Source organism: Xyrauchen texanus, chromosome 13 (genome assembly GCF_025860055.1).
Source record: "Xyrauchen texanus isolate HMW12.3.18 chromosome 13, RBS_HiC_50CHRs, whole genome shotgun sequence".
Classification (NCBI taxonomy): Eukaryota; Metazoa; Chordata; class Actinopteri; order Cypriniformes; family Catostomidae; genus Xyrauchen; species Xyrauchen texanus.
The window spans coordinates 36,419,333-36,996,048 of NC_068288.1; the positions used below are offsets into that span (position 1 = coordinate 36,419,333).

At 38.2% G+C, this 576,716-nt stretch overlaps 8 protein-coding genes across 17 annotated transcripts; 3 read left to right on the forward strand and 5 right to left on the reverse strand.

Moving 5' to 3' along the window:
• Positions 1 to 6,280: 6,280 nt before the first annotated feature.
• Positions 6,281 to 13,623, forward strand: LOC127654003 (microphthalmia-associated transcription factor-like). Its single transcript, XM_052140916.1, has 9 exons — positions 6,281 to 6,460; positions 6,847 to 7,068; positions 8,169 to 8,264; positions 8,462 to 8,576; positions 9,616 to 9,708; positions 10,160 to 10,216; positions 10,514 to 10,589; positions 11,278 to 11,425; positions 12,601 to 13,623. The coding sequence occupies exons 1-9, from the start codon at positions 6,428 to 6,430 to the stop codon at positions 12,997 to 12,999; spliced, it is 1,239 nt and encodes a 412-aa protein (XP_051996876.1). The 5' UTR covers positions 6,281 to 6,427; the 3' UTR covers positions 13,000 to 13,623.
• A 1,737-nt stretch (positions 13,624 to 15,360) lies between these two features.
• On the reverse strand, positions 15,361 to 18,443 carry eevs (2-epi-5-epi-valiolone synthase). Its single transcript, XM_052140915.1, has 5 exons — positions 18,073 to 18,443; positions 17,167 to 17,800; positions 16,850 to 17,086; positions 16,330 to 16,582; positions 15,361 to 15,897 (listed from the first exon to the last, which is right to left on the reverse strand). Exons 1-5 carry the CDS (start codon positions 18,201 to 18,203, stop codon positions 15,812 to 15,814), a joined length of 1,341 nt encoding a protein of 446 aa, XP_051996875.1. The 5' UTR covers positions 18,204 to 18,443; the 3' UTR covers positions 15,361 to 15,811.
• A 1,383-nt stretch (positions 18,444 to 19,826) lies between these two features.
• On the forward strand, positions 19,827 to 40,283 carry LOC127654000 (uncharacterized). The gene is made up of 11 exons (XM_052140911.1): positions 19,827 to 20,010; positions 25,311 to 25,500; positions 25,739 to 25,830; positions 27,071 to 27,303; positions 28,025 to 28,261; positions 28,530 to 28,601; positions 28,828 to 29,044; positions 29,447 to 29,655; positions 30,860 to 30,932; positions 36,725 to 36,842; positions 39,303 to 40,283. Exons 1-11 carry the CDS (start codon positions 19,995 to 19,997, stop codon positions 39,496 to 39,498), a joined length of 1,653 nt encoding a protein of 550 aa, XP_051996871.1. The 5' UTR covers positions 19,827 to 19,994; the 3' UTR covers positions 39,499 to 40,283.
• Positions 40,284 to 63,333: 23,050 nt separating this feature from the next.
• LOC127653772 (myoD family inhibitor domain-containing protein 2-like) lies at positions 63,334 to 73,325 on the reverse strand. Its single transcript, XM_052140544.1, has 3 exons — positions 73,241 to 73,325; positions 66,630 to 66,818; positions 63,334 to 63,590 (listed from the first exon to the last, which is right to left on the reverse strand). Exons 1-3 carry the CDS (start codon positions 73,323 to 73,325, stop codon positions 63,334 to 63,336), a joined length of 531 nt encoding a protein of 176 aa, XP_051996504.1.
• A 61,644-nt stretch (positions 73,326 to 134,969) lies between these two features.
• Positions 134,970 to 369,749, reverse strand: LOC127653897 (forkhead box protein P1-B). 10 transcript variants are annotated; one of them, XM_052140730.1, is made up of 22 exons: positions 368,873 to 369,099; positions 359,608 to 359,688; positions 346,994 to 347,104; positions 319,240 to 319,288; positions 301,277 to 301,477; positions 282,782 to 282,846; positions 250,609 to 250,778; positions 203,701 to 203,805; positions 183,808 to 183,945; positions 181,835 to 181,927; positions 176,826 to 176,967; positions 167,294 to 167,486; positions 159,691 to 159,798; positions 154,061 to 154,148; positions 153,276 to 153,359; positions 149,150 to 149,354; positions 148,341 to 148,417; positions 147,509 to 147,610; positions 145,140 to 145,261; positions 143,249 to 143,318; positions 142,696 to 142,862; positions 134,971 to 138,520 (listed from the first exon to the last, which is right to left on the reverse strand). In XM_052140730.1, exons 7-22 carry the CDS (start codon positions 250,765 to 250,767, stop codon positions 138,376 to 138,378), a joined length of 1,998 nt encoding a protein of 665 aa, XP_051996690.1. In that variant the 5' UTR covers positions 250,768 to 250,778; positions 282,782 to 282,846; positions 301,277 to 301,477; positions 319,240 to 319,288; positions 346,994 to 347,104; positions 359,608 to 359,688; positions 368,873 to 369,099; the 3' UTR covers positions 134,971 to 138,375. The 10 variants fall into 10 exon arrangements, with proteins under 10 accessions (XP_051996697.1, XP_051996696.1, XP_051996690.1 ...); XM_052140737.1 differs by lacking the exon at positions 301,277 to 301,477 and having other exon boundaries at positions 134,970 to 138,520; positions 181,835 to 181,924; XM_052140733.1 differs by lacking the exons at positions 301,277 to 301,477; positions 368,873 to 369,099 and adding an exon at positions 369,626 to 369,749.
• An 11,993-nt stretch (positions 369,750 to 381,742) lies between these two features.
• LOC127654264 (probable G-protein coupled receptor 173) lies at positions 381,743 to 384,070 on the forward strand. The gene has a single exon (XM_052141380.1). It carries the CDS (start codon positions 382,076 to 382,078, stop codon positions 383,189 to 383,191), a length of 1,116 nt encoding a protein of 371 aa, XP_051997340.1. The 5' UTR covers positions 381,743 to 382,075; the 3' UTR covers positions 383,192 to 384,070.
• Positions 384,071 to 388,348: 4,278 nt separating this feature from the next.
• LOC127654389 (toxin MIT1-like) lies at positions 388,349 to 398,121 on the reverse strand. The gene is made up of 3 exons (XM_052141539.1): positions 398,050 to 398,121; positions 389,038 to 389,163; positions 388,349 to 388,474 (listed from the first exon to the last, which is right to left on the reverse strand). The coding sequence occupies exons 1-3, from the start codon at positions 398,119 to 398,121 to the stop codon at positions 388,349 to 388,351; spliced, it is 324 nt and encodes a 107-aa protein (XP_051997499.1).
• Positions 398,122 to 457,505: 59,384 nt separating this feature from the next.
• On the reverse strand, positions 457,506 to 500,114 carry LOC127654126 (RING1 and YY1-binding protein B). Its single transcript, XM_052141137.1, has 5 exons — positions 499,743 to 500,114; positions 499,002 to 499,127; positions 466,317 to 466,583; positions 465,336 to 465,416; positions 457,506 to 459,344 (listed from the first exon to the last, which is right to left on the reverse strand). The coding sequence occupies exons 1-5, from the start codon at positions 499,766 to 499,768 to the stop codon at positions 459,095 to 459,097; spliced, it is 750 nt and encodes a 249-aa protein (XP_051997097.1). The 5' UTR covers positions 499,769 to 500,114; the 3' UTR covers positions 457,506 to 459,094.
• Positions 500,115 to 576,716: the final 76,602 nt, after the last annotated feature.

Consider the following 576,716-nt stretch of genomic DNA (forward strand, 5'->3'; position numbering starts at 1 on the left):
GTCTAATTGCAGTAGCGTGAGGAGAGCGGCATAAAAAGCAGAAAACGGAGAGCCTCGAGAGGGAGAGCGGACACCAAGCCAAGAGAAACTAATTGTTGTGATAATATTGTGAAAGTAAAAAAGATTAAAAGAAGCCTTACCTTTGACGCTGTTTCCTGTCCCTTCCTTAGTGGAAAGTGTTACACTGGTGCCGAAACCCGGACATTAAAAAAACCCATAATAATGGAACAGAGTCGCCCCATAGAGTCCTCCCAGCTGGCTGAAGTCCTCCAGTCCCTCGCGACACTCCACCAGAGCCACCAACAATCCCTGCTTGAGCTCCGCAAGACCAGGATCGCCGCTTTTTGAAATCATGCGGCTCAAGCAGAGGACCGCTCGCCATCCGAGCCTCCTCAGCCAGGAGGCCGCCCAGCCGCAGCCGCGACCCTCGACACCCACGCCACCTTGCCCCCACCCGCGTACAGAAGATGGGGCCGGCAGATCGACCCAGAGGCGCTTCATCGACCTGTTTGAGAGAACGGCGGAGATTTGGGGTGGCCCCAAGACCAGTGGGCAGCCCGCCTAGTCCCTCTCCTGTCCGGGAAGCACAACTCGCGGCCCAACAACTGCCGGCAACAAGCCTCCTGGCTTACACCGACCTGAAGAAAGCCATCCTGCAACGGGTTGGTCGGTCCCCAGAGGAAAGTCGCCAACTCTTCCGGCCTTAAAACTGGAGAAATCCGACCGCCCGCTCGCTGCCGCCCAACGGCTCGCGGATGCGGTCGGAGGTGGCTGCTTGCGCTGGACCGCGGGCGCCGAGGAGCTCGTCGACCAGGTGGTACTGGAGCAGTTTGTCCAGCGCTTGCCCCGAAGACGGCCGAGTGGGTCCAGTGCCACCGCCCGGCGCCGCTGGAGGAAGCCGTCCGCTCGCTGGAGGACCACATGGCGGCGATTCCGAGGGCGGATGAGCCCTCTCTGTCTGTCTCCCCTTTCCCTGTGTCTTCCCCTGTTTTTTTTCCCTCCCCTCTTCCCTCTCGCTCTGCTCTCTCCCCAGGGTCCGCTCCTGCCCCCGCGAGGCGTGGAGCTGCTCACGCCCAGCTCCCCGGTCTTGGGAACGCCCACCAAGCCCTTCTCCATCCTTCAGCCGCCTCCTCCTCAGGTGGGGGCTCGCCAGCACGGTGCGGCCGCAGCGCCTGGGCCGGTCTGCTGGAGGTGCGGGACCCGACCACTTCCGGATCAGTGCCCGCTGATGGAAATAGGGGCGTGGTACGGGTCTCCGATGTTCCACAGGCTGCCCCCGATCGGGTTGGAGCGCATCGGATTCCGTAAGAATCTAGGGTACATACCAAGCTTTGTTGGATACCGCTGTAACCAGACCACCATCCACCAACGCTTGGTTCAACCCGGGCTTTGGGCTCAGCTAAACTGGTGAGGGTAGGTGGTACACGGGATATTCACAAATATCCCGTGGTGACTCTGGCGATCAAATTCAGGGAGAAAAACATAGTGTAGAGGCAGCTGTTAGTCCCTCACTCACCCATCCGCTAATTTTGGGTACGGATTGGCCGAATTTTAGAAAGTTATTGAGGGAGTTTGTGCGGATGGGTCCTGCGCGAGAGTGAAGGGGTGTGTGATGTGCGATGCTTTGGCGGGGAGGCGGAGCTAGGGCCGCCCTCGACTGCTCCGAAGTGACGGGAAGGGGCGAGGTGGACGCCTCCTCTCCGGAATTCCCGGAGGGGACTTCCCTTGGAGCAGTCGCGGATGATACCCTTAAGCACGCTTTGACCAAGTGAGAGTAATCGATGGTCAACAACTCCGCCGGTGTCGCCGCCTCATATCCGTGATTTTTCGCTTATTAAAGATCGCTATACAGGGTGACGAGGACGTCCAAACAAAAGAGGAAGTAACACAATTATTGATTCCACGGAGCCGCCGGAAATGGTTTTCCAGGCGGCTCACTATAATCCTATGGCCGGTCACCTAGGGGAACTAAAAACACTTCTCCGCCTAATAGCCCGCTTCTATTGGCCGGGCATTGGCGTGACGCCCGCGAGGTGGTGTGCGGCGCGTCGCGAATGTCAGCTGGTAAACCCACCGCCACCCCAAAAGCGCTTTTGCGCTCTCTACCATTAATCGAGGTCCCCTTCGAAAGAATTGGGATGGACCTCGCCGGGCCATTAGAACGGTCAGCACGCCGGACATCGCCGCGTTAGTCCTAGTGGATTACGCCGACGCGATATCCGGAAGCAGTGCCTCTGAGCAACATCTCCGCGACGTAGTGTTGCAGGGGCACTCTTCAAGATAATCTCCCGGTGGGGATTCCGAAAGAAATCCTCACCGATCAAGGCACAACTTTTATGTCACGGACACTTCGCTAACTTTACGAGCTCTTGGGCATTAAATCGATTCAAGACTAGCGCTTACTCATCCTCAGACAGATGGCCTAGTGGAACGGTTTAATAAAACGCCAAAAACATGATTCGTGAATTGCAGCATCGATGACGCTTAGAAATTGGGATAAGTGGCTAGACCCCTGTTATTTGCGGTACGAGAGGTCCCGCAAGCCTCCACCGGTTCTCCCCGCTTGAGCTGCTGTACGGGCGACGCTCCGCGGTGTCCTCGATGTCATCCGTGAAAATTGGGAGGAGGGACCTTCTAATGCCAAAAATGAAATTCAATACGTCTTGATCTTCGAGCAAAGCTCCACACACTGGGGCGATTAACACAAGAGCATTTGCTCCAAGCTCAAGAACGCCAACGCCGGCTGTATGACAGGGGTGCTCAGCTACGGAATTTGCACCGGAGATAAAGTGCTTGTATTACTCCCAACATCGAAGCTCAAAATTACTCGCCAAGTGGCAAGGACCGCTTGAGGTCACACGACGCAGTAGGGGATCTCGATTATGAAGTCAAACGCATCGATAGAGGGGCGCTACAAATATATCACCTCAACCTCCTGAAATTGTGGAGGGAGGAGGCGGCCTCTGTGACGCTGGCCACGGTAGTTCCGAGAGGGCGGAGCTCGGACCGAGGTAAACAAAAACTACAATCTTAACACTCCGTCACTTGTGGGGACCAGCTCTCACCGCTGCAGCTCACAGAGGTTTCCGAAGTTACAAAAAGAGTTTGCGGACGTGTTTTCCCTCTCCGGCCGCACTGAACCTCATACAGCACCACATCGAGACCGAGCCGGCGCTGTGGTGCGCTGTCGCCTTATCGCTAGTCCGAACATAAAAAGAAAGTCGCTCGAAGAATTAGATGCAATGCTCGATATGGGCGTAATAGAGGAATCCCACAGTGATTGGTCCAGCCCGGTTGTTCTTGTTCCCAAGAGTGATGGGTCGGTTCGGTTCTGTGTGGATTACAGGAAAGTCAACGCTGTGTCTAAATTTGACGCTGCACTCAATGCCCCGCGGTTGATGAACTGCTCGATCGGGTTAGGTACTGCTCGATTTTACTCGACCCTGGATTTAACAAAGGGCTATTGGCAGATCCCCTTGACACCAATGTCCCGCGAGAAAACAGCCTTCACCACGCCGCTTGGATTACACCAATTTGTGACGCTCCTTTCGGTTTGTTCGGGGCCCCAGCCACGCTCCAGCTGACTCATGGATCGGATCCTCAGACCGCGATACCGCTGACGCCGCTGCCTATTTGGATGACATTATCATCTATAGCAATGATTGGCAGCGCACATGCATCATCTGAGGGCCGCCCTGAGATCGCTGCGACGGGCGGGCTCACGGCAAACCCTAAGAAGTGTGCGGTTGGGCGGTGGAGGTACGGTATCTGGGGTTCCACTTGGGTCATGGCCAGGTGCGCCCCCAAATTGAAAAGACTGCGGCGACTAGTGACTTGCCCTAGACCTAAGACCAAAAAGGGGTGAGACAGTTCCTGGGGCTGGCTGGCTATTACAGAAGATTTGTGCCTAATTATTCGGACGCCACCAGCCCGCTGACTGATCTCACTAAAAAGGGGGCTCCAGATCCGTCCAATGGTCGGAGCAGTGTCAACAGGCGCTACGCAGATTAAAGCTGCACTTTGTGGGGGCCGCTTTACATGCACCTGATTTTCTCTCCCTTTTATTTTGCAGACGGACGCTTCAGACAGAGGGCTGGGGGCCGCATCAAGCAGCTGGTGGAGGGGAGGAGCTCGGTGCTGTACATTAGTCGGAAGCTCTCCTTAAGGGAGACTAAGTACAGCACCGTGGAAAAGGAGTGTTTGGCCATCAAGTGGGCGGTCCTCACCCTCCGCTACTACCTGCTGGGGCGGCCTTCACCCTCTGTTCGATCATGCCCCACTCCAGTGGCTCCACCGCATGAAGGATACTAACGCCCGGATCACCCGCTGGTATCTCGCCTCCAGCCTTTTAAATTCAAGGTGATCCACAGACCGGGTGCAGATGGCTGCCGCGACTTCCTCTCCAGAAATGGGGGAGTGGTAGGCAGGTCGGATGACGCCTCGCCTGAGTCGGGCGGTGGGGGTATGTGGCAGCGGGGCGTGGTCAAGCTCCGTCCGGGAGAGAGAAGCGTAAGGGCGCCACACCTGGGCCAAATTATGTCTAACACCTGTGTCTAATTGCAGTAGCGTGAGGAGAGCTGCATAAAAAGCAGAAAACGGAGAGCCTCGAGAGGGAGAGCCCGACACCAAGCCAAGAGAAACTAATTGTTGTGATAATATTGTGAAAGTAAAAAAGATTAAAAGAAGCCTTACCTTTGACGCTGTTTCCTGTCCCTTCCTTAGTGGAAAGTGTTACAGGGGGTTACCCGGCGAAACTGCACCCGCTGCCGCCCCCAAATCGCCCCCAAATCGGGAAGAAGGAGCAATGCGGGGTGCAGCTGGGGTGCACCCCGCATTGCATCAACAGAAAGCAAGCCGCGACCGCAACGTGGTCATGGTCATGTTCTTGCAGTGAGAACATGAACCATCCACAAACGCCGCCTCGGTGTGATCGCGGCCCAAACACACGAGACAGCGCCTGTGGCCGTCTGAAGCGGAGAGCACTCTACCGCATCCAGGAACGACACAGGGGCGGAAAGGCATCTTGAAAAAGACGCATCCTTAAAAGGACGTTCAACGCAGCTGTGTTTGCTCTTTTAGAGAAAATTACTCTTTTAGTAAAAACTCTTTTAATACACAGTGTGTGTGTGTATGTGTCTCGCGCTGTCGGCGCTCAGGGGCAACAATGCACGCCGTGCAATGAGAAGGAGAAAGCCGCTGTTGTGCGCCGTCAAGATCCAACAGCATGCAGATCGTCAGAGGAAAACAGGAACGTTTGAGTGGTGTGTAACTCGCAGCAAACTGCAGACAGACCATCGGCTCCGAAGAAATTTTCTGACTAAACTTCCGTATTTGCCCCGCTTAAATACCCGTATGTCCAGGGGCGGGGTATGCAAATACTGACTGCCAACTCCCATTGGCCCTTTTCAATAGGTCAGAGGTGAATATCGGCGCTCAAGAGAGACCCCTAGTGCGCTTCTCCGACACAACGTGGAGAGAGCGACAGAAGGGGAACTAAGGACACATCAAGGGAATTAAACCATTTGTTATATAAGTATTTAAACTCAAATCTGTTCACATGCAGTTTTGCTTTTGGTTGTTAACTTTTATATTAGATCTTTATTTAATTTTTTTTGCTTTGTCATCACCAGTCATATATCCATATATTCTGTTGGGCTCAGTATAAGCAAGTTTCTAGGGAGAATAATGTACCAATGCAAAATAATCTACTAATATATTACCTCTAGGAGTTTTGTTATTTAGTGTGATCCGTTGAGGATTAGCATATTGATGTGTTGTCATAATATACTGTATATCCCACATGTCCTTGTTTATAGACAAAATTAATATTAGTTTTTAATTATAGTTTATAGGTCCTAATTATCAACAGGTTTAGCCTGATATGAATTGTCTGTGTGGATTTATCTGTGCTTAAATGCATGTGGCAAGCTTGTGCAGTTTTTATTAAGAATGCAATTGCCAATGTCCCATCAGGCCACAGCATTCTCTTGCCTCTCTTTTCCCCTTCAACATTTCAGAGATAACTCCGTCTTAAACTGTCTTGTTTTTAGACAAACAGTGGTAGTGATTGTATGCCAGATGCTGAGAACAAACAATGTTTTATGCTGTTTGAGTGGAACTAAAGATGAAACGTTAGTTAGCCGTAAGCCAGTTTCAGATTAGACATGTAACCCATCAGTTCAAAGAGCTTTTTGTGAAATTGGAATGGTGACGTCAAATGAACTCTATAAAGGCATAAATTCATCGTTTGGGTAGAAAAACAATATGAGAAGAGCAAGTTAACCTCCCATCCCATAAATACGCTTTCTCTTTTTCCTTTGGCATTGATAGGTTCAGCTGGCCAAGACGACTGGTCAGTTCTTGCACATCACAAACTGAATCCATAAAGGGAATATTTAGTTGACAAGTAATTAGTCTTTTTTTTAACATGTTGGAAATGCTTGAGTACAGTCACTACCAGGTGAGACAAGATTCTATTTATTGATCTACAATATAAATTATTTTCAGATTGTTTGCAGTTATCTTTAATAGTACATTTTATAACACTGTGACATTAACTTTTTATACTGATCAGACTAATGTGTTTTTATACATTATGCAATAATGCAATAATGCATTTTGTAGCATTATTAAAATATTTTCACAGAAAGCATGTGTAAGACACTTATCTCATGCTTTCTTAAGGCTAAAGTGCATCTTTAAAAAAAAAAAATGAATAGGCTATTATCTTTGCAGTCTATCCAGACGAAAGCATAAGCCAATAATCGAATGTGCCGATAGCATGTGGTATTAGTATGTGTCTGAATGTCTGCCTGACCATATTGGCGCCAACTCCTTTTCTTTCAGGTTCTGTCCCACCTGGAGAACCCCTCTAAGTACCACCTTCAGCAAAGCCAGAGACAGCAGGTGAAGCATTACCTGTCCAGTGCGCTGGGAGCCAAGCTAAGCCCACAGGCCAGCACAGGGCCAGGCCCCAGCCAGCCACCGGAGCACGGAATGCCCCCTGGTCCAGGAGCCAGTGCTCCCAATAGCCCAATGGCCCTTCTCACCCTCAACTGTGAGAAAGAGGTAGATTTAAAGCTAGCATTGCCAGTTATATCAGTCATAGGCATTTTCAGATAATAAACAGGGATAGGGACATTGAAAGGATTCCAACAGAGCATACTTTTTCCAAGAATGAGAAACATCATATCCATGCCTTAGATTATTGAGCCAAGTGGAATTTAAATGCAACATCCGTGTTAAGTTGCATGATTAGTGTCCAGTAGGACTTTTTTTTCTTGCAAAAATAACCTATTCACATTGATCAGTTCAATGGAAACGAATCTAAAGAAGATCATCCGGCTTAAATTGAAATTTATGTTGTTTTTTAGTCAAGCCCTAAAATCATATAAAATAATTCTTCTACTTGTAGTATCAGACAGTTACCATAAGTTGCACGGTTCAAACCAAATAGTTTTCAGGTTTCTCGCTCTGTTTCTATCTTTAAACTTCTTTGAATGAGTGCTGTAAGGGTTTCTAGGAAAGGTGTGTGAATGATTTATGTACATGACATATGAACCATTTTCATTGTATTACCAGCTCACAGAGTCTTTTCTCTATTAAGATTTTGATTTCACATTTAGTCATTTTAATAAAAAAATGTATTTGGTCTCTATCATTATTAGTAATTTAGCATATGTCATTAGCCAAGTTATGATGAGTCATGTAATGAATTCCCTATTATCAAAAAAAAACTGCTTAATAAATCTACTCTGCTTAAGATTTAAAGGAACACAAAGGGAGTTATCATCGAAATTTCAAAGCTGCTCTTGTTCATAAAACGAAAGGCTGTAAAATTTAAGTGCAAATATGAAATCATTCACTCATCCTTATGTTGTTCTAAACTTATATGACTTTATTCTGTGAAACACAAAAGGCAAAACTATGCAGTATGTTGGTCTCAGTCACCAATCACTTTCCTTTAATCTTTTTTCTCTGCAATGAAAGTGAATGGAGACTGAGATTAACAATCACTAAACTCCTTTTGTGTTCTATAAGAAAATAAAGTCTACAGGTTTGAGACAACATTTTTGGGTGAACTATGCCTTTAAGCACTCATAACAAAGATATCCAAACACATTGTGCTGTTGTTTAATATAATAATAATAATTTCTCAATTGGCACAGATGGACGATGTAATTGAAGACATCATAAGTTTGGAATCGAGCTATAATGATGACATTCTTGGCTTCATGGATGCAGGACTTCCAATGACTAATACGGTAACAGACCAAAAAGCTTTTTATAATGCTACACATTATAGCACTTTAAACAAGTATATCGATTTTATATAGCAATCCTGTGTCATGCAAAAAAAAAAAAAAAAGATGAAAACTATTCATGTTCTTTTCACCTTAACGTTCAGCACATATTTCATTGAAATCCTGAATTTATTTGATAGTGGATTATTACCTTTCAGATACCACTGTCTGGAAACCTGTTGGAAATGTACAGCAATCATGATCTTCCTCCATCAGGGGTTTCCATTAGCAACTGCCTATCTAATTTACCGGCTGCCAAAAGGGAATTGTCTGGTATACTCACATTCTCATATCTATCAATATAATTAAAGGAATAGTTCGCTCAGAAAATAAGAAGCATTCTGTCATTACTTACTCAACTAAATGTCATTCCAGACACATATGACATTCTTTCTTCCATTGAACACAAAGGAAAAACAGCTTTTTGACGTATAATTAAAGTGAGTGGTGACTCATGGCTGTCAAGCTCCAAAAAATGTCAAAGAATACCATACAACCACTGTAAAAGTTGTCGAAACGACACATAATTTATTATTACAAGACTTCTGAAGCCATAAGATCACTTTGTGTGACGATTTGTGTGAAATTTAAGCCATTATCCACTTTTGATTAACTCCTGTTAGCATCTCCCAAATCAAATATTGTGACTGTTGGGTTTCCTTGGGTGAACTTTTCTTTTAAAATGGCCGTAAACAATTTAAGGAACATTCTGGGTTCAATACAAGTTCAGCTCTGTCAACAGCATTTGTGGCGTAATGCAAAAATCTGTGTTACAGGGAGGCACGTACAATAGAAGTAAATTGGGCCAATCCGTAAATGTTAAAAAACTCACTGTTTCAAAAGTATAGGCACAAAAACAATATGCATGTTAACAGGATTTTAGTGGGATAAATTCACTTACTAACCCTTTCTGTGTAAAGTTATGTCCAGTTTTACAACTTTGTTCCCATGACGACACTAAAACCTTAAAATGACAATTTTTTTTAACTATTTAAACAACATAACAGCTCAAATGATACACAAGTTTTTACAGAAGAATTAAAGTGCTTTTATAACATTTTAAGCTTTACATTTCTGCTTATAAAATCTTCAAAAAATTGGCCCCATCCACTTCCATTGTAAGGACGAGTCAAAATTATTTATATAATTATAGTTATCAACATTTATGCCACAAATGCTGTTTATTGAGGGTTACGTGTACTGAACCAAGAATATTTCTTCAAGTGACCAGCAAGCTTATCAATAAAAGTTATCCATATTGTGTGTAGTTAACAATGCACAATATTAATGAAAGATATATTGTATTAAACAGTTACCCCAGCACCTGGCATGATGCACATAATGGACAAACCTGGACCGTGTGGCAAGTTTGACTCTTATCAAAGACTGGAAGGCTTTCCAGTTGGTATGTTTTCCTTTTTATCTGCCTCTGAATTAAGCATATAAAGACATTTGTGGCATAATCTACTGTCAATATTCTGTTTATTTATGTCCAGAACACATTACAGGCAGTTGACCTATGTTTAAAATTGAAATTACTTTTACATTTACAATAGAGTCAAGAACAAAATATTTAACAAACCCACAGTTGGAATGTGTAAAAAATTGCCTCTATGAAATTGATCAAGAAAATGCACACCATACAGAGAAATGACTGTAGAATATGCTGCATAAACACACACATATTTACATATGTTTGAAGAATTTTGTGCGCAGCAATAAGCTAGAATGCATTTTCACACTAGAGAATATACTGTAGAGTTTAAATATGAACTCTGTATTAAAATGCTTTAATAGTTTTGATGAATAGAAGCGATATGGGCTGTTTCAACTATTAATATGATTATGTGTTGCAGAAGCAGAGGTCAGAGCTTTGGCAAAAGAAAGGCAAAAGAAGAACAACCACAACCTAAGTGAGTCTTATCATCACATTGTGTATTGTATACATGTACAGTTGTCATAAAATCTTAATGTTTTTATTTTTTAAAGATGATCAAAATGTCCCTTATAAGACAACAGCCCATGGAAATCTGTTAAAAAGCTGTTTATTAGAGACATATTTTGCATATTTTGCAGCAAGTGTTATATTAGATTAGAGATCATGTCATTTAAGTTGTAGACTGGGAGCTTTATATAATATAATATGCTAAACTGACCTCATAAAAGATTCTCATCTGACAATATCTTTACTCTCTATTCTATCCTTCCAGTTGAACGAAGACGGCGCTTTAATATAAATGACAGAATTAAGGAGCTGGGGACATTAATTCCCAAATCAAATGACCCGTAAGTTTCACAATGCTTTAAGGTTTAGAGAGGATTTTGAATGTACTTTTTATTGAAAATGTTATGTTTTATAAATATAGCTAAATTAAGTTTTAAGTAATAATTCAATTAATTTGGTTAACAATTACATATAATTGTGTTCACATATACATACATAAAGTAGCAGTAACCTAAATAATATCTTTGCATTAGAGAACAAAATTTATAAGAAGTGTAGTTTAAAGAATACACTTTTTAGTGCAAAACATGTCACCAAATTACATTGGTTTGTTTTCAAACGATAAAGCATTAGAAAATTCATTTGTTTTTTTCTAGATGTTAAACTTATTGTGACATGTCTAATTGTCATACCCACATCACTCTCCAACCAATCCCATCCTTCATGAACTAATTCCCTGGACTTCTGATTATTATTCTCACCTGTTCATCATTTCCCTATCAGCTATTCATCTGTATATACAGACTTCCTTGTTCAGTCATCTTTTGTCTAGTCTCCCATTATATTAACTGCATGTATGCACGTTGCTTAGCCAGTTGAGTCAATAAAGTCCCATGAAAGATATACCTTTTGGGGCCACTGTACTGTATATGTGTACTAATATGTCTGTGCCATATGTGTAAGCTTAGTTATTACATACAGATGCCTAATGTACTGTAAACTTAATCTTTTTGGATCTTTGTTTTGCAGGGACATGAGATGGAACAAGGGGACCATTCTGAAGGCTTCTGTGGATTATATTAAGAAACTGCAGAAAGAGCAGCAGAAAGCAAAAGATCTGGAGAACATGCAAAAGAGACTAGAACATGCAAATAGACACCTAATGCTTCGTATTCAGGTAAACAGCATTAGAAACAACAGCTCACAATACAGATTGTGATTGATTATAAGGTCTTTAACTAGTCACATGTTCACATTTTTGTGTTCAAGCATGTTTCAACATGTCCTTTAACAAAATGCTATTTTACTGTAACCAGCTTCACGAGAAAGCCACCTGGGATGTTTTTAAACAGTACTAAAGGTGTTCCCATGTATGATGACCACTTGCTGGCTGCTTTTCCTTCACTATCCAGTCCAAATAATACATTAAAAAGAAATATAAATGAATAAATAGATAAATACAATTTTAGCAGTTTCAATAATTTAAGCATAACCCTTTAGATCAAAAGCTGAAAAAAGTAATAAATAAATCAGTTACTGTAAGTCCCTTTTGAAAAGACCATCTTAAACTGGCAAACATTTGCCCAAATAGTTTTTTGCTGGTTAAAAATGCTTTGGGCCCAGTTGCAAGATACCACTACTCTAAAATGAGAAAACCTTAGTTATAATTGTAAGTGCATTGTCAATAAGGGTGTTCTTAACTTATATGGTTTCTTGCAACCGGCTGCTGGTGTTGGTCTAGCTCAGGGGTGACCAACCCTGCTCCTTGAGAGCTACCTTCCTGCAGAGTTTAGCTCCAACACACCTGCCTGTCATTTTCAAGTAATCCTAAAGACCTTGATAAGCTGGTTCAGTTGTTTTTGATTAGGGTTGGATCTAAACTCTGCAGGAAGGTAGCTCTTCAGGAGCAGGGTTGGTCACCCCTGGTCTAGCTGGTTGACAAGCAAAACCTTTGATGCCAAACTGGTGATGCTGGTCAGCCAAGGATGTCTTCCTGGTTAATTAACTGTTGTAAAGAAGGAACCACCAGCATCGAAAACGCAACAATTGCCGGTGACCAGCAGTGCTGGGTAGTAATGGATTACATGTAATCTGGATTGTGTATGGGCATGCATTCTGGATTCACTGTAAATGTTCATTATGAACAAGATTCTGAACGAGACAATGGATTCCTATGGAGCTCAAACATACGTTCGCTGTCAAACCGAAGGTTTTTTTATGAAGAGCAGATTTTTTTTAAATTTGGACTACAAAGAAGACTGATCGGCCAATGAGATATGAACTTGATGGTTTATGTTATGCTAACATGTGTGTGTGTGTGTCTGTTTGTCATTTTTGTTCATTCGTGTCCAGGATTTTGAGATGCAAGCCCGTGCTCATGGACTCGCCATTGTTGCCTCGCCCACTCTTTATTCCTCTGACCTGGTTGCTCGAGCGATCAAGCGAGAGCCTGGTATGGGGGACTGCACCTCTGATCTATACCCTCACCTCCCCAGCCCCGACATCTCCCGGCCCACCACTCTGGACCTCAACAACGGCACCATCAGCTACAATGACAGCCCTACAGAGGAGGGGGAACCGGGATTCTATGACAGCCCCACCAAGGACTCCAGCAAGTCGGATGACATGCTAAACGACAACACTCTGTCTCCAGTGGGCAGCAATGACCCTCTGCTGTTCTCTCCAATTTTATCCAACAACAGCAGTAGCAGCAGCAGCAGCAGTATGGATGAACATGAGAATGGCTGTTAGCATTGCGAGCAAACTTGGAGGAACCAAAGTTAGATGATTAGATGTTTCTATCTTTGTTTAATGAAATGTTACAGAGAGTGTGGAGTCTACAATGTATAAAACATTTTCTTAGTCAGTTTTGTCTTGTTTTCCACAAAAATATCGAAACATCCTTTAAACAAGACAAAATTAGCTTTAGAAGCAAAATTGTATAAGATAATAGGACTTTTTTCCAGAGAATATATCTTGAATGAAGGTTATTTTTCTTGCCCCATTTTTTTCTTGTTATAAGCATAAACCTCACATTATTTTTGTGAGTTTATTATGATTAAATATTTGTACTGGAACATAAGACAAAAATACTGTTCAAGTAAAACAAAATTGCAGTATATTGGAAAATGATACCATATGGCTTGTAACTACATTCAGTTGTGGTGTGTACACAAGGTGGTTTCCTTTCAATCCAAATTATGTGTAACATGAAGACCATAATTAAGTACAATATTTATATTAACAGTATTATTTTTAGAATATTTAGTGTAAATATTTTTTTATTGTATCATTTGAGTGTACTCGTTTAGACTGACTGTGGTTTTTACAGTGCATTGATTAATTAAGGATTTCTATGAAAAAAATATGAAGAATTCCCAGACATTTCAAAGTAAAATTCCAGCATAAAACCATAACGTTTTGAAGTATACCATGTTTTATAAGCACATTTGTATTGCTAATATGACTGAGCATAATTTAATTCAAGCTAATTGTCAAATTGTGAGCCCAAAGAACTGCCTTTGAGTACATCAATGTCTGTACCTTATCCATAGGGTGAGGAATGTTGTCTCTGGAAGTCATCCTAGTTTACTAAGCAATGCCAATTCTCAAGTCCTCAGAGGGCCTTGATATTGTTTTGGATCTATGCAGAAGATATGGAAATGTACAAGCTTCAAATTGTGGAGGTGTGCCAAATTCAGTTCACTTTAACATAACCTTGAGACCAACTTCAGAAACATTAACAGAGGACTGTTAGTAGTATAAACAGTCTAGTTTAGGACATACAAATTATTAGTGGTGCTTGCTCATACTTTGGGGATTTGAAGAAACATTTAATCCTAAGTATTAAATGATAACACATAACACATCCCACACCATTACTCCTATGGACGTATGTGATACCACAAAAATTAGCAGCTTGTTGTGGAGAGATAAGCTACTACTGTACTTTTCAATGCGATTGGACTTCACCAGTCATGGCAAACTCTAAAACAGGTGAAAAATTCCCATATCTAGGTAACAGAATATCATAGAGACTTGGGCGTGGGCTCTCCAAAAGGTTTTCACCAAATCAACTACATTTTACACATTAAGTCTTTGCGAAGTTAATCGTGTTGACTACATCCACTGGCCATGGGTGAAGTCCTTTTAGGCTGTTTATAGCTTGCTCATACGGCCCCACCAAAAGAGACTGAGGAGTTGGAAATTCTATGCATCCATCCATTTTTTCTCCTCTTTTGCCAAAACCTCATATGAGAACCCAAAGGTTGGCTTTTTTTTTTTTTCTCTTGAGATATTCCTAGTTTTTTACATGTCCCCATTTACCCACTACCATTTGAACTTTGGACGTGCATATGATTGCTGTAGTTTGTCTAAACAAGCTGAGGCTAGCTTATCTATCATGTCACTTGAGGAGTTTGCAGGGAATTTGACCTACAGATTTGAATAGAGTTCTCTCAGATAACTGCAGCAAGGGAGAAAATTTGTTTTATTTGTCCCCTAACATGGCAAATAAATTTGGTAGAGTGAATAAAAGCAGAAGATAGACTATAATGTAGTTAATAAAATTGCCCCTGCCCTGGATATGTTACAATGAATAAATATTCTATTCTATTCTACCCAAAATAATATAGGATGAGGTTTTAAAACTAATCAATTAGTAATTAAAATACCCTACACAGTATTGACTGTGTGGTCTATCAAGACTTCTAATCTTTTAAATGTTGTTGGACATTTTGAAAATACAGCTTTCATTGTAGGTACTACTAATATATTCAGGCAAAACCATCATCATCTACTCATTTTTATCGCAATGATCGAGAGGTGTATTCAATCAAATTTTTACTGATAAATGAGTGGCTTCTGAACAAATATATATATATATATATATATAAGGTATGATATTTTTCTTTGTTCTTAACAAGGCAATAAGGTATGAGTGTATGCTATTAGTGTTCTTAAAGATAAAGTGTAATAGTTTTAGACACAATGCATAATATTTTTTAAAGTGTTGCAAGGGCTGTCTTTTCTTTTTTTTATGGCTTACTTAAAGACAGAAAGATTCATTGAATACCAAGACTGTCAGTCTTTATTTCCCCTTCACATTTGTCCTAATGGTTGTGGTGTTCATCATAACAACAAACTATTAAAACTATTAAAACAATGTTTCTTTGTTACATAATGCACCTTTTCATAATACTGACTTGTTGTTCATAAGAGAATTGTTTATTATAAACCTGAAAGCATTACATAAACATTACATAAAACACAAGGCATATTTTACTTACAAAAATAATACTAAAAATTAAAAACCGATGATTTCATGATGATCCGAAGTGTCCCTTTATCAAGTATGAAATGGCGGGAAAGAAACCCTATAGAAAGATTTTCACATATTAAGTCAACCTTCTTCTATTCACAGTCATTTACAAAAATGGCATTTACATTAATGAAAAGCAATTGTCGTAACTGCATAACACTTAATGCATGCCCATAATGCCCACAGTATGCATGCCCATAATGTATACCATATGTAAACAGTGGTAAATCATTTAAACCGATTTTATCGAGGTGACCCAGTGCTGAGCTCATCACACCACTTCTCAAATGCTCTGAACAGAATTCCTTCATTGATGTCATTGAAGATTTCTAAGAGAGAAACAAGGAAAGAATATGAATTCTTCAAAATTCATATGACTTACAAACGTGCTTTGCTAAACACCCTTTAGAGATTGTAACAATATATTAAAATCACCATGGGTGCTTTTTGCTTCTTTTTTTTAATAACCTATGGTAAACATATTTGTACTTAATGAGAATATCTAGACTGAGAAAAATCTTTCATGGGAAAAATACATCAACAATGCCGTTTAGACCAAGGCTACGTGCACTGAAAACATTTTTAACCTAAAAATGTGCTTCGTGTGGAAAATGTACTGGTTTTATTTAAGTGGGGGAAAAAAACACTAAACCAACAAAACTACATTTTAAGGGTTAGATCAGTCAGAAAGAGCTCTTTAAGGTGACAATTGCAAAGTCTGGTCTTTAGGTTAGACCTTCTAAAAAGATTAATTGAATTACCTGCTCTTCCCAGACCTGTGGATAAGGGCATTCGAACAAGCCCACCAGAGTGTTGCAGTCGGTCACAAAGAGACTTCTGCACCAGAGCGAAGGAGCAATCTTGGTGCCAAACTGGCAGCTCAAGCCCTAGCATGCAACATATAATCCTGAACTTCTCCTCTTCTGTTAGTAGCCCCATTTCACGGGCCACGTACACCATGTAGGCCATATCGATGTTCACCGCTTCACCATGGAGAAGAGCAGGTAGAACTTTCTAAAAAGAGAAAGAGAACATTCCAGATGGATGAATAAGTGTTTCTGATACAGTAATTGCTGCATTGTGCAGCATGGAAACAATGCTCTGAAAGCAATACATTCTCAGTAATTTTTCCAGGCTGCCTACATTCCTAAACCAAAGTAGCTCACCCCTTAGAAGAATATTGAAAGCCTTGAGGTAAAACGGATCAGTCAGTAAATTATAACTGAACCCTGCCCTTTTAAAAATAGTCAAATGTACAGTAAAGGAAGTGAGTTAAAATACCATCTCAAGTTCTGGGCTGATCAGGTGACCGAAGTCAACCAGTCTGTCAAGATCATCCTCCCATAGGTTTGGAGCTAATTCTTCCAACATGGTTTCTATTGCAACACGTGTAGATACAGAAGCCGGGTCAATGTGGTCTTCTTCTAGCACCATAGTGGACTGGAATTTGGAGTCTAAGAGGAACTGGCCCTGAGTTTCCAGAAGTTCAAACAGCCCCCTGTGCTTCATGAGAGCCATCTAGAAGAAAATTAATAAAAAGATGGATCCACACAAAATACAACGCATGAAAGCAAATAACTAAGATACAATTAATTTACCTTAAGCATTTCTGCAAGCCCATTAGATATATGCCTCCTAGGAATGGTTTGTATAAAGGACCTATCCAAGAAGGCGGCAACGGGTGGAATGTAGGTGCCCAGCTTATTCTTGCAGTTTGCAAAGTTCACGCCCGTCTTTGCTCCCACGCTTGCATCGATGTAGGACAGGAGGGTTGTGGGAACACGGATGTAGGGCGTACGCCTTCTGTAGAGGGAGGCTGCAAGACCTACAATGTCGAGGCACACCCCACCTCCAATGGCAATGATGGGCTCTGTACGTCGGTCGATCCCGAACCTGTGGACTTCCTCCAGGATCTTCAGCGCCATTTCCATGCACTTGTTCTCCTCCGTAGTGGGCAGGGGCAGGATCCGGTACAGAACGTTTCGGGCCTCGAGGTAATCAGTGACCTGGGAACCATAGAGATTGTACACAACCTCATCCATGACTATGAAGCGTTTAAAGGGCGTGCTGCTGGACTGTATGGCCTCAAGCTGTTGAGTGTCTCTTATGTGGCCCAAAAGCAGTGTGTCATTGCTGGGGTCAAGAAGGTTTTTGGTCTGAGTAACTGTATATGTGAAGGTGATGGGGCTGACCACTGTCCAGGTGGTGCCATTTGAGGAGGTGCTTTCATAACTGAAACATACAAAGCTCATAGCTCATTCTGTAGCTTCTTTTTGAGAAGAAAAATCACAAAGCTAAATATTCAAGATATTAACAACGAAATCAATAAATGATCAGTTTAAGCATGTTAAAAGCAACCTGATTGCAATCTTTATGTTCTCAATATTTTATACATATAAAACTACAAACAATATTTAAAGTCTACTACAGTACCAAAACTTTTTGACATGACAGAAATGACATAATGTAAGCATTACTGTACTTTTTTGCTGATTTATACACACATTTTAGCAGCTGAAACTCGCCCCTTCAATCCTTGCTTCACATTTTGCCCCGCTTTGCGTTTCCATGTCCCTTTCACTTGCACCAGGCTGAAAACGGTCTCCTGCTTGTTGAGGTTTTGCACGTTGTCCATTGTCGAGCTCTCCAAGGTTGGGTGACAAACTAATATTTTGCTGGCGAATTTCACGTCTACTAACTCTTAACAAAAGTTCCTCAAGGTCTCTCCATATTTTGAGCGTCAATATATATTGTCAAGAAGTGCATCGGCAGGAATCGGGGAGGAGCTTGTGTGTGAAACTTATGAAAGATTCTCTCTCTCTCTCTCTCTCTCTCTCCGAAACATGAGCTTTCATGGATCATGAACTTATACAACAAAAACGTTCACTAAATGACAAGTTTGGAGACCACACATGCATGAAACGCCCCGTAGCAGGTGAATTATGAAATATGGTGAGACAGATGTTACATGAGGGCTAAACGATGGACAGGCATTCTGGCAAGCGTGTTTCATTCTCAGGACTGTCAATGATTTAAAGAAGGCAATGACTTGCACCCTCAAAGTGGTTGGGATTACAACAATGATCCTGATATTGTGCAATGTTTCAATGTTGTATTCGTTTTAATCCATTTTTAAAGGAAGATAAGGAAAAGTGGAGTTGGTTTAAAATGAAGAAACTGGTCTATCAGGTTTGCTGACGTGTGATAAGCAACCATGTGTACGTAAAAAGTTAGTGCAGACCCTGGTCTTGACCTTTGCATGCCACATAGTCCAAAATGTCAAGTGATCCAACATTCATTATGAACTTTGGAATTACTTTTCGTGTTTTCTCTTTTTTCTTTTTGAGTAGATAGCCAGACCAATTTTAAGTGAATATACTCAGAATATACAGAATCTATAAAGAAAAAAAATCTATAGATAAATAAACAAATATGTATATATTTATAGAAAAATATTAAGATTTTTTTAAATACTAATATATATACATATATATATATATATATATATATATATATATATATATATATATATATATATATATATATATATATATATATATATATATCAAGTCTGAGATTACATGAAGAGACAGAAGCAATTGAGACTAAATAGATAGAAGAACTGTACTTGGAACATCCTATCTGCCAACAACCAAGAAAAACTGTGTCCAGGTGTTGTTTTAAAGGCAAAGGTGGTCACACCAAATATTGATTGAGCTTTTTTATGTTTACTGGACTTTGTATGACATTAAGTGATACATGAAAACTATTCATTTCATTATTTTTGAAGACATCTTCACCATGCAACTTTTTTGACAAGTGCCTAAATATATATATATATATATATATATATATATATATATATATATATATATATATATATATATATATATATATATATTTTTTTTTTTTTTTTTTCAAAATTATTGATCGCCAATCTAAAATGTGTTATAGCATGGTAAAGTATCATCTCCCTGAGCAGTTAAGGTACATGTCAAGAAAAATATTTTGCAATTATTCAATGACCTGTCACCTGACACACTTTAAACTTAAAAAAGAAAAGGATAAACATTTGTGCAAGTGTATTACTACACTGTTGTTTGTCACAGTGACCCCAAGGGATTGTGCACACCGGTGTTGTGGGGGGCACTGGACGTGGGATGACAAATGCCAGAAATCAGGATACCCCAAAGCCCCCCTCCCCGCCACAAATCCTCAACCTCAAAAGTCGCAGTTACGTAGTCCGCGTGCGCACACGTGAGACAGCTGCACAGCGAAACGTATGAATGGTCACACTGCGGATTCGTTAACTTGTGTAAGTTTGTGACGTGACAATTTGCGTAACATTTAATACCTGGTAGGTGGGTTTGTGCAACGGGGAACAAAGCCAACACAACCCTCCAAATTCAAACTACGAGGATTCGCTATGCAAGCAGCAAAAGGTAGGAATTAACTATTTTACTTACCGCCCCATATAGAGCGTCGATTAATGCGTTTTGACAAGCCAGACTGAAGAGTTTCTGAAAGAGCTTACGTTTCGTTTGTTGCAGCAACTATTGCCTACATTCATTGCCTTACAAACTATACTTAGTTCAAGACCATTTACACATAAGCTGCCGAAAATAACTGCGGATCTTTGAGTGCAACAAGTGGGATTCCAGTGTCAGGGTCCACTTGTGTTGCTAAACGTTCAGGTTAGTGACCGTTCACATCGAACACGTTTGCGTTATCCGCGCTGTTTTCTATGTAATGTAAACATTCGCTGGACGGACGTCTTTGGCCGTTACGCCGGGGGTTTTTTGGGTCACGATTTTTGACACCGTGTCAAGTTAAAAATAACTTTTAAAAAAAGTTTGTGTTTTTTGGGGCAAGGACGTGTTTGGTGCGAACGGTGTTACAATCAATATATTCAGTTCCTGACAGGGGCGCAAAAATGGGGTATGCAGTATATGCAGTGCATAGGAGCGCCGCGCGGGGTGGGGGGCGCCATTGTGCCTAAATCATTCTTTGACAATCTTCTTTCATAAAACGTTATAAATAATAAAAAGCCTATTTGTTGAAAGTAAACATTTTTATTAAACTTTTGTTTAGCATTTTAAATGAGTTCAAAAGTCTTATTCTAAGTCTGTCACAGCATGAAATAATTAGACAAGAAAGAAACAAGAATTTGACAATACATTTAATTGCAATTCTTGATTTATTTGTGAAAATATACTTTACTACACTGTGTTATATAAATTGCGTTCTGAATTATATATTTGTTACACTTTGAAGCAGTTTGAAAAGTGTTTATACAAAAAGAAAATCATTTATGCTTCCGTTTTGGTGCAAATATTTTAAACTATAGTTATGATGATTATAATGACTCCAAAGGCCATATAACTTGTATATAACTTTTTTTATTTGTATTTTGCATGTGAGTGTTCAGGTATATATAGTTTATGAAGACTATTCACTTGGCCTATTCTATATTATACACATATAATTATGCTATAAACAAACACTCAATCATCCTCATTAAGCAAAATGCTAAATTAACAATCTTTTAATGTAAAAATGCAGAAAGTTTTCCGTTAGAGTTAGTGTTAGGGGATAAAATATACAGTGGCAAGTAAAAGTATGTGAACCCTTTGGAATTAATTGGTTTTCTGCATTAATTGGTCATAACATTTCATTTCATCACAAGTATAGACAAACACAATGTGCTTAATATAACAACACACACAAACAATTATAATTTTTCATGTCTTTATTGAACACATCGCATTAAACATTCACAGTGCTGTGGAAAAGTAAAAAGTTTGAATTAACAAATTAATGCTGGAAACCAACTAATTCCAAAGGGTTCACATACTTTTCTTGCCACTGTATTGTTTGTACAGTACAGAATATATAATGTATATGGAGAGTCCTCATACACCACAAATACCAACGTGTGTGTTTGTTAGGGTCTGGTAATATTGCTTAAATATTATATTTAGTACTTTTCATTTACAGGCACTAATACAATTGTGTGGAGAAAAAAAAAACAGAGTATGCTAAAATTAGAGGATTATATTTTTTTGTTACATGTAGCATATTTCTCTCATATTTACTTCACCTTGACTGTTCCTGGGGGCACCAACATTGATCTTGCATACCCTTCAGCAAATGTGCAGTTGCACCCCTGGTTCCTGAGATATTTGGTTCCAGTGGGCGGAGCACACATGAATATTCATGAATTATCCTGACATGCGCATTGATGTGAAACTGAAAATGTTATCGCAACACTCAAGTCCAACTTGTCTGAAGGATTATTTGGAAAAGGTATTTAAGTTTCACCATCAAACAAAGTATGTAATAACTACAATATTCAGATTTCAATATTCAGATGCAAAAGTTTTAGGCACTTGTGACAAATGTTGCATAGAGAGGTTGTCTTCAAAAAATATTAAATAAATCATTTTAATTTATCACTTAATGTCATACAAAGTCCAGTAAACATAAAAAAGCTAAAACACTATTTGGTGTGACCATCTTTGCATTTAAAGGTCCAATTCTCCTAGGTATACACCTGGACACAGTTTTTCTTGATTGTTGGCAGATAGGATGTTCCAAGCTTCTTGGAGAATTCAAGTACACTGTTCTTCTATCTATTTAGGTTGTTTCAATTGCTTGTCTTTTTAAGTAATCTCAGACAGACACGATGTTCAGTGGGGGCCATGACATCTGTTGCAGGGTTCCCTGTTCTTCTGTTCTAATCTTTTCTGTTTGCAAAAGTAATGTTTGTGAGTCTAACATTTATATTTCCTATTGACACATTTATATTTCCTATTGACACACTAAAGCTGAAGATATAAATAACCATTAAGACAAATGCTTTTGTGAAACATCTTATGTGCCTAAGACTTTTGCACAGTACTGTGTATATATATATATATATATATATATATATATATATATATATATATATATATATATATATATTGGTACTTTAATTCACCAAAGTGGCATTCAACTGATTGCAAAGTATAGTCAGGACTTTACTGATGTAAATAACAACATCATCACTATTTGAAAAGTAATTTTTTATAAAATTTAGACAGGCCCCATTTCCAGCAGCCATCACTTCAACACCTTATCCTTGAGTAATCATGCTAAATTGCTAATTTGGTACTAGAAAATCACTTGACATTATATCAAACACAGCTGAAATCTATTTGGTTTGTTAAATGAAGCTTAACATTGTTCTTGTGTTTGTTTTTGAGTTGCCACAGTATGCAATAAACTGACATGTCTAAAGGTCAATATTAGGTCAAACATGGCATAAAAGAAAGAGCTTTCTCTAGAAACTCGTCAGTCAATCATTGTTTTGAGGAATGGAGGCTATACAATCATTGAATTTGCCAAATAAACTGAAGATTTCATACTAAGGTGTACACTGCAGTCTTCAAAGACAAACGACAACTGGCTCTAACAAGGGCAGAATGAGATGTGTAAGGCCAGATGTACAACTAAATGAGAGAGGATAAGTACATCAGAATCTCTAGTTTGAGAAATAAACACCTCACATGTCCTCAGCTGAATGCTACATTGAATTCTACCCGCTAAACACCAGTTTCATGTACAACAGTAAAGAGAAGACTCAGGGGTGAAGGCCTTATGGGAAGAATTGCAAAGAAAAAGCCACTTTTGAAACAGAAAAACAAAAAGAAAAGGTTAGAGTGGGCAAAGAAACACAGGCATTGGACAACAGAGAATTGGAAAAGAGTGTTACGGATCTTAACCCCATTGAGGTTTTGTGGGATCAACTAGACTGTAACATGCGTGAGAAGTGCCCAACAAGAAAGCCACATCTATGGCAAGTGCTACATGAAGTGTGGGGTGAAATGTCACCTGAGTATCTGGACAAACTGACAACTAGAATGCCAAGGATCTGCAAAGCTGTCATTGCTGCACGTGGAGAATTTTCTGATGAGAAATCTTTGTAGTTGTTTAAGAAGTTCTGACATTTTTTTCAAATTGTAATAGTAATTTTTCATGTTATTAATGTCCTGACAATACATTGTGATCAGCTGAATGTCACTTTGGTGAATTTAAGTACCAATTTCTTTCCATAAAAGCCAAATCTGTACATTATTCCAAACTCTCTGCCACCAGTGTATGTATGTGTGTGTGTATATATATATATATATATATATATATATATATATATAGGGATAAAGACGGCCAGTGACAATGGTTAGAGAGAGAGAGATAATTACAGGCAGCTGCTCTGTATGTTTATGTTTGTGTGTTTTTTGTTTATTTCTTCATTAAACTATTATTTATATTGTCAAGCCGGTTCTCGCCTCCTCCTTGCCCATTAACCGCTTTACAAAATATATATATACAGTTGTGGAATGTTGATGATAGCTTCCAACTTTTAGTGATCTATGGTGATGAGGTACTTTACCCTGTTCTGACTTGTGTTTAACATACTGATTCTGTCCTCACTTTACAGTCCTTTTCCTCAGTTAGACTTAGGCTTGTTGTGGGTGAAAGCTCCTTTTATCCAACATCACAATGAATATGTTGAAAGTGAGTAAAACTGCAGTAAAAGGATGAAAATATCTACTTAAATCTCTAACAACACCGCTCCAATATGAGCTTTTGTTTTGTTCTTTAAATTATTTAAATATTTCATTACATACAGCTATATAAACATAAAATAGATCACAAAGTATAGTCGCCCACTTGAAGCAAATATCTCAGGAACTGAATATATTGTAACAATGGCCCCTAAGAGATCTTGTGGCATGTGATAACTTAATAATCTTTTGTGGGGAAAGGGTGCGCGTGCTGCAAAACATGAAGCACTTGTTGTTTCTTCAAGTTACTACACTGTACTCAACTCTTCCATACATCATGAGGTGTTTATTTATGGAAAACCCAGAGCTTGATATGGAAACACTGGAGAGTTTCAAGTCATCATTCAACCCTTCGCAGATGTCCAGAAGACTTCTAGAAGCTGCGCTTCGGTTTAAGGAAAATTTGAAACAAATACTGGAATGATTTTGAGGTGTCCGTTAGGTCTGAAAAGATAAGTAGTCCATATACACACATATTAATATTGACTTATAGTAATTTATATTAATATTAATTTAAATGTAATATTAGTTGACTGGGCATAGGGAGAACCGGGAATTTTCTCGGTGGGCCGGCTGCAAAACAGTTATAAAGAAATTGAGAAAATTTTTCTTTTTTTTATATCGGGGCCCTGGGTTGGCTCAGAGCCTGGATGGGGGTCCCTGGGTCTTTTGATGACTATTTGACAGAAGTCAGTTGAAATATCTTGTTAATTTAGACACTATATGCAAAATAATACAAGTTAGATTAATTGTAGATTCTTGGGTCCACTTAACATTTACAAATTGTACTATGCTACTCATTTCCTATTTTGGATTTTGGAATGACTGACATTCTTAAGACAAAAAAAAAAAATCAAAGAATACATGGTCATGTTATGTTGTAATACATCCTGTCTAGGTGTATTATGCATTTAATGCTCTCTGCTAAATCTTAGTTTAGGGCAATTAACAGGTGAGACTGTAGAAAATCTACTGTGTACATATGTTAACTCCATAATATACATGTGTACTGTTAGCTCAGATGCATTGGTCTAAACTCGTTCTTAATGAGATTACAGTATATATGACCTTACACATAATAACACGTAATCTAACAATGCAATCACAGATTGAATGCATCATTTCAATCTAAGTTTCAGACACTCCTGTGGAGTTCATCGTTGAATACCTGCTGAAGGCTAAAGAGATAGCAGAGAAGAATGCAAATGTTCCATCTGAGCTGCGTGATAATCTGCAGAAGGCCCTTGACATTGCCAGTGGACTGGATGGCTACCTAGAACAAATGAGCAGCCAGGAGAGCAAACCACTAGCTGAGTTGTTTAGGTAACTATTCACATGTAGCCCTGCGTGGGTTGAAGATTATTATTTCTGTGAATTACGTGTTTTTGTTTGGGGTGTGTCAATGTGTGTTTGTGGTTTGACCGTGTTTATCATTAAACTATTTGTGCTGAGCATGTTTTATTTTGGCTGCAATTTATATGTGATAAACAGTGTTTTGCATGTTTTATGATATTAGTTAATATATTTGATAATTATAGTTCTTATTATTTATTTTCTTAAGGAAATCAATTTCTCATGACTGGGATAAGGTGTATGAGGATGGAAAAACCTTATTTAAGCTTCCAGTTACATGTATCACTGGACAGGTAGAAGGTATAAATCCAAATCTTTAAAAATACAAATTTGATTAAAAACTGTTGCAACATAGTTGCCATTAATATCTTCATTAATCATTTTGTGTTCCATATATTTTATCCCTTTATCGTTTAGCCTTTTTTAGTGGTTTTAAACTGGTTTTGCTTCATGACCCAGATTTTGTATTGGACAAGTGGCAACTCAATACAGTTCCACAATTGTTTATCGTACAATATTTAAAGCTGAAGTGTGTAACCCAGCTTAATATTCAGAGACAACTGTAAGCCATTTGCAGGTTAATTTTCTAGAAAAACTGTAAACACCATGGCAGTATTAAAATTCCTCATTTTGGGGGCATGGGTAGCTCAGCGAGTATTGATGCTGACCATGACCCCAGAAGTCACAAGTTCAAATCCAGGGCGTCCTGAGTGACTCCAGCCAGGTCTCTTAAGCAACCAAATTGGCCCGGTTGCTAGGGAGGGTTGAGTCACATAGGGTAACCTCCTTGTGGTCGCTATATTGTGTGGTTCTTGCTCTCATGGGGCCCGTGGTGAGTTGCGGATGCCGCAGAGAATAGTGTGAAGCCTCCACATGTGCTATGTCTCCGTGGTAACTCGCTCAATTACCCACATGATAAGATGCATGGATTGACGGTCTCAGACACGGAGGCAATTGAGATTCATCCTCCACCACCTGGATTGAGGCGAGTCACTACACCACCATGAGGACTTAGAGCGCATTGGGAATTGGGCATTCCAAATTGGGGAGAAAAGAGGAGAAAATAAATTAAAAAAACTCACACCCATACTGACACAATAACATTGACTCAACCAATGGTATGAGTTGGGGGTGTGATTATCTGTTTGTTCGATCAACAGAAAGTATTCAGAGAGCTGTTTGAAAACAAATAGCTAATATTTCACCATATAAAACACATTTTGACATATCTGGATTTAAAGCAGTCTAGGTTCAGTTTATCTGCTATGTCGCACATTTTTTTTACATGTTGTTTTTTTTTTTTCAAGCAACTTGTCTATGTTGGCATCTGCTAACTTTGCTATCTTCTACCAAAAGTTGATAAGTTTATTTTTTTATGCTAACTATACACTATAGTTAGTTGCATTTAACTACATCTGCGACCCTATTAGAATACACTTGGAACCCATTTTTGGTTGCAACCCACCAGACCTATGCTTAATCGCTCTGATCTGATGCATGCACAAACTGTGTTTTAGAATGATTATTGTAATTTTTTTAGGTCAAATATTGAAAATGCTGGTCCACATGAGCAAGGCAAGGAGAATCTTGGAAATAGGAATGTTCACAGGATACGGAGCCTTATCAATGGCAGAGGCCCTGCCAGAGGATGGTCAACTCATTGCTTGTGAGCTTGAGCCTTATCTGAAAGACTTTGCTCAACCTATATTTGACAAGTCTCCACATGGCAAAAAGATAACAGTGAAGACTGGACCTGCTATGGATACCCTAAAGGTGAGGAAAACAATCCCCATCAGCCTCACTCTACATGTTAGCGGGCATTTCAGGCTTCACTGACATGAGCTGCACTAGAGTGTCCTTTCCTGAAAGCCTTCCTGTTGTAACTCATTTTGTAAAATATGCTGCAAAATCCTCTAAACAGCTCAATACAGTGTAGCTTAAAATCAACTAATTAAAATAGACCCCATTTACTTTCTTAATAAACATTCCTTGTCTCATGGTAAAAAAAAATCAGTGCACATTGTTCCAACTTTCATATAGTAAAAATTGGCTGCCTGCGACGAGGCAGGCAAAGAATGAGGATAGAAGGGCAACTTTAATGAAACAAAAGATAATGTAACTCAGAATATAATAAAACACAAGAAACCAGGCACAGAACATGACAACACATGTGAGAACTGACAAAATAACTTATTCTTGTTAATGGCCTTAGGAGTATTACCGCCACCTACTGAGTAGCTTACATGGGTGAAATATCTGTATTTTTTATTTATTTTAATTATACACACACACACACATGCATATACATATATACATACACACTACACACCTACATACATACATATACATACATACATACATGGGAATATGAGACACTGCCAATACCATTTATGTTTTTGAAAACTCTTGTTTTGTTAGTGATTTTTGTAATTAATTGTAAACATTCTCAAATGTGTTTTGTCTGCTCCTTATTTTATTCTCATCTATTTTGCAGGAATTAGCTGCTACAGGAGAACAGTTTGACATGGTGTTTGTTGACGCAGACAAACCGAACTACATCAACTATTACAAGTACCTTCTGGACCATAACCTTTTGCGCATAGATGGTGTTATATGTGTAGACAACTCCCTGTTTAAAGGGAGAGTTTACCTCAAAGATTCAACAGATGAAACCGGAAAGGCCTTGCGAGATTTCAATCAGTTTGTCACAAATGATCCTCGAGTAGAGCAGGTTTGTATATACTGATGTTCTTACATATTCATGCAAGACTTTGCATATTCCTTGCACTTCAGGCCTAGCTTAAATTTTGCTTCATTACCTAAAGAAACGAATTGTACTTTTGATAAATGCTGAAAATTATCTACAATAATATGAGAAGACTTCAGTCATACTTTATAAGTTTTTTGTTGTTATAATTTGTTATTGTTTGGCAATACGGACAATTTTATATATTTGCAATCCAATTTATTTTCAACCATTGTTTGATCCCTGTTTAAAGGTCATTATTCCTCTGAGAGATGGTCTCACAATCATACGAAGAGTGCCCTACACACCTCAAGCAAACACACAGGTATTTTCTTATTATTCTTCAGATGTTTCCAGGCTCAAATTATTGTTTTATAATGTAGGTTTGTGTATATGCATGTTTGAGAGCAAATTTATGCCAGTTAATATTTCCCAACTGATCCAAAAATAAAAAGGTTGTTTTCTTAACCTAACCTTTGACTAATATATCATCACAAAACTACTAAGCTAGATTCTACCTTGATGCTCACAGCTATGATTATGGTTTGTAGAGCACTGTGACCTATGACGAGGTGTTCCGAGGAGTGCAGCAGAAGTCAGTGCTGGACAGGTTATGTTTGGGTGGAAAAGTGGCCTATGTGACTGGGGCCGGTCAGGGCATCGGCAGGGCCTTCGCACATGCTCTTGGAGAGGCTGGAGCCAAAGTAGCCATCATAGACATGGACAAAGAGAAAGCAGAGAGCGTAGCCCATGAACTGACTTTGAAAGGTATGTAGTGTTGTCCTTATGTTTCAGAGGTGCTGAATCACCCTGGATCACCAGGACATTGGAATATTATAATTTTTGGAGTGAAAAGTTTCTGCAGGGCTTGATTTTGCCAGTAGATGGCGTCCTGGTATCATAGTACCAAACTTAGAATGTTGCTGGTTTTCAGGCATTCCAAGTTATTGTTTTAAATCTTTTGCCCCTTAATATTGTTGTTTCATAATGTAGAGTATATTATGTATAATGTAGTGTTGTGTAGTTGTCTGGTCTTTCTTTCTTTATAACGATTAAGTAAACCGAGAAAAAATGCATGTGATTACTATAGTTCCACTTTTTATTTACAATATGGGTGGATGTGCATTTTTCATATATAATTAATTTATTTCTGTTTCAATATAATTTCAGGTATTTCAAGCATGGTCATTGCTGCAGACATTAGCAAAGCAGGGGACGTTCAAAAGATGATTGACGACATTGTTTCAAAATGGGGCACAATTCACATCGCGTGTAACAATGCTGGTATCAACAAGAACTCAGCCAGTGAGGACACCAGTCTAGAGGAATGGGACCAAACCTTTAATGTCAACCTCAGAGGGACTTTCATGTGTTGCCAGGTACCCCACTATTGATATTCTTCTCTTACAATACTGTATATTCCTGCACAAACAAGTCATTTAGGTCGGGCTTTGCTCATAGGTTTTATATTAATGTCATTGCGTTGGTAGTTGACAAGCAACATGTCCACACACCCCTTTTTTTTCAACATGAGATTGTACGTTAAAATTTGAACGAATATATTAAAGAAAGCGTTAGAGAGTTTTTCACCATTTTTATGTACCTTTTATATTTTGTAGGTTATTTAAATGTATAGTTCACCCAATGTGTAAATCAATAACTCACCGTTACCTTGTTTCGAGCTTGTATGTTTTTCTTTTCTTCCATGGACCATAAAAGGAGACGTTATGCAGAATGTTAACCCTAGTTACCTTTCACTTTCAATGAATAATTTTTTCAATGCAGTAAAAGAGAACGGTGACTGAAGCTAACATTTAACTTAACATATCCTTTTGTGTTCCACGTAAAAAAGAAAGCCATATGGGTTTGGAACAACATGAGGGTGCATAAATTATTCTAAAATATAAATCTGTGGGTAAACTATCCTTTTAAATGGTCCCACGGTGTGACAAATACATTTTTTAAAGTAAAAATACTATTTTCCATGTGGCTCTCAATTAATGTGAGGTCATAAATACTGCATGTATAATACTTATTCAAGAATTGTTTAAAATAGTATAGTTTTAGATATTGTATAGCATGTCACAATGCAGGACATGATGCTTAAAATGAATGTCAACTACTTGTATAAAGTCAATGCTTGCTGATTTCATAGACCCTCAGTTGCCGTTACTTTTATTTTCCCGAACTTCTGCAGATTTAGAATTGGTTTTGTATATTAGCAACAACTTTTCCATTAGTTTCTGACATTTTCTGGGAGACGGAATAAACCTTTGATAGGGGAAGAGAGAGGTGTGAAGGAAAGTGATATTATACCTACAGCATTAGAAGACATTAAATCTTGGCAGGCATTCGATAAATCAGAGTAAAGCTGTTTTACACAAAACCGAAAGGGTGATGGAGATGCCTCATGCGCATTAAAACAAATGCTGTGAGTTTTTGACACTTTTTGTCTCTCTCCTTCTCCAGGGAGTGTTATTTCTCTCCCTGTAGATGTGGAGGTCTGATTAGTGAAGGTGTCAATACTGTGATGCTTCTCTGAATGAACATTTGTCTCTTCTCTCCCTCAAATTACCGCCTCAGGCGGCCGGTCGTGTCATGCTGAAGCAAGGATACGGCAAGATAATCAACACAGCTTCCATGGCCAGTTTAATAGGTGAGTGATGATTTTTACGCCTCCATAAGCTGAGATATTACACTGTCTCTTCCCTCTGAATTTAATACTCCCATCAAACGGAGGGGTGGGGTTCTGTAAAGACAATGTCGAACAAGTACAATTCAAAAGCAGAAAGAAAAGTTACTGCTGTGTTTCAGATACTGTTTGTAATGAAGGCCTCTAACTGGGATAGCAAATGAAAGGGATAGTTCAACAAAAAATTTAAGTTTGTCATCATTTACTCACCCTTGTACCAAATACTGTATGACTTTTCCTTGTAACAAAATGAGATATTAGGCAGAATTTGAGTTACTGGTCATGTCCACATTAAACCGTTTTCGATTGAAACTGATGTCATTGTTTTCCAATGTATGCGGTTATGGAGAGCATTTTCGGGAAGTCTTCGTGTTCAATAAAGGAACATGGTTTTTAAATGTGAAAAATATCATTAATCTTTTGGTTGGCAAGCAGCCTTCCGTACAGTTTTATCCATTGAACTAGATATATACATTAAAAAATGTACAGTTTTATCTTTTGGGAAAATGGAATGAAAAATATGGCATGACATTATTTTTGTCCAATAAAATGCTTTCTAGAGTGAGAATGTCCCTTCCTCCCAGTTACAATAGTTGCCCTTCCCAGAACGGCATTCTATTAATGTCAAAATTAGAAAAATCTAAATTTTCCTGAAACTACTTGCCTTTTTCCATGATAAATGTTCACATATGTTCACCAAAGATGTGGAAACACACATTTTAACTTGCCTAGCAGAATGAATATGTTTGTCATGGAGTCCCCAACTGGCTTAGTAATTTAAATGTGGAATTTTCTTTATTTGTCTGTGTACAACCCCTATCTAAAATTAATTGGACCTTTTAACTCCATCAATTGTATTCCCTCTCACAAGGCTTTTGTTGCATCATTATATATATGAAAACCCTGTTATGCTGTTCAAGGGCTGTATATTGCAACCTGTGATTCAGTCTCGTGTAAAGGGACTTCCTGGTATGCCGCCAGTCCCGGGGCTTTTACTGCGGAGGAAAAATGGGTGTTTGATTTTTATGCAGCTTGCTGTAAAAGAACGTTATTGGCGCCGCAGCTTAACACAATGCCTCCAACAGGTCCCTCGCTGTGCAACAGTGGCACTCCATCAACAGTGTAGTCAAGTAGCCAATAAACTTGTGTACGATATGGACACTAGTCCCAACTGTGGGTGCTACCTGTAACACAGAAACATGCTGCTATAAGAAGGAGAGAGAGAGAGAGATAGAGAGAGAGATAGAGATGGAGCAGGAGCAGGAAAGGGGGATGGAGTGGAGGGCAAAGGGAAACATTTGATCAATTACTGACATTACATACAGTCCTTCAGGAATTTTCTTTATTGGCCTGGACATCTGTTATAATATTGTCATAATGTATAATCAGATGGGGCCTGTTGGAGCCAAGTTGGGGAATACATCTTGAAAGTCCAATTTAAATGCAGAATGACAGGGCCCCTGTCCACCTGCTGAATATCAGACTGTTTTTCCCATCTGCCATTTAGTGCTGCCATTACATTTCATTTCTCTCTCTTTAATGTGGATGTGCAGTAAGAGCAACCACTTTTAAAATACCTCTTGAAATCTTTCAAATGATTTGTGTGGGTTTTTGTTTTTTGGCCCATAGAGATGTAGTTGACCTAACATGGGAGATAGGTGGCATCATGCATTTACACAAATTTATACCTGATCAGGCTGGTTGTTAATGGTATAGTTCACCCAAAAATGTAAATTATTTTATCATTTACTCATTTGCATATTGTTTCAAACTCATAAGACTTTCTTTTCTTATGATGACATAAATGTCATTTTTGGGTGAACTATCTCTTTAACACTTACAAGCCAATGGCATTGGATGGAAATCTGAAACTCATGACATAATTCTGACCTGCAATCTTTGAAATGTTCAGATCACAGAGCAGCCTTGTTTCTTGGCTTTTAAAATTGTGAAACGGAAATCTGGATGGATGTTATACGTCATTTAAGATATGACTTCCTCTCTCTCTTTCTATCCCGTCTTTATTCCCCACACCTACTGCTCTTTAAAACTACAACACTCTTTAAAACATCAATACAGAGTGATCTGAGGAATAAAAGGCCAGACGGCTCCTCTCGTCACTTTTCCCGTGAGGATTAATACTTGTTGGCCCTTTTCAGCGCTGAGAAGACAGACTTTGAGGCTTAAACATACAGTTCACCCAAAAATGAAAATTCTGCCATTTACTCAACATGTTTTTCCAAACCCGACTGACTTTCTTTGTGGAACACAAACGTCAGAGACTGACCGCCTGAGTCACCATTTTGTGTTCTACGGCAGAAAGAAAGCCATAAGGATTTAAAACAATATAATGTTGAGTAAATGAGGGCAGAATATTTATTTTTATTGTAATATTATTATAAATTATTTTATTTGTGGGTGAATTAACCTGTGACAGGGCGGGGGCAGGGGCGGGTCATGATTCTACACACCCGGCCCCTTATCAGGCTAATCAAGCCTCCGAGAGGGATAAAGTCTGCGGACAGTGGTGCGAGAGAGAGAGAGAGAGAGAGAGAGAGAGCGAGAGAGCGAGAGAGCGAGAGCGAGAGCGTTTCCGGGTGTGTGTTTGTCATATGCGTGTGTTTGTGTCTTTTTGGTTTAAGTTCTTAATTAAATATCATTTATATTGTTAAGCCGGTTCTCGCCTCCTCTTTTCCATAACTCCCGTTACATATCCCTTTTAAAGCTTGTTTGCAGGCACAAAATTAGCTCAAATTATAGCACTACAACAGTGAGCCCTGTTTCCTGCAAAAACGTGGCTCAACCCAACTTAACAATTGTCCAGTTAGCATTTCTCCTTTAAAACAAACGAGGGGCCGGAGAGCCCGAACCTGTCTCCACAGGACCGACCGCTGCCTTCGCACAGCTGTGCCTTATTTATCATCCCGTTCCCAACCTCTGTAATTTGGCAGTGAGATCACCGGGTGACGAGGTTAACTACTAAAGTTGCATGTAACTTGGAGCCTCCCTCATGATGATCAATCAAGCGAGCCCCTTTCTCCCTGCATCGCATGCAGCGTCGAGCATCTGTGATAGTTAAGGCAAACAAATGGCGTTTTGCCTTTGTTCCTGAAGATGATGCACACGAACATCCTGAGTAATTAATTTTACATCGCTTCATCTGCGGGGTCCCAAAAGCTAATGAAAGTGTTTTCATGTCACATTGGAGTTCAAGGCCCTCTCATTGAGTTATGAAGGGAATGAAGTAATCAGGCCCTGTATTATCACATCTTCAGGTCATTAAAGAGTGGAAAATAGATTTCAATGTGTGCTTTAAAATTACTGTTAAAAAGTTGGTTTATTTAATTACATTTGATTTATTTGTGCAGCATTTTTTCATTACTTATCATTTTAGAGCAGGTTTATGAAATAAGGGTTAAGCTGCCTTTTGACTGCATCCGGTATCTCCAGTGGAGAGTGGCACTGGGGCCGCGTGGAGTTCTGACCATCTGCAGAATTTTCAGAACTAATTTGAGTTTCAGATGCGTTAAATGTATAGATAAAATATAACGTGCGTCTAGACAGGTTGTGACAGCCCGACCGGATGTGATATATTCTATTGAAAACCATGAGTGTGAAGTGAGATATCAACGCTTTTTGTCAACTTTATTCTATTGCCTGCTACTTCGACAGATTGTACAGTTATGAATATAGAAGTCAGAAATGGTTATGTACATTGCAGAATATATCACAAAAAGGCATTCTTGATCAAATTTGCAATTTTTAAATATGTAGGCCTTGATGTGTAATTTATTTCTGCACATGCAAAAACCTTCATATTTAAATAATTTCTCTTGTTTTCCTTCCTATACACCAAATTATTACATTATTATAATTCAGAAATTTTGGTAGTACATGAGGCCAAATGCAATAGTCATATGCGAATGTCTGAGGCAGTGAAAAGGTGCCTTTAGGGTTAGATGATAGGAAACTGAAACAAAAAAAATATAAATCTTTTGAGTTCATTGTACTATGACTAGTTGTTTTTTTTAATTAAGAAAACTAAAATCTTTGGATTTGTGACATTACAAAGCAACTTAAGTTTATTCTAAACAATGTACCTGATAATTTCAGCCTGATTTTAACAGCTGCAGTGGCACATTTAAATGCAGATTGTTTTATGAACCTGCCGCAATGTAATTCAGGCTTTGCAAAGGGGCTACTATTGAAAGATGGAGCAGTGCAAACTATATTTTACCTGACCGTAAATCCGCAACTTGTGTGTGAGCACTGTTTCTCATTTCACATGTGAAGAAGGCATTTACATAAAAGTCTTGAATGCTTAACAGTAAAAAAAAAAAAACTCCTTTTAATTAAGTGTCACGAAGAGTGTGCAAAATGGTCATTAAGAACTAAATTATGATATTTTTGGTGCAAAGATTTACATTTATGTCCAAAAAATAAAAAAAATTTGTGCTGTCAGTCGACTCAAACATTTAACCGTGATTAATCGCATAATTTTTCGTAGTTAATCGCAATTAATCACATATTTTAAGTGCTGAAATTTGACACTATATATACTTCTTTTCCTGTCAAAATGCATTTATTTCCATTTTAAGAATTAAAACTAAACAATATGTAACAATATAATGCTTTAACATTTTACAAACAAAGCCATTCACAGTATAAAGATAGGAATGCTCTAAAATGGCATCAACTCAAGTAACATTAAACGTTTTCCAAAGTCTAATTAGGAGGTTGACTAATTGAAAGAATTAGTCCCTGATGGTTGAGTATTCATTCCAATGTGCCTTCATTCTCATAATCTCTAATCCTCCACAACATTAATCTGCCGGCAGACTGTGGCTGTCCACTTCGCTACAACAATCGTGAAGCCACGTTCATGATTTGCATTAGGGCATCAACGTCAGCGTTCAGACAAAAACATCTCTTTTGCATTTTGTTGATTGTTAAGACTTGACCAGCTTCTGTGGTAAATAAAATGCTCATTACATAGACTGAAAAATACTTTATTTCTTTCACAAGTCCCATCTGGGCATGTTTTATACATCAAATAGAGTTAGGAGGTCCTTTTTCTATAATTTTGTCACTAACACGGATTCGCTATTGTGGTGTGTGCGTCAGTTTAACGACTCCGGGCAGACACATCACAAAGATTCTGCCCTTCCAACCAGTGTTTATGCTGTATTAACTGGAAATGCGTTAATCGCATTTGAGAAGTGTTATTTTTGTTTTATTAATCGCATTCGTTAACGTGTTATTTTTGACAGCTCTTGGTGGTTCTGCCCTTTTCTTTCCAATTTAGTATGCCCATTGCGCTCTTTAAGTACTCGTGGTGGCATAGTGACTCAGTTGCCACCACGTCTGAGACAGTCAATCCGTGCATCTTATCACGCGGCTTGTTGAGCGCATTACTGCGGAGACCTACCTCTCGGTTTGGTACTTATTCTTTAAGAGTTGACAGTAAACACCCACTGTTATTGTGGGTAATTGTGTTATTGGCTTTCTCCTTGCCATCTCACTGCTCAGCGATACTGGGCAGGGCTACAGAAGTGATAAGGTAAAGTAGGCATTCCTTTGTTATTGTGGAGGCATTCAGATGCAAATATCTACCACAGTGTGACATCACAATGTGGAGGAAGTAGAGAACAAGTCATTTTGGCAGGTTTCAGCAAATGCTATTTTTGCAGTTTTGAGTTCTGAAACTTACAATATAATTTCTCATGTCATGACCTGTGTTGTCTCCCCCTTAACAGTTCCCCATCCACAAAAACAGCTGTCCTATAACACATCCAAGGCTGGGGTTGTAAAACTCACACAAACCCTGGGCACAGAGTGGATCGACCGAGGAGTACGAGTCAACTGCATTTCCCCGTAAGTTTGAAATTTGTAGACTGCTTTTTGGATGAGTCAAAATATCCCTGCAACACATTTTTATAGCTGTTAACATGATTGTTTCCCATTTCATGCAAAGCACACCATATCTACATGTGCCACAGTTCTTGCTAGTATTATGCTTCCGAATATACTGTATAACACTTGCCAACTTTTTGTGCCAAAAAAAAAAAAGAGCTCTCTTCATATGTACATTGCACCAATCAAGCAAAGCGAAATGTTTTGATATTTAAGTGGAAACTTAATTTGTTGTGACAGGGTCAAAATGCATTATTTTCCACAATGGGCTGCTCAATTGAGACTCGCTTACTAAATTACAGTGTGAAACAGTGCAATCTGGCTTAATTAGATGACGTCTAGGGGGATGAGTTGAGCAAACAGTTTCTTTAATTGTTATATTCAATTAGGGATTCAAATTAGCCTCTTCAGCTGAAGTGTCAGCAAAACAATGGCAGCCTTGTTTGTATCTATTTGTCAGCGCAGTTCTTCTGAGGCAAAGGAAGAAAAGAGAAAGTGGATGCGAGAGCGTGTCGCTTGAAGCAGAGCATCCCCAAGCTCTTGTGATTCCCACAGCAAATCCTCAACACATGCACAGGCTTATGCTCTTTATTCATTTCTATATAGCGCCAGCAAGTTTTATGATATTAATTTGCAATTTTTTCCTAACCCCCACCCTTCCCATAAACACGGGGTCTCTCAATGGGCCCCTGTTTCTGTGAAGTGACGGTCTGTAAATGTGCATATGAGTGGGGGGAGGGGGACAGTTAACTCGTGTGAGGTTGACTGCCACCTGATTTCATTGGCAACTTTAGCCGCGACAGTAATAAGCCACATTATCTACAAAATTGGCTGAGGGAAAACAGTAAGCTTTTGATTGCCAGGACTGCTTCCCAGATAAAGCAGCGCTGCAGAGAAATCTAATTGAGATTTGAATTTGTTAACCAGAGGTGTCACACGGCACTTCAGCGCCTCTAATTTTGCCCCAGCGTCGGATATCATTGTGTATGGAATGTATTTGGCCAGGCCTAAATGCCGGGGAAGGCTGTTGGGGATTTCGTCGGCAGTTTTGTACAATGTGAGAACAGACAAGTTGTATTTCCCATGTGCCTGCCTCGGTACTAAATACAAATTTAGTGTGCATTCACTTTATCTAGGGAAGAAAGCGCCACTGAAGTTCTCACGTGTCATTGATTTTCACCTGTTGGCTTCAACTTAAAGTGCTGCCTAAAACAGGCAATGTTCTTAATATTAAAGTCAACATGACACAGCATTCACAACCCATTTTACTTCCAGTTAACCAGAATATTAAAAAAATTATGCATTATTGATTATATATTTTATCCATTGGCAATATACTGGAAAAGTGGGTGTTTCATACCAAAATTTAGCCATATTTATCTGACTTTGCAGAAGATTGTGGAGAGGATGAAAGATTTCACCCACAAATCAAGACGCATATTAATGTGGGCCTCCACCTGCTATGAACAGTGACTGCAACTGAAGTTCACCTATGAGAGCATTTCGAAATATCCCAATAGTAATGTTTATTTTTCAAATATATAATTATTTGCTATTATTGCTGAAACCTTTATTACATTAATGTTTAGCAGTATGAAATGACTGCTTAATTACTTTTGGCAAGATTTTAGAAAGACTGCTTTACTAACAGCAATAGCCTAAAACAAATACTTTATAGCTATTTGGATGTTGGCTCACACTGACCAATAGCCTATATGGCCTAGATCAGTGGTTCCCAACCCTGTTCCTAGAGGCCCCCCAACACTGTACATTTTGTGTATTTCCATTTTCTGACACCGAATTCAGGTCATGGAGTCTCCACTAACGAGTTGATGAGCTGAATCAGGTGTGTTTGATTAGGGAGATATCCAAAATGTGTAGCGTTGGGGGGCCTCCATGAACAGGGTTGGGAGACACTGGCCTAGATGATGTCATCTGAAAAGGAAAGTAATTTCAGAGATGGAAGATATTGTCAGTAATCTGAATTAAGGAAATAAATGATTATTAATGATTCATAATTACTGCTTGTAATTTTGGATAATAATACATAAGGTTTATAATAATTATTTATTAGTTATAAACTATTCATAAATAAAACTGCCAAAATAAATTAGTTCAATTATTAACACTGTAAATAAAACTGGCCAACTAAATAAATTTAATACATTTCTTATGGTCAGTTTGGATTTTATGTTGACTTTACAGTAAGACTTCTGATGTTCCATCAGTTTGTAGTATATCAATCACAGTATCTATTGCAAACACCATCACAGAGCTGTTCCAGTATTGAAGTCCTTGAAGGACACCCAACTTTATTTTATGTCACCATGACTGCTTTAACAGAAGCAATTGGCCCTGAAACAACACAGTTTCCCTGCCTCTCATGTCTCTCTCTTTCTCTTGCTCTCTCTTTCTCCACAGTGGTATTGTTGACACCCCTCTCATCCATTCAGAGAGTCTGGAGCCTTTAGTTCAGCACTGGCTGTCAGATATTCCAGCCGGACGACTGGCTCAAGTGACAGACCTCCAAGCTGCTGTGGTTTACTTAGCATCTGACGCCTCTGACTACATGACAGGGCATAACTTAGTCATAGAGGGTGGTCAGAGTCTGTGGTAGAGAAGGTTTGACTCTCAGATTCAGCTATACTGTCTCTGCCACTGCTCTTTGAGGATACTCAAGGAGTGACTTGTGTCATTTGTTACCTGATTTTGATAATGCAGTACATTGGTGAAGGGATGTACTGAACATTTAAGCAAAGGGGCCAGTGACAAACTTAGCAAGTAGTCTGTCATTTGTAAACAACTTTACTTCTTAAAGGGATAGTTCACCAAAAAATTACAATCCTATCATCGTTAACATCATTTATTGTGAGACTTTTTTTTTCTGTAGAACTCAAAAGGAGACATGAAGCAGAATGTTTATGCTGCTATTTTCCATACTAACTCCAACAAATGTGGTGACCATAGCTGTATAGCTCCAAACCATGTCACGTGTCATTAGGTTGTATCTAGATACTGATTGTGAATCACAAAGTTTGAAAATGAATGAGATTTAAGAGAGGGGAATGATTATCAGTTTGTAACAACTTAAATTTTGGTCTGTTCCTCACACAAGCTATTGTATTATACATTATAGTCAAATGGACTACTTTAATTGTGTTCTTTTTCGTGCTTGAAAGTCCCTGGTCACCATCCACTTTTATCGTATGGAAAAGAGCAGCTTTGACATTGTGAAAAATATTTCCTTTTAAGTTCCACAGAAGAAAGTATGAATAAATGATGACACTTGAGATTTTTTTGTGAACTCTCTTTCTGTTTAACTGTATTTGTGCATTATTCAATGTTTTGTATGAATTTTTTACATTTGCACACTTTGGCAATAAACAACACCTTCCACAACATGTTTTGGGAAACAGTAGTTTTGTTATTTCAGTTCAAAAGTCTGAGACACACATTTCAATTTATTTTGTGTTAATCATTTCAGTAAATGTTGTTATTGCTCCAATCCAAATATAATTAATTTGCTACCTGTTTAAATTTGCCATAGAAATCTTTTATTGTTTTTCCCATTCATTATAAACCAGGGCTGTCAATCGATTCTAATTTGTAGTCCAATTAATTGCATAATGTGCCAATAAGTAATTAAATTAAGCACATATAACAATGTTTGTGAAAGTCCCCAAATAAATGTAATTCATGATATTATAAATATATAATATTATAATTAAGATAAATCATATACATGACATCATATACATTTATTGTTATAACTAGCAAGTAAAGCAGTAAGCAATAAGTACAAAAAGTACACCGTATTATTTGCATATCATTGAACATAACCCTATTATTAGCTACTTCTGTATGCGCTATTTGGAACATCTCACTTTGGTTGCAATGCGTCTCGCTAATTATTTGTGTCTCTTGGCATAAGTGCTGTTTTTAGGATGCTGTGTCAAGGTAAACTTTGTTTGAGTGGCAATGAGCACGAGAGCATGTCATATGTGAGCTATGCTGCTAGCTCTTGGTTGTACAACACATTGTCTCAATGGCTGGAGATGCACTAACTGCCCTCTACAATCACAGATTCACAAATACATCAAGCTTGACTTGCTCCGATGATAGTTACAATCATTTTTGGGTCGGGGGCATGATTAATACCATACCATATTTTTAACATGTGATTTTACATATAATTAATCACACTAAATTAAATCAACAGCCCCATTATTAACATAACATTTAAAATGAATGTGTGATGGTACATACTTCAAAAAAACAACCTGCTATTTCACCGTTTCATGTCCACCCACCCATATCCAATTTTGTGTATTACACCACTAGTCTCTCTCATCGTCACCAGTCATGAATGGCTCTTTAAGGGCCTCTCCCCTCAGTTATCTTAATTGCTCTCTGTTCTGTTTATAAGCAGAAAAATAATACTTAAATGAATAGGCCAACAGAGAACTTGACCCCGGTCACTGCAATTGTTCTGAAGGAGTGGCTTAGATCCATTAGTAAAGCAATAGGATAGCAGGTATGCACATACTTATCTATAATTTCATACCATCAGCTCAGATACTCAGGCCGGATATTTGCATAATTAGTACTGTAAATTAGGAGATTGGTTATGGAGAGGTTTATTGTTATGTTAGATCAGTGATTTGCATGGCTGTTTGCATATGACGGAAGATCTGGCAGTCTTCATTTTTTTATGTTTTGATATGTTTAATCTGCATATATTTTTTGGAGAAATACTACTGTTCAGGTCTCAATTATTATTTAATGTCTAAGTTACATTAATAGCTCCAAGCACTACTGTAAGACTGCTAGCTAGATGTGTAGTTCATTATCTGACCAATAAGAGGTAGCACAGAGTCAAGGACATTCAGTTCACAGCATGTGTGCCAACTTGAGCGTGTGTGTTTGTTTACAAACATCACTGAGAAGTGAGAAACTATTAAACTTATTTTCCATTGTATCCATTCTGTACTTGGGAAATCTGCAGTTTTGTCTCATTCTTCATTCCTGTTTTTCTAATATGCACACTTCAAAAACACCTTGTGGACACTTGAAAGTGTGAGGCTAGTGGCAGTAAGCAGAGTTCAGCATAAAATGGACATTGCTTTACTAACAAAATAGTACCAAAGAGTGCAATAGTACTACCAACTATGTTTGAATTCTCCAGAAATCTCAAGTTTCTGTTATGTTATAACAGGTGATTGTTTAATATAAAGTGCCATTCCAGCAACTAAATATACTTTTTAAGTATAAGTTTGAATGCTTGCCTTGTTTATTATTCAGCCAAATAGTATTTACTGTATATGTTACAACCAAATGTGTGGAATCTGTGCAATTCACAAATTACCTTTACAAGAAAAATGAAAAAAGTCATAAGACACATTTTAGTCTTTGTCCTTATTTATTCTATAAACTATTTAAGCACTGTTGCTTGTGCTTTTTATATATCATTTTTCCTAGCTCTCTTTGACTACCTTTTTTTATTTCTTCAAATGTCCTGCACCTGACCAAAAGATTTTTAATTTTCTTGTTATATCAGAACCATCCCTCTTTAAACCTGTGACTGCTCCATGATGTGTAAGTGATCTTGAATATATTATTGATGACCTCCTTGTGCTGCATTTACAGTCAGGAGTGTGGTCACGACTCACTGCGTTGTGCTAAACACTTCTTCAGCTTGTTCTCCACCTTTGCCTTTAAAGCTCCAATTCTCCTAGGTACACCTGGACACAGATTTTCTTGGTTGTTGGCAGATAGGATGTTCCAAGCTTCTTGGAGAATTTGCCACAGTTCTTCAATCTATTTAGGCTGTCTCAATTGCTTCTGTCTCTTTATGTAATCTCAGACAAACACGATGTTCAGTGGGGGTCGCTGTGGGGGCCATGACATCTGTTGCAGGGCTCCCTGTTCTTCTGCTCTTATCTTTTCTATTTGCAAAAGTAACGTTTGTGAGTCTAACATTTATTTTTCCTATTGACACACTAAAGCTGAAGGTATAAATAACCATCTTAAGCAAATGCTTTTAGGAAACATCTTATGTGCCTAAGACTTTTGCACAGTAATGTATATAGTACCATGTATACCCAGTAACATGTATTACCATCTGATGCCGTAACTGTAGCTACAAGCAGAGGTGTCTTTTTTTTATTATTTTCTCCCCTTTTTTCCCAATTTGGAATGCCAAATTCCCAATGCGCTCTTAGTCCTCGTGTTGGCATAGTGACTCTCCTCATCCACGCACAACTCGCCACACACACACACACACACACACACACACGACAGAGAGCGAGAACCCTATTATAGTGACCACGAGGAGGTTACCCCATAATATTGGAGAAAGAGGATATGGCTTTAATATGCAATTTTTTAAATTATTTTAGATGATTTTTACTCAAATGTACATCTTTGCATCATTTGAAAAAAAAATTATAATAATTTTCGTTTAAATGCATTAGACAAGAATCTCAGTCTATATTGTGGGCTGTCAAGTATGGATTTTTTTTCTCTCTATTTTATAAAGTGATGTCAGGCACACGCGTTCATTTGTGCACAGAATGTTTTTACACTGCTATCAAATAGTTGACATTTGAGGAACCTTGCTCAAACTTGGGAATAACCAAGTGAATTTTGATTATATGCATTTTTAAATGGGCAATTATCAATAAACCCTTAAGTTGCTTAAACCCGAGGGGTTATTTAAAGGGCATTACAGCCGTTCTAATCTGTTTATGAAATTTTCTTCATCTGAAATTTCATTCGATTTAATTTTTAAGAGAAAAACCAGCTGACCATAAACTTGACTTAAGCTAAAAACAACCTTGATTTGCATTTTCAAGCTGATTACAAGTATAAAAAAATTGTAATTCTGATGTGTAAGCTACAGTATGTTTATGCCTGTTTGTGGTCTCATGTCTTATTGATAACAGCAATCTTGTGCTGTTTGTTTGGATCAGGCACACCTGCTGACATACAGGACTTCAAAACGCATCGCTGTGCATATAAAAGGTGCATTTCCACTAACTAATGAAAAAGGTAACATTTTGCCAGTGTGTGCTGTACTGCTCTATTATTTTCAAATAGAGGCGGGAAACTAGCCACACAGATGTGCATAATTCATGCCAATGACTCAGAAGTGCACGCCACATCATTCTCACAGATTACAGGCCTGTTTGACTGCAGCTGCCTAAACATTGTATTTGTGAATTACTAATTCCCAATTTTTATTTTAGAGTTTGAGTTTCTAAGATAGCAGCATGCATGAGCTGTTTACTAACCAGATATTTTGCTGCAATACAAGACGAAAGTGGTTTGAACTGCAAATACTTTTATGTCAGTTAAAACACAAGTTGGCCTTCCAACTTGCTGTCATCACCATAGGTCATGACAAAGTTGATGACTACATATGCATTTTCCAGAAAGACATAAAAGTGCTAACAAGGTAGCAAAAGAATAGTATTTGAATTTTAGGTAAAATAGGTTACATACTGTAATTTGAATTCCCAAATACAGACATGGAGGGCACAAAGATAGAGTACATTTCAATTTACAATCTACTGTATATAAATACATATATGTAATAAAGACATGATCAATTATAGTTCAGTATGAAAATTGAATGTGAAAGGACATTTTAATGTTACATTTCTTTCTCAAGTTTAGAAATAAGCATGCACATTAAGCGATTCAGACTGAATTAATTGCAGAAGTTTACTATTTAGGTGTAACAGTTTACAAGAAACCCTTTACTAGCAGTTTGCAAATACTGTAAAACATTTATATGCATTGACTTATACATTAGATAACTCAAAGTGACAAGTCAAGTCATTTTTATTTGTATAGTGCCTTTCACAACACACATTGTTTCAAAGAAGCGTTACAGAAAATCATGCATTAACAGAAACTGTAATATCTATAATGTCTTAAAGTCATCATTGTGTATAAAAAAACTGTCTTTTTATTAAAAAGTTATTATATTTAATATTCAAACATGCTTACAATTTCACCTTAACAATGGTCAATTTGCTTTTTATTGTAAAATAATAAACATTCAAAATGGCACTATTACAACTTTTTGTTGTAACCTTTTGGGCCATTTATGTATCTGACTGTTCTCTCCTATATAGTAGCGATATGACAAAGACATTTCAATTTCACTTATGCAACACAGAACAGAGCCTGGAAGAAAACAAAAGAATACATATAGGAGTTTTTTTTAACATTTTAAGACAGACATTTTCACTCTACTAACTAACACTCATCGTCTTTACAGATGAATATACTGTCATCACTTACTGTATATCCTAGAACAATGCAGACTAGATAATGCTGAAGCAAAGCAGACCTTTCTAAGTTCACTCCCATCATACCCGGACGGAAGGTGCTATATTTGATTTCAGCCTAAACAGAAAAGTTTGTTGAGCTGAGGTTGTTTTGTGATTACATATGCTGTACCTTTTAGTGATTAATGAGGGTGCCTATTACCTAACATATTGTTGGTATTCTTGTTTATACCACTGACAGGCTTGTTCCTTAGGGGACTATTCTATTGGGATCTGGATGCATATGTGTTCTGCCATTTTGATGAATGGAAAAGTTGACTCGAATGGTGGAAAAGTGTTGTGTCTCTTCAAAACCAGAGTTTTAGCTTGCTGCTGGTGGCCCTTAGGGACTGTTGGAGTACAAAGCAGAACAACACGATGAATATGTCTTATAAAACTGATCTGGAGGAGTTCAAGTATGGTCTACATATGGATTCTAAACTCAATTCAGTATATGTTAGTGCAGCTATCATCAAAGGCACAGTAAGTGTGACTGGCTCATGCTGTATTTGTTACTTTTCTAAAAGGAAAACCATTATAATGCACTTTCAGCATGTCTGGTTCCTGTGTATAAAAAAGTGAAGGAAAAAAAAAACGAATGCATTTTTATGCGGAAGACTTCCATTATGATAAACTGGCCAAAGACTAAATTGTACCAGTAGCTCTTAAAGCACCAGGGGAGAAATCCTATTCACAGACTGGATTCGTAAATAAAGCCTAATTTCAAATTCTATTAATCTATTAATAGACACCCCTCACAGCCTTGCATTATTGCTGAAGCCTCATTGCTTAATTTATGCACGTCCAAAGGAAGCCTCATTTGCATTCTACAGACATTCCATATTCTACTCATGTGTCCAGAGAGATCATTTCAAAGGCAGATTCACTGGCTGATGGAACATGTTTATTTGAGCTACACAGCAAGAGCAGCCCGACCACTCTGCACACAATTCAGATTTAAATATGTATTCTCACAGATTAGAAATGTCATTATTACTGGTTTTAGATTTTGATCTGCATCAGAAAGAAGACATTTGCAGAGGAAAAAAGAAGTTATGCATTCATTTAGCATGAATGTTTTATGCATGTTCTGTTTAATTTGAACACAGACTCAGAGTGTTCTATATGGCTAATTTTATTTATATCCTCTCCTTTGGGGCTTATGTGTCGTGCAGACATGCATATCTCTATTGATAGTGGTGCTTGTGAATCATGCATGACAGGTACTCAATAATAATTGGTGCGGATTACTTTTGACATCTGGCTGCTGGTGACTGCAGCTTGGTTCTGTGGTCTGATTTCATGTGTAACACATCAAAGGCTGGCGTTTCTCTCTAGGAAAGGGCAGAAGGATTTCACAAGCTTTTGCAGAAGAATGTAGTCTATTATGAGGAGCCTTGTGAATAAACTGCATTTTTATTTCATTGAACCAAGGGTTTGCATCTAATTACAAACATTTTGGGCCATTCTTTGCCTCCCCTTACAAAAAGTTTACCATGGTACACCAGTAAATATTTCTTGTTTAAACCCATTCAGACATCTTATATATTTCATATCTAAAAATATACATACAATTACAGTTAATATATTTGGGCATATATGCACATAATAGGCTACATATTCAAATGACAGTATTATTTGGGGAAAAATACTGTTGCATATGAAAACAATATTTAGTAGTATTATTTTGAAATATTTGTTTCATATACTGTATGTACACATTTTATTGGGACCTCCTCCTCAGTCACTAACCCCCCCTCAACGGGTGTGCAGAGCTAGGTAAGTGCTTCGAGTCCTCTCTCAGCACCAGAGCCTCGGAACGCGCTTTTGCCTCCCGATGCCGCATTGCCTGCTATGCCCTGCTGGGTATGTCAAAAACTATCATCCCCTTAGTGCACCTAGCACGGAGCTTGGATGCGTGGCTTTCACTTCCCAACCCGTCACGCTGGCTGGCCTGGACCATCTGACTCGGTTATGCGATTCAGTTCGCCAGATCCTCGCCCCCTTTTGGCGGCGTCCACTTTACCTTGGTGCGTGCCGAAGATGCCACACCCTGCTTGCGGAGATCGCAACCCTTCTACTCAAGGACGCGATAGAGCCTGTCCCTCCAGCCGAGATGAAGAAGGGTTTCTACAGCCCTTACTTCAGCGTACCCAAAAAAGGTGGCAGCTTGGACTTGCGAGTTTTCAACCGGGCCTTACACAAACTCCCGAATGCTCATGCAAAGACACATCTTAACTTGCGTCCGGCATAAAGATTGGTTCGCAACGGTAGACCTGAAGGACGTGTACTTCAACGTCTCGATCTTGCCTCGACCCTTTCTATGGTTTGTGTTCGACGGCCAGACATATCAGTACAAGGTCCTCCTCTTCGGCAGGTCCTTATCGCGTCTTCACGAAGGCCTGCTAAGGGATGTGGGCATTCGCATACTCAACTACATCAACGACTGGCTCATCCTGGCCCACTCCCGAGAGTTACTACACGCCCACAGGGAGCAGGTGCTCAGGCACCTCAGCCACCTAGGGCTTCAGGTCAACTGGGAAAAGCAAGCTCGCCCCTGTTCAGAGCATCTCTTTTCTCAGCATGGAGTTAGACTCAGTCTCAATGGTAGCGCGCCTCACCAACGAGCGTGCGCAGTCGGTGCTGAAATGCCTCAACTTATTCAAGCCTGGCACAGCGGTTCCTCTAAAACATTTCCAGAGGCTCCTGGGGCATATGGCATCCTCAGCTGGCCTCTGGAAAGGGCCCCCGCTGCGTTGGCATATCAACTGCCTAGAGTTGCTGGCTGTACTTCTTTTACTCCACCTGCTGTCATAGACACGATCAATCAAGCCAGAGCTCCCTCTACCAGGCAACTTTACGCCCAGAAGTGGCGCTTGTTCGCAAATTGGTGTTCTTCCCAGTCTGAAGACCCACAGAGGTCGTAGTCAGGTCAGTGCTTTCATTCCTGCAGGAGAGGTTGGAGGGTAGGCTGTCCCCCTCCACCTTGAAGGTGTATGTTGTTGCTATCACGGCCCACCATGACGCAGTAGACGGCAAGTCTTTGGGTAAGCACGACTTGATTATCAGGTTCCTTCGACCCGTTAGAATCAGTTGAGCTCGAGGACCTCTCCCTGAAGATCAAGAGGGTCGGGACCTGCAAGCATTCTCTGTCAGCAACACTTACCTGGAGTTCGGTCCAGCAGACACTCACGTCGTCCTAAGACCGTGACTGGGCTATGTGCCCAAGGTTCATACTACTCCCTTTAGAGACCAGGTAGTGAACCTGCAAGTGCCCTAGGAGGAAGCAGATCCAGCCCCTTCGTTGCTGTGTCCAGTGTGGGCCCTGCGTACTTATGTGGACTGCATGCAGAGCTTTAGATGTTCTGAGCAGCTCTTTGTCTGCTTTGGTGGACAGCGGAAAGGGAACGCTGTCTCCAAACAGAGGCTTTCTCACTGGGTAGTTGATGCCATAGCATTGGCCTATCTCACCCAGGCACACTTGACAAGAAGTGTGGCATCCTCGTGGGCACTGGCCAAAGGCACCTCCCTAGCAGACATATGCAGAGCAGCGGGTTGGGCAACACCCAATACCTTTACAAGATTTTACAATCTCAGGGTCGAGTCGGTTTCATCCCGTGTTCTCTCAGGTCCGAGCTGGTAGTGTACCACTTGCATCTAGCCCCATTCCCCTCCACTGAGGTGATCTTGTGCGCTCTTATCCCAGGAGATCCCCCTAACTTGGCTCCCTGGATGACTCCTCCCTAGCCCTCTGGTCTGCAAATTCAGCGGAGTGGACACATCCCCCTGTGTGTATTTTCCGTGGTACGGTCCCCTCGCGAGTGGACCCGCGTCTCCCATGGGCGGTACCCGCTGTCCCCCGGTCACCGTGTTTGTAGTAACTCCTCCCTCTCAATAGGCAGGATCTACCACTGTGCCATTTTCCACATGTGAACTGAAAACCCATGTGATGTATTTCACCACTCTTTACCTCCCCCAGCCTGGGCAGGTGTGGTCTCCGCGGGGTGCTTTAAACCCTGTGCGAGAAACATAGAGAGAGAAAAGGCACGGCTGGCACGGCTTGCTCCCATGCTTGGCACATGGCCTTGTTCCCCCCCTCGGGGTGTATGGAACCAGAAGATTATGCTGATCTTATGGGGCGTTGGGGAAGTGCACGTGCAGTCTGACATGGCCTGTCGCCTTGGCACGCAACTGCCTACCCGCACCTGCGTCAGCAGCGTACGTACACAGTTCAGCACATGGTGTTATTAATTATGGACGCCTAGTGTCGCTTCTTCGACACAACGACAGACGGGGTGCGTCTAGGTTACTATTGTAACCTCCATTCCCTGATGGAGGGAACGAGACGTTGTGTCCTCCGAGCCACATCGCTGAACCGAGCCACTGTTACGGCCGAACCTCATTCTCGGCTACTCAGGGCAAAATCCTGAATGGACAGACGCATTTCCCTCCCTTTATACCAGTATGTCCGGGGGCGGGGCATGCAAATTCTGTCTGCCAATTTCTCAATGGCCTTTTCTCAAGTTCAGAGATGCGCGAGGCTCTCAAGAGAGACCCCTAGTGTCGCTTCTTCGACACAACATCTCGTTCCCTCCATCAGGGAATGGAGGTTACAATTGTAACCCAGACATTATCAGCCTTATTTGAGCTGTGCTGTTGTTTGATCTAAAAGTAAATCAATTCAATTAAAATGTGAACATCAGAGACCGTGTTTAAATTCAAATCTGATTTAAGTCTACCTGAATGTAGTTAACTCTACTTAAATAGATAAGTTCACTCTACTTGAAAATCAAGTTAACTGAACTTAAATACTCAAGTTTTGGGAGACTCCATTACTCAATGGAATTGTGGGAACAAGTTTACTCAATCAAATGAGTGCAATCAACTTATTAGGGTTTTCAGTGTATGTGTTAAATATTTTATATATTTCTATATATCAGATTTCTGTATTGAAAGGATGTTTAGATATATTACTGGAAAAGAAGATAAAAATGCTGATATATATATATATATATATATATATATATATATATATATATATATATATATATATATATATATATATATATATATATATATGTGTGTGTATATATATATATATATACATATATATATATATATATATATATATATATATATATATATATATATATATATATATATATATATATATATATATATATATATACACACACATATCTATATATACACTCACCTAAAGGATTATTAGGAACACCTGTTCAATTTCTCATTAATGCAATTATCTAATCAACCAATCACATGGCAGTTGCTTCAATGCATTTAGGGATGTGGTCCTGGTCAACACAATCTCCTGAACTCCAAACTGAATGTCAGAATGGGAAAGAAAGGTGATTTAAGCAATTTTGAGCGTGGCATGGTTGTTGGTGCCAGACGGGCCGGTCTGAGTATTTCACAATCTGCTCAGTTACTGGGATTTTCACACACAACCATTTCTAGGGTTTACAAAGAATGGTGTGAAAAGGAAAAACATCCAGTATGCGGCAGTCCTGTGGGCTAAAAATGCCTTGTTGATGCTAGAGGTCAGAGGAGAATGGGCCGACTGATTCAAGCTGATAGAAGAGCAACTATTCCTGAAATAACCACTCGTTACAACCAAGGTATGCAGCAAAGCATTTGTGAAGCCACAACACGCACAACCTTGAGGCGGATGGGCTACAACAGCAGAAGACCCCACCGGGTACCACTCATCTCCACTACAAATAGGAAAAAGAGGCTACAATTTGCAAGAGCTCACCAAAATTGGACAGTTGAAGACTGGAAAAATTAGTCTCGATTTCTGTTGAGCCATTCAGATGGTAGAGTCAGAATTTGGCGTAAACAGAATGAGAACATGGATCCATCATGCCTTGTTACCACTGTGCAGGCTGGTGGTGGTGGTGTAATGGTGTGGGGGATGTTTTCTTGGCACACTTTAGGCCCCTTAGTGCCAATTGGGCATCGTTTAAATGCCACGGCCTACCTGAGCATTGTTTCTGACCATGTCCATCCCTTTATGGCCACCATGTACCCATCCTCTGATGGCTACTTCCAGCAGGATAATGCACCAGGTCACAAAGCTCGAATCATTTCAAATTGGTTTCTTGAACATGACAATGAGTTCACTGTACTAAAATGGCCCCCACAGTCACCAGATCTCAACCCAATAGAGCATCTTTGGGATGTGGTGGAACGGGAGCTTCGTGCCCTGGATGTGCATCCCACAAATCTCCATCAACTGCAAGATGCTATCCTATCAATATGGGCCAACATTTCTAAAGAATGCTTTCAGCACCTTGTTGAATCAATGCCACGTAGAATTAAGGCAGTTCTGAAGGCGAAAGGGGGTCAAACACAGTATTAGTATGGTGTTCCTAATAATCCTTTAGGTGAGTGTATATATACAGGTCCTTCTCAAAAAATTAGCATATTGTGATAAAGGTCATTATTTTCCATAATGTAATGATAAAAATTAAACTTTCATATATTTTAGATTCATTGCACACCAACTGAAATATTTCAGGTCTTTTATTGTTTTAATACTGATGATTTTGGCATACAGCTCATGAAAACCCAAAATTCCTATCTCAAAAAATTAGCATATCATGAAAAGGGTCTCTTAACAAGCTATTAACCTAATCATCTGAATCAACTAATTAACTCTAAACACCTGCAAAAGATTCCTGAGGCTTTTAAAAACTCCCAGCCTGTTTCATTACTCAAAACCGCAATCATGGGTAAGACTGCCGACCTGACTGCTGTCCAGAAGGCCATCATTGACACCCTCAAGCAAGAGGGTAAGACACAGAAAGAAATTTCTGAACAAATAGGCTGTTCCCAGAGTGCTGTATCAAGGCACCTCAGTGGGAAGTCTGTGGGAAGGCAAAAGTGTGGCAAAAAACGCTGCACAACGAGAAGAGGTGACCGGACCCTGAGGAAGATTGTGGAGAAGGACCGATTCCAGACCTTGGGGACCTGCGGAAGCAGTGGACTGAGTCTGGAGTAGAAACATCCCCGCATTCCCCAGGTCAAGCCACTTTTGAACCAGAAACAGCGGCAGAAGCGCCTGACCTGGGCTTCAGAGAAGCAGCACTGGACTGTTGCTCAGTGGTCCAAAGTACTTTTTTCGGATGAAAGCAAATTTTGCATGTCATTTGGAAATCAAGGTGCCAGAGACTGGAGGAAGACTGGGGAGAAGGAAATGCCAAAATGCCTGAAGTCTAGTGTCAAGTACCCACAGTCAGTGATAGTCTGGGGTGCCATGTCAGCTGCTGGTGTTGGTCCACTGTGTTTTATCAAGGGCAGGGTCAATGCAGCTAGCTATCAGGAGATTTTGGAGCACTTAATGCTTCCATCTGCTGAAAAGCTTTATGGAGATGAAGATTTCATTTTTCAGCACGACCTGGCACCTGCTCACAGTGGCAAAACCACTGGTAAATGGTTTACTGACCATGGTATTACTGTGCTCAATTGGCCTGCCAACTCTCCTGACCTGAACCCCATAGAGAATCTGTGGGATATTGTGAAGAGAAAGTTGAGAGACGCAAGACCCAACACTCTGGATGAGCTTAAGGCCGCTATCGAAGCATCCTGGGCCTCCATAACACCTCAGCAGTGCCACAGGCTGATTGCCTCCATGCCACGCCGCATTGAAGCAGTCATTTCTGCAAAAGGATTCCCGACCAAGTATTAAGTGCATAACTGAACATAATTATTTGAAGGTTGACCTTTTTTTGGTATTAAAAACACTTCTTTTATTGGTCGGATGAAATATGCTAATTTTTTGAGATAGGAATTTTGGGTTTTCATGAGCTGTATGCCAAAATCATCAGTATTAAAACAATAAAAGACCTGAAATATTTCAGTTGGTGTGCAATGAATCTAAAATATATGAAAGTTTAATTTTTATCATTACATTATGGAAAATAATGACCTTTATCACAATATGCTAATTTTTTGAGAAGGACCTGTATATATATATATGAAATCATAATAAATTAATATTGAATTTCCTTCAAACAGTGTAAGGAGGTTTTCTTGTCATTTAAAGCTGACATCTGCATTTTTTTTTTTTTAACTAAAATACTTTTTATCCTGTTCCTGCTTAATATGCAGAAACACAACAAGTGTCATTTATTGGTTGGTTCCCCGAAAACGTTAAAAACTGGCTCTTTAGCACTTTTAAAAAAAAAAATTGGTTTGGGGTTTTCAACCAGTGGCATAGGTTTGGGGCGGGGCTATCTGTTTATTTTTTGTTTGTTTGTTTTGTTTTTACCAATGGAAGACCTGATTTTTTTTTTTAATAACAATTACGGCTAAATATTGCAGTAACAATAATTGTAGTAACTATGGTACTTTGGCAGACAAAATTGTTACTATTGTCAAATCATTTTAAATTTTTTTAGTCTGATGTCAAGCAAGTACCGTAATGAAACAACACACATCTTATAGGCCTATATACACAATAGACAGAATCAGAATGAGCTTTATTGCCAAGTATGCTTACACATGCAAGGAATTTGTCTTAGTGACAGAGGGTTCCAGTACACAAACAATACAACAATAAGACAGAGATGATGATAAAAATATATAGAATAGAATAGAAATACACATTAAGACAAAAAATATATATATATACGTACAATATGCACAATTACAAATCTGTTATATCCATATAGTGCAAAGGAATGTAATGGAAGAAGAGGTAGGATATGTTAGATAAATATAAATAGACTAAGCTGTGTATTTAGCTGTGTAAGGGAAAAAACTGTTCTTGTGCCTGGCGGTTCTGGTGCTCTGTAGCGCCAGTCAGAAGGCAAAATCTAATCATGTGTTTTTATTTTTCTAGTTGCAATATTTTGTAGATATCATAGCTAGAGATAAATGCTAAACTTTGACCTAAGATAAAACACTCTCTGAGATAATGGACACTGGGTAGGAAACAACAGGAGAAGGCTGTAACTGAGGAAGTGAAGATTTAATGGGGTTGAGAGGTGCCTCTGAAGACTTACCGCAGGCTCATGAGGGAAGGCCACACTGAGGAGGATCGATACTCTGCTAATGCAAATCTCATTATTTCTCTGAATAAATTCTCCTGACTCGGGGACCGACACTAAAAGCACCTGGTGGTATTTCAGTGGCTCCAGGGCCCTTCTGGGTCCCAGGATGTCTGCGTCAGACTCCAGTGTGCAACTAAACCCCCCCAAGACAAGCTTTCGGGGACCTTTAGCACCTATCTCTAAGGGGACACATTAACCGAGACGCTTTTGTGAGCCACAATAGGCATTTTGATGTGTCTAACAAGAAGACAATAAATTGTCTCTCATTACTCAGTAATTAACTCCAGTCCCATCCCCCATACTGACACTTAAATCACCCTCTATTTCCACAAACACCCACTCCTCTTCCCTCCTCCTGCTCTTTAATTTCCTTTCCTCGACAGGGGGTAGCAGTGAGGTAGCATGCCGTACTCCATCATTCCCTGCCATATGTGCACTACCTACGTGGTCCATCTTCAACCCCACACTTTACCCTGCCCCGCCTTTTTAGGCCTCTCATAAGGCAACACCTGGGAAAGGGCATGGCCTTCTGACCGAGGATGATGGGAGTGAACTTAGAAAGGTCTGCTTTGCTTCTGCATAATCTAGTCTGCAGTGCTCTCGTGTAGCCTGACATTTGACCGGTCTGGTCCACCTGGCAGCTTATTGTAGCCAAGAATTGCCAACTTGCACAGAAAAAGACTGTTTTCTTAACAATAATGTAAAGCATATTTTGTTTTGTTTTCACATACATTTTAGGGGTGGACTTATCTGAAGTAGTTGATACCAAGCAGAAAAGGTTTGGCCTGTAAGAATTGACCAGTTAGACCTTGCTGGTAGACACTAAACTACATAATCCACTACATCCAAAATGCATCTTTCTCAATTGTTCATTCAAAAGGTCAATACATTATACATTTAAAACATTTCATTATTTTATATTAGATGTTTTAGGAGGGCTCTTAAAAATGTGAATTTTATTACATACATTTTTTGTATTTAAATTATTCCTATTTTATTTTCTATAAAATAAATTATTAATATTTTTTCAAATAAATTATTTATTTAAACTACAAAATAATATTATATATAATTATATTATCATTATTAATTTGCAGCTCAGAATATTCACTAGTGAAGGCAGCAAATTAGCATTGTTAGAATGTCAGGTGTGATTTTAATGTGGCTTCGGTGTTGAGTTTCCAGCTGTCTTGGTTCTGGAATTATTCTTCCCATTAATTTTTTCCATTGGGATTTCATAAAGTACTTCATAAAAGAGTTCTAAGCCATGAACTAAACCAACCAGCTCTGAGGTGAATCATAACAAACTACAGTAAAGTATTTAGAAATCGAACAAAAATTACAAGACTGTGTAACGTACTTTCGGAGGGAATTAACTTTAATCCCATGAAGCATTGTGGATAATGTAATTGAAATTAAAATTATGGAAAAATATAAAACTATTGATTTAAAGTTGTTGATTATAAGTATAGAATCAACACCTTTAAAGGATGTTGCAAAAAAATCTGATTTATACAAATATGTATAGTGTTGCGAGATTGGGTTATTCACAGTGTTATGGAAGTGGCGCGATTTTCTGATTTGTGGAACCTTTCTCTTCAGAATTATGGGTAGTTCTTCACCAGAAAATCCGCTATTAACCACAAAGTTGAAATAAAAAACTGATGGCTTCAGTAGGGGCATATTGATTAACAACCTTGGAGCTCAAGGAAGGTCTGTCTTTAAAAGTTAAAAATATATCGTTAATAATCAATTCCTTTCTGGAAAAATGAATGGGATGTTTAGTTGCACTCCAAAAGTTATGTGGCATTTATAGGGTAGAGCTAGGGGTTGGCCTGGGGTGGCTGTGGCTACCATGGACCAAAGCCTGGCCACCCCACTCGCAATTGCTGTTTTGGTCATTTTTTGTCTTGGGCACAATTTAGTTAGTCTTTCTACACCAACAACCATCATGCCCAACCCCACCCCCCACCCCCTCACATATGTGTGCAGAATTTATTATCAGAACTTCAGTACACTGAAAAGTCTTCTTATCCTCAACACAAACTAGTCTGCAGTGATGGTTGGCAAGGCTCAGAAACCACTATAGATACTGTACAAATCCCTGAGGACTTCAGTGTCTGTAGTGCCTTCAAAGCTCCTCCACTGTTAATTGTTAAAATGAGGTTATTCATTTGACACAAAGGAAGATCACCTGTCATGTCAGATGGAGATCATTTGCAGACTGAAAGGTATCTCTGATATGAGCCTATGGGATTGATGGGTCCGTGAAACACAAACTGGGACTCAAAGTCTGTATACCCTAAAGGCATATAACCCACCCTAGTTCATAAGACGGGAGCTCTCTTTTTGATTGTGTATACGGCTGACATATCTGCTCAGATGGCCCAGATTCAAAAGCCACGAGTTGTTACATAGCCTTTTTGGGGGACTAAATAATCTTAAGAAATAATGTATTATTATATTATGTAATAATATAGGTCTTCATGAAATATAATTTAGATCAATGCAAGATCAGTTACATATTGGATTACATATGGAATTTCATGAGGGAATAAATAATACAATAGTGTAAGCTACTTTTATGCTATAAATACATTTATTTACACAAGATATATTCATTGACGTGCTATAAATCAGAACGACACATGTACATGTAACATTCTGCAATGTTAACAAATACACATGACAAAAAATGCTGTGCAAAAGCATGGAACCAGAATATTATCAAAAATAATAAAATTATAATGTTAAAATTACATGACCCAAGTTCAATCATGAAACTCAATGTAGCACAAGCTGATAGGATCTTGAGCTTGTTATCTGTTAGCCAATCGGCTATCTCTTTGTGTAGCATTTAAGTAGTTATTTTTTAAATACAGGCCGGAGAGTTTATTCTCTGAAACCCACCTCCACCCCAGCTCCACCTGCCTAGATCTGCTACATGATGATTGTTTGTAATGTCTGTTTGTGCAGCAGCATGTAATACATGCTCGATGCAGAATGTATTGTGTTTTGTGTAATTGTGCAGCAGCATGTCCACATGCTTAACTTAGTGTGTATGTATATTTTCTAGCAGTAGCAAGTCTCCATACTTACTCTGCAGCAACAGCAGCGAAGCAGATCTAGTCCGCCAAGACCAATATCCTATCAGCATATCATACCCACGTTAATATGCTAAATCTTTCAGAGTTGCAATGACTGAAATACATATATTCCATTTTTAACTTTACAGCTCAAATTACAGGTATTTCTGTATGTAAAAATGTATGTACAATAAGTGTTTTGAAGAAAATATAAGCTACCCATTTCTCCTTTTGTAAGTGAATAAACACGTACAACACCTAATATGATATTTTGATATTATGACATTACGTTGTAATTCGATAATGTTAACTTAAGTAATTTGTTGTAACTTAAGGTGGCATAATGTTTTTTACCACAAACATTTATTTCGAATCGGCCCTCAAGATTACAGAGAGGCACTTACAATGGAAATGAATGGGGCCAATTTTTGAGGGTTTAAATGGAGATATGTGAAGCTTTTTAGAATTTTATAAAAGCACTTAGAATAATTGTTCTGTTGAAACTTGTGTATTATTTGAGCTGTAAAATTGTTTAAATAATCATTTACAAGGATTACATGATTTACAGCATTACGTCATCATGGCAATGATGTAACTTTACACAGAAAAGGTTAGTGAATGATTTTGTCACACTAAAATCATGTTAACGCACATATTGTTTACATTTTGTGGCTATACTTTTTAATAGTGAGTATTTTAATGTTTACGCATTTGCGTACAAGTCAAAAGGGCAAGTAAAATTTATTTTGTAGTTGATTGAGCTTAACTTGTATTGAACCAAGAATATTTTTAAGCTGAACCTCACAAACTGAAGCATCAGAGCTCTGAATGTTTCACTAAAATCATATAGTGTAAATACAGTCATTAATTAAAAGGAAAGCCATTTATGCTGACAGTCACAAAGAGATAAAACCTTTTGGAATTATGTTAATACTGAAGTTCTTTAAAACGATAATAACAAGACCATATGCAAAACCATAACAGAAGCTCAACAGCCCCTGTGGCTCCCATAGCTATCAGGTAATTTGACAGAGATCCAATAGTTGTAGACATGCAGATGTTTACAGTTTAGGCAGGCATCTGTTTGCTCCAAAACGCATTATGCAGAGCAACTGTAATGGGCCTCCAAAGTCTCTTATGTGACTATATTATGTGAACTTTTGTAAGTGCCGTACATAAAGTGAGAAGCAAACTGTTCACAAATTAAGCAAACTCTCAATGTAGTGATCATCTTCTTGAATATTCCATTCAGATTTATGATTCAGATTAAACTTACTCACACCCTTTGGCCACATACATACTTATCCATTTTCATTTGAAAACTCAGGTTTCAGTTTCCTTGTGTTATCGTTTTCCAAAGTAATGGAGAGAGTTTTTGAAACGTTCCATTTTTGGAGGAAAGCGCTATTGTAGTGTGGATGAGAGGCATAAACCTAGTGAAATTAATGTGTTTTTCTAACAAAAATGCATTAGTGGTGACGTGGCTTTACTCACAGAAGTTGCATAAAGCCAGTCAATCAAATTAGAGAGTGCAAGACCGAGAAACTGCTTCCCAGTTTAATGTGCAGTATTTGACAGTGAACAACAGCACTACAAACGCCTTAACTGTCTAACTACAGGGTTGCCAACTCTCACGCATCTGGCGTGACACTCACGCATTCAGCCTCACCGTGAGATTGAGGCTGAATGCGTGAGTGTCACGCCAGATGCGTGAGAGTTGGCAACCCTGTAACTGTAGTGAGATTCTCCTGTTGTTTAAGTAACCAGGTTACTGTGTGGGTATCTCTATCTAATAGCAGAAAATGTTTAGCAAGCCATGATAACGCAAGAACACTCCAGTCCAAAGCCTGGCATGAACATTCTCTCTCACCTTGACCTCTCCCTGAAATAGATACCTGAATTACATGCAAACAAAAACACGTACAAAAGTGTCTCTTTCCCCATTATGTGACGAGAGCCTGCCGCTGACAAAAACAATCTATTACACCGTGGTGTACACTTGAGTGCAGTCTTTCTGAACGAAGAACAAGGGTTGATGGGCCCTAAGAGGACAAGTGTCCTATGCTGTCTCAAACCGGCTGTGTTAACTACACTCTAGTTTAAAAACGCCATCTAAGCAAGGACACAGTGAAGGCATTTTCTTCTCTCTTTATAGTGAAAAATGTATACAAGTTGGCACAAGGGTCTGTTATTGTGTAGATCTATTTAGCATGTGAGGTTGATACAGTAGGATAATTTTTTTGTAACCGCTTCACAACTTAAAACGTGTGCTTGCAAATGTATAACTCAGTATTTGATGACTTTAATTAGAGTGGGCAATATGACCAAAACCTTGTATCACGATATAAGTCAATTTATTTCACAACAATGACATCTATCACAATATAGTAAATGTTTGTTGGAAAATCAATAAAAATTGGTTAATATATTAGATAACCACATTGTAATGCCTATGTTTCAATAATACTGTCAGTGAATTAAATGCGTACAAATACATATGCTTATATACACTCACCTAAAGGATTAGGAACACCTGTTCAATTTCTCATTAATGCAATTATCTAATCAACTAATCACATGGCAGTTGCTTCAATGCATTTAGGGGTGTGGTCCTGGTCAAGACAATCTCCTGAACTCCAAACTAAATGTCAGAATGGGAAAGAAAGGTGATTTAAGCAATTTTGAGCATGGCATGGTTGTTGGTGCCAGACGGGCCGGTCTGAGTATTTCACAATCTGCTCAGTTACTGGGATTTTCATGCACAACCATTTCTAGGGTTTACAAAGAATGGTGTGAAAAGGGAAAAACATCCAGTATGCGGCAGTCCTGTGGGCGAAAATGCCTTGTTGATGCTAGAGGTCAGAGAATGGGCCGACTGATTCAAGCTGATAGAAGAGCAACTTTGCCTGAAATAACCACTCGTTACAACCGAGGTATGCAGCAAAGCATTTGTGAAGCCACAACACGCACAACCTTGAGGCGGATGGGCTACAACAGCAGAAGACCCCACCGGGTACCACTCATCTCCACTACAAATAGGAAAAAGAGGCTACAATTTGCAAGAGCTCACCAAAGTTGGACAGTTGAAGACTGGAAAAATGTTGCCTGGTCTGATGAGTCTCGATTTCTGTTGAGACATTTAGATGGTAGAGTCAGAATTTGGCGTAAACAGAATGAGAACATGGATCCATCATGCCTTGTTAACACTGTGCAGGCTGGTGGTGGTGGTGTAATGGTGTGGGGGATGTTTTCTTGGCACACTTTAGGCCCCTTAGTGCCAATTGGGCATCGTTTAAATGCCACGGCCTACCTGAGCATTGTTTCTGACCATGTCCATCCCTTTATGGCCACCATGTACCCATCCTCTGATGGCTACTTCCAGCAGGATAATGCACCATGTCACAAAGCTCGAATCATTTCAAATTGGTTTCTTGAACATGACAATGAGTTCACTGTACTAAAATGGCCCCCACAGTCACCAGATCTCAACCCAATAGAGCATCTTTGGGATGTGGTGGAACTGGAGCTCCGTGCCCTGGATGTGCATCCCACAAATCTCCATCAACTGCAAGATGCTATCCTATCAATATGGGCCAACATTTCTAAAGAATGCTTTCAGCACCTTGTTGAATCAATGCCACGTAGAATTAAGGCAGTTCTGAAGGCGAAAGGGGGTCAAACACAGTATTAGTATGGTGTTCCTAATAATCCTTTAGGTGAGTGTACATTTGTCTTTACTTGGAACTTGAAAATAATCAAAGTAAAAAATAAATAAATAAAAAACACTTAACTTGGTTTAAATCATTCTTTTCATAATTCTAAATGTCACATAATGCCACATGTCAGTCTATGTTGTTGACCATTATATTATTATTATTAACTTTCCTCAAGAAACTCAAGATCTTTCCAAAGCAATGCGACAAAGAAAATAATACACAAGTAAAACAATAAAAACAAAACAAATCCAACAACCACTTCTTACAGAAAATTTCCAAAATTATGCAAACACTTCTTGCAGAAAATAAATATGAAATAAATATAAACACTTTTTAATAAAATAAATAAAAAATAAACTAATGAATGTGGAGCGCATCTTTTGGCTTTCATAATATTCTTTTGCGCTTCATTTTGAGGAGGTAAAATAAATAGCTTGTATTACGAGAGATTAACGTCATGCATCAGTTTGCAGAAGACATTTTTATGCTCTGTGTTGGCTTTTGTGAACCTACACCACAGATGTCACACGTTTTAATAACAAGCTCCTCTTTATTTTCTTGACTTGTTTGGGAGGGGTCCCATTCTGTGGAGATGCTTTTTCAGAGTTTTTCCTGGGTCAAAGCATGAGTGATCCTGCTCTGTGCTCTCCTGTAACATCATGAATCCTGTTGGACTCGCACGCACTTGCATGCTCCAGAGAAAGCACACGCAACACTCACATGAAACACAGATGAGCACGTTGGATGAAGTGCCGAACGCAAGATAAATGCTACTGAATTTGCTTTGGCAGCTGCCAAAAAACATGGAATGCCATAAAAACCCTGTCTATGTTTCTTAAATTCTCTCAGACTCACGTGAAGCTCTGCCCACTGATTGATAAGCCCACGCTGCGCACATTAATATTTACATATTGCTATATAGCAAAATCTCTATCTACTGACACATTATATAGTCATATCGCCCAGCCCTATCTTTAAACATACAATTTATTGCACCTATCACGGTCCTGTTGTGTGCTGTAATGTTTTTGTAGAGTATGTATATGTAGCATTGCGAACATAACTGTTGCCTACACAATACATTTGATTTTATGTAAAGAAAAGAAAAAACATTTCTTTTAAGTTTAGGGCATATTTTGAAAACTATGGTGGCTGATACAACAAAGCCACTCTGTTCATTGTAATGTGCTATCTTTTGATGTCTTAACTCGAAACTTGATGATCTGTTACCAGCAATGAAGTATCTGACTGCAGCCTACACTTGTTAAACAAAAAGAAAATGTAAAGATGGCTAACTGCCAACCTCAACCAATGACATAAGTTTGGGGCAGGACTATTTGTTTTTCTAAACAATGAAATACAGCGGGAGTGTTTGGGAAACCTGTTTGGAAACAATAATTATTTTTGCAATTTAGGCCAAGCCCATACTAATACTTTTTTGTTTGAAAACACATCTTTTTCTCAATGTTTTTGGCCTTCCATCCACACTGAGACAGAGCTTTTTGAAAATGCTCTGCCAAGTCTTCACGCTAGTGAAAATGAAGATATTCGAAAACGAAGGCTACATTTTTCCTTGTGACGCAGTCATTTGATCCATTCAAAACAATCAAGATTGCGGCCCACATGGTAGCGGCATTGTTATGCCTGCAATCTACTTTGATAAAGTTGTTAAGGATAAATGTTACTTTGTACAACCTTCACATTGCATTCCTTCAAAGGTGATGGGAAGTTTCCTCGGAATTGCTGTATGCTGGCGGAACATGAGGACAATGTTTTACACTGTAAATGGAAATAATGCAGGGCCACACTTACATGCATGCGCAGCAAGGGGATTTAAATATTTTCATGTTTCAGTGTGGACAAGCAACCTTTGGTAAACATTTGAAAATGGCAGTGTGGACGGAGAGCATTTCGAAAACTGAAAATGCCTGTTTGATCTGGATTAATGTGGATGTAGACTTAATTTTAAGCTGTTAGTAGCGTAGAAATATTTTATTACAGCTTTAAAGCTATGTTAATGTTCATATTTTCCCACCTAGAGAAGATTCTTTCAAATGAACAATAATATCTACAACAACAAACTGACAAACTTCATTGTTTTGGTGTAGAATGTATTGTTCTGGAGTAGGTATCTGCATATAGTTCATGGCAAACTTACCAAAGTAACTAATAAAAGTATCATTCCAAAGTCTCAACAAAGCATTGGAGACTCTGAAGTCTTAAGCTTTGCTTGCACATCAGCGATAGCAAACCTCAGAGATTTCCATGGCAAGCTCAAGGCATTCCCCCGTTTCGTGGCAGGCATCCATGAGACCACAGTCAAAATCGCAGTTGCAGTTCCAGTCGGTGCTGTGCACAGGTTCCACAGGGGCAGAAAAGTACATGTAGGCAGGACAGATGAAGTAAGCAGCTCGCTCACACGTCTCGGGTAGCATGAGACACAGGTCGTAGAATCGGCAGAAGAGAAAATTCAGCACAACCCCGGCACAGTCCTCTGAACAACAAGACCAAGAAACCATGGCATTTGTGGGCAGTTAACAGGAAATGCTAACGTACCTATTCTTTATTCAAGGTTGCCACAAGAAGGAAGTGCATTTAAAAGAGCTTCCTCAGGGAGGAAACATTGCCTTGCATTGCTGTTGACCCAGAGAAAAATGCTATTGCTCAGTGGTTGCTCTTTTATTGGTCAGGAGAGTTAAAAGTGTTCTCGGTAACTCTATGTTTTAAACTTTGTCTCAGATGTTTATTACAAATTAGACAATTGTTGAAATACAATAAGAGTATAGGGCTAAAAAATAATGTAAATAGCATAGCCAAGATCATCTGGTCTTTGAATAATTTGATGAGAAATCTTTGACTTTTCATTGCATATTTAGCTATCTTGGACAATCTGAGCTTGATACATAGTTCAGATCTCTCTTGAAACTCTAGAGGATACACATGTGATTACTAGTGTCAATTTGCTTGTGAAACTTTGTAATATGGCACTTTTTGTACCACTGTCTCCTTAAGATGATTCGCTTATGTTTTCCTCTTTTGTAAATCGCTTTGGATAAAAGCATCTGCCAAATGAATAAATGTAAATGTAAATTTCTCAGGAGATAAAAATCTGAGAATCAGGAAGAATCTTTGTATTTGGTCTCCATTAAGACTCATTGCTGCCTAGGAGAAATAATTGTGCTATTAAAGAAATCTTGGTAAACTTAATAAAGCTCCATTTATAAAAATTAGTTAACAACATTAGTTAACATGAACTAACAATGAACAATATTCATAAACAAAATTAATCTTATTTAATATGAATTAAAATATAAATGTTGTATTAGTTAATTCACTATAAACTAACATGACCTAACATTGATCAATTGTATTTTTATTAATTAACATTAACTAAGATCTCATTACATTAACTAATCTCATGTGGATTTTACTTTCCTATGGGTATTTTGCAGAAAAGTTAGAGTTATAGGCATAGATGATAAATACATATGTCATGAAAGCAAATGGGCGGAACAAATAAAGTTTAGAAAATATGCCTTTGGCAAACCAATACAATAAAAGTGGTGCGATGAGAACACAATTTACACAGCTGTAACATACAATTAAAAAGGAGAACTCCCATGAACAAATGGTTGTGAGACTGGTTATATATTACCAGTCTGATCTCAGGAAAATTACTTGACTGTAGCAGCATTAATACAAAGTGTTATTACGTAGTTCATTACACATATTGCAGATTTTCTGAGGGGAAATTCACATTTGTGGTGCTAAAAGCACGATAAATGTTCTCCCAAACAGATCAGGCTTTTAATGCTTTAACGAGCTATAAATCAACAAACCCTACCTCCCCACCCTAAACCTTAACCTAACCGATTGTGTCATATAAGCAAATGTGAGACAAAAAACTCTGCTGAAGTAACCAAGTCTTTCTGTGGTGCTTCTATGACACTTTGGGCTCACATGCTCTTCAGGACTCATACCCGCAAGAACAATGCAAAATCAGTTGAGCTACTGCACAATTTAAACAAGCTTGTAATTGTAAATTAGTTGGTTAATGTCTCACCTTACAAGTCATGGCTAAACAAAATGACAAAACTGTTTTGATGTCATAAGACAGCATAATGTAAGGAACAGGGTGAAAAATAAGTGATTATGAACTGATAATATATGCCTCTTTACTTGTGATTTGCGAAGTGAATAAAAGTAATTGTTGTTGTAGCACCTCCAGTGTTTATTTAACCAGGAAGCTGCTTTGATAAGCACAAATTTAGGTATACTGTAGCAATGACATGAGTTATCACATCTCTCTAACAAAGCATGATGTTACCATCAAACTGTATGTTAACATGTTTGAAAAAGCAAAGCACAAACTACTGTCCAAAAATGTTTAAATCAAGCACTCAAAATAACATGATCATGACAAGAGCTAAAAAAAAACACACTCTGTTACATATGCTATAGAACATAAATGCCTCTTTGAAAACTCTTACCTTGGGATTTCAGCTGATGGAGATAGACACTCAAAGGCCCTTAATGACCTGCTGTCTGTTTGCACCTCTTGTGTACAACAGTTTAAAAGCCTCCCTGCTCTCGCCAGGCACTTCTGTACACATGCATAATTTACCGAATCACCTTTGCTTCCAAAGAGAAAAGGAATAGAGCTGTTTGGAGATGAAATCAATTATCAACTGTCTTTATAGGTGTTTCCTTTCCTTGGAGGATCAACGGTGCTCTGCTGTGAGTGAGCCACTGCCAAGTGATTAAATATATGGGGATGACACATACCTAAAAATTAGCAGGACTTTAGCTTAGTCGAGTTAATGTGATGATCTCTTCATGAGAAACATTGCCATCCTGTACAGCCCAGGGTCTTTTGTAAAAAAAATATATAAACCAAGCTTCAAATGGGGCTTTCAAGAGTTTAAGTAGATTTGAGCATAATGCCGGACAAAATACCCCTGCCTCTGAGCATAAGAGTAGGAATTAGATTAACCTAGGAATATAATACCAGGAAACACATTGTAACGAATGTGTGAAGCACTAGAAAGGGACATAATGACTGCACCTTAACTCAGCTGAACCTACCGGCTGAAAGATGGGGAAAATATATTGTTCTAATTAATATCATATCGAAAAAGCTGTTGAATCATAATATTCTCAGTGCTTGGTTTTAATAATTCATATTTTTATGCAAATTTAATCGAATGTGCTGCTTAATTCACTTAATTCAACTGATGTAGACAGCTTTAAAAACGCATGCTTTCCCTTAGTTTTCATTGTAAATTATAGATACGTTTGAATAATTAACAGTTTAAAAATGCATAATTATATGCTTGTGGCAACACATAAATTCATAAAAAAATCAAAGGATTTTTTAAAACAACATTCTCTAATTTTGGAGATAATTATTTTACAACAAGAAAATTCATAGTGACTGTTGATGTTGTAATTATTATTCATAATAACACATTACAGCCATGAAGGTGGTCTGCGAAAGAGCTATTGGGGGAAAATATGATGATGCATGGCTCACCTCCTTTCTCTTGGGAGTCAGACAGTGAGTTGTTTGAAGAGGAGGCAGTGCTGTACTTGTCCACTGAACATAAGGAGTAAGAGAATTCTGGAGAGCTTATGTTTGCTTCTCTTTCCCAGGGATCTAGCTCAGGAATAGGAGAAAGCCTCTGTTCAGTTTTCCCAGATAATGTGCTGGAAACCTCCACTCCTGCAAAAAGAGAATCCATTGTCTTTTGGAATAATCTGAATGTTTATCTTGAGGAATTTCAAACTAATCCATAAATAACATATTAAAGGTGCTGTGTTAAAGCGATTCTACAAGCTCTCTCTCCAAAACCCCGCCCTCAAAAGACATGTCAGCAAACTCAATGTCAGAAGTACACAATTAAAGAGCATAACAGTCTGTATAAGTATAAGTAACACAGAAGTATAAGTAACACAGAACAGACCAAAATATCATTTTTTACTGTATATCTTGATTGATTTTTTGAGACAACACATAAGGTAACTTTAAGAATTCAAAACATTTTCCCTGCTGAAAAATTACCATTTATTAAAGCTAAGCTGGAAAAACGGCTTGCGCGTATTTCAGCATCATCCTGACGTCAGACAACTGAACACACAAAGGCATAACTGCCCAGGTTACGCTTATTCGTTTCCAAACAGGTTTTGTAAATACTCCTTTACACTCATCACACTCTTCGGGAAATCAACCTGTGAATGCCTTACTAATAGCTGTATCTGCACAATAAACTGGGATAGGAGCATTTAAACATTGAAAAAATTTAACCAGTAACAAACATATGCATGCTACAACTTTATATGAAAAACAATCAATATTCTAAAATCCACTGTGTCAGTTCTCGTTAAGAGAACTATCAAACCCTGTCAGGAAAACATGTTGAAATGTGTTCTCGTTGCACACACTGCTCTCAAAGTGAGCCCAGGAATCATTCAATTATGAATCTGCCAGATCTGAATGCAAACTATTAATGAATCATTGCTTTGGCTGCACTACCTTGTTTATTTTTTTCCTCCCACCTATCCCAAATTAATTATTAAATGTGCTTTTATTCAACATTTAATGTCTGATGATTAATTAACACATGGGACATATTTTCCATAGAAGAATCTGCATTGTTAGTCCATAATAAGAAAGAGAAGAGGAGAAAAATGAAAATGGCTTTGGGCTGTATTGCTTTTTTCCCTGCCTTTTCTCTCCTTATATAGAATAATTTAGAAAAGAGGATAAAGAATTGAAAAAGAACTTTGGTTCGTGTTCAGTGTGTTTGTGAGCATACTGTGAAATGACAGACGTTATAAATATGATGAATCTTTTGTGTTTTATTATGGTAGAGTGCATGCTTTTTGGTACAAGCACATACACTGTAACAGAATTAAAAAAGCAACTTCAAAATAAGCAGGCAAGAGCAAATCAATAACCCCAGGTATGCCAATCATTACCCTTTTGTACATCAGTACAAGATATCATCTCTGTTACAGGTTATTCAGATTAATAAACGTGGTGAGCTGTGCACTAATGGGCCAGAAGGGTTTAACTAAAGAAGTTACATTGTAATACTTTGTGTTCTGAATATATTATAAGTCTGAGTATATATCAAGATATCGAAACTACAAGCTAAACATTTTGGTGTTTATTTTATTAGATTTTAGAATAGAGAACAGATGCATTATGAAATGGGATAGATTTCACCTATTTTAAAACTGTGAAAGATATTGTCTTGGTTACGTACGTAACCTCGGTTCCCTGAGATGAAGGGAACGAGACATTGTGTCTGCTAACGCATATGGGGAGTGTCCTTCCACACAACCTAGTTGAAACCTCCCTACAATAACGGCAAAATTATAATATCGACTATGGTTTTGGAGTCCTGCCCTTTAAGGCGCAAAGCTGTTCGCTATAAAAGCAGGAGTGCAAACACCATTCCTCAGAATTTTCTGACTGAGGGACAAGGAGCGCATCGCTCACACCTCAAAAGAACTCCGAGTCTGTAGTGTGGCCAGCATGCATAATATCTCGTTCCCTTTGTCTCAGGGAACCGAGGTTACGTATGTAACCGACACATTCCCTTACTACTCTATACAGTTGACATTGAGTTTGCTAACACATATGGGAACAGAATCCCATCACGCCGCACTACACAACATAATCTTCCAGAGAGGAACCATTACGTTGCAGTCCCTTGGGACAGTTCTCGTGGACGCGCTCTGGCCTGTAAAATGGTGTTCATGACTGAATGCGTAATTTCTGGTTCATTCAAAGGTCACACATATAGGCTTCGCAGCTCTGGTTGGGGATGCCAAACCATGCATTGTGTTTGAGAGAAAAGATCTTTCTTTTGTGGCATTTCCAGAAACCAGGACTGATTGGGCCATTGCGGCAAAATTAACAGACCTGTTTCAATGTACACTCGGACTTTGCTGATGACAGAATGAAGGAAGTACACTGGGATACTTGCATTTTGCCAGCCATACGTGGGCCAGCATGACAAATATACGCCACTACTGTTGTGATGTCCCAACGAATCAGAAAGTGGTGATTCACAATATCGGAATGAAAAGCTCTCCAAGCTAGAGAGACGGCCTGTAGCTCTAGGTGTCTCTTATGTGCTCTTACGTGTCATGGCCTTTTCGCACCTGTTTCCAGATGTCAAAAGTTGGGCTTCAATTATACAACCTGTGTTGGATGCATATGTGGTCAGAACTTTCTTTTTGAAACTAGACCCAGCATAACACCCTGTTGGTAGAAGGTTGGCGCTGTCCATGGTGCTAGAGCAGCTTGACAGGGGTGAGTAAATGCGATGCACATGAAAATTAAAAGACTTCAGTGGTAGTGTTTTTTCAGTTTGAACTGAAACACACAGAAGAATGGTCTGTACATGCTCGTGCAGGAGGTGCTCACACATGAACTCCTAAAAATTAGATTTACTGGCAGGGGGAAAGTGTGCTGAAAAGTGTCAGTTGAAATTAGACCAGATTTTCCTTATGGCAAAGCAGCAAGTATCTGTGTTTACTCAGTAATGCCTCTGATTGACTAGTAATAACCAATTGCTGAGGTAATTCAAAACACACACACAATTCATTTTCAATGGGGCTGGCGCCACTTCGATACAATTCTTGAATGTGTGGGGAGCTAGAGACAGACTGAAATGAAGGACTTTAATTGATACGCAGTTCCCTGGAACGCAAATGTAAAAAGCCACCTGTAACGCGGTCCAGAGGACGGATGTGCAAAATTATCTGTTTCTGAGTTAACATTTTGAATGAGCGCATCGCAAGTGCACAATTCCAGCGTCTTAGAACTAGAACGGGTTGAGGTTTGCCAGGGTTTTTTTTATAGAAGGATGAAATAACGGCTATAAATCACACTGTGTGTGTTGCAGTCTGTGCATGCAAAACTGGCAATTCATGTGGTCAGACTATAGATTGTGCTCGATTGTTTTAAACACCAGCTCTGACATGCTTGTGAGGACTTGCAACGCATTCGCGCAGCAGGACAGCAGGCTTATTCATTTATAGAAAACAACCTCTATCACGTTCTTTACGAGAAGTTTTTGTATTTCGGCTCGTAACACCAGCGCGTCTTTGGACAAAATCATGGTAGACAGAACACTGTTGAAATGGGGAGGCCAATGTACAAATTGGATCATGTAATCAAGTTCGATCGTTTTTGTTGGACCCAATCGGAATGCCAGTAAGAGCTTGCCATGCACCTGCGTAACGAGACAGAGGGCGTTTTGGTATTTTCATAACATGATATAATGCGCTCTCACCATTGGGAAGCGGTTGCACATAATGTGAGGCTTTGAAGAGAGAAAGCTCTTTACTGAAAATGTGTGAGCGTCTTGTGCATGTGCAACAATCGCTGTAATCTTTTTGCAACCTTTGTACATTCATACATGATATAATGCGCCGCTCACCGTTGGGAACCGGTTGTGCCTAATGTGCAAACATAATTGCATGTGATTAATGTGAGACACAGAAAACAACATTGAACATTGAACAACAATGTGCCTTTCCCGACAAACAGCATTGGGGAAGAGAGGAAAAGTATTGTGTGTCAGGAGCCCTTTGCTGCGGTGGGGGTTCCACACCCTGCTACTCCCCGGGCAGAGATGTGCCGTTACGGCCTCTTTCAGGGGAGATAGTTGGGCATAACCGTTTTCTTCCCCATGATCCACATTAGAGAAGATATAATCGCTGCGCAGGCAAGCTGAATAGGCGCGCCAGCATTTTGACAGTTCGTTATGAACTTCAGGGATGAAATTGACAGATCTACGGTATGTGGTAGCTTGACGGTGTCTGGACCTCAGGAACCATTCATCAAGGAAAGATTTTGTAGGTTCCTCTGAACGAGGGCGATTTGCGTGCAAAGCGTCTTGAAACTCATGCCCTCACGGTGAGGGCAGTCTGTCTCCATGAGAACTGACTCTGTATGGGCACGGCCCAGAGAGTGAATGCAGCTCTCATGCTGATCTGATGGCGGGATGTGCCTCTCGCCCAAGGAACACTTACGGAACGATATAAAGACGTGAACACTTAAACGACTCTTTTAGATATTTATATATATAGTTGAAGTCAGAAGTTTACATACACCTTAGCCAAATACATTTAATCTCAGTTTTCCACAATTCCTGACATTTAATCGTAGAAAACATTCTCTGTCTTAGGCCAGTTAGGATCACTACTTTATTTTAAGTAACGTGAAATTTCTGAATAATAGTAGAGAATTATTTATTTAAACTTGTATTACTGTCATCACATTCCCAGTGGGTCAGAAGTTTGCATACACTGTGGGTAGCATTGACCTTATATTGTTTAACTTGAGTCAAACATTTTTGGTAGCCTGCCACAAGCTTCTCACAAAAATTTGCTGGAATTTTGGCACATTCCTCCAGACAGAACTGGTGTAACTGAGTCAGGTCTGTAGGCCTTATTGCTCGCACACACTTTTTCAGTTCTGCCAACAAATTTTCAGTCGGATTGAGGTAATGGCCACTCCACTATCTTGACTTAATTGTCCTTAAGCCATTTTGCCATAACTTTGGAGGCATGCTTGGGGTCATTTTCCTTCCACATGATGCCATCTATTTTATGAAGTGCACCAGTCCCTCCTGCAGCAAAGCATCCCCACATCATGAAGCTTCCACCCTATGCTTCACGATTGGGATGGCGTTCTTCGACTTGCTAGCCTCAACCGTTTTCCTCCAAACATAACGATGGTCTATATGGCCAAACAGTTGAATTTTTCTCTCATTTGACTAGAGGACATTTCTCCAAAATGTAAGATCTTTGTCCCCATGTGCACTTGCAAACTGTAGGCTTGCTTTTGTATGGCGGTTTTGGAGCAGTGGCTTCTTCTTTGCTGAGCAGACTTTCAGGTTATGTCGTTATAGGACTCATTTACGGTGGATATAGATACTTGACTATCTGTTTCCTCAAGCATCTTCACAAGGTCCTTTGCTGTTGTTCTGGGATTTATTTGCACTTTTTGCACCAAACTACGTTCATTTCAAGGAGACAGAATACGTCTCCTTCCTGAGCGGTATGATGGCTGCGTGGTCCCATGGTGTTTATACTTGCGTACTTTTGTTTGTACAGATGAATATGGTACCTTCAGGTCTTGGCTGATTTCTTTTGATTGCTTTAATAGCGAACAGCTTCACGCCTAAAAAGGGCGGGACTCCAACACCATAGCCAATATTAGAACAGTGCCACTAGGTTATGTGGAAGGACATTCCCCATACGGGTTAGCAAACACAATGTCAAGTGTACTGAGTCGTAAGGGAACTGTGGCATCCTTCACCTCAAAATGTTTTGGGGAAATGTAGTGTCTCTTAATATATACAGTACTGTGCCTGAACCAAATTTTAGGCACTTGTGAAAGTTTTGCATAGTGAGGATGTCTTAAATAAATTTGGAAATTAATAGTTTTCATTTATCACTTAATGTCATACAAAGTCCAGTAAACATAAAAAACCTAAATCAATATTCCACCACCTTTGCATTAAAAAAAAAGCACAAATTCTCCTAGGTACACCTGGACACAGTTTTTCTTGGTTGTTGGCAGATAGGATGTTCCAAGCTTCTTGGAGAATTCACCCAAGGGTTATATTTGTTTAAACTGTCTCAATTGCTCCTGTCTCTTATGTAATCTCAGACAGAAAACAATGTTCAGTGGGGGGCTTTGTGGGGGCCATTACATAGGTTGCAGGGCTCCCTGTTCTTCTATTCTAATCTTTTCTATTTGCAAAAGTAATGTTTGGGAGTCTAACAATTATATTTCCTATTGACACACTAAAGCCGAAGATATAAATAACCATCCTAAGACAAATGCTTTTGTGAAACATCTTATGTGCTTAAGACTTTTGCACAGTACTTTTTATTGAGACATTATAAATACTGTATGTATATATATATATATATATATATACACACACAGTATCTATAATGTCTCAATCTATATACAGTATCAATAATGTCTCAATCTATACCTTCGGTCCAATGTGTCATGCAACATCCCAAAATCATTGCCTAGATTTAAAGATAGTTTGAATAGATGTGTGTACTAATGTGTCTGCATACAGCATTGTTTATTGTTTAACTTACCTGTTTTTATCAAAGTGGTTCTCTCTCCAGTTTTGATCAAATCAAGCTCGATTTCTTCGTCTGGTCTACATTTATGTCCAGCCATCTGTTTAATATGATTAAAGTACAATATAATACCAAGTTATCAAGGAACCGATTCCCAAAAAAGTTTGCTAAAACTATGTATGGAGACTTACCATTGATATAATTTCACTGACGACAAATAAAAAGATAACTCATGAGAGTGTTGTTAAGCATGATATCATAAGTGATGTTACAACGCGCGTCACGCCCTCAGCAGTGGAAAAAAGAATCGCGCGCTGAAAGAGAGAAAGTTACGTCGATATTGAGATAAACAAATTGGAACCCTCGGTACCATGAGGATAATAAGAATCACTTAACTGCATTGGGGCGCATCTACCATCTCTCTCTCTTTTTCCGCTAGTGGTCACTGGTCACTGCTGGTTTGAAGAGCCCGTCACATTTGATTGACATGACACGCCTTGTACTGATGACGTCTTGGCGCGCATTTAGTTTGTGGTAGAGATGAAAACAACCCCCCCCCCCCCCCATGAAAACAAACCAAAAGATTCAAAGGTAACGATACCCTTTCAGCATGACATCATTAATGTTCTAAATAGGCTAAATATGTTTTCAAGATTACATTTAGTCGAATTTAATTCTAAAGGAGACGTGAGATTTTAGGGTATTTTCAAAACATTGGAAACTTCTGCAAAATTAGCTATTTTCTCTCGCTTTCTAGGAGAAACAATTGATAATACATATAAATTATTGTTCTTTCTGATTTTAATATCTTAAGTTATATCTTATGTTTAAAAATTTCACCAAATTAACATACAATAGTTTACTTAAAGGAATAGTTTACCCCCAAAATTTTAATTATCTTTTAATTGACCATTTTTACACTGCGGAGTTGACAGAAGATGCATCTGATGTGGCATTTGGTTGTTTTATTTACACAGCCTGTTTAATTGCATTGCTCAGAGCAGGAATAAATGCATTTACGCAGCACTTATAATTGCATAAATAATGTTATGATCTTAATGCTTTAAATATAAAATTATGAATATAGATATATGAAAGTAATTAAAATTATACTTGTAACTATGAAACTAAATTATGAAATATATGCTTGTCAGGACAACATCAAAGCGTAAAGTGTTAGTTCACCCAAATATGACAATTCTCTAATAATTTACTCACCCTCATGCCATCTAGAATGTTTATGTCTTTCTTTCTTCTAAAGAAAGATTTTTAGAAGAATTTTGCAGCTTTGTTGGTCCATTCAGTGCAAATGAATGGTGGCCGGAACTTTGAATCTCAAAAAAGCAGATAAAGTCATCAAACTCTAGTGGTTAAAATAATATCTTCTGAAGTGATCTAGTTGGTTTTAGATGAGAACAGACCAAAATGTAACTCCTTTTTCACTGTTCATCTTGCCATTGAGTTTCTAGGCACGATCATGATTTCAAGCTCGATGACACTTTAGTGCTTGACGCATGCTCGGTGTTCTAGATGGCTCTAGGAAGTGTTATCAAACTTAAAATCATTATCTGCTTATGTCAAGATTTATGGTGAAAAGGAGTTCAGTTTTGGTTTGTTTTCACATAAAACCGATTGGATTGCATCAGAAGACATGAATTTAACCACTGAAGTCAAAAGGATTACTTTTATGCTGCCTTTATGTGCTTTTATGAGCTTCAAAGTTCTGGTCACCATTCACATGCATTGTATGGACCTATAGGGTTGACATATTCTTTAAAAATATTCGATAACAATCTTTGTGTTCTGCAGAAGAAAGAAAGTCATTCACATCTTGGATGGCATGAGGGTGAGTAAATGATAAGAGCATTTAAATTTTTGGGTGAACTATTCCTTTATCCCTGTTGATGCTGTAAAACCCACCAACTAAAATCAGCCTAAGATGATTGACTTTTCTGTGCTGGTTTAAGATGATCACCCAGCCTTGCCAGGCCAGTCAAGCTGGTCTCCCAGACTGATCAACAAAAAAGTGTCCAAGAACCATCTAAGAAAAGCTACAGTAACTAACCAGACTGGTCATGCTGAGTGACTGACTAGCTGAGAACAGCCAGTCACTGTTCTTTTTTTATCCGTTTTTTTTAACATGTTTGTGTTGACTTTCTTGCCACGTGTTGTAACACAACTGTGTTGCACGACTCAAGCACACCAAATTCAGTATTTTTTTTACATTTTCGTTATGCACAAAAATGCTTGCATGTGTACACAAACATATTCATTTAAAACAATTCTTAGTTCAGCTTCAAGTACACGTGCTTGTCCTATAAAAGCCAGTCAACAGAGATAAATTGATAATTAGCTCCATTCAAATTTCTCAAGGTTTACAAGCCTGCCAATATACTCTTAACTAGCTTGCAGATTAGAGCTGCATTTTAAAAGATGACCTGCTGTGTTTGCATATGATTAGAGAACAAGGAGTCTGCTAATTGAAAAATTAAGACGGGGGAATATTTGTTGGAGTGGACCGTGCCAGATGCCTGGTTCAACAGTGCTGGGTAAGTGAGAGCACTGTAGCACTCTGTGTAGAAACATTACAAGCTGGACACAACAGACAGGATACAGATAAATTAGTTTGATCAGGTGTTGCTTGGATTTCCATCGTTGCAGTATGTTTTTAATATAGAATTATAGTGATTAGGATGTTTCATTTAAAAATATTTATAATGACAGGTATAGTGGTCAATGGGTAATGGTTCACTAAAAGATTTCTAAAAAGGCCAAGGATGTAGGTACATGCATCAAATGTTGTAAATTCAGAGTAGTTTGCTTTTGCTCCAGTAATGCCCAACTCATCAATTTGGATTTTAGAATTGCAGCAATAAAGCAATAAATATAAACCAAATTTAAAGGGATATTGTAATTACTCTAATTACCAGGCAGTGCTTTACAACATGTTATATAAGTCTACAGTATACCTATAATAGGTAAAAAAATAAAAATACTTCCAGGATAACTCATACCCTGGACATAGATTGGTCTATATGAAGATATAGACAGTATAGACAAAGATCATATGCTATAATCATATTTGTTTCGTTTTTTTATCCTCGTCTTAAGACAACATGCAGCCCTTTTAATCAGTTTCATATCAATTTGATATGGCAATGTGGTTCACAATTGTCAATGACTTCACTTTTTTGTCAGGTACCTTGGAAGTACCAACAAAGTGTTCAAAAGTTAATTCAGAACAGTTAAAAGCAGAACATTGCAGATATAATTTAAATTGGCTTCATCTGTGCATGACTGTGTGGGTCATCCATACAGTACACCATAACTTGTTTGCCATTGTCTGTCATAACTGTAGTATCATAGTCAGTGGTGGATGTACATGTTCCTTATGTGTATAGCCTTTTGCTGTTTTTTATTTTTATTTTAGGTCTATGTCGATTGTCAGACATGGTGGAATATAGCTATGTCTCACAATACACTGTGCTAACGTCCTTCTTACCTTGACACAAAGACAGATAAAATGAGCTTCCATGAACTCATATTCTAAATCCAGTTGATTATTAATTATACTGCAACCAGATTCCCTCGCTGTAAATTATTTATTAGTTAACCCCTCCTTTCATTCGCCAGTAATGAAATCTGTTACGCTTAATGATAAAAATAGATTAATTCATTTGCTTAAAAGGAGAAATTGAATGATAAGTATAGCATCCCATCCCACACACATGGACACACTGTAGTTAGATTTATATGATGGATGAATTAAAATAGAAAGGGTTTGATAGATCCATATGTTTAAGGCTCACAAATTGACTTGAATTGAGTAAAATTAATTGGAAATAATTTTAAGTTTCTAATTGTTACTAATTCAAACACAGGTAACTGGTCGATTTCCAAACAAGGTTGTAACGTTATTAGGCTCTTGATAATGACAATAAAGATCCCTATGATGTTTCTTTTTTTTTTTTTTTTATCAAATATTTTAGGACAGCTATGTGACCAGGCCATCATTATTCCACTCAAAATGACAAAGAAATATCCCTCCCAAGGACTGTAAAAATAGATATCAGAATTTCCAATTAAGACTACAGATAAATGGCCTCACAGTACTGCAAAATATCGCTAGAATATGAGAAAAGGAGGAAATTGGATTTGGACAAGTTAAACAGTATATGACTTAAGTCTTTTGGGGATTCTCTCTGAAACAAAGAAAGCGAAGGTTTCCTAAGGCGATGTCTTCACTTGGGATTTCCCAGGGTGATCCAATGGGTGGGGGTGGCCCTTGAAGTTATTCACCCCACTAAATGACTAAATAGATTTTTTTTTCTATTAACTGATTATCTTTTCTTGGTAGTCCCACATTGGTTGAAGGGAGTCTATTTGACTTTATTTTTATTTAATTAGATGTCAAAGCCAAAATGATCATTTTTGATGAATATTTTTGAATTATTGATATTTCTAGCAATATTGTCTTGGCTGTAAATGGATAATCCAGTACAGCTATTCCAGTCTGAGGAGCAGAGTATATGAACCTGTTTAGACATTTGGTATGTTCACATTTATCTTTTTCTAACTTACTTTTATATTTGAATCTCTCTGCTTTAGGGAATTATTCGGAATTCCAAATATATGTATATACCGGTAGTGGTGAATCTCTAGCAAACCTTTGGCAACAATGGACAATTTGCTGCAAAGCTCATTAGCATGTGAAAATTATCTGTGGTGAATTTGTTGCAAATTTGCAGTGAACTCTATATTTTTGTAAGGGCTTTTGGGAAAACGACTGGGTTATGTTAAAACACACCTTTTTTATTTTTCATTTTTTATTTTTTGCAAAGAAAGCTTTTACCATTAGTGTAATTATGATATGACATCAGACATTTTCAATAAACTATTGTCTTGTTGTTACTGTGTAAGACAGATTATGATTGGCTTTAAGAGCAGGCACATTATAAGGTGAGTCCTAAGTAGTGCTGAGAACGGAACAACTCTTTTATGGTGTCAACCAGATAATAAGCTTCTTGATTCATATATACTTTAAGAGTCAAGGGTAACACAATGCTAGACCTGCATTTTCTCTATCTCTCTGTAAGTGTGTGTGTGTGTGTGTGTGTGTGTGTGTGTGTGTGTGTGTGTGTCCTTGATGGTAAGGATCTCTTTTGTCCTATTTTCATGAGTCTGGTCTTTCCATCTAGTGCTACAGGCTTCTCTTCAGACTAGCATTGTTTTTATACACTGCCAATTCATCTGGCTCATTTTCATCATTAATAAGGCCTCTGATACATCTTATTACTATATTAATTGGGACAAATCTGAAGCATATCACCCTGTATCTTTAAATATGATATCTCTCAAATACTCGTGGCTCAAGGCAGAAAGCATACCAACGTTTTAAAACCCTCTAATGCAATGCAAAGGCCCAAAACAGCTGATATTCAACTGGTGCATTTCAGCACCTTTTATTGTGTTCCTGGGTTTGTTTGATGTTTTACCTTGGACTGCTGTGCTAAAATGTGGGTTTAATTGTGGATAGTACAGGCTTAATTTATCCTTAAATGATTTTAACAGTGTAGGGTGACAAACACGTTTGTTGTCATATGTTCAACTGACCAAAACGTATTCAAATGTCAGAGAAGGTGTCTCTTGGAATTTGAGGATGCCATCCGGTTTAGTTTATAAAAATGTGCAGGCCCAGAAACAACCTGCGAATTGTTTTGGTTTTGTATGCACTGATTTTGGCTAGCTAAATAACTAGCTAAAGGCATTATCAAATTAGCAAAAATATGTAATAAACAAATATACGAGAGACAGGGAATATATAGACAGATCTGGTTTTGTGGAAATCTGTTGAAATTTCTTTGGAATTCTGCAGGAGCAGATTCCATGTGGGCTTGAAAATATGCCTCGTTAAGGTGTGTATTTACTTATTTTGTCTCAGGCTTGATTAGTGCAATCAGATTTATCATTATGGAACTATTAAGGAAATCAAAGTTATGTGTATTTCATCTTGATATTTAACTGTGCAAAAACTTTGAGCTTTTTATTGAGATGTCACAAATACAGTTTAATGTAGAATCAGATTTAAGGAAGCTGTTTATTTATACAGTAGCAAACTCATGAATGTGCATTGTGTGTGGGACAACGAATTTGACCATACGTTATAAATAAGCTCATATTTGACCATTTAAAAAAAAAACAAAAAAACATAATTTTTTTAAGCTATATAAATGTAAAAATTTTTTCTTTTCTTTTTTTTACTGTAATTGCCTAAATATATTAATAGGTCTAATGGAATGGAGTCTTTTCTGCCTGTAACACAGTCCTCATTGCCACATTTTGACTTTTAATATTTATGATTATTAAGCAGTTTGGACTTCAAATAACCATGCCAAACAATTATTCTAGAATTTTGGGCACCCAAGGTCTAACATTATCACTGCGACTGTGTGAAGATTTCAAAAAGGCTTGAAATGAGTTTAACAACCTTCAAGTTTTTACCAATTGCTCAGTGGCAAATAATACATTTGCTGACAAGGTCACTAAAGAGGTCCATGGAGTGCTGTGTGTGTTCAGGTGGGAGAGTATCGGTGCCTTTATTATCTAAACTAATAACATCTTTCAATTATGGACAAACGATGAACAAATGAATTAATTAAAAGTTCTGATACAGTTTATGCCACCTTCAGCAAATGTACTTTTGAGAAATTCATGAGAGCTAATGGAATGACTTCTTTTCTTTTTGTGTGAATACAGACATTTGCATTATTTCTCAATTTAGCAATGTGCTTAGCTATATGATGCTTTTTCAAAACTAATACCATATGTTTCTTTTCAGTACAGCTGCAGGAAAGCAGTGTGATATATATTATTGGTGATACGTTTTGCTCTTGTGGCAGATTTGTTCTTCTTTTATAATATAGGTTAACTCGTCCTTCCTTGAAAAATGTCATATTGCTGAAGAAGGAGCCAAGCATTCTGCATTGTATAATTTTCCCATAAAATGGAAACATTTCAGTGTAGAGTGCTGGAATTATACGTCAGAGAATGGCCCAACTAATAGTGATATCACTCCAAGAACAAAAGAATAGAAGAGGATCGGAGGTGAGTCTGTGATGTGAGCGCTGTCGGCCATTTCCTTCCCCTCCATTCGGGTCATGCACTACCCATCCGGGAGAGAGAGTACATGACTGACAATAGCCGCAAGACAAATGGGCCACTCTGCTACAAAACACTCGGAGACAGAATTCTGCAGAAAAAAAATTGTTATTCAATTAATTGTGGTCGTAATCTCGTAAAATATGTGTCAGAAAATTATACGCTGTTCGATTAACACATAACACGGGTGTCAAATATGCAATAAAACCTTGATCAATAAAACAATAACCATGTTGTTAAAAGCAGGCGTTGAAAGGTGTTGCCAGATCTGTGTTTCAGGGGTGAGCACCCCTTTTAATATAAACGGATTTCATCTTCCCACTATGTCACCTAAATCACCACAATGTTTGTGTATACAATTATAATAAGTTAATAAATTGTAGCAATGGATGGATTAGGAACACTCTCATCGACCCCATATATCAGGTATTGTCGTCGGCCTAGAAAATGCATTTCTAACAATCTGTTCATTACACTGTGCTCAGAGGCAAAATGGGGGTGGGGAGATACATTATTTGAACATGTTTAAATCAATACATTTCAAGCAGTAATGACCACAATTAATGAGACTTTTTATGTCTTTGAAAAAAAAGAGAGGTATCATATCTATTCTGGTATTCTTTTGTTCAAGCAAACATTTTCATGGTACATTTAAAGGTGAAATCTGTAATTGTTTCTTTGTTAATGTAAATCCTATCTAAATATGCAATGTCAGCAATAAGTAAACCAATCGAAGGTTGACTTCCACAAAAAGTTTAAACGCTGTGGCTCTGTGGCGCTATCAAAACATAGTTTTTTTTCATTCAATATAGTTTCATGACAACTCGTAGTATTGAGCCATTCAGATGGCGATATCTTCCAACAGGTACAAAAAGGGATGACTTTTATTCCTATGTAATTTGATATCAAGGAAATGCAGTCATCGAATGTTACACTATATTTTAAGAAAGGAAACGTCAGTGAACACATTTGCTTACTCATTCCGTATTTATGCAATACATTGACTGATATATGTCAATAACCTAAAATTTTAGGTTTGGGTTAGGGGTTAAACCTAGGAACAAATTGCAATAACGTTCGTTAGCTTAAGTATTTTTCTCTGTTGGAGTGGAAGTCACACATTTTTGTACGATTTCTTAAAATTTTGCTACGTTGTACTAATTATTACATCTCGGCATGAGACCATGTTGGTTCGTTTGAGAATCCCAATTGCCCAACACAGCAACATTGGCTCAACCAGTTGTGTGACTGTGGGATGGGTCAATCTGTATTCCCTGACCGGTGGCAGATGTGTGGATTGTTTGGAAAACCTGTTTGAAAAACAATCATTATTTTCTCAATTCTGTTCAGAGTTTTGTGCAGAAATTAAACACTTCAGCTTTAGGCTTTTGTCTTTGCAAAAACACAAAAACCTTTGTGCTAAGCTACAAAAGAAAATTTTATAAATCTAACTTAAAGTCTCAATGATTTTCCATGCTGTTATATGTTGCTTAAAAGGTATTTAGTAAAGCACAAGATTTTATTAACAGCAATGCTATTCCTCTTTCAATGCTGAAGCACACTGGAACAATTTCATGCTACATTGACTTCCAGTCAAACGTTTGTATATTTATCTGTATTTATATATAATAATTTTAAAAAGCTGTTCATTTGAAAATGACTTCTTGTCAGGGAAATATTCATTTGAGTGAATTAATTGAATAGCAATTAAAAGGGCCATATATGGAACAGTTATGATAATAGCTGTAGCTAGAGGATTTTTGTAAGTATAGGGTTAATTAACAGTGGCCCTGCATTACCAATGAAACCATTATTGCATTTGGTTGCTAGATTTAATGCAAAACCATTCCCTGCACTGGTACACTGTAGACCACAATGGATGAATTTTGTAATGTGGGTGTATTAGTTATTACTCTATATATGTATTTTAAAGTTTCAGAATTTATCGCCTGTGTAAACATACTCTATTTACTGCATATGTCCTGAGTGAACCAGCGTGCTGCATCTATATAGCTGGAATAAAGATATATAGTCCTTACAGTAGATTAAACAGTCCCATAATCTTTGCAAGCAACATATCACCACACTAACAGAGCTACTCGTCAATAATTGAATGAGAGAGGCCTATTGTCCAATTACACGGATTATCAGTGGAGGCTCCCCCTCTTGTTAACGACTAAAGCAAGGATAAGTAATTAAATTGATTCATGTTGTGGCTACTTAATGACCAACACACACACAAAATTTTCCGCCTCATCTGTGGTTAGCCGAGCATTTGCCAAAATTCCCCTAGCCTCTCAAAATACCTTTGATTACATGTGTCGGGAAACATTCAGGGCACATGATGTATATATATATATATATATATATATATATATATATATATATATATATATTTATAAAAACTATGTTTTAGATAATCTGCATTTGTAATTGCAGATTTCAAGTCTTTTGTGTGTCTCAGAATTAGTGGCCTGTCCATATATGTGAAAGCTCAAGACAGGTAGATGTCGAGCTGTTGTAACTGCTAAGTAAGTAATCACTTTTCTCTTCAAAGTGTAGAAAGATTTTAATAAGAGCAATCTGAAAGAGTTGTGGGAAAGTATTTGAACGGAAATCTTACTTTTCCTCTACGGGCCCATAAAATGTTTACCGGCAATAGGTGATTAGGAACGAATTAAGTCAGTAAAATATTATCACGTGAGAGTCACACTATGAAAATCTCTAACAAGGATCCAATCATAATAAAAAAATAAAAAATAAATATTTGTTTTAGATTGTATTTCTGTTCATGCTTTTGTATTGGCTGGTTTATTAATTGCTCAATGTTTGTCAAAATTGGCATTTGTTTGTGTTAGGCAATGCTTTTGTTTAGTTGTAAAAAAACGGGGCCTACATGGGCGACTGGTATTGCTCCAATAATATGCCTTATTTATTTATTTATTTTACATTAATGACTGCTAAATATGATTAACTTCATATGTGACTCGCAGTTCCTGTGATCACCTATTGCAAACTGCATGTAATAGCCAATGCTTTCATTGTTGATGTTCTACCTGTTTCACACTCAACTTTTAAAAAAACCTAGACTTCTGACTCAAAGTTGAATAGCTCAGGCCAAGGATTTTCCTTAACCTATTTTCCCAAGCCATAGACCTTGGGGCTGAATTCATAAAAGCTCAGGCTGTCGAACAATTTGTCTTTTGACAGGAGGGACTAGTGAAGCCACCAGAGGCTGGTCAACAGTGAGTGGCATGGCCCGAGCCTGGGGCGATACCTGTGGGGCGGGTGGCTGAATGAGTAGAAGCAGCTCTGGTAAAAGGGAGAGAGAGGGGGTTTGAAGGAGGGATCAGGCCTCCATCTGGCCCTGGAGAGGGAATTGGGTGGTACGATCAAGCCGAGGGTGGTGTCAGATCAGAGCGGTCAGGGCTGGTGGTGAACAGATGTTGTGGGGTGAACCCGCACACGAGCAAACACACTCTGGAGGGACCGCGTGTGTCCATCAGTGGCTGGAGAGCGCTGCTGTTCTGACCTTGTGCAAGGAAACATGTCAAAGTCTCTCTGCTCTAAAACACAAACACACAGCCCTCATAGGGAATTAACCTGTTCTGTATTTACATTTATGTCAGGGACAAGAGTCCATGACCAATACCGCAAGCCATGTTGTATCCAATTTGTAGATCTTATGCCTTGAGTCTAATATTTAGTAAATTGTAATATAGAATAGGAATAGTTCACCCAAAAATGAAAATTCTGTCATTGTTTACTCACCCTCATTTTGTTCCAAAACAGTATGCTGTAATTTTGAATAATCATTACACAACTATTTTTCATACGACAACAGTCCATAATGACCACATACGTATTGTATATCAAACTACAATAAAAGGGCCGAAACACTACAAAAACATTGATAAAGTAGTCCATATGACTTATGTGCTATATTCCCAGATTTAAGAAGTCATTTAATATCTTGTAAAAAATTAGGCCCTCATTCAGTAGTATTCTTCACCTCCACTGTAACTCAAGAGCAGCTCTCAAATTGGACTTCAATAACATTTGTGATGTCATGATGTCAAACCTGAACAAAGATGCCATATTTGATTTGAGTGCATATGCATAGGTAAAGATCATCAGTGAGTAAAGACTTGAATTTGGGTGTATTTCTCACACAAAGCTATCATATTTATTCAGAAGACTTGGAATATACAGTAGTGCACAAGTCATATGGACAACTTTTATTATGTTTTCCTGTGTTTTTTGTGCTTTTGAAGCTTGAAATGTGGTCAGACAATATCAATATTAATTTTGGGGTGAACTATACCTTTAAAGATAACTGATCAGTGGCACTTTATTACACTTCATGACCAAATGATGTCAGAAGGGCCTGTTCTTTAAACAAAATCTGTTTTCTGCCTCCTTTACTCCTGGGTTGGAGAATGGAATAAGAGGCTCTTTTTCACACATAAAAGTAGACATTTCCTGGGTCCTCATCACCTAGGAACTTGCTAATCAATAAGCATTTAATTAGTCAATTATATGCCATTAATTTAACACCCCTTAAGGTACAGTCATCTCTGTGAAAATACGTGCTTTAGGAAATTTATCTATCGGAAAATGTAAAGGCAGACAATTAAGTTTTCGAGCAGGGATATAAAAATCGACAAGCCGTCGTGTGGGAACATGAAAAAGAGTTTGTGGAATCCAAGGTTTGTCTTGTCATCTCACCAGTGTGGCACCTTCTTGGGGACAAAAAAAGAGTGGAGATGGACAGTAGTGACAGCAAATAATGGGGGATTGTTTCAACATTAAAGGGACAGTTCATCTAAATATATTTGATTCACCCTCGTTTCCAAATCTGTTTAATTTCTTATGTCGAATGCTAAAAGAAAGGTTAGGAAGAATGTTACCCTCAGTCACCTTACACTTTCACTTTATGGAGAAAAGAAAAGTTGCAGTGAAAGAGAATGGTGACTGAGCCTGATTTTTTGTTTAACATATCCTTCTGTATTCCACATAAAAATGAGTGTTGAATGGGTTTGTCCATGCAGTGTAACATGCTGTGCTCCATGTAAATATATTTAAAACAGCATTTTGCTAATTGTTTTCTAATTATAATGCATGCAGTTTGTATGACCTCGTTAACTGAAAGACTACATGGAATATTCAAAAAATAAATAAATATATATATATATATATATATATATATATATATATGTAATATAACATTTGTCAAACCACAGTACCATTAATAATGAAGTAGTGACGGCATAGAAGTGTTTCAAATCTGTGAAAAACTTGAAACGGTGACCAGTCACAGCAGCTAAAATATTGCCCTCTATGTTGTTTCCCCTTATAGCTCACAGGATATAAGCTGTATGCTGATTGTCATGACAACAACATCATTTTAGGTGGCTCTGATGTGGCATTTTATAAAAAAAAAAAATCAAAGCTGCATATTCTTACAGGGTGAGGTGGGTCATATTTCAGCATGCAGTTTATGTGGCACGTCAGCTTGCCTTTGAATTAGGAGGCGGAACAGAGCCACCTGAACTTAGTTGTGTGAAGACGTCTTTATCCTTTAATGCAGCACATGATGGATCTCATACGAATTGTTGCCCATCACCAAATATAATTGTCAATAAATACGTTAAATAAATAGAAATGTAATGTTGCTTATTTGAAAAAGCGATTCCAATATTTCAATGTAAATTCAAAAAGTAGCATGCCATTTAAATTTACTTCCAAAAAGTCATCGGATTTAGCACATTATACCCTAACACTGAAGATCATCATTTGAAGAGATTGTCTAGATTGTGAGAGATCCTGTACCTATATGTGCTAACATTTATAAACCTAGTAAGAAAGAGATATACAAATCTGAAACATCACTGATTTTGCAGAGATAATAAGATCAATAAGTCTCTTATTTACACATATTGTCTGTTTGATTTAAATGTTTGCCCATTTACATATATCTGTTTTCAATATATATTCATGTTTATTTACACTCGCATGCCCAAAGAGGAAAAGGCTTTAAGGCAATAAGGCTTATTTGTACATCCACAACAATATCACTCAATGTGCTACAAATGTATGGTGTGGGACTAGAGGCCTTTATCAACTGATAAAGCTGATTCTGATAATCCCTCGGAGAGTCTTTCGGAATTAACCGTACATGATATTCTGCAGTATGACCTTCCAACAGACAACACAATTGTTTTACAGTAAGCATATTTTAATCTTCACTCCGACGGCATCTATATGTTATTTATTCAAACAATTTGTCTGCCTTTCTTGCTGACAGCAGTCATATTTGTAAAAATGAGTTCTGAACTGCAAAATAATGTTTATCACTTTATAAACTGCAGGCTTATGTTTTATGTATGCCATATAATGAGAAAATAGAGCCTGAATTGATGTTTGCTAATAGTCTGCAAAATAAGAGGCCTCCACATAATAGCGGAGTTCAACGACGGCCAAGAGCCTTGTAATTCCTGGTGTCAATATTTGAATTGCTGGGGGAACTATTGCAGACACCGCAAATATATCTGAGCACAGTTTTCGCTCCTAGTCTATAAAAACGAACATCTGTTGAAGCATACATTATGTTTTAAAAATAACTGAACAGAGATCACCCGGTAAAGTACAGTTAACCAGATGTCATTTGAAAAGTGACAGATGGAACAATGAAAGGCGGATTGAAAATTAAAAAGCACAGCTAAAGGTCAGATCAATTAAGGTGCCTGTCGTCGGCTTCCATGTGACAATTAGATGAGTTTAAAGCGCATTGAGTGATAGGAGAGGCTGTACAGTAGCAGGGCAAATTTCTTAAGGGCATACAAATGTATGGTGTGGGACCAGAGGCCTGTGGAAGTGTATTTTCAAGGGGTCAAGGTTAATAACTCGTACAGATAAACGGGTTTCAGTGTCTCATTGCTGAAAGATCTTTGTCCATCAGTATTATGCTACAGATGAATTAAAACAGTGACTTTAGGTGACTCTGGATTGTGGGTTCACATGACAGATTATTGGGGTATTTGTCATTAGGCAGACAAGATTTTCCAAAACTATTCATGATACACTGATCACAGGGACAATTAACCACTAGTCTACAATCACTGTTAAAGGAGTATTCCGGGTACAATACAAGTTAAGCTCAATAGACAGCATTTGTGGCATAATGTTAATTACCACAAATATTAATTTCGACTCATCACTCCTTTTCTTAAAAAAAAAGCTAAAATATTCCTTTTAAGAAATTGTGTTTTGAGGTGCTTTTAAGCGATAGTTCACCCAAAAATGAAACTTCTGTCATTATTTGCACTGTCTTCCATGAAACAAAAAAGGAAATGTTTGGCAGAATGTTAGGGAGTGACTGCCTCAGTCACCATTCACTTTCTTTACATCTTTCTTCTATACAGTGAAAGTGAATGGTGACTGAGGCTGCCGGTCCCTAACATTCTGCTTGACATCTCCCTTTGTGTTCTATGGAAGAAATAAAATCATATGGTTTCTAACAACATGAGGGTGTGTAAATAATTTTTGTGTGAACTATCCTTTTTTACAGCACACCAAAATATATTTTAATTTAACTATTGATGGAAATATGTTCAAATATTTTCTCCTATCCCAACTTAATATGCAGAGACTATAAGTAACCCATTCGTAGCTTGATTTCACAAAAAAGTATAAACACTGTGGCACTGTTTGAGCGTCCCAACCAGCCAGACAGAGCAACAATGGTGAGGGTTTGGGGCGGGACTATCTTTTTGTTCCCAACCAATGAAAAAAATAAATAAATGTCATTCCATTGGATTGCAGTAGTGGCACATTTTGCAATTGCACACTTCATTCTTATGTTTTTAGCCAACAACTATAAATATGACCTCTTTTTTGACCATGTTATCATGTCATAACTGTTAGTAATGTTAACAGATCTTTTAAACAGATGCATATTGCTTTTCTCAGAAACAAAATGTTGATACAGAGTCTTTCCTCTTCTGCTCAGCCCACATTAAGACCTCTTCCACATTGTATTTGGCAGCAGGGGAGCCACAAGAGGGCAATATTTGCATTGTTTGTCCGTCTGCTCCCCAGGCGCTCTCATTTACATCAGACTTTTGTATTTGCATGAAGTGATCAAAAACAGTTTAGTTTGTTCATTTACATCATAACATGCAAACAATATGTTCACATAAAGAGTGATAAGACCTTTCCGCCAGTGTCCACAGCCCACAATTGACCTATTTGTTCACAGTGAACTCACACAGACATGCATTTAAAAGCAACTATCTGCATTTGGCAATCGTCACCTGCAAATAGTAGCCTCTATCTTTTCACTTCAACAGATGGGCTTTAATACTTATCAGGGCCTTGCAAATGTGCAAAAAGGTTGCATTACTGTTTTTTTTTTCACAGCCTCTTACACTCAAGAAATTTAAAATTTTCTTAAAAAGAACACATGTATTTTTACCCCCTAAAACACTAATCAAACAATTGATTTTCTTATTTTTAAGATGAATAGGTATTGTATACACAACATTAACAGTCCTTCCTTAATTTCATCCACATTTCAAGCTGATTTATTTGTTTAAATTAAGAATATAAATGTAATTAGCCTCATTTTTTTTATGTCTCATTTTTTTTAGTCATTGACGTGAACTGCATTTATTGCATGTTATAACAGTGCTGTTTTGATTATGCATAACAATAGTTTTAAGTTAAACAATGTTTAAGTGTATATATATATATATATATATTTCTTTCTTTTATAATATCACATTTTGAATTAATACCACAGATATATTATAAAGTGAATTCAACACTGTTAACCCAATACATAAAAGCTTTTAAATGTTAATTGCCAATGTTGAGTTTTTTTTGTCTTAATTGTTTGGTTATTTTTATAACTGGTTGAATAGTATTAATTTATAACTAAAGAACTAGCTAAAACAATATTGCCTGCCACTATGTCAGATTTTTTCCCTGAGTATTTTTCTCTCTGGTTTGGTGGCCACCGAGCTGGTGTGTGTCAGAGTGTTGGAATTAATTAGATAATTTGTATAATGGAGCGCGGTCTGGAGAGGTTCAGAAGTCCTGCTGCTTGCGTTGTCCTTGAGGAACTCTCATCCAGATGTTGAAACGGATCTTAGCCTCACCTGTAACCCCATCCTAATTATCATTCGAATGACAACATGCTTGAAATCAATAGCGTTCAGTCACAGTTTGACAACGAAAGATAAGAACTCACCTCGCAGAACTGCAAGGGGGAGAAAGAGATGCTGATGTATTTATCTGAGAATGAATACCTGCACAATCACTGGGAATTGTTGATGATTGTGGATTCATTGCTATTAACGGGTTTACTGTAAATGTTTGCTTCAAGTATGCAAAATGACACTTAAAAATATGCCACGAGACAGAGAGAGTGTGTGTGTCTGTTCGTGATAGACCAATATATTGGCCAGATCAGTTAATTAACTGGTATTTAGCCATTATTTTAATACTGGCTGAAAACTGTGCCAGTTTGACCGATTAACAGATGTGATCATGCCACTTCCAAAATCTACTGAAAGCCTGGTAAATCGATAGTGTGCATGTTTTTGTTGATTTTATTTTAAGGTTTATTGTTGTTGTGATTTTTTTTATTGTTGTTCTAATAGGACAGTGTAGAGAGAAAGCAGGGGATAGTGATGGGGAAGGAGATCAGTAAATGACCCAAGCCAGAATCGAACCCGGGTCCGCGTGAGCCAACTGCTCACATACGTGTCTTGGACAAGTCGCGTACCATCTGCCCCACTTGTGAGAAATGTTTATTTCCATGGTTTAAACATTTTGTGTGTAGATTGTTAGAAGTTATTAATTATAAGCATTAATACCAACAAACTGTTAATTTAGAGTGATTCATTTTAAATCATTGTTTCACATCTGTATTTATTCATATTGTATGTGGTTAGTTTTGTATGCCATTTAGTTTTTAGATGTGACCAGAATGCTCTCTGGAACAGCACATTTATTTGATGCTTTTTAACTCTCTTAAGATTTATTTTGACATTGGGAAACTATATATATCTTAGGTACCATAAAAAAAGTGTCTGTAGCTTCAGGCCTTTCATGGAGTATGCCATGCTCTCTTTGCTCAGATTTCCAGTGTGGTCACAGACTTCAGCTTTCTGTCATAACACCGATGGAAATTGCAATTTTGTTCAAGTGTCGTTCTCCTTGAGACCCTAAATAATAAACTCGGCATGTGTGAACTCTTGGCTCATTATTGCTGATTCCACAAAGTAGGAGAAAAGGATGAAATAGAAAGAGAGAGGCAGACGCAATTAAAGGAATTGTTCTAATGGAACACAAGCTCATTGCGATTTCTCCCTCTTGGTCATTATCTTTCAGATTAAATGATCTATACTGTATGACTGTGTGGTGCTTAAACGAGGTGAGAAGGGTGTTTATGTGTGGACGAGTGTTAGAGAGCCAGAGAAAGAGAGATAGAGTAATTCAATCTATTCCATATGTGAAGTAAAGGATGCCTCGGCCATCATTAAGTCTGCAGAATGGAGTCATTGCAATTAAAATATCCATGTGAGTATAAGCAATATTAGACAGTCAGTAATATCAAAGGAGACTTTACAATATCATGCTATTTTTTTACTCATCATCAGCATTATTTCATATTATACTGGAAATCACACTGCGGTTGATATGTGAGCCCACGGCTTCATTAGAATGCTAGAATCTAAACAGCAAATATCTTACAATGATTGCTGTTCTGACATGGCTCTTGATGGCTGATCGATATAATCAATATAAATAAGGATCTTCTGTTGGGCCGATGTGATAATGTGTTGTGTGCGTTTAATTGCTTTGAACACTAATGTAAAACTAACGTAAAAGCTTTGAACGCTAATGAAATCTGCCTTGCCATGCAAATAATTTTTGTTTAATTTGTGTTTATTTTACTTAGGTGAGCATAATAAATATAACCACAAACATAATTAGCTAATAATATATCTCCAAGATAGAGTTAATTAACCCTGTCTCCACTGAACGTTCAGAGAGGTTAAAATAGATAAAAATAATAAAAAGCTCAGTTGACAATGTCTTAGGCATGCTGTCAGTTACCACAGAAAATAATTTCCATTTGTTTCACCTCAGCTTGTAAAACGACCTGTTTACAGAACTGTATTTACAAAGAAAGTCTTTTGGGCAAAGCATTTCGGAGGGTTTAAAAGTTAAATGTGCAGTTTAATGTCTGTTAAAGCACTACTATTAAAGGGATAGTTCACCCCAAAATGAAAATTCTCTCATCATTTACTCACCCTCATGCCATTCCTGATGTGTATGACTTTCTTTCTTCAGCAGAACCAAAACAAAGATTTTTAGAAGAATATCTCAGCTCTGTAGGTCCTCACAATGTAAGTTAATGCTGATCAGACATTTGTAGCTCCAAAAATCACATAAAGGAAACATGAAAGTAATTCATATTTCTGCAGTGGTTAAATCCATATCTTCAGGGCCTGGGTAGCTCAGCGAGTTAAGATGATGACCACCACCCCTGGAGTCACAAGTTTGAATCCAGGGCGTGCTGAGTGACTCCATCCAGGTATGCTAAGCAACTAAATTGGCCCGGTTGATAGGGAGGATAGAGTCACATGGGGTAACCTCCTCGTGGTCACTATAATGAGTGGTTCTCGCTCTCGGTGGGGCACGTGGTGAGTTGCAGATGCTCAACAAGCCATGTGATAAGATGTGCAGATTGACGTCTCAGAGGCAGAATCATCCTCCGCCACCCGGATTAAGGCTAAGGCTAAAGGTCACTACGCTACCACAAGAGTGCTTTGGTAATTAGCCATTCCAAATTGGGGAGAAAAAAATCCATATCTTAGGAAGCGATATCATAAGTGTGGGTGAGAAAGGTGAAAACGCCTACAATTGGCATGTGAGTGTCAGAACTTGACCATGGAGCAATGGAAGAATGTGGCCTGTTCTGATGAATCACGTTTTCTTTTAGATCATCAGGCCAGGGGCGTGTGTGTCGTTTATCTGGGAAAGAGATGGCACTAGGATGCACCGTGGTAAGAAGGCAGGCTGGCGGAGGCAGTTTGATGCTCTGGGCAATGTTCTTCCCAGAAACCTGTGGGTCCTGGCATTCATGTGGATGTTACTTTTACACATACCACCTACCTAAAGATTGTTGCAGACCACGTACACCCCCTCTTGGCAATGGTATTCCCTGATGTCAGTGGCCTCTTTCAGCAGGAAAATTTGCCCTGCCACACTGCAAAAATGGTTCAGGAATGGTTTGAGGAACATGAAAAAGAGATCCAGGTGTGGACTCTGCCTCCAAATTCCACTGATCTCAATCTGATTGAGCACCTATGGGACGTGTTGGACCAACAAGTCAGATCCATGAAGGCCCCATCTTGCAATTTACAGGACATAAAGGATCTGCTGCTAATGTCTTGGTGCCAGATCCCACAGGACACCTTCAGAGGTGTTGTGGAGTTCATGCCTCGACGGGTCAGAGCTGTTTTGGCGGCACGACGGGGACCTACATAATATTAGGCAGGTGTTTTTAATGTTGTGGCTGATCGGTGTAAAGTCTTATGGCAATACTTTTGAAATATATCATGTTTCGATTCTATGCCTTGCACTAGAATTATTGTACATGCTATTTTCTCTCACTTTTACAAAATGAGGTAAATGTTGAAAAACGTTTCTGTGGTAATCAACAGCATGTCACAGATACTAGAGCTTTAATTGTATTGAATCAGGAACATTTCTTAAAGCAGTGCTCATATAGTCACAAATCATTATTTTATCGTCTATTTATTTTAACTTTTCCTGTAAACTTATCCTCATGCACTGTTCCTTCAAAATAAGACATGCTCATTGGCTCTTAGCAGGCTAACAGTGTCATAAAAATGGATACAAATGGTTTATATTGTTGAGAATATCACTGTATAATGGCAGGTGCGGACACTTAAAGAAACAAATCTTAAAGAAATTATAGAAAGAAAAACAGTCTAGAGAAACGGTATCCTCTCTTGTTTTTGTGATTTTTTTTGCAAGCCAGTGTCACTTTAACCTTTTTCTTCTCACTCTCTGTCAAAGCCAGACAGTTAAGTTTGCTGCTCACTATGCGATGTGAGAATGAGTTAGTCTTGACACTATCTATTGTCTCAGTGTATGATCCTGTGGAGAGAGCCCTACAGCCCTGCGTTACAGCTCTACTAAGCATTAATACCACAAATGAATGCATGACTGAATATGCAAGCGAATAACTGCATGAATAACAAAATACAATTTACATAATTGCACGTAGGCTATGTGTTTTCTGGTGTTTGAAACCCCTGCATATTTGCATATGCAAGCTCTATAGAAATTATACAATCAATAGAATGGGCATATAAATATGATTCCTTTGAATTACTGTAAAGGGGTGGAAAAGAAAGGAAAAGAAAAATAATTCATACAATAATAATGTTAATGATGTTTTTTTGCCCTGACGGTGAAGATGCCCCCCTGCCTTGGGAGATGGACTTCAGTCACTGTTAAAATGATGCGCCGTTAAAATGATCCCAGCAGTGGGATGTGCTTGTAAATAACTCTCAAAAAGTCGTGATTGAACAATACGTGTCTCTCTTTCTCTATTGCTTTTTTTCTTTCTCTCCCCCACTATGTCTCCCCTGTAATTCAGAATATAGACAGCTTGTATTGACACAGTCATCCATTTTCAACATCGGTTGTCTCTTTGTGTGTGATCACAGTGCGTGGAAATGGTCCGTGATGTCGCCAGGGACGACACAAACATATCAGTTCAAACCTATTTTCCAAAGGACCGTTCTTGCTTCCACGATCAAAGCTGGGGACAAAGCATCTTCATTATTAAATAAATGTATCCTGACAATATTTTAAAGAAATAGTTCACCCAAAAACTTAAATGGTTCATGTCGAAAAATGGCTCATGTCATTCCAAACCTGTATGCTGTTATTTATTCTTTGAAGACAAAAAGAGAACGTTTAAAAAAATACTGCCCACTTTTTTCATATAATGATAGGGAAGGAGACTGGGCTTTCATGCTCCAAAAAGAAGCTAAAAAAAACAAACAAATAAAACAGCAAACATAAAATTAGTCCAGAAGGTTGTTCTTTAGCCTATATTCCAAGTCGTTTGTAGTGCAGGGTTGGGGAGTAACAGAATACATAACTGGATTATATTTTTTTAAAATACAAAATATTAAGTGTATTCTATTACAGTTACAATTTAAATTGATGCTAATCAGAATACAGTTACATTAAAAAAGGATTTTGAATACTGAAGGGATTACTTTGCATTTGATTGCCATTTGTTTCATTTCATATTTAGTCTATTCGGTTGGAAAACATGAGCAGAAAGAGGGCACTTTCATACTGTTATGAGTAAAAGGTATATATTATGTCATCTATATATATATATATATATATATATATATATATATATATATATATATATATTTGAAATTTTGTTTATTATTTAGTATACATTTTTAACATTATTATATTACCCTGGAAATAGTTTTAAAGAACGAGTTACCACAGATGCGATGAGGATTTTAATGCATCTGCTGAGGGAGTGACATATTTTTCTTTGAACGGTCGTAATCCAAGTTGTTGGAACGTAATAGTGCCATTTTTCTTTTGATGCTGGAACAAATGGGTAAGCAAAAATTATATTTTCCGTGGTTTCCCATTCACTCCCATTCAGCGCTATTGAAGTTTACACTGCAGTTGCTTACTCACGCATTACAAAACCCGTAAGTGTGAAAAGGGTCCACTGAGAGAATCCACATACGTTCAGAAGATGCTGTGGTGTACACTCAGTTTATTGAAATGAGTTCGGAGCACCCTTGTTTAAATTGTCATGTGGACATTTAGCTTTATGCTAAGCTAAACTGCTGTTTTTCACACTTTTACATGCACCTGTTACCAGGCATAATTACATTTTTATATCAAGAAATTACACGTTAGATCTTTTTTCTCTCTCTAGTAAGATCTTTGATATTAGAGCAAAGATGTACTGCAAAAATCTTATTCTTGATGAGAATTTTTGTATTGTTTTCCTTTAAAAAAAAATTCACAAATACTTTAAGATATAATTAACAGTGGGGCTAAGTTGTGAAATTTTAAATAATACCAAGCTATATAAAGCTATAGAAAAAAAAAACTGTAATCAAATTGTTTATTGTGTTTCCAGGATTGTTGATTGTGTTGATTATTCATGTTTTTGAGATATTACAGATATTACAGCTGATTTCCTGTAAAGCTGCTTTGGAACAATGTGTATTGGGAAAAGCACAAATAAAAAACTATGCAACTGAAAGTTATTTAATTTGTCTTATGTTTTTTTTTCTACAAAATCTCAACGTTCTCTCTTTGCACTGTCAAACAAACAAGTGATAAGGCAGTGCTTAAGCATTTTACCAATCAGAAATTATTAGTTCCGATTCAAAGTAATGGCCAGCATTGTCCAATCACTGCCAACCAGATTCAAATAAAATGTATCATCATAAATTCAGAATCTTTGTACTGATTACCATTGTTTCATGTCTGCCAACCATGTTGAGTGGTCCAAACATCATCTGTAGCCTGAAACGGTTCTTTTGACTGGAAGTGTGGAGTGAAGGCACTTGGATGCATAGGAAAGTTTTAGGATACTCCCTTGCTCCCTATTTAATGAATTACCTAACCTCCAGTGTGCTGTCTGTCTGCACTGGTTTCAGAACTGTTAGAAATGCACCTTATTTTCATCCTAACTCCCTATAAAGCACAATTTTTCAGCTCTTTGGTGAACCCTTTGATTCTTAATATGATAAAACACAGTGAATATAGGATTAAGTAAAAGGAAATATAGCATTATATTAGATAAAGGAAATTGTAGCACTACGGTCCACGTCCATGGTCATTGTGTTTAACAGTGTGCCGTTTAGCCAAAAAAAAAAAAAACATTTCCAAATGGCAAATTGGATGAAACTAGAAACTCTAATCTTTTGACTCAAACAGGTTTCAGTGCAAAAACGTAATGATGTTTCTTACCAGATGTAGTTTTGGTGGTGTTTCTCCCAAAGACAAACTCGGTGACATGTTGTTTTGTCACATTACTCTGTGCGTTAAAAGTTTAACCCTTTAATGACAGCCCGGACACTCCTGAACTGAGATTAGTTGGTTTAAATCAAATTAAATTATGCATAGCATATAGCGAAGACAAAACACACCGTCCACTTATGATGACGTGGGTTCGCACAAGGTTAATATAAGTGTATTTTGTCTTACTGGCAGATTTAACTTGTTTTGACCATAAACAAGTTAATAACAAGTGAAGAAAAAATATGCCACTGCTGAATAAGTAATCCAAAGCAATCAGATTACGTTACTGACCTTGAGTAATCTAATGGAATGTGTTACAAATTACATTTTACATTATGTAATCTTTAGTGGAATACATTTTAAAACTAACCCTCCCAAACCTGTAGTCATGTGGTAGCTTTGTGTGACAAACAGACCGAAATATACATTGTTACTCTTAAAAAATCTTCTCCCATCAGTGCTGCTGTCAATCTAAATATGGCTCTTAAAGACCATTCACTCTGTGAATGTATTTTATGTAAATATCTGCTAGAAAGGCGACTTTGACTGTACCGTGTCCAGCTGTTTTTTCATTATCTTGTGCATTAGTTGCGTGTTGTTTTTAGACAACGTGCCAGATAATAAAGAACATCAACATTTAAAAGTGTGTCTCGAGACATCTGCATTTTGTTATATACGTTGCACGGCAGCTATTTTTTTTTTTTTTGCACAAATATATGTTCGGTCTGAACAACCCCTTAGACGTGTTGTGTCAGGTTTGACATCAGTGCCATTTGGTCACAAGACATGCAAGAAACAATGATTGTTGGTGACATTTTACATATGCCACAGGCATATTATTTGATTTGAGAACAATGATGAATTGTTCTGTTCCTCACACAAAGCTATTGTATGATTTTAGGACACTTGGAATATAGGACAGAAGTTAAATGGACTATTTTTTTACGGTGCATTTTTGGTTGTCGTTATATGAAAAAGAGCTGTGAAACAATTATTAACATTTTTTACTTTTGCATTCTATTTAAAATAACAGCATACTGGTTTGGACTGTTACAAGTACGAGTAAATAATGAATTTGCATTTTTGGTTGATCTATTCTTTTAAGATGTATTCCAAGCATGTCATTTACCGTTAACTGTTCATTTTTGTCTTAAAAAAGTTGATGAACACACAAGGTCACACTGTAATATGGAAAAGGAGGGGTGGACAGGATGGTAAAGAAAACAGGACTGACAGAGGGGCTTACTTACTTCCCCTTCACCTTTGTCCGTGAGTGTTACCACAATGCTGCGTATGCATGTGTGTTGGTTGGGGGGTTGGGGGGGGGGGGGCACTGTTTCTGGTCTGAGAGAGAAAGAAACAGTCCTTGGACTTGGCAAGCGACACCCTGCCACAGCCCCGCCTCCTCATCTCTGTCCATCAGCCCTGCAGCCAATGACACTGCAAGGAGAGCGGCCACAATTAAAGAATGCAGAAAGACCTCAGTAGAGCAGAGATATGTCACTCCATGAGAGGCGAGCATAACCACGGCCACATTTCCATGATTAATGACCTCTTCTGGTGAAGAGCCTGTGTGAATACCTCTGTTCTATTTCTGTTTTTCAGCCCATAAGCTTTTGCGTGATGTCATATAATTACAATCCATTGTTTGTCATTGTATTTTCTTGTACAAGTGTCTCCTTTGTGTAGCTGGTATTCATGTTGTCACTTTTGTCAGCGCTGGTCAACCACTGGGAGTGAAAAATTATACAAAAAGAGGGAAAGTATAAAAGCCAAATTAATACTTGATTAAAAATGCAACATTATTATGCAAGTAAATATCCGGTAACTTACTTTCTGTAAATTAGTGACATCAAAACTTGTGTAGCTGCTGTGAATGCTGAATGATTGAATCTCAAAATATCTTGTTATATATATCACATATGTGAGAATGCTGTTTGTAGACTACAGCTCAGCATTCAACACCATAGTGCCCTCCAAGCTTGATGTGAAAATCCAGGCTCTGGGCTTAAACAGCTCGCTGTGCAGCTGGATCCTGGACTTCCTACCAAGCAGAAGCCAGGTGGTTACAGTGGGTAACAACATTTCATCACTGACCCTCAACACTGTAGTCCCGCAGGGCTGTGTTCTCAGCCTACTCCTGTATTCCCTGTACACACATGACTATGTGGCAACACATAGCTCCAATGCCATCAATAAATTTGCAGATCATACAACGGTGGTAGGTCTGATCACTGACAATGATGAAACAGCCTACAGAGAGTAGGTGCACACTCTGACGCACTAGTGTCAGGAGCACAACCTCTCCCTCAATGTCAGTAAGACCAAGGAGCTTTTGGTGGACTTCAGGGAAAACAGCCCCATCACCATCAATGGAGCACCGGTGCAGAGAGTTATCAGCTTCAATTTCCTCGGTGTCCACATCATATAGAGGAACTCAGATGGTCTTTCCACACTGTGGCCGTTGTGAAGAAGGCTAACCAGCGCCTCTTCTTCCTGAGACGGCTGAGGAAGTTAGGAATAAACCACCACATCCTCACAGGGTTCTACACCAGCACTGTATAGAGCATCCTGACTGGCTGCATCACTGCCTGGTAAGGCAACAACAAATCCCTCAACCGCAAAGCCTTGTAAAAATGTGGTGCGAACTGCCAGACACATCATCGGAGGTGAGCCTCTCTCCCTCCAGGACATATATACCAGGCGGTGTCTGAAAAAAGCTCGGAGGATCATCAGAGACTCCAGCCACCCTATGGACCCGCACCAGTCGACTCCATAACAGCTTCTTCCCCCAAGCAGTCAGACTTTTGAACTCTCGATCTCTCACGATCAATATACGTCAGCACTGCACTTTATTAATCTCACACTGGACTGTCATAAATTATATTACTCTTAACAGCACACTGGCAACTGACAGCCTGAATGTCAATACAGCACAATACAACCTACTGTATATTTTATATATACTATTTTTATTGTAAACTGAACTGTGTATTCTATATTGTGTGTATGTGTATTCTATATTGTGTGTATTGTGTACTGTGTAATTATGTGTATATTAGGTATGTAAATTGTGTTGTGTAAATCTGATGTTTATTGTAAATTGATGTCTCATCACTGTCATGACTGCTGTGTTGCTTGGAACTGCACCCAAGACTTTCACCCACTGTTGCACTTGTGTATATCGTTAAGTGACAATAAAGTGATTTGATTTGATATATATGTATATATACTCAGGTGACCACTTTATTAGGTGCACCTGTACACCTACTTACCCTCCTGCCGTCTGGCAAGAGGTACCGAAGCATTCGGGCCCTCACGGCCAGACTGTGTAACAGCTTCTTCCCCCAAGCCATCAGACTCCTCAATACTCAGAGACTGGTTTGACACACACACACACACGTGTCCTGAGTTGCTCTTTAATTACTGTCACTTTATAACTGTCTGCTACCTCAATAACTGCTATGTGCATAGAACACTATCTTATAGTATGTTATGTTTACGTTTTTAGAAACTGTCATCTTTTTGCACTACTGAGTACTGGTCGGCGCTGCACTGTGTCTATTGTCCTGTTCATTGTCAGTAATTTGTTGTACTGTCCCGTACTTTGCCCATGTTTGTACGTGCACTTTATATAGGTATATATAGGTATTTTATTTCGTTGTGTTGTCTCATGTGGTCCTGTGTTGGTCCTTTGTTGTTTTTATGTAGCACCATGGTCCTGGAGGAACGTTGTCTCATTTTGCTGTGTACTGTACTAACTGTATATGGTTGAAATGACAATAAAAACCACTTGACTTGACTTGACTTATTCATGCGATTATCTAATCAGCCAATCATGTGGCAGCATTGCAGTGCATAAAATTATGCAGATACGGGTCAGGAGCTTCAGTTAATGTTCACGTTAACCATCAGAATGGAGGAAAAAAGTGATCACAATTATTTCGACTGTGGCATGATTTTTGGTGTCAGGTAGGCTGGTTTGAGCATTCCTTTAAGATGATCTCCTGGGATTTACACGTGCAACAGTCTCTAGAGTTTACATTTACATTTATGCATTTGGCAGACACTTTTATCCAAAGCGACTTACAGTGCATTTATTACAGGGACAATCCCCCCGGAGCAACCTGGAGTTAAGTGCCTTGCTCAAGGACACAATGGTGGTGGCTGTGGGGATCGAACCAGTGACCGTCTGATTAACAGTTATGTGCTTTAGCTTATGTGCTTTAGCCCACTATGCCACCATCACTCCATAGAATGTGTTTACTCTAGAATGGTGCCAAAACCCCAAAACTTCCAGTGAACGAGTGATGAGAGAGGTCAACAGAGAATAGCCTGACTGGTTTGAGCTGACAGAAACCAACATTGTCTTCTTCTGTTGTAGCCCATTCGCCTCAAGGTTTGATGTGTCGAGCATGTTGAGATGCTATTCTGCTCACTACAATTGTACAGAGGGTCATAAGTAATACAGGTCATATGACTCATGAGATATTTCAGGTCTCAAATTAAATACGGCTCTTAAGGTCCATTCACACTGAACGCATTTTAGTGTCTGCCTTCGAACTTTACCCATTGTTTTATGTAAACATCAGCCAGAAAGGTGACTGACCATTGCACTGTCTGACTTTTATGGATATTTTTTTTTCACCCATTTTTGGAGCTTATCATTCCTTCCTTCTGTGAAAAAAAATGGCAGCATGAACATGTAATTCTGTTCCACACAAAATTCATCTGGTTTGGAACAACAAGAGGCTGAATAAATTATGACAGAATTGTTATTTTTGGGTGAACGAACATTTAAAGACTGTCAGATTGAATATACTGCATTTTTATTCCTTATAGCCCTATTTTCTATACACGTCAAAAATATATCCTGTTATAAAATATTCTGTGATTGTAAAGTCATTTAACAGAAATATGAGGATAGTATCCTTTTTTTTGACTGGCAGAAGATACTGTAAGCTTTTGTTCCCAGCATGTTCTCTCATGGATAGGGTACTTTGTCAACTTGACAAATTTTCATTTGACAATTTCATATGACAACATAAAAACATAAACGAGAGGCAACAGGGGACGACAGAGGGTAAAGAGTGACTGAAAGAATGATGAAGGAAAAGAGAAAGAGAAAGCAGCAAGTAAACAACGCTTAAGTACTCTAAATAAAACATTTGTTTGCGATTGAGGTTTCGCAATACGAACAGCATGACCTCTTTTATGAAGTCTCCAAACACAGATCCTTGCTCTATCTCTTTCTCCTGTTCACTGCCAGCACACAGCCTATTCATATTGCATGAGAACAAATTTTTCTGACAACTTGAGTGATAGATTTGTACAAGGCATGGATGTTTTCTCCAGAAGAGCCCTGTTAGAGTGACACAAATTGCCATTAATAAAAATTTTAACAATACATGCCAAATGAAGTTTTTCTGTTAACACGGCAGAGAGGGAGCGTAAATGGCATCTGTGGTGGGATTCTGGGGAATGGGGGGGCTCGCATTTTTTCGCCCTTTCTGTTTTTTGTCAAGAGGAACACAGCTACTAAGGGATAGAAATGTGTTTGAAAGAGAGAGTGATCATGTTAGCATGCTGTCAAAGAAACTGACAGCAGTTTACAAAATGCTTCGTTGGCAGAGCCACCAATAATTTATTTACTCACCAAGACCTCTCATCCGAAAGACATCTTAATCTGGACATGTTTTCAGAATCAAATTTATCTCGCTGCTAAGAGTTACGTCAAGCTTTTATCTGTTCCCTTGTAGTTGTTCTCAGATATTTAACTCTGCCCATTCTTTAATTTTAGGCTCGCTGAGGATCGTTCGCACAGCTGTGTTGTATAATGTATTTTTTACTTACAAAAACAATCAGGTTTAGATTTGAACCTTGGCGGAGAACTCAACCTTGTTTTCTGTGTCTTGCATTGAGGTAATTAACTACGCATTTGTTTGAAGGTGGGATTATGCTTGTCTAATTGTGGTGCACATTGTCATGGCAACTATCAGCCAATCATGGAGTAAACACCATTACTTGGCAGCATTTGGGCAAAAAAATGCTGTGTTCTGGTGTCAACCTCAGAATTACGATGACAAAACAATATTATGTTTTGGCAGGAAAATCAATACTGTTGCCACTCCGGAGCTGTTTTATTTTTATAAACAACCTAGATAATGATTCATGTAACACAACACATGAAAGATGTTTCTGCTTTTCAGAAACTGTGTTTGGATAAATTTGGATAAAAGAGAAAATGTTTTCCTCACAATAAAAAAAAAATTTCTTTGTACATTAAAAGCCTGTAATGTTGTCCCAGGCCTGTTTTGTTCCCTGAATTTTAGTAGGGCTGGGATTTGATTCCGATTTCCAAATTATATTCCGAACCTTTCAATTTGAATCTGACTTTGATCTGATATCGATTCATATGGGTATATTCTGGTTATAATGCTCTCATGAATTTAGCAAATTATATTTGATGTTTTTCATCATTTTGGTCACATTTTAGCTTTTTAAAAATGTGCAAATCCATGTATTCCATCAATAAATATTAATGAAATAATTATATTTTGTTTCATATTTATTGTTTAATGCATAATTTATAGAACTTACAAGTAATTACATTGATCTGTAAACACGTGCAAAAATTGGAACTGTCCCTTTAAAAAAAATGGCAGTTCTGTAGAGCGCATATTAACGAGAGACGAGAGACAAGTGAACTGCATGGATCTCTTCTTTGCATACACATTACACGGAACAACAGACAGTGAAAGGATCTCGGTTCTGTACTTTTTCACCACTATAGTACTCAATCACTGGTGAATGAAATCTGAAACTTTTCCAGCCAGTGGTTAATCATAGACATTTTTAGAAATGTATTCTCAGATGTGAGTGATTTAGGCCTACTTGCATTGTATAGAGTTGCTCATAGATTAAAAGATTGATCTTGTGATTTAAGAATCGATATTAAGATTGTTTAAAATGAAGATTGCGATGCAATGGAAAATCTATATTTTTACCCAATCCTAAATTTTTGTCAACCAATTAACATGCGTTGAATGTAGCATTTTAAAATGCTTTACATTAAAAGCATTCATATTTCTTAAAGTTGTAGAAGCCAAAAATGTAATAACTACCGTTAATGTAAAAACTGCCAATGACGTAATACATTGTCCATTTTTAATGTAATAATAAATAATGTAATAACATACCAATAATGTAATACATTTCTGAACCAATAATGTAATACATTTCTGAACCAATAATGTAATACATTTTTGCCCATAATGCAAAAATTTTTGCCCAGTTCTTACATTATTGGCTGGCTATTACATTATTGGCTGGGTAAATAAAAAATAAAAATAAAAATTATGACATTATTGGCAGTTATTACATTAGTTCTCTTCACAGATTCTATTGTCAGCCAGCCATATGTAGAGAGTAGCTGGAGTTTAATAAGAGCACACATGAGCATCATCAGTACAGTGCAGGTGTCATGTAAACTGTGATCAGATGAATGTAGATTCAATGTAATTTTAACCCTCCTGAGCACACCTGCTCTCATGCATGGAGAACCTGCTCAATTAACAGAGGGCCAAGAAGAAAACATTGCAGGAAGTCAATAAACCCAAATCGCCCCCGCAGGGTGCTGGAATCACAATAACCCACCACAAATACATTATTACATATTAAAATTTGCCTTTAAGATATGTATGGCTTGAGTGCAGGACCAACTGTCCAGCAACATCATTGCTCTGTAAGACTTTATTAGTCGCGTATCTCGAATATATGAAAGGGTGCTTCGTTAAAATGTAATTGCTGTTTAAACTCACTCTCCAATTATATTCAAAGCATGGAAAGTGTTTGTCCTAGAGATATTTTAAGCTCCAAACAGCTCAACAAGAGGGATATTCACCTTTAATTTCTAGTAAGCACTTTATAAATGGATGTCTCTTCAACTATGGGTGCTTTTAGCATGGTATAATCTCCTTTACAATACTCACATTACTTTATATAATTTGTCTACTACCAATGCCAAATGATGGATATACTTACATCACAGAAGACTTCTTTTTTAAATAAAATGGCAGACTCCTTTGTTTTATTATATGCTAATTTCCTAGCTAACATTTTATGTATTATAAATACACACAATTAACATTTTACTTGATTACGTATTTGAAACTATGGACAGTAAAATATTATTTTGATATGTGTATAAATAAGTGATATACATTTATATCTACCTTTTTTATCTTAAGCATTATTGAAATTGTTATCAACTTGGTAAACAAGTACAATAGCTATGAAAAAAAAAGCTTTATTATTGGCAAATTTGTAGGTTGCGGGACTTTTATAATCTTTGATGTAATTCTCACACGCTATATATTGTAATTGTATATGTTAAGGTTCTTTTTATTTTACTCTTGTTTAAATGATCATATAGTTCACATTTTGTCATATATCCTATGATTTTGATATTGATAGAAGTCTGTTCAATTTTGATAAGTCTGGCTTTGGGACATGGGTTAAACAATAAAATCTATAGGCCTACATTAAAGGCATTTGAAAAGTAGCAGAAATAAATTTTGAAATTATGGAAAGACGATTCCAATGACAGTTTTAATATTTTAAATTGAACTTATAGTTACCTATATAGTACACACACACACACACACACACACACACTCACACACATGGAATCTGTTACTTTTAATTAAAAGCAACTTGTAGAACATAAATGTGCCCATTGTTAACTCTCATGATTGTTTTAAATGATCTTATATGAGCATATGTATTATTAGTTTTAGTATTATTAGTATATGCCATCATGTTTACTTAAGATGAAAAATTATTTATTAGAATCGTTGCTTAGAGTGTCAGATGAGTCACACTTTTTCCAACATGATCACACAGGAAGTTGACATGTTTGTGGCATGGGGACGTGGTCATGAGAGAGAGCAGTAAGGCTTGTCACCTGGTTCTTAACTACCCCTAACACCCCCTAACACCTGTCTCTCTCCCGCAGACCGACACATGACCACATTTCCCAAGAGGCTTTGCTGCATGCTTTTAGAGAGCTGTGCTCCACATTGTCCACCATTCTCCTATAAATATTGTATTGAAATGAAACTGCATTTGACTGGAGGTAGATGGTCCCAGAGGCCTAATGTACAAACATGTGCTGAACTACACAGAAAGAGGTTAGGAAAGGGAAAAAAGGATATGCAGAGCAGGTCTGATCTCTGTAGGCATGTTCTATGTACATCCAACCAAAGGTCCTCAATAATTCATGAGAAAGAGCGGCTCTGACTGGGTAAGGGACATAAGTGCATCAGTCCAAGTCTAGAATCAAAAGGCTCTCTTATGGGTCTTGTCATTAGTTAATCTTGTGGAAACAAACCTTTGAATAAAGGAGCAGATTCTGACCAAAAACAGCCCTTTTTGACAGGAAGAGTCTTCTGACTGACATGTGAAGCGATCAGTCACAGTTTGTTTTGCGTTTATGGGATGTTTTGGGGCTAATTATACAATAATAACAGACTGGTGAGAAAAAGTGTAATTTACAAAATGGTGTGACAAAAATGTTTATACCCAAAATCGCTCATTGTATCAACTTGGAACCTTGTAAACGAAACTTTATTTGCAGGTGGATTGTGCCTATACACTTTGAATTTGCTTGAAACCAGCCAATCAGATTAGCGCTTAGCAGAGCGAGAAAGTCATTTCCAGTTTTGTGTGCAATACGCATCAAATTGTCAGCGAAAAGACTGTGAGCGATCTGTGGGCGTGCTGTCTGAGCCTGAGACTAGTCAACAGTCAACGCTTAAGGTTCTGACATTGAGAGCAAACGTGTAGAAGACTTCTTTTAACAGCATTTCCACAAACTACCATGCTCGGCTGAAGCACACGCATTGATCAAAACACACTTGACACAAAAACCACACACTGTGCAGTCACTTCAATGTCAAATACCTCTTCAGCCAATCACTCAGACCTGTACGATGGTCATACCTTTTCTCAATCCTTGTACTTCCGTTTGATTCCCTTGCTCCATCCTAGATTTTCTTTTTTTCGCCTTTTCTTTCACCCAACAGGAATAGAGCGGCTGAGTTCTATTTCAAAGGGATGGAAAGATTACCTTTATTTCCATTATAAAGTACTTTTGATATGACAGGCATCTTTGAACACAGTGGGAACCTGAAATCTAGTTCGCTGGCCTTCATTATATCCCTTTCTGTCTCGGTTGAACAGCAGCAGAACCCCTGTAAAAGAGCAGTGAGTGGTGGGCATCCTGGATTGACTTGGTTGCTGAATTTCAGAGTAGATTTGTCTGATGTATTTATAATGGCCTTATTAAAAGTGCTTTTGATGTTGAGAATGTAACAACAGCACAGATTTATTTCATAGTTTGTGGCCACAGCATGCAACAACTAGCCCTACCCACTGTGTAAGATTATGCATTTTAAAATGCAAGACATTGAAGAATCTTATTGTTTTCTTCTTTTTCTGTTTTATTGTGTTTATTTATATAGAAGGGGTAGATGACTTATTATGTGTATATGTTTTAACACCGACATTCTGCATGCAGATACGTTGCTGTTGTTATTTGTCATGTAAATTTGACATAGACGTTTATTGAGCAACACAAATTATTGGCTACATTTAGAAAGAAATACTAGTGTACTGTATACTGCATTCTGCTGTTTAGTACTACATTCATTCTAATGTTTATTATTTTTTTTTAAATAGTATGTGAAACAGTGCACATTACTCAATGATAAACAACCATGTTATAATCACACTACATTATGATGTCATCAGCATCCCAATGGATTTAGACTTCAGAACTCACTGCTATCATAAATGAAATCATTGTCATAGGTGATGAAGGGCCATACAGAATGCGTAATATATTAGCCTGTCTTTCCTTCAATGGTATTTGAGCTAATGGGGGAGGTCACTTCTCATCTACGTATAATGTACTGCACATGTGTACATTTAAATGAAACCTTTGACACTGAATAATTAACAGGATGTTGAAATCATAAGTATAATGATAGTTATTCATGAGTAATGAAGTTCCTTTTCAACCTGAGAAAATCCTTATATCAAGATTTTGAATTTCAGCACTTTAAATGATTGATTAAAGGAATCTAAAAAAAATATGTATTTGGTTTGCTGCATAAAATATATTTATATATGCATAGTTTCATGCATCATTTTTCTTCCCTGCATTATTATTTGTCTGACAGAAATTTGAACACATTCTTATTTTCATGTGAAATGCAAATCAATATTCTTTCCTTGTTTTAATAGCATATATTTTAATACATGTTTTGTTAAACAAATTATTAACCACAATGGCTGCTTTTTATTTTATGAGATCTGTACTTGCAGAGTTTTCATAATAGGTTTACTACCACTAAAGATAACAAGACCTTTAATTTGCAAGGCCTTTCGAGCTGTCAACATCCTATTCAAGAGCCTAGAGCAGTGGCTCTGTTTCAAGCAATACATCTTTTTAAAGGTCAGTTCGAAGTCGCTTGTCATTTGGTTGACGCCTTTTCCAATTTGATTTGTTTATAAAGCGTATTTCATTAAATGTTGGGCATACTGGATAGCAGTACTCTGAAAACTCTTTGCTGTCAGAGTTGTTGGTCATCTGCAGTAATGAGTCACTGTTGAGCTTAACAAGCCTGAGCTTTTGGATTGCAAATACAGGCCACTGTATCCATAATGAGACCTTTGCAATCTTAGATTAAGCAAACATGTCATGTGATTGGACTCATTACAATTTTAACACCAGATGTTGCTTTGTTTTCTTTGATTTCTGTCAAATATTTAATATAGGGCCTTATTTTCATGACTGATATGCATAGACATACACAGAGCCGGGCTATTTTCATTGGCATGAACAGTCAACTTCTTTTCTAAGTTCGACCGTACTGTGTGTCACTGGCATTTTTATGTTGCATTTAAATGCTTGGTATATTATTATAAGATGTCATCATTCATTAGTTTGTACTTGACAATGTTATGTAACTGTTTTGGTGTCTGAAAAATTACATAAAAAAAGAAAAAATGAGGAAAGTGTTCCATATTATTAATTAAATTAATTAAATTGAGGATTTGTTTTTATAGAGGACAAAAATAATTAGTTTGAATCAATTTGATCTTGTCTTGTCATACAAACTCAAATTAATTGTATCATGCCTAATAGATAACATTTTGTCCACTAAACGTAAATCTAACATCAGTGGAGTAAAAATCTGACTTTTACTTGTCAATCATTATGCGAACACGCTGAATTTTTTGTTTCAAAGGAGGATCTGAACCCTGTCTCCCACGCCATAGTGTGGCCGTTCCTAGGGTACTTGAACTCTAGGAAATAACATTGTGGCATGGGGACGTGGTCATGTGTCGGTCTGCGGGAGAGAGACAGGTGTTAGGGGTAGTTAAGAACCAGGTGACAAGCCTTACTGCTCTCTCTCATGACCACGTCCTCATGCCACAAACATGTCAACTTCCTGTGTGATCATGTTGGAGAAACTGACAACACATGTACATCTGGTTATGGCCAATGAAATGTATTTGTGTAGTCCCAACACAAATTTAAAAAGTAAACGTTCACACATGTATAGCGATTATACGCAAAGAAATTTGAAACTAAATGTCCAATGTTTACATTTTCAAATTGTAAATAGAGCTCATTTAACACATTTTAAACATTTCAAAATTAATATTTAAATGTATTGTGGCAAACATGTGGAAACTAACTTAGCTCAGCAAACTGCTGTGCAAACCAGTTTGCTACTGCCATCAGCCTTTGTATTTGTAAATCAGAAACAAATTTATACTCTTCATGGACCCCTTCACATGGACTTACCACACTAGACAATTTATAAACAGTGCCTTCCTCCCCACCCAGCGCAAATACCTGGTTCAAATTAAGAGACTTTAAGAGTTATGGATATCTTTCAGAACTTCACATGTGCTGAAAGCCATTTCTGGCGGCTTCTTTTTTCACATAGCCCACATTCTCTGAAGCAAAAACACAATTACCTCACCTCTAAGGAGCTTACGAAAATGTTGCAAACGAGGGTTATTCAAACATAATAAGTCAAGAAAATGTCAGGGCGGGATTTGATAAATCTGAAAATGACAACAAAGGGGGACATTATTCATTTCACAGAGCACTATCTGAAGAATTAGATTCAAACATGTATTAGACACAAGATTGATAGCCAACATATACAAATTACCAATGAGTGCTTAGAGAGTATATGTGCTATATCTGCTTGCACAAACAATGCAATGACTGCATTAAAGCTTGCTTTGTTTGAACAGGTCAGTATAGCTGAAAGACTAAAGCTGATTCCATATTTCATCAGACATATTTTTTTTATTAAAATATGTATCATTATATATCAAACCCTGAGATGGATTGTATAGTGTTGAAGGCTGTTTTACTGCCGTAGATGTTTTTCATACTGGTTTTTGACTTAAGCTTTTTATTCTGAATCCATTCAAAGCACATAAAACCATCAGAACATTTTAAATATCAATAAATCAGATGACTCTGGAAGATCGTTGAAGCGGGACGCCCGCTCCAGATGTGCAGGTGGCACGCGGGGATGGAGGATAGGCAGAAAGAAAGGAGAAGAACAGAGTTTGCAGTTCAGTAGAGGAGAAAGAAACGAGAGCGCATCTCTATACCTGCCTGGCACGCGCTGTACTGTGTGTACTGAATGCCAAAGCCAAGGAGATTTTTTTTTGCTGGAATTTGAAAGCAATGGGAACAGACTGTTTATTTATTTTTTTTGCCTTTAATAGGAAAACACTGGGATTTTTGTCTAAATATTACATTGAAACATAAAACCCACATAGGAAAGGCAAAAGCATATGTGCTCCCAATTTGACATGATGTTACCTTGTATCTTTCTGTAACAAATGTTCTAGAAAACAACCTAATTTCAATTATGTCCTCAATTTAGCTGTCTTAAAGTTTTCAGATTTTCTCTGTCTGATTTCTAAATCAAAAATTATAACAAGACATAAATTACAGTAAATCATTACTTTTTCAGAAGAAAATGTCAGTGGTGTTTGCCGGAACAAAATGTTCTGCTACAATGCTTTGTGTTGTGGTTGCTAGAGTGTTCTGAGAAGTCAAAATAGCACAGGTCTCTATACTGTTCTTGTCTTTAATCATCCTTCAATGTAAGTCAATGGAATTGGTTGCCTGTTTTATCATCCACCAGGTGAAAATCATATGTCTGATTTCTTAGAAAAGTTGTATTATTCTTTAATCATCATTCAGGTTGAGTTACACATTACAATTTGTACTAATGGTTAGGGGTTTGTTCAAATCTCTAACCCAAAGTAGCTTATGAGCAATAGTAATTCTGATGCCTGCCTTAACAAGCACCTCCAATAAATACATGTGACCATTTCTGCAGATTCGTTCACATTTCAAATTAAACAGGAGCTAATTATCGCCTTAGGACATGGGCTTTGATGCATAGCCTCTTTCCCACTTTCAATTCCTGGAAGTGATTTTCTTCAGGTCCTGTGGTAAACTAGCCCTCTGGTTCTCAGCAGGCTTCCTGATGCTACTGCTGGTGTAATATGCTGCACTGTGCTCATGATTTAACATTAATTAATTAATAAATAGGACTTACTGCTAAATCTGGTCCCAAAACTTCACCAGCGGGCGGCTAAACATACTAGATACGTCTGGGGTTCATCATTTTTGCCCTGTTTATAAAATAGCCCTCACAGGATTGAGCTGTGCTTTGTTGTTGATTTATCATGGATAGAGACAAGCGTGTCTGTTTGTATTACCTTTATTCCTTGACGGCTTCCAAAATCAACAGGTTAGAAGCAGCTCTCCCCTTTTTGAGGGTTAACACCTTCTGCTAAGAATTCTTTGAACTTCAAAAGTGTTGCTTTGTGTGTTCTGATGAGTGTCATGCTTAAAAGCTATGAGTTATGAAGATATAGACTGAAGCATAGCCACTGTTAATTCCCTTTGGCTCTCTGCCCTGTCTTTGTGTAAGAGTATGGACGCTATAAGACCCACATGCACTGTTCATGAACATTTCACTGCGTTTTGTGTGAGTGACATGGCTACTGAGTTTAAACAATGCATGCAATCTTGTTTGCAGTCAAATTGCTGGTGATAAACAGTATGCTGACTGTGGCATCCTGTCCTGATTGGCTGCAGGATAGCCTTGTCAGTCCTGTCTGTCGACAGCTGTGTTCTGAATCTGACTGGGCTGGAATTTGACAAATATCCAGTTGCATGGTGTTAACATGGAGTAAGAGTAAAATATTTTCTGAAAACAATAGGTACACAATCTCATACACACAAACAAGGAGCTTCAAGTTTTTACAAAACAGAAACTGAGTTCCACTCATGCACTCACTGTGACGCCTTCTACTGACAGAAAGAACAATGAAAGGATAATGAAGAACTAAAATATGCACACATACAATGTGAGAGAAGCAACCCATGTGTCAGTCTGCAAGGTTGGCCTGATGAATGGAGACTTTGACGTCTGAGGGTGTTCCTATAACAAAACTTCCTTTAGGATAGAAAATCACAGATTTGATCTCTTTAACAATTGTATATACTGTATATCAATAATTTTATATATCAATTGTATACAGTTTTTAGCAAACATTTTTGCAAGAAACTAACGAGATTAAATGCACAGAATATTGAAACTTTGCTGGAGTCTCCCACTTCTTCTATAGGGTTTCCAATGTGTCCTGGAAACCTTGGAATTTTGCAATGCAGTTTCCAGTCATGGAAAATATTTTAGTATAAAATAATGATTTGCTCATCTGCTGTCACCTCTGCCTTACTCTAACAATATAGTTTAAGTATTGATGTAGTACAAAACAAGATTTTTTTTTTTGTTCCAACATTTGACCATCAGACCACTGATTTTGTTGAAATTGAGTTGATACCACCCTGGTGGTGACTCATCTTTCACACCTTGAGATGTGAATTAATGTTCAATAATTCAACAATTGTAGTCTGCTTGTACCGCAGTTACCACATGAATATTCAGAAAACACGGACTGAATCATGGAACCTAGTCATAAAAATGGCATTAGCTATAAAACTAATTAATAAAACTAAATTGACATATGTCCTAATTAGGTGTGTGAAAAGAATATTGTATCAAATTGTATCGTACCATACGATGCTCTTGATATGATGATATGAATCACACGATACTTAAATAAATATGTAAGTGTGACTAAAACCAAGCAACATTGAGAGCTGCGAAACAGTCTCCTCCCCGGAGAGGCGGCACTGAGCACTCACAGGAAAACAGAGCAACTAGTCTACATAGGCGAGTTGAGAGCTTGGAGAGCTTGGAGACCGATGGCAAACTTCAAGCTTGTCGAATTTGCAAAAAAACAGAACCATGTTCTGGTGCTACAGTAAATGAAACGTGTCATTTTATTTACGCCGACAGCACCACGCAAATCAGTGGATTCACGAGGCAGAAACAGAAGCAGCAAGTTGCAATTAACAGCCATCCTCTCCCAGCCAACATCTTATGAAACCTGTGATTACATGAGACTTATTATTCTCTGCTTTTGACGTCAAAATGTAAATGGTTATGAGCACAATAAGCCGGTAAGACTGCAAAAGTTTACATTCAAAGTGAAACTGGAGGAAGAGGGCAAATTACGTCTTGCTGATCTGTTTTTCTTTTAATTTATAAAAAATGTATTATTAATTTATAAAAAGCTAGAGGTCAAGTTTCTCTCAAGGTTTTTTTTTTCTCGACCAACTATTGAAAGAGTTTGTTTTCTTTGCCACTGACACCTTTAACTTGCTCACTGGGGGCTTTAAGACTTTAAGGCATGGTTTTCTACAAAGCTGCATCAAATTAAAATGACTTAAATGTAGACAAACAACTTTTTCTCAAGAAAAACCTTGAAATTGTGTTTTTCTCATAACAATCTATTGAAAATTGCAGCGTTGTTGTTAAAATTACTTTATTATAGAGCTTTGCTTTATGTTGCCAATACCTGACACTGTTGTGTCACTTAAGATTTAACATACAATTATGTTGAATCCTTCAATAAATTAGATTTTGTGGCTGTCTTCTTTTATATATATAATCGTACAGTGAGGCTTCTGCACCATATCATATTGACATTTTTGTATCATTACATGCCTAGTCCTAGTGTGCAATTAAACTGCAAAAGTCTGTGATTTAATTAAATAAATCTATAATATGCAAATGATGTGCACTTCACAATTATTGTGTAAAGCTGGCCACTTATACAATGAAAACACCTCAACATGATCGTCACTTGCGCTCTTTTGTGTGTGTGTGTGTGTGTTTGAGATGACAGAGAGCAGAGCACTATGAAGTGTGCAGCACATGCAGACTACATGTTTTTTATTTATTTAACACAGCATTACAGGGATTAATAATCACACTGGGCCATGTAGCGAACTGCTTATCTGGAGGTGAGAAACTACCGTCAAAAACACACAGAAATGCCAAAATAAAAGCACGATTTATATGGACGGATGTGTTTTTGCTTAAATATTGCACTTGTTGGGCACATAAAATATCCTAGAAAAATGTGCCTTGAAAAGACTGGAATCCTGTTCTAGATATTTCTCATATCTCCTGAGTAGTGTGCCCTGTAATCTCAAATGTCTCCTCTAGTATCAGAACAAATATCAACAATGTCTCAAAATGTGCTCAGATTTGGCAAGATACCAAAGTCTGTGACAAAAGTCAAGAGATTTCAGTATAATCTCAAACATTTATTATCAAATTTTTCCAAGACCAAATTATCTGCTCTGTCTGTACCATCCAAGATCATTTTTGTAGTTGTATACTCTTACTGTATGACAGCAATGATCTCTTTTGTGTAATTTTTTTTATCTTTCTCTAATGGAGTTTCAGGAGAAAGATCTGAGACCAGATTGATTATAAAATTAAATATAACAGAGTACTGTTTTGGAACTCCATTCTCTAAACTCTAAGGGCCCAGGTATACTTAATTTTTGCATGTTCCGGATTGCCTTGTGCCTGGTCGACCGCGTTGCCTTTCTGAGTATACTTTTCTGACCGCGAACGTATAGGAACACGTTCTACACATGCGCACTACAACTGCTTTGTGACACGCTTGTAGTACAGTCAATGGCCAGCACATGCGCAGATGATGCGCACAGCCAAGGAGTCAAGAAATCTAGCACAGCGTAAAGAAAATCTAGGAGATGCGTGGTCATGTCACGCAGCTGTGCTGATGATGCAATTTGCATCACACATACTGTGTGTGGAACCATCTGCAATGCGCACACCCGAACTATACTTTGGCCTTAATGGAGACACATGAGATTACAAGGGTCTTTTTTGCAGGAGATTAAGGCAAAAGTCTACATATGGTTTCCATTTAATCTCTTTGCTTTCTTGCAGAAGCAATGGATATTTTAAAGACATCCCAATTGGGATTTTTCTTACCTATGGGATCCTTTTCATTAACATTTTCCTCAGCTAAAGAAAGCACAACTTGTGTTTGAGATGTTAGATAAATGTTACAGATAATATGATCAGGATATGGACCACAAACAGATCACTTTGCAATGGTGAATAGGTTTTTTTCTGCAAAAATTTCTAACACTAACTCCAAGATCTTTTAAATGGTAAATGGTCTGCACTTATATAGCGTCTTTTTAACCTTTACGGTATTCAAAGCGCTTTACACTGTGACTCATTCACCCATTCACACACACCACATGCAAGGCGCTAGCCTGCCATTGGGAGCAACTTGGGGTTCAGTGTCTTGCCCAAGGACACTTGGGCATGTGGAGTCGTGTGGGCCAGGACTTGAACCACCAACCCTGCGATTAGTGGCCAACACGCTCTACCAACTGAGCCACAGCCGCCCTGCCACCTTTTAGGCAACATTCATTAGACTCGGCACAGACCTTCAGACTCTTATGGAATAGAGTGCTGTGTCTTTTTGATCTGATCGGTCTTAAGGGGGTCGCACACCGGATGCATAAAGCGGACGACATGGCGTGTTCTTAAATTAAAAACAATTGTTTTCTATGAATGTACACACTCCGCCGCTTGCCATCTCTCTGCGGCTCCCAGCTGCGACTCTGGAGGCTGCTTAAATTTCTGCCTCGCCACGGAACGCGACTCACGTATTTTCCTTTAAATTCGACTCAAATCATTACAAAGATCATAGATCATTTACTCTAGCCTTGTTCCTTCTTGAAGAAGGGAAAACCTTGGTAACTTCTATGTGTACTGTCCGCCACCTGAACCGCATCGACGTGCCCTGTGTTTGATACCTGTGCCTTTTCCTAGCCGCGATGCCGTGCAGTGCTTCTAATCCGGTTTGCTTCTGCATTTAGGGTTTTTAAGCACAGTGGATGATCAAAAGTTATTAAAATCCCATACATTGACGGAATTTTCAAATGGGCAAACGGAAAGCTTGTTCATTCAAACTCCAACAGTCAAAATTTGAAATGTAAACAAACCCGCTAAAGGCCTTAAATTAATCTGCTTAAAGTTGCTATCTATCTGTCCGTCCGTCCGTCCGTCCGTCCGTCTAGTTTCATAATAACTCAAAATGAACCTAGCTAGTTTCATATTAATGTTCTGTCCCCTGACTTTCATTATATTTTGTACTTTATTTTTACAAGTACAGGAACCACTCAGCAGGTAGGCTTAAGTAAAGTAGACTGATAGGTACCTATAGAAGACCATAATTTGTGCAATAATCATGTACATTACCTTGCATATAGAACAAATAGCTCAAGCTCACATATGCTACATACACAAACACACAAACAATACTCTTGCACCACACAAATGGTACAGCTTGGCCATATGTCCCACACAGACTGTAATTGTTTCTACCGATGCCTCGATGCCTTGCCCTCAACCTTGTGTTCTGGGCTCCCTGTCTGCTGTCCACACTCATATGTTTCCTATTGCCAGGGAGGCTGTGGTTCTTTTCCCTGATTCTGCTGGACTGGAAAAACAGAGCTAATATGGTGTGATCTGCGGAGCGAGCTTTGATGCAGGACCTTTCGCAAACACCCCATCCCCCCACCGCCATATGGTTTGAATTTGTCTCTTAATTTATTTCCTATAAATGTCTCTTGAATATTCAGGCTGGCCACGTGTGGAGCCGGGACTGGAAAACAGGAGGCCTCGGAGAGCAGTTTGTGGTGCCGTGTGATGATTATATTTTCCTTCTATTTGTTTTTATTCATTTCTTTTTGCCATCTATTTGTGCACAGATGGTGGGACCAGACAAGTCTTTGAGCTCGGCAAAAGCTGGCCGGGATCAAAATAACAAATAAGTGAATCTGGGTGAAGGCAAAGATGCTGGCCATGATATGAATCAGGAGTCATTAAAAGGCAATAAGCAGGAGAAGTGGAGAATGAGGTCACTTTGATTCATGAGTTGGAGGTCAGGTTTCATGAGTTTTCGAACTTGTTTAAAGTGGCCAACTGTGGAGCGCATGGAAACAAAGCTTTCCAAAGTGACTGGAGTTTTCTACGGCATACTTCCCAGATGCCAGGGACCAATGATGGCACTCAGAAAGAGTCTTTCATCTGACTGTAGTTGTGCTGGAATATCTGAAACAACAGGAAGATTAAAAAGTTGGTAAGATATGGAAATGATACAGATGACTATGTGCATGAGTTTACGTACAAGATTTTTAATGTTATGCATCATTTGTTTACTAGACAATAAGTCAAATAAGTCAAAATAAAGCAATCAAATCAGTAAACATAGAGTGTTACAAAGATGCACAACTAAACTGAGAATAAATATATTTTTGACATGGCTTTATAAATATAAATTGCTTTTAAAATAGTAGATAAATAAAGTAATCAGCTGACACTGTGATTGAAAATGTCAATATATTGGCTTGGAAATGTGAGAAACATTGAAAGTAATCAAAAAGTATTTTTTTATTTATTAATTATTTTAATTGTATTATGTATGCATATAAGTTTATAAATATATAAAATATTTTTTAAAATTTTTACTTTTAAGTACTTAATATGTATAATTGATGTTATATATCATTTACATACTAATATACACTGGCAACCAAAAGTTTGGAATAATGTAAAGAATTTGCTCTTATGGAAAGAAATTGGTACTTTTATTCACCAAAGTAGCATTCAGCTGATCACAGTGTATAATCAGGACATTCATTTTAATATTACTATTAAAAATAAAATTAAAATGTATTCAGAACTTCTTAAACTACTTCAAATAGTTCTCATCATCCATGTGCAGCAATGACAGCTTTGCAGATCCTTGACATTCTAGCTGTCAGTTTGTCCAGATATTCAGGTGACATTTCACCCCACACTTCCTGTAGCACATGCCATAGATGTGGCTGTCTTGCTGGGCACTTCTCACTCACCTTACAGTCTAGCTGATCCCACAAATGCTCAATGGTGTTAAGATCCATAACACTCTTTTCCAATTATCTGTTGTCCAATGTCTGTGTTTCTTTACCCACTTTAACATTTTCTTTTAGTTTTTCTGGTTCAAAAGTGTCTTCTTCTTTTAAATTCTTCCCAAAAGGCCTGCACCCCTGAGTCTTCTCTTTGTACATGAAACTGGTGTTGAGCGGGTTGAATTCAAGGACATTTGAGGCATCTATTTATCCTTTTGTTTAGTTGTATCTGGGCCTTCAACATCTCTTTCTGTCCTTGTTAGACCCAGTTGTCCTTTGTTTGAACCTTTGTATGAAATCTTATATTTTCAAGCAATGTATAGCCTCCATTCCTCAAAACAATGATTTAATGATGAGTTTCTAGAGGAAGCTGTTTCTTTTTTGCCATTTGTGACCTAATATTGACCATAAGACATGTCAGTTTATTGCATACTGTGGCAACTCAAAAACAAACTCAAAGACAATGTTAAGCTTCATTTAACGAATCAAATTTCTTTCATTTGTGTTTGATATAATGGCTAGTTATTTTCTAGTAGCAAATTAGAAATTTAGCATGATTACTCTGCTAATGATGGCTGCTGGAAATAGTCCTGTCTATATTTGACCAAAAATAATTTTTCAAATAGTGATGATGTTGTTTTTTACATCAGTAATATCCTGACTATACTTTGTGATCCATTGAATGACACTTTGGTGAATTAAAGTACCAATTTCCTTCCAAAACAGCAAACTCTGTACATTATTCCAAACTTTTGGCCGCCATTGTATTAATACATCTACATAGTCTTTTGTATTGCCTTAGCCTTGTAGCCTTAGAGTTGTTTCAATTTCTCCATCAGTCATGTAAAAAAGACCTTCTGAAACTCCCCAAGAGTGTCTTACCGATGACAGAGTCATTAAGGTGTTCCATTGATCTAGACTCTGTCTGCCCTCTATCTGAGGAGAAAACTTGCATATTGACTCCACTACTCCCCCAGTTCTTGCTTTCTCTCTTTTTTTTATTTTTTCCCCCCTCCCTCTAAATTGGAATGGACTTGTCAAGGAGGATTAATTGGGGGAGGCCAGTGTCAAGCTGTCTGTACAACACACCCAGACTGTGCTCTCCAACAGTAAACATTGAGGGTGTGGATTAATTTTGAAACAATGTGTTTATTTAAAAAGCTCACTTCCTGTATGCACTTGACAGCCCTCCCATTAATTGCATTGGCAGTGACTCTGGTTCAGAAAAATGTTATCATTGTTTAGGAGGAAAATACAAACCCAAACAAAACAAAATACAGTGCTTTTTAAATGGCACTCAGTTCCTGAGAGATTCCAAAAAGCTAGGCGAGCCTCACGTTGAAATAGCACCCTGAAATCTTGTGATCCTCAAAGCAGAAAGTAAACTCCAAATCATTTTTGGCTGGCACCATTTTATTTGCTGATATTTGTTTACATTCAAAACACAGAGGAGAAATGCTTGGCGTAGCATTTTCCCTTAAATTCACCTCAGCTAAGTGAAGTTCTTATTTTTGGTGCCTGTAGGGTCTAAAATTTAGTGCTTGCTGCAGAGCCTTGGAGCTAGTGCTCAAAGCCTCAGTGCCCAGAGCCACATCCTGTCCAAAATGAACATACTTGCACTTTTCAAACATGCAGAAAAGTATTTGGTAAGAACTATTCGTTGTGCAAAGACAAGCTACTTAGGATGCACTCCTTCAACTTAATATGATTTGGATTAAACAGGCTGTAGCTACACACAGTAATATTCACTCATATCTCTCACACTCAGAAGTAAAAAATAAGCAGTGCTAAACCCCTTTTAAAATTAAATAAATTCAATTTGATCTAATTATGTAATTTATATAATAAATGTATCTACATTTATTTAGATTTTGCATTTCAGTGTACCTATATATAGAAAAATATCTTACAACCATCCAGTGAGCAAGCCACAGGTGAAAAATTCCCTAAAGTCAGTGCTACACTAGCCGATTTTTCCAGTGATATTCAATTGTGAGCTTCATTAACATAATCATTGGCCAGGCAGAGGGAGAAGAAGCACATGAGCGTCTGCCAGCAGGAGGTTGTTAATCACTTGAGCATCGGGATTACCTGAGTTAATGGCTTCAAAAACTTAAAAAGCATATCAGACTTCCTTGAAACAAATTGGTCTGTCCCTCTGGCTCTTATGGTCTTGTCAAGTGACCAATGAACTTCTTCTTTACTGAAGAACTGTCAAGACGTCAAGCTGATCTGAACATTTTCATCACACTTAACTGAATATCATCACAAAAGCTGATTGTAATCCATAGCGATTCTGTCACCAAACATTTTCCCAGCCTTTTTTTTACAACAATAAAATGACAAAGCGGAGCCACAACAGTCTGTCTTTATTGAATGCAATTTCTTAATTCACAGACAGCTGCATATGGACCACCTGGATGGAGAAGAAATCTGAAGGTTTGCTCGTCATTGTAATTCATCATCTAAACACGGATATAGCCTTTTGGCGTCAGCAACCTTTTGACAGATTAAACCGCTGCTTCACTCGTTCTGTGTGTATATGTTCTTTTCCATGCAGAAATAATGCAAAAGCAACCAATGACAGATAAAAATAACCACAATGGAAATTTTACAGTTTTGGTCCGTTTTAAAATATAACCATGTGAAAGTGAACCAAACCATTAAGAAAATACAACATTGTAACTATTTTAGCCCATTTCAGAACAAATTTAGCAAGCTACAGGTCTGAAAGCACCCTAAATCATGCTATTGCAATTGTTTATGGTCACTCGGTACTCATTTTGTTATTTCGGTGAGCTCCACGTGACAGGGAATCAGAAAGAGACTAAGGGAGATGTTATGTTTGTTACCATTCCACCTTTATGTATCGGCAAGTGCCCTCTGACTGAAGAGAGCGAGATCTGCATGTGTGACACCCTCTGCCAAAATCCAGTTGTTTTGATTCTGCTAGTGTGGTGCTTGACTACGATGTTTAGGTAGATGAAGAAGAACCCTTAGATGGAATCAAGACTAGTTTGAAAATGAAAAGTGAAACGTTTCTTAACCCACAGTAAAAAGTGAATTTAACCCGGGTTTAATAAAAAGATGATAAGCATATTGTGAAACACCTTAACTATATTCTTTAAAAAAAACAACAAAGATGTTATAGCTTACAATGTGTAAATCTAAATAAACAAAAATTGAGCTTAAAGACAGATTTAGGTAAAAAAAATAAATACATTAAAAGCGTTCTGATGCCAAGACTCTCCAACATTGATGTGTCAAAATGACTACATTTGTTAGATATCTTCTTAGGCAAAATATGACTAGCAGAAAGCAGCTTATTAGTCAATTTCACATCAATAATACTTAACACCCTGAACTTTGAGGTTTGTTTTCGAACTGATTACCAGAGTTAACCCTGCAAATGAGTTCATTCCTGTGACTGACAACTGTGAACAAACATAAAAAAGGCTTTAAAAGGCGGCGTAGCACCCCTCCTTTGATGAAGTTATGCAGTATAACAGGTAAACTTGGAGGATGGTGTTTAAGCCCTCTTTAAGCTTTCTAATCCCACGCTGGTGCAGACGAAACCCGCTTGGCTAGATCTGTGTCAATCTGCAGCCCCTGCCTTGGCATGGATTTACTTGCATTGCCTCTTGCACATGCCATGTCCTGACTTCAGGGAGAACCGAGGGTAAATCGAAACATTTTTATGCTTTGTGTACTTGCATTGGCTTGTTCTTCTTTCATTCTCTTTCTCTTTTTTGAGGAGAGAATGCATGGTCTTATTTACAACCAAACATGAATGCTTTTGCAAATTGACTCCTCAATTCTGTTCGGGGGCCAGACACAGGGGAAGGAAGGTTAGCTGCCTGTTGTATGATAAGCTGGCAGAACCTATCAGACTCCTCAGCTAACAGATAGCATTCTGTATTTCTGTCATGCTTTATCGCTAGCCGAGGTGAAACTAAACTTTGAGCTAGAACGGTCTAAGGGGGCCATGTCTGTGGATTACTAAAGCTGACTTTAATTTCAAAGACCAGTGGTGTATCCAGGGAAGGTCTACGGGCTTCATTTGGTGCCGATTGGCAGCATTACCGAGTGATAAGGCCATTCGTTTTTTGTGTTTACCACAGGGCCCTATTGATCGCTGAGCCCCTGATTAATTTCACCGAATTCATGGTGTAACAGGGCTAAATCACTGTTGTGGCAGCTGGTTTAGCTGGCAAAGAGTGTCGCACCAATCTCTCTCTCTCTCTCTCTCTCTCTCTAGTGCTTCCATTATCTCGCCCTCCCTCGCGATGAATTCGACAGGAAATGCACCACAGGAAGCTGTGGGATTTGTAAGGAGTCATTAAGGAAGGAGGTGACAGTTCAAATGAGTGGTTTTGAGGCAGTTACAATGCCGCACACAATGCAAAAGGAAACACTGGCTGCTTTATCACCACACCTCTGATTCGTTGTGCTACAGCAACCGGAATCCCCCACAATGCCATTATTTTAGCTTGATGGATGAAACCTCGCCATAAAATATCCAAATGAATTCGCTCTTCCATTTCCATTCCTAGTCCAAATTTCTCCTCGGCCAATTTAGAAGTGTAATCTCCCTGGTATACTGTAATTCTCGCCTTTGTGATGAAAGACAGTTAAATGTTTATAAGAAACCTTGGGGGAATCTTTAATATTTGTTCGATGTGTTTTTGAATCACATGTCATATTGACATTAAGAAGTGCCCCCCTCCCCCACCCCCTGTATTTATGGAATGTGCAGTGGTATAAGAGTGTCTTGTTTTTAATATCAGTTATTATTAGAAATAGCATTTCAAATGATATGTCACAAGGGAGCAAATATCATTTACAAATCACTAATGACATTGGAGCATTAGCTCTTGCCTCCGGTGTTGGATGCATGGAGCACGCAGTATGGGAGCAGGCACTAAAATAAGAAGCATCATGTGTTTTCAGCATCCATACACTAAAGCAGCCACCCCCGTCTTAATTCTTAAAAGTCAATCACTCAAAAGCCCTTCATTGCTATGCATCAAACAGAAGAGGTGAGCATTGGTCCTCTAATGGGTTTGTGCTGCTGTTTGTTCTAAATATGCAAATGAGCTGCTAAAATATGTACATGTCCCGTGTTGAGATGGATTGGGTTTGGGGGATTAATTATTCAGGAGGCATTATCATTATTAGGCTTTGCATCTTCTATTAGGATGGATCGAGGAAAAAAAAGCCCTCACCTCACGCCGGACAGCCTGTAATGAGTCATCAATAAAACATTTTCATAATGTTAGGGAGGCACAAGTGTGGGTGCTTGATCTAATTTTACATTGACTCTTCCTGGTCATTAGTTCAATATGGCATGAACACCATTTTATTAAAGATACAGGCGAGAAGGACCCATGCCTGATGTGCCCTGACAGTCCGTGCATCAAGATGCTTTTTAAATGTATGTTTAATGGTTAATCATTACAAATAATCGAGTAAATCTGTTTAAAGTCCGGTGTTTGGGATAATTCTTGTTTTTCATCGCATGTCAGGTCACAATTAATTATTATGAGACTGCCTTTGCCTTCCCAAGAATGCATTTGTGTGGATTTCTTTTTGGGGGTGGTAGATAACAATGGACATGCTGGGAAAATGCACAGTATGAATAGTAGTAAAATGTATATAGTTTGTAATTATAGTTATAGAATACTTTAGTAACCTATAGACAGTGGTTGTCTACTGGTTTTGATTCTGGACCACAATTTTACATTGGGCATAAAATTCAACAAAATGTATATTTAATGGTTCAAAATTCAATATTACCATAAACTGCTTAGGTCCAACAATATTCAGAAATATTAACATAGGCTGAATGCAATATATGTATATATATTTTACTGTACAAAAGAAAACAAAAATGTCCATAAAATTATTAAACAAATATTTCACCCAAAATAAAAATTCTCTCATCATTTACTCATCCTCATGCCATCCCAGATGAGTATGACTTTCTTTTATATGCAGAACGCACATGAAGATTTTTAGAAGAATATCTCTGCTCTGTAGGTGCATACAATTCAAGTGAATGGTGGCCAGAACTTTAAAGATCCAAAAAGCATATAAAGGCAGCATAAAAGTATTCCATATGACTCCAGTGGTTAAATCCATGTTCTCAGAAGTGATAAGATAGTTTTGGGTAAGAAACATATACAATTTAAGTCCTTTTTCACTATAAATCTCCACCTTTTACCAGCCCTGTCCAGTAGGTGGTGTTATGCATGAAAAACAAGACAAGAAGTAGAATTGAAAGTAAAAGTGGAGATTTATAGTTAAACAGGACTTAAATTTGTATCTGTTTTTCACCCACATCTATCATATCACTTCAGAAGATATGGATTTAACCACTGGAGTCAGATGGATTACTTTTATGCTGCCTTTATGTGCTGTTTAGAGCTTTACATTTCTGGCCACCATTCACTTGCATTGTACAGTATGGACCTAAAGAGCTGAGATAATCTTAAAAAACTAAAATAATTTTGTGTTCTGCAGAAGAAAGAATGTCATACACATCTGGGATGGCCTGAGGGAGAGTAAAAGGTGAGATCATTTTTATTTTTGGGTGAACTCTTCCTTTAATACTACGATACAATTAATTGCACTGGCCCAACAATATAAAGTTATTAATGTTACATAGGCTGTTACATAAACAATAGCAAAAGTGTGATTTATTTACACATTGAACAAACCTTGGCTAAAATATTGTGTTAATATTAGCCATATTACCAAGTGACAAATTATCAAAAGCAAATTATCACCAAAATAACCTTGTTTTTGATTGTATGCATGACCTTTGATGTCAACAGCAAAGATATAGGAAGTATTTTCTCATTGCTTTTAAAAGTTGTGAAACCTCAATTTTTCTTTCCTAACAATGCACAATTATAAGCTTAATTACATTGTATTAATTGTGTATATACAGTATATATTATTAACAGTATATTATTTCTGAGTGTATTGTTATTTATTTATTTATTTATTTATTTTCAGAACAGATCTGCAACCAGTTGAGAACTGCTATCCAAAGAGGTGAAATTAAAGTGAGTTTTGGATACTTAACTTTAATATACTCTGATATATTGCAGACAACTACTTGAAACGAATTAGCCCAATGCAAGATGACATTAGCAAACTCTTCAATAAAGACGACACACACCTCCTGGGTGTAAACTTAAACTTTCTTGATCTTAAATCTCAGCGAGTTGCAAACAATCAAAAGTTTGAGACAGGGGTTCGAATAATAACAGCGGTCTAATTCGGAAGACTTTAAGCACATGAGGGGGCGGCTTTATTGCCACTGAGACATAATAAGTAAATGCAAATTGTAACTAGTTAAGCACAGCAAAATAATATGATACCATTGTCTGAGGCAGATTGCCATTATAGTGTTAGCATGTGCAAATAATTACATTCTCTTCCTGATACAATTACATTATTTGTTCTGCTTGTATTATACACCAATAAAAGCAAATATCATATTAGGATTCATGGCACTTTTCGCTTTGCATTATCAATATGTGGAAATAATTGTCTGCTGAGAGATTAAATTACATTATTGTGTATATTTTTCATGCCTAATAAATAATGATGGATGGCTTTTATTTTCATCACCACCTGCAACCATTTTATCTTCCTCCTGAATGTTAAAAATGAAAGAAAAAAGAGAGCGAAGTAGATAAAGAAACAGGAGGCGAGTGTTGTCTGCACCATCGAAATAAAGTGGCAGGGAGACGGAACTCGATGTGCCAGAATTTGCAAAGTTTGAACGGTTTGAAAAACAGCAAAAAAAAAAAAAAAAAAAGCCTGCAGTTCGGGAAGTGACATTAAATCAGTCTGCCATCTCTAGTTATCCCCACACATCAGATGGCTCGAGACATTGTGAATGTGTTGTTCCTATCAATACACTGTTATATCTCCATTTTTGTGGCTAAACTTTAGACTGCACATCCTTTAGGCATTTTATTGTCTTAAATATCTGACATATTTAACATCTAATATGACTGAAATGTCATGTTTAATATGGCTGACTAATATATTAACAATGACTAAAGATCTATGATGTCACAATTTGTCCCTGTGTATAATTGACTTACATGCATTGATGCTGTATAGTTTAACAGACCTACAGTCCTACATATATGGAAAGTTTACATAAAAATATTTTCAGAAAAATGACATGTTTTGCAATGTGACATGTTATGCTCCATTTAAAACTACTATGAACAGCATTTAACTAAATATTGTTTAATTATAAGGCATGAGGCAAATACACTGTTGACCTAAAATCTTGGCGTTGATAAAAAACATTTAAATACCCATATGATACAATATCAATCTTCTCCAATGCCGGCAATCCCTCTATATTGTGGATTTGCATTAAGGGACATTCTCTTATTTACAAATCCTTAACAGTATGGGTTTATCCTTGCATAGCTTCAATTTTCATCAGAGCATTTGCACTTTGTCCTGATAAGAGAATTGATTAGCTACCCATCTGCAGAAAGCTTGATGTTTAATTGGCTGTCTTTTTCCTCCCAATACTGGTCAATGCTCTCCTGTCTAACTCCTGTTGCATTTGATGCATTTCTTGGCACACGGTTAGAGGAGATAAAACAAGGCAAGGACATTTATAGTCCAAGTTAATTGCCGTTGGAAAGGAGAAAAAAAACGATTGGTGTTATAACTTCATAACTTCTTAAGTCATGCCTTGTGCACAGCTAGGCGTTGGACCAATGTAAAATTTACATTTTAATGAAATATTTGAATAAGTACTTGAAATTCACTCTAGCCGGGGTCCCAGACCTAAAACCAACATTTTGTGTTTGTGTTTTTGAATGGCAGCGTCAGGGAAATTAACATGCCAGTCATAGAGATTAGAGGGGCATCAGTGTAAAGTCAGACACTGCTTCAATCAAGGTTCACTGCAGGTAAACAGCTGCCATGACATATTTTAATAACAGTTATTTTCCATCCCCTCCCCTGAAGAAGCGCATTAAATCTGGGCTGAAATGAGAGATGCAGAGAGTTGCACAGGATGAGGGTCCCATCACAAGCTGTTTTAATACAAATCTGTAAAAGTGTGTACAAGAGCTAAGTGAAGGCTTGTAAAATAAAAGCACTAATCTCATACAGTAATATGCCAAATATTAATGAGAGAAATGTGGGCATGCTGGTTTTTGGATTTGATGTTCGTTGAAGTTTTGCGTCTAACATCATGCCATCATATGAGTCGCAATCACCATTGTCAGAACAAGGGACTTCTGATACTAGAGACATCTGACAATCTGTTTTTAAACACAGCAAATACACTTACTCCAGCTAGCATATACTAACATCTCAGTTCCACTTAATATTTTTGATATGCAAGTTCATTTGTAATAGAGACACCAAGTTCTATATATATCGATCAGCCAGAACATTAAAACCACCTGCTTAATATTGTGTAGGTCCCCCTTGTGCTGCCAAAACAGCACATACCCACATCTCTGAATAGCATTCTGAGGTGATATACTTCTCTCCACAATTGTACAGAGCGGTTATCTGAGTTACCGTTGACTTTGTCAGTTTGGCCGTTCTCTGTTGACCTCTCTCATCAAAATGGTGTTTTCGTCTGCAGAACTGCTGCTCACTGGATGTTTTTTTGTTTTTAGCACCATTCTGAGTGAATTATAGAGACTGTTCTGCATGAAAATCCCAGGTGATCAGCAGTTACAGAAATACTCAAACCAGCCTGTCTGGCACCAACAATCATACCATGCCCAAATCATTGATATCACATTTTTTTCCCCATTCTGATGGTTGATGTGAACATTAACTGAAGCTCCTGACTTGTATATGAATGATTTTATGCACTGCACTGCTGCCACATGATTGGCTGATTAGATAATCACATGGATGATTGTTGGTGCCAGATGGGCTGGTTTGAGTATTTCTGTAACTGCTGATCTCCTGGGATTTTCATGCAGAACAGTCTCTAGAATTCACTCAGAATGGTGCCAAAAGCAAAAAACATCCATTGAGCGGCAGTTCTGTGGACAGAAATGCCTTGTTGATGAGAGAGGTCAACAGAGAACGGCCAGACTGGTTTGAACTGACAAAGTCTACGGTAACTCCGATAACAGCTCTGTACAATTGTGGTGAGAAGAATGCTATTCTGAGATGCGAGTTGGTGCTGTTTTGGCGGCACGAGGGGGACCTACACAATATTAGGCAGATGGTTTTAATGTTGTGGCTGATCAGTGTACAGCATGATGTATAATACAGACCTTCTCCTACTTTATTCAGACCTACTTTAATGGTTAAAAATGTATTGACCTTTGATTAACGCATTTGCAAATGTGCTTTTTGCACTGATGATATGTAAATGAAAAGAAAAGTTGGTCACATCCATTAATGCATGGTGGAAAAAAGCGGTAAGACCTGTAATTATTCATGTTGTTTTGCATCATATAAATTATTCAAATATCCTGTTTGAATGCAGAAAATATGTGGGAATTAATCCAAGTAATTCTTTCTTTGTCTTTTTGCATAAAGTAAAAAGAGAAAAAGGTACTATTAACATGTATAATAAATGTGTTTTTATAAGCGCCACTATTTTGAAATACCTTGGAATGTACAATAATATTTTTATATAATATTATATTTTTATTATAGTGTTTTTTTTATATAATATGCACTTCTTTTTTAATAATATGTAATTCTCTTTGTCAAATGTAATGTTGCCTGGTTTACAAAAACAACAATTTTAATAAATAAATAATTAATAATATAATAAAATAATTATATATATAATAATAATAATAATATTTTTATTTAAAATTGTGGGTACACAAAACATTTAAAAACATTTCATTGTAAACTATAAATGTAGACAAAAAAAAAAAATCAAATGCATTTTTCATATATATTCACAAGTTTTTGTTTTTCCTTTACTTGATTTTCGTTCTATTCCTTTTTCATATGCAGCACTGAGAGAGGCAGGCCTTTCGAACAGCTGGTAGTAATTGAAACAAAACACTGGCTAATTAACCCAGCGTCTGACAGCCCGTGATCCAAACATCATGCCCAATGCAAAATATAGGAGGGAAAAACAAGCTCCAAGCACAAGAGGCCCTGGAATGAAGTGGTCATCATCTATTTAACACAAAATGTTTTAATTACAGGCTAAACCAAGCAGTACAGTGCATCAATTTAACTGATGCGTTAAGTGGCAGTTTACAAAATCAGAAACCGACAAATAATTGGAATCTAATTGCAGCAGGTCTATTGGCCACCAGTGCTAGAAGCAGCTCATCTTAATAAACTTCCCTCTTTTTTTTTTTTCTTTTTTACATCAAAACGTGAATAGCAAACACTGCCGCCCTTGCTAATTGCCACGTCGCTGGATTGGGAATTTGCCAGCTCTGACTATTAAAGCAAAGCTCTTGTGTGGATTGCTGTTGCACTGCCACACTTTAATTAGAATAAAACGAGTGGCAGGAATGGAGTCCTGTTATTGCAATTCAATATATGTAAATAAGATAATGCACTAATCTGTCCATTTAATTTGCAAAAGCATTCACTGAATGTGGGCTTTTGGTAATAAGGGGTAGACTCCTACTTTGTAACACAAGTAGACTGGTGTGAATGACATGATAGGAACTGATTTTTTTTGTCTTTTTTTCACAGTCCTATTTTTCATTTCAAGATCAAAAGTTATTTATGCTTTGCAATGACATTCTGCCGCTGAATGTCATAACATTGTTTTTTGTGTAAACTTACAAGAGAGTGAGTGACTAAAAATAAATTGCTTTAAAATCTTGAGTAAGCAAGTAAAAATGAGATTGTGGGGATTGAGGGCTCTGATGAATGATCAGGGGAGGGGATGAGAATAAAGGAAGACTTACAAAATTTTACAAAACAAAATATATGATGAACCATATCAAGAGAAAATTGATATCTCAAAATGTGTCATATTGTTTTCTGTCCATGTGATCATAAATTAAATGACCCGTCAAACATCAAAATCTCTGTTGTTGTTTTTTCTACACTATTTACTGGGTTCACAAAAGGTCCTTAAGTGCTTAAAGTGTTTGAATTTATCTTTTAGAAATGTAAGTACTGGAATACCTTTAAAATCAAAAGTGCTTAAAAGTGCTTGAAATTAAAACAGAACATTTCTTCTGTGTAATGTGTGTCCATCAAAAATGAGATCCACACACTCCACTTTCATTGAATAATGTGTCTTTTAAAATCCTTTCTGTTCTTTATAGTCAGTTGTTGATCAAACAGTAAAAAGGCATATTAATCATTTTAAAGCATAGATGCAGTAAAGTAATTGTGCAACTCATCTGTAACAGAGATGCATCTGAAACACTTGCTAAACTGCCGCAATGCATAAAGAGAAAGTATCATTTTAGCACTTGTTATACAAGTGAATGTAGACTCAGTTTAAATACGTTCACATTTTACACACTATTTCATACAGTAACAGCTGTTATTATAATGTTACATTTTATGATATAACTAATTTATAGAATGTATCTATCTCATATCGTACATGGAACCAAATTGTGAGATAACCATATCGTCCCACCCCTAATTAGGGGGTAATGCAACTCTGGGATTTGGTGCATTTTTACACCAAATGTGGTTTTGCATCCATCTGTGGTGTTTTTTAATTGTTCCTCTGTGCAAACATGCTCAGATGGACATTTTTGACCGTTACACTGTGTGTAAGATGCCATTGTCTATATAAAATAACAAACGTTTAAAAATGCGTCTCGAAACACCTGCGTTCTGTTCCATTCGTTGCACTGCATCTTGCTTTTTTTTTAATGCAAGAATGCATTCAGTCTGAATGACCCTTTAGAGTAACATTTTCCCCCACAACTTGAAATCTGAGATCTTTAATCAGTCAGCTCTCTTCCAAGTATACCTCTTTACCAAGTTTTACCATGCATGCTGATACATATGCACTTCTCTAACTCTGTTACGATGACATGAGTGGATCTGCAATGTTATCCACTTTTATATATATGTTGTTATTTACTCACCCTCTTGCTATCCCAGATGTGTATGACTTTCTTTCATCTACTGAACACTAACAAAGCAAAATATGTGAATGATAGCCAGAAAAGCATATAAAGGCAGCATTGAATTAATCAATAAGGCTCCAGTGGTTCTGTTAATGTCTTCAGTAGCGAAATGATAGGTGTGGGTGATAAACAGATAAATATTTAAGTCGATTTTGCTTGGAATTCTTCTCCCTGCCCAGTAGGGGGCGATATGCATGAAGAATGTGAATCACCAAAAATACAAGAAGAATGTGAAAGTGTTCAGTTTCTCACCCACAAATATCATATTGCTACTGAATATATTGAATTAACCATTGGAGTCTTATGGATTACTTTTATGCTGATTTATGTGATTTTTGGAGCTTCAAAATTTTGGCACCCATTCACTTGCATTGTATGGACCTACAGAGCTGAAATATTCTTCTAAAAATCTTAATTTGTGTTCATCAGATGAAAGAAAGTCACACACAACTGATGACATAAGGGCAAGTAAATGTTTGGGTGAACTATCCCTATAAATATTGATATTTTCTCACCCACACCTATCATATTTCTTCAGAAGACATGGATTAAACCACTGAAGTTGTGTGGATTACTTTTATGATATCTTAATGTGCTTTTTTGAGCTGCAAAGTTTTGCATCCTGTTGAATTGCCTCTAAAGAACCCACAAGCTGAAATATTCTTCTAAAAATCTATGTTTGAGTTCAGTAGAAGAATGTCATGCACATCTGGGATGGCATGAGGGTGAGTAAACGACTAAAGAATGGTCATTTTGGGTTAAGTATCAGTTTAAATGTAGTCATTTGTGCAATCAATTTGAACCTACTGGTCCCAAGGTCCCATTTTTAGTGGATGTATGAAGTTCCTACAAGTGCCATTGCAGAGTCATCACAGGTTTATTTAATTAACTATTGACATGTTCCACTAAGTTGGACAACAGAAAGTGTCCAAATATTTTTGTCCTATTTAATTTTTTAATTTTGACAACCTAACAAACTTCTGTTTGTGAGATGTTGTGTTTGTAATGTAGGCTTGTAAAGTCTTTCTTCTGGTCACCATTTGCTTATGTTGTATCCCTCATTGCCTGCTAAATGAATGAACATAAAATGTAAAGTAATTGCCACTTGGTTAGATATTTTGTCATCCTAATCAGTGACGTTCATACATTTTTAAAAGTGACATGTCCTAATACCTTACTTTTTGGAGTTCCTGTTTATGCCATGACATATGGCTATTGACCAAAGACGAACTATAGCACCACAGAGTGTGTGTGAATGGATGCGGACAATAAACCAGCATTATTTGTGTTTGAAATAATCAGACACAGAACTATCCTATAACTCAAGATTATGAAGGGAGAACAAGCCGGCTTGTACGAGAACATAATATCAGTGAGACAACAGCAATAAAATTAAGAAGCTCCAAATAAGGGAAAAAATATGACCAGCAAAAAGTCTAACCATAATTTTATATTGTTTCCTTTAAATCTTATCTTTCAGCATCTTTAATTAATAATATACTCAATGACATTTATGTATCAGAGCAATAAGCTAAGCGGGAAACAATTTATGTCACCCAAAGCTTTTTAACAAATCAATGCAACTATTTGTAATTGCTCGTTTCACGAGATTAAAAATGCTTTGGCCTGATCCCTGTCTGCTGTTTAGTGGCTAACATGACCCTGTGTATCCCCCATAAAAAGCAAACTTATCATCCACATTAATTTCCATCAAGACATCCATATCACTAATATTTCTGGAGTTTTAATGCAGTCAAAATTTATAGCTGGTCAAATGCTGATACCTAAATTGCTGATGGTAAAGGACAGTTTAACTGTCTCTTTTTAATTAGAGGGTAATTTAATGTACGAGCTGCCATGATACTGCTAGTCATTCTAAACTTCATAGTGCACATTCGATAACAAACACCACAAATATCTGTATCTACTGTATAATCATCTAATGAAAAACACTCAGTAATGTTGTGCTGAAACTGATAAATGCAATTAAAGTCTCTTTGATTTGAGCCTTAACTTTATCCAGCTGGATGTATTTATGAAAACATAGGAAAACAATTATCTGTATCTTTTATTACAATGTGGCTACATGTTTTAGCCCTACTTTTTCATGCCGAGCAGGTAATGCAAGAGGCAAATGATGCTCCAGAGAAATGTAAACAAAGCTTTTTTATCAAACACGCAACTCGGTTTAGATTCCAAATATGACATAATAGTCATGCAGCAAAGTGACAATAACAGATTGCGAAAATGAAAATAGAAAAGTGGGAATGATATAGAGAAAATGAGAGCGAGAAGTACAGGGAAAAACAAGTACTTTACACTTTACAGCCATGACCATGATCATGTGATGGGGCCTTGAGCATCATGGCAAAACTGATGATTGTCTGGTGAAAGAGGCTCAACAGGTGTTTGTCTAAGCAACCAGTGAGCTATGAGAATTGTAAAAATTCTTCTCACACTGAGAGAGGAGTTTTCCAGGAAATGGAAGTGGAGCGTAGTTCTAGCGGGAAGACCAGCAGGTGTACATCATCACATCATTAGCTGGGTAATTCCTAGCCAATCGCACATAAGCCATTGCTTTATAAGTCCGCTCACAATCTATCACATTGCTGTTTCGGTGTGCTAACACAGCAACCTCCACCACCCCACCACCACCAGTTGAGCCCTGTCCCACAGGGGGGTAGGCTCCTCGCCCCTGCCTCCTATCTCCGGCAGGACATGACGGTTCTGGGTACAACTCCCTCAGACTGCCGGACGGGGCCTATGCCAAAGAGAGAGACATTACCTCCCGTTTTACATCTATCAAATAAATGGCATCTCAAACTTCACTCAAGCCTGCGTGTCTTCCCGATAGAACTTTTAAATACATTATGGTCAATTTAATATCAACTAAATGTACTTGATTTTTCAAACCATATCTCAAACACAACCTGATTTGCCTCTTTAGAGGATATTAGTTTTGAGTGATTACCTCTGAAAAATCTTTGAGGGCATTTCTGATAAAATTTTTGTATAAATATAATTCATAAAATCTTGCAAGGTTTACTATGATAAAACAATAGATATACAGTTCAAAATAAGAACTGGTAGTAACATTTTCTGGTAGTCTTTAATAAAAAAAAATATCTAAATCTAAAAATAGTGGCATTTAACTGGGTCTCAGAGGGTTGAATATATAAATTTAAATGTAAAAACAAAACACTGCCTATAAAATATTATTGGACTGTGAAGAAACAGAAAACTGTTTCTGTCGGGAAGAGACGCAGGCTTGAGTGAGGTTTAAGATGCCATTTATTTGATGAATGTAAAACAGTTGGACTCGGAACGTATCCTGCCGGAGATAGGAGGCAGGGGCGAGGAGCCTACCCCCGTGCGGGACAGGGCTCAACTGGTGGTGGTGGGGTGGTGGAGGTTGCCGTGTTAGCACACTGAAACAGCAATGTGATAGATTGTGAGGAGACTTATAAAGCAATGGCTTACATGTGATTGGCTAGGAATTACCCAGCTAATGTTGCGATGATAAACAGCTGCTAGTTTTCCTGCTAGAACTACGCTGCGCTTACATTTACCAAACAGCCTTTACATCCTGGCACTGCATAATTGTTATTTTTTTTTTATGAAGAATAATACCCAGAAGACATTATTGTGACATCATCCTGGTTAATACACTTCTCTTGAACTTACAATTAGCCATGCAAGCCTTTTCCTTCTGCTCTAGGATGCACACCTGCCTTTTTAGTTAATCAAGAGCAGAAAAGTATTATCTCTTTGAAAGTATTAAAAACAGCTTAACCCAAGTTAAGCGAGAGAAAAAAAATATTTACGAACCGCTTAGGTCAATGATAACAGAGACAAATCTGTTTTCCATTTTACACCTTTTTTCGAATCCAAAAACTGTGGATTATCCCCAGATCCATTCCCTCCCCTCTCGCTTCCAGATGTCTGCAGTTTCCCTTTTTTCCCCCTGAAAAAAACATGGATCACTAAGTCAATTACACTTGCAGCACAGTTTGCGATTGTAATACATAAAGCAGTAGCTCATTTCTTTGTGTTTTCCGTCTTTTTTTAATAGTTAATAAAAAGCAGTTGTGATAAAGCAAAAATGGTGATACAAACAGCATTTTTTTTGTTCTTTAAAAAGAATCAGGAAAAGAGAAAATTAGTGGACAAAGAAAGCTATATAGTGGTATATGCACAACCTACTCCAACAAAAGCTAAAAACAGCAGAGACAGTCCTGGAAACAGTTTACTGTATCTGAAATAAAAAAAATTAAAAAATGGTGAGAAATATAATATTGAAGCAAGCTGACTTGAGTTTCTTAACAATAAAAAGGCCTGAGGTTTGGATTGGTTTAAAGGAAAACAAGAGACCCTTATGATAAACAAGCTCATATTTCTTTTGTGTGCATGTGTGTGTGTGTGTATCTCTATATATATATATATATTTCTTAAAATAGTTTGCTACAGTTTCAGACTAAACATGCATGACATACAACTAAGTGCAATGCTTTATTTGTTTCTTATTTACTCATTTGAGCTGAGGTATGAGTACTAACAGTTTTTCATGCTGTATTTCTTCAGTAATACCGAGCAACACATGCGATGAATGGTCTTGTCTACCTGTTCAAGAATAGAAAACTAACCACTCAGCTTGAATCGGTCCTTCCCTCAGCTGCCTCATTTTTGGGAACCACAGATTGCCCTTTTCACCAATACGAAATGCTTATATAAATTTACACATAGTAGTAATTGCCATTAAAGTACCTTGTACCCAGCTTATTGGTTGACAGGAGTGTTTTTTAATATAAAAAAGTAATAAGTTGACAGACACTAAAACACAATCATAGAGCATTGCCAAGGTTAGCAAAGGACATCGGGAATCCTGTTTCGGATTTTACAAGTTAAGTGGCATACAAACGTTTCAAAAAATAAAATGGCAAAACACACACACACACACACACACACACACACATGCGTGTTGGTACGGCTATCCTTATGAGGACTCTCCATAGACATAATGATTTTTATACTGTACAAACTATAGATTCTATCTCCTAACCTTACCCCTAAACCTAACCCTCACAAAAAAACTTTCTGCATTTTCAAAAAACATAGTTTAGTATGTTATTTAAGTGATTTAAATATAGCATAATACCCTTCTAATTACCAGTTGTAACCTAAAGAATTGTCCTCGTAAACCACCCAAACAGCACGCACGCACGCACACGCACGCACACACACACACACACACACACACACACACAGTATGACAAGTATGAGAACAAATAAAACTAACCATTGTGTGGTCCAGTTCACATTGGGTTATGCAAGTATTCCCCCCTCCTAGATTTAAATTTCCTGTGACGACAGTGAACACAGTTCTAAAATCTTTCATCCATATCCTTCTCCTTTATAGCCATGATTTCCTTATAGAACACTTTTTTTTTTCCCCTTTTCACTGGCCCAAAGACAACACTGCTATGATTTGCTCAAGCGTTGGTCTCTCACATTTCACAATGTTTGCATCTAGCCAGTGCAGGGAACACTGAGCATATTTGGCCTTTTTGTTTAGCTATTGCATGGAACATAAAATATATCAACTTGTAGTATCTTGTACCTTTGGTAGTCACAGATAAGACACATAGTATCAACTTAAAAAAAAAAACAGTAAAAACAAAATGACAAAGCAATAAATAAAGTGGTTGGTTGCAGTAATTACGGAAAAATCAATCTAAGATTCGTTGAAGCCTTTTCTCATAATCGCGCAGTCCCAACATTGAGCCCGTCCTCTAAATTGGCAGCAGTTTCCAATTCTGAGTTGCACTCTGAGTTCAACTGTTTCCAAGTTGATTTGGCAGAATTGGATGGTCATTGGGTGCTGCCCCAGTGCTGTAATGCTCAGTGGTCATGGCTGTAATGTCAGCCTTGGTTTATAATCCCTTTAACTTTCTATCCCATGTGTAATTATTAATAATGTCTAATAACAGAGAGAGTGAGCTGGTCATTGATGTGGTAAAACAGATATTGAAACGACAGGGAATGCAGTTTAAAGTCATCCAGTCAGGCTTTGAAATTGTAGAATGGAAAAGAAGCAAAAAAAAAGTTGCCAACAATGTTCAGGAATCACAATTAGCATTTGTCTAACAGTTATCTCTCTGGTGCATATTACCTTTATTTTAATTTAATACAGATGATGGTTTCGATCAACGATTTGCTTAACGCTAACATGCATCACCATGAAAGTGGATTTTTTAAAAGTTTAATTTCATAGTGATAAACGTTAGCCTGCGTTGATTTCTCTGTCATTCATTCCATGTGTAAATGAAACTTCATTGGTGCATGGAGAGGGAGCCTTCATTATGAGTAGTGCATTTGCAGATGGACTTCATGAACGGGAAAGAGCATGAGTTTAAGTGTGTGTGTGTGTGTGAGTTTGCATGCAAGGGCAATGCCACTGTGGAAATTGCGAAGGAACAAATGACAGAAAAATACTACACGGTAATGCGACATTCTGTTTGAATTTTAAAAGAAAAAGAATTCAAGAGGAAAAACAACATGAAAAGAACCGTTACACATTCATCCAGTGCTAAGCACACTCCACGTCATTAATCATGAGGTCTGATCAGTTACCAAAACAAACAAACCCAACAAAAAGGATATATAGCTAACAGCACAGAGTAATGAGAGGACACAACGTTTAAATTATTTGCCCAGGAACCCTTAAAAACACCATACAGATATCTCTCAGCTGCAATGGAAGTGAACTTAAGAAGATCTGAAGGCCGAGACAATGAATAAAGTCACATACGTGCACACACACCACGTGAGTGTCACGCTCATTAAAGCGTTAATGGTTTGTGTGTGCGTGTGCTCTGTAGTTCGTGATCAGTGTTTATTCGACTCAGAGGGTGACGTGCCAGTCTTTCTCAGCTGTGTTTTCAAATCCACTCTGGTCTCAGTGACACTTTGCCAAAAGGAAGTACTGTAGAAGCAGGCCCCCAGTACCAAGCGTCTCTTCATCGAGTGACGAGTAGAAATGTATGCGTGTCTTTTTAACTGAAAAGTAGAAACAAATCAAAAATACTTCCAAATGGAATAGATTTTTCTTATCTCGTATTTCGTTTCATATTTAATGGCACAAAAGAGTAAATTGGAACATTTTAATAGCTGTCAACAAGTGGATTGTGAATCCAGTCTTGGGCTTGCTATATCTGGAGTGGTCTCGCAGGTCACTGCAGTTCATTTGGCCTTTTCGTAAGAGGACCTGGGAGAAACCAGGCTTACAGCATGTCCTCGTTCACATGGTCGTCCTCGTAATCTCTGTTGTGGTCAAAGTCTGGACTGTGATTGGCTGTCGTCACAAGGGAAAGGGGACCTTCATGTTCTTCCGGGTCCAGTGGCTCCTCTTTTACACTAATATGATGCCTGGAAAGAGAAAAAAGACAAACAATGATATTTTCATACCACAAATCACCTCCATTCTCACTTTAGAAAAACATGTACTGGCTGCTACAGTGGGGTCCAAAAGTGAACTTTGAAAATGCTTCTATTCTGTATGTTTTTTTTGTTTTGTTCTTTAAATTCAGTTGTTTTTGTCATTACAAATTATAAACGCAAGTGGGAATTATCAAGGTCCAAGCATGTGTGAAGAAAACATGAACAAATCTGAAAGAACAATTCCTGTGGATGCTTTGGATATAGTTGCTTTTGGTGACAAATTTCGACTTGTTTGATCACATTGGCACAATTAGGATTTTCTTAAGAAATAGCGCCCCCTAGCATTATAAATTGATTAAATTTGGCGTGCGCTAAAAATGTATTCCGGTCCACTTGTACCACGTTTTGTGAAGTTTGTACATTGCACTGACAAGAGACAGGCTTATTAGTCATAGCGGGCCACACCAAAAATTTTATTAAAAAAAATACAGTTTTTGAAACGGATGACTTGGACCGATAATAATAAGTGATGGGAATCCTTCAATACTGTTTAAAAAGCATCCCAGGGGGATACCTCAAGAAGATGGTTGAGAAAATGCCAAGAGTACATGTCTGCAAATTCTAGGCAAAGGGGGACTACTTTGAAGATGCTAAAATATAACCCAGTTTTGATAGATTTTTTTAGTCACAACACAATTCCTATAGTTCAATTTATGATCTTCCATAGTTTTGATGACTTTACTATTATCCTTATCCTAAATAATAATAATAAAGAATAAGTGACCCTAAACTTTTGAACCTTACATAAGCTACCTAAGTAAATTCAAAACAGCATAATGCATCATGATGTCCTAATTTGATTGCGATTGAAACTGCTGTGATTTCAATCTCTCACTCGGTTCACTTAAATTTTGGCACCCCATAGAAGCATCTCTGATCATACTAAAAATTATTTATTAAACTTTAGAAAAATATCATTTACAAAAACTGTATAATAATAATAAAAAAATCACAAATCAAAACAAGGATCTAAAGTATTGTGAGGAAAAAGAATCTTGATATATCTTTCCTTGGTTGTATCGCCAGAGCCCCACTGTCTACCGAATAAGAAAACAGAAATGGAGTAATGACCGGCTGTCTCTACAATCAAACTCTAAAAGAGGTGGCATAATGGCATTTCTGATAACTCCACTTTCCTTTCTGCACTTCCTACACCTATTCCTGCCGGCTTTATTTTCCAAAGCTAGCCTGACAACAAGGTTTTCACTTTGAATTGATAAATGAGGGAGATTAACAACGTGCAAAGTGGCGATGAGAGAATGGACTGCAGCGAGCGAGCGAGCTGACGGCCTGTCAAGTTCCCGGTGGCGTTGGATCAGTGCCGTTCATCGTGCTCCTCTTCTTGCTCGTTAACATGCACAACCTGTGAGGAGGGTCCCTGGAGGACGACCCCGCACAAGGTTCCGTCATTAATCATCTTCAAAAAAATAAAAATATCCCCACAAGACGGTGACCAGACACGGTGCGTACACTTTAAATACATCCAAAATTAATGCAACTTCTAACCAAAGTGTCAATAAGGGGAAGAAAAGCATTGGCGGAGTGGCATGTGAAATGAGAGGGGAATGGGGAGGCGGTGGCGACGGGACCCAACACAAATGGTTATGATAAGAAACAGAGCCCTTACAAGAATAATAACGCTGTCAGTTGTAAACAAGACAAAACATGAACCCCCGGCCCACAGTCTGGGCAAAGGATTGTCCACAGAGATGAGATCTGCCAAATTTCACATTAAAGAAACATTGCAGTAATAGAGCTCCAATGCACTGACTGTTACAGAAGAAAAAAGAAAAAGACCACAAAACGAATAAAAGATAAACATTACAAGCAGCTGTAATAGATCCCGAAAATGTAATCTTATGACTTTCTTCTGTGGAACATAAAATGAAATGTTAGGCAGAATGGTAGCCTCAGTCACCGTTTTAAAAGATGCTGTGAAAGTGAAAAGTGAGGCTAACAATCTGCCCAACCGCTTAATTTGTGTTACACAGAAGAAAGGAAGTAATACGAGTTTGAAACAACATTAGAGTAAGTAATTAATGACAACATTTTCTTTTTAGGGTGAAGTATCCCTTTAATTAGTTTGGCATGAAAACACAATTAGCCAAAATTGATTTTTATTTTTTGCTTGCTACTTCCCAAGTCAGTCTAGAAGAAGACCTCTTCTCTTATGCACAATGGACGATTTTTAAAAAAGCAGCCATGCTAATGAGTTATCTTATTTGTTCTTGAATAATAAGAAAAGGCTTTCTATTCTATTGGTTTCAGATCAAAGCATCTCCACACGTCCCATGGCCTCCAGTCTCAATCTCTAGCTTGAGGGCAAATGTGAAATTGTTATTAATATGCTACTGAGCTGCACTCTGCTTTAGCCTTCACTGTAATGAGGACTGAAGACTATGGTTGTAGTATACTGTATGGCAAATTGTTTCAGTCATCCCCAGAATCCAAACAGGTGTAATGAATGCCTGATTGCACGGATTCGTTAGATGTTATAACATGAATCTAAACCGCAATATAGTGTGTAACTATTGTATATAAAAGTGTTAATGCTAGTAAATTCTGGTTATGTTTTCATAATACAATGGAGTGTTTGCCTCATAATTACAGACCCATTATAACTTCATCATGTTTAGATGAATATAATAATACACTTTTACTGACGATACAATGTAATCAATGTGATAGCTAACATTTAATTATGCAGTTCAAAGTAACTTAGAAATTGATCCAACTGAGGTTGCATTTAATATGTAAAGCTGTTGTTCGGACATGTAATTTATTTTATACAGGCATGTGGTAACATGGTACAGTGATGGTATCAAATGGTAATACCTTGGTGCTGAAGGATTACCGTGTTTACAGTATGTATGAAATTAGGGGTAAATCGAGTTAAATTGTGCCATTTTTTTGATAGTCATTTCAATGTCGAAAAGTGACCTAATTTACTTGAATTCACCTTATGTTGTCCTCCAAGGTACTCCAAATAATACCATGGTTTTACCATGGAACTATGTGTAAAAACCTTTGAAATACCATACTGTAAAAAACGTAAATGTGTTTTTGCTACCTTAGGAGCTATTCCTACTTAATCTGACCCTTAAAAGTTACTTTTTGTTAGCGTAACATAATGTAGTCAGGTTGATTCAGTCATTTTAAATATTTTTAATACGAGACGTGAGGTGAGCAGGCAGCCTCTGAGCGAGCACACCCATCCTGTCTCTCTCTATCCTGCTGATGGGGCAGCCCTGCAGCTATGCTACCTACCATTAGCACTTCTCTCACCCAAATCTTCATGAGTTCATACTCTGCCATTTTTTTCTAAGCGATTTGCTGATATTTCACAGGAACGGCAATAAATCTTGTCGAGCAACAAATCACCAATCTATCCACCAACATCTGGAAACTATGTCGTCTGCACCATATTATTTTAAGCTTCAAACAACACAGCGCTCCCTCCCATATAACAAGTGTATGGGGAGCTGTGGTTTTTAGCCCCGACCGCAGCTCAGCTACATGGAAATCTTGGAGCGTTTGGCTGAGGCTAATTACGACCCCCCCCACCTCACCCCTCCTTTATGTTGTTTTACTCTCAACAGCTCAGATAGTTTTCGGACGTGCAGAAACTTGGGCAGCTCTGTCATCTTCTATTCACAGCTTTTGTAAATATTTAAACAAAATGGAGGCAATAATTATGGAGGAACTCGGCACACTGGATTGACCCGTAATAAAAGCGAGTTTATAAACTTCTCCTTGAAATAACATCGCAAGACACTATTTTCTTTGCAAGCTCCCCTAGCATAGAAGGTGGGGGTTTCCTTTTTTAAGACTGCGTCAGTCTTGAGCACAATTCACAATTCGTACTTCCTCTGCAATCTTCAGTTTTCTATATCATTTCATGAATGGCTAAACTTCTACTGTAATGTACATTAAACCCTACTGTGCATTTGGAGACTATTTTTGACTCACTGACCTGGTGAAAATTTCCCACCACCTAAGCTGCCCTACAAACAAAGAACCCTAATGATTCCTGGACATTTCCCTTTACCTAACCTTCATCTTAGTCGTACACACAATATGAAATTGGGATGTGAGTCACTCACATAGCTGGCAGGGGTGAGCGTCCAGGGCTTCTGTCACTACCGTTGCTGTTGCCGTGGTCCATTGCTCCGTTCATTTCCTCTCGTATAGCGCTGGCAAGCGAGTTAAGAGTGGGACTTCCAATGGAAGCGGTAGTGTATAGAGGTATGTTGTTCTCTGCCATTGATGCCTAAAAAGTGCATAAAGAATGGAGGAAAATTCAGTGAGATCATTTTATACAATTGTGGAAACAAAAGCAATTGTTATTTGGAATGGCCTTGAGATACTTGGCCTTGTTAGCCATTTTGGCCATTTGCACACTAGCTGCCTTCTAGTCCTTCAAGGAAATTCCTTTATATATATATATAGATAAACATAGTATATCCAATACCAATTATCTTGCACCATAATTCTTTCATTGACACACCGAAAGGTCTGGGCTCAAAGAATATCCAGTTCGTAAGGCATTCACGTGCGCTTATCTTTTACATACTATAATTTTAATTTGGCTTAAAGGCAGCAACTGAATAGATGAATGAATAAAATCATAAATAATATAACTGCCGAGAATTTTACCTGGAAGGCTGCAGAAAGGGCGGAACCATATCCCAAAGTGGTATGGATGTTCTTTACTAGAGCTGGGCTTCTGTAGAGACAAATATATAAACAAAACATGTTCAGAACCAAAGAATCAAAATAAGTTGTATTTACTTTCTCTAAGCTTACAGTTAATGGACTTGAGAGTATATAAATCTCTCAACGTGAAGGCTACACCATCTATAAAACCTGTACTGGTCTACTGAATAGATTGATTTTACACTGTGGTCAGTATTTAGAGTACAATCCGATTTCCAATGAAACTCAATAGCAAAATCAATATACAGCATTAAACTATCAAAAGCTCCATAACACTAGAGCTCTGCTCCAAAACCTAGAGAGGTGACTATTTATTGACTATCTAGACATTTTAAGACATCCTAGGTTCACTCCCAACATTACAATTATATCATTATAATTAAAGGCCTAAATTCTTGTTTTGGTTGTGTATGCTGTCCATTTCACTTTCATAAATATACTCACTCATTAAATACAAATTACTGATAGAAAATAGTTCAATATATATATATATATATATATATATATATATATATATATATATATATATATATATATATATACACACACACACATACATACATACCACATAAATCAGCCACAACATTAAAACCACCTGCCTAATATTGTAATAACCAGCCCGTCTGGCACCAACCATCATCCATGTGATTATCTAATCATCCAATCGTGTAGAAGCAATGCAGTGCATAAAACCATTCATATATGGGTCAGGAGCTTCAGTTAATATTCACATCAACCATCAGAATGGGGGAAAAATGTGATCTCAGCGATTTGGACCATGGCATGATTGTTGGTACCAGAGGGGCTGGTTTGAGTATTTCGCTAACTGCTGATCTCTTGGGATTTTCAAGCACAACAGTCTCTAGAATTTACTCAGAATGGTGCCAAAAACAAAGAACATCCAGTGAGTGGCAGTTCTGCGAATGGAAATGCCTTGTTGATGAGAGAGGTCAACAGAGAATGGCCAGACAGCTTCAGACTGACAAAGTCTATGGCAACTCAGATAACCGCCCTGTACAACTGTGGTGAGAGGGGCTGTGTTGCTGGCACGAGGGGGACCTACATAATATTAGGAAGGTGGTTTTAATGTTGTGGCTGATCGGTGTATTTATATATATGAAGTTGCCACATGGTTATATGCTAACTCTGTACAGATCAACATCACATTTTAATATAAATTGCATGACACTCAAAATGAGCCATTTCATATATTATGAAAAACAAGAAAATGGTAAAAGCGTAAGATGTGAGAGCAGGATGAGTGAGCACATAGAGGCAACGCATGCAGGGTCATTATGGTAAGGGTTGGGGCAGAGGGTGGGGCTTACTGTACAAGCAGCTCATCAAAGCTTTCGTCAACTGCATGCTTCCGGGGGCGACCTCGTTGAATGTGGCGGCCACGTTTAAACTCTTCATCGTCTATGGTCCAAAAGGACCCAAAATCATCTTCAACTCTTACAAAGCATTTATGCAGGGAGAGATTGGTGCGCACAGCACCCTGGAAAGGGGGAGAGGGACAGCAAGCAGCCAGATGTGGATGTAGCAACCACAGACAGACAGACAGACAGACAGACAGACAGACAGACAGACAACAGCGATAGAGAATGAGATATGAAATAAATGAATGAATGAATAAGCACAAGCGACTGGGGGTTATGATGCACGCAGCCAGCACATAACTCGCATAAGGGGATATAGATGCACACTAAAGCTAGCAGGAGGGTAAATGGGTGCCACAGCACATAGACAATGACATGGAGCCCATCAGTCAACACCACGAGACACGTGATTGGTTAGCCACGGCTTGCGGGGGTGGGGCGGGAACACCTACCCGCTGATCTTTTGCGGCCTTCTCTTTTGGAACTCTAGCTCGTCGACGGTCCATACTGCCCCTTTTACGTTCTCTACCCGCACAAAACACTTGTGAAGACTAAGGTTATGCCTCACTGCGTTCTGCAGTTGGTGTAAGAGAAAGAGAAGGGCTATGAGTGCAAAGGAATATGTGCTAAAAATACAATGAAAACTGTAATAAACATATTAGACACAGCATCTTGTATCGATTAACATTATACATTTTCATTAAAGTAGTTCATCCCACATTCAGTTATTGTGATTAATTACGCACATAGTTTTAGACTGTTGACAAAAATGTAATTTAAATTTAGTCAATATAATTTTTTTTTGTCATATTCATTCATTCATGTTTTGTAATTAATAGTCAGTTTTACTCTTGACTAAAATGGCAAATTATTTTATTCATCGAAAATAACATATTTTAGACGTTACTGTGCAAAATGAAAAAGCATGTCAAACTGTAACAGACCAAATTTATTAAAATATTCCAACATTTTGAAAAATGTATCAACATTTATAATTGTTTCTTCTCCTTAAAACATGTGTGCACTGTTAATATCTTGCAGTATTGTTTTTCCTCATAATTTTTCATCAAAATTATGTTTTCATTAAAACTGTTTAATTATGGAATGATGCATAATTTTGGTCTTGTCTATGCTATCCTTGACAAAATCAAAAATCCTTCGTTAACAAACATTTTGAAAATGTTAGTAATTTAGTTTACCAAATTAGTAACACTGTATATGCACCCTACTGTTGTTGCAAACCTGTATGACTTTCTTTATTCTCAAAAGGTCTGCATCATACACAAAACTATAATTTTTTCAGAATACTTAGAATATAGTGCGTGAGTTGTATGAATTACATTTCTGGTGTTTTTTTGGGCATTTCTGGAGCTTAAAACTTGTATTTTATTGTCTGGTAAAGAGCAGCTAGGACATTCTTCTAAACCTCTACTTTTGTGTTCCATGGAAGAAATAAAAGTGTTTTGAACAACATGAGTGTGAGTAAATGATAACAGATTGTATTTTAATTTATGGGTAAACTATTCTTAATCTTTATTTAAAATAAAATAAATAGTAATAATAATATTTAAAAGAAAAAAAAAAAACATCCTTTAAATAAGATACTGTAAATTTACCTGAGATGCAAAATTGCACAATATATGCACAAAACAAATAATTGCATTTCTTGCTCTATTGTCAGACCTAAGCATAAACAGTACTAAATATATGTTCTTATTTTTATGCATTGTAGTTCCATATTTTCAAAAACATTCCCAATACAAAGCTCAAGAAGAGCCAATTGTAATGCAGCCCCTTGGACTACCAACAAAATCCCAGACTGCACAAACAGTCTGGGATTACACGACTCTTTGGCAGATATGTCTTTATTTCTGTAGTTGAACAATTAGGGGAAAAGATGCAATACTAACATGCGTTGCTTGCTGCCTTCTTATAATTGACCATTTCATCAGGCCGTTTGTACAATATGCGGGCGATATTTAGTAAATAAAGCCTTCTTTGATTGATGGAGGCATGTTTGGGTGTTTTCACATTGGTGTTTTATCATTCAGCTGTAGTAAAAGTCACTGATAGTTCATCATTTTCTGCCTCAGTTTAAAAACGGAAACTGAAAACGCTTGAGCTAAATGCCAATACGCAACAAACTGTGCCAGGGGAAAACATCCTACTCAAATGACCAGATTTCCCTTTAAAGCCATTGAAATTCTTCCAGAGAAAACCGAAAAACACTTTCAAAATCAATTCAAATAAAGACGGATTCTCATCCAGAAACATCTGAGGATCATTAAGTTAAATAAATTGCATAAAAAAAATGAAACAAAAACATGCTTTCTCAAGGTAATTTGAACTTGTTGACAAAATCTCATTGGGCAAAATGGCAAAAACAATCTTCACATGATTCTTTGTTTGAATCTATCAGGGCTAGTGTTAATAGTAATAAATTATAATTCAGATATTTTCGCATGTTCATTACATACATTGTATGTTAGTGTTAATTTATTTTCTGATCACAGAAATATTGGTTTGACTGTTTGTTATAAAAGCTAAAATATTCAGTGGGGTCCAAAAGTCTGAGGCTTCTGTTTTTGGTTTAAAAAAATCAATTCTGTGGGTGGCTTTCTCTTGCTAGGAGTCATTGGGGGATCATTAGTTTAGCCATATACCTTTAACAAAACCCTTTTTACCTCTCCATTCACTTTTATAAATTTTATTTGAAAAACTTTCAAAACATTTGTAATTATTCAGTAAAATACTGAAGAAATACCAAATTCAGTGTACTTAAGTTAAAACATGGAATAGATAACAAAATGTGTAAACTCACCTTCCACGTCGCTGCATTGCGTCTGAAATATGCAAACATTCGCGTGAACCAGTTGTAGATCTCGTTTAGTGTTAGCTGCCTTTCTGGTGACTCTAGTATTGCCTGCAAAAACACACACACACATATACAGTATATGAAAACACAAATGCTGATGAGCAAAAAGATATGTTTCATTTCCGTCCAAACACGAAGCAAAAACAAAGTGAAATACACACAGTTTGTCAAGTTAAAGCAGATCTAAGCGTGCATGTAAAACAGCTCCTTGCTTTTCCGTTCACAGATGGGAGCTACTTTGTTTACTGAAAGCTTCCTTATGCAAATGTGCCAATTTGAGTACATCCTTTTCCGCTAAACGACAGGAACAAGAAAAAAAAACTATTTTATAGTACCATATTATAAAGCGGCAATTATCCTGGATCCAGATTAATGCCTGTGTGATCACAGATTACCGGTTCAGGCCTGATAATTGACTGGGCATCTCAAAGACGCCCCATTCCTACTGTTGTGTGAAATGAATTCTTTAATAATCACATTGGCTGTAATACTTAATCAAAAGCAATTGTTATATATGGGCTTTTTTGCCCCCTCCACGAATAGCAAGTGCTCTCGCGTTCATTTGCCGATGGTTAATCTTGTGCTCTGCTGCTAAATTGCATCTGAAATTTACCGGGGATTGTGTGCGGTGGGGGTTTTTCATAAAAGTATTTTGTTAACACTGAATATTTATATTGAATTTTAGCATGTAAGATGCATGATAAATCTAAGTCTTGAAGCAAGATTACTATGCTCTAGGTGATTTATATATGTCATGGGTAAGTGGCTGAGTTCTTACCTGTCGTATTAATGAAGCATATGTGAAAGGAGGTCGTACTTCTGCATTCATATAGAACTCTTTGTTCTGTACAATATCTGTTCACAAAGATTGAAAACAAATATTAAGTTCAGAATGGAAGAAAACCTGGCTGCATTTTACATTACAGTGTTCATGTTACAGTATATTTTGGTTATTAGTCATTCTAAGTAGAATGTCATTATGTCACATACTTATTGTTATGATATGAACTTTAACATAAACTTAATATTACATTACAACTTAAGTAAAAATATGAATATGTGATGAGCCGCTTGTAAATATGCTTTGTAATTATTTGTATTATCATCACTTTTTCAATTCATATTTACAATATACTGTATACAGTACATATTTTTATGTTATTAAAATACATTTAAAAGTAGAAATAAATTTTAAATATTTATAAATATATTTATAAAATATTTATATGATTCTATAATATTTTATATAATATTATTGAACTTAATTTATTGGCTTTTTACATTTTATTCTATAAAAAAGTGAAGTGCTGATAGGAGAGTTAAGAGGGCATGGAATCAGAACATGATGTAGGCCGGATTCAAACCTACATCACCTGTACAGTATGTGTCATATGTGCCTATACCCAACCTTGTAATTTGTGCAACATGGATACTATATTGTAAAATATTTAAAAATAACAATAAATAAAACCTGTTTCTTAGTGAATAGCATTCAGGCAAATTTTGCCAATAAATATAATTCTAGAATCATGCTATTTATCTAAATGGCTTACTATAATAGTAAAGACAGATAAACATTATCCCTACCTGGAGATATAGGCATGTTGTACTTGTCTGAATAGCGTCGGCGCATGGGTCCCACACTGTGTAGGCTGGTGGGGGTGATAACAGAGTGGGTTTGGGAGAGCGGTGTGAGGGGGGCTGTTGGGGTGGTAGGTGTCTGGGGTAGACTGAGAGGTGGAGAGGCCTCAGGAGCCGTCTTGGACAGGGTAGCGTTGGACACCAGGTTCAGCTAGAAAATACAGAGTGAACACATGGCATAGCACTGTTAGTAAAAACTGATACTTTCTGATGCTAATTACTAACATACTGTACCCTCCGATCAATCTTGTCCCACAAAGGAACATTGGTTGAGTGTTGGTTTATAAATATTTGTAAACCCAATGCTTTCCTCTTTTCCGCCCATCATTCTGTTAGCAAATAGTATACATCCAGATGGCTGTCTAATTAGAAATGTTCAGAATACAATACTATCATTGTACTCGTACTATTTTTTCAGTATGTAGTATGTGTAAACAGTATGCACATTTTCTGTAAGTGTGGGATATGATCTATTATATATGCTGAAATGTGCAGGTACAGTTTACAACAAGAGCACTCTTCACGGAGCACTACAATGCAATAAATTTGACCCAATATTTAGTCTTTTTTGATTATTTGAATGGACTGCAAAAACATAAGATGTCACACAATTGTATAAAAAATGTATACATTTATTTTCATTATAACTGGACACCACTCACATGCAATGTGATGAGGTTTTCTTTTATCGGAGTATGGTCATTAATGGCTTAAAGAGCCCATATTATGCTCAATTACAGGTTGATAATTTTATTATTATTTACTAGTATAGGTTTACATGCTTTAGTGTTCAAAAAACACATAATTTTTCTCATAATGTACATTGCTGCAGCACCTCTTTTCACCCTCTGTCTGAAACGCTCTGTTGTAGCTCCTGTCTCCTTAAAGACCCCCTTTCCGAAAAGCCAAGCCTGATCTGATTGGTCAGCTGGCCCAGTATGTTGTGATTGGTCAACCACTTATAGCATGTGTCGGAAATGTAAGGCCCCTTACCTAACAGAGTTTCAGCTCCCGGGCATTAGGCGGGCATTATGCAAATGCATTACATAGTGACTTAAATGTTCACCATTTGGCATCAAAAGCAGAGAGTATGATGAATGATTTCAAATCTTACATAAATTCAATTTTCTTGCATTGTTGGATTTATTAAATAAACAGATTTTTGGTAGTTATCAGTTATTCGTGTGCATGTAAAAACACTAAATGTAACTACTATTTGAAAAATGTGAAATAATGCCTACTATTTCACATACCATTTTTTTTGTTAAGTAAGCCCTATACAGTACATACTGTGCAGTATTTAATACGTAGTATGTTTCTTTACTGTAGTAAATCTCTCTTGCACTTGGTCAACAGTATCAGTCCTGCTAGCAGACTAAGAGTTTCTCACCAAAACCTAAGAGGTCCTAATAAACCACAGACAGAGAGAGGTCAATCTACACTAATTACAGGCTCAAATTGTATTCTAAGGACCCTAAATAGTGGCTACTTATGGAGGTGATACCCCAATCACCGGGGGAGGGATAATTCACATATACATGTTTCCCCCACCAAATTGTTCTAATTGCTAATTTGCCAAAGGAGGCCATGTTTCGAAATTAAACATGACTTTTGTGAGGTCTGAGATGAGGGAGGGTGAGATAGTGTAAAATGGACAGACAAACAGAGTGGATTGCACGAGGAAGTAGGTTTTTGCAGCACGCCACGATCGCCTACAGATTGTGTGAGCAAATTAATGAAATGTCAAGGCCATCAATTGCTTTGGAGGTATCAGATGTCGAACTCTGCACTATAATGGCGTCGCTGACAGTGCAGACGGGTGCAAGGCGAGTGAAAACCAACAGACAATGTTTAACATCTAACCCCCCGCTACGCGGATATGACACAGGCCATGCAATTACCACACACCCTATTAACGGTCATTACCATAGAGATGCTGCATTTGATAGACAGGTACATAATAAAGAAATCTGGAGGCTGCTGCTGACAGAGGCTTCTTCCTTGACGTGCCATTGTCTTTATGCCTATCTAACCTTTTGGGGTAATTGTTTGTTGGTTAATTGGTTTCTCCTGAGCTCACTGTGCTAAATTTACATAATACAACTGATAGTTCTGGTCCTGGATGCTAATTGGTCACTACAGCATTCCAGACATAGGAAACTACACAATATACCCTGTTTACCTTACTACAATGTATATCACTCTGTAGCATCCACACAGGCCAACTTTTAACCTTTATCACACATAAACAAGCACGGTCGAAACATGGTCCTGGAGGAATGTTGTCTCGTTTCGCTGTGTACTGTACAAACTGTATATGGTTGAACGACAATAAAAACCACTTGAATTGATATACAAAAAGGGGTCTCAGTTTTGGCCAAAAGGTTTTGCATAGTATGGATTTACTGTATGCAACTGTGCACTTCAGTGGGCTTTGTTATCCATATTCCTCATCCTCAACCTGTGAGTAGCCCCCACAATTGGGAAGACAGGTGGGGAATGGCCATCCTTTTGTTTCTCACACCATTTGGGTGCTCTCCAGCTTGCCTGCCAAACAAGACTTCAGACAGAAAATAATTAAATGGTAATTGGTGATCTAATTATGCTGGCTTTGAATTGCCAAACTGCCATGGGTAAATGAAAGACAAGCTGCTAAAAAAACTAAACAAACAACAAAAAAATCTGTTTAATTATGGACAATGAAAAGGTCAAAATGCTGATGAGAACGCTTAGTGACACCATCTTTTGTAAACGCTTGCGAGAACATGCGCGCACACACACACACACACACACACACACACACACACACACACACACACACACACACACACACACACACACACACACACACACACACACACACACACACACACACACACACACAAATGCATAAAAACCGGAGCCTGGGGTAAATTTTCACTTCAAAAACAAGCTGTTGATAAACATGAATATCATTGGGTCAAGATAAAAGAGTATAGTATAATGAATGACAAAAGACATCTACTTTGTTTATATGTAAAACGGTAAATAGGAACACAATCAAAACATAAGGCACTTTGTTTTAGAAAATACGACCTTTGATTTAATCGAACATGTGAAGAACTTGTAGGAATTTGAATCACATCTGTAAACACTGAACTTTCGCAAGTTATTGCTAAATGTAATAAAGTCTGTAAAACTTTGAAATTAAGGGGAGGTTCACGCAGGGCGTTCAGCACACACATTTTTTCGGACAGCACAACGAACCAGGATATGATGTCACGTGGAAGGGCTTCCAGTGTAAGTAAATAGTAAATCACAGATAATATTATATTAAAAATGTTCAAATATATTGTCTACTTACTTTCCTGCAACAATAAATCTCGCAGCTTTAAAATATGCATTCTTGAAATTTCTATGCATGAGGTTGCATTTCTGTTCTGCTGCATTCGGATGCGTTTGAATGGGAGTGAATAGAGCACGAAGTGTATCGTGACCACACCTTTCCTAAAAATTCAAATCTGTTCTAAAAAATATTCATGATGAAAAAACAATAATGGCCCCTCACATTATAACCTACTGTATACTCTTGTGTAAAAAACTATAATGGCCTCTGATGTAGCTATACAATGTAGTTTATTCGCAAGGGTCCTTCCCTCCGTTGCACGCCACTGCACCTCAGTCCCGAGGGGCGAGGTAGCAGCCTGACAACACTATCAGCAACTCAGACACAAACGTTCCTGTGTCAGACCGTCTGTACGAAGGCTAATCCAAACAATCAGCGTGTGACAGAGGCAAAGCTCCAGTGAATGAACTATTGTCAGTCGCTGTCTTGGGACACTCTCTCAGGCTCCTGAGAACCACTGGGCCTCTGAGCAGTAAATAAATGATCAGCATGCTCAGTATACTAAAGAGAAGAGAGTTTGGCTCTTTCTTTAAGTTTGCAAACACTTTATGAACAGCCGTAACCTAAAGCATGTTCTCGCATTACTTGAAACTCTCACTAATGTAGGAATGTGGGAAAAGAGAGATAGAAAAGACGAGGGGAGCAAAAGATTGACAGAGATAGAGAGATGACAGGAGTGCTACTCACTGGCTGTGGGTTGGGTTTGGGCTCTGTAGACTTCACATGCAGATGAGTCATCATGGCTTGGAGACGCTCTTTATCTTTTGCTAACTTTAATGAGAAAAATAGGAAAAGGGACATAAAAACGACAAAGGATTTAGACATTATTGTTTCCACCTTTTTTATTTAAAATATTCTTACAGATATCAGTAGAGGAACAAATAACCCCTTGAGGGAGGACAATCGAAATGTGCATGTTTACTGAGGACATACTGTATATTTACAAAAATAAAACCTGCCCTTGACATTCACATGTTACTGAGATTGATTTAGCAGCCAATGACAATGAATACACAAGCCACTGGCCTCCATGATCACTACGCCATTCATTGAGAATTTGCCATGAAAAATATGTATTTACACGCAATGCAACACAATCAACAACATTAGCTGATCAATTAATTAAAATGACTGGTAGCACACTCACCATTGTTACTTACAAAGTGTTTTATTGTGGTGCCAAATAGTTAAAAGTCATAAACGACTTTAAAACCCAGGAAAATTGGAAATGTAATTATCTTGTGGAGTTAGCCCCAGGGAAATCCATATATCTTTGCCTGGCTGTCATGCGTACATAACACATTAATGACTGGTTACTCACAAATGTACAAAATAATTTCATTTTCATCCCTCCCTCTTCTATCTCTGAGCCACTATTTGGAGTGAGAGAGAGGGGGTTGAAGAAGCAAAAAGTGGCAAAGTAGCCAGAAAAGGAGATGAACAAGGGATGATGAGAGGAAATTAGATGTTACCTGCAGTTCCAGCTGCTGAACTACTTGCATCTGTACCCGACACTGCGCCGTACTCCTGTCATCTAATGCATGTTCATTATTCAGATGTCTAGAGAGAGAGAGAGAGCAGCCTATGTTTTAGCACCATATTTTACAGCCGTCTATTAAACATTTGATAAAACTTTCATGGCAAAATATTGAATTACATTATCTGCACATTCTGCAGGGCAGTCATTTATTTCTCCATATTGGAATAGTGAAAATAGCCTGGGATACATGCATCCTAAAAATTATAAAAGTAAATAAAACTATTTCCACACACCCAAAATATCACATTTTTCCCCAAACACAGATGAAAAGTGCTCTCTAAAGAGATCTTTGCATTACCGGATATAGAAGCACTCTTTAAATAACTCATGCATAATTCACGAAGTGGCCGTTTCGATGGTAAAAAACTGAAGTTGAACAGATGGAAGAAGCGCATTGCCAAACTCAGGTGAAAAAGGATATTATAAATCGTCGGATGTGCTCCCAGCTTTTAAACTAAATGGATTCTTCTTATTTTTGGTGGCTTCTCCAGTTAATTATGTCATGTAGATTAAGAGAACTCAAATGAAGCCAGGAGGAAAAAGGCAAAGGACAACAAGGAGAAAAGAGATTAAATCTGTCATAAACTTGAATTATGAATATAATTATGCATGATTATTTTATACCATCAAGATCTCTCCTTTTTCCCCCTATCCTCCGAACATTTATAACTAATCTAAATAAGTAGCTGGCCTCGGCAAAGCGGGCCAAGCTTTCCTTTTTTTACCTCTCCCTTTTTTGCAGTGATTTATATAAAATGGTGGAGATAAGGCTTACGAGTGAAGGAAATATGATTGGAGGATTTTTATCAGCCCTCGCATGAATTATGGTTCGAAAATGCTTATGCAGGGGCATTTCATTAATCATTTAATCATAATCCGTGCAGGATGTTTGAACTGATTTCCCAAATACCCTTTCATTTTACTACTTCATTATGCCCGCTAATGGATCCAATATATTATATATATCATAAATTATATTGCATCTTCGCTGACCATGTAGGTCACTGTCACCAGCCAGGGGGGCTGGTGGAACGGAACAGTAGCGTTGATGAAAGAATAGCGTTTTCGAAGTGCTCCGCAAATCAAAGTCGCACCCGAACCTGAGCAAGGGGCCGAGACAAGGGGAGCCGGAGCTGATGTTGATGGCCTAATAAATTTAAAGATGTGGCGTGACATGATGGCAGTGGCGCCATTATTAAGAATAAAGACAACATAGGAGCACGGTGAAAATACATGCGTTAAGGAACACACTCGTCAACACTTATGACAGAGAGCATGGTTTTACTTCGGAAGTGGAGCACTCAACCTTGAAAAGGGAAATGACCTAAACGTACTGTACGTGGAAACGGAATCTGTTTTCCTTCAAAATGACCATATAAATATCACAAGTCTTTTTGAATGTTTTCACACTTTGAAAGATACTTTGAATTGATCAAATTGTAAAAATAACAAAAGGATTAAAGACTCCAAGTGTTTTAATGTGGCAACAATAAATCCGAACCTTGTTTAAAAATACATTTTGAGTCACTTTTGGATTCCAACATTAATCAACAAAAACCAAATTGCTTTTGAAGTCGCTGAAGGTTGAAAAGGGATCATGTAAACAATTCAAAACAACCACCGGTTTTCATTTGTGAAAAGATAAAGTAGGTAAAGGACGTCTCGGCAAACGCTCTGCATTTTCAATGAACGCGGCTGGACGTGACATGCTTTGGAATTCACACTTCATGGCTCCCCGCTTCCTCTTTTCATCCTTTGTTACAGTGGACGTTTCTCTTTTTTTCTTTCCTCCTTTCCATCTAATGACATGTAGAGTCACAGTGCATAATTAATAGGAAATGAAATATTCAAATGGCCCTTAATGCAGCCTCTCGGAAGAGTGTCTGGACAAGAGGAGCTCGGGAGAATGGCAGAATTGACGTCGGGAGAGGTTATCAGCGTTGGCATGTGTCACTTTCTGGACTTCAAACGAAGGCTGTTTTTAAAAGCTTTCTGGCAGGATGACAGGCCCTAATGTAAATGGCCACAATAAAACAAGTTAAATAGACATTACTTAAACAGTCAGCATTTTGCATCTCACTGAAGCTAGTTGTCCTTAAGCACAGGTTTTAATGATGCTCTTGGCCTTCCAATCAGAACGATGGCTAGGCAAACTCGTATTGTTCGTTCCCAAACATGCAATATCCGTGTGCATTATAGGGAAAACTATTCCTTTATGCAAAATAATTCTGCTTATCTATAGATTTTATTTACTTATACTGCTCATCTTTGATGGGTAAATACTCAGTTTCCAGGATGGGATTGCATGCACAATAACTCAACACAATACGCAATGCAACTGTAATCAGAAACCAGTTCTATGACTAATACTATGTAAACTTCCTCCAACTGTATTCAAATCATAACGGAACAGGAATTTTACTAAATGAAATAGACAACGTGGATTCACGTGCACAGGTTATCCTAGTGTTTTTCAAGAGAAATTAACTGTACTACACGGCAGCATCACTGAGCTTGACCTTTCAAACGTCCCAGGTCGTAGAAGCCCTGACCTCTTGTAAATGCGCGCAAGCTGTTTTACAAACCTTTGCGCAGACTGACACACCTTTCCTAAACCGCTGTAAAAACACACATCATTTACCACCTCTTCCTTTTTTATTTATTGAAATAGTTCAATAAACAATGTAAGCAATGTTTTCTTTTAAAGACATAATGAATAGCCGCATTGGTTTAAAACAACACCACCACACGTCATCGGTTGTTGACATTGGCTTGGGCAACGGAGATCCATGTGACTTTGCGTGCATCTCACACCTTTTCTTAGCAACAGAGCACCCATCTCCAGCTACCCAGAGAACGCTTATCATCCAGCTAATTTACTCCCTGATTTGGGATTGAGTTTCTTCAGGCAGTCGGGTGGAGGATGTACTGTACATGTGGGAATGTTTCGTTTATGGATGGTTAACACCTTCCGCGTGCCAGCTGAACTCTCACCTAGCCTCGCTTTCACAAATATGACTTTGTGGAGCATCTCCAAATGTTTTCTCAACATGTTCCAAGCAGTTTAGGGCAGGCAAGAAAAGTAAACAAGATGTTGCCATAGTAAAAAAATAATTAAAAAATAAAAACACTTGACAAAAAGTTTATTTTGGGTGCTTTTAAAGGGAAAGCACTTCTCTCTCTAACTCACTCTCTATTTTTCAGATCTTAAAATGCACATTTCTCAATAAACAAATGATGAATAATGGTTTTGGCCGATAGAATAAAAGAAAATTAAGTGAACCAAAAACATACTGTAACACAGATCTGCGGTTTAGTTTCTGGACAGCATTTTGGGACTGCTAATCTTGCTACAGCAATTTCTTTCTATGCTCCCAGTGGACAAAGTGATTGCATTTCTTTATTTTGTCTCCACAGGTAAACGCAGATCCAAGATAGATTATGTTATTATCTGCAAAGTAATCTGCAAGAATGTATACAGTGACTGGGACAGTTTTAAACAACTTCAAATAAAATGGCACGAAGAGGCCGCTGCCTGAAACACGAGCTACAAGAAACGGAGGTGGAAAATAATCTTTAAAAAAAAAAAACACACAGGAATGAGAAAAAGAGTAGGAGTGCAGCTGTAGCTATGATTAGTACTGGTTTTCACTCTAAGGTTTGTGGCTCTCGGTTCCGGACTTGTTTTTTAGTTTGAACCTGGGATAATGGACCAGTGGTATATCTTGTTTAGAGTGGGCCTAATCCAGACTGACACACACTAACTGATCTGCTAACACACAGCACATGTTCTCATCATCTCATCTCACATATACACACACAGAGTGGAGATTAAGTGCAGGGATCAGAGGGTAAATACAGTGTAAACTGTGCACCTTTGCTCTGGTCTTTGGATTGGGTGTTATTTAGGGAGTATGGTGTAGTGTGTTGGCTAGTTTAGAGTGGACTTCAGAGACAGCAAGGTGCAGTCAGAGTTAATTCAATGTATGGAGTCTCAATGCATTACACAGTGTGCAGGTGAACAGCCACTGGAATAAGTGGTGAAGTGCTTTGTGCACTGGCTCCAGACACTGAATGCTCATGTGTGTGATGCAGGTTCCCCATCCCAATCCCATTACCCATACTCTACCACTATATGTCAAATAAAAGAAAAGGAAACCTATTTGAATATATATATATAGGAGGAGCTCGCTGCCGACCACCTGGAGCGGGAGAACCGCTGCCAGGGGCGGGGGAGACCCCTTCTGTTCCCCAAGAACGCGGCGAGGCGTTCCGTCCACCAGAGGGTGAAGGAGTGGCCGAGGAACAAGCTACAGCGTATCAGAGAACTGGCGAGAAAGTGTTTTTTTAAATCTCTCTCTCTCTCTCTCTCTCTCTCTCTCTCACTGCCACTCTGCGTTGGCCTTTATCCCTCTCGGAGGCTTGATTAGCCTGATAAGGGACCGGGTGTGTAGAATCACGACCCGGCCCCGCCCTCCGCCCTGCCACATATATATAAATACACTGTATATAACTATATAGCACCAATACTAACTTTACAAAAGCAAGAATGAAGAGAGAGAGTCTTACAAAGAAAGATACAAATGACCAGAAGCTCTTTTTGCTCCCTGTCCGTAAAAAGACAGACAAGGGCAAACCCGCTGTACTCTCAGAATGTAGGCCACTGTAATTAAACATTGTTGCTTGTTTGTTTTGGGACGAAGTGTCAGAAATCACCATGGGGACCACAGTTATCGCAGGCAGTATGGAACCCTGAAGAAAACCACACCACAGAGAGTAGGCACAGCGCAGCAGACCGCACACCCACGTCAAGAACCCAGCCCACACAGAACCCAGACCAGAGATTGAAAAACACTGATGGAACTGTGTTTGATTGGGATAATGTTCACGAATGCGCAGGTGTAATGGTGTCAAAAAGTCCTAAAGGAATGTGAACAGGGTTCCTATTGGGATTATGCATTGGAATGGATATGGAATTGTAATTTGGAACAAATCCTGAAGGATCCTATCAATTCTCATAGGATTCCAACCTAACACAAAACAAGAACTAGATCTTAGGATCCATGGTTCCCAATGATCCTAATGGGATCAGATAAGAATCCTTTGAGAGTCAAATAAGATCCAATAAGATGAGGAACCAGAATTCCTACAGGATTTTTACATTTTTGTATTCTTATTTGATTCTTAGACCACGTCCACATTAATATGTCTTTGTTTCAAAACGCATTAATTTAGCCACGTTTCCACCTCCCATCAACACCTGAAAAGGGGTTTCCTTCACTGAAAATTGAGCAATTCAGAAAACACTATCCATTATCGTATACTGAGTTTTCAAACAAAAACTGATTAATTAGACTCCCTTTGGATAATAAATATGATCCAATCGGTATTCATAATAGTCCTATTGGGAACTATGTATGCTAAAAGATCTAGATTTGCATTAGGTTTTTTTGCATTTTGTGTTCTCCATTTTGTTAAAAACTGTAATTTTTGGCTGAACTGCCCCTTATAAGTATCCTGCACTGATTCCATTTTATAAATAAGAGTGTCTGTAGTACTTACTTTAGGAATGACTGAAAGTCTTCAAACACGGCTTCACATCCTGGCCATTTGCAGACACCGTGACCATAAAGCGGGTGACTGTGAGGCGGATGATCTTCCAACATTGAACTATAAGAAACAAAGAGATACAATACTGTTTTATCAGGGCTGCTAATTTTACACAACATATTCACGCATCATTGGACTTTTATTAAAGAGGCTAAAGAGTAATTAATCTCCATCATAGCCTGAAACTTTAAGTAATATTAATAGGTTATCCACAAAAATGTGACATCTGATGAAGAAATCTTCCCCTTGGGAACAAAAATGTATAGTAGCATATTGTATTATTGACACAACACTGACTATCACACAACCCCTGACCTTTACAGGAAGTGTGTGATCAGCACAGCAATGTTATCTCTGCTTTCAGCATAGTTGGATTTGTCAGCCAATCAAAGCATCTAACTGCCAAGTGCTGGCCAATCAATAGCCAATTATGGGTCTCCTCGATCGCACAGGGAGCAACACTTTGATCTGGCCAGAGTGAGACTGTGGCCCCTGCAGTGCACCAGGAGCGACAAGTGTTTCCCACAACAGGAAGCATCCAAATCCATCTAGCCTGTTCCCGCCAAGCGCAAACTGTAAACACAGTCCAACTGTTATCAATTTATCCGCCTGCACAGAATCGTCAACAGACCAATTCAGCACTCTCTAGACTGAGCGAGCTAGAATTCAGTCACAAATAAAGCTAAGGAGTTAAGATCCACCTATTTTCCTCAAATTCAAAGGTGCGGTTTTATCTACAGATGACCTAGATAGTTCTAGAGATGGGAACATAGTACTTAGGCCACGTCCACACTAATCCATTTTCAGTTTCCTCACGTCATCGTTTTCCAAAGTATGCCATTATGAAGAGCGTTTTCTAAATGCTCTGTTTTCTGTAGAGAAAAAGGCCGTTTCAGTGTGGATAAGAGGACTAAACGTAGCGAAAAACTAATTTAAGTTGTCTTGACCTTAGAGAGAATGTTTTGTTAAATTAGCTGCTTCCAAGTCATGTCAGAATAGTCATATTTACAAGATGAGCGCAAATGAATGCCATCACAAGATCATAACTGCTAGTGAGAAAAATTTCTGTCATTTACTGAATTATGGCGAGAGCATATTGGTATTTATCATAATAAATTGTAACTGTAAACGTAAAAAAAAAGTATACAATTCCAATTATCACCACAAGAGTAACATGCTACATTTATGAAATACAATATTTTGCAACTTATATAACACAACCTAATATATATATATATATATATATATATATATATATATATATATATATATATATATATATATATATATGTACACACATACATACACACAGTACTGTTCAAAAGTTTTACGCACTTGTGAAAAATGTTGCATAGGGACGATATCTTCCAAAATAATGACATAATGACATCATTGTCATACAAAGTCCAAAGTCCAGTAAACATAAAAAAGCTCAATCAATATTTGTTGTGACAACCTTTGCCTTTAAAACAGCCCCAATTCTCCTAGGTACACTTGGACACAGTTGGATGTACCAAGCTTCTTGGAGAATTTGCCACAGTTCTACTCTCTATTTAGGTTGTCTCAATTGCTTGTCTCTATAAGTAATCTCATACAGACAAGATGTTCAATGGGGGCCATGACATCTGTTGCAGGGTTCCCTGTTCTTCTGTTCTATTCTTTTCTATTTGCAAAAGTAATGTTTGTGAGTCTAACATTTATATTTCCTATTGACACACTAAAGCTGAACATATAAATAACCATTAAGACAAATGCTTTTAGAAAACATATAGCTTAAGACTTTTGCACAGTACAGTATATATATATATATATATATATATATATATATATATATATATATATATATAAAATACGCTTTTAACAGCATCTCTGATTTAAAGTTCAGTAGCAAAAATGGCATTAAATTGAAGTTTGATTCATTTCCATGAATCACTTTCACTAGTTTGATAACTAACTCTGATTTGTGATTAATTTGCATCATTGCTCTAAAATGTTCATGGAATCTCAGCATTTCATTTTTCATATATTAAAATGTTGAACGTATATGACTTAATTAATATTAACCAAGATTAATAAAATTAAGACGAATTTAGTTTATTGTTAGTTCATGTAAACTCATGTAGTTAACAAATACAACCTTATTGTAAAGTGCTACCACACACACACACACACACGCTCAGTCCTAAGATATATTGCAAGCAACAATGCATATGCACTTAAATCCTTGATACTCTCTTCAACCGATCTCCTAAATGCTTTTCTGTGAGCCGGCGTTGCTCCGTCATATCATCTTTCATTACATTATGTTTTAGGATCGTATTATCACGCACTGAGCGCCGAAGTATCACCGCTCCACAGCTAACGATGAAGAAGAGGTCTGACATCTGGAGAGCCAGACCTGAGCTCAGAGAGGAACTGAGCACTTTGTCACAACACTATTAATCTCCCTCATGTCTTCATGTGAAGAGAAATCAAAGGAACGTTCCTCCTCAAAGTCTAGTGGCAAATCCCCAGACCCCCGACTCAATCCTCTACTGTGTCCCCCTAACTATCCCCCCCCCCCCCCCCAAATGTTTTAATTATCATTTGCAGAGTTGAAGATCAATTAAAAGAGAGGTTTAGGGGCTTATTTAGGGGGGCAAACCTGATTATTTATCTCTTTAAAAAAATTGTCTGGGTGTTTTCCCCCTAAGTGTAGCATTCCTGAGGGATTCTGAGAGAGAAAAAAAAAGAGAGAGAAGTGGGGCAACTCAAACTGGACGACACTCTTTCCCTATCAATGAAAAGGCCTCAAACTACTGGAATGTAAGTTGTCTCTACATTTGAGGATATCTTTATTGCTCTGAGATTGCGCTTTCAAAGCTCATGAGACTTATTGGAGCTCACAGTTTTATGCAAGATTCAGTATTGTGTCATGAATAAAAATAGACAGTAATGAGACAATTGTTGACAAAGTAAGAGCACAGAGATATGAAATAATGTGGAAATCATAGCTGAAATAATTTGTTATCTGAAGAACTTTAGAAAAGTTTGAGTTTTGATTGCAGAGATTATAAGAAATGGGAGACTCAAGCAAAAATCGTAATTAGCTTTCCATCTAAATTTAATAATGTCTAAGAAAAAGTACCACCTTCATGTTTTCAGCAGGGGGCAGTAAGTGCAAATCTAGCTGCATGTCTCTGCAGGGTTGGCACCTCAGCCTGACCACTGTGCCCACTCTGTAAAAATGTTGTATTTGAACCTTGTACTTAATGATGTAACTAAAATTGCAAGCATGGTCAAGAGTTTTAACACCAGCACTCGGTTCGTTCAGTTGTTCTAATTGTGAGTACAGCGGTTTACTACCTTTTAATGTGTTTTATTAATGAATATAAGTGAAGTTGTCTTAAACATTATTTAGGTTGATAAATGGATAGAATTTAATTCACTCAAACAAACAAAATTCATAACAAAATTCCATCAAATTGAACTAAGTTTTATAAAACTTGAATTTATCAAATTGAAATATATTGATGGTTTATTAGTTTAATTTTGTTTAAGTTTACTCTATTAAATTTCATGGAATTTTGTTATGAAACTGAAATGCGTAAATCTGAAATATAGGCAAGTTTTTGGAGTGAGCTCTCCAGAGGATCATTTGATTAGACATTAAACAAAGATTTTTAGATTTCGCTTGTAAATTTCTTATATTTTTGGCATATTTTAAAGTGCTTATGTGCCTCAATTTCAGACACATGTACAGGCAAGGGATAAAGACTGGCTTCTGGCTGCAGCCTATGCTTCACAACAGTTACTAGGAAGTGAACAATTATGCACTGTGCTTTAGGAGGTGTTTCGGTTTGTGTGGTTTGCAAGCCCAGAGACTATTTAGCAGAGACGGGTCACTTCTATTAAAATGAATGGGAAAAATTGGCATGCCCAACGGTCACCAACACTCAACAGATGTAGAAAGGAAGTCCTGTCTTCAGGTAAAAGAGCTTTTGTTGCCTGTTTTAGCTTATTGCGGCCCGTTCAGTGCCATTTTGCGGCTGGCCCACCGGGAAAAGTCCCGGTTCTCCCTATGGCCAGTTTGCCCGTTATAATTTTCAGTACCGTTAAATCTTATGGTAAAGTGGCAAATCAGTAATGCATTTTGACTATCAGAATTATTAAATTTCTTGTATGGATTTTATGCATAATTATTTATAAAAATCGAATCATTTTAAACTGAATTATTTATTATTTGGGGGCTTTTCTCAGCAAATATTGATATATGCTATTAACTGCGATGAATTTGATCAATTAACTAGCATATATCTATAATTAATTCAATTAAATCGACTGAAAGCCCTGGTTAATACCAAAGGTTGTATATGAAAACCTGACTTGAACTCAAAAGTTTGTTGGGTCACATTGAACTAGGGTTGGGTAGCAGAACTCCTCAATTGAATTCATTTAAATCACCTTCCAAAGGTTAACACAGGTTCATAAAGGGCTTTCGTCCCTTATCTGAGCACTGATGGGTCAGGTGGACTGACACGTCGAAGGCTTTTATCCTATTTGGGTGTGCATGCAGTGGATGTCTCTGTGCAGGCACCAGTGGGAGCCGATGGAAGCTGCTAAAAGCATGGGGGCTTCGCGTCTTAACATGTACAAAGTGATTGAGTTTCTATCTCCTTCCTAAGACGGAAGTGAAAAGACAATGAATGATGCCGGTGGATGCACTTAAGGTTTTAGTTGCAGGCGTCGCAGTGACTGGCCAGATTTTATATGACACATGAAACGGCCTGAGCGGTGCTTAAGACCCTAGCGGTAAACCAATCTGAGAGAGCTAAAGCAGAGCGAGTCCATCAGTGTGCGGCCGCCTGCCTGTTTCACGACATAAGGGACTTGGGAAAACCACAGCAATTAAAAGTTTGTTAACGTTTGTGTGCGGATGAGTCGACATATTTGTTTCTACCACTCAACCCCTTAGATTTCAAGCAAAATGTTGGTCCTGCTCATTAAAAATGTCAGAAATCAATGTTCCGATTTGCTAATGAAACCGTACTACAATAATGCTACACAGAAAATAATCAAACCCTAAGCTATTAGCACTGTCTCTCTAATGTGCCTTTGCATTTGAACAGTAATGATCCAGTCATAATTCTCTCTTTAAACAAAGCTGAAAAAGGTGATCACCTGCTCATGTTGTCTGACAGATCTTAGATACTGGGTGTATGTTCAGTCTACAAAATGCCTTCTTCACAGCATAGGTGCTAAACTGCTGTTGACATCATCTTTAATCTCTGATGGAGAAAGCGGCAGGAAGGGAAACAGAGAGCTTTCAAACATGTCGTTTTGAGTGTTTCAAGCCAGGCATGCAACGAAAGCACTGGTTGTTTGTGTACTTCGAGTGATAGATTGTTACTCTTCAGAGAGGGAAAGAGAGAGGTAGAACACAATTTAATACTGTATTAATACAAATAGTTTAATGGACTATTTCACCAACTTGTGTGAAATATTGAGTACAATAATTTTGTATGCATTATTAGTGTTGCTCCATTAGCAACATGAAACGTCAAACTCTAAGCTCTTATTCAGCATGTAGAAAAAGAAAATCAAGTGATTTTCTCCCATTTAGATACAGCCTACTTTTACAATACCTCCACTGGTTACTACAGCACATAAGACCCACCGCATCAGTGACATCATGGCCAGTTTATAAATAACCCTGCAGGAGATGTTGATCAAACCTGTCATGGTCTCAAATCTGGCCTACACTGATAGAAAAAAGAGATACACATGTATGTGAACCCTCCCTTTACCTTCAGCAAGAGCTTGTTTTGCAGAACTAAATGTGTTTTCATTCGCATTGCTTTCATAACAATATGTTGGTTTTGATCAGCCAAATTTGAGTCAGATGTGAACAGAGATTTAGAGAGAAACAAATGAGCTCACAGCATCGATGGCTTTCACCAGCAGTTCAAAAGATCAGGCTTTGGCACATGAAAACAACTTAATGTGTTATAAACCAAATTAATTTCTTCCTTTAAGACACAGCTACATCATGCTTCATCCAAATAAATCTTTAAGTGTCTGGGGTTTAAAGAGGCTTCACACTGTTTAACAAAGCTGCGCTGCATCGTGCAACTGTTGCATGGAAGTCTAGCCTTGACATTTTGTAATATGCTTCTTTGAAATGGACGTATATTTTGCGTTTATGAACATTGGGCCTCTTTTATTCATTTAGCAGGAGCGGAGCGAATTTCTTTGTAAACTGTTGCATTGAATAGGGTGCAACAATTATTGTAATAATGGCTTTACGAGCAATTTACTGTACACGGACATTTGTTGTGCTTGTTTTTCATGACTGAGGTATTATACAATGTAAAATTAAGTTCCTTTGAAATGTACAAACATTTAGAAACACAAAATTTATAGATTCATCTTTTAAGGATCGTTTCGTTGAAATTCCACCTGTCAAAATTATAAACTTATTATGTAATAAATACTGTATTATTAATTTGTATAATAAATTATTATTATTTTTTTAATCATACAAAACCTCCCACACGATTGAAATATAATTTGGTGCAACTCCAAAATAACACAGCTGTTATCCTAATAATTAAAAGGAAGTAATTTTACTTTTATTACAGTAATCTAACCTTTTAACATTGCCATTCTCTCACGTGTTTGACTGGCATTCCCTGATGAACAGGACTGAGCATACAGTCTCCAGGCCCTTAGTGAAAATTCAGAGGTACTTAGAAACAATAAGTTAATAATCATTTGAAGGAAATGCCCTATTGGTACTTGTCCATCAACTTGGCTTCCCTTGAAGGCTTCAACAGGGACATCTGAAGATATAATTAGTTTTAATTTTGTTTTGGGGTGGGAGTGGGGTGGGGGAGGGGGATGATTCAAATTTCAAAACAGAAAAGGGTAAAGCAACAAAAGCGAAAAACAAAACGATCCAACCCAATATTTCATTTGTCATAATTAATTTTTCCTAGGCAGCAGTAGTCTCATTTTATATCTAAACAACAAGAACATGTATGCACTCCAACCCTTACAAAAGAATAATCATAGATGCACTTAAACACCTCAGATGTTTCTCTTATACATCAATGAGTCTAACTGGAGAACAAATGGCAACTTTTTCTCCTGAGAAAAGGACCCCAATAACCTCACGTTTCCTCTAACGTCTCAGACGAGACAAGGTTGATACTTAAATGAAACAAGTTGAGAACTCCATTAAGTCTCATTAGCTATGAAAAAGCAACCTTTAATCAATACAATTTGAATTAACGACAACTACAATTCGTAATTAGGCATATGCCACTCTATGCCAACTATATGACTATATGCCAACTATATGACACTCTATATTTGTACTATTATTACAGGGCTTTTTTTAGTATATATAATGTATATATATATATATATATATATATATATATATATATATATATATATATATATATATATAGTATATCTACTATATTTAATAGTAATACATGTTCATAAATAAGACCAACAAACATCGGGCAGCTGCTTCTAAACTCTCAGGTTAATGCCTGGGCACTCTTACCTCTCTCTTTTGAGTGAATGACTGACATACTGGCCATTGGTGGATCCATGCTGGTTGAGGGTTTTGAGGGGAACGGGGGAGGGGGAGGACAGGTCCAGACCCCGGTGACCATTATTTGTCCCACTGTTCTCCTCCTTCACATGGCTGTTTGTCACCTCTTTCCACAGCTGCTGGAGTTCAGCTGGAATCATGCCTGCCACAAACAAATTGGATAATTAAATCAATTAACAGCTAATCTGGTTCAACTCGTGGCATAATTAAATAAAAAACAAGGGCTCAGTAAACAAAAGGGGGGCATTAATTATTCCACTACTGGCTGATATGCGCCGCTTGCCCTCTCTCGCACTCTCTCTCTCTCTCTCTTTTTCCATCCATGCTATGCAAAGCGTGTTTGTGTACAAAATTTCCCTGGCATTCACGCACATTTCATGCTTGAAGTAAATAATTAACATACAGACAAGGCATGAAATCTGAATAATCACCATTATTCCTCTGACAAGGAAGTCAGGCAGCTCTCTCTCTCTCTCCCTCTCACACACACACAAAACAAGACCACAAAAACATCCCTCTCTGAGAGAAAGTGAAAGAACGATAAAGCCCCCAGGGTAATACTCTCGAAAGCATGTTAATGTGCAAAATGCTTATAGTTTTGCACCGCCTCCAATTGACACAGACGACTTAAACCTAATTTAACAAGTCAAGCACACTGCGGCTCATATGTCCTTTGAAAAAAAGATAAGTGGGAAGAAAAAGTGCTTGAAGACAAGATGTTGCCTCAATTCTGTGACAGGCACACAAACACGAAGATACACACTCACAGAAACATAAACACTAAGTGTTTCATGTTTCTTTAGCTGACTATACAGCACAGCGCAAGTACACAAAGAATAAGTAAGGTCTAACAATGAAATTTGCCCACCTGAGTGCCCATTGTCTTTAAGGATCTTCGTTACATTAAAAAGTGTTAAAAAGTTTCCATGAATAGACCTCTAAAACTGTTGGGGGAATTCACTATAAATTAATTGCGGCAAGTAATTTTGCAATATTTATTTGCACATGCTGTTTAGAGCCCGATTCACTAAAGGAATTATACAGATCGGGCAACACACAAAACCTGCACTGAATGCAGTTTGCACGCCGCATTTCCGATCTTGCAGGTCAGTTCCGAATGTTATATTATGGAGGATGCTGCAGATCACCACGACCTGAAACACTCTTCTGGGACTGTATTGCATCACTTCACTTCAGTGATCCAGACACCTTGATCCTCTTTTTAACATGATGAAACAGCACTTGACAAATGAGGAGTGTTGGGGGCCTAGGTAGCAAATACGATGACTACCACACCTTGAGTTGCAAGTTCGAATCCAGGGTGTGCTGAGTGACTCCATTCAGGCTTCCTAAGCAACCAATTGGCCCGGTTGCTAGGATGGGTAGAGTCACGTTGGGTTAACCTCCTCGAGGTCGCTATAATGTGGTTCTCGGTAGGGAGCATGGTGAGTTGTGCGCGGGTGCCGCACAGAAGTAGCGTAAGCCTTCACACGCTAGGTTTTTGTGGTAACGTGCTCAACAAGCCATGTGATAAGATGCGTTGATTGACTGTCTCAAAAGCGGAGGCAACTGAGATTTGTCTTCCACCACCCGGATTGAGGCAAGTCACTAGACCACCAGGAGGACTTCGAGCGCATTGGGAATTGGGCATTCCAAATTGGGGAGAACCCCCCCCCCAAAAAAAAAGAGGCGTGTTTGTGAAAAAGAAAATTAATTAATTAAAATACTCAATACACAGCGCAATTTCAGTGCTGATTGCGCCAGCTTAAACTAAAATGCTAGTTAGTGAATAAGTCGCAGGTTTTGCGCTGTAAAAGTGGTGCGACTGTTTAGAGAATTTGCAAATGTTTATGTATCACATAGTGATAAAACTGGATCGCTGATTTATACAGTAGTAAACAATGCTGTCTGTGTCTGCACTGAAAACTGCCTTCGATTGACGGACATTCTTGTTTCTATTATTTACATGCTACAAAGCTACTCCAGCCACTATATTTTCCCTGTGCATTTGAAATAATATATAAAAAAACACAAATTATTTGACTGCTGTGGATTTTAAATCCAATCTACTGTATAAATTCTGGCCTTTATATCAAAGCCATTTCGGGATGTTTTTGGTCTCTTGCCTAACTGACATTTTTTTATATGCAGCAGTAACATTATGTATAAAATGGTTTCACTATTTTAAAACAGCCTGAAGTATTTATGTTGAAAATTAAGCAGGGCACAAATAAATTAACCCATTTTACCATTGCTGAATTCTAATCTCGAATTTGCCACTGATTGGTCCATAAGTGAACAAATTGAACTTGAACACATCCATTGCAGTAAGTTCTTTGTATGTTTTGTGAAATTAAACACGAAGGCACTTTTGGTTGGTGGTGGGGGATCAATCGCTTAACATCACAATTAAATCGATTTTTAAAATGAGCGCAAGCAAATGGAGAGCAATTTATGGTCTTGGTTATCATCATTCGTCTCCTTGTCTCCCCCTCACTCTCTCATTCTCTATCCCCCCTTCATAATAATTCTCTTTACAGATACCAGAAGTGGCCTCTTTCAAGTGCTCTGCCGTAATACATGCGAGAATCGCTTAGTCCTAATTTATTCCTGTTGTGACAAAATAATGGTGAGGTGAAGATCTCGATACGATCAGCAGAAAATATTTTTAATTTGATAAGCTACTAAAGATTTTAATTATGTCAGTAATGGAGAACAGTAAGCTAATGAGGCGGCTAAGACTCCAGAGAGAGACAGACAAAGAGACAGAGAGTGAGCGAGAGACACTAAAAACTGTGAAATGAGTCTGGTAGAACTGCCATAAATTCACACAAAATCGTTTGCATATAAAAGAGCCAGCAGAAATTATTGCAGGACGAATCAATAACCTTCCCACGTGCCACGCGGAATCTTTTGCTTCCTTGGGCACATCATGGGCTTTTTTGTTGTGTTTTAACGTCCTAGCGGAGTGGCATTCACACATTGTTTTAAAAGCGATCCGCATTGAAACCATTTAATGCCGACTACGCCATCTCAGGGTGAAGGGTAGGGGGCCACTTGTTTTTTGTCTTTGTGCTTGTCATTGTGAGGGAGGGAAAAGTTGTCTGTGTGGTTTCGAGATAGAAGGTCACAGTGCTGGTGATTGTTTTTGGTTTGGACATCGAAGGGAACAATCATTTTCCCCCCACTTGGAGCACAGTGACAGTGTGCGATGTATTTTTAGCCGATGTGCTTGACAGGGCGGCCCACTCTCCCTCAATTACCCACAAGTCCAGGTGACCCCGACACCACTGTTTACTGAAACGAATCCAAGCCGAAGGAAGGGGGGAGGCTGAAAAGGGGGATAACAGAGTAGGACGAAGCTGTATTGTTGTGTCTGAAACCCACCATAAACCTTTCACTTTTTTCTGCGGGTCCATCTAGGTCTCTCTTTTCCTTACGCATCAATGTGTATATCTTTCCTATTTCCACACCTTTTCCCCAGTAAAACCAACAAATATGTCACCAAAAATGATCTCTCCACATAACCTATCTACCATTCGGACAAAGCTCACAACATGATTGCCATTTAGTAACAGGTCATGGATGTGATGTCTCGCAGACAAAACGTAACATAAAAAATAAAAAGATCGCTTTATCAGCCCTGAAGTAATTTTTCAGCACCACACCTCCTCTCATTAAAAGCCAAAGATACACACTCACACGTTTAAAAAATGGATGCCATTGAGATGTTTGACTGATCGCCGGCAAAGCAACTCAATTTTACCGCAGCAGGTAACAGCGACGTCCAGACAGGGGCCCTGAACTCCTGCTTCAACCTTTTCCTGTCCTTGTATCCCTGTACCCTGGTGACCGTGTTCGAGCAAGCGGAAAGTTGATTTAAGGTTCACAACCACATTAGTTGAGGCCCATCACCAGCCCGATAAAAAATGGTGCAGCGGAAACCTCTGCCTGCGTCTTTTGCAACGAGACTGGGGGCAAACTGACACTACTATTATTTTATTATTCTGTGAGGCAGAGCTCTTCACTCTCTTCTGTTAAAGGGGTCATGATCACTAGGGCCTTTGATATGCAGCCCTTAGGCCTAAAATATGTTTCTCCATAATGCTACAGAAGCTATTAAACAGTACCACACTGTCAGCCAATCAATCAATGCCAGTGAGTCTGGACGAGGGGCCGAAGTCCCCTGATGGGCTCTGCACGCAGATCACACTTCATGCCTGGTCACATTCGCTGCTTTCATATTAGCAGCAAATTTGTCTTGCTGGTGTCCTGTGGCCCTTGACTGGACAACTTAACTAATGTGCAGCTGGAGATGAGAATGAACTCTAGCTAAGGGAGATCAAGAGGGACACCGAGGAGCATGATGTGTGTGTGTATGAGGGCACAGATTCTGATGAGAGCCAGCTAATAGTCTGGAAGATGAGGGACAAACACACATCTGGCAGCTACACTAATGTAGACACAAAACAGAGGCCACACATGACTAAATACGGCTGTCACTCCACTTCGGGGTGCTTAATCCCATATTATACACACTAAATATAGTTATTTATAGAAGTGAAACTGCATTCTACAATCAAATTGTGGCAGATTAAAAAATAAAATGTAATCAGTGTGGTATGTACAGAACCAAACTGAACTAGTACATGTCTTCACCACTTTTGGGTAAGTTACTCAAAAAGTAATCCATTAAAGATTGCTAATTACTTCCCTAAAGTTTTAATGAGATTGCTATTTACATTATCGAAAAAGTAAATCACATTACTAATTATTTTAGACCCCGTTTACACCTGGTATTTAGATGCATTTTTGGTGATCATATCATATGTGGTGAGTGCTAAATATAGGTCCGCTGCGCAAAAAGAAGAGTTTAAACTTTGTCGGTTACGAGCGATTTAAAAGGAAATAATCATCGGATTGGAAAATTTACATACACATACAGTACATTTGTGATGCATGAACATCTGCAGCTCAAGTTATACAGGTAGTAATCCACTAAAATAATGGACAACTCTGCTCAAAACGTTGTTTTTGAGCTAAAATACAAATTTCAGCTGCATCTGGAAGAAATAGCACAACATTTATTTTTTGTTTGTTTGTTTTTTTGCACTTTCTTTGTCTTTTCTGACTTTTTTCATTTATTATCAAGCAGTAATGTATGCCGTCATGAAACAGAGTCCCTCCCCACCAAATCCGATCAGGACAGGCAGGATACACATTTAAGTGACCAGGTGTAAACAGTGATGTGTCTCGTCTGACAACGTGTGATCAGACCACACAAGATGGATCTTCATACCAGGTGTAAACGGGGTCATACCTTACTTTCTGAAAATCCTTTTCAAAGAAAACAATTATTTTTAGTTTTTCCACTCAATTAAATTTAAAGTAATTTTAACCTTTACTTTAATTAAAAGTAAATTTAATTTCACCCTCTCCAAAAATTTAAACATTAAAGAGCCCATATTATGCTCATTTACAGGTTCATAATTTTATTTTGTGGGTCTACTAGTATAGGTTTACATGCTTTAATGTTCAAAAAACACATTATTCTTCTCATAATGTACATTGCTGCAGCACCTTTTTCATGCAGCATTCTTTCCACCCTCTGTCTGAAACCAGTGGCGGCTGCTGGTCTTTCAAAGAGGGGAAGCTCATTTTCGGCCTACATTATAAACTTATTTACCCTATTTTTTGCACTAAATCAATCTTAGGTGTTGATCTGCCCTGCTGTTTAATTCTAATTTTTTCCTCGTAAGGAAGACTTTCAAATGGCTTCGCCAAAATCAGGTCGAAAATATTAGCACCGTCTGCCATCGTGCGCAGTTTCGCCCGTATGACGCTAGCCTAGCCTACTGTATGAATGAATGAATGAACGAACGAACGAACGCTCTAAAACAAAATATATTAAACTTGGTAAAACTGAAACAAGGAATGTGGTGTATAATTGTGTGAAATGTATTATGCAAATTGACTAGCAATTTCGCCAAACAAATATAAAGAAATAGGTTGCAGCAGTTTGTCTTTCGACTACACTTGAGAAATCCATGATGGGACTGAGCGCGAAATAGCTTCAGTGACTTCTTATAGTACAGATTCGCTGTCAATCAAAAGGAGATGCAGTCTTTCGACAGATCCTCCAATCATCACGCTGAAGCCCGGAGTCTGGGCCAGCCCACTCTCATTCACCCCCAGAGACGCTGAGCGTCCATGGGCGGACATAATCGCAGCATTTATCCAATGACCGTCTATTTTCGAGCACTGAAAAAACTGTTCAGAGCAGCCACATTGAAGTCAATGGACGCTCGGCTTCAACAGGGAAATGCACTGACGCTACGGGAATGTATGAGAAGTAAATCGAGTCAGCCGACCTGCTATATGTAATGTAGCTGATTCTGAACGAACTCGTCTTCGAGATGAACGTGTTCTAACGCATTTTTAGTCAATAAATTGTTTACACAATAGTACATATTTGACCATTATTTTTTTGACATTATAGGGGAAGCTGAGCTTCCCTTGCAGTCTTAAAGAAATCCCCACTGTCTGAAACGCTCCGTTGTAGCTCCTGTCTCTTTAAAGCCCCACTTTCCGAAAACCCCAGTCTGCTCTGATTGGTCAGCTGGCCCAGTCTGTTGTGACTGTTCAACCACTTAGAGAGTGTGTCGGAAATGTAACGCCCCTTACCTAATAGAGTTTCAGTTCCCGAGTCTTCCTGAGCAGCGCATTCCTGAAGCGGGCATTATTCAAATATGTTACATAGTGACGTAGCTATGTCACAGAAGAAATGGCTGGACTGCAAACCAAGCATTTCAGGCAGTTCAGGAGCAGTGTTTTCTTTGGGAGAGAGATGCTCCCTTTGGCGTGAATTTTGAACTTTGTAACTTTGCAGACCTTTTGCATGCACAAACAGCTATATTACACACTAAAGGAAAGGCAAAATCCCCAAAAGCATAATAGGGCCTCTTTAATATAAAAATAAAATATCCACCTGCTGGAGTGATCCAGCCTGATTTTTTTTTTTATCCAAAACATTCAAATACGACTTACAAAACATATTGTTTTGATTGAAGTCTCCTATGTCTTTGTTGTGCCTAAGAGCTTGCTTGCATAATCGTAAACAATATTTTAAATTGTGTAGAAATGACTGGATGTGACTGAACATCAAACGTGATGCGGTAAAAGATTTGAATGCAAACATTAAAGTCAAAGAGTCTAATAAATAAGCCAATTTCAGACTGTGTCGCAGGCCAAGTAATCTTCCTTAGTTGCTTGCCCAAGTGCATAATCACCACACACACACGCACATACAAAGGTAGCATAAGTTATCATGCAACTGTTAACTACATAGCTAACTACTGAATATTGAAGATTACATCTTTTGAATGGAATACAGGGTTGCTGAAGCATGAAAGAATGTAGTGGAGTGTGAATGAATAAAAGGTCATCAATAACTTTTAACAGTGAAGCAGAAAATGTGGTGGACACACACACACACACACACACACACAAACACACACCTACACTCTAAGTGTTTTAACTGCTGTCTTACATTTAATGACCAATAAGATTCAAGAAATCCACTATAGAATGTTCAAGTTACTCAACCAGGTTTATTCATATTTTGGACTAATGCTAGAACTAGACTAACCAGTTCTAAGCAAGGACATTAGCTACACTTCACTGAAAACAATAAGCATATCTTATATGCATACAACATCCTGTGTACCATGCTTACTGCTATGATATTACATTTCACAACGGCTTTGAACAAGACTCATCCAATCCAAATTTAGAGTTGTAACTATCAGTTTTAGAAATTATATTACATGTCTTTCATATACGTCCTTGGATTGGGCATTAAATGCTTGCAATGTTCCCTGATTATCAACTGCTCTGTCATTCAATCACTTAGAAGAAATGCAATTGTCCTCTACAGGCATCTCAAAGACGGCCACTAGCCTATGGCTTCGCATTGCATCTCTCAGCCCAGGGCAACGTGAGTATTTGGAGTGGCTCAGCTTTCTGACTATGCGTTGATCAAACAATAACAAGACTGAACAAACACAGTTTGTATTTGCGTGTTACCCAAGCACCCCCTCCCCATCCTTTATATGCTCTTATCTTGTTATGAGCTTGTTTGTCTAAGCCAACGAGAGTACAGTCAGCTTTTGAAAGAAAGAATACAAAACTCAAAACAAAACCGATATGAATGCCAGTCTTTGTCATTCTGTTTCTGCTCCTTAAGTAAATATGACAGGAAAATAAAGCAACACACCTCCTGGAAAAAACCTTTTGACTCACTGACTGCTTGCGAAGTGATTAATCTTTGAATAGTGGGTTGAGTTTTGAAAACAATGGCACTTGTATGTTTAAGGGTTGACGGGGAGCCAACATAAGATAACAGAGATGTATAAAGAGGATGCAATGGAGTGGATATATAGGGGGGTATATTTTGCAGTGGTGATATGTGAGTGTTATAGTAGACATGGTCTTGTTTTAAAAGAGAAAAACACAATTGACAGTGTAGAGCAAAGAAAGTGTAAAGGACTATCCCAACTGAACAGAAATTTTAGCCAAAAATTTTGAATATTTTTATGTCATCATTAAACGGTGTTCACAATCCATTTCCATAATGTTCAAATTGAATAATTAATTTTATTCAACGGGAATTGACTGCAATGTAAAAAGTAGACACCGAATGACAAGTGGTCAGAAGAGGCCGATTACTAAGATAAAGATAGGTTTACATGCTTTAATGTTCAAAAAACACATTATTCTTCTCATAATGTACATTGCTGCAGCACCTCTTTTCACCCTCTGTCTGAAACGCTCCGTTGTAGCTCCTGTCTCCTTAAAGTCCCACTTTCTGAAAAGCCCAGTCTGCTCTGATTGGTCAGCTGGCCCATTCTGTTGTGATTGGTCAACACTTCGAGCATGTGTCAGAAATGTAACACCTTTTTGTAAGAAAATGACAAGTGGAGCGAAAAGTAGTAATTAATCGTATATTAAAAATTTTTTTAAAAAACTTTACCAACCAGCAAGATATATTTTGGCTTGTGTGTTCAGAACCGCCATTCCACATATGTTGAGTTAATATTTTTTCATTTACGACTTCAAAGAACAAGATGAACAAAAAGTATCAATAATACTAAACAAAAGCTAAACAAAACTCACCATACAATAACATATATTTTGTATATCCAAATATACTGTATATCAAGCTGTTGATATTTTTAGTCTCGGAGCTCCAAAAAAAAAAAAAGCAGGAATATTTTCACATTTTTGCTAAATGACACCGAATAGTAGTGGACAGGAAAATATTTTTTCTCTTTTGTGTACATTATTCGCGCTCAGTTTGAATACTTTTTGGTGCATAAAATCACTGATTTGCTGCATCACTCTTGGTATGAAGAGGAGTAATTAAAGGGCGAGAAGTTTACAGCTCATAACACTAAAGGCTGGTGTATGTATGAGTACTCACCCTGAGTGAGGGAGTGGAGAGGCAGAGTCTGGTTGGGCTGGATGGACAGCAGCCCTTGTCTTTGCAGACTAAGTAGATGCTGCTGCTGTAGCTGCTGAACCTGGAGGAGCTGCTGCTGGAATGCCAACTGCTGCACAGACACCTGCGAGAGAGACAGAGAGACGAAAGGTCTACACATCATCCTCACACTCACAAACAATTATGTCAGCACATACACAAACATACTTATTCGCTCTGATAAAAAAAAAAAAAAAAAAAAACAGGCACACACAAAAACAGCACTGACAGGTGCATTCCCACATTGCTTTCCCCTCCAAAATATCAAGGAGTTGGGTAGGCTCGTGACAAATAATGAAACGTTGTAAATCATTCCTAATAAGAACAACAGAATTTTCATTATGGCCATTAATAACTCCACAAACAAGGCCTGAGAGAAACTCCTTAATATTCAGCAGCATTAAAATTCAGAGCCAAGGCATCCAATCACTGGTCTCCTTTGGATAAATCAGAGTTGTGATGTAATGGAACAACCATCCAATAAAAGAACAGCTGAGAATGGCTGCACTGATACGATCACAGTCAATACATAATGTCAGTATATTGCAATTCTGTTACATACATACACACACACACACACACACACACACACACACACACACACACACACACACACCGATCAGCAACAACATTAAAACCACCTGCCTAATATTGTGTAGGTCCCACTCCTGCCACCAAAACAGAGCCAACCAGCATCTCAGAATAGCATTCTTCTCACCACAATTGTACAGAGTGGTTATCTGAGTTACCGTAGACTTTGTAAGTTTGAACCAGTCTGGCCATTCTCTGTTGACCTCTCTCATCAACAAGGCATTTCAGTACTGCCACTCACTGGATGTTTTTTGTTTTTGGCACCATTCTAAATAAATTCTAGAGACTGTTGTGCATGTCAGCAGTTACAGAAATACTCAAACCAGCCTATCTGGCAATAGCGTATAGAAAAAGGAGGGTGGAAGATTGTTGAAGGGTGTTTGGCATAAGAACTGGGGGAGTTTTGGGAGGAAGAATGGGAAAAGATAGATTGTAAAAGGGAAAGGGAAATATGGAAGAGAGAGAGAGGGTGTTGAAAGACAGAAGGAGAGGGAGGGATGGCAAACAAATTGCTGCATAGTCAGAACGATAAATGTGAGGAAATGATCTAATTTCCCTGATTGTCCCTCAGTCAAAACAAATGTGCGATGTTGCGGAGATACAGTGGGCTACTGAACCCTCCCATTGACCCATCTCAACACTAACACTGTTGTTTATGACCCCCTCATTGCATTATGACAGCTCTGTGACAACAGTTATACGTCCATCATAATCACTGGAAGATTATGTTGAAGGTTTCTGATGGGTTTGCGGTGGAGGTCTGCATTGCAAGGGTTGTGTATGCAATGCGTGCGTGTTTGTGCAATAAAGCACAAGCGTGGCTTTGCCAAGCTGTGAACCGCACCCTCTTCCCAAACACAGGATGCTTCACTTTGCGTTTACTTCTCCAAACAGAGGGCACACAAGAAAGGTCCCGCGGCACAGCCATGGGCAGGTCAACCTTTAGACCCACAACAGAGCTGAAACAGTCTTCTCTTTTATGGTCCACCCATCCTCACTGCCTGTCAAAGGTCTGTTCCTCTATCTGAAAGCCACCCTTTCTCTCTATCACCCTGTACTCCCTTACAACCCATATTCCCCTCTACATCCTGATCACAAAGCTTTGTTTGTACAAATACTTTGTTTATAACATCAATAATCTAAACTGTGGTGCAGGGGTAGCACACATGTTAACGATATACTAGAGCTGGGCTGCCATCATAGAGACATAGGTTTGAATCTGGCCTGCATAACATCCTAATTCTATTACTTTTGTCTCTCCCATCACTCTTCTGACAATTAAAGGGGAAAAGCCCATAAGTAATGATTAAATAAATGCAACTGATAAATACCTGACTGGATGATACTAGAGCTGGGCGATAGGATGATGTAATCGGACATCGACGGTATCTTATAAAGATCCCGATGCCGACTTTGACACTCACTGTGAGACGATGATTGACGCTATATCGGTAAAATGGCAAAACCATGGGTTTGGGAAGTCACCAATTATATTACACAGTAAGCCAGGGTGTGAAACCAGCACCTGCCAAATGCAACAAGGCTGAATCCAGTTCGCAAGCTCCCCGTCCAAATGAAGGTATTTCGTACACGGGTAATTTTGCTCATCTAGCCGCAACATCGGATGACCTGCAAGACGTCTCGGAGTGACACATGACAAGACACGTGGTTGAAGAAACACACTTTTGAATATTTTTAAGAACAGACAAAAGAAAAACCGTCAGTGCTCGTGTCTGATTCACTGTTTGATCAGAGGCGTGCAGCGCAAGCCTGTCTTGTTGAACACGTGCATATTAAGTTTTTTTTCTCTTTCATTCATCTGAAAACTGTTTGCAAGAATAATGTAATCTATTAAAATGCTGCAAATTATCTCCAATTATCTTAGGAGATGCTGTGAGTTTAGTTTGCTTTAATTTCCACGGAGCAGTTCACAGTTAACATGCATTGTGAAAGCAACTCTGCAGGTTCAGTAATATATATCTTTGTATTAAAGAAACAAAGATGAAAGTGATTAAATCATAAAATAATAACTAATTATTATTTTAATAAGATTTTTTTATTACTTTATTTTATTAGCTTTTTTAATTTAGTTTAATCTGCATTTTGAATTTAGAAAAATTTTCGGGTTTCAATAAATTATTGTAATTTTTGAAGCAAAATAAATAAAGCAAATTTATTCACTAACCCTCGGCAGGGGAATGACGATGTAAATGGATATCGCAATATCTTTTAAGTGATTATCGATAAAGTATTTTTTACATATCACCCAGCCCTAGAGGAGACTGAAATGTTACTGTTGATTTTTAGTTTTTCATTGTGAGATCATGATAGTGAAAAGTGGTATTTTATTATGATATTAGTATGATAGTAATGGTAATTTTTTTTCCAGCAACACAGCTTTGGATACATCAGCAAAAAAGGTTGTTCCTGAAAGTTGAAAAAATTTTTTTTAATAAAATTAGGCAGCAAGCGGAGCAAAAAGTAGTGATAATTCATACAATAATAATAATAATATCATTACAAAAAGACGACAACAGAAGGGATATTTTCTCTATTTCACGAAGGTTTGTTTTGCTATTAGTGTTAATTGTTTTGCTCAAAAAAATCCCTTCACTCCACTTTACAGCACTGCTTTTGGTATGAATAGTACAATAACGGGGAGAGAAGTGTAAATCACATTTATTAAGGAAGTAAATAGGTTTAAGTTTAATTTAATGTTGGCTGTACATGTAAAAAATAAATAAATAAATAAAACTCTACACTCTGAATATCATATTCATCCATATGCTCTGTCACCCTGATGAAGGCTGCTCGGGCTCTTCCTCCACTCACAAGCGTTAACCTAACACCGGCCGGCCTGGTGCAGCCAACAGGAGGTTAACTCGGAGTGGCACGCGAGAACAGAGCAGATGACAACATGATACAGACTGATGCTGGCAGGCCCCTTTAATGCCTCGCCTCCAATCTGAAGTAAAAAATCTTTGAAAACCTATGAAATTTTGTTGTCTTTTAAATAAAAGAGGCACAAAGCAGCAGCGGGAGTTTATTGTCTGACCCCCTTGGGGGGAGTTGCTGCAACAATTCGTATTCCATCTTTTGATGGCTGCGCGAGTAAGCCGAAGGAGGGGGAGAGGGAGCTAGCGTGAAAAAAACACAAGCAGACGGAGGAGAGCCTCTTGAGGGCTGCATCAAATTCCTGTGATCATACATAATACTCTTTAAAATGTTGTTTTTCTTCCCTCGTTCGTCACGTTCCATTCAGCTGATCAATTGTTTTTTCTTTTGACGGTGTCACCCTCCCTCTTTCACCCCCTCTGTTCTCAAGTCCCCTTCCCCTCATCTGTCCTTCTGACATGAGAGAGAGGGAGTGAGAGCGAAAGAGTGACAGCTTCTGTCAGAGGCAAGAGGAACAGTCCCGTTGCGTTGATTTATGGAGGCAACGCACCACAACTAGTCCAAACCGAAGCCCCCAGTTCATTAATTAGCGAGTTGTGGGTCTTTGAAGTGTGTATGCGTTAGTGTGTAAGCTTTATAATATTTGACTTAATTTCTACACTCTCGCTCTCTCCCGTAGCAGAATGAAGCGCTCGGAGGGGAAGTCAAAAAGTTAAACTCTATCTTTGAACTGCTTTTGACTGAGCAATAATCGCCTCTTTTGTCCCGTGTATCGCCGTATCCTGACGTCATTAGAGCAGCCAGAAATAGCAGGTCAGATGGCCTTAAAATGAAAGAAGAGAGACAGAGAAACAGCCAGCACACTTCAAATATTATACAAATATGTGTTGCCGTATTTCTGAAAGACATACAGACAGGAAGACATTCACTGACCATCGGCAGGGGAATGACGATGTAAATGGATATCACAATATTTTTTAAGTGATTATCGAGAAAGTATTTTTTACATAAAACCCAGCCCTAGATGAGACTGAAATGTTACTGTTGATTATTTGCAGACAGGCAGACAGACAGAGAGACAGACAGACAGTCACAGATAGATAGATAGATAGATAGATAGATAGATAGATAGATAGATAGATAGATAGATAGATAGACAGATAGATAGATAGATAGATATGCTACAACAAAAACTCAAATTAAAATGAAAGACATAGCTTTTGTCGCTTGTCGATTTATCATGTTAAGACAGTGTGTTAAGAGTGTAGAAATACAAAAGCAGGAAACAACTCTTCCCATTGTCAAAACTCGAAATAAGATGACACAGAGGGGTTGGAATGATTTTGCTTTTGTATTAGTGCTGGTGGGAAACAGCTGCTGGATGCACTGGGGGCAGGTAATGAATACCAGGCCGCAAGTGTGTGTGTGTGTGTGTGTGTGTGTGTAAAGTGATGCAGTCAGCATACCTCTTTACTCTGCTGCTTGCTGCCATGCTGCTGTTGGATGAGCTGAATGTGGAGTTGTTCTTGCTGTTTCTTATAGAACTCCTGCAGTTGCTGCTGCAAAGTATAGAGTCATACATATAACCTGTATTTTATACAGTGGCTGCATTTTATTCTGTTATGATTGGCTAAAATATTTATATATATATATAAAATAACACAAAAAACATGTTAAATTACGTCAACCATAATTTACTCATGGTTGACGTAAACAACATGACAATTTCTGTACGATTTTTTCTTGCAACTGCTTTAGTGATGTACTTTTCTGTAATTCTTGTGCTTTATTTATTCTCATTTGTGAGTCATTTAGGCATACAATAAAGTAATGAGGCCTTAAAGGAATATTCCGGGTTTAATACAAGTTAAGCTCAATCGACAGCATTTGTGGTATGATGTTGATTACCACAAATATTAAATTTAACTTGCCCTTCCTTTTCTTTATATATAAAAAAACGTGGTTACGGTGAGGCACTTAATATGGAAGGGAATAGAGGGCAATTTTTAAACATGACTTTTTCAAAAGTATAGCAACAAGACTTAAACGATATGCATGTAAACATGATTTAAGTGTGATAAAATCAATTACTAAACTTTTCTGTGTTAAGTTATGGCCAATTTTACAACTTTGTTGCCATGACGATGTAATGTCAACAAACCCTAAAACTCTAAAATGACTGTAAAAATGATGATTTACACAACTTTACAGCTAAAATACATACGTTTTAACAAATTAATGTCAGTGTTTTTATACAATAATATGCTTAAAATATCTTTATAGCCTTTAAACCCTACACAAACCGGCCACATTCACTTCCATTGTAGGTGCCTCACTGTAACCTCAGTTTTTTTTTTGTTTTTTTTTTATATATATATATATATATATATATATATATATATATATATATATATATATATATATATTTTTTTTTTTTTTTTAAGGAGTAAGTAAAACATTTATTTTATTTTTTTTAGTAATCAACATTATACCACAAATGCTGTTGATTGAGCTTAACTTGAATTGAACCATAATATTCCTTTAATGAATGAATCAACATCAATGTTGATGGAAATTTGCATTATGAATACTTCAGTATACCTACATAGTAAATCTAAGTCTTATTTCAAAATAAATAATACATGTAACTTCTCACACAGTCACAGTTCAACTTTCACAACTTCCTGAGAATCAAGAAGTCTGTTCGGTTATAGATTTCGATTTATTACAAATCACAATTGTTTGCCATACATATTGAGCAACAGTTGAATGGGAGGTTTGTACTCTATGTACTGGTGTACCTGATGTAATCTTAGGGCATGATTTTGCTAATTATATAATTCTAACAATAAAATCTGAGATTGCATCTTAATCAAATTCTATATTATTTATATCAAGTTGTGACAAGGCTAACAAAATACTCGACTTGTCGTTTGAATTGTTTATTGTGACTATAACTACTAATAAATGTATTTTTATTGAACATTATATCAAAGAGTCTTAAATCATACTGCATTTTTGTTTCAGCTATTTTATAAAAGCTGTGCACCACTCCCGAAAACACCTTTTATCAGTAGTAAATCACTGCATAACACAACCCCTTTTGGCTTATTGCTTTATTACAAAATCCGATAATTCCAACAATAAATTCTGATTTAATGAGCCACGTTTGAAGCTGTAAACAGGTTTATAAACCGAAACACATTGCATTGCATTTGTAAACAGCCCACAATTAGGCTAATTAACTAATTTAAATAAGTTTATTATTGATCATTAATTATTAATGACAATTATTAATAAATGTAACTATTTATTTCACTTCGATTCACATCATACCTAAGAACACTCCACATCAAATCACTGTAACACTGGCCAGACTGTTTGAGTTACAGTTGAAGTCTTGTTTATACTGTATGAAAAAGAGAATAAGACAGGTTACCTGCTGTAACATCAGTGCTTGTTGTTGCTGCAGTAACAGTTGGAGCTGCTGGGGGCTCAGAACTTGGTGTTGGAGGATTTGCTGCATTTGCTGAGGAGTTATGACCTGTGGTGTCATCATAGCAATAGAAACTGGCACCTGCATACACATAGGATGAGAAGGAATTTGAATGATAATGCTATACCATGCATACTAGACAAGCGAGTAAACATGCTAGCAAGTTAACATGTAAACATGTCCGTTCACACAGGTTCATGAGTTCAAAAACAGGTAGATATAGTGCAGTAAAATAAATAGAACGCAAGGGTTTCGAGACCTATTTTTAAAAGTTACACTTTTATACTTGATATGGTGTTTTAAAAACACAGCACTCATAACGTGAGATGCTAAAAAACAGTGAGATGTGTTACAATGGCCAAATATGTCCGTCCTGCACATGATATATAGACCGGCAATTAAAAAAAAACAAAAATAGAAAAAAAGCAAGAATGCATCCTGTGTGAACAGCCCCTTAGAACACACTTCCCATCACAGGCCTGTCACTAGATTCTGACAATTACCTGAGGAAGTTTCAGAACCACTGATACAAGAAGCCAAACTGCGCTGATTGAAAGGAGACTGACAGATAGAAAGAGAAAGCACACAAACACACACACTCGAACAACCACAACTGTCAATGCTCCATTTCCATCATCAAATGGCCCACTCCACTGACAAGGCCACTGCCCATTATTCTAGAGTGATGTCTATGCTTTGCTTGTGACTGTTGGAATATGTTTCGTATTATCTTTTTTTTTCATGATTGTTTTCCCCTCCTCATCAGCATGTACACACACTTGTCCACTGTACTTATGAAAAATAGGCCACTCTCACAGTGTACTGTTTCGTTGTGTACATTAACCTAATTAATTGAATATCTATTAACAGGAATTGATATTGTAGTGGGCAGGATGCTCATGCACTGACAGGGGTCTTTAATTGGAGAAGATGTTCTGTATGTGAGTGTATGTGTGCAGTCTTTCTCTATGATATGCTTTGTCATTAAAATCTCTCCTTTGTGACATTGGGTGACAAACCACATCTGTGCTGAACTTGATAGCGCTGCGCATTTGCAACTGTTAACATATTCCCAGCGTGTTTTAGCAAGCGTGTAGCGAGATGTCTCACATCTGCTCCTGATTGGCCAGACGTTAGGACGGCTCTCTCTCTTCACCAAGGTTACCCCAATTCTGTCTCTGAGTCAGAACTGCTGGCACTCGTTTAAATTTGTCACTTCTTGATGCGTGTAATTGAGGCTGGAGGTTGGAGGCTGTCCCTCAGTAAGGGGCGGGATTACCCTCCACACTGGCTCCGCCTTATTCAGCCCACTCTTATTTAAAAAAACAAAAAACATCCTTAATGAAGTCCATGCTAATGCCGCAAAGGACAAACAATGAGTTTGTACATATAAATGTACTATAAATTCAACAAAAAACAAGGCCTTTATGTGTATGTGGAACCTCAACTACAAATGAACACTTAAGCGCGCTCATTAACACACACCCCAACACACAGGCGTTAAGTCATAATATGTGGTCCATTTTTCACATGGCTTAGCAAGCCATTTGCATACTCTGCAACCCTTGATTTCTTCATTTCACAGTCATTATGCACTCATGTCCTTATTTCTCAGCGCCACTAATTTTGATGAACTATTCTGAAGGTCAGAGAGACAGACGGGTGGGTGGAAGACAATACGCACTAAAACACTCAAACCACACAGAATGCATGTTTGGACAATTTGGACCTCATCTGGACGTATTTACAATTCATATTTTTTGTTAAAAAAAATAACTTTTTAAAGAGCATTCATATTTATGAATTCATGTTTTTAATTTCTATTTTTTAGTACAGTTAGAAAGATGATTACATTTCAAAAAAATTTTTTACTTAAATGGATGCTGTTAACAAACATTTACACTTGTCCATTAAAACATTTCAATAAAATGGATTCGCTGTTTTAAACTTATATGTAAAAATAAAAAAAACATTTATTTTCTTAAATAGTTTGTACGTCTGTAAGAGAATCTGATCAAGCACATTTTTAATATCATCTGGACGTATTTATAAATTAGTATGTTTTAAAGTTTGAAAAAAGCATTCATATTTATGAATTCATATTTTTTGTTAAAAAAAAAAAACTTTTGTAGAGTCCCCCAAAAAAAAGTGGTTAAGCAAATTTTAAACATTTTCTCACTCAGTTGTTTACTTACATGTACACTGTTAACACAATGTTTACACTTATCCATTTAAACTTTGCAATAAAATGTATTTGCTCATTTAAACATTATTCACATTTACAAATACATAGTTTTTTAAAATGTTCATAAAAGTTTGAAAGAGAAACCTATCAAGCAAATTGTAAACATCATCTGGACAAATATATACATTTGTAGTTTTTGTTACAATTTTTAGTACAGTTTGAAAATGTATTTTTTGCAATAAAACAGATTAGCTGATTTGAATATCATTCATACTGACAAATTTCCATATAAGGGAAATAATCAAGTCAATTTCAAACACATTTTCTTAATTCCAATTACCAAACAAGAATGTTTGTGGTTTTGTTGGATGTTAAAATTTTGTTTGGTAATTGGAATTAAGAAAATGTGTTTGAAATTTGCTTTATTGATTTCCCTTAAAACATTTGTGAAAATTGTGCAAAACAAATATGGAAATTTGTAAAGAAGAATGGCATTTAAATCAGCCACTTGTAGTTCTGAATTTGTGTTTTCAATTAAATTACTAGAAAAACATTTGAAAAAGAAATCTTCGTTTTAAACACATTTCGAACAAATTACTTCCAAGTACCAAATAAGGATGTGGAGGTGAGAGTATGGCGGCTGCCGATGTTTTTCTTGTATATGGAAGCACCTCGAATTTGTGTGCATTTGAAGCAGTACCGTTGCGCTATACTGTAAAGCGAACAAGTTTTGAATTTAATAAAAGACATTCCTGTGTGAGAATCGCTGTCTTCTGCGGAAGATGACGATTCTCACAAAGGAAAGTCTTATTTTAAACTCAAAAACTTGTTCGCTTTACAGTGCAACGGTTCAGCTTCACACACACACAAACTCAAGGTGCTGCCAACACACATGCATCTTCTTATCTGGACCACACCCTCACCTCTACATAAACTTAAATTATAAATGTAAACAGATAAAAAATGTAAAAACCTCTCAACAATCAGGCCATGACAAACCAACGCCTATCCCAATTAATCCCTTTATATCCCCACCTTACAGACACACAGAAACCAGCTTCACACCCTCCTCTCTCCCGCAAACATGTGTGTGTGTGTGTGTGTGTGTGTGTGTGTGTGTGTGTGTGTGTGTGTGTGTGTGTAAATGTGTGTGTATCCACTTCTACAAAACCTCAGCTCTAGCGGAAAGGCTATTACAGCTCACATTTTACTGCCCATTACCACTGAGGTCATTAGTGGAGAGAGGGATGGACCTCCTCTTAACCGATTGATCATTGAAACTACTAGCATTTAATCCACTGGTGAATGAGCAGAGATTTCTTTAAGACAGGCCGCCACAGATGAGAAGCACTTCAGTTGAAAAATATCATTCTGGCCACTATATCAGCAGCACTTAAGAGTGAGAGATACCGCTGCTTAAAGCTGGTCCTCTTCTTCTCTGACCATAATTGTAGAAGTGTGCAAAATTGAAATTATTATTATGAATCGCAGTAAACAGACGTTTCAGTTGATAAGAGGTGAGGAGAGAACGCAATACATATTTCAAGTCTTCTTTTGTTTCAAATGCTTCATGACAAGGCAGATAACTGGCTACACAAGGAATTTTATAAATGAATATTTCAGTTATCAATTGGACAGTTTTAAATGGAGCAAGACTTGTTTGCTCAGAAACTGAAATAATTGTTGGGAGAAGAGAAAAGTGAGCAAACACGAGAAAGCTGACGTTGTAAATTTCACTATGGTGTGGTGTTGGCCAGGTGTGGGTGTAGAAACACACACACGCACAGAAACTTTAACACTCTTACAGATGCTATGTGACTGCAGGCAATGTGCTAGCGCAGGCCTGCTGTCCACCAAGCCCTACCAAAACATGCACACATAATACAAACACATCATATACTGTATGCTTTCACATGCCAACACATGCAAACATCTGCAGCGTCTAAAATGCATTTAAAAATAATCCGGACAGCTTTATTGGCTTCACAAAATCTTCAAAAACTAGTTCAAAAACACTGTTAAGTAAACTGATATTGAGTCTTGAAACTGATTTGCAGATTTGGACATCAACTGGACTTTTTTTTTGTTTCATAACCTTGTTTTACTCCCCTGTTCTCCCTAATTTGGAATGCCCAATTCTCAATATGCTCCAAGTCATATTGAGAATATGGGGGTGCATCCGCGTCTGAGACAGCCAATCCGTGCATCTTATCACGTGGCTTGTTGAGCGAGTTACCGCGGAGACCTTGCCTGTGTGGAGGCTTCACACTATTCTCTGTGGCATCCACATACAACTCACCACACGACCCACTGAGAGCGAGAACCACATTATAGCGACCGGGCCAATTTGGTTGCTTAGGAGACCTAGCTGGAGTCACTCTGCACGCCCTGGATTCAAACTCATGACGGAAGGGGTGGTAGTCAGCGTCTTTACTCGCTGAGCTACTCGGGCCCCCATTTTTCGTAACATTTTAGTACAAGTTTGAAAGGTCAGTATTTACGAATTTATATTTTCCGAAAAATTTTAAAAGACAAACCGATATTCAGATTCAAGCACACTTCAAATACTTCAGCTGAATTCCAATTACCAAATAAAGACTTAAATGTAAACATTTTATATACTAAAAAATATATTTTGCACACAACAAAATATATATCTACAATGTATATAACTAATAAATAATTATGGACACTTTTCATCAAAATAATTAAACATTAAAGTGCAAACATTTATAAGCATAAAATTCAAATCATGAAATATCAAGTTACATTTATGGGATTTTTTTGCAGTTTGAAGGGGCTAAATCTCTCATAGAAAGACACATCAACCGTCAATGCCTGCTGGGAGATCGAGTGAACTGGACGCAGCTGCAGACACAGCTCATTTGAGCCTGGCCCTTGAATCCACTGTCCACTCCGTCTTCAACACACAACTAACAGCAGGAAATAACGGCTGAATATACAGCTCTAATGAGGAAACATCTGACACACATCTGCCGAACCTCAAAAACACTGATACTGACTTACTGCAGAACACCGTCTTCCTGAGAGTGCAAAAAGTCATGCATGGTGAAAAGAGAGAGAGAGAGAGAGAGAGAGAGAGAGAGAGAGAGAGAGAGAGAGAGAGAGAGGTGGGCAATTAAGATGAAGTGTGAAGACTTATGGGGTGGGGGGGCAACTTCAATCAGAGCGTCTCGTACATTGAACTGGCCGCACGGAAACAGGTTGCAAAGGAAGAAAAAGAAAGAAAGGGTGCAGGAAAAAAAAAAAATCTAATTTTAATGCCTGCTCCCCAGTGTCATCTTGTTTTGTCAGGACATCAAATAGAATTGAGAAGTACAAAATAACAAGCCCTTTAGAAATCAGAAGAGGTTTGGTGTGTTTGAAGCCTCTCGGTTTACCTTGTCCAGAGATATAGGGAATAGTAATGTCCGTACGCTCATTCTGATTTTACAATGCAGGTGTGGTGTAATTAGTCTTGGAGACCATTTGAATACCCAATTTGGTTTAACCTGTTTTAGTTTGTTTTGTTCAAATTGCATTTACTAGAATGCAAAACCAAATCAATCTACAAATAAAACTCTAGTTAGAAATTCTGCATGGTAAGCAACGAGTAAACCAAAAAGCTATCTCTAAAGGATTAACATAGACAATACTGTTATAATAAATGTTATAATATTCATAATTATTATTAATCCATTACAAATGGGCAAAAGTGAAAGAGTAGATACATCAGTCAATACTGTCCAAGGTAGTAACCACCATAGACATTGAAGGGGTGCATCTCTCCCAATATTCAGATTAGAGCGAGACCGATATGGACTTTTCAAAGGTTGATTCTTAAATATTAAATCTTTTTCCCCTAATTCCTGAATATGTGGATTAATATAAAAAGCTGAATAATTCCACTCCCTCTTCTTCACTCTGGCTCTCTTATGGCCGTTTACAGTTCACATAAACAGCATAATCATAGTCACATTTTCTGCCCATTTACCAAGCAGATTCGGAGGGGGATCGGCCCCTTCAAGGCAACTGTAAAAACAAAAATCCAGATTTCAATTTAATTAACTTCTAAACCACAAACAAACAAGTTCTCAGCAGAGCTGGCCCAGTTTGCCGTAAAACAAACAAGCAGGGGTGAAGGAGAGCATGAGGTTCATTTTAGAAGAAAAAAAGAAGAGCAAAGCTCGGTATAGCATTGCCGTTCCCACACCAACTCAACCCCACTGCAGGTGCCCCAATGCTGGGCCCTGATGGTCCAGCCCTGGGACCCTCTGAGCTGATGCTTGGGGAATTCACACTTGATCTCACACACAAACTCTGGTTGGGTGTATTATGGATGTGCTTTGACATATGCCATGCCTTGATATGTTGCAAAATGTTACAGAACGTTCCTTTAATGCGTAAAAACTATCTGGATAGCCAAGTACAACTTATTATCATCAGCCATGATACTTTTACTGACACGCCGTTGACTTGACATGACTTGAAGGCAGCTATCATTTCTCACCTCAAAGCCACCCCATGTGACCCTTGCCATGACTTCCCAGATTTCCTCCTCACATACTCCATACACACACAATAATACACAAAGACACATTCACAAAATAACACACTGAAGGTCTAAACCCCGTCTGACACGTGCCACCAAAAACATGTCGACGAATTGCCTTTGACCACTTTGCACCTTTCCCTGACACCCCTTTCCTCCCTCCGTCTCTCTTTCCCCCTCTCCCTCTCTACTCATCCCGCTGATATGATTTATGGTTTACCAGCTCAGCGAGGTTACGCAACGTCGCGCATGCCTTCAGACGCGTTATTGGAGTCGGTGGAGATTTAATTAAGATCACAGTTGCACAAATCCCCCTCAAATTGAGAATTTACTCGAGACAGTGGTCGTCACATCCTCGCATGGGAGAGGTCCCTATTCTGCACAACGCCCAATGACGACAACACTAATCCTTGTTTCCATGGTGGCAGATGAAGGCTTCACTAAATCGCAATGTGTTTTGATCACCCGAGTTGCGATGTTTGTCTTTGGGTGGCACGACTCCATCAGGGTCAATTCATATTTAGAATGGGAGATATTGTCAGCATCTGGCAAGAGCTAATAAGCAAATGGAAGACAAAGTGAAATTGTAGTTCAAAGTGATGTGTTTAACACTTGCAACAAAGTCAAAAACTCATTTAAAAACGACTAAGAAATTTTTGACGCAATTCCTACCTCCAAATTTATACTGTTCTGCAGTAAAATTAGTTTTGAAAGTTCACGTAGAGAGTTGACAACAGATGTGTGAGCCAAGAAAGCAGCAACCCTTATTAATTTATTTTTTTTGCTTCATATCCTAAAATTGTCTTTCGAAGCAATTCGTCACAACACCGCCCTTTCCTTAGAGGGTGCTCACCTGGTGTGCTTGCTGGAAAACTGACTAAGTAAGAAAAGGAGAAATGCATCTTCAGAAAGGGGGAAAAAGTCTGCTTGTATTCTTTTTTTCCTCTGCAGAAGAACAGATACCGAAGCAACAGAAAAGAACAGCTGGCAATGTTGTGTGTCATTACCAAAGTATTCTTGATTCTCACCACATAATGTCGAGCGAGAGGTCTGTGAAAGAGGTCAGTCACTGAAACGACTGACCAGATAACCCATCCTCCTGCCCCTTTCTACTTTCTTTTCTGCTTCACTCTCTTTCTCAGTTTAAATGGGAAACACTTTTCTACAGGAAATGTTCTACTCAACATATAGTACTAATAGGTTTACATACCCCATATAAATCTGTTTATAATATTTATTTTATATTTATCATATTTTAATGTTTTTTTTTTTTTTTTAAAGAGGGATTAAAAAAATTGCATTTGTTTATTATTATTATTATTATTATTATTATTTAGTACTGCCCTGGTTAAGCTTTTTGACAGATATTTACATACATTCCACAAGAAAAAATAACTGAATCTACATGCGTTCTCTTGCCCAAAAGTTTACACACCCTTGGTTCTTATTATAGTACGTTGCCTTCTGGAGAATCAATAACTGTTTGTAGACTTTAGTGATATTTGTGCAAGAATCCCCGGGTTGTCCTGGGCAGTGAAGCTGTTCTTAACAAAACACCATCAAATCTTTTAAGTTATTTGATTTCCTTGCAGGTTCTGCACTTTTAAGTTTTCCCTCAATGATGGCTCGATGATGTTGAGATCCAGCTTTGCCAGTCAGGACAATAGAGGGACTCATTCATTAACTATCACAACTGTCATTAATACCCAAATGTAATAAAATAATACTATTTCAAGGGTATTTACACTTTTAAACAGGAGAACATGTGTAAATTAACTTACTATTTTGTCTTGAATATATATTGTGCAGCTTCTAAAGGGCGATACTAAATAAAAAACAAAAACAAACAAATAAACAAAAAATATTTAACCTAAAAATCCTAAACATCTTACAGATTCCAAAAGGAGTGCATACACGTTTAAGCACAACTCTACCCTCTTGCATAAACTTTCACTTTCTTTCTGTAACAAATCTCACACATGCAAATATTCACACTCTCAGACATTCTCTCTCCCTCGCTGCTAATACGTGCTCGCCTAAGTCGAGCGGTAGAAATGACAGTTGTTGGCAAGCTCATGGCCTGTCAGGGCACAACATAAATGCGGTTCGGCCCCAGCCAGAGTGGGCCCTAATCCACTACTAATGAACAATAAATCAACTCTGATTACAAACTGTCAGGCCAATCAGCTCTCACCCCTCTCTCTCTCTCTCTCTCTCGCTCTAAAGCAAGGGGCCCGGTGGTCACAGCTGTGCGGCATTACCCTCCGCAAGGCTCCATGTTTAGCCTTTACTTTCCACGCGTCCAGTCGTTCCCTCTCCTTGTCCCCTCGTGCCATCCTTTAACTGAAACCCCCCACGATGTCTGGGCCTCTCCATGTGCAAAGTTACCACAATCATACCAGTCTAAATAATGCTAAAGACAAATACGCACCCTAAGTGTTGCATATCACCGTTGGGTTTTTTAAATCAATAATATCTCATTATTATCGACCAGGTTGATTAATCATACAGATAAAATAATTGGTATTTAGCTCATGCAAGTGACAGCTTTCTCAATGTATTTTGAGTATTTCAGTTCAGTTATTTCAGTATTTCAAAGTATTTTGAGATCATTAACATTAAAAAATAAATAAATAAAATAGTTGTTAAACGGTTTAGTGTGTAGGCCAGTGTGTCCAACAGAGCAGCAAACTTTTCTTTAGTTTCAAAAATCCAATTCTTGTCACATGCATTGTCCCACTCATGTGCGCACACACAAACACAAGTACGAGGGCCCATGACACAAGTGTCAAATCGGAGTGTGTTCTTGCCTCTTTCTAAATGTGGGTAACAGTGAAGTGGAGCAGTCCACCCCTTCCCGCCCCAAACTCACTCACTTAACACCCCATCCCCCCCACACTGATTGACACAACCAGTCACTTCACTAAGTGTGAATGCAACACAAAATTAAACAATAAAGTTTAAACCAAAACTTGTTTACTAATCTAAATGACTGTTTACAAACAGCTTTTCTTTACAAAAACAACATAAAAGTTCAAAGCGGTGTTAAAATCAACACAACACATTCTAAACAATTATTAAAACCTGCTATAAACATTTGCTCCAAGAAACATCAAAGATAACAACTGTCAACAACATCACAAAACAACATTTAACAGAGAAAATCATAAAAAAAGACTGCACATGCATTGTTTCATAATACAGAACCTCCGAAACTCAATTTGTAATCTCATCACAGTCACAGTGTTTACACATCTCCTAACCAACCAGACTGACAGAATGAACATAAACAGCATGCAATTTCTCTATTCCTCTGGACATATTACACTGTAAAACTTTTCAACTGTAACAGAAAAAGCTCTTAAACAAAATAAACAAACAACAAACAAACAAACAAACAAACAAACAAACAACAGAATCAATCATATTGACAAACCTGACAAACTCCATTAGGCTGGCAGGGTAAACAAGAGTGAAGCCGGGCCGTTTGGAGGATCGCGGAAGATGAGAAGACAGGAGTCGCGGAGCGGAGAGGGAGTACGAGGGAGGGAGAAAGAGAGAGAGAGAGAGGCGTTTACAGAGAGCTTGTGCGAGTGCTGCCGCGTCTTGAGCCTTTTTCCTGGGGATATGGACAGATTGCACGCGCAAGGTTGCTCCCTAGCTGACAAGATACAAAACTATCCAATCAACCACACCCTTTCTCCACCAATCACAAGCAGCCCTCTAAACATAATCAATTCAAACGGGGACACAAGCAGAGGCAGGGTCTGCCGCGGGCCGTGCATGTTTGTGTGTGTGTGTGTGTGTATGTATGTGTAGGGGGCAGGTAAAGCAATGCCTTTGAGCAAACCTATTAAAAAAAAAAGGAGGGGAGAGAGAGAGAGAGAGAGAGAGAGAGAGAGAGAGAGAGAACAAAAATAACCTAAACAAAACAAAAAGAAAAAAGCACCACGGTTGATGGCTGTTAACCCTTTGACCCAAGTCAGGGTTTTGTCCGTGCTTGTGAAGCAATGGAAGCCTGAAGAAAAGAAACCCCAGAAAAATTAAACAACAGATAAGCAAACACGACTATCAGGCATTGAGATCCCACAAGTTGTTGATGTTCTTTTAAAGCAGATTTGTTTATGGAAACAACACAAAGCTCTTCCTTTAATTTTACATGAAAAGGAAAAAAGTGAGTAGATGAAAACAAATGATAATCACATTTATTTTGTAATATTTAATATAAATATAAACTGACAACTTTATTTAAATAAACAAGGATAAAACTGTACTTTTTATTAAAGTAAGTTTTATTGTAAAATTATGCTTTAAATTACACATTTTTAACATTTAAAACTATCTGAACAGTGATCTGAAAAACTTCAGATGTGGAAAAGGTGCTGTTTCCATTCACAGACTGACTCTGTGTGTGTGGGTTCAATTCAAATGTCTACCAAATCCAACTTCCACTAATTTCCACAACGTAAAATAACACATGTGGGGCCCACTTTTGCTGCAAACGGTAAGAATATAAGTGCTCAGAGCTAGCAAGTGATTAAAAACATCATCACCTTCTCACATTTCTTTTTAAAAGAGTGAGGTAAACTATAAAAACTGGGTTCTCCCCCTACTGGCACATTTTATATTACACATTCCAAACAAATAAAGGGAAAACATCTCATGTGATGTTTAATCTAATCTAATTCAATATAGTATAATAATGTAATAATTTTAAGGCTTTATGGTTTTTAAATATGAATACATCATAAAAAGTTATTGTAAATTAGAAAAATTGTGTTTAGGCAATATAAGTTATTACTCAAAATAATAGTGCATTACACTGATATTATATTTATACATGACAGTTCATGAAAAAATTCAGAATTGTGAAAAATCACACCAAAAAAGGAACTGAAAGTTTTCATAAAAATAACCAAAATAAATTCATAAACCCTTTTATTTATTATTGATACATTAATACAGCATTTTACTTTTTTATGCATTTTTTTAATTGATAAATTAATACTAAAATGAAAACCCTATCAGATGGTAATAACTTAAAATGAATAATTATAAATATATGAATATTAATCTGTAATTACCATATTTATGTACCATGGAAATTCTACTCTAAATGTATGGTTGTGGGTTGTGGGTTGTGGGGGTGTGGGTATCTGTAGTCCACCTGAGATCAGTCTTAATTACGGAATTAAACAACTGCAGTATAAAAGCCTCTATGTTGTTTCTCTAACAAACACTCACACTCATACAGTATAAAACTCACACATGCACATGCATGCACACATACTCAAGCAAGGGTAAAAAGGCAAGTGCATGTACGCACACATAATATATGCAACCGCTCATATGAACTAACACACTCACACGCACACATTTGGTCATACCCCCTCTCCCATGCCTTATCCCCTGGGCAGAATGTCGGCATATTCTCAATAAAACACCTTCTTAGCAGTAATAGGCCACTGTTCTCATTTCAGTGCTCCCAAAGGGCTCATGATAAATTTAGCAGACATACAGTTCAAGCCTCCTCCTCCTGTCTCTCTCTCTCTCTCTCTCTGCTGTGTTCGGGCCTGCATGCCATAATTACCCATACTCTTTCTATCCAAGTAGTCTAATAGATCTTGCTGTTTATTCACTCCATCACTTTCTGAGTCACAGAACCAATATTATTCATTTATGTAAAGTGCAGATTGACTCCTATTCTTATTTGACACACAAACAATAACTTGTTTCATATCAGATCAGCTATGCGGTTGCCTATATTACTGTTACAGTGACATTGGGCCAGGGAGAGAGAGTGATCCCAGATAAGCGTTTGCACACAGGTGCGATTAGTTGAGTTGAGCACATGGGTGCAACGACAACTGCACAGTCATTTAAACCCTGAAGACTCATCGCAAAACCACTGACATTACAGACACGAAGCGTTCTATTACTACTACTATGACGAAGATTTCATCTGCCGCGTCTTTGTTCAATGAGACCTTTGCGCATTTCTAAATAAGCTAATTTGTAATGCTGTCCTGTGACTAAACATAATCGTCCGTTTCCTTAAACAGGTTTTATCGGAGCAGGTGTGAATGTTAACAGCAAACAGCTGGTGCTATGGGAAACAACCTTCATTTGAAGGACTAAACAAGCACACATACACATTTAATCATGCTTTTTAAATTGGAACATACCCTAGACTTCGATTGTTTTAATCCTAACTAATCCTAATGTGAAACCTAACCTCACCCCTAAAAGAAAACTTATTGCATTTTTATAATTCAAAAATAAAAACAGTAATTGCTTTATTTGAGAATAGGTTTTCCAAATAAGGGAAAACACAAAAAGGAGGTTGTCATATTTACCTCACTTTTGAGGACAAATTTGAAACCGTAGCTAAGTACTATCAGAATTGCTGACAAGCCACATTATTGTATTGCTTTTATATAAAGCTAATTATGATTAATAATAACTAACCCCTAATACGTATTTGCTTTATTTATGAATCAATTTTCCAATTGAGGATGTCCCTGAATGTCTATACTATAACTATAACTACATTCAAATACGCACGTGCATGCACGCACGCACACACACACACACACACACACACACCTTTTACTGAATGAGAAGAGACCAAACTGTCATCTCTGACCTATGACTATTACAACCGCCACAATTTCAGTACAGTACGTGTGTGCTGATATTTGGCACAAGTATTGAGGGCACATGCAGTCATTGGCTACTCTATGCCACTTCGAAACAATTATATGCACATTTAGCAATTTGCACTGTGATTCACGGGTAGATTTTGTTTGATATATCCTGTGCTGGTACGTTAGTGAAAAGCTTGTCTCCGTGTTCTGTTCTTAGCTGTGGCTTTGACATCAATCAAAACATGAGCTTTTGTTGGTGGCGTACGACATAAATGAAGTGGGTGGGGAATGTAGTTTACTTTATGTGCTATTGTGATCGATTCAGAGTGTGTCCTTTTTTGAGTCAAGCTAAACTATTTTTGGATGCATCATCAAAAAAACTGATATAAACAGACATTACCATATTGGAACAGTGGAACTGGTTGAACTGTATTATCCTGACAAAATCAATAAAATACAACTAATATTTAATATTGAAATTATATATTTTTTCTGTTATATGAACATTAATTGTATGAATTTATCATCATTTTTTATTACATGCATTTTATAAAATAAACGAAAATGTTTATGTTGATTGTTAAAATGATTGTTTGCATATAGAATTATACATACATTTGATACATAATGTATTACACATTTATAGATATTTTGAACATATTATATATATATGTATAAAACATATTATATTAAATATGATAATAACTATAATAAATATAGATACAAAATATATAAATCTTTCGGTTGCTCCCGTTAGGGGTCGCCACAGTGGACCATCCGTGATCCGAATATTTGACTTGGCACAGATTTTACGCCAGATGCCCTTCTTGATGCAACCCCCAGTAAAATAAAAAATAAAATAATAATAAACCATATTAAAACAGAGTCAGAAATAAAACAATTTACCAATGAGTATCAGCCAAGTTAACGTCAAATGAACATCTTTGTTTTACCAAACTCATTGGACCTTTGCAAACAAAGCAGTGCTAGGCCACAGCAGGGTTTGACTTTAACGTCTGTGGTAAACATACACCAACACCATGTGTGTTTTGTCTGTTCTTAATAGCAATTTTAATACATAAATGGAGAAAAGGAGCGAAAGTGAGTGGGAAAAAGATGGAAAAAGAAGCCGTTTTAATAGTTAAACTACTAAAGTAGTTATATATAAACACACTGATCACATTAGCCAATATAACTGTGTCCAAAACATCTCATGCTAACCACGAACAACTGTCAGTTCTCCAGAAAACCAGAGACTATTTAGCAGAGACAGGCCACTTCTATTTAAATGAATGGGAGATATTGGAACGCCCAAACAAGAAGCTTTAGAGCCCAATGGTCAACAGATGTAGAAAGGAAGTCCTGCCTTACAGGTAAACAAGCCATGCTCATTAGCAATACAAGACGGGAAAATTGCGTGTTTTAGCATAATACGAGGTAAAGAAGCACAATTTATGATTCCAATATTATTTAATTTTATTGCTGATTTGAAATATGCTCTTTGATCATAATATTGAACAACCGTTTTTGAGATTTCGTTGTTCCCCCATTCAAGTACATAGGAGCTGCACTATCATGACTGGAAATACTGTAGCCTCCCGAGAGCGATCTAAAGATTGCCAACAGTGGACTGACTTGCTAGAAAGACTTTTAGTAAACCCACAGCCCGTCAGATGTGGCTTCACACAAGAGACTCAACCAAACATCTCAATTACTGATAGTGCATTTGCGTCTGATATACAGCCTATATGCATTTATCCATAAACTTTACACAGGACGAATGTATCAGACCTAGCAACACGGACCACACATATGCGTACAGTGGCAGAAAATGGCCAAAAAGATGGAAACACTTGAGGGCAGAGGGGGAGACAAGAGTGGTGGGAGTGTGGGGGGCTAGATGACTGAAGTGAAAAGGTCTTGAAAATGGCACTGTAGCTTTAAGGGCCGGCGCTTAGAGTCGATGAGACAGCAATCTGATGGTTGGATGTTACTCAGTGGCTCGGCCAGACGGTGTGGAAAAAGTGTGATGACCTCATTGTGACAGCATCATCCAAACCTGTTTCTCATATACACATTATACATGATGCATTCTTACAACATGACTAGAAAAACAAACGGTTGAAGAGAACAAGAATGATACGTGGTCACGGCTGCGGTTGGAGAGATGAGAGATATTCTGACGGTTCCTAGTGAGGACCCTTAAAGCAAAAATTTGGCAAATGATTACGAGGAAAGAGTTTAAAGCCTTATAGTCTTGAAGCAACTGAAAATACTAGGGCTTTCAATTAAATGGGTTCGTTAAGTGCATGTTTTAATGAAAACAAAAAACAAAAAAAACAAAAAACGCCCCCTCTGCATGTGTACATAGACCAGTACAAAAATATAAAATGCAGACAGAAAGTAAAACACGTAATGTGTGGCCAGCCTTTGCATGTGGTAGAGAGAGCATGCATTTTAGTGTGGATAAAAGGGATAAACTTGGTGAAATCAACACAAGTGGCATACCTTGTCTACAATATAGATTGAAAAACTCGATTGATGGATTGCTTTGGTCTGTAGGCCAAAGATAGGATTATGTTCAATGACATGGACATAAAACAAACAATAAAAGAGCAGTCTAAAGTGTAGTATAAATTAAATTAAGCAACTTATCACAGTACACCAATATGTCCCTTCCAAGCTGACATTATCGCAGCTGCCGGACATCTGGCTTGGGCCTTCCACAAAAAGAGGCTGCAAACAGCCTCATTTTCACCTCCAGAGCTGAGCAGGGGGTGACAGCCACTCTGCAGCCCGTGTTGAGCTGCTCTTGGCTGGGCTGGGCTCTATGCTGTGCTGGGTTTGTCTGTGCGAGGGCCTGGAAGCTCTGGCTGAGCTCCAGCAAACCCCAGCACACCACACCGCTAATGAGTTACAGATTGTTGCACTGTGGTATACATGTGTCAGGACAATGCCATGGATCTCCACCAAAAAAACGGTAAGTTTAAAAAAGAAGGAAAAAAAAAAACCCTTAGAGAAGAAAGCGGGTATTAGTGAAAGAGTCAAAGGCTGACTTCTGCAGTGTGTCATGTAGCACTCTATGAAAACACTAAGCGTGTGTGTGTTGTATGTATGGAGGGGAAAGAGGGGGTTAAAGTGAGAGGATGTTATCGCTTGACCTCCACTTGCCCTCTCCGTGACTGCATATGATCATGAAATACAAATGATAGAAAGACAGAGAAAGAAATATTTAGCAAAATAGCTTTACTCTGTTTTTTTATTTTTGTTTTAAGTACATTTTCAAGGGCTGACCTATGTTATGGGTGGTTGATTAATGGTAAAGTCAAAAGAGCCCACCACAATGTCTATGTGATACTGTGATATACATTTATATAATTGTATATACATGTATATATTTTTAACATATTAAGTAGTTTAACATCTCCTTTTGTGTTACACAAAAGAAATTACAAAATGAATTTTTGGTGAACTAACCCTATAAATATGAGCAATAGTAATAATAATAGTGATGCTTCCCTTTGCAAGAGTCACTGATAGTAAGGCAGATGCCTCTCCATCATTGAGTTTTCTGGTACAATGACAGACCCCTCCGGATGGCTTGCACATGTTTAAAAGACAACATGTTGTTTCCATGTGAAATAAGCGAACAAACCATCTGATCTCAACAAGCATCAAGACAAAACAAAACAAACGGCTTCTCTTTTTAAGCTGCCTACTGTTTGTTTTGCTGTATATTCTTGCCAACTCAAGCATGAATGGCCAAAGTTTGTGCTCAAGCAGCCTTCACCACCAGAAGTTCAAGAAGTGCACAAGAAGAAGTATAACAGTGTCAACCATAACATGCCTAGTACGTGTATTACGGCAACTGTGAAAATCATGACAAAATAGCACTGGCAACCCAGCTGCACATAAAGTAATCCTCCAAAGGTGGCGACTCCCTTCCAATCATCCCTTGTGGCAATGCACAGTAACCACACCTGCTTTCACTGTATTGCCGCAAATAATCCTTGCTCTTTATTTGGTCCTTTTCCCCCCTCATTCCGTGGAGAGGTTGGACTATCAAGGAAAGTCCGCAAGTGTTGTTCCTAATTACCTATTTCTCAACTCCTGATCCTGTGGCGGGCATAATTAGTTACCTGGGGCTGCAATCCAATTTGAAGTGATGACAAGAAAGCGATCCATGAAAAAGTAATAAGTTAAATCCAATTTCAGACTGCCTCTAATTAAATGCACATGGAACTAATGACTCAAGCCCTACCATTTCAGTGATAACCATAATTAGCAAGGAGGGAGTTGCACTCTCTTGATCTTCTTCTCCCTCTCTTTCTTTCTCTTGTTGACTCTCTCTTTCTCTGCTGTAGGTGTAAAGCGGTAAAGTGGCGTGGACTTGTTTAATTACACATGTCATTTTGTCGGAGATTTATTCAAATTATTTTGACCAATCGAGTGTGTTTAGCCTTTGACCCTATGCCAGATGTTTATTTTGTTCTATGTTGTGTGTCATATTAATAAAGATTTTTCTTTTCTCCTTTCTGATTATTTTTAACACAACCCCTGATATAATTAACACAGAAATATTTCATGCATTGCCCTTTAAATATTCTGCCATCCTATGACACTCCCATTGATTGGAAATGTAAGCACAGTGTAGTTCTAGCGGGAAGACTAGCAGCTGTACATCATCGCACCATTAGCTGGGTAATTCCCAGCCAATCACATGAAAGACATTGCTTTAGAAGTCTGCTCACATTCTATCACATTGCTGTTTCAGTGTGCTAACACGGCAACCTCCTCCACCCCATCACCACCAGTTGAGTCCCGTCCTGCATGGGGGTAGGCTCCTCACCCCTGCCTCCTATCTCAGGCAGGATATGATGTTTCCGAGTACTACAACTTCGGACCGCCAGACAGGGCCTACGCCAAAGAGAGACATTACTTTTCTGTTTTATATTCATCAAATAAATGTCATCTTCAATTTCACTCAAGTCGGCGAGTCTTCCTGATAGAACTGTTACATGCAACATGTTCCCATGAGTTAACTGCCGTAACCTGTGTTCCCGATCAGCCCAACAATTAACTTACATTTACATTTTAATGTTTCACTATTGACCAAAAGGGACTGTTCCTTCTATTTGACTTTAAAAAAAAATATATAAAAAAAAAATTATTCACCAAAGTATAATTCAACTTATCACATAATGTATAGTCAGGACATTAATAATGTGAAAAATGACTATTGCAATTTTTAACAAAAAATGTTTCAGAACTTCTTAAACTACTTAAAATAGTCAATCTAAGCCAAATCATCAAACAAGCTCAACTCCCCATCAGCCATAAGTTCTCATGCATATCTGGTGGTGGTTGGTAGCTCTCTCCCAGCACATCCTTCCCTACACAATGATTCAATTCAAGCATGCCCACTGTTTGCAAGGATAGCACATAACTATGTCTACCCCCCTTGCCAGGGATTCCATAATCTCAAGCATGGTTCCTTTGCATAGGTATTGCACAAGCCAGCTGCCCTCGCTGGAAAGCTCGCACTATAACGGGATATCAATCAAGTCTGCGGAAAAGAATGTCCTGAAAATCACCTTTTGTTTTCCACAGAACAAAGAAAGCCATACGGGTTTGAATGACATAAGGGTGATCAAATAATGACATCATTTTCAATATTGGGTGAACTCATCTTTTATGTGTGAAATAGAGAATGCCATACTTACTGTATCTCTTATCAAGACAATACTGTTTGCTCAGCACTCACAGTGGATATCTATCTGATAAAGTGCTAAAAACTGACAGATTTCATTGTGCATGTTTGTTAGATTGCATGAATGATGAAAGAGTGCTACACTAATGTGCCAACAACTCTTCTGCCCTGCTTGCTTTATTTCCTATTTGTCAAGTTTGACAGGTACATGCTGTACCACCAACTGTACATAAACATAAACAAATAATGCCTGATCACCCACATAAACAAACATTTATGTAAGCAGCTGCATGGTTCACAAAAAGTCCCTTAGGCAAAAAACTAATTCAATATGAGATATCATTAATATCTTAGTTGTTTCTCTTAGAGAGCAATGAGAATAAATGGAGAAAGAAAAAATCCAGAGAAAAAGACCCGGTAATCTCATGAACTGTACGTCTCCACTAGAGTTTCACAGATGTCAACAACATCTCAAACTGCACTCAGATTTGCCAAGAGAACAAATTCTGCAATTAAACATAATAGCTTTGAATATAAACTCAAATATTTATCATCAAATTCTTCCAAGATTCTTTCAAATCATCTGTATTAAAGCGTGTTTCTCCTAAGGATTTTTAAGAGAAACATCTGTCATTGATACGTATAGAAAACAAGACTAAGAACTCCATTATGTGTCCTAAGCTATTAAAGAGCAACCTCTAAGAAACAGTAAAGAGGGCTGTACATGCACAAACACACATACCTGTGGCGCAGACTGCTTGTCACTGTTTTTGGGCGACTTGTGGAAGCTATTTTGCTGTTGTTGTTGTTGTTGTTGGAGAAGAATCTGCCGTGCAACTTGTAAGGCCTGAGTAAGACAGTAAAAAAAAAAAGAAGAAAAAAGAATTAACAGACAGAAAAATAGGGTAACATTCTTTTGACAAGAAAATCTTTAACAGTGTACGGTAAACAGGAAGGACGACTAGGGAGGAATCAACTAATATCTAATGTTCTATATGGAACATTAACAATGCTTACTGCATACTGTGCATTATATACTGCATTTCACATACTTTGCTTTACAATAGTATGTTAAACCAAACACATTATGTCTCAAACAGTTTTCTTATGTCTTAAGACAACTGTTATGTCTAATGTATGTCTTAAACTGTTATGCTCACTGTTATCACTTGACCTTATCACATTCCATGTTTAATTCAGCAACAGGTGTGAAATTGTCATCTTGAAAAATAAATATGTTATTCTTGCATGTTTAATACAAGTTACAAAGTTTGTTAAGTCACAGCAACAATCAGTAGCAAAACAAACAAGCAGGCCAAAACTGACAGGTAGGGGTTAAAGTTTTTTTTTTTGTTGTTTTTTATTTTTGCAAGAGAAAGAAACAGCTGTACAGCTAAGTGGCCATTCAGACCGAATGCTAGATGGAGCACAATGCATTTAAAGGTGCACTGAGGTTTTGCAAATAAAAAGTTTTGATGTGTCATATCAGAAACCGAATAAAAGCTGTTTCATTTTACATGGAGCGGGTCACCCCATCTTGAGCACTGCCATGTTGACCGCCCATGACACTGTGTCATGCAATTGACCGAGTTGCAACAACTAATAATGACAACGATAATAATATGTTTACTTCATATTGTGCTTTCAGCCCAAACATAAAAGTACATGTAAACAAAACAATCAAACCAAATAAAATAATAAAAAAAACACACTATACTTACAACAAACAACAATGAAGCTCAAGTCAATAGTCCAGAGTGATGGTATGCTATAGATAAACAGGACACTCCGAAAAGAGTGAGTGCAAGTGGAAAGATAAAATGTCCAAACAAGCGCTCCCTCAAAAAAAAATCGAACAATCCACTACTACCTGCAGCTCTCATGGCGCAGGCAACAGAAAAACAGCGTGACATCAAACAACAAGTGCACGCACAAGGCAGTGTTCAGCCGGTAGGGATCTTATGAGTCGCGACTGCCCATTCACAGTCTAGCGCGCAAACAACGCATGAAAATTGGCTTGGATTTAAAACAAAAACGGCCATTACAGAGACGTTGTATTATGAGATGGATAAAAAACAGACTAAAACAGATGGCTGTGTTTACAGGTGTAAAGTGGAAGCATTTAGTGAACAAACTTCCAGTAACCAGGATGACAGGTGTCAGTATAGAACTCGCAAGCTAAAATCTTACCGAGTACACCTTTTATAGTGTCTCGAGATGCGCTTTTAGAAGTTGACATACTTAAAAATTGCGGCACTCCAGCGCGAGACACTGAAAAAACAGTTGGATGCACCGCAAAGTTTAAAGATGCCAATCTAGCACCATTTTTACATAGAGAAACAAGAGTGCCGACGAATAAAAAAATGCATTTGGTGTGAACAGCTCTTAAGTATGATAATCATGGAGGACATATATACATATGTTTTATCCCACATTTTTAATAACATCTGTTGTTCAAAATTTTAATAAGTCAAGAAATAATTTTAAAATCATGAAAATGAAAACCAAACACACTGCATTATTATCATTCTGCATGTGCATGCTATATGTATTATATGTATCCTGTACATAGTATGCATGCTACAAACTACAGAAATACTGTAGTATGTTTGAATAATATGGTAGTATGCTATTGAGAATATAACCCCCTCTCTTTCTCCTATCTCTATACATCTGTTTGTCTCTCTCTTTCCCCCTCCCTCCCCTCTTTATAAAACAAATACAAAGTTGATTAGCCTTCAAAATATATGTCAAAGGACACGACCCTCTGAGTGGAAAACAAAATAAAGAGCAGTCACATGTTTACTGCACTGTACTACTCCCTTCCCCTCCCCCATAAATAATCAGAAATGCCATCCAGAGCAAACAAAAGCAACAGCGGTGCAGGAAAAAAAAAAAAAGTTCTCCATTTAAGCAAAAAAATGAAAAAAAGGCACCAATACCAAGAAAAGCAAGCAGTGTGTTCCCAGAGAGCAGCAGGGGTGACTCACACCTACACCAGAGAACCATCTGAGTAAATAACTTGCTTAATTCTTTCCACCCTCATCACACCAAAGACTCCCACAATTCAATAAACAGTTACAGGAACATCCACAAATCTTGGGCTTCTTGGTGGGTGGAGTCCAGACTCCATTATCTGATATTACTGACCTGTTATTAAGAACTTGATTGCTATAACGTTTTCGAGAAAGTGTGCAGAACAAGTAGGCTTTCTTTGAATGAGATTTGTACATCTTCATTTAAAAAGAGAGACATGGAGGAAAAGAGGGTAGTTTAGTGAGAGAGGCCAGACAATAGCGCAACAATCAGGCTCTCCAAGTAAAAGCCCCATTCATATTTTCCATTCAAATAATATGAATTAGCAATAAGATACAAACATTTTAAGACAGAACTGAGCTCTGATGTTGTCAAGCAATGATATATGCTTATAAACAACTTTAAAAGAAGTATTCCTGTTGGAGGACTACATTACCCATAATCCTAAAGTAAGACCAATATTATAGATTACAGCAGTGCCCGCCCACTTTTTTAACCGATTTAGGTCCGGAAGCATTTTTTCCAAAATTTTCTTTCAACATTGTTTCATAAAATCCTTCATAAAAGAGTTTCAAGCCATGACCCAAACAAACCTGCTCCAATGTGAATCTGCCATTACAAACTTTAATTTGAGGCAAAAAACGATTTGAAAATCAGACAAAATGACAAAAGGTGACTGTGTGATTAACGTCTTCTTTAAGGCAATTAACTACAATCCCAGGAAGCATTGCGAATGACATAATCGAATGAAAAATGATGAACAAATATACAACTGTTGATTATAAAATGGCTGATAATACCAGTAAGTACAGCAACAATATATTTGATTTTATATTTGAAAATATTCATATATATGCAAATATACAGTAGGTAGTTTCAGAGTGTAGGAAAGCTGATTCAATTCTCTTAATTCACAGAACGTCATGGGAGTGTACAGTCAATACAGACTGTTGGCATCGTTCTCTGATTAGTGGATCGTTTCCCTTGAGGATCATGGGTAGTGTAGTTCTTTGCCAGGAATTCCACTGTTAAACACGATTTAAAAATAAATAAATAAAGCTGAAATAACTCAAGACAGTAGCATATTCTGTCAATAAACAACCTTGGAGGTCAGGGTAGTCTGTCTTTAAAGGTTTTAAGTTATAGTACATTTGCCTATGGAGAAAATTAATGGGAATTTTACTTCTGCAACCCAATTGTTGTGCTCAACAGATTACAGAAATCTCAAAAGAGCTCAGCATCGATTTATATATATATGTAATTAACTGACAAATATTTTGTTTTATACTTATGATCAATTACTTACTGTCAGTAGTTTTAAAGTGTACCTTTTTTATAAGATTACAGCATTCATAATGAGACGCATAGTTCATTGCCTCATAAAATGCATTAAGTACACAGTCTTGTAAACTTTGTCTTTTCTGATTTTCAAATATTTTTTTGCTTTAGTATAATAAATATAACAAATATAATGTTGTTATTCATCTTTCGAGATGGCTGGTTGGTTTGGTTCATGATTTAGAACTCTTCATTGAAGTATTTTATGAAATCCCCATGGAGAATATGAATGTGAGAAATACTTCTGGAACCAATGCCGCCGAAAAAGTGGGCGGTCACTCTCGCATTTTATAGAGAGTACAGGGTTCCTGTCTGGTCGTACACTTGAAGAGCACTGAAAAATAATTTCCGGAGATAAGAACTAAGCCACTCGGCTATAGAAACTACCTGTTTGCTAGTGTGTGTGTGTGACCTCCTCATGCACTGTAGTTGTGGGATGATATCATTGGGCAGGAATATAAAAACAGACTACAGGGGGGCGACTTCAGAGCCATCTGACATGGACCGTCCACACTATACACACAAACACACACATTATACTAAAACTTATATTTGCATATACAGTGGCTCCATAACAGTATTTGGCCATTTGGACACTTAAACCTTTTAAAATCAAAAGTTGTACATGTTAACATTAGTTAATGTACTATGAACTGACATGAACAATTTTATTTTTATTAACTAACATTATCAAAGATTAATAAATACCGTAAAAAAATATAGTGTTCATTGTTAGTTCATGGTACCTTATGCATCTAGTAATGTTAACAAACCTAACTGTATTATAAAGTGCTACCACATTGTTTGATATCTTGTATGTACAGTGACATTTAGTGTCCAAAAGAGTTGAAATACTGTTTCGGGTCACTTTATGCCACCCACCCACCCACACCCACACACCCCCACACGTTGGTCTACCTATCATTATGAGGACTTTCCATAGACATAATGATTTTTATACTGTACAAACACAACCCCTACACCTAACCCTCACAAAAAACTTTCTGCATTTTTACATTTTCAATAAAACATTGTTTAGTATGTTATTTACGTGATTTAAACATGGGGACACTAGAAAGTTCCTCATAAACCACATTTATAGCATAATACTCTTGTAATTACCAGTTTGTAACCTAAAAAATTGTCCTCGTATACCACATACCCACACACACACAAACACACCATTCATGTTCATGTAGTTCGACACTACATTAACACACACACCAGATACATACCAACGGCTCCTCTACGCTTGAAGTTCTTTGTGACTTACATTCCAGTAGCATCAAGCAAAAACACTTCATTAAATCAATAAACGAGCGATATTTCCATGCTGACCTGTCCCATGTTCAATATGACGGAGGCTTATTTGAAAGGTACAGTCCCTAAGCCACTTTCTAACCAAAACTGTTGGCACCACGCTCTCCCCCTCCCACATTAACCGGGCAGGTGCGCTCACACAGCAGAAAAATAAATACCCTATTTATAGAAGTCTAATTAAATATGCATGAGTATATGACACTAAAACTCCTCTAGTGCTATGAATGGGCATGAAACACTTGATTTTGGGTGAGTGGCAAAAATCTGAGATAACTCATTCAGCGTATGGACTTAAAAGACAGACTGGATTAAATTCTGTACCTAGGAAGCTAGATTTACATAGCGGAAATTCTTTGAAAAGTTCTGTCAGTTAATGCGTTTAGTTTGTGCTATACTAGTATTAGTTTATATTCCTGTAGCTCAACTGGAAAAGCATTGCGCTAGTAATGTCAAGGTCATTGGTTCGATTCCCAGGGAAGTGTCTTACAAATCTGTATTGTTTTTTTTTTGTTTTTTTTACTGTTTTCAAACCTTAATGCAATCAAGTAGAAAATGTTAATCTTAGGCATTCCTATATGTTCTATACAGACTGTTTTTAAGCCAAAGAAACCATTTGTGTGTTTGACTAATTTATGCATTTCCTCTTAGGCACCAAGTCTCAGCATTTTGATTCCCACACAACCAACAATAACAGTGTTGAAATGAGCCGAACTTCTTTTATAACTTGTATTACATTGGTACGACTCACTCTATTTCTCACTCTCAGTTTTGATGGTTATGGCAGATGAAACGTAAAACATCCCAACCGTACGTTGAAGATTACTGCATGAACACAGCTGACACTGCACACATTTTATTTACACAGAAACTTTTACAACATAAAAAAGGAACAAGGATATTTGAGTCAACAGGATGTGATATTGAGACACTTCAAGATGGGGACACAAAGTACACTGGTGATTTCAGTTGTTAATTGCGTCAGAAAGGGTTGTCAACAAACAAACCAGATGATCAATCAGAGATAGTGAGTTCTTACGCTAACCGCAAGACTGCTTCCTGTCGAGGCCGCTTTGAGAAGAAAATATTCTATATCAAATAATACTTCACAAGCAAGCTCCTTAATAATAACAAATTTCTTGTTTTTAATGTAGCCAGCTAAAAGATACATCTTCATTGACTACGTCGGGGGTAAAACACAATTAAGACAAAAGCAACACGGGGATGATTCAAAGAGTATGTCAGGATCAAAACTAATGAGAAGAGAGACGATGAACTCAGCACCGTTTCCGAGGTGAACGTGGGCCCCGGGCGAAGGAATTATTTGTTGTTTAACAAGCTAGAGAGCGTGGCTGACTGGCGGAGGGCTAGCGTCGTGCTAAAGCAACCCATTGTGAGCTATCACTGTGATGTTTACACAGTGCCCATCCCCGCACACACACATGCATGCACACACATGCACAAACAGCCTCCTCGAGTTCCAATTTCCATCTCTTTGCCTGGAATTCATCTTCGTTTGATCTCACATTCAAAGGTAGTGGGGGTTTGATAGACACACTAGGCTAAAAGGAGCTCCAGATACAAGCACGATAAACTGCCAGACATTGACAGGCCAGGCATCTGAATGTGCATTTAGAGTGAAGAGAACAATATGGAATCTGGGCGCTACAATAGGGAATCAAGATACATATTAGATGGAACTGTTCAGGAACAAAAACAGTTCTAAAGCCAGATAATGTTAACAGATAACTGAGCTGCTAAAACAGCACAAACATGTCCTGCTATGTGCAATGCTTAAGGCACTTTCCACTGAGATTACATTACATTACATTAAATTACAATAAAAATTTTTTTTTCAGAACTTCTTAAGAGTTCTCATCAAAAAATCCTCCACGTGCCGCAATGACAGCTTTGCAGATCCTTGGCATTCTAGCTGTCAGTTTGTCCAGATACCAGTGACATTTCAACCCACACTTCCTGCAGCACTTGCCATAGATGTGGCTGTCTTGTTGGGCATTTCTCATGCACCTTACAGTCTAGCTGATCCCACAAAAGCTCAATGGGGTTAAGATCCATAACACTCTTTTCCAATTATCTGTTGTCCAATGCCTGTGTTTCTTTGCCCACTCTAACCTTTTCTTTTTGTGTTTCTGTTTCAAAAGTGGCTTGATTTGCAAATTTTTCCCATAAGGACTGCACCCCTGAGTCTTCTCTTTACTGTTGTACATGAAACTGGTGTTGAGCGGGTAGAATTTAATGAGGATATGTGAGGTGTCTATTTCTCAAACAAGAGACTCTGATGTACTTATCCTCTTGTTTAGTTGTATCTGGGCCTTCAACATCTCTTTCTGCACTTGTTAGAGCCAGTTGACCTTTGTCTTTGAAGACTGTAGTGTACACCTTAGTATGAAATCTTCAGTTTATTTGGCAATTTCAATGATTGTATAGCCTTCATTCCTCAAAACATTGAGTGATTGATGAGTTTCTAGAGAAAGCTGTTTTTGCTATTTTTGACCTAATATTGACCTTAAGACATGCCAGTCTATTGCATACTGTGGCAACTCAAAAACAAACTCAAAGACAATGTTAAGCATCATTTAACGAACCAAATAGCTTTCAACTATGTTTGATATAAAGGAAAGTGATTTTCTAGTACCAAATTAGCAATTTAGCATGATTACTCAAAGATAAGGTGTTGAAGTGATGGCTGCTGGAAATGGGCCTGTCTAGATTTTTATCAAAAATGACTTTTTTCAAATAGTGATGATGTTGTTTTTTAAATCAGTAATATCCTGACTATACTTTGTGATCAGTTGAATGCCACTTTGATGAATTAAAGTACCAATTTCCTTCCGAAACAGCAAAATCTGTACATTATTCCAAATTTATCTTAGTTACCATAGACTTTGTCAATTCGAACCAATCAACAAGGCATTTATATCCACAGAACTGCCGCTCACTGGATGTTTTTTGTTTTTGGCAACATTGAGTAAATTCAAGAGACTGTTGTGTGTGAAAATCCCAGGAGATCAGCAGTTACAGAAATACTCAAACCAGCCCATCTGGCACCAACAATCATTCATGCAATTATCTAATCAGCCAATGTTCTGGTAGCAGTGCAGTGCATAAAATCATGCAGATATGAGTCAGGAGCTTTAGTTAATGTTCAAATCAACCATCAGAATGTGGAAAAAATGTGATCTCAATTATTTGGAGTGTGGCATGATTGTTGGTGCCAGGCAGGCTGGTAATTTTGTAAAAATCCAAATAACTTTACAGATATTTATTGTAAAGGGTTTCAACAAAGTTTTCCATGCTTGTTCAATGAACCATAAACAATTAATGCACCTGTGGAACGGTCGTTAAGACACTAACAGCTTAGGTAGGCAATTAAGGTCACAGTTACAAAAACTTAGGACACTAAAGAGAACTTTATACTGATAAACACCAAAAGAAAGATGCCCAGGGTCCCTGCTCATCTGTGTGAATTTGCCTTAGGTATGCTGCATGGAGGTAAGATGTCTGCAGATGTGGCCAGAGCAATAATTTACAATATCCGTACAGTGAGACGCCCAAGACAGCGCTACAGGGAGACAGGAAGGACAGATGATCATCCTTGCAGTGGCACACCATGTGTAACAACACCTGCACAGGATCGCTACATCCGAATATAACACCTGTGGGACAGGTACAGGGTGGCAACAACAAATGCCCATGTTACACCAGGAACGCACAATCCCTCCATCAGTGCTCAGACTGTCTGCAATAGGCTTAGAGAGGTCCTTACAGACATCACCGGCAACAACGTCACCTATGAGCACAAACTCACCTTCGCTGGACAAGGCAGGACTGGCAAAAAGTGCTCTTCACTGATGAGTCGTGGTTCTGTCTCACCAGGGGTGATGGTCGGACTCGGGTTTATCATCGAAGGAATGAGCATTACACTGAGGCCTGTACTCTGGAGCGGGATCGATTTGGAGGTGGAGGGTCCGTCAAGGTCATTGGCCCATGTTACAGCATCATCAGACTCAGCTTGTTGTCATTGCAGGCAATCCCATCTCTGCGAGTTACAGGAAAGGCATCCTCCTCCCTCATGTGGTACCCTTCCTGCAGGCTCATCCTGACATGACCCTCCAGCATGACAATTCCACCAGCCATAGTGCTCGTTCTGTGCATGATTTCCTGCAAGACAGGATATTCAGTGTTCTGCCATGGCCAGCGAAGATCCCGGATCTCAATCCCACTGAGCACATCTGGGACCTGTTGGATTGGAGGGTGAGGGCTAGGGCCATTCCCCCCAGAAATGTCCGGGAACGTACAAGTGCCTTGGTGGAAGAGTGGGGTAACATCTCAGAGCAAGAGCTGGAAAATCTGGTGCATTACATGAGGAGGAGATGCACTGCAGTACTTAATACAGCTGGTGGCCACACCAAATACTGACTGTTACTTTTGATTTTGTTTGTTCAGGGACACATTATGCCATTTCTATTAGTCACATGTCTGTGAAACTTCTTCAGTACATGTCTTAGTTGTTGAATGTTTTTATGATCATTTACATCGAACATTTACACATGTTAAGTTTGCTGAAAAATATTTGAATTTAAAATAATATATTTCTTATAGATAGATAGCTTAAATGTGTATTTGTGGATTGTGCTGAAAATGCATATTGATGACAGTGAATAGGATGAAAAAACAAAGGAAAACACATTCATTAAAATCACTTAATGCAAAATAAAAGGTCAGCCGTGGCTGTCTAGTCCTTTTAATTCTTATGGCATAAACACTGCTTTGAAAGTGACTCATGCAACTTGTCGAGCACCGGACATTTGATGTCTTGAGAATTCTTCATTAAAATTCCTTGTTAGGATTTTTTGATGCCATGGCCACACAGACACTCAAACACACCCCACACAAACACACCCCACAACCCCTCCAGGTGTTTGTGATTAGAAAACAAACCTTAAGAACAAAAACCCAACAAAGCCCCTCGTCTTATCACAGTGACCATGACGACAAATTATTCCATCTTGTCATCTGCAATCCCTTTTATTTTCATGTCTAATGTTTCACCTTCACATCAACAGCTCTTCCTCTACATATGCGTGTTTACGAAATGCATTTGAGTGTAGCATACAGTATGTGTAATAAGTAAGCCAGCACTCATGACCGAGGGCTATTCCAGTGATAGTGAGTGAAGACGTGTGTCTGTATGTGTCACTTGCACATGTGGATTATGTACAGGCTTTGGGGGTTCCTGCTGTGTAAGCTCAGCTTTGCTTGCCATACAAATCCTTATTCATGAACTCACTTCACCCTGAAAGAAACAGATCACATATTTTATATATAAGGGGGACCTGGGCTAGTTGTCACAAGGGCTATATGTCAATAATTATGAGTTTTTGAGTCAGAAGTCCAATCACACAAATGCTTGTTTTCTATTGGTTTGTTTATATGTTGGTTTCAAACATCACATTTTCGATACAAGCATTTCAAGACATTTACAAGTGTCACAAAGAGTTTTTAATAGTGTAAACCTTCAAAAGTTGTTTTCTTTTCTAAGATTTTAAGGTACATAACTATAGAAATAACCAGTCAATTAAATTAAAATCTTCTCTAAAGAACAGGACGAGTACCTCACAGAAATGACACATTTGATGAGACAGTATACTATGTGGGTAACGGTTTATTGTGACACGATACATAGCGGTTAAAAATTTTTGACTATGTGTGCATATTGGAGATTGGACAGTTTTTTGTATTTATTTATTTTAGCGCGTATTCTATCCAAAAAGTGCAACATCCTACCTCTACGTAATGCAGGCATACAAATGGAAATTGCTTCATTGCACGCAAGTGTAACCGGTCCTGCTCGACCCACTCCGAAAGGGACTCGAACCGCCGTCTCTGGCGTGGGAGGCGGGTGCGCTAACAAGGAAGCTAAAGGCTACAGCCCCTAGTGTCAGTCGCTAGTGCACCTCTTGAGGTCAGGAGAGTGAGGTTAACACACTGCACAGCTATCTACCAGTTGGCTCCCGTTACACAAGGAGCTCTAGAATACGATTGCACACTAGCAGCCACATGTGTTGTAGGATGAGTTCAGATGAAAATGTGAAAACTGAAACAGAAATGTGAACGTAACACAAGGAGCACCAGGAGCTGGAGAGAGATGGGCCTTTTCAGCGCGAGGGACTGAATGTCCGTTTGAAGTGCGAGAGTGATCAGCTCCGACAGCACCAGATATGAAAGTTTACTGAGGTGTCAAGGCAGTGTCATATTATTCTACTATATCCACCTTAAATTTGTCAGCGAAACTAAGGTGCCGCCATTATCAACCTTGAATGTGGACCACTTCCAGTATCAGCCACTTCCAGCTATTTAAGTGATACACAAATACTACATAATGCTACTTTATATTACAGGCTGGCAATATATGTCAAAATAGTATTATCATTACTTATGATTTTCATAAATTCATTGGTTTTGAACGCATTTAGTTTTACCGTATATATCACATTTTGCCATTGTTTTCTCACACTGTTGCACAGATAGCATTAATGAGAGATCAGGTGCTGACAGGACAGTCCTCTGCACCATATGACACAACTCCACAAACTTTACACAACCAGTAGAGAGCAGAAAGCCACTGGACAAATGCTGCTTTAACTTTCTTTGCACCAAAACTGCTTCTTGTTTAGTGTAGTAGCACCTGTATTTAAATACTTACATACAGTATGGGCATCACTGCAGTTTGTTTATTGTGTTTATTTAGAGTCCCACAGACACAATACATTAACCCCTACTCCTACCCCTAAACCTAACCTTATCCTTACCTTAGGAAAAAAAAAAAAATAAAACGTTTTTCTGCAGTAACCATGGTTATCATGGTATTTTTTTGTACATTTACAGTAACCACAACATTAACCGTGGTTACTATATTACCAGCATATTACTGTATTAACACCATGATTAATTGCATTAAAACTATGGTTTCTGCCCAAAAAAACAAACAAAAAAAAAACATAGTTACTACAATATTAGTAATACAGTGGTGCAATCTACACACAAGCGATGCACAGACACGGGAACGAGTGTGACCGCATCAAACCCTTCTCTTCACTCCCCGACATTTACTGCGTCCAAATCACTGTGCTGAAATCAACATCTATATTCATTTATATCTATTATATTAAGTAGTATTAAACTCTATCTAACAGCCTGAAGAAAACCTATTCAGTCAAAATTTGCTCATGGACACAGTAAATAATCAATACTAGCAATTACCCTGGTATAAGTGGGATAATCCAAGGACAGGTGTTACCAGCTTTGCGTTAAATGATTTGAATGCACTTCGGGTGGTTCTTCGCCTCCACTTGGAGCAATAACATCATTTAACACACACCTAGACCATGGATTATCCCTTACATTTTTCCATTTGGTGTCACCGTTGCCCAGTTCTGAGCTAATTTTTAGTCTGATGAACCATTTAGCACTTTTAAGAACAGTACTTTTAGATACATTTTAAAGGAAAGGAACTGTCTTGCTTGTCTTTTAAGTAATAATAATAATAATAATAATAATAATAATAAAACTTTCAATCTTAAATTTTCTTGATTCAGTCTTAGTTTGAAGAATCGTGAACCGAACTGTGAGTTCAGTATCGTGAACCGAACCGAATCATGAGGTAAGCGATTCCTCCCTAACATCCCTTTTTATGTTGCACAGGTTTGGAACATCATGAGAATTTTCAATTATGGCCAGACTATCTCTTTAACCTTTGAGGAGCTTGTTTTGTGTGTTTCTGAAGGGAGACCTGACAGTGAAAAATAAGACTATACTTATGTTGTGTTGGGTCCTCATTCACCATTGTGCCCCTCACCCTGGCAAGAAAGACCTTGAATGTGAAATGGCTCAAACTAATCGTGTCTATAATTAGTGGGAGATTTGCACACAGGTGAAGCATTGTAAAGCAGAAATGGCTGTTTACACAGCGTTAAGAGGTCTGGAGATCGGGGTCCTCAGACATGACCCACAGAAAGGACTGAAACGTCCGTAACACTCTTGGAATCAGCACATCTTCTTTAAGGGATAGTGCTGAGGGCTTCATGGGAAAGTTTAGTGTAAAATATGTCATAAATACATAAATCAGCTACACCATTCTTCCACCTCTACCACTAATCTGCTCTTTTTCTAGATCTCAATTAAAAAGTAGGCTGTTGAACTCTCCATCCAGTGAGCTTTAAAGGAACAATTCTGTCATTTTTTACCCTCAAGTTGTTCAAAACCCATTTGACTTTCTTTTTTCCCCCATGGAACACAAAAGGAGATGTTAGGCAGAACCTGGTGTTACATGTCTTGATGTGGCATAGTTTCCAGTGAATAACTTACATTTAGGTCTGTTTTTCATACAAAGGTATTGTATGGCTTCAAAAAAACTATAGGGAATATAGTCCACAAGTTGTATGGACTACTTTTATAGTAATTCTATAGTGCTTTTTGTCATTTTTGGAGCTTTATAGCCCCAGTCCCCATTCACTTTCACTATATGAAAAAGAGCAGCCTGGACATTCTGCTTAACATCTCTTTTTGCATTCCATGGAATGAATAAAAACCTTCTGGTTTGGACTGTCATGGAGGGTAAGTAGACATTACAATTATTTTCATTATTCCTTTAAGATCCTACCTAAAATGATATTGTGTATTCAAACATGCAAAGGCACAGTGTTTTTGTCAATTAATATTAATGCTGTTTAATTAAAATTCATATGAATCAAGAATGCTCATTCACAGGAATGAGAACATAAGTACTGAAGATCATGACTGTTTAGATTAATTGAGTTTCTCTTTCTCTCACTAATTTTGCCTCCATTTGTTCTTTTTCTATATTGGACATTTATATGCAATGCAAACGAGGGCCAGTGAATTCCCTGCTAAGTATATAATTGATGTAATGTCCAAAAAGCCTCTTCACATGGGAAACAGGTGCTTGTGTTGAAACCCTCTTGGAAACACACTCGCTGTTTAGATTTCTAAAATAATCTATGTAGAATACATAAATAAATCAATGCTATATACCCACTTCAAACCATTACTACTGCCTCCCATGATTGCACTTTTCTACCAATCTATTAATATTAATGACAACACTAAACATTTCAAATTGCTGTGCTCAAACCGTGTAAGGCTTGCTGAGTGATTGCAGTAGATAAGCGCTGTATGCAAATAAATAAAATAAAAAACAGCCATTGCAACCAGTTCTCTTAAATAACTGCTAATGTTTGGATTTGACAAATGTTTCCATTGGGAAAAAAGGGTGAGTAAAATGAAAAACAACAGAGAGGGTTCTTAAAGGTACGAAGGGTGAGTGGCTCTTGTTTAAAACCAAGTGAGTTGACTACATAGGAAGCATTTTAAAGCATCAAAGGCATGACACCAATGCAAAGGCTGTGCCTACAAGACACCTCTTATGGAGCCATTAAGATCCAATGTATTGTTGCGCTTAAAAAAGCTAGGCACACAATGCAACACATTTAACAGAACGGATCTGTTTTGAGATGTGCCTTTAAAAGTTTACATTATTTTTTATCTGATATAGTATCTAAAAAACATGGCGCTACTGTGTGAAATGTGGAAAAAAAAAGCTGGGTAATATCCATATTTCATGATTATTATATATATATATATATATATATACACACACACACACACACACATGCATATACAACAGATATACACAAGATAGTTCCGGTCCTAGAATCTGATTGGTCAAGAGACGTTCTATGAGTTCATGTTCATGTGTTCATGCCATTCTAAACTAACTAAAGTGTAAGAGCAGCGCAGATGTGTAAAAAGCTAGATGTGTCTCTTTACATTTATTTTTGTGACATTGCAGATTTTAGCCAGCAGGTGGCAGCAAAAGACCATTTTTGTGTGTAAATGAGTAAACGATCAAAATATTGTTTGGTATTGATTTTTTATTTATTAAAAAATAAGTTGGTCACTTATGAGGTTCCATTTCAGTTAAGATGCATCCTAAGGGGCGGTTAACTCAAAAGGTTTTTAAAATTATAAGTGTAAACGTCTCACCGATTTTCAGCGTCTCACGCAGGAGTGCCATGTTTTTTGGTGCTATGTTGTTTAAAGAACTTTAACTTTTTACAATGTATCATGAGACAACGACATACTCTTCCATTCATTGTGCTGCCTCTAGCATTTTAATGCAAGAATGATCAGTATGATTGGCCCCTTAGAAGGCAACTGCCTATGTAGCAAGGCAGCTCACTTGGTTTTGGAACAAAGCCAGTATGTGTGTGTATTTGTTTCCATGAGGATGGTGGATGTGGGAGGGGGGTGCATGACTGTTTATTGATGAATGAGAGAGAGAGAGAGAGAGAGAGAGAGAGAGATGATGATAAAGGAGGTATAGGGTAAATAAACAGGGTGCTGTGTGGAGCCTGGTACAGAAGTGTGACCCCGGGTTTGGGGGTCATCTCAGCTATGCAGCTCTGACAGCCTCAGTTTGCAGTTTGTTTGGATTCTGAAGCCCCACCTTAGGACCAGCTTAACAACAGATGGCAAGAGTGGGGCTCCATTTATAGAGCTGGACATGAAACGACATACACAAACACACACAAGGTGATGCGTGCAAAGATCTGTGCTTAAATGCCGACTTGTTTTCGTATACAGATACAAACGGAAAAGCAAACATGCACTAAAAAACACACTTATATACACGCTATCTCTATCAGTTCACCCAAATAATTCACACAAAAATGAAAAATCTGTCATTATTTATTCAAACCCATGTGCTGTTATTTTATCCATGGAACTCCAAAGGAGTTTTTTGGAAATCTTCACACAGCTCTATACAAGGTCAATTCATAGCGACCATGTCTGTCAAGCTCCAAAAAGTAAAAAATAAAAATAAAAACATAATCCAATAGTCCATACCTCTTTGTTCACTATATTCCCAGTCTTTTGAAGCCATATCAAAATCATGTTGTTTGAGGGACAGCCCAAAACGTATGCTATTATTAACTGAAAATCTTCCCTTCTGCTGTAGCTCTCAAATCAAATCATTATGGCTTCAGAAGACTGCACAAGTGGTATGTACTTCTTTTATGGTGCTTTTTGTCCTTTTTTAGAGCTTGACAGACATGGTCACTAACTTGTATGTAAAATATCAGAACAAAGGTTTTATTTTTTAATTGTCCTTTTGAGTTCAGTGGGAAAACTAACAGCATGCAGGTTTGGTACAACATGAGGGCGACTAAATAATGCCTGAATTCTCATTTTTGGGTGAAGTACCCTTCTAACTTCCCCATGTCATTTAATACAGACCTCAGTCCAGTACCCCACCACTGTGTCAGTCCATCGAGGCAGTTACGGAATTATGATTATGTTAATTGCACTTTTAGTGTGATGTAAACGCATAAACATCCTTCTAGCATACAAGAAAAGCATCTGCTAAATATTGTCTCCGCATCTCAGAGCTCTCTTCCACGTCAATTATGCCTTTAGACTTCACAGGCTTGTGATGATGGAGTGGCTGTAAAACCCACTCACATTAATACTCCATTGTGCATCTGCTGCTTACGGTAATTAAAGAACTAAATGACTCATAAGAATAGACAAATTAACCACAAGTTAAAAAAAAAAAAAAAAAATCTGAGAAAGAAATGAGAGGTGCGGGGAACCTGCCGCATAGAAATATATACCATGAAGAATACAGTTTGGTACTGGAGTAATCACAATGAGGTTAATGCGTGGTTATGGCATGCAAGTTTGAGTCACAATTTAAGAGGAGCCTGAGTGATACTGTTGTCATTGCCATTTTTGTTTTCAATAAAATGAAAGTGAATAGTGACTAAGGTTAACATTCTGTCTACCATCTCCCTTTGCATTCCAAGAAAGAAAGAAAGAAAGAAAGAAAGAAAATGTTCACTAGACAAGTCATAATGGTTTATAACAACACAAGGATGTGTAAATGAAGACAGAATTTTCACATCTGGCAGAAACACAGGATTGGCTCAGTCTCTCACTTTGTTATTGCAGTTGCAAGTCAGAGTGAAAGCCGTGGGATGCTTTTAGCAATAGCTGCAAATCACAAATGAAGTGATATTCAGAGCTGATAAACTAACTCCTAGTGTGAATATACAACAATTGGGCTGTCAAGACAAACATTATGTCATTATTTTATCACCCTCATGATGTTCCAAACACATATACATTTTTTTTCTTCTGTGAAACGCTAAAGGAAATGTTAGATAATAGGTTAGCCTCAGTCACCATTCACTTTCATTGTATGGAAGAAAAGGTGATGAAAGTGAAAGGTGACTGAGGTCACTGTCATGACTGCTATGTTGCTCGGAACTGCACACAAGACTTTCACCTACTGTTGCACTTGTGTACATATTAGTGTGACAATAAAGTGGTTTGATTTGACTGAGGCGAACATTCTTTTAAGGACACATTGGGCAAACACCACCCCAAAAGTTTCCCACCAAAACAAAGCAAAGGGTTCACTTTTCACAGTGTTTCACTGGACATCCAACTTGAAGTATCTGAATACATGGTTCTCATGATGCATCTGTCCAAAATGCCAATCACTATATCCAAAAGAAATACACTCATTAGCCCTCTGTGTAACCTCTTTGGTATCATTTTCATGAACTCATCGCATCTGAAGACAGCTTTATCAATGTGTGTGTACTGCTCTTGAAAGTGGAAAACAATGGGGTCAGATACTGGTGTCTTTAGGCAGTGAGTCCACAGAGACGTCTTGATATATCACAGTGCGATTGGCCACGGTCTGGGATTGAGCTGCTGGGAGAGGGGGCAGCTTCATGGGAATTACAGACACAGCTCAAGTCATTCCAACTTGGGTAATGTAATCCCAAAGAGAGAGAGAGAGAGAGAGAGAGAGAGAGAGAAGAGAGGGAAAAGAATAAGATTGCTTTTGTCATAAAGAAGACATATGCTGGAGACCTCTATAGCATTGGAATAGACCGACAAATTGTCTAAAAAAAGTGAGAAATAAATTAAAGAATGTTTTTTCTCTAAAAATGAAAAAGAAACATCAGTTATTTGCATAACAAACAATGCATCAAGTCGTGTAGTGAGATTTTGACTAGTCCAAGAACTGGCCACTTAAGCAGGAATCGATTGTTTGACGGATATGTAAAGTGACCAACCACAGTTGATTTTGTTGGTATGTGCCATTAAGGTAAGAAATAGTTGATACCACTATTGCAACATACTTGTTAAAATCCTATTCATTTTCTCCATAGGGAAATTGATTTCGAGCTCCAAGGTTGTTAACTGATGGTATATGCTTCTGTTGAAGCCATCAGTCCATGTTATTTCAACTTAATTTTTTACAAAGAAATTTGTTTAATGGAAATTTCTGGTGAAGAACTACATTACCCATGATCCTGATGGGAAACAATTTACCAATCAGTGAATCGTGGAAAACAACTTGCGCCAAACAAGCTCTGCAGTGGCCGCCTAATTCCATGATGCACCGCAAATAACACAATCGAGTCGGTCTTCCGACACTCTTAAAATATTTTATGTTTGCATACGTCTAAATATTTTGTTTATATATTTATAATCAATGTCATTAAAAGAATAGTTTTATTTTCATTTTTAATTTATGTCATTAACAATGCATGATGGTCTCGTAGGTTATTCCTTGACTTATTGTCTGATTTTTAAATAATTTTTCATTTTGCTTCACATAAAATTTACAATACGATTCACCTCAGAGATGGTTCGTTTGGTCCAAAGCTTGGAACTCTTTTATGAAGGATTTTATGAAATCACTACGGAAAACAAAATGAATGGGAATAATACTTCCGGAAAAAAGACGTCTGGAAAAGTGGGTGCGCACTGTTGTGTTCTATAACTGATCAGCATGAAAAAAAAAATATATATATATAATAATAATTTCACAACAGTATCAGTTTGATACTAACTGTACAAAAAAGAAGGAAGAAAAGAAAGAAAGAAAGGAAGAAAGAAAGAATAGAAAAGAGCCTTTCGCAGAAGCTTGTGGAAATCTAGTGTACTTGCTATACAGGGCTCCAAACTAACTTTGAGTATCTTTCAAATATTTAATGTCACTAACCTGGCAAACTTTACCAAATCTTTTGATAAGTTCTTCCTAAAAAGCGCTCAACCTTGTACCTTTCCAGACAGAACAGTCTACCGCAAGTCCCGAAAGTTCCAAAACCAGCCAATCAGATTGGAAGTGCAGATTATCTGCAAACGTACACCAGTTGTGTGCGCAATATGCATCAGATGGTCAATGAATAGAAAGTGGGCAACATTTCACCACTGCTACTTCATTTTGCATGTTACACTATGTACGTCCCTTTACAATTTGAGGGCAACAAGGACTACTAGATGTGTTTTAGCCATGCTTATTTAAAGAAACATTTAACAGCCATCAGAACGTGGCAAACAACAAGCTTGCCATAGTCTCTCAGAACTAGATGATCACACCTCTAGAGCTGAAGGCAAGTTATGTGGCGAGCTCAATGTCTCAGAACAGACATGTGAGAAAAATATGAAACGCATCAACTGAAGAAAGGAATTCGTGACGAATCGCTGAGAAATGGAAGTGGTTGATTGTGTGTGATTAACAGTGAGCAAAAACCTACATGTGCACCCTCATGTTATCTGTACACCAATAACATACTGTATATACATTTGCATGCAACTTGCAAATCAGTTATAGGATCAATCCTAAACAGTTAGATTTAGTCGCCATTCTGCCAAAAATCACCTTATGCGTTCATATTTTTTGCATTTTTGGGTGAACTAATCATTTAATAATAATGCTAAACAATATCCAGTGTGAGCTAATAGGAACGCATATCTGGTATGGTGTCAATGTAGGGGTACTTGAGCCCTATAAAAGCAATGTAGAGGAACTTACTACAAAAAAGTTTGGGAAACACTGATATGAAACACTGAAAATCATCCACTTGAATCAGCTTGGTAAACCCCATTTAAATTTTTTTTATGGCAATGGGCCCACTAAACAACAAGCTCGACAGGAACCAAGGGCACTTCAGCTATATAGCGAAGAGAAGGCACGGTGACCGACTGTTCAACTCCATTAGCTGCTATGCGAGAGGAAGCTTTGTAGAAACACACGACCTGTGAAGAATCTGAGATGTCTTTAAATTCAGAGGCTGGGATTGCCACATTAATTCTGAGGGGACTGTAATTTCTCAAGCAAATCAAATTACACTTATTAAATGAGCAAGAAAACTGCCTATGAAATAAGTGTTAAAAAAAGTATTTATTACCAATAATCACCCATTTAATGTTAAGCAAAGCCCTCGATGAGTTACATTTTTAGCTGATTATGTGAAAAAATGAGAAACAGAAAAGGGCGTGAACACTTTTGAGTGAACACGTGCACACATACGCGGTCAGGCGGCGTATGGCAAGCCAACAAGGTGATTAAGTTTAAAGAATAGGGGCTATTTAAGCTTTAAGGTCTTTGTGCACGCAAGCATGGCGTAGCTAAAACGCCACCGCTCGACTTTGCCAGCCAACAAGCCACTGTCTCGTTAACGCGGCATAAAAGTGACTCTCTTGCTTTAATGGTCGCCGGCATCCAGGGCTAATTTCCTTCAAAATAAAACCCCTTTAATTACATCTAAGATGTTAATGGAAAAAATATATCAAAAGAGAGATAAATATGATTTGGCAGCATAAAATCAATTAATGGGAGAGGTCATTTGTGAGATTAACATAATTACCTATTTTTCCGCACCTCATTTACTGCTTGATTCATTCGAGACGCACCACTGTCTCTCAATCCCCACGGAACAAACACAGGGACTGCTGGCCTAAATTAAATATCTCTATCTATACACAATGTCCACATTATAGCCCCAGGCGGCAATTAATTGACTTTATTACGATGTGCTCTTATATTGTGCATCATCTCTGTGCCACACAATCACTTTGCTGGTAAGTTCTTTGGGTTTCTGCTCAACGAAATGTGTGTATTCATAAATGTACAACAGACAAATTGCTTATTCTTTCAGAAAGTGAGACTTCAATGAAACTTGGGCCCAGAAACTTGGGATTCATGAAAATCTTCTAGGACAAGAGTTTGTATGAATTTCGTATGACCTATTGTGTAATTGTCTGCATGAAAGCAAAAGTGCGGGTTGTGTTTCCACAGTGTTGATAAATGATTGCATCATTTATGGTGTAGAGTTGTGTAAAGGTGTTTGCAGATCGACAAGCACTTTAATGTGTTTAACACATGACGGCTACTTCAGTGAGACCCAATGCTTGGTGTCACGTAAACACTTTATAAACATTGGGCTGTAAGGATAATTATTTTGATTGCGGGTTCTTGTGAGACTCCTAACTTCAACATCTGCTTGAAATATGTGGTGTCATGTGTGTACTTTTATGGTTTCAGTAAGATGGCTAAAAACAGATGACACGCACACTCCTGAATCCTGTGTACACTGTAGAAACGATTTTTTCCCCTTAGTTTATAGATTTCCTCGAGTTCTCTCTTCTTTCCTTCTGTCTCTGCATCTATGCTTTTTTTCTCTCTCTCTCTCGAGATCATTTGATCTCTATTATGCATTGATGGTCAGTAAAAAGATAAAAGGGGACAGTATAGATGCTTTTTACAGAGTTTGATGAAGTGCATCTGATTTAATTTAGCAGGGTAAATATTGCTTTACCATGTAAATATAATGTAAATATACTGTATTTATAATATAGTTACCCGATGAATGCGAGTACATATATATACTCATATATAGTATATAGCTGCTCCCAGCAGACCTCTGTGTGTCTGAGCAGTCCTATTTATGGAGCCGTACTGTTCACCCTAACTGGTGAAAGGTCTAGAAAAGTTTATTTAAACATTACCCACGCAAAACCAGCCTGGATAGGATACCGCACCTATTGGGTCATTCTGTCTCGGTGGTCAAAAAAACAAGAAAGCAATACTTTCCCCTATGAATAGTAACATGGAACATCAGAACCCTCTTGGATTCAAGTCAGGCATGGACTGGCCCAGTGGAAGGACAACATTGATTGCTGCTGAGCTCAAGTGATATAGCATTGACACAGCATGCCACTCTTCTCAGTGCTTATGCACCTTCCCTTCTATCAGTAGAAGAGGTGAAGGACAGCTTCTATGAGACACTGGATGAGGCCCTCAAAAGTCCCCAAAAGTGACAAAATCTTGCTGCTGGGTGATTTTAATGCAAGAGTGGGGAAAAGCACTGATATCTAGGAAGGATAAAATTGGACATCATGGCATCGGGCATACCAATGCTAATGGGTTAAGACTCCTGAGTCTCTGTGGGGACATCATCAGGTGCAAGGACTTGAGGAACATTGTTATAACTCAAGCTATGAGAGGAGCAGAGCGATCATCATATGATTGTGGCTAAACTCAGTCTGAGTATCTGCCCGGCAGTATGCCTCAGAAAGACCACCAGGAGAAGACTGTACTGTGCAAGGCTTCAGGATGCAGAGGCATGGAACAGTTATCGATGCTCTGCTACTAAGCAGCTACAGAACATTGAGTCTCTCCTGAGGAATGAAATGATGATTAATAATAATTGGCCCTCCATAAGTACACTATTTCACGAAACAGCAGATTAATTGATTGGCTACCAAAGGAAAAAAACATCAGGACTGGTTTGATGAAAAATCCACACACATCTCTGCCCTCCTCAATAATATGCACAGATCCCACAAAGCCTATCTCAATAATCCATCTGCTGCATCCTTTAGAAAGAACTGTGAAGAATAGAGGAAAGAAATCCAACAGACTCTATGACAATTGCAGAATCAATGGTGGATATCTAAGGCTCAAGAGATACAATCCTATGCAGACAGGCATGATATCCATAACTTTTACGGCACAGTGAAGGACACTTATGGCCCAAAATTCTGACAAACTGACCCTTATTAAGGACCAAACAGCCATTGCTTAAAGATGGGGGGAGCATTTCCAAGCTCTATTAAATCAGCAGGTCCCCGTTTATCTCACAGTCCTGGAAGAATTACCAACTCTACCAAGCATACAGAGTCTTGATCTCCCAACTTCCTCCTCTGAGGTGCATGCTGCCATCAAGTAACTGAAAGACAACAAGTACCCTGGGCCTACTCCATCCCTGCTGAGCTTCTGAAGGAAGAGAAATACACCAGTTCATCACCATTGTGTAGCCCTCCAACAATGGAGGGATGCAAGTATTGTCACAATATACAACAACATGGGTGACAGATCCATCTGCGAAAAAAGCAGGGGTATCTCACTCCTCTCTGCTGCAGGCAAAGTCCTGGCGAAAGCCATGCTCCACCGACTTGTCAACACCATCTCTGAAAACCTATTACCTGAATCCCAAAGCAGATTTAGAGAAGGTCAAAGTACAGTGGATATGATATTCACCTCAATTCATCTGCAGGAGAAATGTTGTGAACAGCACAAGAATCTGTTCATTGCCTTCATGGACCTTTACAAGGCATTTGACACTGTACAATGTGACCTCTTATGGAAAGTGCTCCTGCAGTTACTATCAGTAAATATGCACTACTATCTTGCGGCAATTTCATGATGGGGTGACACTACGTGGACTGGAGTCTGCCCCTTTCACAGTAGGCACAGGTGTGAGGCAGGGCTGTGTTCTTGCACCAGTCCTATTTAACATCCTCCCAATGTGTGTTACAACACTGCTGCACAAGGAAGTGAAGCAAGAAAGTTGGGTGACCATGACCTACATATTGGATGGGACCTCTTTAACATCAGGAGGTTCCAGGCAGCAACCAATCTCCAGTTAGTCCATGTGCTGGAACTACAGTATGCGGATGACTGTGCCCTAGTATCTTACACCTTATCTTACACCTTACCTATCCAACGACTGTAGCATGGATAAAGGCATTCAGCACCAAATCAAGCAAGCCTCATTATCCTTTGAAAAATGAAGGTGAAGTGTATTCTGCAATTGTAACCTCCATCTTCACACCAAGACTGCGGTCTACCAGGTAAATCTGCATCGCCATCTTCCTCTATGTCTGTGAAACCTAATATATTCTTGGAATCTTTCCACATCATGTACCTGCATTACATCTGCAGACAGTGTGAAGTGTGGGATACAGCCTACATCCCTAGAGGCTACTACTGTGGACCACACTGTCTGGCTGCAACTCTGTCACCAAGGAGGGCAAATGGCTGAGGACAGGAGAACCGATCATCGTCTGGCTAAAATGCAGAAGAGGAAGCTGACGATGTCTGCACCTGAAGCTGACGATGTCTGCACCTGCTTCTCCAAGACACCAGGACAGGTTTTCACATACCCTGTCTGCAAAAGCCATCATGCATCCCATATTGGACTACAAAGTCATCAAAGAACCCACAAACAGTAACAGAAGTCATCATTGGACTACCTAAGAAGTCGTCTCCCATTATAGCAACTATTTACTTTGTTCACTTCAAAGCTTATTACATACACACTACTTGTGAATTAGAATGTGACCGAAAAAAGAAAGATACAGGAAGAGAGAGAGAAAGGGAGAGATGATTGTCCCCTTGGGACAGCACTTTTCATTTAAGCCCTATGCTCCTTTTTTGAACCAGAGAAGACTCCATGCACAGAACTTTCCCTATTCCTGTGTCTGCCTGACTCAAGAGTGTCTGTCTATCGCTGTCTTTCTCCCAAGTTACCAATAAATAACCCAATCACTCCATGTGTCTACTTTGATTTCATTAAGATAAGGAACTAATTTATTGCACACAATTTCATCTTTATCGATAATATTTTTTGGAAAAATCATAACAGCTTTATCAGCAGCCAATAAATAAAGGAGACACCAGCAAATAGGCATGTGAGTAATACTTACTAGAGTACCGTTGCTTTATCAAGATGCAGAAGAACTGTCAATAATGCCACATTGAGGAATCAGGTCTTTGGTCAAAATTACATGTCAAATTGAGACCCTAAGTTCATCCAAAATTGATAATAATGTCATCATTTACTCAATCATGTCATTTCAAACCCATTTGACTGTCTTTCTTCTGAGGAACACAATAGGAAATGTTTCACAGAATGTCGACATTTCTTTTTCCATATAATGAAAACATAATATTTAGTGACCAGAGGCCATAAATGTACCATACAATTGCCCATACGACTTGTGTGCTATATTCCAAGTCTTCAGAATCTATATGATAGCATTATAAGTGGAAAGACTGAAAATCTTGCCTTTCACTATAGATTAAGCTCATACAAACTTGGTGTGTGAAGATGCGTCGCACCACGTGTGTCATCATTGATATAAAACACCATTGATTCTTGTGTGTCTCGCAAGTTTGAATATTAAAAACCACAAATGACATTTCAAAGCTAAAAAACAAAACCATTTTTTTTTTTTTTTTTTGGAATTTTACAGCCCCTGGTCACGGTTACAATTCGTGAACATCTATAAACATCTCCTTATGTGTTCCAAAGAAGGATGTACATCATACAAATTTGACATGAGGATTGGTTAAAGATGACAGAATTTTCATTTTTAGTTGAACTATTCCTTTAACCGAGCAGCACTCCAAATAAATAACACTGGAGTGAAATAAACACACACACACCTTCACATAACCCCCTTCGATATAACCCAGTTCCCGAGGGGGCCAGGGCACACTGAAACACGTGTCGACCCCATGGTGGCCCGCTGTGGAGGAGTACCGAAACTACTCGGCAGTATTTACTGATGCAGTTATCTTGTGCTGTGACAAGCAAAATCAATCAAACACCGTATTGCCACAGTGTTTATCCTAAGCATTCAGTGCACATCACGCACACTTCAGCCATATCGCAGAGCGTTACGCGAGCAAAATTTGATTAACAACCGCATTTCTCCTGTGCCATGGCAATCTAAGATGAAGATGATACGATGAGAGAAAAGCAAAGTGATAGAGACAGCTAACAGTAGAGGAGGGGGGTTGGGGTTGGGAATTTGGGAAAGACAGAGAGAACAATATAGATGCATAGACAGTGAGGAAGAGAAAGTGGGACATCACATTTAATCTCAAATATTATAAAAAACATATTTAATTGAGGTACTCTTATGTGATAACTAAAATTATTTTAAGATTTAATTCCATTAAAAATATCCATTAAATGTAATTTTTAATTTTAATTTCATTTTGTTCATAATTGTCAAACATAACAATTTCATTGGATTTTGTTATGAAATTGAAATTCATCCATCATAAATATAGGCTATTTTTTTGTGTGCGTTTCTAAATATTGAATTTAAGTCATCACTAATTTAAGTCGTTATTCACTGAAATTTAAGTTCAAAATTTTAATTCAAAATCTATGCCATTGCTCTCAAATCTCATTCATGCTCATTTAAACCGAGTGACATGTCTTTAGGCCATTGGTTCTCCTTATGAAAAATTACAACATGAGATTTACATTAAGTTTCAGTCTGTTCCTTTTTGAGTTTGACACCCTTGTTTACTGTATACCTTATTTGTATGGAGAACAAACAGTGTGAACATTCTTCAAACATGTCCTTATGTTTTCCATAGAGGAAAGAAAGTAATTTGTGTTTATACGTACAGATCACACAATGTTCTTATTTGGGTGAACTATTCGTTTAATGGTGAAAGAAATTACAATATTACTGTAGCTTTTCAAATAAAAGCACGGTAAAGTGTAAAGGATTTGAACAGATCTTGACTAGTTTGCTTTATTTTATCTGTTGCCCTACAGATATTTAAAAAAATGTCAAAGAATTTTTCAAATTCTAACTTTCCTTCTATTTTTGTTTTCAGTTTGTTTTTCTTGTCTGTCTTTCTTGCTTTTGTTGCATTTTAATGTTTAATAGCAGCCCTTGGCTATCTGTAGGCAAAATTATTACATATCTGCAGAGAGAAATTGAAAAATTAATCATACTCTTATAATGTTACACACTTGCTCTTATCCTTGAGAAATGGCACAAGCTTGCTTTCAGATCTAATATGCCATGCGGAGAGCTGCACAGACGACTTTGTGCACAAAACAATCGCATTAATATTGCAATTAAGAGATTATTTACTAGCTTGCCTTTTCATCATCTCACACTCTGCTTGAATTATTGTGCTGTAAGATCTAATGATAACAGAAATGTTTATCACACCATAACAATGTCCGTTTATGAAGACAAATTACAGTCAAAATACAATATGAGCATTAACGAAGAAGTGTTATATTACAGGAAGTTCTGGTGATAGAAGAAGACAACAGGGAAATCACTAACAAACCCTTCTTTCCTTCACATCCCCTGCAAAACACATGACCCGAATGGATTCACACTTCCAAAATAGCATGCATAAGACACAGGAAGACATTATTTGCAATTTGCGTACAATCTTGCTTTCTGTGCTAAGTACGTAAGCAACAGCTGCAAACAAACGCAGCAAAAACAAAAGCAATATTCACAAAACCAAATCATGCATTTGCCGCCAATTTGCCTTTATAAACACCACAAGTCATGCAAATTGTGCATGCAAACATTTAAAAGCCTTTGGGAAACAATGATAAAAACATTTACACATTTAGCAATAATACAAGTGGCATTTAAGATATTGTGTTTCCTTTTTTCCAGGTGGAAATATTTTCTCCTATGCAACTTAATGAACTTTCCAGGTTCAATACAAGTTAAGCTCAGTTAACAGCATTTGTGGCATGATGTTGATTTCCACAAAGAAGTATTTTGACTCATTACAATTGAAGTGAATATATCTTTACAGGTTAGTAAGTGATTTTATCACTCAAAAATCATGTTAACATATATAATGATTACACCTTGCAGCAATATTTTTGAAACTTTGTGTATTTTACAGTAGGGTTTATGGACTCTCATGGTAATGTGGTTCCAGTAAGGCACAATGAGAGTAAATAGGGCAAATCCATATTTTTATAAAATAGGGAGGAGTTAAAATTATTATTATTATGACTATTTTGTAGAAATCCATATTATGCCACAAATGTTGTTAATTGAAATTAACTTTAATCGAACCAGGAACTTTCCTTTAATGTGCTTATAAGCAAGCAATTATCAAGTCATTATCAGCCATTAAAGTCATGATTTGAGTGAAAGTGAATAAAGCACACAGTTGTTGTAGCGCCCCTAGTGTTCATTTCACCTGGAAACAGGAGACACGTATACAAAGTTTTGCAAAAATGCATATAGAGTCACATTTTTACTAGAAGACCAGGTTGCATTATTCTGTTTATTTGAGCATCCCAAACCAGCCCAGCCCAACATAGCAACACTGGCTCAAGAAATTAGTTTTGGGATGGGGCTATCTGTCTGATGACCAATGGAAGACAACTGGGCGGGAAACCTGTTTGAAGACATTATTTTTGCAGCTTGGCTTGTGACGCTAATGGCTAAGAAATAACAACAAAACACTTGCGTTTGAATTAGGAATGGGTCATGATTGTCAACTAGTCATACAACAACCATTTTTTTCCCCCCGATATTTTTAGCGGTGCTTTAAGAAAAGTTCATTTATTCATAACCTTTACTTAATTATGAGCATTGCATTTTTTAAATAATATGTCACCGAAATCCTGCTCCATTTTGTTGTGTGCCATTTGGTTTTCTATTTTTACGCACTGCCTAACAAATGTGTCTTACTGGGGTCAAGTGAACCCCAACCAGTCAAATAACACAGGGGTTCCTTAACCATTGATTAGTCGACTTGTCAATTAGGCAAGCCACAGGCTAGACATTACTGAAAACATGGAGTTTTGCACATCTTTGTTTTGATTAATCAATGTTGTTGAAGCTTGCATGGAATGCTGGGAGTTGTAGTTGCATAGTGGATTACCATGTGAAAGTAAGTACTATTGATGGATTCCTTCATCTCTCCAATTCATCATTAAAATACAATCACTGTGACTCCATTTCCATTGAAATGATAGCTCTCCTTTTCTCCCTCTTTAAAAATCTGCACAGCAGCCTCGCACAGACCTTTGTCCAGTCTGTCTGTTTTTTCCCCCAGTGCATGTCATTCACATTTAATCAAGCAGAAAATGATCATAAATATTTTTTTCTGTTAGATTTCACTTTTGCATTTCACGCCTGGACATTATACCCCCCCTCTATACTCTCTCTCTCTCTCTCTCTGACAGGGAGCTTCAAATGCATAGAAGCAGTTACTTACATTTAAGGTTCATTTTTCTGTAGTAAACAGCACAACTTACTTCAGAGTACAGTGGGTAAGGAAAAGGCAAAACGAGGGAGAAAGAGAAAACGAGAGAGAGACAGACAGTGTGCTTGTATACATAAAAGGCATTACCTTATTTTCTGTGCCATTTGCTAGCTAGTGCGTTCACAGGCCATCCCATTACATCATGTCAGAGGTTGTAAACAAGCAAATAACAACAGCTCGCTGCCGCTCTGAGCATCTCACGGTGGTGCACCCTACCACTGAGAGGGGAATTGTTCTCGGCATTCTTTCACGCTGCAAAACATTTGTTTCTTTATTGTCCATGTAAATAATACATCACTTTTTCCTTGCCTCCTCCCATTCTTCAAGAAAAAAAAATAGAAAAGGGTCGGGTGAAGGATTTATGTGTACAGTGTGCAAAGGCGAACTATTTATGGTGGACGCCATTCCTAGAACGCAAGGTGCCATCACTGATATTTATGGGCCGACATCACAGAACTGACAGGGAATATCATTCTCCAAATGGTACACAAGCAGTCAGCGACCAACACCATTTCTCTTTGGAATAGAGGCCGCGTCAGTCCCGCACACCTAAGGAAGTGTGGTTATTACTGTCAGGAGTAATGGCAAGAGAGGACTGTGATGAACAGAACTGGGTCTGCTGGAGGAAGAGGGGTCACGATTGTTTATTCTTAACAAACAGAATGAGATTTTGGCTTTTTCATTATCTTATTAGATCTTTGGGGAGTAACGGAATACATGTAATGGGATTATATATTTAAAATACAAAATATTAGTAACTGCATTCCACTAGAGTTACAATTTAAATCGTTGGTAATCAGACTATGGTTACATTTAAAAAATTGGATTACTAACATGATTACTTTTATTGTCTTTGTTCCAATTAATATTTAGTCCTTTTAGTAGGAAAACATCCATATAAACAATGCAATCTGATGAGTGTTTAAAGAGTGGTGAAACACTATCTTAAGATGTGTTACATTCATCCTAGCAGACAGAGAAGTATGTTTTAAGTAAGTTTGGACAGCAGAAATAGAAAAAAAAGCTTTATTCAATTTAGATTTAACCTCCTGAGACCCATACATGCTGTGTGCATTTTATACCCCCCCTTTTTGATTTGTAACTAGCTCCTAAGAAACATGCAAAAAATGTTTTAGAACTAATAGTTTTCCTAAAAATTGATGCCTATATCTGTGAACAGTGGGACTAAGTTGAAACAGTACCAAGTGTTTTTTTTTTTTTATCAGATTGTTAATTATGTTTCCAGGAGTGTTGTTTATTCATGTTTTTGAGACATTAGAGACATTACATCAAACATTAGCATACATATAAGTAATGGCCAGAATCATCCAATCATTGCCAACCATGTTAAAATAAAATTATAAATTCTGAATCTATGTACTAATTACCATTGTCCAATGTCTGCCAAACATATTGAGTGGTCCAAACATCATCTGCAGCCTGAAATTGAACTTTTTATCGGATTTTAGGAGTGAATGCACTAGAAGGATGCATAGAAGGATATAGCATGCTCCCTTGCTCCCTATTAAGTGAATGACTTAACTTCCAGTGTGCTGTCTGTTAGCACTGCTCTCAGAACAGTTTGAAATGCACCTTATTCTCATCCTAACTCCATATAAAGCCTCTGAAAGCAGCATTTTTCAGTCTGATTCTCAATGTGATGATGCACAGTAAAATAAAGTATATTTAAACTGAATTGAGCATACAGACCACAAATGTGGTTATTGTGTTTAACAGCGTGCTGTTTCACGATAAATTGCTCAAATTAAAGAAATGGCATATTGGATGAACCTAGAGACTAATCTTTTGACTCAAACAAGTTCAATGTAAAAAATTGATTTGGTTTCTTACCATTTCAACCAAACACAAACTCTGCTATGATCAACACCATGTTGTTTTGTCACATGACTCTGTACGTCGAAAGTTTAACCCTGTACTGACACCCCAGAGTCTCCTGAATTGAGATCAGTCAGTTTAAATTATATCCAATTATGTGTTGCGAATAGCAAAGCCAAAATACAACTTACACGCATGTGGACGAGGGGTCGCACGAGATTAAGCTAAGCTAAAATGCTATTTTTAGACATTTTACATGCTGACATGATCATATTTGTTTAGCAATTTATTGTCTTGTTTAAGAAGCAACACTGCACAAGATATTTATGTTTTTCAGAGAATGTATTTTTAACGTGTACTTTGTCTTACTGTACTGGCAGATACATTTTTTAGTAACCCTCCCAACACTGTTAATGCATTAGGTGTCATGAACAAACAATTAACCATATATATTTTTACAGTATTTATTCAATTATTCAATTCAATTTATTCAATTCAAGCAATTGTTCAGTGTTAGTTCATGTTAGTTCATTATACATTAAATAATGGTATTATTATGGTACACTGTCTATAAAAAAATAAAAAATGACAAAATACCTACATGGTTATAACGATTTTTAATCATAATCCCTACGTTATTATAAAGATTTTTGCTGCGTCTGAATATCCAGAGCTATTGCTTCACCAGCTGAAAGCAATTATTACACAAATGCACAAAAACCTGTCCATGTTTTGCATATAAAAATGTTCTAGCATTTATGTGGACCATAAGCATCTTTATAATGTCCTTCTAATTCATTAAAACCAGTCTTTACAGTAATGAGCAACTAATAAAGATTTGATTCTGTATGAGCAAGTATCTGTGTTTGTAAATAAAGAAACAAACAGCTGCATTGCATCATCATTATATCACAAGACAATCATGTTTACTGCCATTGTTAAGTCTTTAAAATGTTTGTAGCACTTTGGCAAGTGTGTTTCTCTCTGCCCTCTCCAGGGACCGACACAGGAAGGGCCAGTAGCAGGCTAGAGACTCATAGAGTCACTTTGCTCTGTCAACCGCAGTCTAGCTGATGCGCCGCTCTCTGAATGAACACTGACATCTATTATCCGCCTCGCGTCGGCAGATTATGAATTAGAAATAAAAGCTACCTCAGCTACAGCACTTCTGCATTAGTGACAGGTGGGTACTGTGAGCACACGTACACACACACACACACACACACACACACACACACACACAGAGACACACACAGAGACACACACTCAGCACACACTCAAACATATATGTACTGCACACACACAGTGTGAATTGAAACAGAACTGTGTCCCCTTGAGTATCACTGTGGGTAGGGGATGCCACTTGAAGGGATGCTGCAAATGAAAAGTCAGCAACTAATACCTTAAAAGGGCCCCTCCACAAAACCATTAGCAAGGGTAGATGCGATTTGTCAAGGAAGTAATTTTGCCATTCATGATCACATGATCCTGTAAAGCACATATGCATGATGCATTTTGATAAGTGAGGTAATTTATATGAGTTGCCTGGGATTCCTTACATATTTATATATTTTCATGTATGTTTATTCCAAGCGCCATACGAAGAGTTGAAATGTTACCTTAAGAAACACAGAGGCAATATATAATGTTTTATTTGTTAAAACAAACTTAACATCTGTAAGCATGAACTTTGCACACATTTCCGCATCAGATCCTTCAATCCAAGCCTCCAGAGCCTATTTTGAGATGCCTTAATCTGAGACAATCACAGCTACACAAATTAAAGTTTTATTGAAACAAATAAGTGTTTTAAAAACGGGCCGAAAGGCCTGGTTTCAATTTCAATAGCCCTTATCATCCCGAACCCTCGGGGATCATTCTATGTTAATTGGATCTCCATTGCATTTGCATTGGGGGTGTTAACAAGCACAGTCTATGAATATTAATTACCCAGAAGTTTTTGGTCCTCGGAAAAGAAATACTTTTCTTGATACATATTAATTCTGTGAAGTTTTTTAAAGTGAAACACTCATTAAAATTGCACAAGCCCCGCATTTGATATCCCCATGATATCGTGCCATCTTTAACTTTAGCCCTAATAAATTGGGTCATATTATTCGAAACAAAAAGAAAAGCCCTCCCCTACTGTATATAGGCTTTTCATTTGCTTGTATGTAAACAATCCAATTTAATAAGAGAGTTGTACTGCATCACCACAAAGAGATTGTTTTAAAGATTTACGTTTTTTCATTTAGTATGCAAAGTCAACTATAAGTATTGCCATCCGTAGATTGATTTCCCTGAAAATGGTAAACACAAAGCACTGTGGTCCTTTCAAAACATTGTTCAGCTTGTTTAAGCATCCCAGTCAGCCCAACATGTTCAACCAATGGTGTAAATATGGGGCGGGGCAATCTTTTTATCCAACCAATTGGTTGGGGAGTGTTTGGGAAAAGAGAATCAATAAAACCTTCAAAATAACCTTCATAATAGGCATACATTTATAATGTGAAAACTGCGACCAAAGAAATACCATAGATGTCAGTTTAGGCCTGCACACTGCTGGTATGTTTGATTGTTTCAAAAGCGTGAAGGATTAGAGAGAGACAGACATTATTCTTTCATGAGAAAACTTGCGTGGTGTATTAAAATGAAATCCTCCCTTGCTGCTTTTAGGACACCAAATAAGCCATCTAATACTAAAACAACACGGATGCCTTTCTCAGACAGCCTCAGTCAGACAGCTGCTGGGAACACCTGCTCAGAGTGTAGAGTTCCCCTCTTTAACACACACACAGTCACAAACTGGCATCAAAGACCATCCGGCATCAACAGTCAATAAGAGGTGCTTCATGTTCACTAATGGTACCAGCATATCAAACATGTAGGTCATACATGCCACGAACAATTTACAAATTGACCCCCATTTTAAAAAATGGGGATGCCTACAGAACATAAAAAATGGGAAGTAGAACAATAGGATGTTCCTTTTTACACACATGCAGTGACACGCATCCCACCCACACACATATATATGAACACACACATTTTGGCTCACTTTGGCAGCCTCTTCAAAATCTTAGTCACACATTTGCTGTGTTTCAAAACTTTGTGAGCTACCCATATAGGCAGCATTTTAAGGCATCATAGGCAGGCTATTTATGTGGCTGGGGAGTTGCTTTATAGGTTAAGAATTTCAAATCAGTCACTTATGAGGTACCACCTCTGTTAGGATGCTGCCTTGCAGGCAGCAGACAATTGTGGAACAGACACATTCTCGCACTCCAGCACTTATGTCCATTGCTGACATTTTGACCTGATGTCCATTAGTAAACAGATTTCCGTTTGCACTCTAATGGAAAGCCCTTCGACAACAAGTCTGGATGGTCTGACTGTCGCACACCAGCAAAGGAGACCCCCCAACCCCCCACCGCTGTCGATCGAACCCCCTCCGCCCCCCTACAGCCCATAAACAGGATGTAAACTACTTTAAACTCATGTTGGTGCATTTATTATGGGTGAACTGCGTGGCATCACTGAATAGGTTGTGATGATGCAATGTTATCCAACAGAGTCTAGACTAGAGATGGGTAGGATGGTCGGCTGTGTAAAAAAATCATTTCCTCGGACTACAAATCACCTGCTGTCAGAAATGTTCCCACTATTATGTATAATCCATAGGTCTCTATGTTTTTTGGGCAATGAAAGGTTAAAGCTATTTATACTGTAAATATTAAGCCTCTTTATTTGTTGAATCTCTGCCTTTTACCCTATTAAATGGCTGTGCATTCTTTCAACAGTACACAACATAAGTGTTGCATTTTCAATACAGTTTATCAAGGTAAATTGTTTATTTTTTAAGTAAAAGTTGAAGTAGAAAACGAGCAAATCACTCAATCTCCAATGCAAAGCTATTTTGTTAGGCAGCAAACATTAAACAGCCAACGCATATCGATATTGAACTTTGCATTGGAGATTGTGTGCCTTGTTGACAGCAGCCCCACTCGGCAATGAGCACCTCTCCTTATTGGATTCCTTTTGGATATCTTTTTCAAGCCAAGGTAGCAGTCTTTCATTTGGATTCTTGTTTGATTTTTTATTTAACGCTTCTTGAGACCCCTGAGTTCAGTTCTATTTTGTTGCACTCTATCAAGTTGTTTTTGAACACAAGAACATGTCCCATGTGTACGCCCCCTCAAAAACACGTCTTAAGAAATGGTCACACTACACTTCACGCTCCATTCACTGCCATTCAAATACATGTGAACGAATGAGACTGGAAATGCAAGCTCACGCAAAACATTTTTGCATTCCTCTGCATTCCAAAGTTCATGCTTTGTATGCAAATTTGTATGCAGAGAATACATGTGACCAATAATATTGAAAGTTCACACACTGACCTCTTGGCTCAATGTAAAGAATACATTTTTCAAAGCTACATATTTTTATTGTTGCCAGAAAGTGAGTAGCTGGATTTTGTTTACATTCTGAATGTATTATTATTTGTTACAAAAAGCTTTCGACATCGTATCCTGTCCATTGCAGTGTCCAAAATAATTGTGCATGCTCAAAGCCTAATGTGACCGTGGCTTGATCAGGATCTGTTGGACCCTGAAAACACAGAGCTTCGCTAAGAGCGACTAGTCAACCAGTCGTTCAGACAACTCACTGACTAGTCGATTTTGAAAATATGTTGTTTTGCATGTGCCAATTCCAGACTGCCTGATATACATATCATCGCGGTAAATGAGCGTCAGCTAAAAAGCATCAGGGGGTATCAAGGGGTGAGAAGTGCACTGCCATGAGGATATATTGCCTGCAACAATTAGTTACAATTCCAAAAAGCAATATGCTTCAATTGTAGCAGCTGCAGCCTTTGAAGAAAGCCTTGTGATCAAGTGCTCGCATTCTATGTTTCTGTTTTTTTTCCCCTCGCAAATAATTATTTCTCCTCTCTTCTACGTACAAGCGCATTAATGTACAATTTCAATCTCCATCTGTACGATTATGAATCAGATCGGCCATCAATCGGCTTATCCAGCCGAGAGATTCGTCCCTGTAATAAAACTGTCACCTGTTCCAGGATAAAGACAGATGTTGCCAGTTGGGTGATAACATAATTAAACCGTTCAACGAGGGATTCCATAAAATTATAAAAATTGAAGGAAGCACTAGCGTTTTACCAGTAAAGCAATTTAGGGCAATCCTATCCACAGGATTTGCAATAAGTTGGATGCTCTGCCTTTCTCTAGTGCAATCTGACAATATTAACAGTTTACAAGCAGATACGTTAAAGCAGAAAGATAAATTGAGGGAAAACGGGTGTTTTTCTTGCCCTCTCTCACCCTGCCTCTGACAATGGTGGCGTCAGATGAGGCATGTTGGGTGTGGACATGTTTATGTGTCTCCATTGTGCCCTCCCTCTTCTCAGTTTGGTTCTGTTTTCAGAGGGGTTAGTGTTTTGCCTCCACATATTGAATGTCAGTGGTCTTTTTGTCACTTCCGGTGGCGTCCCTGTACATTTCTCACCCTGGTCTCAACCCACCAAAAATGTGATGTAGGGTCATGAACAGCAGGGGAAAAATATGCAAATAATATAATCCTAAATGCAAATAATAAATAAAATAACCACTTTTTCAATTGTGCATAATGAGCAAAGCATAATAAATAGGCTAGTCAACTTTTAAAAAGGAGGATATGATTCCCATATATTTTGTTGTTAAAGTCATAGGCAGCGCATCCAATCAAATTGTGCTAAAATTACATTTGTTACTACTATATGAACAAGCTGTATATGGTCCAGTGTTTGCTCAATGTGTTAGGGGCTGTTCACAACGAACACATTTTTGAGTCATCTGTGCTGTTTTTCAATTGTTTTACTATATAAACATGCACTAATTGTAATTTTTTACTATTTAGCTTCATCTTGCTGGTTTTTTTCAGCAACTTGGAGCAAGAGCAATGCATTTTTAGACACTGTATCAAGTTAAACAATAACTTCTATGAAAACGCATTTTGAGACATATGTTCTGTTCTATTCTTGGCATTGCATTTACAGTAGCTTTTATAAACACAATGGCATGTTTGGTGTGAAAGGCCCTAAAACACTAGTAAATTCAGTTTTTTTGCCCAACAAAAGCAAAATTCAGTCATTAGAGCAACATTGAAACAGATTTTTTTTTTTAACATTTTCATTAGATTTGATAAAGATGAGAATATTTGAGCCAGAAATCACAAGGTCTAGTTGAACACTTCATTTGCATTCTTGCATCACTGTGGCGGTAACAAACCTCAATACTCAAGGGGGCGATAGAGTTCACTTCAGACATTGCGGTCTGACACATTTTGGAATGCAACCTTGCACAAAATAAATGTGTATCTAGAAGCATCTGCATTCACATACTTGCGTAAAGTATGCTTTGGCTTTAAGAGACCCGGTTTCACAACTGAGAAGGACTACCATGAAATGTTTGCTACATATATAATGCAAGCTCTGCACCTGTGCTTACTCAGACTCTGTGTACCTGTGATCACCCCAAAAACATAGCCCTACTCTAGACTTTACGCCATGCCCCAGTCACCAAGGGCGAGAAAAGTGAGGGGCAATAATAAAAAAATATATATTATAATTGGCTAGCCTTATCTTACGATTTGTAACAAAGCGTGATTTTGACAGAACAAACGGGGATGGGTTTGCCCTTGCATCAAAGAAAAGCAATTACTCATGCCAAAGCTTTTCCTGTCTCTCTTCCTTTCTCTTTTGCGGTTTAGAGATGATGCTGGAATGCATTTGAGTGAGGGAGGGCATTTTAAAAAAACTCTCAATTGTGATTAAAAAAGACTGCCATGAGACAGGGCATTAATATTTAACATTTAAGGGCAATATCAGCTGAACAGGATTCCTGGCAATCACTCCACAAGTCAACCATGGCTTGCTTAAACATGCAAGCGATTAAATATGCACCGGCTTAATCGTTCATAACTCATCAGGAATTGTGCCATATTGAGGCTTGGATGCACAGGAGAAGAGTAAAAATTGCTTCTTTTCAAAAACTGACAGAACTTCGTCAACTTTGCATCCCGTAGGAAAAAAACATAACAAATTTGAGGTGATCTCATAAGAGGTCAGCATGTTGTTTCTGAGAGTTCCAGTACCCACATTATGCCGACTCGCCCACAAGTGCCTACAGACAGCTGACCCAGGTTCAGATCCCACGCTGAAACCAGGAAGCATTCACGTTCACATAATCATTTACAAGCATGATTCGATTTACCCTTTAACATAAACATTTTTCTCCACTGATGGTTAGGTTTAGTTTTGGGGTTTGGGTTGAGGGGTGCAAGATATGCATTACGCTTCACTGTATTGAGCCTACACAGCTGAAAACAACTCTTCGCAACTCGCTTTTTGCGCCCCTCTGTATACATCTCACCTGGAAGATGCAGCTCAGACATGCTTATATGCCCAACAACAGTAAGCGCTTTAACCACTGGGGGCAGTGTTTTGCATTTTGGTAGGCACATATGGATTTTAGCTAAAGAAAAGTCAACCTACTGTTTCCAATTACTTTGAGATCAGTCTGAAATATTAAGATCTCTTTAATAACACATTATTAATGGCTTCTTAATTGGCTTTTTTACAGGAAGCATGCTGGCAGTGGTATGGAATCTTCCCACGCGTATTCTGAAGTTTGACAGCCACATAATTTAACCAAAGGTCCACCAGTCACTGCTAGTCTGTCTGGACCACACACCACCTCCGTCTGCTGCTGCCTCATAAAGCAGTACTCCAGGGCCGCAGCTACACATTGCCAAGCTATAAGCTAAAATCTCTATTCCATTCCACTCCATGTTTTTTTTTTTTTTTTGCATAGATGCAACGCCACTGCTATAGCAACCAATGATGATGTGCCATAAAATTAAGACAGCCACAGGACACACAAATCGGATCTGATCAGTTTCGATACACAGTGCGGATAGTAAATCATGAAAACTGAATTCCAATCAAGGACACACACACACACACATACACATACACAAAATAGGATTTGGACTGACAGTCTGAACATCCTGTATGAACTCAACTCTGATGGGAAATGTTAAAATGTCTTATTATGTTTTTTACACAACTTTATAGCTCTATACTCTTCTTGAATGTCAACATTTTCCAATTTGATTTATTGTTTTATTCTCAAAAGGAAATTTGGGAGAAATATCCAAGGATAAATTAATACATCTGAAAAATTACTTTAATGAAACTCCATAAAAGGCATCGTTCACCCACAAATGAAAATTCTCTCATTATTTACTCACCCTTTCTTCTTTCTTTCTTCACCAGAATACAATAGAAGAAAAATAGAGTCATGTCTTAGCCAAGTAGGCACTTAAAATGCAAGTGAACGGAGATTTCTCTTTTGAAGCTCCAAAAATCACAGACAGTCAGCATAAATGTCATTCATACGACTCCAGCGGTAAAATTAATGTCTTCTAAAGTGACACGATCACTTTTGGTGTGAAAAAGCCAAATATTTAAGTACTTTTTTGAAACTAAATCTTGCTGATGCATGTGAGACACAGTACAAGTGAGGAGGAGGAACACTGTACAGTAGCTTGGTTGGTTTTGTTTTACATCTGTATTTTCTTTTTCTTTACTTACAAAGGTGAGTTTGTGTGCTTATCCTGAATGTCTCAACCAAGTGGAGAACGTGAGATTATGTCTGTATCATGGCAACACAAATAAATCACACAAGAGACGGCTTGAACTCCACCCTCTCATGAAGCCTAATGGAAGCAATGGTTTGTAGTTAAAAAGTACTTATATATTTATATTTTTCACACCAAAGTTGATCATATCTCTTTAGAAGACATTTATTTAACTGCTGGAGTCAATATGATATCAATGACGCTTATACTGGTTTTTGGAGCTTCAAAAGAGAAATCTCCATTCACATGCATTTTATGGACCTACTGAGCTAAGATATTATACTTATCCTGGTATATCATGAAGGTGAGTAAATAATAAAAGTAATGAATTTTCATTTTTGGGTGAACTATCCCTTTAAGACTCCTGAGCTAAGAAAGAACAACCTTTGAGAAATAATAATACATTTCTTCTTGGCAGGGATGGCTTACGATGGTCAATTATTCATTCAATGACAATGGAGAAGTTAAAAATAGCATGTTAAAAATAGTCAAACTTTTATAGCCTCTAAAGACCCTTGCATTCTGTTCCATTCCATTCCACTCATCTAGCTATTTTTGAATGCAAGATTGCATCTTGAGCAAAAACAAAAACAAACAAACTAACATAAGAAACGCTTCCAATCAGAAAACAGCCAAATTATACAGGCCTACCTTAAGACCCTTGATTTTGAAAATACCTAGTTTTGCACATCCCTACTCCAGGGATTGGTAAATCTTATATTAAACTCCATTGGGCCAGATCCTGGAAACTAATCCTTGATCAGAATATGATGACAACTTCCTCCTTGTACAGCTGTTGTGAATGCTGTTCATGCAGAGCGACATCCTGTTGTAGACGCAGCAAAAAACAAAAAAACAAAGTAAAGTTAAAAACACTCAAAATGTTTTGCTCTTGCAAATGAGCTGTCTGTCTTTATTTTCTTTATATCTTTATCTTTCCGATCATCTTCACTTCCTCATCAAAAGATGCTGCTGAAAACCACAACTTCTCTTTCTGCCTCGCTGAGTGCAAGACAAGACTATGAGCACCCTTTAAAGAGGCCCAAATAACAGCCTGTGATGGAGCGTGTTCAGTACAGGATTGTCTGAGATCTCGCTTTTTGCTGTGGTTCCCGAGATCGGCTTGAGTTCTGTGAAATCAGATAGAGGCCACTAAATTGCTGGTTTGAGGCACGATTGTGTCACTTCTCGGGGAACAGTGTAGGAGCTGCAGAGATGCGATCTATCAGATGCCAGTGGTGCATCTGTCTTGGTTGTGTGGCCATGGAAGGATGTTAGTATAGTCAATGGGGAAATTCCTGTGGGTGCACATGCTGCTGCAACGAACGATGTTTGAAATGCGACAAAAAAAGTGCAAAAACACAACATAGAGTAGGACAAAACATACAGTGCCATTCAAAGGTCTGACAATGTTATGACTTAAAATGAACAAAAAATATTTAAGATTATGCAAAAAAAAAAAAAAAAATTCAAATCAAGTGAGCAAATTTGTTACATTGACCATGTAAATTGTTATGAAAGGTAAGATTGCTTCCTTTGGAACATTTTAAAATCATGCTGGGTAGCATTAAACATCAGGTTTTGGACAAACTCGTGCAGTCCATGCCTGCTATTAGTGCATGCTGCTATTAATGCAAAAAGTGAGCGTGCCACATACTAAGAGATTTTGAATTCAAGCAAAATTGTTTAAGTATAAATGCGGATTGTTATCGTCACAGTGATGCAAGAACGCAAATTAAGTGTTCAACTAGACCTTGTGGTTTCTGGACTCATATTATGATCCGTCCTGTGACAGGTTTGGCTCATTTGCTTTACACTCAAATTGTCATACGGATAAAACATTGTGCAATGAATAAAACTATATCAAAATAGAAAAATGCAATGCAAACCACAACGAATAAAAACAGAAATCTGAATGAATGTGGATGACTTTGATATGTTTGTATACTGTCCCTTTTCATTTTTCTCTTTAACTAGCATCTTGATACATGCACAGACCCTTTCCTATACTCATTTCCTGGAATTGCATCCTAACTGTGTGTCATTCCCTGATCTTTTGGACCACAGACCACAGAGGAATGAATTGCTCATTGAAGACGACGCGTGTGCGTGCCATAATGGAAATCTTTTGCATAAAATGCTGACATGAGTAGTCTTTCCATTTCATTTTGTTGAATTATATACATAAACTACTTAGAGAGAGGAACTAAATTCTTTAGAACGAAGACCAAAGACGTTCAAGATGCCTTTATTTGAATCTAAAGGCTCTATTCTATCTAGAGAACTAGCACTGGGGATTTGACGTCCTAATGGAGATGTTTAAATGAAGCTTATGGTCTACTTCCCTCCAAATCTGACTAGTTTGAGAAGATAAATTCCCCTGTCAAGGTCGAGATGATCAAACAGATTACAATTATTTTATCCCTCGTCTTTATTAATGAGCACTGTCTTTCTTAGTGATGTCATCTAATCAGGATAGATGATTTGTCAGCCTCCAGGTTTGTTGTTTTGCACAGATGTTAAAGTAGTCATGAGGTTTATAAATTGAGAGATAATACAATTGTACAGCTTGTCTGGGGAGAAAGTGGGCTTTTAGAGTTTTAAAAAGGTCATACTTTTGTACTGCATGCATAAAGCAAGCAAATGGACTAATATGCAGGAAAAATGCTGTCAGTTATCACGTAATTGAATTTGAAGCTTGTAAGTTAAAAAATAACATAAAAACTCATAGCAAAGGTTAAAACAGTGACACAAATGAATAAAATGTCTATTGACTAGATATTAGCTCTAAAAACCAAGTGAGCTGCCTTGATAACTATGGCCTATGTAGACAGCTGCCTTCTAAGGTAGCATTTTTTCTGATATGGACCTTATAAGTGACTGATTTGAAATGCTTTACATAGACAGAAAATCTATACGGCACACAAATATCCCTCCTCACGCAAAGACATGAGAGACATTAGCATGTTGCTAAGCTAACAATAAGATATGCTAAAATAAATAAAATTGTACAGATTGTCTTGGGAGAAAGTGGGCTTTTAGAGTTTTAAAAAGGTCATACTTTTGTACTGCATGTATAAAGCAAGCAAAGGGACTAATATGTAGAAAAAATGCTGTCAGTTATCACGTAATTGAATTTGCAGCTCGTAGGTTAAAAATAACATAAAATGCTTTATATAGACAGCAAATCTATATGCCACAAAAATAGCGCTCCTCATGCGAAGCACATGAGACATTAGCATGTTGTTAAGCTAAAAATTAGATATGCTAATTATCATAAATACAAAGCACACAGCAACAGAAGATAAAACAGTCAATTTTAATTAAATTGTTCTGTTTGAATTGATATTTACCTGTCGATTTAACGCGTTAATACAGTGCGATTCATTTGACAAGAAATAATGCATTAAAATAATTAACGCATTTAATCGCACTGCCCCCGGACCATAATAGGGAAGATTCCTGAGAAATGCAAGCTTGTAGAACCACCCGTTTACTCCAGAGGGCAGCAAGTGAAAGTTCAGCTGTATGAGCAACGCACAGTTTATACAGTGAAGAAAACACTTCAGTAGACAGTACAACACAAACATGCATTACGTTCTTGCGTTCAAAACACTTGAAGGAGCGCAAATGCGAACTAAGGGATCTCAAGATGTGTTTAAAGATTGAGTATTAAACTATATTTAACTTGACACAGTGACCTAAAAATTTTATTTTTAAGACACAACACACCTGTGACACAAGCATGTCTGACGCAGGTGTAAATTGACGGGCTCTTACACAAGCCCTCATAATAAATCTCAAACTGATTGACAAATTCACTTGTGAAATGGATTGCTGTGAACTGTATGCCAATGATTGACTTATGATCAATAATGTGGTAGTAAACAATACATTGTATCCTAAAGCCACTTTTTGTATTGTCTTATCAAAGATTAACTCTTCTGCCACAAGAATGTAATGCATTTTATGAATATTTTTTATATATATATATATATAATTTTAAAATATTTAAAGATAACTATGTATAATTATATATTGATGTTAATATGTAAAATCTTTATATATTGAATTATTGTTATATGATGGGCTTTCTCAGCAAATATTTGTATATGCGATTAATCGGGACACCATGTAATTAATTTGATTAAAAAAATTAATCGATTGACAGCCCTAACAATTTATGATATTGCAAGAAATAAATGTACTGTAAGTGACTGATTTTAAATGCTCTACATAGACAGCAACTCTATACGCCACACAAATAGCGCTCCTCGCGCAAAGCACATGAGAGACATTAGCATGATGCGAAGCTAATAATGAGATATGCTAATTGTCATAAATACAAAGCACACAGCAACAAAAGGTAAAACAGTCAAATTGAATTCAATTGTTCTGTTTGAATTAATAATTTTTTATATTTTGATAAGAGACTTTAGCATATTGCTAAGCTAACTATGAGATATGATAATTGGCATAAAAATACATAGCACACAGAAACAGAAGGTAAAAAAAATACTTTTTGGTATTGCATGAAATTAAAGTACATTTACTCTATAATCAACAATTCTCTCAACATGTCTGTTATCGTGGGTGAATTATATTTCCCTTCGCTTGTCGCACTGTATTCAGGGACTGATCTGTCTGCAAAGGACACATGCGATGCTGCCTTAAAGTTCACTAAAACAAGAGTATCTTAGAAGACAACAAAATGCTGCTGCATTTGGAACAACCTTCACATTGGAGTGCAACTATTATGCCTTTAAAATGTTGCCTAGGTAGGTAGCTCACTAAGTTTTGGATTACACATTACTAAGAAATGTTTAGAGTTACCATGACAAGCTCACTTCTATTAAACTAAGTGAGCTTATACACTGGAAACCATCGACAGTGTAAAAAGGTGAATAGTTTTATTCATTGATTGGTTGCAGTCTAAACTATGCAGTAATATCTCTATCTTTCTATCTTCACTCTTTTTTCCTTCAGTGTCAAGTGCACATCCCTGAAAATCAAGTGCTTTGGTGTTCACCCACGCTCTATCTCCCCTTCTTTCTCTCTCCATTTTCTTGCATTCATCAAAGTTGTAACCCCTGTTGTCTCAGCCGAGTGAATCAGAGTGAGCCCCTGGCACAAAATGAAGGCAAAGTCAACAGGAATTAAGTTTCAGTGCAACTGTTTACTCAACTGTGGCCTGCAGTTATTGAAATTGTATCCACAGTTTTGTGTGACGACTGCTGTAATGAATTCAGTATGGCTGTGATTTTCGAACTGACAACATCACGCTACGTCCAAGAAGCAGACAACAGGCTAAAACAATTCAGAGGGGTTGGAAAAGGTGTAACCAAGAGCCAATCACAGATGCTTCATATTATTGATTGACATGGACACTAGTTATGGATTGGTTGATCCCATTTTAATTGATCTCATGTAGATTGAAGGGAAAAATTAGATGTCAAATGTGTTAAAGGTTTAATTCTTATACTTAAAGTGATTTTTTTACCCAAAAAAAGTGTAAATTATGTCATAATTTACTGACCCTCATATCATTCCAAACCCATTTGCTGTTACAAAATGTACCACTATTTCCATATAGCAAAAAAAGTAGTTCATACTTTATTGCAAGTTTGTATGGTAGCTTTTTGCAAGGAACTGGCCAAATTGTGTATGTCTTTTTTGACAGATAATATTCTCCTCTGAGCCATTAACTCAAGAACCATTGCAACCGAATCACTCAGCCAGTGAGCTGAACTTGAGAACTGTATTAGTCCGATTCAGAAAGCAGATCAATCGGTTAATTGAAAAGAGCTGACTCAAATGGATTAGTTCAAGAATCAAAGTGATGCAGTTCTCAAATTATCTGACTCATCACCTCACTAGAGGGCAGAATTATCAGTGAATAAGTACTTATATTTTGGTTTGTTCTTCACTCAAATCCAAGTCTTAGCAAATGAAACAGAACACAAAATAATTTTCTCTCGTATGGTATAAGACCAAAGCAAATCAGTTTTGGGCCTTTTTTTGTTTCCAAACCAGCTGTTATGCAGGCCTGTCCTGTTTGGCGTTAAAACAAAGGCACAGTGCTCTTCAGTTCAACAACAGCAATGTTACACCAATGGACAGCTACTTCAGAGGCTCCCCACCAAACAACCCTTGACAACATCTTTCATCATGCCGTGAGGCGTAGATAACACTCGACTGGCTGATCTTTTCAATACTGCCCCCTTCAAGCACAACACTCACACAGACAGAAAAGGCTTGTCTTGTCTGTGAAGATGTTTTGGGGACCATTGTATATGATAAGACTTCAACCACAGTGACTGCAACACTCCACGCTTCAGTGCCCTGAGAAAGCTCTAAGAAATGCCCTCCTGAGTGTTAGTGGTGTTTACAATGCGACAGGTGAAATCCGCGTCATCCCGATGGAAGCCACATGTACACAACTGCCTGTAAATTCCAGTACACCTATGCATTTTACCATCACAACACCCTCACCTTGTTAAATATTTCACCTGAATGCAGAAGTGGGATAAACACTTTGGCAACCAAAAAACACAATCACAGAAAGAGCACTTAGTGCGTTAAAAAATTCAAACCTTTCTCAATATACATAAATAATCATAATAATGTGTTTATGTACTCTGATGGGAGGGGGTGCGATGATTAAATATTTACAAGCACTTAAAGAGGGGAGAAAGGGATGCTGTTGACCTCCGTAATAAGGGACAGGTGCACAAGGATGGATGGAAAGAAAGAAAGAACTAATGAACAAAAGAATTAAAGAACAAATAAACAAATCTAAAAAGAAAGAAAAAGCAATGAGCAAACAAACACAAGTGAACGAATGAAAGAACAAATGGAAATAAGAACGAAATAAAAAAAAACAAAGAAACAGCAGAACAAACAAAAGAGCAAATTAACGAATAAACATATGTAAAGAGACTAGCAAACAAACAAGTGAACAAATGAAAAAGTAAATGAACAAAAAGAAAGAAACAGATAATGAATGAAAGAGCAAATTAATGAATAATTAAAGAACGAATAAACAAACAAACAAAAAAAATACAAATAGCAAGCAAACAAAGGGAGCAAATGAAAGAAAGAAAATCAAATGAAGAAATGAATCAAGCGGATAAGCAAACAAATTCAACAAGGCATTACCTGCTGTTGGTGGAAGGTCACAAGGTCAGACACTGTAATGTCAGAGGAGGGTGTGGCGCTCTTGGATCGAACTTCTCCGTGTCCCTCTACGCTAGGTGGGATACCGTTCTGATTGGCCGTTCCGTTGCTTGCCGCCTCTGTCCCTGACTCTTGCATCATGACTTAAAAACCTGCAGCAGAGAGACCAAAAAAAAAGAGTTACACACAAAAAAAAAAACACTTCCCGCTCAATTTCACATTCCCATCTTTCTGTTTGTGCTAACTGCCTCTTTGTTTGCAAGCTTGACTATCTTGTATATAAAAAAAGTGACAAAACTTTTACTTGAACACTTTTGTTTCCTTTTTCTTGCAATGCAGACACTCATTTGAATGAGTCCGGCTGAAAAGCTGTGGGCTCGAAAGAAACTAGCCATCATTTTCTGTTTGTCTCCCCTCTTTCTGCAGGGCCGAGAATGAAAAAACAGAGCACATGAAATGGGAACCCAACCTTAGTCACATCTCAATAGAGAGGCCCAAGAAAATACACTGCTTCATAAACAAAACTTGTTCAAAATGAAATGGATATATTTACTCGCATTGCTTCCAGAAGAACCACAGTCAGATGGTTTTTTAATGGGAAACAGGGCAGAGGACTTGGTTGGATGACAAATCTACTGAATCAAAACTTCTAGGCAAACGTTTGCATCCCCGGGTGTTGAGTTAACGCTGCGGCCCTGGGTCCACATGCAAATAAACAAACCTGAAAATATTCAGATTTACTTCCAAAGCACTTCCAATAATACATTACACTTTAATGATGACTATTCATACACATAAAATAGCTTTTGTTCTTCCAAACCCTGGCTGTTTCCCATTCAACAACTCAGCAGTTCTCTCCAAAGTGTGGTTCTCTCCATTAAGGCCTTAAGATCCTGATCTATCCGTTTCATCCCAGATGGACACTTAAATGTACAGTATCTCACAAATGTGAGTACACCCCTCACATTTTTGTAAATATTTGATAATATATTTTCATGTGACAACACTGAAGAAATAACACTTTGCTACAATGTAATGTAGTGAGTGTACAGCTTGTATAACAGTGTCAATTTGCTGTCCCCTCAAAATAACTCAACACACAGCCATTAATGTCTAAACCGCTGGCAACAAAAGTGAGTACACCTGTAGGTGAAAATGTCCAAATTGGGCCAAAAGTGTCAATATTTTGTATGGCCACAATTATTTTCCAGCACTGCTTTAACCCTCTTGGCCATGGAGTTCACCAGAGCTTCACAGGTTGCCACTGAAGTCCTCTTTCACTCCTCCATGATGACATCACGGAGCTGGTTGATGTTAGAGACCTTGTGCTCCCTCCACCTTCAATTTGAGGATGCCCCACAGATGCTCAATAGAGTTTATGGTCTGGAGACATGCATGGCCAGTCCATTACCTTCACCCTCAGCTTCTTTAGCAAGGCAGTGGTCGTCTTGGAGGTGTGTTTGGGGTCGCAATCATGCTGGAATACTGCCCTGCGGCCCAGTCTCCGAAGGGAGGGGATCATGCTCTGCTTCAGTATGTCACAGTACATGTTGGCATTCATGGTTGCCTCAATGAACTGTAGCTCCCCAGTGCCGGCAGCACTCATGCAGCCCCAGACCATGACACTCCCACCACCACGCTTGACTGTAGGCAAGACACACTTGTCTTTGTACTCCTCACCTGGTTTCCGCCACACACGCTTGACACCATCTGAACCAAATAAGTTTATCTTGGTCTCATCAGACCACAGGGCATGCTTCCAGTAATCCATGTCCTTAGTCTGCTTGTCTTCAGCAAACTGTATGCAGGCTTTCTTGTGCATCATCTTTAGAAGAGGCTTCCTTCTGGGACGACAGCCATGCAGACCAATTTGATGCAGTGTGTGGCGTATGGTCTGAGCACTAACAGGCTGACTCCCCACCCCTTCAACCTCTGCAGCAATGCTGGCAGCACTCATACATCTATTTCCCAAAGACAACCTCTGGATATGATGCTGAGCACGTGCACTCAACTTCTTTGGTCGACTATGGCGAGGCCTGTTCTGAGTGGAACCTGTCCTGTTAAACCGCTGTATGGTCTTGGCCACCATGCTGCAGCTCAGTGTCAGGGTCTTGGCAATCTTCTTATAGCCTAGGCCATCTTTATGTAGAGCAACAATTCTTATTTTCAGATCCTCAGATAGTTCTTTGCCATGAGGTGCCATGTTGAACTTCCAGTGACTGGTATGAGGGAGTGTGAGAGCGATGACACCAAATTTAACGCATCTGCTCCCCATTCACACCTGAAACCTCGTAACACTAATGAGTCACATGACACCGGGGAGGGAAAATGGGTAACTGGGCCCAATTTGGACATTTTCACTTAGGGGTGTACTCACTTTTATTGCCAGCGGTTTAGACATTAATGGCTGTGTGTTGAGTTATTTTGAGGGGACACAAAATTTACAGTTATACAAGCTGTACACTCACTACTTTACATTGTAGCAAAGTGTCATTTCGTCAGTGTTGTCACATGAAAAGATATAATCAAATATTTACCAAAATGTGAGTGGTGTACTCACTTTTGTGAGATACTGTATATATTTTGCATTCATTGCAGCCTCCGTTGGCAAGGAGTACCTTGTAGCCCCGTTTCAGACTATCTTAATGAAGCTGACCAAGTCTGGCAGAAGTAAATTAACTTGGCTTATTAATTATTGATATGAGGCAGAATGAATGCCCTTAAAGCAGTGGGTGCTAATCAGATAGGCAGGTGAAAATTGAAAAGAATTCAGATTTATAATGATGCCCTCTCAGACAGTAATAAGTGGCTTGATAATTGTTCATCCAGGTTTGGAGGTGAAAGAGGGGATGGGTGATTCCAGTAGTGTGGACAAACACATTGGGCACTGACCCATCTGGACCAATGTAGGGCAAAATCTCTTTGGAGCTAAGACACACAAACACAGTGTCAATCTTTTTGTCAGTCTTGCCAAACATATACATAAATACATCCGGCCTGGAATATTTATATTTTGACTGAAATTTGTCAATTAGAAGTTTCTAGGAACGAACTGACAAGTCGACTAACAAAAACGCTATAAACCAGGCTGAAAGTCTTGGCTGAAAATATTAACAGAAACCGCTACAATTCACATGAAGATAAAGCAGCATGCACATGAAATGCTGTGGGTTTGCACCACGGTCACACTACACTTTGCACTCCATTCATTTCCATTCAACGCATCTAAATGCGCGAGACCGTAAATGCTCATATCCTAGCCATAGCAGCGTCCATTTTCAAAGCCTAGTGTGACCACAACTTTAATCAGATTTAATGCTGAATACCATTTCCTTATTTGTCTTTTTGCTCATGTGTATTGATGTGAATCATGTAAAGAGGAAATAAGGGGAGATGAGGACAAAATGAGTTTGTGAAGTGTTGCAAGCCGGATTCAAACCTGTGTTGCTTGCAAATGCACCACAGCTAAATTTGTGGAAAAACATGGACTGTCTGTCTGTCTATTCAACTGTTCCTGATGCCAGTCCCCTTTTTCTACCCCTTCAATCACATATTTTAGCTTTCTTTCTTCATCTCTCTTTCTCACAAAAACACACTGAACTAAACTACACATGCACCCTATGCTCACAATAATCTTGTCAATTGAAGACAGGTATTGTGGTACTCCCACAAACAAGATGTGACTTGTTTAGCAAGGTTCTCTCTTGATGTGTCTTCTTTTAAGGTTTTTTTTTTTGTATCTCATTTGTTCTCGCTCCTATTTTCATTGTGTTTCATAAACAAGGGTGATAATGACTATTATGGATGCACTGTCATTCCATACCAAATTTTCAGAATTATAAAGGAAGGGTGTCTCTCTAAAAGTAATCACGAGAATGCGCCGAGGGGCTATTTTAATGTATGCAAAACTAGTGACCCACAATAATGACGTGAAGCAGCAATGAATGCAAAGTAATGCATGTATGCCCGTATCCACTGCTGAAGAGGGTCAGCTAAAATTAACACCCAATTAATTTCAGGATTGACAAACAAATGAAACCCATAAATCTACTTTCTCATTAAATTTGGCCATGGAATAATTCAAAAGCTGCAATATCACCTGCCAAAAAAAAAAGGATGAAAGAAAATGCCTTTTATCCATCACAAATATCAAATAGATAAAGGAAACAACTTCATTTAAGGGCATTGATAATCTCAATGGCATTATGAATTAAGATATTGTCTTAGTGTTAAATCATAATGATTCCAGGGGAAAACAAAATGCTTTGATTACTTCACCAATGGGCAATGCTGTGCTTGATTGCTTCTTTCTATATTTCCATAAAAAAATGTAATAAAGTAAAATTAAAACAAATTACAAAATTAGAAAAGATTAAACTAAAGTAAGATACTTTTACATGACTCTAAAACTAATTAAAATAAAAATGGCCACAGATTAATTTTAGTAATTTTTTTTTGATACACAGTATTTTATAATATATTAAACCTTTACAAACCACCTTTATTAGACATGAAAGATAGCATTCAAACATGACAGCAATAAACCCAGAGACATTTTACAGATTTAAAAATATTTAAATTATACAATTTTATTAAATATACTGAAATATCAAATATTAACTATAAAAAAACTAACAAAAATTAACAGTCAGAGTGAAAAGTAATGAAAACTAAACAAAATTCACACAAAATTATAATAATTTTAAGATTTTAAAGATTTAATTTTAATTTCAAAACAAAATTCCATCAATTTGAAATGAGTAATTTGTAATAAAAAAAAACAAAACGCATTATATTAAGTTTTATTAATTAAATGTTGTTAAAGATTACACAATTCAATTTATTTGATTTTGTTATTATTTCGTAAATCTTAAAAATAGGCTAAAATATATGTTTCAGTGTTGAAAGGCCAAATTAAAAATAAAATAAAAAAAAATTTGAAAGTATACTAAGCATAATACAAAGAAAATTGTAATTAGCATTTTTGCCTCCAAAAAAACAAAACAAAAAACAGGCAAATACATACACACCACACACATCAGAGTTCACGAGAATGAGATTTGTTTCTTTACTGTGTTTATCGAGGCATAATAAATAAAAATAAAAAGATTAAAGAATAAAAAAAACACCAAAAGAATGGAAATTCACAGGGATTAAGTCCTCGCCACCAGGCGCCCATCAAACAAACATCTATCATCAGATGTCTGTGCCTTTTCTGAGCACAACATCTGCTTGCTAAACACAACAAGTGTGTGAAACAAACAACAGATAATACAACAAGGTCAGAATTTCTGTTTGTTGATGTTTCATTCGATTCATCGAATATCGCAAGCACAACACACATATACAATCCTGTGTAGCACGCCACACCTGGCCTTCATAAAGAGAGTAAGAAAATAAAGAAAATCAAGAGCCCTTATTTATTAACTTCCCGGATCAGACTGCGAGAATGCATGTATGTTTATGGAGAGAGAGTGTGTTTGTGTGCGGCATGCACCAGGCCGGAAAGTAGACTTCATCAGCGTAAAAAAACCTGCTGTTATTCCGGTAAGTTATGAAAGCCCACCTGCTCTTACAAGTTGATTTATCCACACCACCCCTGTTTATACAGCTCTGAACAAAAGCACAACATTCTTACACTTTAGATAAGCAGTCACAATAAGCACAACAAAACCCCATGATGACTTTTGGTTAGGTTCAATCTTGTTGCTTGTCTAGACAACACAACAGTCTGTAAGATGGAGAAGGTGTGAGGCCACGCCTTTCCCCAAGGATTCTTGGCGAATTATGTGGACAGCTGTATTTTGGCAACTGTGGTTCACCGCAAGTAACCTTAAAGTTTCTTATAGGCAAGTTTCAGGCCCTTCTATTTAACAGGATAGTCCAGACACCCCATTTCCAGAGCAGTCAAATCTTAATTCAAAAGCAAACAATGATGTTCTAGAGAATTGCGTGCTCGCAACACTCTGAAAAAAGTTTAGGGAGGGCCGTTTTCTGTTCCTTTGAGTCTGGTGTGGAAGAACTTGACTGGCCTGCATTAAGCCCAGACCTGAATTCCACTGAAACATTTTGGGTTGTATTGGAAAGCAGACTGCCAGCCAAGTCCCATCGCCCAACATAAGAGCCCGACCTCACAGATGCTTATGTCTGAATGCAAATCCCTGCAGCCATGTTCCAATATTTAGTGGAAATCCCTTTCAGAACAGTGAAAGCTGTTATAGCTGCAAATGGAGGACCAACTTCTATTCTAATGGCTTTGAAATGAAAGGAATAGTTCACCCTAAATTGCAAAATCTGTCATAATTTACTTACCCTCATGGCATTTCAAACCTATATGGCTTTCTTTCTTATGCGGAACACTAAAGGAGACATTTGAATGAATATCTTGATCTTAGTCTTTTTAAAAGGAATATTCCTTTAAAGTTAAGCTCAACCGACAGCATTTGTGGTGTAATGTTGATTACCACAACAAAATCATTTTGGCTCATCCCTCCTATTCTTTACAAAAGGCAAAAATTGTGGTTACCCTGAGGCACTTACAATGGAAGTGAATGGGGCAAATATTTAGAGGTAAAAATATGAAGCTTCTAATTTTCTAAAGGCACTTGCATTAATTCTTCGGTAACACAGTATTAATTGAGCTGTCTAGTTGTTTAAATCGTAATTTTTACAGTCATTTTAGAGTTTTAGGGTTTACGCAGTTACGTCGTCATGGCAACGGAGTTCTAAAATTGGATAAACTGTAAACAGTCATGGTTAGTAAGTGAATTTATCACATTAAAATCATTCAACTTGTATATATTGAATGATTATATCTTGAAGATATACTTTTGAAACGTTGAGTATTTTAACGTTTAAGGACTGGCCCCATTCACTTCCATTGTCCTGTAAGTGCTTCACTGTAACTCAGATTTAAAAAAAAAAAAAAAGTTGAAATACATTTTTGTGGTAACCAACCTTATGCCACAAATGCTGTCGATTGAGCTTAACTTGTTCTGAACCTGGTCCATTCCTTTAACAAAATGGCAGTGGATAGTTCTTTACTATAAAGCTTAAAGGACCCAAAAGGTGCTCACCGGATGAGAAGCGCCATGGTGCAGACAGGACAAAGAACAGGTAACTTACACAGAAATTGTCGGTGTAGTGAATGGAGGTTGCAGTCCAAAACACAGAATCACAGTACAAGCTAAATTAAGTTACATAAAAAGGTTTTACATCTTCTTCAAGAATGAACAAAGAGATGTATATGCAGGTTGGTGTATAAATATTTATTATGTATACTTCTTTATATATAGCACAGGCTTTATTCAAGCAGTCAGACTATGAAAATAAACTTGTTGCCTGTACACAATGTATCTTCTAGTATTGGCTGAAGTCAATAATGTGTGCAATGATTTGAATCTAATGTAATGTTGCGTCGGCACTGTGCATACAATCAGTGAATACAATGGTTTAAAATTTTAGGACTGTGTATCTGTGGTGCTGTTAGTCGTTCACGATTACACGTTCATTGTGATCCCCTTAAGAAAGAAAGTCATACAGGTTTGGACCGAGGATGAGTAAACTATGACAGAAATTCTATTTTTCGGTGAACTACTCCTTTCAAAAGTTTTCATCATACTGCACACATATGGCTGTGGCGTTTGGGTGTCCACATCCCTTTGGCCATCTATTGTGTCACTCATAATGTCTAAGTGACAAAGCAGACAGACATCTTGCACATCAAACGTAATAGATGCCAAGCCTCCTCAAAAGTCTCTCTATCCGTCGTTCTCAAAGACAGATATCATGCATCTTCTTTACCTTAGTTTTGAGTCTTCTATCTCAAGAAACAACTTTGTATCGCTCAAACACGCTGGCATAATCTGGGCTTGTGACTCACACTCATCGAAGTGAAGAAGAATTGCTCATCGCCATCTCAAAGAGTAAATTACAGTAGAGATGACAATCTGCCAAAAGGAGATTTCTAAGCGCGACCAAACAGACCCTCTAATCTCACTATCTCTACAGAACTGTGGCAACATTTTGAAAGTAAAACTTTCACCCTTTCCTAAACATACCCTCATCTGGACAGATGAGTTTTGTCTTTTCTGTTTTCTTGAGTGTGCTACAAGACCTTGTAGGGCTAAAGCCGGTCCACCGGTTCCCACAAACAAAGCTTGCTATTTGTTTAATAACTGATTGCTGCCATGACTTCGGTAAACAAGGAGGGGAGCAGAGCCTTTGTATTCTATTTATGAACAAACACATCTTCTCGAAAAGAGCAATTTAACATTAACCAGGTGGAATGATCAACAGATCCCATAGGTTACGCAGAGGGCAAGTCGTAATGTAAACACTCTTTAGAGCAAGAAAGAGTGAGAGCGAGAGAGAGGCAAAAAGAATGGAAGACGAGCTGGCGAGCATATATGGACAGCAAGGTCGATGCAAATGCAGCCCGTCTTGAATAAACAGCTGGAGGACAAACTCAAGACAAACAAACAGTCATTCTCCTGACATTTAAAGAAGCATTAAGATGGGTGGGCTACAGCTGCTAGTGGTCAACGTGAATGCAGGGCATGGTCTTGTGGACCTCACATTCCTCATATAAGTCAGTCTCGGTGTGCGGAACAAACAATGAGACAAGCCTCATCATCCTGATTGCCACAACCAAAACAGCAGCAAGGAACTTGAAAAACACATTAAACATCACCACAATCAATTATTTAGTAATTAGTCCTTGGAAATATCAATTATAGCTGTGGGTTCTTGTGTCTTTACAGTGACAAAGTTGACAGTACTGTAAACATACTCACAATCGTATTGACCGAGGATAGTAAGCGTGTCCACAACTACAACCAAACCCAGATTACATTAAATATGCACTATTATGCTTTAAACTGATTTCTTCTGGAATAGTGGTGAGTGGTGATGGACTAATAGTTAAAGTGTCTGATACACTCACAGCAAAGTTTTTCTTTGTTCCTCTCTCAGATCTAAAAAAAGAATTTCAGTTTCTTCCTTTTTTCCTTCCTCTCTTTCATTCTTTCCTTCTATATTTCTTTCTTCCTTTCATTTCAATTCAACTCATATTGCTTTATTGGCATGCCATACATAACTCTATATTGCCAAATTGATCAAATATACATTAATACAATAAATAGATACATAATGATCAGACAGAATAACCTATCTTTCTTTCTTTTTCATTTAACACTTCAAATCGATTACTCCCTAAAGACGTACAAAAACAAGTGATACAGGGCTCTAAACATGTTTGTTACACATTGAGAGGAACGCAATAACATCCTCATGCGTTAAATCCACATTGAAACATATCATCAGACCAACACCGCAAGCCATGGCTTGACGTTCTGTTATGTTGCACACCATGATTCAAATAAATACTGAACCCATTATCACACTACAAACTTGAGAAATGAACATTCAGGAAAGCATCAAGTAGATGACAACTCCAGTGGTGAGGCTAAATACAGTAGATGTACAATTTCAAAAGATACACGAAACAGTTTGCCTCCTCAGAATAAATTTACAGTACGACAAAGTCAGTGCGGAGTTAAAGGCCCTGCTGTGACGAGACAATGACAGAACACCCAAAAGTAAGGCAGGCCACGGTATTTTTAGCGAAACAGCCAATAGAGACCAAAGTAAATAAGAAAAAGTCTAATGAGTTTTAATGCAGCCACTACCAGGATAGAAAGGGCAATTTTGGGATGTGGAACTACAGTCAGAAGTGGTTTACGGCAAATTCCTCTGCGACTCTCCTTCAAGCGACATTGAAAGATTTGTTCGCAGACAGCTTGTGATGATTAGCACACTGGAGCAGCAGCGAAGAGTCTAACAGTGAATCGGGTCTTGCCGTGTTCATGTGAGGCATTGTGCAGCGGGTACGGAAGCCTTCACTCAAAAAGCCCCACAGCACAACGGACAAATTAGAACTGTCAAACACCCGCACACACTCAGTAAGGAAAACAAGGCATTCAATCTCTCGCATCCTTTGGGTCTGGCCAAAGTGCATAATGTTTTAATATTATTTAAAAGTGTGTCATATATTTTTAATCATTGTTACTCTAAATTCATGCAAGGAACACTCCCATGGGTGGACAGAACATGGACTTTTGCGTAGAGGAAATGTGTCAACTGTTTTTGTAGGACGGGGAGTTTAGCCTCAGCAAACTTTGTCTAATTAATATTTCCAGTCCAAACCATGAGAGGGCCCGTATTATTAGAAACATTATCTTGGGGGTAAATTACCCAGTTGCACTGCCACGGTGTCAATTAGCATTAATGGAAAAAAGCAACAACATAACTTTAGTAGAGTATCTTGGATAAGCAACACCTGAATTGGCCGTTCGCTAAGTTCCGCAACCCTTGGTTACAGTTGCTCGCTCTGACGAGCTCTGCAGAACTCTTCATTGGAATGAATGGGAGATTTCCATGAACGACACGGTTCTTGGCAAAATATTCTCATAAACGGAATGGATAATATTTTTACGTGGGCTGGTAATATGAAGAGTGACATTGTAATGCGAATTGATCTAAAGTTTTGTAAAATAAATTGTTAAATTACACAATAATTTAATAAAAAACTGAGGAGACTGTGAATCAGAATCAAGGCAACTGATTATTACAGTCATCATTTTATTTGTAAAGTGCTTTTCACAACACATCCTTTCAGAGCATCTTTACAGAAAATCATGCAAACAAAAGTTTTTACTGTAATATCTATCTTAGAATGATTATTGCGTACTTTGATTAAATATTATTGAACATTTTGTATAGAAATGAAATAATCTAATCATAATTGTATTTAGAACCCCTGTGAGCAAGCTGAAGGCGACTGTGGCAAAGAACACAAAACTCCATAAGATTTTGGTTAAGAGAGAAAAATAACCTTGGGAGAAACCAGGCTCACTGTGCGGGCCAGTTCCCTCTGGCTAAACAACATGAATATAATGACAATATTAATTATTTATGTGCTTTGCAAGTCATGGTTTTAAAATTTGTAAATTAAATAAGCATTAAGGTCCATTGTTTTTAAATATTTTTTTATATAAATAAATAAATATATATAAATATATATATATATATATATATATTTTTTTTTTTTTTTGTAAACTTTAAGATTAATGACTAATGTCTTTGAAGTCCATCCTGGATTGACTGCAGAAGTTCACATCGATGCTTTGTCCTTTGTTAGTTGGCTGTTGAATGCTTTTGACAATTCAATGATAGTCTATGTATTCCATTTCAAAAGTGTAGTACATCAATAGACAAAGGTGATGCAGGCAGAGATTAATGAGGTGCATCACAGTTAAACCTGCAGGTAATTTCGGTGAGGTTTGGTAGGGTCAATCCTAAATCCAAGGTTCAGGCAGTGGCATATTAAGTATCCCATGTCTTACAGTTGGAGTTGGCATCAGTTCATCCTCTGAAGTCAAAAGACTCAAGTGATGTCTGGCTGACACCGGCTGTAGTTTGTTGTCATCTTTCAGTGACATGTGGCAGTGGAGTCCAAAACCAAGCTGGAATGGAGCTGGATCTGGCTAGCTCTGGGAACCTCGGGATATGAATACAAATTTATATTAGCGTAGATGCATTCGATTTTATGCAGAGTTACAGATCATGATTGATGTTTCTGGTAAAGCAGCCTAATTTTGAGTTGATGAATAAATTAGGTGTATGCCTGGCTAAATAGATGAGTCTTTAGTCTAGACTTAAATTGAGTGAGTGTGTCTGCATCCTGAACAGTGTTAGGGAGCCACGTATTAAAATAATCTAGTATTGAGGTCATGGGCATATAAATTAGATTTTCGTCATCAGCAAAAGAGAGCAAGTGTCGTAATTTAGCAATATTTCTCAGGTGGAAGAATTCTGTTCTACAAACATTGGAAATTTGATATTCAAAGGACAGATTAGTATCAAATATAACACCCAAGTTCTTTTTCTGTAGAAGATTACATAACAGTACATCTATTTTATATTTTAGCTGCTTATTTTTTTTTGTTGAGGTTTTTGGTCCAATCATCAGTACCTTGTCAGAATTGAGAAGAAGGAAATATCTGGCCATTCAATCTTTATTGATACACTTCTCATTTGGAGAATTGTGAATTTTTGTTGGGTTTAGAAGATATATAAAGTTGGGTATCATCAGCATAACAGTAGAAACGTATTCCATGATTCCTGATAATATCTCCCAGGGGAAGCATGTATATGGAGAAAAGTAGAGGTCCTAAAACTGATCCCTGTGGCACTCCATGCTTTTCAATATATCATTTACACATACAAAGTGGTAGCGGTCTAATAAATAGGACAAAAACCATGCTAATGCAAGTCCACTAATGCCAACATAATTCTCCAGCCTATTCAAGAGAATGTTGTGATCTATCGTGTTGAAAGCAACACTAAGATCTAAAAGCACTAGAAGAGAAATGCAGCCGCGATCAAACGATAAGAGCAAGTTATTTGTTACTCTGATAAGTGCAGTCTCTGTACTTTGATGGGGCCTAAATCCTGCCTGAAATTCTGCATTCATTCAATTTCTCTGTAGAAATGAACATAGTTGGAAGGACACTAACTTTTCTAGTATTTTCGACATAAATGGTAGATTTTAATTAGTCGGTCTGTAATTAGTCAATTCACTAGGATCAAGCTGTGGCTTCTTAATAAGCAGTTTGATAACTGCCATTTTAAAGCTTCTTGGAACATGTCCTAAGGATAGCGAGGAGTTAATAATATTAAGAAGAACTTCTGAGATTACTGGGAATACCTCTTTTAAGAACTTAGTTGGTATTGGAATTAACATGCATGCTGTGTCTTTAGATTTTTTACTAAGTTTTGTTAGCTCTTCATGACCTATGACAGCGAAAGACTGAAGTTGCTAGTGAGCAAAATTATGAGACTGTTTTCTGAGGTGTTGTGACAGTTTATTGCATAGTTCCAATTTTATTTCTGATCATTTAAATTTTATCAGTAAAGAAATTCATGAATTCATTACTATTGTGCTGCAACGGAATATCTGGTTCAGTCTATGCTTTATTCCTAACCAATTTAGCCACAGTTCTGAATAAAGACTTAGAATTGTTTTTTCTGTGAGTTTGCTAAAATATGCTGACTTGGCAGCTTTTAGCGCCTGTCTATAACTACAGACACTATCCTTCCATGCACTGTGAAATACCTCTAATTTTGTGTTCTTCCACTTGTGCTCCATTTTCCAAGCTGAGTGTCATCATTGTACCATGGTGCAAGGCTTTTATTTTATTTTCTTTAATCGAAGTCAGGCGTCACTATCAAGAGTGCTAGAGAACCAACTAAATTTATTGGTGACTGTATTTATACATTCTATTATTATATCAAGTTCTTCTAGACTTTTTGACTTACGGAGTGAGACAATTCTGTAATTTTCATAGAAAATAGAATAGAAAATTAGTGAATTCACCAAGGAAACTAGAGTAAGGCCCGTGTGATCTATATACTTTAGCAAGGGAAAAAGATAACAGAGATATTTTATTTATATCTGATGGTGTCACATTAAGCATTATTAGTTCAAAAGACTTAAACTTATACCCTGTCCTCGGAGTAATACTAAAAACGTCACTGTAAATTTTAGCAATACCTCCTCCTTGATCCTTCACACGAGGCTCATGTTATAACAATAACCTAGGGGAGTAGATTAATTTAAACTAATATATTCATCTGTTTTAAGCAAGGATTCAGTCAAACAGAGTGCATTCAAACTATTATCTGTACACATTTCATTTACAATTAGTGTTTTGGTAGAAAGAGATATCTATTGTTTAGTAGCCCTACCTTTATTTGATGTTTAAATTAATTTTTGTTGATTTTTTTCAAGTTTGAACTTTGACCATTTTTTTTGTAATTATTTAGAGAGAATTTTTTGTTTGGTAGTTCGGGGAACAGACACAGTCTCTATGTAATATCTATGTGATACAGTCTCTATGTGTTGTAGTTTATATGACCTGTGTGACATCTCAAGGCAACTAGCAGATGTTCGGATTAACCAGTTTGTCTGCTTCCTGACCTGGGCCCCAGTTAGTCAGATACTGTCATTATTAAGACTATGAGCCAAATTACTAGAGAGGAGAGCGGTACCTTCCCTGGAGGGATGGAGCCCATCTCTCTTTAGCAGGTCAGGTATACCAAAAAGAAATCTTCCAATTGTCTATAAATCCTATGCTATTCTCTAGACACCACTCAGACATCCAGCCATTCATTGACACTAATCTACTATAAACCTCATCACCACGATGAGCAGGGATGTGGGCCAGACCATATTACAGTATCTGACATAATTTTTGCAAGTTCACACACCTCTTTAACATTATCTCATTATTAGCTGGACATCATTAGTGCCGACATGAATAACAATTTTCGAAAATCTACGTTTAGCATTAGCCAGCTCTTGTCAGTGGTTAAGGCTCTGCATTACTGACCAGAATGTCAGGGTTCAAGCCAGAGCACTGTCGAGATGCCACTGTTGGGCATTTGAGCAAGGCCTTTGATCCTATGCTGCAGGGGCGGCATATCATGGCTGACACCAGCTTAGCTGGTATATGCAAAAAAAAAAGAAAAATGTGCAAATGTATAATGTGTGACAAAATAAAATCTTCTTATTAGGGCTCTTTCAACATGATTCTCAGTGAGTGAATCACTGAGTGGGGAGAATCTATTGGAAACCCTGACAGGAGAATGGTGTCGCTTTGCTGAATGAGCATGTTGCCGAGACCTCACCCAAACGCCCTGCTGCGGGGGCTTTTCAGCCGGAACCAAATTGTGTGTGTTGCTCGCTGTACTACCAGCATCCGAAACAGCATCTACCATCTTCTCTTTCTCACTGACCTCCACTAGCATTCGGATGCATGTCTCTAACTCATTAATCTTCTCTGTAAACTTGAGTTATTCTTTACATTTATCACATGTAAACCACTCACTGCTGATGGAAGAAGCTTTAGTAAACATGCGTCATGTAATGCAGAAAGCATGAGAGGATGCTATGACTTACCGCAATTGTTTGTTGTTGTGGTTGTTCTTGAATGGCGAGGGTTTGAGATCAATGTGGTGCTTAATCAGCAGATGTTTGAGATTGATGCAATAATCCGTGTAAAACACGAAAACGAATGCACATGATGAAGTCGAGACACAAGATGTAGACAAGCAGAAAAAGAAAAGAAAAAAAAACGAGAGAAACAGGTGCGCGTAGTAAAATACACACTGATGAAATAGTAGAAAAGAGTAAAAACACAAAGCACGCGGTAAATGGCAAATGATAAAACGATGAACATACAAGAATAAAAATAAGAAATGCTAACCAGGCAGGCAAGCTACAAATACTCATGCAGCGTGCTGTGAGCAACAGTCACTTGAAAATAAAAGAAAAGAATTTATAACATTAGCATAAGTGAACAGAGCTGTTTATAACCTTTATAACAGACTCAATTTGATGCTGTGAACTGTTTATTTACTATCACTTTTACTTGAGTTGAATCAATACATAAATAAATTAGCATTCAGTTATCAGCTTTAATTTAATTTAGAGCAAATGGAGGTGTCATTGCAGATGTTATATGTTAATTTGGGAATGAATGCTGGCACAGTTTAATCCATAACATGCTCTTCTCCAGATTTATTTAAAGATAAAAAAAAATTAAATAAAGGAAAACACTGCGGGTATCCTCTCAGGGTAACTCATGTAACCTTTAAACATTTTGTTTTGGTATTATTTTGATGAAATCTTACTTAAAAGTACTCAAACACACATTACTTTCATAGGCTATCCCTGAAAAATACCAAATGCATGTCAGAGTAATGGTGGCAGGGCAACAGTTGCTAAGACAGGATTGGTTAGAAGTTCTTTTAAGGTGGGGCATAATGAAGGGTCAATTGCAGGACCATCATCCAACTCCCATCATAACAATAAGTGCTTGCTAAAAATTTTTTAATGTAAATACCAAAGTTCTAAAAACATTTGAAGCAATTAAATTATGATTTGTCAAAGCTTAAATGATGAGTGTGTAGAACAAGAAAGGAAGTTTGTTATAGATTATATTGCTTTACTGACCTCTGACCTGTGTGTTTGGGCATCTTGATATTGAATGGTAGGGTATTGTTAATTGTTTTAAGATAAATGTCTCATTCCTCAACTAAATTACTTCTCATTGGAAGAGTTGCAAGTGTGTGGTGTTTATTACCAGACAAAATTAATACAATCACAAAGAATGACATTTGTCATTTCAGTCCCTCCAGGGCTTAGAGATCATAAGATAATGCAAATGTATCCTATGTGCACATTATTTGTGATAGCTTCCAATTGAATCTTATTTCTGCAATTTGATATCAAATGTAAACATAAGGGATAAAAAAGTGTATGCTTCAGTACTTAAGGAGCTATTTCTACCCTTAAAATTACTTTAGTTGGTGTAATCTAATGTATTCATGTCAATTTCTTAATATTATAACCTATAATAATATTTTGACTTGTATACAATCAGCAAATTTAGACGTCTCCACATGAAGCACATGAATTTAAGATATTTGACAAAACATTTTTGCAGTGCACCAAAACCTCATAACCATAATTGCAATAAATCATTCATTACACACTGTATATGTTGCACCATTGTCTTGAACCTAATATTTGCATGTTTATTGTATATTGTTATTATACAAAAAAAACATTTATGGATAATTGTGCTCCCTCCTTACTCATTCATTACTAGAGTGTTTCCACAACATTGACAAAATACTAGATGCTGGGGGGCCTGGTTTTAACTAGTGTGTGCTTGGTGATTTACAACAAGTCAAGAAGCTTTGTGAGACATGTGACGTGCTTGACAGGTGTAAACATGCTGTAAGTCTCAGAAATTTTACATGCACAAAGCCTAAATTCTGCACAAAAACATTTGCCGTCACTGCTTGCGTCTGGTGAACAAAAGCAAAAGCTGTAGGGGAACCCCGTAAGATTACTTTGCAACATACAGGAATCACATGTTATATACGGCCAAGATTCTTTACCACAGACATCAACCACAACATTGTTTGGTACAGTTTCCATCCTGCATGCTTAGCCAATATCAAGAAAGGGATTTTGCACAGCTGTGAGATGCTGATGCCAAATTGTAGAGTTGTGTTCAAAATTGAAATACCTTTCTGAATATTTACTACAAAGGGTTTGTTCCAAAAGGAGCGCACATATGGCATCCCTTTTGTCATATTGGTGCCATACACCTCTTCCTATAGCATTACTGCAGCCAAGTCATTATGCTAAAAGCTCCAAACTTCTAAAAACAGTTTGTTGAGACATGTATAGACACTATATGTATTAATACAGTGAACGAGTTAAAAGAAAAAAGGTGTTGAGTCCAGTGTCTTCCAATAAGCAGTTAAACCGAAGGTAAAGGGCACGCTATGGGTAAACAGCGAAAGACCTTGTGTGAATCCGACGAGTACTTTAATGGAATCAGCTTTCTTAACTCTTTTTTTGTGTTAAATACCATCCATGTCAGCAAGATGCATCCCACCCATAAAGCAAGTGCAATGACAATGTACAGTGGGCACAATGCAAGGACATAGTTCATCATGCCATTTTCTGCAATTCCCAGCTGATTAGGGTCATTATGTTGAACCCTGATTTATGCTGTCATTTCCTCTCACCCTATCCTGCATCAATGAATCTTAATGAATTGGTAAATAAGGGTGAGGATTACACTCCGCGACACCGAAACATTCCTCACCCTCCACGCCACCAGATTTATGGAGCCAATTAGGGACTAAAGGAGAAAATTGGCTGGCAGGAAAATAATATTCTTTATGGTACAAAATGGAAAAGCATTCGCGCTGAAGGGCAATTGTATTGTCAGCATTATGTCCATAAAATATCCCCTCCACCCTACACAGAGAGAGAGAGAGAGAGAGAGAGAGAGAGAGAGAGAGAGAGAGAGAGAGAGAGAGAGAGCGAGAGACTTTCGGGCAATGTTTCTTAAAATACGATACGGAAGTGCAGCAGTACAAAACTGCTTACCAAACCAAGGCTAAAACATTGAATAACAAATGTAACGTGTCCTGACAGAAATAAACAAAATACATATACTCTTTGCAACAAAATTAAATAATAGCAGTTTACATTTTGATGTGGCATTTGGTATATTTTCCTAATTTTTAAAGACCACAAGTTCTTTCAAACCATAAATAAATAAATAAACAAAAGAAACAATGCAAGAAAATCAACGACGGCAATTAAAACGGCGATATTGTAGGATTTACAGCGACTGCATTAAGGGACTGTCGGCGTAATTGTTATAGGGTAAAAAGGGATTTCATAAACACATGCACCCTGCTCGTCCCATGACCATGAATCATGCACCAACACAAAAATAAATAAATAAATAAAATCGTCCTATAAACCAATCAGTCGCCTCAATGATCAAAACAACAGCGCCCGCTGCAGAATGGCTAACGCCATCCTTTAGTTCTTTTATTTATTTATTTTTTGTCTTTTTTGAGGTGACAAAGAGGGAAAATAGTCTACATCTACAAAAAGAAAAAAAAACAGGTTGTAAGTGCATCTACAAAAAAATAAAAAGCCACCTTTTCTTATTAACGGCAGCATCTTAGCGACATGCTCTGTGTGCTAACGAGCCCCTTTTATGTATTACATATTGTGACTAGACTTGGAGCGTAACAGCAGCTCTCCACATCAAACAAGAAAAGGCCTGTTATTAGATGGAGGCTGTGTGAAAAGAAGTGGAAAATTAAAGTTGAAGCCAAGCAGGAAAGGCCTTAATTTACTGGCTTGTACAGTATGCAAATGAGATTACTCTCTGCTTAACTGCATCATTTATGTCCATAATACTGGCATCATCATTATGGGACTCAAATTAAATTACATCGTAATTAGCATATCAAAGTGATTGGTTAAAGTTTAAAACAAATACCCAATTTTCGCTAATGAAAAGCTGTAATCGCCACTCGTGTACAAGTCGGAATGAAAACAGACAAAACAAATATGTGTTTTCTAGGGGCGGGGAATCCTGGCGCACTGGCTTTCCCAAATGAAAGCCTTTGTCGTGATGTGGAAGAGGGTTACTTACCTTGTGGAGCTCACACACTCCAGTTCCATTTCCTAGAGCCGCTCTGATCAAAGGTACCATTTCACACACTTGCCATTTCGGAGCTCATCAATAAAATACAAATCACTTCGGGACTGATCTAGTGGGTGGGACAGTGTGTGTGAGAGAGTGAGAGAAAGGGGGAAAGTGAGAGAAAAAGAGAAAGTGAGGAAGAGTTGGGGGAGGGATGACATCAAAAGGCCTTATAAACTTACATTTGAAAGGGGAAGGAAAACACCTCCAGTTTCCAACAGAATAATCATGAATATTGACATTTAACCATTGCCTTCTACTGCAACTTGCACCAGAAACAAAAGCCCTAAACCCAAATCAAAGTAGCTATAGCAGCTTACCAAAACTCTCCGACACCTCCCCCAGACTCGAGTAGTTCACCCAAAAATGAAAAGTCACTCATACTTACAGAATTTAAAAGGAGAATGTTTAATGAATATCCCACTCCATCTTTTCAATACAATAGCAGAGTGGTTCTCTTTTAAGCTACAAAAAATATGCCAAAGAATCATAAAGTAGTCGGATGCAACTCATGTGTTATATTCCGAGAGGCATATGATATGTTTTGGTTAGAAACAAACCGAAATATAAGTCATTATTTAGTGAAAGTTCTCACATGCACATGTGAACTGCAGTGAATGAGCTTCTCTAATAGTGCTTACAAATAACACAATTGTCATTTTTGGGTGAACTATTCCTGGTGAAGTATGCAGGTGAACTATTTCCCAGGTGTTGATGCTGGGGACATGCCTAGTTTAAAGATATTAAATAAAATATGTCAGTATAATATTTATTCACTTACATTTTTTTAAATAAGTATGATCGCTCCCACAGCTCATTATGTCAAAATAACTTTTTTTTTTTAATGTAAAATATAACAATTATATTTCAATATGCCACTGAAATGGTTGCTTAAATAATTTTATATAAGTTAAATTACTTTAAATAAGGTTCAATTAGCTCATATTAATAAATGCATTAGGTATAATGAACTAAAAATGAACAATATTGTTAACAACCTTTATTAAAGGTTCAGTATGTAAGATTCAGAAACCCTTATTATTAATGACGCCTGTGGCCATTAAGTGAACTGCAGCCAGCTACCCGTTGCTTGTGCTCGTACACACATTCCATAGGGACGCGAGTGAGCATGACAGATGAGGAAGCATAATTAAAATTACACAGTTATGATTGTTTTACTACAAACTTGAGACTGTATATTATATTTGAATCTCCAGTGCTGGAACAGGGCTAAAACAAAGTGTGGATATAGGTCTGACTAAGCGAGACTGTAGTTTGAAGAGATCACTTTTCTTTGCGTGATACATAGGCTATCGTATAAATGCAGTCTATGTCGGCGTTAGCTAGCTAGCCAGCTTTATCAATAGCTGTTAGCTAAATTTGGTGGATGATGACAGTAGCTGTATATGAAATAAACTGAACATTATAAATTTGTTGACTCAATTCAGTATTGATGTGATTCCATCACAACTGTCATTTTGATATATTGATGCACTATTGTTTTATAATAATAGATTTTATATATATTCTGTATAACCAAGTTACGTTACACTAATGAATGGGTATTTTTGCATTATCTTGAACATTGCCTAGCATTCATTTAATGTATTATTGTAGTTTACCTCGCTGAATAATTACAGATTAACATTGTTTATGTCAGTTACTGTGAATCAGCATACTTGACTTTTAGTATAAAGAGAAGATCGTTAAAATTATTTATAGGTGGCTTGCAATTCGTCAGCATTAGCAGGCAAGATCAAGTTAGCTAACATGACACAGATCAATCCTTATGGCACTATATTTAACAGACTTTGCATTTATGTACGCTTACCTGTCCAATAAGAAGAACGCCAATTCAGGGTCGGTTTTGCTTTTTATTAACAAAAAATATCTGTATCTTTTGAAATTAAAATGAACCAAGATGAATAAGTGCCATACAATTATTGTTTAGTGTTAGTTCATCTTACCTAATGTAGTTAACTAATGTTAATGAATATAACCTTATCGTAAAGTGTTACCTTTATTTCTAATCATAATTTTCTTTTAATTATTGACTTTCCAGTTTTGACTAAAACAAATGCTCCACTAAACTACCTATCTCTAGATCTAAATATCTGACCTCCCCCACCCCAAAACACTGTCCCCACAACTTTTTAACACAAAGTGTCGCACATAGATCACACAGTCACTTTCGTCACACAAACATGCCTGTCTAAGAGCAAATGCCAGATTTTGTGTCATACACTCCCGTTCTTTGATCCACAGCTTCAACACTTTCATGTCACCACATTATTGATCTCATTCTGAATTTATGATGCACTTCTCCATTTTTCAAGCAAAATCTGAGGTCTTAACTCTGTCATAAGTCAATCTCTCCTTGCCCCTTTCCTCGAACCCTTACGACCCCCCTCCCCCACCCCACCACCCAGGATTAACGAATTGGGCCGCACATATTAGCGGCAACAGACTCTTCAAATTTTAAAGAAGTGCTGTTTTATTTTATTCATTGTGGAATCCATTATAGACCGTACTCCTAAGAAGTATGTAAATGACGTGCCTTTCAAGGTAGAGTCAGGGCAGAATCCTCTCCATCAACTAATGACACTGCTCATTACATGCAGAACAGAGTGAAATGAAAGTGCTCCTGTCTGTGCTAGTATCTTCCCTGTGTAAATCCCTATGAAATGCTAATATCTCACTTCTAATTAAAGGATACTAAGTCCAAATGTACCTACGTGCCTACTAGCTGGCAACATAAATGTTATAAATTATTTTCCCGTGACAACAGCAGTGTCTGTGCAACATTCAATTAATTCATATTTAATACCATTGTTGCTCAAACATTCTTCTCTTTTTTGCTTTCATTGAATTTTTTGCATTTCATTTCTTTCTTTTTTCTTTTCTTCATCAATTGTGTCTGTGATTATAAACAGACACTTATTGTGAGCAATCACATCATTATAGGGTTGTGAAACTAAACTTTTTTGCAGTTGTGTGTGTGTGCCTGGCCACACAGACATTCGTACAAACATGCTTATGCGCACAGGAGGTGCTAAAACTATCCAAAACAAGAAAAGAAAAACAACTAAGCCGGTATGGTCTCTAAGAGCCTGTACACATATACTGTATTTACACATGTCTGAATGTAAACATGTTTACAAGAAAACGTGCAGCCATTCTACGAATTTGACCTTGAAGTTGGCAAACAACCACCATACAAAGTTCATTAAGAGAAGGTTAAAAGAAAATGCTGCACACTTTTGGCTGCAAAACAATTAAACTCTTTTTGTAACAGTGTTTTTTCTAAAACACAAAATGCAGAGAAAATTGATTACTTTGGTATCATCATTGAATTAAAAAGTCTACCTAATGGTTGGTATGATATACGGCCTAATTAGGGCTTTGGTTTTATAGCGCCTGTTAACGCAGTTATCACTTACAACGTTGTAATGTCAAAATCAATGCGGATTACTTATGTCCCATCCGCATCCATTCCGTGAGGTGACAATAGCTTATCTGTCGTGCACTTACTAGACTGGATTGAGCCAGACAGCATTTGAAATAAAGGACCAAAACCCCCCCTATTTAACTCTATTTATATGGTATTAGTCACATAAACAGACCATAAGCAATTTATTCCAGCCTGAAAGTAGCTGTACACTACACAACAAAACATATTCACTATTTTAGTCTCAGTAAACTATAGTGAATAGAAAAATAGTTTAGTGTGTGAAACATGTTAAAGAAAGAGGATAAAATCACTTGTTTTTACCAAATCTCACAAAACCTCACAAAAAAGCATAGGTTCATAAACATCACAAAACAGAAGATGCACTTACACAGCGCCACAGCAAAAGATAACGTATTTTCCTGAGTTGTGAATGTCTGTTTTCAGTCTAAATTGACAATGTACCACAAATAATAGCAAGGAAATATGTCTGTTGAGTTTGTCCTCACGGACAGAACACAACAACATCCAGAGCCTGTATTCCAATTCACAAACAAATGACTCTTATGAACCAATTCTTTTTAGTGAATCAAAACAGACAGTGCATCTAGTGAAATCCTTTAAAACAATCTCACAAACTGACAAATTTTCCTTACGCTAAGCTGTAGTTATAGATACATATTTGCAACAAGTTGTATTTTTTCTAAATTTTAATTCATAAAAAACAAAAAAACATTAAAACCACATTTCTCAGCGAATAATCAGAGTAATGGCAAGCAGCATGTAAACAGGATTGAAGAGGTTTGCCTAGACCATGTACACATCTTAATCTGATTATTCATTATATTCTGATTATTCCCAAAATAAAAGTATTGGTGCACATGTAAACATAGTCACTGATCAAGTGATGGAGAAAGGACCTCTTAACCAGATTTGTTGAACAAAACAAACTCAGATGGGACCTGTCAAAAACTGCATTCACATGACTCGCAGGAGTGAAGCATCAGCGTCTCCCCGGAGATGTGTTGCACTTCCGTCTAACTGGAGAATTTGGATCACGTATAATTTACGTGCACAGTGCTGGCACTAAAAGCAAAACAAGACATTCTCTGCAAGCGCTTTTCATGTGGAGTTCAAAATGGATTAATATTGCAGAGGATTTGAGTTTTAAAATGTAATGCCCATTGCAATGAATGCTCAACCAATGGGAACGTGTTATTTCAATTAGTCAACCTCCCACTCAGACATTGGAAAATGTTTAATGCTACTTGAATTGGTGCTATTTTAGTGCATTTCTGTCTTTACATTGTGGAATACTTTGTTTGGAAAATGTGAATAAACCATTATTGGTTTATTTTATGTTTTCTTTTCTAAGAAGGAACTAAATGTATTTTGACCGTAAAGGAAGTATACAGTACATAGTCATATTTAAGCACTTTCGAAATCTGCGATTAATTGTAGATTAATTAATTAATTAATTATAATGGATGCATTAATGAGAATTTTGGGGAAAATGTGCTTAATTATAATAACAATGCAAGAAGTATGAATGCCCCTATAATATGCATTTTAGAAAATATTAATTTTAATGTAATTTTTAATTTAAATTTTTATGCAATTAGGATTTTTTAAATGTCACCTGGGCACATATTTTCATGAGATTCACCCTTCTACCACAAGCTATGGACCTTTTCATTTACTATTTTGGAAAAAACAGCTTACGGGTAAGTAATAAAATTTAAAATAAAAATAAATATATTTTGCATGCATGATAGCGAAGTAAACAAAAACACTTTTGTACAAGAAATGGCATGTTATACTGACAGAAAAAGTACATATTTAAAAATGCAGGTTATTAAAAAAAAGTCAAATGCGAGGAAGAACACCCCAGAAACGTAATCGTCATTTAAAGCTGTGTTATGACAATATAGCTAAAGATAAGGTGTATCCTGCATTAAAGTGTGTATCTCATTCAGATCTAAGGTTTCTCTGCCTGACCTTCAACATTCCTCAATGTCCCATAACGCCATTCATATACAGCTGCAGATAGCGCTGTGTAAATATCATAAGCATGAGGATTTTAGGATTGAGGTGAGACCAGCCACATCCTTGACCTACAAGGAAGAGAGCAAAAAAAGCTCTACCCTTTAAATTATCCTTCCTTTCCAATAACACTGTGGTTAAAACACGTTATTAGCAAAAAGTACTTTTCGTATCAATTTCCTTGAAAATCAAGTTTTACATCATCCTTTCTAAGGTTACTTTTACTAACAAGCTCTATGTACAGAAAACCTGAGCTAAATTGACAGGATTTCATTACACACAAGCAGAATGATGCTTCAAAAGACACTCACCAATCAGGGAAAAGAATAAAAGAGCTTAATTGGTTGTTTAGCAGTACGAAGTGTTGAGTGAATAATGTGCAGCGAAGAGAGGAGGGACATGACCTGTGTCTGCAATAAACTGTTCTGAAACACAACAACCCTTATCCCCTACTGATATCTATCTAAACAAGACAAACATAGGCAACCAGTGAACAGGCAACCACAACAAACATAAGAGTGCAAGACCGAAAGACAGAGCGAGAGTGAGAGAGAGAGAGAGAGAGAGAGAGAGAGAGAGAGAGAGAGCGAGAGAGACAAACACAAAAAGAAGAAAAGCTGAAGTAAATAGAAAAAAAAAAAGTTCATATCTGTCAGCTTTGAGGTCATCTATATGCTAGAGTACTCCTAAATGTTAACAAAATTATCTTTTAACAGGTATACATGTAAAATATATAATATTTATCATACAGGAAAATCTGAAATATTGATGACTTAATTTGCACACCTATTTTGTCCAATAAAATGCCCTCTAGAATGAGAAAACCCTTCCCCTTAATACCACCGGCAACTAACTAGCAGTAGCAAGTAGCTAATCATGATTAACAGTTTATGTTACAGGTTAATGGCTGTTACATTAACTTAATGCCATTAGCTATTAAAAAAGGACCATGGATATGTACCGCCCAAACTTCAAATTTCAATAGGAAATACGTCAACATGGGAAAGTCAACGGCACTCATTGAACGATTTCATGTGGTCTTTAAAATGAAAGATCGAGCAAAGATGGAATATGATTGCGAGGGAGGGAAAATATGAGAAGAAATTGTTTTCTTTCTTAGAGGAAAATGGCAAACCGAGACTTGGCCCATGCCATTTGTTTCTTATGGTCTAAGTGGCAGTTTAAAAGCCGCTCTGCTGGACCGGGCCCCAGGCTTTCCTTCTGCACTGTTTTAACAGAGATGAAGCCATATTAGGATGTGTGTGCTAAAGTAAACAATAACATAGTTGCAATGAGATGGAAATTTTTTCAGCTAATGGTGTTTGTCATTCCTGTTTTCAGTCCTGGGCTTAAGCGCTTTGCTTCCTTTTCTTTTTTTTCCCTCTTCTTTCTTTTTTCCCTCCCCCAAGCTTTGGAGGACTGTGTTTATGGATAACAACTAAAGAGCTCAGTCCTCAACCTGGTGCAAAACACACAGTTAATAGATCTGCTTTTATTGTGCCAGTTCACTTTATTTGTTTGATTTGCTGAATATGCCACTTCATTCTAAGGAAACTTCGGCAATGCAGTAACTAGTCATTTTTAGTAGTATTTTGTTTTACTTCAAGTTCAACCAAGATCTAAACAACTTGCAAATTTTGTACAAATCTGTGGCGATTTTAGGCAGGAGCGACAGAGACTGTTGAATAACTTTGAACTCAACTTTATGCAAATGTTTAGAAACAGAATTTTTGCAATTCTGTTTAATGCTGAAATTACACACTTCAGCTTTTAAGGTGTATTTTGTGCCACTAGCGGTCCCAAACAAAGCAAAAATATTGACCTTCCCATCTTCCATTGGTCATTTACATTACATTTATGCATTTGGCAGACGCTTTTATCCAAAGCGACTTACAGTGCACTTATTACAGGGACAATCCCCCCGGAGCAACCTGGAGTTAAGTGACTTGCTCAAGGACACAATGGTGGTGGCTGTGGGGCTCGAACCAGTGACCTTCTGATTAACAGATATGTGCTTTAGCCCACTACACCACCACCACTCACATTGGTCACCATACAGACAGTCCCGCCCCAAACTCACGCCATTGGTTGAGCCAATTAGGGTTGGGAATCGTAAGGAATTTTACGATTCCGGTTCCAATTCTGATTCCTCTTAACAATTCCGGTTCCTTAATGGTTCCTTTTAGTAGGCTACTTCTTTTTTTAAAAGAATGAGAAATGCAATTCTTATTGCATTTACTATCCTCTGCTGTCAGTTACCAAATAATGAGATCACTTCAGATTTGTACAGAGAAGATATAACAAATCAGAAATAAATGTAATACAGTTCTTGTAAATGTTGATCAAAGTGATGTTGTACTTCAGGTTTGTGAGTCTTCAACAGTTCTTATTTAGTTTAAGTTGGACATTCATAAGTTTTACATCAGTATTCAATTACTTGTATACTGGGAGCGATGTATGTTTCGAGCTGTAGATTCAAAAGAACCGGCTCCTTTTGAATAATTATTTTGGGTATCGCTCTGTAAAAAGAGCCGGCTCGAGATTCGTTTGACTGGGAATTAAATACACTGGTAGAACTGTGTGTTTTTACACTGTAGAGTCAGTAGAGGGCAGCGCTGATGCAGAGATGCGCTGCTGAAAACAACATCAGTGGAAAATTGCACACTGGAGAACCATCAGCGGAACCGAAAGTCAGGAAGATCATTCAATTCTGGTATTTTTTAAAGAATGGAACCGGTTCTGAACAAGAACCAGTTCTAGGTTCCCAACCCTAAACCCAATACTGCTATGTCAGGTTAGTCCAGATAATCAAACAAACAGAGCAATGTTTTGATAGAGACATTTTATATGTTATTTTATTCATTTACAGTTGTCTCTGCACATTAATCAAGACAAAGTACATTAACCATGACAAAGATTTCACACTTCACCTTTAGCTTCATTCCAAACTTAAACAATTTTTTTTTAAAGCCACAACAAAACATTTGTAGGTGTAGCTTTTTTTTTTGTTTGTTTACGCACAGCTCAATTACTTTACCTCTCTCTCTCTGATAAACACACCCCTTTCAAATGCAAGCTGTTTATTTACTGTAAAAGCTTTTCCATTAAGCAGCCAGGCCCAGGTGCATCATCCCAAAAAGGGGATTTTGCTTCCTCAAATAAATACTGCCGCGAGGCACTGCCAAAATGATATTGACCATGAAATGAATTCAGCGAATGTCAAATAGAGAACAATAAACACAAAGCTTCATGAGTCATCAAGGATACATGCTTTAATTTCATTGAATGCTTCAACTTTATGATGATTTACAAACTTAATCGGACCATTGTTTAGTTTATTTTGAAGGCACACTAAGACTCAGTGTGTGGCTTACTTGATTAAGATTGTCATTGTGCTAATAATTTCTGTTTCGTCTTATCAAATTAGTTGAACCGTGCAATGTGTTTGCATTGCTTTACAAAGAAAATAAATCGTCTTGCACAAGCAAATACACTCATTTGATCCCTTAAGTTAGTCTATAATGTTTCTATCATTCAATTGGACCCATTTAAATATGGTCCCCCCTTTTGGCTGAATAAAGAAATTGAAATGCAATGCACAGAAATAATAATAAAAAAAACGATAAATAAAATAAGTCTTCAGATGCAAAGACAAACTCAACTTTGTTATACATGTGACAAACACTCTCGCACACTCTTGCTCAGAGTGTTTCTGTGGACCGATCTCACTTTTATCTCTCTGAAGACAGCTCCTCTGACAGAAGCCGAGACTGCTGACTGCCTGACTGCCATCACTTCCATTCAAACAAAGAATCTGTCACGAAGACTCGCTCTGACGCAGAAGCAGACCGACTATATCAAAGCTCTTCACCCTCTAAGAGACCACAATTCATTCATTTGTCGATGCCATGCCAAATATAATGGATTTGTAATTGTGATTTTTCAATACGCATTTGGAAAAGGATTCACCTTTGTCTCATTCCCATTAAGAAAAAGTACCTGTGAAGGTACCATGGTACAGTGATTGTATCAGATGGCACTACCATGGTACTTTGATATCTACAATGGTACTGCTTGATTACTATGATAAACTCATCTTTTTTTGACATGGTACTATGGAAATAGTGTTTTTTTTAATACCACCATGATGGTAATACCATGCTGTTTGAAATGCCTGAAATATGAATGTACCATGTATATCTGATACTACCACTGTAATGTACTTTTTTGTAAGTAAAAATACAAACACTTTACATGATTAGCAAAAAAGTCTCAGCTAAGTTTTTTTTTGTTCTTTTTTCAAACTATATATTTCTAAAATGAAAGCCTTTTCATTATAGCAGAATAAAAAACATAAGCCTCACTGGCGTTCTGAGCACAAGCTTGAGCATCAAGCACATAAACAACAGCGTGACTAGCGTAAGCATTTAACTTTCTTGTTTGCAATCTCTCCCGTGTGGTGCTTTAGCCACGCTGGCTTGTTTATTACGTTCATAGCTTAGGCAGAAAAAGCTATTTAAGTGAACTCCTATGATTCGGAAGCACTTGTAAATGCATAGAAACACACTCAGCTGTAGAAATGGGAATTAGGGGCTTACCAAATGCTAATGCTAATACAAAGCAATTTTCAAACTGATGCTGATACACAGAATTACATTTTTTGTAGTAAGCAATAAATGTACTCGGAAGCGCTATTACAGGGACCCTAATCCATCCCAGTGCCCTGACATGCATCAATATACAACTTTTCATTTGGTGTGTTAGGGCAGAAACCCTAGAAACCCTGTGCCAATACAAACAATTGCCCAATTGCTACGCCTAATCAAAAAGCCCATTAGAATATCTTCTCAAAATTCCTATTGGAATGTCAAAACCTACACCCTTCCAAAATGCCCACTTGAATACCCAATTCCCAAATAGCCATTTGAAAAGCCCATTGGAATACACCTTCAAAATGCCTATTGGAATGCCCAAACACTACGCCCTTCCAAAACTCACCAAGTTTGTATTGAGAAATGACAGTGATAGAGGTCAACAAATGGATTAAGCAGAAAGAGAGACCATGGGAGCTCTTTGAACAGGTGAGAAAAAAATAGAAAGAAATAACAGAACAGAAAAACAGACACAGTGAACTAGATTTCGGATGTTTGTGTGTGTGTGTGTGTGTGTGTGTGTGTGTGTGTGTGTGTGTAAATGTGTCTGTAAACATGAGCTCATGGAAAAGGATGGGAAGTCCCTTCCTTGTCTACAACACTGTTAGTGACAGAACACAGACATGCAAACTCTGTCTCTCAAAGACCCTGGGCCCATACTGTGTGATCAACCCCTACTTCAATCAACTGGTTTACTCCAGTCTACATATAAACTACTTGGGATTGAACCATTCTGGAAAATGGAGAGAAGACTATAGTTTTGCATGTTTGTACGTAATACAGTATATTTGTATCAACAAATATTCAATCATATTGCTATTAAAGGGATAGTTCACCCAATCATGAAAATGATGTCATCATTTGCATACCTTTCTTGTTTGCAATCTCCCCCGTGTGGTGCTTTAGCCAAGCAGGGGTCCATAAAAACCAAACTTTGTCTCAAAAACAAAAGAGCATAAACAGAGCAACAAAAAGAACAGTAAACCAGTGCAGTTAGGAAAATAAGCCTTCCTGTTTAGCCGTAAACTTGACTGACACAAATAAATGACCTCTCCTTTCTCCACAACCTTGAGGAAAGCAAAGAAATGCCAGAGCTGCAATGCATCACGCGATTCATTAAACTAGAGATGGAAGAATAGCACCAGTCCTCCTATGGAGCTAAATAAAAGACAAAAAGATTTCAATTTTGTGCATTAGAATTTTAGACATGTGGCATTTAACAAAATTGATTTTTCCATATCATAGTTTACAGTTTTCAATTTGAATTTCATACATTTGAATTCTAAACATGTAAATTGTAGTTGTTTTGTGGCGTATCTTATAGATTTGTATTTTTAAACAGCAGAATTTTTTCTAGATTTTTTTTAGAGGTGAAATTAGCTGTAAATATTCAGATGGTTAGAACTTATAGAAAGTAGGCCAGAAGTCAAGTATCCCTGTTCCACAGGGAGAAGTAGAGGGTTTCAGAGAAGTCAAATGGAGCATTTTGGCCAAACACAGAGCTACAATAGCAATTCCAGCATTTGCAGTGAAAACGTAAAATGTAACATATATCAAGCACTCATGACCAGTATATATATATCGAACCATTTTAATGAATTATCAAAGACACCTGCAGATAAAAGTCCAGACATCAGAAAATGTTCAGTCTAAACAAGTTTTCTTCCAGTTTAGATGACTGAAGTGGACATGAGTAAAAACTTTGTGAATTGAATTGCACAATCCAGAAATAATGCCAGCCACATGAAATGGATGCTTCATATCAAATCATATGTATGTCAATTAGAAACACAAACATCAGTGCTCCTTCTTTTACTATGATTATTCTGATAGATGACTGACTATTGATTTGGTCTGTGACTTATCTCAAGCTACTACATTTACTGCCAGTATTTGTGAAGGGACCATTTTGACAAACTTTGCAATTTGAACTGTAAAATGATAAACATAATTGCTGCACTACTCTGCGTGTTCCGCTTTTACTCTAGTCAGGGCGCCACTCTCTCACGCAGCGCTACACTCTCACGCAGCGCTTTCTGAAAGGGTCAATGTGGACTAAATATTTAAAATTGCAGCCCATACTGGGTTTGTATTTGTGCAAGGCCATATCGAAATTTGAAATCTAATTTCAATCCATCATGCAGCTTTGACGTTTATATCATACGGATGTCTCAGAGATCAAAGTCTACAAGTTTTAGTGTTTATTGTGCATTTTAATTCACAACTTTTTTACTCATGTCCACTTTAATCACACATGAATCGCAAGAATAAATATTTTTCTGATGTCTGGACTCTATCTGCAGGTGTCGATGATAATTCATTGAAATTATTTGATATATACTGGTCATGGTTAATTTCTACATTTTCACTGCAAATGCTGGAATTGCCATTGTTGTTCTGTTTTTGGCCAAAATGCTCCATTTGACTTCTCTGAAACCCTCTACTTCTCCCTGTGGAACCAGGATGGTTGACCTCTGGCCTACTTTTTGTAAGATCTGAATTTCTGCGTTTTGAATTTTAGAATATTGAAATCTATATTTAATTTTTTAATATTGAATTTCTTTGCTGTAATTTTATAATCTGAATATTTACAACTAATTTCCCCTCTAAAAAATTCAGAAAATCTGCAGTTTAAAATGCAAATCTATCAATTTTGTTAAGTGCAACGTCTACAATTCAAATTTATGAAATTCAAATTGAAACCTAAAAAATACACCATGGAAAATACTATTTTGTTAAATGCCACAAATTCAAATCTTTTTGTCATTAATCCAGCTCTATATCCTCCCCTTTCTAGTAAGTGAACACACACACATACAGCTCTGTTGGAGTCTAATAACTAATCGTTTGCTTACCTTCTCCAAGGACTTGCTTATTTGAGGCCGTCTTCAGTTCGAGCGCTGTGTTTAACCCCCCTGACCTGCATAAACAACAATCACACAGGAAAAGTTGTAGTGGTATAATCAATGCAGCGGTCACAAACCAGCAGTTATCTGTGTCTGTCTGTACAAAATGAAATTAAAGAAAGCTATTATGGTGTTTTGATGATGTGGGGGGGTTGGAGGAACAAAAAACTTAACTATGGTAAACCTAATAAAAATATAACAAATCCCAACAGCAACAATCCTAATCATCCATACACTTCAATCTGGAAATGAGTGATTGAATAATCTTCCTTTTCAAACCATATAAAGTTCTAATTTACCCTTGAAATGACAGTTAAAATAGGATTATCCTACACCCAACCTAACTACCACTAACAAAAAAGGTTACAAAAAAGTACCAAAAACATTTTTTGGGACACGTTTTATGGACATGAATCATGGCAATACAATGTTTTCTTACACTGCACTATTGTAGCACCACTGCATTCTTTGAAGCATCTTGGAGGATGAATATTGTAACATTGCAGTAAAATGGTACAGGATATAAATCAAAATGCAATAGTTTTACCGTTACTGTATGATGGGAAGGCCAAAGTACTTTTTGTAATGTGTCTTCTCCTGAAAGACCATGGTAATGCCATGTTTTTTTTTAGACCGGTACCATCGTCTATCACTGACCTGACCAGCACAGTCATTTTTGTGCAAGGAATCTCCTCCCAAAATATATTTTCTGAACATGTACAATAGAAATACCATGTTTTTGCACAAGTTCAATGGTAAAACCATAATATTATTTGAAGCACTCATAGTACCATGTAAATACACACAGTACAATGGTATATGCCAAAGTATTACCATCTGATATCATAATCGTCACAGTATTTTCATGTTAGATACCTCCACCCAAAAAAACTGAGACAATCCTGTGTTGCACTTTATTTTTACAGTATGTGTACTTTCAGTCTACTTAACCACGAATGTGCTGAGTAACATTAGGTAACTACATGTACTTAATATGGGATAAGGTTAGGTTTTGGGTTAGGTTTAGGGTTAGGGTTAGTACCTAGTAATTACTGTAGTTGTTGTAATTATATAGTACGTAAATATAGAACAGTACTGTAAAATAATGTGCTACCCAACACTGATATACAAACAGTTTTGCTGCTCTTTGGATTCGCTGTTTTGCAAATATGGTCTAAAAGTTGATCTTTTACACGCTACGATACACCCAGAATCACAAATATTCACTGAAAACACATTCTTATGCTAAACTACCAAGAAAGAGACTATAGGGCCAATATCCCTGGAGCATTTGAATAAAAGCATGAAAGCGTATCCAAATGTGAAAAAATATGCAGTTTACATTTGGCAGTCAAAACAGTGGCTGGCCGTTTGTGCAGTTTGATTCTGTTTATCTCAGGTAAAGTGAGCGCAGATAAAACACATTGGTACAGTCTGCCAATGTCCCTCCATCAATTATCTGTTAAACACCCTTGTTAAGTTGGGCGGTCTGCATTTACACTGACAAAAAAACAAACAATGTGACTGCCAGGAACTGAAAACACTATTTGTTTCCCACAAATGTTGTTGTTGATTCCACATTCTATCATTCTAATTCATGAGATATCAATTAACACGTCATCCCTGCTGTTATAAATCAATATCTCATGGTGACAGGCCTTAAAAAGCTGAACATCATTTATTCAAATCACCTGCTAAGGTCTCAGGTGCTAAATGAGTTTACAGAAATACCGAACGTTCATTTAGACAAATGTTCCCTCTTGCTAATGACATGAACGTTTTGCATTTAGAACGGGAGAAATTCAGGGAATGCACAGCAGCAGCACTTTTCAGTTTTAGCGCTGTAATGTGTAGCTTAAACGATAACGGACCAGACTGAGAGCATGAAGTTGGATGTAATAGTGGTGTTCTGAGCAGCAGGGTGGTGGAGACCTGGGGAGTGAGTAAATAGGCCCATACCGATTGACCCAGCTGGAGAAGGTGAAGAACCAGCACTCAGGTGCTCAGAGAACTTGTTCAGCTTGATGATGAACAGAGATGATCAGCTTACTGGGTGTATTATAGAGGAAACACAGTGAGAAAGTCGGCTAAATGAGGACATGGGCTATATGCTGTCTGAAGATGATGGTGTAGAGAAAAATTGGGAAAAAAGACAAAAAGATAACAATTTACAGTTATCAAATAAGGTGTTAGGTCTTGTCGAATAACATTCAAAAAAGAGAATATACAAGCATCAAAGGATAATGGGAAATTATGGAAATACATTTGCAGACACCTCTGTCTTGCCAAGGCTAATTTTATGGCAAGCTAATATATTTGCTAAATATTTTTCACATATTTTGCATTATTTGACAAAATTACAGCTAGATTGGAAATTACACACAATGAAATAATTTTCATCCCAAGTCATTTAATCTCATGCATGCACTTCAATGACACTGTTGTCTCCTTGGAAACCAAGTACAATAACTTGAATTAACTTCACTAAGGGCAAAATTATTGATTGTGATGTAAATGACGACATAACTAAGACAGAGATGTATTTAGTGATAAAGTTATTTAAAAAAATTAATAATATATATATATACATATATATATATATATATACAGTGAGGAAAATAAGTATTTGAACACCCTGCTATTTTGCAAGTTCTCCCACTTGGAAATCATGGAGGGTCTGAAATTGTCATCGTAGGTGCATGTCCACTGTGAGAGACATAATCTAAAAAAAAATCCAGAAATCACAATGTATGATTTTTTAACTATTTATTTGTATGATACAGCTGCAAATAAGTATTTGAACACCTGTCTATCAGCTAGAATTCTGACCCTCAAAGACCTGTTAGTCTGCCTTTAAAATGTCCACCTCCACTCCATTTATTATCCTAAATTAGATGCACCTGTTTGAGGTCAGTTAGCTGCATAAAGACACCTGTCCACCCCATACAATCAGTAAGAATCCAACTACTAACATGGCCAAGACCAAAGAGCTGTCCAAAGACACTAGAGACAAAATTGAACACCTCCACAAGGCTGGAAAGGGCTATGGGGAAATTGCCAAGCAGCTTGGTGAAAAAAGGTCCACTGTTGGAGCAATCATTAGAAAATGGAAGAAGCTAAACATGACTGTCAATCTCCCTCGGACTGGGGCTCCATGCAAGATCTCACCTCGTGGGGTCTCAATGATCCTAAGAAAGGTGAGAAATCAGCCCAGAACTACACGGGAGGAGCTGGTCAATGACCTGAAAAGAGCTGGGACCACCGTTTCCAAGGTTACTGTTGGTAATACACTAAGGCGTCATGGTTTGAAATCATGCATGGCACGGAAGGTTCCCCTGCTTAAACCAGCACATGTCAAGGCCCATCTTAAGTTTGCCAATGACCATTTGGATGATCCAGAGGAGTCATGGGAGAAAGTCATGTGGTCAGATGAGACCAAAATAGAACTTTTTGGTCATAATTCCACTAACCGTGTTTGGAGGAAGAAGAATGATGAGTACCATCCCAAGAACACCATCCCTACTGTGAAGCATGGGGGTGGTAGCATCATGCTTTGGGGTGTTTTTCTGCACATGGGACAGAGCTGACTGCACTGTATTAAGGAGAGGATGACCGGGGCCATGTATTGCGAGATTTTGGGGAACAACCTCCTTCCCTCAGTTAGAGCATTGAAGATGGGTCGAGGCTGGGTCTTCCAACATGACAATGACCCGAAGCACACAGCCAGGATAACCAAGGAGTGGTTCTGTAAGAAGCATATCAAGGTTCTGGCGTGGCCTAGCCAGTCTCAGACCTAAACCCAATAGAGAATCTTTGGAGGGAGCTCAAACTCCGTGTTTCTCAGCGACAGCCCAGAAACCTGACTGATCTAGAGAAGATCTGTGTGGAGGAGTGGGCCAAAATCCCTCCTGCAGTGTGTGCAAACCTGGTGAAAAACTACAGGAAGCGTTTGACCTCTGTAATTGCAAACAAAGGCTACTGTACCAAATATTAACATTGATTTTCTCAGGTGTTCAAATACTTATTTGCAGCTGTATCATACAAATAAATAGTTAAAAAATCATATATTGTGATTTCTGGATTTTTTTTTTAGATTATGTCTCTCACAGTGGACATGCACCTACGATGACAATTTCAGACCCCTCCATGATTTCCAAGTGGGAGAACTTGCAAAATAGCAGGGTGTTCAAATACTTATTTTCCTCACTGTATATATATATATATATATATATATATATATATATATATTAATCTAATTAATTTCATGGTGTCCCGATTAATTAATCGTGATTTATTGCATATACAAATATTTGCTGAGAAAGCCCCTCATATAAATATAATTCAATATATAATGTTGAAATAATGATACAAAGTTATCTTTAAATATTAAAAATTATATATATATATATATATATATATATATATATATATATATATATATATATATATATATATTTATAAAATAAAAAAATATTCATTTAGATAATTAAAATGCATTATATTCTTGTATCAGAAGAGTTAATCATTGATAAGACAATACAAAAGTGGCTTTAGACTATAATGTATTGTTTACTACCATATTATTGATCATAAGTCAATCATTGGCATACAGTTCACAGCAATACAGTTCACAAGTGAATTTGTCAATCAGTTGGAGATTTATTATGAGGCTTGTTTAAGGACCCGTCAATGTACACCTGCATCAGACATGCTTGTGTAGCATCTCGGGTGCGCTGCGTCATAAACATAAAAATTTTAGGTCACTGTGTCAAGTTAAATATAGTTTAATACTTAGACCACATCTTGAGATCCCTTAGTTCGGATTTGTGCTCCATCAAGTGTTTTGAACGCAAGAATGTAACGCATGTCTGTTGTTCTGCTGCTCAAGGGTGTTTTTCTTTACTGTATAACCTGCGCACTGCCACACAGCTGAAGTTTCACTTACTGCCCTCTCGAGTAAACAGGTGGTACTACAAGCTTGCATTTCTCAGGAATTGTCCATATTATGGTCCGGGGGTATTGCGATTCAAAAAATTTTAACGCGTTATTTTTTGTCAAATTACTCACATTGAATTAACACGTTAAATCGACAGCCCTAATACATATATATAAATATATATTTTTTTAAATACTGAAATGGTTTATAATTGTTTCACTCTGTATTATAGGCAGAGGTGGGTATAGTAGCCAAAAACTGTACTCAAGTAAAAGAACAATTACTTTTTCACTGTGTGGAGCGAAGAAAGTGTTTCACTTTGAAGAGTTTGATGCTGCTGCACTGATGGCTTGAGTGACAGTCTCATCACTCAAGTGGGAGCGTCTCATCGCGCGCAGCCGTGAACGTCCGCTCACGTAAAAGTCCCATTTAATAATCTCTCAATAAATTACACATTCACTCAAATTAAACCCAGTAATGTAATGACAGTTACTCCACATATTGTTAAGAAGTAAAATTAAAAAAGAAAATCATTAGAAATTTACTTGAGGGAGAGTAAAAAGTACCCACTTTTAAACCTACTCTAAAATTAAAATTTTCCCCAAAATGTTACTCAGGTAAATGTAATGGAGTAAATGTAATCAGTTACTACCCACCTCTGATTATAGGATTGCTAACTTTTCACCACGCAAATATAGGACGCTTGAGCATTTTGTCATTCCAATATGAGTTTCGATGTCCGACCGGGGTGGGTGGGGTCCCACTTGTGTGTTTCGCATTTAAGCGGGACAAGACAGTGTCTTGGGACAGTTGGAAACCCTACATTATTATCATATTAAAATATTATATATTAATAGTTAATATTTTATGATGGGTTTTTATATTTTAATGTAGCCTTCATATAACAAAAATACAATACTTTCATCATTTATTTTTTGCTTCTTTACAGATGCCTTTTAAGTACACAATTTGTAGTTTTATCCTTGTCTTTTACTTCTTAAAGTAAGAAAAAAATGTCAAATTATGCAAAAAGTGCCTGTTGTTGAAAAACTGACTGATAATTTGACAAACGAAACCATACCACACCATTGCATTTGAACTCCACTACATACAGTTTCTATGTATAGTATCTGTAAAATAAGGGTAAAGGTAATTGTATTTGACCTGCTAGCTTAATCACGTGCATAGCAATACTTGGTCATATGTGACAACGGTGGCTTAAAATGATAGTATGCACATGAACATCAACAATCCCATTTGGAAATCAAAGACCAGAAGAAGACTCCTATTGAATTTTGTTCTTATTCAAGCGCATTTACTTCGCACAGGCTGTTGAATTACATACTCCAGTTGACGCCTGGATAAATCCAAGCCATTCCAATCGAAAAGCCCCTTGTGGTCATTATAAACGCCTCTTCAATCCATCTAATGGACCTTTTTTTTTTACCTCACTTCACCAAAAACACTAGAGCACATGAATATTTACCACCAAGCAAAGCCATTCCATTAATCGGTTCACAAAGGCTTAAATAGCATTTCTGTGTCTACTTCTGCTGTGGGGTCATAAATGAACATGCCTGCTTTATTAGCATATTAATTTATGCAGAGATTGAGTTCCGCCTATAGGCTGTGAGTAGTTTCTCTCCTCCCCTAATGGTCAAGACAGCAGGCCGGCATTGTCTACTGAGAAATTCTATGGTATGATGTAATATATCTTTGATGCAGTGACAAATCTGTGTGTAAAATCTGTTGAAGTAATAGTTCACCTATATTCTACAATATAAATAGCAGAGGTCAAACATATCATTGTGACATGGCTTCTTTTGTCAATTTAACAGGTAATAACACCCTATCTGAAGGTTATTTTTTATTTTTATACTATTTGCACTTTTATGTCCCAGGGTTTGATTTTTTTATAAAATATAAAAATCTAAATTTTAAGAATATTTCACCTAGATTTGAAAATCCTGTGATAATTTACTCACCCACATGTCACTCCAAACCAATGTGATTTTCCTCCTTCAGTGTAAAAAAAATAAATAAATAATTGAATTAATAAGACACTTGTTCATGCAACTCATTTCCATACAACTAAAATATAGTGACCAGGGGCTCAAAAAAGAAAAGAAAGCACAATATAAGCATCATTAAAACAGGGCATGATTTTCAATTAATATTGACGTAATTTTCAGTCTGTTCCTCCCACAAAGCTATGATTTGGCATTTGAAGACTTGGAATATTTCACAAAAGTCACTGTATACTTTCATTGTATGGAAAATTGCAGCGTGAACATGCTTCCGAATTTCTATGCATTCCACAGAAGAAAGAAAACCAATAAAGTTTGGAATAACACGAGGTTAGTAAATTATGACAGTTTTAATTTTTAGGTGAACTACTCCTTTTACCTTTAAGTATGTTTAACGAATACCTTAAAAACTTGAAAAAAGTAAAGGAATATCAAAAGGATAAATAGAGAAATAGAGAGAGAGAGAGATAAAGCAAAGTGACTTAGCAGAGGATAGGCTGTGATATCTATATTGAGTCCATTTGTGTTTGTTTTTAGGGTGTGTGCACATGATTTTCCAAGTCACTGTCTGTGCTCTGAAATACAGGAAAATTGTATGACTCACTTTGAGACAAATAAGTTTTTTCAAAAGGCCTGACAAAAAAAGGTGACTGATCCAAGGTCTCTCTGTCTCTGTCTCTCTCTCTCTCTCTCTCTCTCTCTCTCTCTCTCTCTCTCACAAATTGCTCTCTCATCACAGTCTAATTCATTTCCAAACTATTTCCAAAAACCTGAAAGTCATTTTCAGCGTTCGGTTACTAGCAGAGCTCGCTCAGTGTTTTCCACATCTACGTTTGTGTAAACAGCGGCGGTTTCCGACATGCAAACAGATGCGAACCTCTAATTTATCTCTGCTTTCACATGGGTCACTCAAGCTTCTGGAGTCCGAGTGATTCGGTACATAGTCTGCTAAATGTCATGCAGTCTGCTTTCTTTTGCAGTCTTTTTTGGACCTGCCCTTGCATTTTGCTGTACAAAGTACACAGAGAACACACACACATACACATACACAGCTTTCACTGCCTTAATACCAAGGCAGAGGTATTTTGTTCCCATCCCAAAACAAACAAGGAAGTGCATTTCTTTACACTATTTAAATGTTAACAGGCATAGAGCATTCTTTCACTCTGGATACCAGAAACGGCACAGCCAGACTTTCAAAACTCATTCTAATTAAGTCATCCAAATGATAAATAAAAAAACTGCAATTGTTTTCTTTTGCAAAGCTCACCTCCCCTTCATTTGTTAGGGCCCATGCACTGAATGTGCGAAGGCCTTATTGTTCTTCTAAGGCAGTGGTTCTCAAACCTTTTTGATATTTATAAGTTTATAATGTATTATACTCCCTCACTCCCCTAATGTAGCCTATGTCAAATTTAATAGAGCTGAATTAGTGATATGATAATATAAATTATCAATTTATTTTTGCCAAAAGTACAGTTAGTGTTACTATTGTAAATTCAAGTGTGGTCATGTAGAAACTGTGCCGAATTAAAATGTTTTCTGCTTCTCGTGCCTTTCTTCTCACTGATTCTCGCCATGCTACATGATTAAGAGCTCAAGACCGGTCTGCAAGTAAAAACGCACCTTCTTTGTGCTCGCACTGCTCTGTCCATTGAGCCATATCCATCAACAGAGCCATTCAGGTGCATTAACGGAGGTTGTGCCTCCACCTGTGTATTTTACCCTGCTAAACCAGATACTTTAGATGTGTCGCTAGACTTCAAAATCAGATGAACCGTAGTACAAATGCATACCATCCCATATAATTGAGAACCAACTGATATTCTCAAAGTCTAAACATTTTAATGCAAAGACCCCCCTCTCTACTAATTTGTTCTCAGCTCCCCCTGGCATCCATTGAACGCCCCTGTTGAGAAAACTTCTTCTAAGGATTATTTTCAGTTTTAGGGTACTTATCATGCGTGAAAACTCTTGAAATTTTGTTTCAAGATGTTTCAATTTGCATTGTTCTCATCAAGCCAAACAACTAAAAATTACAGTCATTAGGTCATCCAACAGGAAGTCGGACATTTTTAATTTTCTGAAAATCGCAGGCTCTGAACTTTTAAATACTCCTCCTAGGGGATTCATGTGACTGGCACATGATATGTGCAACATCATGCCAGACATTGTAGATGCTAATTTGCAAACAGATTTTGTATATTTTTAATTGTGCCACCAAGGTTAAACAATACATTTATGGCAAAAAATAGGAAGTTGGTCATGACTGGGCAAATGTTCACACATGGACGTATAGGGATGGCTCTGTAGTGCCCCCTTTAAAATGGGCACGTAAGACGGCCTTTGTTGCACCCGTATTTTCACCTACTGTCACCAAAATTAGTACATATATAGTTCTCTTCAAGCTGGAAAACGTTCAGAATTATAGTTATTAGCTCCGCCCAAAAGGAAGTCAGCCATATTGGATTTTTTTCTATTGCAGTCTCTGAAATTTTAAATAAACCTCCTATGGATTTCATGAAACAGTCATCACATTTAGAAAACATTATGCCAAAACATTAAAGAAGCTAAATTGTGAACATATTTTTGATGTATCGAATGGTGTTGCCATGGCGAGACATTAAATGAATGGCAAAAAATGGGAAACAAGAAAGGTCTCATATATTCCATGTGCAATGTGTGATTTAGATAAAAATTGTGATGTATGTTTAGTCTTGGGGGCTAATCACATGGATGTGACTGTTTTGGGTCATGGTCATAACGCTACCTCCTGGCAGCAGGAAGAGTGGCTCTTACAACAGACTTTAAAATAGTCCTCTTATATTTACCCAAATTGCTTACATTTTTTTTAAATAATGTCAAGTGACAAATGCATGTGTTCACCTTGCATTGTTTTCCGAAAGCCACTGGGTGGAAATGGGCCCCTGGTGCTTAGGCCGTCATCATTGCTTGCAGCAATTTTTTTCTTTTTGTAATTGGGTTAAACTATTTTATTTCTAACACGGACCAGGGATAAGCGTGGAACTATTGTAGAGGGATTTCTAACTCTATTGCTATCTCTGATGACATTTGATGAGCACTAAAGATATAGATATCATTGACAGGAATGAAAACAAGGCTGTTAGGAATAGACTTACATTCTCTTCAATTAAAGACACTGTATAAAGCTTTCAAAAAGCTACTAGATCACATGTTATTTTCCACAACTCATGTTGTCTGGAGTATGTCTACTTAAATTTCTTGGAAAGATGTTATTTCAGTGTTTCGTCGGCAGAACGATCCAAAAACACTTTAAACAACTGTAAAACCCATTGAAGAGACTGAACAGTTCTCTTACAAGAGGGTCTCTCGTATTGCGTAAGCTAGCTTACGCTACGGGAAAGATTCATCTTTTCTGAGATATTGAAGCCAAAAAATTATCCTTAATTTTGTATCCATTGTCAACGCAGTGCAGCAGCTGCATACCTTGAGCGGGCTATCTAGCGAGCTCATTGGTTGCTCTCGCGGCAACTGCTGCAGCCTATAGGCGAACTTGAGTGAACTTGCGTCCAATGAGAGCGCCAGCGCCGTCACTGTATCAAAGCCGCCAAAATGGGCGTGGCTAGAGTGCATATAAGCGTAAGTTAGTAGGCTGGAACCCTGATTTTCATCTATTCAGCGAAGCTCTTCGCATCTCTGAACTGCAGAAGCGGCGTGCGCCGTTCGAGGGGCATCTAGCAAGCTTGGACAGCGCTTCGAAGAAGCCGGCCGTCTTAGCCACCTTCAGCCATCCTGCGAGCTCGCCATCGGCGGCGTATCCTTTTAGAGCAAGCTAGTTCCTCAGTGAACTTCACAAAAGAGCAACGAGCCTCTTTTAAAGATGCCTCGCACCACCTGCGCCTCATGCCGTGCCCCTCTCAGCGCCGGAGACCGCCACCTCATCTGCGCTCTCTGCCTGGGACTGGAACATGCAGAGCTGCGCCCTGCGCTGGCGGCGGATGCGACCTCTGCGAGAGCTTCGATGTCGACCCTGCGGGCTCGACTCGAAGCACTCAAGACCGAAGCCGCCGCGCCGCCTTCGTTCGCCAGCGCAGAAAGAAGCGCCCGCTCCCAAAGGCTGCGGAACCGGTGTTAGAGCGACTACCTCGCGGAGCCTCTCCCTCGAGCATCGCTTTCACCCTCCCGTCCCCGGGGCCAGCGCAGTTGCCGCTGGCGGCCGCACTGTGCCATCTCGGATGGCGAGGCGGAGGATAAGGGCTGCTGTTCCACCATGGCTCGGACAGCGAGTGGTCAGGCTCCCAAGCCTCCTCCTCGGCCCAGGAATCCAGCAGGACCAGCGCCGGTCGAAGAAGAACTAGCGCCTCCTCACACAGGCCGTCGACTGCCTCGGGCTCAGTGGTCACCGCCCGCTGAGCAGGCTCCCAACAGACTTCGGCGGCTGCTTTCTTCAGAGCCGTCACCGCTGGCGCCAGCGGCCGGACGCTCCTTCCTGCGGAACTCCACGCCGAGCTCTCTAAATCATGGAGCAGCGCTCTCTCGGCCAGGAACCCGATCCCATGTCTCCACCTCTCTCGCTCGATTGGGCCGAGCCATCGAGAGGGCTACTCTTCCATCCCCGGTCGAGGATTCGGTAGCAGCACACCTTTGCCCGCCCTCCGCGAGATGGCGGTCTAAGCCAGTGCTCCCGTCTAAGGCCTGCAGAACTACTTCCGCCTGTGTTGGCGGCGCCTATGCGCCGCCGGCCAAGCGCATCTGCTCTGCATTCCATGGCGTTTACAGATCCTCAAGCGGACCTTCTTCGAGAGTGGGATGAGAAGGCAGGCACCCAGAGGCTGTTTCAGATCTAAGGAGCACGACGGATCTGCGCCGCTCAGCGCCACCAAAGCTGCAGCTCAAGCCCTAGGGAAGTGCATGGCGGCTGACTGTGACCGAGAGACACCTATGGCTAGCGCTAGCCGACATAGGAGAAGCTGAGCGCTCCACGTTCCTCAACGCGCCGCTCTCTCCGTCCGGTCTCTTCGGTTCCACGGTGAGTGGCATTGTTGACCGTTTCTCGGAAGTCCAGAAAGCCACCCAAGCCATGAATCTCTTACTGCCTCGTCGCACTAGCTCCTAACAGGCCGCCCACGTGACCAGCCTCCTGCACGAGCCTCTTCACAGCGCCCAGCTCAGCAAAGCCAGACTTCTCAGCGTCGACAGGGCGGCCGCCCTAGATCGTGCTCAGACAGCAGCCGCAGACCGCCGCCCCCCCGCGGGCCTCGGCCTAAGATTGCGCTGAAACCTGAGCAACCGAAGTCCTCCTAGCTTTGTTGAGGAAACAACGGCTCAGTCCGCCCGCGGCGGACCACCGTCAAAGCTTAGCCCCTGTCAGTCCCCTTCTCTCAGGCTACTGCAGTGGTGGATTCAGCAGCCAACAAGCCGGTGATACTGCCCGCTTGCCTGCACTCAAATGCCGTTTTCACGGCGACCCAAAGAAATCTTGTAAAAAGCAAACATGCCTTATGTGTAGAAAATGTGCCCACAATCCAGTGTTCACCCCTACACACAAGCATTACACTTCCGTGTCCCTATCAGAGCCCACTCACATAAAGCGGGCACAGCCAGCTCGAGTGTTAGAGTCAATAAGCGCGCCCGCGAATCCGTGCTGGCAGCCCTTCTCTGCCGGCTCTGTCACACGGCCAGCAAACACCTCTCTGTATGTAAGTCCCATGCCCGTGACTATGCTCGCGCATCACTTAACAGATGTGACTCTTTCCCCATTCACCTCAATCGGAAGTCACTCACAGAACAGCCTGTCCCTGCTGTTCTGCGAGCAGTCATGCATAAGCACAGTAAGCGGCTCACACATTCTGTTCAGCTCGCTGTGTCGCGGCAATCAGGGCGACTTGGCCATTCACCCTCTAGCATTACAGCTTCAAAGCGTGGAAAGCTATCCCAGGGATATCCAAATGGGTGTTAAGCACAATAAAACAGGGCTATTTACTACAGTTCGATCACCGCCCTCCCGCTTCAGAGCGCGGCTCGAAAGTACTGTGAACACGGAAGCAGCCTGCATGCTTCGTTCAGAAATAACAAACCTTCTGTGCAAAAGGGCCATAGAGAGAGTGCCACCTTCTCTGAGCTGAGTCGGGGTTTTACAGCCGTTATTTTCTTGTCCCCAAGAAAGACGGCGGCCTCAGACCAATATTAGATCTCAGGGTTTTGAACAAGGTGCTGCATAAAAGACCGTTCAAAATGCTTACAATCAGGAAACTCCTCATGCATGATGCGCCATGGGGACTGGTTTATTTCTCTCGATCTGAAAGATGCCTACTTTCAGATAAATCCCGTCACAGGCCATTCTTGAGATTCAGCCGGCGGCCAGGTTTATCAATACACCTTCCTTCCGTTCGGCCTGTCTTTAGCACCCGTACTTTCACGAAGTGCATGGATCGCGGCTTCGCACCCCTGTGGAGTCAGGGCTTGCGAATTCTGAACTATTTGGACGATTGGCTGATTTTGGCACAGTCACATACGGAGCTTCTGTCTCACAGGACAGTTGTCCTCAGTCATCTGAACAGTTTGGGTCTTGCAGTCAATTGGACCAAGAGCTCACTACAGCCCAGTCAGGCAATTTCCTTCCTTGGAATAGAACTAGACTCCATGGCGATGGCGGCTCGCTTATCTACACAGCGCGCGCCGTGTTCAGCGACTAGACGGCGTCCTTTCAGATGAACAGCCTCACGCCTCTGAAAAAATTTCAGAGAATGCTAGGTTACATGGCCTCAGCCGCAGCAGTACTTCAGCTGGGTTTACTGTGCATCGCCCGCTTCAGCATTGGCTAAACACCAGCGTCTCGCCGGGCTTGGGCCACGGGCGCCAGCCGATCAGAGTGACTCAGACCTGTATCTCAGCTCTGCAGCCCTGGGCAGTGGCGAATGGTATCAGCGGGGAGTGGCGATGGGAGCTGTATCTCGCCGAAAAGTCATCTCGACAGGCAGCGTCCAACACGGGTTGGAGCGCGGACTCGCGAGGGCTCTCCGGTTTTTGGCCTATGGTCAGTTCAGGAAAAGCTCCTTCACATAAATTGTCTGGAAATCATAGCGGTCGAGTGCGGCTGCGTGCGCTTCCTCCCGGTCATTCAGGGTCACCACGTCCTGGTCCGTTCGGACAACAGATCTGTGGTATCCTATCTAAACCGTCAGGGCGGTGTCAGATCCAGGAACCTCTTCCATCTGACAAACGCATACTGAGTTGGTCCCAGTGCCACCTGCGCTCACTGAGGCGCGTGCCAGGCCACCTGAGCGGCGGCCCAGACAGACTGTCCAGAGACAATATTTCCCCAGGGGAATGGTCCCTGCACGCTCAAACAGTCCAGAAGTTATGGAGCATATTCGGCAGAGCAGAGATAGACCTCTTTGCGTCAGAAGAGAACTCTCACTGCCCAGTATTTTTCTCAGCGAGGGCAGCTGGTCCAGGACTGGCCCAACCGCCCGCTTCGCCTTCCCTCCCGTCTCGCTATTGCCACAGGTAATGCAGAGGATCAGGAAGCAGCGTCACTCGGTGCTCCTCATAGCCCGCGCTGGGAGAATCAGACATGGTTCCCGGAGCTTACGCAGCTGTCACTGACAGCCCGTGGCCCATTCCAGTGAGAGCAGATCTCCTCTCTCAAGCTCGCGGCGCGATCTGGCATCCCCACCCAGAGCTGGGCTGCAGCGTGGGTGATCAGCGACTACCCGTCGCTTTGCCAGAAGGAGTAATAAACACTATCATACACGCTAGAGCCCCTTCCACGAGAAGACTCTATGCGTCCAAATGGTCTGTGTTTTCAAAATGGTGCACCGACAGAGACCTGGACCCACGGACATGTGGGGTGTACGTCAGCTGCTCGTGATTTTACAAGAGCTGCTGGATAAGGCCAGATCCCCATCCACGCTCAAAGTGTACATGGCGGCCGTCGCGGCATTAAGCTGAACCCCTGCACGGCCAGTCACTGGGAAAAAGCGAGCTGGTCATCCGGCTTCCTCAGGGAGCTAGAAGGATGAACCCCAGCGCCCCCATCGGTTCCTATCTGGGATCTTTCTATAGTTCTCGAAGCTATGAAAGCCCCCTTTCGAACCGCTTCAATCCGTGGATTTGAAATACCTTTCACTCAAAACCGTTTTCTAACTGCCCTGTCATCAGTCAAGCGTGTGGGAGACCTTCACGCGCTGTCTGTCAGCGCTGCGTGTCTTGAGTTTGGACCAAGTGACTCCAAGGTCATTTTAAAGCCTAGATACGGCTATGTCCCCAAGGTGATCGGTACTCCTTTCAGAGCACAAATCATTTCCCTATAGAGCTGCCAGCATCCGATGCTGAATGCGGCGCCAATCTCCTTTGCCCAGTCAGAACACTGAGATTGTATACTGCACGCTCCACCTCTTTCAGGCGCTCTGAGCAGCTTTTCGTTTAGATTGGGGCGCACCAAAGGTTTAGCCGCCTCGAAACAGACACTGTCTAGATGGATAGTGGGCGCTATTGCTGCCGCGTGCGGCGTCAAAGACCTACCATGCCCGTTAGGCATTAGGGCTCACTCCACTAGAGGCATGGCCTCCTCGTGGGCATGGTCCAGCGGGATTTCCATTCACGACATATGTGTGGCAGCGGGCTGGGCTTCCCCTCCACCTTTGTCAGATTTTACAATCTGGAAGTGCCCGCCCTGCAGGCAAAACTACTAGCGGTTTAATACGCTACAGCTCCCCTGGTGAGCTGCACTGGCGGGACACATTCCACACAGACCGGCACTGCCGCTCTGTCTTTCCCTTCCCACTATGTGCTTATGTATTACACACACACTGGCCGCACTCTTGCCGGCCAAATATTATTCCCCACTCACAAGGGCTCCCCGGGTCCCCCACCCCGGGGCTCATGCAGTGGATGCTTGGCGCCGCGGCGTTGACAATGGGTTCCCATAGCGTAAGCTAGCTTACGCAATACTGAGAGGACCTCTCGTAAGAGAACGAATCGGTTACCTAACGTAACCTCGGTTCTCTCTAGATGAGTGAGCAGTATTGCGTAGCCGGCCGTGCTTCAGCGCCCACGGCGACTTTCGCTTCATTCAATGAAAACCAGGGTTCCAGCCTACGAACTTACGCTTATATGCACTCTAGCCACGGCCATTCTGGCGGGCTTTGATACAGTGACGGCGCGGGTGCCTCTCTTTGGACGCGAGTTCACTCAAGTTCGTCTATAGGCTGCAGCAGTTGCCGCAGAGCAACCAATGAGCTCGCTAGATAGCCCGCTCAAGGTATGCAGCTGCTGCACTGCGTTGGCAATGGATACAAAATTAAGGATAATTTTTTGGCTTCAATATCTCAGAAAAGATTAATCTTTCCCGTAGCGTAAGCTAGCTTACGTAATACTCGTTCCCTCATCTAGAGAGAACCGAGGTTACGTTAGGTAACCGATTCGATATCCCTCATAGCCTCGTTGTCATTCTCATCAAAAATCAAAGATGGCGCTGTAGAGGGTTTTTACCCATGGTCTGATGCAACAAGGAATATTCTGGGTTCAAAAGTTAAGATAAATCGACAGCATTAGCGACAATGTCATTAACCACAAATAAAAAAAAAAAAGTCTCGTCCCTTCCTTTCTAAAAAAAATAAATAATAAACTTGCTGTAAATTTGGTAAAAATATTTGATTTTACAGTTGTTTTAGGGTTTTAGGGTTTACGGTGTTAAGTCTCCATTGCAACAAAGCTGTAAAATTGGATATAACTTCACACAGAAAAGGTCAGTAAGCAATTTTCTCACACTAAAATCCTGTTGACACACATTGTTTGTATCTTTTGCCTGTACTTTTGAAACAATGAGTATTTTAACATGCACAGCTTGGCCCATTCACTTCCATTGTAAATGCCCAGATTTTAGCTTTTTTTTTTTTTTTTTTAAAGAAAAGTAGAGACGAGTCGAAATGAATTAAGCCCCAAATGTTGTCCATTGAGCTTAACTTCTACGGAACTTTTAATATTCCATTAAAACTGAGTGTTCAATTTGTTTCTACAGATTCCACTACATTTGACAACCAAACAGTATCCAAATACTTGATATTATTCTTTAAAACTGTTATCTTATAAATAAATTCCACTTATATACAGTATATAAATTATTATACCCACAGTAACTGTATATAATGTAAATTAATTATAATAACACAGACTTATTTTATACAATATTTACTTCCACAAAAACAGCCATTTGAAACTACAGTATATTGGAGGTCACTACTTAACCACCATAGTATAATGGATCATGGTAGAAATTAACTTATTAAATAAAGGGTTTCTCAAAATCCTAGTAATTATGTTGCACATCCATTGTTCCAACCACGTTGGTTGAGCTGTCGTTACTTACGTTACTCAGGGGGTGGATTAATAACTTCCACAAATATTAAATTATAATAGCTAATTTACACGTAAACCAGTAAGCCATTTAGTGCAAGAAAGCTGCAGAAGACACAAAAGCGGCATGCACTTTGTAATATGTCACATTCATTGCAGCGCAATAATGGGTTTCCCTCTACGTTAGACTTCAGTGTTCCCGACGCACTTGAGCATATGCATATGTAAACTCCTATAAATTTATTAACGTCACTTATGCGTTAACATGAACACATAAAAGCCATGTTCTCCGATAGAAACCGTGTGTGATAAAGCACTTTTTCTTATCAGCCTTTAATCCATTAAACGGGTGCACTCGAGTTTATTTGACGTTTCAGAATGCTACTTTCTGCAAAGCTCCAGAATAAGCCGTTATCTTAAACGCATGTAACCGTGGTCAAACTCTTGGCAGAATGAAAGATACAGTATATATGGAATGGAAGATATAGAAAGCCTCAGTGACATCAAATAATGTCCACACAGCAAACCAATAAGAAACTATGCTTCTAACCACATGTAAAGTGTTGTAGTTCCAATCACGCATCTTTGAGATGCTGTTTGCGAATGTTTGTTGAACTACAGTTTCGGGAGACACAAAATCTTTAAATTATGCTGGTAACTATGAAACTTGCGGCCATGGTTGGCTAACAACGCTATTGGGAAATGCACCCCTGGCTTATATATGGGTGTATTCCTAATTTTTAAGGTTCATTTCTTTCTACATAGAAGTCAAACACCCTTTAACATTCCCTCTGATAACATGTTACCTCTGCCTCTCCCTTTCTCTCTCTCTGTCAATCCCATTTTTCTTGCTCTCTCTTTTTCTGATCTATTCTCTTCTTCTTTCAACCACAGATCCTGTGCACTATTAATATCAATAACCCACAAATTCCATTTCCCTCCACACAGACAGAGTGAGCGTAGTGAATGAGGAAAGACCTCTCAATACAGATTCACTTCACATTTTGATGGAAAGATCTAATTGGATGAGAGACTGGAGGCAGACGCAGACAGGGATTGAGAACAAGTCTATCAGAGGCAGAGTCGCAAAAGTCAGAGTTTAAGCTTAGTGAGTTAAAGAAAAGGTCTGTGAACACTTACCCATGAACATAGTGCTCCACAACACAAATCCAAAGAATTCAGCGTTCCACACTTTGATCTGCACAATAACACAAGCCCTCTCTGCAACCAGTGTCTCTTTATCAAGTTGAAAGTGAGGTGATAGCAGTATGTGACCGGCAGTCTGGCCCCGTTCACTCTCTCTCACTCACACACGCGTCTCGGGGGCTGGAGGTATGTGGTCTAAACACAACAAAAGCCTGAGTCGAAGACTGAATATGCAGGAAGAGGGCCTCTGTTTGCATAAACACAAACACTCAGCAAATGAAGGGCTGGCACTGATCGCACCACTGCCTGCAGGGAAATTCATATCTGTCCAGTACTGGCCCTGGACAGTCTACTTTAATAAAACAATAGCTGAAATAGGCAGGAGAATCCATGCACTCTACAAAGGGTTTTGTTTGATGATTCGCGAATGAGTAAGTGTGAAATAGTTTTTTATTGTGCTTCTCTTACATCTCTAAGTCATGTATTACTCATCTCAAAAAGAAAAATATTTCCCTTCTGGATATTTTCTGGGAGGAAAAAGTTATTAAAAAATCATTTTCAGTGTATCCATCTTTTTTATATCTTTTTTAAGTACCGTGTATTAACTACATCTGATCGTTCCAGTTCTTTTACAAGTTTCAGTTCCTCATTTTATTTGTAAGAATATACAATGGATTCATGCTGAACTACACCTGATTTCTTTTATTGTTCTTTTTGCCTGAACTACAACGGATAGTTCCAGCTCTTATACAAGCTTCAGTTTCTTCTTTTTATTCACAAGAATTTACAAAATTCATTCAGGCTCAACCACATCTGATATTTTCCATTCTCCTACAAAGAGTGCTTTGTTGTCCTTGTAAACATTTGTGAAATTATTATTGGCTTAACCACAACTGACAGTTCAATTTCTCTTACAAGTTTGAGTAATTTGTGTTATTCATAAGAACGTATGCATTTATTTATGCTCAATGACATCTGATTGCTTTACTTCTTTATAATTCTCATTGTTTTAGCTCGACTAAAACTGATAGCTCCAGTTCTCTTACAAGCTTCAGTTCTGTGTTATTCGTAAGAATTTACACATTTATTTAGGCTCAAATATATCTGATTGTTCCACTTCTCCTATAAACTTCAGTTCATTTTATTCTTAAGAATTTACAAATGTATGTAGCTCAGCTACAATCGATCGTTATAGTTCTCCAAGAAGATTTGCATTTATTTATATTATTGCACAGGTCACTGGAACACTCGATTTTTATTGGTCAATGGCGCCATCTAGCTGTCTGATATTTCTGAGTAACAACAGCACATCTGGGAATTAAGTCATATTGGGCCTTATATCTTGGTATCGTGAGTCATCTTTTCTTACTTCTTGGATCACTGTTCGGTCTCTACAACTAAGCTAATAATATTAAAAACACAATTGTATTTATTATTCAGTGATTTAATTCTTTTCACATAATTTCAATGTAAATCAATATTTTATGTCAATTTATATATTTATTTGGTAAGCAGTGGGATAATGTACAGTCAGCCAGTTGTTATCACAATATAAACCCTGAAAAGGTGATCAGGACCCTGAGTGAACATTATCCCTTATAGAATTGTGGTAGTTCCAGTTCTTATACAGTTCTTCTTATACTTATACGGATCTTCAGTTCCCCACTTTGTTAGTAAGAATTAACTTTATTTATTCAGGCTAAACTACACTGATAATTTCCACTATTCTAGAAAAAGTTCTTTGTTTTCTTGGCAAGAATTTTCATAATTATTTTGGCTCAACCAATAGTTCCAGTTTTATTTTCTAAGTTCCAGTTCTTTGCGTTATTAATAAGAATTTACAAATATGCTACCAACTTCATCGGATTCAACCACTTCTCCTAAAAAATTCTGTTCTTTTCTTTATTTGTAAGAACTCACAAATTTATTTTGGAATGTAAACACTGTTGACGAATAGGATATAGGTTAAAGGTGAAAAGGACAGCGCAGTTTTGAACTGCAGCGCAGTTCACCATCAATGTGGTGCTTTACAAGTCGTAACCTCTCTTTCTCTCTCTCTCTCACTCTCTCTCTCTCTTGAACTTGAAGTGGCGGTTGAGCGATCTTCACATGATCAAGACTATGGTACTGTAAGTTGAGGGATCACCACTTGGTCCTGCAAAGAATGCTAAGATGGCCATTCATAAAAGCACACTTGTGACATCACTTGCTTAAAAAAAAGAGCTGAGAGAGAGGACAGAAGAAACTCAAGGGGGTAGAAAGATAGAGACATGGACATAGAGAGAAAGAGAGGTAGAGAAGGGGGTTGACGGATGGGGTGAGTGAGAGAGGAAATAGATGGGACCTCCAGAAAATAAACAGGGTGTCTTGTTTCAAAGACGAGGGACACACACAGGCATTCCATTGTTCAAGCCAATTATCAGAGGCAAATAATAACAGCAGATGGATCCAGTGAGGCCACAGAACGAGTGAGTGAGAGGTGGAGAGCTGCAGAACAGATGATGAAATGTGAGGAGGAGGGGTCAGACTACTCCAGTCCTAAAGCCCCACATACCAGATGTGGACTTCCAATGGGATGGTGCACAAGACGCTCTATTGCTGGCTTTGGCTTCTACGGTCACATACCCAACACATATATATTAGATTAAAAATGATAATGATTTGAAGCTAAAAGTGTCTAGTGGAAAGCTTTTGCAATGTATATTATATTACATTATATTTAATATATACATATCTAAAAAAGGATCTTGACATTTTTAGAATAGATAAATGCATATTAGATAAATAAATAAATAAATAAATAAAGGGCTGATTTGAAGCTGAAAATGTCTAGTGTAATATCGGAGCTATATTTTAGTATAGTATAATAAATTATAAAATATTATTAAAAATACCTATTTATTTCTTAGTTACTTTTTATTATATTACATTATTTAAATATAATTTTGGGGAACATTGACATTTTTTATAGATAAATAGAAGTAATTAAATAAATAAATATGAGATGATGATTTGAAGCTGAAATTGTCTAGTTCAAAGCTTGACAATAATTTTAATGATGATAATAATTCATTATATTTTTAATTGTATATATTTATTAGGTGGGGTAATTTTTTTTAGTTTATATATATATATATATATATATATATATATATATATATATATATATATATATATATATAACAGGATAGTATGGGGAAAGAGAGAAGGCGGTAATAAGATGGGGACATGACGCAAACTGTCCTCAAACCTGCATCTCCCATATGAAAGCCCAACGTGTCAGAGAATGTGCTAACCACTAGGCCACAGCTCCAGTGTGTAATCATTTTTATTCTGATTACACTGATTTACTCATTGCACAACCAGCTCTTGAGATTTCAGATTGAATATGTTTAATCAAAACTGCGTTTTTGTATTGCATCAAAAAGTTGCTTTTGCTTTGAGCTACTAGGTAAAGGCTATTTATTAACTTGAGAGTATTTCTGTTCTGTTTTGAGGACGTCTGGGTGTATTTTCTTAGCAACGGAGCTGCAGGGAAGAGCATCTGAAGCGAGAGGAACCGGCAACTCAATATGCTGAAGGATGTGTCATATTGCTGCTCAACTGACAGCCCAAGAGTGTGTGTATGGGGGGGGGGGGTTCTTTTTTTCAGCCTAAAACAAAACGCATCCTCAATGTGCCCCTGTCAAGGGTGGGAGATGTCTTCAGATAGTGGCACAAAAGATCAACCCTTCCTTTTCAGCCGAGAGAAAAGAAAGAAAGTTTTCGTTTCATTAACTCAAGACTAAAGCGTAATTATCTCCCTATGGGCCGCAATCACCAAAAGAAGGATAATAGAACTGAAAGCACTTTCCACTCCACTCATCTGAGCGCTTCTTTTCTTCTCTCGCTTGTTTTTCCGCTTGTTTTTTCTTCTCCGCCCTCAGATGAGATTAACCAATCGAATAGTGGCAATAGATTGCAGTGGCAATAGATTGCGGGGGCAAGATGAAAATACAACTTTCAGACTGGTGTCTGTTTGAGAGCTTTAAAGACTCCCCATGTTATCAGCTTCAGTGTCCTCCTACTAGTCAGAGAAATGGTTTCTTTTCCTTTCGTCTAGCATCTCTGTTCCACTTTATCTCTTTCTGTCGCTGACTTTGGAAAGGGAGGATGCAGGAATGGGGTGAAGGAGTTAGCAATAGCCACTAAGCCGCCTGGATTTATTAGTAAATGTGTGCGATGTCATAAATTTGAGATAAAATCAGAATGAATAAAAAAGACTTGATAATTTCATCTCTCTTTTTCAGTCGTCAGGACTACTTAAAGGTGCTTGTAACTAAACGTCAGGTATGTTAATAGCCAACACAAACAGTATTTATCTTTTTACTTATTAACATTCTATATCTCCATCTATCCATCATGATGACATAAGTTAATCTTATTTGCTCAATTTACTGACTGAAAAAATAATTACTGTTTTCAGTAAGTTTTCCCAAACACTCTTCCTGTCATACTTAAATTGGTCTGACAAACACACCCAAAACAGGATGCTTAAAAAAACAGTGCAATGTTTTGATAGTCCCACTTATTTTTATTTATTTATTTAAATTTTACTTGTTGGGAAAATCAGCCTAAGAATTACCTATATTAATCTCTATATATTAAGATGACATAGGAGAAAGTATTTAATTTGTATTTATTTTTTTTCCATTCAATTGGCCTGCATATTATATCAGTTTAGTACTTCTTGTAAGTCTCTAAAAGATTTGAAGGCAGAAACGGAAAGAGTAAGTCCTGGATTTAATTATCTTATGAAAATAAATGCCATTAGCAATTTTTTTTTTGCACAGAGCTATGACGGAAGGAACCTCTGGAACTGAGCGAGGACAAAGAAATGGTGTAAAAAGGGAAACTGGCAGGCCAAGTGACTGTTGTGTGCACTGACACAGAGGTCGAGTTAATTAGACTATTGTCATTTTAATCAGGACAGCTTCTCGGTCAGCCTTTCCTCAAAGAGTGAGTGTGTGCACTCTGACGCCATGCTCAGGGCCTCTGCTCTGCTTTAGAGAGTGTATGTGCTGGACTGGATCTACGGGCTTGCTTCGCTAATGAGCGACGCCATAGAAACAAAGCCCCCGAAGGATCACCGGAGGAAACTCCATGCCGTCTCTCTGCTCATTTGTGTGTTCATTTGAAAATAATTTAAATATCTAATATTTGAAATCATTTGCTTCTCCCTGGCTATCTGATTTCGAAAAACAGATCTTTCATGTCGCCTTTATTATGTTCTTAATACCGGCATTAAAATTCAAAACTATTATTACAAGTGACTATATTTATTACGGCAGCTATCACTTGGATCAAAGTCACGGATTGTTTTTGGATGAATATGAATATTGAATTCTGACAATACATTGTTATGCAAAAATATCCATTGTGATTTTTGGGACAATGAGAGCTGATGCACTATAAATGAATAAATCAAGACCAGGCATAGATAGAAAAAGGAATTTGAATTAGCATTGTAAAATAACTCATAATGTAACTTCATGTACAATGACGTAGAGGGAAAAACATTTGGATCAGCTGAACAGAGGGGAATGTTACAGACTCACCTAACGCATCTAAAGCAATATGTTTGACATATTTGTTACTCAGTTGGTCGTTCTCTTCGCTTTAGGTTGACTACTTAATTTGAATATGCCTTCCTATGGAAATGTAAGTTTTGCTTATCTTAAAAAGAATCTCTATGTCCTCCATTATCATATGAAGTCATCAAACTTGATGGTTAGGTTGCCATATTAAGAACATACGGTTGAACAACTGAAGTTAACTCCAATTTGAATCCATTTTGTATAAATTAAGCTTCCACATAATTTCTGCCAGCAGCCATGTCAACAAGATTAAGCACATGTATAAATTGTGGGTTCCAACATTGCAATATCTTGTAACGTCAATACACACCAGCAACACAACACAACAACCTAGTCACTCACTAGTTGCAACAAACTTCTCTCAATCCAGTTGAACAAAAAAGGAGATGTTAGGCATAATGTGAGGAGGGACTGACAGACTCAGTCATTATTTACTTTCATTGCATGTTTCACCATACAATGAAAGTGAATGGTGACTGAGGCTAACATTCTGCCTAACATCTCCATGTTCGCTCCTAGAAAGAAAGTAAGCCATACTGGTTTGAAACAACAATGGTAAATGATGATAAAATTAGCATTTTTGGGTGAACCATCCCTTTATAATAGCCTTGACACATTGAAAACCTACTTAATTAGGGTCATGTGGCCAGAGCAATGAAACGCTATTGGCTATTCAGTTCAATGTGATCCTTGAGATGTTGTACTGTACCTCTATTGGGGATTATCATGGGTTACAATAATACATTATAATTCGATTTTAATTTCCTCCCCAATGGACACTGTCTATTCTCTCAAAGGAACTTACAGTTCATTCCCTTTTGGTACATTAATTGTTCACTCAAAATGAAAATTCTGTCATAATTTACTTCCATATTGTTCCAAACCGGCACATATGACTTTCAGGTAACACTTTAGTTTCAGGATCAGAAATTAGATAGTAATTCATGACTAATAAACATTTATTCATGATTTATAGCCCCTTTATATTTGATTTTGTCATAACAATGAATTCCTTAAATAGAAACAAAACATATCAGCTAGCATGATGCAAAATACATCCTTTATAGGTTTTCAGTACTCTGTGTGACTTATAAGTATGAAATACATGTAGAATGCATGTTGTATTAAGTATATACTATTTATATTTATTTTATACTTATAAGTTGCACATTCACATAGTGTAATGAGAATCTATAAAGGATGTATTTTGCATTACTAGCTATCGGTATCTTTTATTTTTACCTAATAAGTTCATTCTTAGAAAAATAACTAATGTAAGAGGCTAGGCAAGGGTAAGAAATCAATGAACAAATGCCTAATAAATACATTATAATTCCAAACAAATTTGTAACCTGTAAATCTCTTATAAACATTATACATTATTTACGGTCTAAATTCTGATCCTTAAAACAAAGTCTTACTGACTTTCTTTCTTCTTCATTTTCGTATTATTTGTTCCATGCATTGAAAGTGAAAGTTGACGAAGGCTGTCATTCTGCCTAACGGCTCCTTTTGTGTACCATGGAAGAAAGTCAGTTGCATGGGTTTGGAACAACATGTGCTAAATCTGTGTGTCTAAATTTATACAATACTTAATAAATCTCATTTTAATATGGAATATTGTAACACTTCAGCATTGTTTGCATAAAAGCTTAGATAAGTCCTAACATTTCCCAAAGTGCATGATCAGAAATATGGAGAAATTTCCTTCTGAAGCACAAAAACGATTATAACAGATATTTCATTGAAATCATTTAAGTTGTGATGACAACGGATTAATCAAGCCAACAGACAGAGACACTAGCTAAATTTAAACAGTCATATGCCTGCTCTTTCAATTTTTCATCTCTACGTTATTGCTGAACACATAGAAAAGAAATAAAAATAGCTGATTCCTCCTAATTAAGGTCCTGTAGTTTCTTATTACAGATGTCTTAGATTTCTCCGTTGATCATTCACTGTGTTTAACCCCATCAAACATCCAGGCTCTCTATTTTGTTTTCTCTTTCTTGACTTTGTGCATCTTCAACTCCCCTATTTCTCCTTCTTGTCTAACCGTCCCATCCCCGCCACTTTCAGTTGCATCTCTATCTCTTCCAATAAATCACCTTTTGATGTTTCTTCATTTATTCTACTCTTTTATTTTATTTTTTTTCCTCGCTGTCTCCCCTCACCACTTTCGGACATACATTCTCACATACACAGCAAAAAAATAAAAAGGGGGTCTGTTTTCTTTGGGGGAAACATACAATGTGAGAGAGGAGACTTTAAATAAACATCTGCTCACCGTGGCCACAATAGTCTTTTGTGTCGAAATGTGGAGAGAAATTTAGATGTTATGAGGGCCGTTTTCTGCAGTACAGCGGATGCAACTTGAAAATGCAAAAACAGGTTACATTCATATTTCAAGACAAGTAACACTAGAAAAAATACAGAAATATATTTGTATAAGTGACAAAAATGCTTTAACATATATATGGGTGTGTGTATGTGTGTGTGTGTATATATATATATGTATACATGTATGTGTGTATATATATATATATATATATATATACATACATATATACATACATATATATATAGAGATATATATACACACATACATGTATACATATATATAGAGATATATATACACACATACATGTATACATATATATAGAGATATATATACACATACATGTATACATATATATATACATACATACATATATACACACACACACACACACACACACACACACACACAGTCAAAAGTTTAGGGTCACAATTTCATTCTTTATTATTATTATTTTTCACATTTATGGATAATAGTAAAGTCATAAAATCTATGGAAGAACAGAAATGGAACTATAGGAATTGTGTTTCTAAAAAAAAATACAAAAAATAAAATAAAAACTATATTATAATTTAGCATATTGAAAGTAGTCACCCATTGCAAAGAATATTCAGAAATGTACTCTTGACCTTTTCTCAACCAACTTCTTGAGGTATCACCACTTTAAACAGTATTGAAGGAGTTACCATCAATACTGGGCACTTATTAGCTCCTTTTCTTAATTATTCAGTCCAATTCAACCATTTAAAAAAAAAATATTTTGTAAAAATAATATATGTTTTGTAATTAAATACATTAATATGGTGGCACAATTATATTTTTGTCTACAAAGCAAATTTCAAACATTCATGCACTCGCCTTCAAATCAAAAGGTTTTTAAGATCATGAGAAACATTTCAGTTAAGTGACCACAAAGTTTTGAACAGCAGTGTATATATATATAAATGTTTTAAAGATATTTACTCACAATAATTTTTTACATAAAAAACTTTTAGTTGAAATGTCCTGCATTGTGATATGCTACTGAATCAAAAACTATTTTAAACAGCATTTTTATATATGCACTATTATTTGTGTGGCTATAAGAAATATTTGTACTTTTTATCATTGAAACTTTTAAATCATTTGTCACAGTCGTATAAAATATAACCCAAAATCTTGATAGACGTGCTTTTAAGCATCACCTACCCTTTTGCATTTTAAGTCAATAATGTAACAATCCATGAGCCGTTTCCAGCAAGAACTTACCAGGATGTAAACGTAGACTCAATAATCTTGCAACACTTTTTTCTCCTGCTTTTCTGCAATAGAAATTCTGTATATGCCTCTGTTTCCTGTCACCCTGCGTTTGTTCTTTGTTCCACACCAACAAATAACACTCTATGCAAAGTAATGCCTGCAAATTGTTTTGGATCTGTATTTGAATATTTAAATACTTCACTTCAGATCTAGATATTTGGTGGCAATTTCCATAGGAGTGTGAAGCAGGTACACACTACACGATAGCGGTGTGTACCCCCCCCCCGACAAAAAGATCAATCAGATAGATCCCATACAAAATCAAGGTGGCATTAATTTCAGAATCACTCGGTCACCAAACAAAGAGAATAAGTGCCCAAAGTCTCAAACGATCAAAAAGGCCACCACACTATAGCATTTAACCAAATGGGAAGTTTGATAATATTATATTTACATATAGTATAACTGCAGAGCTCTGGGCGATTACTATCGAAAACCCTCCTTGAGACAAAAATTAACTCAACACAGGTTGCTTACAAGGAGCGCGTGGGAAAAACATATAGGTTGAAACAAGCAGATAATGTTGGCAAATCAATTCAGGGCCATCAGCCCATCCAAGCCATAATCGGGTCAACAAGAATGATGCATGCCCTGTTGTTCCTTTCAGTTATGTCAGGCCATGCTATTTGCTTAAAAAGATGGACAGATTTCACTGGAAGGATCGTAATCCGTGGCCCGAGTGCTCCGGCTAGCGTTTGTTACTTTGTGTGGCTAGAGGAAAAAAGAGCTGTTTTTTATTTTTTCAGATATTGAGAAGGACAAGATGAGAGATGCTTTGATCTTTTGACTTTGAGAGGGTGATACTGACACACTGCTGTCTATCTGTCTATAAAGAAAAAAGTATGACTGCATATCTTACAAAATGTCAGGAACAAGTGTGTGAACATGACGAACATGTTTTTTTATTTGATTTGTTTCCCAGGAATGAGTAGTGAGAAGACATGGGCTTTCAAATGTGCCACAATAACAGGCTGTAAGATGTATTTCCCGGAGAATGTGCTCATCTTGTGCAAGAACAAAAGTTAAAGAAAATTGTGCTTTGTCTAAAGAATAGATCAGATATTTAATAGACAAAAGTGACACTTCTTTTAGCTGGCAACCACTGAGAAGCCTTAACGTCCCGAGACCCGAGAATGACTGCTGTGTGCAGTTTTTTATTTCCTTTAAGAATTGTAACTAGTAATATATAATTAATATAAATATGCTAAATAATAATAACAATATTTTTTTTTAAGAGTAAATTGTTTTTCTAAAAATGTATGTCCTTATATGTGGACAATGGGTCTAAGTTGTGACATTTTAAATAATACCAAGATATATAGAATGTCAGATTTTTTTAAAACAAATTGTTTATTATGTTTCCAGGAGTGTTGATTCTTCATGTATTTGAGACGTTATAGACATTACAGCTGATTTCCTGTAGCTGTTTTGGAATAATGTGTATTGGGAAACGCACAAATACAAAATTAAACAAGTACAAATTACTTTTTATTTTTCTACTTCGGCAACAAAATCTCAATGTTCTCTCTTTGCATTGTCAAACAAACAAGTGTTAGCCAGTTCTGAAGCATTTTACCAATCAGAAATCAGCATTATTAGTTCTGATTCAAAGTAATGGCCAGCATTGTCCAATCACTGCCAACCATATTAAAATAAAATGTATCATCATAAATTCAAAATCTTTGTACTGACTAACATTGTTTCATTGGTCATTGTTGCCAACCATGTTGAGTGGCCCAAACATCATCTGTAGCCTGTAACTGTTCTTTTGACTGGAAGTGAATGCACTTTGCTGCATAGGAAAGCTATAGGATGCTCCCTTGCTCCCTATTTAGTGAATGACTTCTTATCTGCACTGGTCTCAGAACCATTTGAAATGCATATTATTTTCATACTAACTCTATATAAAGCCTCTGAAAGCAAAGTTTTTCAGCTTTTGGATGAACCCATTGATTCTTAATGTGATAAAGCACAGTGAATAAAGGATTTCTAATGGAAAAATAGCCATAAAGTAAGATGTCATTGTGTTTAACAGCATGCTGCTTCACGATGAATTGTCCAATTTTTCTAAATGCCACATCGGATGAAGCTACAGACTCTAATCTTTTGATTCAAACTGGTTTCAATATAAAAACTTAAGGAGGTTTCTTACCAGATGTAATTTTGTTGGTGTTACTCGCAAAGACAAACTCTGCTAAGGTCAGTGCCATGTTGTTTTGTCACATTGCTCAGTGCATCAAATGCAATAACCCTTTAATGACAGCCCAGAGTGTCCAAAACTGAGATCAGTCAGTTTAGATTAAATTAAATTATGCATAGAGTTTCGCAAACACAAAACACACAGTCCACACAGATGGACACTGGGGCACTCAAGCTTTTAAATCCTTAAACAGGAATTAAGATCTCAAAATAACTAAAAGGGGGCAAGAAAAACAGAATCTAGTGATCCAAAATCTAGTGGTACCTTACCTAGAGAGCATTTTAAGGCAGACGGGGGGGATGCAGTTAAAGTGAATGGTGACTGCCCAAATTCAAATAAGTCACTTATGAGGTTTAATTTCAGTAAGGATGCTTCCTTAGAAAGCAACTGTCTATGTAGGCAGGAGATAGCTAGGCAGCTCATTAATTTCTGGAAAAGAGCCATATTGATAAACGGAAACAAAGCGAGAAGGGGGAGTGAAAAGGAACAGAGACAAGTTGATATGGCAGGGTTTGGAGTAAGCCTGAGATGCCAGTGAAGGTGTCACTAATATTCATGTGACTCCAAGGGAGAAAGAGAGTGACTGTTGGCTTGCACCGATTCGGGGTGCTGTGACTCATCTGTTGCATGTCACATTGGGTTTTGAGCATCTGCGAGGCAGCCATGACCCGAGCGGCACCTGTGTTCTCTATCTGTGTATTTACAAACAAAACCGGGGAACAAACAGACTGAGGGTGAGACTTTTTGGCAGAACTGTGTGAAGGGCGTAGAATGTTACCGAGCAGAGGGAGAGTGTAGAAAGCACAGATGGGATTGACCCTTCTGACACCATTCTGGACAATACGATGCTGCCAAAGTGTGTATGTATTAAAAATAAGGGGATATATTTGGAACCATGGCTGCTCTCACACAGCATGCCAAAGTGCCAATTCAGATTATTCGAGTTCCGAGTTAAATGTCCACTGTGTGGTGCTAAAAGGGAGTTAAATATTCTCCCCAACAGATGATTTTTAACAGTGTTAAGGTTAATGCTCTATTGAGTTACATATCAATAATATCGATATCTCCCTACCCTAAACCTAAACCTAACCAATACATTTATGAAAGCAAATGTGACATGAAAAGTGGAATTGCTGAAGCAACCTTGTCGTTTTTTGGTGCTTCTAAGACACTTTTGGCTGAAGTGTCGATTGCTCTTCGGGACTCGTAACTCTATCATTCGCAACACCCCATCATTCAAACTATCGCGCAACTTGAGCGCATTCAAATAAGCTTGTAAATGTAGTTGGTTAAGTAAAGCAAACATTACATTGTAAGTCATGCGCATTAGTAGAAGATAGCACTGTATGAACAGACCACTGATATATGTATACAGAACTGGATCGCTGAAACAACGGTGAACTGCCACCGGAAGTGTTCGATCGGCCATCTTGGTATGGCCAAGATGGTTCGAGCGACCATTTCACCATTTCCGACCTCCATCAGTCACATTTTGCCCTCTCGTGGCAATCGTATTTAATGCTTAATTTGCACGTGATGGACAATATTTGTTACGAGGGAGAAGATATTTGCGGATCGCAATGTCAGAGCATTCGCCAGCAGCTTTTCTGCACAGCACAACGATCACCAAAGGAAGCGGCAAAACTGTCCGCAAGTTTTAATTTAAGTAGGAAAAGCTGTAATATCTGCTTGTTTTGGGGTGACAACACGTCCTTTCCCCCAGAGGGACTTCAAAAATTGCCAGAGATTTGCCTGTTTTCATATTGAAGTAAATGCGCATCATTTGCCATTTAAACTTAGCATATCAGTTTAATTTCAACCAGCTTTGCTTTGAGAGAGTGAGCTCTTTTCAAGTGACCGTGAGAAAAAGGCACGTTTTGATAAAAACATTTAAACAAGCTACTTTGAACAAACACTTCAATGTTCACAAGAAATAAGTCTGAAAATGTCTGTTTGAATCTTACCTCAGTTTTAGTGAACTTATTTACATTCAGCTGATCTGTTCGCCGATGACGTTTTTTAGAGGTACTGTAGATATCAACTCGCTCTGGCTTTCAAGAAACAGGAAAAATTCCTGACTTTAAATAAATAATATTCAATAGGGACATTGGAATGTTTGGGCATAGCAATATGGCAGCGCAGTGGCTTCACCTTTGTGATGTCCTCAGCAATCCAGTTCTATATTATATATATATATATATATATATATATATATATATATATATATATATATATATATATATATATATATATATATATATATCTCAGTGGAACAAACCCAAATTGATAATCTGCTGTTTTACATGGGATTTATGTGAAAGTGCTGCAGTGTGTTTAAGATCTATTCTAACCTAAATAATTAGTCAATATTGAAAAGCTAACATTTAAAAGCAAGTGGGCCTGGATAGCTCAGCGAGTGAAGATGCTGACTACCACCTCTGGAGTCGTTAGTTTGAATCCAGGGTGTGCTGAGTGACTTCAGCCAGGTCTCCTAAGCAACCAAATTGGCCCAGTTGCTAGGGAGGGTATGGTATGCATGGGGTAACCTCCTCATGGTCGTTATAAAGTGGTTTTCTCTCTCGGTGGGGCATGTGGGGAGTTGTGCGTGGATGCCGCGGAGAATAGCGTGAAGCCTCCACACACACTAGGTCTCCGCGGTAACAAGCTCAACAAGCCACGTGATAAGATGCGCAGACTGACGGTCTCAGACATGGAGGCAACTGGAATTCATCTTCCACCACCCGGATTGAGGCGAGTCACTACGCCACCACGAGGACTTAAGCACATTGGGAATACCAAACTGGAGAAAAAAATTTATACAGCAAGGAGAGCTTTCATGTCCTCGTGTAGAGTCATAAATATAGTCCTCTCATTAGTCATTACAATCTACAACATGCAAGAAGCAATTACTAGGCCTAAAAGTGCTTTTAAAGAAAGTGGTAAACAACCTGCAAGACGTTTAAGCATAGATACGCTTCAGTCTCATGTCACTGCGGCCTTGCTGGTCACTTTAAAACCAGTCCAACAGTGGACACTGCAAAGTACACTTTAATGAAAAATAAACCTAAAAGGAGTTCAAATAAAATGTAAAAAAAAAAAAAATAAAAGTCTGTATCCACCTGCTTTCACTTTCAGTTACAGTCATAAATCAGAATAACTTAAAAATAACCTGCACCTAAATGTTTTTGGAGTGCTTTTTAACTCCGACTGCCAAAAGTCTGTACCTTCAAAAAGCGACATTTTCCCAATTTGCTCTCAAATCAATTTTCAAAAGGAAATAAACATACATTTTGGGTTCATTTGCGTTGCATGCAGGATTAATGCAATGCCACTCATCAAAAAGTTTGTTGTAAGAACATGTTTTTGTGTTTGTTATGTTTAATTCATGTTGCTCATATGGATCCAAGCCAATGTCACCATATTGACTTTCAAATCTTTGATCTCTGAACTGCTGTGAAATTGTGTAGTTGGAAAATGACAAGAGATTGATTTCCATAAGTCTCATAAGCACAACTGACTATGTAAATAGGGCTGATTTCTTTACGGGGGTGGGGGAAAATAGCTTGGCACTACATTTACATTATCAAATGACACAATTTACATTCATGTTTTCCATTTAATATCAATCTATAATGTACACAGTTTTGCAAGCAAGCGTAACTGTTAGAAGCACTTCTCTTAAACGTTGTCTGGCTGGGCTAGTAGTACTACAGTCTTTCCAGCAGCTCCATTAAACACACTGCAAGACAAGCATGTGATGCGGTAACAGAGAAACAGCCCAAGTGCCATTCAATGCAATAAAAACAGACTAAAATACATATTCACATTGCACATTGAAAAGAAGTGACATTTGGGAATATTCTGGGTTAATGTTTATTTAGCACCCTGTTTCAAAGGTGTAATTCACCAAAAATGAAAAATCTGCGATCATGTAACCCATATCACTTTATTTCTTCCAGAGAACACAAAAGCAGATGTCAGGCAGAATGTTGCCCTCAGTCACTGTTCACTTTCATTGAAAGTAAATGGTGACTGAAGCTAATATGCTGCCTTACATATCATCGTGTGTTCTATGGAAGACACAAAGTCTTTTGGACAGCATGAGGGTTAGTAAATGAAGAAATAATTACATTTTTGGGTGAACTATTCCTTTTAGAATATAATATAAATAAACACTAAAATGGTGTGTCATGTGCCACAATGTTTTTTTGTGACTATAGGTCATATATGAATGTTTACGCTAAGCAAGAGGGTTTGAACACAGGCTGGCAGTTTGGCTTGTGGGCAGTGTCATGGTTTGTTTATTGTGTTTACACATCACACAGGAAGCTAAGGCCTCGTGAGACTTGGGTCAAAAGTGACAGTACACAAAACTGGGACTTGGGACGAAGAATTCAGATTTCTAAAAAGAGTTAAACTATAACACAGTTTCACTGCGTACACACATTGCGTACACACTGATAACGTCACAAAAGGCATATAAATGGCGAACGCTTTTCAACAGTTGTACTTTTTTATGTGTATGTAATAGATATGAGTTGAACTTTTTTATGTGTATGTAATAGTTATGGCTGATGTATATCAAAAGCAGGGAAGCACTATTGTTTTTGTATCTGCAACTTTATTCCCAAAAGCTGCTTAAGACTGCTACTCAAACAGAATTCAAAATACAAATTCTTAACTATGCTCAAAAACTGCTAAATATCTTAATATAAACTGAAAAATACAATTTAAATAAATGTGCTATGTTGATTGCAATTAACAACTCTGCACTGGACAGCAGTGTTTTTATATTTCATACACTGCCAATCACGAACATCACGTTTCAATTATTGGCCTTTTATTGAAAAAAATAGGTAAATAAATGGACATTTTGTTGAGCACATATAAGAGCTCTCAGATGCATAACCATAGCATATAGAGCTCATAAAGCTCCCACAGACTCCAAGAGAAGCACAGCGCCCAGGGGCCTCCTGTCCTATCAGCATTTATATTTTGTGCCATTGATTCTAATGGTACATATTTCTGGTTTGACTCCAACTAAAGCATGGCTTCAATGGAGGTGGACCGTGCGTTCACAGACTTCTATGCAGATACTGTTTTCATGTAGAAAAAAATCACTAATAATGTTACTTGAATGAACAGTGTGATATCTGACAATTCTATTTGCTAAAATATTGAAATGCCCTAAGAGTGATATGCAATTTACATAGATCATTTGAATGTATATTAAAAGGTAAGGTTCACCCAAAAATGAAAATGATCTCATCTTTTACTGATCATCATGTCATCTCAGATGTGTATGGCTTTCTGTCTTCTGCAAACACAATTTAAGATTTCTGAAAAACTATCTCAGCTCTGTAGGTCCATTCTCCTTTTTCACTGTACATCTTGTCATTGCAGTCTTTAGCCACGATCATTATTTCAAGCTTGATTTCTAATGCTTTATACATGCACAGAGTGCTAGATGATGCAAGGAAGTGCAGTCGAGCCTGAAATCATTATCGGCAAGGAGACTAGATATCAAGATTGGTCTGATGGATTACTTTAATGCTGCCTTTATGTGCTTTTCGAGCTTCAAATTTTGGTTCCCATTCACTTGCATTGTATGGACCTACAGTGCTGATATATTGAACTAAAAATATTTGTTTGTGTTCTGCAGAAGTAAGAAAGTCATATGCATCTGGGATGACATGAGGGTGAGTTAATGAGATGGATGATTTGTCATTGCCATATTTCTGATGAAATATTAGGGGAAGCCAGGCATACAGTGTCTGGCATGTGCATTAATGATGGTATAGTACATATAAAAGGCCTTCCAAATCTTATTTGGACATTAAAACCACACTTAAAAAAGTTAAATTAGATAATACAATATCAAATCAAAAGTCACTTATTTTAAAGAAAGTTTGTGCGCACATGCACACTTTTCACTCAAAATAAAACAAAAGGAAGTTTATGTTTTAAATGATAAAACAATAGACATACGGTTTAAAAATTCGGAACCATGATCCGGCACTGACTCCAAACATCCAAGAGAATAACCGGTTGGTTAAAAGGAATTGCAAAAAATGTCTAAAGAGTCAAGTTAGTTTTGAGAAAAGGTCAAGTATCATTTGTTTGCAGATGCCACTTGGTTTAATATTTTGTTATTGTGACAGGGCGGAGAGCTGGGCCGGGTCATGATTCCACACACCCAGCCCCTAATCAAGCATCAGAGAGGGATAAAGGCCAACTGGAAGCTGCATTGCGAGATTTATGGACAGCTGTCTGACACCTGTGTGTTTTTTGTTTCAGTTTTATATTAAACATTATTTATTATAATTATAATATCATTAGAATCTGTCAAGCCGGTTCTCGCCTCCTCCTTTCCATTAATCCCTTTACAGTTATCTGATGCAATAGAATGCATTTTAAGTGTGAATTAAAGTGTTTAAACAAATTTGGGGCCACTTTTCTTGCTATTTAGACTCTTAACACATACCGTTCTGAATTCTCAGCATCCACAGGGCTGGACCACTGGACTCTCCTGCCTATAGAACAGACAACAAGAGAAAAGAAAAACAGGAACAGGACAGAAAAGAAAATACATTAGGCAAAAATTTGGTAATCCAAAAAAAAAACTTTGAATCATCAGAGACTGGTGCTCCACAACCGTTACCCCCCGCCCCCCAGTTATGTGGATTTGTGCTAATTATCCAGCCAATATTGTGATAGTTTTACCTCCAGACAAATCAAATAGAGATTTGTTCTTGTAAGGAGAACAAGGGGAAAGAGAGGTCACTTTGAAACAATTGTTCATTACCAGTTTCCGTCATTTATTGTCGCAACTCATTTAAATAATCTCGCTATACATGTTTAGCATCTTAAAAGGGCAAAATTCCCTTGATTAAACAAATAATAGCACATTCAAGAAAACTGTAATTGTACAGGGGAAAGAAAGAGGTCACTTTGAAACAATTGTTCATTACCAGTTTCCGTCGTTTATTTTTGCACCTCGTTTAAATAATCTCGCTACACATTTTTAGCATCTTAAAAGGGCAAAATTCCCTTGATTAAACAAATAATAGCGCACTCAAGAAAACTGTAATTGGGTTCATATTGATACACGCGGATGCTCTAATTGCATTTAAACACTCTTCCTCCCTAACCCTGTATCTGCGGCTTCTTAATTACTGGCCCTCTCTGCGCGAATCCCTCAGGCGCAAGGTAGAAAAATAAAAATAGTGCAAGTTTTACGGAAAATTGTTAAACTGACCTATAAACTTTTCATTCAATATAAATAAAGGCCCAGTGGAAGCGTTGGTGTTGGGGGAGTGCTACTGGTCTCAGATTAGCCCAATCCCCAATGGACTTAAACCTGTCACTCATCTTCACTCATTCTCAGTGCCGCTAAGGGGAGGGAGAGGCAGAAATGTGTTTCCTGAGAGAGGTGGAAAAGGCATATCCTGATTAGCGGAATGGCGGCCTGCCTGGCAAGCGCAAGCACCACTAGTGTCATTCTTGCAGAGGCAGCAAAAGTTCCCAGAATGGGAAGCGTCTGCCAACACAAACAAGGTTTTGTTTTAGGGGGCCGGTGTGTGTGTGTGTGTGTGTGTGTGCGCACGATGACCCGCAGTGGGCTTCCTGAGGGTGCGCTGCAGCTGGACCTCTCTGAATTAAGGTAACGGGCGAAAAGTCAATGCTACTGTAAACTCTCCACCCTCCCCCAATCTGTCACCAGGACATTCTGAATCAAAAGAAAAGAAACAACCCAACCTAAAAACACAACGCATTGTTTTTTCCCTGCAAAGCCTTCACACAAAATGCAAGGCAAAACGTTTGTAAAGAGGGCAAGCGCTTGCTTTTTTCCCAGGTCTGTGATCATGCCAACCAAAATGCCAGGAGAGAGAGTGACATTCACCATTGGAGCAGTTTCAAAGTGATTAGAGTCTTTATTTTATTGTTATGAGCCCGACACCAGAGAGGAAACCAGAATAATCCATTCAGCTGTGATTTCCTTTTTTTTTTCTCTCTCTCTCTTTCTCTTGTTCTCTGAATTTAGAAACACTAATTAGTTTTGCTCTCATAAACCCCACCTGAAAACGGCCAATTAGATAGTGTGAAGTAGCAGACGTGCTGAAGAAACAAGTTCTTGAAGTAGAGGAACAGGAAAAAAAAAAAAAATGAGTTAAAACCTCATCATCCTTCAATTATGGCCACATCCACGGCAAGGAAAAGGAAGAAAAAAATTTCACACTTTTCATGGAGAACATATGCTGGTTTAAACGCAAAGCTTGAAATGAAAAAAGGCTACATGAACATAACGGTGTTATGTGCTGTAAATGAAATGCAATAATGCTTCATCTGTACTGGTTGTTATTCAAGTCTCTTGGGTGCACTGAGGTCACCACGCTAACCGAACCACCTGGCTAAACACAACAGCAGCTGGGCTTTAACATAGCAGCCAGGATCTGACCAGCATGTTCGCCTAAACCACCTGCGTTAATAGCAATTTCCTCTTTCAAGGGTACCTTCATGCAAAGGCCAGATTGACGAAAAGAAGTGGTTGTTTGTTTGTTTGTTTGTTTGTTTTCTACGAGGGCGGTTTCATTTTCTTGTCACGTAATTTAGTTTGATACAGAGAAAATGATACAAAATAAATGATAAATCTGAGCAAATTGTCTACAAGAAGTTTTGGGGCCGTCCCAAGAGCTACGCTTGAATGTAATGCACCGGATCTGACCAGGACGTTCCTGGTTTAATGATGTGACACTTGTTCAGATCTACTAAATAAATCACAATTCACACAAAACGATTACATGAATACACATCTGATGTAACGGATGTTACAATTATATCATACACATGATTTTGTGTGTTTCCAGAAAAAGCAAAAAACCTTCAAAGTCTCATTAAAAGATAAAAATTCTTAATAGAAAATGCAGTTGAAAAGGCAGTTGTTACCATGAGAAAACGTATTGATATTCTTGAACTGCAAATACACATTATCTTGAGGGAGCCCGCATTTTTATCATGGAGCATCTAAACGACCTCTTTGCTTCGAAGAGAGATGTATTTGCTGTAATAAAGCAATTGTGCATTATGATATTAAATGCTGACAGGAGACGTCGCAGAATAAGTGCAATAGCTCACATACTGAGGGCTCAAATGGATATTCCCATTCGCCGACAGCCTCCATATACCTGGGAGTGCCCACGCTAAAAACAGTTCTGGTGGATTGTGAGGACCCATGTTAACGAAGATGTGTGGGTGAAGCACTTTTGTCTAATCAGGGCTGTGTTTGAAGAATTGTGTGTCATGGTCACGCCTTTCGTTGAGCCAGTTACGTCAAGCTCTCGCACAACTATAACATCCGACCAGCGCATTGCCATCGTGCTTTACAAATGGTCATGACACATCATCGTTCATGCGAATAAGCCGTTTCCATCACTTTAATTTCAACTAATGCAAAACGTCATTTTTGAGTTGCAATTTTGAGTTTATTCACATATCAAGCGTTTACATTCAGTTTACATTTCCTTTGAAGAGAAATTGTGCATAAAAATAGTTGGATGGAAATGGATTCTTTGGAAAACTGGATTCTGATTGGTCAATCACACCTTACAGAGGTCTGATAATTCGGATTATAAAGTAATATTTTACCAGTCATCCGGGTATTGCGAGTCACTTTTCCAGATTCCAGTATCACTTTTCAATCCCTACACATAAACCAATTAAATAATTTCAAATCAAATCAATAATACATGTGCAATTATTTATTTATTTTGCAAGTAATCTTGTATTAAGCCATATAATGAGCAGTCAGACAGTCAGTTTAGCAAAATAACACCAATAGAACTCTTCCCGCGCAACTGACGCAAACCACGGAATTCAGATGTTTCTGGAGACTTCGCAGTCTCTTTCTTCTCACATTATAAAGTAATTTCAATGCAAATCATTATTTCAAGCCCATTTATTTATTTAGAAAGTAGTCTTGTAATAAGTGACATAACAAGCAGTCAGACACCAACAGGTTCATCAGAACTTTGATACGGACCTGAGGTGAAAATATGTGTTTTTATTAAATTACTTTGTAGGCAGAAGTGAAATAAGCAGAATAATGTACAGTCAGCCAATCATTTTTGCAAAAGAAACCCCTTCAGGATAATACAAGACCTCTATGCTCTGTATCAGGGCCTGGCCCTGGTATCAGGGTTTATTTTGCGCTAATCCTTGCCAGACTGCAGATTATCCCTTACATAGCAGTGTTCCTAATCCTGGCCATGGAATACCACCAGCACTGCACATTTTGGATGTCTCCTTTATTTGACACTCGCAACTCAGTTCATAGAGCCTCTACTAACAAGCATGTGTTGAATTAGGTGTGTTAGATTAGGGAGAAAACCAAAACATGTATTGTTGGGGGAACTCCAGGACCAGGTTTGGAAAACTGATATAGCAATTCAATTCCCTCTTTCAAGAGTACCTTCATGCAACAACCCAACTGACTTGCGCCAGAAATCGTCGCCTTTGTTTTCAACAAGGCGCTTTTGTTTTCTTGCCAAGTAGTTTATTTTCATACAGAGGACGTCATACAAAAATTAATGATAAACTTGAGCAAAATTTTTTGGGGCGAGTCCCCAGAGTTGACCTGGGCGAGTCTTTCATCAGTGTCAGAGAGAAGACTGATGGCCTGTCAAAGTATAACCCTCCTCCATCTTTGGGTAGCTCCTGGGCTGGGCAACACGGCTAAAAAAAGGGGCATGGGCGAGGTGGTGCACAACGCTATTTGCTGGGAATGTATTCTCATAAGCCAGAGTTGCTGCCAACATCCTTGCAGCCAACGGTTAAGAGGGCAGCAGAGTTCACGCTAACTGCAGCTCAGTCCTGCGCTGAACATCTGCTCATGAATGAGTGGGCCGCCTACTAAAAAAGTGCTGCGGTACTACGACGGCCTGCTGATGAAAAATTCAATGCTCTCTTTCTCCTGGCACGCTTGTTTTGCATCTATTCTCCTGAGCCCGACCCTGCAGAATCATATTAAGAGAATCTGCGAGCCCGGCGCAGAGTTTATCTGAAAGAACAGCTGGCGCTGAAAAGGGATCTGCTGCTTCAGAAGAGCTGGGGGCTTTCGCACGGAGATCTGCCTTCATGTACACCATTTGTCCTTGAAGAATTGAAAAAAAGGGTTAAATGCTAAAGTTGTATGGTGAGAGAGGTGGCTACATTTAGCAGATTACCGTGACTCAAGAGTGTGAACTAAAATGAAATATGAATGGGTTGTTTTAATGGAGATTATGTGACAGTAATAACATTGGTCATGAGATGGGACTGTCTGAGATCAAAAAGATGGAGCGGGTCAAACTTTATGCCGTGTTATCCTACCCAGTGATACTGGCCTTACATCATGTTAGCCTTCTTGTTTTTTTGTTGTTGTTTTTTTCCTATTGGATAGCATGTACAACAAAAACTAACAATAAGAAGGAGAGGCATTTGTGAAGATTGCCAGAACCTCAAAAAACACCATTAATCATGTAAGGATAACAAAGAAACAGAGAATGTGTTGGAGCTGTGGCTTGGCGATTAGCGCACCAAAGTATTATGATGAGAGAGGGGGAGATGTTATTGTTTATAATGTCACGATAATTAAGATCATGTGACTGTAATGAACATGGTCAAGAGATGAGTGTGTTTGAGAATGAAAGGACCAGTGTTGGGAACCGAGAACCGGTTCTTATTTAAAAAAAAATAGAAATACCGGAACCGTATGATTTATGACTTTCGGTTTCTTTAACAGTTTGTAGCTGTGCAGTGGAACACTGTACTAAAATTCGCTGCCCCGCTACTGAAACTACAGTGCAAAATTGTCCGATTCCCAAATAAATTATTTATATGAGGAGGTTATTTTGAATCTACAGCGCGACACATGCCGACCAGTGTAATGCGGTTCCAGAACAAATGACTCGAGTGAGCCAGTTATTTCGAATCTACAGCGCAGAACATCCAGGATGACCCATGCAATGCAGTTCCCAAACAAATTACATATGTGTCAATTGTTTTGGATCTTCAGCACGAAACACGGTGTGACCAGTGTGGTCCAATTATCGGACGTTTAACATTGATTAGACCATTCTTTTGAATCTATAGGGTGAAAAATACAGCATGACCAGAGTAGTCTCCTGAACTCCTGAACGAATGCCTCTTATGAGCAAGTTCTTTTGAATATTTAGTGCAACCAGTGTAGTCCCATCATGGCAGTCCTTAGGGAGGTGCAACCAGTGCAGTCGCTCCATGTGCCAGTCGTACCACACCCACCCCTCGGCGATTGATACAGAGGGGGACTTCGAAGGAAGGCGATCGCTAACAACTGGGACAGAAATGCGCTCACATAAAAAAACTCACATAACACACCCATCTGCTCTGTTGAAATCTGAAATGATCTCATAATTTGGCAACAGAATGTTGAGGGCAGTAAAGAGAATAATAAAATGCATTTTTTATTTCCAAATATTTTTTCCCCCAAAAGTACCCTTGACACGTCCGCACTAACAAGCTTGAAAATAACTTTTTAAAATGGAGAGCATTGTCGAAACGCAACTCCAGTGTGGATGAGAGGCGTACATGTAGTGAAATCAATACATTTATAAACAAAAAAGTATTTGTGTGGACATGGCCTAAAAGAATCAATAATGGAACCATTAAGGAATTGGAATCAGAACCAACATTTTTACATTCCTTATAATTCCCATCCCTAGAAAAAGTATTAGTGATGCTTGTCGTAGCAAAGACTGTTTTCAAAGATTAACTGTCCTCCCCATACTGTGCATCACATTTGCCCTCTCACTGACACTGCAGACACTCTAGTTCCAGATAATCATAGACTCTACTTCATTTTTTGAGTTGGGCTAAATATTTGATTTACATCAATACACCATACCATCATACCTAAAGGAGAGTCATATGTTTTCTTTGGAAAAGTATCACTGTGAGTAATAGCTGGAGTTTAAGGAAGTGGTAAAACTGAAATAACTGATTACCTAACATTCAGCAATTTCGCTTCTGTCTCGGGCCAGGAGAGGTTAAACTCAGGGGTGTGTTGTGGCAAAATGCGGAACGGTGGCTATGACAGTTGGTTTCCATGTTCACGGATAGTTCCATTAGCAGTGTAACGTTTTAGAAACATCAGCAAAATTACAGGGGGAAGTATTCAAATAAGTATTACATGTATTTGTTTCCGATTGGAACGTTCCAACTTCTATGAGAGAAAGATATTGCTACATTTGTCATATTGTAATGCTGGTTTTGCCCTAAATATGCCAAAAGTCTGGCTTGTCATTGTGGAAAGCTGTGATTTGAGATTTTTATGCAGTTTTTAATCAATTTCTGTTCAAAAGTTATAGTTCACCAAAAATAAAAATTCTGTCGATTTGACTTTATTCTTCCTTGGAACTCAAAAGGAGATGTTATGTAGAATGACAGCCTCAGTCACCATTCACTCATTCATTCACTGTGTGGAAAAAAGATGCAATGAAAGAGAATGGTGACGGGCTAAATTCTTACTAAACATCTCCTTTTGTGTTTCAGAAAAAAACAAAAAGTTTGGAACAACTTGAACTATAACTTTAAAAGCCCTCCTTTCTTTAAAATCTCCTCCAAGATTTGGGGTATCATTCACGCCCATGACACGAATGGAACGGAACAATTTTTGAAGATCCAAACTTAAGCTTCCATAAAAGGTGACATTTACAAAACAGCCTTTATGTACATCACTGCATCTCAACGTCTTATGAAGTCCGTTCACTATTGTAACTTCTCAAACAACAATACAGATGCTACAGCCTTCAAAAACATTATAATATAAAACAATTGCCATACAAATTTAATATTATTTCTTTATTAAAAGTCAGCACTGAGGTAAACGTTCAATAAGCATCCTATCAGATCTAGAACTGTATTTTATCTTTTTAATGCATCTAAATGTGTCAGTAGTAGGAGCGAGAGAGAGGAAAAAATTGGTAAATATGACTGCTTAAATTTAATGCAGACATTGTTGACACATAATGTAATTTAAGTCGGGTTGGATGAATGAAAGCCCAGCAGGGGTAATAATACCCTCTTAATGAGAATCCTTGCAAGATGAAGACCTTGCTGAGATAGCCATAATGCATGGCTGTTCTTTTTTTAATAAAATAATTGTTACAGTTATTAAAGATGAATCTCATCAGAGGCAGGATGACAAAATAATTCATTACCAAACGCATGGCTTTAAATAGCTGCAAATTAAATTTCCCACAGAAAATATGCCTGTAGATGAATGGGATCGTTATTTCATAAATATTGGATTCAATGTGCCCTTGGAAGAAAAAAAACATCCGAGCATCCATTAAAAAGTGCCCTGTGAAAAGCAGTTATTAAATTACAATAAAACCACAAATAATTCTTACACCATGTCCTAACTAGACAAAATATGAAAAAGCGACAAGCGATAAAAGCCAATCTCTTTAGGGAAATCTGAGTTTTGTTTACACAAACTTTTGATATATTATCGATTACTTGGCTTTTATTTATGTGGCATTGTGGGGAGATGCCTTGCCAACTGTTCAATATCATTGGTCCAAAATTAGATTTAGATCTAAATTCGGTTTGACTGATATATTTAATTTGTACTCCTTACCATTGAAGTTAAATATAAACTTAAAAAAAGATGTGCAGTCTTTGATTCCAAAGTGCTTACAATTTTAAGGTACATTACTTAACCTGTTGATACGCACCCCCTTTTTGAGCACAAACCATGAAAATGACATACCTGAACTTAAATGGTTGTATTTTCTGGACCCTTTGGAGTATGGACACAGTTGTAGTATCTTTGAAAGAAGACATTTTGGCCAGAATTCATATATGTTGTTATTTTTTTAAAAGTAGAGAAGCTGAAGTTTATAGTAATGGAAATATTTTGTGCTGAACATGATTTTATAATTTAAAAAACAATAATAAAAGTGACAAGACAACCCAGAAATACAATGTTCTCAAAGCCACAAGTCTAAAGAAGTTATGTTTCAAATTTGAAGATGATCTAACAAAAAATGAGGTTCCTGCAAGCTTTTATCTCTGTAAAATCACTGGAAGTGTACAGAGTAAAATTAAGGCTCCACCTTTCAAGACGACACAAAATCTGACTGCACTGCTTGGCTATTATGAGTAAAACTATGCCACATTTTTTAAAACTTTGGAGACAGGCTCGTTTTGTGTACGAGACTCTTAAGTTAATATACAGTTTTACAACATGAATGCTGCTCAGATTGCATAGTTTGTTGAAGAACAATGACGAAGTGTAATTCTTTCAAGCGAGATCTCATGTAAACAATGGAGAATATAATCAATATTTATCAGATTTATCACTTTTATGGACAAAAAGTGGATGTTTTTCAATGAAAGCTTGTCGTGGACAATTGGCCCAAGTGTGGCGAACTGGATTCATCTGGGGTTCGCGTTTTCATAACAAAGGTATGAAGTCCTGATATTGATATTGCATGTTTTCATTTGTACTTCTGGCACAAATAACTAAATTGCTCTTTCTGGAGTATTGCTATCGTGAAACAGAGATCAGATATCAATCTTGAACCGTTAGACCTTTGAAAATCTATATTAAATGTAAGCAGAGTGACGTCACTACCACGTGAGGGGGATTACGTATCAACAGATTAAGCAAAGAGCCTTGGACAAGTGTATATTGCCAAACTAATGGGTTAAATTAATTATTTGTTGACTATGCGTAATTTTAGTCCCAAAGCAGGCTGCTCACCTTCAGAGGTTAATGATACTTATTTCGTTTTTATTGTTTCCAAAGACAGAAATAAGGAAATAAGTACAAATTTGCTCCGCATATCTGTTGTCAGACACTTAAACATACAAATGTTCAGTATAGGTCAACAAAAAACAATTTTGGTCAATCTCAATAGTATATTCCAATTGGCTGTTATTGTGGCATTGCGCATCATTTTTGCGTTCAGTGTGGTCACACAAAATTGCTAGTCACTGGAAACATACTGCCACATGCCTGGTTAGGAGACATATAAAGTATAAATTCCTTTGACAAAAAAGCAGCATGTAGATCAAGAGTAAAAGGTCAGAGTCAGAGCAACTTTTGGTTTCATTGCATGACACTTAATACAGATTCCGCCAATGTATAATTACTCTGATTATTTAGAGTTCCTGCTGTTTAATGAATTTCCCAGCAACATCTTGGCATCTCCTGTCCTCTCTCTCTCTCTCTCTCTCACACACACACACACACACACACACACACACACACACACACCAGGATGTAAAGAGGAAAAGCTTTATTAAGATCTCGCAGCCATAAAGAGCGGGGGTGACCGGCTGCATTAGCGTCTAAAAGCCAAAGTTATTTAAACCCAGTAAAACACTAATACATTGTTTGAGTGGAAGTTACAGTGAAGTTATCTTCACCTTAATAACATCACAGCAAGCCTGATGTTGTTTAGATCAATAAAGCCCATTACAAGAACAGGCCTCAACACAGATAACAGGGCTCAAGCACAGTGATGTAACACTCTCTGGCATCTCAAAGCAGAAAGGAATCTTCTGTTAAATAAAGAGGCCAATGGAAGGCCAATCATAAGGCATGGTAATCTGATAACAGGGGAGTGTGAGTGTTTTTTAATATACACTGCATTTGAATACAGTGGGATGGTGCGGTTAGCATCGGCATGATGGTGGACAAGTTTTCTGGAGCCGTGGGGATGATGACATGATGCATGAGGTGGCATCTGTTTAGATTACGAGTTTTCTTTGCCTTGACCACCTTCTCCATTTGTTTCTGTGTGATACTTTTAACAAAACAACACAAAACAAATCACAACAAAATTAGTCATAGGTTCATTTCCTTGAATTTAAACAATATGTTTCTGTGGTGTTTTCAAAGCTTTTTGTTTGAGCAGTCTGACATGTTAGCCTCTGGATTCATTAAAATCATGAGTTTGGCTCTACTCTGATGTTACCTCCACATGCTCTGTGATACCTTTTCTGAACAATGAAAGAAAGCAGAAAGTTGGGCAAAAATGTACTTATTATGTACATACTGTATGTGTTGTTGTATTGTATACATGTATGTGAATTGTGTGTAAATGTCTCACATTTAAATGTATCTGAATTTAATTGCATTGTAGTTACACAGTTAATCTTGCCCCTAACCCTAAACCCAATCCTAACCAAACCCAACATCTAACTCTAAAGGCAGTTTTACACAGGACACGGTCGCCACACTTTCCCTATTCATTTTCAATGAGAGGGAGGTGGCAGGTGACAAAACGGATGCGGCAGTCGAAGCGGCACCGCTTTCCAAGCACTGTCATGAGAAACCTGCCGCATTGTTGTGCACGACTGCTTTTGGCGCACACTGCGCAAGATAAAAATATTATATCTCCAATCAGAGCTGAATTTATTCACAATCAATCAAATGGCACGTAGCTTTTATGTAGTCAAAAACAACATGGAGACGAATATACTCGCTGTTGCTGAATTTCCTGAACCAACCCTTACCCCAACATCTAACTCTAAAGGCAGTTACTTACTTTGAGTGTTTAATAGAGACATAAATAGGAAAACAGCCTCATGGAAAGATGTGAGTGGACGAGTCAGTGTACCAGGTGAAAATAGACAACAGAAACATGAATAGCTTATGATTGGAAAATAGACGACTGTGCAACGTGTAGAAATGGGTCATGGACCGTATACTTGAATTTTTCATTTCGCAACAGTCTGAAACATCAACTTTAGATAAACAGAAAATGCCATTTCCCAGGCAGGTTTTGTGGATTTTGAATGTTAATTTGTAGCCCCCCCACCCCCCATTCTAAATATTGATGTGATGTTATTTATACTATACAAATTTGCCAATATAAATATTAAGTAACATGCTCTGTTTCTTTAGTCATTCCAAAAAATGCTCTTCAAATGTGGAGGCAGGTGGCAAGACGCCAACAATATTTACAATGACATAGTTTATCCTTGATACTATAAATTTACATTAATATACAAAAATTGCTTATAATATTTATAGTTATAAAACATTTTTATCAAAAAAAGTGGCATTTTATTTAAGTCAAGTCAATTTTATTTGTATAGCGCCTTTCACAACACACATCGTTTCAAAGCAGCTTTACAGAATATCAGCATTAACAGACGATAAAACTGTAATGTCTATAAAGTCGATTAATCATCATTGTGTAATTTAGATAAAATACGATTTTTAATAGTGTTTAAAAATAATTAAATGATAATTGTATTAATAACCCCAGTGAGCAAGTTGTAGGCGACTATGGCAAGGAACACAAAACTCCATAAGATGTAGATTAATGGAGAAAAATAACCTTGGGAGAAACCAGACTCACTGTGGGGGCCAGTTCCCCTCTGGCTAACATTATGAATGTAATGTAAATATTAATTATGTATAGGTAAAATCATGGTTTAAAATTATTAAACTAAGTGTTAAGGGTCAGTGATTATACATCGAATGTGTTTGAACTGTAAGATTAATGACCAAAGTCTTTGAAGTCCATCTTGATTAATTGCAGAAGTTCACATAGATGCAATTGTCCTTGTTAATTGGCTGATGAAGGCTTTTGTTGGTAATTGTTAGTCTAAGCATTTCATTTTATTTTACATGAAAACAAATACAATATTTCAAGTAAATCGCCTCATAGACATAGTATCTGAGCTAAAGTAGTGGGTGGCATTATTGCACTTCAACTGGAGCGTTTCGCACAGCTTCTTGTGTGAATGGAAAACACCTGTACAAAGGAGAAGCAGCGAGATCGAAAGCAAACCTGCCGCCCACCGCGTCCCATGTAAATCAACTAACCCTACCCATACCTAAACCTCAGTGGCAGCCAATGTGAATCTTGTGAGAATTTTGCAGAACAATGTGTAGTTACAGTGTAAACACATTGTATTGTATTTTAATATTAGAACATTGTACTTATTTACACCTAATATAAAGACTGACCAAAATGTTTAACGATATAAGAGATTTTTTAAATTTTTCTTTTTATTTAACTCAAAAATAACCCATATGTGCGTTGGAATGACTTTTGATTATTCTACTTCTTATGTGCCATTTGAATGAGGGCCTATGTTCTGCTCTAATCCACCAGGTGATGCTCTTACATTTTACCTAAACTTCTGACACACACGCCGATGGTGATAGCCATGACAACACTCACACACCTACAAAACTATCACACACAACTGACATCACATCAGATTTGAAAAAAATATTTTGTAATACAAAATACCAAAATGTCTCACATTCTGAAGTGTTGAAGTAATGAGAATACTATCATTGCAGGAACAGCAACACAATGGCTCTCACCTTGCACAATGATGAATTTAAACAATTCTGTGCGGGACAGCCGGATTTGCACAAAGAAAACGGAACAAATAGTCATTTTTTGTTTACTCAGTTACAGTACATTTCTTAGGGTTTCAGTGAACTTTAGACTGGTCAACACACAGGAAGTGATGAACAACATAAATGGTTTGAAAGGGGAAAGCAAGAGAATGTGTGTATGCGTGTGTGTATGTGTATGTGTGAGGGTTCAAAACATTGTGTTCTTTCTGGTGAGAGGTGCAAAACAGAGGCCCGAGAATCGCAGGTTTGACAGACACCACTTTCATAACCACAGGAAAGACTGCTCTGATGTTACCTCGCACACCACATGCTCTGTGATAAGAAGAAAGTTAAGACAGGGTTGAAAAGTCCCTTCATGGGTGTTTCACTGCTGTGTGCTTTTAAAGAGGCCTTGTAAGAGGGGACGACAGAGTAAGGCGCAAACTATGAACACGTTGAGTTTTTTATTATTCTAACGAGCCTGTCTTTGTAAAGATTTTATTTATCGAAATAATTTTCTGTGCAAATCCAAATAATGCCACAGACCAAACATTCACGGCCATTCTTTTAAGATCTGTTTTGTCTTGTCAAAACAAACATGTTACTGAGTTTGCCTTTAGTTAAAATAAATAATACATTGATCAATTGTCACACATTATACATACATTTCTGCATATACATGGTGAAATTATTTATTTTTCACATATCCCAGCTAAGCTGGAGTCAGAGTGCAGGGTCAGCCATGATACGGTGCCCCTGGAGCAGATAGGTTCAAGGGCCTTGCTCAAGGGCCCAACAGTGGTGTCTTGGTGGTGTTGGGGCTTGAACCCCTGACCTTCTGGTCAGTAACCCAAAGCCTTAACCGCTGAGCCCATCACTGCCCATAGTTTATGAACTGGCATGTGTTGCCTGACTAAAAACAATAATTAGTTTAAATAAATAGTACAGCTTATGCCAGAATTGACGTATCTGAAAGCTCACAGCTGAAATGTCTCGACGTTTTTCTGCATTTGTTTATCCGTTAGCAAAATGTGACCCCACTAAAAGCCACAAAACGTCAGGGCATTCCAAGATCGGTGCCATGTCTCTACATGGTGGTATGACTGGGCTGCCCACATATTGATTTATGCAACCTGAATTACCTTTCTGGTGTCCCGGGGGATGACCAAAAAACTCTTGAGCAAATTAGCTCAGCCACTCCACGGCAGAGAGAGCATCGGTAACTTGATAGTGAGAGGCTCCAAATGGAAGCCTGGCTGAAGGTGACAATAGCGAATAATATCTCCGCAGAGATGAGCGTCTTTGACAGTGTAATATTACTGGACGATAAATATACAGAGCTGAGGAGGCAAAAAAGACAGTGTCGGCGAGAGGGGAAAGCTGCCGCCAGCTTAGGATGAAAGCATAAATAAGGTCTTTTACCTTCATCAGTTATCCGTCTTTTGACACGCAAGCTGAGCACACTGTAATTAACACAGAGAGAGATAATGGGGTCTCTACACACTGATCAATTTGACACATAGATCATCTGTCTCTTTTACAATGCCACATTAACATTATAATTATTATTTATTTATTTTTAAAAGAGGGTGGAAAAAAATTCAGCTGCAGATATTAGCCTTTTTTTGAATACCCTGCTTGATATGGTTTATGGGTTTATTGACATGGCTGTTTACACCATGCTCACAGAAGGGCTGCTCTTTTCAGTCTCCTGCATGTAAATACATGCATCAATACCGAATGGTGCATTCAGTGCTGTCTTCTGCCGTGCATTGACTGGCTATTTGGTCAGTTTGATAATGGACTCAAGGTAGAGACAGGAATTATGTTAACAAAAGCAATTTCCAACAAAGAACAAGTTGATTAGTGAGGGTGATTAGTTTATACAGATTTTTCTACCAAAATGTATTTATATATTTTTCTACAAGCAGGGCTTTATTTAGAGCACTGGCCAGCATGCTGTGCTTTAAATGTTGCACAGTTTGTATGGAAAACCTCTTGGAGAAGTTAAGGAAGCAGCCATACACTTTCATCCAAACATATTTGGTCACTGTGTTGCATTTCGCACTGTTTTCTGAGTGTCTCGTGATAAGCGTTGTGTTTGTAAGGTCACATCCACACTAAAATGTTTTAGTTTGAAAAGTTTAAAATGGTTCAGTTTTGTAACATCATCAAATTTCCAAAGTAGGTGGTAATGGAGAGCATTTTCCAAATGCTCCGTTTGCAGTAGAGGAAAACAACATTCTAGTGTGGATAAGAAGCGTAAACGCAGGGAACATAATGCGCTCTCAAAAGAAAATGCATTAGCATGGATGTGGCCCAAGATGGCATGTCAAGTAAGAATAGATAAAATTTTACGCCATGTCCACAATAATACGTTTTTTTGTCTTTCAGCTTTCTAACGTCATCGTTTTCAAAAGTTGGCGGTAATTGAGAGCGTTTTCTAAACGCTCCATTTTCGGTGGAGGAAATCGGAGTTCTACTGCGGATGAGAGGCCAAACCTTGTGAAATTTATCCGTTCTCAAACTAAAATGTATTAATGTGGGCGTGGCCGAAGATGGCATGTCAAGTTAAAAATAGGGATGTGCTCGAGTAATCGAGCACTCATTCTGCACCAGCTATTCGAGGATTAAAAACACTGCTCAAATATTGATAATTCATTCCCCTTTACGCATATGCCTTCCACAAGCAGCGCTGAATTTCACAGTTTTCCCCTCTGAATCTCTCGCCACATCTTGCAGTTACAATTGAGTCCACTGGGGGGCACTGCGGTCTGCGGATACGCGTGTTGTTGAGGTGGATGGATGAGAAGATGATATAATGGCTTTGGTGCACGTTTTGACACACAAACACAAATGTGGCAATACTTTTAGTATTTTCGTTGTATGTTTATTCATACTCTTACCTTGTTTTATATTTTGTCTCACTGTAATGTCCTGTGAGCACTGGTTTCTCCTACCACCAAAAAAAAAAAAAAAAAAGAAATCCTTGTGTGTGTGATTTATATTTAATTCTACTCTATTTGTATTCAGTTCCTGCTAGAGTCATGCAAACCTTCAGACGAGGATCAGCTATTATGTGAAGTGAACTTGGACGCTAATCAGACCAGTATGCGTGTATGTGTTAAATCTCTAAACACTGGCAGAGTGTATTTTATCAAAAAAGGCAACTTTCAGCACTTGTTTTTCTGAAAAACAAAATGTGACATGATAAAAATGGGATAGACTTTAAGTAGACTCCAGAGTTGTTTTACTTGCATTACACTCATGCCATCAGTATTGATTTCTTTGTAATCTCTGGGTGAGAGCAAATGTTTTTTTTTACAGTTATTTCTTCATCTCTTTTGTTTTCCATTTTTATTAATGCATATTGAAATTATTTTTTATCCCCCAAAAGAAAAGCATAGTTGGTTAGTTATCTTATTTCCAAACTTTTCTTTGAAACGTTTGTGAATATATCAAAATATAAGATGTACGTAAGTGTCATACGTGTTATTTTGAACGTGCATTTTAATTTATGAGTAATCGGGTACTTCTATAAAATATTTTGAAAATGCCCATCCCTAGTTAAAAATCGTTCAACATTTACACCATATGTTTTTGATAGAAAACTAAATTTTCTAAAATTATAATTTTCCAAAAGTAGGCAGTAATGGAGAGCGTTTTCTAAACACTCCATTTTTGGTGGATAAAAATGCTGTTCTAGTGGGGATGGGAGACATAATTAAAAATGGAGAAATTAATGCATTCTCAAACAAAAAACCCAAAACAAATTAATGTGTGCGTGGCCTAAGAGAGTATGACAAGTTTTACTCCATGTCCACACTAATACATTTTTGTTTGAAAACGCATTGATATTGCTTCATTTATTCCTCTTATCCACACTGGAAAGACAATATCCTCCAACAGAAATGGAGCGTTTTAGAAACACTCTCCATTACCACATACTTTTAAAAAGATGACGTTAGGAACCTAAAACTATGCAAACGCCCCTTAAGAAATTAGTCCGAAAACAGCCTAAATATACAGTACTTTCTTAAAGCTAATATAAAACTACTAACATTTCAAAATAACACGTGTAAAACAACATTGTTTAGGAAATCCACGACTAGTCAATTTTTTAAATACATATAGTTTTACACAACCGTTGTTGTATGTTTATGTAGTTTGGCACATCTCTACAAGAGATGAAACTAAAAAGCCACAATACAGAAATGTTAGAACTCTACTCAGGAAGGATAAGCTGTTGTGTGTGTGGGTGTACATTTGTGTGTATTTCTGTAAACCAGCCTAGGAGACAAACAGCCCTGTTGTTTGTTTGCATTTCTTGGCCCTGCCGATGTTTGTCAGCTCTAGATCCACTTTCACAGATTTACTGCTCTTGTCCCCTCTGGCCTAGTGTACACTGGTGTTTTCTCTGAGACAGATTTAATGGACAGAATCCTCTTCATGGTCTTGAGGGGACAGGTAGGAACACATCAGCTGTGTGAATCTGTACAGGAGCCCTGGCCTAGCGATTGGCACACTTGCTGTAACTCATTGTGCAGTGGTGCTCATGTGGGCAATGTGAGTTTGAGTCCAACTCGCATTCTGATCCAGTTACTCCTTTCCACCCTATCATTTTCTGTCCTCTCTCGAATGTAAAAAAGCAGCAAAAAGCCCACAAATTTCATTAAAAAAAGGACATAAATATCTATTGTTAAAATAGCCAGATAGCAAAGAGGATTTATTACACTATTGCTCAAAATCTGATTATAAAATGGATATTTCAATCTCTGAATGCTACACAAATCACTTACCCCATCAAATTACCTCAATAAATCTATTGAAATATTTAAGGTTAAAATTCTGCATTGTGAGTGTTTAACAAGGCCAAAAAAATAGCAGTATAAAGCTCTCGTGATGTTCGAAGTATTCAAAGTCATCTCTCTAAGCTCAAACTTCTCAGCACTCGTCATTAGCATAGGGCTAAACGGTCATTGTGCCACTTCGACTATTTAGATAAGCGATCCGTGAATAAAAAGTAGATCTGATGTCTCATTACATTTTTAGGCCTCATTAAGGCCATTAACCTTTTATGATTAGATGGAGGATTTTAATGTCAAAGAACAGGAGCTGCCCAAGTCACTTGCTCTCAGAATGTTCAATGTTTTTTGCAAACACACTATACAATGCACAGCTCTTTTTTTTAACACTCACATTTAAAGAAATAGTTCAACCAAAATTTAAACATTCTGTCGTCATTTATACACCCTCGTATTTTTCCAACCCCGTATGGTTGTAAATCAATAACAGGGGTATGAAGAGGAGGACGTCTCATGGAAAAAGGGTGTACATGATTTACATCAGTTGTTAAACATTTGGAGGGTTGCACCACCTCAAACAACAATGGGCATCACATGCTAATGATTCAATGCTATACATGCAGACTCAACACTAAATAGCAGTTGTAGGATGTTAAATTGTGTTTGGAATTTGCATTTAGTTAAGTTTGGTGAAGAGATTAAAAAAAAACTAAAAAACATGACCTTTCAACATATCTAAAAAAATTAAAACTCACCCCTTACATTTAACTATGTTTGGGAAGGTTAATGTTATTAAAATTAATTGTATTCCAAAATTCAAATACCTGCTGAGTCTCTCCCTATAGATGTCCCCCTCTCTTATTTCAAGCAATTTGATAGCATAACGAAGTCCTTCATTTGGGATTTCAGTACGCTGCATAGGCCGAATGACAAAGTTGGGCTAGGCCTACCCAAGATTTGGTTTTATTATTATGCATTCATTCTCAGACATTTGGCTAACTCGTCGCTTCCACCTGAGAGAGCCCCTCCCTGGTTCTGTATTTAACAGGAAGTTCTTGCCACTATTTCGCCATTGCGCCTAACCATAACCCAACCCTAACCCTTACCCTTACCTAACCCTAAGGTATGGACAAAAGTTTCCAGAGTGTTTAATTTGAACATTTATTTAAATGTTGCCTCGAGCATATGGCTGAACCCAAAATTATGTATTAATAAGTCCCCTTTCTGCTGGTCAGAGTGGATTGTGAGGGAGGTTAATACACTCGGTGATATATGAGAGTAGATTGTTGAGATCCTTTCAAAATTGGTTCGACATTTTGGGATTCCCAGATCTCAGTTCTTTGGGTATTTGCAGCTGCACCACTTGCTCTATACTACACTGGGGAGTAGCATACACCCCCTTAAAGCGGTAGATACTGTATTATTATTCAGGGTCTGGGGGACAGAGTTTTAACTTCTATCAAGAGATTATGGGAGAAAGATTTAAACTTGGTATTGGAGGAGGGAGTGTTGGCTTGGATTCTATAAAACATCTAGAAATGGAAGGGTGCATCTAATGCAATTCAAAATGTTACATAGATTCTATTGGACTCCCTCTAGATTGTATAGGCTTGGTTTTAAAGACACCCACCAGCTGGCGATGCCAATCAGAAGATGGAGACACAACCCATGTTTTTGATGTTAAGATCCAATAATTTTGGTTGAAGGTTCAGAGTTTTGTGTGTGACATATTGGGCACTCAAATTTCATTTTGCCCCAGACACTGTATTTTAGGCGACGGGGTGGTCATCAATATTGGGAATAAACACACAAAAAATTGGGTTCTAACCAGTGATTTTGCCATCGAAGACAAATTTCAAGGATTGTAAAGGATTTCTCGTCATAGGGCAAATAAGCAGTCTTCGATCGCTAGTGTGACATGTTCACTGATGGCCGAATATTTGCCTTTGTGATGAATCTTGGCTCTGTCTGCCAGTTCTTGAGTAATGCAGAGTTCAAATTGTACGATTTCCCCATTGGAGACAAATTTCAAGGATTGTAAAATATTTATCTTGTTGTTGGGCAAAATATGCAGTCTTTAATTGCTTAGTGTGACATGTTCACTGACCGACAGTTATTTACCTTTGCAATGAATCTTAGGCAATTAATTGCCTTTGAGATAAATCTTTGCTCCGACTGTCAGTTCTCTGCCATCCGAGACAAATTTCAAGGTTTGCAAAATATTTATTGTGTCATAGGGCAAAATATGCAGTCTTCGATCGCTTAGTGTGCATATATGTATGTAAGTAATGTTCACATACCACGATCTTGCCATCTGAGACAAGTTTATTTAAATGGACATCAAGAATTCCAGCATTGCCATCAAAAATGCAATTGGCTCTTTTAACTGACGACAGGACGGCAGACGCCATATTTTGCATTACGATTTCTCCCATTTAAATGCATATGTGTGACTAGTCTGATGCTAATAATGTCTTTGGCTCCAGCCTGCCCCATAAGACCAAAGGAGAGGGGCACATCCTGTGTGAAAGTTTATTACCAACACCCTTGCCTCACTGTAAATAAATACTTTCTCTTTCTCGTTCGTGCTCTCTACTTCCGCCAACTGTCACTGCCTCCAATCACCTTCAAGTCTAAACAGGAAACTGAATAAAGAGGGGAGATAGATGGGAGATATTGGTGTTCATTTTCTCCTTGATGCAAATTTCTCTACTCTTTCCCACACATACACACACACACACACACACACACACACATACACACACACACACACACACACACACATGTTGTGTTTCCATGTTTTATGGGGACTTTCCATAGACATAATGGTTTTTATACTGTACAAACTTTATATTCTATCCCCTAAACCTAACCCTACCCCTAAACCTAACCCTCACAGAAAACATTCTGCATTTTTACATTTTCAAAAAACATAATTTAGTATGATTTATAAGCTGTTTTCCTCATGGGGACCGACAAAATGTCCCCACAAGGTCAAAAATTTCGGGTTTTACTATCCTTATGGGGACATTTGGTCCCCACAAAGTGATAAATACACGCTCACACACACACACACACACACACACACACACACACACACACACACACACACACACACACACACTTTCGGCCAGTTGCCTTCAACTTCATGCCAGACTTGTGGTCTTTTCCTGATACTCGCAGTTACAGCCTCGGCCCACTGCCGGCCAGCCACACAGTGAAACAGGAAGTTAGGAAGTGTAGGTGTAACTGAAAGCTTTTGTGGGCGGAAAAGGGATAGTGAATTACACTGAATAAACTCCACTTAAGGAGGCACTAATATCAGACTGATTTGCTGTTATACAAGACCTGTTATATAAGCAATGAGATAAAATGGAGAGCAAATGGAGACTTTCGCTGATTTTGTTCAAGAGAAAAAATCTTGTCTCCTCTAGAGTTTCAGAAGAGATATCAACAATAAATCTGACTATGCTTAGACTTGCCAAGATACCAAAGTCTGAAAACTGAGATAGAAATTAAACTTTGTTGAAATTGTTTAAAGGGAAAGTTCAGCAAATAATTACAATTCTGTTGTCCTTTACTCATCTTCAAATATTTTTCCAAAAATTCTTCCAATTCTTCTTTCTTTTTGTCTTGTGTAGCTCAAGAGACTTGCAGTTCTCAGTTATGCTTCATGTTTTTATAAACTTGGTCTCTGATGTTCCTTGTAAAACTCCTTGTCACTTGGTCAGGGCTTCAGGCCCATGTAAGCGTGTGTGTGTGTGTGTGTGTGTGTGTGTGTGTGTGTACGTGTGGCCCTATGGATGCCACTAAATGAGCAAATGCTTGTAAAAGGCAATTGTCAAACAGAATTTCCATGCCCATCGGGGTGGTCTCGGATTGTGTATTGGGGGGTCTGCTAGGTTGTTGTTAATTGTGTGGCCGCCACAAATAAGCAACTGGCCAAATCATGATTTAATCTGCACAATTCATTTAACAGCATGTTTCTGCCTAACAGTACAATTACAACAATGTGTTTTGTCTAACTGACAAACTGATCCCAGAGGACAATTTTAATGCTCAAGAGGTTGCTCTTTTATAGCTCAGGAGAAGAAACCAAAAGAGACTTTCAACCAAAGAGACAAATCTAAATCAGAGAATTAGGCAAAGCCTTCATTTAAATTAATTGCTGTTAAGATATTAAAGAGATCTCAGTGCTTTAGTGATTTTTTCTTTTCAGCAGATGAGCTTCAGGGTCCAACAAATGTCTCTAGGATTCTATATATCCTCTTTTCTCTTTTCAATCAGATGAGCGAGATATTAAATCACAGATGGTGAGAATAGGTGATGTTGTATGTGAATTTAGACGATTCTTGGCTAGTCCATTCCAAGAAGGGGGTGGGGGTGCGCTGAGACTGTCTAAAGTTTATTACCCAGGATGATAAGGAAATGGCAACATCTGTTTTACTGTTAATTCAAATTAACCTTCAACTCTAGAAAAGAAAAACGGTTTGGTGACCTCTAAGTTAGTGAGCTTTTTTCATGTCATATTAATGTGTACTATCACTCTGCTTACATAGTATAATACCAGAGAGACAAAGGGTGTGCCAACACACACAGACCTGTTATGATGTTGGTTGCATGCATTTATAAAGTGTAAAGGTTTATTGAAGACCACTCTCGCTGACGCATTCTGGATCAATTGCAAAGGTTTGACAGTACATGCTGGAAGGCCTGTCAGAAGAGCATTGCAGGTGTCAAACACATTTTTGCACTAAAAAGCTAGATGCAGAAAAAACATTATGCGTAACAAAACACTGCATAATGTTCAAAGAGGTCCATCTAACGCATGTTTACATAGAAAGATAATTGATGAACAGTTCAGGCAGACACAAAAACCTAAAAGTTCTTTGGAATTTTGATCACCACAAAAGCTTCATAATTTTTTTTAAAGAAAAAATTTTACTTCATAAATAACCTTATTCAAATTGTACATGTTCTGGTGAAAATGTGAGATAAGTAGAACTCACCACCACCATGCTAGGGTGTTGTGAGTGGATTTTAGGGTTTTGCTAGATGGTTGATAGGTGGTTATAATAGGCCAAGCCAAAAGAGTCCATCTCCAAGTCTCTATGATATTTCTGGTCCCCATTTACTATTTGGGTCTTTGAGTAATATGTAGTTCTATGGTAATCATTTGCTTGTTTTATCATCTGCCCGGTGAAAATCCAAAGTCCAAATGCAAAGAAAAGTAATAGCAGACCTCTCCTGAACAAGCCGTATGATTGGAGGTATTAGCAATTCCTATCACAACTAGTGAGGTGCAAGTTGTGCACCAAAGATTAATTCATCGGGTTAAATGTTTTTTTCAAATTTTAAACAGCAAGTATGACTAACAGTAATTGTCATAATACATATGTAATATACAAGAACTGACTTTTTCCAAGTAAAATAACTCCTACACATACATGTAGTTTGTGATTCTGACAAAACCTGGCACAGATTTAGTCATCAAAATGCACTAGTTGGAAAACATATTTCAATAGGTGTCATCTAGAGATGAAGTGATATCAGCCTAATCATCCAGGCATTGCAGGTCATCCTTCAAATTTCTTGCATCACTCTGTGATGTCTACAAGTAAGTTAATAAACTAAAATGATTATTTCATGTTCACTTATTTATTTACTTGGCAATTCATGTAATAAGCTGAATAACGAGAAGCCAGATGGTTGTTTTTGCAAATTAAATACCAACAAAAATGCAAAGAGGTGGAATTCCGCTGTTTCTGTAGTCTTTGTCTTCTTTTGTCTCACACTATAACATAATTTCTACTGAAAACAATATTTCATGTCCATTTAATTAATTATTTAAGTAGCTATATAAGAAGGGGGATCATTTCTTATCACTGTCCCAATCACCCTGTCAGAGTTTAAAGTTGCACTCTAATTTTTCACCCATTAAAAAAAGTTTAACTTCTAAAGAAATTTATTGTAATTTTGAAAACTTTTGTATAAAATTGTGACCTCTCACATGAGATGAGGACTCATGGGGGCTGCCATTTTAGAATCACATGACCATCTTAATACTACTTGCTTAATCTCAGTAACCATCATGTTATGGTACACTTTCAACTCTTGGATTAAATTAATCCACGAGTTGATTGTGAATAGTGAATTTCTACAACAACATCTGTAACTGAAAACTATTGATTTTGAAAGATGCGGCATCCACACCACTAGGTGTCACTGCAAGTCCAAGATGACAAGCAAAACGTTACTGAATAACTTTAATTTTGGTTGGATGGACGGAAGGTCAGAGGGATGGATGGATGGACAGAGGGATGGATGATTAATTAAAATAGACATGAAATAATGGTTTGAGTTGAAATTATGTTATTATTTATGAAGAAAGAGAACAAAAGTCTCCAGAAACAGTGGAATTTCAACTCAGCACTGGAGTTAGTATTTATTAAGCAAAAATTGTCATCTGGCCACACGTTATCCTGCTTATTACGTATTCTTCATGCCGATACAGCTAATTTGCGTGTGCTTGCTGGAGTCAATAAAATAAATAAATAAATAGGTATTGCCTCTAAAAAAGCTTTAGCTTTTGTAGCTTTACTGAAAAGTAAGACTTCTGTTCCAACAGCCACCATTTTAAGAGTTACCATTTCTTCTGTTCTGCAAGTGGTCCGTCTCCTCCTAGTACTGTCTCTGGCCACATTCTGTCCCTGTGTCTGAGGTGAAGAGATCACGGTGCATGGATCATTAATTGAAAATGGGATGGGAGTGGGCCTTTGAACACTCGACCTGGAAATCCTGCCTCTGTCTCACCGTGTACAGTCACAGATTACAGATCAAACAAAGATGCATTCAGGAAACTGCCTCCTCCAATCTACAAAATGCACACCCGTTTTTTTACCATCTATGTTGTGTACGAGGTACTCTGAATGTAAACTATGAGAACGTGCAGTATGGAGGAACGAGCCTGAAGCAGAACCAGTGGGTAAACGCAGCATCAGCAATTGTGTGAATGAAAGAGAGAAGGGAGGAAGAAACAGAAAGAGACCCTTAAATGCTCCTCTCATTGGCAGAGAAACAATGATTCACGCCATTGCACGCTGTATCTTACAAATGGGGCATTACATAGAGCGGCTACCATTACTGCGGAAAATATGTCCTCTCTTCCCCTCTCAAATCTCATCTCTTCTTCTATTCATCCTCCACTTCACATTGTATAAAAACACACAGAGGGCTTCCCGCCATGACAGGCTGCAAAATAACAACTGTCACCTTCAGCACAATTCATTAAAGCAATTTAACGATGCCGCCATCCAACGTAATTTTTATAATTTAAATTTAATTCTCCTATGATACTGTTTTTTTGGAGGGAGGGGGTTAATTGACATTTGTGGTAATTAATTGCCAGACGGAGAAATATTTATGAGGAGAAGTTAAAAACAAAAAGTGACGTGGCGAGAGTTAGCAAGGGGTGCCGTGCTGAGACGGTCTCATCATCACATGGTCTTCCCTCCTGTGTATGAAAGAGAGGAGAGGGATGGAGGGATGGAGTGACAGCACTTCGCAGTCGGGGATTTAATTGTGCGAGGATTCCATTACCTCGACACAAATGTCACAATCGCTTCTGATCGGGGGCAAAGGCAGGGACTGGCACCACGCCAGGACTATGCCACAGAGAAGTGTTCTGCCAGTCGTGAATATGCAGGCACGCACACACGCAGCTGCGAGTGAAGAAGACAGGAAGACTGGTGAATGACAGCACAGCATAAGTGCAAAGTTACAATGACAAGAAAACTGGGACAAAGGCAAATGGACAGAACTGCAGGCAGAAGTGCAAAGGGGTGAAACCCAGCACAGATAAAAAACTCCTTTTCATTTTTAAGAAGGTTTGGGGTTTCAGAATGAGTCTTCCAAAAGACAATTAATTCACAAATGAGATCTCTTTATATCTCAGTTGTTTCTTCAAGACAGCATAGAAATTAATAGGATACAATTGACTCACCTTTATGCCATCCCAGATGCTCTGTAGTTCCATTCAATGCAAGTGAATTTGAAGGTTCAAAAAGCATATAAAAAGGCAGCATAAAAGTAATCCATATGACTAATGTGGTTAAAACCAGATCTTAAGAAGTTTTATGATAGGTGTGGGTGAGAAACTGATCAATATTTTTTTAAATACTTTAAATGTCCACTTTCACATTCTTCTTTTTTTTTATTTTTATGATTCACATTCTTTGAGCATATCGCCACCTCCTGGGCAGGGAGGAAAATGTATAGTAAAAAAGGCAAAAAAAAATTATTTTATTCTCAACAACGACTATAATATTGCTGCCGAGGACACAGATTAAACCACTTGTTGTGTGAATAATTTTTATGCTGCCTTTATATGCTTGTTGGTGCTTTAAAGTTCTGGCCACTATTCACTTACATTGAATGGACCAACACAGCGGAAATCCTTTTCTAAAAATCTTTGTTTGTGTTCAGCCGAAAAAGAAAGTCATACACACCTGAGATGGCATGAGGTTGAGTAAATGATGAGAGAATTTTCAATTTTGGGTGAATTATTCCTTTAAATGGAGATCAAATGGGAGTCTCTTTATATTTCATACCAAGTTTCCAAGCAATCTCACAACCTCAAGAGTTTCAGTAGAGATCTCAACAATGTCTCAAACTCAAACTCGGATTTGCCAAGACATATCTGCAATCAAAAGTCTGAGATTTCGATATTAACTCGATCATTTCTCATCAAAATCTTACAAATGATCAGAGCTATGCCATCCACATTACTTGTAGGGTACAACGGGGTAAAAGGCTCCATTGGTTTTATTTTCTCCCAAAACACTAAATGGCAACAACAACTACCACAGCACTGTCCTAAACACCTGTTTGTCACTATGCACAGCAAAATGTTCCTGATCCATGACATATTTGTGTGTGGTGTCCAAAGGTTGATTGATTGTGAGACAATTTGATTTAATTTTTAATCTTAGTTTTTAATTTTAGTTTTTTTGTTGTAAATTTATGTTGCTAATGAATATCCTGGAAATTATCCATTTTCTTTAGACAAAATACTTCTTTATCATTTTCAGTTTTGTTTAAGGTCTTTAAATAAAAAACAATTTAATAACTGTCCAATATTTAAAATAATAGTATTAAGGTGAAAGGTCCCCCTGTTGTAGAGGCTAGAGGCCCCTATTAAACACATTGTTTTTCTTAAGTTGGGGCAATAGATTTGTTTGGAAAAATGTTCAAAGTGGGCTCACATTGACTAAACCAATCATAATAGAGATTAGTTTGTAGAATACTTGAGATGTATTAAATGCCAAATGTGTTTGAAATTAACAGGAAATGGTTCCATTTTTCTGAAGTAGTTATTTTGAGTAAGCCTCATCTTAATTTGTTACTCAAAAAGCATCTTGGTGTCTCAAAATTGTTTGCAATAGTGGACTATTATTATTATAATATAGATTATATACAATAATTATTACCCTGGTATCTAAACGATATCACTTTAAACCCCCTAGGGGCCTTTTACCCCAAGTGAGGGATAAATGGCTCCCTCACCACCTTTTTTTAAAAACTGAATTTTAATTGAAACAACCTTTCTTTTCACACAAATTATATTGCCCCATCAATATTCATTTTTTTTTTTACATTGATACATTTTGTGACCAGAAAAAAGCTACATTTAATTAAGGGGGTGCCCTTTAGCCCCATTGTACCCTATAGCTTTAATAATTTAAAACAAATCTCTTGTAAGAGATAAGTCTCTTGAGAAATGAAAGAGCAAAACAATTTTCAACTGGGTTATAGTAATTAAAAAAATTTATTTTACTAGTTTAAAATGGTTTAAAAAAATAGTAGAACACAAATTCTCTACTACTACTGCTACTACTACTACTATTACTCACACACACAACACACACACACACACACACACACACACACACACACACACACACACAAACATAAAAGATATAGCATAGTGAATAAAACAATAATTTTTAGGGCTGCAGGGAGGAATTCTGTAGATAACATACCACAATCACTTGTCTTGACGAGATTGACATTCCATTTTTCCAATCAGAATTCAGAGACAGGAACTAAGGGGTGGAACCATTGGATGTGGTGCAGCTAGCTCAATCTGAATTCTGAAATAAGAAAAGAGAGCAAAAGGGTGTGATAAATTAATATTCACATCAGCAAATTACAAACAGGAATGGATACCATTTTGTAAAGGTGGGGGAAGTCCCTTAAATTCACTCAACCCACATAAACCTGGATGATGACTCAAAAGAGAAAGGAAAAAAGGCAAAACGTGATGAAATCAGACCACAAATGCTTAATTTGGTGACAAATTAATTCCGGGACTGACCTAAATGCATCTTAACACCAAGTGTTTCTGACACTTGTGATATTTACACACAGCATCTGATAATCGGACCGAATCTGCTGTGCTGTTCAGATGAATGGTAGTGACTCAAGAGACGAGTCATCTAAGTAAATGCTGCGGCCACACACCCTTTGACAGAATTCTCCGGAACGTTTTGTCAGATCCCGTAAGTCACTGACATGTAGCTTTGACCAATCAGCAGAGTCCATCAATTAAGGTGATTTGAGTAGTAAAAGGCTTGTTGCAGGGGTCAGCATTTAGTCAAGTGTGTTCTTATTAAGAGTGACACTCAGAGAGGAACAGTGAGAAAAAGAGAGAGTGACAGAAAAAAAAGGGTAAGAGACAAGGAAGGGGGATTTAAAAAAAAAAAAAAAAAGGTGAGAAAAGGAGAGACAGAACAGAAAGTGACAAATAAAGGATGGGTTAAAGCAGTCTGCATAGAGACATTTTAATAGTGTGAGGACAAATAGCTCAGCTATTGTTGCCATAGCATTCAATGTAGGGCTGGGCGATCATTTAAATATAAATGATATAATCGATATTTTATTGGTGACATAAAATTAACCAACATGGTGAATACCATGATGATTTTAATGCACTTTTTATTTGGCCATTAAATTACCTAAAAGACCATACCAGTAGGTAAACATTGCAGTTTATAAAGCGCAATAATGCTCGACTACTTTTTCAGCATGTTTCACAATGTATTTTTTCCAGTAATTTTTACTGGATTTCATAAAATCCTTCATAAGACAGTTTTAAGCATGAACCAAACCAATCACAACTGAATCACAACTTTACGAACTTCACCAGGAATTCCACTATTAAACAATTTCTTTTTAAATTAGGTAGAAATAAGAATACTGATGGCTTCAGCAGAAGCATTTACCATTAATTAAGAACCTTGGAGCTATTGTTAAAAATAAATTCCTCCAAGGAAAAAATGTATGGGATTTTTACTTACAGAACAAGACTGTTGAGCTCTATAACTATGTGTTGTTATAATTAGTTAATTGACATAAAATGATAATCCCATTCATCCTTATGTTCATTTAGTGAAAAACGATAAACAAAAATCAAGTCTGGATTATTTAACTGTAACATTTACAGTTTTTTTACTTGATGGCCGAAATGATGGTTCCTCTGATTGTGTATGTATACACTGGCAGACAAAAGTTTGGAATAATGTACAGATTTTGCTCTTATGGAAAGACATTGGTACTTTTATGAGTTGGCCTTCAACTGATCGCAATGTGGCAGTCATATACAATATAGCCATGACATTAATAACGTGAAAAATTCTGAACTAATTTTTTTATTATTCTTTTTTATTTTATCCCCTTTTCTCCCAATTTGGAACGGCCAATTCCCACTACTTAGTAGGTCCGCGTGGTGCCACGTTTACTCACTTCAATCCGGGAGGCGGAGGACAAGTTTCATTTGCCTCTGCTTCAGAGACAGTCAATCCGTGCATTTTATCATGTGGCTCATCGTGCATGACACCACGGAGATGCCGCATGTGGAGGCTCATGCTACTCTCTGTGATCCATGAACAACTTACCACGCACCACATTGAGACTGAGAACCACCAATCACGACCACGAGGAGGTTACTCCATGTGACTCTACCCTCCCTAGCAACCGGCCCAATTTGGTGGCTTAGGAGACCTGGCTGGTGTCACTCCGCACACCCTGGATTCGAACTCGTGACTCCAGAGGTGGTAGTCAGCATCAATACTCGCTGAGCTACCCAGGCCCCCATGTTCAGAACTTCTTACATTTCCATCCACAGAACTGCCGCTCACTGGATGTTTTTAAATTCTAGACTTAGAATTACATTTTAAACTATACCATTTAAAGGGATAGTTCACCAAAAATGTTTAATTCTTTCATTATTTACTCACCCTCATGATATCCCAGGTGTCTATGACTTCCTTTCTTCATCAGAACACATTTAAAAAAAAAAAATAGAAATAAGCTCAGTAGGTCCTTAAAATGCAAGTGAATGGCGATTTCTCTTTTGAAGCTTCAAAAATCACAAACATTCAACATAAACATCATCGATACGACTCCAGTGGTTAAATTAATGTCTTCTAAAGTGATACAATCACTTTTGGTGCAAAAAAATATAAATATTTAAGTACTTTTTAATAATAGTCAATCGCTTCCGGTATGCTTCACGAGAGGGTGGGGATCACGCGGTCTCTCGTATGATGCATTCGTGTAGCCATGATACTGATGGAATCTCATGTTCTCCACTCAGTTGAGACATCCAGGATAAGCACACAAACACACCATTGTGAGTAAAGAAATGGATAAATACAGATGTAAATCAAAACCAACCAAGCTACTGTAAAGTGTTCCTCCTCCTCACTTGTAAACAGTGCTGCCCTTCCATGTGTCTCACGTGCGTCAGTTCTCGCGTATTTAAAACGCCAATGCCATTATTCCACACGCGTACCGCTGCTGACAGGAAGCATGATTTAAAAGTTATAAAAAAGTACTTAAATATTTATATTTTTTCACACCAAAAGCGATTGCGTCACTTTAGAAGACATACATTTTACCGCTGGAATCGTATCAATGACGTTTATGTTGACTGTATGTGATTTTTGGAGCTTCAAAAAGAAATCTGCATTCACTTGCATTTTAAGGACACACTGAGCAAAGATATATTTCTATTTTTCTTCAAATGTGTTCTGGTGAAGAAAGAAAGTCATACACACCTGGGATATCACGAGGGTAAGTAAATAATGAGAGAATTTTTATTTTGGGGTGAACTATACCTTTATTAACAGTGTAAACAGTGCAAAAGTCCCTAAAACACCCAGAGGAGCAGAAGCGCATACATTTACCTTTTAATGCTAAACATTCCTCAACAGTAAGAGAGACCACACGCACATGCACACACATTCGCAGGTTAGCCCCAACTAGTTCGTTAAGTGGCTTGTTGCATACCAGCTGCAGTACAACACCCCTCAGCATCTCCCACATGTGTTTTTAATCCATGCATTTCACACAAATTGCAATCCCTGTCAGTCTGAGAGACAAGCCAGTTACCAACCACTTTAGAGTAGTCTGATAATTGCCACTTATTTGTGTGTCAAGTTTCCCACAACTGCAAACAGATTGGCAAAAATCACACAGTGTGATAGGACGTACACACTATTTTGTTTTTGTGTTCTCAAAGATGTGGTCTCCCCATCCATCACAATAAGGCATGCAATCAAAAAATCATTTTCTTTAAAAACAGCAAAAATCGAGGTTACAGTGAGGCACTTCCAATGGAAGTGAATGGGGGCCGATTTTTAATACTATGGCCACAAGACATAAAGGATATGTGTAGACATGATTTTAGTGTGATGAAATTGCTTACTAACCTTTTCTGTGCAAAGTTTTAGCCAATTTTACAACTTCATTAAACCCTACAATTACTGTAAAAATGACCATTTAAACAACTTTACAGCTAAAATAATACACAAGTTTTAACAGAAGAATCACTGCAAGTACTTTTATAAAATGATAAGCTTCACATTTCTGTTTAACCCCTCCCAAAATTGGCCACATTCACTTTTATAATCTCCATTCACTTCCATTGCAAGTGCCACACGGTGACCTCAATTTGAGATTTTATTAAATAAAAAAAGAAATTAGTCAAAATAAATTTTTGTGGCAATCAATATTATGCCACAAATGCTGTCGATTGAGCTTAACTTGTATTGAACCAGGAACATTCCTTTAAATAGCGTTTCTCTCTCGGTTGCATTAGAAACCCCTTAATGTATTAAACTTTAAAGGGGTCATGACATGCCATTCTTTATTATTTTAATATGTTTCTTGAGGTTCACTTATGATCTTAGTTAAGTTTTAAAAATAATAATAATAATAAATAATATATTTATAAAACAAGATAATTTTCCACCCTCATTTTGACCCTTTGTCAGAAACATTTGGTTTTGGTGCTGCTTCTCCTTTAAGATGTGATAGTAAATGCCCAAGGTTATGATTCATTCTCTGCTCTTGACTGATCTGCTCTGTCCTTGCCATATCACTCCTTACCACCACTGGGCAGGGCTACAGTAGTAATAAGAATCTAATGTCTGAAGAATCTTAGTAACGCCAAGTAATTATGTAATCTTTTTTATGCCTTATTATAGTCAACTAAATAACCATAAACAGTGAAAAGTTGTTTGACTATTTAAGAACCTTTATTAGTGGTGCTAAGGCAAGCATCACTCTTACTATTGCTCATAATTTGGGTTAGGTATTTGAACAAACCTCTAACTCATCCCGCACCAATTGTGCTACCGACATGAACAAAATCTTGAATTATGTGGCTTGAGGAAGGTATACTATTACATTTGTAAGCAATCAGACTTACAATTTTTGACTGGTGGGCCATAAAACGGTTGAAAACAAAATCCAGTAGACTTATCTAGGGACCAGAATATCATAGAGACTTGGGGATGTGCTCTTTTGACTTTGGCCGTTAAGCAAGCACCTGGCAATCAAGATTTTAAAGTGTTATGCTCACAGTAAATACTCTCCACTGTCATTGTTCTCTATTGTACTGTATTATTGTGCTATATGTGCACTTTCTGCCATTGCACTACACAATAATGAACACAATTACCAACACCGTGATTGTGTGGCAATAAAGAAGTGTGAGTCTTGAATCTTTCCAACAGAACCCCATCTTCAACACAACACCCCAATGACCTATCCAAGACGGGACAATTTAAGGGAGTGGTCTGCCAACTGCGGCCTCCCTTTTGACCCAGCAGCATGAAAAGAGCCGGAGGAGATCGCAATGATTTAAAGCTCTTCTCTTAGACGTGCTGACAAGGTTAGCAGGTCAACACAGACATTAACAGGTCAGTGTGTGGCCCACTTGGGAACAATTACTCCTGGCCGTGGCTAAGTGGACACTTGATTGAACACGACTGAGCTGGGAATGCGCCTTCCCTATAGATAACAATTCTAAGGACCATTTAGGATAAAAAGCCCTTGTGCTACGCGCCTTTATGGCCCAAATTCATCTTTCGTTGCACTTTTAAAAAAAAGAAATGCTGGCAGTGTGATCGAGGGGTTATTCTCTGGGCAAGAGGAAAAGAAACATTAGAGGTAGCTTGCATCCTCCAATGCTTTCAGAGAAATCACACAAAAACAAATACAAGGTGATGGGGGTTGCATATGGAGATTGCTGTCAGAAATGGATTATCTCAGTTTAGAAGATTGTTTCCTTATCATGCTGAGCCTGTTAATATGTGGTTTGATTGTTTTGTTTGGGTTTATAGTCGATTACAAGCTGCGATATAATTGAATGCAAAATGAGAATCTGCAGCATTTACATTTTGATGATTGAGGTTGTATGCAATACCATTATTACTGTTATTTGTAAGGTGATAAAACAATAATTTTTATTGCCTGTAAAAAAGCCCTGCTTATGAAGAAACTATTGGCTTCATTTTTACACACTGGCATTTTATAGTAAAGGGGAGCGATTGCTAAATCAAATGCAAACTGACAGGCTCAAACCCAAACCCCCCTCCACTTTGCAGTGTTTAGAAAAGATTATGTTTTTTTGTTTTTAACCAACCCCATTTTAGAAATCTTCAGGGCCAACTTGATTAAAGGTGCAATATGTAACAATTTTCATGTAATATTCACCTTTTGTTTTGCCAATGTGTGAACGGCTTGTTACGCAACTTAAAAAATTAGCCCTTCCCGGACTTCCTAGGTTGCCTGTTAAAGCCTGTATACTAATTTTGATGCGAATGATGCAGGTCGGATTTACAGGGTAAATCCAAAGGATGTGACATATCTGTGTGCTCCGAGAGCTTTGCCTCAGACAGTAATGGCTTCTCTTCTGGTATTCAATAGAGTCAACAGAGTCTGCAACGAAAACTAGAGTGAACATCGGCAGGGCATTTGATTCCTGGAGGGACCTTCGTTCGGTTTTGTGTAAGCTTACATAACTGCAAAGCATGAGTATATAGTGCCATAAGGATTGATCGGTGTCGTTTTACTTAACTTGATCTTGCCTGCTAAAGCTGACGAATTGGGAGCTACCTTGCTTCGTAACTTTCAAATAATTTCAACAATCTTCTCTTTATACAAAAAGTCAGGTATACAGAATAAATTTTAGCAAGTACACTGGTTTCATGATCATAGAAAAGCATATGAAATACAAAACATACAATAGTGTAACAGTAAACTGCCTGGGATAGTTCGGTAGTATGTAGCTGTATTTGTGTATCAGTAAGCCTTATTCGCTGATAATTTAGTTTAGTCTCAAAGTTTGTACTAAAACAATCATAACTGTGTAATTTTAATTATGCTACCTCATCTGTCAGCATAATGTCGGTGGATCACGTTCAGTCTATTTGTACATTACTTCATTGATTTTGCTGATCCCTTTGGAGTTTGCACAGGCAACATGTTGCTGGCTGCATTTCACTTAATGGCCACAATGTCATTAATAACAAGGGTTTCTGAATCTTACATACTGCAACTTTGAACTACAATTTCTTTACATCAGTACAACATGAAAGCTTGGGGAGCATCTCATCCAACCTACATGCTTTCCTTTCAGATAAAGTAGACTTGGTTAAGTTAAGTAACTAGTTTTTGTTTTTTCTATAGCAAATGTGGCAATGTTAAAGGGTTAGTTCACCCAAAAAAGAAAATTCTCACACTTCTTTATTGCCACACAATCACGGTGTTGGTAATTGTGTTCATTATTGTGTAGTGCAATGGCAGAAAATGCACATATAGCACAATAATACAGTACTGGGAGTATCCCAGGTGTTTATGACTTTCTTTCTTCAGCAGAACACATTTGAAGAAAAATAGAAAAATATCTCAGATCAGTAGGTCCTTAAAATGCAAGTGGATGATCATCACACCTTTGAAGCTCCAAAAAGAACAGACAGCCAACATAACTATAATCCATTCGACTCCAGTGGTTAAATTAATGTCTTCTAAAGGCTAATATATACTTCCTAAGCAAACAGGCTTTGCTTAGTTTGCCTACAAATGACGCTGAAATGCAGTGAAGTTTTTGTTCTGCCAATGTGTTCGTTTGGTGTTATTTCTCCCGTTCGCGCTCATCTCTGAAATTCTTGACCTTGGAGAATTCGGCTGGTCGAATAACGTTGATGACTGGTTAAAACTATTTAGGGCTGTGGTTTGAACGTGAAGTGTTTTACTTACAATCGTGTGTGCCAGCTGAGGAGTTCTTACCTAGACTACTGTCATTAAAATGTATACATTTGAAGCCCATTTCTCATAGATTGTGTAGAAGTATACTTTTTTATATGATTCACAGAACAAGCTCCACAAAGACAGCATGATATATAAACGATATATTAACTATAAACTATCGCTTCCGGTGGGCAGCAGTATGCATGTGTGACGTAATCATGTTGGCATGTGAGACAAGTGAGAACTGAGGCACATGCAACACAGACGGAAGAGCAACACTGTTTACAACGGAGGAGGAGGAACGTTGTACAGAAGCTTAGTTGGTTTTGGTTTAGATCTGTATTTGTATCTTTGCTTATCCTTGATGTCTCAACCAAAAGAAAAGCTTGAGATTACATCCGTAACATGCCAACACGAATACGGCACACAAAATGTGCCACCGCTTGAGCCGTATGGGTGACGGTATGTTCTTTTTGTATCTTTAAAAGGTCTGATCTCCATTCACTTGCATTTTAAGGACCTACTGAGCTGAGATATTATATCATTATTATTCTTTTTTACTTCAAATGTGTTCCGCTGAAGAAAGAAAGGCATAAACATCTTAGATATTATGAGGGTGAGTAAATGATGAGAGAATTTTCATTTTTGGGTCAACTATTCCTTTAAACTCCATTACAATGCTATGGTGTTATTTGGGGTGGCCAAGGCATTTCTATTTGGTTCCTTAGGTGTACTTTTCTAGCACTTTCCAATGTAGTTGCTAGGATGTTCTGGGTGGTTGCGAGGTGGTTATCCACCCCCAAGTCTATATTATAGTCTATTATATTCTGATCCATTAATATGTTTTAGGTCCTTCACTGTAAATCTAAACAATTCTTTACCTGCTTTATAATTTCTGACTAAGTAATAGCAAAGCTCTGCCTAACAAGCCACAAGATTTGAGGTATCATTCATGTCCACATCACAAAGGCTGTGAAACAAGTTACATGTCAAAATGTAATACTTGGGCTTAGAGGTTATTTCAAATCTCTAACCCTAAGTATGAGCAATACTAATAGTGATTCTTGCCTTAGCAACAGCACTAACCACTCAAATCGGGTTTGTAAACTAAATATGCAAGGTATATGTGTTGACCACCAATGTAGAGGTGAATTCCACAAGCATGTGACCTTAGTTTTGCTTGATTGTCTCTTCACCTCTCTACCCATGTGGTCATGGTGAGCCATGCATCTACAGGACCATCCAAATGGAACCAGAGTCATTTTGTATCTTACTTGAATGTTACAAAATGTAACAGGTTGCCAGCGAGGGAGCAATGCTGTTGATATACAGCTTCTTATAGGGCAATCATATGTTATGTTTAACAAAGCATGTGAAATTAAAACACGATTCTTTCGGTTGTTGTAAGCTGAGCTTGTGTTATGAAGGTTTCAGGGCTGTGGATTGTTTACTTAAGTCTTGGCTGCAGAAAATCAACTCCACATTGTCCTGCCCCTGCTGTCGGCCTGGGCAGCATTGATCGCAGCTGTGGTGTGTTAAGGAGATGTAGAGGACACAGTTGCACTGCAGCCCAGCTGCATTTCATAGTGTCTGTTGTAAAAGTGCGGCTGCCCTAGCAAAGCGGGTGGAGGAGAAAAGAGAAGATTGATTGGGGCGGGGGGATTGGAACATAAAAATGAGAAAAAGATAGACACTGAGAGTAAAAGGGAGAGCAGAATGAGAGAAAGAGAAAAAGACAGAATAAATAGATACAGAAAGAGCAGTGGTTCAACTGGTGGGTCGTGACCCAAAAATGCTTCCCAGGTCTGTTCTGATATGGTCATGGACATTAGGGAAAAAAAATGCTAAATGCAAATAATGAAATGCAACTAACCTACAATCATGCATAGTTAGTAGGGCTAGGTAAAAAAGATATACATTTTCAGATTAATCATGTTCTTTATTTAAATGCTCACGATATAGATTCTTAACCCTTTCGCAAGTACAATCAAACCGGTGTGATTGCATTAGGCTGCGCTCAGACGCATACGATCAAACTGGTGAGATCTGCATTCAGTTTACCATCTGTTTACCAGCAGAGAGAGACTGAGTGGTTGTCATAATGAATAAGCACACTATCTTTTTTTTTTGTTGCTACAAACATTCAAATAATCAGGGAATAAAGTTATAAAGCCGTTTCTGATGTTTTCTGATGTCAAACAAAGAATATATAAACTAGTGAGTCCACTTGAGCCATCTTCCATTCTGTCTGTCACTTATTCTCACAACATCAAGGGCAGGTACAGTGAAAGAGCTAGTTTTTTTAGAACCTTTTATGCTTCTACGCTATGATAATCTCAGAATCCCATACTGCATTGCAATGTAAACAATATGTTGCAATGCATACCCGGCAATCACGTTCGCGATCTCATCTTATCTATCATAATCAATCATCTATCTACAGTATCTTAATAAATCAGTAACCATTATGAACATCTAAAAACCACATTATCTGTTTGATAATATATAACCTGACCTCCAGTGCATCAGCTGTGAACTGTACGGTGACATTTCTTTAAATTACAGCACATATTAAAGAACTCACACTTGGGGATCCGTCACTACAGGAGAAAGTGATGTGTGAATGGGTTAAAATCATATGCACAACCCTCTGCAGTGAGAGTAAATCACTCACATATGCCACTAAATTGTGCACTATTGTGACTAAAAATGTCTGTGATTAGTCACTGGCTGGAAAGTTTTCTCATTTGACCCAAGAGTGATTGTGTAGTATATTGGCGAAGAAGATCAGCATCAAGATTCTTTTGCTGTGTGATGAGAGTAAAAGTTTGGTTTGACTCCAAAGACGAGACAACACGGATGCGGTAAAGATGCCTTGTGACTTCACTCTCATTAATGTGCTGATCACCCTAACATATTCTTAAAGAGACAGTACAGTTTTGGCACTTATTCTAAATTTCATTGTAAATACTTGTAAATGAAAAAGCTTTCATCCTGAAAACTATGAGAAAAACTATGCAAAAACCATGAAAAACTATGATTCAGACAAAATTAAATATGGGCTCAATTGCATCAAGTACAGTATAAACATGGTTTTGCCGACAGCTGGCTGCAGAGCAAATAAAATCATCGAAATTCAAGAGACATTTGTTTTTTTAAATCATTTTAAAAATGTAAATATTGTTTGGCCAGTAGAGTGTAATCTAAATACATTTTACATTACTTTAAATAAATAGCCCACTTAAAAAAATTCTGTCATAATTTATTTACCCCTATGTTGTACAAAACCTGCATGACTTTCTTCCTTTCGTGGAACACATAAGCAGGTGTTATGCAGAATGTTAGACTCCGTCATTATTCACTTTCAGCATTTGGAAAAAAGGGCAGTGTCAACATTCTTCAAAACTTCTCCTGTTGTGTTACAAAGATGAAAGAAAGTCATATGGGTCTGTAACATCATGAAGGCATGTCAACGCTATAAATAATAAATCGGAGTTATTTCTTAATGTCCAAAATAACCTGAACCCTGAAGCAAAACCAGTTGAGAACCACTGATGTAGAGAGCTTGAAAGAGTGAGGAAAAGAGACAAAAACTGGCCATGGCAATGTCTTCCAAACCTCCTAGTATAGCATCTTGTTCAAAAAGACAATAAAGGGGAAAAAAAAAAAAAAACTTATTGTAGTACCCTCTGGACTATTATCACTATCAGTATCATTTCCACTATAGCCCCACTACAGACATATCCTTTAACCACAAGCTTGCACGAAGCCGAATCACTTGGAAGTGTTGTGCTCGCTAAAGGAAGCGAGCTTAGGAAGTGAGCGGCATCTCTCTTTACCTCTCTACTCTCTGCCCTCATTAACTGGGCTCCTTTCCAATTCATTTAGGAACCCCAGAGAGCTCGCCTTCCCTTGAATTTACAGAAATGACACAACATTAGGAGATTTGCATATGCAAAACGAGTCAAGCAACAGGCATTCACCGCTCAATTGACCTATTGCTTGTTGTGGCAAGCCGAGTTATTCCCGCGGAACAATTCTGTAACCAAGTGGGCGTCATGCGAGTACCATCTGGGTAACACTTATTTAAGGCTGGCAGAAGTCCCGTGGCAGCCCGCCTGGCGAGGAGGAAAGGGGGAATAAATTGCATCATTTATTTGACATCCATTTGCTGTCGTTCCCGTTTAAAACCCATGACTAAATAATTTGGTTATTCGACTGCCAGTTACCACTGTCATCCAAATTGTGCGGTACACGTGACAAACAGCACGACTGTCAAACACCCTGATAAAAGATGGGACCTTGATAGTAAACCATGCGAAAACACATCTTGGTAAGCATGTTAAGTACAGCAATCTATTTTTACTAAAGACTTCTTCTAGAATGAGCCATACAACTCCATTACACATAAACAGTTGATGAATGTGGCAAATGTGACAACAAGCACATGGTTCAGAAACTGCATGGTAAACCAGTCATTAATAATGTTATGGGTTTGGAACACCATCTAAACTTAAGGATGCAAATGATAGGAGGCTCACAATACAGAACATAGAGCATGGAAAAGTAATTTACAAGTGTAATAACTTCAGATGTTGTCTCCTTGAATCCTGGCCTGTTCTTTGCATGCTTTGGAATATATACATTTAATGTTTATATATTTAGTTTTATCCTATTTCGCTTTCTCCACAGCTGTGCTGAATGTTTTGATGTTCACCGCCATGTCATTCCAAACCATACGAGTTTCTGTCTTCAGTGGAACACAAAAGGAGTTATTTTGCGGAATGCCTAAGCTGCTCTTTTCACAAAATAAAAGTGAATGGGAACTGTGGCTATCAAGCTCAAAAAAGGACAAAATAAGCACCATAAAAGTAGTTAATATGGGTTTGCGACAACATGAGTGGAAGTATGTTATAAAAGAATTTAGATTTTTCAGTGAACTATCCATTTAATGCCAAATTTTATTCGCCTAGATCAATAGAAAGAAGGCAACATTACAGAAACATTGTGATGTTTCTTAAATACAAAAGAGCTGGTGTAATAAGACACTGCTTACCTAGCTCACGAGGAAATTTCAGCTGCAATGACAGTTGATCGCAGACAGTATGCTTATATCCCTTCAGTCTCTTTGACAAATCTGAAACCACAAACACAATACATCAGCATTTGATTTGGTCGCAGGATTTATAAATGCTTGATTTTTATGACTTTTTATCAAATTGACAAATAAAGCAAAACTTCCCCAACTAAATTTAGGTCTTGTTGCTTTTTGTTAAATGAATGCAGTAATTTTCATTGACCAAAAATTAATTTTCACAGAGAAGATTTGCTCGAACCTCTACGCTACATCATAAAAAACAAATGTGTATTTTACCAACAAACTACAAGAGATAAAACCTCCTGAAAGCATCCTCTCAATCATTGAAAACAATTGTATATCAAGTACACAGGAATGCACTAAACATTCCCATCTTGCTGCTCTATAATATTCAATTGGTCAGTCAACACTTTAGAAGATCGTACATTATGTTCATTCATAACATCAAAATGCTTTTAGACAAATATCCAGTAATCCCCAAGTACATTTCTCAGCCCTGTCTCTCAACACTCTGAGAGTTTAGCTCCACTTTACATTTCGAAGAGAAAGACAAAAAACGACAACAACAAATGGTGTTAGGAAGACGGTGAAACCCCTACTTGGTTTACATGACTAGAAATTAATTGCAAAGAAAACAACAAGTAAAGTAAATTCAAAGTAACACAAACATATATTAGTGGTAAAGAGGTAACAATTTACAATAAGTAAACAATAAACAATACTTTTATAATAATAATTTCAACATACTAATTTGAAAAGTTGTTATCCTTAAACATTAATGCATTAGAAGCAAACAATGAACAATTGTATTTTCATAACTTCACACTAACCAAATTTACTAACTACTCTAAAAAATATTGTTCATTGTTCATGATACCGAATACATTTACACTAGTATTAGCAAATAGACCTGTAAAGTGAAAGAAAAGAATTTGAGAGATCCGACAAAGAAACTTAAAGAATTAAGCATAATACATTTAAATGGAGGAGTTTTGTTCTGCTCAATACAATCAGAACTTGAATAATGGTTTATTTTTTTTAGAGTTTTAATTTTAAGAGATTGGATATCACCACCTGTTAGACTAAGAACGTGCAAAGGCACTACTTTTCATTTTTACTGAAACTTTCTGGACCTGAAATAATGTCATGGCATTTGTGTAAACATTTTAAATTGCTTGGGTAAACTACTGCACAAAAGAGCAAAACCACCTGTATTGCAAACCTTATAACAGTGAGCGTGGATACAACTCTGAAACACAAAAACTGAGGTTTTACAGCCTCAAAAACCCGTCAGCTCAGATTGAGCCACATAGAAGAGCGGTGATGAGCATCTTTCAAGCAGTTTCTTGAAGTGAAGGGACAATGACTCATTGATTCACTTTCATTCGGTTTCTCAAAGCAGCAAGGGGAAAAAAGGCAGCAGAGTATGCTTTTATGTGAACGAGGCAGGTTTGCTCCCGAGCCGAGTGATTAAGATAATTAGTGTGCTTTCATAATGATCCGTCTGCTAAGGTTTTACTCATTTAAAATAAATAAGCAACAACATGTCAATTAAGACCCATTTCTGCCAAGTTCAAACCAGCGAATAGGTTGTTTTAACGTGCCGCATTTCAGTCTAAACACACAGATGTAAACAGAACATCAAAGAAAAGTTCCATCAGTTTTTTTTTTTCCTCGAATTCATTTGAACATTCAATTGGGAAAAAAGAGAAACCTACTCTTGAAAAAATCTAATTAACATGCATGCTATGATAAGGTAATTAGTACTCGAGCCAGTTTCCTGATTAAACATGCTTTAATATGTCTTCGTAATCTTTCATCAAAATGTAATAACTCCACCTCAAAAACAACTTTCCTTTTTGGCTGACGTCACCAATCCCTCTTATTTTCAACCACTATCTTCCAACGACCTGTCATTTAGCCCACTATCTAGACCACACCCACTGTTGCATTCAGGTATGGAACACCCACTTTTCACAATCGAATAAAGGAAGGAAATTTGAGTTTTATGTGCCATGTTAGACGTTACTTCCACATTAGACATCCTGGAATTTGCATGTGATGAAGATGAAGAGTTTATGTGAACAACATCATCCAACACCATCCGAAACAGCCAACTTGTAAATTATGGCTATGTTCAGACTGCAGGCAAATCAGATTTTTTCTCAAATCAGATCTTTTCAGGCAGATTGTCCGCACTATTAATTGCAAGTAATCAAATCAGATTTGCGCATTCAGACATCAACCTATCTGCATGGGTTGCTTTGGTAACGACGTAGGTATACCCACGTGACGATGCTTTCAAAACAGATGTGGGAAAAATGGAGGTGCATCATCTCGCTCTCCAAATAAGCACCCTGTCCCGTCGTGGTGCAGAACTCCGTCGATGAGTTTTTCAGGAGACAGGTAAATATTGTGATATTCCGTGCTTCAGTCACCGATTTTTGATATCATCATTGTGTGTCGCTTTAAGAGTGATGCAAAATACCATTTCATATCTGAATTGAGCAGCCAGAGCATCCGACCTCCCAATGTTTGAATCAGATGCTGAAAACTCTGATTCCATGTGTTTTTGTTTTTGCTCTCCGGCTATCTAAAACTCATCTGGATACAATCTGGATATGCCAAAAATCTGATTTTTAGTGGCAGTCTGAACATGGCCTATGAACAAATTTTCATGATCGGGTTGGACCTACAGAGCTTCAAAATTTTTCTAAAAATCTTAATTTGTGTTCTGCTTTCTGCTGAAGAAAGAGAGTCATACACATCTGGGATAGCCTCAGGGTAAATAAATAATGAGAGAATTTTCATTTTTGGCTGAACTATTACTTTAAAACTTCCATCTAATATTTACCTTACAAACCTTGTGTAAGCCATTTTGGTTGTTTCCCTTTAAACTGAATTCAATCCAAAAGCCAATTTTTAAAATGCTTGCATGTATGACATAAAGGTCATCAAATGCAGTGATTTGAATATACAGCAAAGCTCAGCCTCCTGTTGCTTCAAGATTCTCTGTATAAATCTGAAATCCAGGCATATGGCTGCTGCTCTTCAGCTCTTCAGGGCAAGATCTGTGAGAAACTGATCCAACGAACTGATCCGAGCTCAGCTGTCAAATTCACAGCTGGCATAACGGGATTTATGAGCATCACACCATTTCAACATTTCATCCAGCTTCTAATCCAATCCATCTGTCTTTACAATCCAATAGAAGCACATCAAGGGTGACTACAGCTATATATCAACCTTATATTTTTTTAATTGTAACAAGAATCCATGACCTTTCCTTACTGTATAGAAAGTATGTTAATTGCTCAAAATCTAGTTTTCCAACAATATATGTAGACTAACAGCAAAAGTTTGGACACACTTGACTTAATTTGTTTCTCGTGATTTTAAGAGGCTTTTGATGTAAAAATGTTTACGATAAAAGTTTGAAATAAGTAAGTTTTGTAGAAAAATATTAATTATTGCATACATGTGAACTTCAATTTGTTACAATAGCATCCCAGGATACATTATGAATTTGGTGCTTAATCTAGGAAAAAGGTGGCTTAATCTAGGAAAAAGGTGGCTTAATCTAGGAAAAAGGTGGCCACTTTGAAGAAATTATTTTAGATTTGTTTACCATTTATTTGACCAAAAAATATTTTTTAATTGTTTTGATGACTTTACTATTGAATACACTGAGAACTATGCTATTTTAAAATGAAAAAGTAATAAAGTATAAAAAGTGTGTTCAAACTTTTTGACTGACTGTACAATACAAATAACACATACAGTTGAAGTCATAAGTTTATATACACTTAGGTTGAAGTCATTAAAACTCATTTTTTAACCAATCCACAGATTTAATATTAGCAAACTATAGTTTTGGCAAGTCGCTTAGGACATCTACTTTGTGCATGACATGAGTAATCTATCCAACAATTGTTTACAGACAGACTGTTTCACTTTTAATTGACTATATAAATTCCAGTGGGTCAGAAGTTTACATACACTAACTTAACTGTGCCTTTAAGCAGCTTGGAAAATTCCAGAAAATGATGTCAAGCCTTTAGACAATTAGTTTCTGATATGAGGTGTACTGAATTGGAGGTGTACCTGTGGATGTAATTTAAGGCCAACATTCAAACTCCGTGCCTCTTTGCTTGACATCATGTAAAAATCAAAAGAAATCAGTCAAGAACTCAGAAAAACGATTGTGGACCTCCACATGTCTGGTTCATCCTAGGAGGCAATTTTCAAATGCCTAAAGGTACCACATTCATCTGTACAAACAATAGTACGCAAGTATAAACACCATGGGACCACGCAGCCATCATACCACTCAGGATGGAGATGCGAAAAGCGCAAATCAATCCCAGAACAACAGCAAAGGACCTTGTGAAGATGCTGGAGGAAACAGGTAGGCAAGTATCTATATCCACAGTAAAACGAGTCCTATATTGACATAATCTGAAAGGCTGCTCAGCAAAGAAGATGCCACTGCTCCAAAACTGCCATAAAAGAAAGACCTCAGTTTGCAAGTGCACATGGGGACTTATATTTTACTTTTTGGAGAGGAAAAAAAAAATTGAACTATTTGGCCATAATGACAATTGTTTCGTTTGGAGGAAATAGGGTGAGACATGCAAGCCGAAGAACACTATCCCAAACGTGAAGCATGGGGGTGGCAGCGTTATTTTGTGGGGGTGCTTTGCTGCAGGAGGGACTGGTGCACTTTACAAAATAGATAGCATCATGAGGAAGGAAAATGATGTGGATGTTTTGAAGCAACATCTTAAGATATCAGCCAGCAAGTTAAAGCTTGTTCGCAAATGGGTCTTCCAATTGGACAGTTGTGACAGCTTTTGAAGTTGTGGCAAAAAGGCTTAAGGTATTGGAGTGGCCATCGCAAAGCCATGACCTCAATCCAATAGAAAATGTGTGGGCAGAACTAAAAAAGCATGTGCGAGCAAGCAGGCCCACAAACTTAACTCCAGTTCTGTCTGGAGGAATGGGAGTTCCAGCAAATTATTGTGAGAAGCTTGTGGAAGGCTACCAAAAAAGTTTGACACAGGTTTAACAACATAAAAGCAATGCTACTAAATACTAACAAAGTGTATGTAAACTTCTGACCCACTGGGAATGTGATGAAAGAAATAAAAACTGAAATAAATAATTCTCTCTATTATTATTCTGACATTTCACATTCTTAAAATAAGTAGTGATCATAATATAATTTTTTTTAATAAAACATTTAAAAGGTTTTAAAAGGTTATAAACACAATATAGTACATAAAACAGTAATATACACAATGAACATTATATAAGACATTTTATTTCAATATTATATATATATGTATATATAAAACATTTCCCTGGTGAGACATTTTTGAAAACATCCACTAAAAAACTTTAAGTAAAAACGTTGCCTATTGGCATTAAAAGTAGGACACTCCAGTAAAACATGTTTTATGGACAGTGAAGTCTGACAAAAATCACATGTTGGTGGCACTTCACCTTCAATAATGACCAATACGGCATCTTGTGTAAACAGTCTGGTCATATCTACACTCAAAAGGAAAAATTTTGAAAAATCTTTCATTTATAATTGGGTTGACTTCATACAGTTTATTATGGATGTAACTGTTCCTCCTAACTGAACCAAGACAGAGAATGTTTTCTATGATTAAATGTCAGGAAATGTGAAAAACTGTGTATCTGTTTCTCTTAGGTGTATGTAAACTTCTGACTTCAACTGTACATACATACATACATACATACATACATATACTGTGTGTATGTATGTATGTTTATGTATATATATATATATATATATATATATATATATATATATATATTTATAGATTTATAAGAGAGTAAATACTGCATATGTGTTAGAGTATTATACAGTTTACAAAATTGGATTATTTTGTTTTTAGGCAGTTGATATATATATATATATATATATATATATATATATATTTTTTTTTAAAACAGCACATCAAGCAACAACAATCATACCACAGTCCAAATGACACAAATCACATTTTTTTCTCCATTCGTATGGTTGATGTGAACATTAATTGATTTTAGCACTGCACTGCTGCAACATGATTGGCTGATTAGATAATCACATTGATGATTGTTGGTGCCAGACGGGCTGGTTTGAGTATTTCTGTAACTGCTGATCTCTTGGGATTTTCACACACAACAGTCTCTAGAATTCACTCAGAATGGTGCCAAAAACATCCAGTGAGTGACTGTTCTAGTTTACGGAAATGCCTTGTTGATAAGAGAGGTCAACAGAGAATGGCCTGAATGGTTTGGCTTGACAATGTCAGTGTAACTCAGATAACCGCTCTGTACAACTGTGGTGAGAAGAATATCATCTCAGTCAGAATGCTATTCTGGATGGCACCGTTTTGGTGGCATGAGGGTGACCTACACAATATTAGGCAGGTGGTTTTAATTTTGTGGCTGATCGGTGTATATATATATATATATATATATATATATATATATATATATATATATATATATATATATATATATATATATACACATGTATGTCTGTGTGTGTAATATATATACATTCATATATATATATTACACACACTTTAAATTTAGCAGGTACGAAATAAAAAAAATGACGACTGCCAGTCAACCCATATAATTCACCCATAAACTGCATAAAAACAAAATAATAAATTACTTGTATTCCTAAGTGTGACTTTGAGGTGACAACAGGCAGCTATAATTAACACTAAACAATGTACCGCATGTCAGCGGAATCCAGAGTTTCCAAAGAAACAAGAAACTGGCAAGCCGTGCAGTGTCTGGCCAACCCAGCATGAAAGCCACTCTGTAAACGGGGACACAGCAGGACTTGGGACACAGCAACCTCTTTCCCACCTTACCGTCCAGATATTACAACTTCACATTATACAGAATACTGGGTTTAACCTCTAAGGTCCTCAGATTACAGTTTCCTAAAATGCACCTTTCTCCTCTATAGTAACATGTTTGTAACCTTTCCATGCCGTAACCACTGCACTGAGTCATTGGGCTCGGTTTGCAAAATTGCGAGTAAATCTGAAAATATAAGAATGCAAAATGTGCATGCTTTTCCTGCAATACAATAATGAAGTAACATGTAGCACATAGATGTTGGTACACTATAAGTGTACACATGTCGTTTTTCTATCTGATCTAACTCTGAAAACAAATTTGTTGGTGTAACTGAGTGTAGATAAACTAGGTTGATTCAGTACAAGGCCTACAAATTAATATTTTTTAAGTGAATAAAAACAGTAATTTTTGAAAATGTTTTGATTCTTCTACAACAGGTATTTGTGAGTACAGTATGCTGCCGTGGTGCCTGAAAAAACAGGTGAAATAACTCCAGCCCACCTGCCGTTTAGCACCGGGCTGAAGAGCTGCCAAGAAAGGTTCAGCCAGTGCTTTAAATCCTGGGTCAGTCTGCCTTTGCAGAGGTCCATTTCTGCATAAGTGAGCACGCAAACTCCAGTGTCTGTTCAAACAGTGTCTCTCTCTCTCTCCCTCTCTTTGTCTCTCTCTCAGGCAGCTCATGACAACAGGCCAGCAGCAGCACTGTTTGATCTCCAGTGTTTTTCTTAATCTGGGTTGTCAAGGTTCGCTTGTTGGAGGCTGTTTACTTTACTTCTCCTACAAAAAAAAAGCATTTCTTTTTTTGTCTTTTTCCCCTCAGACAATGACTAATCCAAAGAATTGAGCCCTACCAGCCGTCGGTGTTAAAGCAGCTATTGCTTCCTTTATTATTATTATTATTTAAAAAGTATGTCTAACAAATCAGAAAAAATAAATGTGGGGAAAAAAAATAAAATAAGGTAAAGATTAATCATAAATGTTATATATATATATATATATATATATATATATATATATATATATATATAGTAAATTCTGTTCCACCATGTAATACTACAAATTCTGTTCCACATTAAAAAGAAATGATCTATTTGATCGGTATGTAGCCACGGCTTCATATATATATATACAAACAATACTTTAATTCCTTGTTTTATTTTGTAAATATTTTTTTTTTCTTTAAAGTTTTTTGAAGATATGAGTGTATAACATTATAATGAACAACTTTGGGAGCAATTATAGTATTGTGTTAAGACAGTAACAGGCCAATGATAAATAAATTACAACTGAAATTGTAGAGAATAAATTGCTACTTTTTATTTCATAGTGAAGAGTAAAGATGACAGCATGGAGTTTAAAATGTTTGCTTCCTCTTTACCTTTAAAAAACTTTTACCAAACTTTGAGGTAAAATAGCTTGTGTGTAACTAATGTCTAGGTTAGTTCTCCGACTTCACACATGAAGCGACAGACAACTCTGAAACTTACAATATATTACAACACAATAATGTCGAAGACCAATTGCACTCGCCGGCAGTGTCTCAAAGCCTAGCGAGCTGCATGCACAGACAACATTTTTAGAAACGTGTGTTTGACCGCAGTATGATGCCCCAAAATGCTGTCTAGCAAGGCAGCTCGCTAGGTTTTGAAACACAAAAATCTTTTCTTGAAGTAACACTTAATTCTGAAGGCTTTTGCTCTGAACTTTCCTCGCAACTTTTCTCCAAACCGACTGACAGTGTCGACCAAACGTCTTATTTACATGCAAAAGTATTGCAGTGATATTCTAAAGTAGGCAGCCTTTATTCTAATTTAAATCCACACACCGAGTCCGAGATGTACAGTGTATGGCAGTAGAAGTTTCTCTCTAATACTGTTGTTTGTGGTTGAGAGAACACGTGGAGAAAATTCCCTTTCTATCCAACTCCGTGCTCCGAAAGAAATCTCTGCTCGCTAACTTTTAACATCGACAACGAACGACTCGCAACTTCCCATACAAAACGCACAGGCATTATCGATAGATCTTACGCATCACGTCACGCCCGCACGCGTGTGAAGCGACAAAATGTTGTTTCATCAATTAAAAAAGAACAACTCAACAACTTGCTAGCTACAGGGCTAACTTCTGCAAGAGTAGGTAAATATGAGAGTCTTTCAAATAAAATAAATCACCCATCGCTCTTTACAGAGCAGGCAGCGGGTATTATGCGTCATCAATATCGTTAATTTGTTTATTACGCCTTTTAAAAACAACAAGGCAAAAATTAGACCACAAAGACAAACTATATGTCCATGTGCCCTAAAATATTGGAAGAGAGTGAACTTACCGGGATTTGGATAGAGACCGATAGACGGCGTGGTTTGTAATTTGCGAGCGTTAATAATTCAACTGTTCTCGCGATCTTGTGTACCACGAGCGCGTGCGATAAACCGCACTGTAAATAACTAACAATATTACTACGCCAGCGGGACTAACCTCAACTGCAAACACTGTTCTCTGCGCCGTACGGAGGCAACGTCGCCGTTTCACGCCACCTTTCTCCACCGATTAAGTGAGCGAGCAGCTACTGATGTTATTACACTTTATTGCGCCTTGCACGCACACACACAAAAAAGAGAGAATCGCGGATTTGGATGTTGTTATTTTTTGATGTTATAAGTCAGTGACGTCACATCCACCTGCTAGGTACAACATTCATTACAGATCTCCCTCAGCAAAACAAAAGTGTGTGAGAGAAAAAGTAATAAAATACGCATTTGAGATTAGAGAGGGAGATATACTGGAACGTATATCAGTTGCTTTATATCAACTTATTTTTTGTTTATTTCACAAAACTTAATTTTACAATTGACCATTTTGACAGTTCAGTACAGTAACTTACTGGCTGTTGTTCAGTGGGAACCCTATTGCAGTTTTTTTATGTTTAACATTGTTAGATATTTATTTATAGTTTTAGCATTTACACAAGTTGCCAAACATCAGTTTCCTACACCAAATTAACTAATATTACAATTAATATAAAGTACTCCCAAAAGGCCATTCTCAATGAGATTTGTGTGCAATGACGAAACAGGCTTACCTGGAGGTGTATAGTGGGCCTGTAACATTTATAATTAGATAGTCTCTAATTTAAATAGAAGAGCATAACCATTGGTCGGTTCAATGGACCGGTTAACATTAAAAGTGAGTAACATTAATCTAAGATCTTGGAAGAAATGGAGACGCCCGACTGTCCTTGATCAAGGACTGAAATGTACAATTCAAGGGATTGTGAACGATGGTAGGCTATATTTATCATGGTTGCATCTCTCTGGGCCCAATACCGTTTCTTAATGCACTTCATGATTTCCATGGATGTAGAGCGCCACCCTCTGGAAATTGTGACTTCTACAACTAATACGTGGAGCTGAATTCATACAGCGTTGACATAAACAAATGCAAATAGGATTGCATTGATTTATATAGACATATAAATCATGTGTATATGTAGTATAAATATAATTAAAATGTTTAAGATCAAAATAAGATTGGCATAAACTATGATCATAAGAATGATTGTGAATTGTGTATTTTTGTAATTTGAAACTACAAAACTTTAAAAAAAAATTACTTTGGATTATATCACCCCAACACTTCATTTCATTATGAGAGACTAGAATAGTCAATACAAGTTAAGGTCAATCAAAAGCATTTATTGCATAATGTTGATAACCACAAAAGGGTTATTATCAAAATATGGTGACAAACATGCCCCTTGTCTTTTCAGTCATGAAAAGATGTCAAATACTCAAGAAACACAATTTCATAGGTATCGAACTATAATCTAACATTTTATTATATAATATGTAATGGTTTGACTATAATTTTTCCCACAATTTTTAGAAAATATATTAGAATTTGTCATTCTATTCCACTTCAGCTGGTACACCACGTCTATGACATTTACAGATATTAATGTAAATGTGCAAAAGTGTGCAAAAAAAGTCAAACTAAATAATAATGAATAATTTACAAACTATGTTTGTCCCTTTTATTTCACATCATTGAACTTGTATTTAAAAATAAAAAAAGTTGTGGAAGAGAGTTTCTGAGGTCAAAGTTTAGAGGAAGAAGAGGCTTCTCAAATGTGCATTTATTGATTTTAGTCAGATCAGTGGGGTGTGTTATGTGAGGCTACTGACACCATTCTAGAAAAGTAATCTTTTAAAAGAATTTGTCATTGGTGTTACAACCCTTTCTTAACTCATTAAACACAATTAAATAATGAACTAAACAACAACAATCAAGTTGTCCTTAATGAGCAAAAATGACATCAAGATGATAAAAAAATTGTATCCACAGCTTTTATGGTAAAAAACGGAACTGACCTGAATTGATCATTTAAAAAATAAAATGATGTTGGAATGTTGACTTTTTCTGAAAATTACCCACAAAATAACTTCAATGGGGCCAATTTTTGGAGGGTTTAAAGACAGAATGTGACACTTATCATCCTATATAAGCACTTAAATGAATTCCTCTGTTAAAACTTCTGCATTATATGAGCTATAAAGTTGTTTAAATCATAGTTTTTACGGTTATTTTTGGGTTTTAGGCATTACGTTGTCATGGCAATGAAGTTGTAAAATTGGTTATAACTTTACACAGAAAAGGTCAGAAAGTGATTTTATCACACTAAAATCATGTTAACACACATATTGTTTACATCTTGTGGCTATAAGCTTACTTTTGAACAGTGCATTTTAAAGTTTACAGATTGGCCCCATTCACTTCCATTGTAAGTGACTCACTGGAACCCAGAATATTTGTATTAATTTTTTTAAGAAAAGGAGGGACAAGTTGAAAGTCTCTTTCTTTCTTTCTTTCTTTGAGGTATTTAAACATTATGCCACAAATGCTGTTAGTTGAGCTTAACTTGAATTGAACCGAAAATATTCCTTTATATTAACTTGCTTGCGATAGAGCTAAATGTGCGCATCAGATCATAGATGTCTTAGATTTCCCAATATTCCATATTACCCTAATTCCCCCTTTCCTTCTCAGAGATATCATATATTCTTGTCGTGCTTGTTAGATTTACAGTTGTTGTCTCTCTCATATTAAGAACTCTCTACAAATCCTTATACTGCTATAAAACACTGTATTGACATTTGCAGAGCACAAGGAAAGGCATTATAATGCTTTGTCCATGGACATATCGCTAACAGTGTGACATCTAATGTCAAGGGGCTTCGCTGGCCTATTTTCTTATCCAGAAAAACTGCGCTGCCCGAAGGCATAAAACTGATACATCAATCATTGACACACACTTTATGGAGATATATTCCATTTGGGCTTATTCTTATTCCTTGTGTCCACTGCGAGTAAGAAAATATAAGTCCAAAAAAGGAGACGGACATATCCTGGAGTATACAAACACTTCATATATATATGTGAACTCTATGTAAAGTAATATGTAATAATGAAGTGTAATAAATGTGCAAGTACATGAATACTTGATTGATTTCACTTCAGAAAACACTGTAAATATGAAAAATTAATTCTTTCTTTGCATATAATTTTGATATAGTAGCACTTAAATTAAGATTTTTATAATATAATTATTCATTTCTATTTTCATTAGGTTCCAACTTTTTTCCACCCTTTAAGTTTGTTTGAAATTTCGATCACTGACAACAGCTTTTATTATTATTAAAAATGCAAATTCATGACATAAAATAAATTGATAGAATGTAAAATGTGTATATTTTTAAATAATAATCACAAAAATGTGATTAAAAGGATCAAAAGTGCAATATGAAAATAAAGTTAACATTCTTCCATACTATATTGGGTAAATCATGTATATGAAAACAAATATATATATATATATATTTGTATATTACATTCTTCTTCTTTTGTTTTTGGTGATTCACATTCTTCACGCATATTGCCCCCTACTGGGAAGGGAGGAGTATTTATAGGGGGGGAAAAAAGCACTTAAATATTGATCTTTTTCTCACCCAATCAGGGGCGAAAATTTCATCAAAATGTTGGGGGGGACAATAAACCTAACAATTCTCAAGAGCAATTTTTGAAGGGGACACAAGGGTTTTTTTGTTGTTGCCCCGTTTGCATTTGTATTATTTTATTTCTTAAACAATTATTTTAAGAATATATAATTATATTATTTACAATACACATATTTTAATGATATGTTGGGGGGGGGGGGGACAACCCTCAGATAGGGGGGGTCCTGACCCCCCCGCGATTTCCGCCTATGCACCCAATCCTATCATATCACTTCTGAAATTATGGTTTAAAACACTGGAGTCTTTGGATTCATTTTATGATCCTTTTATGTGATTTTTTTGGAGCTTTAAAGTTTTGGCACCCATTTACTTGCATTGTATGGCCTATAGAACTGAAATATTCTTCTAAAAATAAAAAATAAAATTCTGCTGAAGAAATAATCACATTTCATTCACATCTGGGATGGCCTGAAGGTTAGTAACGATAAGAGAATTTTCATTTTGGTTTTAACTATCCCTCTAATTGGACAAAAAGTGTAGGAATCATAAACATAAACAGCATAAAATGCCACAAACCACATAAAATAACAAAAATCTATAAATGTATGCATGCTTCTAACATATGAATATAAAATGTTAATATTAGAGAATGTGTCTGGAATGTCTGTTATTTTTGGGATGTATGCACAACTTGTACAATGTTTTTACAATTAATCAACTTATTTTCAAATGTAGGTTCCAATGTACAGCATAGAGTATAACATATACTCTACATAATTTCAGTTTTTAAATGAAGGAAAAAAAATAAAGTTTTTCAGAAAAACTATAAACTGTAATAAAGACTTCAGATGTCACTTCTACAATAAAATACTCCCTTTACCCTGAACTTACATATTGCAATTTGGATTTTGTTTCTCAAAGGGTTCGGTCAAAAGTAAAACAAAATAAATCTTGTTTTGATTGTGTTGGCATCTTGTGAATTTGCCATGACTGATGCCCTGTGGATTTGGTCTCGTTGCGATAAAGTGGCACTCTAAAACAAATTAACAGAGGATTACTATTAGCTGTGTTTCATCTTCTCAATATGCACTCATCTAAAAAAGGGAGTAATTAGAGTTCTGTTAATTAGGTAATTTAGCAAATGCAACAAGACCACTCTCTTTTCTTCTTAAGGCAGGCTTGCAAGTGATATCCTCCCCTGCTGCTGAAATCACACAGAGACACAAAGGAACAAAAGCTGATATTTCCCTATTGCGCAAAAACAAAGAACCCTCTTTATCTCTTTAAGACATGACACAGGTGGGACGGTTCACCTATTTTCACTCCTGACCTGATTTTATTGAAAAATAAGATGACTTTGACCTGTAATTACTATTATCTATTTAATAACAACGGAGAGACCAATAGGAAGATATCTGTTTGCATTCTAAGTCATCAAGATGACATTTACCCCCAAAGCACATAACCAACATTGTGAGATTTTCAACACAATTAAATCTCATGGAAATAAGGATTGCATGATGCTTAGGCAAGTATTTAATAATGAAATACTAGATATAACACGCCCTCTATGGTAGAGGCAGAGCCGGAGGATGATGGGGGATCAGATTCTATTTCCCTGGGGGAGGTCACTGAGGTAGTCAAACAACTCCGCAGTGGCAAAGCCCCGGGGATTGATGAGATCCGACCAGAAATGCTGAAAGCTCTGGATGTGGAGGGGGTGTCATGGATGACACGCCTCTTCAACATTGCGTGGAAATCTGGGACAGTGCCTAAGGAGTGGCAGAACGGGGTGGTGGTTCCCCTCTTCAAAAAGGGGGATCAGAGAGTGTGCGCCAACTACAGAGGTATCACACTTCTCAGCCTCCCTGGTAAAGTTTACTCCAAGGTGCTGGAGAGGAGGGTTCAGCCGATTGTCGAACCTCAGATTGAAGAGGAACAATGCGGTTTTCGTCCTGGCTGTGGAGCAGCCGGACCAGATCTTTACTCTGCAAGGATCCTGGAGGGGGCCTGGGAGTATGCCCATCCGGTCTACATGTGTTTTGTGGATCTGGAGAAGGCGTATGACCGGGTCCCCGGAGAGACTGTGGGAGGTGCTGCTGGAGTACGGGGTGGGGGTCCCTTCTTAGGGCGATCCAATCCTGTACGTCCAAAGCGAGGGCTGTGTCGGGTCCTCGGCACAAAGTCGAGTTCATTCCATGTGGGGGTTGGTCTCCGCCAAGGCTGCGCTTTGTCACCAATCCTGTTTGTGATATTCACGGACAGGATATCGAGCGTAGTCGAGGTGGGGAAGGTGTGCTGATTCGGTGGGCTGGGGATCTCATCGCTGCTTTTTGCAGATGATGTTGTCTTCATGTCATCATCGGTCCGTGACCTTCAGCTCTCACTGGATCAGCTTGGCAGTCGAGTGTGAAGCAGCTGGGATGAGGATTAGCACCTCTAAATCTGAGGCCATGGTTCTCAGCAGGAAACCGATGGAGTGCGTACTCCAGGTAGGGAATGAAGTTTTGCCCCAAGTGAAGGAGTTCAAGTACCTCGGGGTCTTGTTCACGAGTGAGGGGACAATGGAGCGGGAGGTTGGCCGGAGAGTCGGGGCAGCAGGGGCGGTATTGCACTCGCTCTATCGCACCGTTGTCACGAAAAGAGAGCTGAGCCGAAAGGCAAAGCTCTCGATCTACCGGTGAATTTTTGTTCCTACCCTCACCTATGGTCATGAAGGTTGGGTCATGACCGAAAGAACTAGGTCGCGAGTACAAGCGGCCAAAATGGGCTTCCTCAGAAGGGTGGCGGGCTTATCCCTTAGAGATAGGGTGAGGAGCTCAGTCATCCGTGAGGAGCTCGGAGTAGAGCCGCTGCTCCTTTGCCTTGAAAGGAGTCAGTTGAGGTGGTTTGGGCATCTGGTAAGGATGCCCCCTGGCCGCCTCCCTAGGGAGGTGTTTCAGGCACGTCCAGCTGGGAGGAGGCCTCGGGGAAGACCCAGGACTAGGTGGAGAGATTACATCTCCACACTGGCCTGGGAACGCCTCGGGGTCGCCCAGTCAGAGCTGGTTAATGTGGCTCGGGATAGGGAAGTTTGGGGCCCCCTGCTGGAGCAGCTGCCCCCGCGACCCGACTTCGGATAAGCGGTTGAAGATGGATGGATAGATATAACCATGAGTCACATAAATTGAACAGAATCGTTCTGTAGTAGCAACTGTGTTTGCCAATTATCATGAAATATCTCACAGTAATGAAGGAGGGAGAGTGAGTGGAACTAATAACCATACTTCGAAGTTTAAGCCTTAAAGAGACAGTAGTCCAAAAATGAAATTTCTGTTAACTAACATTTCTGTTTTTCTGTTAAAGTTTTTCATTCATCAACAGAGACTTACAGCTATCTGTAAACCAAAGCACCTATCCGTCCAACTGCATCTTCTTTTTCTCCTGTACCGTAGCATTATTGAACCAGTTCTTCTGAATGGTGCCATGTATTCTGTATTGTTTTCCATATGCTTACAGTCACCAATAAGAACAAACTCTTAAAAACAACACATTTAGCTAGCAAACTCCTTGGTATTCCCACCATCTGCAAAAAACTCTCAGTCATACATGACCCAGACCACCCACTCTCAGCACTTCATCCCCCTTCCTTCTGGCCATAGATATACGCATGTGCAGGAAGGGCCGTTTTAGCAAGAGCTTTGCTCCTATAGCCATACGAACTTTAAGGAACCACCAAGAAATCCAGCCTGTGATGTGTAATTGTCAATCCATGTCCTTTGTTGTGTGATCCCTGTAATTAAATGTCCATGGAAACCTTGTATTTTTGTGCAACTCTATATAAGTCTCTATGTCTTATTTGCTTGTGTTATGCACTCTCTGTGGCAAATAATTTCCTCCTTGAGGACAAATAATCTAACTAACTAACTGTCTGTCTGTCTGTCTGTCTGTCTGTCTGTCTGTCTGTATATCTATCTATCTATCTATCTATCTATCTATCTATCTATCTATCTATCTATCTATCTATCTATCTATCTATCTATCTATCTATCTATCTATCTATCTATCTATCTATCTATCTATCTATCTATCTATCTATCTATCTATCTATCTATCATTTACTTACCCTAAAGGGTTAGGGTTAGTTCTTAACCTGTATATCTTTCTTTCCTCTGTGGGACACAAAATGTGTTAGGCAGGATGTTAGCCTCAGTCATACACTTTGATTGTATATATACATATATATAAATGCATTAAATGAAATGGTGACTGAGGCTAACATTCTGCCTTACATCTCCTTTTGTGTTCCACAGAGGAAAGAAAGCCATTCAAGTTTGGAACAACATGAGGATGAATAAATGATGGCGCAGAATACATTTTGGTGCAGTTCTGTCCCTTTAAGTCTGAGTAATTATAGAAGTAAGTGACAAATAAGTTGTCTTCAGACAATAGGAACATCAAATTTGTTTTTCAACATAAGGTTTTAGGGTGAAAATTTGTAAGGAAAAGCTTTGTACTGTAACCGGTCACCATTTCTTTCACGTTTTTATTTATTTTTAATTGCCTTTTGCAATTCACTTGAAAAGTCCAGTAGTGTAACAAAAATGTATTATATATATATATATATATATATATATATATATATATATATATATATATATATATATATATATATATATATATATATATATATATATAATTAATATAATAATTTTTAAATATAAATAGTAAAAATAAATAGAAAATACCGTTTAAAATATTTTAAATTAATAATTTAGTTAGCCAAATTTCAATATGATGTTTCGGTCATCCCTTCATTGGCCACCAGGTGGCATCAAATATATATCAGACTACAAAGTACGTCAATAGACCTTTTTCACACTCCGAGTTGTAAACGTTTGCAGGGTAAATGGGAGATCATAGCAGATATTATTTTCACTTACCCATTTACTCCAAGAACAAAATAAAAAAATCCACTATTACATTTGAATTACTTCCCAGAAGAGGGTGAGAAAAAATAGAGAGCGTTGGATGCCAAATTTACTGTCACTCTCAGCAGCTGTAATCGTAACCCCCTCTGTGGTAATTCATTGTTTAAAACTAATTCCAGGTTAATATAACACAAAGCATAATGTTATAAACATACACTCAATATTTAAAAAATGTGTGAGATTTACACTGATAAATAAAGCAGGACATCACAGTCTGTGAAAAAGGTTTATGGCATCCAAGAATTTAGAGTTTAAGTCGGTCTTTACGTAGTTGTTGGTGTTAGAGTCTTAATCTTGTTGTCTTGCTCTTGAGATCTTGAGACCTCTGGTCTTGCTTGCCACAAAAAAATAAATAAATATCCATTTCAAGATGTTTAAATAGACAGCCTGTTTCTTAGACAGAAGGGGCCTTGGTTTGGGTCTTGGGGATAGGTCTTGGTCTGGAGGATCTGGGTCTTGATGGGTCTTATTTTTCCTCCAACTCTTCATGTAATCATCATGTGTGATAACTAAACTACCACTAGTCCACTTCTAACTACAATACAAATGTTTGCTTTTGGGATTTTAAATTAAATTGGTTCTTTACCTCGCTTCAAATTGTGGGTTGATGAGTTGAGTTGTAGGCTCATATTATTGAAGCCTTACATTTCTGTTGTATCTTAAAGTAGGCATACACTTTTCAGCAAGCTGATTATTATCCAGTAACATTGTTTCATCAAACAGACATTAATTACCTCAAATTATGATCTCAAACTGAAGTAAAAAAAATTCATGGAGGAGGTTTGAATCATGTCATGAAGTTGAAATTTAGTTTAGAGTCATCTCTCATAAAATTAGGAAAGGAAATGTCATGCATACCAAAAATAGATTAGAAGACTTTTTGAGCTATTAAAACGGCCTCGAGAACTCCCAGACCCCAACCAGAACATTGTTAATACAAAGAGCCTATGAAATGATGCACTGTGACCTCATTCTGTATGAACTAAAACAAATCTAGCATTTATTGTCAATGTACACTCACCTAAAGGATTATTAGGAACACCATACTAATACTGTGTTTGACCCCCTTTCGCCTTCAGAACTGCCTTAATTCTATGTGGTATTGATTCAACAAGGTGCTGAAAGCATTCTTTAGAAATGTTGGCCCATATTGATAGGATAGCATCTTGCAGTTGATGGAGATTTGTGGGATGCACATCCAGGGCACGAAGCTCCCGTTCCACCACATCCCAAAGATGCTCTATTGGGTTGAGATCTGGTGACTGTGGGGGCCATTTTAGTACAGTGAACTCATTGTCATGTTCAAGAAACCAATTTGAAATGATTCGAGCTTTGTGACATGGTGCATTATCCTGCTGGAAGTAGCCATCAGAGGATGGGTACATGGTGGCCATAAAGGGATGGACATGGTCAGAAACAATGCTCAGGTAGGCCGTGGCATTTCAACGATGCCCAATTGGCACTAAGGGGCCTAAAGTGTGCCAAGAAAACATCCCCCACACCATTACACCACCACCACCAGCCTGCACAGTGGTAACAAGGCATGATGGATCCATGTTCTCATTCTGTTTACGCCAAATTCTGACTCTACCATCTGAATGTCTCAACAGAAATCGAGACTCATCAGACCAGGCAACATTTTTCCAGTCTTCAACTGTCCAATTTTGGTGAGCTCTTGCAAATTGTAGCCTCTTTTTCCTATTTGTAGTGGAGATGAGTGGTACCCGGTGGGGTCTTCTGCTGTTGTAGCCCATCCGCCTCAAGGTTGTGCGTGTTGTGGCTTCACAAATGCTTTGCTGCATACCTCGGTTGTAACGAGTGGTTATTTCAGGCAAAGTTGCTCTTCTATCAGCTTGAATCAGTCGGCCCATTCTCCTCTGACCTCTAGCATCAACAAGGCATTTTCGGCCACAGGACTGCCGCATACTGGTGTTTTTCCCTTTTCACACCATTCTTTGTAAACCCTAGAAATGGTTGTGTGTGAAAATCCCAGTAACTGAGCAGATTGTGAAATACTCAGACCGGCCCGTCTGGCACCAACAACCATGCCACACTCAAAATTGCTTAAATCACCTTTCTTTCCCATTCTGACATTCAGTTTGGAGTTCAGGAGATTGTGTTGACCAGGACCACACCCCTAAATGCATTGAAGCAACTGCCATGTGATTGGTTGATTAGATAATTGCATTAATGAGAAATTGAACAGGTGTTCCTAATAATCCTTTAGGTGAGTGTATATACTAATATATTGTTTGTACAATCAGTTTGCAAAAATTCAGTCTGCTGCATGTCCTGTCCCATGCCAGTTGTTGACCAAATTTGTGATAAATAACACATATTTCTAATGTACATTATAAACACTTATATTGAATTGATGCAGTGCATGAAAAAGGGACTTTTATATGCTTTAAAGTTGCCCCTGGAAATACTTGGACACATAAACAAATAAATAATGCATGATTTTAATTGCATTAGATAACAAATTGCATCTGTAAACAAATGAGGTCCTACTTCCCTTTAGTTTGCCACTTCTGTGATTACTATTAAACAAGGTCATTTTTAGTGGAGGTCCCTTCAAGTTCACACGTGTGCCCTAGCAGGCTCACACGAACCACAGGTGCAGTCAAACTAAGTTTGTCTAAATACTTCCAAATACTTTTTTGGGCCACTTTATGCTGACTGGTCTACCAATCATTAAAGATATTTAATAAAATGTGGCTTAATTCCAAAAATAAAAAATAGGTGGAATTTTGATGAATTGCATAACCATAGGCCTAATTTAAACACTAGATAACGCTCTTAATCAATCTGACCATTGTTTCTTCTCCTGCAAATTGAAGTGCCATAGATAGAGGCAGTAGCCTACATATGTGCGGCACACATATTTGTTTAAGATTGAGACCCCATCTGAGGTCTCTATTTGACTTAAGACGAGTAAGTCAATCACTGTTGTCAGGTTGGGGGACTTCATAAAGCCAACAGAACACGGATTGATAGGTATCAGTAATCAGTCAACCAAATAACAGTCAAGGATGTAGATTTTGAACAGATTTTTTGAGAGATTTGCTTGTTTTGATTATTGGGGGTTTACCTCCCCCATCCCCTGGAATCTACGCCCCTGCCACCAGCGTTAAGTAATTGCAAAAATTGCTAAGAAAAGGTCTTAGATACAGATGCCAATTTTATATATTTTTAAATCTAATGCAATAATAGCTTCTTTTTTGGGGGGGTTGACACGCTGGGATGCAAATGTATTATTATTTTTATTATTAATTTAATTAAAGTGCTCTCAATTAAATTTTATTTGATTTTTTTCATGAAATTGAAACACATAAATCTTAAAAAAGGCTCAAATGTTTTTTGAGTGCACCTTAATGAAGTAATTCTTGCAATGTCAAATAAAAAGACCACTTCATATGAAAAATATAGCAAATAAATAAACAAATAAAGAAATGGACATAAAAAGCAAAGAGTGGAATGATTTATGCCAAGACATTTACACACCCTCAAATAAGTAGCTATAATTTATGAACCAATAAAACCCAACGCTTCACAGAAAGCATTTTTGAGACGCACGCGCATTCTGCATATTCATAATTCATTCCGAGTCCATGATCTGTTTTACAGCTTGAACAGCTGGCGAGTAAATGACGCCTGTGACTTTAAAAGCTCTATAGAATAATCGCGCTTGATGGCGTGTGCGCGCGCTTCCGTACTGAAGCGACTGCGTTTTCGCGAGCACTTGTTAGAAAGGGGAAATCCATGCGTTGGGAATACCCGATGGAATCACTCTTTTTATTTCCAGACCCAGGGATTCGTAACACTTCCTATGTAGCCTATTTCGTCCCATATACCGGGAAACATAGGCTATCTCTCATCATATATCAGATTCGCACCGCTCTCCTTTAAAACGGACCTATCACTGCTTTCACCGGAGATAGCCTACCCTTGTTTACTCCCCCCACCTCCCCCCCCCAAAAACAAGAACTCACAAGACGAGACATAACGGAATCATACGTGCTCCACTGAGATGGCTACAATGGACCGAATGCGTAGCCTACAGTATAAACGATGTCATTTGTTCAAATAGCGCAACGTCAGATTGATTTCGATGAATAGTCTTGAGTTGTTTTTTTTTTATATATATATATATATATATATATATATATATATATATATATATATATATATATATTTTTTTTTTTTCTTCTTCCAGTTCGCTATGATTTCGCTGAAAATGTAGCCAAGCTCATTTGTTTTTCTTCGACACATAATGGATTACCCAGTATCTGGTGCGAAGAGTGAAGAATCGTTGCCATATGACGCCGACAACATTGGAAATGGACTGCATTCGATGGCCAATTCAAGGAATGGTGCACTTTATGACTCGGATCTCTAAACTCTTAGAGGTATGGCAATATAAAAGACTCCCTACTGATTTGTAACGTTCACGTCTTTGTATTTTGTTGGTGCCAAACTGGGGTACCAGGACTGCTTGATGTCGGATTACAGAGCCAGGGCTTGGTTGTCGACAGTGTGCTTGCGCAGATGGCGAACACAAGCGATCCGGGGGAAAGCAACCCCTCGCTTCAGAATTATGCCATCACCGCCTCTGCGGTCAAACTGGCCTTGCTGGGACTCATCACCTGCGTCAGCCTGCTCGGGAATATCGCGCTATCATTCCTGGTGCTGAAAGACAGCTCCCTTTACAAGGCTCCGTATTACTTCCTCCTCGACCTGTGCGTGGCAGACATCATCCGCTCGGCCGTGTGCTTCCCGTTCGTGATGATCTCCATCAGCAACGGCTCCATGTGGAGCTACAGCATCATCAGCTGCAAGATCGTCGCGTTCATGGCCGTCTTGTTCTGTTTCCATATCGCTTTTCTGCTCTTCTGCGTGAGCGTTACGCGCTACATGGCCATCGCGCACCACCGTTTCTACTCTAAACGCATGACGCTATGGACATGCGTCGCGGTCATATGTATGGTATGGACCCTCTCCGTCGCCATGGCCTTCCCTCCGGTATTCGATGTCGGGACGTATACATTTATTCGCGAAGAAGAGCAGTGCGTATTCGAGCACCGATACGTGAAAGCCAACGACACGCTGGGTTTCATGCTCATGTTGGCTGTGATCGTGGGCACGACGCATGTTGTGTATGTCAAAATGCTGTGCTTTGTTTACGACCACCGTAAAATGAAACCCGCTCAGCTGGTTCCGGCGATCAGCCAGAACTGGACTTTTCACGGGCCGGGGGCGACGGGTCAGGCGGCCGCCAACTGGATCGCGGGATTCGGACGCGGTCCGACGCCGCCGACATTAGTTGGCATCAGGCAAGCGGCACACAACGCCAACCGCAGGCTGTTGGTCCTGGACGAGTTCAAGATGGAGAAACGGATAGGGAAGATGTACTACATGATCACACTGGTGTTTCTGCTCTTCTGGGCCCCGTATATTGTGGCGTGTTACATTCGGGTGTTTGTGAAGGGCAACGCGGTTCCTCAGGTGTATCTGACCGCGGCTGTGTGGTTGACGTTCGCCCAGGCGGGGGCGAATCCCATCATATGTTTCATATTCAATAAGGAGTTAAGAATGAGATTCAGAGCCTGTTTTCCTTGCTGCCTGACTACACAAACACCCACGGAGCCCTACTGTGTCATTTGAAGTACTTCTTCTTTTCTTTTTTTATGAAATGCTGATAGTATCATACATTTTACACGGTTTGACTTCTCATTGGCTATGCAGTGGATCCAAAGAATATTTGGACACCTAAGCCAAATTTAAAATGTATTACTCATTGCATTAGTTAAATAAATGCCATTTGTTTTGATATTTTATTATCTAATGCAATGGCATTTATGCATTTGTAATGGAATAGTTTATTCTGCCATTATTTACCTGTTTGACCAAAACGCATATGACCTTCTTTCTTCTGTGGAATACAAAATGAGACGTTAGACAGAATGTTTAGTCTCAGTCACCATTCACTTTCATTAAGAGAAAAAAATGCTATGCAAGTGAATAGTATCTCCTTTTGTGTTCCAATGAACCACACAGGCTTAGAACAGGCTTAGAGGGTGATTCAGTGACAACATATGTTTCAGTTTTGGATGAGCCATCTCATTAAATATCCAAATATTTTTTGGGGCCACGGCATGTCATATTTCTTTACTTAAGAGCTGAAATCACAGACCTGTTCCACCACTGCATATCAGAAGATGCTTATCCACATTTATGCAATCCACATGTTGATGAAAAATGATGTATAACAATCATTAATTTCTATTCTGGACTATTCTTTATATCTAATATGTAATATATTTGCTATGACCTTGGTAGACTTTTTGTGTCAACAAAATGTCCAGAGGATTTATACAACTGTATCACATGAACTAAATGTGAATAATGTCCCTCCCACATTCCCTTTACGTTGATACTGGAAAATTGTTCTCAGTGGACGTGAGCAAAGTCAGCTTTTAGCTGATGGATCATTGTTGGTGACCATGATTTGTATTTTAATGCAAATAAACCATTGATTATGAATGTGCCGTGTTAGTGCGCTAAAGCAATAATAGAATCAAATACATGGAGAATTGCAAGCAAAAGATATTACAGGTTGGGGATTTTGATGTTGACTCGACTAAACTGATGTAAAACGTCTGGTTTTTGTCCCTATTTTGCTAAGCTTCCATCTCATTACATGCTCTTAGATGTTTTGGGGGAAGCATACTGAGACATAATGTGATGTTTCAGACACTCTCATCCAGGGAGAAATTTTTGGCTTTGTATCCATCCCCCACCCTCCCTACGGATGGTTATATAATACACAGTCCTTTTTTCCTGAACCTCCCCTCAGTACAACTCCATCTCTGTATTAGTGTGATCTTCTGTGTTGCACTGACACAATGAATGCCAGCCACTGGAGATGGTTGTGTAATTAGACTATTTGTCTTCAATAAATGTAAAGAATCCATCCTGGGCAGTTGCTTTCTGCACGAGAGCAGGAAAAATTAAAAGAGAGAAAATATTTCCTGTTAAAATGGAAGACACTGAGGGGTACACATGGCCCAAAATATATAGATTAGTGGTAATTATAAAATTGCATTAGGGCCCTCTAATCTTGAGTATGTGGTTACTAGCATACTTCTTAAAAACTTTAAGAGATAAAAATATCAATTTAAAGCCCATTATATCACATGATCAGCACAGTTTTCGTTCCTTTAATGTTGATGCACATTCTATTGAAATTAGAAATTTAGACAAGACATAATAAAGGTCTTGTCCCCTTTAAAAAAAAAAAAAAAAAAGAATTATGGTAGCACTTTGCAATGAAGTATCATTTGATAATATTTGTTAATACATTATGTCTCATGAACAAACAATGTACAATATGTATATATATATACATTTTTGTATTATTATTTACAGCATTTTTTAATCTTAGTACATGTTACTTAATAAAAGTGCAATTGTTCATTGTTAGGTCATTTTAATTCGTAGTGCATAAACTAATGTTAAATAATACACTATTGATTTAAAAAATGTATTTGTATATGTTGTAACTAACATTAAACAAGATTAGTAAATGCTGTAAAAGTATTGTTCATTGTTAGTTTATGTTAACAAATGCTGTTAACCTCACTGTAAAGTGTTGCTATAATAATAATATAAGCTTTAGTTACATCACATGAACCATGATTTGCTACATGCTGGTTGCATGGGGTGGGACAATCTCATTCTAGAGAGCATGTTATTGGACAAAAACGTCTGTTGTGCAACATGAGTTGTCAGTATTTAAATCCCATATCTGCTATGCATTTAAAAGTGAAATTTGTCAACATTTAGGAGAATATACACTGGTGATCAAAAGTTTGGAATAATGTAAAGAATTTGCTCTTATGGAAAGAAATTGGTACTTTTATTCACCAAAGTGGCATTCAGCTGATCACAATGTATAGTCAGGACATTAATAATGTGAAAAATTACTATTATAATTTGAAAAAGTGTTAACTTCTTCAACTACAGAGAGTTCTCGTCAAACTAAGAGTTCTCGTAAAAAAAATCCTCCACGTGCAGCAATGACAACTTTGAGATCCTTGGCTTTCTCGGTGACACTTCCTGTAGCACATGCCATAGATGTGGCTGTCTTGTTGGGCACTACTCACACACCTTAGAGTCTAGTTGATCCCAAAAAAGCTCAATGGGGTTAAGATCTATAACACTCTTTTCCAATTATCTGTTGTCCAATGTCTGTGTTTCTTTGCCCACTCTAACCTTTTCTTTTTGTTTTTCTGTTTCAAAAGTGGCTTTTGCAATTCTTCCCATAAGGACTGCACCCCTGAGTCTTCTCTTGACTGTTGTACATGAAACTGGGTTTGAGTGGGTAGAATTTAATGAGGATATGTGAGGTGTCTATTTCTCAAACAAGAGACTCTGATGTACTTATCCTCTTGTTTAGTTGTACATCTATCCTTTCACATCTCTTTCTGCACTTGTTAGAGCCAGTTGTCCTTTGTCTTTGAAGACTGTAGTGTACACCTTTGTATGAAATCTTCATTTTATTTTTTTTTTGCAATTTCAAAGATTGTATAGCCTTTCCTCAAAACAATGATTGACTGACGAGTTTCTAGAGGAAGCTGTTTCTTTTTTGCCATTTTTGACCTAATATTTACCTTAAGACATGTCAGTTTATTGCATACTGTGGCAACTCAAAAACAAACACAAAGACAATGTTAAGCTTCATTTAACAAACCAAATAGATTTCAGTTGTGTTTGATATAATGGCTAGTGATTTTCTAGTACCAAATTAGCAATTTAGCATGATTACTCAAGGATAAGGTGTTGGAGTGATGGCTGCTGAAAATGGGGTCTGACTTTTTTCAAATAGTGATGGTGCTGTTTTTTACATCAGTAATGTCCTGACTATACTTTGTGATCTGTTGAATGCCACTTTGGTGAATTAAAGTACCAAATTCCTTCCGAAACAGTAAAATCAGTTCATTATTCCAAACTTTTGGCCACCAGTGTAAATATAGATGACCTCAAAGCACATGGATTAAAAGCCTCAAAACTCTAGTATAAGGCCACATCCACAGTAAAATCTTCAGTTGAAAATGCATTGATTTTGCTATGTTTACAACTCTCATCCACACTGGATTGACATTTTCCTCCACCAAAAACTACTCTTGTGTACTGCATACTTCTGAAAACGAAGGCATAAAGAAATCGACAATGAAGTATGGAATTAGCCTTAATTTTTGAGGGCCTTTAAGCTTTCCCTCTTATGACACGTCCACACTAAAACGTTTTTGGTTTTCTAAGTATTCCAAACTAGAGAGCATTTGTGAAAGTCTCAGTTTTTAGTTGGGAAATTACATTCTAGTGGGGTTGAGAGCCGTAAACCTGGCATGATCAATGCATTTCAACTAAAAACATTACATTGAGGACGTGGTCTAAGAAGCTTTTCAGAATAATTTCTTGCAGTTTCTTCATCGAAAAACACTTACAGATAATATTGCAAAGAAAAATGACATTATTGACTAGCTTTTGTGATCCATCTGCTTCCTTCTGTAGAAATGTGAAACGGTCCATCAGATATTTAGAGCATTTTATTTGAGTGGACCTTTTCACCCACTGGAGAGAAAGAAATAGACCACAAGCTGCTGAGCTGTTGACACTTTCCGACTGTTTTCAGACCAGTATTAGTTTATCTTTGAACATTTTCAGCCGCAGTCCGTGGCCTCAGATAAGCGCTCAAGGAAAGCATATAGTCCAATGCACTTGCCTTATTAAATATACATTTCTAGCAGCCCTGCGTTCCTGCCTTGTGTAAAGATGCACTCCATATATTGCTGCCTTTTGGCCTTCTTCCATCTAGTGCATTAATACAGCAGTTATAGTCTGGTGGAGAGAAACACTTATTTGAAAAGCAAGCCATGAATATTTTATACAACACAGTTCAGTGTAAACTTTTCTTCATCTTCTAGTGCAATTTACACTTTATTGTACTGTATTTAGACTCTAAGTGGCAGCTAAAATGTTTCTTCCAAATCTATGCGAAAGTTTATATAAACATTACAGAATAGTTAGGGGGGAAAAAAGCTGTTTAAGCTTGTCTGTTATTTAAGGATGGCATTTGAGCTCTAAGTAGTGTTCTAGCTGTAGCAGTCTGAATGTTCTTTAGCATGGCAATGGACAATAAATAAAGTGACAGCGGGCTTTTGCCCAGGCCAGTTTCCTGAATCCGATGCACTGAACTGATAAAGGAATAGTGGATCTAAAGTAAGCATTTTCCAAATATCACTGTCAGAGGGGTTTTATAGATCTTTTATAATCTCACCCAGCAATCTAAACAATATGCCAAATTTGAATATTGGACTATATTTTAGGTTATGAGGAGCATTATTTTAGTTCAAATGTCTTGCCATAGAGGAAGCTTTAGGCATAATCATAACTCTCCATTACAGAAAGAGAATTACTGTGAATAGGAATCTTAAAGCAAAAATAAAAGGCAAAATTTAATGATATGATTCATTATCACAAATACATAAGTATGGTTCGGTAAATAAATGAAAATTTGTTAAAATAACAAAAACATTATACATGCATTTTAACACCTTTTCTTCACATTGCTCTAATAGCAACACTTTAGCCATGCTAATATTCTATATTTGTAACATTTGCCTTTATCTGTATTTTCTGAGACCTAATTTATCAATTTATCAATAAAATAAGTTCCTTTAAATACAATACAGAAAGGTTCACTTTTACAACTATACACTTTATACATGGATTAGCACATTATACTGCCATAAATCTTCTTCAGAGGGAATGATCCTGGAATGGAAATGGCGGGAGACATTTGGATTCGCCATCAGATATGGTGATGCAAGATAGGTTGGGCAGACAGGGGCATGTATGATGGAGTCTCTTGCCAAAGAACGGCACCTAAGCAGAAAACAACAAGAGATTTAATGCATTACAAATAGCACATGTACATTACATTTCTGTGTTTTGTGTGTGTTTCTATTTACTGTGTTTCTATAATACTTTATTATATGCATATTATGTTAGTGTTATTAATATATATGTAATTGTATATATATATATATATATATATATATATATATATATATATATATATATATCATTTAGCTATTTTTCAAGCATACAGAAATGCACCCATAACTCTTACAACTCATTTGCAATGATGCAAACAAAAATAAAATCTACTTTTTGTAGTTAACCCATTCAGTTCTAAGAAAGGAAAAAGTAGGCCTATATCTAATTATTAGGCTCTACAATTAGCATAGAAGGCATTCATAATGTACATTTTTGTAACAATGCTTTTTACGCATCTCACTTGTAAAAATAACCTACAACAGATTCTATATTTGTCAAACTACGTAAAAAATAAATTTGAAGATAAAAAGGAATGAATAACAAAGGCTCTGATTAGTAAAAAGCATGAGGAGAAAAGGGGGCATTAGGGACGAAGTGAGAAAATGAACCTTGTGGCTCATTGGATGACACTCCTCTCCCTCCTGACCCATCGGAATACACATTCGCAGGCTCCTGATCCACAGGCTGACTGCACAACACATGTCTCCTCCACATTGTGAGTCTTTCTCACATGCCTGAACAAAAAAAAAACACAAAAGCAGGTCTTAGGAGTTTTTACTCATTAAAAATACATCAGTATTTCACAAACCAATGATAAAATATTCAGTATCCACCAGAGATGGAGTCTTGATCTTGTGGTCTCAGTCTTGTGACCTGCCTAGACCACATAAAAATTGCCTTGGTCTTGGTTTGAATCTGGGTTTCAAGTGGTCTAGTCTTTGTCTTGACTTGAACTCTAGTGTCTACCTTATATAGTAAAATAGCCTTACACCCATTCTTAAGTATTTTAATGCTATTTTTAAATTAGTGAGTAGGTGCCAAACAGGTGGCATGAGACTTTCTCTTGGTGCAGTTGCATGGATCCAGGATACTAATATGCCTTGACAGGTCATGTAGGTTGGAGATCTCGTCGTGTTTGAGAATGGCCTTGCCTCTCTCTCAATCTCCATTAAGCCAGGGGTGTTCTGACAACCCTTTCACATATTTTGGGAGCACTGTATACTGCTCTCATGACAGGTGTGGTGGAAATGCCGCAATGGACATTCTTGTCAAATGCCACAGCACCTTCACTAACCCCTGAAATTCTCAGTGAATTAAATACTTCAGTGTTAAAGGAATATTACTGGTTCAGTATAAGTTAAGCTTAGCTGAAATCAATTTATTCAGATTTCAAGGTTAAAGTGAGGCACTTAAATTGGAAGTGAATGGGGCCAATGTTTGGAGGGTTTAAAGGCAGAAATGTGAAGCTTATAATTTTGTTAAAGCACTTACATTAATTCTTCTGTTAAAACTTGTGCATTATTTGAGCTGTAATGCTGTTAAAATTGTTTGCTATGTCGACATGGCAACCGAGTTGTAAAATTGGATATAACTTAATACAGAAAATGTAAGCAATTTTATCATACTAAAGTCATGTTAACATGCATATTGTTTATGTCTCATGGCTATACTTTTGAAACAGTGAATATTTTAATGTGTAGTATTGGCCCCATTCACTTGTAAGTGCCTCAATGTAACCTAAATTTTAGTTTTTTTTGTAAGAAAACGATTTGAAATAATTTGTAGTAATCAACATCAAGCCACAAATGCTGTTAATTGAGCTTAACTTGTTTTGAACTTTGTATTGTATAGAGCGGTAATCACAACCCCCTACAGACAGACACATGATAATGCCCCCATGCCACAAACCTGTATTTAAATTTTAAAGGGGTCATGACATGGGTTTTTTTATTGTATTATTATGTTCCCTTAGGTGCAATTATAGTATTAATATATTTTTTTTTAAGAAAAACTTTTAAAATCTAGTGATTTATGACCTTTTCCCACCCTGTTTCTCATCCTCTGATTCAAACAGTCTGTTTTGGGGGCGTTTTCCATTTAAGACTTTAGTGTTAACGCCCACTGTTATGATTGGCTAACGTCAGTGCCTATGTATCAATTATTGACGCTCCCAGCCAGAACAATATGCAAGTAAACTAAGTAAAAACACTGTGATTATTCATAATGAATGAAATTGCGCTTTAAAAAGTAGTTTAAAGTTTAAAATAGATTACTTACAGTTTGCGTCGTCGTTGTTCCCAGAATAGTCGGCACGGACTTATCTTTGAGCAACAGTTTTCTGGCAAAGCCAGCATCATATTGAGATTTGTTCTCAAAACAGTCATCCTTAAAATGTACAGAACAAACGCTCAAGTTAACACTTAACTGGGACGTCCGCAAAAAATAAACTGCATCCATTTTTCCCTGACGTCTGGATCTTTCGGCAGCTTATTCAGAGGTTTTGTTTGACCACAGCCAGGAATAGCACATCTGTGTGGCATCGTAATTTTCCTGTGCACAAGTAGTCTCTGTCAGAGCTCGCTGTCCATCGACTGAACACTTGTGAGGCGACGGCAATACTGAAATGAGCGTAGTTGTCTTGGCGCTTAAAGCGTAGTTATCTTGTGCTGGAGGCGGTCATATGCAAACGCTGGTACGTCACTTCTAACCGTCACGTCACTTCTAACCATGAATCCAGAACGAGCTGTATTTTGAGCTTGATTAAATAAATGATTCGTTTAGAATGGGGAGGACGTCTTAAAATATTAAACTTGCAGGACGTTTTAATGATACAAAGACCTCTTATATACCAAAAGATCAAGGCAAATTTGGTTTCTCATGTCATGACCCCTTTAAAAAGCACTGCAAAAATGAAACAATATTGAATATTTAATTAATATATCTAAACTACAGCATAAAATTGTGCCTGCTGATTAGAGGCATTTTTTCTAATTATTTGTAATGAACAATAGCGAGACAAACAGACCAAGTAGTAGGGGAACAGTTAAAATATTTTTTTTTACAATAAGTCAAGTCAAGTCAAGTCAAGTCAAGTGGTTTTTATTGTCGTTTCAACCATATACAGTTAGTACAGTACACAGCAAAACGAGACAACGTTCCTCCAGGACCATGGTGCTACATAAAAACAACAAAGGACCAACATAGGACCACATGAGACTACACAACGAAATAAAATACCTATATAAACTACCTATATAAAGTGCACGTGCAAACATGTGCAAAAAGTACGGGACAGTACAACAAATTACTGACAATGAACAGGACAATAGACAGTGCAGCGCCGACCAGTACTCAGTAGTGCAAAAAGATGACAGTTTCTAAAATGTAAACATAACATACTATGAGATAGTGTTCTATGCACATAGCAGTTATTGAGGTAGCAGACAGTTATAAAGTGACAGTAATTAAAGTGCAACTCAGGACACGTGTGTGTCAAACCAGTCTCTGAGTATTGAGGAGTCTGATGGCTTGGGGAAGAAGCTGTTACACAGTCTGGCCGTGAGGGCCCGAATGCTTCGGTACCTCTTGCCAGACGGGAGGAGGGTAAAGAGTTTGTGTGAGGGGTGTGTGGGGTCGTCCACAATGCTGGTTGCTTTATGGATACAGTGTTTTTTGTAAATGTCTTTGATGGAGGGAAGAGAGACCCCAATGATCTTCTCAGCTGTCCTCACTATCCTCTGCAGGGCTTTGCGGTCCGAAGCGGTGCAAGTCCCAAACCAGGCAGTGATGCAGCTGCTCAGGATGCTCTCAATAGTCCCTCTATAGAATGTAGTGAGGATGGGGGTTGGGAGATGTGCTTTCCTCAGCCTTCGAAGAAAGTAGAGACGCTGCTGGGCTTTCTTGGTGATAGAGCTGGTGTTGAGGGACCAGGTGAGGTTCTCCGCCAGGTGAACACCAAGAAATTTGGTGCTCTTGACAATCTCCACAGAGGAGCCGTCGATGTTCAGCGGAGTGTGTTCACCTTGTGCTCTCCTAAAGTCAACAACCATCTCTTTTGTTTTGTCGACATTCAGGGACAGGTTGTTGGCTCTACACCAGTTCGATCAGCCGCTGCACCTCCTCTCTGTATGCTGACTCGTTGTTCTTGCTGATGAGACCCACCACGGTCGTGTCATCGGCGAACTTGATGATGTGATTCGAGCTGTGCATTGCTGCACAGTCGTGAGTCAGCAGAGTGAACAGCAGTGGACTGAGCACACAGCCCTGGGGGCCCCAGTGCTCAGTGTGGTGGTGGTGGAGATGCTGTTCCCGATCCGGACTGACTGAGGTCTCCCAGTCAGGAAGTCCAGGATCCAGTTGCAGAGGGAGGTGTCCAGGCCCAGCAGGTTCAGCTTTCCAATCAGGTGCTGGGGAATGATTGTGTTGAATGCTGAGCTGAAATCTATGAACAGCATTCGAACGTATGAGTCCTTATTGTCTAGGTGGGTGAGGGCCAGATGGAGGGTTGTGGTGATGGCATCGTCCGTTGAACGGTTTGAACGATATGCAAACTGCAGTGGGTCTAGTGAGGGGGCAGCTGGGTCTTAATCTGCCTCATGACGAGCCTCTCGAAGCACTTCATGATGATGGGTGTAAGTCGCGACGGGACGGTAGTCGTTGAGGCAGGACACTGAAGACTTCTTTGGCATGGGGATGATGGTGGTGGCCTTGAAGCACGTTGGAACAACGGCGCTGCTCAGAGAGATGTTGAAGATGTCGGTAAGAACATCTGCTAGCTGGTCTGCACATCCTCTGAGCACTCTGCCAGGAATGTTGTCTGGTCCAGCAGCCTTCCGTGGGTTGACTCTACGTAGAGTTTTCCTCACATCTGCCGTGGTAAGACAGAGCACCTGGTCGTTGGGAGGAGGGGTGGACTTCCTCGCCATCACGTCGTTCTGCACTTCAAACCGAGCGTAGAAGTCGTTCAGCGCATCTGGAAGGGAGGCATCTTTGTCACAGGCAACTGATGTTGTCCTGTAGTTGGTGATGGCCTGGATGCCCTGCCACATGCGCCGCGTGTCACCGCTGTCCTGGAAGTGACTGTGGATTCTCTGGGCGTGTGCGCGCTTAGGTAGATGAGAAGTGTGCGCCTTGGCAATGCAAGGGACAATTCTTCACCCGACCTGCAGGCAGAGATGAAGTATCCTCCATGGATTACCAGCAAACTGGAAAGCATCCACACTCCTGACACATAAGCAACCAACAGATACACGAGACAGGGCCAACTAGGCTGAGAAAGTGAGTTGTCCCTGCTATCCTAGTTGCTCCATCAGCCGACACTCCATGCTAGGGAACTCCTCCTCTGGAACCGTGACCATGCTGACATCCATCAATGGGGAGAAATCCTGTGTTCTTAAAACTGTCCTGGTGCAGTTTAAACAAACAAGGGGTCGTAGTCCGAGTCAAAGGTCTCGCCTTCCCACTCCTTATATTGGGGTCACCACCAGATCTTTTCTAAGCACCTCAATGTACTTTGGCTCACTTGACTCCATCCACCACTGGTCTGGTGGCCTGGGAGGCATACTCAGGGCAGAGGGGACAGTGAACTGGGAAGCAGCCACTGGACAGGGTTCAGGAGGGAGCGGCTCAGGGGGCGGAGCCACAGACGGCTCAGGTGTGGGCACTGGTTGTGGCTGGGGAATAGCCTCTGTGACCATGGCTGCTGGCCGTATCAGGGGAATGGCCTCTGCAGCCATGAGCATGGATAGCTGCACTGGGGAGCACCCTCCATATCCATGAGCAATGACAGAGGCTGGGGAATGGCCTCCATTGCTGTGAGCACAGGTAGTGACAGGGGAACAGCTTCCGCAGCTGTGAACACTGGCAGTGACAGAGGAACAGCCTCCATGGATGTGAAGACTGACATAGACTGGGGGAACAGCCTTTGTGGCTGTGAGGACAGGCAGTGACAGGGGAACAGCCTCCATGGCTGTGAGCACAGACGATTACTGGGGAACAGCTTCCTTGGCCATGAGTACTGGCAGTGACAGGGGAACAGCCTCTGTGGCTGCGAAGACCGACATGGACTGGGGATCAGCCTCCGTGGCTGTGAGCACTGGCAGTGACAGCGGAACAGCTCCGTGACTGTGAAGACCAACATGGACTGGGGAATAGCCTCCATGACTGCGAAGACCAACATTGACTGGGGAACAGCCTCCATGGCTGCGAAGACCAACATGGACTGGGGAACAGCCTCCATGGCTGTGATCACAGGCAGTGGCCAGGGAATGACTTACGTGGCTGTGAGCACAGGCAGTGAAAAGGGAACAGCCTCCATGGATGTGAGCACAGGCAGTGACAAGTAACAGCCTCCATTGCTGTGAGCACAGGCAGTGACAAGGGAACAACCTCCATGGTCCATGGGCACAGTGTGGCAGGGACTGGAGCAGTCACAAGGAGAATTACACCAGAGAGAAGGATTGGCGACCCAAAAAGGATGTTTATAGCATCAGATGTGCAAAATGTGTAAATAAATATGTCCTTTGAACACAGTAAAATCTTGTGATGGAGACTGACTCGAGGGCTCTCTATCACACACCCCAACCTTTAAAACTGACACTATAATACAGTGTCAGCTCAGTCTGTCACAACAGCACAAAGTCCCCAGAAAGTTTAAGGGCACTCTCAACAATGCCCAAAATCCTCAACCGTCCAACTAGGGTTACAGTCACCCCTCCCATGGTTGAGTTCTCCCTGCCATCCTAGTTGCTCCATCAGCCAACACTCCATGCCAGGGAACTCCTCCTCTGGATCTGCCACCTTGCTGACATCCAGCAATGGGGAGAAATCCTGTGTTCTTAAAACAGTCCTGGTGAAGTATAAACAAACAAGGGGTCTGAGTCCGAGTCAAAGGTCTTACCTTCCCACTCCTTATATTGGGGTCACCACCAGATATTTTCTAAGCACATCCATGTACTTTGGCTTACTCGACTCACCGCTGGTCTGGCTCCTGCCAGTTGGTGCTTACTCCTAGCATGAGCACAATCAACCAGTGTGTCCTCCCGGGCATGGATCCCACTGCTGCCACCATGTGTGATAATGACCGGAGTGGTCACGTGGAGAATCACACCAGAGAGAAGGAATGGCATTCCAAAAAGGATATTTATTGTGTCAAAAGGTACAAAAGGAGCAAATAAATAAGTCCTCTGATCACAGTAAAATCCTGTGACGGAGAATGACTCGCAGGCTCTCCATCACACACAGACAGTGTCAAGGAAACGAGGCTTCAGTAGCTGGATTGTTGAGCGTGGCACTGGCTCCTTGGCCTTGGGCAATGGAAGCAGCAGGGGAACAGCCTCCACAGCCGTGGGTGCTGGCAGTGGCAGGGAAATGGCCTCAGTGACTGTGGGCGCTGGCAGTGGCATGTGGAATGGCCTCGGTGGCCGCTCCTCCTCCGCCTCCTCTGGGTGGTGATAGGTTCATAACACTGCAGCAGGACAAGATCAAAAAATTTTCAGAGCTCCATGGCGAATGCTAAGAACGATGCGCAAAAAGCATGTCCATTGTCCCACATGACGGTTCCCCAATCAGTGGCCCTTCCCCTTCAGAGGCGTAGGATGATGTAAGCCACCTTCATTTATTAAAGTAGAGGGCTGTGATGTGTAGAACAAGGAACATTGCGAAAGGAATGCGCTACAGGATTCAGCCTTACCTGAATACGGGGCTGGAGGGGGAAAGCGGGCTTCAAAGTGTCCAGGAGCCAGAGGATCTGCCGGAGCTGATAAGAAAGCTCCTTGAGATGGGCCAGCATCAGGAGATAGGCGGAGCTTCGGAACAAAGGAGGTGAGCTCAGCGAGCTGTAAAGCCATCATTTCAAAAGCCCGGTTCAAGGCAGCGATTTGATCATGCTGACGTCCCAGCAAGTCTCCCTGCTGAGAGAGGGCGGAGTGAAGAGTGGACTCCTCTGCTGGGTCCATACTTGGCTGGATTGTTCTGTAATGAGCAATAGTGAGACAAACAGACCCAATAGCAGATGAACAGTTCAAAGGATTTATTTACAATAACTTAGGTCGATGAGAAGTGCGCGCCGTGGCCGCACAAGAGGCAATCCTTCACCCGACACGTGGGCAGAGATTAAGTATCCTCTGTGGATTACCATTTGACATGCAGCAAACTGGAAAGTAATCTCACTCCCGTCATGCGGGCAGAAACGAGCTATCCTCCATGGATGACCAGTTGACATGCAGCAAACTGGAAAGCAACCACACTCGAGGGAACCAATAAATACATGAGGCAGGGCCAACTAGGCTGAGAGAGTGAGGTTAGTACTCAACATCAAACAGCTATCTATAATGTAAACACTTTGCAAACTACAACAAACTACATTCAACATCAAACAATCCAGCAAAGGACATGACACACAAAGGCATTAATATATGCATAAACAAACAAGGGTCAGGTGTTGCTCATAGCTGAAAGTTGTCATGATCAGCATTCCCATGTAAAACAATCAGGGTTCCCATGGAAATGCTGATTCTGTGTGCCAATGAAACACATGAGGGCAAAAACATAAACATGCTTGGAACAAAACAAACAGGAAATGATGATGCCACGGTCCTCGTCAGACAAAACCCAACCTGATAAGGTGACAGGACCATGACATAACCGAAAAGCGCATGGCGGTAACTCAAGCACGGCAGTCACAAATAAACGGACCCGTGCCCTCACACAAAGAGTATACACAAAACATGAGACAGACAGGGGACGATAATGCCATGGTCTCATCAGACGGAAACCCAACCTGACAAGGTGACAGGACCATGACATTATTATTTGTTTATTATTTATATTTTGCTTATTTTAGGCAATCAACATAATGTCAATGGGATTTTGGTAAAAAAATAAAAAAACTGATTGTATAATTTTCCTCCCTGTTGTTAGTCCACAATGTTTATTTGCATAAAAGTAAACACAGTTTAGGTAAACATTCATGTGAAATAAACATTAAGCTCAATAAATGTCTTTTCTCAAAGAGTAAACAAGAATTAAGATTCAAAAATGAAAAAAGAGGCTTTAAAAATGAACGAAAATGTGACATGCTTTTTCCCCAAAATTCATCATCAGTCTGTACCGTTACTGTCTCTTAATCAACATTACGAACCAACAAACTTTTTTGCGAGACTTAAGACATTTTCTCTAGGTTTCAATCCAGTAATAGTACCACACTTCTCTGCAGATATTAAACATTCCACCAATTGTTTTAAATTATGCAATAGTGAAAAAAACTCTACAACAACACTTAAATACAAAAGGAATTTCATTTAAGTCTTTTAGAAAAGATGGAAATTATTATCTCAGTTCACTTGTATAATATAAACATGAATCCAGTGACTTTCAATCTTAGTAAGTAATAACATTTAATACTAAGGTCATACCACAGAATAACAGTAAATAATACAATAAAAAAGCTATATCAAACATTAAATATTATTAATATTTCATATAAATAGTAACAATAATAGTAATATATAATAGTAATAATAACACTTCATATAAATAGTTTAAAATATTACAATTTATATGAAATATTACAGTGTATAATCCAATTGGCCAGAATAATATAAATTTTAAAGGACACTCACCCCTGTAATTACTGCAGTCGAACCATGTGACACCAGCAAGAGGCAGAAAAGGAAAGAGATGCTGGACCTCATATTCTTCAAATGCTGCCTTCACCTCAGATTTTGCTCCCTGGGGAGTCCAAGCACTTAAAAATGTTATTTTTGCTTAAACACCAAAAGAGTGTATTTTTTTGTGTGTTTTGTTCTTTTCCTTAAGCGGCAATGTCTAACAGGTGCAAAAAGTTGGCAAGTAATGTGTGAGTGTGTGTATGTACACCCAAGAATGTGAAGAAAGGCGGATGTAAGTTGTTCCGATGCGGGATGGAAGGCTTATAAGCACTGCCCTCCATTCACTGTTATCAGTGAGTCACTCTATCACGTATTCATAGACGAAAAAGTATGAAAGAGGGGAACAAAGAAAAACCAAGGTAACATCAGTTGAACACCCCACCACCCACCCTCCTAACATATAATACACCCCCTACAAAATTATTTCCATTTAAAACATTAACTGAGAAATGTTAAAAACCATGATTACAAATTAAAGAATTACAGGGGTTAACAGAGCCTTTTGGGCTCCAAGCATTTTCCACTAATATAACATCTACTATAAGAATGCAAGTAATATTCGTATGCAAAAATTATAATTTGACCTATAAAAGCCACAAAATCACCCAAAGCTACCAAACATATTTAGACTTTCAGTTCACAAATAAAACTACTCCCAGGGTAATTTATTTTCATTCAGTATTTGCTTTAATGTATAAAAGATTTGAAATGGCAATTAGAAATAGTAAGGCAAAAGATATGAAAGAAAGCTATGAATGGCTTTGGCTCGTAAAGTCCAGGGTCGACAACGTCAGCTTCAAGCGTCCTTCAGCATGAAGAACAGTGGTTCAAGGTGGAGAATATGTTGAAAACATCCTTTACGCACACCAAGGCATTTGAAAAAGCTCAATATTGTGATCACAGACATCACAGAGGAGAGATAAACAACCACTTCTTATTTGCTTATGAAATATGGAGAGAAAATGTGCGATTTCTGATGTATAAATAAAAATGTTCTTCGCATTTTATTTCAAGACCTTTCAACCTTACTTTGTTTTCAGGTTTTTTTTAAGCAAAAAAAAGCACAGCATGAGGGCAGAAACAGATTGGGTCATTCTGGTGGAAAATTGTTGCACATTGGCTGGTACAGTGGCTGAACACTTAAGCCACCCTTAATTTACCATTAATATCATTGCATTAGAATAACAAAATATTAACCCTTTCATACGTATCATGACAGTTGTTAATGGGCCCCGCAGTGTAGCATCACACATATGTGTTTCTGCAACATTCAATTGCGTTACAAGCTGCCAGCTTCAAATTGGATTTTGTGCCAACACAGGCTGCGCTGGTCATTTGTCTGTAATTTATATTTGCACAAACAGTTACTCATATGTTCTTTTAAAACACAGAATAAGTTTACATTATATACATACACCCAATGCCAACAAAGTACCATGATAAAAAGTTTACAGCTCTTATACGCACAATCAATACATCAAACATGCTCTTCCTTTGATGCGCACTTCCATTTGTTTACATTAGTTGTGGTTGTCATTCGTCAAATAAACAGCTACTCAAAGAGTCTTTTCAAGCACATATGATTGTTTTATGTAACAAAAAGCCTACTTTTCACCAAAGTACCATAATAACAGTTCACAGCTTGTATATTCACAGCCATCATATCTAAACGTGATCTTCCCATGCACGCAGCCACGTCTACTTATTAGGTGGAGATGCAGTTTTCATTAACACAAACAGCAACTCAAACAATCTTTTCAGGCATATAATACATTTGTTTTCTGAAACAGCCAAACTATCACAAAAGCACCATGATAACAGTTTAAAACTTACAGTGAAAACATGCTGCTCGAGTGTGATTATCCGATGCACGTAGCCATCTGTTTACATTTGCGGTTGTCACACGCACACACAAACACGCACGCGCCCACCCACGCACGCACGCACACACACACACACATGTTGGTGTGGCTATCCCTATGAGGTATAGACATAATTATTTTATACTTTTTGAACTATATATTCTATCCCCTAACCCTACCCCTAAATCTAACTCTAAAAAAAAAACGTTCTGTATTTTTACATTTTAAAAAACATTGTTTAGTATGGGGACAATAGAAATGTCCTAATAAACCACATTTATAGCATAATACCTTTGTAATTACCAGTTTGTTAACTTAAAAAAGGCCTCGTAAACCACCCAAACCCGCCCACATACAAACAATGTCTGAGAAGTCAAACAGTGCATGTAGTCAAACCAGGTGTTTTTAAAATCTATAAAAATTTTATAAATAAAACAAATACAGTACAACAGACATTAACCATTTGTTCGCATGTTTACTATATTATATACAGTATATATATTTTATGACAAGAAATACAAATTTAAATAAAATATACTCCCTTACACTCTGCCAATCTCTACCGGCTGTCACTTGTAAAAATAACTCAATCCAGGGGAATTTAGACCCTACTCATGAACAGATTAAAGGGGTCATTGCACGAGGAATACTATTTTCCTCGAACTATTGGCATATAAGAAATCATTGTACTATAAAAACTGTAAGTTTCAGAACTCAAAACTTCCTCACTGCAAAAAGAGGATTTGTTGAAACCAAGCTGACAAAATGACTCTACATCCTCCACATTGTGATGTCACACTGTGAAAGACATTTGTATCTGACCACCTCCACAATACATCAACACCTACTTTACTTTGTTACTACTGTAGCCTCGCCCAGTAGTGGTGAGTAGTGAGATGGTAAGAAGAGAGCAAGTCTGTCAAGAGCAGAGCATTCATAAAGTGGACGTTTACTGTCATGTCTTAAAGAAGAAGCAGCACCAAAACAGAGTGTTTCTGACAGAGGGTCAGAATGAGGGTGGAAAATTATTATGTTTTAATAATTTTTGCAAAAAACAAACATTATGTTTTGTGAAATGTTTTGCTTTAAAAATGTGCATGTGCTATTTTTCTTTGAAGTAAATGCCACTTGGTTTTATATTTCGATATCTATTGCAATGACATTCAGACATTTTTAAGTGTGTCTTAACTGACCAAATACTTTTTATGCTGCTGTTTGTGAAATGTGTAATTGGAGTTATCCCTAGTAATTACATTTGTGTGTTACCATTCTATTTGTTTGTCCATCAATGGATCTGCCAATGGAGTAAAACAAACACAAAACATTTACTTCACAACTGAACTGCCAATGACTGCTGACCCATTCAATTTGAACTGGACAGTAATGCCAGTATCCATTTGACAGTATCCATTTGATGAACCACTACAATTAACATTCATAAATGCAACTCCATCATTTGATTAAGATCACACATTTGATGCTTTAAAAGATTCTTCAATAGTTCTTATGTTCAGCAAATAACCCTCTTCTTATCAAGAATCTTTTTTTTTGCATATATAGTTCTTAAGTTGGCAATCTGGTACTTTGGAGATTGAAAAAGAATTGTTTATGTGACATAGTGGGTTCTTCAGATCAGCATTAGTTCATATGTTCTTAAAAATAGGAACCACATACCATATTTATTACATATATTTAGTGTTCATTTAACAGTAATGGATTACTGTCAAGTACATCTTTCTGCCGGTTTGAAAATGTCACCCAAAAATGTTTCTTTACTCCAAAATGTTGTAATTTATAAACTCATCTTCATGTTGGGATGCCTCATGTAATTTCAAACACGTATGCCATTCCTTATTCTGTAGAACACAAAAGGAGATGTTAGGCAGAATATTAGGGACTGACAGCTTCGGTCCCTATTCAATTGAATTGCATTTTCTTTTCTCGATACAATGAAAATGAATGTTGATTAAATGTTTTCTCCATTTATGGAAGAAAAATAAGTCATATGGATATAGAACAAACATGATGGTGTGTACATTATTTTCATTTTTGGGGTGAACCATCCCTTTAATAGAAGTCTTTCTGAACAATCACAAACGAAAGTTAATTCCAATACACTTCAGCTCTTGTATTGCCGTCAAGATACTGTGCCAGTGCAATAAGTGGTGTGGTGGTGGCGTAGTGGGCTAAAGCACATAACTGTTAATCAGAAGGTCGCTGGTTCGATCCCCACAACCACCACCATTGTGTCCTTGAGCAAGGCACTTAACTCCAGGTTGCTCTGGGAGGATTGTCCCTGTAATAAGTGCACTGTAAGTTGCTTTGGATAAAAGCATCTGGCAAATGCATAAATGTAAATGTAAATGTAAATAATGTAGCCTCAGCTTCATAATGAACTTATTAATATCCCATTAGAGCCATCTCTCTCTGTGTCTCTCTCGCTCTCACCCCCTCTGTCTTTGTGCCAGGTGTTTAGACTTGGCCTCTTTCCCCCACACTGCTTCTCTCATCTCTGGGTTATGGGTGCACATATTTTGCGATGACTTCAGACCAAGAGTGATGAGTAAATTTTAAAGGACCGTGTGAGCTGAGATACAGTAGAATGACAATCTTGTATCATAAAACGTGTGTGATACATGTTTATCTAAGCATTCTCTGGCTGTAGTAACAGAGTTTGTTAACAAGAACCCCATAATCCTTTATTACGCTTGAGTAAACAGAACCGATGGTTTAGAGATGGGATTTAAGCAAACTGCAGTAGAGATGATTACATAGCAGCTCTTTTGTAGCTGATGTAGTACTTACCAAGAATTAGGGGGAAACGTAAATGTTTAATGCAGAGCAGGAATTGACTGTGAAACAGATTCGTCACAGTTGCTAAACAGACACAGTGCTCACTTGACTCATACTCTATTTCCTGAAGAGGATATGTGACAAGATATATAGGATTAGAGGATATTTACCATTAGAGCTACCAATGCGCAGTTTGATTGATTGATTGATTGATTGATTCATTAATTCATTCATTCGTGGGAAATTTTCAGGACATTGAAATAATCAAACTAATCCAAAGCATAGTGAGATGTCCATTTAGACAACCTTTTAAGCATCCCCTGAAGCGAAAGCGTTCCAAAAAGTAGACAGCAATGTAATGCTGCCTTTTAAAATAACATGCTTTGGCCCAATTCTAAGGGGCCGTTCAGACCAGACATGTTCTTACATTTAAAAAATATCTAGACCCAGTGCAAAACAAATATAAATGAACACAGATATCTCAAGCAGTGTATCTCTTCATTTTGGTTCGTTCTGAGCAGAAACTCTACTTTTTAGTTTAGTAATGGGATTCATATATAAATAATGTCTTTTCAATAAATGCACCATACATATTATATTATTCCCCAAAAATAATTAAAAATTTGAAATATACAACTGGTCTAATCTAAAACCAATTAATAAATCTCTCTTATGCCCGAACACACTGTATGATGGTGTAATTCCCCAAAATATTGTGATAAAGCCCTTTCGTCTTTGGTTTCATAAAAAAATACAATAAAATAAAAAAATCTGAATGAAATAATTACTTCGGTTACCAGCATTTAAAATAACCTTTTTCACTCTGGAAGATTTCAAAAAGGTTCCCATTTTCTGTTAAATTTAGTTTATTTTCGGTTTAATTGCTAGTACCTTCACTGTTAGAAATTGCTGTAAATTTACTACAGATTTTCACAGCAAATGTAGTCATTAAGTTTTACAGTATTTTGTAAAACACTGACCCACACCTCAACAGTTACATTTCCACCTTCTCTCGATTGGTCACAAAATTAGCCTATTTAGTGAAGTCATCATTACTCAGTAGACTATTTATGTCCATATATTCCATAATTCATAATATCCCCTTTGCATATTTACAAATTTACACATTTATTATGCATTTTAGAAAATTGTATGTAGTTTGCATGCATAATCTGCACTGTTTACAAGTTTTACATTGATTTTGCATTGAGTTTTTTGGCAGTCCCTGAAAATGGTACTGGCCATTTAAGAGGAGTGGCACACAGGTGCTTGGAGTCGAATTAATAAGAGAGCGAAGTCACATGTTTTTTATTTTACCTATACATGCTTGTGTGATAATGTTTCCAGTACACCGCTCCTTACGCACATATTACGCAGTCTGCATTGTGCGAATGGTGATGGTGAATGGTGAGAATGGCTGCTAAGGCAGCATTGCATCCTATGCATTTTTATAAGCTCAGTGAAATCATCATCTAATATAGAGGATTTCACAGAAATATAGATATTTATATACTTAGATTTCATTAAATACAGAGAAGTATCAATAAAAATGTACTATTTTACCTAATATTGAATCAAATATGTATATACAGTTGTGGAGCGGAGGGGGGCGGTGCCGGGTCGGAATAAAGGCGAGGGATAAATGCGGCCGGTGACGATGGTTAGAGAGAGAGAGAATTACTGGCATGTCCGTCATGTGTTACTGTTTGTGTGTTTTGGTTTTGAGTTTCATTAAATATTATTTATATTGACAAGCCGGTTCTCGCCTCCTCCTTGCCCATCCTTTAACTGTGTTACATTGGTGCCGAAGCCCGGGAAGGAGGAGGGATGCCCGTCGCAGAGTCCTCGACACTGCCGTCCACCCTGGGGAGCGCCGCTGCCATCTGCCGGGTGACAGAGTAGCCCGACCGCCCAGATGCGGGGAACGGCCGTCGTCCGCGGGGCAGGTGGGGACTGGATACCCCGACCGCCTGGAGCGAGGGAGCCGCTGCCAGGGGCGGAGGAGTGCCCTGCCATCCCCAGAGACGCGGAGGAGTCAAGGGAGACCGCCGTCCGCGAGGGGAGGAGGGAAGAAATGCCCCGACTGCCCAGAGCGGTAGGGCCGCTGCCAGGGGAGGAGGAGTGTCCCCATTTGCTGCCAGGAAAGCAGAGGGGCGTTCTGCCCGCTGGGGGTCGAAGGTTTGACTCCGGTTCGCACGGGGTTGGAGCGGCTGTCGTCCGCCTTAGTGTGGAGGAGTGTTCGAGGACCACACGACGGTACATCAGAGAACCGGTGAGTGAGCTTTTTCTCTCTCTGCTGTCTCTCTCTCTGTCGCACCATGTTGGCCTTTTCCCTCACCTGTTTTTTGTTGTTGTTGTTGTTGTTGTCTTCCCCTCTTGTCTCCTCCCAGGGCGAATAAGACGGGGATGACCATGCGGGACGCAAGATACACCCTGCCCCAGGGATAGGGGGGGTATACGTCATGCCGGTGGCACCCCGGCCTGAGATAACGCCGGGAGGAGTGTGGAGCGGAGGGGGGCGGGGCCGGGTCGGAATATCGCGCGCCCGGTCCCCAATCAGCCTGATGAGGCACGCGAGGGATAAAGGCGGCTGGTGACGATGGTTCGAGAGAGAGAGAATTACGGGCATGTCCGTCATGTGTTTATGTTTGTGTGTTTTGGTTTTGAGTTTCATTAAATATTATTTATATTGACAAGCCGGTTCTCGCCTCCTCCTTGCCCATCCTTTAACTGTGTTACAACAGTGTATTTATCTTTGGTTTAACCAAGGTTGTCATGGTTCCGCTGAGTTTGTTTGTTTGTTTTGTATGTTTTTATCATTTTCTCTCCCTCATGACTTGCAGATGCGGCTGGCATGCATGATCACGGTTTCCATGGGAACAATGATTGTTCCTGGCGGAACACTGATCATTCCACTAATTAGCGTGCCAAGCAACACCTGTTCTACTCTTATTCACTCCCTTCTTAAGCCCATCATGTTCTCAGTATCTTTGCTAGATTGTTGTTTGACATTGAGTACTAACATTACTCTCTTTGCCAAGCTGGTCCTGTCTTGTGTATCTGTTGGTTGCCTGTTCGTCTCTGACCGCGTGTCGGGAGTTAAGTTCGCTCTTCTCTGCTGGGCATTGTTCTGCATCTCACTAAGCTTTAACAGGGGATTGTAAGAATCTGTTCCTGACTTCCACAATGCACAAACTCATCCTACAAACACACTCTCCAAGGATTGTCCATGCAAAACTATGAGGCGCACCATTGGAGATTGCTTCTCGCTGCTGCAGCCAGTGATGGGATTTTCTACATTCCTCAATCCAGTGACTGCTCATTATTATTGTTGAACTGTTCCTCTGCTCTTGCATTTGTATGTCTCACTATCATTCGTTACAAAGGTAAGGGTCATGTCCTGCAAGGTTAAGTGTTAACCAAAATGCACTGGTGAACATGTATAGGCTACAGCAGGAACTTGCTTGTCCTAAAATAGAAGAATCTCTCATTACTTTCCATTTCTATAAATTAGATGAGACTCCAGTATGAACCTCTGTTGGGCTACCTTTCTGAACATTTCTTTTTGGAAGATCTTTCAATGCAGTTACACAAAATCTTGCTGATGGAGCCTTACTCAAGAACACGGATCTGTTCATTAGATTTAGTTCTTCCCAAAATAAAACAGACATCCTGTCAAAAACGATAACTTTATTGTACATTATTTTCTCTAAAGGGAAAATCTTAAATGTCTGGATTCAGTTGGATATTGCATCATGTACTGGTAATTACAAGTTGTCAAACTGAGGGTTAAAAACACAGAGCATATCAATTACTTCTTGCTGAGTTCCCTGTGCTTTGGGGATAGTTTAGTTTGTGGGTATTTGGCAGTCCGTCTGAGGCACAGAGAGTGTGAAAGTGTCTTTTGGTGTCACAATTGATTACCGAGTGCCCCATCACACTGTGGAACCTCATGAATACAGAAATGTCTAATACAAAGACCAGGAGGGATGAGTTTACATCTAATACCAATTATTCCACCCACTCCTAGGTTTTTTAAATGTGTAAGGCAAAGTTTGTTCTCCCAAGTCCTTGTAATAATGCTTTAGACAACCTTAAAGAATCACATTGCAATACCTACATTTTTGCGGAAGGATTTTTACATGGCTCGTTGTACCTAGCGCAGGAATTTCCTTGTGAAGTAAACACCAGAGGCGCTACAACAACAATGACTTGTATTTCCTTATAATTTTATTATCAGTTCATAAACTCTTACTTTTTGCTCTGTTCTTCACACAACACTATATTATGACATTAAACCAATTTGACTATAGTGCATGACTTGTAAGGCGATACGTTTTAATGTTGGCATTATAAAACCAAAAGTGCCATCAAATTGCGAGGTACTGTAGCTGAAACAACATTGCAATTACAATGCAAAGCACCAGCCATACTCCTAAAGAGCATGTGAGTTGACATGTGAGCCGAAAGTGTAATTGAAGCGCCACAAAAGGACGCAATTGCCTCAGCAATTGGATTCTTCAAGTAAGATTTGATTTTATGATGCTCTCGGTTAGGTTTAGGTTCAAGGCAGGGCTGGACTGGACTGGTAATCTGGCATACCGGGCATTTTCCCAGTGGGCTGACGCACTTTGGGAACGATCACCGATTTCATGAGATCAGGCTGGGAAAAAATCTCTAATGGCATTTGAGGCAACAAGCATCAAAAAATTATTGCATCCTCGATTTCTTTCAAATAGCAGAGCTGCATGGTCTGTGGTTCCTTGGCAACCCTGTCTAATGATCTCTTCCTGTCTCAAGTTCTAAGTTGGGAACACTGCGTCATATTTTATGCTGTTTCATCTTTCTGTAGATGGTTCAGTGGTCAGGTAATTGCTTGTCTTGTAGTTCAGTTAAAGGGTCCAGTAACCTTAATTAATAATTGACTTGTTATTTTGAAATACTTTGATTGCTTCTGAGAATCAACTAATTTTGGAATGTTTCATTACCTGTTATTTTAGAGTGCCATTGATTATTGTTGTTTTGTTTGGACTGCAACTTAAATGCATTTGATTAATTTGGAATGAATTCTAATGAGCTATGACAAATTAATCAATTTTTTTCTGCAGCCAAAGCTATTCTATGGCAGAAATCATTAGTGTAATTAGGATTGATCTCATTAAAATTTTTGCAAAATGGATTTTTTTAACTATTTTTATGCTCAAACTAAATCTGATCATTTTGATGTGAAATGTGACTTTATTGCATTCTGTGTAATTTGCTATGATACCACTACAGTCCAAAGATAAAGAAAGTTGGATCATTACTTCTGGAAGTAAACGGGTACCTACAAACTTTTAGAAATGAGTGCAAAGAATCTTATCCAACCTTCTCTGACGGATATACCGTATCTTTGACTTTCTGGATTAATTTGGATACCGTAACATCATGTATTGGTAATTAGCAGTTGTCAAACTAAGGGAAAAAAATACAAAGAGCATATCAATAACTTCTTTTTGAATTTCTGTTTACTTCAGAGTTTGTCTAAAAACTTGTCCAACTAACCTGTTATATGGTTCACAACAGACCCAACTCATCCATGTAGTCAAATTATGATTATGGATTCCAAAAAATAAAGCTACAGATTCAGTTTTATAATGTCATTTAGTTTTGTAAATATACTATGCTTTTCTTACAACTTGAGAGCAGTCAGTTCCCTTTCAAACATTCTATATCTTTATTTTTTTAATATAGTGAGTTCCGGATGTTTTTCCAACTATCCTGCACTTAAACTGTCATAAAATTGTGATGCACTGTCATAAAGCTGTCAGAACATTTCAGGAGTTCAAGATTCCTTGATTTCTACCTGGGGGAAAAAAACTGTAGAAGCAAACTGCTTATCTGAAACATTACTACCAGTGGAAAAAATATCCGCTAACGTATTGACTAAAGCTTGGGATATTTTTTTTTACTCCATTTCTCTAATGCTTTCTCCATTTTATGTGCATGTTTATGCAATCAAGCCAATGTCATTAAGTTTTGTTCTAGAAAGACTGAAATGAAAAGAATCAGGATGGTTGGAGAGGACACAGTAGGGGGTCTAGGCGAAATTAGCTTCTTATTACTTAATTATAGCGCATAATAACAATCACTTTGGAGGAGTGGAGTGAATTTAAGTGAATGCCTTTGGTGTACTGTGAATTACATATCAGATATTTTATTTATATTTAAGTGTAAATCACAAACTTTGAGATTTCTCTTTTGGCTATATGCTATATACATTATCTTTTCAATAAATGAACTTGTTCCTGCATTTGTTCCTGCACCTCCCCATGATGACAGTCAATTAATTTGTCATTTATTTATTTTGTTATATTGATTATACCCGGTTGTAAATTAAATTAAATTACATTTAATAATTAAATCATTATATTATTAAATTGTTAATTTGTGTGTGTGTGTGTGTGTGTGTGTGTGTGTGTGTGTGTGTGTGTGTGTGTGTGTGTGTGTATGTGTGTGTGTGTGTGTGTGTGTGTGTGTGTGTGTGTGTGTGTGTGTGAGCGTGTGTTTATCACTTTGTGGGGACCAAATGTCCCCATAAGGATAGTAAAACCCAAAATGTTTGACCTTGTGGGGACATTTTGTCAGTCCCCATGAGGAAAACAGTTTATAAATCATACTAAATGTTTTTTGAAAATGTAAAAATGCAGAACGTTTTCTGTGAGGGTTAGGGTTAGGGGATAGCATATATAGTTTGTACAGTATAAAAACCATTATGTCTATGGAAAGTCCTCATAAAACTTGGAAACACAGCATGTGTGTGTGTGTGTGTGTGTGTGTGTGTGTGTGTGTGTTGTTTATACAGCTTGTTTTCTTCATTTGCTATTGTTCATTTATATTAGATAATTTGTACTGCTTTGGGAATACAATTGTACAGTTTTTGTGTTCATGCAGTAAAGCAAACTAAATAAAACATTTAAACTAAATATTATCTTCAGATGAAAAGAGGGGTGAAAGGGGTGTGTAAACCAGACTGAAACCTGCCTCATCCATTTGCGCAGCATAGCTTAATGAAGCAGGTGAACTGACTGCTAGGCTACAGCTCCGACCATGAAGATTTTATTTTATGAAGGACCCATTGTGAAAATAACATTCAGTTCTGCAAGGGTAGAGACTCCTGTCCTCCTGGCTGATAATCTGACAACCTTGGCTGCTTCTTCCACAACTGAGGAACAATATGTAAAACCATGAAGGTCTCCAAAAACAGCTTTGAAAACAGCCTCAATATTGAGTTAGTGGACAGTTAGGTACGCTATGTACCCATTCACTTACTCCACACTTTTATCTTGAACTGAAGAGCCGGTTAATCATGAATCATTTTCAGCGCTGTCTGTCAAAACTTCTTGATTTACAGTAAATATTAGTGTTGCTTGCTTAGACACTATACTGTATTCTCAAAGTCTACTGCTCTCATAAGATCAGAGATCTAAAGAAAATACCTCATCCTCAGTATTAAACTTCAGTGTATAATTCTTCCAATTGTATTAAGGACTTCAGAATAATCTGAATACCTCAAAGCTATTTTCACCTGTCAGATGATAAAACTAGTGAGAAAATCTCATCGATATACACTTTACCTGGGCCATTTATAAGGACTAGATAATCACAAAGATTTGGGGGTTTGCTCTTTTTACTTCAGCCAGTGTGTAAACATACTTAAGAACCTGATTCAGTAAAGGAATTGTGTAAATCAGGTAAACGGATGAATACGCCCAATAAATCAGAAAATGCACAATGTTAAAATGCAGCAGGCAAATAGTGCTGACTTTTTTACAGACTCAAATTTATAGTTTGCGATGAAAAGAATGGCATTGACTTCATTTAAATATGCATGACAGGTGCTGATAGCGTCTAGCAAACTGTATTGCAATTGGTTAGGAAAAATGCATGTTTTTGCATTGAAATAAAAACAATTTCCATGTACACTGAAATACACTGGAGAAAGGTGGAGCAACTGTTTAGTGAATTCACTACAGTGAATGGCAGGGTGAAAATGTGAATTTAAAAAACAAAAAACGTACAGGGATGCAAATTGTACATGTAAAAGATCTAATTTCGTTAATGAAAGCCTGACATAAGTTATTCAAGTGGACACTAGCAACATCATTGATTATGAAATATACAGTATATCAATGTTTACAATTCATACATGATTTCAATTCCATAATTTACCCTTCTAAAAGAAGAGATTACAAGAAGAGAGGACATGATAATGAATGACAAACAATATTCACTATCCAAGATGCTTAAAAAATAATGTGCTTTAGGCTGTCTTTCAATTCTTTTTTTTTTTTTTATTAACATTTTTTGTTAATAAAATGCACAAATACAGTGCACAATTCCAAAATAACATCATACCCACATATAAACATACACACAAATAGAAATACATGAGTACATAAAAAGACAAAGTTCAACAGATAGAAAAAAACAATGAGACAAACAACTGCCCCATTTTCTGCCATAAATTGCCAGGTTCCCCAGCTGTCTGGAAGTCATCTCCTCAAAAGCTGCGACTTTACTCAACTCTCTCTCATGAAATGAGGGCGGATCAGTTGACACCCAAAATACACAGTCTGGGGCAAAATTAAAATTGAGTGTCCAGTACATCACACACAAAGTGCTGGACCCTCAACCAAAATGCCTAAATCTTAGCACAACCCCAAAAAACATGGGTTGTGTCCCTGACTTCTGACTGGCATCACCAGAAGGTTGGTGAGTCTTTAAGACCAAGCCTATACAAACTAGAGGGGGTCCAACAGAATCGATGCAAAATCTTAAATTGCACCAGACGCTCCCTTGAATCTCTAGATGTATATTTGAAGTTTCTTTAGAATACTAGCCCAAACTCCCTCCTCCAATACCAAGTTTACCCTTTCTTCCTTAAACTCTTGAGAGAAGTTAAAGCCCCGTCCCCTAGATCCTGAATAAGCAGGGAGTAATACACATGATGCCTCATGACCTTTTCCAAAATCAGTAATCACCACTTCCAGAGTATCTGCCGCTTTAGGGGGGGTGTATTAAACCCCCCAAAATTGTACAGAGCAGGTGGCGCAGCTGTACATACCTAAAGAACTGAGATCTGGGAATCCTAAAATACTGCACCATATTTTCAAAAGCTCTCTACACTTCCCTCTCATATAGGTCACCGAGAGTATTAACTTCCCTCACAATCCACACTGACCAGCAGAAAGGGGACATATTAATACATAATTTTGGATTCATCCAAATTCTTGAGGCAACATAAATGTCCGCATTAAACACTATGGACACTTTTGTCCATACCGAGTGCAAATGCGAGATAATGGGGTGTAAAATAACTTCTCCGGTTGGTTTAATAGAAAGGCTTTGCAAAGGCAAAATAGGGGTAATAACTTCCTATTCAATACAAAACCACCTTTGTCAGTCTGCCTATGTAATTTATTGAAATGTAATCTGGGTCACTTACCATTCCAAATGAAGGACTTCGTTATAATATCAAATTACATGAAATGAGAGAGGGGGACATCTATATGGAGAGATTGCAGCAGGTAGTTGAATTTTGGAATAGAATTCATTTTAATAACATTAACCTTCCCAATCATAGATAAATGTAATGAAGCCCACCTGTCCACATCGCTCAAAAACCTTTTTATTAAGGGGTCAAAATTAACTCACAATCACACAAATTTGCTGGGAATAAAATGCCCAAATACTTAATGCTCTATTTGGGCCACTGGAAGGCACCTGTCTGAAAAGCCGTTACTGGGCAGAACGCTGTCAGTGCCAAAGCTTTGGATTTACACCAATTGACTCTGTATTCTAAGAACTTAGAAAAGAAATGAATAATTCTGTGGAGGCAAGGCATAGATCTAGTGGGGTAAGAGACGAATAATTAAATATAATCTGCATAAAGCAAAAGCTTATGTGCTAAACCTCCCGCAACAACCCCTGGGAAATCATCTTCCTTTCTTATTGTGGCTGCTAATTGTTCCAGGGTAAGACAGAACAATAATTGGGGAAGAGGGCAACTCTGCTGGGTGCTCCTATCCGAAATTCAAAATTCAAATCCCTTAATTGTCACTCAACCATATACACAAGTGCAACAAAAGTCTTGGTTGCGGTTCCGAGCAACTCAGCAGTCATGACAGTGATGAGACGTATACCAATTTACAATAAACATCAGATTTACACAACACAATTTACATACCTAATATACACATAATTACACACAAAACAATATACATAATTTATGACAGTCCAGTGTAAGATTAATAAAGTGCAGTGCTGATGTATACTGATCGTGATAGATCAAGAGTTAAAAAGTCTGATTGCTTGGGGGAAGAAGCTGTCATGGAGTCGGCTGGTGTGGGTCCTGATGCTGCGATACCACCTGCCTGATGTAGCAGTGAGAGCAGCCCATGGCTCCAGTGGCTGGAATCTCTGATGATCCTCCAAGCTTTTTTCACACACCGCCTGGTATATATGTCCTGGAGGGAGGGAAGCTCTCCTCCGATGATGTGTCTGGGAGTTCGCACCACACTTTACAGGGCTTTGCGTTTCGGGGTAGTGCTGTTGCCGTACCAAGCAGTGATGCAGCCAGTCAGGATGCTCTATACAGTGCTGGTGTAGAACCGTGTGAGGATGTGGTGATTTATTTTAAACTTCCTCAGCCGTCTCAGGAAGAAGAGGCGCTGGTGAGCTTTCTTCACAATGGCCACAGTGTAAAATAATCTGAAATTAATCAATTTGTTTGTACCGCCACTAACGGGTGTCTATAAAGTAACTTAATCCATCTAATAAAAGTATTCCCGAACCTGTATATTTCCAAAATCTTAAAAACATTATCCCATTCTACCATATAAAATGCCTTTTTAGCATCAAGTGATATGACAGCAACAGGAGTCTGATCCTTCACCACTGACCACATGATATTGATGAAATGCCTAATGTTATCAGAAGAGCTGTGGCCCCGAATAAACCCCACCTGATCTGCAGTCTTTCAGTTCTTAAGTCTTCCCTAAAGCAAGCATTTAAGTGTCTCGTACAGGACATTATTTGCCCTTGAGATGTTTCACGCTTATCTTTTTGCTGCCAAGACGTTCATTAAGATACTAATGCCCTCAATACCCCCCCAAATGTCAAATGTTTATCAGTTTTGATAAACAGAAAGACCTTAACTTCATGGAAATACATCTGTACCCACCAACCAATTGCAATGCAATCTGAAAATCATAGACTCATTGAACTTGCAAAGCTCGCAAAATATGTGGGCTGTATTTATGAAACACGAGCAGAACCAATGTCTGCATAAATCGTTCATAAATCCATTTGCACATAAACTGTGCCATTGCGCTGAATGCAGCAATTATATTTACCCCAAATATGGGGCCCACACGGAATCTGTGCAAGCAGAAATCATCAAAAGGCTCTACAGATTTCACAGAGCCACAGTGTTACAAGTTTAGGTGAAATCAACCTAGAAATGACTTACTTATAGTTGACTGCATTGACTGCAAGTCAAGTCAATATAGCGCTTTTCACAACACACATAGTTTCAAAGCAGCTTTACAGAAAATCATGCATTAACAGAAAAGGAAACTGTAATATCTATAAAGTTTTAGAGTCATCATTGTGTAGTTTGATTAAATATGATTGTACATTTTTTATAAAAACAAATAATTAAATAATAATTGTATTTAAAACCCCAGTGAGCAAGCTGAAGGAGACTGGGGCAAGGAACACAAAACTCCATAAGATGTTGGTTAATCTAAAAAAATAACCTTGAGAGAAACCAGACTCACTGAGGGGGCCATTTTCCCTCTGGCTAACAGCATGAATATAATGCCAATATTAGTTATTTATGTGCTGTGCAAGTCTGATACTCACAGTAACACTAACACTGTTACTTTTATTATTTTGTATATGGCTAGCCATTCTCCCACACATCCCAAGTCATCTAGAAAGCATAAACACTTCCCTGAATCTGTTTCTTATCCCTCGTACTCTGCAATCGATTCACAGGCACCAAAACCTCTCTCATTTAAGCCTAGCCGTCCATTCGGTATTGACTTAGGTAGCATGTGTCAGGCTGTGCAGTCAACCTCCAACATGATGTTGTGAGAAATTGACTTTTTCATGATATTTTTACTCAGGCTGTAGTTGCTGAGATATGCAGCTTTACAAACCTTCAGGGGTGGGAGCTTGTCCTAAACTGTCATTCATATTCCAGCCACCAAGGAGCTTGGATGGAGGTGACCCCCGATTAATTTTACGTTTTTTGGGTTCCTCATTTACATGGGGTTTTCAATTCTCCCTGATTCCCATCGTCATTGGGGAACCAAGTCACTTCAGGGCTCGGGGGATTTATGTCGCATGACCGCTACAAAGCACTTTTAGCAGCTCTACATGTTGTAGACCGTACTACAGAAGATAATCTGTATCACCTTAGGAAGTTGCGTTATTTTATGGACCACCTTAAACAAAAATGCCAGTAGCTCTTTCAGCCAAACCAAAATCTCGTAATAGATGAGCGTATGGTCAAGTCTAAAGCTCGGTCAGGATTTAAACAATACATGAAGGGTAAGCCTACTCGGTGGGGTTTTAAATTCTGGGTAATTGCAACATCAGACTCTGGGTATACGCTCAACTTTAATGTTTACACAGGTAGTGACTGACTTGGCCACCAAAGTAGTTGAATCATTACTGCAGCCATTCAAAGACCAGGGCCACATCCCCAGCTCTTATGGTTAAGTTGTTAGAAATGGGAACTAATGGCTGTGGCACATACAGGATGAATCGTAAACTGTTTTCTGCAGAATTTAAAGACATCAAAAGTTGGGAACGCAAGACAGCTCGTGGGGATATGAGGTGGTGTAGGATTGTGGGGAATTTACTTGCAATTCAGTGGAAGGACATGCGTGCAGTTACATGCCTCTCAAATTTCCACAATGCGAATGGCTCAACCGAAATGACTAGGTTAGTAAAAAATGATGGCGACTGGACAAAAGAAGTAGCCCTCCAGCCCACTGTCATCAGTGATTATAACAAAAACATGGGCAGTGTTTATAAGTCAGACCAAATTAGAAAATCTTATGACGTCCTACAAAAAAAAGGATATATTTTGTTCTCATAGATATACACTTTACCTGGGCCATTTATAAGGACTAGATAATCACAAAGATTTGGGGGTTTGCTCTTTTTACTTCAGCCAGTATGTAAACATACTTAAGAACCTGATTCAGTAAAGGAATTGTGTAAATTGTGTAAATCAGGTAAACGGATGAATACGCCCAATAAATCTGAAAATGCACAATGTTAAAATGCAGCAGGCTGCACTCTTTATTATAAATGTATTTACTGTAGATAGTTCGAAAGTTTGATTTTGTATGTTTTGCTGTGTAATGTGTGTGTAATTCTAATGTTCAAATTAAATAAGCGTGTGTTTTATTGAACACATAAAATGTATATTTCAGTGTTTTTGTCCTTTAATTTAATTTATTATTACAGGTGCTCAAAAGGAGTATTTGAGGAGTGGTCATGTGAAATGTATCTTAACATTCTAAATATTGGTTTTATTCCATTTTCCCACTAATCACACAAATGGTCATAACTTTTAAACAATATATTATATTTCTAATCTGTCTGCTATGATACATTGTCCACAAAATTATGTATATTTCATACACTGGAGTTTCCCTCTAGCTTGTAATTAAAATGGTTGAAAATGCAGTTGTCTGATTAAGTACGGTGGCTGGAAAAGATTTTTGTAAAAATTGCTTTGTGAAATCTTATTGATAAAGGATGCCTTAAATAATCATAACTATATTTATATCATTTGAAATCCCTAGTTCTTCTCTTCAATATGGTATATACAGGTCAGGTGTTTGATGTTATATGAATATAGGAATTTTGGGCTCAGGCAGGAAAGGGTTAAGTAAGTAAGTGTTAAGGGCCAGCGTTTAAATAAATATTCTGTATGAACTGTAAGATTAATGACTAATGTCTTTGAAGTCTATCCTGGATTAAGTGCAAAAGTTTACATAGATGAATTGTCCTTTGTTAGTTGGCTGATGAAGGCTTTTATTTTGGCAGTTAATTGATAGTCTATGTATTGCATTTCAGGAGTGAAGTCCATCATTAGACCAATGTGATGCAGGCAGAGATGAGTGTGGTGTGGCAGTTCAACCAGCCGGTCATTTCTGTGACGTCTATCCTAAATCCAAGGTTCAGGCAGTGGCATATGAAGTATCCCATGTCTTATGGTTGGAGTTGGCATCAGTTCATCCTCTGAAGTTCATCGTAATAGACTGAAGTGATGTCTGTCTGGCACCGGCTGCATTTAGTCATCATCACTCAGAAACACGTACCAGTGGAGTCAACACCAAGCAAAAACGGAGCAGTATCAAGTCAGTTCTGGTGACCTCGGGATAGGAAAAGGAGATGATGGATAAATTAGGTGTATGCCTGGATAAATAGATGAGTCTTTAGGATAGACTTAAACTCAATGAGTGTGTCTGTGCCTGAACAGTGTTAGGGAGACTATTTAATAGTTTAGGAGCCAAATAGTAAAAGGATCTACCTTCTTTTGTGGATTTTGATATTCTAGGAACTATTAACAAGCCAGAATTTTGTAATTGTAATGAACGTGATGGAATTTATCAAGGCAGAAGTTAGAATGGAATACCTCTTTTAAGAGCTTAGTTGGTATAGGATCTAACATACACATTGTGGCTTTTGATGTTAGAATGAGTTTTGTTAACTCTTCATAACCTATGAGAGCGAAGTATTGAAGCCGCTTGTGAGGAAAATTATGAAAAACGGTTTTCTGAGGTACTGTGACAGACAATTGCATAATTATAATTATATTTGTAATAATATTATATTATTAATTCTATATTTCGGATTATTTCAGTTTTATCAGTAAAGAAATTCATGAAGTCATTACTTTTGTGCTGTGACAGAATATCTGGTTTAGTTGCTATTCCTAACCAATTTAGCCACAGTTCTGAATAATCACCTAGGATTGTTGTAATTGTATATTTTATATGTAATTGTAATTGTATAATATTGTATTGTTGTGTCCTAGAAAATATGCTCTAATTTTGTATTCTTCCACTTGCGCTCTATTTTCCGAGCTGCTCTCTTGAGAGCATGAGTGTAAACATTGTACCATGGTGTGGGGCTTTTTTCTTTAATTTGCTTTTATTGAAGGGGAGGGCAACACTATCAAGATTGCTAGAAAAGACTGCATATAAGTTTTCTGTTATTACATCAAGTTCTTCTAAATTTTTTGGCTTACTATGTATATGAGATAGATCTGGAAGATTATTAGTGAAGCTATCTTTAGTGGTTGAAAGAATAGATCTGAATGATAGCATGGGTTTTAGCTGGGATGTGAGAAAATTACGTATGAGTTTGATTCTTGCAAACCACTTCTGACCTCCAGTCCATTCCAGAGAAGTGAGAACTGCCATGACCTGCATTTGAACAGTCTGTCTTTCATGTTGAAAGAGATATCACTTCAACATTGCTTGAGAGGACGACATGATTTTAATAAAACCATCAACCACCTCCAAGCAATCATCTGTCAACAACTTCAATAATCATGCATAGGAGCTGTTCAAATGTAGCAACTCTTACAATTCAAGCTGTCAGGCACTTAATATTTGTGAGTCTTCTTAAACATGGAATTCATGCTGGTGATATAATGCATGTACCAGACTATGTGTATTATACTTAACTAAAACTAAAACAAATACTTAAACAAAAACTCAACAAAAACATTTTCAACATTACAAGGGACAGGGGAATGCATTATTGGACAATATTGAACATTGTGTTTTGGCTTCGTCATAGGCAACGCATAATTTAAATTAATTAAAACCGACTGACTTCAGTTCAGAAGACTCTGGGCTGTCGTTAAAGGGTTAAACTTTTGACATACGGAGTCATGTGAAAAACCAACATGGTGTCGATCACAGTGGAGTTTGTCTTTGGGAGAAATATCATAAATTTACACATTGAGGAAAATGTTTTGCTTTCAAAGGCTTTATATGGAGAAAATAAGGTGCATTTCAAACTTTTCTGAGACCAGTGCAAACAGACAGCACACTGGAGGTTAAGTCATTCACTAAATAGGGAGCTAGGAAGCATCCTATAACTTTCCTATGCAGTCAAGTGCATTCACTCCTAAAATCTAACCAAAAGTTCAGTTTCAGGTGCAGATGATGTTTGGGCAACTCAAAATGTTTGACAGACATGGGACAATGGTAATCAGTAAATAGATTCAGAATGTATAATGTTATTTTAACATGTTTGGAAGTGATTGGATGATGCTGGTCATTACTTCATTGAATCATAATTATTTATGCTAATTTCTGAATGGTTAAACGCTTCAACACTGACTATCTTGTTTGTTTTACAGTGCAAAGAGAGAGCATTGAAAATTTTGTTGCCAAAGCAGAAAATAAATTGTAACATAAGTCAAATAATTTTTTATTTGTGTAGTTGTGTACTTCTATTTGTCCAAATACACATTGATCCCAAGCAGCTTTACAGAAAATATGATTGTAGTATATGTAAATGTAATGTCTCAAAAACCTACACTCCTGGAAATATAATAAAACATTTTATAAGAAATAATCTGACTTTCTATAGCTTGGTTTTAGTAATAATTTCACAAATTAAGTTTAAATGTTAGGAAAACTATTTGTTCATATATATATATATATATATATATATATATATATATATATATATATATATATATATATATATATGCACGTTTATTAGGTGATACTTGTTACAACTCAAAAAGGGAAATGGGAAATGCACACAGCAGTTACTCCTGGGTCTCAGGAGGTTATAGTGAGGGATCATCCAACCACTGCTACTGTATTGAGAAGGTGTAACGTTGGTGTCTACTCTAGGACTGGAAGAGAGGAGACGCAGGAGTTGAATCTATAAATTCTTTCATTATAAATGCTGGAGTGGAACAAACTATAGAGCTTCATGAAGCAAAATACTTCATAAACTCAACGCAACACTTCAAGGACTGACAAATGATGAAGAAATCTAGAGGGTATTTATACACAAGAAACTAATGAGGGAATGGATGGCAGATGGGGATGATGATGAACTGATGGAAGTGATAAGGGCAGTCCATTCTTCAAAATAACACATATAAGACAGGCTGTGACATAACACCCCAGATCGGGGCTGAGAGCCGTGGAAGGATTGGGGCTGAGAGCCGTAGAAGAAAGCACAGGCAGAGACTGGGGATCGACCTCCGTGGTCATGAGCATGGGCAGAGACTGGGAATCGACCTCCGTGGTCATGAGCATGGGCAGAGACTGGAATGGAGGAGTCCTTCAGCAGGGAGAGTAGATACAGGGACGGTCGAGGCTAGAGGCACTGGCTCTGGGAAGGTCGAGGCTACAGGCGCTGGCTCTGGGACGGTCGAGGCTTCAGGCACTGGCTCTGGGACGGTCGAGGCTACAGGCACTGGCTCTGGGACGGGCGAGGCTACCGGCACTGGCTCTGGGACGGTCGAGGCTACTCGTTAACCGTGGCAAGCATGGACACTGGATCGTTACCGTGGTAGGCATGGGCACTGGCTCATTAACCATGGCAGGCATGGGCACAGGTTGTGGCCCGGGGTTCCCGCCATAATTTACAGCATATGGGGGAAATGTAACTTTCGTGGTTGCTACCGCTGACTGTGGCAGGGAATCGACCACCGGAACCTGGAGATGATGAGTTTTTGGGTCAGTCCTTCTATAACGTTGGTGTCTAGGAGTGGAAGAGGAAGAGAGGAGACACAGGAGTGGAATCTTTAAAACCTTTAATTATAAACACTGGAGTGGAACAAACGATAGAGCTAACTTCACAAAACAACAAAACAAGGAAACACTTTAATAATATAGCAAAGTCCTTCATAAACTCGACTCAACACTTCAATGACTGATGAATGATGAAGAAAACTAGAGGGTATTTATACACAAGAAACTAATGAGGGAATGGAAGGCAGGTGGGGATGTGATAAGGGCAGTGAACTATGGTAAACGTAGTGCAATAAATAGCAAAAAGTAAGTGACCAGATGTCTCTGTTATATTCAAATGGATGCAGTGCATAAATGAGAATATCCTTTAACCTCATGCAAGCAGAACCCTGGCTCTAAAACATGTATTTATACATACACTGCTGTCATAGAGCAAGAGTGTGCTGGCATGATGGTAACTTAGGCTGACAAGCAGGGCTAGCAGGACTAGCGGCAGTTACGGTAGTGATCATGTGACAGCCTGAGTATAAGAGAAGAGTGACTAATGATTAAATTTGCTATTGTGTAAGCACCTTTATCCAGTCCAGCCCCTGTAGAATCTTGCATGCTCCTTCAAGACCAGTATTTATAATTTTAAGGTATAGTGCAGATTTAGGGTAGATGCTCTTCATGAAAACATCACATAATGCGCTACAGAACTACAGTACATACTAAGGCCAAATCCACACTAATGCATTTGGTAAAAAATGCATTGATTTTGCCGTAAGTTTTCACTTCTCATCCACACAAGTACGGCGTTTTCCTCCACCAAAAGTAGAGACTTGCGGAAATGCTCTTTAGTTAAGCAAACATTAGAAAATTATTCAATTTTTATTTTGTTTTTATTATGTTTTAAAAAAAATAATACTATATATCCTGCTTCATTCTAATTACTTTAAAGTGGCTAGATGTTTCTAGTTTCTGAAGACTGAATAGGCATTACTGATGTGTAAATGTATGTTGCCATGTATTAATATAATTTATTTTCTGACTTAAAAAAATCCAACCATTTAACATCAAGCCATTTTTGAAGCTTAGTTCAATAGATTGTCTTGTTAGACCGGGTAAGATGTAGTTTTTAATCCAGAAACGTACAATATATTTACTTAGTACACCAAACTCTTTTCATTTTAAAGATCAAGGCAAATTGTATTTGTGAAATGACCTTGTATTTTTTGTAAAATGATTGACCTCTTTAATCAAATATCAAAAGCAAACATACTGGCAGCTTGAGGCACCGCTTGAGTCATTACATTATGCTCAATGGTGGAACCTACTGAGGTAACTGAACAGATGAGACATAGAGAGGGCACATCAAAAACAAACATCTTTGCCCGCTGCTAACTGTGTGCAGTGCTGTTCACAGTGTGAGGTCACAGTCTTGACTTCCTTCCAATGGAGATCTGCCAATTAACACATCTGATTCACTCTTTTTACTCTCATTCTCTTTATCTCTAGCTTTGATGTGTCTTCTCTTCTTCTGTAGCCTGTTTCCCTATGACACAAGCCCAATATGGCAGATGCACAGCATATGCTACAGTAATATGGAACTTTTTCATTAAAGGGGTCAGCCAGAGGTACTCTGACATTGTTGACCCCTGACCATTTAAATATATCCACACATACACACAGAGCCTTTCAACTGAATCACTGAGCAAAAATGTATGAATATGAACATGTTCAACACTGGCCAAGCTGGCCATTGATGATGCTGCCAAACATAATCTAAATCCACAAGGTTTTCTTTCAACATTTTCCTGACTAAACTTGTTTCCTCTAATAAGGGAAAATACCGTACCAGCACTTAATGTGCATCTATGGGCTACCCTGTGAATGCGAACAATAATTTACAGGCAGAAAGTCTTCTGATTGGCTAAACAAACAATCTGACAATAGCCCGCTGACAACTTTTGCCTCACTGTCAGACAGGTGTGATATTTCATGTCACCTATTTCAGTGATATCTGGCAGGTAATAATAATAATATGCAATATACTGGCATGTCTTAAGGTCAAATATTAGATCAAAAATGGCAAAAAAGAAACAGCTTTCTATAGAAACCCGTCAGTCAATCATTGTTTTGAGAAATGAAGGCTATACAATGCTTGAAAGATTTCATACAAAGGTGTACAATACAGTCTTCAAAGACAAAGGACAACAAGGCTCTAACAAGGGCAGAAAGAGATGTGGAAGGCCAGATGTACAACTAAACAAGAGAATAAGTACATCAGAGTCTCTAGTTTGAGAAATAGACGCCTCACATGTCCTCAGCTGACAGCTTCATTGAATTCTACCCGCTCAACACCAGTTTCATGTACAACAGTAAAGAGAAGACTCAACAGAAAACAGAAAAACCAAAAGAAAATGTTAGAGGGGGCAAAGAAACACAGACATTGGACAACAGATAATTGGAAAAGTGTGTTATGGATCTTAACACCATTGAGCATTTGTGAGATCAGGCCCGACAAGACAATCACGATTGCTACAGGAAGTGTGGGGTGAAATGTCACCTGAGTATCTGGACAAACTGACAGCTAGAATGGCAAGGATCTGCAAAGCTGTCATTGCTGCACATGGAGGATTTTTATGAGAACTCTTTGAAGTATTTTTTATTGTAATAGTAATTGTTCACTTTATTAATGTCCTGACTATATATTGTGATCAGTTGAATGACACTTTGGTGAATAAATGTACCAATGTCTTTCCTATAAGAGAAAAATCTGTACATTATTGGCCGCCAGTGTATATATATATATATATAAAACTTAATAAAGATCACTGGCAGTCTCTGGGAGACCATCTGAGCTTTTTTGCAGTTTACTGGGTTAAACATATACATTATGCTTCGGGCAACTGCATCCATTTGAATATAACAGAGACATCTGATCACTTACTTTTTGCTATTTATATCAGACACACTGAAAGAAAATCTAAAGATTTTTAGAAGCCCCACGTTAATATAATGTTCAATTTTGCAGAAAAAAATAAAAGAGAGAGATTCAGATATTATTTCATATATGCCATATTTCACAATGCCATTATTTATAGTATTAAACAATAATTACACTATTAGAATGACGCAATGTAAAACAATAATTTATTCCATGTAACATTATTTAATGACCTCAGTCTTTAAGGAAAACTTCCTCTCTTCCTCCTAATCTAGGAAATGGAGAACTGATGAAGCAGAAAATGTGTCTAATATTTACTCATTATTTTTCCTGAGCTTGAATGTAAAACTGCCATTTCTTTACTGCTTGTTTTCATTCAGGGTCAGGTGCTGAAAGACAGGACAGTTCCTGATGCAGAATAATGCAATGCTGATGGAGAGAGAGAGAGAGAGAGAGAGAGAGAGATAGAGAGAGAGAGAGAGAGAGAGACTCTGTCTGAGATTTGCAGGAATACATCAATGTCCTTTCATGACACAGCTCAGGCTGTCGAGCTAGAAACTGAGAGAGTTTAGAAGACTTCATGGAACTGTCACAGCGTGAAAATGCATCTTTTCTCAAAGAATTTGCTTAGCATTTCAAATCTTTATAGCTCAGCTGTTAAATGGATGTGTGTGATTTTTTAAACGGATGTGTGTGTTTTGGCATAATTTATAACTATATATTATAGTCTTAATCTGACTATCCATGTATATATGACACAATATATATATGCTTAGTCAAATATTTGAAGGTAGGAAACAAATATGGCGGTTGCCATTCGGTAAATCTTAGTTTCACCTGCTAAATACGAGACATTTTATTTTGTGATTTACTGACTTGATTAACGGGACATTCTAAAATGCTTACCATAAAAAATTCTTGGCATGCCCAAATTGTCATTGATCTTCCTTGATCTTTCCCTATAGTAGTGGTAATAGTGTCTGTGTTTCAGATCCATTTTTCTTTCTTTATTTATTTTTTTAATTATTATCTTTAATATTTGTGTCATTGACAAATAAGGTTGTGATAAAAAAATATTTACGTTTAAAACACACACGTCGGGTTCATAGAAATTTTTATCTTTGTGTCCAATCTGGTTTAAAAAAATGTTTTTAAAACATTTATAGCATTTTCTACAAAAAAAAAAAATATATATTTTTTTTATGACATTCAAATTTACTGTGGTGTAATCATCAAGTAAAAGGTATTAAAACACTTACCTTACACACTGAATATATAAATGTACACAAATTGATCAATAATTAAAAAAAAAAAATTCAAATATAGATATACTTTTTGGCCTTTTCATAAAAATATAACATTTCTGTCATTTTTGTAAATGCATATTCATGAGCATCTAAAGTGGTCCTCTCTGTTTTTTGAGACTTTGATTTATATAATAGAATAGGTGCAATGTAATATATAATAGATGAAATATTATAGGTGTGGGTGAGAAACAGAACAAATTTTTTTACTCAAATCTCCACTTTAACTTTCACTTTCAGAGGTGAAAGTGAAACTAAACAGGCCACATGTGACATTCAGATGTAAAAGTGAAAGTGGAGATTTAGGGTAAAAAAATTATTTCTCACCCACATATTATATAGCTTCTGAAGATATGAATTTAACCATTGGAGTCATATGGATTACTTCTATGTTTCCTTTATGTGATTTTTGAAGCTACAAAAGGTCTGATCACCATTCACTTGCATTGTGAGGACCTACAGAGCTGAGATATTCTTCTAAAAATATGTGTTTGTTTTCTGCTGAAGAAAGAAATTAATACACATCTGAGATGGCATGAGGGTGAGAGAATGATGACATTTTCATTTTTGGGTGAACCTCCTCTTTAAACAAGGAGGTTGTTTTTCAATGAATTTTCTTTTATTATGTGGTTGCTATGGTGCTATAAGTGGTCGATATCATGTTGCTATGCAGTTTCTGGATGTTTTGGGTGATTGTAAGGGCATTGCTTTGCAGTTGCTTGAGTGTTTATGTTTAGAAATGCATATATAAAATATTCAATTAATTTGATTATTCATTAATTCATCTTTGTTCATTTTAATTAATTCATTGTCATTAGTTCATGTAAGTACATAGTGCATAATCTAATGTTAACAAATACAACTTTTGTTTTTAAAAATGCATTTGTATATGTTGAAATGAACTATGATTCATAAATGCTTTATAGGTATTGCTCATTGTTAGTTCATGTTAACTAATGTTAACAAATGGAACCTTATTGTAAATTGTTACCAGTTTAAGAATATAACTGAAGAAGAGTTGATCTGGTGTTCATTAAGTCAGAATTAATAAACAAAATCAATGTTTTGTCAATGTCAAAGAATCAATGACAATGGCTATCTGGGTAATCACTTATAAACAAATTGCAGGTGTGAGAAATATATATGGCCTAAATTGTCACGGCTCACACTGTGACCTAAATTAACAGGGAATCCTGTGGGTGATTATATTTTCTCCCTCTGTATCGTAGGCCAGTATGGAGCGGTAATGATGGATGCTTGCTTGAGCAAGGCAATGGAGCGTAACACAATCTACTCTCTTAGATGGCCAAACACCTCAGGTAAAGAAAACCACTCCATTCCTGAACTCCTTTACACTTACTTGCACAAACGCACACAAACATACACAAACACACACACACACACACACACACACACACACACACACACACACACACACATACACACACACACACATATATATCAAGCCAGTAGAAAGGCAAGATGCAATCTACTACTTTTTCATCCTTGTCCCTTTGTGATATTTCACCAGCCAGATGCTGGCTGCTACATTACCTCTAATAGCTTTCCTGCTTTGCAGCTGATAACCTTACTTCCTGCTTCTTAGTCAGTGTCACCCTACTGTGTTTCATCTCATTTGTCATGTTGCCTTTTTCCCTACAGTCTATTGGCCTTTGCAGACACCTGGTGAAATATCTCCAAACTCTGCCCTCTATTCCAACATTACTTCCATAAATGGTACTCTTAAGGATATCCCATGCAGAAATGAGTCGCAATTCTGAGAAGTTGCATGGTGAGATAAAGTCACATTTGCGACTTTATATTGTTACTCGCAACTATGACTTTATAAAGAATTTATTAGGAATAAAATACTTTATTAGACTTATTTTTTAATGGATTTAATGGAGAGCAAATGGAGATATTTGGTTCAAAGGATAGTTCACCAAAAAATAAAAAGTTGCAATTGCAAGATAGACATCTTCGCTATTAGAAGATATATAGTTGCAATTGCGAGTTATATAAAGTGCAGTTATGAGAAATAGGCTAGTCACAATTGTGAGATATAAAATCAAAATGACAAGAAATAAAGTTGCAATTGCAAGATATATAAAGTTCCAATTACGAGAAATAAAACTCACAATTGAAAGATTTTAAGTTGCAATTGCCAGATATAAAGTTGCAATTACGAGCAATAAAGTCACAATTGCAAGATAAAAAGTCACGGTTATGAGAAATAAGTAGCAATTACGAGATTTATAAAGTCGCAATAACTAGAAGTCGTATATTGAGATAAAGTCGCAACTGCAACTTACTAATACTGTATCTCTCAACTATGACGTTATACAGAATTTATTTGAAAAAAGACTTTATTAGACTTCATATTTAATGGATTTCATGAAGGGAAAATGGAGACATTGTTTAGGATAGTTCACCTAAAAATTGAAAGATCTTCGCTATTACAAGATATGAAGTCGCAATTATAAGAAATAGTTGCAATAATGAGAAATAAACTCCCAATTATAAAAAAGTTGCAATTACGAGAAATAAAGTTTGCGAGTTATATGAAATTGTAATTACAAAAAATAGGCTAGTCATGCTTGTGGAATATAAAATCACAATTACAAGAACTAAAGTTGCAATGGCAAGGTACTGTATATTATGTCACAATTACGAGAAATAAAGTTGCAATTATGAGATATAATGTTGCTATATTGAGAAATAGTTACCAATACGAGAAATACATTTACAATTACAGTACAAGAAATTAAGTCACAATTAGCATATATGTAAATTCGCAATTACGAGAAATGAAGTAACAATTGAAAGATATAAAGTCACAATTATGAGAAATAAGTTGTAGTTACAAGATATGTAAATTCGCAATTACGAGAAATCACAATTGTATAGCTCTATACTCTTAGTGTTTGTCATCAATTGTTTCTATTGTTTCAAAAACTGATGCATAAGTGAGAACTTCATGTAACCTCTTGAAGAAAAGGGAAGCAATAAAATCTGTCCTCTGGCCAAATTCATTTTAAGTGGAAATATAAATTCTTCTTGATGTACTGATAGTCCTTCCTACCACCCAATTATGTAAACAACCCCCCAAATATATTACCAAAACAGCAGTCAATCATAAACAATGTAATCTAATGCAAACAAATTGATCTCATCCCTCTGTTATACAGTAGTGGTCAAAAATATTGGCACCCTTGGTAAATATGCGCAAAGAAGGCTGTCAAAACAAATCTGTATTGTTGAGCCTTTTGATCTTTCATTCCAAAACTTCACAAAGAATCTAACCTTTAATTGAAGTAAAACAATTGAAACAGGGGAAATGTCTCATTATTAAATTCTCCAAATGAATTGGACACAATTATTGGCACCCTTTTATTCAATACTCTTTGCAACCTCCCTTTGCCACATAACAGTTCTGAGTCTTCTCTTATAATGCCTAATGAGGTTGGAGAACACCTGGCAAAGGATCTGAGACCATTCCTCCATCTCTACAGATACTTCAAATTCAGAGGTCTATGTTGGTGGATTCTCTTCTTTACTTCATCCCACAAATGTTCTATGAGGTTCTGGTCAGGAGACTGTGATGGTCATGGCAGAACCTTGATTTTGTGGTCAGTGAACCATTTTTGTGTTGATTTTGACATTTGTTTTGGATCTGTTGGAAGATCCAACCACAGCCCATTTTAAGCTTTCTGGCAGAGGCAGCCAGGTTTATATTTTTTATCTGTTGGTATTTGATAGAGTCTGTGATGTCATGTATCCGAACAAGTTGTCCAGGACCTCTGGCAGAAAAACAGCCTCACAGCATTCAAGATGTAGCACCACATTTAACCATTGACATTGGGTACTTCATCTCTGTTTGCTTCCAAAAAGCTCTTTTTTGTTTCATCTGAACATAGACCCGGTCCCGTTTGAAGTTCCAATAGTGTCTTGCAAACTGAAGATGCTTGAGTTTGTTGTTGGATAAGAGGCTTTTTTTCTTGAAACCCTCCCAAACAATTTGTGGTGATGCAGGTGATGTCTGATTTTTTTTTTTTTAGACTTTCTGACCCCAAGACTCAACTAATTCTCCAGCTGTGATCCTTGGAGATTCTTTGGCCAATTGAACCATCCTCTTCACCAATTCTTAACATCTCCAGTTGATTGGAACTTCTTAATTATTGCCATGATGTTGGAAATGGGTAATTTCTAGGGGTGCCAATAATTGTGACCTCTTTCAATTATTTTACATTAATTAAATTTGGGAATTTTTGGAATGAAAGATCATCAATATTTTTGTATGTGATGTTTAATTAAGATACTACACTGCCCTTGGGGCCTGGGTAGCTCAGTGAGTAAAGATGCTGACAACCACCCCTGGAATCACAAGTTTGAATCCAGGGCATGCTGAGTGATTCCAGCCAGGTCTCCTAAGCAAACAAATTGGCCCGGCAGCTAGGGAGGGTAGAGTCACATGGGGTAACCTCCTCGTGGTCACTATAATGTGGTTTTCGGTCTTGGTGGGGCACGTGGTGAGTTGTGCGTAAATGCCGCGGAGAACAGCATGAATGTTTCGGCTGTAATGTGCTCAACAAGCCACGTAATAAGATGCGTGTAGGCAATTGAGATTCATCCTACACCACCACGAGGACATAGCGCAAATGGGGAATTGGGCATTCCAAACTGTAGAAAAAAACTACAACACTGCACTGACCTTAAAGAAGTCTTTAAACACAAGGTGAACGCTGATTATTTGTAATTGGGTACTTATTAAAAAGATAATTACACATGCATCTGTTGAAATATGGATGCCAGCAGAAGTTCCCTGTAATTAACCTCCCAAGGATGCTCCGTTATTAATGTTGTTAAATAAAGTGGAAGAGAGAGAGAGAGAGGGGAGAGAGAGAGAGAGAGACGTGAGAGAGAGACCTGAACTTGCATTTCAGTGACACAATGAAAAACATAGGAGAGAAAAATGGTGAGTAGCTATTATTAACTGTCTATTTTATGCATTATTTGTTGGAGATTTATGAACTGCAGCAGGATTTCCTGTTGTGTTATGTCAGGACAGCAGAGAATAGACTATATGAAAGTGGTAGGAACAGCGGTCTTAATGGACGTGTTCTATAAATATAGCAGCAATAACACACACACACACACACACACACACACACACACACACACACACACACACACACACACACACACACACACACACACACACTCACATACAAGGCCTAAAGTCAATCTCATGGACCATGCACCCAAGAAAATTGGAGAACATTTGTGCAACTAAATTGCTAAGGTGCTTCTCTAAATAGAGAGTGCAGCTAAGAGCCTGAGGGGACAGAATGCATGCATAGAAAAACTACTCCTTTTATAATGACGGAAGGACCATGCTTTTTTATGGGTAAGTAAATACAAAAGACCTTACATGGAAAATCAAATGCAATAATATTCTGAAGACAAAATTACATTCCGATCTTTACTGTATCAATTTAAAAATGAAATTTCAATTAACTGTTTGCAAGACAATAAAGCTAAAAGCAGAGACAGACTACAAGCTTTTGGTTTCAGAAATAAATAAAAAAATGAGAGCTAAAACTTGTATTGTATTTGCGTTAAATGCTTTAATCTGGTCTCATTGAATCATTTTACTGTACTTGCATTAGTGTTTTTTTATGTGGCACATTCGCGTATCGCAGCAGTTTCCTGTTTAAGTTAGAGAAACACTAGAGGCACTACAGCAACAATTCATTTTATACCCTTTCACACAAATCACATGTAAAACAGCAGATTATCAGTTCATAAATACTTATTTTTCACCCTGTTCCAGGCATCAAACACTTTTACTATAGCAAATTACTTGGAAGGCGATTGGCACATTACTTGTAAGATGATTTTAATTAAAATTTGCATCACATAACCAATTACATTTTAGCTTGTTCATATGTGATCAAATTGCACGGTGGCTCAACTAATAGTTCTCTGCAGTTATGATGCAAAGGACAGGGGTACGAGTCAAAAGTGTCATAGAAATACCACAAAATTACATTGTTGCTAATTGTATTTTAGTGCCACACTGTTTTTCAATTTAAACTAACTAAGGTTTTTTTTTTATTTTTTTATTTTGTTTTATCCTATGGCATCAGAAGACTTGGAATATGCCGCATAAACTACTTTTGGACTCTTAGACGGACAAGGATATTCACAAAAAAGTTTCCATTTGTGTTCCGCATAAGAAAGAAAGTCATGTGGGTTTGTAAAGACATAAGTGTTAAGTAAATGATGACGGAACTAAAATGTTTGGGTGAATTTTTTTACATTAATGTTACATTTATGTTACAGTTACATTGGAACTTTGCAACTTTCATGTTACAGTTGCATTGTGCTTGTGTGTATGTTTCTAACTGGCATGAGGCCAGTCACACGAGATGCCTTTAGGAATAATAGCACTTTTTGAGCCTGTGCAGTACGTTGAGCTTTCACTGTTAAATTATCGTCGCTTCGCTACCAAAACACACACACATAAATATTTCAGCAGTGCTCTTTACTCAAGTGAATAGTCAGCTACATTCTCAGACCTTACAGCCTTTTCACTTGTCTTACAATAACCACATAGAATAACACTCAACCTAAATTTACAAGAACTCTGTATGTCTTTTCAGTGTGCTAATATTTTATGAGTGGCGTTTTGCTGTGCATCTCACAGATAGAAGTCCAACGTCTCTCTTCATTAGAATTCAAATGTGCACCATCTTGATCTGAATCACAGTGTTTGTGGGTTTGGTGTGCGTGAATGGCATAAGCAACATTGAACGACTCAGACAGCCCACTCCTGAGTCGTGCTGTTGTTGTGTGATGCAACAGCTGTGACAAGCATGTTTGAGGACAAATGCAAGCCCTTAGATGCACTTGAATAACAGTGCAGTTGGGGGATATGAATATTATATGTTGTGATGTTTTGTGGTGTGTTGCTCTGCACCGCCTTGTTAGAGATATGTGATAGCGTAGCCCAGTGTTTCTCAACCTTTTTTCTATCACGGCACACTTTTTGCGACTAAAACATTATACGGCACACCACTATCCCACATAGGCTAACCATCTTCATTATTTTTCCTTTTCAAGAACTTGTCTGGGTTTTCTGTCCATCTTAGTAGCGTGTTTACTTGTAATGTTTGAAATTCGGCTATGCAAAAAACTAATAGAAAAACAAGTTACATAGGTAGGCTACACTGTGTGAGGTCGCAGGTGGCAAGAGCACTAAATGGGTAATGAAAAAACTACAAATTTTCTTCTTTTCTAATTTGTAGAGGCAGTTTAGATATGGGCCTGAAATTTTTATGATCGGTCATATTTAAATTAGACTTCGAAAATGTATGAATCTTAGAAAATAACTCAAGCAACAAAGGAAATATTGCATATTTCAAAGACTCTCTGGCATGGAGGAATCTTTAATCCTTGCAATGTTTTATGATTATTTGCCACACCTGCATGCGGGCTGTGGGGTAAAATCATTAACTACACACATCTGTGTGACATCTAGCTGAAGATACAAGTGCTCGCACTAAGTGGAGAATTTCTTCTCGCGAGGCATTAATGAGAGTTTTCCACTTAAAGGACCGTGATATTACATCGATGAAAATCAATGAGAGTGTATTCTGTTGCAAATGCTGTATGAATGCATGATCATATAATACATCATATTGTGCTTTTGAGAATATACTCTTTATTTCTATATAATATAATGTTCTGAATTATTAGTTTTTTTTTTTCATTCATAGAAATTCTAAGGGGTTTTGCTGGGAGTTTTCACTTCTAAGAGCAGTATTACCTTATAGAGTTGAATTTGGATCTACTATGACTTCATTAACACAAGCGTAGAGGCTTTGATCTTACTTTTGATCTTTACAATATTCTGTTTAAAGTACAGTACGTTTGATTTTACGGTTTACAATAAAATAGATCTACAGAATGAGATTAATGAGATTTTAGAAAGTTTATGGGCTGCATAATTAAGCAAATAAACAATCAAGATTGTAGCTACTATGGTTCTCAACTTGTTTTGGATGTGTAGCCTAAAGAATATGGCATACAGTTGCCCCACAAAAAAATAAGTAGCTTTTTAAAGTCAATTATATTAATCAAAATTAATAGCAACTACAATATCAAGGACAATAATAGTCGATTATGATATTTGTCATAATCGTAAAGCCCTAGTAGTGGTGCATTATATTATTCACCATAATGGTATTGGCAACAATTATAGTTTTTCTGTCTTATGTTTGATATTCAAAACTCCAATTTAAACAGTTTACTCTTTCAAAAACGCAATGCCTGATCTGACCGATTTGACGATGATTAAAAACTGTAAAACAACATAGTCATAATATCAGCAATCATATCAGATTGGCTAAAAAAAGAATTGTTGGATTTGGGGAAAGACATTTTTGGAGCAGCCATGATATTTTGTTTATATTTTATTTAGTTATTGTCTATATTTAGTGCCACTTTTTAAAAAGATACTTAAAAACTATAACCTCTAATAGACTAGTATTAGAAAATGTATGTTTCTGAGATTTTGCTTTAAAAATCACCTTATTTTCCCTCTTCGAGTCAGTGACGTAAAACAAGAATCAGTGTTTCCCAATCAAAATGAAGTTATATTATATGATTATTTCATTATGTATAGAAGATGTAGTGTGGCTTTTACTGACATTAGTTTCCTCTACTAGACCAACAGGTAGGCAGATCAGAGAGCCGTTTTGCCTGGAGGCTGATTGCTCTCCCATAAGAGACAAATGAAAAGCCTTTCAAAGAGAGAGATGGGAGTCCGATGGGCTTAAAAGGGATTTAAAGATTTATCGCAAAGTGCCACTAGAGGATATTCCTCTCCAAAGCTTACCTGATATTAACCTTTCTGCCTCCCCTTTCAACGCCGGCTGTTAAAAAAACTAAAAACCCTGAGGGGTATAGTGCGACTGAAATTTAGTGATTTAATTTACCCACCTTTAAAAATAACGCTAACATTTTACTCACCCACTCCATATATTGCAAATATTTATGTTTTACCTTTAAATGAACCTAACCGCAAAGCAGATCAAGCACAACTTCTTCAAGCAACACCTTCATATATGAATCATGATCATTAATGAAGCACAACTATCGCTGTCCTCTTTCATCTCAGAGCCATAAGTTCATCGGGCAGATCGTACACCTGAGAGAGATACCAATGAGAGAGCGAGAGAAACCGAGGACATGCTAGAAGCTTTCAGAGTGAGCAATGACTCCCGGCAACAGATGCCCAATTACCATATTTACATAATTATGGTGATGTGGTTGGATCCAAATGAAGTTGTAAGAGCACAGCTGTTGTTGTCCAGCTCGGGTGTAAAGCTCAGCAGAGGACTATGCTGAATATTTATGTTGACATTTCATGTTATTTCATTGTTAGGTGCTTATCACAGTCAAATCTGCCTTTTAATCTCCAATTAAATGAGACCTGCCTGGTTATCATCTGAACCAAGGTTTGATGAGAATGTAATTTGTATAATATAACCAATGATTGCTCATCTTTTAATGCAGTTTTTTACCCCCATCTCTCATTACCCAACACACCCTCATTACAAAACTTCCCTTTAGCAACTTGTTTTTTTCCTGCACCACATAAACATACTTTCTGGTTCGTTGCCTGCATAAGAAAAACATCACCCTTTGTCATACGATGCCATATTATTTTGTTTGCTGACATCAGTGATGTCCAGTGACATGAAAAGAGTGCCTTCCAAAGAGATGAGGAAGATTTTCAGCAATTAAAAACGTAAGTTTTACTCTTTTTCTCAAGCGAGCTTTCACATGACTTCAGAAGACTTGGAATGCAGTCAGCATGAATTGTTTGGAACACATTTTTATAGTGCTTTTTTGTAACTTTTGGAATAAATTACGCAGTGACACCTGACAAACAGCGTGTCTATTTGCACTCCAATAGTCTGGTGGAAACACCGAAATTGAAGACAAACCGCACCCCTACTGCCGCAGTAATGGTGTGGGGTGTAACGACGGTGTGAATAGTTGATTAGCCTCTGCAAATCAACTATTCTGATTGTACTTTTATTGGCTTGCTACATCTTTTACAGTGTTGTTTGGTTATTAATAACTTTTTTTGGTTAGCTTTCGACATAGGGGTGGGGTTAGGTGTTACAAAATACCTTAATTATGGTGGAACATTAATAATATTATTGTAAAACATTAACCTTCCTGTTACATGTTTTATCTTGTTTATACTTCTGTATACTGTACGGTGACCTCTTCATGAGACTAGCCAGCATAATGCAAAAATCATAAATTGTCATTATAATATTCTCATTACCGCAATGTGAAAAATAAATACATTGTAAAGTATAAAGTTGACATGTAAGCGCAATGCAACTGAAAAAAGATATTAAACAAACTGAGAAGGGGGCATCTTCACACACACATGACAAAGATCCCCCATTTAGCCTTAACTGTAGACTGTAGGGGCAAGTGCTGTTAGCAAGCACCTATGAAGGCCAGAACAGTACACAAGGGGGTGGGTGGCCAGCACTACACACGACCGCCTTTGTCTCCCCAGTGGCAATGTTTTACACACCACACCAGGTACTCATTTTAGGCTGAGTCAACCTAGGGGAGGCCCAGGACCAGTTCAGATAATCGTCACTGGTGTTGGCCATGAGCAGGAATCGAACTCAATTCGCCAGGTTCATAGCGCAGCGCGCTAACGCTACACTACCGCTCCACACGCACACACATATAGATTAAATATATATATATATATATATATGTATATATATATATATATATATATATATATATATATATATATATATATATATGTATATATATATATATATATATATATATATATATATATATATATATATATATGTATGTATATATATATATATATATATATATATATATATATATATATATATATATATATATATATATATATATATATATATATATATATATAGATTAATGGTAAAAGACGAGACTGAATCCAGCTTCATATCTCTAGTTTCTTATTCAGTACATTTGGAAGATTGTTGTGCTTTGCTACAACACAACTCAATAACTAGCAAGTGAAAGCTTGATATTTACTCGCCATTGGCTAATAACAGACATATTTTAGTCGCATAGCATGAAATTTAGTAGCATATAATGCAACTATTTACTTACTATGTAGAGGGCTGCCATGGACATTCTCTTGATAGTTTGGGCATATAAGTAACGTCCTAGCGACCACAGAGAACACAATAGAAACCACACAGCAATGCTCTAAAATCACTTAGAAATCCCTAGCATATGCACAGAAACGCCCTGGTAACCATCCACAACACCCTAGCATTGTGGCAGCAAGTTTTGCACCAGCAAGCACCACTAACATTTTCTTCAGAAAATTAAAAAATCTAGTTTCGGGTTCTTTTTCGTTCAGAATGCATGATGAAACTAGTCTGTGCACGCAATATTGAACGACTACCCTCAACTAAAATAACCCATATCATCTTTGATATACTGTAGGCATGGGGCAAAAACTATTGTCTCCAAAATGTCTCTAAAATATGCGCTGTCATTTCCTGAGAGGACAGTTAGGAAAGGATTGAATGAATGAAACACAAGTGTCTCTAGTGTTTCAATTTCCCCATTGTAAAATGCATTGCTTTGTAAAACCAGTTTCCCTTTTGAAGACAGCTTCTGCCTTAATAACTTTGTCTATGGGCCTGCTGTTCACAGGCTTTGCATAGTTCTAGCTAGACAGAGCCTTTTCAACTTTCTGATAAATTATTCAGACAGATAGCCTATAACACTGTTCTGTTTTAATGAAATATCTTGGCAAAGCACTGCAGTTTGACATTGCAAACATAGACATGCTGACTTTAAATCAAATATCTAAACTTTTCTTAAGTAATGTACAATGTTACTTATTCTCATAAGTGAGATAAATGTCTCACTCTTGATATTCTCATTCTTGATAAAAACTCTCAGAGCTGGATTGTTCATGCATGGAAATTATTCAAAGAAAATTCTGTCATAATTTATCATTACCCTCATGTAACTCCAAGTCATGATTTACTTACTACTCATTGAACAAAAAAGGAGCTCTTAAGCTCGAAAACGTACAATAAAGCACCATAAAAGTGACCTATTAAAAGTAGCACTATTTTCCAAGTCTTCTGAAGATATAGGATAGCTTTGTGTGAGGTACAGACCGAAATTTATGTTGTTATTTAATGAAAATCTCTCCTTCTGCCATAGCACTCACATTGCATACATTCAAACCTGGCACATCACATAGAGTGACAAGATTTGGAAGGACCAATGGAGTTTATCATCATTGATGACAAACTTGTTGCATTCCTTATTGTTTAAATACCTTGATCCGTCTTGAAGTGCCAAGTTTAAATATGTCAATTGCAAATGAGATTTGAGTGCTATGGTGGAAGGGAAGATTATCAGCAAATAACAACTTAAGTATGGTCCTCACACAAAGACATGGAATATAGCACATGACTCTTATGGACTACTTTTTTTTATTTTTTACTTTTTACATTTTGAGGCTTATTTTGGAACTTGAAAGCCACAGGTCACGGTCTACTTTCATTGAATGGAAAAGAGTAGGCAAGACATTTTGCTAAACATCTCCATTAGTGTTCCACAAAAAAAAAAAATGAAACCCATACAGGTTTGGAATGACAAGAGTGAGTAAATGATGACAGAATTTTCATTTTTGGGTGAACTATTCCTTCAAAGTCTACAGAGAAGAAAAATAAACTGATTTAAGTAATCTGTCACACAAGTCTCCTACCCCCCCACAAAAATACATATAGACCATTTAAAGCACAAAAAAGGTGGTATTGGACTTGCAGTCTGCAGTTATAAAGAAATTAAACTATTCTTTGCATGCTAGAGGATAAGAAAGCATTTGTATAGATTGATGGATGTCCTTAAAACAGTGCCGCCACCTACAGACTGAAGACAGCCATGAATAGAGCAAATTCAGAGTACCTCCAAAATAATTTACTTGCATTTCTGACATACTGGAAATGCATTGATTTTATTTCCATATACAATGCTGTTTTACTCTTTACATGTGGGTTTCAATAGCATTAATAGAGCAACTGGCAACTTATGTCACATTCATTCTTTGATAAAGGTTAAGATAAATAAAAAATGCAACAATACCTTCAGATAAATTATAAACATTTTTTGTAATGAACGATAGTGAGACAAACAGACCCAAGAGCAGAGGAACAGTTCAAAGGATTCATTACCAGTAAATATGAGCAGTCACTGGATTGAGGAATGAAGAAAATCCCGACACCGCATGCAGCAGCGGGAAGCAATTTCCAATGGCGTACGCGTCACAGTCGTGCAAGGGCCAATCCATGAAGTGTGTGTTTGTAGGATGAGAGTGTGTGTGCGTTGTGGAAGTCAGGAACAGATTTGTTGAATCCTTCATTGAAGCTTTGTGAGATGCAAAACAACGGCCAGCAGAGAAAAGCAAACTTAACTACAGACACGCAGGCAGAGACGGCAACCACACACCTGACCCATAGGCAACCAACAGATACACGAGACAGAACCAACTAGGCAGAGAGAGTGGATGTTAGTACTCAGCATAAAACAGCTATCTATTATGTAAACACATTACAAACTACATTCATCATTAAACAATCCAGTAAAGGACTTGATACACAAGGAGATTAAAATCGGCATGAACAACCAAGGAACATGTGCCGCTCGCCAGCTTAAAGTTGACATGATCAGCGCTCCCATGGAAACAATCAGGTTTCCCATGGGAGCGCTGATTCCGCGTGCCAGCGGCACCTGAAACACATGAGGAAGAAAACGTCAACACACTTGGAACAAAACAAACAGAGTACGATGATGTCACAGTCCTAGTCAGACAAGTCCCAACCTGACAAGGTGACAGGACGTGATTTTTTTGGCCATCTTATTTATTTAGGCAGTATGGAGAATTAATAACATGTCATTAGACATCTGCTGTGCTCCTAATGATGTCTTAAGTGCAACATCTTTCAGCTAAGCCTGAGAGTCTTTAAAATCACTTTAGCATTATGGAGTCTGCCTAGTAAATTAATATAAACGTAAATGTGAGCTCCAATGAGGATAGACCCACTTTTACAGTTCATGAAACCCTCTGTAATAAGGGAGGGTGAGGAGCGACACAGAAAGACTCTGCATTGCTGTAGCTAGACCGAGGACTGTCAGTTATGAGGTGGATGAAAATGAATGAAATGGAGCCATAAGTGTCACAAATTGGCATGCCACCACTGAGTGTCACAAGCAATCAAGTTACCTTAAGCTATGCTTGAACGAATAATGCAATAAATGATTTCACAAAGAAAGACAGAGTTTGTCACACAGTTTCACAAGACCACACACACACACACACACACACACACACTTATTTCTCTATAATAGTGGGGGCCAACCATGACCACCTTTTATTATTTTATACTAAGCAAGTTATATTTTCTATCCCCTAACCCAATCTTTAGCAATAAAAGGTACCCCTTACACAAATCTCCTTTTCTCCTTTTTATTAAAACATTAATTTGCATAGTCATTTTCCATGTGGGGACTGTTCGCTGGTCCCATTATTGCAGGTGATTTCATATTTACTTCCTCATGTAGGCAAATCCTGGGATGCATCCGTTGTAGTCAGCTGACTTGCTGCCTAATCAGTTAATGGATTAACTGACAGCTGTTTGAATGGAAAAAATGGAACTCTTTAAAGAAACTGGTCTCCGAACAGATTGAAAAGCTTATTTTCATCCTGCCTCCATATACAGCATCCGAAGCACTGATCACACACACACACACACACACACACACACACACACACACACACACACACACACACACACACACGTAGTGTTTCCATGTTTTATGGGGACTTTCCATAGACATAATTTTTATACTGTACAAACTTTATATTCTATCCCCTAAACCTAACCCTACCCCTAAACCTAACCCTCACAGAAAACTTTCTGCACTTTTACATTTTCAAAAAACATAATTTAATATGATTTATAAGCTGTTTTCCTCATGGGGACAAACAAAATGTCCCCACAAGGTCAAACATTTGGGGTTTTACTATCCTTATGGGGACATTTGGTCCCCACAAAGTGATAAATACACGCTCACACACACACACACACACACACACACACACACACACGCACACACACACACACACACACACACTCACACATACACACACACACACACACAGAGTGTGAGAGAGAGAGACTATTTGATTTTTTTGTGACCACTAGATGGCAGAGTACTACCATTGAAAAACACAACTAGCCCCTTAATCTTTTAAGCAGTGTTTTCCCTCATGTCATTAAAAAATACAAATTATATATATATATATATATATATATATATATATATATATATATATATATATATATATATATATCCCAAAATGAAAATTCATAACAGAAACTTTGAAACAAAAGTACTCAAACACATTTAATACTTAAAGGCATTTGTTTCTTCAGCGCTCACTAGATTTCCAAACACTATAAATGAATAAGAGGACCTAAAATATTCCTAAAATATAATTATTATCAATAATGTCAAAAAAGAAATCGCATCCATACTGAGGTTTACGTCATATTTACCTTACTTCACTGATAAAGCACTTTGTGATCTGCACATTTAAAGCAGTTGTAAATAATTTATTTTTTTTCCCACTAGCGTCAACAAACAAAATTCAAAATAATGTCTACTAGTGTAAACTAATGTTTACAAACTGGTTTCCCATTTAATCCCATGTCTCCCATCACTCGCGGTTCGCACACATATAGAGATAGCCCCGTCCCAAACTCACGCCATTGCCTGAAAACTGCCTCCAATTTTTCTGATAGGCTGGTGGGCTGCACTTTTATGTTGTTTACAGAGTCTTGGCCTCAAAGAGACATTTCATATTTCAGTGATATCTGACAGGTTGCAGGGACATTTAGTGCATATTATGGATTATGGTCGATGGATCACCAGCTTTCTGACAGATAGGCAGCAGTTAGTGATTCTGGGGAAACTCACATTTGAGACCATCACTAGTAGCACTGGGGCTCCTCAGGGATGCGTTCTCTCTCCACTGCTTTTCTCCCTGTACATGAATGACTGCGCTGTAAAAGACCCAACTGTCAAGCTCCTGAAGTTTTGCAGATGACACCACGGTTATCAGCCTCATCCGCGCCGGTGACGAGTCTGCATACAGACGGGAGGTTGATCAGCTGGCTGTCTGGTGCAGTCACAACAACCTTGAGCTGAACATGCTCAAAACAGTGGAGATAATAGTGGACTTCAGGAGAAATCCCCCTGCACTGCAGTGAACTGTTTGGGGAAAAAGCTAGAAACAGGGAAATTCACAAAAAAGCTGCTAGGTGCATTGCAAATGTAACCGTACCGTGTAACAGGCACGATAACGAGGAGGCTAAAGGCTACAGCCCCTAGCGTCAGTCGCTAGTGTGCCTTTTGAGGCAAGGGGAGTGAGGTTCACACATACCACACAGCTATCACGTACCAGCTGGCTCTCATTATACTCACCCCCCTAAACCTCACTCCCATCTGGGACACGGCACCACTGTAACTGGTCTTGCTCGATCAGCTCAGAGCAGGATTTAAACCGGGGTCACCGGCATGATAGGGGGGTGTGCTAATGAGGTGTCTAAAAGCTACAGCCCCTAGCGTTTGTCACTAGTGTGCCTCTTGAGGCCAGAGGAGTGAGGTTCACACATACCGCACAGCTATCACATACCATCTGGATCCTGTTACACAAGGTGCTTGTCTGTGTTCTGCGACTGCTACCTGGTCCTTGAATAATGTATAACATGCAAGTAAGGTCAGCCGGTGGAGTTGCTGGTGCCCCCCTGGGGTAAGATGGTGCCTCCCTAGGGAGTTGGTGCCCTATGCAGACTGCGTAAAATGCATGTAAGAAGCGTTGGTACTGCAGGGGTTGCTGTCAGAAAACACATAGCTGGTCTGTGTCAGGCCAAGTGTAGCTATTCTGAAGTTCCTAAAGCCAGAGAAAATCCCTATTTCTCTATCAGCTATTAAGATAATAGGTCAGCACTTTGAAACAACAGGTGATGTTGTAAGAAAGAAAGGATCTGGAAGGCCCAAAGCCTCCTCATTTATAAAAAGCATTTGCTGTTTCAGAAAATCATCAAAGACAGATTGAAGTTTTTGGCAGAATATGGAAAGTTTGAATCAGAGAGGTTCAGCAGAGTTGTGTGGAGTGATGAATCACGATTTGTGTTGCATGGTGATGCTCCAGAGAGGTGTCTTCAAAGATCTGGTGAGAAATAAAATATTGAATGCATCTCTACATTAGTGAAGCTTGGCAGAAGAGGCGGCATGGTGTGGGGAGCCTTTTCAGCTGCTGGTACTAGTGATCTGCTTCACAGTGAAAAATCAATGAATGCTTTGGGGTACAAGAGAATATTACAGAAAGGCTTGCTTCCCACAATTAAAAAGTCAGATGTTATTTCTCAACAAGACAATGCTACTGACACACTGCAAGCAAAGACCACCAAGAAGTGGCTTGAGAACAAGTCCATCAGGCTCATGTTTTGGCCTGTTCAGATTCCAGATTTGAACACTATAGAGAATATCTGATCTCATCAACTGTTTTAAGCCATCAACATTGAGTGGAATAATATTGACTGTTCTTTCTGTAAAAAGCTGTCCGCAAGTTTACCCACAAGGCTTAAACATTTAAAGAAATCAAAGGGAAAAATGATCCCATACTAAGTTACTTTATCTATTTGTTTAATTCTGCACAAGAACAAATGAGATTTCACAGCTACAGCAGAGGGGAACATTTTGGTGGCAAAGCGACTTCAATCTGTTCCTCACACAATGATTGATATTTTTTATATGGACTTCTTTTGTGGTACTTTCTTGCTCATTTTTGGAGCTTGGCAGCAAAAACCACTATCCACTTTAATAGTTCAATATCACCTGTTGTGTTCAACGAAAGAAAGAAAATCATAACGGTTTGGAGTAACAAGAGGTTGAGGAAAAGACAGGTTTAACCACTTTAAACTCTGTATTTAAAATATTGTTGTGCACACACATTGTTAGAACAATCCCCCACCCCGCTCAGCGCTAGCATCTACATATCCTCGAAGCACGTTCACACGTCTCCAGTTATTGTGTGAAGTTGCCAAGCTCAGCTGCTTTCACATTCATGAAAATCACGGCCATTATTTCAATGGGATGGAGGCGAGGCTGGGCCACTGATGAAATATATGCCAGAAGCCCTGCCAATTTCTGTCTGAAAGCCAACAGACATATCATTCACTTAATGCTGATTTAGGGGAGGGGAATGGGGATGATTTTTTTATTCTGCACTATGGACTTATGCATCATGATCAGCAGAAGAGAGAAGAGACTGTGCCTGAGGTGGGTCATTTCTCTGTTTGCCTCCATTGTCTCTTTTATGGAGCAATTGCATTTGTTTGGATATTTAAATAGAAGGTGAGAGAAAAAGAACAATAAGCAAATATTGAAGAAAGAAAATCCATGGTACAAACACAATTTTAACCTAAAGTAGGGGTGCAGGGGAAAACTGAACACTTTTTGGTTTGTGTACATACAGTACAGACTTTTGTAAGCCAATACAAATAACTCGTAAACACTAGACACATACTCAGATTATGAAGCTCAGTCTTTAATCACAACATCAGACTACAATTAAACAGAGTGAGCAAAGTTAATATGAAAACTAAAAATGTTATATGTGGTTCCATAAACATTAAACCCCAAAGAGAAGCTTTTTAAATACATAACTAAAGTTAAATAAAAAAAGGTAGTTTAAAACCTACCCATCATCTGTATTTTATTATAAACTGACAGACTCAGTTTTCATTCACTTTCATTCTATGGAAAAAAGATGCAATGGAAGTGAATGGTGACTGAGAGTGCAAGTCTCTAAAATTAGGCTATGTACATATGCATATATAAGCTTGCTCTTAAAAATAAATGAAATCCTGTTGTTACAGTAGGTCAAATACATATTTGATGCTTTTTCCACCATCTGGGTGTTACAGTAGTGAACCTGTTACCACGATGGACTTTTTTCCATTTAAACTCTAGATTTACTACTACACTAGGCATGCCAGCTGGCGTGGACATGCAGCAGGTTGGCATTACACAATGCAGTTGTAGGTACTGCTATTTCAGACAGACATTTTACATGGCAACAGTTCCTGCAAATGCTCATGCAGACTCTACTGAGCAGAGCTCCAAATGAACCCGCCGTTCTGCATATGACATCTATAACTGTCCCCGTAAAGGCTCCTCTTAGCTTGAAGATCAATAAAGCAGTGGAAATAGAATTCTCTCTCGCCAGACCTGGGAGAATGTGGGAGCATGGTAGAGAGAGAACTAAATGCAAAACTGAAAAAAAGGAGGAAAAAGGAGTGTTGCCAGAGACTATTAAGCAGAGACGGGTCACATCTATTAAAATTAATGGGAGAAATTGGAACGCCCAACCAGCCCAACCACTCTAGTGCCCAATGGTCAACAGATGTATAAAGGAAGTCCCGCCTTAGAAGTAAAAATCACCTTTTAGATTCAGACATCACCTGTCAATCATCTTGAGAATGAACATGTGCATTAGCTATACAAGCTGGGAAAATTCTGTGTTTTAGCGTAATCTGAGGTAAAGAAGCACAATTTAAGAAACCAGTGTTGTCAGATTTTACAGCTAATTTGACATATGTTCTTTAATTGTGATTTTGGCCTACCGTTTTTGAGATTTTGGTGTTCCCCCATTCAAGTTGATAGGAACTGCACTGTCATGACTGGAAATAGTCTCCAGGGAACGTTCCAAAGATGGCCGCCAGTGGACTGACTTGCTAGAAAGACTTGAAGAACTGACCATAAAGGAATGCAATGCTACTTCTGGTATCAAGAAAGTCAATCACAAACTTGGTTAGAAGAAACTTCTGGTTGATCAACAGCTTCTCTGCAAATAATTTCTCAGTTTGTGAAAAAGCAAGGCATTACAGAGGGTTTAAATTCAGAAATGTGCAGCTCATGTTTTAGCAAAAGTGCTTGCTGTATATCAATTCTTCTGCACAAAAATATGTGTTATTGACTTGCAAAGTTGACTACTGCTCCTAATACTGTTCAAGGTGGATGAACTTCTGGTTACCAATACAGTTCCTGTGGGTGAATTCTTCTTTTCAGCCACATCTAAACTTCCAAATAGTTTACTCGGTTATTTGAACACAATAAAAGTGGAATCCAAAGTATGATATAAAGTCTGAGGGTGACTCTCCAATCCCTGTGAATAAAAAGACTAGAAATAAATCTGTAATGTAAAAGATATGACTCACAGAGCAGAAATACAAAGCAGAGCTATAACTCTCCACCCATATAGTAAGAATAACTGTCTCCTAAAGCTCTCCCTCTCTTGGAGAGCAGATGATTGGTATGCCTGTGAAATCCTAAAGGCTCCCGAGAGAGGTGGCGCCTGGAGATGATAACATCCATTCACATCAAAGGTCTGAGCTGGTCGAAGAATAATATGGTCAGCGTAGGGCGAAATCACATCACATGCCTTATTAGCATATTACTGAGTTTTAGCTGAGGGACCGGGGACATTTAGACTGTATTGTCAAAGAAAATGGGCACAGTTTATGGGCGATAAAGAAAGGTCAAACAGGTGAAGAGCACCTAATTTGCAACAGAGTGTTTAAATAAATAAATTTTGAGGACATATATATGCGTTGCAGATGTATGCCTAAATTCTATTTGCAGATGCATCAAATTTACACGCAGTCATTAATTTCCTTGAAAATCGACCAAAAAATGTTGAGGACTCATCTTGTCCACAGACGTGTGGGTAGCTGACGCATAGCATGTCCATGAACATAAAGATGTTAGATTAAAATGTATATGAATTTATTAGGGAGAGAGTCATATTTAGGTGCTGTTACTTGGCACAATTGCTTTCACGTTTTTTCACAGTTTTTAATACCTTTTTTGCCTTTACTTGATTATTTTCAATGGTTCTGTGGTGTGAAAAGTAAGTAAGCTTTGCATCACAGATCCTAATCACCCTGTCGTGTTTATTTTGCAAGAACAACTGGCTGACTGTACATGATCCCGCTTATTAAATAGATACTAACCAAATAAACTTATACATGACCAGAAAATATTGTTATTGATGTGCGGTTGTTTCTGAGAAATATCAGACCACTAGATGGCGCCATTTGATTAATTAAATTATTTTAATTAATTATTATTCATTATACATGCCAATTGCCACCAATCTAATGTTACAACAGTATGCAGACAATAGCTCAGAGATTGTAAGCAATTCATTTGACAGCTTATCATTGAGACACATCAAAGCCAATGATTAAATTGGGCATCATCATTAGAATCATTTGTAAAAAATAAACATAGATTTATTTTTTTTCTTCATCACCCTTTGCTTCTGACCGGTGTGGGGCATGAACATTTGCTGCATGGTGGGGCTTGTCCAGAACTCTGCATATTGGGTTTGAATATGGGTGGCAAATCATTCTGAACTAACACACAAGTTTCACTTTTGATCGTGTTGATATAAGAGTGTGAAACCCCCATGACATGTTTCACTCTTTGAAAAGTGCCTTATCTTATCCTCCATCATGTAAAAACAGCATCTCCATCTTGTCTTGTTGAAACTGTTCTCAAGAGCAGACCGCTGCACAAACAACCCCCATCTCGTCATAGCAAGAGTGAATGAGTTTATGTTTCCTTACCTCGTCTTTTCTCTCTTCTGGTCTCCGCCTCCCTCCCTAACTCATGAGGCCTTCTTGGCTGAGGTTTGAAGAAGTTTAGTTTGGACAGGACTCACATGGAAACTCATATGCAGTGGGCTGCCAGGCCTGCATGTTTCTGTGGCCTGTGATATATAGTGTAGGTTGGGCCAGTAGGCCCGTATACACAATTCAGTCACTGCACTGCCTTTTCCAACGATCGCAATGTTAATGATGCAGAGACAATGAGGGGGGAAGCTCTTCTCCACTGGAATAAAGTGTAATCATGTAAGCCATGCTGTGTAAATGAAATTCTGTGTTCGGTTTGGATTGAACGGATTAAATGGATAGTTCACCCAAAAATGAATATGCTGTCGACATATATTTACCCACATGTTGTTCCAAACATAATTACTTTATTAATGTATTTTTTCTTTAAAAAATTGTGACTTTGCTCTTTCAATACAATGAAGTAGAATCTGACCAGCAGTTTTGGATCATTTATTCAAAAAAGTAATCCAATACAATTTACTAATAAGTTATCTAAGGGCCTATTCACACTTGGCCACTTCATGCATTTTCACTGATCGGATATCTATCCAAACATGAAGAGACCAGGTGTAAATACCCTCCGAAACGCATTTGAGATGGATTGAAATCCGATCGCTCAAACCACTTCAGGAGGTGGTTTGAGACACATTCAATTCGTAACTCGATCAAATGCAAATGCTTCTGGCCGTCCAAGACGCTTTACTACGTCAGTATAGGGAAAACATTAAATAAAATAGCTGCATACTATGTAAGTATTTGTATAGGGATCACCTCGCGCAATAAATAATAACAAATTAAGACACTGATGCACGTTGTAGGAAAGACAGAACTTTTTAATTTGATGCAGATTGCTGAAGAAACGGAAATAGCTGATGTGCATGAAACATCTTGCCTAAGAGAAGCTCAGAGGGGGGAATACTGAGCGCACAAACAAACAAAGACGCGCACAATGTTCAAATTCACTTGAAATCAAATAATAAATCTCATCATTTAAATTTTCTACCTAGCATTAGCATAATCACAGAAGTGAACTCCACGTTATTTGCATATAGGGCGGGATGTAAAGGTCGGTTTTATATCTGTTTGACAGAGACACATCGTGGCCTAGTGTAAATGGAATGAGCTTATTCTGTCGGATAGCAATCCGATCAGTACAAACGCATCTAGTGATCAAGTGTAAACGTATTAATCAGATTACTGATTACTTCATGGAAAGTGCAGTTAAATTACTAATTAAGTTACTTTCTAAAACAGTTTTACAGAAAAGTCTCTGTTCTTACGATCAACAAATTCTAAATTTCTTCCTTGTTCATTGTTGCACCCAAGACACCACACGTTTCTCCCTTATTATGACTCACAGTTATGAAATACAAACAGATGTAAATGTTATCATAATTCATGCCTGAAATGTGATCTACCGCAACTATGTTGCATGTCTTTTGAGTCCATATGATAACTTTGTGAGTCTTTATCCACTAAAAATCTGCTTTCCACCACAATATTTTCCATCCAATATTTTGCACTTGCATTTATTCAAACTGATTGAACAAATATAGCACCAGGTTTGAAGTCATTAATGCCAAACTCTATTCTTTGTTGTTTTGGTACTGATTGCAGGTGCTTTTTTTTTCCAAATTCTGATTGAGTTTCATTGGTAAACATTTTAAAAAATGTGTGCTTCTGTTCAAAAATGTGTTCAATTATGTGCCTCTGTTCAATAATGTATAATTTACAAGTACATGAATTCACATTGAGAGCTAATAAATATGAAAACTATGCTGTACAAACTCATTCATAATCTTAAAATGCACTTCATTTAATTAATTCATTGATGATGCACAAGTAAATTTGCTACATAAATAATACAACTAAATTAAATGCTTTATTTACATTGGCTATATATTCATTGATTGCTAAATTCATATTTAGACAAATAAGGAAGGAACTGTAATAGATAGTGTATGTGTGTGTGTGTGTGTGTGTGTGTGTGTGTGTGTTTGCTCTGGACTCACACACTGAGTTGAAAGCCAGGCGGCAAAATCTAAGTTATTAGCACTCAGATAAATGGAGGTTGCATTCAGTGCAATTTATTCTCATTAATTATTTAGTGGCCAGGGCCTCACATTATGCAGTTCAGATATTTAATAAGAGCAGATCACCGACAGGGTCAGGCATGATTACACATTGCATTGGCTGCCTAAGAGAAAGCATTTGTTCAGAGGTAATTACTTCCAATGATAAAGCACTTGCATTAAATGTGATAAAAAAGAGGGCTGCGACGCAGTCACTCGTCGCAAAATTTAGAGAATTAGCAACAATTTGGCCTGCCAGTCATGCAAGAGCTTCCTATTACTAAAGAGGCTAAATCAGACTATGATACACTATTATCACAGTAATTAATTAATTGACCAGAGTGGTTTCTATGGTTGTTTCAGAAAAACTATTTTATCTGTTCTATGATTTGTCTTTTTATCTCATACTTTTACAGGCATATCATTAATCTTCCAAGAACGTATTTGTACATCCTGGCAAATTGTGAACTGAAACAGTTCAGAATATTAAAATCGTAAAGTAATGATGGAAACTATAAAATTCATAGGACACAAGCTATAAATCTTAATTTAAACATCTTGTGACAGGCAGGGATTTCAATATACACAACCATATCACAATCCATGTAGATAAGTTTGGTAGAAAGGCTGTAAAAATAGCTTTGTAGTTTCTAAGCCTCTGGAGGTTCTTGTCTGGAGCACAGATAGCCATGCAGAATGTCTTCTTTTGAAGCAAACACAAAGACAAGCCCACAGGAGCTGTAGCAAAGTGAGACAAATGAAGATATGACCAGCAGTAGGGTTATTACTCTAGACCTGCAGATATGTCTGTCTCGCTCTACACAATGGCTCCTGGGTTATCAATTATTAATTACGGCTCGGGTGTGTGTTCAGTATTCATGCATGTTCTGGAACAATTGCTAATGATATGTTTTAATTCATGCTTCCCTTTCTGTCTGAGAATTCCCATTTGTCACTATCTTGTTCATACTTAATGACATGGTCATGCAAATTTAGTCTCTTCAAGGGCTCTTGCTTTCAGTCTCTCACACACATTCCCATCATACACATTGTTTTCCATCACAGTGCAGTGGAGCACTAAATTATAGAAGCAAACAAAGTTCGAGCAATGAAAACTATTTATAGAGAACACACTTGACTGCTTAGAATGATAACAGCGACTAGTGAGCTGCCATCCTAGACAGCATTTTTGGGCATCATAGGCACATTCGAACCTAGTCAAACCTAGTGAGCCACCTACCTAGACAACATTTTTAGGCATCATAGGCACATTCAAACCAAGTGAGACACTTTCTAAGACTGCATTTTTGGACACCAAATGAGCCACCCACTATTATACAGCATTTTTTTGGAAAACATAGGCACATTCAAACCTAGTCAACGTTTAATAAGCCTAGTGGATCACCTATCGAAACAGCATTTTTGGGCATCATGGGCATATTTGAACCTCAAATGTAGTGAGCTGCCTTCCTAGACAGCATTTTTAGATATCATAGCCAAATTCAAACCTAGTCAACATCTAATCAGCCTATAGTTAATATATAGTTAACCAATGAGCTGCCTACCTTGATATAATTTGTGGGCATCATAAACACATTCAAACCTGGTCAACACCTTGTGAGCCACCTACACAGACAGCATTTTTGGATATCATAGGCACATTCAAACCTATGTAGTCAAATGTAGGCTCATTTTCACCTAGTAAGCCACCTACCAAGAGAGCAATGTTCAGCATCATAGGCACATTTAAACCTAATCAACATTTAGTCTATTTGAACGTTAGTGAGCCGCCTAACTAAAAAGCATTTTTGGGCATCATAGACATATTCAAACCTAGTCAACACCTAGTAAGATGCCTACCTAGAGAGCATTTTGGTGCAACATAGGCACATTCAAAACTAGTCAACACTTAGGGAACCAACTACATAGAGAGCATTTTTTTGGGCTTCACAGGCACATTCAAACCTAGTAAAATGTAGTGAGACGCTTACCTAGATACCATTTTTGGGCCGCATATAGGCTCATTTACACCTAGTGAACACCTGGTGAGCCATCAACAAAGAGAGCATTTTTGGGCAGCAAAAGATGCCTACCTAGACACCTAGTATGCTGCCTACTTTATCAGCATTTTGGGGCATAGCAGGCACATTCAAACCTAATCAAAACCTAGTTACCAAAGCTTCTAATAAGACTATATGATTTTTTTCCCACACTTAAACAGATTACCTTGGAGATCTAAATCTCCACTGCTACTTTATCATTTCCAAGCTTTTGTAAAAAATAGTTTCCTGAAATACATCAAACCATGTAAACGCCTTGAACAAATAGAAGCTCAAATTTTAAGCAGGCAGGAATTCCTTCTCGCAAAATGGAGATCAATGCTGTATTGACTCACCCACATTAGATTAAATTATTTTGCTTATTGATTCTTCTGGAAGACTGACATGTGGAATCCGGATGAGTTTTTCTGTTTTATGGTAAGACTTGTAAGAGCATGTCTGTGGATGTAACAATCGAATATCATGGTCATAGGTTACAAATACAAATCAAAGGTCTTAGAAGGTCACTGCACAACAAGCATGCTTCAAGGCAGCATGCATCTACTTACAGTATATGTTGATTTTGGAATATGCTACTGCACATATCCTTAAAAAAAATTAAATAAACTTAAAATCCTAAAGGAATGCTAATGGAATTTCTAACATTAACTGTTAGCAACCACAACCAATCCAAAAGTTATCGAACAAGAATCCTCTGATCTCACTAGATGATACAACATAGTCTCAAGACAAGTCCTAATAATAGTAAGATATCATACTTTTACTCCCATAGAGACAAATATCTTTCCAATTTGGAAAGCCCAATTCCCAAAACTCACCACGCACCCCACCGTGAAACACATTATTGCGACCACGAGGAGGTTACCCCATGTGACTCTACCCTCCCTAGCAACCGGGCCAATTTGGTTGCCTAGGAGACCTGGCTGGAGTCACGCAGAGCCCTGGATTCGAGGGGTGGTATACAAACAATTATTAAAAATGTTCCCAAATTGAACCTCTAAACCAAACCTTAACCTAACTTTAAAGTGTAAACCTTTCCCCAAACCCTAAACCTAATCATGATTTTAATAGGCAAATAACTTCTGTGTACTACGGGAGAAAGAAAATCAGGGTTTGGAGTGAGACGAGGGAAGCCTTTTACAGGTTACATCAGTCATTTTATTGCATAAATAAACATGGAATGAGTAACCAGATTTATTCACTGACTTTTCCAATCTAAAAATGACATGTTGAGTAGGAGGCTAGTTACAATTTGACACATGTAATGATATTGATTTAAAATTGCGTTTGATGATTGGTTGGTCTCTATGGGAATAAAAGTCGTACCTTTTTGTATACCAGCCAATTCTTATGATTTCACCATCTCGTATTCATGTAAGTTTTCATGAGACATGCTCATGTGAAATACCTATTTCATTTCATTTCCTAGTTCATTTTTCCAAAGTTTCCATTATGATTGACTCTTAATGATTGAAATTATTTGGCAGTCCTCAAAGTTATATTGTATTTTAGACCCATTAACATGTGGTTTTATTCATTATGGGTGATCCGATCACAAGTTAGCAGTGCTTGATTCAAAACGCTTTGTGATCTCATCAGTCAAAGCACATCCAGAATCAGAGGTGGTCAAAATCACGTTTCCTTTGTCTCCGTGGATTCTCTGTTAGCACAAACCCTAACCCTTTGGTACACTGGACCTGTTGATTTCATTGTATAAATAGCTTTTCTCTTATCTGCAGATGTTCTCCTTTTTTCAGCATATGGAATTCCTCACTCTGTGGTCTGGAGGGAGGGAATGCTGCAGGGGAGACCCATCTGGAGTGGGAAAAAGATGGGGAATGGAAGAGATGAGGCCCCCCTCCCTATTTGTCTCTCTGGAGAACTCCAGGGCTTGTCTGGAAATACATCTGTCAGGACAAAAACACAGCAGGGCAAACCAGAACCTGTCACCGGATAGCCCAGGGAGAGGAGTTAAACTACAATTGGCTTTTCCGTTTAATGACAGAGGCTCCAGGACACTGGAGACCAGACAAGTGCTGCAACATGCTTAGTCAGTCACAATGAATTCAGATGAAGGATTATGGCAGATTTTGGGTGATGATGGGGCAACTGTTTTTAAAGACTGTGAAAAATCACATGCATAGTCAAACCTCACCACTTCTACATGCTTATTCAGGCTGATAATTGTACGGAAAGGGCCAAAAGCAGCTTTAAGTTCCTTTCACATGACTCGCAACAGGGCTTCAATGTGTTTTGACCCATCAAAGGGTCCAAGTCAGAGACTAGTAAGCGGGCTACCGTGACAGCGTTTTGCTGGTAGATCCCATAACTACACCATTACTGTAAACGGGCAAAAAACATGTTTTTTTCATTGATGACATTTTAAGAGAAACCCAGACTGATCTAACTATGAAATCGGCATCAGTTTGTCATAAGGTCTTAAGTTGAAATCAGTCTGTGCATACCGATATTCGAACAACTGCCCCCAGTGATCAAAGTGAGAAGAGGTTATGAACATATAACATGTAAGCTCCAGTTTTTGCTTGAAGTGTCCATAGAGGGACACAAAAGCGAGTTGTAAAACGGGTTGTAAATGATGTAATACAATTAAGAGCAATGCATATTTTATTAGCTCTACCACAAAACTCTAAACCTAACTAAACCTAACTGAATAAACATTTTATCTTAGAGGGAAAAATGGAACCTCAGAATTGCACTCATTATTGATTATGTAAACACGATTACTTCCTGGTTTTAACAAAGGATGAGAATCTTAATCTTTGAAGCCACAGGAGAAGGTAAAGACACTTGAACTAATGCAAACATATCTGATGGGAGATGGCACTTTCCAGTATCTCTGCAGAATTGGGTTGATACTCAGGGTGAACAGATCTCTCCAGGTTATGAAGACATTCTTGTTTTAAATACACTTGACCTGCATGTAAGATGGCACCAGGGGTAGTGCTGTAGTTTGATGAAGCCTCTATAGAATCCAGTGCATAGGGGATGTTGAGTCATTTAGCTAAAGGGAGAAAAGGAGTTTAATGCATCTTATTAGAGCTACGGCTCTTGGTCTCCCCTGGGTCTCGTGTCAGTGCTTTACATGAGGGGTGAAAGGCCTGCTTTGACATCTCCGTCCCAGCTGAGACAACACCCAGCAGTCCTTAGAGTACTAGGCCAACACACATCACCCAGCAGCTGATGATAAACCCTTTATTCTGCATATACTGCATTGTGTCATTCAACATTTTGTAAAGGTTGTCAGAAACAAGGACATAAACAATAGTGTTAGTCATTACAAAGTGTCTCCAAAAACAATTAAAAAAATTGATGAATGTCAATGCATTAGATAACAAAATATCAAAACAAGTGGCATTTATTTTTAAAGAAAGATAACACAAACACTTTTTTTAGGCAAGGCATTTCACAAAAAGAAGTTTGTTGGGTTTTAAATACAATATATACCCTTGTGTGAGCCTGTGTCCTTCTGCACAGACATTTACATTACATTTATGCATTTGGCAAATGCTTTTATCCAAAGCGACTAACAGTGCACTTATTACAGGGACAATCCCCCCGGAGCAACCTGAAGTGCCTTGCTCAAGGACACAATGGTGGTAGCTGTGGGGACCAAACCAGTGACCTTCTGATTACCAGTTATGTGCTCTAGCGCACTCTTCAATCCACATTGTGTTTTGTTTTCGCTATACGCTATTCATGTTGCTTTCAGAGGATTTAAATTGAGTTAGGATGGAAATAAGGTGCATTTTGAACCAGTGCAGACAGACAGCACACTGGAGGTCAAGTCATTTACCAGATAGGGAGCATAATATAGCTTTCCTATGCAGCGAAGTGCATTTACTCCTAACATCTGACCAAAAGTTCAGTTTCAGGTGCAGATGATGTTTGGACCACTTAACATGGTAGCCATGGGAAAATAGTAATCAGCACAAAGATTCAGAATTTAAAATGCTAAATTTTATTTTAACATGGTTGGCAGTGATGCTGGCCATTAATCCCAGGAGATCAGCAGTTACAGAAACACTAAAACCAGCCCGTCTGGAACCAACAATCATCCATGTGATTAGCTAATCAGCCAATCGTGTGGCAGCAGTGCATAAAATCACACAAATACAGGTCAGGAGCTTCAGTTAATATTCACATCAACCATCAGAATGGGAAAAATGTTCTCTCAGATATTTGGACCATGGCATGATTGTTGGTGCCAGATGGGCTGGTTTGAGTATTTCTGTAACTGCCTCCAATATGAGGACACCAAAGGTTTAGGAAAACTATCTGCTCTTCAAAAATGGAAAATGCACACAGCAGTCATGATTGGGTCTCAGGAGGATAATGTTCAATATTAAGACACAAAGTATTTGGACACTTTCAAACTTTGTGAAACATATATAATGTTGTGAACTACACCTGTGGTAACTTTCCCCAAGTAGTTCATATAGCCATTACAAGTCCATCTTGAGTTTGGGTTGGACTTCCTCCCCCTCCATCCCTCTTATGACACTTTTTCACTGCATGTTACAGTTCGATTCGACTCAACTCGCTTGACTTTTCTGAGCTTGCTTTTCCACTGCTGTTTAGTGCCACCTCAATGTGGGTGGGACTATTGGCTGATCGTCATAGCTGCGGTGCCTCTACTGGCGTGACATCTTAAATGTGACTCAAAACAACAAACAAACTAGCTCTTTGTGCTGCTTAAAGCAGTTGTTGCATGGTGATTTTACAGAAGTGTATCAGTTAAATTGGCCTGGTTGTTTCAGAAGCAAGCTTCCAGTAGCTGGTCAACTAAATAAAGTGAAGATTTCAAGCAGTGTATTGAGATAACGTACCATTCTCCATCATGGACTCCAGCCGTGGCTGAGTTCAGGGCACTCTCCCTCCCATTGCTCGCTGGTCTAGATAGCGTCCATTTGGTCGAACCACCTCCACTTTTAATTTTTTTTTTTTACTTTTCCCTACACTGCTGGTAGGTCCAGTGGTAGCTGTGTGCAGCTAACAGCTGAGACACTTCCTGAAAGACATTTTCGCTTCGTTCGTCGCTAACGAGAGTAACGTCTGCACCTCGTTTATTGACCATGGCGTGGTTTTACACACATCAATTTATTTTTACAGTTCGAAAGTCGTGTGAACAAATGACACCGCTATTGCTGTTGCTAACTTTAAAACTAGTGGATTGATGTCCCGTGTCAAAAATCCAGTAACAGCTGGTAGAGATGATTCTCACTGACAAATTAGTTATCTGCAGAGTTTTGACATCACATTTAGTATCGGCTTGTCTCACTTGGAACCTCAACCGAGGTTGTACTAAAAGAAGTACTAGGTACCAGGTACTATCCACACCGGAAAATCCCCAAAAAGCGAGCAGAGTCGAACCGTGTTCAACAGTGGAAAAGCCCCATTAGCGAGAGTGCACAACCCTCTGCATAAAGTGGTACCCAGAGACCCTGGAGGACATCAAAAAGCTGATTTGCAGATAGATTTTGTTATCTAATGCAATAACATTCAGACATTAAGTGTGGCTCAAGTGTCCAAATCCACTAATTATGAATCAGCTATATGAATAGCTATGGATGTGTTGACTAATACACGTCAGATAAATTGAAAATTCTATTTGTAGAAAAAAACTCAAGCAATTCATTAACAGATATTTCTACTGAAAGCAAGGGAAATTTGTGCACATGCCAGATTTACATTTACAAGTAAAACTAATGTGAGCATCACACAGTACTACCAATTAAACAATGACTAGCAATAAATGTAATGATAAAACCAAAACATTCCAAACAGACATAATAAGTAATTATGCAAAATAAAACTGCAAAAGACAACAACAATTGAAAGGAACCAGGACTATACAGGTACACGGAAATTCCAAAAGGATAACGCAATATCATATGTACACATGCATTCTATATTTGAGTTTCTGACAAAGCTAAAACAATTTAACCATCTTTACACAGTAAATCAAGGTTACTGGTCATACACAAGAACATAACTGCTTGCGTGTAAAAATGAAAGAAAACGTTTCAGCTCCATTGCCTTTCATAGCCTATTATGTTAGCTTTTGCACCATTTTGAGTTATATATGTAAGCAGTTTAAATTCGGCAAATGTTTTCTTTTTTCTTCACTTTAAATTTAAATTAAGATACAAATCATTGTTTCATTACAAACTCCATTCATTATTTTACAATTTCACAAAATTAATGTAACCATTTGACAGTGGGTAAGGTAAGTGAAAAGATGGCTATATTCATACATTTTAAGAAACGTAGGCTACACATTGCTTTGCAAATTTTGATGACTACATAGGGGTTCAAAAGTGGTACAATCACTGGAATAATGCAGAATAATTAACACCCTGTTGATTTGTGATTGTTCAGACATCTCCCATACCAGATATCAATTTCAAAACTTGTAAAAACAAAAAACAAATTTTTTTAATCATGTTAGGTTACAAAATCAAAATAAATACAACTTTTTTATTTAAAAAAAATTATTTTAAAACCTAACATTAAGAGAACATGTCATGGAGGGAAAATTCATAACTAACAAACTACGATGACAGAAGTCAGCATTGCCCTTAAAGTTTGAACTTTTAACCTTTTAAGGTCTATGAATTTACAAATGTACAAATATTCTGTATACATCAAGTGGACAAGAATTACACAACTGAAATGGATTATATTAGACTTTATTAAAATGTTATATCACACATATGGTAATTACATTTTGAATTATTAATTTGCCTAACATGTCATCAATATCAAATTCCTTTGGTCCTTCAATAAATAAAACTCATATCATATACACATACTTTGTACAAGTTTAATACAGTTCTAAAGGGAAGATATGCTGACTATTTTATTTTTGTGGGACTGCCAGCTGGACATCTTATTTAGAGTATTTTGAATTGATGGGGAGGGGGGTTATTGTCTGAAATCATGCTTTTGACTCTTTTATGTGAAATTAAAATAAACAAATAGAAACATTTTAGTACTGGACACTTTGCTGGCAAGAATTCCCTTGCATTAAGTGAGTGAGTCAAGTTTTCTCAAGCACATTCACAAGTCACATCAATTTCTTTAATGTCTTCTATTTCTAGCAGTTGTACTGTTTTATAAATGCCACATGGCCAATCAATGGAATTTTTGAGTAGTGGAAAAATTACAACACAAAAATTTGTGTTTAGATTAAACAAGCTGAGTAAGGTCCTAACATTAAAATCGGTTTCTTTTAAATCAGAAAAACAAACAAACAATCTACAGAACAAAAAAATGTAGCTTTCAACATTAAAAGGCATATGGACTTGAGACGTCAAAACTTTTTAGTGTTTTTACAATACGTCACATGTATATACCATAAAAGACAACAAAAGCTGTCAAATTAAAAAAGTTCTGAATACATCTGCAAAACCTGATGTTAACGCATTAAAGTTCTGTTATTGATGCTGTTTCTTGAGAACAACTCTGTGTTTTCCAATCCAAAGATCACAATGTCTTCTTGTAGTCTGTAATTCCCAGTTGTCACAGAAAAGATGCAAAAGACCATTCTATTTATTTAGTAGGGAAAGTATCCTCAGATGACACTTCTTGGGATCCCAGTGCACAAATCAGTCTTGCCTAATGGAAAATCCCAAATCAAAGCAAAAGAAGAATGCAGACTGACACCAGAGCATAAATATTTCCATTGAATTCTGTTTTTCCATGGTCTGGACGCCAGTCTGATGACTGAAACCGTTTCACAGTATATCGAGCACCACTATGAGAAGTTTCTCAGGAGTTTCCGTCAAAATCGTTGAACACTAGAGGGAAGTTGTCGGCTTGAGCTACTTAAGCTGAGCAAAGCTTAAAAAAAATAAGTAGAAAGATGCAACATAATAAATAAGAGAAAAAAAGTCCGGAATCATTAAAATGTTTGTGGGTTTTGTGCACATCGGACATTTACATATAAATTTTTGTCTGAAAAAAAAAAGAAAGTTGATTCAGTTGCATATCCACTTACAAATATAAAACAATACATACAAGAGTGGGATGCCTCCAGTAAGGGTAGGGAGGAAAATGTTGCCCAAAGGCCCAAATCCATTGTCCAGTGTTGTTTGCACCATTCACAAAAAATGCACATGTATTCGAGTGTGTGTGTATAGAGGAATGAATGTACATCCATTTTTCAGTGACAGAAATGAAGAAGAGCCGGCTCAGGGTAAAGTGAAGGAGAATGGAGAAAAAGTACATCCCTTGGGGTTCCCACTGTTTTGACAGTGTCCGGGTTGCTCAGAATGACTCATCGTGCCTGACCAAGAGGTCTCCCTTTGGTGTTGAAGCACGGGATGAGCCCTTGTCCATGCTCTCAGAGCCAGAGCTCTGATGCTGCTGTTCAGAGCCTGCGCTGGAGGTGACTGTGGATGAGGAGGTGGAGGAGGTGCGGGTCTTCTCCTTAAAGTCTGTAATGATCACTGTGACATTCCCCACCGTGATGGCCAGCTGCTGGGCTGTACTCCTGTCAATGTTTTTCAGCTTGGGCCTGAGGATGTTGAAAGGAGATGTTCAGTATTAGTGTTGGCGTGTAAGGAGCAGTTCAGACAGAACACACTCTTGTGTTAAAAATACATGCAGTTGTCTCAAAATGCATATTAAGAAGTTTTATGTTTTTTTATCTTGAGGGAGCATCTTAAAAACAGCCTTAAACATTGACATTGCAAAACGTTTAAATATATCGGTATAGTGCATGTTTACTAGGGGTGTCACCAGAGCATAAATATTTCCATTGAATTCTGTTTTTCCATGGTGTGAACGTCAGTCTGATGACTGAAACCATTTCACAGTATATCGCGCACCATTATGAGAAGTTTCTCAGGAGTTTCCGTCAAAATCGCTGAACACCATTAATGGTTCGCTGTAAAAAAAAATAATAATAATAATACAACTGTACTGTTCACCACCCATGATTCGGAAAGCATTGGCTCCGCGGTTCAACCTATGTTTATTGACGCATCTGGAGCACAAAGTTTTGTGATGAAAATAAAGCGTCAAATAGACACGCACAGTTATAACCTCCGCTAATGCACCTGAATGGATCTGTAGATGGATACGCTCTGCCTGTGTTTCACCTGGGTCAACTTGATGACATCACTGTTCTGTTTGTATTTAAAAATGGCAATTGGAGAAAACAAGCAGCTGATGGAGAAGCCCCGGTGTTATTCGGGTCTCCTGTTTGGAAACATTTAGGTTTGCAGTCAATTACATCAGAGATGGTCAAAAAACATTTACAAAACAGGTACCGTTTTGCAGACATAGCTCGAAACTAGTGGCCTATACTGGTAATACCTCGACATATGATAATTTGGGCCGAAATCACTGGGGAAAGGTGGCACATGGCACGCACAGAGCCGCAGATGAGCCAAAACTGCTCACACTTCCTTTTGGACAGGCATAAAATAATAACTAAAGCAACTGGGGTGTTCATTGTCAACGATAAGTTTCTCTTCTCCGCTGACGAAGATGTGTTATTTCGTCGTATGATTAAAACACTCGAGCTGCATCACAACATCCCTCATATCCATTTTAATAGCAAAGTTCCTCCTATAGTGAAGTACAGCTCTCGAATATTGAATATATGTGAGGTAGAGTTTGAAAGGCATTTTATGTTGATGCATGTAGCATAATAGTGCAGGTAATAAGTTAAAATGTTGATTTATTAATTGGAGAGTGATAAAATGGTTTAACTATAGTAATATTGTAGTAACGATATGGTTTTCTTTGCAGAAATCATGGTTTTGATACAATTAACCATGGTTTTACAACAGTAATAATGTAGTTTCCATATAGTAACCATGATTTTACTATATATTGTAAACATGACAGTAGCCATGTTGATTTTGTGGTTACTATTATTTTACTACAAATACCATAGTCAAAATATGGTTACTGTAAAACTATGATTTTTATTAAGGGCAAACCAGTTGAAGTGTTTGTTACCAAATAGAGTATTCTTTCTTTGGATTTGGCAGGAATATTTCTTTTCTGTACTTAGCAAATGCCGAACCGAAACCATGACCCTAAAACAGTGATAAAAACAGAACTGTGAGAAATTTGAACCGTTACACACCTAATGTTTACAATTAAAAACAGGTCAGACAGATGCAGAAACACATCAAACCGTAATCATATCAAATCCCTTTATTGTCCCTCAACCATATACACAAATGTAACAGTGAGTGCAGTTCCAAGTAACATAGCTGTCATGAGACACATACCAATTGACTATAAACATCAGATTTACACAACACAATTCAATATCTAATATACACATAATTACACACAACACAATATACAAATAATAATATACAATGTACAGTATACAATACACACAATATAGAATACACAGTAGACAATAAAAACAGTATAAATAAAATATACAGTAGGTTGTAGTGTGCTGTACTGACATTCAGGCTGTCAGTTGCCAGTGTGTTGTTAAGAGAGAATATAATTTATGACAGTCCAGTGAAAGATTAATAAAGTGCAGTGCTGATGTGTATTGATCATGAGAGATCAAGAGTTCAAAAAGTCTGATTGCTTGGGGGAAGAAGCTGTTATGGAGTCGACTGGTGCGGGTCCTGATGCTGCGATACCGCCTGCCTGATGGTAGCAGTGAGAGCAGCCCATGGCTCAGGTGGCTGGAGTCTCTGATGATCCTCCAAGCTTTTTTCACACACCGCCTGGTATATACAGTATCTCACAAAAGTGAGTACACCCCTCACATTTTTGTAAATATTTGATTATATCTTTTCATGTGACAACACTGAAGAAATTACTCACAGTTTTCTGCTTCAGTTGTGGTGTTGATTCACATTGCTTCTAAGATTATTGTGCAGAGTGATCAGATGCATTTTAAATAATTGCAAAAAGCTTCATTGGCCAAAAACTTTATCACAAAACCCAAATTTCACAGTTTTTTGGCACTGGCACAAAATGACCAGCTAACATAATTTCACTAATCATATCAGCAGTCCCAGGGAATGTGTGAACGAGTACTAGTCAGGTGAAATCACTCTAATATTCTGATTGGATTATAAGAGCAGATTGATTGCTATAAAGGAGGGAAGAAGTGCTTCCAATCATTGTGTTCTTGTTCGCAATGTTTACCTCTAAAGAAAGACGTGCAGCCATCATCGCTTTGCATCAAAATTGCCTCACATGCAAGGAAATTGCAGCAAAGCATATTGCACCTGAAAGAACCATTTACCGGATCATCAAGAACTTCAAGGAGAGAGGTTCAACTTAAGTGAAGAAGGCTTCAGGACGTCCCAGAGTGTCCAGCAAGCGCCAGGACCGTCTCCTCCTGAGGAGTCAGCTACGGAATCGTGTCACCACCAGTGCAGAGCTTGCTCAATATTGGCAGCAGGTTGGTGTGAGTGCATCTTCACGCACAGTGAGGCGAATACTTTTGGACAATGGCCTGGTATCAAGAAGGGCAGCAAAGAAGCCACTTCTCTTCAAGAAAAACATCAAGGACAGTCTGAAATTCTGCAGGAAGTACAAGGATTGGACAGCAGAAGACTGGTGCAAAGTTATTTTCTCTGATGATTCCCCCTTCCGACTGTTAGGGACATCTGGAAAATCGATAGTCTGGAGAAGAAAAGGTGAACGCTACCATGAGTTCTGTGTCGTGCCAACAGTGAAGCATCCTGAGACCCTCCATGTGTGGGGTTTCTTTTCATCCAAGGGAGTGGGCTGTCTCACAATTCTGCCCAAAATCACTGCCATAAATAAAGAATGGTATCAAAACATCTTGCAAGAGCAAGTTCTCCGAATGATCCAAGAGCGAGATGATCCGTGGAGAGCGAGATGATCAGTGCATTTCCAGCATGATGGCGCACCATGTCACAAGGCAAGAGTGATAATGAAGTGGCTCGGAGATCATTGCATTTAAATTTTGGATCCGTGGCAAGGCAACTCCCCGGATCTTAATCACATAGAGAACCTGTGGTCAATCCTAAAAAGGCGAGTGGACAAGCAGAAGCACACAAATTGTAGAAGAAGGCAAGAATGGATCGCCATCAGTCAGGATTTGGCCCAGAAGCTGATATCCAGCATGCCAGAGTGAATTGCAGATGTTATGAAGAACAAGGGTCAACACTGTAAATATTGACTCTTTGCATAAATTTAATGTTTTTGCCAATAAAAGCCTTTAAAACTCATGACATGCTTATCATTGTTTTCCAGTAAACAATAGAAACATGTGAAACAATAATCTACAAATACTGAAGCAGCAAACTTTGCAAAACACACAATTTACGACATTGCCAATACTTCGGGTTACATATGCTACAGAGACAGAGTGAACTTAGCTCTGTAGCTTCAGCCGCAAGAGTTCTCTCCACGAGGGCGGTGTTATTTCCCTCGAAACGAGCAAAAAATTAATTTAGCTCATCAGGGAGAGATGATTGTCAAGAGTTATTGTCAATGTTAATAATTTATTTTAGTTTAACCACTAAACTAACCTAAGTTTTTATCAATGTTCAATCATTGTTTTACAACAGAAACCATAGTTTAACCATGGCATTTGTAGTAAAATCATAGTAACCACTATACTGCCGTGGTTACAATATATAATAAAATCATGGTTACTATATAGAAACTACTGTATTACTATTATAAAACCATGGTTAATTGTATCAAAACCATGGTTTCTGCAAAGAAAACCATATCGTTACTACAATATTACTATAGTAAAACCATGGTTAATTTTCATGAGGGTCCTTAACTAAAAAAAAATATATATATATTTTCTCTAATTACTAAATCAACATTTTAACTTAATACCAGCACTAATACGCTACATGCATCAACAAAGTGCACTTCAAACTCATCTTATCCTATATTCCATATTCGGAAGCTGAACATCACTATAAAATGAATAACTTTGCTATTAAAATGAATATGAGAAGGGATGTTGTGATAATGCTGCTCAAGTATTTTAATCATATGTGAAAATCCCACATTGAACACCCCAAGTGCTCTATTTCTTGTTTCATGTCTGTCCGAATTTGCACTGGAAGGGAGTGTGTGTAGTTTCGGCTCACCTGCAGCTCTTTTCCTGGGTGATGTCAGTGTAAAAGATTAATCATGCATCACTATGATGGCATTTTAATGCCATTATTCAAAGCGCATTTTTGACTCTTGTGATAGATTACAGCCACGTGAGGAAACAGGAAGAACTTGCGTGCACATATTAAATAAACCCTCGCACATTATTGGCATGTATTACCAGTATACGGCACTCGTGTCGAACGATGTCTGCAAACGGTGCTGTATTTTAAACGTCTTTTGACCATCGCTGTTGTAATTGACTTCAAAAAGAAAATGTTCCCAGAAAGTAGAAATACAGGGGCTTCTCGATCAGTGGGTTGTTTTCGCCACATGCCATTTTCAACTCCACAAAACGCTTGAAGAACAGTGATGTCATCAAGTTGACCCACGTGAAACAGATGCGTTCAGGTGCATTAGTGGAGGTCTGATTGACGATTTGTTTTCTTGACCATAATTTGTGCCCCAGATGAGTCATTAAACTTGAGGTGAACTGACTGCGGTGCCAATGCTTCCTGAATCATGAGTGGTGAACAGTACGTTTTTTTCTTTTTACCAAGAACGGTTTCACTCCTAGTGTCTATAATACCTGCATTACGTTGTCAAAAATGTAGCATATGCTGCTTTTATTTTACTCTCTTTGTTCCCCATAACCACGACCACAAGGAATATATTTGCCAAATATCTGCAAATGGGAAAAATTTGCAGATTGCAACTGGGCCTACCATAACACACAATAGTTACGAATGCCTACACAGCACATGTAAGCTTTTCCTGCTAACATATGGTGGGCCAAAGTCATGTGTTTCACCGTTGGAAGTATTTGCATTTTTTTTTAACTGAAGAAAAGGAAAGGGGTATAGTCAGAGCATGCAAATTATGTCAGAGGGGCAAACAACTTTGCAAACAACAAAAAACAAAAATACAAATTTGAACAGTCTACCCAAACACCTTATATATATATATGACAAAAATGGACACATATTTCCAGGGTTTCTGCTTGGAAAATGCACAAAGCCAAATCTCATTGATTGGCATTAGCCTCAGTTAGTATGCCTCCAATACAATGTGACACAATGAACTCTGCTGGCAGTGGCAGACAGAAACAGAATGGTGGGAAGGCAGCCAACAAGGCGTGTGTGTGGGAGTAAAACTGTGCTGCTCATTTGAGATCAGCCCACGGCTCACTAATTCAGAGAGAAAGGGATGAAGAGAGAGAGAGAGAGAGAGAGAGGGGGGCACTTTTACAGTGACTTTCACTGCTGTCTGCTAGCTTTGTTCACGGTCAGAGTGACTTACAACAGAACAGTGGCATTAAGTATCTTTATGAGACTGGAAAGGCGAGGAACTTCCTAAAGCACTAAGCACTGATGTTTGATCCTATTTGTCTAAAAAATGGTTGAACACTGTGATAAATGTGAGATACCTGGAGATGTGAGGGTTCTTGGTTTTGGTTTGAATGCTGTTTCTTTCACTGGGTGGGCTTTGATGGATGACTGACTTGGGTCTAGAAAGAGATCAGAAACACTTTTTAGATTATGCACCATAAAACAATGGTTATCAACTGGTTTTGCTTCAGGACCCAGATTTTACATTGAGGACATGAAGTAGCAACCCAACACATTAACAAAATATATTTATCCTACAAAAATAAAGCACTGAAATATATTAATATAATGTAAGGATATAATTAAAGTAATAATAGTCTTGGCAACCAATAATTCACCATACAAAAGACTGATTTAATGTAGTTTGGGACGTATTTTTTTTTAACGTCGCATAGTTTTGTTCATGGTTTCGAGGATGAGAGTATGTAACAACCTGTCATTATTTGCCAAGTTTCTACCAAGTGACAGCCAAATTTGCGTGTTCAAAGGATATCCGAAGGCGGAAATGACTGATGGAAATTAAATTTTTAATATATTTGAAAGAAAATGGTAAACTTGTTTGTTTTGCTAAGGGTAATTTAATTGTCACATTTTATGAATTTCATCACTTGTATTTCATCACTTTTAAAAAAAAAATTAAAGGGCAACATTTTTGGTGTGGAGAAAATTACTGTACAAGTGTGGAAAATTATTTAACTCTTTGTTTAGATTATTATAGTTTTTTAAAATGTAATAATTAGTATTTTCATATAAAAGAAAAAGAAAATATTTAATCTGTCCATTTTAATACAAATAAACCCCTGGGACACAAAAGTATGTGAAGTTGAAGAAACACCCATTGTAATGTAAGTTGCATTTTATTATTTGCATTTTTCATTGTTTTTTTTTCAGCTGTCCACAACCCTATCAGAACTGACCTGCGACCCATTTTTGGGTCATGCATGACTCACCAATTGAAAACCATTGCTATGAACCAGAAAATCTATAATTTCACACACTTTTAATTGTGATGAACAGACCTGTTCTTTTTGGTGTTGGGTTTCTTGGTTATAACTGGGGTGATCTCTTTCTCTCGATCCTTCTTCTCTTTGTCGGGCTGCTCCTTTTCGCTCTTGTCCTTGTCTGTGGGTTCGCTGTCGGGTGGTTTTCTGTCGAGACCCTCCACCTCAGCCTTATCCTTCTCAGGCTTCTCTGGCTTTTCCTTCTTCTCTTTCTTTGGGGGAGGAGGGGTAGCGTACTGCTGGGCCACCTGCTGAGCCACCATCTGGGAATTTATCCGAGGTTTCCTGTGGGACCAACCAGAGTTGATAGTCTGTATGACAGTGCGTGACACTAGATCTGTGCCAAGCAAAAGAATGAACCCTTTACTCACATGCTGAGCCTAAAGGTAACAGCCATTTACAAGTTCATTAACTAAAGCTCAAAGTAATTTACTAGCCTTTAATAATAGTATTAAAACTGCTTTTTGAATACAAATCTTATAAAGATGCCGTAATGCCTGTGTGGGACAATAAATCGATCCATACGTTCAATAAACAACAACAAAAGACCTCAGGGTCATTGGGTCAGCATAAAAGCAGGAATATTCAGTCTAGTGTCAAAAATACTGGTACTACGGTACCAAGTCGGTACTGAAACAAAACATTTTTTATGATACCAGAATTTGTGACGGTACCGGAGTACCGAATGCTCACAACAAGCAAAAGATGACGACAAGCAAAGCTGCTGCGGAGTCTCAACTGAATCTTTTCGATAAAGAAAAGTGGAAAAAGCCAGGTTTGGAAATTATTTGTATTTGTAAAAGGGAAACAGCAAAAACCTATTTGTAAATGGTGCTCTCAATTTTCTGAGGAAAGGAGGAAACATATCAAACTTAATAAAGCATCTGAAAGACAAGACACCCGGATTATTTCAAGCAACCAAAGCAGGTTAGTTTAAAAGCATATTATCATTTGCATTTGGGCTGAAACGATTAGTCGACAACATCAAAAATAAAAAATGACGAGAACAATTTTCATTGTTGAATAGTCGTTTGATCTCATTTAACGTAAAATGAAATCATATTAAACTGTTATGACGCGCGAGAGCAGCTCTGCAGTTCACAGAATTACACAGATCACAGTCCAGATGCACTCTAAACTTTCACAGCTTCATTTTATGTAGATTCCAAAGTATGAGGGAATTATAAAAAAATAAGTGAATTCAGAAGCAGTCTCGTTGTGGAATAAGCAGAGCCAGAGCTCTTTAAAGGAAACATCCTGGCGTTACAAATGCGTTATATTTAATGTGTTATAGCGTTATTAAAGTTCAAATAATACAGAAGCTCAGAAGATCATGTTAATAACTTTAAACTCAGAAACTGGCATTTCTCTGTGTGGTAAGTGCCTCTTCAATGAGTTGCGCGAATGTCCCGATCTAAGTGGGAGAGATTGAAACTGCACCCGGCTGAGAGAGACTCTGCCTCGGGGACGCTCATCACTCGAGCGCAGACGCTTAATGCAGCTAGATTACTACGCGATTGCTCGCAACTAATTTAATCATAATATATGTCACTGTGCATTTCTTATCGTTTAGAAAAATGGCAATATGCAGCTTTATTAATACGAGAGCACTTTGCACATTAGTTTGGAAATAGTTTTTTATTCATTCTATTGTATGCTAGTTTGTTTAGGTTTTTTTTTTAGTACTTGGTAAAACCTTAAAGTAAAAGTTGCAAAAGTTGAAGCAAATAAGTGTTCAAAAATACTTTAAGCATACACTGTACAGTTTTGTTATAATTCAAAAATAATATATTTAAATTAAAGTGTTGCTCAATAATTTCATTTCATAATTTTATTAGAATTGTTTTAACAACAATTATGAAAACAGCCGGAATGCCCATCGCTAATCTGAAAAGAGATAGTGTAGCGAATCATAACATCTCATGGCGGCATCTCCAGTGCTCTGGATGAGACAGGAGAAACCATCAAGCTCGGTGTCAGCAGCCTTGAGGAGGCAATGCTGCAGTCTGAGGAGGAGAAGAGGAAGCAGCTGAAAATAAAGACAAACAGCGCATACTTTATTGTAAAGAAGAAGAACCGTTCGTCAAATTTGGGCCGCTTATCAGACTCCACCATAAAAATGGAGTTTACATTAATCCCACATACGACAATTCGCAGAGATGATCCGTCAAATTGCTGACATAATGAGAGATCGCTGGCTGACCACCAATTATGCCAGATGGTCAACATACAAAAGCAGCTGGACAACTGATATACTTTGATTCTAGTAGGCATGGGTCAATGTGTGATTTTGGTGGTATGTGCTGTTCCACAGATGTGTTTGTCCCTTATTACATGCACACACACTCATACACGGAGTATAAATATGTATGTAATAAATTGTTTGTTAATAAATTCTGTATAAAATTTTCACTGTGCTCCTAATTTTTTTTGTGTGCTCCTACATTTTTTCATTTAGGAGCACATGTACTCCTTGAGAAAAATGTTAGCGTAGAGCCCTGAAGCCCAAAGTATACTTAGATTTTGATTTTGAACGAGAGCCTTTTAAAAGTATACTCCATCTGACTGTGCACGCATACACAGGAGGTTAGCGCATACGTTTAGACTGATAAAGATGTCTTTATATTCCTTCAGACTACAGTTATTACAAATGTAGGTATCTCCTGACCTCCTCACACACGCGCCCTTGACATGCACATCTACTGTTGTTGTTTTAACCCTTGACTCCTGTTATTTAACAGCGATTACTTCTAGCACTTTTTCGTGAGAGCAATGGCTCAAATGTGAGTGTTGCCACCTTGTGGACCTACTAATTCATGCAAATAATTCCAGGTGCATGCGCATTCTGCGCATTTAAAGACGTACGGTTAGAAAAATCGGGTCGCGCTCGTTCAGTGCTGCTGATGACGGAATCTACATCACACATCCTGTGTACGTCCGCGTCTGACCAAAGCATACTTTGGGCTAATTAAGATATACCTAGCCAGATAATGCCCTCCACAGGCAGTCCAGCGACTAAAACCCTTTCACTGGCCCCCCAGTGATGACGACACACTGCCAGCTGTGTGGGTCTGCTAAATGCATAATCGCATTACTCTCCTTTAATAAATGACTGAGGATTATAGGGTGGGACATTTGCAGCATGTCATTGCCACTGGGACTAATCAGATTAGCAAAATGGTTTGCACCATTTATCACAAACAGGACTGAGAGCTCATTCTGCTGGTCTGCTAAAACAAACCAGAACCCTGTCAAAACAAGGCATACACATCCAAGTGGCACGAGAGAGGGATAGTTCACTCAAAACTGAAAATTCGTAGATTTATTCAACCTCATATCACTCTATAAAAATAAAATAAAATATATATATATATATATATATATATATATATATATATATATATATATATATATATATATATATATATTATTTTTTTTTATTAATTTTTATTGACCAAGGAATACAAAGAAGTTGTATATCAGAACATCCAGACAACTATTTTCCATACAATGAAATTCACAGTAACTGTCAAGCTACAAAAAGGACAAGTATGTGCCATATAAGCTCAATAAAATAATTCTTATTTGTTCACAACCCAAAAGTGTCTTTTTAGTCACATTTTAATGTGTTTTAGTTTGCATATTATATATAAAAAAACAAAAACAATAATAATGCTTTAAAAGATTTCAAATGGAATTTGTAGAATTTTCTTCTTTTACTTTCTTTTTGTTGTTGTTGTTGCACAGATCACTTAATTGTAAAGTTAGCAAAATATATGTGCCTTTGCTCTTTGATCGCTCTGTGTGAGGAACAGTTTAGATTTTATGTTCACTTAAAATCTTGACTTCCACTCTTGACTTCTCACAGTAAATACTAATAGTTCTCAAATTGTAAAAACATAATTTACTCAACTTAAGCATAGTTTTGTGCAATTTGTCATCAATAAAAAGATTTAAGTGGTCCTAATTAAACAGTACTTGAAATGTCACATTTTAGAATCATAACTCAAATATATGTTCTTTAAAATTTGGCTTCGAGTACTATGAACTCAAAACTATTAAGTACAAAATTATATCTATTTAAAATACAGATAAGCCCTTGTACTTTAATAAATGATCTATGTTTGGTCAAAAAAAGGTAACTTCACAGATGAGCTTACTTGTATCTAGTTAACGTTACTTAAATTAAATTCAGTTTACTTTACTAAAAAAAAGATTTTACAGTGTTATTTTTAAATTTCCTTCCTGCTGTTGCATGTCCAAAATGAACTTTTTTTTTTTTTTTTTTACAATTCTTGCCAATGGCTGGGGAATTGCAACTTTTTTAAATATTTATTATTATTTTTGTCACAATTTACTGGTATTATTTCTTCAAAATATATTTTCTATCCCTATGGCATTTTAGCCATTAGCCATTCATCCTTATTTATTTGCAAAAAAGAAGATACATACATTTCTAGAAGCTTACATAGCCGGCTGGGTAAATTTATTCACAGGCCACAATATTTGCATATGATGCTTGGTGACTTATGATGCTTGGACCCTACCTGTTGCATTGGGCATAAACATGAGAGCATCTTTCTTTGCATACAACCGGAAGTAAAGCGCATTTGACACCATTATGCAAATATGCACCAAATTGCATCTTGCACACACCAGGTTTGAACATTGTTGGTAAGAAATTCATTATTAAGTTAAGAATTTAACAAGTAGGCATAGTATCTTATTGCAAGTTTTTTTTATTTATTTAACCAATGCATAGAATCAATGACAAAATTATGATTAGAAAATCCTTTGCAAACCACATTTTTAATTCTGTGCAAACACACACTCTAACAGGGCAAAGACAGGCACCGGCTGCATGCTTGTTCTCTTTTCGGCGCGGTATTGAGTCATACGGGGCTGTGTCTGAGATCTGTGGCAGAGCGCCATGCAGCCTGATCCAGTTCACGTTTCTCAAGCACAATGGCCAACATCTGGCAGCAGCTTGGACTAAGAGAGGATTCAACCAAATAGGGGTGAACTTCAGTCCACAAATGTTGTTGGCATTGTCTAAACATTTTGATGGGAGTCTTCCTCAGTTTTTCAAATTAGTTGTGGTTGTGGATGTTTACCTCAGTAGTTAGTGGTTAGATTTCTAAAGCTCACGAATGAAAACTTAAGGCCGGACTTTACTCTAACTATGCAAATGAGAATGCCTGGATAAAGCATTGCAAGTGTGCAGTCCTATTGAATATAATTAACATGCATTCTTCTTGCATTATTGTGGGATTTATAAACCTCAGTACTCAAGGAGTTGATGTTACCTTCAAATGTCTGTTAATCAAACCGGATGCGTTATTAGTCAGGTAGCCAGCTATAAACAACTTGCTCAGCAAAATTCTCTGTTAGTCCACAATGACAGTAGGTGACTGAAAGAAAAAAACTCACCACAAAACCAGTTCACTCTACTGCAACATGCATTAGGCTAGGAATTGCGTTCTGAAACATTTCATTTTCTTAGCGTTTACGTACTTGTTTAAGGCCCGGGTTTACTTTGTTTTTGTAGGTTCTGGATCCGCTTGTGACTGGTCGACCGTGTTGCTTTTCAAAACATTCTCATCTGACAGCGAATTAATATGAATGCATAAAAAAAAGAAGAAAAAACTCTGGGAGGAAATCAACGATCCGGTATTACCGCTAGTTGGACGCTAGATGGTACTATGGGGTAATTTTCATTAAGCAGGGTTAGGGTTAAGCCTACACAATAAAGCAAGACACCTTGATTTCAAACTTTGAACTTTATTTTAACTAAATGTTCAAATGAATCTGGGATAAAATAAGTGCATTTAAAATGTGGTGTTCAACTATTTGAAAGATGGCTTTACAAATCTCTGGCAATGAACCTACTTCATCTGTGCTTTCTCTACCGGACGGTATTTCGTTGTCCGGGAAAATGCATCGTGTGTGAATAAATTAGTTTATATTATAATATATGTGTATATATACAGTACATATGTACATATATATATGTATGTATGTATATATATATATATTAGCAACATCCGATTACATCTGCAAACATAGGACTGAGGGATCGGTGAATATTCTTGCTTTAGTGGATTTGCATTGAAAATTAAATTTATTTAAAAAACGAAAAACTTAAATTCTGAGCTGAGATGTCTGAGGTTCCCTATCGAGAGGTCTCTCCTATTGCGTAAGTAGCTTACGCTATGGGAAAACTCTGTTTCTCGAGAAATATTGAAGTCTTTATGTAAAACGCATTGCAGCTGCACAGCAGACAGCAATGAGCGAGGCAGCTCGGTCATTGGCTGTGCTGCGGCAACTTGCTCGAACCAATGACGGGGCGCTTCGCGCTCACGCGCTCAGAGCCCGCCAAGATGGGCGTGGCTTAGGGCTATATATTAGTTGCCCCGTCATCAGAGTTCTTTAGATTTAATCTCCTTCAGCAAAGACCTGTTCTTCGCTGGATCCTACGGATTGTTGGAGTCTTTCGCCCGCCGTCGAAAAGCCTAAAGCAGGACCACTAAAGAGGACGCCGGCGCCTTCAGCCGCCTTCGAAGCCTTCTGCTACGCCATCCGGCGCGTAACGCTATATCCTTTTACTGCAAGCGCTTGCCTCTGCGACGCTTTTTTAGTAAAAGAGTAATTTTCCAAGGCGTTGTTGCAAATGCCTTCAGCCTGCGCCTCGTGCAGAGGCCCTCTTCCTGATGGGGATCGTCACATCATTTGCACTCGCTGCCTGGGACCGGACCACGCAGAAGCTGCTCTCATTCAGGGCGGATGCCCGAATGTGACTCCCTGGGCCTCGCCGAGCTGCACGCCGCTTTGCCGCTTCGCCGCAAACGAGCCTGCTTCCACCGTGCTGCCGCCCCTCCGTTCGAGCCGCGCAAGAAAAGCGCCGCTCACAGAGGCTGCCAGAGCACGTAGACTTCGGTGACGCCACGCCGGCCCAGTCCCCGCGTGCTTCACCGCTACCTGAGATCTCCCGCCGCCAGTCCATTTTATGAAGGCGGACCAGCACCCCTCCAGCAGAGCGGTGGGTCTCGTCTCGTTCGGCACGTCAGGGGACGACGATGAAAAGGATGACAGCCTCTCTATTGACGCTGCATCCGACGACTGGCAGGGCTCGAGTTTCGACCCCGTGCCATCGACATCAGCGGACACGAGCACGGGCACCAGCATGGACTCTGAGATCGTCCGCATCCTGTCCAAAGCCGTGGAAGACCTCGGGCTCGACTGGTCTTCTCCGAAGAACCTGCCCGCAGCCGGCTGGACGAGTGGTTCCTGCAGGGGCGCCGGCAGGCCCCTCGACAGAGACTCTCTCCTTTCTTCCCCAAAGTGCACGACGAACTCACGAAGTCATGGAAAGTCCCGCACTCTGCTCGCCGGAAGCATTCTTTTTCTTCCTCGCTCTCCTCAGTGGACGGCGCAAGAGAAAGAGGCTACGAGGGAACTCCGCCCCTCGAGGAGGCTGTGGCCAACCATCTGTGTCCACCCTCCACCGCCGGATGGAAAGCCAAAGCTTCTCATCCCTCGAAGCCCTGCAGATCCACCTCAGCTCTCGCCGGTCGCGCATACGCTGCCGCCGGCCAAGCTGCGTCAGCGCTTCATTCAATGGCGGTTTTACAAGTTTACCAGGCCAAACTTCTCCGCACCATGGATGAGTCTGGACCTGAACCTGAGGCTTTCAAGGACCTGCGCAGCGCCAATGACTTAGCCCTGTGAGACACGAAGGCCACCGCCCAATCATCGGCCGGGCCATGGCTAACTTGACTGTCCTAGAGCGCCATATGTGGCTGACGCTAACAGAGATGAAGGACACGGATAAGGCGCCATTCCTTGACGCGCCTATCGCTCCAAGCGGCCTGTTCGGATCAGCGGTAAAAGAATTCACTGAATGCTTCACTGAGGCCCGGAAGGATTCGCAAGCTATGCGTCACTTCCTGCCCAAGCGCTCCAGCTCGTCTCACCAGAGACCGCCTCAGCAGCAGCAGCGAGCCAGGGCGGCCCCTCCCGTCTCCCAAAAGCCAAAGAGCAGACCTGAAACGGACGCTCGACGCCGCTCGCGTTCCGCTGGCCGAAGAAAGCCGCCTGAGCAACGAGGTCCTCGGCCCAAGATCGTGCTGAACCCGGAGCCTCGTAAGTCTTCCTAGCAATAGGAAGAAAAAGAGAGAGTACGTGTCTCGCAAAGGCTGGACCACTCTCTCTAAAACATGTAAAACATTACCCAGTCCCCTTACAGGCGGTTGGAAATGTCTGTACAGCAGTCAATGGGCCAGTCACAGAACTCGCTCACCTGCAATCAAACACCGTTTTAACGGCGACACACAGAAATCACGAAAAGAGTCATTTTCTGCCTGTGTCACTAAGGGTTCACATGTCCACACTAAAGTGCGCATTCCCACATACCAATACTGTCCAAACAGTGCCAAATACTTCCCCAGCTCAGGCTGGACGTCCAATAAATGTAGATCGTGTGCCTGCTGTCCTGCATGCACCCCTACACACAAACACTGTATGCATAGCCAAAAACCCCCGCCGCGAGCGGAAGACTTTATGAAAGTGGTGCGCGTGCCTACTACAGTATATGCACCCCCACCCATAAGTGCTGCCCATACAGTTTCAAACAGTTCTCTGTCTCATGCCGCAAACATCACAGATGCGATGCGCGAGCCAAGAGACTCCCCGCTAAAAGCGGGAAGCTTCATGAATGTGGCGCGCGTGCCTATTACGATGTATGCACCCCCACCCGAAAACTCTGTCCATACAGTTTCAAGCATTTCTCCGACTTATGCTGCAAGCATTTCGGTGATAGCGCACGTGCCTGTACTCTCACACGCACCCCTGCACTCGGCACTCAACACGGCTGCTCAGCGCGCACCTGCGCCTCTGAGAGCTGTAAACTCAGAGTTAGCACAAGGCAATTTGCCGGTGGGGCCCATACGTCACTGCGACATGCCCCCAGCCAGCATTCAGCCCATATTTGTGCGAGCAAAAGCCTGGGAAAAAATCCCCGACATGCCGAAATGGGTTTTGAACATAATAAAACACGGTTACTCACTTCAATTCGCTCGCAGACCACCCCTATGGCTTAAGGACAACAAAGTCAAGGTACTGTAGTGGCCATCACAAAGCCCTGACCTCAATCAAATAGAAAATTTGTGCCCAGAACTGAAAAAGCATGTGCGAGCAAGGAGGCCTACAAATCTGACTCAGTTACACCAGTTTTGTCTGGAGGAACAGGCCAGAATTCCAGCAACTTTTTGCGAGGAGCTTGTGGAAGGCTACTCAAAATGTTTGACTCAAGTTTAACAATTTAAAGGCAATGCTACCAAATTCTAACAAAGTGAAATGTAAACATTTGACCCACTGGGAATGAGATGAAAGAAATAAAAGATTAAATAAATCATACACTATTATTATTCTGACATTTCACATTCTTAAAATAAAGTAGTGATCCTAACTGATCTAAGACAGGGAATGTTTTCTGCGACTAAATGTCAGGAATTGTGTGTATTGAATTGTGTGTCTACAGAAACTGTATTTTAAAGATAATTTTGTAAAAATCCAAATAACTTTACAGATCTTTATTGTAAAGGGTATAAACAAGGTTTTCCATGCTTGTTCAATGAACCATAAACAATTAATGAACATGCACCTGTGGAACAGTCGTTAAGACACTAAAAGCTTAGGTAGGCAATTAAGGTCACAGTTATAAAAACTTAGGACACTAAAGAGACCTTTCTACTGACACTGAAAAACGCCAAAAGAAAGATTCCCAGGGTCCCTGCTCATCTTCGTGAACATGCCTTAGGCAAGCTACATGGAGGTATGAGGACTGCAGATGTGGCCAGGGCAATAAATTGCTATGTCCGTACTGTGAGACAACACTACAGGCAGACAAGAAGGACAGTTGATCGTCCTCGAAGTGGCAGACCATGTGTAACAACACCTGCAAAGTATCGGTACATCCGAATATCACACCTGCGGGACAGGTACAGGATGGCAACAACAACTGCCAGAGTTACACCAGGAATGCACAATCCCTCCATCAGTGCTCAGACTGTCCGCAAAAGGCTGAGAGAGGCTGGACTGAGGGCTTGCTGGCATGTTGTAAGGCAGGTCCTTACCAGACATCACCGGCAACAATGTAGCCTATGGGCACAAATCCACCTTCGCTGGACCAGACAGGACTGGAAAAAAGTGTACTTCACTGACAAGTCACGGTTTTGTCTCACCAGGGGTGAGGGTCGGAATCACGTTTATCATTGAAGGAATGAGCATTACACTGAGGCCTGTACTCTGGAGCGGGACAGAGTTGGAGGTGGGGGTTCCGCCATTGTCTGGTGCGGTGTGTCACAGCTTCATCGGACTAAGCTTGTTGTCATTGCAGGCAATCTCAACGCTGTGCATTACAGGGAAGACATCCTCCTCCCTCATGTGGTACCCTTCCTGCAGGCTAATCCTGACCTGACCCTCCAGCATGACAATTCCACCAGCCATAGTGCTCTTTCTGTGCGTGATTTCCTGCAAGACAAGAATGTCAGTGTTCTACCATGGCCAGTGAAGAGCCTGGATCTCAATCCCATTGAGCATGTCTGGGGCCTGTTGGATCGGAGGGTGAGGGCTAGGGGCATTCCCCCCAGAAATGTCTGGGAACTTGCAAGTGCCTTGGTGGAAGAGGAGGGTAACATCTCAGAGCAAGAACTGGCAAATCTGGTGCATTCTATGAGGAGAAGATGCACTGCAGTACTTAATGCAGCTGTTAGTCACATGTCTGTGAAACATGCTCAGTTTATGTCTTTGTTGTTGAATCTTTTTATGTTCATACTAGTGTTGTCAAAAGTACTGGTACTTCGGTATCAAGTTGATACTAAAATAAAAAAGATGTAACGGTACCAGTGTTTCTGCAGTACCGAGCACCGAATCTATCCGGTACCAGCGCACTGCATGACTGACACACAACAGCTTTAAAATGCTCACAGACTTATTTTTAATGCGTGCTCTGTCACTTCTTATACACTGAAACGGACAATTAATCAAATTAAAATCATGACATGCCCTAGTATGATTTATTAAACCAATAAAGGCTGCAATCTTACTATGGAAGAGATGTGTACATTAAATAAATCCAACCTCTCATCCACTAGAAACTCCACAAACGTTAAGAATCATTCACGTTGTATGAGATGACAAAGCAGAATACTTATCCATTGTGAATCATGTAAAATATATATTTATATACCGTAATTAAAATCACAGCATCTGCACTCTAATCTCAGCTCAGCTTTATTTATATCACATTTACAACATCAGTTAACCAAAGTGCTTCACAGTAATACAATTTAATACATAACATTTCGAAATGACCACATACACAAACACCAGTATCTAAAATACAAACACTCCAAAACTGTGTCCTACATTTCATTTATCAGACTTAAAGGCCAGTTTAAAGAGATGAGATTTCAGACGTGACTTAAAAGTCTTCAATGATCACACTACGCAGTGTCGCAAACTGTTTATCCAGAAAAGTGAAGCATACGGCTAAAAACACGTCATAATAAAAGCATGATTCAAAATAAAATCTAGATGCCTGAAACTGAATAAAAACATATTACAACTTTATAGTAAAATGTAATATTCTCTATAATAATAATTAAAGTATCACAAGCAAGACATCTGTAGAATAAAAGTTTGGCAAAAAAAAAAAAAAACAATGACAGTTTTGTTCACTTATATTATATATATCAGGGTTCCAGACTGCGACCATTTTTTGAGAATGTGCGAGTTCAAATTTTATGTGGTCGCATTTGTGCGAGTGGACGCTCGCGCAACAGAACGCCGTTGTATCAACAGCAGCTGCTGCAGTCCGTACCTTATGTTCAAAATGAACGAGTACATCATGAATCCGTTTTCCAAATCGTGTTTTTGACTTATCTGAATCACTACGGTACGCCTATAATAAGTGTTTATATTCTGACTATTTTATCCCGGGCTCGGCTTGACTGCGGCGATGTTGCCCAGTGCCTGAGTGACTCGCCATAGACATTAACGGAGAGAAGTAGCTCCGGCTACAGTGTTCTTCCGCAAGAAACTTGCAGTTTATTTATAAACAACGTACACGTCACGCGCATTTCACACTGATGGTGAAACGCGCCAATTCCGAATTCCCGAATTAAAATGAAAAGGTCAATTGCTGAATACTTTAAAAAACAAAGTGTGGAAGTCAAGGATGCTGGTGGAAAGGACCAGCCAACGAGCCAGCACACAGACACAACTGATGACGAGAGCACAGGTGCGGACAGGGAGGAACCGAGTGAGCTAAGGAAAAAGAAAAGACACAACTTCCAGCAGCAATGGCTTAGACAGTACCTGTGGAGGCGATACGAGGCTAATGCCATGCATTGTTTGTACTGTAAACAGTGTGGCCCATCCATTGCAGGTCATTCTAAATTTGTTACAGGGTCTACGCAATTTAAGATTGAGTCTATTAAACTGCACAATGAAAGCAAAAACCTGTAGGGACCGGTGTGTCTCACGAAACACCGAGCCCCTTCCTACGTCTTTTCAGCGGTTAGATGAGAGTAATCGCTTGACAGAGGAGAAGGAAATGATTATAAAATTTAACACTGCTTATAACATAGCAAAAGAGGAACTCCCGTTCACAAAATTCAAATCAGAAATTATACTGATGAAAAAGAACGGGTTGAATGTTAATCCCACTTATGCCAACGACATGGCCTGTGCCCAATTTATAGGAGTGATAGGAGACAATCTGAGAAAAAAGACGTCTGAAAAAATTTCCTCCGGGGGTTGAACAGCTGTGAAGACAGTAAAATTATATAATCAAACATTAAAAAACATAAATGTTTTTATAATAGTTTTTGGGATTTGATAGATAAAAGATTGCGAACATGAGGTCTTATGTCACTGTCAGTCTTTTTACATCAGTGCAAAACTAGGGTATGCAGATTAAGAGACCACTATTCATTAGCATGCATTGATTAATCCCATGGCATGTAGCAGAAAAAAAAAAGGTGCGACCAAATCATATGCTGGTGCGACCAACTGAGAAAGTTGGTCGCACCAGTGCAACCAGTGGAAAAGTTAGTCTGGAGCCCTGTATATATAATAGGTATTATACACTTACCGACTAAGAAAGACTCTGTTGGCAAAAACAATAAACAATTTTCTTATCGTAGTGATCTCGCCCAAGCACGAGCCTGCCGTAATTAGTTATTTTTAGGTGGTTGTTGCATTTATTGGCTGATTTATTGCGATAATCAAGTCATAAATTTTAGCTGTGGGAAAATATTTTTTTTCTACCGAGGCTGGCTGTGTTTTTACATCCAGTGTCAAATTAGCACGTATTTCATTATTTATTTTTTTTATACAAGTAATGAGGTACGTGTAGAGCAGTTAACTGTTTAAAAGACATAAAAAGATATGCACATTTTTTATTTTTTCGCGCCCTTTCTGCCTTGTTCCCTTTTACTGATCATGATATCCAGACTGCATGACATCCAGAAGTTTTTGAGAGAACCTTGCAAAAATGTGATGTGTTTTTTCCTCCTTGAATTGACAGAGGTGTGCCTCAGCAGCAGATCTTCAAGATACACAACATAACTGGGACCCCGCGAATCATTGTGCTTGGTAAGTATACACTGAGATAGTGTACACACTCTTGAGTGACCCATGTATAAGAAACCCATGTACAGTGTAATGCAGCCTACTTTAATCGTGTACTGTGGATCCCAATGTTAGTCTGATAATGTTCCATTTTTTAAAGAGAGGAGTTGATTTAACCTATTTAAGGTCTTGTTGTAAGGTTTTAGTAAAGGTCTCTTGTTGGATTACATTTGATTGATGTTTTTTGTGTATACTGATTCAGATTCAAGTAGCTTTATTGGCACGGTAAAAAGGATTGACATTTTTAATATTAAATTACAGACAAACACTTTTTTTTAATTATAAAATAATAACAATTAAACTACTAATAAAAACAAGTATAAATAGTAGAGATGCACCGATCGACCGGCCAGGGACCGTAATTAGACGATTTTCCACATGCTCGGCCCGGATCGGTGACCGGACGGTCAGCCTCACGTCTGTCCGATTCCAAGCCGGTCCGTTTTGTTGCCAGCGGCGCAGGCAATAACGTCACAGCTGCATGTAAACATGTCACTGGCGTGGAAGAATACATAAAGTTCACCAAAGTAAACTGTAGGGAAACCACAACAATAACGTTCGGATCAACAAACCTAATTAGACATTTATAACACCATCACCCAGCTGAAAATGCCCATTTTCAAAAAGAAGCTAAAAAGTGAAAGCGGCTAAAGCTAGCCAGAGCTCAGAGCCAGTCACAAGTCAGCAGCCTCTCCTATCATTCCTTGGTATGAGCAACGAAAAGACCAAAGCAATTACGAGGAAAATTATGGAATTCATGGCCCTGGATGACCAGCCGTTCTCCATAGTTGAGGACAGAGGCTTCAGAAATCTGATAAATTTCCTCGATACAGAGTATGAGGTACTTTCCAACTTCGCGTTGCCAGAGTTGTTTAATCTCGTGTCATGTCACACACGCAGCCTGTTATCTGTCAACATTTGGGTACACAAATCCGGGAGAGGGGAAGTGGGGTGCTGGATGGCAGAGGCAGGCTAAATACATACAAATTGTGCCGTTGTTGATTTAATGTGCTGAGTAACGTAATTTTTCCCACCGTGTCCGATATTAAAATCAGTGTTGCAAAAGGCGTGGGAATTGTCGATATGGCTTCAGGATATGAAATTCAATTCTTCCATCCAGCTGTTGTTAAATTTACATGTATATTTTGCTTTTTTCACCGGAGCACCAGCTGAGTCTTCATCCCCCATCTACCAGTGATGCTTGATTTAACATCCCGCATCTACTGCCTGCGCAGATATCAACAGCGCAACTGGCTTGTAGGTTGCCAGATTGAGGTCATACATAATTTGTCATTTGTATGATGTGTCGATTGTGTGAGTAGGATGCATTTCATTCAAGATCTGGCAACTGGACCACCTTGGAAAAATATATTGATGTGATTATATATAACGTGGTTTGGGCCATACAAATTACGGGAGAATTTTTAAATACATTTTTTTGGGAGAAATAACAAAACGGGAGACTCCCGGGAAAAACGGGAGTGTTGACAGGTATGAAGTTACAAGCCGTTCCCGAAGCAGTGCTCAGTTTTACAACTGATATTTGTACATCTAACATAAGTTGAGCGTATTGGACACTTCAGTTTTTCAGATCTTTGGAATTGTTTTGTTAGATGAGTAATAAAGAGAAAAAGGTCAATTTATAAAAATAGTGGAAAATGACATCTGTTATATAAAGCAACTCATTTGCAGTTAATTGTTATTTCTACCTCTTTCCAGTCACAGGGCACTTTATTTTGAGAGTTGTTTAAGTGAGAGAAGATCCTGTAACATAGTGCAGTTTGGGGGAAATTGTAATGTTTAATCATTTATTTTATTATGAAAATAAAATGTAGCATTGAAGAAAGGTAGATTTTGTTTGTATATGTGGTCAATAATAGTTCTTAGAAAGAAAATCTGAAAAAAAATCGGTATCGGCAGGTCACACTTGCAAATAAATCGGAAATCAAAATTGGCCAAGAAAATTGCAATCGGTGCATCTCTAATAAATAGTATTTATATTTGTTTTTCTCTCTAGCCTTACTTGTTCTATTATAAATATTAATAATAACAAGTATATTCTGTGAAACTTGCTCATTATTTGTTCCCAATGCCTCTTGTTAACCTTGGTTTAAAAAAAAAAAATCAGTTCACTCAGTCATAAATATTAAAATAAAGTTTAAATGTCAAAAGATTGAAGATAAAAATGAAATGGCATGGTTAAAAATAACTGGTGTCATGTGTGGTATTGATTGTTTCAGGAGACATCTTGACTACTGGGCACTTGATGCTGAGCATTGAAGGCGAGGTTGTGTGTGAGGGCACTCAGCCCACCTTCCTGTCTGGCCTTGCCACACTATTTGCAGAGTACTAACTATTCAACCTTGACTACCAAGACGAGGTGGTGTGTACATTGGAGTTTATTCAAAGGTGAATTCTAACAACCTAAAAACCTGCCGTTTATATATGTAGATATGTTTTATATCTTTTGAGTCAACTAATATTATATGGTGGTAGGAAAACTTCCAATCCAAAAACTTGATTAAATGCCTCAAAAGCTAAAACCTGCATTAAAATGTTGTGTTTCATGACACTTTCAGGCACTTTGTAGGCATTAACCCTGAGAGTGGGACAAAGAAGTCAAAAGGAACAGTGACCTCTAAAACCACTGGGCGACTTGTACAGAAGAAACAGGTTGCAGTGGACCCACACATCTCCACTCTACTCTGCAAACTGATGGACTACCAGTGGAATTTCTGAAATTGTAAGAAAAAGCAGACACAAACACACACACCAAGATCTTTCTCCCTATACTTTTATTAAAACACATTTAACAGCGACCAGCTACAGAACTACACAACACTACTGAAAACAAAAAAAAGGAAAAAAATATATCCCCGTTATACAAACACTGCATGGACACACTATCCCATAAACACACACAGAGACACACTGTCACGCATACACACACACGGACACACTGTCTCGCATACACGGACAAAATGTCCCGCATACACGGACACACTGTCCCGCGTGCACACACACACACACACACACAAGGACACACTGTCCCACGCACACGCGCACACACACGGACACACTGTCCCGCGCACACACGGACACACTGTCCCACGCACGCACACTATCATTACTAAAGACATATTGAAGAGACAATAAAAAAGCACAAAAAACTAATTGTATCTATCATCCCTCTATCAGTATCTATCATCCCTCTATCCATCTCTAAACTGTATCTATATCCCTCTAACTGTATCCATCATCCATCAATCCGTCTCTAACTGTATCATCCCTCTATCAGTCTCTAACTGTATCTATCATCCCTCTATCCGTCTCTGACTGTATCTATCATCCCTCTAGCCGTCTCTTACTGTATCCATCATCCATCTATCAGTCTCTAACTGTATCATCCCTCTATCCGTCTCTGACTGTATCTATCATCCCTCTATCCGTCTCTGACTGTATCTATCATCCCTCTAGCCGTCTCTTACTGTATCTATCATCCCTCTAGCCGTCTCTTACTGTATCCATCATCCATCTATCAGTCTCTAACTGTATCATCCCTCTATCCGTCTCTAACTGTATCTATCATCCCTCTATCCATCTCTTACTGTATCTATCATCCCTCTATCCGTCTCTTACTGTATCGATCATCCTTCTATCCGTCTCTTACTGTATCTATCATCCCTCTATCAGTCTCTAACTGTATCTATCCTCCCTCTATCCGTCTCTAACTGTATCTATCCTCCCTCTATCCGAAATTAAACTTTCCATTGTTTTTAGGACCATGTTCTCACATAGTGTCCATTAATGTATGTGAATGTGAAAGTCATATTTAAAATTTTGTCCAGTTTTTTTATACATTTCAATACATTGCAAATTATTTTTAATATGTTTTGTGAAATAATAACTGAATTAAGTTATTATACAAAACAGATGGCAAACATTATGCAAAACAATTAATGAGTAGTTTAAATTTAAAATTCAGCTGCCAGTAATAGACATGCAGCAAAATATACTGGACATACAGTATTTTATGTATTTCCTCCAAAAATAGTAAATTCACACAATCATGTAATATACTGTAAAAATTACAGCATTAAATTGCTAAATGCATCTGGTAAATTACTGTATTATTTTAAAAATACAGTATTTTTCTGTTTCTATAATTACAGTAACTAATTAAATTATAGTAAGGTCACTGTAAAAATTACAGTAACTGGCTGGCAACCCTGCTGCCAGTATTTTACTGTAAATTTTACAGTTTTTTTTACAGTGTATGAACTTTAAATAATGCATTTTCTTATGACTGGGCATTTCTAATTATGCAAACACAAGCCTTGATCTGAATATAACCTGATAGTGGCATGTCAGTTTTAACAGATGCTGTAATTATTAACACCTCACAAAAGAGGCTATTTAATTGCTTAAGCGGCTGGCATTTCCGAGAGATAGTGTGCACAGGCTTCAGTTACACAAACGTTAGCGGTGCAGTATATTACCACAGTGTTAAATGAAACAGATTGCTTGTAGAGACAAGACAGAATGAGAGAATGCTCCAGTGAAGAGAGGATAGAAAAAGCCCTCAATTAACACAGCACTCCATTTCAAGTGCTGCATAACCAGGCAATCACTGCCATTGACTCTTGCATGCACTGGAGGCACAAAATGCCCTGGAGAGCAGACAGTCAGGTCAATAGTATACATCTCTCAAAGGTAACTGTTGATAACCTAATTATGCACAGCGCTGGACTGCAAGGCAGTACCTTTATAGACAGCTTGCGATCTAAAAAGCAATCTGTTGGCATTTAAAGGATAAGCCTTGTTAAACTAAACCCAGACTTCTCTACTGATCCTATTTACAAGAGAAAGCTTTCTGTTGAGCATTAGAATTTAATTAATCTCAGATGGAAGATTTTTCAACAGCGAATTCCTTTCATACAGCAGAATGCTGTGAAAAACTGTACTACTCTTAATGTAAACAGATCACTAGGCATAAATCTCACCCAGTCGGAGAAGTTGTGTAGTGGTTTTTTAAGACAAAAAAAGGGTGGCTTAGGTGTCAGGAAAATAATGTCACAAAGCTACAAAATCTTAATAATCTTAACAAGCTTAATCTACTTATATGCAAAAATAATGTCTTATTCTTTTCTTCTGGGGTGAAATATAACCAGAACATATCTCGACACTGTCCGTGACATTCTCCCCTAGATTGAACATCATTCTGTCTTAATACAGGTTTCTCCTCAAAGAAGCCTCTTGCATCAATTTCAATGCAAACAAAACAGTTTCGTCCAGTGGCAGTTCCCAGAGTGCCTTGATCCTCTGGCATAGCAGCATTAAAGGAAAAGTTCACCCCAAAATGAAAATTTGCTGATAATTTATAATTTACCTCAGGCCATCCAAGATGTATCTTGAGTTTCAGAATTTGAGTTTTTTAAGGCCTCCTCTTTTAACCTGTTTATAAGCAATCCCCCACCCCCGCACGCAGTGGTGATGTCACTCTGCTAACATTTATCGTCTATAAATGTAATTAATGTTAACAAATTATACATCTTTTCAAAAGTCTAACGGTTCAACATTGATATCTCTGTTTCACGATAGCAATACTCCAGAAAGAGCAATTTGTATTTGTGCCAGAAGTACAAATGAAAATATGCATTATCAAAAGGGGACTTCATACCTTTGTTATGAAAACGCGAACCCCAGATGAATCCAGTTCGCCACACTTGGGCCAACTGTACATGACAAGCTTTCATTGAAAAACATCCACTTTTTGTCCATAAAAGTGATAAATCTGAGAAATATTGATATATTCTCCATTGTTTACATGAGATCTCGCTTGAAAGAATTACACTTCGTCATCGTTTTTCAACAAACTATGCAATCTGAGCAGCATTCATGTTGTAAAACTGTATATTAACTTAAGAGTCTCGTACACAAAACGAGCCTGTCTCCAAAGTTTTAAAAAATGTGGCATAGTTTTACTCATAATAGCCAAGCAGTGCAGTCAGATTTTGTGTCGTCTTGAAAGGTGGAGCCTTAATTTTACTCTGTACACTTCCAGTGATTTTACAGAGAAAAAAGCTTGCAGGAACCTCATTTTTTGTTAGATCATCTTCAAATTTGAAACATAACTTATTTAGACTTGTGGCTTTGAGAACATTGTATTTCAATGTATAATTTCAATTTATAATCTACATATTTTTAGATTATAAAAACATTCAATATTTCCATTACTATAAACTTCAGCTTCCCTAACTTAAAAAATAACAACATATATTAATTCTGTTCACTGCACACCAGCCGATATTTGAGAGAATGTAGGGGTGTACTTATATCCAGGGTCAGTGTGATAAGCCAGAGCTTCATTCACTCATGATAATGTATAGGCCATTGATGAAAGGTTCATATTTTTCCCAGCATTTGTAGTTAAAAAGTATATAATTGTTGTTTTGTTTCTAAAAAATAATCAATCGTTTGGGTTCAGAAGAACTATATTTGTTGACTGACAATTTGTTGAGTCGTGTCGATTATATTGATGCACCCTAAATATGCATTTTAGAGTACATTCACTTGCGTTGTTTAAAGGACGAGGCCTGAAATTATATCCTAAAAAACTTAAATTCTGTTTTGAAGAAGAAAGAAACTCAGATACATCTTGGACGTCCTGAGGGTGAGTAAATTATCAGCAAATTTTCATTTTAGGGTGAACTATTCTTTTAAGCATTTGGCTGGTGGGGGATGATGAAGCAGTGCTTGTTGAACAAGCTCTGGGACTGGGATCCCATGAGCCATTCTACTAAGCGATTAGTGGCTCTCTGCCTGAAGTAGAGAACGGAGATTGAGAAATGAGAGCAACTAGAAAACAGGCCCTGGGTTCCTGCACTGTCGCTCTTGACTGGGTGGAGGATATTAAACATTCCTCTCCACCTTCTGGAGAGATTCTGCCCTTCTTCCCTGAGGAAATTGCTCCCTTGTGGGGGAGATCTCAGCTGCATGTGGAAATCTAACCATGACATCTAACTATTCACGCTGGATGTGAATGTGAAATGCAATGTGAAAACAGGGCAGTTAGCTGATAGCAAAGTACCAAATAGCCTATCCAGGCCCAGGTGGAATCTGTGGACTTCTGTACTGATTTTGAAGAAAACTATTCCACAGATTAAAACATAAGTGAAGACTTTTGGTGAATAAGGTCCTACCGCTTCAGAAGACGTGGTTTTCCACTCGATTCATATAGATTGATTTTATGCAGCCTTTATTTTGTTTTTTAAAGCTTGAAAGTGATGGGCCCAAACAACTTTTATTTGAAACATTTGATGTAACACCCAAATGGAATACTGTAATTGACACATTCTGAATTATTATTATTATTATTATTATTATTATTATTAATAACTATGATTATTTTTCCAATCAATTGTGCAGCTAACTAGCCCAAGAAAAAAAAAAGCATCTAAGCATCTCTTTCTGATCCAACCAAGAGAGGGTTTTCCCTAGGTTGTCTGACCTTTCAATACAGGAAACCACAAAATTCCTCTCATCAACCAGGTGTGGTGTTTGTGTTTAGCACACATAGGAATTAGGGATGGGCACGAGTACTCAAGGACTCGGGTACTCGGACGTGGCAACAATGATCGATCATGAAAATGATGATCGATAGCGATCACGCATGATGTGACTTTTTGCTTAATTCAAAATCCAGTGACAATTACCAGACAACTAAACACAAATATGTCAAAGAGGGAGCTTATTTTTAATTTTGAGATTATGTTGTGACTTTGAGGGGTAAACTGATTATCAGAGACTTCTCATGGCAAACAAACTGATACGATGCTGCAATGCTATCCTTACAATAATCAAAACAAAGCGTGTAATTAACCATGTTTTGAAAACCTGTCTGTTTTACACATAAACATGATTTATTATCAATTAATGTAAGAACTTTCACTTGTTTATGGATATTATTTAATAAAAGTGAATGATTGTCACTTACTAAAACTCCCAGTCCTGCGTGACTTAACACACACCTGCATCTCGAGTTTCCAAGTTAAATATAAAATGTCATTCCGTTGCACTTTCCTCAGATGAAAGATGGAAATTCAGGCTCTCCAAGTTGAATGGAAAGCTTCATGAATCACAGCAACAACAATACAGAGCATCGTGGCTTTCCTCACAAGAGCGACACTCACTCACTCACACACACACACACACACACACACACACACACACACACACAGTGCGTGTGGCAGTGTACCGCAGGCGAGTGTTTCAAACAGCTAGACAGAGCGCAGTTAAATGGAACACAATGCAGCATCTTCAAAACTTAACTTTTTAAAACGCAATGGTTATGGCATCTCCTGTTATTTGAAAATAGACGGTTCAGACAGTCACAAAATCAACTGGTGCACACTTACTAAGATAACTACGGTAACCTGAAAGAAGAACAGACAGATGCGCATTGTGCACATTCTTTCAGATTCGGGCAGCGAATCTTCACATAATGACAAAAATGATGCATTATATTTTGATTATGCAATCTTTTGTACATTTTCTAACATACTATTTTAACAGCTTATAATAATGAATAGATGATAAACTGGAACAAAAATATGCAATGCAGCAGCCATAGACATTTGTCAGACATGTCATTATATATACAGTTATGAACATGTAATTGACAAATTACTTGAGTACTCGTTGTGTACTCAAGGGGCAGAGTACTAAATTAGACAAAATTACCAAAATGCCCATCCTTAATAGGCGGATCTTTTGTGACGTCATTGTTTATGTTTGTCGCGTTGCATCATGGGAATCGTGTGGCAGGAAACACCGCTAGATACCTATAATTTGATTGTTTTGCACGTTTGGAGGAGGATTTAGAGAAGAGGATGGTTCACTCTTGCTGTGTGGTCGATTGTGCGGCTCGTTGGGGGCCTGATAAAACGTTTTTCCGAATTCCCTCCGAAAAGGATCGCGAAAAACGAAAGAAATGGTTGCGTGCAATTTGGCGATTGAACCTGGACGCTCCGAAGAAAGCCTGGATTCCTGCAGCTTCTGATCGAGTTTGTGAGGCTCATTTTGTTCATGGTAAGTCTTAGTGACTATGTATTTATAGAAGATTAAAAAAAAAAAAAAACTGAGTCAAATCAACTGAGTCATATGTTTTCGCGTTCTGATTCAGGTGTCCCAAACCGCGATCCACAGCACCCAGACTATGTTCCTCACATCAAAATGGGCTATTCTGTTCTATTTTTTTTTTTTTTTTAACCTAATTCATATTGACAAGAGTGTCCATATCTAGTTAATCTTATCAGAATAACAAAATATTACATTCTGTAGCTGTGCTTTGATACCTGCAAGCCTCACTAGTACATGCAGCATTTGTAAGTCCTATCCTGACAGCTGCTTCTACTTTAAACATTAAAGCTGCTACATGACTGCATGTTTCTCCAAGACTGGATTTGAAAGAAGGAGAAATGTGTAAGCTGTGATATACAATTTTTCACCATAGTACAGACGCCATTGAAAGTCTCACACTGAACACAATTGAATTGGTACAACAGTCACTACATTTTCAATAAATAAATAAATAAGAACACTGATGTTTTGTTGCCACACAACCACTCGCGCATACGTACAAATATGTCAACAAAGATCCTCCTATAGGATCCATCTAGAAGTAGAGGCTTGTACCACGTTCCTTATCATTTCACTCTTTCAAGGCTCTCGTTCCTTTTCAAACAGACTCACTCAACCTTGCGTCCCCGTTTTTCCTCCGACCTGTATAATTATAGGTCATGTTTCCAATTAGTGCAAACAGGCTAAATGCTGTGCAATGTGTACCCTATTCAAGGCAACAATATACTGAATATTTATGTCTAGACTGGCCAGCTCTGTTAAACTAATAAGGAGATATGCAACAAAGAAGCACTTTTAGCTCAGTGCTCAAATAGAAAACCATTCTCTTGTCGCTCAACTTTGCCTTTGTGATTCACTTTTGCACATAGAGCCATGTTTCAATATTGTACTAAGTATTTGGACACTAAAGTAGCATTTTAAAATGTAAGAATGCCATTACAATAGATAACCATTGCAAACTAAGTGGTATTTGTATTTATATAAAAAATTTAAAAAACAAATAGTACATGCAGGCTAAAGATATCTCAAAAATAATTCTGCAAAAAAAAAAAAAAAAGGACTAGCATCATTCGCAGATGTCACTTAGTTTGATGTTTTACCTTTTGGGGCCACTGTATAGTCAAATAGCCTATGCCATCAAATACAATCTCAAAAGTTCAGGAAAGATTCTTTTTCACCATCACCTAAGACCCAAAAATGTCAAAGTAGTGGTCCATGTGACTAGCCTGTGATGTTCAATAAAACCTCTCATTTCATGTGCTCCTAAAATGTATTTTTGGGTGAGTATTAAAAGGTATAAGTTAAAATGAAATGTGTAGAAATGTTTTTAAAGCGAAATGGCTTAAAATAATTATATGTATCCTACTGTATATGAGAAATGTGATATTATTGAATGTTTCATGTTATCAAATAAATGTGATTAAACATCAAGTTGGCCGTTTTTAATATGCTTTGAATACAAATTTGCCATACAAACTGCTTGCCACTGGGGCAGTACCCTTAAAAGGCCACATTTGCACCTTTTCCATGGGTACATTATAGTACCATATCACTGAGGTCCAAGTTATTTACCAAGGGTACATATTTGCCTCTTAAAATGTACTGATTGTAGATCTACAAAAGGCTGGAATGGGCTACAAGACCATCGCCAAGCAGCTTGGTGAGAAGGTGACAACAGTTGGTGAGATTATTCGCAAATGGAAGAAACACAAAATGTTATAAATTGAATTGCATTTTAATGAGGGAAATAAGTATTCGACCCCTCTGCAAAACATGACTTCGTACTTGGTGGCAAAACCCTTGTTGACAATCACAGAGGTCAGATGTTTCTTCTAGTTGGCCACCAGGTTTGCACACATCTCAGGAGGGATTTTGTCCCACTCCTCTTTGCAGATCTTCTCCAAGTCATTAAGGTTAAAAGGCTGATGTTAGGCAACTCGAACCTTCAGCTCCCTCCACAGATTGTCTATGGGATTAAGGTCTGGAGCATTCCTCCTCCTCCAAACATGGCGAGTTGAGTTGATGCCAAAGAGCATCTGGTCTCATCTGACCACAACACTTTTACCCAGATCTCCTCTGAATCATTCAGATGTTCATTGGCAAACTTCAGATGGGCCTGTACATGTGCTTTCTTGAGCAGGGGGACCTTGCAGGTGCTGCAGGATTTCAGTCCTTCACGGCATAGTGTGTTACCAATTGTTTTCTTGGTGACTATGGTCAAAGCTGCCTTGAGATCATTGACAAGATCCTCCTGTGTAGTTCTGGGCTGATTCCTCACCATTCTCATGATCATTGCAACTCCACGTGGTGAGATCTTGCATGGAGCCCCAGACCGAGGGAGATTGACCGTTCTTTTGTGTTTCTGTTGCGTGGCGATGGTCTTGGAGCCCATTCCAGACTTGCGTAGATCTACAATCTTGTCCCTGACATACTTGGACAGCTCTTTGGTCTTGGCCATGGTGGAGAGTTTGGAATCTGATTGATTGATTGCTTCTGTGAACCAGTGCCTTTTATACAGGTAACAAGCTAAGATTAGGATCACTCGCCTTTAAGAGTGTGCTCCTAATCTCAGTTTGTTACCTGTATAAAAGACACCTGGAAGCCAGAAATCTCTGATTGAGAGGGGGTTGAATACTTATTTCCCTCATTAAAATGCAATTCAATTTATAACATTTTTGACATGCATTTTTTGGATTGTTTTGTTATTATTCTGTCTCTCACTGTTCAAATTAACCTACTATTAAAATTATAGACTGATCATTTGTTTGTCAGTGGGCAAACATACCAAATCAGCAGGGGATCAAATACTTTTTTCCCTCACTGTACATGATCCGATAATACGTGCCCTTATTGCTCTGTAGAATTTCAATAGGTCATTGAGAACACATCAGCAAGCAAGAAAGTAAGCCTAATCCTTTTAGCGCTAACAGACAAGCAGAGCTGGAGATTGTAATGGCTTTACAGTATATTTCCTCAGGCAAAAAACTGATTCGAGCTCATTTCAAGAGCAGCTGTCAGCCACGTCGACTTCCATTGTCTGGTTTACCATCTTCATCAACACGCCATTCCGCAGAATACAGAGAGGCAGTGAGCCTCAATCAGAACAGCTTCAGATCTACACAGTTAGTTGATTAAGTGTGGTCACTGAATGTCACTGCCAGTGGTTATGTGATATATGAATGAGTCAGACAAACGGCAGTCTCCTCTGTTGCACTGACTGAATGACAAGTGGGTGAGGAGAACAGGGAGAGTTGAAGGAGGGTGAGTCTAGTGCTTCCATGCACTGGGTAATGATGTGCTCCATTCTGCCTTCCGTCTGAGAGCCTCTTGGCTGAGTGAGCACATCCCAACAGTGCCGTCCATCAAACTCCACGTGCAGATCCCCCCACCTCCACCCACCCACACACACACACACGTACAACACACTTGCTTTCTCACGCTCATTCACTGACTTTTTGTCCCTTTCAATCTTCTCCCAGATGCCTTGTCTCTTTCAGAATCACACAGCCAGCAATTTCTCTGTCTTTAAATCTCTTTCTGGGCAATTTCAGCCCACCCAAACACACACACTCTGTTTAACCTCAGTACTAGTGGGTAATCGATATGGGTTTTTCAATTACAAATACAGATATCTATAGAAAGCAGGGTATGATGAAATTCAATCGAGACCAAATAATATTCCTTTAAAAATTTGGAATTAAAAATCTATTTAAACCTGGAAATAAACAGAGCATTATATAGCATTTTAAAACAAAAAAGTTATGACATAAATGTAATAAGAAATATTAATGAGATATTAACGATTCCGCATGATTTCTAGGTCACTCCTTCGTAAAAAAGGTAAGATTCCTAGCTTGCATTAAAGCTCTCAAATTGCTCTTTCAAACATTTAAAATCATGCTTGGATAACATGGATCATCAGGTTTCATTCCAGCACTAGAGCATGCTGTCGCTTGAGCAAAAGCAAATGGCAAAAACCTAAAAATGGCAAAATATCAGCCTATTAATCACCCTGGCCCACACATAATTATATTTATACATTAGAATTACTCATTACCTCTATTTTACTTCTATAAGCAGATAAAGTCTCCTTTATGTATGCATGTCTCCTATTCTCGGTCTATAGTGAGATATGACTATTGTGCTCATTTTCTTAAATGTCTTCAAACACACAAAGATGTTTTAAACCACCAATTAACACATTGGTGTAGATTAAAAGCTTATGCCTGTGGTTTAAAGAAGGTCTAAATTCTGATAACAGTGGATAAGTAAAAGTGTGTTTGAGTGTGTGTGTTTGTACAGGCATGGGGGAAAATTGACACAGAACTGGACTGTGTTAGCGCAGCCTGATTATGTAATTCCATTATCTTCAACAATCTGCGCTGAAGCAAAGGCAATGAAAATCACTGAATTGTAAATCTCTGCTCCGTCAATTACACACACAAAGATCTAAGACATCCTTGTTGATTTCACGAGTCAATAGTGTCAAGACAATATTATCTTATTCCAAGTGGAACAAGGCACTTAAAACCTCAATTTACCAGCGAATCATGAATGAGTCCACTCCAACTGAACAGACTGCTTCAAATTCTTGAACTGTGACATACTTAATATTCCACCTGCTCGGTTTGCCACTTGGTGCACATTTTTGTTATTTTAAATCGATATCAAACAATTTTTTACTACTACTACACTTAAGGAATGACTTTCCCCTTTTTTTGTTTGAGGAAAAAATGCAATGTGAATGGTGACTTAAGCTAAAATTCAGCCGAACATCTCATTTTGTTTTCCATAGAAGAAAGAAAATCATGTGGGATTGGAACAACATAAGGATGAGTAGGCTGAATGATGACAACATTTTCATTTTTTAGTGAACTACCCCTTTAAACAGCCTGTTCAGAGAGTGGGAATGAAAGTGCTCACAACTGAGAGGACCAAACCTATAGCATACAATTCACAAAACCCAACTTGGAAACCTACTCTTTAAAACAGGGGGGGGGGGGATACTTTGACTGGGACCTGGCAAGGACCTTCAGGGTAAGTAAAAGTAATGTACACCATGCTGTAGATCAAGGTAACACAAAGCCCAAATGCCACTTCCCCCTGATCCTGTACATCAATCAACTTAAGAAAACCCCTGATGGATTCTTCCCTCTAACCTGTGGAAACTGATATACATCTTGAAACAAAGAAACCACAGAATCTGATACCTGAAACAAGGTGTCGCTTTCTTCACTACTGTTTCCGGGATTCCAATGTAGCCTAATATTAAAACACAATGTGTTGAGGTCTGCAAGGAATACTGTGTGAAGATATTTGATTTTGATATGTTCTGAGGAAAGGAGATTATTTTGAAACTTTTCTTGAAGCTCAAAAGTCTTGTTTTTCATTCGGATTATTGACAATATGTAACATTAACATTTGTTGTTTCAGGGGCTCAAACTCAACAAGGCTACAGCACAACCCTCTATGGTCATGTTGAAGAAAAAAAACAGACTTTTGATGACATGCAAGTGCAATGCAACTGAAAAAGATAAGCAAACTGAGAAAGGGGGCCTTTTCATATATGACTTCACGCAAGTGAAGTATATTATATAGAATATTGTACAATTTATATTTATGTTTAGACTTATCATTATAAATCACATTTTAGCTTTTTAAAAATGTACAAAAATCTAAATATATCAATTTATATGATGTCATGAAATTGCATTTTAATGAAACAATCTGTTGTCACTGTTTGAAATTTCATACACATTTATAACAAAAAATTCACAAGATTGAAACCTAATAATGACATTTAGGGCTGTCACAATTATGAAATTGTGCTGATGATTAATAAGGGTAGGCCAACCTGTTTAGCTATTATATGATATTATATTATGCAATGGCAGTCTTAAATTCTTCACACATGAACTTTATTTAAAGGCATTTATCATGAAGGAAGACTTTGAGATTCTGTTTCTTGCATTTTATCATCTCCATAGAAATATATTAGGTCGCAAGACCACAGACATTTGCCATTATATGGTCATTAAATGAAAGACTGGAGAGCTTTGCGTTCACTATTAAATAATAAGTTTATACCTAATTTATATTTTTTTGCTGGAGTTTGGCACGAGTCTCTGTAGACAGTGTGAACAACAGAGTGCTTGAGAAGCAGTTCATCTTCACATGCTTTCAAGAGAACTGCTCTGGTGATGTCTGCAGTGCGGAACCATGAGACCCTCAGAGTACAACCGAATGATAAACAAACAAGTTTTCCAGCACGCTCATGAGACACCATGCAGGGAATGACGAGTCTGAATCCAGCCTCTTAATCGCCTGCTTTATATTCAGTAAAAGGATCTCTGTGCTTCGACACTTCACAACTCAAATCACTGGCAAGTGGAATGTTAAAATGTACTTGCCAGTGGCTAATTACAGACAAATTTTTGTTGCATTTTGTTGATTGTAAAATCGAGTGAATTACTTGCTCCGTAGAGGGCTACAGCATGTATAAAATTCAGTCCACAACACATCTTAAACATCATTCAAGAAACGTGCAGTGATTCAGTATGGATTTCCACCTGGTTGACAGAAGCATGACCCAAGATAACCTCTACTGCCATGTAAACACAAGGTGACTAACTCTATGTAGTGTACGGCTGCTGTGTGGGGGGAAGAAAACAAAAAAAAAAAAAAAAAAAACAGTAAGAGACATGTCCTCCGGCAAAGCTGTCATCCAACTCATACAATCCAGCAAATTGTGTGCACACAAGCATGCCCCTATTTACAAGCCACATAGCATGTATGAATGCATTCAAAACAGTAATTAAAGGAATATTCAGGTTCAATACAAGTTAAGCTCAACAGACAGCATTGTGGCATAATGTTGATTAACACAAAAAAATAGACACTCTTTTATATATAAAAAAAAAAGAAAAAAAAAGAGCTACAAATCGAGGTTACAGTAAGGCACACATTTTTGGAGGGGTTCGATGCAAAATTTGAACTTACATTAATTCTTCTGTTAAAACTTGAGTATAATTTTAGCTGTAAATCTGTTTGAATTGGCATTTTTACGGTCATTTTAGGGTTTACATGGTTATGTCATCATAGCAACAAAGAAAATATTAGTAAACAATATTATCATCACACTAGAATTATGTTACCACACATTTTCTTTACGTCTTGTGGCTATACTTTTGAAATAGTGAATATTTTAACTAGAGATGCACCGATGTATCGGCCAAACATCAGTATCGGCCGATATTCGCCTTGTTGACTGACAATCAGCCTATCGGCAAATACGATGTCATTCACCGATGGCAGTGGCCGATGTTTATCTGTCTTGTTTATTTGCGGTTGACTTGGACAACAGTTGCCTACCCAGCTGCAGTTTCGGAGAAGATCCAACAGGTGGAACTATAATACCACCTACAGCCACTGGCTGGACACGACTCTGGCATGACGTAAGGGCAATAGGTGCCGTGCGCACGTGTGGTTTGTTTTCAAATAAGTGCAAAAAAATGTCGGTGGTGTTGGAGTATTTTACTGTCTGATCTGTAATTTAGTGAAAATTCTGCTGAAATTCACAATCGGTGCATCCCTAATTTTAACGTTTAGAGATGGGCCCCATTTACTTAAATTCTAAGTGCCTTACTCAACCCCAGATATTTGCTTTTTAAGAAAAGGAGGGACAATTCAAAATTAATTTAAGTGGTAAACAACGTTATGCCACAAATGCCGTCGATTGAGCTGAACTTCAAGAATACTCCTTTCAGACACTGTCAAACTGATTATTCCTCCCTTAAGTTAAAATCTGATCCATTCTGAGGTTTAATCAGTTAGTGAGTCAATAAGTGAGCAAAAGAGACTGGATTGATTCTGTTGTTCTCAGATAACCTCTTTCCATAAAGCTGCCTTTAATTATCATCTTGGTATACTGACGCTGTGCACACTCTCCAAAAGCCGAGTTCACTAAGAAACTCATCACACTGCTAGAAAATGATCGATCTACCCAAATCCAATGTGTGCAATCAGAGACTTTATACATTTTTTACATGACAAAAACAATGCTTATCTAGTGCATCCTTACACCGGTGGGCTGGTTGCATTCTTTGAACACCAAAGACCAACAAAGATAAAATAACTGCCATGTGGAACAGTCAATGAGAAGCGAAGATAAATAAAAAAAATGCTGAGATGGGAGCATAAACCACTTGTAGTAGACTATCATTTCCCTGTGAGCACCCCAACGCTCCCTCCCATGCACCACTGGAATACATCAAACATGGACAAGATGGCTAATTAGTCCTCATTACAAAAGGAGCCAGGCTTCTTACATCAGCAAACAATTGCTTCCATCAAAGACTGACAGCATTGATCAAACACAGACAGAGCGGCTCTCATCAGCAATATCGTGTGATTATATTCAACAGATTGATAGGAGCTGGGCAGCTGCCAGGGAGAGATGTACGACGGGTTTCTGACATGCATGGCATCATTTCCTGTCATTACCATGAACATAATGCACTTGCATTGTGTAAACAGATCCATGAGTTTTACTGAGTTGAGATGGGAATAAATAGACTAATCATTGACAATTACACAGCTTTCGAGTGTCTGAATTCACCTGACACCTCTTCTTTCACTCAAATGTCAGAAAAGCACTAAGTGTAAAAGAGCACATGAAAAGGTTAGAGCATGGGGATCGGTATATTACTCATAGCTGTAGACACCACATCAGTCAGCCGACAAGAAATGTTGGCAAGTTCACACATCATAACACACACAGCGGAGCCCAGACAGACGTAGAACATTGGACACTCTGCTATGTTCTCTTACAGGAAGAAGACCAGTATTTAAAGCAGACCCAATAAATTCACATGTGTTGTTTATGAATGGCCTAGCCCTGGCACAACTAGACCTGTTAGTGACAGAGCATTCCTACTGAATAGCACAGAAAAAAGAGCAATCAAATCATCAACTTAGTCAAAACAGAAAGACAATCTTTAAGTCCTTAGCATACTTTAATGGATGCTAAACATTACCATCATGATAATCTACCCTAATTTATCTAACAAACAAAAATTGCTTTACTTGTGGAGCTGTAACAGATGTCTACAGCTGCATTTTCAGCATCACTGCTAATGATGTTTGGCTGTGAGAGGAACGTATAAATACCTGCCAGACAAAATCTAAGCCACAAAGCATTTTAAAAGATGGAGTAAGAATTTTTGACAGCTGATAGACCTTTGTAAATTTCTTTGCACTTTAAAAAGAAAGAAAGAAATAAACCCCAAGAAATTTAGTTTCCTGTGTTCTGATTAGCAAATCTCTCTACAGGAGTTAAAGGGAGAGGCAAGCATGCACAATATAGGACTTATGAACACTCCCAGACATTAAATCCCTTTAATCAAACCCAACATTCAGCAACAAATACCAGTCATGTCTTTCAACGGGAAATCTAACTTGATTCGAGAGCCACACAAGATCACTATGCAAACACTGCAGTACTGCAAAGCCAGGTCTTCAGATCTGCAAGCTCACATGATCATATAGAGCTGCAGGAAAACGCATAGAACTGCAGACAAATGATGTCACAATGAAGCCATAAACTGCGTTTTAAATGGAGCAGATCAAAGAACTGAAGAAAAAGTTGCAATATGCCTATCAGTGCAAAGGCTGAACAAGCTGGCTGCCACAGTCAATCTAGTGCCAGTCATCACACAGACACACTCAATACATGACATTTAACTTGCATGAGACGACTGGTATGTCCGTGAATCTTAATGAGCAAATCAACAAGTAGCCCATCAAAATCATCTGCATTAGTGAATAGATGTGGATTATGTAGTTGCAGTTCAATGTAAATGCCCATACCTGGTAGACGTGCCCTTCCGTACATCACAGATGCTGCATTTGAACGCTTCGGCACTGTTTCTGAAAGTGCACACGCTACAGTCCCAAAAGCCGTCGTCCGCTGTTGGCTTGGCTTGTCTTTTTGGCCTTGAATAACAAAAAAGACCAAAATATTACGGTCAACTTCCATGTTTGGCATATAACACGATTTACATTCGTTAATGTAACCGAAGAGACACCACTGGCACAGAGTGACAGAAGATCACACCTCTGACGCCAGGGGACGGATTATTTGAACCGGAAAATACTGGAAATACTCGCTAACCAGCTAACTAGTTATTCTCCGCGGCTCATAGTCAGCGGGTTTAACAGATATATAATACAATTAAAGGGACTAGATTGGTGTCCGTTGGCACAGCAGCTAACGTTAGCCAGCGAGCTAAAGATATCGCCTCGGTGAACGGCGTGAAATTGAAAGTCAAACCCCGTCCATTACACCTAGAACTTCGACTAAAAACGCCCGTCCGAAAGGGCCATGCGTATACGATGGAAAAAAATTATCTTCTTTGTCTGAGAGGGACTGAGCAGTGTTAGGGTCCCCTGTGAGGAAGAGAAAGCCGCCATAGCTGCGCTTGTTTCTCGCTCGAGCTACACAAACTGAGAGAAAAGAGAAACACTGCACGAGACAAATATCCGAAAATCCACCGTGCGCGCGGACACCGATATCGCCTCAGAAACAACGGACCGTTGAAGCGTTCTTACCTGGTCGGGCTCTTTTTGTCGCCCATGGTGGAAAAGAAAAATCTCAAAAGACCAAAGAGGGTTCAGTAATTAACAATAATTGTAAGTGGAGGTGTGCGTACGGTAGCTCCCCACAGAGATAACAGCTTGCAGGCAAACTCGCCTTCCCCCGACTGACTGGGTGACTCTAGGCAGGGCGAAGCGACTACGGCCCGCGTGACTCCGCCGCCCAATCACCGCTGTCTTCGGTTTAAAAGTCTCGCCAGAAATATTTAGGCACGGATAGAGTGATAGATCTACACAGCTCTAGGATTGCCAAACGTAATTAGAGTGTGTGCCTGTCCAAATGAGAGAAAGCAGCAGAGAGAGCCGAGCTTGATGGCTGACCGAAAGGCTGGTCGCTAAATGAGCTCTGCGATATGTCACCAGCAGAACAGGGAGTGTGTGTAATATGTGCTGTGCATGCATGCATGTGTGTAAGTCTGCAGGGAGAAAAGACAAGTTCAACTTGGGACACCGCAGTATTGTAGTACAGACGTTTTATTGTGGCTGACCACAAGGGCAAGCTAAGTAAACATATTAAAGTAATCATATAAGCTATGGAATTTCAGGGGTTTGAACGTGATTTTAACAGATTCCTTGTATCACTTGAATGTCTTCTATAAAGACATTGCTGGCTAATACTGCCTTTATTATAGGAACAATAACTGTAATAACTGTAGTATTCTGTTGGAACATTTTGCTAGGGGTCATTTTGTATGTCATGCCTTTAATATACTTTGATAACTGTGTTATGTAACGAAATTGTCCTGAAAGCAACAGAAATTAGTGTTTTCATATTTGTTTCACTTATTTTTGAGTGCACAGTGAAAACAAACCCTCAAAAAGGCCCCTCGTGGCAGAGACAAGGGCCCCTGTGGGGGATCTGAAATGGGAATCATTATTGCTCTCCGGGGTTCCAGCCCCCTCTACGCCCCCTTTTTTCTATAGAGAACCTGTGCTGTTGGGTTCGTTAGAACTTCATGAACTTCACAAGCAGGCCCACATGTAATCGATGGCACTTAAGTGACAAGAAGAACACCAAGAAAATGACACAAGAACCACATAATTGCGAAAATGCAACACAGGTTCTTAAAGTTCACACTTTTCCTTCAAAAAAGTTCCAAGTGAAAGACAGAATTTGAAAAATAGTTGCAAATATCCATCAGCGCCTTCATTTAAATGAGCTTGCATGTGTTGTCTCAAAATTAGAACTGTACATTTGGCTGTCACCTTTCTGCTACCAGATTGGCCACAGATTTCTTATGTTTCATGCTGTCTCTCGAATTATAATGTGTGATGTGGGAGTAGGTGATTTAGAAGAGATGATTCAGATGAACGCAGCAATCAGAACTGAGACTCGATCAAACAGATAGAAACCGAGAACATGGTTTCTGTCTGTGCTCAATGTGGCCTGTCAACCTTTATTTGATGATGCAAATACAGCCCACGGTTTTTGGCAGTGTTTTTAAACAAAGACAAAAAGTTTGACAAAAACAACAAAGTTAACACAGAAAGAATAAAAACTTAATCAAAAGTATCTCTTTTTAACCTTAATCCTACATTATTTCAAACTCAGCACAGTTTTCATACTAATAAATTCATGTACTTACAATTTTAATAGATTACTGAGTAATCACAGGTATGATCATCCAGGTTCATTGTGCCTTATTCTAAAGCATTCATTTTAATGGAAAAAAAGGGTATGATATTTCCCTTTCAAATTTTTTTTTTTTTTTGCATGCAACCATTCATTGCTGTTACATTGTGTTTCAGTGTTTGAAGTCCAGTGCAAAAATCAAACCACTCAATATTATGCACAGTCACTGTTTCTTTACTCTGAGCCAAGAAAATAAATGTAATGTGATTTTTTTAATCATTATTATTATGTTATTATAAGTAATAATTTTAAGATTTGTACATTTTCATTTCATAACAAATTTCATACTTTCATTATTTTGAATTGAGTAATCCTCAATAAAATGAAATAAAAAGCCTAAATATTTTAAGTTTTGTTTATTTACTTTGCTCAAACATCACACAATTCAATTAGATGGAAGATTGTTCTGAAATTGAAATGCTTAAATCTTAAAAATAGGCTAAAATATTAATAGATATTCATACAGAGCTGAAATATTGAGGTTGTGGTCTAAAAGACTTTGTTTGGTCGCAGCGTAAATAAAACCCTTTCATTAAGAATCTATTTACATTTTACATTTACATTTATTCATTTGGCAGACGCTTTTATCCAAAGCAACTTACAAAAGAGGAAGAACATCAGCGAATCATCTTAGGGAGACAGTGGTACAAAAAGTGCCATATTACAAAGTTTCACTATCATCAGAATAGTATACAAAACAGATTTAAGTGCAACAAGAAATGTATATATATATATATATATATATATATATATATATATATATATATATATTTTTTTTTTTTTTTTAGTGACCGGTTAAGTGCTTTTGGAAAAGATGTGTTTTTAGCCGTTTTTTGAAGATAGAGAGTGAGTTAGCTTCCCGGATTGAGTTGGGAAGGTCATTCCACCATTGAATAAGAGGACATTATATGCCTGGCTCAAGGACAAAAGTAGGGGTGACCTCTAGATCTCTATCTTCTTGTTGTGGTTGGTTCATGTCCCCTGACTAACTTTTAACCAGTAATTCAACAGTTTGCAGAGATGCACATGCCTGATGTTTGCTGTCATATTTTGTAACTGTCTCACTTAAAGTAATTTTTTAATTTAGATTTTGAGTTTTTCTGTCATCAATACCCCAACTTCATGTCATTCATGTTAGGCAGAATGTACTTGCACTAGAAAATACAGTATTTTTCTTAAGTGGAGATAATAGATTTTTTAGAAAAATTATCAAAGTGGGCTCACTTTGACTGATCCAATCACAATGGATATTCATACTTGAGATTTAATGAAATGTCAAATGTGGGTGTTTTAAATAAGTAATATCTTAATTTGATACTCAAAAAGCATCTTGCTGTTTCAAAAGTATTTGCATTAGTTGAGGGGTAAAAAGCCTCCTCGCTAATTTTATTGAAAACAAACTTCCGGTGTTATTTCTTATCTCACAAATCATGTTGCTCCATCGATATAAAATAAATAAATAACTAATTGTATTTCTTGAATCGTGATATACTTTGAGACTAGAAAAAAGCTAATTTGCCTTAAGGTGTACCATGTACCAATTTTAAGAAACTTTAAGGTGCTTTTGTATTATTTTTGAAGCTACAAACTCCAATTCCCTTTTATTGTAATTGCATGGAAAAGTGGAAAAATGGAAAAATGACCAAATAAATAATTTTTAAGGTAAAATGTTTTTTCTTGTATAAGTGAAGGGGAAGAGATAAAGAAGCAAATTGAAATATGTTTGTGCAGTATTTAAAGTTGTTTAAGCCAGAAGAAACAATTGGATGCATATCTGTAATCCCGTGGAAAGTTGTTTTGCTACTGGGAATAAGTTAATGCAATTTGTATCTACTTGACCTTTCACCTTACAGATAAAACACATCTGGCTGCCGCCCTTAGGGCAGGTTCTTGTTGGCTAAAGCCTCTGTGAGTGTGTGCGTGAGTATTGGACTTCAAACATGTTTTCACTGATCAGTAAACTCAGTGTTTGGTGACACACTTAAGCTACTGACAACTCTTTGATTCTCTTTCCCTTGACAATGAGACAGATGTGGTTGAATGCATTTATGCATGTCTGGAACCAACACTTATAATTTTATGCATGTTTTTTTTTTTTTTTTTTTCAGAGTACTGAAAAAAGTTCAAATCTGGCCAGCATTCTCAGCTGGCATGCTTCCAAATGAAGACTTCCTTCAAAACCATTTGAAAAGCACATTGTTTCTGTATCCCACACTTTCACCCAAGACCTAAATCTTACAAAGCATGGCAAGAGGTTAAAGTAGTAAGATACATTATGCACTATATGTGTGTATGTTTGTGGTTTTGCAGGGTGGAAGGAAGGCAGAAATAGATAATTATGCACTGAAATGGATTTACTAGTATATAGCTGTATGAACAACACACAAGGGGAAGTCTGCATGTTGTTTCCGACAGTTTCAGTACCCTACGATAAGCCACATTATCCCAACTCACTGACAAGCGGCATCACCTATCAGACTTTTTGGATTGGCTTCAACGTGTTTAAGCACGTAGCATAAAAGTCCCGGATTCAGATCCTTCAATGAAACCAGGATTAATCGCGTTCATGTAATCAGTGACAAGTGCAATACTGTGGTTGCATTTTTACTCCACTGATGGTTTGGTTTGGGTTTAGGGTTAGGGGGTACAATTAAAAAAGATGCATTCCTCTTCACTGTATTACAACCTGTACAGCTGAAAACAACCCTCTTCACAAATTGCTTTTGGTGCCCCTCTGTGGACATTCAATCAGAAAATGGAGCTCACAAGTGCCCATACGCCCAGCAACACTCACCGCTTTTGTTACTGGGGGCAGTGTTTCACATCTCGGTAAGCACAGACCAATTTTAGCTAGAGAGAAGTCAACCTGCTGTTTCCGATTTTATTAGAAATGATATGATCAGCATAACCATTTGACATTTCATTTGGAATGTCCTCCTTTAACTAATGACAGCATACACTCAAGTTAGCATAAAGAACCTGAAGTTTCATGTTATCCCAGCATGATTTGAGAATGTTCCAAAGAGCATCTTGTATGCATCAATGGAAGAAAGGAAATCTGACCTATTGTACAAATGAGCTAACATGGTCAATTTCACAAATTTGTTTAGTGACCTAGAAAATAGCGCAGAATCTCAAATAATTCTTCTTCATTTAACATCATAACATTTCTTTATTTAAAACATTTCAGAATCCTAAAATGAAAAGATTTTGATTCGTATGTTTGTATGAATTTTGTATTCTAATTTGTAGTGGGATCCTCAATTATGTGAACTCAAATAGGGAGGAATATTTGTGTATTTGTGTGCACATGTGCTCTGGGCGAATGGGGGGTGATGGTGGACATGATTTCCTTTTCCACCCAAGGAATGTGTCCATGAGAGCTCCTGTTTGGAAAGCATCTCTCTCTCTCTCTCTCTTTCTCTCTGGTAGAAAGCCAAGAACTGCTTATGTTCTGATAAGCCCATAGTGATAAGGAGAAGCAATGGAAGCTCAGCCAAATCTTCAGGAAGGTAGATTATCCCACCGAATGCTGGAAAACACTCAGACAGCATGAGCATTCGTTTGATAGAGAGTGAAAGAAAGAGGCAGACTGCTAAAGTCAGGTGAAGAGACGAAAAAAAAATTGCGACAAAGAGCCAGACTGGGTGTTGTGGGGCGGAGGGGGAGTGAACGAGAGAGAGAGAGAGAGAGAGAGAGAGAGAGAGAGACAGACTCCTTTAGTCTCACTCAATGGCACAGAGCTTTGTTGAATCCAGGGCGTGCTTCACAAAAGGTTGCAGAACAAAGGCGTGTGTGCTAAGTGTGTATGCAGGAGAGTATGCATATGCGCACAGGCAGTGTAGTGGGAAAGCTCAATCCCATGGTTTGTTAACTCAGAAGCATGCTGTAACTTTAAAGAAGAAAACGATATGCTATGCGTCAGCTGCCAGCTCTCTTGCTCTCACTTTCAGATGTCATTTGGCTCTTTGAAAGAAAGAGCACTTGCTTATCTCTCAAATTGTCTCTCTTCACAGTTAAAGGGCTTCCTAAAAGGTTTATCAAAACTAAAGTCAACTGTAAACAACAGAGCTTGACAGACCAAGAATTGTGCCACATTTTCAGTCAGATTAAAGCAAAATCAAACTGTTGAAGGGCAGGACACCTTTAGATGACAGGATGGGAATGTTTTTTTATTTTGCAATGATTTTGTGCCATTTCATACAAGAGCAGATTATAAATTCACACTGTGAGGTAATAGGGTCTTAATGTTGTAGAGTCTGACTTTTGACAGACATGTAAAGCAACCAACCATGTTGTGTTTGTTTTTACATACTTTTTAAGGGGTGGGTAAATTTGAAATCAGTGAAACTTAGTAATAGACTGCATTCAAAATGGGTAATGTAACTTTATATAAATGTCTGCACTAATAGTTGTATGGGAAAAATGTAATTTAAGTAATTAGTGGGGAATGTTTTCGCTCCATCCAAAAGTAAATAAGTTCTGTTAATTTCACAGATATAACTCCGAAAATTAAGCTACATAATAGTATGTTATAATATTTAGTCCTTAAAGATATTTAGTTAAAATGAAGTGCCTCAGACTCTCAAAAATCTGAATAGCTCTCAAAGATTTGATGCCAAGAACCTGGAAAACTTTGGCATATCTGCCTCAAAAGTGTTCATTGTAGTAATCTGGAACCTTGTAAACATGACTTGGTAAAAACCTAGAACCCAACTCCTAAAAATTACATATCAACCAACGAATTAGAATGGAACTGCCCATTTCTGCCAGCTCTCTCCATTTTTGTGTGCAAGATGCATCAGACAGTTACTGAATGGACTGTTGGAGTGCCATCTGTGGCTGAGTGAAACATACTCTACACAAGTTGAACACTTCTAGCTACGCAAGCTCGATTTCATGCATTGTTGCATTACAAAATGAGTCAGACCGCAATTCATAACAATGACGCATTGCATTCTGAACGTTGCCAGAAGGGGCACTGTAGCAACATTAGTGTGAACTGTCTGCTTTTACAGTGTATGATCTCATTCACGTCAACTACTTTTATGGTTGAGCAACAGTTTGAAGACAATATTACTGAGCAAGTACAGTTAAAGTCAATGTATTTATAGCAAGTTTCCTGAATAAAACCTCCAGTTTAATAAAGGATGCCCCCTTCAGTACTCAGGTTTCTTATGCAAAAACACTTCTTAAGCATGTTTTTTGGCAATGTGCTGGCCAAATGCTTGCATCTGTGCATGTGATCTTGTGTAAATTGGCCTTAGGACACTACAGATTAGAATGAATGATGTTTTGACTGGATCAAGCAATCAAAGCACAATATAGTGGTCATTTCCAGTTCACTTTGACTGATTAGCACACTGAAGGGCACAATACAATCAACTGGGTAATCAATCCCCTGTGTGCTTGATTAATTTAACAGTGATGGAAACTTAAAGTGACCCTTTCTAAGGTTTTTCTGACACTCTTTATTTGCTCTCCCCTTGTCATGTTTTTATTTCATTTCTAGTGACTCAGCTGGTTGTGAGGCACAAAATCCTACATGAACCCATTGACCAAAACAATGCTGAAAACCTGCCTATTCCCATATTCTGTTCTCTTCCCAGTTGAATTAAGGACTAGATCAGTCAAACATTTTAATTCTGACAGTATTTACTCACCTTCATGTTGTCTAGAAAGAGAGAGAGGAGAGGTGTGGTTGGGAAAATGCATTCAAAACTGGAGAAAGAGGCTGAGAAAGGAGAATAGGGGACAATAGGATAAGTGGGACTAGATAATGGAGAGAGCGTTTCATCAAAGAGGGGAAGAACATGAAGCGAGAGACAGAATCAAGAAAGATGGCAAGAGGTCATTGCTGAGGTGAGAGCAGACCAAAGCTTTTTGCTTCAATAACAAGTGGGGTGACATTTTATCGCAAGCAGAAACCTTTCATGATGGTATTAAATGTATTGTGTTTAAAAGACTGATCAAGCGGAAAACCTCAGGTATAAGTCCTAAATGTCAAAAGGCACTTATATCAGCTTTCCAGGAAAGGCACTTCCCAAGTACAGATGAAAGTGACTCAATGACCTGATTTGCTCTTGCTTTAATTAACCTAATTAATTCATTCATCGTAAATATTAAGTCTGAGAATGTTTTATTGAGAGAAAAGTCTTTCTTCTCCTTGTATCTCACTACAGTTACTCAGTGATTCAATAACTGGTGTCAGAACAATCTTTTCACACCTCATAATGAAGAGATTGCTGAAGTGTCAGGAGGAATGTGGTAACACAATCAATGGAATCCTTCAAAGAATAATTACTTTAGTATACAATTTAACAGAGTGCAGAGTATTTGTAGCGCTGTGTCTTGCTTTTATAGCAAAAAAAACGTTCAATCTGGAATGCTCCTAATAGTGATAGTCTGACACTTACCAAAGACTTACTTTAATTGTCATTAAAAAAATATACTCAAAGTGACAACATATTCTTGCCGTTTAAGTCAACATGAAATGGCAACACATTTGACTTTCTTATTGCGAAGTACTTAAAACAAACAACAAACAAACATACAGGATATTTGACAAAATAAATAAATAGGGTGGGATTTGATTTTACTCAATGGGAATTTAATGTTTTGTGAAAATAAAGTATGTTGTATTTACTGTATTTGACAGGTATAGAGTTGTCACGTAAATTCAGGATGCTTGAGTATCAACCCTGATTCATTTTTATCATAGTTGTAATTGCAGCCAAAATACGTGTGATGTCTGCGCTAATGCGGGGTAGTAGGCAACCCTAATGAAAGGTGCTTGCAAAAACAACAAAAAAAGTTGTTTTACATGCAGAGCAAGTTATTATATTCTGATGAAAGATTACGAGGTCAATTTTTTCTTTCTTTCTTTGAAATAATGTACCATCTTTGAAAAAAAAAACAAAATGAACATTCCGAAACAAAATCACAATGCATCTCATCAAAATAATTAAATCATTATTTTGAACAATTATTTTGTCATGGGAATATCAAAAATACAATTTTGAAAGAGATAATGCCAAATGCAGTTTCATGGCCGTTATACATATTTATGCAGGTAATTATTTTACTAATCACTCACTACTATGTAAAAAAGTTAATTTTGGACCTTGATACCAAGCCCTTTGCATGAAAGTAATACAACGTGTTGTAACCACTCTCACAAACTACACTGATTTGGACCTGCATGGTTTGGTCTTACATGAAGAAGACCATAACAAGAATTCTTTATTAAACATACCCCATAAGGTGCACACTATAAGAAAGAGCTTTTCCCGTTGAGGAAGGAAAGAGGTCAATTAATCCACATAAATTGACAAAATGAATCTGAGATCAATGACACAGCCCAGAGCAATACATGATCCTATTGAAGGGTGGTATTATTTGTATTGCAAATTAGTCCAATACTTCTATAAAGGCACATTTGTGAGAGACTATTTTGCCAAGCAGTCACCGCTCTGGAGAGTTACTTTGCCTGCAATTGAAAAACCACCTGCAGCTTTGAGTGGACTCATTAACAAGGGGAAACATGTGTCTGCAGTAAGATTCCCCACACATGATGTTAGCATTGACTTGCTAATCCAACTGGCCAAGCTTGCCGGGGGTATGGAGTTTGACCTTTCCTGTCAGTAAAGGGATTCTTGGCACAGTGTGTTTGCATGTATCATACATTGAACTGTGCTGTGGGTCTGATATTGCTTAAAACCTGTTTATAGCTGCTCAGCATTTCAAATGTGTGACACACTGTTGCAATGGGATTCAACAGCTTGGTAGAGTGTGCACCAACAATATTTGGATTTACCACCAATATTGTCAGCAGGAATGAAATTTGGCTACTTTGATTTATTGCTTGATATTAATTCACCATTCATATTAGATTAAAAAGAGAAGTAAGACAAGTGAAAAGCAAGATACAGGGTTCTCACCCTCTTTGCCAGGAAGAAATTCCATAACTTTTTCATAAAATTTCAAGTCATTGAAAGGAAATTGGATACAGATTAAAAAAAAAAAAATGTCTTAATTGTTTTTCAGTTTTCACAATACAGTGTCAGCATAAATATCACAAACAGAAACATTGTACCTAAAAAACAAGCAAACAAACAAACCAAAAACGATAACAATAAAAGAGACATCCTGTTAAAAAAAGAAAAAGAAATGATAAACACCCTAATTTTTTAACGTTCAGAATTAGCCTATCCCGAGGGTTCCATTTCAAGGAGCACTGACCTTTAAATACAATGTTTCTAAGATCTGGAGGTAAGTGATTTATAAATGGGACCCATATTGTCATGAATGACTGGTCATTGCCCTAAGCACAGCAGCCATTATATCATGAGGGTGCACAGCAAAATTCTCCTTGTACCACAAATTAACGGAGGGGGTATTATCTGTTATCCACCTATTAAGAATGCATTTTCTAGCCAGAAGCAGTGATTTATCAAGCAATTTCAAACCAGATGAGGTTAGATAAAGTGTTTGTATTTGTGTTTTTGATGGACTGCCCAATAGAAAAGCACCAGGATCCCTTTTCAGCTTTACCCTCAGGATGCCACTAATTTCCTGAGCAATAAAGTTCCAAAATCTGGAGAAAGCATTTCCCAAAAGTAATGAAAGTATGGGTCCCCAAGTCCGTATGGCATTTAGCACATAACGGTGATATACTGTGATCAATTTTGTTCATTATGACCGTGGTTATTTGTAGTCTATGAAGTATCTTATACTGAGTTTCCCTTAATTGGTTACATATGAACATAGACTGCCTCATTCAACTGCCTCCTGCCAACTATCATCTATATATTCATTGGAGAGATCCTTCTCACACATATAAACTGAATTATTCAGGTGGCTTGGAGCCTGAGAAAATAAGAAAGAGTAAAAATTAGATATGAAGTGAGCAGTATCTCTCGTGTTGACAAAAAACCTCTCTACAACGCTTAACAGAGGCGTATCCACTGAGGGTCTCTGTTTTGAATTAATGTAATGTCGAATTTGCAGAAAGCCAAAATGACGAGCTTTCGAATTCCACATTTCTGTTGTATTTGCTGAAACGATATTAGACTATTGTCCTCGAACATGTCCCCAATTACACGGATGCCTTTTGCATGCCATGTTTTGAAAGAAAGTGACCCAATGCCAGGGGGAAATTCTGGATTAAGATATTGAACACAACATAAATATAGACTCTCCTCTTTTCATATATTTTAACACCTGTTGCCATACTTTTATAGAACTGAAAAGTATAAAGTTTGTCCTAATAGTCTCATCAATTTTATTATTGGAGCAATCAAAGAGACTCCATAGAGAGAATGGAAAACAGGCCCAGGAATGGGAGTCATAGTAAATCTTAAACCATTCCCAAATATGCCTAGAATGGCAGTCCCAATTGTAATATAGAATGTTTGGTGTAGCTAGACCTCCCCTCTCAACTGGCATCTGTAAAATTTCATCTAGGCTTCCAGCATTGCCATGTAATTCTTGAAAATGCTCTTTCTTAATCTGTAGAAACATGTCTGCTTCTACACAATGGTGACATTTGTAAAGGAAACAAGAGTCGAGGCAGAATATTCATTTTAATTAAACTAATTATACCAAATAGTGAGAGAGGAAGATCATGCCAGTGTTGCAAGTCTCTTTTCACCATCTAAATAATTGGGGCAAAATTACATTTCCAAAGTTTATTCATATTGGTAGATATTTTAATCCCGAGATATATAAATTCAAATGTTGACCATTTAAAGGGAAAATTTGTCAACAATTATGTGTTAAACCGCCTAATGGTAAAGCTTCAGATTTACTAAAATTAATTTTGAAGCCTGGTATTAAGCTGAACTCATCAAATAGTGACTGTATTGTTGGTACCGATGTCTCAGGAGGTGCTAAAAACAGCAAGATATCATTAGTGTACATTGCTATTTTGTGCACAGTACCCCCAATTGAGATGCCCCCTATGTTTTCATGCTGTCTAATAATCTCGGCCAGAGGCTCCAGGGATAGTGCAAAAATCAGAGGGCTGAAAGGACAGCCCTGTCTGGTGCCCCTGCTGAGGGGAAAGGGCTCCAACTGAAGGCCATTAGTGATGACACAGGAGATTGGTGAGTGGTAAATAACTGAGATCCATTAAAAAAAATCCCCATCTATACAGAATCTCCTTAGTGCCTCAAATAAATACCCACATTCTTCCCAGTCATAAGCTTATTCTGTGTCTAATGGCACAATGATCGCTTTAATTTGGTGCTGATTTGTGTACTGAATTACATTCAAAAGCCTTCTTATATTTGTAGTTGAGTATCACTTTTGTATAAAGCCAGTTTGGTCAGGGATTATAAGGTCTGGAAGAACACCCTCAAGCCGTCCTGCCAATAGTTTAGACAGCAATTTGACATCAACCCCAATTAAGCTTATTGGTCTATCTGAACTACAATGGTCCGGTGGCTTATTTTTTTTTTGTTTAAATCAAACCAATATTGGCAGTGTTTACGATGGCTGAGAACTGTCCTTTTACCAAAGCTTCAGAATGCATTTCCATTAGTGGTCCTACTCATAGACTGTAAAAAAAGATGGACGACGCCCCTTCGCTCTTTTCCATTGGTGAGAACTGAAGCCGCCAGTGTCCCGATATTGCGCTGACATCTTGGGACTTGAGTCTGCGCAGTTGTGATTTCAGGACCAGACCTGCACAGTAGTGAGCAGGAAGTAAAGCTGCGAAATCAAGGCCCCGCCCTCACTCTCGCTGAATCAATCGCAAGCACACGCCCCTGCACTTTTGACTTATGATGGTGTGAAATAATTAATTATAGAAATTTCGATATTAAATTGAAATCTCCAATCTCCTCAGTCCTCCAAAGATCCCAAAAAAAAAGTCAGTTGGTGCTTCAGTGACTACTTTGCTCAGAGAATCTGTCAATCACAGCTGTCAATCATGATGTCACAGCACCGGGGGGTGATCAAGATGTTTTGGCTTCACTTTTCAGGGCTTGTGCGGCACACTTGGTCCTACTATGTATTTACCAATTTTGTATCTTTTTGTAGAATTCTAGACAAAAGCTGTCTGGCCCTGGGGCTATTTATTGTGTTAAGGACTTTCTCCTCTGTAATAGGCCTGCAGAGGACTGCCTTTTGCTCTGGCGTGAGGGAAGGAGTTAGAGGAGTTACATTCAGATGAATAAAGTTTTTGATAAAATTCCTTCATAATTTTTTTTATATATTTATTCTCAAATTGATTAACCCCCATATTATCTTTTAGAGACTAAATCACATTGGCCTTAGCCCTCCCCCTTGCCAGAAGAGCAAGGCGTCTCGCCTTGTTTCCTGATTCGTACAGACAGTAGGGCTTTTAACCACTACAAACCACGCAATTGCGTGGGGCCCCGGATGTCAGGGGCAACAAATGCTTGAGGGTTGACATGTTGTTCTAGGTACACACTGTTGTCAGTGCTCTCAGAGCAGTTCATGTTACAAGTTCAGGTCAGTTCGGGTCAGTTTTTCAAGTAGGACTTTGGATTTGGGTTTGTAATTGGATAATTTGGGTTTGTAATTAAAAAAATTATAATACAAAGGCCTTCCGAACTTTCGCCCACGTGCTCTCAATCACAGATACACATGAACAGATGAGTTTGGAGCCGTTCACACCGAACGTGTTTTTGCGTGTGTCTGCTCTGTTTTTCAATTGTTCTACATAAACACGCTCTGGAGGAACTTCCTTGACTGCTGCACCATGTCTCGCTGTTTCTTCAGTGTTTCTCACTGGACCGGTACATTTTTAGGCACTGCGTCAAGTTAAAAAGAACTTCAGGTCTCTAAAATGCATGTTGAGATACCTGCAAAGAAGTGACTGTTACAATGTTTTAAATGATTTCAGATTGTTCTGCACCAAGCAAAGTTTCAGCCCTTGATAAACAGCAATGTTTTTTTTAGTGTGCTGAGGGGCCGCTCTGCCTTGGTTGTTTACTGTTACAATACTGTTACAAATGTTGCCTTTGATGCTTCAATAAAACACAGCCTATTGCACAATACTAAGGTGTCAGAATATAAGATCATAGGTGAAAGAAAAATAAATAAGACTGAAATATATTACCATTGTATACAACAAGTATACAGTAATAATAACAATACTGTATCATATTATAATGACAAAACTGGACAACAATAAATAATTGTTGGGTTATGATAATAATAAATAACAACTTAATTTTTTTTTCCAAGTGTCAGTGAGTAAAGTATTAGGTTTTGCACACCTTGTTCATTAAAAAGGAAAAATGTGTTTTGTAAAAATACATGTAGATAAATATTGGAAAACATGTATTAATTATCTTTAACTTGATTTTTATTTAATTAAACATTTTGAATGTACTTGGCCACAATGGCTGATAAGATGAATTTAAAAATATGATTTTAAACCAATTTTATGTAATTTTTTCAGCAAAGACTTTCTAAATGGGGCCCGGGTTGGTCGGTTGCTTGGGGCCTCTGAAATCGTAAACAGTCTGTGTTTGGCCAATGTCTGAATATTTCCTCAAGCTTTACTTGTTATTTCCTGGTCTCTTTCTTTTCAGCTGAAATGTAAGATATTGCTCCCCTCAAATAGGCATAAAATTGACTAATTTCTGGGGATTTATTGATTTCAATAAAATATATCCACTGTTGTGTAAGATAATATACAAACTGAGGGCTGCTCATTACTGATGGTTGTAAACCATTGTCTACTGGAAGGATCTCTATATTCGCCAGCTGAGGAAGTTCAACCTGCCACAGGTGCTGCTGAAACAGTTCTACTCAGCAGTCATTGAGTCTGTCCTCTACACTTCAATAACCATCTGGTTTGGTGCAGCAACGAAATCAGACATCAGAAGACTACAAAGGACAGTTCGGTCTGCTGAGAGGATTATTGGTTGCCCCCTGCCCCCCCTTAAAGAACTATACACTTCCAGAGTGAGGGAAAAGGCTGGTAAAATCACTCTGGACCCCACACACCCTGCCCACTACCTTTTCGAACTGTTGCCTTCTGGCCGGCGTTTCAGAGCTCTGAACACCAGAACCGTCAGACACAGGAACAGTTTTTTCCCTCAGGCCATCCATCTAATGAACAATTAAATTGCCCCATTGAGCAATAATGATGTGCAATACACAGTTTAAGTCTATTTATATTATCCAACATATCCACTTCTGCCATTACTTACATTGCTCTGTACATTTATACTGTTTTTTGTTCTTTATATAACAGATTGTAATAGATGTGCACTACGTGTGTGTATGTGGGTATGTATGAAGGTGAGTGTATGTACGTATATGTATAATTATTTATTTTGTGTTCTTTTTTGTTTTTAATTACCTATGTCTTGCTGCTGTTTTTGGTATTGTTTGTATTGTTGTACACTGGAAGCTCCTGTCACCTAGACAAATTCCTTGTATGTGTAAGCATACTTGGCAATAAAGCTGATTCTGATTCTGATTCTGATAGAGTGGGTGAACAACCACACAAACCGGTGAATGGTCAGATAATGACCTAATACCAATACTGCATTCCTTAATTCGATCTAACAGCCTTCTAGATGATAATACTTTTTTTTTTTTTTTTAAGTCAATCTGGGAAAAAGTTTTATGAGGTTGAGAATAAAGTGTCAAACAGGTCCATATCATTTCAAAATTCCAAGAGCCTGGCAATTTTTCTTGACTTGTTACATTTTGGAGAGGACTGATCAACTGTTGGGTCTAACACACAATTAAAGTCACCACCAAAAAGTATTAGAAAGCATGAAAGTGAAGAGATGTCTGCTAATAACTTGGGAAAACATTAGGCCTCAAATGTTGTGGGGACACATCCAATCAAAACTTGTTCTCCATATAATAAACCTGAGTAGAGTACATAACAGCTTTCTTCATATTTGAGAGATTTTTCTATTTTAAAGGGGAGATTCTTGTTAAGAAGAATGGTGACGCCTCTGCTGTTGGATCTGAAAGAACAAGAATAAACCTGCCCAACCCAGTTTCTGTGTAAATTTGCAAGTGGGTGTCCTGGAAGCGTTTGATTTGACACTACTTTTTAAAAAGAGAGAAGTTTTTGCCGCTTGACTACATGATTTATGCCCTTGACATTAAGGCTGATTAGTTAAAGGTCACTCATCAGGATATATTTCTATATTACTTGCATATATTAAGTAGTGTTTATATCTGATAATTAAAACCCACCTCCCCAAATTGGAACGCACAGACTTGTGAAGTGGAGTATGTAATACAGAGCAGCAACATTAAGCTGAAAGAACAAGAAAAAATCTTGTTAATTGCACATTGCGCTTCCCTAACCTTGACTGAAAGATCTTGCGTGATGGAAATGGCACAGCCGTCGTAAGTAAGACAGCCCTTTGCTTTAGCAGCCATGAGGAATTTGCGCTTGACTCCATAGTTATGGAGCTTGATCAGCACCAGCCACGGACGATCTGAGTGGACTAAATGTCCGGTGCGCCTGATTGATTTTTACCATGCCGTGTTTGGTCTCCAGACCCAGCAGTGTAGCCAGCCATGCCTGGAATAAAAGGTTGTCAACCCTCCACACCTTCCTTTAGGCCAATGATCTGATTTTTATCTCTCCTGCTGTGATTTTCAGCATCCTCGGCACTCTCAGTCAGGGACTGAACAGTTTTTTCAAGTGCCGCTATCCTGTCATTGAGCTCCACTTTATCCTCCGTATGTGAAACTCGATTTTGTGCCTAGGTGATGTGTTTCATCTTATTCTCGAGTCTTGTTGTAATGGAGTCTAGGGTCGACTCATAGTGAGCTAATTTTTCATCTAAAAAGGCACTTTGGTTATCTGTAACCACCTGTGCTAAGCTAGTTTGCTCTGTTGAGGTATGGCCACTGTGACTAGCAGTCTATTGCCCTTTTGCCATTGTAAGACCCTGTAATGAGTTAAAAGGGAATGGAGGAGGTGAGAATTGGCTTGACAACATAAATAATACTTTAATGATTAACTTAAAGCAAAAGACATATAACACCCACACACATGCATACAGAACAGCTGCCTGTAGCTCTCTCTCTCCCGAACTGCCGCCTCCGGCCGCATCATCACTGCACGGCCCCACCCTCCTCCTTGCCACGGACCCCTCCTTGGTTATTGTTGGGATGCTACCGACCTAGTAATGGACATTTTCGTGAATATACTGGTAAATTTCTAAAGCAAAATAACTACTTCATTTGGTATAATATTCATTAATTTACAGGATGGTAGTGGGAGCTTGGCAAAAACTTGCCACTCACAGCGAGCGCATTACGTGATTCCAGATACAGATTTTTTGAAATAATTTTGACATATTCATTGACTCAAGAGATCAATTCACTCAAAATTCTGAAATCACCATGGTTTGCAACAAGTTTTACTCTATTCAAGATCAATAACAAACCAATGAGATAATTTTTGTGCAGAGGTAAACTAGATTTTTTTTTGTTTGTTTTTTTTTTTACCAAATTCACAATATACATTTCCGTGAATTTTAAAGATTTTTATCAAATTCCAGGCTGTGAAATCACAATTGAAAAAATTGTATACAGTACATTTCAAGGTTTTCCATGACCATGTGAACCCTGAAGATAGGAAAAATGGTAACAATGGAAAGAAAACTGGGCCTTTAACAGGGACTGGGCAGTTTCGAAGTGTTAAAATGACAATGCCTGTAGCTCTCCATGTTGGCTTTGAGATTGGATTGAGATGAGAGTGAGTGAGTGAGTGAGTGAGTGAGTGAGTGAGTGAGTGAGTGAGTGAGTGAGTGAGTGAGTGAGAGTTGGGGGTGCATTGTGGCAGACTTGCTGGAGCGAGTCACTTCAACTATAAAACATGCGCCCAGGGCAGGTCATGCGTTATGCATTGAACCGTGTAACTGTGGTAGGAAAACACCACATGGCAGTTCCCTGCAACTGCCAACTTCATTCTTTCTTTTAAGACTGGAAATGTGGCCAGGACAGACGACACAGTCCAACAACTGAAAAAGCACTGTAATATGACTTTCTAAAATTAATACGCTGTATACTTTAAAATGGCAAATAAATGTCTGGTGAAATTATTTTTGTTTTCTTTGTTTGTTTGTTTGTTTTTTTACAAACTTTTACAAAGGCAAAAGGGCTAAAATGATATCCTTAAGATGTCTTATTTTATTTAATGGGTCATTTCAGTTTAATACAAACAACCACCATTTGCATCACTTTGTAGCTTGCAAATAAAAAAAGAATCACTGTAAAGGCAACTAATATAACACAAGGACTACATTTTGCCATATATTCTGCACTTTGTGTGATGAACAGACTATTTAAGTTGGTTTTCACTCTCAACTCAAATCATTAAAAATGCACTGAAATCTAATATAACATCAAACCTCATTAGTTCTTGTGACATGATGTCACAATGTTTGGTCACGAGGCACAATAAGATCCAGTGAGGTTTGATGTTCTCATTGTAGCCGCCATATTTGATTTCAGCTCTTTATTTGTTTGATATGAAAAATACACAAAATGTACCTTCTGTACTTCATGGAAGAAAGAAAGTCATACAGGGAGCACCATTAGGGTGAGTAAATAATGCCAATAATCCAGTGGTGGAACAATAGATTCTGAACACATAATGATCCCAAGAATTCAATAAAATTGCATCAGGTCTGCACACACATCACAATACACATCTGATCCTTGTATTGTTTGAGAAAAATATGTTTGTGGCACAAGATTGTGATTTTTCAATTATCTTGAAGGCAAAGCTTAGCACTTTAATGCAGGGATTTTAGGGATTGAATGTTTGCTGTTAGCTGATGACAGATCAGACTATGATCAATGCTATGTGAAACACACAGAATTGTTGATCCAATACAATGGAATCCCAAATGTGATTTCTCATGTTCATAAGTCTACTCAGCTTTGTGGTATTTCTTGCCCAGCCAGGGTTAGTAGAAAATGCCTTTGCATTTGCAGGATTCACAGCATACTCTCAGCTATGCTAATGCCATACAGATGTGCGGCAAGTGAGGTTTTAGCTGAAGCTAAGAACAAATCCATGGCCGACCACAGCAGATGAACCGTGCTTGGGTGGGCGGTTTATTGATTTGGTGTCAGAGGCAGATTAGAGCATGTTAAGGTTACACACAATCGTGAATGGAATAGATTAGAAAGAAATGGACCCCCTTTAGCCTCGACCTATCAGCTCATTTTAGCTACTTTGAGAGAATATAATAAAGTATGATGCTACCAAATAATTTGGTGTTTGTATGTCTTTTTAAGAAGATTTTTTTAATCTTATAGTCCGCCTTAATTCTCCTTGACATGTTAATGAAAGTTAATAAGAGACGTAACAATGTGTCTGGAATATGGCGAAAAAGTAATTTGGATCACTTCTATGATACTTTTATGGTGGTTTTGTGTATTTTTTTAAGAAACCTTCAGTCCCAATTTATTGTAATTACATGGAAAAAGAATGACCAGCAAAGTCTTTAGAATTTCTCTTTTTGTGTTCCATGGAAGAAAGTCATAAATGTTTGGAATAACATGGTAAATTATTCCTTTAATAACTTTCTACCAAATTGCACCAATGTTAGACATAGTAGAGCCATGTTTACTTAATCAAAAAATGATCTTAATCTCAATGATAGCAAATTTCAAGTTCTTCAGCAAATCTTTCTTTTTTATGATTGGATTGAACTATTTTTCATTTTTATCCCTCCAGTACGCTGTGCAGAAACTTAAAAAGTCCAGAGGAGAACTGTGATTGAATAATGAACAGGGTCCCAGCCCTATATGGAGGTTGCATATCACTACATTTATTCATTTAGCAGAAGTTTTATCCAAAGCAACTTACAAATAAGGAGAGCAATAGATGCGATTCATCCAACAAAAGGGACAACAATATTATAAGTGCTGTAATACAAGTCTCACATAACTTTGAGCAGTAAAAATAGCAAGGACCTTTTTTTTTTAAAAAAGAACATGAAGGTAGAGCTTTAGTATGAATGGGTTAGGTGTTCACGAAAAAAGATGTGTCTTTTTTTGAAAGAGGCTAAAGACACAGCAGGTCGGGAGAATTAGGCAGGTCAATCAACCAGCGGGACAGAGATTTTGTGCCTCTATGAGATGGCATTACAAGGCACTGTTCACCTGCAAAACATAGGATACTAGAGGGCACATGAGTCTGAAGTAGTGAGTTTAGATAGTGGGATGCGGAGGTAGTGGTTGTTCTGTAAGCAAGCATCAATGCATTGAACTCAACGTGAGCAACCATCGGCAGCCAGTGCAAGTTGATGAAGAGAGGCATGACGTGCGAGCACTTGGGCTCGTTGAAGACCACTCTCGCTGCTGCATTCTGGATCAATTGCAGAGTTTTGACAATGCATGCTGGAAGGCCTGCCAGAAGAACATAGGCTATAGTCCAGCCTGGACAGGACAAGAGCTTGGAGTAGGAGTTGTTTATCATGCTCCAATAGGAAGGGCATGATCTTTCTAATGTTGTACAAGGCAAATCTGCACGATTGGGCAGTCCTTGCAAAGTGGTCTGTGAAGTTCAACTGATGATCAAATACAACTCCAAGATTTCTGGCTGTCCTGGATGGTGTAATCCACCATGTATATTTACCATTACAGACAATTTGCAAGAATTCTATGCCTCTGAATGGCTACTTAGCTACTGTAGAAAGTGGCTTGGAGTTTGGAAAAAAATCTTTCTATATTATACTTCAGTAAAATAGGTCTGAGTCTAAGTATTAGGTCTTGGTCTGAGCTTCAAGGGATCTAGACTCAGCACTTTCTATATTTCATTTCAGTAAAATGGTCCTTGGAATGACAGGTCTGGGTCTATGTATTAGGACTTGATCTGAACTTCAAGGGACCTAGACTCTGTATCGGTCTTTGGAGGTGTGGTATTGGCCTGGTCTTACAACCCGAATTCCAGAAAAGTTGGGAAATTTTTTAAATTTGAATAAAATGAAAACTAAAAGACTTTCAAATCACATGAGCCACTATGTTATTCACAACAGAACAAATGTTTAAACAGAGAAATTTTACACTTTTATCCACTAAATGATCTCATTTCAAATTTTATGCCTGCTACAGGTCTCAAAAAAGTTGGCACGGTGGCAACAAATGGCTGAAAAAGCCATTTGGAAAAGATTCAGCTGGGAGAACATCTAGCAACTAACTAAGTTAATTGATATCAGGTCTCTAACATGATTAGCTATAAAAGGATGTCTTAGAGAGGCAGAGTCTCTCAGAAGTAAAGATGGGCAGAGGCTCTCCAATCTGTGAAAGAGTGCGTAAAAAGATTGTGGAATACTTTAAAAACAATGTTCCTCAACGTCAAATTCCAAAGGCTTTGCAAATCTCATCATCTACAGTGCATAGCATCATCAAAAGATTCAGAGAAACTGGAGAAATCACCGTGCGTATGGGACAAGGCCGAAGACCTTTATTGGATGTCCGTGGTGTTCGGGCCCTCAGACAATACCTACATCACTCATCGGCATGATTGTGACAATGACATTACTAAATGGGCCCAGGAATACTTCCAGAAACCACTGTCAGTAAACACAATCCGCCGTGCCATCTGCAGATGCCAACTAAAGCTCTATCATGCAAAAAGGAAGCCATATGTGAACATGGTCCAGAAGCGCCGTCGTGTCCTGTGGGCCAAGGCTCATTTAAAATGGCCTATTTCAAAGTGGAAAAGTGTTCTTCTATGGTGCGATGAGTCCAGATTTGACATTCTTGTTGGAAATCACGGACGCCGTGTCATCCGGGCAAAAGAGGAGGGAGACCATCCATCGTATTATCAGCATTCAGTTCAAAAGCCAGCATCTCTGATGGTATGGGCGTGCATAAGTGCATACGGTATGGGCAGCTTGCATGTTTTGGAAGGCACTATGAATGCTGAAAGGTATATATAAAGATTTTAGAGCAACATATGCTCCCCTCCAGACAACGTCTATTTCAGGGAAGGCCTTGTGTATTTCAGCAGGACAATGCAAAACCACATACTGCAGCTATTACAACAGTATGGCTTCATCGTAGAAGAGTCCGGCGGCTGAATTGGCCTGCCTGCAGTCCAGATCTTTCACCTATAGAGAACATTTGGCGCATCATTAAACAAAAATACGTCAAAGACGACCATGAATTCTTCAGCAACTGGAAACCTATATGAGGCAAGAATGGGACTAAATTCTAACACCAAAACTCCAGACACACATAACCTCGATGCCCTTATTGAAAAGAAGAGGAGATGTTACACCATGGTAAACATGCCCCCGTCCCAACTTTTTTGAGACCTGTAGCAGGCATCAAATTTGAAATGAGCTCATTTTGTGCATAACATTTTAAAATTTCTCAGTTTAAACATTTGTTCTGTTATCTATGTTCTATTGTGAATAACATAGTGGCTCATGTGATTTGAAAGTCTTTTAGTTTTCATTTTATTCAAATTTAAAAAATGTCCCAACTTTTCCGGAATTCGGGTTGTACTTGGTCTTGTATTAACCTTGATCTTAGAGGGTCTGGTATTGGTCTGGCTCTTATAGGGTCTGGAATTGGCCTTGGTTTAGGTCTTAAGGGTCTGGTTTAGGTCTGGTTCTTAGACCTTAGACCTGGAACTTATCTGGAGCTTTGATGGACCTAGTCTTGGTATGGATTTCAGGAGGTCCTGTACTGGTCTGGGTCTTAGGAGGTCTGGCATTGGCCTGGTTCTTAGGTGATATGGTGTTTGTCTTGGTCTTACGGGGGTCTGCTATAGATCTTTGTCTAAGTCTTGATATGGGTCTCAGGAGGTCTAGTACTGGCCTTGGTTCTAAGGGGTTGTGCTGATTGTCTTGGTCTTATGAGTTCTGATAAAAAGCTGGGTCTAGGTCTTAGGTTTTGGTCTGGATCTGTGCCTTTGAGGGGTCTATTCTTGATCTAGGTCATAGGGGGCCTGGTGTTAGTCTGTGACTTGAAAGGGTCTGGTCTTGACTTGATCACTTCTGGCTTCTATTATGTGCTCAGTGTCTTGCTTCAGACCACAGAATTCTGATGGCATTGACAAGTTTAGAGAAGTCCTTGACAATCCCAAGAATCATTGAGAGAGAGGGAGGAGGGAGGGAGGGAGAGAGAGAGAGAGAGAGAGAGAGAGAGAGAGAGAGAGAGAGAGAGAGAGAGAGAGAGAGAGAGAGAGAGAGACCCAAACGGCTGTAGGGTGACACAATTTAATGACGTTCTGGGTTGATGAGAGCTTTTTTATGAAGCAGCCCCTCACACACATCCCTTATTGTGAGTGTGTATCCATGTGTGACAATGACAGAATATGTTGCAACCAAGAAATTTACAATCAGTCTGAAATTACGTTAGCAGCACATGAAATGTAAGATGATTGATGGATTTGACTCTCAAAATGTAGGTTGAACATGCTGGACACAATATGTGTAGCCAAAATATTTGCAGGGCGAAAAGTAGCTCTGTACCAAAACCTAGTGTGCTGTTTACCTAGACAGCATTTTAAAGGGATATTTTACCCCCAAAAATGAAAATTATGTAATCATTTACAAATATATTATAGCATTGCTCCATTAGCTTAATGACAACCACTTCAATCTCTATTTAAATCAAGTAGCTGTCTATGGGTCTTGGCCTGGTTCTTAGGTGGTGTGGTAGAGCATTCCAAATCACTCATTTATGAGATTACATTTCAATAGAGGGCAGCAGCCTATGTAGGCAGCAGACAGCAAGGAAGCTCGCTAGGGTTTGAACCAGGGCTACCATTTTTTGTGTGTGTTGGCCTGATCCTGTCTATGTGTATACTGCTACCATCAAATGTATGTGTGCGTGTGTGTGGTGTGCATTTGTTATACACACCATTCAGGCAGTGTGATCTATACTACAGGAGTCACAGAGGGCAGTCTATGGGGTGACAAGCTAACACAATCAGCCACGCACATGTTAGGAGATCTGTCTCTCTACACCATAGCCCCAGGATGTGGAGTGAGAGAAAAACAATTAAGCCAGTTATGTGACAGCATCACAACCTGGCAATCTATGAACAGATAACAAGGCAGTAGGTGAAGTGAACACATCCACACTCTATAAAATTTCTAAGCTCAGTAATATGTAACATGAGCTTATGTGAAAGCAAATAAAACCTCATTGAGGTTTAGGAGGAAGCAAGTTAAACAACTTTAATTTAAAAGCTAAGTAATGTGAGGGCATTTGAGTTAGCTTTTTGATATTTTTCAGAACACTGTTGTGACAAGTCTCAAGATTTCTTCTGAAGGAGGAAGGGGGAGCCAGGCAAATGTCCATAGTAAGTATTTAACAATACTTTTCAGTAAAAACACCTTGAAGGCCTCATTTTTCAGCACAACAAATGCACTTGGTCACACACACACAGACACACACACACACACACACACACACACACACACACATACAGCTTCGTGTGTGTTTCTCTCCCCTCCGGTGGTCTGGACTGCCCTCTTATCCCTCTCCAGCTGTCACTGTAACAGAAACGCAGTTAGAGATAATTTTCCACTGGTGTCAACCCTTACCGTTCTTCCTCTCCCAGCCTCACTCTTCACCAACTCAGGCTGGGAGAACCTGTGACTTGAGATGGTGAGAGGTGGTCTCCACAAGTGACCGGCATGACTCAATCGGTGGCTTCCGAAGTTCACCTCCGGTTCGAGCACCTCCCTCTCCACAGTTTTAGGAGGTTGAGGTGGTAAATATGACGTGCTCTGCCTCTATCCTTTCGCGTCACCTCATAATCAATTTCCCCAACTCGCTGTGTGACCTCAAATGGTCCTTGCCACTTGGTGAGTAATTTAGAGCTTGATGTGGGCAGTAATACAAGGACTTTATCTACTATTATCTGCTACTTTATCTACGAGTATCCCTATTATACAGCCGGCTTTGACGTTCTTGAGCATGGAGCAAATTCTCCTGTTACCTGCCCCAGTGTGTGGAGTTTTGCTCTCAGGTCAAAAACGTATTGAATTTCATTTTTGCTGTTCGAAGGTCCCTCCTCCCAATTGTCCTGTAGGATGTCGGGCATGCCACACGGTCAACACCCATACAATAATTCAAATGTGGAAAACCCTGTGTAAGCTTGAGTGGACCTCTCGCACAGCAAATAATAGGGGCTCGAGCCACTTAACTTACAAATCATATTGCAACAGACCTTCAGGTTCGGGTATGGAAAATGAGGAGACGGGGAGCAGTGACACGCTTCAGGTAAGAATTTTATTCTCGTATCTTTGTGTGCAGCAGATGCACGTCTTTTTCATGCAACATCTGGCCTGCCAACTCTCAAACTCTCAAAAGAGAAAGTCAGCCACAGCCATCTGTGCCCCCGGTCTGTGAATCACACTAAATTTGAACAGCTGAAGTGCCAGGTACCAAAGGGTGATCCACGCATTGGTGTCCTTCATGCGGTGGAGCCATTGGAGTGGGGCATGATCTGAACAGAGAGTGAAAGCCCACCCCAGCATGTAGAACCGGAGGTTGAGGACCACCCACTTGATCAACAAACACACCTTTTCAATGGTGCTGTACTTAGTTTCCCTCTACGAGAGTATACAACTAATGTACAGCACTGGTCGCTCCTCCCCCTCCACCTCCTGTGAGAGCACTGCCTCCAGTCCTCTGTCAGATGCATCCGTCTGCAAAAGCAAAAGAGCTGTCCCCCACAAAGTGCAGATTTCACTTTTAGAAAAGACTGTTGGCACGACTCCGTCAGATGGAGCAGATGGGGAGCCCCCTTTTGAGTGAGATCAGTCAGCAGGCTGGTGACATCCCCAGAAACTGTCTCACCTCCTTTTTGGTCTTGGGTGCTGGGCAGGCTGTGATCACTGCATTTTTGTTAATTTGGGGACACACCTGCCCTTGGCCCAAGTGGAACCCCAGATACCAACTTCCACCTGCACAGTTGCGCACTTCTTCGGGTTGGCCATGAGCCCTACCTGCCACAGCGATCTCAGGACGGCAATCAGATGTTGCATGTGCCACCGCGAATCATTGCTATTAATGATGATATCATCAAGATAAGTGGCGTCATATGCCGTATGTGGCCTGAGTATTTTGTCCATGAGATGCTGGAACATGGTGCGGGCCCTGGACTAACCGAACGGAAGGGTCATGAATTGGTGTAAACCGAACGGTATGGAAAACGCAGTTTTTTCTCAGGAGATTGGAGTTAAGGAGATCTGCCAACAACCCTTTGTTAAATCTGGTGTCGAATAAAATTTAGCTACGCCCAACTGATTGAGCAATTCATCAATTGGGTACGCATCAAATTTAGACACAGCGTTCACTTTTCGATAGTCCACACAGAATCAGACCATCCAATTGCTCTTAGGTACCAGGTTCACCAGGCTAGCCCAATCGCTGTATGACTCTTCTATTACGCTTATCTCGAGCATTGCCTCTAATTCTTCTTGAACTACCTTTTTTGTGTTCAGGAAGGCAATAGGGGCGGCTATGAACCTCCACCCCGGGTCTCAATGTGGTGCTCTATGAGGTTTGTGTGTCCGGAGAGAGGCAAGTACACGTTCGCGAATTCAGCTTGCAACTTGGCTACCACTGTGTGCTGCGACGGTGAGAGGGGTCTCCACATGGCACCGGGGTGAACTGATTAGTTTTGAGCTTCACCTCTGGCCCGAGCTCTGCCCTTTCGAGAACTACTGTCGCCAAGTCCACAGAGACCTCCTCTTTCCATGATTTTAGGAGATTGAGATGGTAAATTTGATGTGCTCAATCCTATCCATTTGCTTAACCTCATATTTGAGATCTCCAACTCAACTCAGCCTCAACGGGCCCTTGCCACTTGGCAAGTCATTTAGAGCTTGAAGTGAGCAGTAATACAAGCAGTTTATCTCCAAGTGCGAATTCCCATAGTCGAGTGCCCCTGTCATACAGCCGGCTTTTGACCGTCACTACAGGGTAATTTTGAATATCCCTGTGCACATACCTTACCTTCACCCGCCGGCTTATATCAAAAGCCTGGTATGCACTTGCTCGATTGGGGGTGGCCTGTGGTGCGTTGGGGACCCGGACCAATTTCTTCACCTCCACCGTGGGGCATCGGTCTTAGAAATGCGCAGGTTACCCGCAGCTCCAGCAGACCTGCCCAGACTTCATGCCCACACCCGTGACAGTGGATTAACCAGCCTGTGGGGGAGAGCAGAAAGGGTTAGGGGAAACCGGTGGTTTGAATGGCCCATGGAGAGGGGAACCAGTTTTGGTGTAGGTATTCCCCGTTTCTGGGGAATATGAACAGGATGAGTGAAGGAGAGGGGGAGGGAGGAGAGAGAGAGTGAGAGAGAGAGAGAGAGAGAGAGAGAGAGAGGAAGAGGGCTCGTCAGCCCTATGGCCCTCTGCCTGCTGGAACGCCTCATCCAATGACACCGGGCATTGACACTAGACCCATCCCACCATCCCTTTTAGTAGTCTGTTGGTCAGCTGCTCTAGAACCACCAGCCGCTGCGTTGCATTCTGCTGCCAGCAGCCACTGCCGGCAGAAGTTACGGAGCTGTTGGGCAAAGGCAAATGGGTGGCCGAGCTCACCAAGCATCAGCAAGCAGAAGAGCAGGCGGTGCTTCTCTGCACTGTAGCCGACCTATTGCAAGATGGCACGTTTCAAGTCCTGATACCCCAGGAGGTTGGCTACGGGTAGTTGTTGGGCTGCCAGTTGCGCTTCTCCTGACAGCAGGCGGACCACCCACTGGGACTCTGACCATCCTACTGCCTCCGCCATATCCTGAAATAGCTCCATGAATGCCTCCGGGTCATCCTCTGGCCCCATCTTGGCAAGTGTGAAATGGGTCATGAGCTGAGGTCGCACCAGTGGAAGCCCCTTGGGGTATCAAGCTCCATAGCATCTGCCAGTTCTCTGCTTGAGCTTGAAGAATGACCTGGAATCACTGCTCCTGTTCTTGGCGCAGCTCAAGCAGAGCTTGATGTTGCGTTTGGTGGATGCTGGTGATGGTCTTGATCAGATCGGCGAAGGGCGAGGACTCCATGATGGCGTACTTTATACTGTAAATTTTTGTATTTTTAACAATACTTTTCAGCTTAACAAATGCACTTATCACTCACACAGCTTTGTGTGTCTCTCTCTCTCCTTTGACGGTCTGGACTTTCCTCTTATCCATCTCCTCACCAATACTAACCGTTCTTCCTCTCCTGGCCTCGCTCTCCACAGACGTCGTTCGGCCACGCCCACATCACCACAAAAGTGTTTATAAAAAAAGGGAAAATAAGTATAGCTATAAGCCTGTTAGCATAACCATTGTTCTTTGGTTGTTAGTGTGCCTCATCACAAGGTATTGTTATTGCAAATCTCTGCTGTGTGGAAAAGGACAGGTGCACATGGATATGCAAGTTTGAGGGGTTCACCAGTCTTGCAGACCCCACTGGACAAATCAGAGTGCAAACGCAGCCTCGTGTTCTTGGACTCTTTAATTCTTTGTACAAATGAGGCTCAGAGTGCAAGCCAAGTCAAGGGACACAAAAGGAAATAATAGGCAGGATGTTAGCCTGAACACTTTCATTTATTCCTTTTTCCATACAATGAAAGCGAATGGTGGCTAAGACTGTAAGTCCCTAACATTCTGCATAACATCTTTTAAGTTCAATGGGCGGAAAAAAGTCATACAGATTCGGGATGACATGATGGTGAGTTAGTGATGACAGAAATTTAATTCTTGGTGAACTAAACCCTTTAATTGAATGAGCAATGTGGCATGAAGTTTTTAAGGGTCAAATCCGAGACAAGTCTCAAGTCTTTGAAGGCCAAGTCTAGACAAATTTCAATTCTTTGCCATGGGTTTTAAAGGGGTCATGACATGGTTTTTTTTATTGTATTATTATGTTCCCTTAGGTGCAATTATAGTATTAATATATTTTTTTTAAGAAAAACTTTTAAAATCTAGTGATTTATGACCTTTTCCCACCCTGTTTCTCATCCTCTGATTCAAACAGTCTGTTTTGGGGCGTTTTCCATTTAAGACTTCAGTGTTAACGCCCACTGTTATGATTGGCTAACGTCAGTGCCTATGTATCAATTATTGACGCCCCAGCCAGAACAATATGCAAGTAAACTAAGTAAAAACACTGTGATTATTCATAATGAATGAAATTGCGCTTTAAAAAGTAGTTTAAAGTTTAAAATAGATTACTTACAGTTTGCGTCGTCGTTGTTCCCAGAATAGTCGGCACGGACTTATCTTTGAGCAACAGTTTTCTGGCAAAGCCAGCATCATATTGAGATTTGTTCTCAAAACAGTCATCCTTAAAATGTACAGAACAAACGCTTAAGTTAACACTGCCGTGACTGGGTCGTCCGCAAAAAATAATCTGCATCCATTTTTCCCTGACGTCTGGATCTTTCGGCAGCTTATTCAGAGGTTTTGTTTGACCACAGCCAGGAACAGCACATCTGTGTGGCATCGTAATTTTCCTGTGCACAAGTAGTCTCTGTCAGAGCTCGCTGTCCATCGACTGAACACTTGTGAGGCGCACGGCGATACTGAAATGAGCGTAGTTGTCTTGCGCTTAAAGCGTAGTTATCTTGTGCTGGAGGCGGTCATATGCAAACGCTGTTACGTCACTTCTAACCGACACGTCACTTCTAACCATGAATCCAGAACGAGCTGTATTTTGAGCTTGATTAAATAAATGATTCGTCTAGAATGGGGAGGACGTCTTAAAATATTAAACTTGCAGGACGTTTTAATGATACAAAGACCTCTTATATACCAAAAGATCAAGGCAAATTTGGTTTCTCATGTCATGACCCCTTTAAGTCAAGTCTCAAATGGTAAACGGGAATTGTTTTCCCTCACATTAAGAAGGCATGGATCAAACCACTAATAAACGCATGGATTACCTTTCTGCTGCCCATGTCCTATTGTGAACTTTAAAGTTTTTTTAACCCATTGACTTGCACTGGGTAACACATCATATATCTCTCACAAAAAACAATTTTGTGTTCTGCAGAAGAAAGAAAGTCATACGAGATGGCATAATGGTATGTAAATGATGAGGGAATATTCATTTTTGGGTGAACCATTACTTTCAGTGTGACTGAAGACACACTTATGTTCAGAAGTTTCCACCTATGTTCAGAAGCGTACTCAAACATGTAAATACCTCAACAAAGACAAAATGCAAACCCTCAGGCACCAGCAGAACGAAAGTGTTCCATAAACACACCGATGTTTCTCAGCTTGTGGAAAAGTAGGGTTGGAGAGAAGCACTTTTGACAGGTTGGCTTGCTGTCTCTGTGCTTCCAATTCCCTCTGTCTCCACCTTTCTTCCAACAACTTGTGCTAAAATATGAATTATATCTGACTTCTGTATAAAATGAAAAACAAATAAGGGATTGTGGCTTTTCTCAAAGCAGCAGTTCTTCAAAGTCAAGATTTATAGTGTGGATTAGTGAGTTCCATGGTTAGAATGTTCAGATTGAACTTCGGGTAAAACTACCCTGACTTTGCTACGCTAACTTATGAAGCTTTGATAAAAACAGGGCGCTCTTGAAAAGCTGAATGAATTCAGCAAATAAGCCTTTGGCATGCAAAGAGAAAAATCCATCATTTTGTGAACTAAAAATACCTTAAATGGCCCAAACAAAGGGAGTATAGTCACATTACAGTTAAGCAACTTGAACTTGACACCTAGGCTTATTGTTACCATAACTTTTGGAGAAAGGCAACATGGCAAGTGACTCACTCTCTCTATCACATAATCCAGTGTACCAAACACTGACCTTGTTAGATAGGCAGGGTTAATGGTCTCCATTAAGCAGCCTGATAGCGAATGTCTGCCATGAGTGAGGAGTGATTTAACACACACTCTTGTGATCGTACAATGTCATTTTATTTCTCTGCTTAACGGGAGCGATTAAACGGCACTGCTTATGCCAATCAGAGTGCATAAGGAAGATCTGGCTTGTTGGAACTGTCAAAGCAAGCACTCTCAATGGGCCTCTGTAGCTTTCTGCATCTTGGTTGCTTTATTTGGTACGCTTCAGTTAAAACAGGTGCTTTGGTCATCAGCAGAATGAAAGATAAAACATAACAAGATATAGTGTAAGGACTTTTGTCAAAATTAACAGTCAAGTTTAGACAAAAAGATTGGTATTTTCTCTTTCTTCTATCACTATTAATGTTAAATATAGAAACCTTAACAATTTGAAGGTGAAGAGACAAAGAGTGGATCGCAGTAACTGAGCATAATTAGAAACCCATTTACACCTCAGGGAATCTGATGACAAGTGGAGAACAAGAGGTGTAAACAGGGTCCAAATTGTTTTGTAATTGGATGACCAACACAAGTTACGAAATCGCATTTGTAGTGTAAATGCTATGGGAGGAATTCACTATAAAGTATTGTACCTGGTAAAAGTGCTGTTTATTTACACGCGATGTCTGCGCTGTTTTAGTTATTGATTCACTAAAGGAATTATGCAGATCAAGCAATGGCCCAAACAAAATCTGTGTACACATGCCAAAATATGGATATATGTCAGATTATAATGCTCTTCTCGATCATTTGATCATTATTTGTTGAATTAGTACAGCCATGTTCAATAGAAAATGGGACCCTGTGTCCAATTGTACATTGTATTTTGGCTTCGCTATATGTAACACATAATTTAAACTGAAAACTGTTCATTACTCGCAACACTGTCATTTAATATTTAAACTTCTGGTGCAGTAAAAAATGTTAAGTGTTCCATTTGGGACGATGCTACACTTTGAATATTCATACTGTACATGGCTGAGTGCATAGTACATTTTGTAAGTGTATAGTGTGTCATTTGGGACAAAGCTCATGTTAGTTATTTTTAATACTTTTCAACATTAACACATCTGTGGGTAATTTTGCTTCATTTTAATATACATTTTGTCATATTTTATTTTAGCAGTGTACAATACCGGTTCTATTCATTAACATTAATAAATGCATTCCTGTATATTTACTGTGCATTTTCACATTTAGAATAAATGGGTTCGTCCAAAAGCTGAAAAATGCTGCTTTCAGAGGCTTTATACAGAGTTAGAATTAAAATAAGGTGCTTTTTGAACTGTTCTAAGACCAGTTCAGACAAACAGCACACTGGTTAAGCAATTCACTAAATAGGGAGTAAGGGGACATACTATAGATTTCTATGAAGCAAAGTCCATTTACTCCTAAAATCTATGACCTATGAAACCTAAAACCTATGATGTTTGGACCACTCAACATGTTTGGCTGACATGGGACAATGTTAATCAGTACATAGATTCAGAATTTTATAAAGCAAATTTTTATTTCAACATGGTTGTCAGTGATTTGATGTTGCTGGACATTACTTTGAATAAGAAATGTTAATTCAGTTTTACAGAAAATCAGCAGTAAATTATATAATGTCTCAAAAACATGAATAACCAACAACTCCTGGAAGCATAACAAACAATTTGATGTAAAAAAAATAAAAAAGATACTGACTTTCTATAGCTTGGGATTATTTAAAATTTCACAATGATGTCTTGTCGTTCACAAATTTGGACTTCACTTTCAGGATTTTGTTTAGTTTTTGTTTGTGTCTTGTTTACCAGGTGCTACTAGTTACAAATCTAAAAGGAAAATGGAAAATGCACGCAGTCACACAAGGGTCTCAGGAGGTTATATAAAACTCATTTTACCGCATACAGTACCTTCTGCCAATAGCGCAATGTTTATTGCACAGACCAAATAGCACTGGGTTTTGTGAATGAAGCACAATATAGAATTTAACAAGCCTAATTTACATAGATAGTAAATTTTTTTGTGTTTGCACAGAAATAAATGACAAAGACTTAATTTACATATTCAAGAGTCAGTGCTATTTCAGCTTTAATAGTTTCCGCTTAAACTAGATTGCAGGTGGTTAGTGAACAAGACACTCGTTTTTACACTGAAATACCATGCGCAAAAGTGGTGCAACTGTGTGTTACATTCAACCCTACAACAAAAGTGTTTAACTTTGCCAGTTATGTGGGTCTCTCAAAGAAACTGATGGTCCAATCAATAAATTTTGAAAAGTACAAATATTTACTTGCACAAGGATAATTCACTAAAATAACTTACGATTCTGGTTGAAACACAATGTCTGTGGTTCAATTAAAATGAAAGTATAAAACGGAGTAACTACACACAATTTGTTTTCATTTTCCACTTTTTTTGCATTTCATCAAATACATGCACTAAATCACTGATGTTGGGAGTAAATGGTCTGCACTTATATAGCACTTTTTTAACCTTAACAGTATTCAAAGCACTTTACACTGTGACTCATTCACACTTCACTTCATACATCGCCTGCCATTGGGAGCAACTTGGGCTTCAGTGTCTTGACCAAGGACACTTCGGCATGTGGAGTTGTGTGGTCCAGGATTCGAATCACCAACCCTGCGATTAGTGGCCAACCCGCTCTACCAACTGAGCCACAGCCACCCCAAGATGTATACAGTCATGAAATCAGAGACCCTCCCCTTAAAATCTGATCACAAATCTGCATTTGGGATGTTGCAATCTCTCTCGCCTGACCACCTGTGATCAGATCACCCGAGATGGATGCTAATAACAGTTGATTTAGTTTTCTATTAGTATCGCACAAAGAGGATCCTGTGTATAGGTTGAACACATTGTCTTTGTTCTGTCAGCAGTAAACCTAGTACAGTTCAAGACAATCTCAAGCAAGGTGTAACACAGATAACACCAGCATAAAAGACTGTTGAATCATTTTAATGACAACTGTGACAGAAGAGGCACTGAGTCTCAACTTTAAATTTACATTTTTACATTTACTCATTCACTTTTACAAATGAGAACAACTGAATACAAATGAGAACAACTGAAGCGAATCATCCTAGGAAGGCAGTAATAACACAAGTGATGTAATACAAGTAAAAATTGTTTAGAGAAGTACCCCTAGCAAGGAAGACAAGATATATTTTTATATATATATATATATATATATATATATATATATATATATATATATATAAGAATAGGACAGTGCACTAAAGGGATTGGGTCAAGTGCTCATGCAAGAGCTGTGTCTTTAGATGCTTTCTGAAGGATGTTAGTTAACCAGCTGCTCGGGTGGAGTTTGGCAGGTCATTCCACCAGCGAGGAACAATTGAAGTGAAAGTCCTGGGCAGTGATCTTTGAGATGACATTACGAGGCACTGTTCACTCACAGAATACAAACATTTGGAGGGCACATAGACCTGAAGTAGTGAGTGTAGATAGGTTGGTGCAGAGCCAGTGGTTGTTCTGTAAGCAAGCAACCATTGGTAGCCAGTGCAGTTTGATGAAGAGAGAGGCATGATGTGCTCTCTTGGGCTAGTTGAATACCAAAAGTGGTGCTACTTTCTGGATCAATTGCAGGGGTTTGACTGTACATGCAGGAAGGCTCACCAGAAGACCATTACAGTAGTCCAGCCTAGATAGCACAAGCACCTGGATGAGGAGTTGTGTGGCATGCTCTGATAGGAAGGGCCTAAATCTGCACAATCGGGCAGTCCTTGCAACTGTTTAACTGATAGGCAAGGTATGTCAAGTTTATTTATATAGCACATTTCATAAACAATGGCAATTCAAACTGCTTTACATATGCATTTTAAAGAAAATACAAGATACATAAAATAATAAAACCAGTTAAGAACATGAAATAAGAATAAAAAGTAATACACACATTGAGAAAAAGTTAGACACAAAATAAAATAAAAATAATTAAATAGAATAATTAAAATGAAAGAAAGACACTAACAAAATTATTCATTGAAATCAATAAGTGCAGCACACTGCTCAGTCAGAAAAAGCACAGCTAAAAAGTGCTTTCAGCCTGGATTTAAATGTGGCTAATGTTGTGGCACATCTAACCACTTCTGGAAGCTTGTTCCAGCTGCGGATGGCATAATAGCTAAATGCTGTCTCACCTTGTTTTGAGTGAACCCTCTGTATGTGACTTGATCCTAGTGATCTGAGAGGTCTGTTAGGTTTATATTCGACAAGCATATCTGAAATGTATTTAGGTCCTAGGCTATTGAGTGATTTAAAAATAAGTAATAGTACTTTAAAATAAATTCTAAATGTAACTGTAAGTCAGTGTAAAGACCAGAGGACAGCTCACATTTTTTAGTTCGGGAGAGAATCCTAGTAGCAGCATTATGAATGAGCCGCAGGTGTCTAATTGTCTTTTTGGGATGGCATAGTTAGGAGTCCATTGCAGTAGTCTACCCTACTGGTGATGAATGCATGAACAAGTTTCTCCAAGTCTTGACTAGAAAATAAACATCTAATTATTTTTAATTATTTTTTAGATGATATTAGGCTGATTGCTTTGATGTGACTACTGAAACTAAGGTCTGAATCCGAAATGACACCAACATTTCTAACTTGATTTTGTCTTTAGGCCCTTGGAGTAAAGGTATGTATTCACCTTTGAATTTCGCCTTTGTTGAAAAATACAATTACCTAGTTGGCCATAGTCAAACACAACTCTTTTTCTGAAATTTAAATTGTGCTGAACTGCTATGCTCACAAGAAACTCGGTTTTAGTGAGGTTGATTTGGAGGTGATGTTCTTTCATCGAACACGAGATGTCTACAAGGCAGGCTTGGATCCGTGTAACTACCCTATGATCATCATGCTGGAATGAAAGATAGAGTTTTGTGTCATCAGTGCAGCAATGGTAGGAAAAGCCATGTGCCTATATGACAGATCCCAGAGATGGCATGTATATGGAGAAGAAGAGGAGCCCAAGTACTAAATCCTGGGGTACCCCAGTAGCTAGCTGGTGAGACTTAGACACCACTCCCCTCCAAGACACACTGAAGGACCAGTGAGATAAGACTAAAACCAGTGGAGCAAGTTCCTGTAATGCCCTTTGGCATGAGGGTTTACAGGAGTATATGGTGGTTTACAGTGTCAAATGCAGCAGACAGATCCAGCAGAATGAGAACAGACGATTTGGATGAAGCTCTTGCCAGTCTCAGAGCTTCAGTAATGGACAGCATGGCAGTTTCCATGGAGTGTCTGCTTTTGAAGCCAGACTGGTTGTTTCAAAAGCAGAAGAGTGAGATTTATTTTGCTGATTAAATGCTTTCCCTATCTTAGTTTAACATGCACATACAACTATAAGTAAGCCTTTCAAAGGTTGATGTACCAAAAGCATGTAAACACTGGCTCTATGGTACATTTAAAAAAATGCTGTTTCTTTGGCCCCATTTACCTGGTATTAAGATGCATTTTGACTGATCCATTTGAAATGGGACGATACCAAAGACAAGTGTAAATGAGGTCCACAACACTTTGAGATTTGTCCACTTCAACCACATTCAGAGGTGCTTGAAAGTGGTCGACACAGCATGTGGGCTCGTAGTGTAAATACTCATCTGTTACAACAAGAGTTTATACTTTGCCGGTTACGCGGTTTACTTTGAAAGGAAATAACCATTTGTTTGGAAAAGGTAATACATCTTTATGTAGAATGTCACAGAAATTCTTCATTATGCCTGATATAAACATGCCATGAAAGATGAGAAGCACGCACATCTGAAGGTCAGTTAATACAGGTACTCCACTAAAATATTGGAAAATTCAGTTGTAAATGTAATTGTATATGCATGTATAATTACGAGAAACGGTGCACCTTTTTTAGCACTTTCTTTTTTGCATCTTTTCCCATTGAACACATGTGTTTTGAAAAAAACTCATATTATGACCAGCTGTAAACATCTATGTGTCTCATTTATCCCATTGTGATCCAATCACCCAAAACGCATCTTAATACAGGGCATGTTAACCTCTGGTTCAACCAATACAGTGAATTTCAGACAGTAATGTCTGGAAGGATTGTTTAGAAACCTGTTTGGAAACAACCATTAATGCAATATCATTTAGAGCTGCTAATGACACGGAAATTATGTGATTAACCTTTAATGTGAAAGTGACAACTTTTTAGCTTCTTTGCACATTTTACTGATCATACACACATGCAACGTTTTTACATTTTCTGAAGAAAATGAGAGTGGTGCTTGGTGTTGCTTAAATGTTGTGGGTGGTTTTCAGGGCATTGCTATGTGCTTGCTAAGGTATTCTGAGTGCTTTATAAGCATGTTGCCATGTGGTTGCCAATTGTTTTTTGCCTGATTTATCATTTGTCAGGTGAAATTGTACATCTAATCATTTATAAAAGTAATAGCACACCTCTCCTTCACATCTGTTACACTCTGAAGTTTAATACTTGGGGTTAGAACTTTGTTCAAATACATAACCCCAAGAATGATCAATAACAATTGCAAAAGTGATGCTTGACAGCTGGCAATGTTAATGCCTTTTTTACAGCAGAATACAAGCAATACCAATTTGGTCTCTTCTTGCAATTAGTTTTACTGACAATACTCACAAGAAACTCACAAAGGCAGTTAATAGATGAACAGTAGCTGGACTTTAACAAGGAACTCCGGAACAGAGTGTCAGAACTAATTGTAATTACTGCACATTGCTGAGAATGGCAAGAAAAAACCTTTTGAAACATGGACACATTCATCCAGTTTTGTCACCTGAATACATTTAAAAAGGCACAAATGTCCCTTTAGCTGCAGGTGAAACCTATTAAAAACTTGTCTGGAAAAAGCCCAAGCCAACATACAGTGTGAAGCACCAGCCTAGCTCCCAGGGGTGGCCATCATAATGGGAAATATAGGTACCTCTTTACAATGAAAAACGGGGATTCAACAGAGTGTCACTTAATCAATGGAGGACCCCACAGGGGAAAGGCTAGTATAGCCAGTGGGCTCCCACAAGCTATAGAGCAATGAAGTGAGAATAAAGGATGGAGGGATGATGGAGGAGTTCAGACAAATGATTGGGCTCCCAAGGTGCTGCTGGAGAGCCCAGTCAGCTCTTCTCTGAGGGAGCAACTTTAACGACATCAAAAATGGAGAAATGTGAAGAGCAAGAGAGATGAAGTGATGGCGAGACAGGCAGAAATAAAGAGCTCTTGTAAAAGACAGAATCCATCTCTAATGTATTGGAAAGACTCACTAAGTGACTGAATACGGTACACTGCCAACAAGACTTCACTGCCTAAAACAGCTTATAGTACAAGCAGTCCAAATCCAAGTCCAAACAGACAAACTGCCCATGACTTAAAAGTCAACATGACATGGCACTCACAACCCATTTAATTTCTGTAGTGTGCACTATTTCTGAGCAAAACTGAATGTTTAAAAATAATATAGGGCAAGACTGAATCGTAAAGAGTGGGCTTTTCATACATGTATGTAGCCTTGGATTCATTACTTGCAACAGACTAAACAAATGCCTAAATAGCCTAATTATTGTTAACATTAACCAATAGCCCACTCAAGCCAAAAGGAAAGTCACAAAAGAGGCAGAGCAAATTATTATGTTTTGATGAAAGATTACAAAGAGAAACATTTATTTTTCCCATGGAATAACGTGCACTGATGAATATTGCAAAATAAGACCAGGCCTGCATGTGCAGTGAGAAAGAAAATAGGGTAAATTTGGATTTCATGTTGACTTAAATGTCTCTTAATAATTTATCACTAATACTAAAGAGTAACATTAAATATATTCTCTCAACCCAAATTTTTCAAATTTTTTCACAATCGTATATTCCAGCATGCATTAATGTCATTGCACTGTATATGAGTTCCAGTAGGAAGGAAATGGGAGCCGGGGTTGCAGTCCAAGTAAGTCGGTTATCTTATTTCTTTTTTCATTTAACTCAAAATGATTCTTTTCACTCACACATCTTCCATTAAACAGTTCAAGCAACTTAAGAAATAATACAGCTTCAGCTTCACAGTGTGGCTTCAGGGTGTGCGTGTGTGGCACGCAGGTGCGGCTTCATCGCTGCCTCCGGGGTCGCGGTAGAAGATCCGTCTGGTGCGAGCCAGTTCCATACGGCCTGCCAATCCTTGGCTTGGAGGAGCTCCTGGAAACGCCGCTCCTGGGTGAGGAGGGCTTGATGATGTGTCACCCGGATGCTAGCCAGGGCACAGATGACTTCGCACAATGGTCAGGTGTCCATGGCGGCCAGTCATCTTTGCAATTCCCAGGTTTTGGCACCAGTGTAGAGAGGTTCCAGTAGGAAGAAAACGGGAGCTGGGGTTGCAGTCCAAATTAGTGGGTTTTCTTTATTTTCTCATTTAACTCAAAATTATGCTTTTCAGCCAGGCATTTACTTTTCACACACTGCTTCCATTGAACAGTTCAAGCAACTTTAGAAGAAATAACAGAGCTTCAGCTTCACGGCATGGCTTCAGGGGACTTTGAAAGCCTGTTTCTGTCATCACTGAAACAAGACTCAGGCATTTAATATCAACAATCACCAGGTGATGGCCCTTACTACTTCCTCTCTCCCCAGTGACAGACACACTACCACATCCTGCTTCACAGGGATTAACATTTGTCAAAGTGAGGCAAGGCTGCTGACTGCAGTGTCAGTTAAATTCTGCTTGCTTTCTTAAAGGACTGAGGTGGCATCTTACCACCTTATCTCCTCTATTCCCACTTGCACATTACACTCCCATCTATCTGTCTGACAAGTGATTCCCTGTGTGATTCTCGTCTCGCTACAATTTTTAACAATGTTCACCAGATCCCCTAATTCGCACAGGAGCGATCAAACAATCAGCTGCACTCCAAACTGCCGTAAGTGGGACAGATCTGCAAATTTCAACTCTGTATTTTGTAACAAACAATAATCTACACACCAGAAAAAAATAAATAAATTATTAAACAGTTTTCAGCACAATATAATGATTTAGCAAATCTTTAAACTTGTTCGCTGGCTGAATTGCAACAGAAACATATCAGAGTTCCCTCAATAGATTGTGAGGGCGGTAACTAACATTTCCTGCTGATATACCCCCACCCACACTTTTTTGTTATCATTAACCAGCTCTCTGACTTCCAAGGAAATGACAGCATGCAACTGAAACATGCTAATCTCACACGCATCGGAGTGGATGACTGTCGCGTGAGGGATTGCGTTTCACGGCAAACAGGATGCATGTATATAACAGCACTGAAAGAGACTGCACAAACTCATTGCAATGATCAGATCATACAGAAAACTAAAAAATCTATATTTTCTTTAGTATTCATTGAAAATGAATATTCCTAAATACACCTTGACACAGTTTTTCTTGGTTGTTTGATTGATTTAGGCTCAATTGCTTCTGTCTCTTCATGTAATCTCAGACTGACTCAATGATGTTTATATCCGGGCTCTGTGTGGGCCATACCACCTTTTGTAGGGCCCCTTGTTCTTCTTCTATTCAATTCTATTTGCAAAGGGAATGTTGAAATCTAAAATTGAAATTTCCTACTAATACACTAAAAGCAAAATATATAAAATAATGTTTTAAGACTATTATTTGTGAAAAATATATTGCGCCCAAGACACAGTACTGTATATAATAAATATATTAATTTATACAAATTATATAACTGCTAATCATTTATTTGAAATATTAATTCTTATATAATATTAATAAGAGAAATTTTGTATTTATTTTGTGTCCGTTTTAAAAAAGTGCTGAAAGCATAAAATAAAAAAATATACAATTGTATAATACAAAAATAATTATAATGAAATAATAATGATAAATATAAAAACAGTACTTTATGTAATACTTAATCTTTTTTTTTTTTTTTCAAAATATAAAAGAAAATTATAAAATACGAATTATTTATATAAAATATTAATTCATATACAATATTAATAAGTAATACTTTTGGTGTACTTCTAAGTCTTTTTTTATTAACCACCTACAGCATGCATTTCATTATTGTATTCAATATTAAAAAATAACAATGATGTATTTAATAATAATTTGACATTAATGTATTAAAATAATTAATATGAAAATAGTGCTATTTAATAATTGTATATTTTTTATATAATACAAAATTGTTATATAAAATACCAACATTTTATACAAAATAATAATAATTCATATAAATATTAATAAGTAATACTTTTTATGAACTTTAAATATTTTGTATAAAGTGCCATAGCATCAATTTAAAATAATAATTATATATATTTTAATTCAATAAAAATTATATTTGTATTATTATTATTAATAATAATAAAAATAATAATTATAATAATAAACTGTATCACAAACACAAACATAATGCAAAAAAATAATATTTAACACTATCCAGAGTGATATAAATGTACAAGCAACATAATAAAAAAAAATCTAATTTTTCACTGTAGCACTTTTGTAAAACAATTAATTCTGACAATGGCTTAAATAAAACTGTAAATATTCCCAATATAAATTCATGAAAAAGCCCAGGCTCTTTGACAGATTTAAGGATGCATCCATTAGTCCTAGTCCCAAGCAATTGTAATGTCCAAGCAATAATATTCCCCATTAATATCCTTCTTTTGCCTCATTATCATCATCACTGTCCAGTTCTTCAGTGGATATGATACGTTCTGGATTCCTCTGTAGGCAGGGATCAAGTAGCTCTCTTTTGGTTGCTGTATTCGTGGTGTCTCTTTCCACCCCAGCTGCACACTGATGGCAGTCATCTCCTCTCCTTCTCTCTCCCTCAGTGTTACTGCCACTTATAGCATGTCTCGCCTGAGGCACATCCTCATCGATCCTGAGCCCCTCCTCCAGACCCTCTCCCAGCTTCTCAATCAGTCATCTGGGCTCTTGCTGCTCTCCACCTCCATGCTGGAGCTCCACAGGGAGGGGGGCGGGCTGCAGTCACTGCTTCTTTCTTCAGAACCTCACAACTGACCTGGAGTTCAAGAGACCCTTGTTTGGTTGTTTTCTGTTCTTTCTCCATGTTCTGTGACACTGCTAGTGTCTGTTTGCTCTACCTCACTGTCTTCACTCTCTTCTTCGGGGTTGCTATCACTGCTTAAGACGTCTTCTCCATCTTTTTCCTCTTTCACCACAAGTTCAGCAACTAGTTCAAAGACCTCTAGTTCTAGTTCTAGATGGCCCTTCTGCAATTTGGCATTATGTAGTGGCTCAGCTAGGGTGACCACATGCTTAGATCTGGTGGGAAAATATAAAGAAACAATATTCAAATTTGTTCATTATAGTTAAATGAAAGACATATTGGTGACTAGACTTTAAAAACAAATCTGCATTTGATAAGGAATTTGTTTTTCAACCAGCTTGTAGTCCATTGCTATATACTGGAACAGTAAAATTGCAAATATTTGCACTGTCTATCTATCAAACTATTTCCAAAGGACAAATTTATTGCTCAAAGTTTGCTTTTTTTTTTTTTTTAGCTCAGGAGACTTAATGATGTTCTCAGCTAGAGTTTTGTTTAAGTGAAAACTTTGAACACCCTAACACACCCCAAAAAGACAAAAAGAAGATAGTTGTCGACAAAGTGATGCAGTCATGCAGCCATAAAATTAAAGGGATAATTAACCCCAAAATAATAATTGTCATAATTTACCCATTCTCATGTCATTCCAAACCTGTTTGGTTTTCGTTCATAAAACACTAAATGGAGATATTTAGCTAAATGTCCAGGTGCTGTATTCTATACAATGAAAGCTAATGGTGACTGAGGCAGATCCTAAAAAGACAATCAGTAGTCCAGTCAACGCGTGTGCTATATATCCAGTCTTCTGAAGTCATATGATAGATTTGTCTGAGGAACAGACAATAATTTCAGCTGATCTTGCCCTCCACTACAGCTCTCAAATTTTATTTGTATCCAAATATGGTGGACGTCAGTGATGCCAGAAGCGATTGGTTCTCTGATGTCTCGTAAACGAATGTGAGATTTGAGAGCTGAGGCAGATGTAAAGATTTTCAAGTAATGACAAACATTTCTGGCTGTTCCTCATTCAATTCTATTGTATGGATTCAGAAGACTTGGAATATAGTGCATGAGTGTTATGTTTTATATATATATATATATATATATATATGGAGCATAATGGAGTATGTATAGAATACTTGCAGTATATGGTGCTTTTTGTCATTTTTGGAGCTTAACAGCACCTGTCCACTTTCACTGTTTGTATAATAACATACTGTATGTTGCGTTCCATGGACGAAAGAACCTCAGCTAGGTTTGGAACGACATGAGGGTGAGTAAATGGCGACGGATCTTTCATTTTTGGGTGATCTAACACTTTAATAAATAATTTTTTTTACAGGCAACCTGTGGATGAATTAACCAAAAAATTGGGTTTTGGATGTTTTTTCTAAAATTGAGAGGACATTTTAGCATTTTGCTCACAGGATAGTTGTCTCCATGGCTACTGTAGGGAAAACTCTATAGACGCAGGTCTACTTACTAATGGAGAAAGCACTTTATAACTGTCACTTCTTAAACACATATTTATAGAAGCATGGGTGAGTCATGCTCCTGACGGTTTCAAGTTCGTGGCCATTCACAAAAAGGACAAAGCATGCAAGTCTAAACCACTTCCAACACTATTGACAGGCATTGTATTACACTGAGCTTCAATTAACCCACAACTGAGAACCAAGATGGCTCCTTATTACTGCACAGGTCCAACGATCTCCCGAATCGCCAGAAAACAGAGATTCCTAGCTGGAGAGAGCTCTCTATCCTCTGTCTCTGGAGGATACTGTGTATACATGTATGCCTGGTTCCTTCAGAAAGTACTTGTCTTAGATAAAGGGGTAAACAGTGATAAGGCAAGGAAAAGTCATGGTTAGAGGGAGGAAGAAAATGTTCAGTTCTGATTTACATTCAAAATGAAGGTAAGGAAGTAATGAATAAATTGCCACAAGCATGCCATACAGTATGTATTGGATCTGAGATCTATACAGTTTCGAAGAGAATTTTCAGTACAAAAACACAGTCTGAATGGAGACCCAGGGTAGATTTGATTTGAAAATGTAATTTATCCGAAACTGTATCTCAGCATAAAACTACTAATTATACAGTAGATTGCATTGCCTCTTATAGGACTAATACAATGATTAGAGTGGTACAGCAACCCTGAACTCACGAAAATGATGTGACTGGAGACATATTTGCAAAGTGATATTATGGGGGTCCTTAAAAGTGTCGTGGCACTTCTGAGAGGAAATGTCCACTGTGTAGTGCTAAAAGCCATTTCAATTCTCTTCCAAAAAGATAAGGTTTGTAAGGTTACTGCTCTATTCAGTTGGTTACCCTGAACCTTATACCTAAACTTTAGTGTCCTAAAAAGCAAATCTGTGCTGAAAAACACAATTGCTGAAGCAACCACATCATTTTGTGTATGACACTTTCGGCTCACATGTCAATTTGCATGCTCTTCAGGACTCATTTACATCGCAAATGCAATGAGTTGAGCTCCTGCACAATTCAATCATGCTCGAACAAGCTTATTTTATATGTAGGTGGTTATGTCATGCAAACGTTAAAATGTATTATCTTCAATTTCAAACACTATAGTAAAATGTTTTGATGTCATTTGTTTGAGGAAAAGGACGAAAAGTAAGTGTGAAAGGGAAGAACATTCATTGTTGTTTTAGTGCCTATAGTGTTCATTAGGGCTGAAACGATCAGTCAATATTATCGACAACGTCGACAATAAAAAAATTGTCTACAAAAAATTTAATTTTCGAATAGTTGTCTGATTTCATTGAACACAACATTAGATTTTTTGAAACGCTAATGATGTCACGGGAGAGTAGCACTACAGCTCGCACTTGATTGAGGAGAGGAAGAAAGAACAGATCTCAGTCCAGACGCACTCCAAACTTTCCAAGCAGATTAAGGTGATGTAGATCGCAGAGTATTGTAATACAAAAATGCTAAATAAGTAAATACAGAAGCAGCGTTGTCTTGAAATAAAGTAGAGCGATACCTGTTGTCAGAGCGTCTAAAAAGGAAACACTGCTCTGTTAAATACTGAATTTAATGCATCCTTTATTAAAGTTCAAATAATAAGCAAGCGGGCTGTACTTTTGTCTGTGCGTTCAGAGCCGCTTATATGAGTCGCGTGAAAAACAGCACGAGAGAATTTCAAATGCGTGGAGACACTCATCACTGGTGCATGCTTGCTGCAGATAGATTTTGTTAATAGTGATTGCTCGTCACATAGTGAATTGTAATATGAGTGTCACAGTCAGGGCGAAAATTTCATCAAAATGTTGGGGGGGACAATAAACATAACAATTCTCAAGAGCAATTTTTGAAGGGGACACCAAGGTTTTTTTTTGTTGTTGTTGCCCCGTTTGCATTTGTATAATTTTATTTCTTAAACAATTATTTTAAGAATATATCATTATATTATTTACAATACACATATTTTAATGATATTTTAATGATATTTGACCCCCCCCGACCCCCCCACGATTTCCGCCTATGGTCACAGTGTGTCTCTTAATGTGAAGAAAATCGGCGATACGCAGCTCTATAAAGAAGAAAGAGGTTTAGGAGTTAAAGATGGATCGAAATCAAGTGAACAAAAAGGAGAGAGGGTGTAGTCTTAGCCCATAATACTGCAAAAACATTTTTTTTTATTCGGCTTTTTTGGCCTTCTTATGTACATTTATTTTAGCAGCTATACTGCAGAAGAAAATAATATTATATGAGAATTCTGAATACAATATTTAATTAATTTTAATATTTTAAAATATAGAAAAATCCTTAAAACAAGATACATTTACATGAGAAGCAACATATAAGATATTTACACTTGCTTTTAGAGCATTTATGTTGAATATTATATTTTTTGTCTTTACTGCACTGGCAGAAGTTTGAATAAGTGAATAAAATACTCATCAAAATACAAATCCTAGTTTTTCCCCTTTAATTTAATGAATGTCATTCAGAGGTATTTTTAAAAGATTATTTTGTCCTCTTTATTGTTAGTAAGCACGTTTAATACAACCTTTTAAGTCAGGTACAAGCTGAATAGTCAGTTAAGCGCTAATGATTAATTGTCGCAATAATCGCCCGAATAGTTGAATAATCGTTCTAATAATTGTTAGATTAATCAATTGAAAAAGTTATCGTTAGTTGCAGCCCTAGTGTTCATTTCACAAGAAAACTGCTATGTAAAACAAGCCATGCAAACATAATTTTGCAAAAATGTAAGTATGGTAAAGTGATTCTATGAGACCAGGTTGGGTAAAGCACATTTAGAAACAGCATCCATTTAATATACAAAGGCCCAAAAAGTTGACACTTAAAGGAATAGTTCACACAAAAATTAACATTCTCGGTAACACTTTAGAATACTGCATCTTACTTAATGCATAACTATAATTATGTAATAATAACATTAGAAGTAAGGAAGAAGAAAGGGCCACAACCTGAATATTGTAATGGCTAATTGTTTTGATATGATTGTAATTGTAATTAATCGACTGTTCATTAATAGTTACTCAATAGTTATTTCTCCTGAAGCTGAATTAGTAGATAATTAAAAGTAGTTCATCAGGAGGCATGACTGAATTCAATAGTTATTGATTAGCTAATTGTTACTTAACACAACTATAAAATGCTATTACATACTGATTAGTTAACACATCTTCCTTAGAAGTTAATAGTAGTGACTTAAGTGTTAATGAAGAATTACCTATTAGTTCTGCAGTAATTCCTTATTAGTTATGCATTAAGTAAGACACAGAATTCTAAAGTGTTACCACATTCTCTCATCATTTCCTCACCCTTATGCCATCCCAGATGTGTATGACCTTCTTTCATCTACTGAATTTAAATTAAGGTTTTTAGAAGCATTTCTCAGCTCTGCAAGAAGCTCAATGCAAGTGAATCAGTGCCAAAATGTAAAGCTCCAAAAAACACATAAATCAGCATAAAAGTAATCCAAAAGACTCGTGGTTAAATCAATGTCTTCAGAGGTGATATGACAGGTGTGGGTGAGAAACAGATCAATATATAAGTCAATTTAAATACTATAAATTATCCTCTCTGCTCAGTCAATCTCTATTTTCACTTTCATCTTCTTGTGTTTTTGGTGATTCGCATTATTTATGCATATCGCCCCCTACTGGTAAGAATTTATAGCAAAAAAGGACTCAACTGTTTCTCACCCACATCTGTCAGATAACTTCTGAAAATATGGATTGAACACTGAAGCCATATTGAATACTTTTATGATGCCTTAATGTACTTTTTGGAGTGTCAACATTTTGGCAACCATTTACTTGCATTGTATGGACCTACAGAGCTGAAATATTCTTCTAAAAATCATAATTTGTGTTCTGCAGAAAAAAGAAAGTCATCCACATCTGGGTGAGTAAATTATGAGATTAGTTCAGGCGAACTATCCCTTTAAGCCACACTTAAACATCTATGCATTTCACTGCCGTAGATTATCCAAACAATAAACCAAGTAGTAATAATTTTAGAGAAACATAGCACAAGCACATGTTTCTTAAAACAATTTAACAAAAATTAATTATAGAATAATAGATGCACTGTATGAAATACAGATACATATTTTGACTCTTTCTGATTGTCAAACTTGCCTATAGTTAATGTGACAAAATACTGTACATCTGTGGTTACTTTGCTTAGACATCTGTGTGAACTTGAGGTGAACTGACTTGATACATCCACTAAAAAATGACCTTGAGACCAGTCTGTTAAACATAAAAGCAAATATGGCTGGAAAGTTAGTTCTGAGAAAAACTCTAGCATCATTTGTTTGATGATACTACTTGGTTTGATATTTTGTTATCTAATGTAAAGACTAATGCAATGACCAATTGTGGTGTAAGGCCACTGTATTTTCCAAGATATTAAGGAATCTGTAAACAATATTTCAAAATAATGCTTGTCAGTCTATTCCTGTAGGGAATGGATTTTCAACATGAAAGTGATGAGCTTAAATGACAAATGTAATACATTTTCATGTTTTTTTCCCCTGCAAATTTGACAAGTTGACCATTTGTAGAAATGGCCTGAAATCACCATTGGCCATTGGTCAACTCTAAAATGCACCCAACTAAATCCTCTGAAAAGTGCCATGGGTTCGCAGACACTGTGAGAAGGTCAATACAACTTTTAGGCACTTCATGGAGAGATGTGGTAGGTGGAAGTCCAAGAGCAGCGGCGGCACATCAAACATTTGCTGTATTCTTTTCCCCCCCATGGGAAGTCATTATTGAGTAACATTGTAGAGGCTTGCTTGTTTTCTCTGCATCTCTCTACCCCTCCCCTCCTTCATTTCTGTGGTGAGAGAATGCATGCTTGCGGTGGAAACAAAGGCCCCTTTTGGGGAGAAGGATAATGTTGTATACAATTCAGTCATTATGATGGCACTGTTGTGGTTCGCCTTAACCGAAAAGGGGCAGCTTTTCAAGGTTGGAAGAAGGGGGAAATAAAAACAAGCCTGCCATGACAAAGACTCACTGGAGGAAGCTTGAGACAATAGTGGAGGGACCTTTATGTCAGGAGAGACAGGGTGAACTTGTGAATTACTCATCTACTTCAAACAAAGTGCTAGGAATGCTTCTTCATTAAGCTCTTAAGATATATGTCAAGGACATGTAAAGATTAAATGTACCCCCGCATACTGAACAAGATAATTAGTCTCAAAGAACATTTAAAATGGTAGTACACCATTTGAAATTCCTTAAGTATTTTGGTAACACTATACAATAAGGTTCCATTTGTTAACATTAGTTATCATGAAGCCTTAACATGCACTCTGAGGCAACTGAGATTTGTCCTCCACCTGGATTGAGGCGAGTCACAATGCCACCACAAGGACTTAGAGCACATTGGGAATTGGGCATTCCAAATTGGGGAGAAAATAACCCCCCTTCCTATCTGAGATTAGTATGCAGAAGAATAAGAAAGCTTTTGTAGGTTACATGTATGTCTCCAAAACATGTAAACATGGAGCCTCTGTAGCGCTATCAAAACATTGTTTGAGTATTCTGACCGGCCCGTCACAGCAACATTGACTCAACCAATAGAGTGAGTTTAAGGCGGCACTATCTTTTTGACCAACCATTGGCCTGTTTCAAAACAGCCCTTTTAATTAAAATTTTGTTTGGTGTTGCTAGTGCCAAAGAAATTCCAGTCCTCACCTATAAGGAGCTGCACACATTTCCATAAAGTCCTATAACAAATGCACATTTCCAGTGACTTTCAGTGGTACTTTTATTTCCCAGGGAATCTAACCTATGACATTGGCATTGATCATTGCATATTCTACCAGTCGAGCTGTGGGACACCACACAAAAACCAAAGCAATAAAATTAAATCAAATATTAGCTTAATATATACAATGGCTGCATTGTTCCATTGAATGTCCAATTCAGTCCACTGCTGTTCACTCTGCTGACTCACGACTGTGCAGCAATGCACAGCTCGAATCACATCATCATGTTCGCCGATGACACGACCGTGGTGGGTCTCATCAGCAAGAACAACGAGTCAGCATACAGAGAGGAGTTGCAGTGGCTAACGGACTGGTGTAGAGCCAGCAACCTGTCTATGAATGTCAACAAAACAAGAGATGGTTGTTGACTTTAGGAGAGCACAGAGTTACCACTCTCCGCTGAACATCGACTGCTTGGTGCAAATTCCTTGGTGTTCACCTGGCGGAGAACCTCACCTGGTCCCTCAACACCAGCTCTATTACCAAGAAAGCCCAGCAGCATCTCTACTTTCTTTAAAGGCAGAGGAAAGCAACGACAATAAAAACCACTTGACTTGACTTGAATGTCTTGGATGTCACAATAAGAGAGAAATGTGAGGTAATGAACATTGTAGGACAGCCAGCATCAACACAGCCCAGAATGACTATATGAGCCAAAGTGTTGAAATGGCACTAACTGCACACAGAGTGAATATGATCCACTTATCTGCGTGAGTTCTAAGACCAAGATCACATTCCTCACACCAGCGGGACACTTTAATCCTCTCTCTCTCTCTCTCTCTCTCTCTCTCTCTCTCTCTCTGATGCACAATCAAAGAAGTCTATTCCTTACAGTTCTACCTGAAGTCAGAAAAAGAACAGTGTAAAAAGTTCAGAGGGGACTATTGCGTCATAGAAATCACGTAACAAGAAATTGAATATTTCTTTATTCCTTTTCAGTATAATAAATACATAACATAAAGTGGTGGCCAAAAATATTGCCACCCTTGGTAAATATGAGAAAAATTTGAATTTGTTTCCTTCTGGTCTTTCATTCAAAATATTCGCAAAAGATACTCAAATAGATCGATCAAACAATTCCAAACACAACACAAGTCTTATCACAAAACTAATGTTTTTGTCAAATATATGTATTGCACAATTATTTGCACCCTTTTATTCAATACTTTGTGCAACCACCCTTTGCAAAGATAACAGCTCTGAGTCTTCTCCTATCATACGTAATGGGGTTGGAGAACACATGGCAAGTGATCCGAGACAATTCCTCCACACAGAATCTCTCCAGATCATATAAATTCAGAGGTCCAAGCTGGTAGACTCTCCTCTTCAGTTCACCACACATGTTTTCTATGGGGTTCAGGTCAGGGGACTGGGATGGCCATGGCAGAACCTTGATATTGTGGTCGGTGAACTATTTTTGTGTTGATTCTGTTGTGTATTTTGGATCAATGTCCTGCTGGAATATCCAACCACAGCCTATTTTAAGCTTTCTGGCAGAGGCAATCAGGTTTTGATTTTTTATCTGTTGGTAGTTGTTCATGTCCATGATGCCATGTATTCAAACAAGATATCCAGGACCTCTGGCATAAAAACAGTCCCACAACTTTAAAGATCCACCACCATATTTAACCATGGGCATGAGGTACTTTTCCATATGGCTACCACTCTGTGCCAAACTCTTCTCTGATGTTTCCTGACAAAAAGCTCTATTTTTGTTTCCTCTGACCATAGAACCCAGTCCCATTTGAAGTTCCAGTAGGGTCTGGCAAACTGAAGACACTTTTTCTAGAAACCCTCCCAAACAACTTCTCCAGCTGTGATCCTTGGAGAACTCAAACCACTTCAACCATCCGCACGATGTGGGAAGACAATAGAGACACACAACCTCTTTCAGGCCAATTAGTAATATCTCCAGTTTATTGCCATGATGGTGGAAATGGGTATTTTCAATTCTTCAGCTATTTACTTATAGCCACTTCCCATTTTGTGAAGCTCAACAACCTTTTGCTGCACATCATAAATGTATTCTTTGGTCTTTTTGTGATGATGACTAAGGGAATTTGGCCTGTGTGTTACCTCATATTTATACCCATGTGAAACAGGAAGTCATGGTTGAACAAATTCATGTTCTTTGTCACCCAGGTGTACTAAAAAAAATTAAAATATGAATGGGAATATACTTCAGATATATTTTACTCATAAGAATTTCTAGGGGTGCCAATAATTGTGGCAAACGTGTTTTGGAGAAAAATATGTATTTAATTATGAGATTAAGTAACCGGGAACCCCACTAGATGGTGTACAGTAAGCATGGTGCCTAAAACCCCCGTCTTAAACATGAACCAAAAAACTAGATTTGTACATTTTCTGGAGAAAATGCGAGATGCGAGCAATGCAAGCGTGCAAAACTCACCACCTTGATGCTACAGTGCTGTGGGTGGTTGCCAGAATGTTGCTAGGTAGTTGCTAAGGTGTTCTAAGTTGCTTTTAGTGGCTCTTTTTCTGGTTAGCTGTCACATGCAGTGCAAGCTGGCAAAATGTCAGGCCACAAAACCAAAAAGGTCACGATCAAACTTAAAGCCATCTAAACCCATATGAACAGCAATCTGTGATAACCTAAACAGTACTATTAAAGCACATATACCAAACCGAGACATTTTAAGCTTGATTTCCCTCAATTCCAGAGGGGGCTTTCACAATTCACTTAGCTACTGAAGCAAAAAGTGACAAAAAACAGTTTCCCACACCTCTTTACTCAGTTGTGATTTAATGCTAACTGACAATAGTAACGTCCACTTTGGGGGCAACTGACCGCAAAGCTTTACGAAACCCCTGACCCCTGTGGCCTCTGGAGGCCTTCATCCCCTCAAGCTAGGGGACCTGAGTCCCTTAAGAAAAACACTTGGAACGGAGAGAAACAGCAGAATGTTGTAGCATTGATGCTCCAGTCAATGCTGCAACATTATGCTGTGTCTCTCTGTTGGAGAAAGCTAATTATTCATCCCATCAAAAGATTAACTTAAAACTATAATTCACCCAAAAATGAAAATTCTGTCATCTTTTACTCACCCTCATTTTTCAATACAATGAAAGTAAATGGTGACTGAGGCTAACATTCTGCCTAATGTCTCTTTTTGTGATCCATGGAAGAAAGAAAGCCGTACAAATTAGAAACAACATGAGTAAGAGTAAGTGATGACAGAATTTTCCTTTTAAGCTCACCTTGAACAGGTTGCCATGGTTGCTGTTCAGAATCCAACTGACCCAATTAAGGAATTTGAACACAAAGGGAAACTGGAAAGCAAACCTCCATTAGACAACAGTTCCATTGCAGTTAGTGAAACAGTAAGTTACACCTTATCTTATCTATTTTCTGAACTGCCTGAGGAGTCAAGTCACTGGAATGATTTTGAATGCTGGATAGGAGGAGAAAAAAAGGAGAAAAAAGTCTGGAACTAAATCTCTGAGCCAGGCACAGCATACTGTAGTCACACTGAAAAGAGAACCTGAACTCATCTGCACTCTGGCTACTTGATTATGAGTAATGGATTGCTCTGCCTTAGTGGTTTGATGGAACCAAATATGATTTTTTTTTTTTAACTTGAAAACAAGACAAATACTAATTAAGAAAATTATTTTTGTTTTTTAATTTTTAATTGTGGCAGCTGTAATTGCATAGTCACACATAAATTTGCACAACGAAATTCCATGGGCGAAATACAGTCATCTCAATGGGAATTTACGCATTGTGAATCTAGTGTGATAAACTTCCGGTGGCAAAGAATTTCCTCATGCTAATTTCACCTCGAGTTAAAGGTTGGTTAATTTTGATTTGACCTATCATTGACCTATACAAAGTTGCTTGGTTTGGCGTGACCTCTGTGAGGGCTGTGCTTCGTACACAGCTACTGAATAATCACAATGGACAAGGATATAATTTTAGTTTCTTTTGGACTTAAAAGAATATTCCATGCTCAACACAAGTTAAGCTCAATCAACAGCATTTGTGGCATAATATTGATTAGTACAAAAATGTATTTAGACTCATCCTTCCTTTTCTTAAAAAAATAAATAAAAGCATTAATCGAAGTTACAGTGAGGCACTTACAATGGATGTGAATTGAGGCCAATCCGTAAACGTTAAAATACTCACTGTTTCAAATGTATTGCCACAAGATGTAAACAATATGGCTGTTAATATGATTTTAGTGTGATAAAATCATTAACCAACCATTTCTGTGTAAAGCTGTAGCCAATTTTACAACTTTGTTGTCATGACAACGCAATGCCAGCAAACCCTAAAGCCCTAAACAATTACAATTTAAACAAATTTACAGCTCAAATAATACATGAGCTTTAACAGAAGAATTAATATAAGTGCTTTTAGAAAATTATAAGCTTCAAATTTCTGTTTAAACACTCCAAACATTTGCCCCATTTATTTCCATTATAAGTGCCTCACTGTAACCCAGATTTTAGCTTTTTTTGAAGATGAAAAGGAGAAATTATTTTGTGGTAGTCAAAATTATGTCACAAATGCTGTTGATGGAGTTCAACTTGTATTGAACCCGGAATATTCCTTTAAGTCTCACGGAGTATAAAATGCAGCATTAAAAAAGGCTGTTTGACAATTATATTTTTGCTGGTTTCACACGTGCTCAACTTCCGCCCATGCCATATTCGCCCACGGAATTTCGATGTTAGAAGGGATGTTAATAATAATATTAATAATATAATAATATTTAAGCAATCAGGTTTAAACAGCATTGTGTCTTGCCTGACCACATGTTATCAGATCACCTGAGACACATCTTAATACCAGGTGTAAACAGGGTCTTAAAGAGCCGATCGAGTTTCAGGCATCTGCCATTGGTCAACCAAACAGCTTTGTTGAGCCAATGTTGTTGTGTTGGTCCCAGTTGGGCAGTTCAAGCAAACAGATTGCAATTCAGTTTGGTGCCGCTACAAGTGCACTAAATTAAACAAGTTGCCTGCTACTATTCCACCAATCCATCATAGCACTGAGCGATGTGGCTGCTTGTTAGACATGCTGCTATCAATGTGACAGAGGTGGATTCATGGAGCTGTATCAGTCAAACAACCAGAAAGGGGAGTGTTCAACCCAATCCCCTTTGTTTTGTTGCCGTCCTGTACATTGGTTTATATCACACTTGAAGTCTTTAAGACACCATCAATTTGAGCACGAGATTCCGACAATCAGAAGGGACTTGAAAATGAGAAAGCTGGTTGGATTGCAGAGAGCTGTTATAAATCATCCCCCCAGGGGCAGCGTTCATTAAACTCAACATTCATCTCCTACAGCTGATCACGTCTGGCGAGCGATAAGAGATTTGAAGAGGAACTGCTGCCACAGAGGAGACTGGATAACATCTATAATCCAGAGATCCCACAAAAACTACGTTCACACCAGTGGTGTAGTAGTGTCTGAAGAGGTGGGCATACTGTGAATTTATGAAGGATCCCCCATGCACCCTGTCTATAAAATGTATATATTTACATTTATATACAGTACATAAAATGTGTAAGAAATATAGGTTTAATAAATAAAATTAAATAAAGAATATTGGCTGTTGTAATTATAGTCCCACATGAACATAAAACATCTCTACCATCTTCTCTCGTATTGGCTGTCACTCCAGAAAGTCGCTCTTCATTGCATAAAAAAATGTCTCAACTTTGTCACATTGCTGGACACATCCGGTCACCAACGGTCACCATAAGTCACCAGCTCTCATTGAAAATGAATACTATTAGGTAGTTTTGACGCTGCATGTCGCTGGCAGTGTGAACGCAGCTTAAACAGTTGCACCACTTCTGTGCACATTTGTCCAGCACAAAATATATAACTGTTTTTAACAAGTTATTATTTTAATACGATTTCTCTGTTTCCGCTTTATTTAGCTTTTCAAGAAAAGATATCTTGTTTTAAATATTGTAACAATCAGCCAAATCGACTGAGTTACACACAAACAAGATGGGGAACTGATCTTAACTGAGTGAGTGTGTGCAAACCAAGGGACTAAACAAAACTACAGTGTACAACATTAATTATTTACACGCAGAACAATATAAACTCAATGAAATACTCTCAGTCCAAGTAAATGAATAGAGTACTTTAGAATCTCTGGTGCTGTCCGTACAAAGTATTCAATAAGTCCCCAGTGTGCCTACCCATGTATGTACAGTCCTATGTGCTTTTAGTCCAATCCTGTTTGCAAGCTCTAAAGTACATCTTTGAAACAATAATCCAAAGTCTTCAGAGATCCAAGTCTTCAAAGTTCATTGAACAAACAACAGGCTTCTTTTCCAGTGCCATGGTGGCTCCCTACTTCCTGTAAGGTGAAAGTAGTTCTAACGTTTCTTAAAGGCATATCATACATTTCTATAGGGAGTTAAAGGGACAAAGGGAAACATGCACAGCATAATATATACACTCTGTACTGTACATATATTTGCCAAATGTACAAGTGTTAAGGTTACATGTCTCATATGTGGCATTGCTACAAGATGTTAAAGGGTTCACCCAAAACGAAAATGATCTCATAATTTACTCATCCTCATGCCACCACAGATGTGTATGACTTTCTCTCTTCTGCAGGACACAGACAAATATTTTTAAAAGAATATTTCAGCTCTGTTGGTCCTCACAATGCAAGTGAATGGTGACCAGAACTTTGAAGGCCCAAAAGGGACATAAAGACTGCATAAAAGTAATCCATAATACTCCAGTGGTTACATCCATATCTTCTGAAGTAATATGATAAGTGTGGGTGAGAAACATCAGTATTAAAGTTTTCTTTTTTACTGTAAATCTACAATTTCACCTCCACATACTGGTGTGGAAGTGATTTTAACTTTCACATTCAGCCACCATACTGGTTGGGGCTGGTCAAAGTTGGAAATTGATAGTGAAAAAGAACTTAAATAATAAACTATTTCTCACTCACACCTATAATATTGCTTCAAAATATAGTTAAATATGGATTTAACCACTGGAGTTATATGGGTTACGTTTATGCTGACTTTGTTATTTTTGGACCTTCTGATTTCTGGTAACCATTCACTTGGATTGTATGGACCTACAGAGCTGAGATACTCTTCTAAAATGTCCCTTTATTTTTTTATTTTTTTAATAATTTTATTCTTAAAAAAATGCTTGTGTACAATTTCTATTGATCATGGCAGCAAAGATTCTTAAAATTGTGATCAAATGATGGAGAAATGCATAACAATGTGGTGTAGATGAGCACACTTTCAGCATTTTAAAGAGCCGATTCAGGTGTCTGTATCTATATTGTAATACTATACACAATATAGTATTATATTGGTCTGTATATTACCAATATAATACTATTGGTGAATCGAGCTCTAAACCAATGTTGAAAATGCAATTAGTTAACATTAGTTCACATGTTAACTGAACTCACTTTCAAAATTCAGAGTCATTTCATTTATAGAATAGAATATATAATGTGGCTGTCACTCTCATTTATAACAGAACTGTGTGTGAACATATTTAACACTTTAAGACGCTGTCTATACCGGGCACATCCTTTGACGCAATGCATCGGCTTGAGGCTGTCTACACTTTACGCGGCACGAAAGTTCTAAACCGTTTATTTGTGTTGTTGGCAGGAGTAGCGCAAGGACATGCAGCGCAAAATGGAACGGGACACCCGTTCACTGTCGGCGCACCGCGACTCACCGCAATGGACACTTCACCATTATTGATTATAATGGGTTCTATTGCTTTTGACGCATCGTCCCGCTCGTGTCCAGTGAAGACAGGGCGTCTGGCCACGTCCACACTAATATGATTTCATTTAAAAATGCATTAATTTTGCTACATTGTGCCTCTCATCTACACCAGAATGGCATCTGCCTCCACCTAAAATGGAGTGTTTAGAAAAAGCTCTCAATTACTTAATATTTTGGAAAATGATGACCATAAAATCGTAGTAATGTGGATGTGGCCTAAAACCAATCTGACAACCGCATTCTTCTGCAGTATGAACATAGCCAAAGATTACTCACTTAACTGAACTGGGGTGTCCATTTGGGAGCAACCTTGGAATAGATCATCGTTTAAAGAATCTGAGATGTCTGAGGTTGGAAATGCTGTCACAACAAACCTCCTGCGATAACAGGGAGTTGTCTACACAAACCCAGGCAGTGGGGATTTGATCAAAAGCTCCAGCACATGAAAGCAGGAGCAAGTCTCCTGCAGTCACTTCCCATGACAAGAGGGGCTATGTCTGAACTAAAAAAGAAATTTTGCAGCACTCTTTCAAGTGGACTAAAGACACTCTAAAAGGATGCAAACTGGAAATCAATTTTCAGCACAATGTTGAGAGATGTCAAACACCTTGAGGCAAGTATAAAAATTTTGCAAGCAGCACCTTTCAAAGACACTCCAGTTTTTGCTTTCTTTTGTTCTACTCAAAGTGCAGAAGATGAAGAGGAAAAGAGCACAAGTGTTCAATCACAAGTCAATGCTGTTGGTGGCTCAGATAATGCATTTAGTGATCGATCGGGGCCCTCAAGCAGACTCAGCTTGGATGGGCACACTTCTGAGGAGAAAGAATAAAGGGACAGTGCTTTGCCTTGTTCACCCATCGGCTTCTTCATTTACATTACTCATATGCCCATGCATGCCTCATTGAGGTTTACTGCACACTGACAGTAGAACTACAGTACATGGTTCTCTGTGGACTTTGCTGCACTGCAAAGCCAAAACACAGTAACTACACATTTTGGCTAAATTGAGTTTTGACTAAAATCGGGCCTCTGTGATCTATCACAGGTCAATTTGGCTTAACAATGCTCAGATTCAGGGAAAACCGTGAAACTATTTGATAATCAACATTTGGCTGAACAATCAAACCATTTTGAAGCCAAGTTTCAGTCACTCTCTAACATTCTGCCTAACATCTGCTTTTGTGTTGTGTAGAATAATTGGACAGTAGACTGGACACCAAGAAATCTGATTTAAAGGAATATTCTGTGTTTAATACAAGTTAAGCTCAATCGACAGCATTTGTGGCAAAACGTTGATAACCGCAGAAAATTATTTGGATTTGTCCCTACTTAAATCAATGGAAGTGAATGGGGCCAATCCGTAAACGTTAAAGCACTTGTTGTTTCAACAGTATAGTCACAAGACTTAATAAAATTTTGTCACAATGATTTTAGTGTGATAAAATTGCTTCAAAATAATTTATTTAAACTTTGCTGCCGTAACGCGGTAAACACTGTAATCTGTGCAATTTTTGTGTTAATGTCGTCTTGGATTTACACTGACACCTAGGGGCATGGATGGGGCAACATTCAAACGCAATAGTTTCAGTTACCGGTGCCATTGTAGAAATGTACTATTCACAGTCAGCCATGATTAATTCAATCCATTTGTAAAGTGTCCAGTAACAGGGTGGTTACTGAGATTAGGGAAAAGGATTCGGCTGGCTATGTGATTCTAACATGGCGGCCCTCATGAGGGGACCCTCTCCATATAGAATAAAACTGCTTTTATTGGGTTACTGATATGAATGCATTCTTCATCTCATGTGAGTGGTCATGATTTTAAATGTTTCAAAATTACAATTAATGTCTACGGAGTAAAACTATTTTAATGAATCAGTTTTACATTTAAACAATTTTACAGCTCAAATGATTCTCACGTTTTAACAGAATATATGTAGGTGTTTTATTAAAATTTTAGCCTTCACATTTCTGCCTTAACCCCTAAAACAATTTGCCCCATTTACCCCCATTCAGTATTTGCCTCACTGTAACCTTTTTTATATATTTTTGACGTTATGCTTTTTTTTTAAGAAAAGAAGGGACGAGTCGATATACTTATTTGAGTGTGTGGTAATCAACATTATGCCACAAATAGCGTCGATTGACCTCAACTTGTATTGAACCCAGAATATTCCTTTTATCTCATTTCAAACAACATCAGATTTTTTTTTTTATGTATAATTTTTTTTAGCACATTTGAATGTGGATGTGTTGTTGTTGATTTTTTTATGTTCAGACTGCGAACAACCAAAAGCATTTGAAGATTTAGCGAAAATGAGTGACACCATACAATATTGCACACTTTGTGTGATGTTACATACTGTATGTGTGTGTATATATATATATATGCTGAATGATGAAAAACTACCTGCAATCTGATCTGACCATTCAACGGAGACGCATTCCAAAATGTCACATCTTATCAGGCTTCAAACCACATATGGATTTGTTTTGTGCTCTTCAGACTACAAACAATTTAATGGATTTCGGTTAAATACGCCCCTCAAAACATCAAATGTTTGCTGCCTGTCTGAACAAAGCCAAAGAGTCTTTGTTCTCACCTTGCTTTCTGTCTCTCTTTTTCTCATTTTCTTCTTTTGTCTCATTGAGAAAACAGGCACACTGCAACTCAAAGCCCAGCCATTTTACACATCTATTATTAATTAGCTGTCAGGGCCACAAAATCTGCACTTTGGCAAAAAAAAGAAACTGCAAAAATTCGGTCTAATCCCCACAGGACATTTATCATGTCTGGGCACAGGGCCTTTTACTTCATATGTACATTTTTCAGCTGTACTCTTTTTAGACAAGCATACAACTTTAAGCTTAACGCTGGCCAAGAAACAGAGTATAGCTCATTACTGAATTATGCACTGGCTGTAGTTCACATTTTAAACATCCAAGTGATTACAAAATATGGAGAGCAGAGATCGTGACTGCAATACTACTCAACGTGAATCGAGTTAAGACACTATAGTTCTGTTTAACTAGCAGAAAGAAAACTCAAAAAGCATTCTGATTGAATGAGACACATCTGAATCTGTTAAAAATTACTAAATTATTTCTGGATGATCCATGTTTGAAGTCATTTTAAATAGACAATATATGTACACATGTTGCCACTCATTAGTTGAAATTAACGTGGCAAGTTATGTTGCTTAGCAACCATAAACAACTTACAGTTAGGCCAATAAACTATATTACTTGTCACTTAAAGATTTATAATAAGTAAGGGGACATACGTGTAACGGGAGCCAGCTGGTACATAGCTGTGCAGTGTGTAAAACCTCAGGCTGTAGCCTTTAGCCTCCTTGTTAGAGCACCCGCCTCCCACGCCGGAGACCTAGGTTCAAGTTCCGTATGGAGCGGGTAGAACAAGAGCATCACATTGGTGCCGTGACCCGGATCGGAGTGAGGTTTAGGGGGGTGAGTGTAACGGGAGCCAGCTGGTAGATAGCTGTGCAGTGTATAAACCTCACTCTCCTAACCTCAAGGGGTGCACTAGCGACTAACGCTAGGGGCTGTAGCCTTTAGCCTCCTTCTTAGAGCACCCGCCTCCCATGCCGGAGACCTAGGTTCGAGTCCCGTCACGGTGCGGGCAGAACATGAGCGTCACTTACACACCAAACATGTTTTTGCATCAGAAACCGTTGCATCTGGAAGCTGTTTTTTTCATCTTCAGCGTCTCACCCAGGAACACCACAGCTTTTAGATGCCGTGTCAAGTTAAAAGATCTTAACTTAAAAAATGTGTCTCGAGACACCTGTGTTCTATTCCATTCTTTGTGCTGCATCTAGCTTTTTTGTAGCACGATATTGCATTCAGCACTCTGAACAGCCCCTAAGATCGCCAACCAAGTTACTAAACATATTGGAAAGATGTGGAATGACCTCATTTTGGCTTAGGTATAATTTAATTGTTTTTTATTCCATTTTCTGTTCTCTTGTTGTCTTACAAGTCTCCACTCAACTATAATTGCAAAGGTGATGTCTTAATCTGGTGTTTGCTCATTTGTTGTATAATGGAATTTTTTAATGAATGTAACTACATATTGAACATCGGTGTCTTTTGTCATATTGCAAGAGCCACAGTTTCATAAAAGCAACAAGGAAGAAAAAGTGCTTTACTGCAATTTTACCATACTTAAGGGGGTTTTAGACACTCAATTTTGTATTGTGTCAAATAACACCCCTTACCTGCAGTGAAATTACTGTAATGCATACTGTAATGCAATAAGCCCCTCGTGGCTTATTGCTTTAACCATGTGCAATTGCGCTCACAACAGGGATTCATGGACTCTGCATAATTAGCTGAAAATCTGATTCTGACTCCAGTTCAATTTGTTACAAAAAAAAAAAAAAAACTTCATTTTGGCTTGGCAGACTCATGTGACTGAACTTACTTGACCCTCTGGATCCAGACGCAGTAGTCTGTAATGTAAAGGTTGTTGAAGATATTGGCCGGATCGTTCTCTCGGAAGATCTTATGGATGGCCAGCAGGCATGACACAAGCCTTCCCTGCAACAAAGAAAATACAGCGATTTAGTCTAAACACATACAACTCAGAAGAGTATGTTTACTCAACCCAACATGCAAAAGCACTGTTCATACAAAACAATGTTTTGTGTACACACGCTGAGTAATTTTGTCATGTTTCCTAGTAAAAAGTATCTACACATCGCAAAATCAAGATTAATTCACTTGAGAAGCAAAAATGTGGAAGATAATAAGACTTGTTTTTGGAGAATATTTCTTAAATTGATGCTTAAAACAAGAGGAAAAAATTGGGTAAGAATATATTAAAGATATATTCTCTGAAACATGTCAAAGCTAAAACAATACTCTCACCCCCTCCGTCTTCCATTGGTCACCAAACAGATATCCCTGCCTCAAACCATCTGGGTTACGGAAGAACTTTTCCCATTCATTTCTTCCAAAGACTTGTCATAAAAACCTTCATAAAAGTGTTCTGAGCCATGAACCAAACCAATTAGCTCCAAGGTGAATCACAACATTACAAACATTGTTTTGAAGCAAAAAAGTATTTGAAAATCAAAAAACAATTTACAAGGCTGTTGTGTTGTGGGGATGGGATAAATGCAGCTAGATGCGGCAGTTCGAGAGAGAGAGCCACATGCAGCTGCCGTGTGTGTATTTGTGTTTGTGTATTTTCGTTTAAATGAAATACATATATAATTCTGTGCCGGAACCAGTGTTCTCGTGCCGGAACCAGTGTTCTACACAATCTACACAATATTAGGCAAGTAGTTTTTATGTTGTGGCTGATCGGTGTACAAGTAGTTTGTGGGTGAAGGGAGATCGACTTATTTGCACCATTCACGGTGCGTCATGGGAGGTCGCTTCCAGGCATGTTTGGCGAGTTCTCTGACTGGTGGATCTTTCTCTGCTACACCACGGGCTGTGTAGTTGTTCGCCAGGAACTTCACTTTTAAACACCATTTTTAAATAATGAAGTTGAAGTAACAAGGACTGATTGCTTCAGCAGAAGCATACAGTATACCATTGACACTATGGAAAAAATGAATGGTATTTTTACTTTCGGAACCTGACGGTTGCGCTCTATTGATAGAGCCAATGTCGCTATGTTCGGGTGGTTGCTCAAAGAAAAAGCAATGTTTTGATAGTGCCACAGTGTTTATATTTTGGGGGGAAACCAACCTACTAATGATGATGTTGAGAAAAGAGAAAGTATTTTAACTTTGATTTATCTTGTTTTATATATTATTTACTGTAAAATGGCTAAAATGCTGATTAATTAAATGTGACAGTTTAGCTAGTCATCAACTGTGCAATTTTTGCAGCAGCAAAGAGGGAATCCTCAAGGAGATAACTGCATTTTCCATTCAAGCATATGCTTCCACACAACACCTTGAGGGTGCTTTGACGCAGCGAAGATATTTGTTGTCATAACACCCATCTCCCGAATAAGGTGTAAATATATCCCCTCAGAGCAAGGAGATGGGCTCATATGTGAAGTGAAATGAGGGCCACAAGGATCTGTGAGCCGCCCACAGAATAGCTTGGCAGCCGGTGGAGACATTCCAGCCGCTTCAGAATACAAACAGTGCACTCGCACTGAGGAAAGCCTTACACAAACATTTGGTTCCCATTTAAGCTGGAACTCTTACTAAGAGAGAGAGGGAGAGAGGCAGAGAGAGCTAAAGGAACTTAAACCTTACTTTTCCTTTTTTCCTTTATCAAGGCGATGTCAAGACACCATTAGCACTTTATTTTTGTTCAAGCATAAACCTTCATAAATTTTGTTAGAATTATTCTTAAAACAAAGAAAAAACATTTTGCCAATGGGGTAAGAAAAATAAACTTCTCCATATCTTACACAACTTTTCTTCTCAAGTAAACTTGATTTAAGGATGTTTAGATACGTTTTATTGGAAAACAACAATTAAAAATGCCAAGTTGAAAAGAGGGGATTCTGTGCAGAGCAGCTTCAGGACATACAAGAAACCCCTTCCCTCTCTCTGACCTTCAATCATCTAGAATTAAAGTTTTTTATTTTTTATTTTTACTTTTCCTCTACTCTCCATGGAAGCGGTGAAGAAAAGTGCATTTTGGATTCTTCTGATGACCTGCTGAGTTGGACTCTGCAGTGCCGTGTGTGTGTGCAGGTTTTAGATTGCATGTTGAGTCAGTTTATCATGTACTGCAAGGGAAGAGGGCAAGACAGAAGTTAAGGATAGTAGAAGAAAAGAAGGTTGGAGAAGAGGAATGTGGGTGACAAGGTGAGACTTAAAATCAAGTTGACTAGGCTCTGGTCAAGTACAGAAGGTTGAGGTCGACAGGGGTATTTAAGGGTGAATTTCTAACTCGAAACGAAGAAACATGTGAAAAACATGTCCAGGTAATATTTCATAAAAGCCAAAAGCCAAATATCTTTTACCTAAAGAAAATGAAGCATATTTTTATTTATATATATTTTAATTTTGCACAGAAAATGTGATATTATTTTTTATGCTGTGGTGGGGGCATGGTTGAGCGCAGGCTTGTGAATGGAGAGCGAGATCAGGGGATGAGAATGGTAAGGATCATCACCTGGCAATGATTGTCTCTAACAGCTGTTTGTCATTGCAGTGAGAGTTGGAGACAGATTTAAGAGCGAGCCAGATGCCAGTGAGAGAGCTACCACACACACCGAGACTGTGTTAAGCTGTGTGTGCTGATTATTGAGTGAAGTGCTGAAAAGCCTATTTTGTGTTAAAAAAATATGGTTTAATTCGATTTTCCATCTCCCGCATCCTACTTGCACCCCATTACGAACGTTGTTAAACTGGTGCCCAAACCCGGGAATTAAGGGAGGAAGAACACCGCCATGGATGCCTCACCTCTGGAGGATGTTTTCAAGACCCTCGCCAGCATCCACTACACATAACATCAGGACCTCCTTGAGCTGCAAACAGAACAGGAGCAGCAGTTTATTGTGCTCCTCCAGGCCCAAGCAGAGGACCGGCAGATGCTCCGGAGCTTGCTGCACCAGGAGGGTGCTGCCGCTACAACCCAGGACCCCGAAACCACCTTTCCCCATATTCTACTGGTCAAGATGGGGCCCCAAGATGATCCAGAGGCCTTCCTGGAGCTCTTTGAGCAGACGGCGGGGGCCTGCAGATGAACGATCACCCAGTTAGCGGTCCGGTTATTACCACTGTTGTCCGGGGAAGCCCAACTCGCAGCGCAGCAGTTACCAACAGAGAACCTCCTGGAGTACGCCTACAATGGGTTGGACGGACACACGAGCAGCAGTGCCAATGCTTCCGCTCGCTAACCATTGGCTAGCACGCCGGCCATTTGCCTTTGCCCAGAAGCTCCGGGACGCCTGCTGGAGGTGGTTGCTGGCTTAGAAATGCGATGTCAGAGCTGTGAACCGGAGCTGGCGATCCCCAAGATTCTTCTCTTTCTTGTCTCTCCTCCTTTCCCTTCTTTCTGTCCTGTTCCTCCTCCCCGGAAATGGGAAGTGCCCACTGATCTATATATATATATATATATATATATATATAAAACTGGATTACTCATAGATTTCTAAACTGCCAGCAGTAGGTGAAGCCACCGGAAGTGCTCTGGTGGCCATTTTGCTATTCCCTACCGACAGAGGCCATTGACCACCAATGGACGAAACCTCAAGATGACCCGATGTGCTGCGTTTAACTGTGAAACAACATTTACTAAAGGATGTGGCAGAAGTGCCCACAGGTTGTACTTTATACAGAATATGTACCTATTAAACACAAATTAGTCATTATCTCCATGTAGAGTGGGCATAATGATCATAATCTTTAATAATCTACAGTAAAAATAAAACATCTAAGTGTATAAATAACCCCTTTTATTAAAGCAAAAGTATCCAATAGACATATCTGCAGATTGTTACAGGATGCAACATTTCTCTGCCTTCAGAGTTTAACATTTTTTATAATCCCCGAGATCAGTGATTGTTAATAAAAACGACTAGCTTTGTGTTGATATTGTACCTTTAGAATAAATCCAGAAGAGCCGAGTATAAAAATTTAGTATAGTGTACATATACACACAAGTTCATATGCAGTCTGTAGTATATACACATTAATGTAACTTTACTTAATGGAATTACCCCATGCAATTGCATTCATTTATACATTTCTGGAATATGTACTTTAAGATTATATATACAGAAGAATTCCAGCAACATGATTTGAATCTATGAAAAAAAAACAGCCTTTCAGTTTGGAATGTGTCAACGTCATAAATCACAGGCCTTCACAAGAACCCACAAACAGTTACACCAGGCTGTTCTGTGTAAGGTTACAAGGACCATCAGATTTGCACAACTCTAGACATTTCATCTTAATCTAGCCTTGCTAGATAAAAAAAAAAATCACTTTGTACTGTGGTAACGTTTGTACATGACAAATTAATGATTATAGACTGATGGAACTCTTTAAAATGTGTGTGTAGCGATGTGCAATCACCTATAATTGATAAATATAATCTTTAATTTTGTATGATTCATCTCATTCTACTAAGAATGGTAACTATAAGGCTTAACTTGATAAAATACAATGATGCTGCCAATTTCAGTTCAAATAGTTCCAAACAGGAAAAACACGTGCCTCTTCATCTGCTCTCTTCACTCTCTTCTTCGGTCTCTTCTCTTCAGCTTCGTCTGGTCACTCCGCTGATCCATGGAAACTCGGGACTCGACTTCCCAAGAAGGTTTGAGAAGGCCTCGCTTCGCAGTTAACCTCATCATTCATACAGACAATAAATTAAATCACACAGAGATTAAAACATCGACAGAATGAACTTTCGACCAAGCGCCAAGAACCTTTCAAAGAATGCAAGGAAACTCCACAAAGACAAGCAAGTACATCTCCAATATTGTGCTCAAAGTGCTGGTGTATTAATCAAATAATTTGGGTAATCTGATAGCAAATCGATGTAGACTCAAAGAAGGAAGAAATGGTTCTTAAGGTATTGTCAACATACTCCGTAAAGTTCATTGTCACTGTACTGATCAGTTATTTCACATTCTGTCACTACTCACAACCTGTCTCATGTATATATGTATTAGATTAGATTTATCTTTAGAATAGTAATAAAGTTTGTCTGTGTTCAAAGATGATTTGTCTGTGGTATATTTTGATAAATAATCTCATCCCAGTTTCTAAAAGATTTCGCTTCAAAGCTGTACCTAAATACAGGTGATATTATTTTCAATAAGCCATTAGAATAATATCACTCCAATAAGTGAATTAATCATAATTCACTTATTAAAGCTAATTCCTTACAGTAGAAATTATGAGCTGATACAACTAGACGTTGTATTACGATTTCAATGGTGGAGAATCTATTAAGACAAATAATTAAAGTTATTTGTAATTTATATAATTTATAATGGTTGTCGAACGTGACTAATTCAGTTATACATTTAATTACCGAATAGGGTACAATAAGGACAGTTTAATTTAGTTCATAGCTCACATATTTCAAGACCCTAAATTCCCTTCTAAATTTAGCATACCAAATTACCCTACATATAATGGTGGTAAAATGCATGCAAAATACCCTACATAACTGATCCCGTCCACATCTCTAAATTATATTTGTAATTCCCTACAGTACTTACCAGCTAGTGAGCATTTAATCCTTGTCCAATCAATAAATCAATATTTCCACCAACCCTGATCTATTAAATCATAATCAGAAAGAGTTTTCTGAACATTTGTGCACACTCAAGGAAATCATACATATACATTTGTTCAATAACTGAAGCTTCCAAGTACACACAAAAATTGACAAGTAAACTGAACAATACAATACAAATGTGAAGATAAGTGCGGATAAATCCCTCTGGTTTTTACTGTTAAACAAAATCATTTTCCAGTTAATTGTAACTAAAGCCAAGAAGTGCTGTAAATCTTACAACAACCCTTTGTCAAATCATGTACTTTGTTGTTTATGTATACATAAACAAACAAACTAACTTTAAGTAGCTTTTTATTTACTCTGTTCAACTCTTTAGATTTCCAAAAGACCCAGTCAGGCAGATAGAATGGCTTGTGAAGCTCAGGAGGCATAACTTTATGCCATCTGCCTACTTCTGCCTCTGCTCTGCTCTGAGTGTTTTGATAGGACAGGACAAATAGTTAGGCTTCACCCAGATGCTGTGCCAACAATTTTCAATTTCCCTCCACAGCGGCAAATGGTAGACAGGCAGACAGAATTACTTAAAGGAATAGTTGAACCAAAACTGATAACTCTGTCATCATTTACTCACACTCATGCCATTCCAAACTCAACTGACTTGTTCATATTCAGAACACAAATGAAGATATGTGATCGATTATTGATGACTATTCAGGCTAAAATTTAATCAAAACACAGATTATCATCTGATCATCATTTAAAGTTATCGTATCACTACGGAACACCTGGAATATATGACTCGAACCCCATGGAGAACTTTTACAATGTCTTTATGTCCTTTTTAGAACTTAAACATTTTGGTCACAGTTGACCATTATTTTAATATGGGCAAAAACAGCTGAGAATATTCTTCAGATATCTTCTGAAGATGAACAAATGTCACATGGGTTTGGAGCAACATGAGAGTGAGTAAATGACAGAATTTTCAGTTTTGGGTCAACTATTCCTTTAAGAAGACAAGCAACATAAGATGCCATGGTTTACTTCAAGTTACTTCTTTTGGCTTGTAGCATCAGTAATATAATTTAACAATAGCTTCCGACAAGCCACCACAAATGTATCATTTCTGTTTCTGGATGAACTATCCGTTTAAGCTATGAACGCATTCAATGTATTTAAAGTGTATCAATTCTGTCAACTACTTACCAGAATTGTAGGGGAAGTCAGCTTGGCCTGTTGGCTGGAACTTTAAGAAGGTGTCCTTTGAATGTTGTGTCCTGCACATTAATTTAAATAATGCCTGTGGCAGAGTACAAAAGAGCAAGTTGTTAGTCAGGATACGTTTTAATACTGACAGGAGACAAACACACATCTTGTTTGTTTCAGAAACAGACCCACAGAAAGGCCCCTACACTAAGAGAAACAGAGACAATGTTTGACTGCAGCGAGGACTCTTCTCATACCTCCACTCATGTGCCTCTTTATGCCCACAAAACAGATGAGCACAGCTAGTGCTTTGCCAACCCAAAGACTCTCACTGGACGGCTGCTTATAAAACAACTTAATAAACACACACAAAAAAATAGACAGAACCTTCAAAAAAAACAGGAGACACAAAAAATTATTTCAAACCTTCAGAACATCATTAAGACCCTGAAGGAATCTCAATTGTTAACAGAGAATGGAGCATTCATGCTTGAAAATTGCCCTGATGTACAACAAGAAATTCTGAAGAGCGATCAATTTAGTCGTGCACAATACCACCCAGCTTTAAAATAATTTGCACTTACATTGCAGTTCTACTCAGCTAAGGCCTACAAGTATGTCAGGGAGACATTTAACTTGAGGTTGCCTCACCCATCCACAATAAGAGGATGGTACAGCAACATTGGAGGAGAAGTAAGTACATTTTATTTATAACATTATTTATATATAAAAAACAATTATAAAATACAATAAAATAAAATAAAAAGATAACAATTACTAATCAACAAGTTAATAGCCAGGGAAGGCCAAAGAGTAAAAATGTGTCTTAAGACTAGATTAAAAGATAGAGATTGAAGGAGCACACTTAATGTCTGGTGGCACTTGATTCCATAAGCATGGAGCAGCAACCGCAAAGGATCTGTCACCTTTTATTTTAAGACGTGAACGTGGGACATAAAGGAGAGCTTTATTGGCAGACCTGAGAAACTTAGGAGATGAATGCAAATAAATAAGGTCAGAAATATAATATGGGGCTTGTCAATTAAGAGCTTTAAAAACAATCAGCAAAATCTTGAATTGAATTCTAAAAAAGACCGGAAGCCAATGAAGAGAAGCTAGAATTGGAGTGGCATGATGACACTCGTTAACAGTCTAGCCGCTGCAAGTAACAAATCATTCATCGCTTTTAACAAAGCTGTTTCTGTACTTCGATGAGTCAGAAAACTTGATTGAAATGGTTCAAGTACCTGAGTACAACATCAAGTCTAAGTCCTTCAACTCAGAAAAGACACTGGCTCTAGCTTTTTTGTCTGCTTTCTGAAAATTCACCAGGCAGATTCTAAAGATATCAAATGAAACAGTAAGATGATCTTTTCTCCATTTCCGCTCTGCTTTCAAACAAGTCTGTCTAAACGAACGAGTAGAGTCATCCAACCATGGTTGTGATTGAAATTTAGGACATTTGTATTTAAAAGGTGCTATAAAGTCCAAGATATATGTGCAAGAAGAATTAAAGAGAGAAATTAGATCATCCGGGCTCGAAAAATGCTCAGCAACAAATGAAATTGATGATGAGACATCATTTCTTTGATACATGTCGGAAATCTGATTTAGAGTGAGAGAATTGATACAATGAGAATAAAAACCTGTAGTTTTAACAGTACACATAGAGCTGGACAGTATGACATTGAATACAATAGGCTTGTGATCTGAAAAACATGCATCTTCAATGTTTATATTATCAATGTAAAACCCATCAGACATGATAAGGTCAAGAGTGTGCCCAAGTACATGTGTAGCCTTTTATTTATGCTGAATAAAACTAAATGAGTCCAGGGCATAAATGAACTCAGTGACCATAGGCTTTCCAGGTCAGCAAACATGAATATTATAATCACCCAGAATTAGCAGACGATCATATAATGAAATATTAAAAATAACAGTTTGTATCTGTGATTGTCGGACAAACTACAGTGGGCGAATGTTTTGGAGATTCACACCTCTGCTTCGGATGCGCAGTCTCGCAGGAGCGGAGTAGTAATATGGCTGATTCCAATCCGGGACAATGGGCAGATGGTCGTATCTCAAGTCCCATGAATGCTGAGCCAAGTAAAGACCATTATGCCCAGTGGGAAGTGTGATAGAGCAGGAGGAGAATTGTGCCAAAGAAACACAAACTTCTCTCCTAATCCTTACCCGGATACCTCCACGGTTTCCCCTCCTTCTGCAACATTTTCGCTGGTAAATGATACAGCAAGGCAGCCGGCAAACACATGCTGCAGGGGGGTGAGAAAACGTAGAGTTACAGCGATCATGCATAATGGTACAGGCTCTAGGTTAAATCTCAAATAAATTCTGATGTGCAAAAATAAATATTTGACGATCATAAGTTACGATAGCATCGACAAAGTGAACAAAAAGCAGTCGAAAAAACACAAATAAACAGAACACTGGTCTGATATTTAGAATATTTAGAAGCTGACGGAACAACTGACTGGACAGACAAACAGGCCGACAAACACTCTGGCGCTATCTTGGTAATTGTAAATCCTAACTTCACTTGAAGCCAAAGCATCTGCTGCACAGGCTAAAGGACAGGAGACCCTCTGTGGACTAATGATGGATGTCCATCATGAAGCACATAAAGTGGGATGGGCCAAGAATGAATGGATATGTGGACATTGGCAAATTAAGGTATTCCAATGGCAACAGAGGCACTGGTACTAATGGCTGTCTACATTAATGAGCACTGGAAAGCTCCAGTAGCATATCTTTTAATGCATGGCATGACTGGGTCAGAGAGGGCTACACGGGTGCGACAATACATCCTAAAACTGTCTGATATTGGAATAAAGGTGGTGTCTCTCACATGTGATGTTCCATCAACACACTTTTCCATGCTTCGGAACCTTAGCGCAGAAAATTCGATCAGCTTTTTGACCTGATGAATTCCAGAAACCCCATGGCCAGGGGATTTAAAAGCCCCCTGAGGTAGGCCAATGAGACAACAAGCATGGCCTTTCTCACAGAGGCTTACAATTACATCAATGGATTGAGAGAGCCAGGTATCAATGGGCGATCCCTTGTGACAACAGGCAAGAAAACTGCCTTCCTCAGCTTCCTCGTGGCAATGAAGTTTTAAACACTTATATGATGAATTAGTGAGACCACAGACATCACAGCTATGGTATCTGTTGACCTACAAATTTAGCCAGAACCACCTTGAGCTGTTTTTTGCAGCCATTCGCTCTGCTAATGGATTTAACAACAATCCCACAGCAAGGCAATTTAAGCCAGCTTTCAAAAAAATGGTAGCAAGACATGCCATCAGAGCTAGTGGCAACTGTTCTCCACTGGAGAGCACAATGGTACTGGAGGCAACACCTTCTGATATGCTAGCATTTCGGCAGTGACGTTCAACCTGAAACAGAAGACACAGAGAAAAACATCACTGTAAGTCTTCCCAGCTTGTCCATGTTCAAAAAGTCTGTGGTGGGGTTCATTGCAGGCTTTATAGTTAAAACAACTATGAAAAAGATTCAGTGCACTACCTGTTTATCATCAGTGTCGAGAGCTCTTCCCAGGATGAACTTGGACACACACCGATCAACATGAAGTCCCAAGGTGAACTTATCTGACCATCAGACAGTGTCCTGAAGACAGTTGAGAGATTACTCATCAGAACACACTCACAAGGCCCATATCTGAATTTGACACCAAATTTAAATCCAGGGTCTCCACAAAGGTTCTGGAACTCCATAGTGGTTCTTCATTCAAGGATCTTGAGGCACACATGTTCAACCTAGAACCATACAACAATCACATCTTCATACTCATAAAGTGGATTGCAGAAAGCTGTACTAACATTAGGCTTCACTTCATTGCCAAGGAAACATGTGCTGCATCACACTCCAAATGGCTTAGGAAAACTCTGGGCAAACTTGTACTTCAAAAAATCAGTAAGATATAAAGATCAGTTCCTACAGCCAGCAACCCTCTCTGCAAGAGCCAAGTCCATCCCAAGAAATACAATTTTGACAATGATTATCTTTTTATATATATATATATATATATATATATATATATTCTATATATTTCTATTAACATTAAAAGTTATAACTACCTGAAACACAGTAATTTTATATGACTATTGTTATACTGCATGTTTCAAAAGTATCTACACTATAAATAAAAACAGATAGTATAATCTTTTATCTCAGCTATTGGTGTTTTCAGTGAAGCCAGGCTGACAGTTGTTTTTACAGCCTTTTCCTCCTGTTGCAAACCAATTCTGGTTTTATCTAATATTCAATGGGATGATTATTTAATAATGCCTGCGAGTTGGGCCATGTTCAGGACTGCACTGCAAAAAGTACAAATCAAACACTGAGAATTAATGCAAGCCCACATTATATTCATCAGCAACGGTGTTGATCTGTAAGTAGATATCCAACTTGACCAAAAGCTAACTTGGTGAGCTATACTGTTAATCACTGTGTTTATTTTTCTAAACTAACTTTAGCTACATAGCTAATATTCATTTAGACTAAGAAAATAACTACAATGAATGTTCAACGTAAACAAAAGTTACACCGCATAATTGTCTACTGATATCTTCCCTCAGTTTCTTAAACTTGTTTCTGTTGAGGTCAACCGTGCACCGCTGAAGGTAATTCTGCTGCAGTAAAGAGTAACATAACACGATTGCACTTAGAATAACAGGGGGAAAAATGAGAGTCCAAATAAATGACTAATTACATGTATAGGAAAATTGCATTGTGATGCTGTATATGCAGACTTTGGATAGGTACAAATTAATATACTGTCTGCACTACCCACCGGTTTCCCCTGACCCTCTCCGTTCTCACTCCCAGGTTGGGGGACCCGCTACCACGGGCACGGGCATAGACCCTTTGTCGGTCACTTCTGGGACCAATGCCCGGTGATGGAGGTGGGGACATTGGTTTGGGTCCCAACGCGCCACAGGCCACCCCTGATCGAGCTGGGATGTACTGCATACCCGTGAGTATTAAGGTGGTTACATACCAGGTCTTGGTAGATTCAGGTTGCAGCCAAACCTCCATCCATCAATGCCTGATTCATGATGAGGCTTTGGGTGCTAGTCACAAAGTGAAGGTGTATGGATGGGGATATCCACAGTTATCCTCTAGTGGCTGTGACAATTCAATTTCAGGGACAAAAGCATAGTGTTGAGACTGCGGTTAGCTAATTGTGGGCATGAATTGGCCAGGATTTTCAACTTTATTAAGGGAAATTTGTGCGGATGGATCCTGTAACAGAGCGTCTCAGTGTGGAATTTGTGATGAGTTGGCTGGAGAGGAGTCGGGGGCGTCTACGTCAGCTCAGCGTCAGGATGACGTAAGGGATGGGGAAGTCTCGGCTTCCCCAGCCCTTAGAGGATTCCCCGCCGGGGATTTCCCTCTGAAGCAGACACGAGAGGAGACTCTTAGGCACGCCTTCGACCAAGAGAAAGATATTTTTTGATGAGAACACTTTGAAGTAGTTTAAGAATTCTGATTTTTTTTTTTTTCAAATTGTACTAATTGTAATTTTTCACGTTATTATTGTCCTGACTAAACATTGTGATCAGCTTAATGCCACTTTGGTGAATAAAGGTACCAATATCTTTCCATAAGAGCAAAATCTGTACAGTATTCCAAACTTCTGACCACCAGTGTATACAAAGTGACGGAGTGCCCGCCGTCTGTACAGTAAGCATCAACAGTTTAACATATCTTCATGTTTAACATGAATTTGAGTTCATTTGAAATTTTCATACTTTTAACTTTTATACTTTTGATTTGCTTTTGTTTGATTCTTTGTGACTTTGTTGAATCTCAAACCATTGTTATTGTTATTATGCACAAGTATGCTGAGTCTAAGTAAACTGCAAATATTCAACTGTTTTGCTTTAAGTGTATTGTGTAAGTTTGCCAACCATAAATTCAAATGTCTTGCTTTGGTCTACACTCTGTAAGTGTTCTGTTAACTCTCAAAACTATTATTACTAAAACTGAAACTAAAATATGAAAAATATAAAAATGAAATAGAAATCTGTTTACAGAATAAAAACTAAACAAAACTAACAAATAATTAATGAAAATAACCGTAAATAATAATCTGACATTTATTGCAAAATTTAAAACTATATAAAATATAAACTGATTTGAAAAGTCTAAACTATAATAAATAACCTTGGGGCTGTGTTTCCCAAAAGCATCGCAAGCTTAAGTTGATCATAGAGACCACTGGCACCAATGGTTTCTATGATCTACTTAGCATACAATGCTTTTGGGAAATGCAACCCTGATGTTTTCAAATCGCTTGTAAATGCAACAAACTGATTTTTATTAGTTATCAGCATATTTGTGTGCATGTAAACATACTCACTGCTGTCTGTGTCAAAACCATACTGAGACTAGCAAAGTTGAAAGCTTTTAAAAACTGCTAAAAAAAAAATTAAAAAGTGACATCAAATTATGTCACAAGACATCATGAATATTTCAATGTACATTTTAAGATTAATCGCACAATTACTGCCAAGGCAAAACGCTGAATCTCAATGAGCTACAATAGAACTTGCCAAAAATTTCAATTTCTCAATGGCATAAGGTGGTTTTTAAAATACCTTGAAAGTACACTTACTTTGACACGAAAAGAAATCAATGACAACATAACACTTTGCAAACACTAAGCAAGCCAAATATTCCTTTTGGTCAGAAGTGTTTTTTAAAAGTCGAACATGAAACAGACGCAATTACTCAATGTATGCACTGCTTTCTTGCTTCTTTTGATAAATAAAAATGTTATAGTATATTGCAAATTGGTACAAATTTCTCTTGAGATTTTATTAATTAAACGATGAGCAACCATCAAAAATCAAATATTCAAGAAAACCAACAATGAAAGAAACCTGTGTTTACATTGGATTTAAATCATCGGTTTATTCTCTGCTTTTGATGCCAAAATGTAAATCAGCATGCGCACAACACTTGCACACACTGCATAAGCCAGAAAGAATGCCGGAAAAAGTGTTCACACGCTGGGTGAAATCAGGCAAATTTGGCAAAAATGTACATGTGCCAATTGTTTTTACTTAAACCGTTTATGACCATACCCCAATAAAGGAATATAATTTAGCATTTACATGAAAATATACATTGTTGGCTGTTTAAGGTTAATCGTGTAAGATCATGCATGTAAATAAGCTCAATGAAATTTAGTGTTCGAGTTAGTGGGCCACCAATTTTTCTTAGGGGGGGGCTGTAGGATTCTTAAGTTTGGCAACCTCCAGTGTAGAGAGAGGAAAGGAGGGTGTTAAGGGATTAGAAAATGACACAAGTCGACTTCGAATTTGCATCTCCCACATAAGCACCACAGCTCAATGTGCCGAACCGTGCACACTTACCACTAGGTTATGCCTCCAACAAACCATACTCCAATACAAAACAGCAAAAAACAAGTGGGAACAGAATACAAGCTTTGCAGTTAAATGCAAAAAAGACACGCTCAAGAAAGCTCCAGTTATATACAATGTGCCGAACCGTGCACACATACCACGTAGGTTTATATTTGCCTACGGTGCATCTTCAGATGGGTGGAGATGTTACATCATGCTTAAACATCCCTGCTCAATCTCCTTGAGATCCAGATGGCTTTAGCAGTCCTCTAAAATATCTCCCGGAGAACAACCAGACAAGTAGCCAGCGGGCTGTTCAAATATTTACCCCTGGATAACATTTCCATCATGGCTTTCCTCTTGCAGCACCATTAATGGGTTTGTTTTCCTACAATCTGCAACTGTTTGCTTTCACAGCCGCTTAAACAAAGTGCCTCAAATTAGAGTACACACACATCAGGTACACGCCTCCATTTGCACTCCACCGACAAATTAATTACGCGGGAGTTGTGATGTGACAAGGCTGCCGTTACCGTTCATTAAATTGGAGCCTTATTGCTCACAAGGATTTGATGGTTGTAAATCTACAAATTGTAGACTTGAAATGTCAGAGAGACTCGCTGTGAAAAGATAAGCAAGCAAGAGGATTACAACCCAGGAGCATATTTAGAAATCTGGGTCTGGTTGCACCAGCTGTGCTTAAGTTAAAACGTCCTGGTTACTTCCGTAACCTCCGTTCCCTGATGGGAGTGGGCAGTGGGAGTATTCTGGGGAGGCGAACAGGTCTACCTGTGCCAGCCCGTATCGACTCCAGATCAGCTGGACCACCTGAGGTTGGAGTCTCCACTCTTCCTTGCGGGTGACCTGCTGTGACAGCGGTGAGTAGCTGTGAGTAGCTGGCAGCGACTTAAGGTGCTGCTGACTCCAGAGGAGGAGACGGCGGGCGAGTTGTGAATTGTGAGGGGAGCATAAACCACCTTGGAGACTGATATATGCTACCATAGCCGTGTTGTATGTTCGAACCAGCACATGCTTGCCATGGATCAACGGCCGGAACCTCTGCAGGGTGAGCAGTATTGCTAACAACTCATGGCAGTTGATGTGCCAACATAGCCATGGGCCCGTCCAGGAGCCGGCGGCTGCGTCCCTGTTACATACAGCGCACTAGCCCATCTTGGAGGCGTCGGTCATAACCACGACGTGCATGGATACCTGTTCTTGGGGAACACCTGCCCGTAGAAATGCAAGGCCGTTACAAGGGCTGAAAAGTCGGCGACTGATCGGTGTGATGGCCATGAGATGTGTCCCGCGGCGCCATGCCCATCTTGGGACTCAAGTCCAGAGCCAGTGCTGAAGCGGTCTCATAAGCATCAACCCGAGCGGTGTGGCCACCACCGAGGATGCCATATGCCCCAGGAGCCTCTGAAATATTTTCAGTGGAAACGGCGTCTTCGGTCTGAATGCCTTCAAACAGGTCAGCACCGACTGGACGCGCTCATTCGTGATTGTCGTCAGGGGCCAGAGAACTGCCTC

Coding starts and splice junctions, on each gene's coding strand:
- LOC127654003 (XM_052140916.1), top strand. CDS start 6,428: ATGTTGGAAATGCTTGAGTACAGTCACTACCAG. Junction 6,461..6,846: donor TTGAGTACAGTCACTACCAG/GTGAGACAAGAT, acceptor CTTTTCTTTCAG/GTTCTGTCCCACCTGGAGAA. Junction 7,069..8,168: donor CCCTCAACTGTGAGAAAGAG/GTAGATTTAAAG, acceptor CAATTGGCACAG/ATGGACGATGTAATTGAAGA.
- eevs (XM_052140915.1), bottom strand. CDS start 18,203: ATGGACAACGTGCAAAACCTCAACAAGCAGGAGACCGTTTTCAGCCTG. Junction 17,801..18,072: donor CGAGTTTCAGCTGCTAAAAT/GTGTGTATAAAT, acceptor TGTATGTTTCAG/TTATGAAAGCACCTCCTCAA. Junction 17,087..17,166: donor GGCTTGCAGAAATGCTTAAG/GTAAATTAATTG, acceptor ATTTTCTTCTAG/ATGGCTCTCATGAAGCACAG.
- LOC127654000 (XM_052140911.1), top strand. Junction 29,045..29,446: donor CCATGAACTGACTTTGAAAG/GTATGTAGTGTT, acceptor ATATAATTTCAG/GTATTTCAAGCATGGTCATT. Junction 29,656..30,859: donor GGACTTTCATGTGTTGCCAG/GTACCCCACTAT, acceptor TTACCGCCTCAG/GCGGCCGGTCGTGTCATGCT.
- LOC127653772 (XM_052140544.1), bottom strand. CDS start 73,325: ATGGCTGGACATAAATGTAGACCAGACGAAGAAATCGAGCTTGATTTG. Junction 66,819..73,240: donor AACCACTTTGATAAAAACAG/GTAAGTTAAACA, acceptor CTCTTTTTGCAG/GAGTGGAGGTTTCCAGCACA. Junction 63,591..66,629: donor TGACTCCCAAGAGAAAGGAG/GTGAGCCATGCA, acceptor CTTGTTGTTCAG/AGGACTGTGCCGGGGTTGTG.
- LOC127653897 (XM_052140736.1), bottom strand. CDS start 250,767: ATGATGCAAGAGTCAGGGACAGAGGCGGCAAGCAACGGAACGGCCAAT. Junction 149,355..153,275: donor CCAAACCCAACCCACAGCCA/GTGAGTAGCACT, acceptor TGTATTTTCTAG/CTGAACCTGGTGTCCAACGC. Junction 138,521..142,695: donor CGCTCACCCCTGCCAGCTAT/GTGAGTGACTCA, acceptor TTCTCTTTCCAG/GCATCATATTAGTGTAAAAG.
- LOC127654264 (XM_052141380.1), top strand. CDS start 382,076: ATGGCGAACACAAGCGATCCGGGGGAAAGCAACCCCTCGCTTCAGAAT.
- LOC127654389 (XM_052141539.1), bottom strand. CDS start 398,121: ATGAGGTCCAGCATCTCTTTCCTTTTCTGCCTCTTGCTGGTGTCACAT. Junction 389,164..398,049: donor CGACTGCAGTAATTACAGGG/GTGAGTGTCCTT, acceptor TTTTTTGTTCAG/GCATGTGAGAAAGACTCACA. Junction 388,475..389,037: donor GTCATCCAATGAGCCACAAG/GTTCATTTTCTC, acceptor TTTTCTGCTTAG/GTGCCGTTCTTTGGCAAGAG.
- LOC127654126 (XM_052141137.1), bottom strand. CDS start 499,768: ATGGGCGACAAAAAGAGCCCGACCAG. Junction 465,417..466,316: donor CCCAACACCAAAAAGAACAG/GTCTGTTCATCA, acceptor ATCTCTTTCTAG/ACCCAAGTCAGTCATCCATC. Junction 459,345..465,335: donor AAGAACCCTCACATCTCCAG/GTATCTCACATT, acceptor CAACATCCTCAG/GCCCAAGCTGAAAAACATTG.